Here is a 513001-nt window from a genome sequence, read left to right on the forward strand (position 1 = left end):
TGTAGCAGAGGAGAAAAAACAAGTTAATTAAGGAGAGAGATCAATGTTTGTAAAGCAGACTGAAGATGAACAGTGGTGCTGGAACTAGGGGTGCTGGAAGTGTGGCTGCACCCACTGGCTTGAAGTAGTAGTCACAAACACCAGATACACGATTTCCATCATCAGCACCTCTACTATAAAAATTGCAGCACCCCTGAAGATGTATAAATGCGAACAATTAATTATTAGAAAAGGAGTACTTGTGGCACCTTAGAGACTAACCAGTTTATTTGAGCATAAGCTTTCGTGAGCTACAGCTCACTTCATCGGATGCATTCAGTGGATGAAGTGAGCTGTAGCTCACGAAAGCTTATGCTCAAATAAATTTGTTAGTCTCTAAGGTGCCACAAGTACTCCTTTTCTTTTTGCAAATACAGACTAACATGGCTGTTACTCTGAAACACTTAATTATTAGAAAAGGAGTACTTGTGGCACCTTAGAGCCTAACCAATTTATTTGAGCATAAGCTTGCGTGAGCTACAGCTCACTTCATTGGATGCATACTGTGGAAAGTGTAGAAGATCTTTTATACACACAAAGCATGAAAAAATACCTCCCCCCACCCCACTCTCCTGCTGGCAATAGCTTATCTAAAGTGATCACTCTCCTTACAATGTGTATGATAATCAAGGTGGGCCATTTGATAGAGCCAGAAGAGTTCCCAGAAGTCACCTACTACAGGACAGGCCTCACAAAGAAAATAACAGAACGCCACTAGCCATCACCTTCAGCCCCCAACTAAAACCCCTCCAACGCATTATTAAGGATCTACAACCTATCCTGAAGGATGACCCAACAGTCTCACAAATCCTGGGAGACAGGCCAGTCCTTGCCTACAGACCGCCCCCCAACCTGAAGCAAATACTCACCAGCAACCACATACCACACAACAGAACCACTAACCCAGGAACCTATCCTTGCAACAAAGACTGTTGCCAGCTGTGCCCACATATCTATTCAGGGGACACCATCACAGGGCCTAATCACATCAGCCACACTATCAGAGGCTCGTTCACCTGCACATCCACCAATGTGATTTATGCCATCATGTGCCAGCAATGCCCCTCTGCCATGTACATTGGTCAAACTGTACAGTCGCTACGTAAAAGAATAAATGGACACAAATCAGATGTCAAGAATTATAACATTCATAAACCAGTCGGAGAACACTTCGATCTCTCTGGTCACGCGATTACAGACATGAAAGTTGCAATTCTTCAACAAAAAAACTTCAAATCCAGACTCCAGCGAGAAACTGTTGAATTGGAATTCATTTGCAAATTGGATACAATCAACTTAGGCTTGAATAGAGACTGGGAGTGACTAAGTCATTATGCAAGGTAACCTATTTCCCCTTGTTTTTTCCTAACAACCCCCCCCCCCCCAAGACGTTCTTGTTAAACCCCGGATTTGTGCTGGAAATGGCCCATCTTGATTATCATACACATTGTAAGGAGAGTGGTCACTTTAGATAAGCTATTACCAGCAGGAGAGTGGGTTTGTGTGTCTGTTGGGGGGGACCTTAGAGGGGAGAGGCGTGAGAAAACCTGGATTTGTGCTGGAAATGGCCCAACTTGATTATTATACACATTGTAAGGAGAGTGATCACTTTAGATAAGCTATTGCCAGCAGGAGAGTGAGATGGGGGGAGGTATTTTTTCATGTTTTGGGTGTATAAAAGATCTTCTACACTTTCCACAGTATGCATCCGATGAAGTGAGCTGTAGCTCACAAAAGCTTATGCTCAGATAAATTGGTTAGTCTCTCAGGTACCACAAGTACTGCTTTTCTTTTTGCAAATACAGACTAACACGGCTGTTACTCTGAAACCTTAATTATTAGAGGCACTCAAGTGGTTTGCAATAGAGTAGACAGGCTCCCCAAGGGACGCCAGTGAAAAAGGGCCCTAAAAGCAGTCTGGGGTAGCATCCAGGGACGGCCCTTCGAGATGTTCCAGGGTCATTTTAATGTAGGGTGGACTGGAGTCAGCCCCACTGAACGCGAGCGATGGGGAAACAATCACCAGCGACGCTCCTTCCTTGTTCTCTGCGGCGACCGGCCGCAGCAGGAGCGTGCGCGCGCCTCTAACCCTCTACCCCAGTAGCTGAGCGCGACCTGCTCCCACGGCCAGCGGCTGTTGGGCAGTTACGATCGTTGCGTCTGTCGGGCCGGGCGCGCGCGCAGTCACTTGCGCCACAGACGCTCCAATCGTAGGCGGGCGGACGCGCGCCGCTGTTCATCACCCAGCGCCTGCGCGGATGGGCTCATTCCCCACCTCGTCCGGAGAGAGGAACTTATGCGCATGCGTTTTCTGCCTTCCTCTGTTTGTGGTAGTGCCTGTTGTTCCCTCCCTCCGACCTCGGGTCAGGTAGCCGCTACTGAATGACAGTAATCCAGAGCGGGTGAGCTGCAGCGGCGGCCCCGAGCGCGGGAGCCCGCCTGGCGGACCGAGTGGTTTCTTCCCCGCTCCGTGTCCTCCGCAGGTAAGCCAGGGGAGGCACCCCCGCCGCACACACTGCTCCGAGGTGAGGGAGGCCGCCGGGCCGCTGCCGCCTCTCCGGGGAGTTGCGGCTGGGTATTGTCTAGCTCCTGCGCTCTCTGCAGCCCTAGAAGGAGAATAAGCCTCCGCTTGGATTCCGGGCCGCAGGGTTGCCGGGCAGGGATTGGAGGCGCACGGTCCCCTCCCAGATCCGGGGAGGGTCCGGATCCCTCAACCCGGACCCACTGACACCGCCCTCCACCCACCCACACGCGTGTGGTTTCCCTTCACCCCAGAGACACGCCTGGGCGAGGGGGGAGTTGGACTCCGGCCCTGGGCCGTGCTGGCGTGGGGCGCGCGGTGGGTGAAACGGGGGTAGTTACGGCGTAAGCCCCGCCAGGCCAGGGCAAAGTGTGCGCTGTGTGAGTGGGGCTGGAGCCCCCAATTCCCCGCCCGTGTGTGAATAGGTCGGGGGGACTGACCGTCTCCTGGAGTGGGATGGGGCTGAGCGCTTGTGAGGTGGGCGTATGGAGCGTCCCCGACTCAGCCAGCTCACCCGCCGTTTGAATGGGGCTGCGCGATGGCAAGAGGGGTATGTGAAGCGGTCCAAGCCCTAGGATGGGTTGGAGAGGGTGAGGCTGGCTCTCTGCTAGATGGGAATAGGGAACATGGATTAAAACGCACGTGTTCGGAAGGTGGGCTGCCTTGGCCTGCCCCCCATGCCAGACTAGAGGACGCGCAGTTTGAAAGGGCCTGAGCTTTGGCCAGGTTAACGTGCCAGGGTGTTCCGAATCGTTCCGTGTGTGTGATCGCTAGATGGGGATACAGAATAGCTCAAACCAAGTGTGAGTAAGAGCGTCCATGGGTTGAATGAAGCGTTTGCTCATTGACAGCAGTATGGAATGGTCAATCTGTGTTTTAAGAGAATTAGAGATTTTGTGGTTTGAATGCATCAGTTGTGAGGTGTGGGTACAGGGTAACTGAGCCCAGTTGGTGAGTTAAAGCACCCAGGGTTTGAATGGGTCTGTGCGATCATGAGATGAGGTTATGGAGCAGCTTGGGTCCCAAGATGGATTATAGCATGCACACTTTGAATTAGGATGGGTTGAGGTGGGTTTGCAGTGCTGCACTATCATGGAGACTTTTATAAGGAAGAGGGAAAGTTTGGGTGCCAGAATCCTGAAATTCAGCACTCCTGGTGCTGCTGGAAACCACTGTAGTAGAACAGAAATAGGTGTTGGGTCATAGACACTAGTCCTTTTTGGGCATGGTGGTTCTGGGAGGGATGTGTAGGCTAAGCAAAGAATTAGATGCAACTGTCTCAGGCAGACTAGTGACCAACTGCGCATTTAAGAGTAAATGGTTGTCTGAGACTACTTCAGTTACTGTTTCACACAGGCAGTCCAGTATATTCAGAGAGCTGCATTCTCAGAGGAGGCAATTTAGCACAGCTGTTACTTTGTTTGGGATGGTAGGGGGAAGGGAAAACTCTGATAATATAGATGGAAGAGAGGCAGATAAGACACTGGATTCCAATTGAAGAGGAAATAAAGTGTGAAAAACCAATATCCGGGTAATAGAGAATTCATAAACTCTTCCAGTTTTACTGTTTACTCGGTTCATTTCAAGATTGGCAGTTGCCATAGGGAACTATTTTAATGGAGTTAACTTTTTTATGAAAAGTTTTAAATTCTTTCTAGCTGTAACTATCTTATCTGTATCAGTTCTATGTTTTAATTTTTTAAATAAAATTGGCACATTTTTCAGTCCATTAATGTAAGGTATTACCATCATACCAGTTGTAACTGTGCCTCTATTTTTTACTCTACACAGTGTTGTAAACTCATCATAAGGAAACAAATGGTAAAATTAAAAAAATTCTTCTCCCCTCATGTTGTTTTGAACTATGTTAAATTTTTGCTACAAGCTTTAGAACCCTTAAAAATAGTAGGACTTTCATGTACACCACCACTTCAACACAAACTGTACTGACTTGGACCCTGATTATGTCATAGGGTCTACATGCAGACCATAAGTCCTGTGTAGAGTTTCATTTACTCCTGGGGGAATTCTGTGCCAAAAAATTAAAGTTCTGCACACAATATTTTAAATTCTGCAAAATTCTGCATAATTTATTTGTAAAAATAATGTAATATAATCATGCTAGTTTCAATTATTTTGATAAGTTATTTAAATTACAATACAATGGATGGAGAATGGGAGTGAGGAGCATTGGAGGAAATCTCCACGCCCCTTTTGTTGAATAGTAATGTAGCTAGGTTTTACCCTTTATTTCTAGTTGTTAGTCAACAAGTATATGTAGCCATAACATCAGTATTACACCATAGGCAACTGAAAGAGCAAGTGAGGGCTGGGGCATCAAACTCTCAATTTCTATTGGCTACTGACCATCTCCAGAAAGGCCAGTAGTAAACAGTTCACGGGTCACATTGGGGGCTGAAAAAACTTCCTATCAAATTTAGACCAGTTCTAATCACTAAAGCACCATAAGCATTTATAAGGCTATATAGTTATTTACAAAAGGCTCCTTTACACCACTCCGGCAATTAAAGGAACCTTAAAACTTGTGCACCCATTTTATACTCCTGGGGCAATTCACTAAGCAAGCAGACTGCTACATTCTGCTGTGCCCCATGACTGCCTCCTCAGAAACACCCTGAAGCCTTGCCCCACCACGTCAGGCATGCTGCAATAGCGGGCGAGAGAGACAGAGCCTCTGTCACTGGCATGCATGCCCTGCCTGCCCCCTCCCCCTCCCAGTGGTGACTGATGTCTTCCCATGTCCACCCAGTTCTGCCCCCCCCCCCCCCCCCCGGGTGGGGGGATAATTGATGTCTCTGCTGGCTGCTCCGGGTGCCAGAACTGACGTGCCCGCGCTGCTGGGGAGGAGCACGTGACCACTCTTGCAGCTTCCTTTTCTTCCCCGTCAGAAGTCATCTTTCCTCTGGAAAGCAAAAAAAAATCTGCAGGGGACATGAATTCTGTATGCATGCAGTGGTGCAGAATTCCCCCAGGAGTATCTGTTTAATTTAATGGGGCTCCACGCTGGTGCAAGAAGCTGCTTGTTTAGATCAGATTGTAGCATCAGGGTCTAGTGGATAAATTGTAGCTCCTGAGTTGGTATTTCTTTGTCTTTTCAGAAGTACTGCCCTTGGTTTTGAAGATTTGCAATATCTATGGAAAACTGTTGCATTTATCTGAAAATCATAGAAATATACACTTTCGCATTTTTTAGCCCTCTACTTACCTCACTTTCTTTTCTTTCTCTGAGAAGGAGGTTAGGAAACTCTCTCTCATGTGAAGAGAACTTTGCTTTTACTTAGAAAAGACTAAGATCTTGTATAAATCTTAACATGTGTGTCATTGGGGAGAACTGTAAAAGATAGGGTATTTCCACTCAGAGGTTTTTGCAGTTCTAAGGTTCAAGTTTCCTTCCCAACGGGGATGAAGTCTCATTGCACACTAAGGATAGGTCCACACTAAAAAGTTAGGTTGACCCAGCTATGTTTCTCAGGGGTGTGAAAAATCCACATTCCTCAGCTTTGTAGTTAAGCTGACAATCCCTGGTGTAGACAGTACTAGGTCAATGGAAGAATCAGAATGAGAAGATTTAGAATTCATCTGTTGACTTAGCTACTGCCTCTTGTGGAGATGGATTACCTATGCTAATAGGAGAACCCCTCCCATCGGCATAGGTAGTGTCTACACTGAAGCAGTACAGTGGTGCTGCAGTGCCACTGTAGTGTTACAAATGTAGACAAGCCCTCAAATACTGCAGTGCTGCTGTTACCTGGGTAGCATGTCTGAGACAAATACCTATAGGAGAGAGATGTTGAGCAGCCACAAGGAATTCAGTTCACATCCTCCCTAAATACTCTGTTAGATCTTGCTTCCCACTCTGATTCTAGATTTCAGCAAGCAGTAGTTCGGTATTTGTTTACCTAAAGAACTCCTCAGTCCGTTGTCTGTTGTAGGTGGTGGTGCTTGCCATTCTTCCACAAGTCAGAATACTGTACACCGAGGCCCTCATAAAAGGAGAAGCTATTTTCTGGTAACTGTTGTATGAGAGTTGTCTCTGTGCATTCAGACTTTCCCTCTATCTTGGGGTTCTTAACATAATTTGGCTCCATAAGAAGGAACTCAGGTGTTTGGTGGCCATACTCTTATATACGCTCAGATGTTGAATGCTGATGTCAATAGAGGGTGATCATGAAGTCCCAAAGAACACTACTTTGCTAGGTTTCAGAGTAACAGCCTTGTTAGTCTGTATCCGTAAAAAGAAAAGGAGTACTTGTGGCACCTTAGAGACTAACAAATTTATTAGAGCATAAGCGTTCGTGAGCTACAGCTCACTTCATTGGATGCACACAGTGGAAAATATAGTGGGGAGATTTTACTTACATAGAGAACATGAAACAATGGGTGTTACCATACAGACTGTAACAAGAGTGATCAGGAAAAGTGAGCTATTACCAGCAGGAGAGCCGGGGGGAGGGGGGTGTGTGACCGCATTGTCTACAGCCAAGCTCTACGATACAACCGCATTTGCTCCAACCCCTCAGACACACAAACACCTACAAGATCTCTATCAAGCATTCTTACAACTACAGTACTCACCTGCTGAAGTGAAGAAACAGATTGACAAGAGCCAGAAGAGTACCCAGAAGTTACTTACTACAGGACAGGCCCAACAAAGAAAATAACAGAGCGCCACTAGTCATCACCTTCAGCCCCCAACTAAAACCTCTCCATTGCATCATCAAGAATCTGCACCCTATCCTGAAGGATGACCCATGACTCCCACAGATCTTGGGAGACAGGCAAGTCCTTGCTTACAGACAGCTCCTGAACCTGAAGCAAATACTCCCCAGCAGCCACACACCACACAACAAAAACACTAACCCAGGAACCTATCCTTGCAACAAAGACCGTTGTCAACTGTGTCCACATATCTAGTCATCAGGGGACACCATCATAGGGCCTAATCACATCAGCCACAGTATGAGAGGCTCGTTCACCTGCACATCTGCCAATGTGATCTATGCCCTCATGTGCCAGCAATGCTCCTCTGCCATGTACATTGGCCAAACTGGACAGTCTCTACATAAAAGAATAAATGGACACAAATCAGACGTCAAGATTTATAACATTCAAAAAGTAGTCGGAGAACACTTCAATCTCTTTGGTCACTCGATTACAGACTTAAAAATGGCAATTCTTCAACAAAAAAAACTTCAAAAACAGACTCCAAGGAGAGACTGCTGAATTGGAGTTAATTTGCAAACTGGATCCAATTAACTTAGGCTTGAATAAAGACTGGGAGTGGATGGGTCATTACACAAAGTAAAACTATTTCCCCTTGTTTATTTTCCCTCCTGCTGTTCTTGTCAACTGCTGGAAATGGCCCACCTTGGTTATCACTACAAAAGGTTGTGTCTCCTTCCCCCCGCCCCCGCTCTCCTGTTGGTAATAGATCACCTTTCCTGATCACTCTTGTTACAGGGTGTATGGTAACATCCATTGTTTCATGTTCTCTGTGTATATAAAATCTCCCCACTATATTTTCCACTGTATGCATCCGATGAAGTGAGCTGTAGCTCATGAACGCTTATGCTCTAATAAATTTGTTAGTCTCTAAGGTGCCACAAGTACTCCTTTGCTTTGCTAGGGATTCCAAGAGCTTGATGCCAATGGGTGCCAACCCCCAAGTGGGAATACACAGAGGCAACTCTCAAAGAATATCAGTTACCAGTAAGTAACCTGTTGTTCTTTTAAATTTTATTTTTGTCTTTATTAAAATTAAGTTTTAGAACTTTAAGATTTTTTTTTTTTTAGTTAAACATTTCTCTTGACATACTTCAGATCTTTCATCAGTATTTGGAATTGATACCTGATGCATCTCTATCTAAAACCATTATTTCCCCAAAACAAAGAAGGGGAATTCCCAGATTTCAGAAGTTTCAGTTTCTATTTGAGATAGCTGAGGCAATGGCATAGAACTTTAGGATGAGGCAATTTCTGGTTTTATTTCCTTTAATTAAGATTAAACAGACTATATTACTGCAAAACTATTATCAAATTAAGTATTGTTCAGTAATTTTCATTACTATTGTCTAATAATAATTTTATTTTTCCTGGCTGAAACAGGTATTTACCAGTGCCCTGTCCTAAACTAGTTTTTCTCGTGAAATTACCAACCCTGCAAATTGTGTGGTTTTTTTGTTTTTGTTTTTTTTAAAGAATTGGTTGAGACCAAATCTGTGTCCCGCTGAAGTTCGAGAATTTTGCCATTGACTTCAGTGTGACCAGGATTTGGTCCTTGATGGATTTTTGTACCTACTGAGCCAATTGAATTCCTGCTTTCATTTGAATTGAAAACTTTGCTTTAGGGTTGGGTGGTGTAATCTAATTATTTGGCTTTTGTGTGAACTAAGGCATGTATGCACTATATTTCTCTACAAACACATCATGACATGTTTCTGTTTTGAGAGTCTTTTACAGTCCTGTATTTGACAGTGTTGTAAAAAGAAAAGGAGTACTTGTGGCACTTTGGAGACTAACCAATTTATTTGAGCATAAGCTTTCGTGAACTACAGCTTACTTCATTGCGAATACAGACTAACACGGCTGCTACTCTGAAAAGTGTTGTAAAAGAAAATGAGCAAGTAATTTCTGAGATGATACTTAAAAATGCCTCCTGAAACTATTTGGAAAGTGTACAAACTAAGTTGTATAAATAAAAATTTTAGACTCCTCTAACAGCAGCAATAATTGCTGATGTAGAAGTCTCCCCTTCATACATGCAAGGTTTGTGTCCCAAATGCAGAATCAGACAAATGTAATGTGTTGGTTCTGATGGAGAGCCATGTTGTTAGGGAGAGACCAATATTTTATCCATAGTTGTATTTGCAACAGGGCTGTCATCAGAAGGCTGATCTTTTTGCTTTTCATTTAACTTATAAGAAAAAAGATCCTCAAAACATCTTTGTTTTCAGAATTTTAAGATTAACTGTCAGGGTAAAGAAGAAGAACCTTTTTGAAAAACCTGAAGGAAATTAAACATACCTTTACAAAGGAAGAGATTTAAAGTGCACGTTCTGAAATTTTTAAGTATCTGATGCCCTTATATATTGTGGGTGGGGTGGGGGGAAGTCAAATTAAATTTGGGAATCACTTAATAGTTTCTATAATAATCCCATGAATAGGTCAGTTTTCAAGCAAAGAAAACAAATATACACTATTTTATTAGGATTTTCAGAAAAATACATGAATCTTTGTTGTAACTAGTGGAATGAAAAAAAAGATGATGTGAAATACTTTGTGTGAGCCCTTTGTGTTAGGAAGCCTTTGTATGTTAGTGGATTGAAGAAGTAGAGCATTTACTCCTGCAGACATTAGGCTTCAATACAAAACAATACATGCACTGAATGGTGGTCCTCATATTTCCCTACTTCTACACTCCCGTTCCTCTCCTCAGATGCAACTGAGCGTATGGTCTACATTTCCTTCCAGTTGACTTAATCCATGCAGTGCTTATCAGATCCCGAAGGAAAGTTATGGAATTGAGAAACATGGTGGGTTAAGGCAGGATATTCTAAGATCAGTGTCCCAAGCAGTGCTTGAAAGCTCAGTATGATTACATCAGCTGGGAGTGTGTGTGGATGTGGGATCTCACTCTTATTTGTAAAAAGAAAAGGAGTACTTGTGGCACCTTAGAGACTAACCAATTTATTTGAGCATGAGCTTTCGTGAGCTACAGCTCACTTCATCAGATGTTTACCGTGGAAACTGCAGCAGACTTTATATACACACAGAAATCATGAAACAATACCTCCTCCCACCCCACTGTCCTGCTGGTAATAGCTTATCTAAAGTGATCAACAGGTGGGCCATTTCCAGCACAAATCCAGGTTTTCTCACCCTCCACCCCCCCACACAAATTCACTCTCCTGCTGGTGCTAGCCCATCCAAAGTGACAACTCTTTACATAATCAAGTCGGGCTATTTCCTGCATAGATCAAGGTTTTCTCACATCCCCCCCACCCCCATACACACACAAACTCACTCTCCTGCTGGTAATAGCTCATCTAAACTGACCACTCTCCAGGTTTAAATCCAAGTTAAACCAGAACATCTGGGGGGGGGGGGGGTAGGAAAAAACAAGAGGAAACAGGCTACCTTGCATAATGACTTAGCCACTCCCAGTCTCTATTTAAGCCTAAATTAATAGTATCCAATTTGCAAATGAATTCCAATTCAGCAGTTTCTCGCTGGAGTCTGGATTTGAAGTTTTTTTGTTTTAAGATAGCGACCTTCATGTCTGTGATTGCGTGACCAGAGAGATTGAAGTGTTCTCCGACTGGTTTATGAATGTTATAATTCTTGAATGGACAGGAATGGAGTCTTAGAACTTTTAGTAAGTAATCTAGCTAGGTATGTGTTAGATTATGATTCCTTTAAATGGCTGAGAAAAGCATTGTGCTGAATAGAATAACTATTTCTGTCTGTGCATCTTTTTTGTAACTTAAGGTTTTGCCTAGAGGGGTTCTCTATGTTTTTGAATCTAATTACCCTGTATGATATCTACCATCCTGATTTTACAGGGGGGATTTCTTTATTTCTATTTACTTCTATTTTTTATTAAAAGTCTTCTTGTAAAAACTGAATGCTTTTTCATTGTTCTCAGATCCAAGGGTTTGGGTCTGTGGTCACCTATGCAAATTGGTGAGGCTTTTTATCCAACATTTCCCAGGAAAGGGGGGGTGCAAGTGTTGGGAGGATTGTTCATTGTTCTTAAGATCCAAGGGTCTGGGTCTGTAGTCACCTAGGCAAATTGGTGAGGCTTTTTACCAAACCTTGTCCAGGAAGTGGGGTGCAAGGTTTTGGGAAGTATTTTGGGGGGAAAGACGCGTCCAAACAGCTCTTCCCCAGTAACCAGTATTAGTTTGGTGGTGGTAGCGGCCATTCCAAGGATAACGGGTGTAATATTTTGTACCTTGGGGAAGTTTTGACCTAAGCTGGTAAAGATAAGCTTAGGAGGTTTTTCATGCAGGTCCCCACATCTGTACCCTAGAGTTCAGAGTGGGGGAGGAACCTTGACATGGTTCATTCCATTCCATTCCATTCCATTCACTCCATTCCATTCCAAACTGGACAGTCTCTACGTAAAAGAATAAATGGACACAAATCAGATGTCAAGAATTATAACATTCATAAACCAGTCGGAGAACACTTCAATCTCTCTGGTCACGCAATCACAGACATGAAGGTCGCTATCTTAAAACAAAAAAACTTCAAATCCAGACTCCAGCGAGAAACTGCTGAATTGGAATTCATTTGCAAATTGGATACTATTAATTTAGGCTTAAATAGAGACTGGGAGTGGCTAAGTCATTATGCAAGGTAGCCTGTTTCCTCTTGTTTTTTCCTACCCCCCCCCCCAGATGTTCTGGTTTAACTTGGATTTAAACCTGGAGAGTGGTCAGTTTAGATGAGCTATTACCAGCAGGAGAGTGAGTTTGTGTGTGTATGGGGGTGGGGGGGATGTGAGAAAACCTTGATCTATGCAGGAAATAGCCCGACTTGATTATGTAAAGAGTTGTCACTTTGGATGGGCTAGCACCAGCAGGAGAGTGAATTTGTGTGGGGGGGTGGAGGGTGAGAAAACCTGGATTTGTGCTGGAAATGGCCCACCTGTTGATCACTTTAGATAAGCTATTACCAGCAGGACAGTGGGGTGGGAGGAGGTATTGTTTCATGATTTCTGTGTGTATATAAAGTCTGCTGCAGTTTCCACGGTAAACATCTGATGAAGTGAGCTGTAGCTCACGAAAGCTCATGCTCAAATAAATTGGTTAGTCTCTAAGGTGCCACAAGTACTCCTTTTCTTTTTGCGAATACAGACTAACACGGCTGTTCCTCTGATAACTCTTATTTGTGTAATAAGTATTCTTATCACAAAGAGGACATTAATTTTGTTTAAGCACATTACTTTTCTTATGATGCCTGTCCAGTGAAATTAATAAATTAAGTTATAAGGAGAATATGTCACAGGGACTGTTATGATTTAGATCCATTATGCAGTAAAGAGATTATTTGGTAAAAGCTCTTGGTATAACTATACTCATATAAGGAATGGTTATTCCCCACTTAGTAGTTGCCAGTGACATGCTTGCTTGCCATTTACCAGATGTTCTAAAGTTAAGTTTAATAAGGTGCTTCAAATGAGAAATGTCACTGTGAAAAATGAATATGATTAAAAATATTTAAAATTTTTATTCTTAAATTAGGGTAAAGTTTCAGTTGAACTTCTTGCCCATTTACTGCCTCTTGTAATTTGAATTTTGATACAAAAGTTAAAAATATAAAGGTAAACTTAAGTAGGAGTATCAGTAATGTATTCAGATGAAATTCATCACGCTTCTCTTGCACACATGATTAATAACTGACAACAACTTGGGTATTTTCGTAAGGTTGTAATAAATGAATAAGATGTAGAGCAGAGAATGCCAAACTTTCTATGTAAATCTGTTTTTGAAAGTGTACTTTAATTGCTAAATAAAATTCCCATTATGTTTTTATAGCTCATTAGACACAGTAAAATAAATTTGGTAAATTATGAAGAGAGGAAGACTACTTTGGATTGGTATAGAAATATATTATGATTAGAAGGGGGCAGATTGCCTGTTACTTTGTCACATAGGTAAGGTTGTGGTGGAACAACTCCCATGGTACCTAGATGTCATTTATCTCTTTGACCCTTCTCAGTCTGATATAGTCCTGCCTGTTGCACAGACATTGCATTGGTCCATCTCCTGACAATAGATGAAAGACTATCAACTACCTTTGATATGTTAAGGTGATGCTGACTCACCTGTGAACCTGTATGGGGTGGATGGGACTGCTCTTCAGTGAGTTTGTTTTCTTTCCTCTTGGACAGATCTCAATGGGTAGTTGTGGGCAATTGCCCCTCTTCTTGAAGAGCTGTCATGTGTGGGGTGCTGCAAGGTACCATTTTTCACCCCTCTTGTTCAATGTGTGTATGGTGCCATTAGGAGGATTAAAATGAGATATGGGGTTAAGCTTTTTCAGTGTGTTGATGACCCCCAACGGTAGGCTTCTCTCTCATCTGTCTGGGATGATGCAATTCAGCTCCTCAGTCAGTGTCTAATTGAGATTGGAGCATGGGTGAGAGTAAGTTGGCAGAGGCCCCACTCAGATAAGACTGACGAGATGAGGATGGGTTGGAGTAAGCAACTGGAAGAGATGCTGAAGGTATATGATCAGCCTCTGTGATAAGGAGCACATCTGCCATTAGTTAATAGTGTTTGCGACTGAGGGGTGATTTTTAGACCCCCAGTTGTCGTTGTTTGACAGTCATATTACAGCTGACCCAGTCAGCTTTTCACTGCATCTGGCCAGGAAGTTGTGATCTTTCCTTTGAGATGTGATGCTTCCTACTATTATCTATGCTTTTGTCACCTCTAATATTAGACTACTGCAATGCGGTCTGCATGGGGACTACATCTTAAAACCATTTGGAAACTGAAGTTTGTGTAGAACACAATGGCTCACTTATTGAGTGGGTCATTTCACTGGGAGCACATGACACCAGTGCTCTGGGATCTGCACTGGTTGCCCATTTAGCTCCAGATGGAGTTTAATGTGTTGTCATCTGAGACTGCCTGGCTCCCTATGCCGTATTGCTACAGCTTTGGTTAGCATGGGTTCTCAAATTGGATCCTCCTTCTTATGAGAGAAAGGGGCTGGCTGTTAGAGCATTCTCCTATGAGGGCTCTGTCTCTGAAACTTGCTCCCCCTTCTTGGCCTGAATTTGGGGACTTTCTGGGCTTGCTACTAAAGATGCTTGTTTGATAGGGTCTTTGGAAAAGGCTGAGGGTATGCTTCCTAGATGATGACTGGCTGGCCAGCTGAGTTCCTGGAGAATTGATTTCAGTGATGATGATATTTAATTTAAATGCATTTATTTTATAATTAAGGCTCCTAGAGCCAGGGGTAGATGTCTTTAGTATTTTAAATCTAAATAAATAAAATGTATACCAGAATAGTTAAAGCAACATAATGCTCTTGTGAATGCAGTTATACCAATATAAAGGTGATTTATATTCGTATAGATATTCCCATGTGGGAAGGGGAATAAGCTGTAAGGCATCTTTATTCAGCTACAGTAACTCCTCACTTAAAGTCGTCCCAGTTAACGTTGTTTCATTGTTACGTTGCTGATCAGTTAGAGAACATGCTTGTTTAAAGTTGCACAGCGCTCCCTTACAACGTTGTTTGGCAGCCGCCTGCTTTGTCCACTGCTTGCAGAAAGAGCAGCCCGTTGGAGCTAGCTGGTGGGAGCTTGGAATCAGGGTGGACCAGCAGCCCCCCTATCAGCTCCCCGCTCCCCTAAGTTCCCTGTGCCGCAGCTGCCCAGCAAGCTATCAATTGCTGGGCAGTTCAGCTGTCTTTCCCCCCACTTCCATGTGCTGCTCCTGCCCTCTGCCTTGGAGCTGCTCCCGGGAGCCTTATGCTTGCTATGCGGGGGTGAGAAGAGGGGGGCTAAATGTCCCCTGCTCCTGCCCCTACTTACCCCATTTCCATAGAGCAGGGCTGGGGGGGGGGGGGAGACACAGGGTAGGGCTCAGGACAGTGGGAGTGTGCTGGCAGCAGGGGCTGTCTGAACTTGCTGATCTACTTAAAAAGGCAGTGTACTTAAAAGGGCCATGCGCATCTTTTTCACACATAGGGTGTGTGTGTGTCTGTCTCTCTCCCATGCTCCCTCCCCTCCCTCCATTTATGGTGCCTTGTAGAGTGTGAGGCTACATTAACAACAGTGTGTTAACCCTTGAGGGCTCAGCTGTTCTAGTTCATCATTTTAGCAGTAAGGCATTCCCTGAGAAATATCCCACCATCTGACTTCACCACTTCAACCAAGCTTCGCAATCATCATTGCTGTGTACAGTGTTAAATTATTTGTTTAAAACTTAAACTCTGTGTGTGTCTGTGTGTATACATACACACACACAAAGAGACAGTATAAGTTTTAAACAGTTTAATATTGTACACAGCAATGATGATTGTGAAGCTTGGTTGAGGTGGTGAAGTCAGACGGTGGGATATATATAAAATCTTTTTTGTCTGGTGAAAAAAATTTCCCTGGAACCTAACCCCTTCCTCCCCTTTACATTAATTCTTATGGGGAAATTGGATTCGCTTAACATTGTTTCGCTTAAAGTAGCATTTTTCAGGAACATAACTACAACGTTAAGTGAGGAGTTACTGTACATTCACACTAAGGAATATATGTGAAATGGATGAATTTTATTGTAATTGTCAGCACTTCGGACAAAATCAAAAGCGGGTTTCGGCTATATGTGTAGTAGGTCTTTTAGCTGGTGTAATAATATTGGTTAGGAGTGTTTTATACCAGCATAAATTATACTGGCAAACAGATTTTTTTTTCTATGAGTTTATTTCATTTGAGGAACTGATGTAAGCTATACTGGGAAAAGAGTTGGTATGAGCCGTCTTCCCCCCACCCCCATGCCGGAGATAGGGGTGTGGTTTGCTGGTATAAGTAACAAACTGTTTCTAATGTAGATAAGGCCTTGGTTGTCCCCTTGAATCTCAGTCAGTCACTTTTGTCCACATAGTTTTTACAAATACAAAAGGAAAAAGAAATGCTCACCTTCTAAGGGCTTGTCTCCACTTACCAGGGGATTGACACGTGGTAAATTAGCTAAATTGACTGCCGATCGCTCTCCCGTTGACTCCGGTACTCCACTGGAACGAGAAGCATAAGGTAAGTTGACGGGAAAGTTTCTCTCGTTGACCCAGCACGATGTAAACACCACAATAAGTCAACCTAAGGTACGTCAACTCTAGCTACATTTTTCACATAGCTGGAGTTGCGTAACTTAGGTTGACTTAGTCCTGTAGTGTAGACCTGCCTGAAATAACAGCAACCTGTGCAGTATTCCTGTTTGGGATTTTCTTATGCCCTTGAATTGCTCTTCTTGTGCCTAGATACTACCCTGGTTGGCATTTTACAATGTGAGGGAGCTCGTGAAGGAGAGCAAAACTAATCTAAAACAAATCTAAATGGCAAGTCGGTGCTCTCCTTGTTTCTGCTCAGTCTTCTGACTATAATTGTGAAGTGAATATCAGATATGAAATGGATGTAAGTTCAGTTGTAAAGAGAAGGTATATTCTGTCAGGGTTATTAAAAGGCTGGATAATTAAGCATTTTAGAAGTATAAAGCAAGAGTACAATCTTATGCCTTTGAGGAAAGTCTGTGCTGTTACCAAAGTTACCAATCTTCTTTAGAAAGTGTGCTTGCAGATTGTTCTCTCTTGAATGTCTAATTGCTTGTAGTTTCTTCTGCTTGTTTTTTAAAACAAAATGCCAATGTCATTTATGAAACTTGACTCTGTGTGAATAACTTATGCATGCAGCTCAAATTGCATTATATGTTACAACTTGTGTTTTACTAGTATTTTATTAATGTTTTTGAGAGTCAAATTTGCCTTTTTCTTGGAGCTGTCATGATATTTGAAGTTTTCTTTGAGGAACCTAATTAATATTTCAAAATAAAAACTAATTTGCAAGTACTCTTTCCACGGGAAACTGCAATTGTATGTAGTAATTAATGCATATGAGACTTCCGTTTGTAGAAATAGGATGTGTATAACTGATTTTTTCACTTATATTTATGGTACAATCACAAGTGCAACAGAACTTATCTTGTGCGTTATCAAAAAGGTGAATCGAGTGATCTGGAGAGGGAAAGGAAGAAACCCAAATAATTCACAATTGCTATTCTACATTTCTGTGGTGGTATTTAAATATGAATTGAAAAAATATAATAATAATAATATGATGATGATGATGCATCTCAGGTAAACGCAACAAAAAATGCTCCTATATGTCGAATGAAACACAGTGTGGCTAACTTATGTAACTTTGAAATCCAGAGTAGACAAGACTCTAGGGAGAAAATTTTGGAAATAGCCATGGATGTGTGGAGCAAAATATATATTGAGGTTACATCTTCTGTTTAGGATTTAAGACTCAAATTAATTCAACAAAAGTGTCCCAGATTGCATTAGAGTCTGAATATAAAATATCAAGAGTAACAACATATGGTGTGTTGAGTGGCCCATTGTTTAACCTGTTTTGGTAATGTTGAAGTATTAGTCAATCCTAAACATTCTTCTTCTTCGAGTGCTTGCTCGTGTTCATTCCATGTTAGGTGTGCACAAGCCGCATGCACTGTTTCCAGAGATTTTTTTTCCCCCAGTGGTATCCATAGGGCTGGCTCTAGTGATCCCTGGAGTCCCACCCCCATGCACCTGTGTAAGGGATGCTGCTGGCCCAATGCCGTTCCAGTTCTTTCTTACTGCCTGTGACGGTTGCTGGAACGACTTTCTCTCCTGTGTGTTTGCAAGCCTTCTCTAGTCGTTGAATTTGACTGTTTTTGTACATATTAGTGTTAGTCATGTATAGTTAGCAGAGTTAGATAACAGTCCCCTCAGAGGACTCCATCGCAGGGACAGGGCATGCTCTGGTTCCTGGGATTCGAATTGTGTTCTGCCTGTGATAAGCCCATGCCAGTGAGCGACCCTCATTCGAGCTGCCTAAAGTGCCTTGGGGAAGGTCATATCAAGGACAGGTGTAAAATCTGCTGGGGCTTCAGGCCTCACACCCAAAAAGACAGGGACATTCGTTTGAAGGCCCTGTTAATGGAACTGCACTTAAACCAGCCTTGGAACCAAGCTGCTCTTTCTGCCTGTCTTCCTGAAGCTTCACAGCATGAATGAGGAAAGGCATTTGCATTCTTCAGATGTTAGAAGGGCCCTGGCCTTCTATATTGACAGGACTAAACCCATCTGTAAGTTGAAACAGCTTTTTGTCACTGTAGCGGATAGAATGAAAGGGCTTTCGGTGTTGTCCCAGAGGATCTTGTCCTGGATCACAGCCTGCATCTAGGCTTGCTATGGACAGGCAAAGGTCCTGCCTCCGGTCATCGTGAAAACCCATTCTGCAAGAGTGCAAGCATCCTCAGCAGCGTTCTTTGTACAGTTACTGATCCAGGACATCTGCAAGGAAGTAACATGGTCGTCGATCCACACCTTTGTGTTCCACTATGCTATCACCAAACACGCTCAAGACAATGTTCAGGAGAGCTGTGTTGCAATCTGCATGCCTGTGATCTCCTAGCTCACCTCCAAGGGCACTGCTTGTGAGTTACCTAACATAGAATGGACATGAGCAAGCGCTTGAAGAAAAATGGTTACTAACCTTCTATAACTGTTGTTCTTTGAGATTTGGTGCTTATGTCAATTCCATGACCTGTCCTCCTATCACGCTGTCAGTTGATGGCAAAAAGAAACTGGAATGGTGCGGGGCTGGCAATGCCTCTTATACCAGCATGAGGGCACTAGAGCTGGCCCCTACAGATACCACTGGGTGGGAATCTCTCTGGCAACAGCACACATGGTGGGTACACACCTAACACGGAATGGAGATGAGCAACACATCTCGAAGAACAACAGTTACAGAAAGTTAGTAACCGTTTTTTATACCTCAGTTTTATTCTAGGTATGAAAATTATTAAATCATGCTATTTATGCTAAAAACTTTCCGCCAAGTGCAATTGTAAGGAAAAGTGACACTGCTTATAGAATGAGAAATCCACCATGGGATGGAATCTGTGAATTGGCCAACCTTGAATAGGTATCACTGCCATGTAACAATTGTTTGGATGTGTGATACTAGGAGATATATTTGGCCGCCTTGGAACTGTATAACTAATCAGGGTAAGACTGAAAGTGAACAGAGTTTGGGATGATTCATATTTTTGATGCAACTGATTTGTCTCTCTCTAACCTATTGTATACAATTATAAAATTACAAATATGTCTCAGGGAAGTCGTAAAAAAATTGCTGAGTATGTTCAAAGGCTGAGGGTTGTATATACAACTAAAAGGACTTCTTATTTAAGAGTTTTATATATTGCATTTGCTCTCTGAGCCAGCTGGTATTTTATTTTTCATTTTTTTTTCTCCTGTCCGATTTCTACAGTTTTACAGACTCTGGCTTTCTCAGTCTCTCCCTAAAGCTATAGTCTTTAGTCAAAAAGGAAATGGGCAGGAATAGAATTAGAAGGTATGTAAGATTACTGGTCTCTTTCCCTTTCCCTTTTTGTGGGAATGAAAGAAGAGGGCGGACTTGCCTTACTCCCTGGAGATGCTGTAGATATCTCTACATGGCAAACCGAAACTTGTGGCTCTGAGTCTGTGTGCCCGGTCAGTTGACTTGGGCTCTCAGAGCTTGGGCTGTGGAGCTAAAAATAGTAGGACAGACATTCCTGCTTGGGTTGGAGCCCAGGTTCCAAGACACTCTCTCTTCTACCCCCCCCCCACCCCGGGTTTCAGAGCCCAGGCTCCAGCCCGAACCCCAACATCCGCTCTGCTATTTCTAGCTCTGCAAGTCCCAGTCAATTGACTTGGACTCTGAGGCTCACTGCCGCGGGTTTTAATTTGCAGCAGAGACATACCCAGTTAACTCTATGCTCCTTCTAGGTGTTAGACTTCAGAGCTGACTTCTACTGAATGTGACAGATGTCGAGCTGGCTTTGCTTCTTGAGAGGGAGACAGGGTGAGCCTGAGCAACTGCAAATTTTAGTTGCTGGTGTTTTTCTCCAGCTCTGGTGTCCTCCTTTCCCTACTATGTTGCATGGGAGTAATGAGGTCAGATGTCTGTTGCTTCTAGGTCAGTAGGGCATCTCCATGATCTTGTGGAGAACTAGCCAATATGACTTGAGCGAAATGCCAAATATCTGTGTATTGTACATGTGTTTTTTTTAATGGCATGGCTTTATATGAATGGTAATTTGTTGTTGTTTTTCATAAATGGGGAAGGGGAAGGTGTCTAAACCCTCGACACACATGCACTCGTGCATTCATCTTCCAGTACTAATGTAAGTTCCATACATTTATGGAAAGGAGAGTGGACTGGTGTTCTTAGGGGTTTACCTTATTGGTCTAATGTATTTGAAAGAGCTAGCTGCTTAACTCAAAATGAAGAATGACTTGTAGCCAATAGGAGATGGGTTTCATCCCCACCGCCTCCACATCAATTTTCCCTTGGAGGATATAGTGTAGTAGTCATGCGGTCTATTTTATCTTTTTACAGTAGTGACAATTTCAGAGATTGACATAGCACAGTCCAGTGGAGTTTTAGACCAGTGGTTCTCAACAGGGGTACATGTACCCCTGCGGATACGCAGAGGTCTTCCAGGGAGTACATCAACTCATCTAGATATTTGCCTAGTTTTACAACAAGCTACACAAAAAGCATTAGCGAAGTCAGTACAAACTAAAATTTCATACAGACAAATTGTTTATACTGCTCTATATACTGAAATGTAAGTACAATAGTTGTATTCCAATTAGGGCTGTCGATTAATCACAGTTAAGTCATGCGATTAACTTTAAAAAAACATGATTAAAAAAATTAATCACGATTAATCGCAGTTTTAATCACACTGTTAAACAATAGAATCCCAGTTGCAATGTACTAAATATTTTTGGATGTTTTTCTGTATTTTCAAATATATTGGCTTCAGTTACAACACAGAATACAAAGTATACAGTGCTGACTTTGTTATTGTTTTTGATTACAAATATTTGCACTGTAAAAATGATAAAAGAAATAGTATTTTTCAGTTCACCTCATATAAGTACTGTAATGCAATCTCTTTATCCTGAAAGTGCAACAGGAACAAAGTCAGGAACAGTTGATAGCTACTGTCCATCACCTAATAAAAACATCTATTTGTGGAAAATAACCCATTTTTTGGGAGCCACACTTCGTAGAGATAGTAATAATCTTTTACTGTCTAAAGATGGCCAAACATGGCCAAATCAACCCTCTTTAAAAAACAAAACAAAATAAAAAAACACAACCAAAAACAGCCCCCCATTTCGCCAGCCCATCTGTTTGAACATGAAGCTGTTTACTATAACCCTTAGGAAACTGGCTAATCCTGAGCGATATTGTGCTTTGTTGAGTGGCCAGTTTACAAGGGATTGTGTAAGATGGAGACAGGAATTGTGCTGGGAGGGGGAGGAAGATGGGAGTATAGTCACTAGGTCAGGGCTCCTGAGAAGAGCCAAAACTTTTATTCCCATGACTCCCTCTGCAAGGAACTTCTGCATTTGGTGCGTGGCTTGGGATCTCTTTTAGGTCATCTAAGGGCTGAAGACCTGTAGAAGCCCATGTATTCATACTCCACACCAATATTCAGACAATTTGACTAACACTTGAGGTATTTCTCCTGGTGGTAAAAAGAAAGGTTGTGCAGATCCTTAGAGATAAAGCAGCCTTCTGCTGCTGTCTGTAGAGAGTGAAGTATATTCGACCAGGTCTTTCCCTCAGCTGTACATCTAGCAGATAAGAGTTGACTCATTTGTGGATAATATAAGATGAAGAAAAAAGAATGGTTTTTAAACATGTATATGACTTGTTCACCATTCTTATGATGTGGGTTTCCCCAAGTGGCTCTGCTTGTTTGAGACAACACCAAATGTTCCAAAGAGATCTGTTTTTATCCTTTGTAGTTTCAGGAGCTATGAAGATGTAAAATTTGCCTCTTATTTCTGTTTATAGATTACCTAATGGATCACAGTTTTTTCTTGAATATGTTCGAAATTACTTGTCAAACAATTTCTGCAAATTTCTGGTCTGCAGCTTGTTGGTGAGCAGTTTGAGTATATGACATTCAGAATTTGGGCTGCTTTGATTGGCAGTATTGCCAAATCCACACAGTCAAAAATCATGACTCCCCAAAACTGTTAGGTTAGCTTAAAAGTTATATAATTTTGGGTTCTTTTTATTTGCTCTCTGGCTTTTGATCCTTTCGGGTTTGTGTTTTCAAGACTTTCTCCACAACCGAGAGGACTAAAAAGTTATTTTTAATGAAAACTGAGAATCTCAAGTAGCTAGGAGCTGAAGCTTTAAGAAAAAAATTCTGAAATACCTGATAAAATTGTGAGTTGGCAACATAGGCATGAATATTGTATGTATGTGTATTTTTTCTGTTCCTAGAGAAAATAAACATAACTCTTAAAATTAACTTTCTGATGTGGATACTTGCAATTTTCAACTTGCTTTCTGTGGATGCTATACAATATCTTCTTGAAATCTGCTGTTAGGGCAAACTTTCCTGTGAGTGAATTTGTCACTTACTAGAATATTTCTGGCAACAATAGATAACTTACCTTCAAGGGAATGGAGCTCATATCTGAATGGAGGAAGTGCTCTGTTCTCTCAAGGATTCCAGGGAGATGCTGAGGTAATCAAGAATACCAGCACCATACCTGAAGCTAGTACCTGAATGGCTTCAACAAAGGCAGAGGATATCATCCTTCACCAGAATACTCCTCCGGAAAGCAGTCCCGTTTGCCAGGAGGCAGGTAGCCTTAATTTTCCTTGTGAATACTTTAAGGCACAAGTAACTTGGATTAATATTTTTGGGGTATATAAAGTTTCTACTAAACTAAACCAGTAGACTCTGGATACTAAATATTGAGGTCAAATTTGAGGTAGTGTAATAGGAATCTTAATTGTTCCCACATGCCCTTTTGTGGTATTTAAATCACTGAGAGCTCCTTCACAGCAGAGGATTGTAACTGTGCTGTTCCCGCGCACACTGTTTTTTCCCCCTATATGGAAGCACTATGTTTATCAGCCGCAAAATGATTGAGGTGCTCAGAAGAAAAAAAGGGGCAGGAAGCAGAAGAGACCAATTGCAGGAGAAGAGGTTGCTGAGGGAAAAGATGAGTAGAAAGGAATGAGGCAAACTAATCAGTGGTGATGTGTTGATCTGGTGGTCTGGTGCCAGTATGCTTGAGTTCATTTTCTAGGCCAAAATGAACACAACCAGTTGATGCGGTGAAGGGCTACGCTTCTTGTGTGTAGAGATTTTCTGTGGCAGACTGAAATAGCAATCTTGGTAAGCTCTGGAAACAGTCTTAACACTGTGGTAAGAGCCTTTGATAGGAGGAGAAAGTTAAATAGGTAGGAAAAATGGGGTGGGGTTTTGTTTTGTTTTTTGGAGGACCCTTGATGAGCAAAGGGGCAGAAATTCAGGATGGGGTGAGATTGACAGAAATGAAAAAAGAATACGCAGACAAAAAGAGGAAACTGGAGGCAGTTGTAGTTGAATACTTAGATTGGTGGCAGAAAAGAATAAAACTTCACGCTTCACCTCCAGTCTCTTGTCTTTATCACTTTTGCACACTGCCCACTTAAGAGTGATGTGTTTGGGGAAAGAATTCCCTTAAATATCTATCTCCAACATTCTTTCACCATTAAATAAAACACCAATAGCTATTTTCATTATATGACTAAGGCAAAGCTGTGTTTAGAGTCTGCTGAAGGAACACAAACTAACACATCTTATATTATTACCACAGATGTGCTGTCATGAATGATTGTGATGCAAATATAAGGAAATAAACAAAATTGCCAACTCTGTTGGAAACATGGCAATAAACTCTTTTGCCAAATGGAAAAGAACATTGCCATCTCTTAGAAGAATTGTTTACCACCAGCTACTTGGAAAATCCCTCCTGTTTTTTGTTATTTCTCTTGTGCTTTTTGTCCTTTTTCATTTTCAGTTCTGTTCTAGTCCTTCATTTTTCACTGTGTGATGTCAGAGTTCAGTGTAATGATTGAAATTACACATTGAAATAAGTACCTCTTTAAAAATTAGAGAACTTAGACTAAATCTGGTAGATTAATGGCTCACTCTAATCCAATGCCCTGATAAATAATCTTGTGTTGGTTTGCAGTGTTTTTCTTTTCCCTTGGTTCATCGTGTGACTTGTTGTGGATGCAGAATTCTTCAGTGGTGAAAATAGGGTGGATCTCTGGTCATGTGTTTATGCCCTGTATGGAAGCGAAGGAAAGTCCTTGCATGTGAGCTAGCTACTATACAAGGCATAAACACATGACAAAGAAACATTCAAGGGATGCACCCACTTCAAGGGATTCCATTTGGAAGTTTTTGGCACAAAAATCTCTTCCTTCTCCCTTCCTCCCTCCAAACATTAGAGGGAATAATCTGGCACAGGATGATTGATTCTGTTGGATTACTCCCAATTTAGAGAGAAATCTCTATTTACAAACTGATGAAAAGTAATTGTTGACTTTCCTATCTAAATATAAATATGCCACTCCTCTTCAAGGATCCATTCATAGCCTCTGCCATATGCATTAAAGACTAGGGTATGGGTTATTCATAGTTTGCACATCCTTTGTCAACTGTGCCTCACCTGACACACATGCCACACTCCCCACCACAAGTTTAAATGCCTAAAGATACACTAACTTCTTGTCTCTAGAGAGACTCATCACAACCCATCCAGAGGACAGATGGTGGTAGTGCAGAATTTTATATATAATATAAACATTGTTCTTTACCTCATCTCTTGTTCTGGTTTGTGAGTGTTAAATTTGTGGTTTGTCTGTTTTATAATCGATTGCATTTAAGACACATAGGGAAGGACCACTAATGGTGGGGAAGTTCTGAAGTGGAGCTGTAGCATGTCCCAGTCCAGTTTATAAACATACCCTATTTGTTGTCCTCCCCTTCTTTTCATCATCTTGCCTATGCAAACAAATATGCCCATTGGCTCCTATCTTTGTCAGTCTCTCCAGGGACTGGTTTCCCTTCCTGAAGGAGTGGCAGCACAGGGTGAATTGATTTAAATCATGAATTTAAATCAGAGAGCAGAAAACTTTGATTTAAATCACTGATTTTTTTGTTAATATCTTGTTTTGCATTTGTACTTTTTAACTGTTTTCCTAATGAAAGATTTGTTTGTTGACTGGTACCATTTTGGTTTGCAACTGAATATCCCTTTACAATAAATTTGCTTCTTTTTGCAAACAAGGAGGATATACTGTATCTATACACATTTGTTTAGGCGGTTATGTAGCTTAACTCACATTTATTCAGCTTCTTAATTTTTACATGTTTATTAGGAAATTGTGAATGATGCATTTATTTACTAGATTAATTTTTTACTTGCGATTTGTGTAAAGCTCTATTTGGATAGAAGTTAAAAAATGCAATTAAAAGTGCACAAAAACAGCATTTTTTTTATTAGTTAAATAAAACTACCTAATGCTGGATACATAAAAAAGTTTAACAAAACATGTTTTGCATTTAAAACTAACTCAATTATTAAACAAACGAAGTATTATCTGTGGTTAGTGAATTGAACTGATTGTTTCTGGGCACCATGCATATCAGGATTTTAGAACTAGTAAACCTCTGTCAGGGTGGCCTTGAGACCTCTGTCAGAGCCTAGCTATCCTGACTTGGCACTTCGGCTGAGTGCTTTGACATTGGTTAGGCGTATGCCTCCTATGCTGCCTGAGACCCGACACTGCTCGCCTTCCCCGGTGCCTAAGAAGAGACATAAGACCTCTAGACAGGTTGGTTGCTGCCACTGATCCTCCATAAGCTTGGGATTAAAAGTAGAGTGCAGCAAAAATTCAAGTATTCCTTTTCTCTGGTAGCGCTGAAACTGGCACTGTTGAGTGGCACTGTTGAGTTGAAGGGGTGAGTGATAGGGTGTTTCAAGGGCTGGGTGGCCTAGCGGTTAGCACACCTGACTTCTGGTCCCTTACTTCCCTGGCTGTCAGGCTTGTGGTGATGCTCCCCTCATGTAGAAAGACAGAGCTATCTCCTGCCTCTTTGCTAGTCAGCCCTAAACTGAGCCAGATTCTCTCCTTTTCTTCCTCCTTCAGGCCAGGCACTGGCTGCAGATGCGGTGTGGAGCTAGCTGGGCCTGTAGATGTAGATGCAGATGCAGTGTGGAGCTAGCTGGGCCCATAGGCTCTCTTTTTAACCCTTTTCATGCTGGTGTGAGATTTCTCAGCTTCATCACAGGGTGTCTTCTACATTTGTGGTACCACATGACCTGAGACCATCTTGGTACTGACCATGCTGGAGTCATTGGCAGCAGCAAGAGAGCTGCTGAGCCTATCAGTAATGTTATCCCTGGCAGTGCAGCAGACCGTGCTTCTGATACCGGCAGTAAGAGGAGCTCTGACATACCAGGGTGCAATCCAGACTAATGGGGGCGGTGTCACCCTTGCTTTGCAACCTAGGGTGCCTTGTAGTGCCTTACTATTGTGTCTCTGAACCTGGACCTCTCACAAACAACCTTCATCATGCAGGTCACTCCTAGATGTGTAATTGCAGCTGCCCATCACATTCTGGCTCTCACCAGTCTGGGTTATACTTCAGGATGACACTTTCCCAGTCCCAGATTTCCTCCCAGAAATGTATGTTTTGTTCTGCCCCAGCCCTCTCTTGGACAGTGCAAATATGTTAACTCCATTATTCCTATAAGGGAATAATATACAACAGCTTGCCACCTTAAATGGAGTTACCCAGACACTTCAATTTAAACGCACTGGATTAGATAAAACAATAAAGCAAGTTTAATAATGACAAAGAGAGATTTTGAGCACAAGTAATAAGGCATAAAGATATGGTTACAAGAAAAATAAAGATAAAACTCTTTCTAGTGCCCAATTAAAAACTACATTCGAGTCAAAGTGAAGTTTCTCACCACATACTTCTAGCAATATTACTGACCCACTTTCAGGTCAGTGCCCCTCCCTCAGAGTCTAATGGCTACTTCTTTTGTCTTCTTAAGTGCAAAGCATGAGAGAGACAGGGAGAAAGATGAGGTCTCTGAGGTGCTTGTTCCTCCTTTTTATAGTTTTAGTCCCCCTCTTGAAAAGCATTTCCAGCTGAGAACCAGAAGACAAAAAGTCTGTGTGAAAGGATGTTTCCTGCAGGGTTTTTTCACCTGAGTGAGCTTCCTTTGTTTTCTCCTTTCTCCTTAATGACTTTGTTCACTGCTTAAATGCAAATTAAGACAAGCATACATTCCTTTGTTGAAGACAGGTGTGTTTGAATAGTTTGGTGCTATGTGAGTCTGAACATATATTTTTAACATCCTATGCGGGGAAACTTTTAACTTTACGCATAATGCATCTACACACATTATACTGTGATATTACTGATCAGCAAGTTGAGTTTTCACATACCTCACAAGGCATACCTTGTACAAGAATTATTACAATAGTGTGTGAATACAGGAGTGCATTCCATCACAGGGTCCAGTGTTGGTGCAGTACTCGGTACCGCGACAACCTCCTGTACTTCAGACTTCACACCCATCTGCACTGTCAAAGGGGAAGCCTGCAATTTTGGCTGCACTATACTCTTTCCCAGGTTGGCACTGATCTCAGGTACCGTCGGCAGCAGCCTTCACTCTGACTGGGTGCAACCTGGAAATGGGGTACCGGTAGCTCTCTCATTGAGATGCTGTTACAAGCTGCAAACCTCTACAGGTACTGCACTTACACAGCCATCCACTGGCACGGACACACCCAGCCAAGTTACATGAATGCTTCCCCTAGCCGCTCATGAACTAACAATAGAGAGGCTCCAGCCAATTTCCCCAGCATAGGACCCCAGAGCTGTATTGTCCTGCCTTGTCCTGACCAGTGTAAGTTTATTACCCAGTCCACCCCTACCTCAATGTGGAGAGCACATGCGTGAGCTTTTTTACACTGAGCAGATTCCCCAAGCACTTCAACCAAAACACTGTTTAAGGTAAAATATAAAACAGATTTATTAACTACGGAAAGATTTTAAATAATTATAAGTAATAAGTGTACAGATCAAAGTTGGTTACCGAAGAAATAAAAGAAAAATCGCAATCTGAGTTCTATAAACTAGACAAGATTTGAATCAAGCAGTGTCTTGCCCTGATGGTATAGTTCCTTAATACACAAGCTGGGATTCTCCTTTCCAGCCTGGGATCACCTCCCCAGCTCAGTCTTCGTTCTCCAGATGTGTTTCCAGGTGTTGAGTTGGGTGGAGGGGAGGAGGAGAGGCCCAGTGATGATGTCACTTCCCCTCTTTTATAGTTTCTTCCAGCTTGCTGGAAACATCTATGCTTGTGCTTGGGTCAAGCAGTCTCCATTGTCTATGTGCTATCTCTGAGAAGTCTCCATTGTATATGGTTCTTGGGATGGTCCTTGGGTATGTGGATTCCTTTAATGGGCCATCAGCAGTCAGGCTCCTCCGTTATTGCACCTGAAAGGCTGGTTGTGGGTGTTCCCAACCTTACAACATATTTCAGTAACACACACATAGGAAAATTTCATAACTTCCCATACAGTGATAGCACATACAATCCAACAGGATATTAATGTTCAACAGATCACCTTTTAAAATGATACCTCACAAGGCATACTTTGTACAAAACATATCATAATTATATGACAGTGGTGAATATAGGGTTTCCAGTGTGCTGCTTCGAAGCATAGCGTTCCACATCCCCTTGGTCAGCAGAGGGTGATTCATTCTCCCCTGAATTGGAGATTGGCTCCTATGTTTCCTTGCCTTGGAGCTGGTTATGCTACTCCTCACCTAGATGTTATTACCCTGTGTTGCTTTGGGATCCTCTGGCTGGAATGGGATTGGGCATGTGGCCAGGACCAGTTCAGTGTTCCTTTTAAAACACCTGGGGATTTCCCCTGGTTTCTGGGTCTTACTCAAAGCATTCCTTCTCTGGGTCATCAGAGAGGCATGGAGAATCTACTCGCCAGGAGCTGCCTTTTCTCAAATCTGCTATTGAGCCCGGTGCAAGCAGAAAAACCTGGTTCAGGAGAAGTCTGTTGGACAGCTAGTGGAAGATTTGCAGCCTCAACCCTCTGCTGGCATCCTCCTCCCTTCAGAGGCACCTCACTCCCTCCCAATTATTATAGAGCTCACCAAGAGCTATTAGAGAGGGTTGCCTCAGGTTTGGAGATACAGGGGGAGGAGGTTAAGGAGTCCTCCCATCATCTTTCTGATATTTTGGCTGCCACTGGGATGCCTTACTGAATGGGCTGCAAAATCATCTTACTAATAAGTCGCTCTGGTAGACTTCTTTGTCCCTTCGTCCCATCTCAAAAAGTTCTGAATGTAAATATTATGTTCCCTCCCAGGGGCATGGGCAGTGGGTATAAGAGGCCAGAGGATGCTAAGCTTCCCCAATAGCTGGCCTGCCGCCTTTTGAGCATGCTGCTACCGAAAGGGTGCCCTAGCTGTGGCCCTGCCTGTGCTCTGCCCCAAAGCCCTCTCCCACTCATCCTCCTCCTGCCTGAGGCCCCACCCTCCCTCTGCCTCTTCTTTTCCCGCTCTGCCCTCATGGGGGCCTCAGTGGAGGGAGTGAACAGGCACATGGGGATGGTGAGTGGCAGGCTGGAGGGCAGGCAAGGGGGAGGAGGCCGAGTGGGAGTGAGCCTCAGGGTGGGCCACGGTCTGGGCTTGCCCAGCCTCCCCAAATGGAGGAGTCACTAGCTGTCTATACCCCGGGGTTTGACTATCTATATTCCTGTTTCACCCTGCGTTTTTTGATGGTGCCAGTAGCCAGTGAAAAGAAATAACAAGGCCAACAGGTGGCAACCCCCAAATCAAAGGATTCTAAAAAATTAATTTGATAGAAAAGTTTATTCTATTGTGGGATTGCAACTCAGGATTGCGAACCAACAAACTCTTTTGAGTGTTATGATTGTAACATTTGGGACTCCTTGCTCAAGTTTAAGGACATGTTGCTGGAGGACACTAGGCAGGAGTTCTTCGCTTTAGCTGATGAGGGGAAATGGGTAGCGAGAACTTGGCTGCAGGCTGGACCAGATGTGGAGGACTCGGCTGCTAGGACCATGACTTCTGCGATTTCTATGTGCAGGAGCTCTTGGCTTCAGTCCTCAGGGCTTCTGCATGAGGTTCAGCAAACAATTTGACTTGCCCTTTGAGGGCGAACAGCTTCTAAACTCCATGGGTTGAAGGATTCTAAGGCAACTTTAAACTTTGTGGGATTATATACTCCTACCCCATCCAGGAAACACACTTTCACCCACAGCAGACCCATTGGTACTCTGCCCCTCTTCCTTGCCAGGATCCACAAAGAAAGAAAAGTAGGGGTTATGGACACAGCCATCTCCTCCTCCTGCTTCTATGTCAATGCTTGCTCCATCTAGATACCCAGGGATTGCTAAACAGGTGATTTGATGGGTTGATCGAGGACGCTGTACCAGTTTCCAGGATGCCAGAATCCATCTCCCTCTGTTCACAGTCTGTGCCACTTCCTCAGTGCTTGTTCCTGGATTACTTCAGACTGATGGGTCTTAAGCACAGTGGAAGTGGGATATACCCTCCAATTTGTTTCTCCTCCTCCCTTCCATACTCCCTCCCCTCTTCAGGGACCATTCTCATGAGGATCTCCTTTTCCAGGTTTATTCTTTCCTTCAGGTAGAAACCATAGAGGAGGTTCTTCAGTATCACAGACGGGAGGGGATTCTGTTTCCATTATTTCCTAATCCTGAAAGCAAAAGGAGGTCTCAGACCAATTTATACTTATGCCAGCTAAGCAGATATCACATAAAGTGTTGCATCATCACCCTGGCTTCCGTTATTCGATCCCTGAAGACTGGTATGCTACTCTCGACTTAAATCACCACATGAAAGTAGGCACTTTATCAAGGTCACAAAGTATCTCAGATTCATAATGAAGCATGTTTATTGCCAGTTCACCGTGCTGCCATTTGGCCTGTCAGCATCTCCTCAGGTTTTCACAAAACGTATAACAGTAAATAGCAGGTTTCCTGAGGATGCTACAGGTGCAAATTTACCCTTATTTGGATGACTGGCTGGTCAGAGGTTGGTCCAGGGCTCAGGTACTGTCCAGTTTGTCTATCATCCAGTCAACTTAGAAAAAAATCTATCCTACGTCCAGTTCAGAGGATAGAGTTTATAGGAGCAGTCCTGGACTCTACTCAAGCCAGAGCTTTCCTTCTGGACACAAGGTCCCAAACAATTTGAGTTCTTGCTGTAGATCTCCAGGCCCACCCAGTCACAAGAGCTCGAAACTGCATGAGGCTCTTGGGACAAATGGCCACATACACATATGTAGTCTGGCATGCCAGAGTACATCTCAGATTTCTTTCAAGTTGGCTAGCCTCTGTTTATTCTCCAGGTCATCACTATTTGAGTTCTGTACTGAACAAGCCCTCTTGCGTATTCACTTCTCTAGATAGGTGGACAGACCCATTCAGTGTATAGGCAGGCATTCTGTTTGCTCTCAACCTTCATAAGAATATAAGAATGGCTATACTGGGTCAGAGTAGTGGTCTGTCTAGCCCAGTAACCAGTCTTTTCACAGTGGTCAATGCCAGATGCTTCAAAGGGAATGAACAGCACAGGGCAATTCTCAACTGATCCAGCCCGTCATCTTGCAGTCAGAGGCTTAGGGACGCCCAGAACATGGGGTTGCATCCCTGGTCATCTTGACTAATAGCTATTGGTGGACCTATCCTCCATAAACCTACCTAGTTTCTTTTTTGAACCCAGTTATACTTTTGGCCTTGGCAACGAGTTGCACAGACTGACTGTGTGGTGTGTGAAGAAGTATTTACTTGTGTGTGTGTGTGTGTGTGTTAAACCTGTGGCCTGTTAATTTCATTGGGTGACCCCTGGTTCTTGGTTTATGTGAAGGGGTAAATAACACTTCCTTATTCACTTTCTCCACACCATTCATGGTTTCTCATATCCCCCTAAGTCATCTCTTTTTCCAAGCAGAACAGTCAGTCTTTTTAATTTATCCTCATATGGAAGCTGTTACATGTTCTTAATATCTTTTGTTGCTCTTCTCTGTACCTTTTCCATTTCTAATATATCTTTGTTTGAGAGGGGGTGACCAGAACTGCATTCAGGATTCAAGGTGTGCGCATACCATGGATTTTTATATAGCAGCATTATGATATTTTGTCGTATTATCTATCCCTTTCCTAATGGTTCCCATTGTTCTGTTAACTTTATTTATTTATTTATTTTTGCTGCTGCTGCACATTGCATGGATATTTTCAGAGAATTATCCACAATGACTCCAAGATCTTTCTTGAGTGGTAGCAACTGCCCCATCATTTTGTATGTATAGTTGTGATGGCTTTCCAGTATACGTTACTTGCATTTATCAGTACCGAATGTCATCTGCCATTTTGTTGCCCAGTCACCCAGTTTTGTAAGATCCCTTTCTAACTCTTTGTAGTCTGCTTTGGACTTATCTGTCTTAATTTTTTATTGTCTGCAAATTTTGCTGCCTTACCGTTTACCCCTTTTATCAGATCGTTTATGAATGTATGTCATGCTGTATGGAGTAGCTCATGACCTGTGAGTGCCTACTTCAAAAAAGCAGGGCAGACACTCCAAACTTGTGGTATTTTCTGTATTTAGATCTCACCAAGCCAGTAACAAGTGTGAACTCCTAAAAGACTGCAGATAGTCCCATTAGACACTCGAGTCTATTTTGCAACCCAGGCAAGCTGCACTATATGATGATGGTCCCTTACACTCTGTCCCAAGAGACCATTCACTCACCCAGGTCTATTTGCATCCTAGATTTCAGAGCAAAGAAAATACTGGTAGCCAATTCTGTAATAAATTAACTAAAGGTTTATTAGCTGGGGAAAAGAAATGAGTTATTGAGAGTTTAAATCAGATAAAATATGTGTACAGGTGAGTCTGTCTATAATTCCAAATGGTAGCAGAGATGTAGTTGTCCAAGTGTCTCTCAGGGCTACCCAGGATAACTCTGGGGATCTCTGTCTTCTCTTTCAGTTATTCTGCCACGTTAAAATCCAAACAGTTCAGAGATAAAGATTTTTTTCCTTGTGTAAATACTTAAAGCTTCTCTCAGAAAAAAGGCTGACAGGATCACTACCCACGTGGGCTCTTTTTTTTTTATGATGGAGAGTGAGAAATGCATTTAGAACCTTTGATCTTCGATCATCCCACACAGTGACCATTTGCTTTGAAATTAGCACTTTTCTGATAGTTCTTCTTTTGCATTGCACAAGGCTTCTTTCTCATTTGATGGATTATTTAGTTACAGGAGTATACACAATGTAAATGTTAGCTATTACATTATAACAGCATACAGATAAGTGAAAACAATGCATGCAGCACACCACTGGTGTTTAAACTTCATAAAAACTGAATACATTGTTGTACATTTAAACAATCACTTTTGACATGTACTAATACACAAGTGAATTGACGTAGCTTCCAGCTGTGCATTTGTAAGTGTTCAGTGATGTCTGGGGCTTTACACTATATCCACTGTATTCCCCTTATCCATGTTTGTTGACCTCAAAGAATTTTAATAGATTTGTGAGGCATGATTTCCCATTACAAAAGCCATGTTGACTCTTCCCCAGCAAATTGTGTTCATCTATGTGTCTGATAAATCTTTTTTTTTTTTTATTTTTTAAATACAGTTTCAACCAATTTGCCAGATACTGAAGTTAGGCCTACTGGCCTGTAATTGCCAGGATCACCTTTGGAACCTTTTTCTTAAAATCAGTGTCACATTAGTTATCCTCCAATCATCTGGTGCAGAAGCTGATTTAAATGGTTTACATACCATAGTTAGTAGTTTCCTGATATTAGTGATGGATATGTCTGTCTGGAGGTGAGAGCTTATCTGGGTCCACTCCAGACTCAAGGTTCATGGTCCTCATGGGACCTGTTTCTGCATATTAATGTCAGGGAGCTAAGGGCTGTCCACCTAGCCTGTCAGGCTTTTCTATCTTAGGTAAAGGGAAGAAGCCTGTTTGTTCTCACAGATGACACAGTGGCAATATTCTGTCTCATTGGGCAGTGAGGAGCCCAGTCTTTTGTGCTTTGTTATGAGGCAATTCGGTAATGGAATTTTTTCATTGCCGATGTAATCAGTCTCAAAGTCTCTTGCCTTCCAGAGGTGCAAAACAAGCTTGCAGATTGTTCGAGTCACCATGAGTGATCTCTCCACCTGGATGTAGCCAGGGCTGTTTTCCATCAGTGGGGGAATCCCCCAATAGACCTATTCACAACCAAAGCCAATGGGAAATGCCACCAGTTTTGTTCCGTACAAGGTCGCAGTCCTGGTTCCATCACAGACACTTTCCTACTATCCTGGTTGAACAAGCTCTGCTATGCTTCTCCTCAAAGTCCACTGCTACTCTGAGTTGTTGCTAACCATAAAATGAGACCTGCCCGGGTTATACGAATAGCCCCAGCCTGGCCCCGGCAGCACTGGTTCTCCAGTCTCCTGAATCTGTCGGTGGAGGCTCTGATTTCACTTCTGTTGGACCCAGAAATAATTTTGCAGGATCATGGTTGGCTGTCCCATCCGAACCTGTGGGCACTTCATTTAACAGCTTGGAGCAAGTTCACCATGTCTTGTTAAATAATAGGTAGCCTTTCACCAGGAATACTTAAATTTTGAAATGGAAGCATTTTTTCATCTTATCGCATCAGCTCGAGGTTTCCTCAATCCAGCATAGCCTGGACTATCTATTGCACCTAAAACATCAAGGGTTGGCGATTAGTTCTATCTAGGTCCACTTGGCAGCAACATTAGCTTTCCATCTTCATGTGAACAACTGTTCTACATGTTCCAACAATATCGCAATCAGATTTTTTAAAGTCCTGGAAAAGTTGTATCCTCAGATAAGGAAACTGGTTCCCCGCAGCACTTGAACTTTAATTTTGTCAAAGTTTATGATACTTCCATTTGAGACTTTAGCAGTGTGCTGCTTACTACACGTATTACTGGAAGTTGGCTTTTTTAGTAGCAATCACTTCAGCCAGGAGTGTGGCTGAACTGTGTGCTTTGACATCTGAACCTCCTTATAAAATTTTCTTCAAGGACAAAGTGTATCTACGCCCTATCCAAGATTTCTCACTAAAGTGGTATCAAACTTACATATGTTTTACCCAAAACCCAATGCCAATAGAGAGGAGCAACACCTGTGCATGCTAGATGTTAGAGGACCTTGGGTGTTTGTCAAGGTTCCTTCCCCACTCTGAACTCTAGGGTACAGATGTGGGGACCTGCATGAAAGACCCCCTAAGCTTATTCTTACCAGCTTAGGTTAAAAACTTCCCCAAAGTACAAACTTTGCCTTGTCCTTGAACCCTATGCTGCCACCACAAAGCGTGTTAAACAAAAAACAGGGAAAGAGCCCACTTGGAGACGTCTTCCCCCAAAATATCCCCCCAAGCCCCCATACACCTCTTTTCCTGGGGAAGGCTTGATAAAAATCCTCAGCAATTTGTACAGGTGAACACAGACCCAAACCCTTGGATCTTAAGAACAATGAAAAATCAGTCAGGTTTTTAAAAGAATAATTTTAATTAAAGAAAAGGTAAGAGAATCACCTCTGTAAAATCAGGATGGTAAATACCTTACAGGACAATATAGAGAATCTCTCTAGGCAAAACCTTAAGTTACAAAAAGACACAAAAACAGGAATATACATTCCACTCAGCACAGCTTATTTTACCAGCCATTTAACAAAAGGAAATCTAATGCATTTCTAGCTAGATTACTTACTAACTTAACAAAGTTTCTGAGACTGCATTCCTGATCTGTTCCCAGCAAAAGCATCGCACAGACATACAGACCCTTTGTTCCCCTCCCCCGTCCAGATTTGAAAGTATCTTGTCCCCTCATTGGTCATTTTGGTCAGGTGCCAGCGTGGTTATCTTAGCTTCTTAAGCTTTTACAGGTGAAAGGGTTTTGCCTCTGGCCAGGAGGGATTTTATAGCACTGTATACAGACAGGTGGTTACCCTTCCCTTTATTTTTATGACAGCGTTCTACATAGGTAGGACTAAACAATTCCATTTGTCAACCCAACTGTTCATGGCCATCACAAACAGGATGAAGGCTCTCCCAGTATCATCAGAGAGAATTTCATCATGAATAGCCTCCTGTATTTGTGCACGTTGTTAGCTGGCTGGCATTTCCACACGGAGCAAAGTAACATGGCATTCCACAACATCGTAATGAGCCTTGTCAGTGTTTCTTGTGCAAGTCCCTATCTAGGACACTTGTAAAGTGGTAACTATAAGTCCCAGCTTCACATCCCCATTCTGGAGACTCTTTTAAGTTTGGATGAGCTATGCGTGTACGTAGACTCCCATGACTTCTGCTTTGTAGCTTGTAAGCCACCAAGAGTGGAATGGACATGTGCAATCGCTCAAAGAGGATAAAACGGTTACTAACCTTCCACGATTGTTGTTTTTGATCTGTTGCACATGTCCATTCCACAACCCACTTTCCTACCCCTCTAGGTTGGAGTTGTATGGCAAAAAGGAAAGGGGGAGGGCAGGTTCTGGGGAAGTTGGACCCTTTATACTGGCATGCAGTGATGTGCAATGGCAGAGGGTGTTTGAGCCAGACTGATGGATAACACTGAGGGAGAATTTTCCAGTGACTGAGTGTGGAGTGCACAAACACCGGGTGGAATGGACATGTGCAACACATCTCAAACAACAGTTATGGAAGATTAGTAGCTATTTTTTTTCTTGCTTTTTCAACTCACGATTGGTCTCTTATCTTTGAATGAACTAGTCTGTGAGCTGAACTAGTTGAATAAACTGAAATAAAGAAAATGTCTTTGCATCTGATAGCAGCAGTCTCTTCTGCAAATGCTGGTTTAGCATTCCAACAATGCCTGGTTCCAAGTGTTTGCCAATGACTTTCACGAGTTCAGTGATACAAGTTTCTTTAAAACTTGGCAGCAAATGTACTGCTTAATATTATTTTTTTAAATTTTCTTAATTTAAATTATTTTAATAGGGCATAATAAATGTAGGCTTTAACATAAATTGTCACTTTAATAAAAACAAACCTATTTATAATTACATTCAGGTTTATATTTTTTTTTAAAATCAGGTTCTAATAGAAGTCCAATTCTCTCTCTTTTAAAGATCAACTTTTTTTATCCACCATGGGGCAGCTGGTGGTAAATCCTTCTCCAGTTCATGAGCTTGCAAAATAAGACAAAACTCATTTCCAAAGACCTCCCAGATTCTGGCTATGTCTACACTAGAAACCTTACAGCGGCACAGCTGTACCACTGCAGCTGAGCTACTGCAAGGTCTCCCGTGTAGACTCTCTATGCTGCTAGGAGAGAGAGCTCTCGCACTGGTATAATTTAAACCACCCCCAATGAGTGGCAATAGTTGTGTCAACGGGAGAGCATCTCCCGCTGACATAACGCTGTCCACACTGGTGCTTCTGTTGGTGCAACTTATGTCAGTCAGGAGTGTGGTTTATTCACACCCCTGACTGACACAAGTTTTACTGAAGAAACGCTAGTGTAGGCATAGCTTAAGAGTTAATTTTTTTTAAATAATAGTCTAGTCACACTTAAGTATTCAGTGACCCAAAAAAACAACCTTCAATAATGCAGAGTTTAGGTAGCCCTTCACTGACAAAAGCACTGGTGGGGACAGTGCTATATCCGCAGGAGATGCTCTTCTGCCAATATAGCTACTGCTGCTCATTGGGGGTGCTTTAATTATGCCAGCTAGAGAGCTCTCCCGCTAGCATACAGCAGCTACACAGGAGAGTTTACAGCAGTACAGTGCAGCTGTACTACTGTAAAGTCCAAAGTGTAGACATAAATTCCAGTCTGCTGTTCTTTCCTCTGGTCTATGATTTGGATCACTAATGCTGTTCCATGCCCCCACTATTCTAGAACACTTAGAATAATTGTTCTTTAAATAGAAAAGTCTTGTCAGCCTCCACTGTAGTAGAGCTAGCTCTCTGCTTTAATATTGTATGAAATTAATCATCAGCAACTGCTTTGCTATATCCTGATTCCCAGCACAGGATAATCCTGAAATACAGGAAGCTCTAAGAGGGGTGAAGTGGGCCATTCAACTCAATATGATGTTCTGGGCTAATGAGAGCACCCCGTAGAGATGAGAACAGCCTGAAACAATAGCTCTCAGACATATGAACTGCTCCATTCATCTCAATGGGTGTTCCCATCCCCCTTCCCCAGTGTTTGAAAAACCTGTGATATGTATAAATCATACCTGTTCTCACCTCCTTGCTCCAGTCTCAGCAGTGTGTTCTTGGTACATGCTCCTAGCATGTCTATTCTCAGCTCCCCATCCCAAGCGGCAGGACCACAGAGCTTGAACCCCAGATGTCCGCTCACGTGTAGAGAAGGGAGAGACTGGCACAGACCCCTTCAGAGGGTCAAGGTCCCCCAAATATGGGCTCTTGCTCCTCTGTTCATGCATGCTTGCATGCTCTGTGTACCTTGTGACCATTAGGCACGCACCTGAAATGAAAGCTAAATTCTTTGGTGAATACCGTTCTGAATTTTGCTCCCCTAAAGGGGCAGTGGGCAGACCCTAGTTGGGGGTAACTCTTGAGCGACTGAGACCCTTGTTACAGGATCGGAGCACTGGTTTGCTAGCCAAGTCTGGGCAAAAAAAGGACAATATGTCAGCCTTAAGAGAATTGTTTTTTCAGATTGCTATATCTTGGGAACCCCTCAGTCAAAATACCTCAAATTTGGCTCCTTAACTGTACCCTGTGCCCATATGAGGCACACCACATTTCAAGGCAGTCTGAGTAACCGTGCCGGAGCATGTAGAAGAGCTGAGTTTTAAACAGAAAGCTGGTCTTGCCCTTAGCTATAGCAGGCCTGACAATCCGCTATAATAAACTCAGAGTTTGTCTATGCTTACAGCTGCACCAGTGCAGTGGCACTGGTTAGTGAAGACACTATCCATGCCAATAGGAGCGCTTCTCCCATCGGCATAGGTACTCCACCTCCCCAAGAGGTGGCAGCTGTGTTGACAGGAGAAGCCCACCCTTTAACACAGCGGTGTCTATGCTGGGGGTTAGGTCACTATGACTGTGTCGCTCAGGGGTGTGAATTTTCCACACCCCTTAGTGACGTAGTTATACTGACACAAGTTTGTAGTGTAGATGAGAGCTCAGCAAGGTTCACTGAATGTTTTTAAATAGTTTTATTTCTCTAGCGCTTATATGGAAGATAAAATGAATGAGAGAAGAAGATACTACATCATGGTTTCAGTCTGTTCTGATTTAATTGAAAAATAATAGCTAAGGCAGTAAAATAAAATACATTTTTTTTAACGTAACCTCTTCACAAAGAATCACAGAACAGAAGGTACATAGAAATCAAATAGGCTGGTGGGTGATCCTGAAAAAATGAGAGGCTTTTTAGAAACACAAATTTTTGTGGACAAAGGTCATGCATAGAAAATTTGTGCAGAAAAGCTATCTGATTATAGTATTCACAAAAACAGCAAGGAATCTGGTGGTACCTTAAAGACTAACAGATTTATTTGGGCATAAGTTTTTGTGGGTAAAAAACCACTTCTTCAGATGCATGGAGTGAAAATTACAGATGCAGACATTATATACTGCCCAAATAAATCTTAGTCTTTAAGGTTCCACCGGACTCCTTGTTGTTTTTGTGGATACAGACTAACCCGGCTACCCCCGATACCTGATTGTAGTATTGTATTTGCTGTCTCTCATAACTTTTTAAAAAAGACAAATGGTCGCTGACGTTGTTTGAGGGGAAACACACATTTTTCAATGGAAAGCCCTTAGCTGACAGTTGCAGTCACAGCTCCCTGAAACATGTGTGCAACTGTTTGTGTTTGGTTCATTCCACTTGCTGCTTTAAATAGTCCTGTCCTTCTGGTGGATCCATGCATGCATTGTGAGAGACAGGGGCTGCTTCCTTGCATGACTGCGTGCAGACACTATGGCAGAAAGCTATCACCTCCTGCTGATTAACTCTTGGTCTGAGGTCAGCGTCAACTTTGAGTACTGCTACTTTTGAATGGTGGTGGTCAAGGAGGTAAGGAACTTGTTTATTACTGTAATTCATTTTTAAGTTTTAAGTTGCATTTTATTTTTCTGTTTTGTTGTGAGTGGGGTTTTTGAAGCTGAGCTAATAGTTTTCTTCTCTCATGGTTCCCTCTAGGATTCAGAGAACAGGAGTGGTTCATGTCCAGAGTGAAGACTTGCTCCTGGACACTTCTGTCTTGCATCTCATCTGATGCAGTGGGGTCCATGGGATGTACCAGTCTTCAGGCGATGGAAGTGGGGAAATCACCGGGTGCTGGAGTACCATGAGGAGGTAATTTGAGAGCTGAGATTAATCTGGGGACATGAGGATTGGGGAATTGCCTGACTGTATATCTTCACTAGTGCCCCTGTAAAAAAAGAACAGGAGTACTTGTGGCACCTTAGAGACTAACAAATTGCCACAAGCACTCCTGTTCTTTTTGCGGATACAGACTAACGTGGCTGCTACTCTGAAACCTGTGATAATGCCCCTCTGTTTTCCTTTTCAGAATTCAGGAATGTGGGAGAGGTGCATCAAAGCAGCTACTGGATTATTGTGCCAACAAGTAGTAAAACAAGCACATTCACAGGTTATATATGTATAATGGCTGCTTAATTTTTCTTTCTTTCTTTTTTTTTTTTCCTGTAAACCCTCTGGAGGGGAAAACTAAACAAGAATATATTTAAGCTAAACACTTTTTTTGTATTTAATGTTTTTTGTAAAAGCTGATAAAATGTTTATTAAACATATATTTTGTCCCTCATTATTGCTCTTTGGATTGTAGCTACTGTGATTGGGTTTACACTGGGCAGAGTTGAGACCATCCAAGTACATCATTGATTGCTTTTGTGCAACTGATAATGTGTGAACAGAGTTGGCATGTAACCACTATTGATAGGTTGTTGCTGTCTAAACTACTTGCAGTAGCATGGCTGCTCTAAATTGTATCAGTGGACCAGCTCAGCATAGATCGGGCAAGGGTTGGTGGAGAGCAGAGAGATCTTGAAAGCCTCAGGATGTGGGCTTGTGTTGCAAATCCTCCTCATTTTTTTTTCTTTCCTGCAATGACTTTTTAATTATCAGATTACTCCTGGGCATGTTGAATTATTTAAATTTTAGTTCTTGCAGTTTCTTGCTTTTTAGGATTACATATTTGTCAGATGTACTAATGAAGATTACTGCAAGTAATTTAAAACTCATCTATACATGTTTACTATTGTGTTTTTGGAAAAAATTCCATGGAATGGATTAACTTTATTTTGTGTCTTTCTTGTGGCCTTTTATTGCAGTTTTAATATTAAACATTGAAAGTCTTATTGGATTGTTTATAGTTACGTTAAACTGTCTGTTTTCCAGTTAAGTGTAGCCCTGACACATTTCTGACTTGACTTTTATATTTTAAACTTATAATTCATAAATAGCAAATTCAGGAAATGTAATTAATCAGTACTCTGATTAAATACAAATGTAGATACCAATAAAAGCTAAGATAGGATCTGTTTCTCAACACTAGGGAGCACTAATATTTCATGAAATTGAAAACAAAACAAACCTTTATTGCAGGGGTGGCCAACCTGAGCTGGAGAAGGAGCGAGAATTTACCAATGTACATTGCCAAAGAGCCACAATAATATGTCAGCAGCCCCCCGCTCCCAGTGTCTCCCGCCCACTGGCAGCCCTGCTGATCAGTGCTGCCTCCTCTCTCCCCGCACCTCCCAATCAGCTGTTTCGTGGCATGCAGGAGGCTGGGGGGGGGGGGGGGGGAGGAGCGAGGGCATAGCAGGCTCAGGGGAGAGGGCAGGAAGGGGTGGAGTGGGGGAGGGCCTGTGGCAGAGCCAGGGGTTGAGTAGTGAGCACCGCCCCGGCTCACTGGAAAGTTGGCGCCTGTAGCTCTAGCCCTGGAGTCGGCTCCTATACAAGGAGCCGCATATTAACTTCTGAAGAGCTGCATGTGGCTCCGGAGCCACAGGTTGGCCACCCCTGCTTTACTGTATCAGTAGCATTCATATAGAAATAAATAATTTTATTGCTTCGACTGTCTCAAAATATTTTTTGTTACCAAACAGTTTTTCTGTGCAGAAATGAAAACAACAAGCAGCATTATTATAAGAATACAATTTCTGACTTCTTTTCATTTTCTTGTAGGAATGATTACTCTGTTGCCTTGGAAATGAAGTGATTACCCTGCTGGTGTAAATGTAGGGCAGAAGATCAATGGTGTGGGCAGTATGGAGCTAACGAACGGGCAGTCGAGCAATGTTAATATTGTCGCTACTGCTTCAGAGGTAAGGACTACAAGCCTACAGCCCCTTATTAGTTGGTCAGATATTTAAATCCATAAAATGTATAGGGTTACAAACTGCCCCCTCCCCCCCAAATTGAAACAGTGACTTTTTCTTTCTACAAAGATACATTGTGCAGCAGGGTCTTATTCTGTGGATTGTCTCTGACATTTGACAATTCATATTTAATTTAGTTCAAAATTTTGAGTTTTTAGAATGCTTACCAGCCAGGAGCATGAATCAGCCTGTGTGGATTTATCATAGGCAATAAGTGCCCCTCCTCAGTTTCTATGGATGTGGTAGAAGCTTATCGGCTCTTGTTGTGTCTGTTTATTCTATCAAACTGTGCCTGGTGTGTAAAAGGAGTCTTACTGAAAACCCTTATGCAGTTCCAATTTTTATTTTATACTTAACTTTTGAAAGTAATTTCAAGCTCAGTAAATGGATGAGGCTTTGGCACGCTTTTGTTGATGATGCTCCTCATATCAGCTGTCTTCTCCAAAGCTTTGTCACACTGCCTGGGTGCCACAGGTGGAGTGTTAGAGCCTCTCTAAAGCACACACTGTAGTCTTGCTTATAGTGGAGCATCTCTCTTCCTGTTGCTTGTCTCAGTCCTCTTGGTGCCCCCCCCCCCCCCCCCCCGGCCTTTCCAGAGCCTTCAAATAGACTCTTGTTTCTTCGGTCCTTTGCTTATAGGCTGTATGTTGCACATACAGCAGACCCTATGGTGGGTTACTTGACTGCCCTTTCTCATTTAACAGCAGTTAGAAAGACACAAGAAGTACTTTTCGTGGATAAGCCATAGGACATTCACGCTGCTGAGCTATGTGCTTGGGAAATGGGCTCCTACCTTTGTAGTGGGTTCTGGTTTAAGGGTAGGGGCTTGTTATATCTTATTCAGTACCCTGTTTTTATCTTCAGGAGACCTTAGGATGTGATGGTGACAAGACAAATGTCCCTTGCTTCCTGGATGATCAGGATGAATCATAAGGTTCTCCATAAATATATTTCCTCAGAGATAGATGTTATATGAGTAGAGATAACACACCCCATGTGCTTCCACTGAGAACTAGAGATTTACTTCCATCCAGAAATCGCCCACTTTTTTTTTTTAGGCTTCTCATTCAATGAGTCTTGGTCCTTTCTAGGAACAGGAGGACCAAGAAGATATGGTGATGTTATCAAAGAGCTTTATTTGGACCCCATCTCCCTATAACATAAGGGAAGTTAGGGTCAGTGTGGTGGATTCATGAATCCTTAATGTAGTTTAGAGGGCCTCCAGGATCTGTCTTATAAAATTTTTCCAAATCGGTCCTTCCCTGAAGTATGATTTTAGGTACCATAATATCAGGAAGACGTAAAACTGGAATGGAATTGGTGATTCCAACTGGCAAAGTGTGCGGGGAGGGAGGGTGTGTTGAGAACATATCTACTTCTATAGCAAGGTGACTGACTGCACAAAGCTCAGAATTCTAGAAGAACATCACTCCCCATTCTTATTGGTGTCTTTGTGTGTACTACTTTTGGCACAGTGTGTGATGTGTCTTCACATTGCTGGTTTTCATGTTTAGCTCTGTCTGGATGACTGGCTGATCAAGGACAGTACTTGTCATGGATGTTGGTGTTACTGTCAGAAGCTGTCACAAAGGTTTGGAGTAAACACTTCAAGTATGTGTCAGTATAGATTCCACTGCAGGTGTACATGTGTCTAAAGCACATGAGATTGGATTTTTTTTGAATAGCAGTGCTTGTTGAGGCTAATCATTTGCTCAGTACCTCCTCGTTCTCTTGTGTAAGGGCATAAAGGGTGGAGTGACTGTAACATTACTTCGGTTTCCTCTTACTTCCATGTCAGTGAGATGGGACTCAGTGAGTGTCTGACCCGCTACTTCTGCTGAGCTTCAAACTCTCTTCCTTTTCTTGACTAGTTTGCCAAAGAGAATTTATCTTTGCCCTCCTTGTCCCCTAATTTCTTTAATTTGCACAATTCTGCAAAAAAGAGACTCACCCCGTACAGCGGGTGAGGGGCCTTGTCCTGACTGCTATGATGTTTAAATCCTTAGAGTTTAAAGAGCAAGGGTGGTTTAGTGATTAGCTTCAGACTTGGAAGACCTGCGTTCAAGTCTCTGCTCCACCAGAGACTTCCTGTGTGACCTTGGGCAAGTCACTTGGCCAGTCTGCCTTAGTTCCCTATCTGTAGCATGGGGATAATAATACTTCCCTACCTCACAGGGATGTTGTGAGAATAAAAACCTTACAGATTAGAAAGTGCTTTGAGGTCTACTGATGAGAAGTGCTGTATAAGAAATAGGTAATATATTAAACACTGCCTGACCTGCAACAGATTCATCCCCTTGGTCAATAAAATAGCCACTGACTAAGCCCATCTGGGGGAGAGTAACATCCCCGAAATGGGTTAATATGCATATCCTTCTTGAATGCTCTCAAGTCAAGGGTCATGCTGCTGAATCTGTAACTGCTTGGGCAAACCGTGTGTCTCTTCAGATCCAGAGGAGATGGCCCCCTCCAAAAAAATCAGCTGAAAGGGTCATTGTTGGCTAGGGTTCCCTTGAGCATGCTCTGGGGCCCTGTAGCCCTACAAAGGCAGGAAAGAATCATCATAGAATCATAGAATATCCAGGTTGGAAGGGACTTCAAGAGGTCATCTAGTCCAACCCCCTGCTCAAAGTAGGACCAGTCCCCAACTAAATCATCTCAGCCAGGGCTTTGTCAAGCCGGATCTTAAAAACCTCTAAGGAAGGAGATTCCACCACCTCCCTAGGTAACCCATTCCAGTGCTTCACCACCCTCCTCGTGAAAAAGTTTTTCCTAATATCCAACCTAAACCTCCCCCACTGCAACTTGAGACCATTACTCCTTGTTCTGTCATCTGGTACCACTGAGAACAGTCTAGATCCATCCTCTTTGGAACCCCCTTTCAGGTAGTTGAAAGCAGCTATCAGATCCCCCTCATTCTTCTCTTCTGCAGACTAAACAATCCCAGTTCCCTCAGCCTCTCCTCATAAGTCATGTGTTCCAGTCCCCTAATCATTTTTGTTGCCCTCCGCTAGACGCTTTCCAATTTTTCCACATCCTTCTTGTAGTGTGAGTCCCAAAACTGGACACAGTACTCCAGATGAGGCCTCACCAGTGTCGAATAGAGGGTAACGATCACGTCCCTCGATCTGCTGGCAATGCCCCTACTTATACAGCCCAAAATGCCATTGGCCTTCTTGGCAAAAAGGGCACACTGTTGATTCATATCCAGCTTCTCGTCCACTGTAACGCGTAGGTCCTTTTCTGCAGAGCTGCTGCCTAGCCATTTGGTCCCTAGTCTGTAGTGGTGCATGGGAGTCTTCCTTCCTAAGTGCAGGACTCTGCACTTGTCCTTGTTGAACCTCATCAGATTTCTTTTGGCCCAATCCTCTAATTTGTCTAGGTCCTCTGTATCCTATCCCTACCCTCCAGCGTATCTACCTCTCCTCCCAGTTTAGTGTCATCTGCAAACTTGCAGTGCGTGCAATTCATGCCATCCTCCAGATCATTAATGAAGATATTGAACAAAACCAGCCTCAGGATCAACCCTTGGGGCACTCCACTTGATACTGGCTGCCAACTAGACATGGAGCCATTGATCACTACCCATTGAGCCCGACAATCTAGCCAGCTTTCTATCCACCCTATAGTCCATTCATCCAGCCCATACTACTTTAACATGCTGGCAAGAATACTGTGGGAGACCGTGTCAAAAGCTTTGCTAAAGTCAAGGAATAACACGTCCACTGCTTTCCCTTCATCCACAGAACCAGTTATCTCATCATAGAAGGCAATTAGATTAGTCAGGCATGACTTGCCCTTGGTGAATCCATGCTGACTGTTCCTGATCACTTTCCTCTAAGTGCTTCAGAATTGATTCCTTGAGGACCTGCTCCATGATTTTTCCAGGGTTTGAGATGAGGCTGACTGGCCTCTAGTTCCCTGGATCATCCTCCTTCCCTTTTTTAAAGATGGGCGCTACATTAGCCTTTTTCCGGGACTTCCCCCGATCCCTATGAGTTTTCAAAGATAATGACCAATGGCTCTGCAATCACACCCGCCAACTCCTTTAGCACTCTCGGATGCAGTGCATCGGGCCCAATGGACTTGTGCTCGTCCAGCTTTTCTAAATAGTCCCGAACCACTTCTTTCCCCATGGAGGGCTGGTCATCTTCTCCCCATGCTGTGCTGCCCAGTGCAGTAGTCTGGGAGCTGTCCTTGTTTGTGAAGACAGAGGCAAAAAAAGCATTGAGTGTATTAGCTTTTTCCATATCCTCTCTCACTAGGTTGCCTCCCTCATTCAATAAGGGGCCCACATTTTCCTTGACTTTCTTCTTGTTGCTAACATACCTGAAGAAACCCTTCTTCTTACTCTTAACATCTCTTGCTGCAAGTCCAAGTGTGATTTGGCCTTCCTGATTTCACACCTGCATGCTTGAACAATATTTTAATACTCCTCCCTGGTTATTTGTCCAATCTTCCACTTCTTGTAAGATGCCATCAGTTGACACAGACTACTTTTGGCATGTGTTGCTGCAACGCAATCACTGGAGCTGACAATGCCAACATCAGCTCCTTAAACTTGGCACTAGCCTCAACACCAAGAACTCTGGAACTGATGTCATCATTGGTGCTAGCGTTGGTGTCACACCATGAGGGCATGACCAAAAAGAGCCCCAACCCTGCTCCAAGCCTGAAGAGACATTGTCCAGTAAAGAAGGGATGCATCACTCCTCCAAAGACAGGGTGTCTAAGTCATCTGAGAGTGTTGCACATTAATCGGACATTGGCGCCAACTAAGCTGCCTGCACCAACAGCCATTCTGATTACAAGCCTGAGATAAGTGTGTGTGTTTTCCTCAGCTCTCGTCCCCTAATGCCCCTACTCTACTTGCGCTAAATTGATGACATCTTCATCATCTGGACCTATGGAAAAGAAGCCCTTGAGGAATTCCACCATGATTTCAACAATTTCCATCCCACCATCAACCTCAGCCTAGACCAATCCACACAAGTGGTCCATTTCCTGGACACTACAGTGCTAATAAGCGATGGTCACATAAACACCACCCTATACCGGCAACCTACTGACCGCTATACTTAGCTACATGCCTCCAGCTTCCATCCAGGACACCACACGATCCATTAGAATCATAGAATATCAGGGTTGGAAGGGACCTCAGGAGGTCATCTAGTCCAACTCCCTGCACAAAGCAGGACCAATCCCCAATTTTTGCCCCAGATCCCTAAATGGCCCCCTCAAGGAATGAACTCACAACCCTGGGTTTAGCAGGCCAATGCTCAAACCACTGAGCTATCCCTCCCCCAATTGTCTACAGCCAAGCTCTAAGGTACAACCGTATTTGCTCCAGTCCCTCAGACAGAGACAAACATCTACGAGATCTCGATCAAGCATTCTTAAAACTACAATACCCACCTGCTGAAGTGAAGAAACAGATTGACAGAGCCAGAAGAATACCCAGAAGTCACCTACTACAGGACAGGTCCAACAAAGAAAATAACAGAGTGCCACTAGCTGTCACCTTCAGCCCCCAACTAAAACCTCTCCAGCGCATCATCAAAGATTTACAACCTATCCTGAAAAATGATCCCTCACTTTCACAGATCTTGGAAGACAGGCCATTCCTTGCTTACAGACGGCCCCCCAACCAGAAGCAAATACTCTCCAGCAACCACACAACAAAAACACTAACCCAGGAACCTATCCTTACAACAAAGCCCGATGCCAACTCTGTCCATATATTTATTCAAGGGACACCCTCATAGGACCTAATCACATTAGCCACGCTATCAGGGGCTGGTTCACCTGCACATCTACCAATGTGGTATATGCCATCATGTGCTAGCAGTGCCCCTCTGCCATGTACATTGGGCAAACCGGACACAAATCTGATATTGGGAATCATAACGTTCAAAAACCGGTAGGAGAACACTTCAATCTCTTTGGTCACTTGATTACAGACCTAAAAGTGGCAATTCTTCAACAAAAAAACTTCAAAAACAGACTCCAACGAGAACTGCTGAGCTTGAATTAGTATGCAAACTAGATACCAATAACTTGGGTTTGAATAGAGACTTGGAGTGGCTGGGTCATTACACATATTGAATCTATTTCCCCATGTCACACCTTCTTGTCAACTGTCTAAATGGGCCATCTTGATGATCACTACAAAATTTTTTTTCTTCTCCTGCTGATAATAGCTCATCTTAATTAGTTACCCTCTTATAGTTTGTATGGCAACTTCCTCGTTTGTGTGTGTGTATATGTATGTGTGTGTGTATAATATATATATATATATATAATCTTCTTACTATATGTTCCATTCTGTGCATCCGATGAAGTGGGCTGTAGCCCACGAAAGCTTATGCTCTAATAAATTTTAGTCTCTAAGGTGCCACAAGTACTCCTGTTCTTTTTTTTTCATTGTGGTTGATACTGTGAATGAACGTGGCAGATAGCACCATGTTGAATCGACTCCATACGATAAAGACTTAAAGCATCTTGATTTATTTGGCTGTAAGTCATACTCATTAGCTACCTTACTGTTTAGGATCGCCAGTTATCAAGCCTTCATGGTGAAATAAAGCCATGTCATCTATTCAAAGTTGAATGCCTTTATTGATCATCTTCCAACAGACTAGAGGGAGCAAGTCCAGGCAATCATTGCAGAGTGCCAACTGCTCGCAAGACCATCTCCACAGGCCTTGCTAATACTGTCACTCTTTGTATCTCTATGCTGGTAGTCATGAGGAGGGTCTCCTGGCTTCATCGCTCAGGTTTTCCGAGGGAAGTCCAAAATATAGTTGAGGGCTTTCCATTTGATGGATCAGAGTTGTTTGTGGAAAAAACTGATGAATTCGTGCATATCTTAAACTCTAGAGCCACGTTGCAGTGTCTGGGAATTTACACCCCTGCACAAAAAAGAAAGTTCAGTAAGTTCCAGATAGCATAGAGATCTCATTCCATACAGTTTCCCACCTCCCAGAGACATTACAAACCACAGCATAAGAGATGATTCCAGAAGAGGAGACCAGTTACTTTTCAGGCATTGCCCTTACAACCTACCACTTCGAAACACCAGTTTTGATGGGTTGGTCGAGGTGCTGAGTTACCATCCCCATTCTTATCTGCTGCAACAGTCTGCATGTTTCCCTCGCTTCAGCGACCATCTTCCTCATTTCCATCAGAACTGGGAACATATCACTATGGACAAGTGGGCGTTGGGAGATCATTTCAACAGGATACTCTATTCAATTCCCTCCCCCCATCCCAATCTTCTTCCCTGACCCTCTTCAGGGACCCCTCTTATGAGCACCTTTTGCAACAGGAAATTTACTCTTTCCCGAATCTGGGTGCTGTAGAACCAGTTACCATGCAACACAGAAGAAAGTATTTATTCCAGGTACTTCCTTGTTCCAAAAAAGAATGGGAGTTGGAGACCTAATCTAGATCCAAGATTAGTCAACAGATTCGTAAAGATTCAGCAGTTCAAAATGGTATCTCTTGCAACAATAAATTCCATCATTGGACCCAAGGGGACTGGCTCTTGGCCCTCAACCGTCAAGACACTTATTTCCAAATAGCGATACATCCTCCCACAGAAGGGTCCTACATTTCACTCTGGGTCAAGAGCACTTGGAATACAGGGTGCTTCTGTTTGGTCTTTTGCATGCCCCTCGTGTGTTCTCAAAAGTTCCTTTTATGGTAGCTGCTCATCTTGGCGCACAAGGAATTCTGATTTTCCCATACCTTGACAATTGCCTGCTGAAAGGGTGGTGTCATTCAGCGAATCTTCAACAGTCACTCAGAGGGCCTTAGACCTATTTCTCAGACTGGGACTACAATTAAACATCCAAAAATCCACCTTAACCCTGGTGTAAGGTTTGGAGTTCATAGAGCTTACCTCAATGCAGTAATGTCCAAAGCATTTCTCCCTTTGCACAGGTTCATAACCCTAGCCAACTTAGTCACTGCAGTCCAAGCCAGCCCTGAAACATGAGCCAGAAATTGTCTCCAGCTTTTGGGACATATGGTACCTGGGCACCGTAGTAATAAATTATGCAAGACTTTACATGTACTGCCTCCAAGGGTGGCTCAAACTGTGTATTCACCAAGCAAATACAGTTTAAACAAACTACTCTCCATGCCTTCGGTAGTGTGTTTAAAATAAATATTTAAATAAATAAAAAATCGCTTGACTGGTGGAATAACCCTCACAGTGTTTGTGCAGGGGTTGTCTTTGCTCAACCATCTCCAACATCAGTAGTAACAATGGATACATCCCTACTGGGATGGGGAGCTCTCCTATATGTTCACGCTGTTCAAGGAAGGTGTCTCCTCTCAAGTCCACCCTGCACATCAAGTTGCTGGAACTCAAAGCAGTCAGAAATGCATGTATCCATTTCTTCTTGCTGCTAGTGTACATACATAAAGATCATGATGGGCAACATGTCATGCATATTTTACACAAACTGTCAGGGGAGAGCGAGATTGCCTTCCCTCTGTGCCAAAGCAGCAAGTCTTTGGAATTGGTGCAGATCAACAACTTTGCAGCTTACCTTTTGGGTGTACAAAACATCGCAGCGGATACCCTCAAAAGATCAAAAGTGGGAAGTTAGATCTCACTATATTCCACCACATATTTCAATATTGGGACATCCCACAGATAGACCTGCTCGCCACAGCCAGGAACAAGAAGTGCTCCCAGTCCTGTTTGAGAGGCGGTCTGTGTCACAACTCCCTGGCAGAAGCCTTTCTCTTTCGTCGGACTCCAAGCCTTCTGTGTGCATTTCTCCCGATTCCCCTGATATCCAAGCTACTGTTCAAGATAAACAAAGCCAAAGCCGTTCTCGTAGTTCAGATGTACGCTGAGATAAACAACGTTTCCTAACACTCAACTCATTGTTTGTCAACCAATCACTCTCTGGACCATCCCTCATCTCCTCTGTCAGGATGCTGGTCAAATCCATCACCTCAAACTCAGGGTTCTCTGGCTCAAGGCATGACTGATAGACTGTTTGCAGGGTTAGAAACAGTCTGTTTTGAGGGTGTAGAGAGTGCTGTTACGCAGCAGGAAACAATTGACTTGTGACACACACACACACACACACAAAAGTGGATGAGATTCAAACTCTGGTGTGACTTAAAGCATCTTTCACCTACATCCTCTGTTATCATTTGTCCTAGATTACATCATAGAGGTAAAAGACAGGATTATCTTTAAACTCTGTAAAAGTGCATTTGGCAGCAATTACAGGTTTCCATCATACAGTAGAAGGTTTTTCTGTCTTTGCTCATCCTACAACAAGGAGGTTTCTCAAGGGACTGGATAACCTCTTCCCACAAGTCAGATGCCGTACGTTGGCATGAGATCTCAACTTGGTACTCATATGTCTTACGAGGCCTCCCTTTGAACCTATGGCCGCCTGCTTCCTTTTATACCTATTTATGAAATCTGCATTTGTAGTAGCCATTAGTACTACTTGAAGAGTGGGTGAGGTAGGGTGTCTGATAGCATCCCTCTCCTCTCTCCCCCACCCCCTTCACAGTCACCTTTAAGAATAAGGTTAACGCAGTGACTATATCCCAAGTTCCTGCCGACGGTGTCTTTGGACTTCCACATGTCAACCTATTCACCTTCCAGTTTTCTTCCCTAAGTCACACTGGTTTGTGTAAAAGAGATGCTACATTACATACACTTGATGTAAAAGTCTGATGCCCTCCTGGTTTAGACAGGACTAACCCCTGTAGGAAATCTCTGATTATTTCTCTCCATTGCAGAGAACTAAGGGATCTCTGCCTTCCAAGCAAAGACTCTCTAGGTGGATATCTGGCTGCATTGCCTACTGCTATCAATCTCATGATCTTCAGCTTCCCTAGAGTATTTACTCACTCTTCTTTAATAGCCTTTTCTTAAGTACTTTCCCATTGCAGAAATATGTAGAGCCATGACTTGGACATCCATTCCTTTGATTGCTGAACACTGTGCTATCACTTGTGCCTGAGCTTCTGATGCCATATTTGGCTCTATTGGCCTATCTTCGATCCTAGACTCAACTCCAAAGCCGCATCCCTCTGTAGAGGGTACTGCTCGATAGTCACCTAGAGTGGAGCACCCATAGTACCTACTCGAAGGGAAGGTTACTGACCCTGTGCAATAATTGTGGTTTTTCAAGATGTGTCCCCCTATGGGTGATCCAATACTCACCCTCCTCCCCTCTGCTTCATAGTTCTTTACAACTGGTTCCATGGCAGAGAAGGTAATATCTTTTACTGGACCAGTTTCTGTTGGTGAGAGGGACAAGCTTTCAAGCTTACCCTGAGCTTTTCTTTAGATCTGGAAAACTAACTCAGGCCCAGTCTGCACTATAGAGTTAGGTTGACATAAGGCAGCTTACATTGACCTAACTCTGTCAGTGTCTACACCACAGTGGTGCTCTCGCCGATATAAGTCATCCACTACATTGACTTAACTCCACCTCCCTGAGAGGCATAGTGCTTAAGTCGATGTAGTTAGGGCAACACAGTGTCCATGTGGACACTGCGGTTACTTACATCTTCTGACTGTCAGCCTCCTGTGGGGCTGACAGCTGAAGCTCTGCCCCTGCCCTGACAGTCCGAGCTGTCAACCAGTTGTTGGGCTTACAGCTGCACACCCCCCTCCCCACCCGGTGCCTGTGGCTCGAGCTGTCTGCCCGGCATGGGGCTCACAATGGGAGCTTCTCCCCCCCTTCCCACCAGCACCAGACTCAATTTCACAGCAGGGAGCCTACCAGCTGTGAAATTGACATTCTTGTCAGTTTCACAGCTACTATTTCACTTTTCTCTGCCTGTCAGTTCTGGGGCAGGGGGACTCCAGCTGTGAGCCCCAAGCTGTTGTCAGTGCCCCACAATACCGTACTATAATCGATGCAAACAGTCCTGGTGAGGATGTGGAGCACCAGCAGAAGGAAGCTAGTGTGGACACCAGCCCCTGATTTAATTGCTGTGGTGGCTGTAGGTCATCTAACTTAAATTGACCTAATTTTGTAAAGTAGACAAGCCCTCAGTGTCTCTGCTAAATAAAATATTTGAACAGCTTGTTTAGCATAAGTAGTTAACAGATGTTTCAAGGGACCAGTCAAGCTCAGGTGGTCAGTAAATACCCTTCCAGTTATAGGGAGGGAAGGAAAGGAGGAGTGGGGCAAAAAGCAGCTGGGTGTTAGTGCTTCACCCAATGACTCCCCTTCTTATGTCACATTTAAATTTAGGCTGCAGTGTTGTCAGAGTGCCCATGTTATTGTTTCTTCTGTGAAGTGCCTATCACACTTGGACATTGTCAAATAATTATGGAGACGCCAGTTGTGCTTCCGATGGTTAAGGCTGAGCTGAGTTTTACACATAAAGCAGGGATTCATCCTCATAGCTGTGTATGAAAAATACAATGTATCCTCCCCAAAGTTGCTGTTTGAGTATAGCAGGGAGTAGTCAATTATTTTTTGTTAAGGTCCAAATTTCTTGGACAAGGTATAGTCAGGGTCCAGACTCCAGAGAAGAAAATAATAATGAAACCTCCCTAACAGTAATGATGAGTAAATAAAAAGATTTCAGGGTCTGTTCAGAAACATTTTCTAGTTTGAATTTGGCTCGAAGTATGCCAATTGACTACCCTGGGAGTATAGAATGAGTTTTCTGAGAATTTTGCAAGCAAATGCATTAGTTTGAGTTAAAATTAATATTCTGTGAAAAATTAAGTTACGATCTTTGAAATACTTAGCACTCATTGTCTGATCTTTTGTTCTTTCATGATCTCAGTAATGGAATAATAGGCTCATCAAATGTGTCATAGTTAAAATTTACTGAAATCTTGTGCATAAGCCACGTTATTTGTAGATTGTTTTTGGTATTCATAGGTTTTTTTTCCACTGTATTAATCATAATTGAAAGTTTCTTCTTCAGTAGAGATGAAGAACAAATTTCTTTTGTAGAGTTCCACAAAAAACTGCCCTTTACAAAATGGCTGCCATCTCCCTCTGTTCTGTTTTGGACTGAAACCTCAGCTGCCCTCAGTGGTCATTTTGAGAGAGGCATCTGTTCGCTGAAAAGTGGTCTGGTCTCCCCTAGAAGTTATCTGTAAACCTGTGTTGATTAAGAGTTGATTTTTACTAATATAGTTATACTGGTACAAACCCTAGCATGGGTGTAGTTATACTGGTATAGTTTATTTTGGTTCCTGAACTGGAATAAGCTATACTAGTATGAACATTTCTATACCAGTATAATGGCATCCACACAGCAATGGGTGTTGGGAGGGAAGTATCTATTGTAGAGAAAAGTCCTGAGTGTCTGCCCCTTGACAGCATAAGGCTCCATCATCTTCCCTGAGGAAGCTTGGTTGGTTTCACTCTCATTGCAAATGTAAGATAGTGGCTATTTTACCAAGGGCAATTTTTTGTGAGCTTCTGTTGAAGGAGATTTTATGCACTAGCCTCTCATAGATAAACTTAATTATGAAAAACAGTGGCAAAAATTATCATTAATCCTAAATATTTTTTCTCTAAAGCCACTTGTTGCACCAAATCTGCTCAACAGAGAGACAGAGGGAAGGAACTGTGTGTGCGCAGGGGGCTGGAAGGAGCAATTTGGAAGACAGGGAGGAGGGTAAAAATGAAGCTGGCTGCTTTGCACTGCTCCAGAGTGGCATAAAACAGCTAGAGTGTACCAGTGAATCTAGCCATAGAAGTTAAAAGGATGATTTTTCATATTTTCAAGTCACTAGAAATATGTGGTAAGAGCTCTTTGAGACTTTTGTTTAGTGTTATGATTTTTTTTTAAAAAAATCAACAGCCCAAGAAGATTTCCAGACAAACTATATTAAAATGGAGTTAAAATTGAGAGTACAAATCAGTATTTAGGATAAAATGACAGGGATATTGTAATTATTCTCAAGCTAAGTGTTATAAATTCAGGAAATTCAGTTAAGATTCAGTGTAAAAATGTAAAATATGGCATCAGGCGGTAGGAAAAAAACCTGATGTTGAAAAATTTGTTTAATCTAAGACCACAAACACCAAGGTTTAATCCTAATGTTTTTTTTTTTTTTTAAGGAGTGTTACTGGGCAGATTTAAGGTTGCTTGGTTGCCCTACTACATTTCCAGTTTGTATATCTTTTTTTTATCTATATTTTACTGACATTCTCTCCCCCCCCCCCCCCCCAAAAAAAAAAAAAATCAGGAGAGAATGGGAGAAAAAGGCAGAAAGCCAGAAAGATAAAGGAATGGGAGGGCTGAGGAAGGGAAAGGAGAGAAACATTTCAGTTTCCATCCACTAGGATAGTTTGCGTATCTGATATAAAGAACCGTTATTGTAAGTAATTTTTGGAGTTCTGGTATCCTTTCAAATTTGAGAGAAACTGATTTACAGTCTTATTAATTATTACTTTCATGTTGTCTGCTAACCCAATCACTTCAAAAGGTCTAAATAGCCAAACAAAAATCAAATTTATTTTGTAATTGCAGTGATTTTAGCGCTTAAGAAAGGAGGTAGGATAGCTGACATTATATCATCTCTGTCCTTACCTGCAACTACCAGTTTATTTCAATGTTAGCTCTTTCCTGAGCAGTCTTTGTATCTATTCACCCTTTGCAGTGATTTTTTAAATCTAAGACTAGTAGAAATCATTTTTTGCCTTGAGTAAGGAAGATTAAACGTCAGTTCTCTCTGTGTAAATGTTGTGCATTGTGAGGCTCCATCTGGAGCCCACTGAAGTCAACTGATGTTCTCTGGTTTCAATGGGGTTTCAGTCAGGCCCTAATATGCTACATATACAAGGGTAATCTGCAGTATAAAAATGTTTCTTGGAACAAAGAGACACTTGAAAATAAACCTTTTCTTCTTGTTTTGAAAAGAGAGCTGTATCTATGTTCTTTTTTTATTTATTTTTGACAGAAGAGTAGCAGCTCCGAATCCTTAAGTGACAAAGGTTCTGCTGAACTGAAGAAAAGCTTTGATGCAGTGGTATTCGACGTTCTCAAGGTTACACCAGAAGAATATGCTGTAAGCAATCAACAAGTTATCTTTTTGTGGGAATACTTATACTTTTGGCGCTGTTTCTTTTCCGCTCTTAACAACCCTATTTCTCCCCACCTCCCACCCACAGGGCTTCAAAAAGAGGCCCTCTGTGGTTCCTTTGGTCACAGGCTCCAGCTTCCTCCAGGCCCCAGGCTGGACAGTACAGGACATAAGTTTCTGCGGGAAAATCTAAGACTGGGAGTGTGTTGGGGTCACCCTGCAGTATAACCAAGGCTGATGAGAGCCTGAAAGTAATCCAACTGTAGCTGGCAGGTTGCAGTTACACACACACACACTCGGGTTGTGGCTTGCATGCTGGAAGGTTGTTTGTGAGCAGCCCAAGTAGGAATTCCTTCAGCAATGCATTGTAAGGCACCCAAAGTTGCAGGGCAGGGGTGACAGCTGCTCATTAGTCTGGATTGTACCCTGGTATGTTACGGAAAGGTGGTTTTATGATTTAAAGAATTGGACTCGAGATCTGTATTGTGTTAAGAACATAAGAATGGCCATACTGGATCCGACCAATGGTCCATATAAACCAGTTTCCTGTCTTCTGACGGTGGCCAATACCAGCTGCTTCAGAGAGAATGAACAGAAAAGGGGCAATGTTGAGTGGTCCGGTCCCACCTTCTGGCAATTGGAGGTGTAGGACACCTGGGGTATGGGGTTGTGTCCCTGACCATCTTGGCTAATAGTCATTGATGGACCTATCCTCCATGAATTTATCTAGTTCTTTTTTTTTTTTAATCCAGTTACATTTTTGGCCTTAACATCATGCTATGGCAATGAGTTACACAAGTTGATTGTCCGTTGTTTGAAGAAATATTTCCTTTTGTTTATTTTAAACCTGCTGCCTATTAATTTCATCAGGTGACCCCTAGTTCTTGTGTTATGTGAAGGTGTAAATAACACTCCCTATTAACTGTCTCTGTACCATTCATATTTAATAGATCCCTTGTCATATCCTCCCTTAGGGCCGGTCTACACTGGAAGCACTACATCGGTGCAGCTGTGCTGCTGTAGCACATCTGGTGAAGATGCTTTGTGCCGATGGGAGAGTGTCTACTGCTGATGTAGTACTAGTGTGGACAGCGCTTAGGTTGCATCACACAGCTGGGTGTCCTTTTCACACCCCTGAGTGATGCAATTTAGATTGATTTAAGTGGCAGAGTAGAACTGCCTTTAGTCATCTTTCCTAAATTGAACAGTCCCAGTCTTTTTAATCTCTCCTTATATGGAAGCTGTTCAATAGTCCTAATCATTTTTGTTGCCCGTGGGCAAGTCACCTTTACTTTGCCTCAGTTTCTCATCTGTAAAACATGATTTATAATACTTGAGTAATAATATCATTTGAGCAGGATTAGCTCCAGGTTTTAGCTCCTCAGTGTGAAACTGGTAGAATTCCCTTAGGTCATGAGGATTGGTGACCTTTAAGGGCAGCAGTAGTGGTGCAGAGCAGTGGTTTTCAAACTTTTTTTTTTTCTGGCGACCCAGTTGAGGAAAATTGTTGATGCCCGCGATGCAGCAGAGCTGGGGATGAGGGGTTTGGGGTGTGGGAGGGCCTCAGGCTGGAGCAGAAGGTAGGGATGCAGGGGTGAGAGCTGCGGGGTGGGGCCGGGGATGAGGAGTTTGGGGTTCAGGACGGGGCTCCGGGTTTTGGGACTCAGGGCTGTGGCAGGGGGTTGGGGTGTGGGAGAGGGTCAGGTCTCTGGGCTGGGGATGCAGGCTCTGGGGTAGAGCCGGGGGTGAGGGGTTTGAGGTGCAGGAAGGGGCTGTGGGTTTGGGAGGGGTGGGGGGCTGAGGGCTGGGGTAGGGGATTGGGGCATGGATTTACTTCTGGCAGCTCTCAGTCAGCGGTGCAGCCGGGGGTGCTAAGGTAGGCTTCCTGCTTGTCCTGGCACCGCGGACTACTCTGCACCCTGGAAGTGGCCAGCAGCAGGTCCAGCTCCTAGATGGAGGTGTGCAGCTCTTGCCCGCAGGCAACCCCCTTAACTCCCATTGGCTGGTTCACGGCCAGTGGGAGTGCAGAGTTGGTGCTTGGGGCAAGGGCAGCGTGTGGAGCCCCGTGGCCCCCCTGCCTAGGAGCTGGACCTGCTGCTGGCTGCTTTCGAGGGGCAGCGTGCTGTCAGAACAGGTAGGGACTAGCCTGCCTTAGCCGGGCAGCACCACTGATGGGACTTTTAATGACCCAGTCGGCGGTGCTGATCAGAACTGCCCTACATTCCGCGCCCAGTACTGGGTCGCGACCTGCAGTTTGAAAACCACTGGTGTAGAGTGTAAGCTGGATGTCCTCTTTATTATAGTCTTTTCTCCTAATGCTTCAGTTAGTTCCTTCTTGATCTATAGTTGATGCAGGAACTCCCTGTTAGACTGTGCATTTACATTACTTCAGTTCTTCTAGAGATGGTCATGTATCCTTATAACACTTATCCGTACTTTTCCACTCTTATGCTAAGGAACTGAGATCTGTTTATCTAGTACAAATGCCTAAATTCCTTTTGAGAAGATTGTCTTGAATGCTCCAACATACTCTGCAGTGCTTCAGTACTTTTTTTTGAGGGAGGAGGCTTTGGTATTTTTTCGCAGTGCTCTGGTTCCTACCCTGTCATGTCAGTTTCTGCTTTGATATGCCAGACCCTATTTCGATGTGTGTTTTGTGTTTGGTTTGGTTGTTGAGACTTCAATGTCTGTCCCGGTAGCGAAGCACGGTATTTTTCTCCAGTGTGTGATTTGGGGTAGTCCAGCATATTGATTTTGGGGATTTCAGGTTTCTTAACATATTGAGGCTACTTGGTGTTCTCAGCATTGGGAGGATCTTTTATCAGTCTCACTGACTGTCTGGTGGGGTTTTTAATGCTTCATACCTGTCTTTCAGATATGTTTTTGAAGAAGGAAGTAATGACTTTAGTGGTTTCAAACCATAGTAGAACTATGTCCAGGAGGAATGGCAATGTTTTTATTGTGTTATCTGTCTTGTAGTCTAACAGGATATTCAAGAGTGTCAGATTTTCTGTGGATATAATCTTATGCACTAAGAAACTGTGCACGGTACCTCCATACACTCTTTGAAGTCTTGGTATTGGTGTGGGGTAGTGTTTCCCCTCTGAAGATACACAAGCTGGAGGAGCAGGCAGCCAGTCAGTTCTCCACCTTCCTGGGGGTGGTGAGGTCAGGCTTCAGCCCTGGGTGGCAGGCTCCAGCCATAGGACTTCTGGCTCTGTTCTCCAGCTGCGTGGTGGTTGGTTCTGGCCCTGAGCTCACCCCCCAGTGTCCTATCGCCCCTGGCCCGCGCTCAGTCCGTACCTACCTCTCCGTCCCTGGGCTTGTCAAGGCTAAGTAAGTTTGCTTGGAAAACTGATATTTGTACGTTTGTTAATACCACATTTCACAGCAGATTTAGTAGCTAGCAAGTCTTAAACAAAACAACCAAAAAAGCAAAAGAAACAATAAAAAAAAGCACAAGAATGTGCAAAGCACTGTTCTATTTAGGTCCAGTAAAGAATAGAAACAGTACATTTTTATTATTGTATGCAAAAAAAAAAATCCTACATAAATAAGTTACAATGATTTGGGTATGTATATGTGCATATTTGTTTTTCCTAAAGTTAATTAAGTATTTTAGGAAAAATTGTCAGAGCAGCCACCAGCAAGAGTTGATTGCCAAAAAATTTGTTGTGAGAACCCCTGATAGGTTCAAAGGTTGGTTTTATGAATTGAGTGAGGACTATTAGTGAGTGCTCTCTCTTAATCTATTAAATAGTATTCATCATAGCAATACGTTTTCCCAGAAGAGTAAGTGAACTGCAGGCTTTGGTGGTGAATGCACCATTTACAGTTTTCCACAAACACAAAATGATCCTTCGTCCATGTCCTATATTCCTGCCCAAAGCAGTAACTAACTTCCCTCAGTTTCTCTACCAATATTCTTTCCCAGCTTTCATGTGTACTTGGATGAATAGAGACTCTACACATTACTCTAAAAGAGCATTGTCATATTATTTTTAAAAAAGGCTGTAGAAGATCCTCACAGCTCTTCATATTGTTTAGGGAGTTGTAAGGGTCAGGCTATTTTTTTCTCAATGCTTCTCCAGATGGGTTAGGGTTTTGTATTGAAGAGAACACAAGCTAGACTGTTCCTCTTCCTGTGGGGGTTAAGGAGTGCTCCACTAGGACTAAGTCAGCCTCTTTGTCATGCTTTAAATGTCTCTGAAATCTGCTGAATTGTAACTTGGAGCTCGATACACAAATCCACTAAATATTATTTCTTTAATTTTAGCATCCATGTCCAATGCACAATTTGATAGAGCAGTTTTTCAGTCACAGTTGAATTAGAATTCTGTGTCATAGTTCTGGTTATCAGACTACCTCTACCCTGGGAATGTGTAGAGGCCACTTGAAGCAGCAGCAGACATTACTTACTCACTCTTAGCCCTGGTCTACACTACGAGTTTAGGTTGAATTTAGTAGTTAGATGGATTTAACCCTGCACCCATCCACACAACGAAGCCATTGTTGTCGACTTAATGGGCTCTTAAAATTGATTTCTGTACTCCTCCCGACGAGGGGATTAGCGCTGAAATCGACATCGCCGGATCGAATTTGGGTTAGTGTGTACGCAATTTGACAGTATTGGCCTCTGGGAGCTATCCCACAGTGCTCCATTGTGCCCATTCTGGACAGCACTCTCAACTCGGATGCACTGGCCAGGTAGACAGGAAAAGCCCCGTGAACTTTTGAATTTCATTTCCTGCTTGGCCAGAGTGGCAAGCTGATCAGCACAGGTGACTGTGCAGATCTCATCAGCAGAGGTGACCATGGAGTCCCAGAATCGCAAAAGAGCTCCAGCATGGACGGAACAGGAGGTACTGGATCTGATGGCTGTATGGGGAGACGTAATCCGTGCTATCAGAACTCCGTTCCAAAAGACAGAATGCCAAAATATTTGAAAATATCTCCCAAGGGCATGAAGGACAGAGGCTATCACAGGGACCCACAGCAGTGCTGTGTGAAACTTAAGGAGCTTAGGCAAGCCTACCAAAAAACCCAAGAGGCAAACGCCTGCTCGGGGTCAGAGCCCCAGACATGCCGCTTCTATGATAAGCTGCATGCAATTCTAGGGGGTGCCCCTACAACTACCCCACAACTGTACGTGGACTCCTGCAAGGGAGTCTCATGCAACAGGGATGAGGATTTTGGGGCGAGGAAGATGATAGTGCACACCAGGCAAGCGGAGAAACCGTTCTCCTCGACAGCCAGGAACTCTTTATCACCCTGGAGACAGTACCCTCCCAACCCAGGCTCCCGGACCTTGAAGGCGGAGAAGGCAGCTGTGGTGAGTGTACCTTTGTAAATATAATACACGGTTTAAAAGCAAGCATGTTTAATGATTACTTTGCCCTGAAGACTTGGGATGCATTTGCGGCCAGTACAGCTACTGGAAAAGTCTGTTAACGTGTCTGGGGAGGGAGTGGAAATCCTCCAGGGACATCTCAATGAAGCTGTCCTGGAGGTACTCCCAAAGCCTTTGCAAAAGGTTTCTGGGGAGGGCAACCTTATTGCTTCCTCCATGGTAGAACACTTTACCATGGCAGGCCAGTAGCATGTAGTCTGGAATCATTGCATAAGAAAGCATGGCAGCATGTGGTCCCAGTGTTTGCTGTCATTGAAGCAACATCCATTCTTTATCTCTATGTGTTGTCCTCAGAAGAATATCATTCTTGGTCACCTGGTTGAAATAGGGGAATTTTATTCAGGGGACATTCAGAGGTGGCCGTTCCTGCCTGGCTGTTTGCCTGTGGCTGAAAAGAAAGCATCCCCGCTGTTAGCCATGCGGTGGGGGGGAGGGGTGAAGCAGTCAGCCCAGAGAATTGGGTGTGGGGGGGTTAGTTGGGTTTGTGCTGCACATTAACCCGAAAACATCAGCCCCTCCTCTTAAATGGCTAGTGTGTCTTTTTCAATTTTAATCTCCCTTTTTTTCCTCCCGCAACTGCAAATGTTTCAACGCTGTGACTAGCATCTCCGTCCCAGAGGCTAACACAGATAAGGTGAAAAAAATGCTGAAATGTGCTCTGAGCTCATGCAGTCCACCCAAACTGAAAGAGCCCAGCAGAATGTGTGGAGGCAGACAATGGCAGGAAAGCACAAAATGAACACAAGGACAGGAGGGACGCGCGAGAGGATAGATGGCGGGAGCAACAGGAGAGGTGGCGGGATCAAGAGGAAAGGTGGCAGCAGCATGATGAGAGGAGGCAGGATGCAATACTGAGGCTACTGGAGGATCAAACTGATATGCTCTGGCATATGGTTGAGGTGCGGGAAAGGCACAGACTGCCACTGCAGCCCCTGTGTAACCAACCGCCCTCATCCCCAAGTTCCATAGCCGTCTCACCCAGATGCCGAAGAACGCGGGGGAGGGGGGTCCTCTGGCACCCAACCACTCCACCCCAGAGGACTGCCCAAGCAACAGAAGGCCGGCATTCAATAAGTTTTGAAGTGCAGTGTGGCCTTGTCCTTCCCTCCTCCTCCCCCACCCCTCCCGGGCTACCTTGGCAGTTATCCCCCTATTTGTGTGATGAATAAAAGAATAATAAAGAATGCATGAATTTGAAACAATAATGACTTCATTGCCTCTGCAAGCGGTGATGGAAGGGGGGAGGGGAGGGCGGTTGGCTTACAGGGAAGTAGAATGAACCAAGGGGGCAGGTTTTCATCAAGGAGAAACAAACAGAACTGTCAAACCATAGCCTGGCCAGTCATGAAACTGGTTTTCAAAGCTTCTCTGATGCGCAGCGCGCTCTGCTGTGCTCTTCTGATCGCCCTGGTGTCTGGCTGCGCGTAATCTGTGTAAACCAGGTGATTTGCCTCAACTTCCCACCCTACCATAAACGTCTCCCCCTTACTCTCACAGATACTGTGGAGCACACAGCAAGCAGTAATAACAATGGGAATGTTGGTTTCGCTGTGGTCTAACCGAGTCAGTAAACTGCACCAGTGAGCTTTTAAACGTCCAAGTGCACATTCTACCCCTATTCTACACTTGCTCAGCCTATAGTTGAAATGCTCCTGGCTACTGTCCAGGCTGCCTGTGTATGGCTTCGTGAGCCATGGCATTAAGGGGTAGGCTGGGTCCCCAAGGATAACTATAGGCATTTCAACATCCCCAGTGATTATTTTCTGGTCTGGAAAGTAAGTCCTTTGCTGCAGCTGTTCAGACAGACCAGAGTTCCTGAAGATGCGAGCATCATGTACCTTTCCCAGCCATTGCACACTGATGTTGGTGAAACATCCCTTGTGATCCACCAGTGCTTGCAGCACCATTGAAAAGTACCCCTTGCGGTTTATGTACTGGCTGCCTTGGTGGTCCAGTCCCAAGATAGGGATATGCGTTCCATCTATTGCCCCACCACAGTTAGGGAATCCCATTGCAGCAAAGCCATCCACTATGACCTGCACACTTCCCAGAGTCACTACCCTTGATAGCAGCAGCTCAGTGATTGCGTTGGCTACTTGGATCACAGCAGCCCCCACAGTAGATTTGCCCACTCCAAATTGATTCCCGACTGACCGGTAGCTGTCTGGCATTTGCAAGCTTCCAGAGGGTTATTGCCACTCACTTGTGAACTGTGAGGGCTGCTGTCATCTTGGTATTCTTGCGCTTCAGGGCAGGGGAAAGCAAGTCACAAAGTTCCATGAAAGTACTCTTACGCATGCGAAAGTTTCGCAGCCACTGAGATTCATCCCAGACCTGCAACACTATGCGGTCCCACCAGTCTGTGCTTGTTTCCCGAGCCCAGAATTGGCATTCCACAGCATGAGCTTGCCCCATTGCCACCAGGATGGCCAAATTGCCAGGGCCCGTGCTTTGAGAGAAGTCTGTGTCCATGTCCTCATCACTCTCGTCACCGTGCTGCCATCGCCTCCTCGCCTGCTTTTGCAGGTTCTGGTTCTGCACATGCCGCATGATAATGTGTGAGGTGTTTACAGTGCTCATAACTGCCGCAGTGATCTGAGCAGGCTCCATGCTTTCCGTGGTATGGCGTCTGCAGGAGAGCAGAGTTGCAGGGGAAGCGGTGGTTGGATGACCTGTTTTGCAGACCTGTCTTCTGCCAGGACACAACAGCTGAGCGGGCTGCACACTTGCCGTGTTATGGTGAGACAAGAGCAGCTGAGCAGAGTTGCGGTGGAAGTGGCCCTGAAACCACCAGGAGAGCAGAGTGCCAGCGGAAGTGGTGGATGATGACTGTCATATAGAGGACCTGCGAGGTGGATTCATAGCATCAGGAGAGCAGAGTGGCAGTGGAAGTGGTGGTTCAATGATGACAGTTAGCAGTCCTACTGCACCGTCTGCTGAAAGCAGTATGGCGCCCGCACGGAAAAAAGGCGTTGCTTTCACGGAGGGAGGGGCGACTGATGACGAACCCAAAACCACCCACAACAATGTTTTTGCCCCATCAGGCATTGGGAGCTTAACCCAGAATTCCAATGGGCGGCGGAGACTGCGGGAACTGTGGGATAGCTATCCACAGTGCAACACTCAGAAAGTAGCCACGGTACTGTGGACGCACTCTGCCAACTTAATGCGATTAGTGCATTAGTGTGGGGACACACACAATCGACTGTATAAAATCGCTTTCTAAAAAATCGACTTCTATAAATTCAATCTAATTTCATACTGTAGACATATCTTTACATTCCCCTCATCCTCAGAGTCCTTATTACAGTTGCAGACCTGATGAGATTGTGGAAGGAACTTATCGAGACACTCCCTTCTATAGCCTCACCCTCAGAACATTTGGGAATAATGAGAAGGAGGAGCAGGAAGGAGCATGTGAAAGCGTTCCAATGACACTTCTATGAAGTGTTCCTTGGGGTATGAATGTGTAGAATCCATCTCACACTGTGGGTACAGGTGAGTAAACCTCTATTTCTGTTTGCATATGGGCTAAGCCTAACATCCGGGTTCCTGATAGAAAAGCAGAGTTCTGTAGCTCAGGTGACTCTAAGCAGGTACTCTGGTGTTGGATGTCTTGGAAGTAACCTGAGAAGAATGCTGAGAAAAATAGGTTTGTGGTGTGGGGCAAACAAACCAACAAGGACCCCTTTACCTACATCATACAAAAACTGCTTGATTATCGTTAAGATTAATTCCATCAAGGAACATGTGCCAGGTATTTTGACTTGTCATGAATTAGTCAGTTTGACTTGTCTCTGCAATTACATTCACACAGCTTTGTATTTTTAACCACTCAGTTACCATAAGTTAAAAAGTCTCTTCTGTAATAGGGGGACTTTCATCAAAGCTGACAAAAACTTCTGTTGAACCCATGTTGCTCTTGTGATCTTACATTTCTTACATGGAAGATATTTTTCTCATGACAATGACCTCGGGTTGCAGGATGAATGAGGTTTAGGAACACTCTGAAGCTTCACCTTCTTGTTCAACTCAAAGCCTATTCTTCTGTTAGCATTGTTCCCGTGCCCACATCCCTGTCCTGGTGAGGTCCTTCTCCATATACTGAATGTTAAGATCATTGGTATTTTATATGGAATGGTCTGTAAAGCCCATTTAAAAAGTCCACCCTATACTCCTGGGAGAATACAGTGCCAAAAAATTAAAAATTATGCACACAATATTTGAAAATTCTGCAAAATTCTGCATATTTTATTTGTCAAAATAACACAATATAATCATGCTAGTTACAATTATTTTGGTAATTTATTTCAAAATATCTGTTACCAAGTATATGTGTAACAATACAGACTTAGAAAAAAAGATTCTGCTATTTTTTTTGACAAATAGATTCCTTATGAGGCATATTAATACAGAACTTTTTGTCATTCATTTAAATTTCAGTACAGAGCTGTATTTCCTGCACCTCTTAGAAGCAGTGCAAAGGCTTGGGGGAGGTAAGGGTAATGGAAGAGCTGAGGGAGAGGGAAGGACCCTGAGAGTGAACCTGGAGGATGTTGGGTGGCGGTAGGAGGTTTTCTTTTTGGGAGTGGAATTGTTAAGTGTTGGGAAGCCTACCCCATGCGGACCCTGGCTGACCCCAAGCCTCTCCCATTCAGTCAGGCAGGTCTGCCACTCTCCACACACTCCTCATTCTCCTTGTGTCTCTGCAGTCCTCCTCCCCAGGCTCAGCACTATCACCCCATTTAGCTCCTGAGCCCATGCTCCAGTCTGTCCCCCCCACTAGCCATTCTGAATCCCAGCCCTGTGTGCCCCACTCTGTCCTAACCTGGCTCTGCGGGCAGGGTGCTGTGATGAACTCTACTCATAGGGGAATTCTGCAGCAGTGGGCATAGAATTTTGAATTTTCCTGTATAAAAAACATTTTGCCTAAGAAGTGCTGCAGTTCTTGAATGCAGCTGGCTGTTCTGGCACCACATCACCCTCTGGTGGGCAAAAGGCAGAACTGCAGCACTTCTTAGGCAAAATTTTTTTTATGCTGGGAAAATACAAAATTATGTGAGAGATTAATTCTGCGTGTCTGCAGATGCACAGAATTCTGCCAGGAATAACCCAACTTTGCGGGTATTTTTACACCAATTTTCTGGGCAATACTGTGACCAAAAGGACTGTATATAAATGAATCTGGTATCTTATTGCTTTGGCCTGACTGGGTTGGCAGATGGAAGGCTATATCAAGGTTCATTTATCTTGGGTAAGGTTGCCACCAATGTCTCTTCAGATGTTTTCATTGGAGATATCTGTATAATACACATGTGCAAAGCATTATTGTTTGAAAATTAGCCTCGAGGGAATCTTGTATGTGGCTCTCTGTTCCAGAGCTTGTTTCCAAGGTAAGGAGAAACCAAACTCTCCCATCCACTTCATTTTTCCAGATGTCCCTTTTTTTTCACTTGGCTGCTTTATTTACTTTACTGGAAGTTTATATGTTAATTGTTGTCTCCTGTAGACTTGAATGTTTTGTGCACTGTTGGATGTTTAAGAGGAACCTTGCTCCTCTTTTGTATTTATGAATTAGAAAAAAAAATCTTTCAACACATTGGTCTTGATTGTTGCAGGTGCAGGTTTATTGACTTTTTTTTACTCTTCAGGAGTAAGAATCATTCCCAGATAATCTTTAGAAAAAAGTAAACTATTTACATACTGCTTCTCAATATTTTATTTTATTCCTGGAATCTCACTGGCCTCCCTAGCTCCCCATAGTATTTGGAGATTATCTTTTAGAATGATCTTCATTCTTGTGCCTAGCTTTCATTTTTTCTTGGAGGTATTTTTGATGATGATTTTGCATGGGCTGTCATCACGGAAGCATCACTTCCTGTGCAATCAAAATAACTAGAACATTTGGAGGGGGAAATATCTGTATTTAGCAGTAGGTGGCATGTGATGGATTATTAAATCTTAATGGCTCGGGGAGAACTGTTACCCTTGAGCTAAGACCCAGGAGTTGAGAATTCTGCACGATAGATAGCTTTACAGAAACTGAATTACAGGGAATTAATTTACCTTTTACTTCATAGGTGTGTTGTGAAGATAAATTCATTTGTTTGTGAGGCATTCAGAGACTAGGCTGATGAACGCCTTAGAAAAGTCTCTTTGAATTTAAAAAAAAAAACTCTCAGCAAAATATTTTTTAAAAAGCATGTCCCTCAGTGCTGTATTTTTCTCAATCGTATACACGCTGCTGTTTGGCATTCCAAGCCCAGCTACATACAATACCATAGTGCCTTCCCTAACCTGTGATATCTCTATATGAAGGAAATGATGGTTTCATTTTGGAATCTGGGATCTGGAACATGAATTGTCATTACACTTACATATTCAGGATAGCTGGCAAGGCTTGACGGAGCTCCATTGACTAACTCCTGTTCAGCCAGTAGAGGATGATGTTGAGCAGCAATGAGGTATGTTGATTTAGCCCATCCGCAGATTTTAGATCACCATTAGTGAGTGAGATACAAAGGTATTCTTTTGCCCTGTTCTATATTTCACGGCACTTCAAAGCCACCAAGTCAGCTCTAGTAAGAGAAACCATTAATTTGCATTAAGGTTTTAATATGTTACCTATTGAGACAGAATCTTAACATTGCATAAAAATTCTTATTACAGTCTTTTTCCATTACTCAAATTATCCCCAAACTGGACAGATGTTCATTTTGTTAAATGGAGCTTTTGTTAGAGCTTCTAAATTGAGGTTAACTGTTCTGCAGTTGTAGTCCAGTTTACGTTCTCCAGCAAATGACTTTCCTTTTTGCCAACAAGGTTTGAATATGCAAAAAAATAATTTTTTTTCTAGTGAGATAAATATTCACTTTAGGGTTCATGTTTGTGTGAATAGGCTTGAAGTACTCCATAGCTGAAATTCTATACTGTTAACTGAGTGACCAGGAGGTGGCATATCTGCTTACTGGTGGAGGCATTAACTGGATGTAACTTCTCTTCTGGTGTTATCCTAGTCTGCCCATTCTTGCCGAGATGGGAAAACGGATAAATTCACAAAAAAACCCTCAAAAACAAACCCTTATTTTTATTCTTGTAGGGAAACCCATCCTCGGCTCTCTTAGTACTTTGTTTTATTTCTCTTCTTTTAATTGTCCAGTTCCATTTGGGTTTCCATTTATCCTATCTGCTTCCCATATTATTACAGGAAGGCTATATGATGAAGCAATAGCTAAAAAATTTTCAACTGGGCACACTGATGTTAATGAGAAACGGGCAGAATGATACCGTATGCAAGAAGACCTGTTGAGATTTATAACACCCCTGGTTCAATCAGTGCCAGAACTGATGAAGACAATAAAATGAACTCAGTAAATACCTCTGAACATAAAACCGGGTCCCAGAGAAGACTTAGGCAGAGAATACCAATCAGTATACTAAGACATGCTATATGATAAAATACCTGATTTTTCATGTTTCCAGTTTGATACTTCCTATACACCTGTAGTAGAGACTACTACAGCAAGCTTGGAGAGTGAAGAGGCTAAGTCCTGTTGCAATTACCAGTCATAGGCAACAAATTACTTGCCAAGTGGCAGGACGTTTTTGAAGTAGTGAGCCAGGTGTGGGTGTGGACTCTGAAATACTTTCGGTGCAGAAAGAAAAGGCAAGTTACAATGTACATCTATTAAAACCTCAGAGGAATAGGAAAATAGTGTTGAGCCTACAGTAACTCCTCGCTTAACATTGTAGTTATGTTCCTGAAAAATGCTACTTTAAGTGAAATGATGTTAAGTGAATCCAATTGGGGGGGTTAGGTTCCAGGGAAATTTTTTTTGCCAGACAAAAGACTATATTTTATATATATTTATATTTCATATATATATATATTTATCACACACACACAAACACACAGAGCACAAGTTTTAAACAATTTAATACTGTACACAGCAATGATGATTGTGAAGCTTGGTTGAGGTGGTGAAGTCAGAGGGTGGGATATTTCCCAGGGAATGTCTTACTGCTAAATGATGGAGTACTGGGCTGAACCCTCAAGGGTTAACACGTTGTTAATGTAGCCTCACACTCTACAAGGCAGCACGAATGGAGGGAGGGAAGACAGCATGGCAGAGAGAGACACACTGTGTGTGTGTGTGAGAGAGAGAGATGCATTGTCTCTTTAAATACACTGACCCCACTCTTAAGTACACTGCCTTTTTAAGTAGATCAGCAAATTGAGACAGCAACTGCTGCCAGCAAGCTCCCTCCATCCTGAGCCCTGTCATGTCTCCCACCTGTTCTGTGGTGATCGCCAGATGGGGTAAAGAAGTGGGGGGGAGGAGTGCACCCTGACATTAGCACCCCTCTTCCTCCCTCCCTCCCTCCTTGCACTGCAAGCAGGAGGCTCCTGGGAGCAGCTCCAAGGCAGAGGGCAGGAGCAGCACACAGCATTGGGCAGAGGGACAGCTGAACTGCCTGGCAATTGATATCCTGCTGGGCGGCTGCTGCACAGGGAACGTAGGGGAGCGGGGAACTGATCGGTGGGCTGCCGGTCCACCCTGATTCCAAGCCCCCAGCAGCTAGCTCCAACGGGCTGCTCTTTCTGCAAGCAGTGGACAAAGCAGGCGGCTGCCAAACAACAGTATAAGTGAACATTGCGCAGTTTTAAACAAACATGTTCTCTAATTGATCAGCAACATAACAATAAAACATTGTTAACTGGGACGACTTTATGTGAGGAGTTACTGTACCGAACAGGAGGTAGTAATGTCTCCAGCTACCAGGTGAAGACCATACTCTTGTGCTCTTAGGGGAAAATGTCTCCAATGCACAGATGATGTAAAGAGATGAATTTGATAAGTGTCTTCACCACCACAACTGGAAAGTCTAATCTTGCTGATCTTTGGATCCTGATGAAATCATGTTAGCAGTGTACATTCTGTATACCATATAGAATGTGGGGGGCAGCAAAACAAAAGTTGCAGAGCATTGGGTTTAAGCATGGTAAGAGTCTCAAAGTGGTGCAGTCCATTTGATCTAGTACCAAAACCAGATATGCTAGTGTTCTGTTTTGTGCTGGATTAGATGCTGTATGGCCCTGACAAAACAAAGATCCTAGATCTTTTAGAGGGCTATTGACCAATATCCTTAGGACCTGAGACCAAAGAGAAAATGGCAGTTGCAACTCTTTTGGGCTGTACGATTTCCATACGCTTCCTGTGATGGGGTTCATTCTATTCTGGTGCCCCTCCATTGGTGTAAGCTTCCTTGTGCAGCTTGAGCCAGTGGAGATAGTTGGAGTAGCCAGCCTGCTGCTCCAACTTCCAGTGGGACTGAGTGACCATGGGTCAGAGAGCTGCAACCAGTGCATGACAGCTGCCAGTCTCTGCTATATCTGAGAGCAGATCAAATATAGTGGGGAATTGGGCCCCTAGAGTATGAATGGGGGGAAAACATTTTACCTTTTCTTAGCATTTCTGAAATAGACTTGTGTTTCACCAAGTTTTGTTTTACCAAAACTAGTAAGACTATGGAATTTCCAAACATGAGCAACAGGAGGCATCCGTCTATTATAGAGAATGGAATTATGACAAAAGCTTTGGAATAAAATTGGTGAGCAAACAAGCACAATCCCCAGAGAGGAGCTTTTGGGCATTAGGATACAAACATAACTGATGCTATGTTTAACAGAAGCCTTGCTGTTACTTTATCCTAATGTCTTAATGTTGTCTAGTGACAAACATTTGGCAAAGTTAGAAGCCATGAATACTCCTGATGATAAACAACATAGTTATGAAACAAATTACAAAGCACTGCTTTCAGAATTTACAACATCCCAAGGAAATAGTGTTGTGAATATTCATCTGTAACCAAAATCTAGACTTTCATTTTGCATTATAGCCAGCAATTTTAGTCCATCCATTCTAAAACCATATTCTGCATCTCAGAGACAGATTCCTAACAGTTAAGTTCTTCTTCTTGACCTTGCATAGCAGGTAGCAAAGTCAATTGGAAACTGAAATGCTATCGTTCTTTCTGGCAGACTGCCCTGTCTGTGGAGCTCAGATACTTCTCTGCCTCAAAGACAGCACACAACAGTTCCTTAAATTTCTGTTCAAAACCGGCTGAGAGGTTTACCAGCAAGGACAGAAATTATATAAAATCTGCAGCTATGCTGCTTTTCACTATTCTGGAATAAATCTGCTTTTCCTGCAAGCAGTTGAACTAATCTGAAATAGAAATATTTGACCAAGTAGGATATTTTGGGCTGCCTTCATCACACAGTAAAAAAGGATCTAGTCTTCTTCAGCCACCTTTACAGATAAACATTTGGTAGAGTTCCTGTACCTTAAACCCAAGGCATGTCTCCGCCATGGAAGAAAAGAACACTACCTACACTATGCAACTGACTGCAGTTTAGCAGCTCTGCACCCAGAAGCATATAGTCCCAACACCACTACAGTCGTCCTTGAGGAGTATCCTATGCCTACAGAGCCTGAGCTCTGGAAGATGTTTAAACTGAATGATGTGGCCCCTCTTACTAGCATTTTTTCCTAAAGCTGTCCAGGAAAATCCCCAATAAACAAATTCTAAATTGTAGAAGGACCCTGCAGTCCTTGAGGAGGAAACTGAATATGTTGGTCCTGATCCTACTGGCTGTAAATTTTCTGCTTTAGGCTGTCTGAGAATTGATACTGAGAGAGAGTACTCCCACCCCGCCTCCTCCACACACAGAGGGAAAACTCTGTGGTGGAAATCATTGTAGTATCTGAACACCTCAAAAATACAAATGAATTTATCTTCTCCACACCCATGTGAGTTAACGTACTCTTACACTGCATAGACGGGGAGCTGAAGTACTGCAACATCTTGCCCAATAAAGAACACTGTGGCAGAGTTGGGAGTTGAACCCAGATTTCCCAACTCCCAATACAGTGCCTTAACCACAAGATTGTTTGCCTTTCCAGATGCTAACTTCACAGATTACGTAAATTCCTTGAAAGATGAACATTCCTCTTGAAGGATTCTTCAGTTTTTCGGGATGCAAGAAAGCCAGCATTCTCTCATAGAAAGTAATGCTTCTCCCTGACACGTTCTAGAACTATTACCTAAAATGCATAACCAAATATATTTCTCTTTGGCTGTCTCTGCTGTAGGTTGGTTGATCTTCTGAAATCTTTCTAGAATCTGTTTTATCTGTCCTTTCTCTTTTTCATTCTAGGCTATGGAGACATTCTTTAATTTAATGTATAAGATTGCTAGACATACTCAGTTTCTGGAATATAGAAGAATGAATTTCCCCATATTGTTAATTTTTTGTAGTCAAAATACTTATTCACAAAGACCTGCCCAGAGGACAGAGCAAAGAGATACTGCAAATTTACAGTTGTAGTGAACTTGTACATTTTTTCTTGAGGGACGCTAACTGTTGATAAAGAAAAATGATTGTGGGGAAACTTGTTTCATTTGAACAATTCAAGTCAAGATGAGCATTTCAGAACTCTGCTTGAAGTATCAAAAAAACTAAGCCACCCAGAGAAGATGGAGTTGGCCAGAAAGCACCAAAATCTTCATCCACGGATTTGCAAGTGCTAAGGACATGGGAAAGAAATTTTACTTTGGGTTTGCACTACCAAAATCAAATTAATAGGCATGGTTTTTAATTTAACTTCCTCATATTCCATTTGGGCTGAATCTTTCCTTGCTTGGTTTTAAAAGAAACTTGAGCAAAATTGGTTCATAAAGTAAGCATCATAAAATACATTTCTCGCGTATTCTGAGCTGAAGTGTTGTCCTCTAACTTAATCAGCTCAAATGAGACACTTCAGTTTGGCTTGTTATGTACATATCATTGAGACTTAAAAAGCAAGCCAGGTTTTGTGGGGAAAAATAGTTCATTAGTTTTAAATGTGTGAAATCTGCAGTTTTGCTTGTGTGTGTTAGGATTCTTTTTGTTTAACACATTTTAAATATATATTTATTACAAAGTTGCAAATGAGATTGTAAGTTCCGCAAGCCAAATGGTTCCATATCAAGGAACTTGTAAATTCAGTACTGGGATGCCTTTGGGTTGTGGACTACTTTTGCAGGTTCATGGGGCTCTAACAGAGATTGTAAACTTTGCAGGGGAAAGGCTGCAGGCTGGGGTGAGAGTTACTTAGCATATACCCACTGCTCAAGCTGGACAGAACTGATGGAGATGGATATTTTCTCCCTAAGAAATGGGCAGTCAAATGCAAAACCCCCCTAATATTAGTGCAATGGCCAATGCCAAGTGCCCCAGAGGGAATGAACAGAACAGATAATCATTGAGTGATCCATCCCCTGTCGTCCATTCCCAGCTTCTGGCAAACAGAGGCTAGTGACACCATCTCTGCCAATCCTGGCTAAGAGCCATAGAATATTAGGGTTAGAAGGGACCTCAGGAGGTCATCTAGTCCAACCCCCTGCTCAAAGCAGGACCAGTCCCCCACTAAATCATCCCAGCCAGGGCTTTGTCAAGCCTGTCTTAAAAACCTCTAAGGAAGGAGATTCCACCACCTCTCTAGGTAACCCATTCCAGTGCTTCACCACCCTCCTAGTGAAAAAGTTTGTCCTAATATCCAACCTAAACCTCCCCCACTGCAAGTTATGACCATTACTCCTTGTTCTGTCATCTGGTACCACTGAGAACAGTCTAGATCCATCCTCTTTGGAACCCCCCTTCAGGTAGTTGAAAGCATTTGTCAAATCCCCCTTCATTCTTCTCTTCCACAGACTAAATAATCCCGGTTCCTCAGCCTCTCCTCATAAAGCATGTGTTCCAGACCCCTAATCATTTTAGTTGCCCTCAGCTGGAGTCTCTCCAATTTGTTCACATCATTTCTGTAGTGGAGGGCAAAACTGGATGCAGTACTCCAGATGTGGCCTCACGAATGCTGAATAGAGGGAAATGATCATGTCCCTCAATCTGCTGACAATGCTCCTACTTATACAGCCCAAAATGCCAACAAGGGCACACTGTTGACTCATATCCAGCTTCTTGTCCACTGTAACCCCTAGGTCCTTTTCTGCAGAACTGCTGCCTAGCCACTCGGTCCCTAGTCTGTAGCATTGCATGGGATTCTTCTGTTCTAAGTGCAGGACTCCACACTTGTCCTTGTTGAACCGCATCAGATTTCTTTTGGCCCAATCCTCTAAATTTGTCTAGGTCCCTCTGTATCCTGTCCCTACCTTCCAGTGTAGCTATCACTCCTCCTAGTTTAGTGTCATCTGCAAACTTGCTGAGGGTGCAATCCACGCCAGTCTCCAGATCATTAATGAAGATATTGAATAAAACCAGCCCCAGGACCAACCTTTGGGGTACACCACTTGATACCGGCTGCCAATTAGACATGGAGCCATTGATCACTATTGATGGACCTGTCCTTCATGAATTTATCTAGTTCTTTTTTGAACCCTGTTATAGTCTTGGCCTTCACAACATCCACTGGCAGAGAGTTCCACAGGTTGACTGTGCATTGTGTGAAGAATTACTTCCTTTTGTTTGTTTTAAATCTGCTGCCTATTAATTTCATTTAGTGACTCTTAGTTCTTGTGTTATGAGAAGGAGTAAATAACACTTGCTTATTTACTTTTTCCACACCAGTCATTATTTTATAGACCTCTATCATATTCCCCCTTAGTTTCTTTTTTCCAAGCTGAAAAGTCCCAATCTTTTTTAATTTGGGGTATACATTTAAGTTGAGCCTCTATTATGGTGTCTTAAAAAAGTTTCCATGCAGCTTGCAGGGATTTCACTTTTCTCACTGTACCTTTTAATGTTTGTTTAACTAATTTCCTCATTTTTGTGTAGTTCCCCTTTCTGAAATTAAATGCTGCCATGTTGGGCTGCTGTGGATTTTTCTCCGCCACAGAGATCTCAAATGTAATTATATTATGGTCATTGTTACCAAGTGGTCATTGTTACTATATTCACCTCTTGGACCAGATCCTGCGCTCCACTTAGGACTAAATCAAGAATTGCCTTTCCTCTTGTGGGTATGGAATAATAACTAACTGAAATTCACAACTTTGTGTTCTATTATTCGTTGCCTCTTAAATTAACTTGTGAGGCTAGGTCTGTCTGATGTCCCTTAGTAGTTAGTTTAAAAGTGTAGTGTTAGAATTCAGCATACAGTTTAACTTCTGCTGGCATAAAGAGACAGAAATATTCTTACTACTTGGTTGGTAGTTAAAATCTGTGAATACAATCTGTTAAGAAGGCAGCTTGGGAATTAATAATTATTTTATAGTAACTTTAAAAATGATCTTAGGTACTTTCTGGTGTTGATACACTGATAAAGGACAGACTAAAATTGGCTGAAAAACTGTTGTCCAACTAGCTGCATAGTCGTGTATCAATAATACAGGGAAACTTGAGTTTAAAAAAAGTAGAACTGGGACTCTTGGTTTGAAAAGTCTGTAGTTGATTTATTGTTGACGTGCAAAAAAAAAAAAAGTATCCAAACACATGTATGTGCATGTGTGTGTGTCATCCGTAGTTTCATGTAAAAATCAGTGTAACTGGAGTTTAGTCTCACACTTATGCCCATAAAGCTCTCTTAAAAATCAAATCATAATTTTTAAAAAATGGTATTTTAAATTTTATAATAAACATGATCAGATGAACTCCCAGTGCTTACCCAAAATCAGTATTTGGCGTAAGAGCAGCTAAGCCCAGACAAGAGTGAGATGGTACTGTTTGTAAAAGGGAAGTACCTCAAAGGACTTCTTGCTTCTATAACGTTACCACTGTTGATGGCATCTGCTCTGAGATTGTCAAGTTGTCCGCAGCCTTGGAGTTCTTTTACACTCAATTCTGTTGGATGCCAAAATAGCCATGGTTGCAAAAATGCCCACCTCCTTCTGTGGCAGGCAAGGAGATTGTGGTCAGTTCACTGGTTACAGAACTTGCAACAGAGATTCACACACTGGTGATATGCCGTGTCAGTCCCAGGATATTATAGAGAAAAGGAGGATGAGGTAATGTTGTTTTTTTTTAATTGGATCTACTTCTGTTGGTGAGAGAGACAAGCTTCTGAGCCATGCAGAGCTCTTCTTCTTGAGCACAAGAGATGGCATTTTCAAGGGAATAAGACAAAGACAATATGAAACTCACTGCCTGAAAAGAGATCAGAAATTACCATGGAATTCAATGTTGAAAACTAAATACAAAACGCATCTCTGTCAGTAGTTCTTCTCACACAGAAATACAGCTCCTTTCATCACCTTTGCTAAAAACACAAACAAAAAAGCAAACCACTGTTTGTTAATTCTAGCTGGTGGGAAGGAAGACAGTTCTTTTGTTTGTTAATTTTTGGCATATAAACCGATACTGTGATGAGGGATGCCATATAAGAACTTAGAGACAGGAAAAATGGACCTTTGTCTCCTGTGTCCTTGGGACAGGGGAACTCAGCTTTGTGATTCACATGCAACAAACATGAGAAATGACACGATTGATTAATGAGATGCAAAAATGTTTCAAAAGATATACATATAATGATAAGAGAAAGCTGTTTGGAGCATTGAGAGAAACTGAGTTTGTGAGGAATTGAAAGTGTTTTCTTGGCGATTTTTAGAAGTCTTTCTCTGTTTGACCTGATAGCTTATATATTTTAAATCATAACTCAAATAAACAAATGCAGGATTTGGTTCATAAGAATAGCCTACTTGCTTGTAGATAGGATTTTGTTTATTTGAATAAATGTGAAATACTGACCATAGCTTTATACTTTGGATATGCAGCATGTCTTAATGGTAATAGCAAAGATGCTTGTTGGTAACAGATTCATAATATCTGATATTTCCAGCATGATTATAGTGAAACAACAAAATACAACAGACTAAAACAAGTACAGTTGGCACCTTAGAACCATGTAGGATTTTAAATGGACAGAAAATTAATTTTGAATGTAATGTATGACTTTGTATTTCAGGGTCAGATAACACTAATGGATGTCCCAGTATTTAAAGCTATTCAGCCGGAGGTGAGTAGTTCATGGGTTTTGTTTTCAATTTTAAATGAAAAGGGTCAAGATCTTGTGATGTCAACCAACAAACATAAATTCTGGAACTGGAGAATATGTCTGCTCAATTATCCTGAGTTTCCATTTCTTTGAAGCAGATGGCTTTAAAACATCATGAGGTTATCTGGATCTAATAATGGTGTGTTTGGGGAAAACTGCTGGAATTTAAACACAGTCAAGTAATGATAAAAGAAAGTGTCTGTCTGAATGTTTCTTTTGTAGTGTTTCTGAATGTTAAACATCTGTGGTTGAATATATATTATAATACTTTAAAAGTTCCAACTTTTCTTACTAGTTGAAAGACACATTTGTTATATTGGTGGTATATTGTCTTTGGACCTAAATGACAATAAATATGATCATAATATGCTTTTTGTACATTGACTGTATACTGATAGGCCCGTTTGACTTTTCAGTGTCTGTTTTAATTTTCCATATAACAAATGAGCTACATTGCCTGTCTTACTGCTAGTTCTCTGATTTACATAGAATACCCATACACCTGAATGTAAATGAAGTAGGTGATGAAAAGGAAATAGTAGATACAAGTATTAGTAGTACCCAAAAACATACATCAGCAGTTGAGTGCGTCATTCTTTTTTCTACCCAAAGCACCTAAACAGTGAGGATTATAGTATTGTTCTACCCTGCCTGATAGAAGTGTAGAATAATGGGATGCCTTCCATATGGTGAATCCCTTTCTCTCTCCCATAAACCCACTCTGTGGTGCTGAAGGAGGTCTGCCTGGACCAACTGGGATGTGACCCAAAAGAAGGTGATGGGAAGAGACTGAGTGATGTTACCATTTCCACTACAGATGCAGCATGGGATCATCAGGAGCTTTTATGTCTAAGACTATCTGAGTAGTCAATAGAATTCTGCCACTGGCCATTCTCGTGTTAGATGTTTAGGTCTGCATTTAATGTAGCTTGGTCCATTGTTGGTACTATTTTCAGCTGTTGATGCATTGTGCCAGTGCTGTCTCACGCAGTTACTCCATCACTTAACTTGTCTTCTTTTAACTTGACCTAACTTCTGGTCCACTTTATCTAATTTGGCTTATTTTCTGATTAATGGCATGTTTCATTTCTGTCTGTGGGAACTGTGGTTGATTTACACTAGATTAATTGCAGTTACAGCTGAATGCACAGTTCCAACAGTCCTAGGTTTTGTGGGACTGTTATGCTTTGACTCACAAAATCCCCTGTCCTGGTTGAAGTGGGGGCTGAGCAGTGCTGTAACCTCACACACCAGGGGCCAAATCGCAGTGCCTGGAGCAGGGAGCCGAGCTCAGGCATCACTGGGGACAGGAGTGGTAGGAGCCATTTCTGCGGAGCAGGCTCACTCTGCAACTCCCTATCCACCCTGTGTGGCCATGACACAAGCCCCCCTTTCTCACATTGGTACCTTTTTTGCGTTTTGTCAAATCTGCAGTGAAAGTGTTTTTAAAATGAACATGAACTTGGGTCATCATCCGAGACTATCTGCTAAAACGTGAAATATATGGCAGACTGCTGGTAAAACAGAGCAGGAGGCAACAATTCTCCCCCAAGGAGTTCAGTCACAAATGTAATTAAAGCATTTTTTTTAACGAGCATCATCAGCATGGAAGCATGTCCTCTGGAAGGGTGGCCAAAGCATGAAGGGGCATACAAATGTTTAGCATATCTGGCATATAAATACCTTGCAATTCCGGCTACAAAAATACCATGCGAATGCCTGTTCTCACTTTCAGGTGACATTGTAAATAAGAAGCGAGCAGCATTATCTCCCGTAAATGTAAACAAACTTGTTTGTCTTAGCGGTTGGCTGAACAAGAAGTAAGGCTGAGTGGACTTGCAGGCTCTGAAGTTTTACATTGTTTTGTTTTTGAGTGCAGTTATGTAACAAATAAAAAATCTACATTTGTAAGTTGCACTTTCATGATAAAGAGATTGCACTACAGTACATGTATGAGGTGAATTGAAAAATTTTCTTTTGTTTATCATTTTTACAGTGCAAATATTTGTAATCAATATACACTTATTATATTATATATACACAATATACAACACAGAATACAATATATATGAAAATGTAGAAAAACATCCAAAATATTTAATAAATTTCAGTTGGTATTCTGTTTAACAGTGCGATTAAAACTGTGATTAGTCGAGATAAATTTTTTAAATCACGATTAATTTTTTTTGAGTTAATTGCGTGGGTTAACTGCAATTAATCGACAGCCCTAATTTTTAAACCTATTTTAGTTTTTCTTACAGTTTGTCTACACTAACAGTTTGTGGCAAGCTAGAGAGTGAATATACCCTGCACTAGGCTGCCATGGACTGTGTAGACAAGTCCTTAGAATCATAGAATTGTAGGACTGGAAGGGACCTCAAGAGGTCATCTATAGAGCTCAGTGTCTGTCATGGAGGTTGCAGAAGTCATGGATTCCATGACTTTCCGCGACCTCCGTGTCTTTTGCAGTGTCCAGTGTGGCTGACACCAGGGCTGCCCAAGCAGCTGGCCCCAAGGACAGCCACACCAGCTGTTGCCGGAGCAATCCAGGGGACAGCCACATCCACTGCTGCTCCAGTGGCCCCAGGCAACAGTTCCCAGGCAGCCAACCAGAGCAGCCGTGGCCTCAGGCAGTGGTCCCCAGCCGCAGCAGCTGTGGTCCACAGGATTACTGCGGATGGCCGTCCGGAGCTGCTATGGCCCACCAGGCTGCCATGCCCGGCCTGGGGGCTGGGCAGAGCTGCTGCAGTCCACTGGCCCCAGGCGGTGATCCCCAGGTGGCCGGCCGGAGCAGTTGCGGTCCGTGGCCCCTGGCAGCTGGTGCTGCTGACCCCCAGCTGTGGCCCCCCCAGACATCCCCTCAGCTCTGCCCTCCCCCCAAGTTATACTAAAAATACCTGTGATTAAAAGTAATAGACAGGTCATGGGCTGTTAATTTTTGTTTATTGCCTGTGACCTGTCCAAGACTTTTACTCAGAATACCTGTGACTAAGTTTCAGAGTAACAGCCGTGTTAGTCTGTATTCGCAAAAAGAAAAGGAGTACTTGTGGCACCTTAGAGACTAACCAATTTATTTGAGCATGAGCTTTCGTGAGCTACAGCTCACTTCATCGGATGCATACCGTGGAAACTGCAGAAGACATTATATATACACACAGAGACCATGAAACAATACTTCCTCCCACCCCACTGTCCTGCTGGTAATAGCTTATCTAAAGTGATCATCAAGTTGGGCCATTTCCAGCACAAATCCAGGTTTTCTCACCCTCCCCCCCCCCCCCCACAAACTCACTCTCCTGCTGGTAATAGCCCATCCAAAGTGACCACTCTCTTCACAATGTGTATGATAATCAAGGTGGGCCATTTCCTGCACAAATCCAGGTTCTCTCACCTAGTCCAGTCCCCTGTACTCAGGGCAGGACTAAGTATTCTCTAGATCATCCCTGACAGGTGTTTGTCTAACCTGCTCTTAAAAATATTCAATGATGCAGTGTTCACAGCCTCCTCAGGCAATTTATTCCAGTGCTTGACTACCCTGACAGGAATTTTTTCCTAATGTCCAACCTGAACTGTCGTTTCTGCAATTTAAGCCCATTGCTTCTTGTCCTATCCTCAGAGGTTAAGAAGAACAGCTTTTCTCCCTCCTCCTTCTAACAACCTTTTATGTACTTGAAATCTGTTATCATGTCCCTTCTCAGTCGTCTCTTCTCTTTGAAAAAATTGGGTTTGTTTTGTCTAATCTTCCCTCATAAGTCATATTTTTAGACATTTAATAATTTTTGTTGCTCTTCTCATTTAATCATTTTGTTTTTCTTAGCACAGATTAAATCTAAATTTCTGAATATTCTTTAGAAATATTTTTAATTAAGTTCTAAATGCTTGCTGTTTGTGACACCAGAATTTGATTTCTCTTACATAAGCTTAATTATCTGACAAAATCCAGAGCTGAATATCTACATTTTTATGGTAATTTTTTGTGGTGGTTATCTTCTGGCATCGAAATCAGTGGAGAAACTCAATCAACATACTTAAACACATCTAGAGCCTTTTGCCTAGATCTATAGCATTGTAAATATATCTCAGAGCTAATTCTTCCTGTCGATATTCAAATATTTACCATAGTTATGTAGTCGACAGTGAAACATACAAAGTTTTAGAAGAGGTAACTTTTGAGGGCTGGCTCATGTCAACATTTTTCTCCTAGAAGCAGATATATTCTTACAACCATTTGAGTGTGTACTTTTCTAAATTATTAAGAACATTTTAAGCTCTTGGATAGATGTGTAGAAGGCATATCACTCTCAAGCATCTCCTCCAAGGACCTGGGTGGTGGTGGTATGGCGGGGTGTGTGTGTGTGTGTCTGTTTCTCCTATTAAATACTTAACTTTTTTCTTGACAATAAGTAGTCAAAGTGAAAAATCCCAAAATATCTTAACCTTCTTCCACCTTCCACCTTTAGTCCCTTCTTTTTGGGTGGAATGTATTACAGAACATTAGTTTCATCCCTCAGCTGATTCTGAGTATTCCTGTTTGTGAGATGTGGCTATCCGGTGCTTATGAACTTCAGGAACCTTATAATGAAGTATTTTTTGTTTGGACTGCACTATAAGCCCCTCATGACATCAAACATTTGGAAAGGAGGTTATAAACAGTAGTGCAGTTCCCCAGCCACTTCAGAGTGTTTGGCTTTGGCTAGCACAACACTGTGTATCACCTTCTCCCTCGGAGACAGAGGTCCTATATGTTTCAAAAGAGGAAGATAAGAAAAGCTAACTTCTATCAAGGTAACACTAGATATCTTCTGATGCCTCCTGTGCTGTCACATCATTCTTTGCTACATCTTTTCTTTGCAAAACACTGACTTGAAGAATGTGTTTTAGGCTTTAGATGCAGACACCATATCCAGATAGAAGCTAGATTTAAGCACCTTTGATAAGGTGAAACTCTTCAACAGTTGCCAGAAAAAGCCCCGAGGTTTCCTAATATCTGAATAAAATTACTCTACCATATATTGTTGAGACTCGTAATGGAGTTTCAGGTCATTTTTTTGCAACTCTCACTCCTGTGAAAACCTCCAATCTCTTTGATTCACTTTTGCAAAGAAATTCATCCCCCAACGCCAGAGGGGGTGCTCTTAATCAGACAAGCTGTACTGGTTCAGGTGCACCTTCTTTTGTGAAGAAGACTCTAGTTTCAACAGGTGGGCTCTTGAACTTCTCAGACAAGGCATACCTGTGGATTCTCAAGATCCACCTCCTTTACATTTTTCTTCTCCCCTCCCTGAAGACCACTTAAAAAAGACAAGTGTTTTTAAAAGCATGTAGCTAATTTTCTTCTATTGGAACAATAATCCGAGTCCCAGAAAAGAGAGAGGCTCTGTTTTCTACTTCAGGTTCTTTGCATCAGTGAAAAGATCTTTGTCCAGTTCTGGACATCTCTATCTTCAACCTCTCAGTGCACGTGTTCAAAAAGTTGATGATGGTCCGGGTAGCCAACTTGAGACCAGCACAGCCGCACATACTGCCACCTGAACCATCTGCTGATGAAGGTGCAGTTAAATGGCTTGACATCTCTCCACAGTCACTAAACCATCCAATTCCTGGCACATCATGGATTCAAAGTGAAGCAGCAGAACTTTTTGACCCATCTCAGGAATTCTTAAATCTGAGATCTCTGAACCAATCTAAGTCTTATGCTAGTGCTTAAGGAGAAATTCAACAAAATTCATGCCCTTCTCAATTTGCAGATAGTTGACATGATGGTAGTTTGTGGAAATGATTTTTGGGGCAGTACTCCACCTCTTTCCCCTTCAGAACTTTCTAAACAGGCACTGGTGGTAACAGACTTAGAATATATATCCTTATTGAAAATCCTAGATATTAGCCTGTCTCTTCAGTGGTAGTCTCATCTCTTTAAGGACAAACCTTGGGCAATTCAAATAACTATCATCAGGTTGGAAACTCATGTAACCTTGCATGGCACAGGGCAAGTGGCAGCCTCAGGAATCAAACTTCTGGAGGTGTGGGGAATGTAATAACCAGCTTTCTTCCAAGGGTCACCACGCAAATTGCAGATATCCATTAGGAGAGTGACAACAAAACCATTATGACTTAACTCAAGTGCCAAAATGGAATAAAAAGTAAGAGCTTAAACAGAGATCAGATTTTTTTTACCTGAAACACCTGTCTCTTTTCTTCAGAGCCATATACTTCTATGGCAAGACCAGCATTCAGGTTCACTTGCAAGCTAAATGCAGGAATAAAGGATCAAGACTAGCACGCCATTGATTAGATTGCATGTAAGTGATTTCATATGTAAACACTGTTTGCAACCAAGTCCAATCAAAAGCTAATTAAATTCTGCTCTTGGCCATGGCACCCATAGGCCAGAAGAGTGGATGCCCAATTATTCCCTATCTGAGCCTCCAGTGTCGTGCCTTTCCCCTCCTATCCAGTGTAGCCAGCAAGATCAGCTAGGGTTGGGATTCAGTAATTTGGATCACCTCTTACTGATGTAGGTACCCTTTCCGAGCCTGACTTGTATGTGTACCAATGGGTGGGAATGACTGTTCCTCATGATCTCTGTTTATAAAGATCAGTCTCTTACGACTTTTATTTGCAAGATGTCTTTGCAAATGAGTAAAATACTGAGGACGGGTCTACACTAGAAGCGCTACATACTCTGCAATGTAGCGTGTCTGGTGAAGATGCTCTTTGCCAACGGGAGAGTGCTCTCCTGTTGGCATAATTACTCCGCTTCCACAACTATTACGCCATCTCCTGCAGACCTAGTGCCAGTGTGGACAGTGATTAGGTCACTATAACTTGCGTCACTCAGGGTGGTGTCTTTTTCACACCCCTCAGTGATGTAAACTAGATCAACTTAAGTGATAGTGTAGACCTGCCCTGAGAGAGTTTGAATAGATGGAATTATTATATATCTGCTAATAAGTAATTTTCCTTTCCGTAAGGGGTGGAGGGAATTGAGCTAATGTATGAACATACAGCTGTTGCAGAAAATTTCACTCTTATGAAAGCAATCAATCTGGATTTTCATTGCTTGGATAACAATAGAAGGTACAATTCCCAGAGTCAATCCTACTTTTCTTTTCTTGAATAAACACATGGCTGAGTACTTTCCTCTTTAGTGCTTTTTACTCTCTATAGTAGTGGTTGTCAAACCATGGGTCGCGACTCAGAACTGGGTAGCGGAATGGAAGGGACTGGGTTGCGGCGGCTCTGGCCAGCACCTCTGACCAGGCCATTAAAAGTGCCATCCACGGTGCTGCCTGGCTGAGGCAGGCTAGTCCCTACCTGTTCTGGCACTGTGCTGTGCCCCAGAAGTGGCCAGTAGCAGGTCTGGCTCCTAGGTCGGGGCACGGGGCTCCATGTGCTGCCCCGAGCACCGGCTCCGCACTCTGGCCAATGGGAGCTGGGGGGGGGGGCAGTGCCTGCGGGTGAGAACCACTTGCATGCCTCTGCCTAGGAGCCAGACCTGCTGCTGGCCGCTTCCAGGGCACAGCGTGGTCCGCAGTGCCAGGACGGGCAGGAAGCCTGCCTCTTCACCCCTGCTGCACTGCTGACCAGGAGCCACCTGAGCTAAGCCCACGCCCCAATCCCCTGCCCCAGCCCTGACCCCTCCCCCCCCAAGCCTAGAGCCCCTTCTTGCACCCCAAACCCCTCATCCCCAGCCCCACCCCAGGGCCTGCACCCCAGCCCAGAGCTCCCTCCTATACCCTGAACCCCTCATTCCTGGCCTCACACCCCAACCCTCATTTAAACAGTTTTTGCTATCCATTCAGAAGGACATCTTGCTTAAAAACATTTTCTGTAATGGTTTCATTTCTTAATGTAGACTGGGCTGTAGATTCTCCAGACAACTTGGTTTATTTCAAAGCTGAATCAGGTTCCCTACTCCAGTGCTGGGAGATTTCCACATGACTAGCATGTATTGACATTTGACAAAAATTGTGATCCTTTTCTACAGATATTGAAGTACGCTGGTGCCTTTTAGAATGAAGATTTAGTGCTATTTGAGTTGGAATTATGTGTTTGATGCACCATAACTGGATATTTGGCTTCTGACTGCTTTGGATAGGTCTACTAATGTGAGTGGAATTGATAAAATTGGATCCTCCCTTTTTTTATTTTAACTCAGTTTGTAGGTATTCAGTGAGACCAGTACTTGAACAGAACAGGACTGTTCTGGTTCCAACTTTTGATGCACAAGATACTTACTGTTTTGAGATGTCCTTTCAAACCATCACAAGCCAGTCATAGGACACAATTTTATATCCATGATTCTCAATTTTTTTCTCACTTTCCAGGTAAATAAGACATACATTACCAATTTATTGAATTTTAGGAAGTTTTCTGTCATGCTGGAGAATGTAACCCCTTATAAGGGACATTTTTCATGATATTACAGCATTTGCATCAATTCATGTTTTGCATTTGGCTGTTTAAAGCTGTATATCTTTGTCCTCTCCATGTCCACCAAACTCTGATGGATATTTCCTGTTCTTGGAGAACTTTGAGGCAGATCACACCTTACAGTTGGTCTGAGGGTTAGGACCACTCCTTTTGACGCCTTCTCAAAATTCTGTCTTCATATAGCACAAATAGCAGCACACAGTCCTCCTTGGAAATATAAATGACTGTCTGACCACAGTTCCTCTGTCAAAACTCATTAAGCCACAGTTGTTAGATAAACATTATATAAATAGACTTGAATGGAATATGCTTAAATGAAAACTGCCTAATTTCAGGGGGAAAACTAGTCAATCACATCTGCCACTATCGATGAAGTAAAACATACTCTAATGGGACAGAACCGTACAAATCCTGGACTAGACATCTAAATATGCACACTGGAATTAATGTTCTAAGAAAGGTGGATAAACATGTAGATTTCCAAGTACCCATTGCAAGATAATGAACAATGAAAAATTGTTATTCATGAAAACCACCATTTCACCCAGAAAAAAGAAAAGGAGTACTTGTAGCACCTTAGAGACTAACAAATTGATTTGAGCATGAGCTTTCGTGAGCTACAGCTCACTTCATTGGATGCATACTGTGGAAAATACAGTGGGGAGATTTATATGCCCAGAGAACATGAAACAATTTGTGTTACCATGCACACTGTAAGAAGAGTAATCAGGTAAGGTGAGCTATTACCAGCAAGGGGGGGGGGGAGGACCTTTTGTAGTGATGATCAAGGTGGGCCATTTCTAGCAGTTGACAAGAACATGTGAGGACAGTACGGGGGGAATAAACATGGGGAAATAGTTTTACTTTGTTTAATGACCCATCCACTCCCAGTCTTTATTCAAGCCTAAATTAATTGTATCCAGTTCGCAAATTAATTCCAAATCAGCAGTCTCTCATTGGAGTCTGTTTTTGAAGTTTTTTTGGTTGAAGAATTGCCAATGAAACCTGTCATTTCACCCAGGAGTGTTTCCTGGATTTGAGTTTTTTATTGCAAGGCTTGTGAATATCTGAGGTCTAGAATTTTGACCTTTCAGGGCAGTAATAGGAACACTTCTGCCATCAAGTATCACATGCCACTATCCACAGGCTATAAATACTGTATCTCCAGAATTCAAGCCCAATCCTCTTTATCCACAAATGGCGACTGTGTTTCTAGTGTTACTACATTCTGTCTCTAGCCCTACATGTCTCTTTTCAATTCCCACATTCCAGTTATTTTCCAAAACTTTTTGCCTCTGCTCCTTTTACCTGTGTGCCGCATTGGCTTTGGTTCTTTTTTCTTGACACCTTGCAATCTTTGCTAGATCTTTTCCAATGTTCATTCATTGTATTTCCTGTTACCGTTTATGGCAGGGGTGGCCAACCTGAGCAGGAGCCAGAATTTACCAAAGTACGTTGCCAAAGAGCCACAGTAATATGTCAGCAGTACCCCATCAGTTCCCCCCCACCGGCAGCCCTGCCGATCAATGCCTCCCTCTCCCTCCCCCACCTCCTGATCAGCTGTTTTGTGGCATGCAGGAGGCTCTGGGGGGCGGGGAAGGGGAGGAGCAAGGGCACAGCAAACTCAGGGGAGGGGGTGGGAAGGGGTGGAGTGGGGTCAGGGCCTGTGGCAGAACCAGGGGTTGAGCAATGGGCACCCCCTGGCATATTGGAAAGTTGGCACCTGGAGCCACTGGTTCGCCACCCCTGGTTTATGGTGTCGCTTTTTTGTTTGTTTTAACAGGTATGTATTCAAAAGAGGAAGGAAGGGAATTTACGCTCCTCAAGTCTTCTTCATATGACAGATACGAGGTTGACTCTGCCACACGTATTATCTGTCTAGGCTCACCTATCACATAGAGGTAGGGAGGGGAGCATTGAGACTTGGTCCTGTCTACACTTGCAAGTTGCTATGCAGTAAAGCAGATTTCTGCGTAGTAACTCCTGAGGTGTACACACTGCCAAGCCACATACTGTGCAGAAACTACACAGTTGTTGTGCTCTAAAAAAACTACCCCAACGAGAGGCGTAGAGCTTTCTGTGCTTAGGCACCGTGGCGATTACAGCACTGTGATTGGCCTCCGGGAGGTGTCCCACAATGCCTGTTCTCACCTCTCTGATTATTGGTTTGAACTCTACTGCCCTGCCCTCAGTCTGGGAAGAAAGTCCCTGCTTGCAGCTTTTAAAAACAGGCCAGTGTTCTGAAAGATGTGTGCATCATGCACCTCTCCGGACCAGCCTGCATTAATGTCCATGAAATGCCCATGGTGATCCACAGGTGCCTGGAGAACCATTGAGAAATACCCCTTGCGATTAATGTACTCTGTGGCTAGGTGGTCTGGTGCCAGAATTGGAATGTGCATGCCATCTATCGCCCCTCTGCAGTTAAGGAAGCCCATTTGTGCAAAGCCATCCACAATGTCACACACATTGCTCAGAGTCACGGTCTTTCGGAGCAGGATGCGATTAATGGCCCTGCACGCTTGCATCAACATGAGTCCAATGGTCAACTTTCCCACTCCGAACTGGTTAGCAACTGATTGGTAGCAGTCTGGAGTAGCCAGCTTCCACAGTGCAATTGCCGTGCGCTTCTCCAGCGACAGGGCAGCTCTCATTCTCGTGTCCTTGTGCCATAGTGCTGGTGCAAGCTCATCACACAGTCCCATGAATGTGGCTTTCCTCATGCAAAAGTTCTGCAGCCACTGCTCGTCATCCCAGACGTGCAGGACGATGTGATCTCACCACTCAGTGCTTGTTTCCTGAGCCGAAAAGTGGTCTTTCGCTATGGTGAGCACCTCTGTGAATGCCCCAAGCAATCTCGTGTTGTAGCTACTTCATGTGGCGAGATCCACGTTGAACTCCTCTTGCCTTTGCAGTTTAAGGAATAACTCCACTGCCACTCGTGACGTGTTGGTCAGAGCGAGCAGCATACTGGTCAACAGTTCGGGATCCATTCCTGCAGACCGAAGAAGCAGGATGTGCAGTACACAAACAGTTGAAAGATGATGCCAAATACGGACAGAAGCACAGGGATTGCTGGAATGCGAAGCAATGCATCACGGGGCATTGGGACAGGACCCAGGATGCCCCATGATCCCCTCCGCCTTCCTACAACTCTTAGCGGCAGAAGAGGAAGAAGCTATCTCTGTAGGATAGCTGCCCACAGTGCACCGCTCCGAATACAGCTGCAAGTGTGAACACACTATTGCACAGGCAGCTGTCAGAGTGAACACACAACAGCAGTTTTCCTTCTGCGCTCGCTGAGCAGTGCTATAACTGCCAGCACTGTAACTTTGCCACTGTAGACGTGCCCTTAATGATCAGATGTCATTCTGTGCCCTTAAAAAGATTTGGGTAATGCCTTTGATCCTCCTTGAGGCATTCCAAGAAGACTTCTTAAGTCAGCTACAAAGGCTGGTCTGGAATGCTTCCAAGAAGAATTTTTTTTCAAGTATAAACCTGATTCAGTCAGATTGCAAATTGCTGAGACTCCATGCTGGTACTGCCCATGCAAGTCTGAGGTACACACTTAAAAATGTGGCACCGTTTGATTCTTAATGTATGTAAAATGGTGTTTTTTCATTAACCCTGACTCTTCTCCTCTCTCTCACCTTTCTTGGACTTGGAAGTCTTTCATCTGCTCCCATTAGCTATTCCTTCAAACTGCTCCCTTGACATCATTCCCCAGCTGATCTTCTTTGTTCCTATCTTATCCTCCAGGCATGCGTCTCATCCACCACTCTACTCATTTGGCACGTCTTCTTCAGACTTCAAATATACCAGTGTCGAAAACAAACAAGCCTTGCCCTGTCTTCATCTCACCTCCCTCTGGGCCCCCTTGGCCTTCATTTTTCCATTTGGCTAGGATTCCTCTCCCATCTGTTTAGGTGCCCTCTCCAAGTCTTGAAACCTTCTCTGCCAAAGTTGTTAGACCTTTTTGAACACTAAATACAGTCTGTGTTCAAGTGACTGCAGCTTCCATGTGATATATTTTATGCATGTCAAAATATCAAGTATAGGGATGATTTAGATAGGGTAAAAAAAAATAATATAACAAGGAATAATGGGATAAATTTCAGGAAATTTTTTTTAGGCTAAATGTCAGGAGGATTTCCTTACACTGCAAAATTTTTAGGCTGTGGACAAGTTTTCAAAGGGAAATGGTAAAAGGCTCATGGATTCTGACCTTAAAAACATAGACTGAACAGAACACTAGAATACACACTTAGGAAGTGAGTCTGTGTTGTCATGGGAATGTTCTAGATGACCTACAGTAATAATAATTAGAGATGGGGGGGGAAAGCTATTTACAGGAGTTCTGATTTAAAATCTTCGCAATATTGCCTTTGCAATTGATTTATAATGCCACGATACTGTCTACTTTTAGTAAAGGTAATAACTTGAGTGCTTGAAGTCATGTTACTTGCTTGGAAAAGGCAGAACTTTAAATATTTTAATGGGGACCATAGTGATTGGTTTTCTGTTTAGTTTCTGTGATTTTTGTTTGTCTTTAATCCTTTTGAAATTTATACTTTGCATCTGAATAAATGGCTCGGTGTGAGATCAGTTGTTTAAAATCATATGAAAACAAATATTAGGCAACGTTAGAGTGGTACTGCCCTACGATATTAATCTTCATAAATAGTTTACAGTTTGAATTTTATTGTGGCAGGAAAAATGTATTCATTGATTATATACGAAATGCCATATCATCAGACATGCAGTTATATGAATGATATGCAACTCTTGTGTGGATTATAGTCCTGAAATTAAAGGCTAAGTCTCTTCAACTGGCAAATTAGTCAAAATATTCCTATAAAAACATATTTTTCTGTTCTTCTAAGATGGGGTAGGCAACCTATGGCACTCACACTGTCCGGGTCCTTGCCACCGGTCCAGGGGGCTCTGCATTTTAATTTAATTTTAAAGGAAGCTTCTTAAACATTTTAAAAACCTTATTTACTTTTACATACAACAATAGTTTAGTTATATATTATAGACTTATAGAAAGAGACCTTCTAAAAACGTTAACATGTATTACTGGCACGCGTAAATAAATGAAGACTCAGCACACCACTTCTGAAAGGTTGCCAACCCCTGTTCTAAGATATTATTTTTAAAATCAGGAAAAAGTAGTGCTTTAATTCTTACCTCTGCAATTGTACTGGATATCTATATAATTTAGAATTTACTCAATTAGCAGTCTTTTTATCTTTTAAGCTTTGAGGAAATAATTAACTTTTAATTAATTGTTCTATTTTTTTAAAAAGGGAAAAGGTAGTGAAACTATGAAAAGCAAAGAAATTTTGTGTGAAGGGTCTGATTCTGTCCTTAATTCACCTTGTATCTGGGTGTTGCAATGCTTGTGGTATGGGAAATTAAATGTTGTGTGTTTAAACACAAACACAAAAATGCCTCAAAGCAAATTTATGGCTGAGCAATACACAGCTTAAAAAAAGGTTAATATAGAAACTGTAAGAATAGCTTTAATTATAGGTAGGTGAATGTTGCTTTTATGCTAATATAGAAAGACCATTACTGTAGACCAGATGAATAAGCCTAGGAAATACGTCCTTGTAAATAGGCAGTATTTAAAATAAGGAAAATATAAGATGTTCAAAATATACTTGGTGGCTTGCCCACTTTTATTAATCGTACTTAGGCTCAGGGTGGATTTTATTTAAATCACTAGTCAGGAAGACTCGATTTAATCATGGATTTCTGCATAAAAGTGCCTTCTTGTCGGTTGTTATAACCTTAATACATATTCTTCACAAATCAAGAGATAGATGTAGGTTTCATTTTTAGAAGGTACACACTCTACATTTTTAAACAGTGATTTATTTTGAAAGCTTTTCAGGATTAGTTTTACAGCTATATCAGAAAGTGAATGGTTTGGTTATTTCATTTACCAAAGGTAAATGAAGCAGATATTTATGAAGTCATTGGGAGGTGAACTATCTCCAATTCAATAGGTTAATCATTAATATTTGGAGGATTTTCTTGCCATGCTGTATTAGGAGGAGAACATCACCAGACAGACATTTAAATTGTTTTATTTAACTAAAACAACAACGTTATGTATTCTGGATTTTTTTCTTCAACAGCAAACATATTTTAACAAAAGAAGCATATCAATTTTTGAATTTAGTTAAACATTTAAGTTTTTTTAAAATTAGGTTTGTTTTTGTTAAAATTGTTTTTAACTAAAATAGTTAAATGAAATATAGTTGATTTAATTTTTTATATATATATTAGCCAGGTCAACATGAGAAACTTAAAATATTGGCTTCTGCAACTAACTCAGTTGTCTTTACCTTCATTTTCCTGTTTCTTCATAATCTGGAAAAGAAAAATAAGCTTTCCTGCTTTTCAGGTCCAAAACAATTTCTCAGTTTGGAATGAATTAGTCCAAAGGAAGAAAATAGTCTTTCTACACTGGCAGAAGGAGCTACTCCTGTTAAAAGTGAGATTATCACTTCAACGGTCTCTGAATCCAAGTGCTTAAGTGACTTCCACCAGTTCACTGGTGTGAGTTTTTTTTTTTTTTTTTTAAATCTCATCAGCAAACATATATTTCTTGAATGGTTCTTATTCCCAAACTGGGTCTCTCTTACGGCCTGCTGCCATTATAGGTTTTCCCTTCTAGTGAGAGAATGGTATGGTAGATCTCAAATCAGTGAGGGCTACACTCAGAAAGACCTCAAGACTTCTGGAATGTGCTGCTCAAACAGTTTCACTTTTGTTTCTACTGCCTTTCCCTCCCTTCTTACATTTATCTCCAGACTTCTTCTCCTTGTCCAGATCTATTCCGCCCCCAACAATCTTCTATTCATTGAACTTTTTGAAACTTTGCATTTTTAGAGAGAGGTAGGGGTTGACTCTGTGTACACAAATTTGCAGAGGGACAATAGGGTTGAGGTCTGTTATTTCTCACCTCTATATAATAATTATCTTTTAAAGCATTTTTTGCTGTTAACAAACATGTTATCTCTGGAGACACAAATCCACAGTTTGAGAACTGCAAAACTAAGCACCTCTGAGTCCCATTGGGTAGATAGAAAAATTAACCTAAATCTATACAGAAGCCCCTGGAACTCCATAAGATTGGGTCCATAATCCTTGAACTATTGGAACTCATTTGCAAAACTTTTCTAAAACATTACATGAATATATTGTCTCATAATATAGAATTAGAATTATACTCCCTATTCCATGATGAGATATCTTTGAGCTATAATGTATCTTTATCTTTAGATAGGTTTTTTCCTCAAAACTTTTTATAAAAAAAATCAGATTTAAATAAAAAGAAATTTTGTTTTTAAATCATTGATTTTTATACACCCTGCTTAGGCTATGGCTACACAGGAGAGCTTACTTTACCATTGCCAGTATCACCAGTTGTACATTTTATTCTTCAAGGTTTTCGGTCTCGGGTCACCAAATGATAATTTGTACTATGCTTGATTGTAATTAGTCATATAATGCATTGTCATTGGGAGTTTTGCTATTGCTTTCAGTGGAGCCAGGATTTATCCTTAAATGTTTAACCATTAAAAACAAAACAAAAAAACCCTACATAAATGGGTAGCTATCGAGTATACTTGCTTCTTTCAAACTACGTCCAGATATACTAAAAACCTATTTTGTAGTAGCAAAAACTAAGGTTGCAGTACAACTTCTGTTATAAACACTTGTTTTCCCTCATGTTTTCTCAGATTTGCTCTTTTTCTCCCCTTTAACTGAAACTTTCCATGCTGACCCATAGGCCAAAGGAGACTTAAGTTTGAGGGGAAAAATATAGTGTTAGAATAGGGGGCAATTTTTTTTTTGCTTTATAAGCATGTGTGACGAAGCGGGACTGTTCTTAATGTTTCCTCTGAATATTGTGGGGGTGCCTCAGTTTCCCCTATACAGTTCTTAAGTATCTAGGTGGTGGGATAAGGGTGTATGATCGTTGCAGAGCCCGAGAGGGCAGGTGTGTGCAGGGGTCTGGACACAGAGAATGGCCAACACCCTGTTTCCTGGCAGTTGATGGCCTGGCCCTTCCCCCCTGCAAGGTGAGAGCTAAAGGGGTTGGAGAACAAAGGAATCAGGTGCCCTCCTGGCCGGTGAAAGGGACAAAGCCCAGAGGAGGAGGGGCTGGAGAGAGTTTCAGTTGGGGACTGGCTGGGGACATGGAGTGAAGTGCAGATGTGGTTGTCTGGCTCACTGCCCCCCAAAATGGACCCGGCTGAGGGGTCTTGTTCTCCGCACCTATAAGCTCTGTTTTAGACCATGTCCCTGTTGTCTAATAAACCTTCTGTTTTACTGGCTGGCTGAGAGTCTCATCTGACTGCGAAGTTGGGGTGCAGGACCCTCTGGCTTCCCCAGGACCCCGCCTGGGCGGACTCGCTGTGGGACACGCACGGAGGGGCAGAGGATGCTGAATGCTCCGAGGTCAGACCCAGGAAGGTGGAAGCTGTGTGAGCTGTGTGTCCTGAAGACAGACTGCTCACAGAAAGGAGACTTCCCTAGAGTCCTGACTGGCTTTGTAGGGAGCAGTTCCAGAGCATCGCCCGGGGACTCCGTGACAGCATGCATAGCCAAAAAGGCTGAATTTTATAATACTTCCAACATGGCATATGACTGTTTCTCACTGAGGAATAGAACTTATAAGTTTGAATAAAAAACACCAAAATGAAGTTTTAAGTTATTAAAATTTTGCTTTTATGTGTACAATAAATGTTAGGCTTTATTTGCTGAAGTGCTGTGGGCTTGCCTAAGTCTTCAGTAATACTTCATATAGCGTCAGCTAGCATTATCTTTTCTGTCTTTATAATGGAAATTAAATAAATTAGGGATGTCAAGTGATTAATTGCACTGTTAAACAATAATAGAACACCATTTATTTAAATAATTTTTGGATGTTTTCTACATTTTCAAATGTACTGATTTCAGTTGCAACAAAGAATATAAAGTGTACAGTGTTCACTTTATATTTATTTTTGATTAAGAATATTTGCACTTTTGATTTTAAAAATCAAAAGAAATAGTATTTTTCAGTTCACCTGCCAGAAATATAAAGGGAAGGGTAAACACCTTTAAATCCCTCCTGGCCAGAGGAAAAACCCTTTCACCTGTAAAGTCTTAAGAAGCTAAGATAACCTCGCTGGCACCTGACCAAAATGACCAATGGGGAGACAAGATACTTTCAAAGCTGGAATGGGGGGGAAACAAAGTCTCTGTGTGATGCTCTTGCCGGGACCAGAGCAGGAATGCAGGTCAGAACTCCCATAAAGAGTTAAAGAGTTTTTATTTAAAAAGCTGATAAAATAAGCTGTGCTGAATGGAATGTATATTCTTGTTTTTGTGTCTTTTGTAACTTAAGGTTTTGCCTAGAGGGATTCTCTATGTTTTGAATCTGATTACCCTGTAAGGTATTTACCATCCTGATTTTACAGAGGTGATTCCTTTCCTTTTCCTTTAATTAAAATTTTTCTTTTAAGAACCTGATTTTTTCCTTGTTCTTAAGATCCAAGGGTTTGGATCTGTGTTCACCTATGCAAATTGGTGAGGATTTTTATCAAGCCTTCCCCAGGAAAGGGGGTGTAGTGCTTGGGGGGATGTTTTTGGGGGGAGACGTTTCCAAGTGGGCACTTCCCCTGTTCTTTGTGTAACACTTTGGTGGTGGCAGCTTTTACCTAAGCTGGTAAAAATAAGCTTATGGGGTCTTTCATGCAGGTCCCCACATCTGTACCCTAGAGTTCAGAGTGGGGAAGGAACCTTGACATCACCTAAGACAAGTACTGTAGTGCAATCTCTTTATTGTGAAAGTTACAAATGTACATAAGAATGGCCATACTGGGTCAGACCAAAGGTCCATCTAGCCCAGTATCCTGTCTTCCGACAGTGGCCAATGCCAGGTGGCCCAGAGGGAATGAACAGAACAGGTAATCATCAAGTGAGCCATCCCCTGTCACCCATTCCCAGCTTCTGGCAAACAGACTAGGGACAACATCTCTGCCTATCCTGGCTAATAACCATTGATGGACTTATTCTCCATGAATTTATCTAGTTCTTTTTTGAACCCTGTTATAGTCTTGGCCTTCACAACATCCTCGGGCAAGGAGTTCCACAGGTTGACTGTGTGTTGTATGAAAAAACACATCCTTTTGTTTGTTTTGAACCTGCTGCCTATTAATTTCATTTGGTGGCCCCTGTTCTTGTGTTATGAGAAGAAGTAAATAACATTTCCTTATTTACTTTCTCCACACCAGTCATGATTTATAGACCTCTGTCATATCCCCCCTTAGTCCAAGCTGAAAAGTCCCAGTTTTTGTAATTTCTCCTCATATGGAAGCTGTCCCATACCCTGAATCATTTTTGTTGCCCTTCTCTGTAAGTTTTCCAGTTCTAATATATCTCTTTTGAGATGGGGCAACCAGAACTGCATGGAGTATTCAAGATGTGGGTGTACAATGGATTTATATAGTGGCATTATGATATTTACTCTTTTATCTATACTTTTCCTAATGGTTCCTAACATTCTGTTAGCTTTTTTGACTGCTGCTGCATATTGAGTGGATGTTTTCAGAGAACTATCCACAATAACTCCAAGATCTCTTTCTTGAGTGGTAACAGCTAATTCAGACTCCATCATTTTGTACATACCGTTGTGATTAGGTTTTCCAATGTGTGTTATTTTCATGTATTGACATTGAATTTCATCTGCCATTTTGTTACCCAGTCATCCATTTTGAGAGATCCTTCTGGAGCTCTTTGCAGTCTCTCAAGTATCTTGACTAGTTTTGCATCCTCTGCAGATTTTGCCACCTCACTGTTTACCCCCTTTTCCAGATTATTTATGAATGTTAAATAGGACTGGGCCCAGAACAGACCCCTGGGGGACACCACTCTTTACCTCTCTCCATTCTGAAAACGGACCATTTATTCCTACCCTTTGTTTCTTATCTTTTAACTGGTTAACAATCCATGAGAGTACCTTCCCTCTTATCCCATGACTGCTTACTTTGCTTAAGAACCTTTGGTGAGGGACCTTGTCAAAGGCTTTCTGAAAATCTAAATACACTAAATCCACTGGATCCCCCTTGTCCACATGCTTGTTGACCCCCTCAAAGAATTCTAGTAGATTTGTGAGGCATGATTTCCCTTTACAAAAAACATGTTGACTGTTCTCCAACAAATTATGTTCATCTACGTGTCTGACAATTTTGTTCTTTACTATAGTTTAAACCATTTTTCCCGGTACTGAAGTCAGGGTTACAACAAATAAACTGCATTCAAAAATAAAACAATGTAAAATGTTAGCGCCTGCAAGTCCACTCAGTCCTACTTCTTGTTCAGCCAGTTGCTCAGACAAACAACTTTGTTTACATTTGCAGGAGATAATGCTGCCCTCTTCTTGTTTACAATCTCACCAGAAAGTGAGAATAGGCGTTCTCATGGCACTATTGAAGCCAGCGTCGCAAGATATTTACATGCCAGATGTGCTAAAGATTCATATGTCCTTTCATACTTCAATCCCCATTCCAGGAGACATGTGTCCATGCTGGTGACTGGTTCTGCTCGATAACAATTCAAAGCCATACAGATCACTGCATGTTCATTTTCATCATCTGAGTCAGATGCCACCAGCAGAAGGTTGATTTTCTTTTTTGGTGGTTCGGGTTCTGTAGTTTCCACATTAAGTGTTGCTCTTTGCTGTAGAAAAAATGTTTGCTCCTGCTGGGACTTTTAAAAACTACTGTTCTGTGAGTAACTCAATTTGAGAGAAAATAAGAGCTGAGGTTCTCAAGAGACTGAGCTACATTCACAAAAATACTTTTGGTGGGTCACATAAACTAATAACTTCCAAGCAAGATGCTTAGTGTGTCATGATGTATACTGCATAAAGTGTTTTGTTGCTCTACACTTCTTTTCCTTCAATTTATTCACCTTATTGTATTGTGAGTTATAAAGCATCATGCCAAATAGACTTCCTTGCTGAGCTTTGAACCTTTTTGTTGTTGTTTTTGCACATTTGCAGAACAATAAAAATAAGTGATGGATAAAATAGAAATAGCATTCACATTACATTACTCTTATGAAAGCTGTCAGTGCAAGAGTCTAAACTTCGAACAGTCACCTGAAATTACCAGTGTCACCCTCAAGACCTTGGTTTTTGTGTTACCTAAATTGTTGTCACATCAAACATCAAAAGTGTAACTCAGAATTCACTTTCAATAAATATAGGAGCTTTTTAGAGATTAAAAAAAAAAAAAGGTGGCCACTCCATTTCACCTACAACTTAGTGGAGTAAATCAGCACTATTCCTTTGCTTGGTTCATATCTTTTGATTCACTGCTTATGAATCCTGGTCCGCTCCACTGATTTTACTGGAGGTATCTAATGTTTTGTTCAGGACAAGTTAGGTGAGAAAAGGGCTTATCCACCATATTATTGCCTGGTGTGTGTCTGTCTCTGCAGGGCAGCCTGGCAGGCTTTCCCTTTAAATTTAATTTTTTTTTCCTTGAAGAAATACCCACACATTTTTCTCCCCTTTTTTATTTTACTTCTGGGGTCCCCTCCCTTTGGTGAACAGTGATGGCATTGGTGAATTAGGCTGGCTTCTTTCCTTCTGCAGTCTCCCCAGTTCCTAAGCCCACACAGCCTAGTGGCAGTCATCCCAGAGAACTTCAAGTGACTCCCTTATAACTGCCAAAATCTCCTTCAAAGTAAAAAAATAAAATAAAATAAACATAGCTGGGGTTGATTCTCTGCACCCATTCTCACAGAATTAATTAACAGGGTTGACTAATCAAAATGCTACAAGAAAAATACAAAGAAGGCAGTATAGCCATCTTCAATATGACACCTCAGATTCTACATCACTCAAGGAAAGAGATTTGTTAGAATCTGACTCTGAAGAATCAGATTCCCTCAGAGAACAGCCTATTTCCTCATGAATATTTTAAAACCGCTGTAAGGAGACACTGATCTTAGTTGTACCTCCAGAATAAATCAAGCAGAAATCCAGTCTCTTTATAGGGGAAATATTTTCCCTCCAGCTCAAAAACTGAAACTTATTTCCCATCAGTGCAGTTGTTGAGGAACTGATCGGTTCAGAATGAAAATAGCCATTGAAAGAGAAGTGCCTTAATAGACATCTCATGAAATATAAATTCCAGGACCAAAAAACCCTACCTACTGTTTGGTGCAGATACCAGGGATGTGGCTGTGACTGCTGAGGCAAAATAAATGGTCATGCCCATTGAAAGATTCTTCCCCTTCCCCACTGAGAAAGAGGACAGGAAAATAGAATTCTCATTGTGTAGGAATAATTAAGCCACAGGTGAATCTCTTCTGTCTGGCCATCTATTTTGCTTGAATATATCTAACATGGTTTAGAGGACTGCTCCCACTGAAAGACAAAGAGGCAGGAAGGTTATCCAAAGTTATTTCCATCTCTTTTTTACTATACAGAAAAGGTCTGGAGTGATCAGGCCCTTGTTGGACATCAAAGATCCTCAAGTACAGGGGATTCCAAATGGAGACTTTCACACTGAGTACTTATCAAAAGTGATTTTCTCATTCCAGTTGGGTGCATGGATGTGTCTCAAGATTTGCCGTCTCTCACTCATATTATCATTAGAGGCCCTATGTTTTGACCAGTCACTCATTACCAAACTTTGCTCCGTAGAATGTGAATGTAATGCATTCCAAGATCACTTGCTCATTTGGCATATGAACGAGATCCACAGAGAGAGCGTTCAGAACACTGCAGGAACAAGGATTTTTCATCAATAATTAGAAAAGCCTCCTACTTTCCACTCAATTCTACAGCTGGGAGTAATCATTTATACTTCCAAAGGCATCACATATCTCTTAGCAACCAGTCTGACAAATTAAAGTCTGTAATCTCAAAGATTCACTTTGGAAATACTTGTGGTCTCTTGTTGGTACTATGTTAACCGTATACAGTGTATTGTATATCATATTGATATGAAATTTAAGAATGTGTGTTCTTATATTTGAAGCCCTAAAATGGTTTAGGTCTTGACTATTTGAGACCTCCTGCCTCTCTAATGTACCCATGTCTGTTAGTCATGTGAGGTGCTTCCTGGGATGGGAGGGGGTTACTGGGGATTTGTGGGGCTGAGGAGGCCTTCGCAGTGTGATTGTGATTAAGCACCATATGTGTTGAATACAATAGTTGTGTGTTAATTTTGTTGCACCAATAAAGTGGAAACCAACTGGAAGCATGGAGTAATGCTTGATTTTGATAAGTTGCTGTGTCTGTGGTATTTAAACAGTTACACAATTTTAAGGGCTTGAGAGAGACAGTAATAAATTGAAACAAATGAAGTTACTTTGCTATTTGGCCATTTAATAATTGGCACTCTAGTGGCACTATGGGCCAGATTGTCAAAATACAAGTATTCGGTATTCATGCAAACAAACTCTGTTGCATGCACTTAACCCACGATTTATGCATATAGATAAATGATTAAGCACATGCAAAACTGTGCATACTGAAAATCTGACCCATACTGTTTAGGATTTTGCATTACTTTATGTGCAGTAGATGTTATGTGCTGTGTGTATGCCGTCTGATGTAGACGAGGCAAGTGTATAATTGTTGTTGGTGCATGTACCTATACAATTTGGAAGGAAGACATTTTAACCAGATCTGCTCCTTTAGAATTGTAGATAAATAGCAATGGAGAGCAGCATTTTCCATATAAAATCCTCATGGTAGTTGGGGGGGAGGTATTAGGGAAGAAATCATAATTAGATAGTTCTGAAAAAAAGATTTTCAGATACTAGAAATTAGAAATAATTTGTTAGAATTCAGAAGTAAATGAATTATTAGGGGATCTATTTTTAGGTTTAAATGAGAAATCACCTGTTTTTCTCTCATGACTTGCTGCCATGTTACCTAGGCTGTTTGATGACATGACATTCTGGGCTAATTACAAGGCCAGTGATTCACATTTTCAATGCTGGCTGTCAAGCAGTCTCTTAAATAAGACTGGGTATTGTGGATAAACAACTAACACAACAAAGGGGCCATTCTAGTTCCTGCCACTGCAGCCACCGGAGGAGATGATGGCCCTTGCAGTTTTGTTTGTAAACATTTTAAAAAAAATTTAGTGTACAATTTAATGAAACATACTGGATTATGTATATAAGATGTAACTGTTGATGCATATCTCTTAGATTTTTTTCTTTCAATAAACATCTTGAAGAAATTACCTTAAACAAAAACTCTAAACATGTCATCCCTCTATGCTCTTCCAGGCTGCATGTAAATCTAAAAATAGAAATTTCAGTCTGAAACCCACCAAATTGCTATTGTGTTATTTTATCCATTTCAAAACACAAGAAAACAAAAAAAAAATACCCCAAACCCTGAATTCAACCAAGATCAAACCCTAAAATCAGTTTTTGAAAATTTAGTAATAGTATTTACCTACATGAAAAAAACCTCATTGTTTTCTGTGTCTTATTTGCATCCAACCCAATAGATGCAAACATACCAAAGCAGTCTGGAAAAAGTTTAACTCTGCATATTTGTTATCTCAGTGCATTTTTGCATTTCATTGCCAAAATAAAGAAAATGAAGATTTGAGTACCTTGAAATGTATATAACCATGTCTGTCTTTGTTTTGTACCGAACATGCTGAGTGTGCTGATGGCATTCAATAAACTATAAATATTATAAACTAATTGTCATCCTCATATTCCAGGAATTGTCAAGTTGTGGGTGGAATAAGAAAGAGAAGTACAGTTCTGCACCAAATGCAGTTGCCTTCACAAGAAGATTCAACCATGTGAGTTATTATAATAATGGCAACATGATTGTATGTATCAGTGTTAAAAATCATCCAAGTGGAATGTTTAATCTATATATTTTTGTCATTCACTGCCAAATATTTGGGGATTGACATGCCTGTGATGTAAACGGCTTGCTTAGGTGCAACAGTGTGATTACTGTAGAGCAAGTCAACCTTGCAATAATTCACATTTGCTTTTTAGTCCTGCTTGTTTCTATTAAGCTTTTTCGTTAAATAACAAATTTTGATGAATAAGATAAGGAAAAGATATTAAGTAGGTTTTCCCACAGATGTTTGCTGTACATTTCCTTTCATAAGGTGGTCTGGATGAAGGGTTTAATGTAAAATGGGTTCCTGATGCAATAGAAACATTTTCCCATTTATAGGAATATTTACTGTCTTTGATTTGTGTAGCAGTTCTTGTCCCAAAAAACGTGGTGTTGAATTCCATCAGAATGGTTACATTTTTACTGTGCTTCTGAGAAGACTGTTGAAAATGTGGCTAGATGGTTATATACCGCTGTTAATCCCAAATTATGAAAGGCAGTGGAAATCTGACCACTAAAAGCAGTTGGCTAAAGCTTGTTACAAATCGCAAACAGCCTGTCTGATTGTGCTAAACTGAATTGCCAGTGAGTCTCCTGTTCGACATAATTTATCAGCCAGACTGACCTGAAGAAGAGCTCTGTGTAGCTCAAAAAACTTGTCTTTCACTAACAGAAGTTGGTCCAGTGAAACATATTACCTCATCCACCTTGTCTCAGCCAAAATGTCTCCATTTGCTCAAGCTTATGAAAGTCAGTTTGTCTTCTTTATTCAGTTTTTATTTGAAAATGCAACTTTTTATGTAAGTCCCTGATATCATGTTAAATAATTTAGTTGTCTGAACAATTACTTGAAATTAGGACCGTCAGATGATTTAAAAAAAAAATCATGATTAATCGTGCGATTAATCACACTGTTTAAACAATAGAATACCATTTATTTAAATATTTTTAGATGTTTTCTACGTTTTCAAATGTATTGATTTCAATTACAGCACAGAATACTAAGTATACAATGTGCACTTTGCATTTATTTTTGGTTACAAGTATTTGCATTGTAAAAAAACAAAAGAAATAGTATTTTTCAGTTCACCTAATACAAGTACTATAGCACAACCTTTTTATCATGAAAGTTGAAATCACAAATGTACAAAAATACCTACATTCAAAAATAAAACAATGTAAAATTTTAGAGCCTGCAAGTCCACTTAGTCCTACTTCTTGTTCAGCCAATTGCACACACAAACAAGTTTGTTTACCTTTGCAGGAGATAATGCTGCCCTCTTCTTGTTTACAATGTCACCTGAAAGTGACAACAGGCGTTCGCATGACACTGTTGTAGCCAGCGTTGCAAGATATTTACGTGCAAGATGCACTAAAGATTCATGTGTTTCTTCATGCTTCAACCACCGTTCCAGGGGACATGCTGATGACTGGTTCTGCTCAATAACTATCCAAAACAGTGCAGACCGACGCATGTTCATATTCATCATCTGAGTCCGATGCCACCAGCAGAAGGTTGATTTTCTTTTTTGGTGGTTCGGGTTCTGTAGTTTCCAAATCAGAGTGTTGCTCTTTTAAGACTTCTGAAAGCAAGCTTCACACATCGTCCCTCTCAGATTTTGGACGGCACTTCAGATTCTTAAACCTTGGGTCAAGTGCTTTAGCTATCTTTAGAAATCTCACATTGGTACCTTCTTTGCGTTTTGTGAAACCCTCAGTGAAAGTGTTTTTAAAATGAACAGCATGTGCTGGGTCATCATCCAAGATTGCCATAACATGAAATATATGGCAAAGTGTGAGTAAAACAGAACAGGAGACATACAATTCTCTCCCCAAGGAGTTCAGTCACAAATTTAATTTACGCATTATTTTTTAATGAGCGTCATCAGCATGGAAGCATGTCCTCTGGAATGGTGGCCAAAGCATGAAGGGGCATTAGCGTATCTGGCACATAAATACCTTGCAATGCCCGCTACAAAAGTGCCATGCAAATGCCTATTCTCACTTTCTGATGACATTGTAAATAAGAAGCAGGTAGCAATATCTCCTGTAAATGTAACAAACTTGTTTGTCTTAGCAATTAGCTGAACAAGAAGTAGGACTGAGTGGACATGTAGGCTCTGAAGTTTTACATTGTTTGGTTTTTGAGTGCAGTTATATAACAACAACAAAAATCTACATTTGTAAGTTGCACTTTCACGACAGAGATTGCACTACAGTACTTGTATGATGTGAATTGAAAAATACTTTTCTTTTGTTTATCATTTTAACAGTGCAAATATTTGTAATAAAAAATAATACACACTTTGATTTCAATTACAACACACAATACAATATATACAAAAATGTAGAAAAACATCCAAAGTATTTACTAAATTTCAATTGCTATTCTGTTATTTAACAGTGCAATTAAAGCTGCTATTAATCTTGATTAATTTTTTTGAGTTAATCATGTGAGTTAACTGTGATTAATCGACAGCCGTACTTTAAATAGCTATATCTCTGGACCCCTTGGAACTCTATTATTATGTAACTTTTTTTAATAATGCCATACTTCTGTATATCAGATGCAATAATTCTCCCCTCTGTTGGAGTCTCTCAGGGTTCATTAAATTCACTCCCTCCCTCGATGTGGAGAAAAATATGCAACAGCTTTTTGTCTCCTCCGCGCCCCCCCCCCCCCCCCCCGGTTATGAATTCTATGAACTGGGTTTTAGACAAAACAAAAACAAGTTTATTAACTACAAAATATAGATTTTAAGTGATTATAAGGGATTACCCACAAATAAAACAAAACACAATTTAAGATTAATATACTAAAGAAATTGGTTACAAATAGCAAATTCTCACTCTAAATGATGTTTTAGGCAGATTGCAGAGACTTGCTTGCAGCTTAAAACTCCAGCTATTCCTTTCACCTATTCCAAACAACCTCTATCCTGGGCTCAGCCCTTCTTCTCACGACCCCTCTCAGCTCAGTCTCTATTTCTCAGGTGTTTCCAGCAGCCTTATTTCTTGGGCTGGGAATTAGTGAAGAATAAACCACGATGATGTCACTCTGATATCACGCTTATGTGACTCCCCTGCCTTAAATAGTTTTTGCATATGGTGAGAATCCTTTGTTTCCAAGTTTGATCCCCACCCCCGGTCAGTGGAAAAACGCTGATATTCCAAGATGGATTCCAGTACCAGATGACTTGGTCACATGTCTCTGTTGGGCCATAGCAGCCATGACTCGGAGGCTGTTTGCAGCGTCCCCAGGAACCCAAGAAGGTGGGAGATTAGCATCTTCAAAGACCTATTGCTCTCTCTAATGGCTCTTTCTCACAGTGAGCCATCTAGACTGATTGCATTCTGTCTGGTGGGTGTTCCCCCTGTGTAAACCCACTTGTAATATTCCTAACTTCAGATATAGAAATGATACATGCATACAAATAGGATAATCATATTTAGTAAATCACAACCTTTCCAATGATCTCACATGTCTTATGTTGCACAAAATACATCATAATCATGCCATACTCCTATCATAACAATATCTCTATGAAGGATACGGGGGCGTGCACAGGCAGCTCTATGTCAACTTAACTTTTGTTGACCAAACTTTGCAGTGTAAACATAGTGTAAAGTTCTCTGATGAATTTCAGTCTACTGCACATAATCATTGTTGCTTCCAAAATACTATCAGCAGACCAATACTGCTGAAAAGCATCTGTAAGTGATTTAATACTCCCTTCCCTGCCAAAATATGAAAGCTGGCCATGACTTCCTTTTGAAGGCTTGGGGCAACCTGGAACTGGGGTACAGCTGAGCCCTCTATCTTACCAACCAGGGCTCCCTCTCACACTCTGATAATGTGACAAACTGCAAACCCCTCCAGGACTTGCACTCCCACAAACATTCACAGGCATGGACACACCCAGCTGAGTTACGTGAATGCTTTTACGAGCCATCCATGAACCAACAATAGAGAGACTCCAGCCAGTGCCACCCCAGTCTAGGACTCCAGAGCTGTACCGTCTTGCCTTGATCAGAAGCCTGATCAGTGTAAATTCATTACCCAGTCCACCCCTCCCTCAATGCGGAGAGGACAATGCACCAGCCCCTGTGCCTGAGCAGATTTTTCTTTACACTTCAAGCAACACACTGTTTTAGGTAAAAAATATAAAACAGATTTATTAACTACAGAAAGGTAGATTTTAAGTGATTATAAATAATAGCACACAGATCAAAGTTGATTACCGAAGAAATAAAAATAAGAAAGAATTCTGAGTTCTATAAGCTAGACAGGATTTGAAACTCACCCTGATAGACAATACAAGCAGGTCACAGATCTTCCACACACAGGCTAGAAATCCCTTCAGCCTGGGACCACCTCCCCAGTTCAGTCTTTGTTCTCCAAACGTGTTTTCAGGTGTCGAGTTGTGGGGGGAGTGAGAACAAATTATGTCAATTCCCCCTTTTATAGCTTCTTCCCGCTTGCTGGAAAGATCTTTTGCTGTGATGTGAGTCAAACAGCTTCCATTGTGCACGTGCTATCTCTGTTCCTGAGGTAATCCTTGTGGGTATGTGCATTCCCCTTAATGAGCCATCAGTGCTGTCTGGCATCTTCATTGTTGTACGTAAAAGGCTGGTTGTGGGTGTTCCCATCCTCACAACATACGTAACTTCATATACGATAGCACATACAATCCAACAGGATATTAATGTTTAACAGATTAAGACTTTTAAAATGATACCTCACAAGGCATATTTTCTACAAACACTTCATAATTATATCACCATGGTAAATATGGGGGTGGTAGTGTGTTGCTTTTGGGTACAATGTGTCACAATTGATCACACAATTTCAGTGTAAATTCAAAGGTTAGAGAAAGTTTAACGAGATACATTATACCCGATAAAGACAAACTAGGAGAAAGGCAGTAATTGTATAGATTATTTAATTTTAGCCTAGCTGAGTTAAGATGACACAGCTCCTCAAAAAGACTATACCAGTTCAATGATGCGAGAGCCAGATGGGAGCTATTCTCTGTTGAATGGGGTCTGATGTAGGGTGGGGTTTAGAGGAGATGGAGCTAGAACTGCCATGAAAGGAGGAAGTGGGTCACTTGTCGTTCCTTCCCCCCCATGCTGCTTATCCTCCAGCCACAGCTTCCTTCCCCTATTCTCTGCTATCCTTCCACACAAACACTCCACTCACTCACCCCATGTTAGCCCTATCATCTCTTCTAGTAGCTGCAAGTAGATGTTGAGTAGGCCAAGAAACTGAACTAAGCCTAGAGTGTCCCCACAAGTGAGAGGTCCGGTGGTTTTTTAAGGTGAGGGGAAGACGCCTTCTTTAGATACTGCATCGGTAAGCTCAGTCAGAAGTAATCCTCTAACAGGGTGACCAAGCACCTTAAGAGGCTGTCTGGATTTTTGTTAATTTTTAATCTTCTTCCTCGGGGGTTAGTTTATAGGTCTGGGAATTATAGCCAAAATACACATCTCTGGAAACAAGGCATCATCATCAAGACCAGTAACTGCTGCAGCAACAGGAAATTGTATAAAATGGGATGCTAAAGAGGGGAATAGAATCAGTAAAAAGATGGAAGTGAGCCAGTAGGTTGTCTGGCACTTGCCTGTTCCAAGTACTAATGCTGACACCCCCCGGAGATGCATTTTGTTTGGTGTTTATTTGGTGTTTGGTTGTTCTGGACCTTCCCTCACCCCCGCCCTAACCCCTACCCCTCAAGTTAGGGAAGAGAAGATTCATTAAAGGAATTTTAATCTTTATCTGACTACAGCATAAGTGTTATAAGCCTGTTCAGGGCCTTTGACATGTGGTGTCCGAGTGGGAGAAGAAAGCAAATACAACAAAAACCCCTGGCAGCCTCTCAACCACCCTGTTGCAGGGCCCAATTACTCTCCTTTACCACCCAAGAAGGGCAAATATCTGATTTACAGATAGTGGGTCATGTGTCCTTCAGTACATCTAAAAGACCATGTAGTGTAAAGGGCTAAACTCAAAGAACAAAGACAGCACATTGGACTTTGTAGGTCAGTGAGATCTGTTTCCTGAGAAGCCTTCCTGAATATGGCTAGTCTTTTCAGCAAAGGATAATAGTTCCCGGCAAACAATGGTGCTAGATTCTGCTGTGGAATGCAGATAATTAAGCTTGATGAAGCATATAACCACTATGAATCACAAATTAAGATGTTTGGTGTAATGGAAATAATAAGAGCCTGGTAGAAGAGGAAACATGACAGGACAATAGGAAATCTCCTGGAGAAGACCATAAATTATTCCAACCATTCTACTAAGGATGAGGTTACAGAGAGGGAATTAACAGAAATAACAAGCTACACAGCCATGAACCCACAGATTAATAAAGCCATATACTTGTGTGCATGAAGAAAACTTTTGATCTCTTCATTTGCAGCACTGGAAGATCAGCTGTATTACTTTGGTAGAGACAGGACATAGAATCCTCCTCAAAGCTAATAGTTTCCTCCATTGTCTTTAATTGTCCCACAAGTATTTGTTCAAAGGTTGCTTCCCTGCTTGTTTTTTCCCCACAGGCCCCTGTTATGCTCCTACAGAAAAGTCTTTTATAACCCAATTTACGATAACTTTACTGACCAGGTCACATACAGAGTTCATAAAATTATTACATCTCCGTCGTCTTAGATTATATAGAAATTCTGCATATGTCACAGTAACCACATAAATTTATTATTGTAATCCTTATGCTGTGTCTCCCCTTCATATCTAACCCTCATGATTCTTGTTCGTTATGTTTGAATTTTGTTAAGTTTTTTGAGTCAGGAGCACCAGTTGTTTTTTTTTTGGGGGGGGGGGGGGGGCGGGGTTAGGCTTAGGGTAAGTGGTTTCTGGTAAACAGCTAGCAAATTTGAACCCTCAAAAATAAGTACCCTGGCTTGGTAGGTGTTACTTCTCATTCTTTGCATTTCCTTCTATTTGTATGTAGACCAACACGTGCATGCGTACACACATCAAAGGAAATGAACGGAATAAAAGGGCAGAAAATTCCCTTCCTGAAATTCATTTCTTTACAGTAGCCAGTGAATTAAAACACACTTTATAAAGGCCTCACTTGCCTAGAAAGCAACACATTGACAAAGGAATCGTATGTGAGCACAAATAAATAGTGAGGTGTTTCATGAGATACACTATCAGCATACAGTCTACACACTATGAAAATGTTTGAGAACCCATCATAGGCAACTCAGCAAAAGAACATTTTTAGAATAGACCTTAATGAGGAGTTGTTGTTGGCTTGGTTAACTGGGTTTAGAAGGGTATTCCAGGCATACGGGGCAGCATGAAATAGGATACAGCAACAGGAGAATGAGAAGAAAACAAAGGAGCATCAAGGATTGGATTCACTGGTGTAGCAGAAGGAGTAGGAGAAATATAGGTCAGGCTGTGTGATGGAGAATCTTGAAAATGAGATCAATGTGGTAAGCAATGTACTGGAAATAGAGGTATTCAAGGATATGGGCAGTGTAGTCAGAATGAGATCATGTTGGGAATGACATTTTAGATTGGGAGTTAGGGTGAAGCATGCTAAATGTTCAAACCCCTTGCATGGACAGGCAGTTCACCCTTTTGCATAGCCAAGGGAGGATATTTTAAATAGTGTGAAAATTCACAGGAATTGGTCACATCTGTAATATGGGGAAAGAAGGAGAGGAAGAGAAAAGTCTGTGGTTTGAAGGCCTACATGACAGTGAGGATTCTTTTTTAAACAGACTATTAGTGAGGAAAAGTTAGGAGCTTGGCTTTGGCCTCAATGAACTGAAGATGAGACAACAAGCAATCATAGAATCATAGACTATCAGGGTTGGAAGGGACCTCGGAAGGTCATCTAGTCCAACCCCCTGCTCAAAGCAGGACCAATCCCCAATTTTTGCCCCATATCCATAAATGGCCCCTTTGAGTATTGAACTCACAACCCTGGGTTTAGCAGGCCAAAGCTCAAACCACTGAGCTATCACTCCCAAGAGGGATGAGAGAGTGTGAGGGGAGATTAATGGATAATAGTTCTGGATTGAAGACTATCTGAGAGTCATCATCACAGAAGTGACTGTAAACCCTTGCAAGAGGACGAGGACACCTGAGGTTAAAGTGTAAATGAACTTATGCTGTGCAGTTCTCTGTGCAGCACAAGACGGTATAATTTTGGGTTTGCACTCCAGAGGGGGGGTGTACACTTGAATACTGCTCAGTTCCTTAGCTGATCTCAGCATGTGTGTGTAAAGCTGTAGCTGCGTGTGCCCCTACCTGTATGTGTGCTGGTTAAGTGCAGTCTGACGCCTGAGGGAGGGCTTGGCTGGCTTGCCTCAGGGATACAGTGTAAAGGGAGCCCAGGCTGGTGGGTCAGGTGGACTCAGTGGTACCACAGTTCCATGTGGCACCCCGGGGGAAACCGGTCACCCCACCAATTTTTATTTATCACTCAGGTGCAAGCACATTTGGGTGCTTGTGCTGGTTCTGAGCATACTCACCCCAGTTGCATGCACTGATATAAAATGCAGAGCAATACAAGTAGGTATTGCAGTGTACCCCTTCCTGCTGTCTAGATCAGTGTCTTGTGGGACATTTTCTCAATGCTTTGTGGAATACCATTGGTTCGCCCAGGTTGTCAGGGAGATAGGGATCAAATTCCCACCATGCCACTTTCTCCATTTTATAAGGCTTTCCACAGCCCATAATTTTCTTGTCACTTTTTACAACTCCCACAGTCCTGTGCACTTCTTTTTGATATCCACCATCTTTCTAGCAGAAGCATGGACCCTGCACAGCTCATCACAAATCCTGAGAGATGCAAACACAGGATGCATTATCCTCCTGTATTTGAAGAACTTGAATGAATATTGCTACAACCAGGATTGCAATGAGGAAGATGCAGAGATGTTCAAGTGCAGTGGCCGGAGGCAACTGATGCTACAAAAATTGTCAGGCTGCCGCTGACTTTCATATAGCAGTGCCATTTGGTGGATTGCTGCTTCTGGGCCCAAGAAACAAGGACTGATTGTTGGGATCGCCTCATAATGCAGGTTTGGGATGGCAAGCAGTGACTGCAGAACTTGTGGATGTGAAAAGCCATATTTTGGATCTGTGCGCTAAGCTTGACCCAGACCCCCAGCTCAGGGGCACTGTAGGGAGAACTGCACTCATAGTGGAGAAGCAAGTGGCGGTCACACTCTGGAAATGTGCAGCGCTGGATTGCTGTTGGTCAGTGGGCAATCAGGTTAGAGCTGGATAAATGAATGACCCCATTGTGGATTTTCCAGTTGCGATCATTTAAGTGTCTACTTCTGCACAGGACTGTGACTGGGTAACATACAGGAAATAGTGGCTGAGTTTGCAACAATGGAGGTTGCTCAAACTGCTGTGGGGTGATAGTATGCATATCCTATTCTGACACCAGCCCATCTTGCCACTGAGTACATCAGCGGGAAGAGATACTTTTCCGTGGTTATGGACGTTCTAGTGGTTCACCGGGGGCATTTCAGTAATACTTGTGGGATGGTTGGTGAAAGTACATGATGCTCTCATCTTTAAGAACACATGACTTCTCAAAGAGCTGTAAGGAGGGATGTTCTTCCCAGACCAACGGATTACCCTTGAGGATGTTGAAATGCCAATAGTGATTCTGGGGAACCCAGCCTACCCCTTGTTTCACTGGCTCAGGAAGCCTTACACTGGCCACCTGGATAGCACCAAAGAAAGATCCATCTTCTGGCCCAGCAGATGCAGAGTGGCTGCTGAGAATATGCTTCTGGTAGGTTAGAAGGGACACTAGTGCTGTTTATTCACTAGCTTGGATCTCAGTGATCAGCTATACCAAAGGGATATTTGCATGTTGTGTACTGCATGATATCTGTCAGGTGAAGAGGGGGAGAGCTACCATGAGGCTGGAGGGGTGAAGTGGACAGACTAGCGGCTGAATTTGAGCCAACCATGGAACAATACAGTTAAGGGAGGCCTTAAAAGACAGTTTTAACAGTCTGCTGCAGTAGTATGGCTGATGCTTTTATGAAGTAATGTTTCCTGTGAGTATGGAGATTAAACAGCAGGAGGCAATAATCCACCCATATGAGTTCTGTACTGCTTGGTGTAAACCAATAGAGATACTCATTTTCCAAAATAGAATTTTGCACACAATAAAGAAACAGACAACAAAATTAAAGTGCTAACAAACAAAGCTGAAATCTCATTACTTCAAAGCGGGTTGTAAAGATCTCTGAAAGGAAATGTAGCAACGTGATGGAGCAGCAAACTACTCATGTTTAAGACATCAAGGAGCAGTGGGACAGAATATATATGCAATTTTGACAGAAAATGGGGATACTCAGCTCATTGATAGCATTGATCACAATACCTTGAGCATCTTAATAGAGTTCCTTAAGAAGAAGCATCAGATGCACTAGAGCAGTCATTGCAGCCCAGTCTCCACTTAGTGCCCATTTGGTACAAAAGGCTGAAAAAGCATCTCCATCCTTCTACCTTAATGAAGATCGTCTAAGTCAAAGCTTTGCAGTGTCTCATTGAAAAGTTTGAAATCAGGCCTATGCACAGAGTAGCAGTTTTCCTGCACCCGCGAACGTAGGGGATGAATTGTTTTCACTGAAGAGACACAGGAAGATTATCAAGAAACTAAGGGTATGTCTACACTACGGAATAAGGTCGAATTTATAGAAGTCGTTTTTTTAGAAATCGGTTTTATATATTCGAGTGTGTGTGTCCTCACAGAAAACGCTCTAAGTGCGTTAAGTGCATTAACTCGGCGGAGCGCTTCCACAGTACCGAGGTTAGAGTCGACTTCCGGAGCGTTGCACTGTGGGTAGCTATCCCACAGTTCCCGCAGTCTCCGCTGCCCATTGGAATTCTGGGTTGAGATCCCAATGCCTGATGGGGCTAAAACATTGTCGCGGGTGGTTCTGGGTACATATCGTCAGGCCCCCGTTCCCTCCCTCCCTCCGTGAAAGCAAGGGCAGACAATCGTTTCGCGCCTTTTTTCCTGAGTTACCTGTGCAGACGCCATACCATGGCAAGCATGGAGCCCGCTCAGGTAACCGTCACCCTATGTCTCCTGGGTGCTGGCAGACGCGGTACGGCATTGCTACACAGTAGCAGCAACCCCTTGCCTTGTGGCAGCAGACGGTACAGTACGACTGGTAGCCGTCATCGTCATGTCCGAGGTGCTCCTGGCCACGTCGGCTGGGAGCGCCTGGGCAGACATGGGCGCAGGGACTAAATTTGGAGTGACTTGACCAGGTCATTCTCTTTAGTCCTGCAGTCAGTCCTATTGAACCGTCTTATGGTGAGCGGGCAGGCGATACGGACTGCTAGCAGTCGTACTGTACCATCTTCTGCCGGGCAGGCAAGAGATGAGGATTGCTAGCAGTCGTACTGTACCATCTTCTGCCAAGCAGCCATGAGATGTGGATGGCATGCAGTCCTTCTGCACCGTCTGCTGCCAGCCAAAGATGTAAAAGATAGATGGAGTGGATCAAAACAAGAAATAGACCAGATTTGTTTTGTACTCATTTGCTTCCCCCCCTCCCCTGTCTAGGGGACTCATTCCTCTAGGTCACGCTGCAATCACTCACAGAGAAGGTGCAGTGAGGTAAATCTAGCCATGTATTAATCAGAGGCCAGGCTAACCTCCTTGTTCCAATAAGAACAATAACTTAGGTGCACCATTTCCTATTGGAACCCTCCGTGAAGTCCTGCCTGAAATACTCCTTGATGTAAAGACACCCCCTTTGTTGATTTTAGCTCCTTGAAGCCAACCCTGTAAGCCGTGTTGTCAGTCGCCCCTCCCTCCGTCAGAGCAACGGCAGACAATCGTTCCGTGCCTTTTTTCTGTGCGGACGCCATACCAAGGCAAGCATGGAGGCCGCTCAGCTCACTTTGGCAATTAGGAGCACATTAAACACCACACGCATTATCCAGGAGTATATGCAGCACCGGAGCCTGGCAAAGCGATACCGGGCGAGTAGGTGACGTCAGCGCGGTCACGTGAGTGATCAGGACATGGACACAGATTTCTCTGAAAGCATGGGCCCTGCCAATGCATGCATCATGGTGCTAATGGGGCAGGTTCATGCTGTGGAACGCCGATTCTGGGCTCGGGAAACAAGCACAGACTGGTGGGACCGCATAGTGTTACAGGTCTGGGACGATTCCCAGTGGCTGTGAAACTTTCGCATGCGTAAGGGCACTTTCATGGAACTTTGTGACTTGCTTTCCCCTGCCCTGAAGCGCATGAATACCAAGATGAGAGCAGCTCTCACAGTTGAGAAGCGAGTGGCGATAGCCCTGTGGAAGCTTGCAACGCCAGACAGCTACCGGTCAGTTGGGAATCAATTTGGAGTGGGCAAATCTACTGTGGGGGCTGCTGTGATGCAAGTAGCCCACGCAATCAAAGATCTGCTGATATCAAGGGTAGTGACCCTGGGAAATGTGCAGGTCATAGTGGATGGCTTTGCTGCAATGGGATTCCCTAACTGTGGTGGGGCCATAGATGGAACCCATATCCCTATCTTGGCACCGGAGCACCAAGCCGCCGAGGACATAAACCGCAAGGGGTACTTTTCAATAGTACTGCAAGCTCTGGTGGATCACAAGGGACGTTTCACCAACATCAACGTGGGATGGCCGGGAAAGGTACATGACGCTCGCATCTTCAGGAACTCTGGTCTGTTTCAAAAGCTGCAGGAAGGGACTTTATTCCCAGACCAGAAAATAACTGTTGGGGATGTTGAAATGCCTATATGTATCCTTGGGGACCCAGCCTACCCCTTAATGCCATGGCTCATGAAGCCATACACAGGCAGCCTGGACAGTAGTCAGGAGCTGTTCAACTACAGGCTGAGCAAGTGCAGAATGGTGGTAGAATGTGCATTTGGACGTTTAAAGGCGCGCTGGCGCAGTTTACTGACTCGCTTAGACCTCAGCGAAACCAATATTCCCACTGTTATTACTGCTTGCTGTGTGCTCCACAATATCTGTGAGAGTAAGGGGGAGACGTTTATGGCGGGGTGGGAGGTTGAGGCAAATCGCTTGGCTGCTGGTTACGCGCAGCCAGACACCAGGGCGGTTAGAAGAGCACAGGAGGGCGCGGTACGCATCAGAGAAGCTTTGAAAACCAGTTTCATGGCTGGCCAAGCTACGGTGTGAAAGTTCTGTTTGTTTCTCCTTGATGAAACCCCCTGCCCCTTGGTTCACTCTACTTCCCTGTAAGCTAACCACCCGCCCCTCCTCCCGTCAATCACCGCTTGCAGAGGCAATAAAGTCATTGTTGCTTCACATTCATGCATTCTTTATTCATTCATCACACAAATAGGGGAATGACTACCAAGGTAGCCCAGGAGGGGTGGTGGAGGAGGGAAGGAAAATGCCACACAGCACTTTAAAAGTTTACAACTTTAAAATTTATTGAATGACAGCCTTCTTTTTTTGGGGCAATCCTCTGTGGTGGGGTGGCTGGTTGGCCGGAGGCCCCCCCACCGCGTTCTTGGGCGTCTGGGTGTGGAGGCTATGGAACTTGGGGAGGAGGGCGGTTGGTTACAGAGGGGCTGCAGTGGCAGTCTGTGCTCCAGCTACCTTTGCTGCAGCTCAACCATACACTGGAGCATACTGGTTTGGTCCTCCAGCAGCCTCAGCATTGAATCCTGCCTCCTCTCATCACGCTGCCGCCACATTTGAGCTTCAGCCCTCTCTTCAGCCCGCCACCTCTCCTCCCGGTCATTTTGTGCTTTCCTGCACTCTGACATTATTTGCCTCCACGCATTTGTCTATGCTCTGTCAGTGTGGGAGGACAGCATGAGCTCGGAGAACATTTCATCGTGAGTGCATTTTTTTTTCTTTCTAAGCTTCACTAGCCTCTGGGAAGGAGAAGATCCTGTGATCATTGAAACACATGCAGCTGGTGGAGAAAAAAAAAGGGACAGCGGTATTTAAAAAGACACATTTTATAAAACAGTGGCTACACTCTTTCAGGGTAATCCTTGCTGTTAACATTACATACATAGCACATGTGCTTTCGTTACAAGGTCGCATTTTGCCTCCCCCCACCGCGTGGCTACCCCCTCGGCCCTCCCCCCTCCCTGTGGCTAACAGCGGGGAACATTTCTGTTTAGCCACAGGCAAACAGCCCAGCAGGAATGGGCTCCTCTGAGTGTCCCCTGAAGAAAAGCACTCTATTTCAACCAGGTGACCATGAATTATATCTCACTCTCCTAAGGATAACACAGAGAGATAAAGAACGGATGTTGTTTGAATGCAGCAAACATACACTGCAATGCTTTGTTCTACAATGATTCCCGAGTACGTGTTACTGGCCTGGAGTGGTAAAGTGTCCTACCATTAAGGACACAATAAGGCTGCCCTCCCCAGAAACCTTTTGCAAAGGCTTTAGGACTACATCTAGGAGAACCGCGAATGCCAGGGCAAAGTAATCCTTTCACATGCTTGCTTTTAAACCATGTATAGTATTTTAAAAGGTACACTCACCAGAGGTCCCTTCTCCTCCTGCTGGGTCCAGGAGGCAGCCTTGGATGGGTTCGGGGGGTACTGGCTCCAGGTCCAGGGTGAGAAACAGTTCCTGGCTGTCGGGAAAACCGGTTTCTCCGCTTGCTTGCTGTGAGCTATCTACAACCTCCTCCTCATCATCATCTTCTTTGTCCCCAAAACCTGCTTCCGTATTGCCTCCATCTCCATTGTAGGAGTCAAACAACACGGCTGGGGTAGTGGTGGCTGAACCCCCTAAAATGGCATGCAGCTCATCATAGAAGCGGCAAGTTTGGGGCTCTGACCCGGAGCGGCCGTTCGCCTCTCTGGTTTTCTGGTAGGCTTGCCTCAGCTCCTTCAGTTTCACGCGGCACTGCTTCGGGTCCCTGTTATGGCCTCTGTCCTTCATGCCCTGGGAGATTTTCACAAAGGTTTTGGCATTTCGAAAACTGGAACGGAGTTCTGATAGCACGGATTCCTCTCCCCAAACAGCGTTCAGATCCCGTACCTCCCGTTCGGTCCATGCTGGAGCTCTTTTGCGATTCTGGGACTCCATCATGGTCACCTGTGCTGATGAGCTCTGCATGGTCACCTGCAGCTTGCCACGCTGGCCAAACAGGAAATGAGATTTAAAAGTTCGCGGTTCTTTTCCTGTCTACCTGGCCAGTGCATCTGAGTTGAGAGTGCTGTCCAGAGCGGTCACAATGGAGCACTCTGGGATAGCTCCCGGAGGCCAATACCATCGAATTGTGTCCACAGTACCCCAAATTCGAGCCGGCAACGTCGATTTAAGCGCTAGTCCACTTGTCAGGGGTGGAGTAAGGAAATCGATTTTAAGAGCCCTTTAAGTCGAAATAAAGGGCTTCCTTGTGTGGACGGGTGCAGGTTTACATCGATTTAATGCTGCTAAATTCGGCCTAAAGTCCTAGTGTAGACCAGGGCTAAGTAGCTTGTCTCATTGCATGAGGAAAAATATTGCTGCAATGAATCTTACGCTGCTTTTGTCAGCTACACAGACTCCATCACCAAAGGAGACAAAATTGTCACATACAGAGTTTGAGGATTCGAATAACGAGCATGGAAATGATGATGAAGTGTCAAAGTATGTCACCCTGATGCTGACAAAGAATGAAAATGTGCAGCTGCTGGAGTGGAGGAGACAACAGAAGCACAATTTTCCTCTTTTTTTAGTTGGGTTGCACAGTTTGTGCATTCCATCCCTGCATCCAGTGTCCAAGAGAGCCATCTCAGTCTCTGGTTACACAGTTAATGAGAATCATACTTCACTTTAGCCAGGAACTGTGGATGATTTAATGTTTTTACACAGTAATATTTCAAAGAAAATCAACTGTTCCGAGAGAGACATCTAAGACGAAGTCCCGCAATTCAGGGCTGGTATAAGTCACAAGCTAAACAGCCGCCCAACTTTTTTATTTTATAGTTCAGTTTGTGATTTTGAGTATTATTGACTTGAGATGTTTATTTGCATTTTACATACAAAAATAATATATTTGTTCTGATGCCTGTTGTACAATAAGATGTTTAAAATAATAACATAGCAAGTGTGTGCATTTATGAAGCCATATAGCTTTCTTATACAGTATTGATGCATGCACATTGATGCTCCTCCTGAAAGGTACAGTGAGCTGGTGCATGAGCAGATGCGGATACATATGAAAGTGGGGTGCAGATCTTGGGTCAAATACTAGTTATTTATCGTGGACGCGGATCCAAATTTTTATATCCCCGCAGCTCTCTATCTGGAAGACCTCAATTTCAAGCCTCCTTATTTTAAAAGGTCTTCCTCACCACACCCCCCGGTATGGATATTCAGGGTAGGTAAACTTTAGCCAGGATGTCTTTTCCTCGGTTGTACAATTTTTCTAGGTGCTTTTAGCTAGTATTGTCTGGTTGGGGAGGCAGCCCCTCTTTGCCTGACTGCACCACAAATTGTGAGCACGGTTTTCTGTGTACGCTAATACATACATTCATAACCACACTCTTCATACATATCTCCTAATGACCATTAAGCTTAGTACATTACAAGCTTTCATAAAAAAAGTCTTATTCGCCTTTTATAATATAATAAAGTCATATATAATCTATTGATTCAGCTGCTTATTCTTTGGGGTTCAAACTCTCCCCTTGGGGTGCTTGGACCCTGATTGTCACAGGTGCAGAGAACCCAGCTGCTGCTGGTGTTCCAAAGCTTCCTGGGCCCATTTGCTGCTGGCCTGTTTACTGCAATAGAGCTAATCAAAGTCTCCTGTCACAGGGGAAGAAACAAGGCTGACACTCTGCAATCCTTTCAAAGATTTCTAGGTATATCTCCATGAAGGCTTCAAGATCTCTCAAGAGGATAAAAGGGATGCCCTTATTCAGATAAACAAAGTACGCTGCATGACCCCCTGCCTAGCCCAGTAAACCAAAGAATTGAAAAGTGGACGCTGAGTCTACTTTCTGATGCTAATCTGATGTGGACTGTGTAATAAGACTGCCATACTAATTTCTTTGAACTTATTCTGTTTTATTTTCTGACGTTATACTACTAAAGTAAGAATCAAAAGTCAATGCCTTTGTTCTGTAAATCCATGGATGAGATGGGCACCATTTTAAAATGGGGAATGATGGTAGAAGGGGATGTAGGTAGGAAGATGAGGTTTTGGGTAACGAAAGGCAAAAAAATTATTATAAATTGCATGTATGCGCTTAACGAGCTCCCTTCCCCTTCAGCAGCAAGTTTATCTGCACTCACCTGGGGGACTGGCTTGAATCTGGCAGAGTTTCAAACAGCTCCTGGGATGGTTTGAAACCGCTGCTGGGTTTCCCACCTCCAATTATCAGTAACCAGTTTACTTAAAAATTAGTGAAAACTGAGCTCTGTATGTAATGCTCCTCTGCCTGGCACAACGTTAGATAAACAGACTAGAACAAATCCTAACGTCCTCAGTCAGTTTTCATTCAGACAATTTCCCATTGACTTCAGTAAGGACTGAGTAAACACTGAGTAAAGAACCTAGGGTTTTGTCCGAAGTAGGTATTAGACAGTTTTGAAGTATTTGGAATATACATGTCTAATTCTGAACCTTCATTTGATGCCAGACTGATGTCAAAGAGCTGTTTTGCTTCATGATAGTGCTTTTAGTTCTAACCAAATCTCTGTGACTTCAACAAGAATACAGTACTTTAGGGACTTGACTTTCTCCTGGTACTGTTTTGTATAAACAAATATGGAACTGTAAAACTGCACAGTGTGAGGTTAGATAGGATAAACAAGTTTTTTTTTTATTGGAAGTAGACACAGGGATAGTGTCTGGTTATATATCCAGCCAGAGTCTGCAAGAAATAATTTATGTCTCAGAAGTCGAAGAAGCAGTACAAGTTTGGGGATGGGAAGAGTAATGTAGCATACAATGCTTCTATTTATAGTGTTTATTTTTTCGAACTCTGTAAACAGCAGTTGCATTACATCCTGCTAAACCTTGATCTTTTTTCAGCATTTTTAACAGTGTAACAAAGTAAAAGTTGCAAGATAAGGTACATCAGTGTTCGCTTGCTAATTCGTCATAAATAGAAAGTATTTTTATTTTTTGATATAAAAACTTTGTCAATTCTATTTTAATTTTAAAATATTTAAAGTGAAAGCTTGAAATGTTAATGCAGTTTTAGATATGTTGTATTTGGTAGCACCACACTTTAAAAAAGAGTGTTGCAGTAACACATTAGCTATAGACTTCATACCATATCACAGGGGTGGACAAACTGCGGGCTGCATCCGGCCCACCAGTTATTTAATCCAGCCCTTGAGCTATCTCTGGGGAGCAAGGTCTGGGGCTTGCCCTGCTCCAGCACTCGAGCCAGGGAGCAGGGTCGAGGGCTGCTCCACATGGCTCCTGGAAGCAGCAGCATCTCCCTCCTCCGGCTCCGATGCATAGGGGCAGCCAGGGGGCTCTGCTCTGCAAGCTGCCCCTACCCCAAGCGCTGCCCCCCGCAGCTCCCATTGGCCAGGAACTGTGGCTTGAGGTAAGCGCTGCCCGTAGCCCGCACCCCTGAGCTACCCTCCCACACCACAACCCCTTGCCCCAGCCCTGATCCCCCTCCCACCCTCTGAACCCGTAGGTTCCAGCCTCGAGCACCCTCCTACACCCCATACCCCTCATCGCCTGCACCCCCAGCCAGAGCCCTCATCCCCTCCTGCACCCCAACCCCAGTTTCGTGAGCATTCGTGGCCCACCATACAATTTCTATACCCAGATGTGGCCCTAGGGCCAAAAAGTTTGCCCATCCCTGCCATATAGTTCATACTACAAAAAGAAAAGGAGTACTTGTGCACCTTAGAGACTAACAAATTTATTTAAGCATATTTCGTGAGCTACAGCTCACTTTATCGGATGCTGTAGCTCACGAAAGCTTATGCTCAAATAAATTTGTTAGTCTCTAAGGTGCACAAGTACTCCTTTTGTTTTTGCGAATACAGACTAACACGGCTGCTACTCTGAAACCAGTCATACTACAGTAGAATCTCAGAGTTATGAACACTTTGGGAATGGAGGTTGTTCATAACTCTGAAATGTTTGTAACTGAACAAAATGTTATGATTGTTCTTTCAAATGTTTACAGCTGAACATTGACTTAATACAGCTTTGAAACTTTACTATTCAGAGGAAAAATTTTGCTTTCCCTTTATTTTTTTTTTAGTAGTTTACTTTTAACACAGTACTGTACTGTATTTGCTTTTTTTGTGTGTGTCTCTGCTGATGCCCGATTGTGCCCCTCCATTTCCAAACGAGGTGTGTGGTTGATCGGTCAGTTCGTAACTGGTGTTCATAACTCTGAGGTTCTACTGCAGTATATTAAAAATATCTCATTTGTGAATCTTCTAAGACTTTAACAAGGAAATTGTATAGTATAAATTACTTGTAAACATCAGCAATGATAAGGCATCAAACTGTGGACTCTAGAGTATAGCAAGGCCTTCCTACTTTAGGCCGTGATTTAGTTTAAATATTATGGTCAGATTTTCAGAAGTGCTGAGCATCCACAAATCCCATTGAAGTTAATGTAAGCTCCTAGTGCTCAGTACCTTTGAAAATCAGACCATATAGCCTTGTAGTAATGTAAACTTGTAATTAAGGTTGCAGTTCAACTTTGATTGTATCCATTTGTGGCCATTCATAACTGTCATAGATTTTCTTTTTGCCTTGGAACTGAAACTTTCCACTCTAGGAATGAAATCCTGGCCCCATTTAAGAGTGTGGGAGTTTTGCTATTGATTTCAGTGGAGCTGAAACTTAACTCAAGCCAGGTCTCAGCTCAAAAGTAAATGTTTTTGGGAAGTTTACACGCAACATATTCAGTTGTTTTTGAGATGGGTGATTTGGGGAAAAATACTTTCCCCATTTTAAAAATAGGCTTTCTACATACCTCAAACAGCAGAACTTTAAAGCTTACCTTCATACGTGGTTAGCTTTCAGTGAAGAAATCTGAGTCAAGGCTAGCTTTTGGGAGGGAGGAGGAAAGGGTTTAGGAACAACTTTCAAATGAGAAAATAGGAATTAGAAATCTGTGTATGCATGCAACGCACTTTTTTTTTTTTACTGCAAGTTTTAAATTATGTTATTGCCTAAAGTACTGTGGCGTTATATAATTTCGTACTATAAAACTATGAATTTAATCACTATCAAAATGATATTTTCTCTCTAACTACAGAATAGTGTAGTTTAAATTCTGTGGCATCACAGAAAAACACAATTTCATAACTTCATAAGCAGAATTTTTGTGTAGCTGTTGTAGGTCTTGCAGTTTATAGAGCTTTACAGAATAGAATTCTAAACTTCATATTGTAGGATAGCTATAATTTTTTAAAATGTAATTAAATTCAAATATCTACATTAATACAACTTAAGGTTCAAATATTAAAGTCAGGAAATTCAAAAGTCAAGGATCTTAAAGCAATATTAATATAGTCACATTTTGCATTCAGAGAAATGTTTTGAGTTATTAAGGCTTTTAAAGTAACAGCCATGTTAGTCTGTATTCGCAAAAAGAAAAAGAGTACTTTTGGCACCTTAGAGACTAACCAATTTATTTGAGCATAAGCTTTCGTGAACTACAGCTCACTTCATCGGATGCATACTGTGGAAAATACAGAAGATGTTTGTTTTTATACACACAAATTATGAAAAAATGGGTCTTTATCACTACAAAAGGTTTTCTCTCCCCCCACCCCACTCTCGTGCTGGTAATAGCTCATGTAAAGTGATCACTGCCCTTACAATGTGTATGATAATCAAGGTGGGCCATTTCCAGCACAAATCCAGGGTTTAACAAGAATGTCTGAGGAAGGGGGGAGGGGGGGGGTTAGGAAAACAAGGGGAAATAGGTTACCTTGCATAATAACTTAGCCACTCCCAGTCTCTATTCAAGCCTAAGTTGATTGTATCCAATTTGCAAATGAATTCCAATTCAGCAGTCTCTCACTAGAGTCTGGATTTGAAGTTTTTCTGTTGTAATATTGCAACTTTCATGTCTGTAATCGCGTGACAAGGGAGATTGAAGTGTTCTCCGACTGGTTTATGAATGTTATAATTCTTGACATCTGATTTGTGTCCATTTATTCTTATACGTAGAGACTGTCCAGTTTGACCAATGTACATGGCAGAGGGGCATTGCTGGCACGTGATGGCATATATCACATTGGTAGATGTGCAGGTGAACGAGCCTCTGATAGTGTGGCTGATGTGATTAGGCCCTGTGATGGTGTCCCCTGAATAGATATGTGGGCACAGCTGGCAACGGGCTTTGTTGCAAGGATAGGTTCCTGGGTTAGTGGTTCTGTTGTGTGGTATGTGGTTGCTGGGGGGGTATTCGCTTCAGGTTGGGGGGCTGTCTGTAGGCAAGGACTGGCCTGTCTCCCAAGATTTGTGAGAGTGTTGGGTCATCCTTCGGGATAGGTTGTAGATCCTTAATAATGCGTTGGAGGGGTTTTAGTTGGGGGCTGAAGGTGACGGCTAGTGGCATTCTGTTATTTTCTTTGTTAGGCCTGTCCTGTAGTAGGAGACTTCTGGGAACTCTTCTGGCTCTATCAGTCTGTTTCTTCACTTCCGCAGGTGGGTATTGTAGTTGTAAGAATGCTTGATAGAGCCCTTGTAGGTGTTTGTCTCTGTCTGAGGGGTTGGAGCAAATGCGGTTGTATCGCAGAGCTTGGCTGTAGACAATGGATCGTGTGGTGTGGTCAGTGTGAAAGCTGGAGGCATGTAGGTAGGAACAGCAGTCAGTAGGTTTCCGGTATAGGGTGGTGTTTATGTGACCATCGTTTCTGAGCACTGTAATGTCCAGAAAGTGGATCTCTTGTGTGGACTGGTCCAGGCTGAGGTTGATGGTGGGATGGAAATTGTTGAAATCATGGTAGAATTCCTCAAGAGCTTCTTTTCCATGGTCCAGATGATGAAGATGTCATCAGTATAGCGCAAGTAGAGTAGGGGCGTTAGCGGACGAGAGCTGAGGAAGCGTTGTTCTAAGTCAGCCATAAAAATGTTGGCATACTGTGGGACCAGGCGGTTACCCATAGCAGTGCCACTGATTTGAAGGTATACAGTGCTAATAAACGATGGTCAATTAACTAAGGCTTGAATAGAGACTGGGAGTGGCTAAGTCATTATGCAAGGTAACCTATTTCCCCTTGTTTTCCTAACGCCGCCTCCTTCCCCCCCTTCCTCAGACGTTCTTGTTAAACCCTGGATTTGTGCTGGAAATAGCCCACCTTGATTATCATACAGATTGTAAGGAGAGTGATCACTTTAGATAAGCTATTACCAACAGGAGAGTGGGGTTTGGGGGGTGTGTGGGGGTGGAGAAAACCTGGATTTGTGCTGGAAATGGCCCACTTCGATTATCATACACATTGTAAGGACAGTGATCACTTTACATGAGCTATTACCAGCAGGAGAGTGGGGTGGGGAGAGAGAAAACCTTTTGTAGTGATAAAGACCCATTTTTTCATGATTTGTGTGTATAAAAACAAACACACTTCTGTATTTTCCACAGTATGCATCCGATGAAGTGAACTGTAGCTCATGAAAGCTTATGCTCAAATAAATTGGTTAATCTCTAAGGTGCCACAAGTACTCCTTTTCTTAAGGCTTTTAAGTTAATTTATTTAATAAGTATTACGTGCAGTTTGGGTCAGTTAAGATTTTTATAGCAATGTTAACTTTTGCATTTCCTAACTTATAAAGTTGCTGCAAAGATGATATTTGGTTTGATGTAGTTTTTAATGTATTTAATTTTTTCACTTCATATATGAAAAATACTTGCTTTAACTGCCTTTTTATGTGTTTTAAAAGTAGGTGAATTTTCTTTTTCAGGTAAGCTTCTGGGTCGTTAGAGAGATTCTTCATGCACAAACTTTAAAAATAAGAGCTGAAGTTTTGAGCCACTATATTAAAACTGCTAAGGTAAGAATTTATTTGTTTTGGGACTTGCTATGTTGTAACTTTTATATGCGAGTTCACCCTTTCAAAAATGCATGTGGATAAATATTTGTTTAACACTCCATTTGGCTGCAGTGGTCTCTGTTAACATGTGGTACTGTTTGGCCTCATCAGTGTGACAAAATCAGAAGAAAGGGTGACAGACCAAAGCTCCAGAACTGGAGTTATATGCCTAAAGAAAAATTAACTTGGTTTAAGAAAATGCTCTCAGATGCTGTATTTCAAATAGTGTTTACTAATTTTATTTTTCTATCAGTATAATTTATTACCCATTTTGTTGGATAATCTGTATTAAGCTCCTGTCGCTATTTGCAGGCTCTGAATATATTTCTTTGCTCTGGCTGCTGTTCTTTAAAATACATTGTTTATTTTTGCTGCTGGGAAGGAAAGGGCCTGAGACCTCTTTTCTTCTAGTAATAATGTTATGGCTAATATCAGTCTGTCTGGTAAGAAATACTTTCTTTTGGGTGTAATATAATTTCAAAAATAATTTTTTGAGTAAAGGTGTAGTAGATCAAGCAGCCACTAGCCATGTTTCCCTTTTCTCATATTAATGTTGCTTGTTCCAGTACATTAACTAATCATCCATGTACAACTCCCGTTGTTATTTGTGTGAATACTCTTCCACTGTGCAAGAGTCTGGGGAGGCTTCTAGGAGAGTGCAACCTCTGCATGGGGTTGAGTTCCCTGCGAGGCTCTAGACAGCTCCCTACAAAGTACTATGAAGTGTTTTGAGGGCAAGATAGAAGATCTGCTATTACTCTTCCCTGTCCCCCTGCTGCATGGTTTTCTATAGCACCTATCGCTATAATATCTGGATGATGGAAGCTATCCCAATCATTAAGTTCCCTCATTTTTCCCCATGGATCTTAGACCCCATCTGAAAAAAATCAGAGGGGACAGGGTTTTAGAATTCTACTTGTTTAGAATTCGAACCCTGGGTATGTCTCTTAACAGTGTTACTCGGGTTGAAGTGATGTAGGTTATGTCAGTTAAAACTCGTCAGAGTTGTGTGCAAGTAGGTTTGGGCATGCCTTTTCTACTCAGGTCCTTATATAGTCTTCATCACTATTTAATGCCTTAAATTTTGCTCTGAAAAATAAAATTAGGAGAAAGAAAAGGAATAAAACCTCTAGGATCTATTTTAACTGAAATTTTATTAAAAAATAGTAACATTATAAAGATTATTTTGTTCTGTTCCCGACTGCACTGTTCAACAGAAGTATATGGCTAGAATCGCTCCCCTGTTTACATCTGGAGAAACTGGCATAGAACTAGGCAAAGGTCCCCAAAGGTCAACCAGGACTTGGGGAGGTTATGGCAGGAGATCAGTATAGTACAGAAGTTTGGAATGGCTGATTGAGAAAAGGACCTGGTCAGTGGATGTTAGTTGTGCACAGATTCAGCACCAACTTGAAGCTGATTTGGCTGCAGCACTCCTATATATTTCCCATCGGGTAATTAAAGCTTCTCTTTTCTGACCGAAATCCCTAAGGGAGGGCAATGGTGGAAACTCCACCTGACCTTCCTGTAAATGAATTTGCTTGGGTGGGTGGTAAAAGGGACCTCATTAGCTAGGAGGGATTCAATTTATACCCTGTTCTGTCTTCAGAGAATCTTGCCCATGTTGTGGAAGTAAGGCTTTTCTGTTAGCACTTTAAATACCATAATTGAACTGCCACTTATTTTCAGTTCATTGTTGTACTACAGCCACTGACATGAAGCCTGAAATACTGTATGCAATATTCTGCCAAGATCTCCCTCTCTGAAATGTCTGCTGCATCTTCTATTATCAGGCATGTAATGTGCCTTTGTCAGCTTTGTGGAAAATATTTACTTTATCTGCCTGCCAATAGTTCATAACTCCAGCATTTTTTATTAACACGCAATTCCCTGTTGTTGGTTGTGAAGTGACTCAAATTATATTCTAATCCCTGGAAAACTCTGCAGATTTCTCCACTCAAATCAGGAAGAACCTTGTGTTGTTGATACTTCCTCATTGCAAGGAAATATAACTAAGTTCTAACCATCACACTTATTCACCTCATATAATATAGTTTGATTACTGATATGTTAAAGGAAACATCAAAACACAGATTCTGCTAATATGTTTTCTATCTTGTACTTTCATAACACAGGAATTCTAATTAGTGTCTGACTTCATCCCTGGAACTAGAATGTGCTTTCTGAACTTGTGAACACAAGATGCTTCTGTATTACCTAACTTTTCTTCTGTTTAGTCCCAAATTCATTTCTGTTCTTTGTACATTTGGTATTATCTTTAATTGTAAATTGTTTTCATCACAAATTTAATGAAACTGAGGTTATGGAGAATATAGGATAACACTAATCCCACATTATCTAAACTGTTCTATTTTTCAAAAGTTGTCCATTTTGCACTTGCAGAGTTTGAGACACATGGAAGCTTCTTTCAGAGATGTTGAGAAAATTTACGTACATAGTCAATAATAGTTTGTTTCTGTCTGCACAGATTACCCTTCCCTTTTAAAATGCAAGCTTGAAGCCCTTAACTGGCTGTTCAAGGCAGTTCATGAGCTTGAGGAGTCAAATGTTTTCAAGTGAGGCTATATCAGATACATACACCAGAAACAAGACTTTTAAGGTTTAGTTTTGCATCGTATCAGTTTAAACTGAGGTCCTCTGAAAATCCTCCTTACTTCAGGCATGCAGAAAAGCCAACACTAGAGAGAGAAAAATGCTCCACCTGTAGCTGCTGAGTCTGTGGCCCTATCGGCATCAAATCAGCAATTTTGGTGGGATGCCTGGGAGCCTTATTTCCTGTAGAAAAGAACCTCCACCCTGGTTCCTGTTTGAGGATTGTTTCTCTTAATGTTCTGTGACATGAAGTGGAAACTACATTAGACCAGTGAGTACTAATTTATAATCCAGAAACGATTTTCCATCATGGTTATTCATTATTTACATTACCGTAGCAGTACTCATGCACCAGGACCCTATTGTGCTAGGGACTACACAAACAGAATGAAAAGACAGTCCCTGCCCCTAAAGTGTTTATAATCTACGTCTAAGACAGTAACAACAGGTGGATGCATATGGATGGAGGAGTGGAAGGAAACAGTGAGACCGTATTGGTCAGCATGAAGGGCAGTGGCCTCAGCATGCCAGTGATATAACCATTGTCAAGCTTTTTTGTTGGCATCATAACAAAGGAGAGTTGTTTTTAAGAGGATTCGAAGGAGGAAAACAAGGTAGCTTTGCAGATGATTTATGGAGAGCTCCTCCCAAGCATGAGGGGTAGCATGGGAGAAAGCACAGTGATGCTAATTTGAAAATCTAACAAGTGGGTGACGGACACTGACATAGTTGCCTGGTCAGAGGGAGGAGCTGATGCTTCAACAGTGAATGGGAGATGGTATGTAGGGTGGAGAGGGCCTTAGAAGTGAGAACTAGCAGTTCATATTTAATGCAATAGAGAAGGCGGAGCTTGTGGAGGGGTGCAAAGAGAAAGTTACCATGATCAAAGCAGTGGGCTAGGAGAATGATCTTTGCAGCAAGATTCTGAGTGGATATGAGGGAGGCAAAATTACATTTATCAAGGCCAGAGAAAAAGATATTGTAGTAATCAAGATGAGAACCAGGACAAGAGATTTTGCTGTGTGGATTGACTAGGATAGATTTAGGGCATGTCTACACTGTGAAATTAGGTCGATTTAATAGAAATTGATCTTTAGTAAGTGATTTTATACAGTCGATCATGCGTGTCCCCACTAAGCGCATTAGGTCGGTGGAGTGCATCCTCAATACCGTGGCTAGCATTGACTCATGGAGTGGTGCATTGTGGGTAGCAGTGTGGAAGGTTTGAGGCAAATCACCTGGTGGCCAACTTTGAACACCAGACACCAGGACAATTAGAAGAGCACACCGAGGCACGCAGCGCATCAGAGAGGCTTTGAAAAACAGTTTCATGACTGACCAGGCTACAGTGTGACAGTTGTGTTTGTTTGTCCTTCATGCAAAGCCGCTCCCTTTGGTGAATGTACTTCCCTGTAAGCCACTCCCCTTCGACCACAGCTGGCACAGGAAATAAAGTCCCTATTGTTCTGAATCCATTTATTCTTTATTTATTAAAAAAAACTTGAGATCACTGACAATGCCAACTAGTAAAAGGTAGCTCAGGTGGGGTGCGGGAGGAGGGAAGGACAAGACCACATTGCTTATTGTAGCCACACTACAAATCAAAGCTGTTTGAATGCCAGCCTTCTGTTGCTTGGGCCATCCGCTGGAATTGAGTGGCTGGGTGCCTGGAGCAGCAGTGCTTCCCATTCCTCCCCCTCCTCCCCAACATTCTTGGGCATCTGGGTGAGGAGGATATGGAACTTGGCGAGGAGGGCAGGCAGTTACACAATGGATGCAGCGGGGGTCTGTACTCTAGTTGCCTTTCCTGCAGCTCCACCAGGCATCTCATCATGTCCGTTTGCTTCCCCCATTAGCTTCAGGATCTCCTCCTGCGTGTTCCAATCACGCTCACTGTATGCTTTCCTGGCCTCTGCCACCACGCATTCAGCTGTGCCCTATCAGTGCGGGAGGACTGCATGAGCTCTGAAAACATGTCATCATGAACGCGGTTTTTTTCGCCTTCTAATCTGCGATAACCTCAGGGACTGGGATCATAGAAACATTTGCAGCTGCGGGGGGGGGGGGGGGGGAAGGGAGAGTAGAATTTAAGAAGATACATTTCTGAGAACAAAAGGGAGACTCTCTCACAGTGAATCAAGCAATTCACATCAAATAGCACATGGGAAGGGGAAAAATTTCATAGGCAGGAGTTGTAGACCAAGCTGGATGAGCAAGCATCTGAGAGAGGTGATTAAGAAAAAGCAGAAGGCCTACAAGGAGTGGAAGATGGGAGGGATTAGCAAGGAAAGCTACTTTATTGAGGTCAGAATATGTAGGGTTAAAGTGAGAAAGGCCAAAAGCCATGTAGAGTTGGACCTTGCAAAGGGAATTAAAACCAATAGTAAAAGGTTCTATAGCCTTATAAATAAGAAGAAAACAAAGAAAGAATTGGGACCGCTAAACACTGAGGGTGGAGTGGAGGTTAAGGGTAATCTAGGCATGGCCCAATATCTAAACAAATACTTTGCCTTAGTCTTTAATGAGGCTGATAAGGATCTAAGGGATAATGGTAGGACAACAAATGGGAATGAGGATATGAAGGTAGATATTACCACATTCGAGGTAGAAGCCAAACCTGAACAGCTTAATGGGACTAAATAGGGGGCCCAGGTAATCTTCATCCAAGAATATTAAAGGAACTGGCACATGAAATTGCAAGCTCATTAGCAAAAAATTTTTAATGAATCTGTAAATCCAGGGGTTGTACTGTATGACTGGAGAATTGCTAAGGTCGTTCCTATTTTTAAGAAAGGGAAAAAAAGTGATCCAGGTAACTACAAGCCTGTCAGTTTGACATCTGTAGTATGCAAGGTCTTGGAAAAAAATTTAAAGGAGAAAGTAGTTGAGATCAATAGTAATTGGGACAAAATACAACATGGTTTTACAAAAGGTAGATCGTGTCAAAGCAACCTGATCTCCTCCTTTGAGAAGGTAAGATTTGTTAGAAAAAGGAAATGCAGTGGATCTAATTTACCTCTATTTCAGTAAGGCATTTGATATGGTTCCACATGGGGAATTACTAGCTAAATTGGAAAAGATAAGGATCAATATGAAAATTGAAAGGTGGATAAAGAACTGGTTAAAGGGAGACTACAGTGGGTCACACTGAAAGGTGAACTGTCAGGCTGGAACGAGGTTACTAGTGAAGTTCCTCAGGGATCGATTTTGGGACCAATCTTATTTAATCTTTTTATTACTGACCTTGACACAAAAAGCGGTAATGTGCTAATAAAGTTCGCAGATGACACAAAGCTGGGAGGTATTGCCAATACAGAGAGGGATTGGATATCATACAGGAAGATCTGGATGACCTTGTAAACTGGAGTAATAGTAATAGGATGAAATTTAATAGTGAAAAGTGCAAGGTCATGCATTTAGGGATTAATAACAAAAATTCTTGTTATAAACTGGGGACACATCACTTGGAAGTAACAGAGGAAGAGAAGGACCTCGGAATGTTGGTTGATCACAAGATGACTATGAGCTGCCAATGTGAAATGGCTGTGAAAAAAGCTAATGCCATCTTGAGATGCATCAGGCGAGGTATTTCCAGTAGAGATAAGGAGGTGTTAGTACCATTATACAAGGCACTGGTGAGACCTCATCTGGAATATTGTGTGCAGTTCTGGTCTCCCACGTTTAAGAAAGGTGAATTCAAACTGGAACAGGTACAGAGAAAAGCTACTAGAGTGATCCGAGGAATGGAAAACCTGTCTTATGAAAGGAGTCTCAAAGAGCTTGGCTTGTTTAGCCTAACCAAAAGAAGGCTGAGAGGAGATATAAATATATCAGAGGGATAAATACCACGGAGGGAGAAGAACTATTTAAGCTCAGTACCAATGTGTACACGAGAACATATAAACTGGCCATCAGGAAGTTTAGACTTGAAATTAGACAAAGGTTTCTAACCATCAGAGGAGTGAAGTTCTGGAACAGCCTTCCAAGGGAAGTAGTGGGGGCAAAAGACATATCTGGCTTCAAGACTAAGCTTGATAAGTTTATGGAAGGGATAGCCTAATTTTGGCAATTAATTGATCTTCAACTATTAGCGGTAGATATGCCCCGTGGCCTGTGATGGGATGCTAGATGGGGTGGGATCTGAGTTACTACAGAGAATTCTTTCCTGGGTGTCTGGCTGGTGAGTCTTGCCCACATGCTCAGGGTCTAGCTGATCGCCATATTTGGGGTCGGGAAGAAATTTTCCTCCAGGGCAGATTGGCAGAGGCCCTGGGGTTTTTTCACCTTCCTCTGCAGCGTGGGGCACAGGTCACTAGTTGGAGGATTCTCTGCACCTCAAAGTCTTTAAACCATGATTTGAGGACTTCAATAGCTCAGACAAGGTTAGGCGTTTGTTACAGGAGTGGGTGGGTGAGATTCTGTAGCCTGCATTGTGCAGGAGGTCAGACTTAGACAATCACAGTGGTCTCTTCTGACCTAATATCTATGATTCTATGTGTTTTAGGTACAAGGTAGTATTTTTGCCTTTTATATTGAGCTGCCAGTATGGTGACGCATCACACGCGGCTGGGCAGCATAATTCAGTTTCCAGGCAGCCATGATAAGCCAAAGGGTACGCGGGGTTGGCTTCTTCTGCATTCAGCACATGGGAATGGTTTCAAACTGCAGCACCCCCCTTTCCCATAGCAACCAAGGCCTGTTGGGTTTGCCGTTTAAAAAGAGGGGCTGCAGTTTTGGGGTGGATGTGCAGCACACACGCCTTCCCCCCCCCCCCCCCCCCCCCACGTGGCTATTCTCCGGGATGATCCCTTTTAGCCAAGTGCTATTCTCTGGGATGATCCCTTTTAGCCAAGTGCAAACAGCCCCGCATGACCGGGGTCTAATGTGCTGGGGATCACCAAATAGGGGATTACTGTTGCCTTACAAAAATTCCCCTATTTCAACCAAGTGACCACGAATGATATCACTCTCCTGAGGCTGACACAGAAAGATAAAGACCAAATGTTGCATGAATGCGACCGAATCCCAGGACATTTGCTGCCATGCTTTGTGCTGCAGTGATTCCAGACTACTTGCTACTGGCTTGGCGTGGTAAAGTGTCCTACCATGGAGGACGAAATAAGGCAGCCCTTCCCAGAAACCTTCTGCAAAGGCTTTCAGAGTACCTCCAGGAGAGCTTCATGGAGATGTCCCTGGAGGATTCCCGCTCCATCCCCAGACACGTTAACAGATTTTTCCAGTAGCTGTACTGGCCGCGAATGCATCCCAATTGTTCAAGGCAAATCAAACATTAAACACAATTGCTTTTAACCTCTGCAGTGTAGTTACAAATGTGCCCTCACCAGAGGTGCCTGCAGGGTCCTGGAACAATACACCCTGGGAGGGTGTTGGGTCCAGGGTGAGGAAAAGGTCCTAGCTGCCGGGGAGAACAGATTTTTCCGGTTGCCTGCTGCACATACTCCTCCTCCTCCTCCTCTTCCTCATTCATAAAATCTTCCTCCATGTTGCATGAAGCTGCCACCTTGCAGGTGTCCATGGACAGTGGTGGGGTAGTGGTGGGGCCCCCTCCCTAGAATGGTATACAGTTGATCATAGAAGCGGCTTGTTTGGGGCTCTGACCCGGAGCGACCATTTGCCTCCTTTGCCTTTTGGTAGGCTTGCCTGAGCTCCTTAATTTTCATGCGGCGCTGCTGTGTGTCCCTGGTGTAGCCTCTGTCCACCATGCCCTGTGTGATTTTGGCATATTTATATCCGCATTTCTTCTGCTGGATCAGAGTTCTGCCTGTACAGATTCTTCTCCCTGTACAGCAATCAGATCCAGTGTCTCCCGTTTGCTCCATGCTGGAGCTCGTTTGCAATTCTGGGACTGCATGGTCACCTGTTCTGCTGAGCAGCCCATGCTGACCAAACAGGAAATGAAATTCAGAAGTTCCCAGTGCATTTTCCTGTGTACCTGGCTAGTGCATCGGAGTTGAAAGTGCTGTCCAGAACGGTCACATTGGAGCACTCTGGGATAGCTCCCGGAGGCCAATACCATCGAATTGCACAGCGTTGCATCTACAGTACCCCAAATTTGACCCAGGAAGGTCGATTTTAGCGGTACTCCCCTCATCGGGGAGGAGTATACATTTTTGGGGAAGTCCTATGGCCTATAGCATACAGGAGGTCAGACTAGATGGTCACAATAGTCTCTTCTGGCCTTGGAATCTATGAACCTATCCTCTCCTGCTAGGAAGTGCAATTTAGATGAAGATACTGGCAAATTGACTATTTAGATGAAACTCAGACCACTTTTAGGGGAATGTTAGGGTGCGGACACATTGCCAGTTTGTCCTTATGAACCATCACATAATGTGGTTTCAGAGTATCAGCCGTGTTAGTCTGTATTCGCAAAAAGAAAAGGAGTACTAGTGGCACCTTAGAGACTAACCAATCTATTTGAGCATAAGCTTTCGTGAGTAGTGAGTACAGCAGTAGATCACGAAAGCTTATGCTCAAATAAATTGGTTAGTCTCTAAGGTGCACTAGTACTCCTTTTCTTTTTGCCATCTTAGCTCACTATCTTTTGTTCCTTAACTGTTTGCCATCAGAAACACTGTCTCCAGGAAAAATGGTTTGGAGAATATTCTGGAAGACTTTAGCGTGGTGGTCAGTTAGGTTGTGAGCACCATGTTCTGTGTCTCAAAGATGGAGGCTCAACAACAAGCTGAAAGAGGTTTCTGAATTTCTTCAGTGTGTCATATGCAATGACTAAGAGTGATTTTTACAAAGGCACAGAAGACAAGTAAGCACCAGCTGCCATTTGTGCTTTTGAAAATCTTTGCTAAATGTCCCTGTACTGGGGAATAGTGAGTTGAAAAAACTGAGGAGAACTTCAGCTGTAGTCAGTCACCCTGGAGTTCTTGAGACTTAATCAGTTTGGCTGGCTCAGGAGCTACACCGTTCTTCCATTTCAGAAAGTAACTTTATCTTGTACAAGCCTTGGAGATCTCTAGCAGGATCTGATGAACCTCTTCCGAGTAGGCTATGCGTGAAATTTGAAAAGTGTCATAATGTCAAGTGCTAGACTCAAGGCCTGTTGACCTGACTCTCTTGGAATCAAAAGGTCCTGAAGAACTGAGGCTAGAATTTTCAAAGGAGCCTAAGGGGGTTAAGCTACTATTTCAATTTTGATGGGGACTGGGCACCTAACTCCTTTAGGCTCCTTTGAAAATCCCAGCCTGAAAGTATTATCAAAGTTAATTCCAGAAGATCCAAATACCAAAACTCCCAGTCCCAAGTTGGAGCTATCCAATATTTACATAAGTTTTATCCTGTTATATCGTCATTATATCTTTTGGGATCAATAATTTCAGAGGAAAATTTAAACAAAAGTTTGACTCCAGTCCACATAAACCAGGACTCCTGGCACTTCAGAGCAGAATAACATTTATTCATTGTAATACAGAAGTTTTATTTGGCGATTATTGTAATATAGAAGTTTTATTTGGGGATTTTGCCACCAAAGGAATATTGACAGCACAGCAGCATCCTTTCATAGCAGCATTTTTTAATGTGTGTTTGATTCTGATCATCTGATAGGATGATTGGGGGTTTTTTTGGTTTTTGTTTTCAGAATGTTCTTGTTTAATCTGTTCTATCTTGTATTTAGCTGTGACATTTAGTACCTTTCCCAGACCTGAAGAATAACTTTGTGTATCTCAAAAGCTTGTCTTTCACCAACAGAAGTTGGTCCAATAAAAGATATTACTTCACCAACCTTTTGTCTCTGTCGTGGTACCAACAAGGCTACAACAAAACTGCAAATAATTTCCAAAATGTCTGTTTTGCAGTCTAGTTTTTTAGATCACACCTCTTATGGATAAACGGTTATGTTTCTTACGTAGTTTTGTTTTTCCAGAATCCATACTACTTTTGGCTATGATCTCATTAGCTAAGAAGAATCGGGCTTGATTAATATTTGGGTGGGAGACCTCTAAGGTAAGCTTAGAGTCCTGCAAGAAGCAGTATTTCAGCAGGTGACACTCTACCCCATTAGTTAGCACTTTAACCAATGCTTCAGCATGCTGCTGAATATTGGGACAAAGTACTGTTGGAGGTATTTATCTTTCTAATGAGACATAAAATTACAGTTTTAAAGAATTAACACTTGTGGCTAAACGCCTGTGGAAGTTTTTGCAAGAGTAGTGGTGTTTGTGCTGGCCACATTTATTAAGGGTAAGGATGTTAATCATAGCCAAATATTAGTATTCACTGTTACTTCCTGCTTACCTTACATTCCTTCTAATTTCAGTTAGATATTGTATTATTCTCTTCTTCTAAAGCTGTTTGCATAGTGCTTGTATGGACTATCAGTTATTGAGTTTTACCCAAGAGAAAGCTGCATCTCAGTGGTGGAAGAAGGATTCTCATTATATATAAACATAATCTTATAAAGTACTTTAGAATCTGTCTGGATGACCCACTTCAGAAACTACTTACTGTCTTATGGTGTTTAAACTCTCTAGTTTGCAACAGACAAATATTTTTGTTGCATATATATTTTTATTTTTGGTTTTAAAATGATTTGTGCTTAATGGCAATAAAAACGTAATTAGCATTACATGTGCAATTTTGGATGGGAGTGGTTTTCTTTATGGGATAGTGCTAGGAATACATAACATGGGGAAAATCAGGAATCTTTATAATAGAACAAACAAGTGAATTTCAACTAATCACATACTACGTAACTCATACTTTCATTTACATAAATGCGAATATAATTTTAATTGCATTACTGAACGTTCAGATAATATTGAAAAGTGTGTGTGTGTGGTTTTTGCTTTAAGTGCTCTTTAATGACTTTAAGGTACAAATCATGTGTTGGGTCAGTGTGGAAGAGCACCACCACAGCAGGAGCTACAGTTGTCCCTAAAGTAGTCATGATGCCTTACAGAGCTCTAGGGTGAGCAAATGATAGAGCATCTGTTTCCCTTTGCACCAGGCCAGCTTGCTGGCTTCCATGCAAGGTGGGCAGCACAGGGTCTTGCCCCCTCCTCTTAGCAGAGGCAAGTACTCTTATGATACCAAATTATAAGCATGGGGCTGTCTGTATGGAGCATAAGGTATGGAGAGTCCCTCTGTTCTTTCTTCCCTCCTCATTGCATTGTGCACCCTTATGGGGTTAGGTACCAGTGTTGGCCTAAGAATTTTTTTAAAATCAAGCATTGTGGGGTGATAAAAATTAAGGGTTTGTCCACCCTGGGATCTCAGAAAAATTAGTCTAAGTTAACTAAAGGTGTCAATTTAAAGTGGATTAGCTAAACAGGAATAAACCCCCATATGAGTGTTCTTATTTAGAATTAAAGTGGCCTTAATTTGGGTTAGCTTAATTCACTGAATTGAGATAAACTGAATTAAGGCCACTTTAATTCTGATTGACTGTCCCCATGGGGGTTTAATGCAGTTTAACTAGTCCACTGTAAATTCACACCTTTAGTTAGTTAAGATTAATTTTTCTGAGTGTCCCCGTGTAGACAAGCCCTAAGTATTGAGAGTGAAATTGTTCTTTTGACATTGAGACCAAAAGATGTGAAATATTTCTAAAGGTTTGTCTTCGTGGGGGAAAAGGTATTGCTCAATAGCTATTCCTCACTATTTTCCCATGTGGACACACTTATTCCACACTAAGAATGCCTTTGTGCAGTTTAACTTCATCAATTTTGGAAGTGGATTAAACTAAACTGCACAAAGGTATTTTATGCACAATAGGTATGTCCACATTGGGAGTTAGTGTGAAATAGCTATTGCACTTTAAAATCAAACTTCAGCTTATTCTGCACTTCTCCATGTAATGCTTGGAGAACAAAAGATGTGAAGTATTCCTAATAGTGTTTCAACTCTACAGGGTTTGAATTCACTAATTTTGCAATGTAGGGAAGACAGTTAATTTGTCAGTATGTTTATCATTTATTGGAATATATAGGATGGTGTAAGAATGTATAGGGTGATGTAAGACATTCATATATCCTGAATGTAATAGAAGTAGAGAACTAAAAATAAAACAAAACCAAATCTAATAAGGACTATAAAGACCAAAAAAACCTATTCTCTAGTCATAGTGAGATTTACTGTATATGCTTGATAAATATTTGTACAAATCACTGTGGTATGGCTTTTGCTTTTTTAATTAAAAATGAAAGGATGGGGATTAAAAAAAACCTTAACTATTCTGTTAATGTGTAGTGAGTGAGGTTCACATATGGTTATCTGTGCAGAATCACAAAGAATAAAGTTTCCATGAAACTCAGTCCCCTAAAGATAATAGCTACAATCACTCAAGGATTCACCAGTTATTCACTGTAAAGATTTAATTAGGATACCATTTTTACAGTGTTATATAATATGGTTTGTTTTTAATGTATGAGCTTAACTTGCCTTCTGTGTAATCTTAAAATGTTTTATCAGTATTTTTAACAACTGTATATCCATCACTTTACTGCAGTTGGAGTACTTTTTCAGTTGTATGTGTTTTCATCTACAGAAACTTTATGAGCTGAATAACCTGCATGCCCTTATGGCAGTGGTGTCTGGATTGCAAAGTGCCCCCATCTTCAGGCTGACTAAAACTTGGGCGGTAAGTAATTTGTAATTTTGTTTATTTCTTCTTGAAAAATAGATTTATTATAACCTGTTGTAGCTTGCTTCAAGGATCCAATTATTATTAAAGATACTCTTGAATGCAATTATACCGTGTACAGTGTGTTTCTAGTAATGTAAGTCTCCATTCTCCACTTGAGTCTTTTTCAATTTTGACATTGAAATATTTTCCTTTGAAAAATTGTTTCCTGCAGATTCCTTTAAATACAGTTTCAGAGTAACAGCCATGTTAGTCTGTATTCGCAAAAAGAAAAGGAGTACTTGTGGCACCTTAGACTAACCAATTTATTTGAGCATAAGCTTTCGTGAGCTACAGCTCACTTCATCGGATGCATTCAGTGGAAAGTGTAGAAGATCTTTTATACACACAAAGCATGAAAAAATACCTCCCCCCACCCCACTCTCCTGCTGGAAATAGCTTATCTAAAGTGACCACTCTCCTTACAATGTGTATGATAATCAAGGTGGGCCATTTCCAGCACAAATCCAGGGTTTAACAAGAACGTCGGGGGGGCGGGGGGTGTTAGGAAAAAACAAGGGGAAATAGGTTACCTTGCATAATGACTCCCAGTCTCTATTCAAGCCTAAATTAATTGTATACAATTTTCAAATTAATTCCAATTCAACAGTTCTCGCTGGAGTCTGGATTTGAAGTTTTTTTGTTGAAGAATTGCAACTTCCATGTCTGTAATCGCATGACCAGAGAGATTGAAGTGTTCTCTGACTGGTTTATGAATGTTATAATTCTTGACATCTGATTTGTGTTCATTTATTCTTTTACGTAGAGACTGTCCAGTTTGACCAATGTACATGGCAGAGGGGCATTGCTGGCACATGATGGCATATATCACATTGGTGGAATTGCAATTCATTTGCAAATTGGATAAAATTAACTTAGGCTTGAATAGAGACTGGGAGTGGCTAAGTCATTCCACAGAGACCTCCCTACCAACACTACAAAAAGAAGGATTCTAGGTGGACTCCTCCTGAAGGTCGAAACAGCAGACTGAACTTCTACATAGAGTGCTTCCGCCGATGTGCACGGACTGAAATTGTGGAAAAGGAGCATCACTTGCCCCATAACCTCAGCTGTGTGGAACACAATGCCATCCACAGCCTCAGAAACCATTCTGACATCATAATCAAAAAGGCTGACAAAGGAGGTGCTGTTTTCATCATGAATAGGTTGGAATATGAACAAGAGGCTGCTCGGCAGCTCTCCAACACCACTTTCTACAAGCCATTACCCTGTGATTCCACTGAGAGTTACCAAAAGAGACTACAGCATTTGCTCAAGAAACTCCCTGAAAAAGCACAAGATCAAATCCGCACAGACACACCCCTGGAACCCTGACCTGGGATATTCTATCTACTACCCAAGATCCATAAACCTGGAAATCCTGGACGCCCCATCATCTCAGGCATTGGCACCCTGACAGCAGGATTGTCTGGCTATGTAGACTCCCTCCTCAGGCCCTACACTACCAGCACTCCCAGCTACCTTCGAGACACCACTGACTTCCTGAGGAAACTACAATCCATCGGTGATCTTCCTGAAAACACCATCCTGGCCACTATGGATGTAGAAGCCCTCTACACCAACATTCCACACAAAGATGGACTACAAGCTGTCAGGAACACTATCCCCGATAATGTCACGGCTAACCTAGTGGCTGAACTTTGTGACTTTGTCCTTACCCATAACTATTTTACATTTGGGGACAATGTATACCTTCAGATCAGCGGCACTGCTATGGGTACCCGCATGGCCCCACAGTATGCCAACATTTTTATGGCTGACTTAGAACAACGCTTTCTCAGTTCTCGTCCCCTAATGCCCCTACTCTACTTGTGCTATATTGATGACATCTTCATCATCTGGACCATGGAAAAGAAGCCCTTGAGGAATTCCACCATGATTTCAACAGTTTCCATCCCGCCATCAACCTCAGCCTGGTCCAGTCCACACAAGAGATCCACTTCCTGGACACTATAGTGCTAATAAACGATGATCACATAAACACCACCCTATACCGGAAACCTACTGACTGCTGTTCCTACCTACATGCCTCCAGCTTTCACACTGACCACACCACACGATCCATCGTCTACAGCCAAGCTCTGCGATACAACCGCATTTGCTCCAACCCCTCAGACAGAGACAAACACCTACAAGAGCTCTATCAAGCATTCTTACAACTACAGTACCCACCTGCGGAAGCGAAGAAACAGATTGATAGAGCCAGAAGAGTTCCCAGAAGTCTCCTACTACAGGACAGGCCTAACAAAGAAAATAACAGAATGCCACTAGCCGTCACCTTCAGCCCCCAACTAAAACCCCTCCAACACATTATTAAGGATCTACAACCTATCCCGAAAGATGACCCAACACTCTCACAAATCTTGGGAGACAGGCCAGTCCTTGCCTACAGACAGCCCCCCAACCTGAAGCGAATACCCCCCCAGCAACCACATACCACACAACAGAACCACTAACCCAGGAACCTATCCTTGCAACAAAGCCCGTTGCCAGCTGTGCCCACATATCTATTCAGGGGACACCATCACAGGGCCTAATCACATCAGCCACGCTATCAGAGGCTCGTTCACCTGCACATCCACCAATGTGATATATGCCATCATGTGCCAGCAATGCCCCTCTGCCACGTACATTGGTCAAACTGGACAGTCTCTACGTAAAAGGATAAATGGACACAAATCAGATGTCAAGAATTATAACATTCATAAACCAGTCGGAGAACACTTCAATCTCTCTGGTCACGCGATTACAGACATGAAAGTTGCCATATTACAACAAAAAAACTTCAAATCCAGACTCCAGCGAGAACTGTTGAATTGGAATTAATTTGCAAATTGTATACAATTAACTTAGGCTTGAATAGAGACTGGGAGTGGCTAAGTCATTATGCAAGGTAACCTATTTCCCCTTGTTTTCCTAACGCCGCCTCCTTCCCCCCCTTCCTCAGACGTTCTTGTTAAACCCTGGATTTGTGCTGGAAATAGCCCACCTTGATTATCATACAGATTGTAAGGAGAGTGGTCACTTTAGATAAGCTATTGCCAGCAGGAGAGTGGGGTGGGGGAGGTATTTTTTCATGCTTTGTGTGTATAAAAGATATTCTAAACTTTCCAAGGTATGCATCCGATGAAGTGAGCTGTAGCTCACGAAAGCTTATGCTCAAATAAATTGGTTAGTCTCTAAGGTGCCACAAGTACTCCTTTTCTTTTTAAATACAGTGGTTCCTAATTTGGCCAAATGCTATTTTGTATTAGTTGTTGGAATATTATGAAGGCCAAAGAGAATTGTATTTTAATCACACAAGGAATCATATTGGACTTTTTTTTAGCTATAGAGAATAAATGTCCAAAAATTACTTGCTCAGATTCCATAAATAATGTACTTGTTTCTATCACTGATAACTAAACTTGACCTTTTTTCAGTGTTTTTCCAAATATATTTCATCGTATTAAATGTACTGAACAGTATATTTGCATGTCTCATTTTTTAATATCATATTTTGAGAATGAAGTTCTTTTTGTTTGACCATTTTTTTCCCTCTGCTACACTATATTTGGCTATGATAGAAAGTAAGATCTTTCTGTACAAGTTTCATTGGTCAGCACAATTTTGGGAATAGCTTTTTTGCTATTGTAATTGGTACCACAGAGCCAAGAAAAATATTGTCTGATTTTGCCATAAATTGTATGCCTGAATAGCCATACGGATGGGCTTTATCCTTTGCAATGTATTCAAACATGGTAAGGTTTAGTCAGCTGTTGAAATACTTCTGTGTCTAAGGCATACGCATGAATTGACTTGTAAAATGGTGGCTTACAGTTTTTGGCGAGGGCATATTGGTGGACAGAACTTTCTCATATGCTACCAGAATTGCTGTATTCCTGCAAGCCAGGAGGCATTGTGAAATGTTGTATTTTTCAGTTAACACACACTATTCATGACCCTGTAGATTGTATAAGCTTCAGTAATCAGCTGAATATAATTCGCCTTGGGCAAGTTAGGCTTGTTCAGAATTCCAAGTAAACACCATGCAGGTCCTTATTTTTTGTATAATATTTTTTGTTTCAGAATGTCTTAAAATAGTCAAAAATAATCAGAAAATTTCAATTGGCGTTTCAAGGTGCTCTGGGAGAGAACCCCCAAACCTCCCATTTATTTGTAATTCCCTCCCTTCAATTCCCCCACTTGGTTAACCACAAGGCCATTGCCCGTTCCATTTTGCACTCTCTGCCAGGATCACCATCCACATCACAAGGGTGTGTCTCAGCCCTCCATCAGGGGATGCTCAAATTAAAGCCAGCTCAGCCCTTCCTCTGACTATTGAAATCTCAGGTAATCCAATTTTTGAAAAATCTTTGATTTTCATGGAGAACTGATTCTTCTTCTATTTCTGGAAAAGTGTTTTTAACACCTCAGACTTTCCTGAGGTGAGCTCAGCCATGCACTCCATCACCCTAAATGAGCCTTTTCAAATTCAAGTTGCATGGTAACCCCTGGAGGTGCATGCTGCAGACCTCGTCAAATATCTTTCTCTCTTGAAATCCAGTTTGTGTAAATTCTTTTGGAAGTAACATTTCCCTCTGGTTCTCAATATATAAGGGGGAAGGAAAGTCGTCTTAAAAATAGGAAGAGCCAACTCAGCATTGTCACCTGGGGAGTAGGTCATGCAATGCAATCAGTCCCCAAAATCTTCAACTGAAGAAGCTGACATTTCCCACTCCCTCTTGAAACATTTTGAATCTTATGACTAGTCATCTCTTCCTGAATGAAGCTATTGGGGATGAAGTAGATCTTGTGCACTCCCATTTAAAATTGGCAGATTGAGCTTCTCAGTTTATACAAACAGAACTGAAAATGAGACACAGATGCAATTCCTTTGCCTTACCTATTCCAGATTCCTGGACAGAATAGTGGACTCATTCTTCACTATCCAGAGGAGAAAACAGAGTCATAAACAGAGTCCCCTTTAAAAATTAATGGGCTCAGTAAGCAAACCCATTGTCACCAAACACTTGTCGCCTTTTAAAATCAACTCTTCCTTTTTACATCTCAACAAGACCATTCTTAGCATAGGGAAATCCTAATTAAAGTGGACTGAACAAGCATTCTGAAAGAATTCATGGGTTGCAGGACTGAAAACACTCTGAAGTGAGGCTCTAAATCCTTCTCTACTGCACTACAGGTACTCATGTCCACTGTTGTCTTTGTTCACATAACTGTGTCTTTGCCACCAACATGCATGATACTGGAATGGCCCTTTACAAGGTTCTATTGGTCATTTTCACCTTAGTGGCAGAGAAACTTTGTCTGCTTCAACTACAAGGACAATAGGCCAGATTGTTGCAGGTGGTTGGCTTCAGTATAAACCCCTTCAAAAAGGGAACATACCGACCACACATGTCTGACCATAGACTTATCTATCACCCACTCTCTGCATTCTATGAAGAAAAGGGACTGGAGAGGAATGATTTAAAAAACAAACAAACCCCTGTTCCCTTTCTTTAAGTGTTCTCAGGTGGAACTCACAGCAAATCTTACAACAAGCTCGGGTCATTCTCATAGTACCCGCCTGGCCCCGACAGTCTTCTAAATATTTCAGTGGGAGCCCCAATTACCTTGCCGCTCTTCCCGGACCTTCTTACTCAGGATCATGGGCGTCTCCAGCACCTGAACCTGCAGTCGCTCCATCTCACAGCATGGAGGCTCCATGGCTGAATCCGTTCAAGCTCTCCTGTTCAGAACAAGTCAGACAGGTTCTTCTCGGCAGTTGGAAACCCTCCACTAGAGCCACATATCTGGCCAAGTGGAAGAGATTTTCAATCTGGTCAGCTCAGCGTGACTTGCCTGCGGCGCTAGCCTCAGTGCCCCAGATTTTGGATTATCTTTTCCACTTGAAGCAGGAAGGTCTCTCCTTGTCTTCTATAAGAGTGCACCTGGTTGCCATCTCGGCTTTCCATCTGGGGGTACAAGGCTGCTCGATTTTCGCTAACCCCATGGTCAGCCTGTTCCTGAAGAGCCTCGACAGGTTGTACCCACATGTCCGCCAACTGGTTTCTGCTTGGGACCTTAACTTGGTCCTCTAGGCTCATGGGGCATCCCTTTGAGCCTTTAGCATCATGCTCCCTGCTCTACCTTTCCTGCAAGGTCGCGTTCCTGATGGTGATAACTTCAGTCTGGAGGGTGTCTGAGCTCAGGGTTGTAACGTCGGAGCTTCCCTACTCTGTATTTTTTTAAGGACAAGGTTCAGCTCAGGCCCTATCCAGCCTTCCTCCTGAAGGTTGTGTCGCAGTTCCACATCAACCAGAACATTTTCCTCCCAGTTTTCTACCCCAAACTTCATGCGAGTTGCAGGGAGCAGAGGCTCCACACTCTCGATGTCTGCAGAGTGCTGGCCTTTTAAATTGAGAGGACAAAACTATTCAGGAAGTCAGTACAGCTCTTTGTCGCAGTGGCGGACAGGATGAAGGGTCAGCCTGTTTCAACACAGCACATTTCATCATGGATTGTGGCCTGCATTACAGAGTACTACAGTCTAGCAGGGATCCCAGCGCCCCCGATAACGGCGCACTCTACAGGGGTGCAAGCTTCTTCAACAGCTTTCCTGGCTCAAGTCCCCCCCCCCCCCAAGAAATCTGCAAGGCAGCGACATAGTCATCGGTGCACACTTTTGCCGCGCACTGTGCGATTACTAGGCAGGCCAGAGATGAGGAGGCCTTTGGTAGAGCAGTACACCAATCAGTGGACAGCTCCAACCCCACCTCCTAAATTTGCTTGGGAGTCACCTGATTGGAATCAACATGAACAAGCACTCGAAGAAGAAGAAAAAACAGTTACTCACCTTTCGTAACTGTTCTTTGAGATGTGGTGCTCATGTTCATTCCAATACCCACCCTTCTACCTCTCTGTCGAAGTAGCTGGCAAGAAGGAACTGAAGATGTCAAGGTTCCCTTCTTACTCTGAACTCTAGGGTATAGATGTGGGGACCTGCATGAAGGACCCCCCTAAGCTTATTTCTACCAGCTTATTTCTAAAAACTTCCCCAAGGTACAAATCCTTCCTTGTCCTTGGACTGCTGCCAGGAAAAACGGCCACTTGGAGTTCCCGTTTCCCTAAAATATCCCCCCAAATCCTTTTACCCCCTTTCCTGGGGAGGCTTGAGAATAATCTACCAACCAAATAGGTAAACCAGGTGAACACAGACCAGACTCTTGGTTTTTAGGACACTAAAAACCAATCAGATTCTTTAAAAAAACAGAACTTCATTATAAAGAAAAAAAAAGTAAAAGAAACACCTCTGTAAAATCAGTATGGACGGTAATTTTACAGGGTAATAAGGTTCAAAATACAGAGGATTCCCCTCTAGGCAAAGCTTTAAAGTTACAAAAAACAGGGATAAATCTCCCTCTTAGCACAGTGAAAATTCACAAGCTAAAACAAAAGATACTCTAACACATTTCCTTGCTATTACTTATTATTTCTGTAAATTACATGTATCATTGAATAGGAGCTAGATTACTTGCTTGGTCTCTCTCTTTGTCTCAGAGAGAACACACACAAAGAGACAAAACAAAAGCCTTCAACACACAGATTTGAAAGTATCTTCTCCCCTTATTGGTCGTTTTGGTAAGGTGCCAACCAGGTTATCTGAGCTTCTTAACCCTTTACAGGTAAAGGAGGGATTTTATGCTACCCTTAGCTGAATGTTTATGACAGAATGGGTGGCGGGTCAGCAGGGCTATATGTTAGGCGCCATGTGGGCATGACTCCAGGGGGCGCCCAGGCCAACCCGACGGATGCTGCTAAGGGAAAAATCTTCCGGCCAATGTGCACGTACGTGCGTGCACACACCTGATTGGAATGGACATAAACAACACATCTTGAAGAACAACAGTTACAAAAGGTGAAGAACTTATTATCTGGATAATTGGCTAGTTCGTGCACTATCAAGGGACTTCAGTCTCTCTTCAGCCCCAAAGTTCTTCACCAAATGCATTATCCAGATAAGGAAATATTTGAGATAATTGGCTCGTTCGTACACTGTCAAGCGACTGGGTCCAGAGCAATGTCCTACTCATCAGACAAATGTTCTTCCATTTAGGGCTGAAACTAAATTTGGAGAAGTCACGATTAAAAACCCACTCAACTCATAAGTCATAGAAGCAGACCATGATGCCAGAACAGCCATAGCTGATTTCCCAAGGGAGTGTTATCAATATCAATCTGTAACCACCCTTTCCAACAGCCTCAAGTCCAGGACAAGAAGAACAGTGCCTGCCTGCCTTCAGCTCCTGGGTCACATGATCTCATACATATATGTAACTTAGTGTGGCAGAGTTCACTTTCGCTGTCTGCAGACCTGACATGATTTGGTATATCACCCAGAAATCCTCTGGACATGCGGATTTGCGTACCTGAATTGGCAGCTGGATCCATAAAATGTATGTAGAGGAGTTGCATTTCTGTCTTGAGAACCAACTGTTACTCTGGTAACAGATGGGCCCCCGTAGCCATTGGTAGATGCATCTCAGTCAATTTCAGGTGCAAGCTTCTTGGTTACCTCAGGAGGTTTCCTTCCACATAAACATGTTGGAGCTCTGAGCTATTCATCAGGCCTGTGAGATATTTATACCCACCGTTGAGAACCAATGGTGCAAGTTCTCACAGACAACACCACTGCCATGGTTGTTGTTGTTGTTGTTTTTTAACAAGCAGAGAGGAGCACAAATCTCCCAACTGTGCAAGGAGGCTGTCCTCCTATGGAATTTGTGAATCCTTCACAATGTTTCCCTGAAAGCCTTTCACCTTCTGGGAGTAAGAAACATGCTAGCAGATTTCCTCAGCAGGGTTTTCATAAACCAACATGAGTGGTCAATCAAGAAAGACTTCCTTCTTCAGATTTTCCACTGCTGGAGGTATCTATAAATAGACTTGCTAGTGATCAACCTCAACAGCAAATGCATGAGGTTTTGCTCCAGAGTGGGCCTCAGCCCAAGTTCCATTATAGATGGTTTTCTTCTCTGGTCTGGACACCCCCACCTGCATTCCTTCCAGTTCCTCTAATTCCAAGAGTACTGAGGAAGCTGAAACAAGAAACAGCGTTGTTAATCCTTATTGAACCAGCATGGCCAAGCCAGTATTGGTTCATGGATCTATATCGACTGTCTATCCACTCACCAATAACTCTAGAACTAGTCACAGATTTTCTAACTGAGCACCAGGGCAAATCTCTACATCCAAACCTCAAATCTTTCCACTTTACTGTGTGAACACTCAGAAGAAATTGTTTCCAGGAGGTTCAAACCATCTTGGTGAGCAGCAGAAAGAATCCACTGGAGCCAGGTATGCCGTTAAATTGAAAGAGATTTTCCATTTGGGTACAATCCCACAGTTTATTGCCCCATCTCACAGAGGTTACACATGTGCTGGACTATCTTCTGCACCTGAAATCATCAGGCCTTTCAAATAGAGGTTAGGTGAACTATCACAAAATTATTTCTGCATTATATCCATCAGTAGATGTGTTTTCCATCTTCTTTCATCCCCTCATTTCTTGGTTTTTGAAAGGCCTAATCAACATTTACCCTCCCTTGTCTGCTTCTGTACGTGTCTGGTATTTAAATCTAGTTCTCTCCAAATTGATGGCCCCTGATTGAGAACCTATGACTACAACTTCATTACCTTCATTGTCAATGAAGACTCTGTTTTTGGTAGAAAATCTGCAAGGAGGTTTCAGAACTTCAGCCTTGCTTGGCTGATCCTTCTTTCACAGTCTTTCATAAGGACAAGATATCCATTAAGCTATATCCAAGTTTATGTCTAGGGCAACCTCAGCCTTCCATCTAAGCCAAATGTTTAATTTTTGGTGTTTTTTTTCCCCCCAAAACCCCATTTATCTGAGGATGAAAAAGTACTCCATACTTTGGATGTTCATAGAGCCCATTGCATTTTACTTGGATCATGCTAGATCCTTCAGGTACCACATGTACCAAATATACCAAATGACTGGAGCATAGCCAATGTGATTCCAATTTTTAAAAAGGGCTCTAGAGGTGACCTTGGCAACTACAGGCCAGTAAGCCTCATTTCAGTACTGGGCAAATTGGTTGAAACTATCGGACCCATAGATGAACATAATTTGTTGGGAAATAGTCAACATGTTTTTTGTAAAGGGAAATCATGCCTCACCAATCTACTAGAATTCTTTGAGGGGGTCAACAAGCATGCGGACAAAGGCGATCCAGTGGATATTGTGAATTTAGATTTTCAGAAAGTCTTTGACAAGGTCCCTCACCAAAGGCTCTTAAGCAAAATAAGCAGTCATGGGATAAGAGGGAAGGTTCTCTCATGGATTAGTAACTGGTTAAAAGATAAGAAACAAAGGGTAGGAATAAATGGCCATTTTTCAGAATGGAAAGAAGTAAATAGTGGTGTCCCCCAGGGATCTGTACTGGGCCCAGTCCTATTTAACATATTCATAAATGATCTGGAAAAAGGGGTAAACGGTGAGGTGGCAAAATTTGCAGATGTTACAAAACTACTCAAGATAGTTAAGTCCCAGCCAGACTGCGAAGAGCTACAAAAGGATCTCACAAAACTGGGTGACTGGGCAACAAAATAGCAGATGAAATTTAATGTTGATAAATGCAAAGTAACACACATTGGAAAACAAAATCCTAACTATACAGTACAATGATGGGGTCTAAATTAGCTGTTACCACTCAAGAAAGAGATCTTGGAGTCGTGGATAGTTGGGAATCATCAGGAAAGGGATAAATAATAAGACAGAAAATATCATATTGCCTCTATATAAATCCATGGTACGCCCACACCTTGAATACTGCATGCAGATGTGGTTGCCCCATCTCAAAAATGATATTTTGGAATTGGAAAAGGTTCAGAAAAGGGCAACAAAAATGATTAGGGGTATAGATTGGCTTCCGTATGAGGAAAGATGAATAAGACTGGGACTTTTCAGCTTGGAAAAGAGGCGACTAAGGGGGGATATGATGGAGGTCTATAAAATCATGAGTGGTATAGAGAAAGTAAATAAGCAAGTGTTATTTACTCCTTCTCATAATATAAAAACAAGGGTCCACCAAATGAAATTAATAGGTAACAGGTTTAAAACAAACACAAGAAAGTATTTTTTCATGCAATGCACTGTCAACCTCTGGAATTCCTTGCCAGAGGGTTTTGTGAAGGCCAACGCTATAACAGGGTTCAAAAGGGAGCTAGATAGATTCAGGGAAGATAGGTTCATCAATGGCTATTAGCCAGGATGGGCAGGAATGGTGTCCCTAGCCCTGTTTGCAAGAAGCTGGGATTGGGTGACAAGACATGGATCACTTGATGATAACCTGTCTGTTCATTCCCTTTGGGGCACCTGCCATTGGCCACTGTGAGAGGACAGGATGCTGGGCTTGATGGACCTTTGGTCTGACCCAGTATGGCCATTGTAATGTTAGGTCTTTCCCCCAGAATCTTTGTAAACTATACTGAAATAATTAAAGGTCAATCAGTGTCATCTCAATGCATCTCACATTTTGTTTCTGTCTGTACAAAATTTTTTTTACAATCTTGCTAAAGTCTCTTTTCCATTAAGAATAGCAACTTACTCAACCTCATCAGCTTTCCTGAGCAATGTTCCAATAACTAATATGCATGCATATTGTACATGTGGTCATCTGCATGTACTTTCCACTCTTTATGCCATCACTCATCCCTCTCATGATGAAGCCAACTTTGGCAAATCGGGTGTTAGTCTCTGTTTGGATGAGCCAAAGTTCCTGGTCCTGTAAGGGAACTGCTGATGTGTCACCTACAGTGGAATGTATATGTGCACAATTACTCAAAGAACAAGTTACTGTAAGGTAAGTAATTTTTTTCTTCATGTGTGCTGGTATTTCTTCAAACATATGGGGTCTTAAAATAGTAGAATGGGGACTCTCCTTATAGATTCTGGGGATCTCCCCATGCAACATTACTTATGTCTCCTTTTCCCCACAAAACTCGTTAAAATACTAGCAGTTCTGAACAATAACTAGGAACAGTCATCCCCCAGCACCCGCTTGCTGTCGCTATATCAGGCACACCATCTCCCCTCTGGGCATCCTCTTCCCCCACCCCCGTGATAACACCTGTGAGAAGTTGAGCTCAGGGATGTGACATTCCATGGAAAGGACCCCCAAGGCACAGAGCTCTGTTTGCTTCACCAACAAGACAGAGAACCCTCTTGCCCCCCAGCTGGGAACAGGTCACTGATTCCTGTGCAGTCCCAGGAAGATAAGTGGAGGTGGACATGTTGTGACGGGGAGGATAGTGGCAGCACCCGTGCTGCTGGTGGGTGGGACTGTGTCTCAGGAACTAGGACCTGCTCTCTCTTGGCTCCTAGCCCCGGTATCCCACCTCTGAGACAGGAAAGATGATGATTTTGCGATCTGAGAGTATTGAAAAAACTGCTGCAAGCCTTTGCTATCCTGGAGTTTTGGAATTCACCCTGATGAAGCCCCGTATGTCAAGCATAACTGCACAAATCACCAATAGTTTGTTTCATAAACAGTTTTTTTCTATTTGTTGCTTTTCCCCCCTGTTGTTCTGTCCCCCAATATTAACGCTGATGTTAACCTCACAGTTTTCCAGGTAAATTTTTGCACTGATTTTTCACCCTTTTTTTAATTTTTGAGATAAATACTGATACATTTCCTGGAAACTTTAGAAAAAATATAAACTGGAAACAAAGGTCCTTGCACATGGTGAAAAGACATGAATTCGTCTAGACTAATTATGCAGCAAATACCCATTTTGAGAAGACAAATCTAAAAGGTAAACTTCATGTCCCAAATGTTGGAGCCTGATAATAGTGGAAAAATCAGACATCCTTGCTAATACTTTGAGCTCTAACAGTAGCCCAATATATTTAAGATCTACAGAAGTCTTCAGTGTTACTGAGCATGAGGTGCTGCTAACTCAAATGGTGGGACCTCCAACTAAATATGGAGATGATGCTGGTTTGAGAAATGAAGTATTTCAAAGACATGGCTATGATCATGGCATCTAAATTGTCTAGACTTAAACTCCAGCTACCTCAGAGACTGCTTTTCCCTCTATGCTCTGCCACAGTGTCTCCTCTCTGCAGAGATGTTGAAACTATTACATGAGTTCCCAAGAAGCCATTATCCTCATGGCTGTCCTCAGCTCTGAATCTTTTCCTGGAAATCTGCAAGAGCCCTTACCTAGCAACATGTCATAGTAGATGTAAGACACAACTGTTTCATTGATGGGCTCAGGGCCAGAACTTCAAGGAACACAATTTTCTGGATGACAATTCTCTCCCTTTAAAAATGGCATCTCTCTGAAAACTGATGTAATATTTGCTGCATCCTAGTGAGGGTTAGTGGGCAGAAAATTTAGGTAAGAAAGGCAAAAGGTGTAAAATAAATGCAATTATATTTTTGCAGAAGCTCATAGATTTGGTCCATCATTGTCATGGAAACCCAGGTAGATTTTGGTTGTAGTGGCAGTGTAAAATCTCAAGGTTATGTACCTACACACCTAAGATATCTCCTCATTACATTCTTTTAACTACTAATTACTGTACATCTTCACATATAGCTAAAACTTTGGTTGAGAGACTAGGAACACCTAGTCTCCTGCCAAAATGGTCAATCTAAACATTTTTCTACATTTCCTTAAATTTTGGCCCCAAAATGAAATAAAACCATTAATGTGGCTACTCAGTGGTAGTTCTGTTAAAGTTCTCTCTTGAGTGCAGTATTTTCTAATTTAACATCATTCCTCACACAGATTACTCAGCTATAGTTAATTCTGTTGAGCACAGTATGGATTTACAGCAAAAGATAGTTTTGTTTTTGTTTTTTTAAGTTTGATGTTATAACTGATGATCCTGTGGCAAAAAGATCCAATAAAACTGCCTTTTTGCTGACAGAACAATATACAAGGTGGTTTGTGCTCAAACCATTGTACTTTTCTGTGGAGAAGGCAGATCGAGCCCCTATTGCATCTTTCTCTTACTAAACAGAATTTTTGTATGTGAATGCCAGTATGTCTGCATCAGGCTATACATTGATTGATTTTAAAGAATTATAGTTTAATTTTAAAATTTTCATTAGATTTTAATGCTCTTATTTCTTTCACTTGAAAATAAACTTATTGGAAAAGTTCAGAGTTTACAGGTCATGAAGTTTCAAGATAAAGAAACCATAAGAATATCAATAGCTCAACCAAAACGGCATGGTTGTGAAATAGGGCTTTGTTACGGACCTATGGTGTTAGGGCAACCATATTTCCTGCAATCAACTTGGCTTCACTCCCATTGGGAGCCATGGGAGGAATGGACATTTTATGCTAATGAGACTTTTAGCTTCACTCCTATTGAGAGCAATGGAAGATAGTGACCCTTTTGAAAGACGGTAGATCTTCATGGAATTCTTTGTATTAGAACATTATTGGTGCGTACCTGCTGAAGAATAAACTTTCAATAATGGAGAATAACAGTAAAAAAAAAATTAATCCTTTAAAAAAATGTAACTAGTGCATAAGATTTCATTGAATTTTAACTGTTACAGAAGTTTTAATAGTCTGCATTATTTCATTATTAAGGTAATTCAAGACCAAAAAAAATGGTTTGATAGGTGCTAAATTTCTTAAAGGATCCATTTAAAAATTAATTTTAACTCATAAATTAACCCATTTTCTTGTAAATTCTCAGAAAATGTATTCTATACTTGAAGAGTAAGAGCTGTAATTTTTGGGATGATACTCAGTATTCTTCATATATAACAAACTGGCTGAATCCTGCTTTAAGTGCAAAATTCATCTCAACCCTAAATGAACTGCAACCCTTCTATCTTTGTCTTTCTTTTCTAGTTATTGAGCCGAAAAGACAAAACTACTTTTGAAAAATTGGAGTATGTTATGAGTAAAGAAGATAATTACAAACGACTTAGAGACTATATTAACAGCTTGAAGATGACTCCTTGTATTCCTTACTTAGGTAGGTAAGCTTAATAACTTTGGTGTGCAGTATTAAGGTAATAGTACTTGCACAGTGACTTGCAGAAAAACTAAAAGCCATCTTTTAAGCTGTATTTGAGAGTTTTTTAGTGCTTTTACAAAGAATGTAGAACCACTTGGTTGGCTGTAAATGTTTTGTATATAGCAAGAAATAACGTTTCTACTTAAGAAGAAAAATTCCCATTAAACCTTTCAAGTGCTCCTAAGATTTTTGCATAGAGTATCAGTTTTCTTGGAGATGTTGTGTAGATTTAATGGTTGACTCATGAAGAAGCAGTTTGAGACTGTTACGCCTGGCAGTTCTTTCCAAGAACTAAACATTTGACTATAGATTTAATAATGAAAAGATATCAGTCACTAATTTCAGAGTCAGCATAACTTCTGGAATCTGTTTTAAATGTTGTAGAATCTGATTTCTATTGCATATATTGTCACTTTGATTACACTGAAGTGACTAGGATATTAAATTGGTGCTACAAAATATAAAAAAAATAAAATGGGTGATTTATAGAGATTTATCATGAATAATTTGCCTTCCTATGTTTCCAAGAAATCTTTACTGATTTATTTATATATTTGCTTACTGTATATAGTTTTTATTGCTATGATGATCAAATATTTTCACCAGCTTTTTGGAATTACTTGATTCTAAAGAGCAGCTTTAAATCAGGATTAGTGCCTACCCGTGTATTTTTGATATTTTTGTTGTTGAATGTTAATTATATAAAACTTCAGTAATTATACAAATGTTAAAGAAATGCTTGTCTGACTGTTTCCCTCTCCCAGAAACATCAGGCAGATCACATTAGTCCATCCCACGTAATATGCATTGTGTGGAAGACATCAGTTATTCCTTTATCTACATCAAGATGAGCTCCAGTGGCCCACTACAGTTGACTAGACTTGATGATCTCCCCCCTCCCCCCCCAACCCTAAATATGCTATTTTCTCTTCCTCACTTATTTGGGCTATTTTAAGTCCTCTTGGAGGTGGGGATTAGAAATCCTTTATTGTGCTAACATCCACATTTCTGGCATGATAGATACTTCTGCCTCTGTATTTTATGGGGGGTAAAGAATCAGTCCTGTCAGACAGATAACAAGGGAATACTCAGCCCCCTGCAAGTCCCACTATGTTCTGCTTCAACAGCAGCAGGCAGAGTTAACCAGACCTTTGCACTGAAGAGGTTTTCTGAGGAATTTTTTTTAAGTGTGATTCTGAATTAGCAATTTGGTTCTATAATTTAATCTTCTAAATGTCAGCTGTGTCTCAGGTTTGTTGGCCTTATAAGTTGTCCCCCTCAGCTCTGCTTACTCTTGTGAAATACTGAAGCAGCTGATGTTCCTTTCATATGACTTTCACTCAATCAAAAAGAACAGTGGGGAAGGGGAAATACTTAGTTCAATGATACCCACTCTTTAGAATCAGTTTATTGAACCTACTTTCTACCTCTTTGGCAATTCCAACTTGATTTTAGCAGTGACTCTGCTCATGAACTCCTGTATAGAGAGATTAATGTTTCATGTACTTTAAAAACAGATTTTCAGGTATTCAGATATATGGCATAGGAGATTGATTAATTAGATTTGTAATCCTTGCAATCAGATCAGAACTGAACCTAATCATAAAACATAATTAGAATGGAATTTTAAGATTTGACTTCTTCCAAACCTCCAAGATGAGAAAATGTTTTCTTTAGAGTGTTGGAAAGCTCCAACTTCCAGCTATTCAAAGGTTTTTTAGCATTAGCTTTTATCTGTTATGGGTTTATGAGATGATGTCAGACCAAGCAAAAACAATTTACAAGATAGGCCAGGCTGCTTTCAGTATCCCAGGTATCCTGGGCTTCTCTGCTTCTTGCTTAAAGTCTTTTTGTTAGCTAATGTTTTAGAAGTAAAATATCTATTTTTCTCTATCTAGCTGATTTGGATTTTTTCTATTGCTTCCTTAAGTGTACAAAATACAAATATATGCAAAATTGGCAAGGGAAAACAGAAAAATACTGGAAAACTGTATGATTGTTCTTCCTTTTATTTGAAGTTTGTGCCAGTGCAAACATCTCCCTTTAGACACATAAACAACATTTTGTCCAAATTCTGCTGTAGAGTAAGTCTTTGGACATAACACGTCAATTTATTAAAGTCTAATGTGTATTTTCTTTCTGCTTAGAAATTAAAAATGGGTTTAGTTGATGTCTGTAATGCTTCTTGCTGGGACCAGCTGTAGTTTAAAAACTAGTCTATCATCTGGCTTTATACAGTACTAGTTGTTATTAGTGACAAGAATGTCGTATGCTTCCATTTTAATTCTCCAGAGGAATAGTGAATTAGATATACTTTTCTGGGGTGCTTTCTCTAATGTTACTTAACTTCTTACGGATAAATGGCTGGAAAAGCAAATGAAAATGGTTTGGAACAGTAATCTTAGTAAATCTGGAACTGTCTTGGAAGCTTAACTGTTCAATTCAGTTAATCTCTTCCTGCAATGAAAAATGTAACTTGTTGTAAGACCTGTTCAGAATTTATAAGAATATTCTCTCTAAAGTTTGTTAACTAGGGATTTTTACTGAAATGAGTAGAAGAATATTCAATACAAGAGCAATTTGCTAATTTTTCTGATTTTCCACTTGTTGGCTATAATCTATTAAAGGTTTTTTGTTTGTTTTCTGTTTGGTATGTAAAACGTATACAGAAAGAGTATTGCTTCTGTGTTAAAAGATTAACTGGTTTAATGGCTCTGCCATGGCATGACAAACTTAGTTTGGAAAGCAACTTTGGATATCACACTCCAGGAACTGGGAGAATGGCATTGCTTTATAAAGGTAACTTTTCTGGACTTACAAGGCAGGTTGATTGCCACATGCTGTCTGAGATCCCTGCTGCTAACAGACGAAGAGTTGCATTGGCACTGGTCATGAAGGACCCTGCTGATAGTGGGATTGGTAAGGACACAAAAAGAGGATGACTGTGGTGTTGTCTCAGAAGTTTAAAAGGAGTTCAGTTTTGTCTCCAAAATTAGTATGGGTGTATCTTCACTGCAGAGTTAACTTGGGCTCTTATTTGCATGTTGTCCCTAAACTATCTCATACAGACACACAAACCACTATCCTGAATTTGTTGCTTACTCTTGGGGCTTGCTGGTATATCTGTGGTTATAGGCTAAAGCACAAGTGAGCATGAAGGCTAAATCGCTCGTGGTGTTAGTCCTCCAGTTCCTTCTCATAATTCCCCCTGAGCCAAGAAGGTCAGGCACATTCTTCTACAGTTCACTGGGAAGGAATCCGACCATCTCCACTTAGTGAGGTACTAAGAACCATCAGATTTGCCCCCAGAATTCCTAGTGACATACAGGTGAGTGGAGCACCAATGTGCACTCAGTAACTCAAATGTGGCTTTTCAGTGTGGCCATTCATACCCAGGCTAGGCTAACCTGGGTGCTCAAACCTAGATGCCAATCACCCAAGTTAATTCTGTAGTGAAGACATATCTTATATGGCCAATTTAAATTGTCAACGCAAACTGAGAATGGATAAGTCATGTTTATTTTATTCTAAGCAAAATATAACCTTTCTGAAAAAGGTTTATAATGGAAATTCTGACAAAGCCCTTGTTATAGTTGTGCTGCCGACTTCACAGTAAAACAAGTGGGTCATACTGCTAGAAATAAAAGATGTTTTCTTGACCTAAAATTTACTACTCCTTGAAAGTCTTTTATATTTGTGTTTCACTGAAGGTGAGATCAGTTGTGCTAAGCTGTTGGAGCTGGGGGAGGGGGGAAGAAGAGGTTTTCAGAGTAAAGGTATAAACATTTGTCTGGTGAGTACTAGTCTGGCAAATCATAAGGAAAAAATTGTGAATTACTGCTCTAAATCTGAAAATCATTAAAAAATTTTCTTTGTTCTTGTCATAAATTACAGAACAATCTTAAGTGTTGTGCTGGGGATTTGGCACTTTGACAACACTCATTCTGTAGGAGAGAGAGAAAAATAGAATAGTGTGCTGCATAGGGGTATGGAACATGATAAATATTCTCCATGTATAATTCTTGTAGGCATGCCTATTTCATTTCCCTAATGGGGAGGCAATACAATTTATACTACTGAGGATGTTACTCTGGGAAAGACAATTATGCAGAAAAATACCTTTAGTCAGGCAAAAATTGAAGTCAGTAAATTGAGCAAATCTTCCAAGTGCACTGCTTATGGTTTCCCTTGAGATGTGATTTTTGCAGTCTTGTAAGTCTTCCCTTGGGGAAATAATTTGTGTGTGTGTATATATGTGTATTTAATGTGTGTGTGGGTGTATGTATTGCATACAAAAAACGTACATTAAAAGAACAGTATTAAGGTTGCAATGTCAAGCACTCAGAAGTTAAGAAATGTCAGAATTAAGGTTGCCTGTGCAACCTTAACTGGCTCCCTTGTGTGTATGCATGGCAGTCTTTAATTACATGATCGGGTTTTTTTCTAAAGGATACTGTTTCATTCAGTGCACTGGATGAACGATGCTCACTTAATGAGCTACTGTTTAATAATGTTTCTCCTTGTACATTGTGTGGCCCTATGCTTTATTTACTGCATGCTATTCAAACTCTACTCTGGAAACAGAATTGTTAATTTCCTCATGGGTTTTCTTATGGCGCTCATTACTATAGTATCTGAATGCGTCAAAAACAGTGAATTGTATTTTCATAACACCCCTATAAGATGAGTTGATATTATCCCCATTATATAGATGGGGAATGGAGGGATAGAGATTAAGAGATTAAGGTCAAAAGTATCCACTAATTTTGAATGCACAATTTGAAACACCTAGGAGCTGGGGGGTTTTAGTGTGTATAACATTATACAGCAGTTACTGTTTTGGGGGGATTTTTTAAACTTTTTATTAAGGCAAAGTTGCAATAAAACATTAACATACTATATTGTACATTACTTATTCAGAATCAGGTTAATATGCAAAGAACCCGACTAATATATTTAAAGCACAGTTCTTTGAGTGGCTCTGCATAGTCCCTTTTATGGATACTGCACCGCCTTTTGGTCCCTAATGGTAGAATCCTCTCTAAGCAGTGTCTGTGCTTGGATGCCCCTCGTGTTTCTACCCTCAGCATCTCTGAATATGCTGAGGGAAAGAATGTACAGCGCCTTCTACTAACTCAGTTCCTTCCAATTATTGTGCCAGGTGGAAGTGAACTGCTCTGATCCGCTCAGTCTGGGGGTTTTCTCCATTTCTTGGTGTCTTTGTAATTGTTTAGTATAGTTATAGTTCAGTGATAAGTATACTTAGTTAAGTTAGTAGTCAGTTCTGGGTTATGGTGGAACTGAAGAAAAAGAAGAAGGCTGTATTCAACTGATGTGCTTCGTGTCCCAGTGTTGGATAACTGTCTTAGATGCCTGAAGTACTTGGCAGAGAGCCACTCTCCTTCTCGGTGTTCCATCTGGTGGACTTTCATGCCCAGAGTTCACAAGGAGAGGCAAAGATTGCAGGTACTTAACCTTAAGGAGGCTCTTGAAGCTAAACCTTCTAATTTTTGGCATTTGTTGGATCCAAGATCTAAGAAGGCCAGTCTCTCTGCTCCTGTGACTTTCTCCAGCAAGTCAAAGCAGCTTAAAAGATTCCAGGAAATTGGAACCTTCATTGGGTCTGGCTTGGGATCCTGTTGCTCGAGTGGTCAGGACTTTGAAGGCACCAATGATGGGGAAAGTCAGGCTGCCTGCTGCAGAACCAAGAGTCATATTGTTGACTCCAGCTGTGTCAATTTCAGAGTAGAAGCAAGGGAGGAATCGGACATTGTTAGCAGTGCCAGCTCCCGCAAGTGAGATTTATTGGATCTGTCCAGTCCTGATAGGGTCTCTACTTTTCCAGGTTCTGATTTGAGGACTAAAGACTAAATTTGAATATTTCATTAGGTCATCATGCACTATCAAGATCTGTGGCTTCAACCTCAGGTCCCGGGTCCATCTTCAGATCCACAAAAGATTTTTACTGGCTTCCAAGCATTCCTTGAATTGAAAGTTAGAAGGTCTTGGGGAAGAGACAGGGCTTCTTCTGTTCAGAGGTTGACAGCATCTTCACCTAAGAGGAAAACAGGGGATTATGAGTCTTTCTTTTGATCCTTTTTTACCACCTCCTCCTCTTAAGACACCTACAAGGTCTCCAGAAATAATTTTTTTCTCTTGTTCATTTCTCTCCACACCTGGGGTCTGTTCCTTCTCCAGTGTGCTCTGTTATGGATCTGAGGTTTAGAGGAGGATAGAATAGAGAGATTTGTTTCCTCCTGGTTCATGCTTCCTTTGCTCTTTCTCCTATGGTATGTTCCCAATTCCCAGTTTTTGGGGTGACTAGTAGTCCTGGGCTCCATGATCTTATTGGGTGCCACCACAGGCATTTTTCATTTGTCCTCCTTATGAACTGGAAAGGTGATGTTTCATCTTTAAAGGATTCAGCAGTGGAGAAATCCTCGTATTGGTTCCACTGGTGCCATTTGCATCCCAGACAGTGATGAAGAAGATGAGGCAATGGCTCCTCTTTTTTGAACAAGAGCATACTGACACAGATTATGATCCTGATTTGTCATCAGATGAGCATGTGAGAGTGGCTTCTGCCTCTTCCTCTCTGGGGATGCTCTGCAATTCCATGACCTGATGGATTGCCTGGCATCCATGTTGAATATACCTTCAGTAACTGGAGGAAACCCATCCAGCGTTTGACATTCTTGGGGCTACCTCCTAGAGTAGGATGTCATTACCGATTCTCGATGGTCTGCTGTACTCTGCTAAGACTGTTTGGTCCACTCCTGCTTCTTGCCAGCCTATTTTCAATAAGGCTGATAAATATCAGATACCTTTGGAGGGGTTTTTATATTTTAACATACACCTTGTTCATATTTTGCTCGTGGTGCTTGCTGCCAGTCGCAGGTTGAGATATGGTTCCACTTCTGCTGATAGAGAAAGGAAAGAGAGAGGTGTTTTCCTCTTCCTCTCTTGTTATTAGGGTAGCAAATTATCAAGCAGTTATGGCCTGCTATCAGTTCCACTTGTAGGAAAAGATGGCATTGTTTGTGCAGGATTTAACACATGACAAAAGGAGATTGTGAAATGCTATGCTAATGGAGGGTTAAAATGTGGCAAAGGATGCCCTCAGAGATTTATTTTGTCTTGGACTCTTCCACCAGAGGATTTGCTTCTTTAGTTACTCTGAGGAGACATATGCTTGGCTGCACTTCTCTTCTCTGGATACTAGAATTAAGGTTGAAGATTTCCCTTTTGAATGGGAGGTCTTTTCAGTGAAAAGATGGATGAGTTGCTAGAAAACCTGAAGGAGACAAGATCAACAGCTCACTCTTTGGGCTTGATTTCTTCTACTAGGAGGACATCTCCTCCTCGTTTTCGTTATCAGAAACAATATTAGCCACAATCTTCCTCAACTTACTTCTCATTAAGTCAAAGACGTTAGCAACAACACCAGCAAGGTAGGTATTTGTAGAGCGAATACGAGAAGTAGTCTTTTTAAATCGAGGCCTAAATCTAAACCAGCTGCTTCCTCCCTCTCGTTTTCATTGAACAGTAGGTATCGGATTTGATGTGAGGATTGAGAGTCGAGAACTAGTCAGCAAGGACCCTTCCCTTCCTTTGTTTGGAGACAGACTAGTCCATGGTATCCACAAATGGAGGCTTATTACGGATCCTAGAAATATATAGAAAAGAGCTATGCCATTCAGTTTGAGAAACTGCCCCTTTCAATTCCTCCTACCTGTCTGTTTTCAGGAAACCTTCTCATTAGACTATTCCACTTTGAGAAGTGCTTCTGATAGGGGCTGTCAAAGAGCTATCACATCAACATCTGAGGGTTTAGGCTTTTTATTCAAGATATTGGGGGTGGATGGGTTCATCATCTGATTTTAGATTTAATACATTTGAACGTTTCAGTTCTTTATATTCATTCTGGGCTCCATAAACCCTTCATTTTCAACTATGGGTTGGTTTGTGACACTTGATTTAAAAGGACACATATTTTCATGTTTTCATCAGATGCAGTCATCAGAAGTACCTTTTGTTTTGTGGTGGCGGGATGCCATTTCCAATACAAGATGTCGCCATTTGGCTTGTCCATGGCATCAAGAGTATTTGCAAAGTGCCTCTTTGTGGTAGCAGCTCATTTGAGAAAGCAGAGCATTTTTGTTTATCCATATTTGGACGATTGGCTATTGAAAGCTGCTGTTCATGATAATCTGTTAAACCACATTGCCTATACAACCACCTTTTTTCAGACACGGGGCTACTTTTGAATGTCAAAAAGTCGACTCTCCATCCAGCTTTCAAGGAAGCAGTCCCTGCTCCAAAGCATGGGGACATCACAGCGTCTCAAAGAAAAGGTCACTAGAAGCTTTAAAGATGGGCAAAACGTAATTTTCACTCACCTCTTTTCTCAGAAACTGCTGCATTGTTTTTGGCAATTACAATAAAATTTACTTAATTTTCTTAGAAAGTCAGATTATATTGAATGAAGTCTAGATTAGTGCAGCTGTAAAATAACTGCCTTAATTAGAAATGTAACTGTAATTTAGATAATGCAGATTCTCTAAGTTTTCCTAATGAAATATTGAAACGAACTCTGAGGTGACAGTGGGGTAGTGGTAAAAAAGGAAAGCTGAAGACTGCTTAAAGTCCAATGGAATCCGACAGTAAAAGCCTGACAGAGAAAGTGACATACTGAACCTAGTTTTGAATGACAAAAGGGAAATGGAGAGATGAGGTGGATGAGGTAATATCTTTTATTGGACCAACTTCTGATGGTGGGAGAGGCAAACTTTGGAGCTATGCAGAGCACTTCAGGTCTGGGAAAGGTACTAAGAGTGTCACAGCTATATAAAAGCTCAAACAGATGGTTTTGCATAAGTAGTTAGCACATATTCTAAGGGACCATTCAGGGTGAAGTGTCATTTCACAGGAAATATTTTGATACAGGGCATGGGGAAATGCACATTCCAAAAGTACTGTGACAGCAGCCACAGTTTGAAAAAAAAATCTTATTTCTGAGAGCAGAATTTTGAGTTCTTGTTTGGACTTACTGATATTTCCCATGAAATTGCAGTTAGTAACAGATGGAGAAGCACTTCATTTTGTGATTACCATGGCGCACTCTCTCTTTTATTAACACAGGTGGTTTTTTTTAAAAGGAAACATTTGTTTCAGGGGAATGCTGTTTGTTCAAAGAGGAATGGTCATTAAATCCCATTGTTTCCGACTGAATAAATGTTACATAAATGTGTTAGCTGATGTTACTTTGTATTTTTCAAGCAAACGATATGCCAGCCTTCAATATTTGTAGCCATATATTTTGTTTTTCCTTTCGGTTTATTCTCATGAACCGAAGATGTCTAAAGCACTTCATTAAACAAGTTGGGTTTGGTTTACATGCACTTTGTTAGTCAATACATATATGTTAGGCATAGTGCACACCGCCTTAATATTGTGTTTTTTCCAACACGTGGGCAGTTATATTAACTGAATTATGTCTTTCCCACAATCCTGTCGCCATCCATTCACTAATGTCAAGATATATAGCCACAGTACCTGCAAAGCTGAAGTCAGCTTTGGCACTGGAAAATATGAAACATGTCAAAGATAAGATACGTTTGTTCTCTGTCCTAGTACAAGTTGCAAGGTACTTTCGCAGGAACCTGGTTTGAGATGAAGTATCCAAAACTGAGAAAGAAGTCATGGTGCCAGGAAATACAAGATAAAAAACTAGTTGGTGCTTAGTCTTAGGTGATGTACAGAGTGCTTTTACTTAGTAAACAACCATGATATAAATATTAGGTAGGGTTGGAAGGGGGGAGTATATTGTGAGCACCTCTTCTGTGTAAGGTGAATTTCATGCTGTGAGAAACAAGCTTCCCTGAAGGATTCTGTGAAGTAATAATTCTTTTCTTTCTGCGTTGAACTGCATTGTCTTCAGTTGATAAACTTGGCTATGCTTCACTGTTTGGTCTCTCAAACATTTTTAATATTAAACGACAAGTGTAGTTAAGCAATTGGCTATATTATAGACAGTAACTTTTCAATTTACCTATGCATTGATACTAAACATGAAATGAATAAAAATAAAATATTTACAAAAGCCACCACTGGCTAATCATACATTAATCTACAACAGGGGTCGGCAGCCTATGGCACGCATGCTGATTTTTAATGGCATGTTGCTGCCTGCTGGGTCCCGGCCGCAGGCCCCACTCAGCCTGCTGCCAGCCTAGGTGAACGGAACCCCAGGCTGGCAGCGGGCTGAGCAGGCCAGCAGCATACGACCAGCATTTTAATTTAATTTTAAATGAAGCTTCTTAAACCTTTTGAAAACCTTGTTTACTTTACATATGACAATAGTTTAGTTATATAATATATAGACTTATAGAGAGAGACCTTCTAAAAAACATTAAAATGTATTACTGGCAGGCAAAACCTTAAATTAAAGTGAATAAATGAAGACTCGGCACACCACTTCTGAAAGGTTGCTGACCCCTGATCTACAAAGATTGTGTTTCAGACCTGTAGTGTATTGATTGATTGAGTCCGAATATAGCTTTAATTGAAAGAACCAGCTATTGGCGTGCCAGCCACAATAGTGTTATACATAGCAACTATCCTAGAATGATTTTGTCTAAGTGGTTGAGAATGTGAACTTTTGTTCCTTTTAATGCCCCAGGATATACTTCGTCCCTTAGGACATTCAGCTAGACAGTTAGGTGGAGGTACAATGTGTCTTTACAGCAGATATGCAAGGATGCAATTTAGTCTACAACTGTCATCCTTACTAGGTATTACAGAGTAAGCTGCTCTGCCTGTACTGAGGCAGAACTTCTCTCTAGTATAATCTTTTATAGGTTTGGAGATGGGATTTTCACAGATCTCTTACTAAGTTGTGGTGTAGGCTTGTTTACTCTGAAAACGCTTTCTGATCTTTAAATGGTATTTCTCCAACTAAACAAACTCTGTTCTTATAGTGTTCAAAATGATAGATTTGAGATATTCACATGATTCTGAATATTTTATATTGTAAAATGTTACCATTTTAAAAAGTCATCAGCTCACAACTTCAGGATGGTGCAGTTTTGTGACTATTAACATTTGAGACTGATTAACTTAAGAATTGGATTTTGAATCATTTTGTTGAGCAAACTAGTAAATAGTGCTATAGGTGGGACTGTTCTTTGTTAATACTTGGCAAAGTCAACTTGAGTCTATGAAACCAAGAAACTCTTTACTCTATGCTGGGTTTCTTGTGTACCTAATCAGTACCTGGAAAGTATGAGTGAAGTAGTAAAAGTCCCTTCCATCCATTTATATCTGAGCCACAAGAGTGTCAACCCAAATTTGCCTTAGAAATACCACTCTTTTCTTGCTTTTGAAGTTGATCTACATCTTTCCTCATCTAGGCAAGCACAAATGTCCCCAGACTGCATTTATACGAAGTTTAGAAATAAATTAATATAGTAATTAACATTAATTTCTTTAACTGCATCATATTTTCTGAATTTACTATGTAGTGTCAACATGTTATAAATTCTGTTCAAGTCATGAACTAATAAAAATGAAAAAAAATTTGAATTTTAATGCCTTCTTGGAAGCTGAGATTAATTGCAATTATTTCAAAATGCCAGTTGGGTTACAATTTGCAAAAGGTTGAGAAAATGTGTATTTCATATATTCTAGTAAAATATTTTTTAAAGTTTTTACCTATTTTGCTGATCATCTTCGAGTTTTCAAGTGATCAAGAATGATTTTCCTATTCAGTAGCATGCATACCATAGATAGCATGGCCTGCATGCCACATGTGTTCAATACAAAGACAAATAGAAAAGACATGAGCACTGTGGAATTTACTCATGCATTTATAAGAGTGTTTGTGTTATAAGAATTGTATTTTGTTTTTATTGTGCTAAGAAAACATTTCTCCTAATCACTTTGATGGGAAGCAGAATACACATGTCCTGTAAGAAACAGGCTACATTATTAGCAACTATTTTATGTTGAATTCACAACTTCATGTGGAAATAACTTTATCGTTTATTTGCAACAAAATATATTTCTGCTGGCAAAACTAGAGTTTCTCTCCAATTTTCTGTCTACCATTTTAGGGTGCAAACTCATTGTGTATGTAAATGTTAAAACAATGTAAGATCAAATATACATTGAAAGTAATCTTATAATCAGTTTTTAAAAAACTATTAAATAACTGAAAATGAATTCATTTTCACATTAAAATAAGACAAATAGTTTCACATTTTTACATTTAAAGGTTGAACTGATCTGGAGAAACTTGTACTGTAATCTAAGAACTATTTTAATCATTTTAATGGCTGCAATTAATGTAAAATGTATAGGGCTTTAATGAAGATCAATATTTATTGCAAATGTTTAACCATCTTGTGTGTTTTGTGAATTATTAGAAGCTGTATATTTAATACATATTGTATCACAGTGAGAAAGTTTAAAAAAACAAACAAACCCAAAACACTTGTAGCACTTTGGAGAGCTAAATTGTGCAAAATAAGAGTTTAAATGTAACTTTTTTTTTTCCTGGAGCTCAAGCACTGAAAAGTTTTATATTTGATCACTTGAGATGGTGAGGTATGGGGGAGGGGTTTTTTCAGTCAATGGGTCTGATCATCATCTGAACTGCTTTCAGGGAATATGAACCTCCTCTGTACTCAGCCCAAAAAATCCCATCCTGATATTTGCTTCTGTAATGGCCTCCTCTGTACCACACTCCATTAAGGTTAGAATGTGCGCAAGCATTGTACCACCAGCCTCCTTTGTGAAAATGGGCACAATTTCCTGTTGGGAGAGAATAAAATAAGTGAAACCTCAGCACTTCAGAGGGGAAATAATAGACCATGGATCCTCAAACTTTTTGAATCTATGTCCTACATATTAACATAGTGCTTGTCTTGCAAGCCACTTTGCCTCCCATTTGTGATGAGATGAATCACTTCTCCTTCCACTTACAGTTCTCTAAACTCCGTTGCAACTACAAACTGCAGTTCACAGAAGATTGCTGGTAATCTGAGGAGAGCTGGCTGGTCACATGGTGCTGGCTCTGCTCTTTGATTTCAGCTGCTTAATTATAATGAAAGAAACTAAAAAACATATTAAATACTTTATTACTTTCCTATGTAAGCAATCGTTAAGAATATCTGCTGTAAACTGTTCTGAAGTACTTTTGCGGGAGCAACATGACTTGTGCCTTAAGTTTCAATTTCAGTGATTTGTGGTGAAGTTTACCTTATGAAGGGAGATGGTGGTCAGTCTTCTCCGAAGTTTTAAAAGTAACAATGATAACAGCAATTTTTTAAGTTATCATTATTTTTAAGATCCTACCTACGTTGAGGGCCAAAACTGGACAATGATTGGTGCCATAACACGGTATGTTTTTCTGTGGGTCATTTTCAGTTTTTAAGCAACCAACAATTTTATATTAGAGCTTTTTATCATTAAAGGGGCATCATCAAAAAGAATAATATTTTGTCAGAAAATGTTGTACTTACTATAGATACAAGTAACATGCAAGGCCCTGATCCTACAAAGACTTATTCATCTACTTAATTTTATTCACCTGTATATAGTCCCATCAATGGGACTACTAAGTAATTCAAGCTAAGCACATGTACAGATCTCTGCAGATAAATTTTTCTTATAGACAATGACTCAGTTAATCCATCTTGATAAGAATCTTTAAATTATTCTGGAGCATGAAGTGTTTGATCTGAGTTTCTGTCTTCTGTATTATTTCTCGAAACAGTTATATATGCAAAAGGTGGCACTACCAATGGAATCTGTTGCATTGAACAGCTTTTTCATATGTATAACATCATTAAAATTCCCTTACCTGTGTATGTATCTCTATCTCTGTCCAGTGTTGTAAATTGTTTTCCATTGTGCCATATCATGGAGTCCCCTGCATTTCCCTGGTAAGTTCCCAGACGCAGCCTATAGAATTCACTTTCAGGCTCCAGGCGAAAACTGCTGTATTCTGCATAGACTTTCTTATTACTCCAGTCTTCTAGTTCAATCAATAGCCTATAATTGTCCTGATTGGTAAGCATGTAAATATTTTCTAGTCCCAGCCAGTACTCTCCATCAACATTTCCAAATCCTTTCTGTACAAAGAAAACCAGAATATGAGGTTAAATCTACTAGTTTTTCTGAATCTATTGAATGAAGACATTTATCAGTAGTAGTAGTAGTATATCCCAGTAGAATATGTGTATCTAAACTAAAAACTGTTAAGCTTTTAAACTTCTGCACCACCCTTTTAATTAGTTCCTTTGGGCCAATTTCTGTCACCTTTATTCAATCTAAGTAGTACTACACTCCATGAGTTGTCTCACTGATATCAGTGGGACTACTGGCAGTGTAATGTATTACTCAGCATGAGTGAAGATGTCAGAATCTGATCCTTTGCACCTTTGATTTCCACAATGTGCTTTTTGAATACTGGAACAATATTTTCTGTGGCACAACAAATGTTGTCCATTAAGACCATATGACTAACCCATTGCATGAAGTACTTTGAGGCACAAAAGATAATTATAGATGAGTAAGCCAATTCTCAAGATGCATAACTTTTTTGTATCTTTTACAAGGTAGACTGATTACATATATAATGAAATACCAATCCATCTGTGTACTCTAGATTTCAGTTCTAGTAAATTCAGTAAGGCTATTGGTCTTGAATCACAGACTGCTGGTATGATACCTTTTTGCTAATATTTGCAAGGCATTGTTTCCTTTCCCTAAGAAAATATCCATTTTACTATCAATGTCTAAAGTGTTTGGAGTTGTAAATAAAATACTCATTGTTTTTCTTTTAATTATGTGGTGTTTAGTAGGATTACAAATTCTTTTTCTCCATAAAACACTCTAAGTGAGAGCTAGTTTGTGGGCCAGTTTTCCCAAAAAAGTTAAGCAATTGAAAAACCAATTGTGTACACCCAATACAAAACTTTCACTTGATACTGAAATATTCAGTTACACTCTTTGAGGCTATTGAAGGTAAATATTTTATTCAGGTTGTGTGTAAAAAGTCTGGTTTTGTGCTTTATTATTTTAATCTCCTTTTTCCTTTTATAAAAGAGGGGATAAAGTAAAAGTTTGTTATTTTGTCATCAAGGATACAGCTTTAACAGTCAGATTCCAAGAAATTCAAAAGTTAAACTTCTTATAGTAGCCTTAATTCACTTCCTTTGCACATTTAAAAGGTAAAATGTATAACATATGACCAGCCATATATGATAATGCCAGTTCACAGGCAAGTCTGTACATTAGTCATTGTGGCTTAACTCCTTCTTAGCTTTTACTTTTCTTGTTTTTTTCACCTCTTCAGTTTTTGCTCATTCTTAGTTCTTTGGTAACTATTTTACTTCTGATTCTTTTTCAAGTGTTAATCTTGTAGCAAAATTAACTGCAGTGGAGAAGAAATGCATTGAAAAATAGCATCTTGTGAATACTGATAGCAGATTCTAGTGGTTACTGTCCCCACCAAAATGAAGCTGTTACTTTTCTAAATTCTAAAACTTACCTTATAACTGTCCCAATTCCTGAAGAAATTGACAGATCCATCTGTCCTTTTCTGAATAACTGCCCAGCCTCCAGGGTCCAGGCTGTTCTCACACCATAACTGTACTGGTTCATTGCTGTTTTCTGGTTTGATCATATAAATCCCACTGTTGGAATGCCCAGCTTCTTTGGCTTGTTGACAGTCTTTGAAAGGACCTGTTTGAAAAGAACTGCCTTAAGCTTAAGCTTATTTTTTAAAAATGTGCATGCGGGACACAAGTTACATATAACATGTAGTTAATAGTGTATGTACAAGAAGACTTTGTATTGCAATGCAAGACTTTAACTTAGAGGTGGTAAATATCTGAGATCCCATTTTATTCTTGCTGTTTCCTGCTAGAAAGTACGTACTTTCTAATTTTAACTGCAAATTTAAAACTTCCATTGTAAACATTGCAAAACATCCTTTCCAGTTTATTTGGTTAATTTTATACATTTTGCCTATTTTCCCCCACCAACCTTACAAATAGATAACTATTTTGCTAAACAGGTAGTGCATTTTTTGACTCTCTACACCTGTTATTTTGGTAACTTTTTTCTTTATTGTGTATCACAAATTACACCCTGATATTAGATGAGCAAATAATGCAACTCGCATTTCATAACTACTTTAGCTTGTATAGCCTTACCAAACGTCAGATACTGGCTTACTTCTTCCCTATAATGTATACATTTGAAGTGGTCATAAAGTAAAAGGTAAACTAGAATGCAGCAGAACTAGAATTTAATTAGAAAACTTTTATCAAATTCTGCAAACCCTCTGACAGGAACCTTTATAAATCTAATGATTTTTATACTTCCATTTCTTGACAGTTACAATATGTGTGCATGGCTGTTAGCCAGGATAGCATGCAAGCAGTGGACCAGATATTTTTGAGCAGATAATAGTGTTCATTTGTTGAGTTTCAAATCTACAGTTACGTAGAAATGCAGCTGTTGACTGTAGCTCTTCAAAGTTCTCTTTTAGGCTCTGAGTACTATATTTACAAAACATACTCTCCACTTCTGAAAGATGATGTATGAGCGTTCAGTAGGAAACACTGTCAGCTTACATTTTGGAAAGCCTTCCTATGTTGGTGTGTCCCTCTTAAAAGATTACAAATCCAGCTATAATTTCTACCTCCACTAATCCCTTCCCCCACAAAAAAAAATTAATGCTGTTACAACATCACTATTTATATTGATTTTTGGACTGGTTTTAGACCATCTTCTAGTGAGCTTTTTTCATAATGAAGAACTGGATATGTTCTGATATGTTCTAGCTCATGATGAATCCCTTAAATGCAACTGATTTGAAAAATCAGTATACTTAATAAGTCCAAATAAAAGTTAACATTCTGTTTAAAGTGTTTGATTACTATTTTGTTGTGTTTATAGTATAATATAAACATATTAATAAATTGATCAGTTGTCTCCATATAAGCTCATGCTACATCTAGAGTAACCATTATTGGGTTACTATTCTGATACTGATTTGAAACAATAAACCTAACCTGCCCAATTAACAATTTAAGCAAATAGTAATATAGTGCTTATCTTTTAAAAAAAATACTTTAAGAGGTGGGATTTTTTTTTCCAGTGCTCTTCAATTACTAAGATGATGGACTAGATACAACAATCTTAATTTGATCTCTGCTCTATTTTGGAACAAAAAGATGGATGTGCAATTTCTGACCTTTGGTAACGCACCTGCTAAATTCAGGGCGAATATTCCATATGTGAGGGCAGTCTGGAAGGAAACACACTGAAGTTTGTTGTGGTATCCCTTTAATGTTCTTGCTTAGTGAAAACCATTTTCACCCTTAACTTCATCTTAATGGAGGTTCTTTATCTGTTTCTTTAAAGACTTGTGAGTAGTAGTCTGATATTAGCTGTGGAAACCTGTAATCAACTAGGATATCTATAGAACTAGTCCATAGCTGTTAAAAGTTGATATCGAGCTTGAATCACCATGCAGCTTGAAGTTCTGGACAAATGGAACCATGACTTATTTATTACAGGTCTCTCAGAGATTTCATTCTTTATTAGCAAGTCATTGGGGCCTGTAATTCTCCAGTCATGCATTTTAGGAGTCCTGGTTATTAAAAGCTTATCCAGTTATACTTGTTACTATCTTAAATCATGACTTAAGGGTTTAGAGGAGTTGAAAAGAATAATAACCTGGTAACAGCTCAGAGTGCTTAGAAACACCACTGGAACATAGGTGGCAATCCTGACTGAGCCCTTTGGCAAATGTTGATGGCACTAACAACTACAAGAAGTGCTGCGGGAATTGATTCATGATTTTTATAAATTGTGTTGGTGTACTATCGATGTTTGCAACTGACTAGACCTTTTGTCCAAGCTAGTGGTGCATATAGTCACCTGGTCGTAGCACAGTAAAGGACTTGTGTCATTAAAAAGCCCCATTGGTATATCAGCAGCACTTCTAGCTGCTGATAATCCATATTTTTACTAGTCAGAAACACTGCCAGTGTACTGGCAACATTAAGAAGTTTGCAAGGCACATGGCAACAATCTGTCTAGCTAAAGACACTTTAAAGTTAAGGAATATATACTTTAAAATTTGAAGACCCATGTTTATAAAACTGGGTCTATCAGAATTCTCAGCGACCTAGGTAACTAAACTAGATTTTGAAGTGTAAAGACTGGATTGGTTTTTGAACAAAAAATGGTGCTTACGTATCAGAGAAGTGTTAATTCCAATATCTGAAAGATGGCTTGTTTAGGATTTTCTTGAAACTTCCTCAAATTCTCCCTTTCCAGTTTTATTACTCATGAGAAATTTAAAAATGAGTTTTGGAAAGCTGGATGGGTGAAAAATAGGGTTAATAACAGAAACTGTAATAGAAACAAAATTATTGCTACTTCCTTCCCAACATATCCAAAGCTGTCCCTACCTTTAAGTCATTACTTCCAGCCTTTGGCCATGCCTTGATAATCTCCCATTTTGAGTACTGTAGCTTTCTCTGCGTACCTTCTCAACACCCACTTCATCCCATCCAGTGTATTCAAAATGCTGCTGCCAAAATCATTTCCCTTGCTTGTTGCTTTGACCATATCTGCCACCTTTGAATCATTTTGTTTGCTCTGTATTACCTTCCCTTGCCTGTTCTAATTTTCTCCATTCTTTTGTATTTTGTCTGAAAGTGTCCAGTTGGAGTAAAAGTTCCCTGGGGCATGGGGAGCTTTCTGTAAACGGCCTAGCACAATTTGATGCTGTGTTAAAAAAACAGTACTTGTGGCACCTCAGAGACTAACCAATTTATTTGAGCATAAGCTTTCGTGAACTACAGCTCACTTCTGTAGCTCACGAAAGCTTATGCTCAAATAAATTGTTTAGTCTCTGAGGTGCCATAAATACTCCTTTTCTTTTTGCGAATACAGACTGACACGGCAGTTACTCTAAAAAAACAGTGTGGCTCCATAATAAATGTTCTAAAACAACTTATTGATTTATAAAAGATGTGAAAACATGAAAAATAGCAAAGCTTTATAATGTAGATTGAAATATTGAGAACAGTTGCTGAAATACTACGTTCTGTGCAGAGGAAAGGAATCTAGGACTCTTATTTCCAGGACCATTAGAGACCAAAGCAAACGGTAGAGCTATTTGACTTGCTGCTAAGCAATGGAAGGTCACAGTAGTCTGTTTACATAGTAGCTTTTGACCATTGCTAAAATTCAGTTGGCGTTAGTCTCACAGGATGCAATTTGTCTAAATTTTGATCCTTAGAATTGTAGACACTGCTGATGTAAAATGTTGAAGTGGTAGAAGAGGTTTCAAAGTTATGTTCTAGAATGAAGGAGTGAATAAATCCAACAAATCCTTTAGCTTTGATTAACTATCTTACATCACTTTCTTGGGACAAATAAATCCTTTGATATATGATGACATAGGAACTATGATCCTTTTTTTGTAGTTGTTCACTGAAAATAAGGTGCCACAAGTACCCCTTTTCTTTTTACTGGAAATACTGAGATTTGTGACTTGATAAAATAGTTTGCACTGTGTTGAAGTAAAGGGGTGTTGTTTTTATGCTAATGAAAGGAATAACATATCAAATGTACAGTGTCCCTATTAGGACTTCATCTGTATGGTCATCCTTGAAGTCTAGTTGTGATAACAGTAGTGCCTGAACATAAATTTTATCTTCCTTCTTCGACAGATTTTTCTCTCTCCACCAAATTCTGTCCAGTTACGAAGTTAGATGCTGGTGTGAGTGAGAACATGGTATGGCCCCTTGTGTCTCATAGTCATAGCTGTTTACTGAAAAACCAAGTTTTAATACTACTTACTGTCATTATTATTGAAGACCCGAATACAGAAATTAGAGTGGAATTCTTTTCTGGTTTCCACATCAACAAAATTAACTAAGTTCTAATTACCTATTCTTATTATCGTTGATGTCATAGCCAGAAAGAAAGGTTTACTATTTCCTCTTGAAAGCCAAAGACATAATTTCTTTAACAGCTTTTGGTTTTTAAGAATGAAATATTAACATGAACAGAGACCATAACTTTGGAATTTTGTTAAATACGTGAGAACAAAGGAGAGCAGAAATATTTCACAAAACTACACCTAATCTTTTAGCACTTAACAACATATGCATTTAAGATCTTGAGAGGAGCATAGGGCCCATGTCGTCTTTGTTTGCTTGGGTGCTGCTGGTAATTTTCACTTTTTGAGATCATGTCCTGAATTTTTACTATTACAATACCAAAAATTGCATCCTAAGTATATAATGATTTAGCAAATCTGATGGTTGATCTCTAGGGCATTACACTTTGACATGTGTTAGGTGGTGAAAAAGGAAAACGATGATGGGATATTACTGTTTTCTTAGGATGGAATATAACTTAAAAAAAACAAAACTGATGCCTGATTTGAGTAGAAAAAATGCGGATAACCTAATGTAGATTGTCCAGAGACTTTGTTATTCCTGAGCAACTGCAATTTGTACTTGGATGTCTTTCATAAGTATTTTGGAGACATTAAAGGAGAATCGAAAAATGAAAGAAATAAAAACTAAATAGCTAAGAAACATGATTATAGAACAAAGATGTGTGTGAGGCCGTTAATGTTCACTTATCTTATATGAAACACTGAAGTACAGATGAAAATTATACTTTCCTTCTTATTATTTTAAGAGGTATTATCGCTTGTGTGAATAGTGACAACTATAGTTAAATGTGCCTACACATTTCCATACTAAATACATTTATCATTTGCTCATAACTTTCTCAATTTTTCACCTTTTCGGCTGTTATTTTCCAAGTCTGGTCTCTAACTGAAGCTGAGCTTTTTGGTTAGTTGGTTGTTTTTTGTTTTGGGGGTATGTGGAGTTTGAGCAAAAATGATTCAACCATTTCTGAGTAGCAGAACAGTAGGGGGAAACATTTCATACCCTTTTAAAAAAAGTAAACAACTGGAAATAAGGCATACATTTTTAACAGTGAGAGTAATTAATCACTGGAACAATTTACCAAGGGTCATAATGGATTTTCCATCGCTCACAATTTTTAAATCAAGAGTGGATGTTTGTCTAAAAGATATGCTCTAGGAATTATTTTGGGGGAATTCTATGGCCTGTGCTGTACAGGAGGTCAGGCTAGATGATCACAATGGTCCCTTCTGGCCTTAGAATCTGTGTGTGTTGAGACTTTTATTAAAGCAGCACTGACTCCAAAACTTGGGAATAGACTGTTGAAATTGGGCAGAGAGACTGTTCTTAAGGAGGAAAGATGCTTTTGACATTCCACTGAAAATTGGTTTTGATTGGTTATGAGCAGTTGAAGATTGTAGTTCACACACGTGTGGTAGGTTTTAATTACTTTCAACCAACAATAACTTTAATTTCTACAGAGAAAATATTTTTTAAACTAAGTACTTAAAATAAGGAAATAAGAGAACTTAAGTACTTAAAATAAGTAGTTCGTTTTGCACAGGCATAAGGGTCCTCGTACACAGACGAAGTTACGAACTAGGACCAAATGTATTAATAATTTGTTTTGATAAAGTAGTTGCAAATATAAATATTCAGTTTAATTGCCATGCAGAACAGCTGTATTTTTTTATTTTAAATTAATTGTCCTGCATGCAGCTTTCCTCCTACCGTTAGTAAGATACTTAAAATTAACTGTTGCATGATTTCCTTACTTGCTGTGCAGTCCAGCTTGTGCACTGAGGCTCAGATTCAGAAAGTTACTTAAGCATGTTCCCATCTTAAGAATGAAAGTGGCTGCACTGAAGTTTAAAATTAAACATTAAGTATATTGCTTAATTGGCACCTGAGTGCCTGACCTGCTCCCATTGACTTCGAAGGATTCTTGAATGAAGCTTAAATTGCTTCTTATTTTTGTGTTAGGAATTGAGTATACAGCTGAGGTTTATTTAATTAGTTTATCTGAATTCATAATTTTCTGTTTACATATGCATCTTGCATTTGTATAGAAAACACTTTTTTCCCCTTTAGGAACTTGTCTTCCGTGGGGTTGATTTCTCTAATATTTTTACCTCAGTGTAAAAAGTAGTTTTCCAAGTGTGCTATGTATTTTCCTTCCAACCCACAATTAAAGATACTAATACCTGTTTTATGTAAACTATTTCCTGCAGTTGTAGCTTGACTGTGACTCATTAGTACTTGAGAAGAACAGTTGATTCAAATATAATGAGAGAAAAATATGCTATAACATATCCAGAAGACAGTTTTACCTTTCATTATACAATCTTTTCTTCATTTTAACAACATTTATCTGATGAGGACAACCTTATTGGGTTTTGTTAGTCTTATTTGGCAGTCTCCATTTGTAAATTTTCTGCATAATCTTCTATACTAACATCCCCCTCTTGTTGTTTTTCACTTTTCCTATTATTTTACAGCCCTTTTCTCTTCTGCACTGCTTTATCACACGTTGGTACCTTAATTACAGGAAACAGAGAGAGAACTAGGAATAGCTTTGTAATTTATTGTATACTGGTTTTTATTTTAACTTTTAATTATCTTCATTTTACCAGCTTTGGAACTACTTAATCCTTTTTCTCCCACCTCTGTACAGGATGCACATTCTTAAAATTCACAGACCTCAGTATTTAAAGAAAACACACAGCAAATGAGCCCATTAATGTTAGAATAAATTGACTGAGATTTCTTTAACTTAGTTTCCAGAAATGTGTAGAGGAAAGAGGAGACTTTTTGATAAACGTTTTACAGAAAACATTTGTTCGTGCTGTTGCTTTTCCTCATATGTACACACCTATCTGTTTATAATTATAAAACTGAGAGAATGAGTATCTGGGGAAACAATAAATCCCCATGTAGTTTTGTTTAAAAGTTGGTTTTGGTTTTTTTAAGAGACTTCTGCTGTTGCTGTCTGACTAGCCATTAACATAGCTTTTTTTGTATTAGCTCTGTTTCCTGTCTGCCACTTACAGGTGATCTAAATTCTCATGACATCTGGCATTTCATTTGTACTGTGTGGGCTAACTTTTCCCCAAATCCCAAGCTATATAGTCCCTCTTTTTATCAACAGCAGGTTGGTTGTAGTGTATGTTGAATAGCCACAATAAATGTGTGTTTTCACCCTCAGGAACACAGTTGAATATCCAGCTGAGTCTAAAACCCAGTTCAGAGCATTTTTGCTATATAAGCTCATAAAAGGCAAGAAAAAAGATGGTTACTTGGAAAGCATGGATTAAAAAAAAAGATAATCCAAACTTTCAGGATTGAGCAGAATAAATTATGACAGTTTGTGATGCAGTTGGAAATAATTCTATGGAGTTTTTTTTAATAACCAGGATGGATAAAAATCAATGATTTTTTTATTTAAATTGGATTTTTAAGGACCAAGCCTATCTAAAGATAGATACATTATAGCTCAAAGGTATCTCATCATAGAATAGGGGTTATAAATTCTAATTCTATAGTATGAGACAATATGTTCATGTAATGTTTAAGAAAAGTTTTGTAAATGAGTTCCAATCGTTCATGGATTAGGAACCCAATCTTATGGGGTTCCACAGGCTTCTGTATAGATTATTTAGGTTAATCTTTCTATATACCCAATGGGACTCAGTGCTCAGTCTAGAAGATACCATCGGGGCACTTAGTTTTGCAGTTCTCAAACTGTGGATTTGTCTCTCCAGAGGTAACTTGCTTGTTAACAGCAAAAATCTTTTAAAATAAATAATATATAGAGGTGAGAACTAAGACCTCAACCCTATTGTCCCTCTGCAAATTTGAGTACACAGAGTCAATCCCTTACCTATCTCTAAAAGAGCAAAGTTTAAAAAAGTTCAATGAATAGAAGATTATTGGGAGCAGAATAGATCTGGACAAGGAGAAGAAGTCTGGAGATAAATGTGAGAAGCAAGGGACATATGCTTGTTTTGTTAAAATATTATATGTTTGCTGTTGAAGAAGAAAATCCAGAATACTTAAAGTTGTTGTTTTAGTTAAATAAAACAATTTAACTGTCTGTCTGGTGATGTTCTCCTCCTAATACAGCATGGCAAGAAAATCCTCCAAATATTAATGATTAACCTGTTGAATTGGAGATCGTTCACCTCCCAATGACTTCATAAATATCTGCTTCAATTACCTTTGGTAAATGAAATAACCAAACAGTCATTCATTTTCTTATATAGCTGTAAAACTAATCTGAAAAGTTTTCAGAATAAATCACTGTTTAAAAATGTATAGTGTGTACCTTCTAAAAATGAAACCTACATCTATCTCTTGATTTGTGAAGAATATGTATTAAGGTTATAACAACCGACAAGAAGGCACTTTTATGTAGAAAACCATGATTAAATCGAATCTTCCTCACTAGTGATTTAAATCATGATTTAATTTGATTTAAATCAAATCTACCCTATTAATAAGACCTTTAGGAATCATGATGGAGTTCCAGTAACCCCCAGATGAAATGCATTTTTCTTTCATTGTCACTGGTTTTGTTTTTAATACTTTGTGAATCTATATAATTGGGTGAAGTAGGACAGTGAACTGAAAACATTTGGTGAATCTCCTCAATGTGTGTTCATGATATTTTCATAAAGAAAACAAATGCAATATTATCTTTCCCTTGCTGGAAAAAATGTTGTTTTTCATTTTAAATATCTATAGTGGGAATTTTTAAAAGAGTCTAAATGAATTAGGCACCTAACTTCAATTTTTGTTGGAGTTGGTTGTCTTACTATCCTAGGCTCCTTTGAGATTCTCAGCCTAAAGAATAAAAAGTTGTTTAGAGGATCATTGTGACATCAGATTGTCCTGTTATCATAAAGTCAAAATCTGCCGAGTGTTAAGAATTCATTAAGGCTGGAAACACAACAGTGCGATAATGCATAATGAGTGTAAGTAGAACTGGTGAGTACAGCAAACATTGCTAGCTGCATTTACTACCGGGAAGTTTATCTCTTTTCTTTGCTGTTCACAAAATTCTAATGTAACTTGTGGGACAATAAAGTTCATAGAAAAAGTAATAAGTAAATATCAGACAGTGTTTGCAGAAATCAAATTTTGTTTCCAAGTTATGCTCATCCAGTCTGGAAGTAAAAGTAGTTCTCTACAACCTGTAATCAGTGAGACTTACCTACACAGCTTGAATTTCAAATATTAAATACTTGCAGCAAAGTTCTCGTGTTATCTACAGGTCAAGAATTAGTCATAGAAATTATTTGACAAATAAATTTGAGAAAATCTACAGCTGCTGTCAACCTATTTATCATCAGAAGAGGCTGAATTTGCTGAATAAATTATTCATTTTGAATTATTCATTCCACTCTAGTTGTAAGTAAGCATTGTAAGTGGGTTGCCTATTTGTTTACATGACATTCTCTTTATTTTGGACATAATGTTAATCAACTCACCTTCATTGATTAAAGTTAGTGGTGGTATCCTGAAAGGACTTTTTGTAGGAGAAGTAGCTGGATCAGGTGGTGGCCTTATGTCTCTGTCTCTAGGATAACTTGGGTCCCTCTGTATCTCATTACCTCCCAAAAGGCTGGGAGTATAGTGCTGGCTGTTAGGAATGTGCTGTGGCACCACCTGAACAAGAGGAGGAGATCTGTCGGTGTCCTGTCGTGACAGTATCTGCAAGCACTGCTCTTCCAATAAAGAGATAATCACAGACTGATTATTTACAAGATCTGTTAGTGCTGCATATTTTATTTCAAGCTCCCTGTATCGTGTTGTCATTTTCAACATTTCTGTTGTAACATTGAGGATTTTATTTTCCAGTTGGGAAAGCTCAAGTGAATTATCGCGCTTTCGGATTATCTCATGCAAGAGCTGCATGTAGAGCTGAGTGACTCGGGAGTTCATGTTGCGACTTTCTTTTCTCAGCAGTTTTACCTCATTCACAATATTTCCATCCACATCCACCACAAGCTGCAAGATATCAATCTCGCGTTTCTGCTTGGACAATACTTCCTTCAGATTCTCTATGTCCATCCTTGTGATTTCATCTTTTCTGTTATCTGCTCCTAGTCCTTTGGTGTTTACACAAATTGGCCCTGTAATTTTTTGTTCAGGAACCAAGAAAGTATAACCACATTTTTTTCCTTCCTCTCCACCATCTGTTGAACGAGGGTGCCTCTTCGATAATTTACTGAGTTTAGACTTTTCTGTGCAGTGTCCTGTAGACAGTAGTAGGAATAATAGCACACCCAAAGTCCATGTAGAGATCTTCATTTTGAGATGAATGTGATGGTTTTCAGAAGACTAATCATTGGATAAATAGAAAGCAAGTTAATAATTAATCAGAATCTAGTTTTAAGGCCTTACTTTATATCAAGCAACATATCATGGAAGAGCACTAATTTTTACTTATGACACAAATGCAATTGAGACTTATCTGCCGTAGATGCTGGCCAAACTGAGATTTTCTTACCATATTAAATTTAATTTTCACAAAATTATTAATTTATTTAGAATTACACTGCATTGAACAACTTGCCTCCTTTCTTTGGTGAAGCATCAAGACCTGAAAGATTTCAAGCAGTAGACATATTTTAGCTTTAATTTGAATGAATACATTTTCAGAAAACAAGCTCCAATGTATTCAGATAACACAGTAGTTCTTTGGTCATAAGCCTGGCTACATACGTTTATAAATATTAAAATAAAAAGGGAAATATTGTAAAATACTTTTGTAGCCAAAAAAATAAACAAACCCTGATTTGGGCTTTCCAGAAAATCTGAGGTTGAAACGATTTTTGTAATTTGCATAATATTAGCCTTAGTTCTACATATTTTTATAGTTATGTCTACAGCTAGATTTACAACTAGTGGCTTTGGAGATCTCCCTAACATGGTTGTCATAATTTTACTTTTAAAAAAATGTATTCAAGTAAATTTGGTTTGTAAGAAAAGGTAATGATAGGGTTAGCTGTGAGATCATATGCCCTGACCTGATGAAAATGTGATTATCTTTTTTCATCTATGAATGAAAACAAGTAAGTGATGATCTTTGTTTTCGTGAAACTAAATATTTGGAATTTAGTGTCTGGGATCATTTGATGTTTAATATTGACCACTGTACACTAGGGAATGTTGAGTGCCTGCCAGCAGGGTCTACATGGGCCAGTTAGTGTGCAACATGTTGGTTCACTTAAGAATTCACACCCCTCTCGTGCACATTACTGCACCTTGTGGACAAGACCATCATTTTAATGACAAATCTGCTGAAACAGTTCATTAGCAAAGTATGTTTGCCTTTTGGGACTTTTTCTCCTAAATTTTGATTTCTACTCTGAGGTATAGTAAAACAAACACACCGCAAAACTACAAATCGTGGTTGTATGAAGTGTGATAAAAGGGGGGGAACCACTTCCCACAAATTGTTCTGTACTTCAAATTATATTTTCTTCAGTAGGTAAATATTTACCTTTCACAAACACACAAGCTGGTGAATGGACTGCATTCTGGTAGAAGTGAAGAAGCAATACGAGTATTTGTTAAAGTTATGCATGCTTTTAGTGTCCTAAAGAGTATTAAGGGATTTTTATTACCAATCATTTTTTTAAAAGTCTTTAATAAGCTGTCCTTTTCCCTGACATCTTTATGATAAGTTTGCCATTATTCCAGATAACTTGTAAACAAGCAACCCCCAATCTGTAAAAATGTCAAACATGCTTTATCAGCTATAACTACGTTACACTCTTTTAAACATATGACACATTAAAATAATGTGTTTGCTTAAATTGTTATGGAAGGAATTAAGAAAGCATTGAAAAATCTGAGGACTATTGATTACATTTTCCTATTTCTTTTTGTTTTGGTATTTGAGGTTATAAAATAGTGAGTGGTATTCAGACCCAGAATAAATTAACTATTTTTTATCATTATCTTTGGCTAATTGACTTGTGGAAAGGTGGTGGCTTTGGAGTTGATTCACTTTTGTCAGGGAGATATTTCTCTCTCTCTCTCTCTCTCTCTCTCTGTGTGTGTGTTCCCTCTTGTCTCAGCTATGGGTAGAGCTGACATTAATCTTTCTCCTCCCCCTCAGCCTAATATTAGCAGATTGTACACGAAATTGCACAATGGTCTCTGTTTGGCTTATCAAGAGCAACAGACTAAAACAATAGAAGTTCATTGGTTTCATGCTGCACTTGCCACTTTTGCACAAATGCTTTGTGCAAAAGTATCAGCCCAGACACAATTCTCCCCTTCAGGAGGGAAATTGGTGAGACCCTGTGGTACAAGGGTGGGTAACTCTTGATACACTGTATACCCCACTCATCCCCATTTTCACTGGGCAATCCCTAAATGGAAACAGCTGTTCCACACCCACAACAGGACTGGCAAAGTCCAGAGAGAGAGAAAGAGAGGCAGAGACTCCTCACCTATTTTAAAAAAAAAAAAAAAAAGGCCTTTAACCTAAAGGAAGGTGCACTGGGCTTGGATTCAGGTGGCCACAAGTTCTTGTCTTACCTATGTAACTCACTGGTATTAGGATGGCAAAATGTACAAAATTCTTGATATTCCTGTTTTAGTAGGGAAGGGGAAAGACAGACAAGTATAACTTGCTCCACTCCACCTGATTTTACAGATTCGGGTGGTAAATGAGATGTTGCACAAAATCACTTCTGGTAATTGTGGAAAGAGAAACCAGATCTCTAAGCTGACAGACCAAAATATCATTCACTTAAACATACTTAATTTCAAATTAAAAATGCCAAATCTTTGGTTGTCCTGTTCGTAACCACTACTCTAGTCATTAGACCACATGTTCCACCCACAGCCTGGAATTAAACCCAGGAATCTTGATTCCCAACGTTCTGTTGCTGTCTAGCAAATAGTTGTGTAAACTACTGGTAAATTGTCAGGTTCCCCTCTGTGATCTGGTCCATATACAGGATGTCTATTTCTGCTGTCAGTTACTCTTTTGGCTTAAGTTGTAGAGATCTGTGCTCTGTATCTGAAGGTCTGGTTTCAAAAACTGTTGATGACTTATGCAGGAAAATATAATATGTGGTCATATAATTAAAAGGTCACAATATATTTGAACAAGGTGTCAGAATTCAGGTTGCCATTAGTCATCTTAATTCTGGTATTTTCTAATTTGTGAGTAATTGATTTTGCAAATTTCACATTTTTATATTGATTTAACAATCAGGACCTTCAGTGTTTAACCAGAATGTTGAATATTTACACGGGTCTTCTGTTTTAACCAGCAAGAAAGTATTATGGCATATATTTCTAGTCTCTTTTTTTTTTAATTGGATTACTAGACTGCCGGAGCTAAATGTTGTGTTTCAAACAAATTGCCACTGTTAAAAGACAATTGTAATTAACATTTAATTGAAATAAAGAAAATGTTTATATTCCTGTATATTTCACAATTTGTACACAGTAACAAATGATTTTCAATAACAAAACATTTAGAGGGAAAATATACCATTTTAAATACTTTTTCCAGAAGCAGAACTTGTGTGGATGTTTTGTTAAATAATAAATAACTGCTAAAGGTACACTGTCTGTGAAGTCAGTAGACAACAGCAACGATTTTTGTCATGCTGTATTTCAGGACAAGTTATGGGATAGTCCTAGTGGAAAGGACAGAAAGTCAAAGATAGGCGTTATAATGCTACACTAAATCACTCATCTGTGTAGTCTAATCTATATGAAGGTAATCCCCTCCCCCACATGTGTAATGTATTTAGCCAATTGTGCAATGCTTAGTGTTGGAAGTTCGAGGTAAACTTTCAGGTGAATCATGGTAAAAATATGAGAGGACAGTCATTTTCTATAATATACTGTACTTCTCAACAGACCCTGGACCAATTGAACTAATCAAACTAAATTTGTAATCCCAACCTGGCTCTCCTAACTCCCTTTTAAAATGATTTTTTTTAACTGGGGTGAAGAAGACCTTAAAAATATGAACTTGATAAAAAACAATGTTCTGGTCCTTTGTTTTCACATAGACATTTCAAAAATAGTCTTGTAAATATTTTTTAAAATATGAATATTATGGAACACACGATAACTGTCACAAAGACACAACCTAAGTAACCGTTTTAAAATTATTGAAAAAATGGAAATAAAATTGGTATGCTGTAGTTTTTTCTCTGAAATACAAGTAATATAATTTCTTAAAAGCAAATGTACTGTAATAGAGCACCTAGTCCATTCAAATATTCTGCTGTAGTCCACTTTCGTACATTCTTTTAATGAACTAATTACATATATAGGTCTCTATCCTGTAAACACATATACATTAATCATCATATGAGTAAAGTTACAAACATACCTAAGTGTTTTTAGAATTGGGGCCATAGACATTCTGTCTGACCATAAGAGGAATTAAATGGTCTAAAATAGAATAACCAAAACAACAGTTGCTCAAACTGTGTCTTAGAATTCCAAAATAAATATTTCAACCTTCAGCTGATCTGAAACTAAGATGTGCCTATAGACATTGCAAAGATGAGTTCCTTCTGAGACACAGACTTCGTTGTTAACTTGTGTGCTGTCACAGAAGCTTCCAACTGTGAAAACTTTGGCTCCCCTATGTGTGTGGTATTCAGCAGTTGAACACAGATGTTGATGACCGACACAGCTGGGGTTCCTAATAAGGTTGTAATAAAGAGTTGTTCTTCATGTGGCTCTGCATATTCACTCACCAAATGGTAGAACCTTTTCCAAGCAGTGCCCATTAGAGTGCATGTGCGCCCCCTCCTTACCGCTCCCCTCAGCCTTTCTGAACATTCTGAGGATGGGGCTATATCGGAGGACACTGTACCCTCTATCTTCTCAGTTCTTTCCAACTTCTGCACCAGACAGAAGTGAACTGATTAATCTGTTTGGATCTGGGAATTTTATTTATTGATAGTGCTTTTGGTAGTTTTTAGTTGTTGTTAATGTGTAGTTTAGTTTAAGTATAATGATAAGTGTAAGCAGTTTAGTACAGTTGGTAGGCTTTCTTCTGTCTAATGGTGGAACCAAACAAGAAACCAGGGGTTTAAGAGATGTGCTTCATACACAGCTGTCTTCCTGGTGTAGGATGACCACTTTAGGTGCCTGACGTGTCTGGGCGAAGGCCTTTCTTCTGGGTGTTCATTTGCAGGACTTTCACATCCAGAGATGCACAGTGAACTGCAGGTGCTTCTACTTAAGCAAGTTCTAGCTGCTAAACCTTGTTTTGAATGATTGTTCAATCCAAAGTCCTGAGGCCAGTTTCTGCTTCTGTGGCTTCCTCTAGCAAGACTAAGCTTCCTAAAGGTTTCAGGTCATTCTGATCTTCATTGGTTCTGGCTCTGGATCCTTCTGTTAAAGCTGTCAAGGCTTCAAAGGCACTGTTGGTGGAAATAGACCATCTGCCTGCTAAGGATCTTAGGGCCATGTCATCGGCTCCAACTGTAGTGATTCCACGGAAGAATGTGAGGGAGAAGACAGCCACTGTTAGCAGTGTCAGACTCGATACATCAGCCTTATAGGATCCATCTGACCCCGTGGCCTTTGCGGTTCTAACTCTGAAATCCAAGTTGGTTCTGGGTTTAGCTTTGAGGACCTTGTGGAGCTTTGTATTTCTCCAGATCTGGTACTCTCCAGGTTTATGGGATTGGCACTGTCCTCCGCTCCTGGACCATCCTCTGATCCAAAGAGGTCTTTTACTGTGGTGGCACCATTACATGTCTGAATATTTCTCTGATCTGACTGAGGGGCAGTTGATAAGGAAGAGACAGGTTTCATCAGCTCCGCGATCTGTTTCCATTTCTCATGAAGAGAAGAGCAGAGGGGATTTAGTTTTTCCTTTTAATCCATCTATGCTGCCTCATCCTGAGACTCCTACAGAGTCATCAAGGAATATCTTTTTCTCACCTTTTATTTTTCTTCATGTTCCAGGTCTGACACTGTAGCTGGTGCAGTCCACAGTGGATCCAAAATCGGATCCTTATTTAGAGGAAGAATTAAGAGATCTGATTCATCCCAGTTCATGTTTACTCAGCAAGGGTTCCCCGACTCCTTTGTTGCTCCTCCTAAAGGTATGTTTCCTGTTGCAGAGACTGGCAGTCCTGGACTCCACAGCCCTATTGTGTTCCACCAAAGGAATTTTTGAATCATTCTTCTTATGGATTGGGAGACCAAGTTTCATCTGATAAGTATCCGATAGCTCAGGAATCTCTGGACCTGATTGCACTGGGACTGATTGCACTGGGACAGTGCACTGATTGCACTGGGACTTTCTGCATCTCAGAAAGTTGTTCCTAATACACTATCTGAAGAGGAAGATGAGAAGAGAGCTCCTCTTTTTGAACAAGAACAAATGGATACTGACCTTGACCTCAATTTATCACCTGATGAACATGTGGGTGTGGGTTGTGCTTCTTCCCCTTCTGAACTCATTTTACAGTTCTATGACCTGATGGATCAGATGGTATCCACATTAAGCCCGCTTTTGGTGTCTGTGGAGTAAATCTCCCATATGGTATTCAACATTCTTGGGGCTACCTCAAGAAATAGGCCGTCACTATCAATTCTGGTTGGTCCTTCACAGCCTGCTAAGACTGTTTGAACACCACCTGCTTTTTGCCATCCTCTTTCCAAAAAAGTGGACGAAGTGTATCAGATACCCCATGAGGGGTTTTCTTAGTTCCATACATATCCTATGCTTAACATGCTGGTGGTGGCTGCTGCCAATTAAGAGGCTTAGGTTCAGCCAAGCCCACTCCACTTCTGCTGACGGAGAAAGAAGATTGATGCACTTGGGGAGATTTGTTTTCCTGTATCTTCTCTCAGTATTAGGATGGCTAGTTATCAGGCAGTGATGACCCATTATTGGTTCTGTCCATGAGAAAAGATGGCTGTGTTTGTCCAAGATGATACAAGAAGGCACATGAATGCTGTTTTCACAGCAGAACAATGTGGCAAAGCATGGTCTCAGGGCTTTGTTTGACGCTTTGCACTTTTCCGCCGGAGCATTGGCATCCGAAGTTACCTTGAGGCACATGCTTGGCTGCATTCTTCTTCCCTTGCTGCGAACACAAGAATTAAAGTGGAAGATCTCCCCTTTGAAGGAGATGGTCTTTTCCTCAACAAAACAACTGAACTGTTGGAAAAATTGAAGGAAACTAGATCCACTGCACAGTCTCTGGGTCTTTATTCCTATGTTAGAAGGAATCCTTCTATGCCTTCTTTTTGCTATCAGACTGTTTTACCTTCCTTCTTATTTTGCCTCAAGTCACAGATGTCAGCAGTACTATCAGCAAGCTACATCTTCATCCCAGAGTCAGCATAAAAAAGAGGTCTGAAGATCCAGACGTATGATGAAACAACCTGCTCCCTCTTCTCTGTCTTCATTGAATGCCAGGCGTTGGTTTTGATTGAGGATTGAGAGTCCAATGGACCAATGAGCAAGCATCTATCCTTTCCTTTATTTGGAGACAGGCTATTCCAATTCATCAACAAATGGAGACTTTTATTGCATAGGACAAGTGGGTCTTAGAAATTATAGAGAAGGGCTGTGTCATTCAGTTCAGAAAAATTACCCCCTTCTCCTACCCTTTTCAGGGAAACTACTCACAGGGCTATTCTACTTTTGGAAGTACAAAAGTTGCTCCTGATAGGAACTGTCAAGAAGATACTCAAACATTTCTAGGGTCAGGGTTTTTATGCAAGGTACTTCCTGGTAGATAAGAAAGGGGGGTGTTTCCATCCAATTTTAGATTTAAGAAAATTGAACAGACACATTTAGAATTTTTGACTTATTATGTTAACTCAGCCTCCATTATATCCTCACCTGCAATTATGGATTGGTTCTCAACTCTCAATTTAAAGGCTGTATATTTTCATATTTCTGTCCAATAGTTATCAAAAATATCTTCATTTCATAGTAGCACAATGGTATTTCCAATAAGTCCTCCTCTTTGGCCTGTCCACAGTGCCAAGAATCTTTGCTAAGTGCCTTACTCTCGTAGCAACACATCTGAGGAAACACAGTATTTTTGTTTTCCCGTATTTGGATGATTGGTTGCTGAAGGCTGCTGCATGCAAGGATCTGTTTCTTTACATCAGTTTTATAACCTCCCTCCTTTTGGATCTAGGTCTGCTTCTGCATATCAAAAAATTGAATCTCTGTCCATCCCAGAGAATTCTTTTAATAGCTTCTGTGTTGGACTTGGTAGTAGGGAAAGCTTTTCTCCCAGAGGACAGTTTTCTGAAAATAGTGTAGTCTGTTTTGGAAATATGAACTTGTCAAACCCAGAAAGTGATCTGCCTGGGTCTCATTGGTTGCATGGCATGGCTACTACCAGTTATGTAATTCTGTTTGCTGATCCCAGAATGAGGCTGATGCAGTATTGGATATCTCAAGCCTAGAAACACAATCTAGACAGACTTCAGATTTTTGTCACCATGCCTCAAGATGTTCTAAATTTATTGAGGAGGTGGATGGACAGATCAAATGTTCTCAGAGATAATCTCTTCAATACCCCTTCACCAGTAGTCACCATAACTTCAGATCTTTAAACAACAGATGGGGAGCACATTTAGGTCACCTTACAATTTGAATATACAGGACTTATCAGGAAACCAACTTGGTTATAAATGTGTTGGAGTGAATAGCCCCTTTGATTTGACTCTCAAATATTTCCTTCCTAATATAGAGGGGAAGGTTGTTTAGTTCAGTGATGGACAATGCAACTGCAGTGTGCTACGCCTAACAAACAAGGAGGTGCTCACTCCTTCCAGTTATGTGCCAAAGCAGTCAAATTATGAGACTGGTCTATCTGGTAGCCCTGTATTTAGCAAGGTAGGGCAACGTGGTGGTAGATAGTCTCAGCAGGGACACTTCTCAGATGCACAAGTGGTCCCTAAAGGTCCAAATAGTGCAAGACATTTTCTCCAGATGGTGTTGCCCCTACGTAGACCAGCTTGCTACAAGGTTCAGCCAAAACTGTTCTCTCCTCTGTTTAAAGGCAGGAAGGGACAGTCATTCCACCTCACATGTCTGCTTTCTGCATTAGGGGATGTGGCCTTCTCTGTACTTTCCCCTGCCCCTTTCCAGTAATTCAGAAAGCAGCAAAGATGATTTGTCAGGTCAGGGCAGCATGAATTATGCTGATTGACCAAGCCAGCAGTGATGTGCTTCAGCTGTCAGACAGGGTTTGCATGCACTCTGTTTCCAGATATCTTGTTTCAGCAACAAGGCCAATTCCTTTATTTGGGTCATTGCTACACTGGAAACTTCAAAGTGCTGCTGCAGGAGCACTCCTGTGACAGCTCTTTGAAGTGCGAGTATGGTCTTGAGCGAGTGCTGGGAGAGAGCTCTCCCAGTACTCTTGGTAATCCATCTCCACAAGGGGATTAGCTCCGAGCGCTTGGAGCCTGTTTACACTGGTGCTTTAAAGCGCTCTGACATGCTGGGGGGGGAGGGCTCGTGATTTTTCACAACCCTAAGCTAGCAAGTTAGAGTGCTATAAAATGTAAGTGTAGCCAACCTCTTGGATCCTCAGCCTCTTAATTTGGCTATCAGACTTTGACTAATCTTGAACAGCCCCGTTCTTCATTGATGCAGAACGTACTGCTCAGTTCTAGAAAAATGTCTGCTAGCAAGTGTTACTTTTTAAAACAGTCTAGATTTGTTGTTTGGATGCAGGGAAATATGAGTCTCTAGTCCAGCTTTCATTCCCTGTATTTTGGAGTATTTAATGGACTTAAAATCTGAAGAGTTATCCAGTTGTTCTTTAAAAGTTCACCTGGCAGCTACCTCGGCTTAACCATATTTCTGTTGATGGTAGATTGCTTTTTATGCATAGTATAGGTAAATGGTTTATGAAAGGGTTATCTAACATGAAATCCCTTTTTGAACCCTTAGTTGAGTATTCATTCGTTTATTTATCTATTAAAACTATTCATTATTCATCATCCAGAAGGGTGAGCAAATTGCATGCCTAATGATTGACCAGCCATTTACGATTTTGCATAAAGTTAAGGTGGTTCTTAGACCTGATCCCACATTTTTACTGAAAATGATTTCATATTAATCAAAAAACTAATTTACCAATATTTTTCCCAAATACATATGCTAATAAAGGGGAATCCGTGTTACCTGCTTTAGATTCTAGAAGGGTTCTTGCATAATATTTAAATAGAACTAAGAGTTTTAGGAAATCATCCAGATTGTTTTTGTTTCTTCTGTCAAGAATCATATGGGTCACTCTGATCAGACTAACACGGCTACCCTCTGATATCTGATGAGACTATTTCCAGATGGGTTAAACAATGCATCATTGAATGTTACAAGTTAGCAGAAATTCCTGTGCCTGTTGTTGTAGGGTCTCATTCTACTAGAGCTGTAGCAGCATTTCTTGTTTGTGTTAAACATGTTCCTATTGGAGAAATTTGCAGGCTTGCTACTTGGAAATCAGTACATACATTCGTGCTCTCAATGTAGCTTTGAAAGGTGATGCCAAATTTGGCAGAGCGTTGCCTCGGTTATTATTTAATTGGTTCTCTGGTTCCACCTCCCGAGCTTTCAGCACTACTTGTCAAACTACAAATTAGTAGAAATATGCAGAGCCGCTTGAAGAAATGAAGGTTATTTATTTGTAACTTGAGTTCTGCAAGATGACTATGCATATTCATACTTCTTCTCAGAGTCCTATTATGGTTCTACTGGCTTAGTGGTGGAAGGAACTGAGGCAGTAGTGGGTGCAGCGCCCCATTATATAGCTTCACCCTCAGATCATTTGGAAATGGTGAGAAGAGGGTTAGGAGGGGATGCACATTCGTTCTAACAGGCACTGCTTGGAGAATGTTCTACCATTAAACACCCCAAGCAATTCAATACCCATAAGTACCCATGTAAGGGTTGTCTCATCCCCTGTGGTCCAGTCCCAGCATCTGGCAGTCAGATTACTATTGATTACTCAATAGTTGCCCTGTTCTGTTCATTCCCTCTGAAACATCTGGCAGTGGCCACTGTCACAAGACAGGATGCTGGGCTTAGGTGGAACATTTGTCTGTTGCAGTATGGGCATTCTTACGTTATGTTCCTAAGTAGCCTTCATCTCTTGCTTGAATAAACAGATCAGATGGTTTTATTTAAAGATAAACTGAAATGTTTTCAAACATCTGTGTTTTAAAAACTTTAAAAATCCAAAATTGATAATAAAATATGACCTAAAAATGACACATACGTTTTAAAAATAAGATATAAAATGAAAGGGTTTTTGTACTGGTCAGTCATAGATTGAAGAATTTATGTGGTGTCATTAACTGTTATAGGAAAAAAATAGACTTTTTAAGCAAATCAATTATATGAATTTCATATCCAGGTCTAGAAATGCCTGCAACTCTAAGGGAAATATAGAACTCCAAGGGCTTGAACTCAGGTCTTGACAAGTAAGCGAAGAGTAAGAGATTGCAAACACCTCTGATTTAAAATGCATTTATTTGTAATGTTTCACTGTGCCCAGGTATCCTGCCAGAGATTAAAGATCTCAAACAAGAGGCCAGTCAGTGCTGGAAGTTGGTGGTATACTCACCTGGCACTTTTCTGGTGTTCCTGTCACAGTCTGTAGAGTATTTACTATGATTTTTTTAAAAAAAATTTTGAACCCTTACGACTGTGAAGAAAATGTACTGAATGTAAACTAGTGCAGTAGTGTCTTGCTGAGTCTGCAGACAAGCAAATAAAATGTTATTTGTCTCAATATTAGCTATCATATTGTGGGTGAGGTAATATCTTTTATTGGACCATCTTGTGTTGGTGAGAGAGACAAGCTTTCGAGCCACACAGGGCTCTTGCACTGTATGTTATATTGTTGAGCATTTTAGCAGAAAAATTCAGGTACTGTGAATAGAGCTTGAGTTAGAATACCATTACATTTCTCAGACTCAATTTTAAAAGGAAATGCAGAACAAAGCATTTCAATTCACCTTTAATTATTTTTATTTCAAAATTCCTCTTCTGGTTTATTTATTACAAAGCTGCTATTTAATTAGGAATAATGTTCTTTGTTACCAACTTAAAAAAAAACAAATCCAAACCCAACCCAGTTTCTCATTTGCAGTGTAGCATTGGTTTCTCCCTGGTTATGACATGTTACCCAAACAAATACTGCATATCTTTTAAATACATCAGTGCAGGCAGAGGTATGCACAGTGTAGTAGGTGTGGAGAGTATAATTTTGTAATCAGTATATTTGAATTGTGTACAAAGAAAGCTATTTGTTCTGATTTGAGCTGATGTGGTTTTCATACTGAGCATACTAGAATTATGAAACCATGGAAGAAACTGTAATGTACATTGGTTAAGTCATTTCACTAAATGTGATCTGTCTAACAGACTACATATTTTCCAAGCTTTGTTGATTTAAGGTTTACAGTGGTCTTTCAATTGCATGAAATTAGTCCTGTTCTTTTATCCTCTCTAATTACTTTGTATATTTTAGTTACATCTTGTATTTTGTGTCTCAGGATAGACTTTGAAGATCTAAAGATTTTATTTCCTTAGTAGGGATGATTGATTTTGCTAATTCATACTACTTTTTAGGACCAGATTCTGCCCTCAGATATGCATAGGCTACTGCTATTGAAACTGATGGAAATTTAATATGCATATCTGAGGACAGGTTTTTGTCCTTCATGTTTGAGTGGAAAACATATTATCAGTGCATTTCTTTACTTTCTTTAGAGTTCACATTTAAAACAAGATGCAGTCTTAAATAGTAGACACATTTTAAATAATAAGAGGAAGTTAGTCGTAAGTGCACACATGTGCACATACTTTATGAACACGCACAGTAGAAGAAAAAGAAGCACAGCTTCATAACAAAGCAAATTATTTGTCCACATTATGAGTGTTTCATCTTATTGTTATACACATGTGAACAGCTTTGTCCTTGTTAAAAGAAGTGAAAAGTCTCTTGGGGAATGTCTATGTGGGGAAATTTACCCACAGAACCATCCTGGTATAATTCTCCATGTGGACATACTTATTCCAGAATAAGAGTGGCTTTGGGGGAAAGGGCTTATTTTATGTTGCTTTCAAAATGACACAAACTAAACCAAAAAAAAACACTCTTATCCTGGAATAACTGTGTCTACACGGCAGTTATACTGGTATAATTATATTTGTATAGTTCTACTGGTAAATTTCCCCGTGTAGGCAAGCTGCTGTTCAGCAAGTGCCTCTACTTTGGACTATATAACTGGATTACTTAAATTTGTGTTCACTAGAATGCAGTAATAATACAATCTTGTATTTTGTGTGTCAGATCACTATAGTGGCACAACAGAATTATGTTTAGCATTTCTACTCAAAATACTCCTTAGGACAAACAGAAGGCTATTTTCAAAATAGGCTAAAATCTTCAGGTGTTTTTTAAAATAAAGAATTTTTTTTCAGCAGGGAAACTTGACAATTGAAAGAAAATCTCTCTGCAGAGGAGGATTTTAAAGATTATAATGCCATATATTATGACAATTTAGCAAAAACATCAATGAAATCCTCAGGGTTTTTTTGTTTTGTTTTGTAAGCTATTCATATTCAAAAGTCACTGTGTTCCTGGAGTTTTGCTTGCAACTACAGAAGTTTTGCTTGCAACTACATTACCTCCATGTAACTTTTTAACAAGCAGAAATACTAGACTGGTGAGCATTGCGCATGTTTAGAAATTCCCTGCAGAACTGATATTGAAAACATTTTGCACTTGGCAGTAGGTAAGCTCTAAGAACTTTTAGTTCATTAATCAGTATATACCTCTCACAGACCAGATTAATAACAGCACATCTGAGGAACAGCAAATTAAAACCAGTTATTGCTGTCTGAGTAAACTTGGTAACAGTTATGTAACTTTTGGCAGAAGTGACAAGTTCCAAAAGGTCCAAAATATTCTGACTATAAATACTGATATTCTACTGATTATTTAAAATAAACACTTCAGAGCAAAATACTAGAGCTTAGGGTCCAAAAACATATTTATATTGCTTTATATAGAGCTTTATATTACTCTAGAATTATTGACTCAGAAGTTGAGAGATTTTAGGAACTGTTTTAAAATGTGTGCAGTAAAGACCTTAAGTAACTAAGTGTGTCAGTAGTAAAGACTACTTTCAAAAACACACAGTGTAAATATTCCAATGACATTCTGCTTTCTTGGTTACACCCCATAGCGTATTATAACGGGAGCCAGAGGAGTGTTAGAAAAAGTAGTCATTTACCTTTTAAAGAATTTGAACAGGTTTCAAGAACGTCTAAGACTTTTGTTTTATGCCATAGTTATTTTTATCCAAAAACTTTTTTTGCCACACTTACATTTCCCTTTAGCTTTTTCTCTGGGGTCTCTTAATCTGCAGGTGATTCCTGAGGATTGGTAAATACAAATAGTTACTTTATATCTTTTCCATTGTTCTAGATGGTTTAATATGTTTATCTATTTATCCATCTTGAAAAATGCATAGGGAGAGATGAAAAGTGTACACTTCGTTTAAACTGTTGATATTTTTTAATTCTGCTTTTTTCTTCAGTCCTAATAACTAGATTTCAAGTTTAACCATTTTGATTTTTCAAATATAAAAACCTTAAGTGCTTCTCCATTTAGCATAAATGCAGTTGTAAACTAGGATTCACAATATGATTTATGAAACACTTCAGGGGCTTTGCAATTTAACCAGTCATTCAGTAATTAACTTTCATTCTCTTAAATTTTAGTCCTGTAGTTTTGTGGATGCATTGGGAACACACCACTAGCCAAATGTACATACAGCTATCCTTTATTATACATAGTTAAAGCTTTTAAAGGAAAGGAAAATATGAGTATTTGGCTTCAAGAATTTGGAATTAAACAGCTTGATTGTCGGGCAAGTAACAGGTTTAATGTTGTTTTGAACCCATATATGGCTAATATTCATGTTTGTTTGTACAGCTGGAATAATTGTTTGTTAATAGAGAAAATGCAAATAGTAGTCTTAGATAGAAATTCCCCTAATAGAACATATTAGTTGGAGTGATGTGTACTAATAACTGTTTGAGTTGTTGATTATGCTGGTCTGTTTTCGTTTAAAATGGTTTTACTTGGATATCCATTTTCTAGCTCTAGTAGTGCTAGCTACCAGTACACTCTGTGAAGTTGCGTGAAATCCTGGCTCTATTGAAGTCAATGGGAACTTTGCCATTAACTTCGATGGGGCCAGGGTGTTACCCATTATGTTCAAGATACACTAACTACATAGCATAAAGAAAATTATTTAGTATATCTGCTGATTTTCTATAACCATATATGTGCACTAAGTCATTAAGCTAACCTAAAATAAAATTTGCAGATGCAGTAGAATAAAAATTTGACCAGAAAGTATTTCAGAACAACTCAAAACAAATGAACTGGTTCATGCTGTTATGATTTTCCTCTATGTTAAACTGTTCCAGCGTCATAGAGGTTTTTAATGATTATTATCAGATGCTACAGAAATTAGTTTAATGTTTGAGAGTTGTCAGATAACTCTTTAGGATAGTATTGTATACATAAATTTATCAGTCTCATGCAGAATTGCATATATATATATATATATATATACACACACACACACACAACATCCACATGTAGACTTGCTTGCAAATAATTTACCTGTGGATTTGCAATTAAGGTTAAATAGAAAACTTACCAAAAACAAATTTTGCTGCTGCTTTTGGCTTCTACAGTAGATTAAAAATCCAGAAGTCAACTTGTTTTTTCTTCTTCGTGTTACCAGTGTTTTTGTTTGTTAATTTGTAGTTCTAGTGAAAACGTTTTTTCTTGTCCTGTCAGATCCAAACTGTATTAAGGAATTGATCGTCTTCCTGCAGATTTAATAGAATAAAAAAATCAAGCTAACTAAATCTAAGAAACATAACTGAAGTTCCAGTGTATTCTATTCCAGAAAAAGGGATAGTAGTGTGTTTGAAGCTGCTGTGTCTTACTGTCACATGCAGAAATGCACTAACCAGCTACAGCTGACCCAGATTCCATATACAGTACGCTTGGACAGTTTTCCTTTTCTTAAACACGCACTAGACTTAGCTGTTCAGCCCACTTCTGATGTCACTGTGAACTCACTGAAGAGCAAACAAAACTCCTTAGGATTTCCTATCATAGCCTTTATGAAAGGGCAGGGGGAGGCTGAAGAGCTATGGACAAGGAAAGATTGTTTGCTGGTTAGAGGGAGGGCACTATATGGAAACAGTCTGTGCAAGAGTTCAGCAGGCAATTACAAAACTAATATTTTATTTCACAGCCTAAAGATGCCTTTCAAGTTGTTACAGTACTGGGCTTCATTTCGAAGAAAGATTCTTTCAGACTGATGAACTCAACTTGTGTTCCCAGGAATAAAAGAGGCAGACTGACTGGGTACAACAGGAAAAATGAACCATTTATAGTCTAGAAGAATGTTGAGCAGAATGTCACATTCAATTCTTGAAGTTCACTTAATAAGAAACAGTTTTAGCTGTTGTTACACTCACAAAGACTCTGAAACATGTGGAAAATGTTAAAGCTATGTTTGGTGTTGAGTAGGTATTAGAATATTTGAAACCATCTGATTAGTATTAAAAGAAGTAGAAGCCACATGGATTACATACTTTTAAGAAATGAAGGATACCGTTGTCAGCTTTTAATTCTGTCACTTGGCAGTTTGTGTACAGGAGTCTATTCAGTTTGGGGTTTTGTTTAGTGCAGTTGTCAGTTTCTTCAGAAATGACAAATTAATTAAATTCTATGGTTTGTTTTTTCTTTTAAAATTGTTTTAGATTTGATAAATAGGTCCAAGGATCTTGTATTTTGCAGAGGAGTTCTCTAGAAAGGTATTCTTAATTGTGCTAAAGATAAAAAGGCTGTCACTTAACTTTAAACAAGAAATAATTTAGATATCTCCTTCCAGAAATAATCTGTTCACTAATCCATAAACTCATAACCAATACTACACTTTTGTTCCTTATGGATCTCTGTTCTTTGAACCAGTAAACATTATTCACCCTTCTTTCTATTTTAGATAGTACACTGTTCAGGGCAGGGACTTTCATTAACTATCCCTGGACACTGCCTAGCACAATGAGACCCAACATGGTTAAAGCCTTTAGGTATCATCAAAATATAAATATTAATAATAATTTCTGACAGTTATTAATTTATCCTTTTAATAAATGAATATTCTAATATTAGCAGAATACAAAATCCTGAATTAAAAATTAGATGAAAATAAAATTAAATTCAATGTCAGATTCTATTTAATAACTTTCTATGAACTTTTTTGTCACCTTTCAGCCAATTGGCTTTTAACTTGCTTCTGTGTGCATGCAGATTCTGTTTGTATATTAATATTGGAGCAATGCCCAGAAGCCCCACTCAGGACTGAGAGCTCCACTGTGTTAGGAGCTGTACAAACACAATCACTGCTCCAACTAAGTGTGTTTTTTTTAATGTTCTTCCACCTGTAAAGCCAAACATTTTTGGGTTCCTCTGACCCTAATTATACAGGTCTCAGAGAAAAGAAACATATAACTAATTTTAGAAGTCCCATAAGTATTACCTAAAATAGCAATTTTTTTGTACAAAGTATTGAATTTAAGGTTGGATGTATTGAGACCTTCCAGGGCTAGAAGCGAGTGCTTTGTCTCAGTAGGAAACTGAGATTTTCCCCATTCCAAGGGTAATCTATGAAGTTTTTCTCACCCTGCAGGGTCTGTTATATTGGGATATTGCCTGTCCTGCACTTCAGACTGTATCTTGGGGGACGAAACGAAATCATTTCTGTAACAGGTTGTTTTTAAGTGGTAGCAGCATCGAGCTGCTCAGAAGTTTACAGTGTTAGCATAGTCACAGTAAAGACGGATTAGCGAGCCGAATATAGGCAAAGCAGTCAAATTTTCTTATGATATAGATATCTCCTGGGTGGGGGGAGGGGTGAAAGTATGTGAGAGCATCCCTACAGTGAAATGTGCAGACCATGAGAAACTCTTACCAGATGCTGAAACAACAGTAGATGTAGAAGTGGTAAATAGAAGACATAAAGTTCAAGCCAAGAGAAGAGATCTATGCAACCAGTGTGGTAGAAGAGCAGCTGAAACAAAAGCATTTGCTACTGCAGAATCCAAAATGAGGAAATTTGAGAGAAATGTCCTCAAACTTACCAGAAATAAAGACTTTCCTTTTTCCCATAGTTGTGCACAGTTTTGCTTACTGGTTTTTAGTGGAAAAAGGCATTAGGGATAGTTATGATAAATAGCAGCCTGCTGTTAAATCATGAATAAAAAATAATGGCAAATGTCAAGGGGATAAAACCCCATGCATAACCATCATGCCCTTACCCTAGACAGATGTTTGATATTATATCTATCCCTGATAGAGAAAAACTCAGGGTTCCATCTTTTCAGCACTTTTGAATTCTTGTGTAACCAATAAGCTATTAGTAAAATGAATTTTAAAATGGTGTGGCTATATTGGGGCATGTATATATTTAGAATGAAATTCACCCATCCCCACACAAAACATGAGGCTTTGCACTGATAACTCAGCCAGTCTTGTGATGAAGATGAAATTCAATAGCCTTTTTTCCACTCCTTACAGTCCGTTCTTCACCCACCTTATTTGTAGATAGTGAGGGCCCCTCTTCCAACATGCAAGGGAATTAAAGGAAATGTGATGCAAGAGTCGTGTTGGTGAGAAGGAGTAGTGTTGCATTTGTTGTGTCAATAAATGGTCAGGGCTGGGACAAGGCTAATGGAAATGGAGAGGAATACATGGACTTTGATGTCGTCTTTTACTGCTTTTTTTTCCCCTCCTTCTTCCCACACATTTATGCTGCTGTTAAATCCTGCTTGCTTTAACTCCAGAGTTGTGAGCATTTGGGACAGAGAATAATGAAGCTGCCAGTGGTGAAGGAAGAAGATGGAAGCTTTAAAGATGAGACTTGGAATTAAGGCACTAAACACTCATCATCATTAAAGATCCTATAGAGCTTTTACAAAGTGTGGGGAAGTGGCAGGGGTGCTGAAACAGTTTGTATAGTGGGGGTGCTGAGAGCCATTGAAGCAAAATGTGGACCCTGTATATGATGGAAACCACTTCAAGCCCAGGGATGTGGCAAACCCCCTCTTCCCCCCCACCCCAATCAGCCCTAGTTCCATCACCTATGGGGAGAGGGTGTTAATCCAAGTGTCCTAATCAGATTTCAATTTGAGTATACTCTTTGCCTAGCAAACACTTTCCCGGTTCCTGCAGTTTGAGAAGTTTTTCTTTTCTTTTTGCTGGCAGAGAAAGGGAGATTTTTCTGTTGGTCTGTTTCAACACAGCTGAGTTGGAGGAATTAAATATTCATAGATTCTAAGGGCAGAAGGTAATCATCTAGTCTGATAACTATATATAACAGGCATAGAACTTCCTCCAAATAATTCCTGTTTGAACTAGATTATATCTTTTAGAAAAACAATCTTCCAATCTTGGTTTCATAAATGCTGATGATGAAGAATCTCCACAACCTTTGGTAAAATGTTCCAATGGTTAGTTAACCTCCCCTGTTAAAAACTTACACCTTATTAAATTTTATCACATTGAAAATGTTTAACAAAGTTCATGTTTTTGAACATTCTGTGTTGAATACCACTACAGGCTTGTCAAGTGAATGATGATTAATTATTGGGATGACAGAAGCTTAGAAATGAGACCTGGCATAGTTGCACATAGTTTGATACTTACTTTGCAGATTCTGAAATGTTATATGCTTCCTCTGTCAAAGACTAAAGGTCAGATTGTGCCTGGTCCCTGTATAATACACAAGGAAAGCTTCCAACCTTCCATTGTGCCTGGCCCCGTGAAGAGAATGCAAGTCCTTATACTCAAAAAGCACAAAGATTTAAGTGGGCTAGTACTGCTGCTGGAGCTGTTCACTGCAAATAGGGCTGAGAAAGGAGTAAGGCAAAACCACTGGACAAGAGATGAAGGGGAGAACTTACTGAATCGTCCAAGGGGTGGCACAGCAGTTCCAAGCAATATTGTTTGTGCCTTCTTGAGGCACAAACCAGCAAAGAGCTCTTGCAGGCATAGGGCTTTTTCTCCTTTGCCCCTGTAGCAAGACAAAGATTAAATGCCACAGTGGATCCTTAGTAAGTGTGAGCAGAAGTACATTCAAATTCAATAATTGCTTTTTCTTTTAAATTTAAAACATATAAATAAAGGAAATACTCACTCTAATCTTATTCATTCAGGTATTTATCTCTCGGACTTGACATATATTGACTCCGCATACCCATCTACAGGGAGCATTCTGGAAAGCGAGCAGAGATCAAATTTAATGAACAACATACTTAGAATAATTTCAGATTTTCAGCAGTCCTGTGAATATGGTAATCTAGCTCATTTATTTCTTTTGCAATATTACTGAGGGCAACTGATTAAATAAAAATGTTCATCTTCTACCGTGCTGTTATTTAATAAGTCTTAACCAATTAATGTACCATTCCCATCTAAAACCATAAATCCTATTAAAACCAAGTTCTGGAATTGTTGGGTTATCCTCTCCTGTCAGCAGGCAGAGATAGAATGAGACTTACTTATCCTCTACTTATCTCTTCTGTGTTTTCAAAATACATGCTGTGAAGATGTTCAAATCTGGCCTTCCTTGGGTGCAGGGGAGGTTAGCCCAGGCATGGTTATGGATGAGGGGAACAAAAAACTGCTAAACAGTGGTGAGGGATCGTTGTATTTTATGGCCGCAACTAAAGACAGCAAGAGAAATATCTGTTTGTATACAGATGTTTTCAAGAAAAACCCTGTGTCTAACAATGAATGACATAGTGATAACTGATATAGTGCCTCTTCTCTAGATATTCCTCTCTTGCCTCATGTACAAAAATACTTGAACTCAGTTCAATACATAGAAGAGCTACAAAAGTTTGTGGAAGATGACAATTACAAGTAAGTATGAAATTCTACATTTCCTTTTAAAAAAGTGAGTTTTATGTAACAGAAACCTATTGAATACAATAATGAGCAGGCAAGAGAGCCTGCTTTCATTTAGGTAAATAAATCCAACTTCAAGGCTGCCACTCTTATTTCCATAAAAAGTCTCTAAGGTGCCACAAGTACTCCTTTTCTTTTTGCGAATACAGACTAACACGGCTGCTACTCTGAAACCTGTTATTTTCATAAGTCTCTCTTCCTTTACTGTAAGGAGACTGAGAAGAAACTAGAGTTAGAAAATAACCAATAGTACTCGTGACTTAAATTTTTCCTTTAAACATTTTATTTTCTGTTATTGTTTGAGGCATAGATATTTAAGAAAATTAAACATTAAAGTTGGAAAAAATACAGTATAGTATCTTTACTCTGCTGTAAAACTGCAAAATGCTGTTGAAGGCAGAAAGTAAACAAACTGATCAGAATAGAGTTTTTTTTCATTACTCTATTTTAGGAATTTTAGGTGTTGTAACAATAGAATTAAAATTGCAGAGTGAAATATGGATTTTCATTTGGAAAATCCTTTAAGCATAATAGAGGGGATACAGAAGTAGACAGTGAAAATAAGAGGCAAGGAGAGACTTGCATATGAGGAGAGAGTGGAAAGATGAAACTGTTTGGAGAGGAGATATAAGGTAATAAAGATATACAAAGTAATGAATGGTATAGAGAAGGTAAACTAGGCACTCCTATTTACACTTTTTCATGTAAGAACTAAGGGGTATCCAATAGAATGGAAAGAAATACATTTACATTTGATAAAAGGAAATTACATTTTATACAACACTTAATTAACCTGTGTAAATCATTTACCACAAGATATAATTGATTCCAAGACCTTAGCAGAATTCCAAAAAGAACTACATGTATCTAAGTAACTATAGAACATCCATAGGTTTATGAGAGAGGTTAAAGATTATAAGGGATATAAATCCTCATGCTTCAGGGCATAAGCCAACCATTGGTGGTAGCTAGAAAGAAAATTCCACATAAGGAAGCTATTCTATAAGTGTTCATTAGAGATTCTTGCACCTTCTTGTGAGCCATCTGGCTCTGACAACAGTCAGAGATTAGATATTGGACTAGAAGATACAGTGAATTGATCCAAAGTAGCAATTCCTATGTTCATTTTATGGACTAGGCAAAGTCAGTGGAGTCATGTGGTTTGACTGAATGAGGAATATGATTTTAGCAGTGCATATACCTTTGTATACTGAGAAAATTGTGGAGATGATAACCTTAGTCTCTTCAAGGTGAAAGGAGAAGGCCATACTACTTTGAGAAAACCAACTGATACTTAAATCTTGCAGCATTTTCTTTCTTTTTGACGGAAAACTACCCCTTTTCTCTGACAGGTGAAGGGTCAGAAACTTTAATAAAAAAAAAAGGGTAACAAAGGGTCAGATAGTTACTTAAAAATAAATCTCAGAAGAAAAAGTACTTAAACAGTTTCCTTTTTCATGAAGCTATATTGAACTGGTAAAATGTTAACAATATGGTATAAATTATTAAATTAATTTGTTGTCTTCTGTTCACTCCCTCTGAAGCATCTAGCACTGGCCACTGGCAGAAGGCCAGGGTACTGGGCTAGACAGATCATTGATCTGACCCAGTCTGGCCATTCTTCTATTCTTATTGGTTAAAACTTATAGGGGTTTCAGAACAAATTAAAACAGGGAATAACAAATGGTTTTGCCTTCTGGGACTCCTGCACATGCCTTTTTATTTCCATCACTGCTGTAGAAAGCAGAACATCAAGTACAATAAATATGAAATTGGGATAAGTAAAAGAAAAAAAGTGGGTTGGTTGTTGCCTCCTTTTGATTGCTATGTGAGTGATATGCATATCTGAAATTCCTCGTATGTGCATAGCCTTTCTTACACTTGTGGTAGCAAAATTTCTTGCAGCATAAGCCAGAAAATATTTTAGCTTTGAAAGCTTTACATTAAAAGACTTCAGGTTTCTGATAAATTAACACTTTAACTTCTATTCCTTTTTTAATGCAGGCTTTCATTAAAGATAGAGCCAGGAACCAGCACCCCTCGTTCTGCTGCTTCCAGAGAAGATTTAGTAGGTAAATGCTTACTTACCAGAAGACATCAAAATTTGAAATCCATTCTCTACTGCCTTTGAGTTACTAGTGCAAAAAATATTTTCCTAAAAGTGAAGTGTAATAAAAGATTTACAAAATGTATTTGTCATAAAAATTCTAAATTTTTTCTGTAAGTAGACTCTTGTTGTCATAGGAAACTGAGTCAGTTCCTTGGTTTAAATATGAAAGTTAACTTTAAATTTAAATATTTGTCTGTCATGTCACACTAAATAGCTTCATATTTGCCGTTTTCCTCTTAAATGCCGTTTTCCTCTTTTCTTTCTTTCTTTCTTTCTTGTTTGATTTGCAGCATATAAAATGTACATTTAAAAATGTTTTATGGTGGGATTTTCAAGAGTCTGTGTGACTTAGTCCTGGGAGGGATCGATCTAAGTTATGCAACTTCAGCTACCTGAATAACGTAGCTGAAGTTGACATACTTAGACCTACTCACCACAGTGTCTTCACTCCGGTGAGTCGACTGCTGCCGCTCCCCCAGCGGTGGAGTACAGGGGTCGACGGGAGGGTGCTTGGGGGTTGATTTATCGTGTCTAGATTAGACATGATAAATCGACACCCGCTGGATCGATCTCTGCCCACCAATCCAGTGAGTAGTGTAGACATACCCTTAGGAGCACAGGTTCAAATTATTTTCAATGGGACTTGTGCTCTTAATTCACTTGGGTGGGTCTGAAAATCTACTCAGACTGAAAATACAATTATTTTTTTAAAATAAACATTTTTAATATGTTAAGGAACTGCTCCTAATATATAATAAAAGAAATGCTATTAAAGAAGACATCTGGTTAACTAGCAAAAGATTCAGGCTATGTAAGGAACTGGTGTAACCACAGGTCAGGGCCTGTGAGCCAATTTACTCTCTGAAATAATGCACAGTTAGCTTATTTTTAAACCTTTTCAACATTACAATTTTTTACAGGAAAATGGTTATTAAAATTTAGCTTCAGGGTATTTAGTAAGAGAAAATGCTATGGTACATAGAATCTTAAAATCATAGAAATGTAGGGCTAGAAGGGACCTTGAGAAAGCATCTAATCCAGCCTCCTGCACTGAAGCAGGACCAAGTATACCTATACTGACACTGACAGGTGTTTATTTAACCTGTTCTTAAAGATCTTCAATGACAGGGATTCCACAACCTCACTTGGTAGCCTATTCCAGTGCTTAGCTATCCTTATACAGTAGAACCTCAGAGTTACGAACACTTTGGGAATGGAGCTTGTTCTTAACTCTGAAATGTTCGTAACTGAACTAAACGTTACGGTTGTTCTTTCAAAAGTTTACACTGAACATTGACTTAATACAGCTTTGAAACTTTACTATGCAGAAGAAAAATGCTACTTTCCCTAGTGTTTTTTTTAGTCATTTACATTTAACACAGTACTGTACTGCATTTTTTTTTGGTAATTTTTGCTGCCTGATTATTCCAGTTCCAAATGAGGTGTGTGATTGACTGGTCTGTAGTTTGAAAGATTTTCATGATATCTAATCTACATCTCCCTTGGTAGCTAATCTAAATCTCCAGATTAAACCCATTACATCTTGTCCTATGTTTAGTGGACATAGAAAACAATTTATCACCACCGTCTTTATAACAGCCCTTAACATATTTGAAGTCTTATCAAGTTTCCACTCAGTCATCTTTTCTCAAGACTAAATATGCCCTTTTTTTTTTAAAAACCTTTCCTCAGAGGCCAGGGTTTCTAAACGTTTTATCATTTTTGTTGCTCTCCTCTGGACTCTTCAGTTAGTCCATATCTTTCCTAAAATGTGGCACTCAGAACTGGACACAGCTGAGGCCTCTCCAGTGCCAAGTAGAGAAGGACAATTACCTCCCATGTCTTATTTACAACACTCATGTTAATACACGCCTGAACAATGTTAGCCTTTTTTCCAGCTGTATCACTTTGTTGACTCGTATTCAATTTATGATCCACTATAATCCCCAAATCCTTTTCAGCAGTACTACTGCCTAACCAATTATTGCCCATTTTGTAGTTGTGCATTTGTTTTTTTCTTCCTGAGTGTAGTAGATTGCACTTTATTGAATATCATCATGTTGATGATATTCAGTAATTTGTCATGGTCATTTTGATGCTCTTGCAACCCCTCCCAGCTGGTGTCGTCCAAAAATTTTAGAAGGATACTCTCCACTCCATTATCTAAACAATTAATGAAAATATTAAATGATACCAGACCCAGGATTGACCCCTGCCAGACCCCACTAGATACATCCTCCCAATTTGGCAGCAAACCATTGATAACCACTCTCTCAATACAGCCTTTCAACCAGTTTTGGATCTACCTTGTAGTAATTTCATCTACACCACATTTTCCTAATTTGCGTACAAGAATGTCATGTGGGACTTTCTCAAAAGCCTTACTAAAATCAAGATATATCATGTCTACATTTTTTCCACTATCCAGTAGGCCAATACCCTGTCAAAGAAGGAAATCAGGTTGGCTTGGCATGATTTGTTCTTGACAAATCCGTGCTGGCTGTTGCATACAATCCTGTTATCCTATAGGTGCCTACAAACTGATTGTTTAGTTTGTTCCAGTATCTTTCCAGGTATCAAAGTTAAGCTGTCTAGTGTATAGTCCCCTCGATCCTCTTTGTTTCCCATTTTAAAGATAGGTACTAGGTTTGCCCTTCTCAGTCCTCTGGGACCTCACGCATCCTCCATGAGTTCTCCAAGATAATTACTAGCATATGTGTGTCTACGGTTACAAGAGACCTTGAGAGGTCATCTAGTCTGGTCCCCTGCACTCATGGCAGGACTAAATATTATCTAGACCATCCCTGACAGAAGTTTTTCTAACCTGCTCTTAAAAATCTCCAATTATGGAGATTCCACAACCTCCCTAGGCAATTTATTCCAATGTTTAACTACCCTGAGAATAAGGAAGTTTTTCCTAATGTCCAACCTAAACCATCCTTGCTGCAGTTTAAGTCTGTTGCTTCTTGTCCTATCCTCAGAGGTTAAGGAAAACAATTTTTCTCCCTTCTCCTTGTAACAATCTTTTTTATACTTGAAAACTATTATCATGTCCCCACCCCCAGTCTTCTCTTCTCCATACTAAATAAACCCAGTTTTTCCAGTCTTCCCTCGTAAGTCATGTTTTCTAGACCTTTAATCATTTTTGTTGCTCTTCTCAAGACTTTTTCCAGTTTGTCCAGATCTTTCCTGAAATGTGGTGCTCATAACAACACAGTACTCCAGTTGAGGCCATATCAATGCAGAAGAATTACTTCTCATGTCCTGTTACAACACTCCTGCTCATACATCCTGGAATTAAATTGAGTTGTGTTTTGTGTTGGTTTTTGTGTGTCTTTGGCAATAGTGTTACGTTGTTGACTCATATTTAGCTTGTGATCCACTATGACTAGGACCCTACCACATTCACAGTCCACTTTGGTCAATTTCACAGTCATAGGATTTTAAAAATAATAAATGTCATGATTTCAGATTTTTAAATCTGAAATTTCATGGTGTTGTCACTGTAGGGGTCCTGACCCAACTCTGAAGGCAGCAGTGCAGAAGGAGGGCATGTTATGGTATTGCCACCCTTACTTCTGTGCTGTTTCTGGTAGGGAGCAGCCACCGCTCTCCAGTCATCAAGCTCTGAAGACTGCCACCCATGCTTCTGTGCTATACCGTGATCCCCCTACAATAACCTTGTGACCCCCCTCCCCTCCGCACAACCCTCTTTTGGGTCGGGACCCCAAGTTTGAGAAACGCTGATCTTCCCTGTGAAATCTGTATAGTATAGGGTAAAAGTACACAAAAGACCAGATTTCACGATTTGTGACACATTTTTCACAGCCGTAAATTTGGCAGGGCCCGAACTGTGACCCCAGATCCCTTTCTGCAATACTCCTTCCGAGGCAGTCATTTCCCATTTTGTATATGTGCAACTGATTGTTCCTTCCTAAGTGGAGTAATTTACATTTGTCCTTACTGAATTTCATCCTATTTACTTCTGACCATTTCTCCAGTTTGTCCAGATCATCTAGAATTTTAATCCTATCCTCCAAAGCACTTGCAACCCTCCCAGCTTGGTATTGTCTGCAAACTTTATAAGTGTACTCTCTATGCCATTATCTAAGTCACCGATGAAGATATTGAACAGAACTGGGCCCAGAACTGATCCCTGCAGGACCCCACTCAATATGCCCTTCCAGCTTTACTGTGAACCACTGATAACTACTCTCTGGAAATGTTTTTCCAACCAGTTATGCACCCACCTTATAGTAGACCCCCCACTTGGTAAGGCAACTCCATCTTTTCATGTGCTGTATAAAACTGGGAGCTCTCTTGAACTGTTTTTCCCCTTAGACTTGCTTCCCATGGGATCTTCCTACCAACTCCCCGAGTTTGCTAATATCTGCCTTCTTGAAATCCATGATCTTTATTGTGCTGTTTTCTTTCCTACTATTCCTTAGAATCATGAACTCTACCATTTCATGATCACATTCACCTAAGCTGCCTTCCACTTTCAAATTCTCATCCAGCTCCTCCCTATTTGTCAAAATCAAATCTAGAACAGCTGCTCCCCAGTAGATTTCTCCACCTTCTGAAATAAAAAAAAACTGTCTCCAATACATTCCAAGAACTTGTTGGATAATCTCTGCCCTGCTGTGTTGTATTCCTAACAGATGTCTAGGCAGTTGAAGTCCCCTATCACCACCAAGTCCTAAGCTTCGGATGATTTTCTTAGTTGCTTAAAAAAAGCCTCATCCACCTCTTCTTCCTGCTTAGGTGGTCTGTAGTAGACCCCTACCATGACATCACCCTTGTTTTTTAACCCCTTTTATCCTTACCCAGAGACTTTTCAACAAATCTGTCTCCTATTTCCATCTCAATCCCAGTTGACACGCTCTTCCACAGTTTCCTTAAAGACACTATTTTAGTGCGTACAAGCAAAGGAACAGAATTAAGGTGGTGGTTGGAATCTTGAATCTGAATTTCCTGATCTTTGTGCAATGGAATAGCAAAGTTAATATTTTGTAAGGAATCTTATCTATCAAGAAATCAGATTGGGGACCATTGCATCCAAAACCGGTAAGGCTGCCTATTAAGCTAAAGTTGAATCTGCTTCTCCTGTTTTATTTGTGGTTTTAAAATAACTATCTAAAGAGCAAAAGATCTGTAAATGTGCTATACAGTGTGTCTACACTGCAATTAAAAACCTGCAGCTGGCTTGTACCAGTTGACTGAGGCTCACGGGGCTTGAGCTAAGGAGTTGTACAGACATTCAGGCTTGGGCTGCAGCCCTGGCTGTAGGACCCTGCAAGGTGGGAGGGCCCCAGGCCCGAGCCTGAACATCTATACCTCAATCAAACAGCCCTGTAGCTCAAGCCCTGCAAGCCCAAGGAAGCTGGCATGGGCCAGGTGCAGGTTTTTACCTGCAGTGTAGACATACCCATCGATTCCTTTCCAGCCAGCCTCTCCATTCCCCACGGACTCAGCCTGGCTCTGCTTTGCCTTTGTAATGCTCCAGGTTCTTTAGCATATTTATTATTTTAATAAGAATACATAATATTTTTAAATGACATGGAATAATAAAACGTATAAAGAAAAGGAGTACTTGTGGCACCTTAGAGACTAGCCAATTTATTTGAGCATAAGCTTTCGTGAGCTACAGCTCACTTCATCAGATGCATATGCATCCGATGAAGTGAGCTGTAGCTCACGAAAGCTTATGCTCAAATAAATTGGCTAGTCTCTAAGGTGCCACAAGTACTCCTTTTCTTTTTGCAAATACAGACTAACACGGCTGTTACTCTGAAACCTGTCAATAAAATGTATGGTTGCTTCCCTCTCTGTGACATGGAGAAAAAGCCCTTTTATTTCACAATGATGTTAGGAGGAATAACTACTTAATGATAAAACTATGTTATAAAGATGAAAAGGTTAAGATAAAAATAAACCTTTTCCTTTTAGATGCTTCCTTTGTACTAGAGTATGCCAAAAGACGCATTACTTGTCTAATGGGAATGTATAGTATAACAGTTTGACTTTTAAAAAGACTCAGATGTTTATATTCTTATTGCTTTTTTAACAATAATTATTAGCTCCTCTTAAACTGAATTTTAATTTTGTACTTTAGCAAGATCCTGCAGTATTTTATATTTATTTTCAAAAAAATACAATAGACATTCTCAGTAGGAATCTTATACAACTTTTGGAAAAATATGAACCTTGTATATTTTTGGAGGGCTGATTAATAGCATTTGAAGTAGTCACATTGGTATTTCTTATGCTCAGTTGGAATTTCCTATTTTTCCTTTGCTCACAGGCTCTGAAGTGGGAGCATCTCCACAAAGTGCACGGAAAAGTGTTGCAGCTGAAGGAGCATTGCTACCACCAACTCCCCCATCACCTAGGAACCTGATACCACATGGGCATAGGAAATGTCACAGCTTGGGATACAAGTCAGCATTTTATTTACTTTTAAGAGTTTGAGCATGTACATATTGGACTGTCTTCTGACAACAAAAGCTTTTGCTTTAAAAAGTGAAATATTTAATTAGCAATGTTCCTACATAAAGACCACAAAACACAACTCCTATTCTGGAAGGAATATATGCAAGAAACAGCGTTTGTCTATTCGTTAATCAGTTTTTTTTTAACTTGCATTATGATGTCTTACTGCTTGCCTCTGAAAAGTTGTGTTCCTTACAGCTCGCCTTCTATGAGTGAGCCTGACTCAGGACACAATGAACCAGATCTTCCTCAGTTAGAGTACCTGACCTCGATTTCCTCATTGCACACTTAATATGAAATTGCTTTTTAAGTAAAAAATAAAAAAGGTCCTGATACTTATGTGATTTAAGAGCTTGCATGGATTGAATCTTGTTACCTGCAGCAATTTGGGTTTCGTTTACTTTTTGAATTTGCAAGAGCAGATCCCATGAGATTCCAAATCTGCCAAGTACAATATGATCACTCAGAACCAGAGCACCTTTCTCTATGTGAAGCTAAAATAATTCTGTCTCATAAGGTTGCTCATTTAGTATGGTACTTAAAGTATTAGATTTTTAATAGTTTTTAAGCAAGTGGTGTTTCGTTCCTTTTTAATCAGTTATCCTTCTAATTAATATTCTCTCCTTTCCCTGATGTCTTCCATAAATTACGGCTGAAAGGAACTGAGGCCATAACAAAGTGCATCCAGCTTTTATTGTTTCAAGATGAACTAATTATCTCCAATTGTGTCTGAGACATTGAATCATTTCTTTCTGTAAACTTGCTTGCATGAAATTTAACTCCTACAATTGCTGTTTAAGGAAGAAAAACTTCCTATACATGCAATGAAGTCCCCTCTATCCCAAAAGAATTGAGGGAGAAAAACTCCTTTTGTTTTGGACTTTTGTGCTCCTTGATTTTGTCCAGTACCTAGATACCAAGGTAATAAGCATTGTATGAAAATCTGACAGACAAACACACTTTATTAATTAACACACTTTGTTGATTAAAAGTTGTGTTAAAGCCATTCTCAGATTTGTTCTGTCCTAACAGAACTCTAAAGGAACCACATAGAATTTATTATATATACACTTTACCAAATACTGGTACACAGGACTGTATCTCCAAGACTCCCATTAATGGCAATTTGAGTCAAGAGTCAAATCTCCATTCTCTGCACTGGAAATTTATCCCAAATGATTGGCTGGTTTCAGAACTTCTTCTAGCTCAGTAGTCTCTAGCAATAACAATGTTTACCTACAGAGAAATGATAAACTGCTAATTTCATTTTTTCTTCTAACGCTCCTTTTGTGTATTCATAGTTCTTGAAGAGCTGAGATTTGTCCTGTTAGTTTCTGAGATTCATGGCAGTAGTTCTAACAGAGGCTTATAATGAGAAGGTAGCTACTCTGAGTTCATGTACCCATTATAGCTCAAGACTTCTGTTTAGAGTTGTATGGGACAGGATATATACTTTTCTGTATCCTTAGGGAGTTCTGAATTCCACATGAACTTAAAATATGGAGCTGTATAGAATGTTACTTTTAGAGAACAATAGTTATACAGGTAAGGAATTTTATGCTACAGTGAGAATACCAATCTCAGTGTATTCCTACACACTGGCTCTTGCATCTGTGGGAAGAGCTGGCAGGAACTCAGAAGTTCTAGCTGTCAGAATCAACTGGTGTTGGTTTGCTCTCCCCAGTGCTCTGATGAGCTGTGATTGACTGTTGTTCATAAAGGAGCTCCTCTGGCACTGCAGCCCATTAATCAGTAACATTTGTCCCATGTCAACATAAAGTTTCTCAGCTTTGACTTCTGTTTCCCGGTGTACCCTGTGCTATAGTCTCTAGTCAGTCTCTGTAATTAAAACATTTTGATTATTTTTTTAAATAGAGGCATTTTCCACCAAGATACCTATTGAGTTTTGACTTTCCAATGTGTTATTACCCCCTTCTGCTCCACTCTGAGCTAGATATGGTCCAATTACATCATTGACACTTTGGCCTTTGGGCCTGCTTACATCATTCTTTTAGAGAAGCACATTCATTCTTCCTTCTTCATGAAGCATTTTTTTTTAAAAAAGATATTGAAAGTCCAATAAAAATCATGGAGTTTTTATTTGTTCTTTCTTATTGACTACTCTTAAAAACCCAGCAGAAAAACTTCTAGAGCAGCTTTATATCTCACATGCCACTTACCTTTTGCTGAGGCAGATAGTCAACTTCCTTCTAAGGTATAATTAAATCTGTTCCATGGCTGAGCAACCCTCCTTACCCTTCTTTTGAAAGTATACCCAAAAACTATGTCAGTTTCTCCTCAGTTCCCTTGTCATCTCAAGGAGCACGTTCTAGAGATTATTCTCTAATTCATCTCTTTCATGTGAAAGCTTTATAAACTACAATAAAAACATGACATTTATCTGTGCAAGTATGAGGCTAACATGAACTCATTTTGTCCCTAGCATATAAAATACAGTTAATTTTCAAAGTTCTTGTAATTAAATTAAAGCACCATCATTTTCATTCAGATAAATGTTATTTCAAGGACCAGTCATCCCTCTGCCCTCAGGGGCATTGTGCAATTTTGCTATTAATAACCCATGCGAGTTATACTGCTAGTGCTCTGTCAGTGAGCCCATTAAATTATCAAGTGGTGCACAGCAAACTACGTATTATTCTTTAATACCTTGAAGCTGTGGCTGTTGAAATGCATTAAGAATATTTGTATCCTCATTTGTTCCAGTTTCATACACAAAATGAATACAGCAGAGTTTAAAAGTGCAACATTCCCCAACGCGGGACCAAGGCACCTATTGGACGACAGTGTCATGGAACCTCATGCCCCATCCAGAGGGCAAGCAGAGAGCTCCACCCTTTCTAGTGGAATTTCAATAGGTGAGACATTTTTAAAATTTAGCTGTGCTAGTCAAAATGTGTTTTAGTACAGTTGACTCGAAGGTGTGTACCAGCAGGACTATTATAAAATCGTGATAGCGTTTTAGAACAAAGGTAGGTAGGAATGTGCAGTGGGGGTGGGGGGACTGTGTGTGAAAAGTGGCAGAATAAATGGCATGACCTGAACTACAGCTGACAGGTCATTATTAGATGATTGTTTTTAAACCTATTCAATGATACATCCAAATAATTGTTTTACTACTTTCTTTCCAGATATTTTGCAAAGCAAATCCTTCGTTCAAATCATGCCAAATTAAAACTTTCTGCCTGCTGGCACTGATCGTTATTTAAAATGTGATACTGAATTAACAACACAAATTTAAATGGTAAAAAAGAAAACCTCTATCTAGTAAAAGTCTTACTGGAAAAGGTGGTAATCTTCAGATGTTTCAGATAAGCACACATTGAGTGTGCACTTAGTAAATTATTGATGCAAGTTTCAGGTGCGGGCTTCACCCATTAAACTACATGAGAAACTAGTCTGTTAATTGTGTGTCTTTTATAGCTTAATAGAGTATTGCTCATTATTTTGAACTCCAGGTTTTGAAAACAATTTTGGTGGTTAAGGGAGTTTGAGCTTTATCCTTGTACTGGCAGAAATAGCTCCTAGTAGGATATGTGGTGATAGAAAAAGTTTAAAAACAATAAATATATTGAAAATAATAGGGGACAGGTGCTTGCTAAACTTTTCTACCAATTTTTGTTTCTAAACTTTCCTGCATCATTTAGGGCTTGTCTACACTACCGCTTAAGTCGATGCAACTTGCGTCTCTCAGGTGTGTGAAAAAGCCACTCCCCTGAGTCACGCAAGTTACATCGACCTAAGCGCTGTCCACACTAGCACCAATGCAGCTGCGCTGATGTAGCACTGTAGTGAAGACTAATTCTTAGACTCTTTTTCCCTCCTCCTATCATCCAGGAGCCAGGCTACCCTTTTAAGTAGCATTTTATGTCCCAGCATCTATAGTCAGCTAACCTTCGTTGACTTCTGCAGTTGTTCAGCATCTCTCAGGATGGGGCTTTAGCTATGTAATTCTCAATTTAACTTATAAAATAAAGGTTGCATTAAAAGTCACCGGCACTTCTGTTGCTGCTGAAAGGGAGCTGGCGCATTTTGAGAAGGGCAGTTTAAAATTTTCACTTTCCTCTGTCTTTCTGCTCCTTTCCCCCGTGTGACTTCTATTATATTTGTCTGTTTGGTCCACTTGCCCACTCATGCATTTACTATAGTGGGTGGTCACTGGTGTGTTTTGCAGGGGTTTTTTAGGGGTGAAGTCCTAGGTGTGTACCCCTGGGAGTCTATGCCTGAGTATGAAATCCAAATGGTTCAACCAGTCAATAAGAAACAGAGTTTTTGTCCATTAAAATTCAAACAATACTATAATATGTTTGTAGTCCATCCAGTCTTGCAGAAATTCTTTTGGGCCCAAATCCACTTCTAATTTCAGACTAATTCCTCTGACCTTTCATCCTGGAGGAAAGTGATAAAAATTTTAGAATCTTTAGTGTCTGTATATTCCTGCCTTAGACAAAGACAACAGTCTTTGCTCCAGTGTGTTCCAGTTTCTCAAGTATAACTCCAGTCCTTATCCTTATGGTGGCAGAAGCTGTAATGCTACAGGGTCAAAGAAAGATATTTAACTTCAACTGAACTAATTCAAGAAAGCTTCTCTTTAAGGTTTGAGTTGAAATAAAAATACGTATCATAGCATCAACATTTTTATGAATTTTCCTATTAATTCCCACTCCTGAAATACTTGGATTCCAAATGAGATTATATTTTTATAAATAAGTGGTGTGTGTAGATTGGTTACAGTATGTACATTGGTTTCTATTTTTGGCACCATATCCAGTAGGAGAGAACTGCACAGAACTGCTGTGTGATGTGGCCCCGTGGAGTACACTCTTCAGGTGTTTGGAATCCTTCTAAGTCACAATCAGCCTGCATTGGAAAATCAAATTTGGGGCCTAGGAACAGAAAGATAAAAAGTCACCTCTGAACATGCAAATAAATGACTTTTTTTTCTCCTAAACCTGGGTCTCATGCTTGGTATTGCATAAAGCTACATATAAGTTAACTGAGCTTATGGCAAGGGCATACATTGAGGAAATAACTGAGGCCTGTGAATACACAAGTTTCATTTTTAGGTTGTTATCCCATAGGATACTTGCATTGGGACTGGTGCACTTTTATTAATGATTTTGACAAAGCTGTCAAATATATGCATTAAAATGTACAGATACCAGAATAGGTGGTGTTAGAACATAGTGATATAGCTGTTTTATAAACTTAAGTAGAATATGAAATATGATGGACCAATTTTATGGCTGTTGTTAGTCAATGGAGTTACATAAATTATGAATTTGACGCAAGGTAAGTCTTCGTAAAATGATGTCCTTGAGTATATACAGTGCGCAAGAGAAGTAAAATTTAAGTAGCCCTGAATTATTTAAAATATTGTAGGGAAAAGGTCTGATTTTAATAACAGACTCAGTGGGGGTAAATTGGCTCCCTCCCTAACTTCAGCAGAGCTGTTCAAGTTTACAGCAACTGAGGATCTGCCCAACAATTAAAGAGGATCTTCAAAGAAAAATTGGGTTTGTCCTTTTTTTCTTCATGATGTATAAAGAAGGCTGAAATGTTTTTCCTAAGAAAAGGATCTCTTTCCACTTGTGTTTTTAGGTTAAAAATTCAGGTTCCGTTTAGGCTAGAGATTGTCTATGGTGATAGGAGCACTAGAAAAATGATATCACAGGATTCAAAAAAGGGGAACATTTTTAGTCTGAATACTTTTTTAAACTGTTAGGTGTTTGTTTGCATATTTGTTTTTATTAATACCCACTTATGTGATGAACATTTGGCTTTAGAAAGCCTATATTAAAGATTCAGCACCCTCACACTTTCAGTCAAGGTATTAGAGCTCACAGTAAACAACCCTGAGATCTCTGACATTATCCAGCAAATCAGCGAACACCAAACTTGCCATTCCTGATATTTCTACAGTTAAAAAAAAAGAAAAGAAAAAACCCTTTCAGGCCTTCTTTCTCAATTACAAAGCAAATAAGTATAGAAGCCCATTTCTTTTAAAAGCCTGCACAAGTCAAATTTAAATTCTCAGCCTAGGAGTTATTAGCAATAAAGAAAGCTAATGGGATGTTGACTAGTATCAAGCACAGTATGTTGCATAGACACAAGGATGTTTAAAGATTTTTCAGATGAAGTATTTGAAGTAGGTAAAAATAGTTATAAAATTTTGCCAGAAGGATCCATTTGAGGTCATTGGAAAGACCAAATATTGAGAAGAATTTAAGACGGTGGTATTTTACAGAAAGTATTGAATGGGTGAAGTGGGTTTCCTGTTGAGTTGATAGAGTCAAATGGTATATTTAGGGTATTTAAAGAAAACTTGGATAGCTATATAAAGTTTAATAAGTTAAAGTGAGTTTCAGTTTTGTAGCTGAGCTCCTTTTAAGCAGGGTGCAAAGGAGTGCGGATCTGAGATAAATATTTCCTGTTTATGCTTTTTTTTCGGTTTTGGGGCATTTTATTTTTTTGAGCGGGGGAGAGGGAGGTTGTGTTTTTGTTAGTGTTTTGCTCAAGAAGTTTAAAAATCAACATTTTAAGGTGATGTCCAGTGGAGGGAAGGTTGGGTTTTGTGTCCTTACTGCTTTAGGATGTATAAAATTGGTTTGTTTAAAAAAATTTAAATGGCTTATTTTAGATATATAAGGCATACAAAGTCGTAGAATCATAGAATATCAGGGTTGGAAGGGACCTCAGGAGGTCATCTAGTCCAACCCCCTGCTCAAAGCAGGACCAATCCCCAATTAAATCATCCCAGCCAGGGCTTTGTCAAGCCTGACCTTAAAAACTTCTAAGGAAGGAGATTCTACCACCTCCCTAGGTAATGCATTCCAGTGTTTCACCACCCTCCTAGTGAAAAAGTTTTTCCTAATATCCAACCTAAACCTCCCCCACTGCAACTTGAGACCATTACTCCTTGTCCTGTCCTCTTCTACCACTGAGAATAGTCTAGAACCATCCTCTCTGGAACCACCTCTCAGGTAGTTGAAAGCAGCTATCAAATCCCCCCTCATTCTTCTCTTCTGCAGACTAAACAATCCCAGTTCCCTCAGCCTCTCCTCATAAGTCATGTGTTCCAGACTCCTAATCATTTTTGTTGCCCTTCGCTGGACTCTCTCCAATTTATCCACATCCTTCTTGTAGTGTGGGGCCCAAAACTGGACACAGTACTCCAGATGAGGCCTCATCAATGTCGAATAGAGGGGGACGATCACGTCCCTCGATCTGCTCGCTATGCCCCTACTTATACATCCCAAAATGCCATTGGCCTTCTTGGCAACAAGGGCACACTGCTAACTCATATCCATCTTCTCATCCACTGTCACCCCTAGGTCCTTTTCCACAGAACTGCTGCCTAGTCATTCGGTCCCTAGTCTGTAGCTGTGCATTGGATTCTTCCGTCCTAAGTGCAGGACCCTGCACTTATCCTTATTGAACCTCATCAGATTTCTTTTGGCCCAATCCTCCAATTTGTCTAGGTCCCTCTGTATCCTATCCCTACCCTCCAGCGTATCTACCACTCCTCCCAGTTTAGTATCATCCGCAAATTTGCTGAGAGTGCAATCCACACCATCATCCAGATCATTAATGAAGATATTGAACAAAACCGACCCCTGGGGCACTCCACTTGACACCGGCTGCCAACTAGACATGGAGCCATTGATCACTACCCGTTGAGCCCGACAATCTAGCCAACTTTCTACCCACCTTATAGTGCATTCATCCAGCCCATACTTCTTTAACTTGCTGACAAGAATACTGTGGGAATACTCTTGTTTCTTCCTTTGTGTTTTGGAGATCTCTTTGGAGAACTAGACAACTAGAGTAGAAGCTTTCTCATGTATTAATTGAAGGGGTTGTAAACTGAATCTTTCATAAAGACATTTTTCATGTTTAAGTGTTTGAGGTATATAGATGTTAACAAACACACACAGCAGTTATAGGTATGGTGATTAAAAATCCCTTCTCAGTTAGTCAAGTTTCACTTCCTTGGTACTTGTGGTGTCATGATCCTACTGGTTGTCCAGTTATCCATAGATTGTTCCAGAAAATACAGGTAAACAAAACCTGAATTTATAATACAGAAAAAAAGAGGGGAAAACCCCTTTTAGACAGTCTTTATACATTGTAGAAAGAAAAGGAAAAAAAGCAGGGGAAGGAAATTTTTAAAAATGAATAGATGTAGGCACCAAACTATTCCAGCCACCGATGACCCAAGGCCTGCTTCTCTCTTAAACTGTGAATCATATTTTAAAAAAAACAAACTTTTTTGCTATTAATAGGACAGTTTCTCAATTTTTTTAAATTACTTACACAATCCCTACTTACACAATCCCCCAAAATTAATTTAGCCTTTGCAACAATAATGTTATAGCAAGGATTATTTTTATTTTCAGAAACTTGCAGTTAAATCTAAAGCAGAAGATCAGATAAAAATTTTCAATTATCTGAAAAAGGGGAAACTGCTGGAATGCAAAAAAAAATTAAATACACGTGATGTTGAGGAATTTGTAAATCTTTTAAAGCAGTGTTTCTCAACGACCAGTCAGGTCCCTGAGATCTCCTGGACAGGTTAGGAAGGCAGTATGCCAGTCCCTGGTATCAAAAACGTTGAGAAACACTGTTTTAAAGCACTGTCTGGCTGCGAAGGCCTCACCAAAAAGTGTTTTTAAGAAGAAGTAGGTTAATGCATTTAAAATTTAAGTATAAAGATACAACAGGGTATATTCATTTCTGAGTGACTTACATTAATAGGTGTCACCAGGCATATGACTCTAAGAATAAAGGACTTCAGTCACTCAAATAATGTAGCCGTCACAGTAAAGATGTGCTTACTGCTGTTATGAAATTAAATCAATGTAAAAATAAGGAAAGAAGTAGAGAGAAACAAGGTTACCAGCTTAGTAAAGCCACCATTAAACATTAGAGTTCTAAATTGGACGTGCTTTTAACACTCCTTTTCTTGTAGAATTTTTTTTTAAAGCCAAAACATATAGGGATTAATGTGATTTGAAAAATAAATAGAATTCAAAGGCATTAATGGAAAGAAAGCTCTATATCAAACAGTATTTTCGGGGCATATGCAGAGAATACTGTGTGTGCAAGCAAACTCCTTTTCTGTGCACATAGCCATTACTCAAGGCCTTGCAGGTATTCCTTAGAGTATTCCTTTAAGTCCATTGCCCCTCTAAGGGGATCAGTATACAACAGTTTGCTATCTTAAATGGAGTTACCCACACAGTTCATAACACTGAATTAGTTTTGATTAAAGAATAAAACAAGTTTATTTAACTATAAGGAGATAGGTTGTAAGTGAACAAAAGTATGTCATTAACGTCAGAAATCGTTACAAGAGAGAGAATGATAAATGCTTCCTAGTACTAAGATTTAACAAATTAAGATTTGGTTCAAGGTGAAGTTCCTTACCACATGTTCCCAGTAACATTGCTGACCAAATTGTCAGGCCAGTATCTGCTGCAAAAGTTCAAAGGCTGTTTTTTTATCTTCTTAGATGAAAGAGCAAGAGATGGATAGGGAAAGATCACTTGGGGTGTTTTTGCCCCTCAATTTTATAGCTCAGTCACCCTTTGAAATGCATTTTCCTGAGAGTTACCCCAAGATAAAATTTATTCGCTCTATGAGGATGGAGACCGGGAGTCTGGTGGTGAAAGAGGTTCCATGCTGTTTGTTCCTGTTCCCCTTCCTTGCTAAAGAATGGCCATTTGATAGGTGATTTCCCGTCCACTTGGATGATACCTGGCTAGAGGTGTCAGCTTGTCCTTTGTCTTTGAGAGACTTGTCCGGAAAACACATTTCAGGCCTAATTTCGGCTTATAAATATAACTTTACATATAATGTTTCTACATATATTTCACCATGATGTTATTGACCAGCAAGTTGTTAGTTTTGAAATGATACCGCACAAACTAAGTTCCCTCTAAGCTGCGCAGCAACCTATTAAGCACCGTGCAGGCGCTCAGGGCTGCAGTGGGGAGAGATTCCTCTCCCCCAGTCCAGGCTCCAACCCAGCCCCGGCATGGACCTGCCACGGCCAGGGGAGAGGTGCCCCCTCCTCCGCCCCAGCCCGGACAGCTGCGGCCATGGGAGAGGCGGGTCTCTCGTGGCCCCAACCCAGCCCTGGACTGGACCTGCCGTGGCCCTGGGAGAGGTGCCTATCCCGTGGCCCCAGCCCCAGCCCTGCCACAGTGGGGAGAGGCACCCCTCCCCCGCCAGCCCTGGTGCTGCTGCAGGGGGAGAGAGCTGGGGGGAGTCCTCTCTCTCTCCACGGTAGCCCTGGGGCAGCCTGTACCCCTCATCACCGGCCCCACCCCAGAGCTCACACCCTCAGATGGAGTCCCCTCCCACTCTCTGAACCCCCTCTGCCCCACCCCCGCCTCATGAATTTTGTGATGTGCACCACTGAGAAGGTGATGTATCACACATCACTTCCACAGTGGTGCACATCATAAGATTCATTCCGCACATGGGTGGGAAAAATTAGAGGCAACACTGCCCACAAAGCATATTTTGTACAAAGGTTATATTACAATGGTGTGTACAGTGTGAATATAGGGGTGTATGTGGTCACAATGACAGCTCTGTTTGAAACCGTGAAAATACCAAGTGCCTTATTCTTTAATTGCAAAAGGCTTTACCCAAGGGTTCAAATAAATTATTCAAAATTTTTATTTTCTTTTTAATTAAGGAGCACTTATGCTAGGATAAAGTCAAACATTTGGGTATCCAAGTTCCCTAACTGAAACATGTTCTTTTCCTATTATGCTTTTTGTTTTGAATGGTTTGGTTTTATTTGGGAGATGTGCTCACTCATCTTTTTAACTGTTAATTAAATGGTTCTGCTGTTCTTTACTTCAGATTGGCTTTTAAAGCAGTCAGTTACAGGAACTGAAATTAATATGTTCTGATCACTTTATTTGAATTATTGCAGGGCCCAGATACCCCAGTCAAATTGTAGCCTTAGTGTTCTGGGCAGTGTGTAAACACATAGGAAGAGACAGTTTCTTCCCCAAAGAATGTAAGTTCGAAGACCCTGATCCTGCAACCAGAACAGTGTGGGAAAACTTTTGTGATTGTGTGGAGACCCATTGATTCTTCTTTGAGTGATGTCCCTGTGGGTATTCCACTTTAGGTCTCGGTGCGCCCCGTGCCCGTAGTCAGAGATTTAAGGTAGCAGTGCCTGGTTGGGTTGCACATGCATGGTCTCCGTCTCGCACCGCTTCAGGCAGTTAACTGGCACTATGCGACCAACCCCACCTCAGTTCCTTCTCTACCGCCTTTGGCTGGAGTCGGAGCACTTAGCAGTACCTCGCAGCTTAGGAATAGCTTAGTTTTAGTTCTCAGAATAGTTAGCCTTCCTATTTTATCTCTCTCTCAGAAATGTTATTTTAAATTTTCTTCATAGGGCTGTAGGTTTCCTTTTCTACCACAACAACGTGGTTGTTGATCTTCCTTCCTTTTATTTTTTATGGGGAGAGTATGCTGCCTGAGGGCCATGCCTGGCTCCGCTGGATTCAAACGCTTGCCTACCTGCAGGTTTTCTATACCTCTTTCAGATGGACACGCTGTGTGTCTGGTGTCTCGGAGAGGCACATATACCGCAGAAGTGTTCGCATTGTCACAATCTGAAAGCTCGCACCAGAAAGGCAAGAGATGTCCAACTGAAACTTCTCCTCATGGAGAAGTCTCTCCAACAAGCATCTGAGCCTGAGGTATGCACCTCACCCGGCCAGAAATCACCATCGGCAGCCTCTTATAAGGGCCCTTCCTCCACTGCATGAGCTCCTGATCAACCCACCAAGAAGGCAGCAAAACAACAGGGTACCATGTCCCCAACTTTGGAGTTGGCCAAGAAAAGGTGCTCTGCTCAAGAGCAAACGCTGCTGGTACCAACTGCACCGGCTGTGTCAACGGCCAAAACAGTGGGCCCCTTCGGCACCATCGGTACCAAGAAACTGAAAGCTCCCAAGCAGCCGAGCTTGGTCACAGGTACCAAGGGGAAACAAAACTCCATGCAGTGGTACCGTCAGCCATGAAAAGGGAATCGGTACCAAGCACTTCATTAACTCTGATGCTAATGCTGCCACCTACTGTGACCATCACGCACTCTAGTCACACACTGGTGCCGACAAGCAATTTCCAGCAATCGGTACCGTTTCCTACCACACAAACGGTACTGATACCAGACACGTCGCAGCAATTCCTCCGCCACCGGAACCTCTCTGTTTTGTCAGTACCGGAGTTTCCCATCCTTGGCGCACCAATGATACCTTGGTACCTGCAGCACTTAGTCAACTCAGTTCTCCACCTCTGCTCCACAGTTCTTCAGTGATGATGAGGATGGAAATGAGGATGAGGGGCAGTCTCCACCACATTCTTCCCCCGTTGCTGCTCCTACCATGCACACCCCTATGTGCACGAGCTACTCAACATACCTTCCCAACCAGCCCTGGTACAGGCAGCCCTGGATGCCCACTATGCCCTTCCATCCACAGTGGCCTTTTTGGAACCCATGGGCTACATATCCACAACAACAGCGGGGCATACCTGTTGGCCTTTCCACAGCTGACATATGTCATGCACCTTTATTGATGCCACAGGGCCCACCCAGCACCTCTGACCAGGGATTTCAAGGGGAGGAGGAGGAATTCTCTGATCCAGACAATCCACCTGAAGTCCGCGCCTCATCCTCACCAGATGACACTATTATGTCCCCCCCTCCCACCACAGGTGATGATTTTAAACAATTTCAAGACCTCTACAAGAGGGTTGCCACTGGAAGAAGTCCAGGAATCGCAACACAAACTAGTTGACATACTGCACCCATCAACTTCATCTAAAATCGCCCTTCCCATGAATGATGTGATTATGGACCCTGTGAAGTTGCTCTGGCAAACTCCTGCAACAATTCCACCTACCTGTAATAGGTCTGATAAAAAATACTACATACTGCATATGGCTCTGAATTCCCATTTTTCGCATCCGACACTGAATTCATTGGTGATTGACGCAGTCAATGAATTGGGTAGGCAACAGTGCTACAGAAACACTCCAAATGACAAAAACTGGAATCTTTTCAGCCACAAAGCATAGTCTGCTTACTCTGATGGGTTTGGTCATATAAACTCCCTCAAAACTGTCACTAGATGTGCCGGGATACCATTGAGAGCAAACCCCCCCTGCCAGAGAGGGCTTCTCTCCTCTCCCATCTTGCTGAGTTAGACACTCCAGTCAGCTACAGCACAGACCAAGAGGTTGGGCTACGCCCCCCTGCAGTACATAGTAACTAAGATTCACTTAGCCCAGGGGCTTCTCAGTTAACAGGGACTTTCCCAGCACCCAGTATTCAGTCTTTCTGGGAGCCTAAACCCCAAATAAATCCGTTTTACTCTGTATAAACCTTACACAGGGTAAACTCATAAATTGTCCACGCTCTGTAACACTGATAAAGATGCACAGCTGTTTGCTCCCCCAGGTATTAATTACTTACTCTGGGTTAATTAATAAGCACCAGTGATTTTATTAAGTATAAAAAGTATGATTTAAGTGGTTCCAAGTAATAACAGATGGAACAAAGTAAGTTACCAAGCAAAATAAAACAAAACATGCAAGTCTAAGCCTACTACAGTAGGAAACTGAATACAGGTAAATCTGACCCTCAGAGATGTCCCAATAAGCTTCTTTCACAGACTGGACTTCTTCCTTTTCAGACCAACGTAGTAGTTTATGGCCTGGGTCCAGCAATCACTCACACCCCCATAGTTGCTGTCCTTTGTTTCAGTTTCTTTCAGGCATCTCTTTGGGGTGGAGAGGCCATCTCTTGAGCCAGCTGAAGACAAAGTGTAGGGGCTTCCAGGGTCTTTTATATTCTCTCTCTTGTGGGTGGAAACCCCTTCATTCTTCTGTGCAAAATCACAGCAACAAGATGGAGTTTGTAGCCACGTGAGCAAGTCACATGTCCATGAACGATTCAGCTTTTTGCAGGCCAACGCCATTGTTTACATGTTAGTTTGAACATTCCCAGGAAAGCTCAGATGCGGATTGGCGTCTCCCAAAATCCATTGGGACTTTGTTTTGTTTCTTGATTGGGCACTTACTGAGAATAGTCCTTTGTCAAGAAGCTGACCAAATGCTTCACTGATGCTGCTTAGAATCAAGCACATCAAGATACAAGTACATAACCAATATTCATAACTTCAAATACAAAAATGATACACACATACAGACAACATAATCATAACTAGCAAATTACAACCTTTCCATAGACACCTTACTCGATCTCCTTTGTACAAGATTTGGTGCAACTGTAGGACCTTGGTTGCAACAATGATCTATACGGTCACAGTTCATGTCAATAACGTCATACTTACAATTGAGAATTGCCAACTATGAGGCCTTATTGGCAAAGTATGACCACAACAACTATGCAAGTCTCTCTGAATTTACTGCCTTAATTCCAGATGATAGATAAGAACACTACAAATCACTCTTCACAAAAGGTCAAGTCATAACCAGAACAGCGTTACAAGCTGCCTTGATTCAGCAGATTCAGCTGCGAGATCCATAGCAACTGCAATTGTCATGAGATGAGCCTTCTGGTTCCATCTATCTGGATTCCCAAAGCTGGTACAGTTGATGTGGAGGACTTACCATTTGAGGGATCCAAACTTTTCATGGACAAAACTGACGGGTCGTTACACACTCTTAAGGACTCAGTGGCAACATTGCAATCTCTGGGCATCCACACACCTAAGATCAAAAGACACAAGACGACAGGGCAGTTATCAAGTCCCTAAATGAGTCCAATCTCCCCACCCCTTATGCACAGCGCAATAGATACTACGACCAGCAGGGTCGGAAGCAAAAAACCTTGAGGAAACTGCAACCTGTTCCTTTGAATACTATTTTGTAACCATCAATTGCCAGACGACAAATTTGAGGCCTTGGTCGAATTCCATCTCTTTCAACACTGGAACCATCTACACCTTTCAAGACCTTTAGAGATGGCCTGAACCCATTTTACCTAATCTGGCAGAGTATTACATCAGACAGATGGTGTCAAGGTTCCTTCCCCACTCTGAAGTCTAGGGTACAGATGTGGGGACCTGCATGAAAAACCCTCTAAGCTTATTTTACCAGCTTAGATTAAAACTTCCCCAAGGTACAAACTATTTTACCTTTTGTCCCTGGAACTTATTGCTGCCACCACCAAGCGTCTAACAAAAATAACAGGGAAAGAGCCCACTTGGCAATGTCTTTCCCCCAAGATCCCTCCAAGCCCTACATCCCCTTTCCTGGGGAGGGCTTGATAAAAATCCTCACCAATTTGCATAGGTGAACCCAGACCCAAACCCTTGGATCTTAAGAACAAGGAAAAAGCAATCAGGGTCTTAAAAGAAGAATTTTAATTAAAGAAAAAGTGAAAGAATCACCTCTGTGAAATCAGGATGGTAAATACCTTACAGGGTAATCAGATTCAAAACTTAGAGAATCTCTCTAGGCAAAACCTTAACTTACAAAAAGATACAAAAACAGGAATATACAGTCCATTCAGCACAACTTATTTTATCAGCTATTTAAACAAAACAGAATCTAATGCATATCTAACTAGATTGCTTATTTACTCTTAACAGGAGTTCTGACCTGCATTCCTGCTCTGGTCCCAGCAAAAGCAACACACAGACGGAGAGAACCCTTTGTCCCCCCTCTTCCCCCCCAAGCTTTGAAAGTATCTTGTCTCCTCATTGGTCATTTTGGTCAGGTGCCAGCGAGGTTATCTTTAGCTTCTTAACCCTTTACAGGTGAAAGGGTTTTTCCTCTGGCCAGGAGGGATTTAAAGGTGTTTACCTTTCCCTTTATATTTATGACAGATGGTTATTAGAAATTATCAAAACTGGTTACTCCATTCCCCTTACCTCCAAACAGTCTACCCACCCCTCTTCCATGTCTCTCTTCAGGGACCCCTCTTCTGAGCATCTACTGCAAGAAGAGGTAGCCCGCCTCATGTCTCTGGGAGGAGTAGAATGCGTACCATCCGAGTATAGAGGGAAGGGGTTCTATTTCCACTTTTTTCTCACACAGAAAAAACCAGGAGGTTGGAGGCCTATCCTCGACCTATGGCGACTCAACAAATTTGTGAAAACACAGCGATTCAAAATAATCACGCCGAGCACCATTATCCCAGTGTTAGAAAGAGAGGGGACTGGTTCTCAGTCCTCAATCTCCAGGATGCATATTTTCATATATCCATCTATACCTCACATTGAAAATTCATACGATTTGCAATAGGACAGGACCATTTCCAATACAAAGTGCTACCCTTTGGCCTTTCCACTGCGCCTCGAGTATTCTCAAAGGCATACCGGACCCTTGCTAGAACGCACTTCTGTATAGCGCAAATTTGCATATAACGCGGTCGCGGCCATGGATCCTAAATTTAATTACTTTACTTGCAATTCATTTTAATGCAGTTGCTGCTATAACGAGGTCCCCGCGTTAACGCTGTACCGTACATGGATCCCAAATCCTGTGTTCTGGTCCGGTGTACTTGCCGTGGTAGCTGCCTGTCTACGCAGAGAGGGAATCATGATTTTTCCCTACCTGGACAACTGTCTATTGAAAGCACTAACAAGACAGGTAGCCCTAAATCCACTGAACACACAATAACCCTGATCACCAAGTTAGGCCTTCAGATAAACATGCAAAAAATCCACTCTAACACCAGTTCAACACCTGGAATTTTATGGCAGTGGACCTCAACTCCCTAGAGGCAACAGCCTCACTTACCAACAAAACAATTTCTGACTCTAACCAATTTGATCTCTACAGTACAAAACAGCCCGTAAGTGTCTGCCAGAACTTGCCTACAAATTCTAGGCCACATGGCTAGCACAACCTTTGTTGTCCGACACACAAGGTTACATGTGCAGTGCCTACAAGCCTGGCTCCAAACAAATTATGTCCCACACAAGCACAGTATAAACAAGCTCACCATGCTAGAGACAGTCAAAGGTTCTCTTTTGTGGTGGACCAACCCAGAAAACGTCTACAGAGGGGTGCCCTTCCTACCGAATCCACCGTCGATCACCATTACCACGGATGCTTCCCTTCTCGGATGGGGAGCACATCTGCAACCACACTCTATACTGGGTCGATGGTCCACAACAGTGTCTTATCTCCATATAAACCTACTAGAACTGCAGGCAGTTCGAAACACTTGTTCCCACTTCCTACCGCTAATCAGAGACAAGATGGTACAGATTCTCACGGGCAATGTAGCTTGTATGTTCTACTTAACAGATAAGGGGGAGTGCGATCACACTCCCGCTGTGTGGAAGCCATGTGCTTTGGCACTGGTGCATCAAGCACAATGTATTATGGCTTCATACCTTCCTGGCTGCTTGAACACAATGACAGATACCCTAAGCAGGAAGTTTTACCAGGACCATGAGTAGAAGCTGAACACGCCAGTACTCCTAGACATTTTCCGAACGTGGGGTGTGGTTTTCCAACTATGGATCTTTTTGCAACTGTGCAAAACACCAAATGCCCCCAGTTCTGCTCCATGCTATCTGGGCAATGCCTTTCTCATCAAATGGAATGCTCTCTTACTATACGCCTTCCCTCCCACCCCCCTCCTAGCCACGTGCTTCACAAGATCAAATGAGACATCCAGAGTGATCCTAATAGCTCCCACAAGGTCACGACAAACATGGTACCCTTACCTCCTCCACATGGCTGTTTGCCCACCACGCACACTGTCGCTTCTACCTTGGCTACTATCACAAGACGCAGATCGCGTCATCTATCCAGATCCCAAATGACTCCATCTCAAAGTGTGGTTGCTGCATGACTTTTAGACTCTGAAATGACATGTTCTGCAGATGTACAAAACATCTTTTGAACAGTTGTAGGACAACTACCAGACTCACATACATACATAAGTGGAGGCAAATTGACTCATGGTGCTGACACAAACAGACGGAACCTCTCTCAGCCCCTTTATCTCTCATTCCGACTACTTCCTGGAACTCAAACTGACTGCCATTTCCATGAGTTCCATTCGTATCCATCTATCAGCCGTCACAGCGTTCCATCATAAAGTACATGGATTCTCTACTTTTATGCATCTGTTCACTAAACGTTTTCTTAAGGGCCTCTCCAATTCCTACCTGGATATTTGGAATTCCACTGCAGCATGGGACCTCAACTTAGTCCTCCATGCCCTCACTGGCCCTCCCTTTGATCCCATGCTACAAGCTCCCCCCTACATCTTTCCATGAAGGTTGCATTCCTAGTGGCCATTACATTCGCCAGAAGGGTTGGAGAACTGTCAGCTCTCATGGCTTACCCTCCTTACACAATCTTTTGCAAAGATAAAGTAGCTCTCAGATCACATCCCAAGTTCCTATCTAAAGTTGTCTCATCCTTTCACCTCAACCAACCAATACACTTACAGACATTTTTTCCTAAACCACATGTGGACAAATGACAGTCCAGATTACACACCCTGGATGTTCGCAGGGCTATCACCTTCTACATTGATAGAACAAAATCTTTCCGCAGATCTCCAAAACTGTTTGTTTCAATCACTGAATGATCAAACGGTAACACCATTTCCAAACAGCGTCTATCCAAATGAATATCAGACTGCATAAAACTGTGCTACCTCCAGCATGAACAACAATCTGCATGAGGATCTGCACGCGTTCTACCAGAGGCCTATCAGCCTCCATAGCATTTCTTAATAATATTCCCGTCATTGAAATCTGTAGGGCCACAACCTGAGCCTCTCCACACACATTTACCCAATATTATGCTTTGCAACAACATACATCTTCTGATACTCTATTCATAGAATCATAGAATAACAGAGTTGGAAGGGACCTCTGGAGACCATCTAGTCCAACCCCCTGCCCAGAGCAGGACCAATCCCAACTAAATCATCCCAGCCAGGGCTTTGTCAAGCCTGACCTTAAAAACTTCTAAGGAAGGGGATTCCACCACCTCCCTAGGTAATGCATTCCAGTGTTTCACCACCCTCCTAGTGAAAAAGTTTTTCCTAATCTTCAACCTAAATCTCCCCCACTGCAACTTGAGACCATTACTCCTTGTCCTGTCCTCTTCTACCACTGAGAATAGTCTAGATCCATCCTCTTTGGATCTACCTTTCAGATAGTTAAAAGCAGTTATCAAATCCCCCCTCATTCTTCTCTTCCGTAGACTAAACATCCCCAGTTCCCTCAGCCTCTCCTCATAAGTCATGTGTTCCAGTCCCCTAATCATTTTTGTTGCCCTTCGCTGGACTCTCTCCAATTTTTCCACATCCTTCTTGTAGTGTGAGTCCCAAAACTGGACACAGTACTCCAGATGAGGCCTCACCAATGTCGAATAGAGGGGTATGATCACATCCCTCGATCTGCTGGCAGTGCCCCTACTTATACACCCAAAATGCCATTGGCCTTCTTGGCAACAAGGGCACACTGTCGACTCATATCCAGCTTCTCGTCCACTGTCACCCCTAGGTCCTTCTCTGCAGAACTGCTGCCTAGCCATTCGGTCCCTAGTTTGTAGCAGTGCATTGGATTCTTCCGTCCGAAGTGCAGGACTCTGCACTTGTCCTTGTTGAACCTCATCAGATTTCTTTTGGCCCAATCCTCCAATTTGTCTAGGTCCCTCTGTATCCTATCCCTACCTTCCAGCATATCTACCACTCCTCCCAGTTTAGTGTCATCTGCAAACTTGCTGAGGGTGCAATCCACACCATCCTCCAGATCATTAATGAAGATATTGAACAAAACCGGCCCCAGGACCGACCTTTGGGGCACTCCGCTAGACACCGGCTGCCAACCAGAAATGGAGCCATTGATCACTACCCTTTGAGCCCGACAATCTAGCCAACTTTCTACCCACCTTGTAGTGCATACATCCAGCCCATATTCAGACCTACTGTACTTTCATCTGCTATGACTTCCACTCTGAAGCGCCTTCCTTCCACTGGTGGGCACTGCTCTGAAGTCACCTAAAGTGGAGCACCCACAGGGACATCACTCAAAGAAGAAGAGAACATTACTCACCTTGTGCGGTAACAGAGGTTCTTCAAGATGTGTCCCCCTGTGGGTGCTCCACTACCCTCCCTCCTCACTTCTGCTTTGGAGTTTTATTACTTTACTCTGCAGTGGAGAAGGAACGGGTTAGGGTTAGGCTATGTACTTGTATCTCAGTGTTTTTGATTCTAAGCATTTGGTCAGCTTCTTGAGAAAGGACTATTCAGAATAAGTGCCCAATCAAGAAACACTTAACTGACAATGGACTTTGGGAGATGCCAGTCCACTAAAGGACTCTATTGATGTGACTTATACACTTAAGGGCCCAAAATCAAGTGTAAAAGGCACAAATTTAGATTCCCATCAAAGTTATACTTGCCTCTGAATTAAACACATGGTATTTTAAAACACTTTTTATATCTCCTACAATTGGGCCTGGAAAGACCTGTTTTAAGCTGTAATTAAAAATTCAGTTTAAATTATACAAAGTACATGACGACACCACCCCAAATAGAGAAATTGCAATGAAACATATCAAACAGAAGAGGAAAAGATGCAGAATAAAAGTTAGAAATACCCAAAGGAGGGAAGTTTGGTGGGGAAACAAAATAAGAAGAAACAAGCTCACAATCCAGTGTCCTTTGGCAAATACACCAAGCTAAGTAGACTTCTGTTTCCTTCCACTCAGCTGCATAAATGTACAATGCTTAAAGGACAAGCATTAGGGAGCCACAAGGAAATCTTTAGTAATATATTTTCTACCCCAGATATAGTCTTATTTTGTGAATCCTTTTATTTCATGTGTTCTTTTTAAGATTCTGCATTGTGTATATGTGACATAATAGCAATAATATAGCTCTTTGCATCTTTAAAGCACTGAATTGTGTTCAGTAGGTAGGCAAAACAACATTTAAAAAAGCTTTTTAAAAAATTGTTCTCCCACTGGAAACAAAAATAGTGAGAGTGAGAAAATGGGTAACAACAGGGTTGTCCAAACCCCTCTTGGAAACCTGTACACTCTTCTCCCTCTTCTTTTATTCTTTCCTCCCTCAAGAGCCCTGTGTTTTGTGTCACCCATCCCTTCCGGCCCTGAAGGACTGCATACAGTTCTTTGGAGTCCTGTGGATTTTAATGCTCAATCTCCTAGAGCAGTGCTGCCCAACCTTGTGTTGGCCAAACAGATTTTACATATTTTAATAAGATTTAAAGTCATCCCTGTTGACTTATTTTAAGTTCAGCTTGTTTCATATGTATTTAGATAGTTTGTTTCTATGTACAGTATTGTCTCTTTGCACACTTTTGTAAACTAAAATGATGTAAACATGACGACAAAACGATAATGAAACAGCCATTAGTATATTGTGTTGAAGCAGGCCACTGACCTTATGAAATGCTCTGGTGGGCCGTAGTTTGGGCACTGCTGTCCTAAGGGGATTCTTGAAGAATGATACAATGTGCTCCCTCCACATATCGGCTGATTTTTTTTTTTAATTCCAATTTTTATTATTAAAAATCCTCCTGAACTTTAAGGTAAGGAAATATTATAATTTATATGCCTATTCTATGACCCTTGCTATCAAATATTTAAGGACAATATTTATTACTACTTTGTGGTGGCTTCTGCATATTCCCGCTTGTGATATCAAGGTTCTTGTGCCATGTGCTTCCAAAAAATTCTAGAGAGCAATAACTGTTGTGACCTTTACTCCCTCTCTGCTTGTTCAGAATTCCGAATGTATGAAAGGAAGTGTCCCTTTTGTCTGCTGAAGGTGCGCACAAACTTGAATTCGCTCAGTGCCCTAGATACTTCCCTCATCATCAGTTCTTGTTTTTCTGCATTTTTGGGAATTATTTTTGTTGTTAGTTACTTAGTTAGTGAGCTTAAAAAGAAAGCCAAGGGTGCTCATACGTCATGAGCATTGCCTGGGCCTGTGAAGAGTGGGAGAGCCCCCTGAAATCTTGGTTGACAAGGTAAGTTCTTTAGGCCCAGTCAACTAAGGGCAGGTCTACACTACTGCGTAAATCAATCTAGCTTGCGTCACTCAGGAGTATGAAAAAGATCCCCGCACCCCACCCCGAGTGATGCAAGTTACAGTGACCTAAGCTGTCCACACTGACGCTATGTCAGTGGGAATGCTGTCTTGCCGACAAAGCTTCCGCCTCTCGCGGAGGTGGAGTAATTATGCCAACTCCTTTTTATACTGAATTTGTACATATACTTAAAGTTTCAGCTGTTAAGGCCAAGCAATTTCTAAGTTAAAGGGATCTGAAAAAAAAAATTGAGTAGGTGCACATTTCAAAAGGAGGTCATTTGAAATGACTTCAGATTCCAGAAGTGATAACCAGAAAATTAACTGTAGGAGAAACTGGCATAAATTTTCTGATTATATACCTAATTTTCAGACTTGACTATGGGATTTAGTCACCATTGTCACTGCAGATCTCAGTACTGTGGAGCTGCCAACAACACCTCCATATGTTCGCATTTATACATTAGTCTTTACAGGGGCTTGATGGGGGTGGAGTCCCAGGAGTGGGGCGGTCAGGGGACAAGGAGCAGAGGGGTTGGATGGGTCGGGAGTTCTGAGGGGGAGAGTCAGGAGGCAGGAAGTGGGAGGAGGCAGATGGGGGCGGGGGCTAGGTTACCCGGCCCTCCATTCAGTTTTGCAGCCACGATGTAGCCAAAAACTTTGCTCACCCCTGGGGTAGGGAATAAACTAGATGACTTGTTCAGGTCCCTTCCAGACCTATATTTCTATGATTTTAATAAGCATATCAGTTAAATCATCGCTGGTGCTAGCCCAATGGGGGCCCTAAGCAGGAATATTTCCTCCCCATCACACAGAACACATACTAATAATTAATAAGGAGCCCCTAATAGGGAGCTACTTGGGACCCTAAGCAATTGCTTAGTCTGCTTATGCATAGTGCCGGCTCTGGGTTAAATTCAGTTAACTTAAAAAAGTTAATTAAGGGTTTCTGAATCAGCGTTGGCTTTTAAGATATTGGAGACTTTCAGTGAAGTTAGTGTGGAGCTAGTGGACTAAGTTCCAGTCTACTCCTGTATGTGTTTGCTGTATGTGAAGCTGCATCTGTTCATCATGACAGTGAATTACCACATTTTGTGTTGTGATGGCACCTAAAGAAGCAAGTCTTTTTAAATGCTCATCAGGTTGGGCATGAAATAGACAGATGAAAATTTGGGACTGTTGCAATAATTTTGAGAACACTTCTCCCCTTTAGCCTTTGGATATTGCAGATATCTAGAACCAGTCTTCTTCCAAATCCATATCTCCTACATTTTTTATCCATAACTCTTAAGTCATTCCTAAAGTGAGCACCTTCTATGTAGCGTTTGTTATAGATTTATTTCTGCCTAATCTCTCTCATAGAAATTATAAGGAAAAAAATGTCACAGTTGGGACAATAAGACTACAGATGGTACAAACTGAGGAATAAAATAGTTGGTTTCAAAGTATTATGCCTTCTGGTTTTAGGTAGCAGTGATGGTTCAGAACTTAGTGAAGAGACTTCGTGGCCAGCATTTGAAAGGTAAGAAAAACTGCTACATCTAAACCTATATCTCCAACTCCATTCAGACCTCACTAGTTAAACCTATCACTCAACTCCTTGCAAATGAAGTGTAATGTTAGTGGTATGTAGGAGTCAATTATGTAATAAACTGAGTAACAGCCATTGCTTCTAGAGTACAGTGTACCCTTTGGTTCTTGTCAAGCCAGCTTAGGGAGCAGCACCTTCTGGTTATCAGCTAACAGAGAGCTTTGTCACATTACTGACTTGTTGCTCAACTTTGTCTCCTGAATTAACTGGACCACCACCAAACCCCTGACAGATTTACTTTTCATGAATACTGGCATCATTGTGTGCCTTTCCTGTTTCAACATCTTCACTAGCCCTGAGACCTCCTCTATGTATCTCTTGTATTCCTGTTTCCCTGCATTCCCACCAAAGTCCTGCTGCTCTGGCTGCTCCTTCCTCTGCTGCCTGCTCTCTCCTATTCCCCCCTCCAGCTCCTGATTACTCCTCTGTCTGCAACTTGGGAAAATTCTGAAGCAATCCCAGCTATCACTACCTATCCTATGTAATGTAGACTTTTATATCATGCTCATTACCATAGTATATGAACACTATCCAGGTGTCATTGACCACTGTAATCCAACCCCCCAAGTATTCAAGAGTGAGATGAGGTGTTAAATAGTTACAGTTGAAAATAGTAAAAATTGGAAACCTAATGTTTTCCTGCAAGCTATTAAGTTGAACCATGAATAAAGTGTACTGAGCCCACTACCTATTCACCCAACAGTCTGCTGGTAACATGGATTATAATTCTCTCTCTCTCTTTCTCTCTCTCTCTCATATTCAGGGAACCCATCAATCTGGAAACTGACTGGGGTAACCATGCCCACATGTATGCATGGAGACATGGATAGAAATTTTGGCCTAAGGACTTTGTTTATAGCCAGGAACTGTATCCCTTCCCAGTAGTCTGCCTCTGTCTTGTAAAAGCAGTTCAGATTTTACAAAGTTCCTTATGGAGAGAGATTTAAGTTGTGCTTTGTACCAAAGGTGTACTCTTCAATACCATCTCTTCCTATAAAATCTGTTATTTCCATGGAAGGAGTCCCTAAGCATCCAGTGGATGAGAGGCTAGAACAGTCTCTTCAGAGAAGCAGACTACTCCTGGGCTACCCTACATGCACCTATAGCATACAGCATCATTTAGAGATTCCCTGAAGTGCTCAAGTCATCTATATTGATATTTAAACAGAACAAAGTCCGAAAGAAGAGGATCTGGAACTTGCATATAATCAATTCCTATATGTGATGCAGCTTGTGATATCACAAGGTTTTCTTTCTGCTCTTCCTACTGTGCTCCACTCTTGCCAGGAAGTGCATTTGAGTAGGGTCCTGAGATGTGGGTATAATATTGAGTGTCCATTTGATTCAAATTCCCTTTGATCCCCAAAAATTATATAGGAAAGCCTTAGATACAGTGGTGAAAGAAGTCATGGATCTGAGTAAGCTTCCTCTGGCCCAAGGAAGACAAAAATTTCTTCCTCAAGGGCAAAAAACTTAGATTCTAGCAAAACATCAGAACTAATCCTTTCTTGTCTCCAAAGGAAAAGACTACTTCTCATGGCCCTTATCTCAAGAATCCAGAAGAAAGCAGATTATCTCCAGTCCCTCTCCCAATAAATAATGAGAATTGGATGGATCAGACTCTCTCCCCAATTGAGGGCAAGTTGAAAAGTTTGCTGCAGGTCTGGGCTGGAACTATCCAGGACAAATGGGTTTGCACACTGAGCATCATGGCTACCTCACAGAATTTTTCATTCTGCATTCATCACCAAATTCCACATCCTTTTGATGCTTCCCTCTGTCCTGACCAAGCAGTGAGCTTTTTTGGACTCTATTTGATGTAACCTCTTTTTGAGGACATTTTCTCTTGTCCCATCCCAGGAAAGGGGCTTAGATTCTTTATGAACACTGGGAATATGTATGAGACCTTCATAGGTATGGCTTATGTCTTTCAATCACTAAAATGGTGGAGCAAAGCTAGGAACTTGACGTGGGATGCTTTGACTGAAATGCCTAAAATTAAAGGTCGCTGTGGTGCCTGCCTGAACAGTTAGAAAGTTGTACAGCAGAGTTCCATTCTTGTTAAGGAAAAAGGTCCCTTTGTGAACAAAGGAGAAGCATCAATTAGTTGGAATTGCTAGCCATTAGCAAAACCATGACTCACCAAATGCCCTTCATGACTACCACCTCCATCCTGGTTCAGAGCCAGGGAAAGGGAACTGAAAGCTGGTGTCCTTCAGTTTATCTTCCAGAGTGAGGGGAGTCAGCAGATTAATGAATTTGCGTCAAGCAACAAGAAATTGTATTTTTTCTATCTGAGGCATTGGGAGAGCAGGATATGGAAGATATGTTATTCTAATTAAAGTGGACATACTATCTTATGTACACCCGTTCTTTTTCCTTTCCTGGCTTAGGTAACCAGAAAATTCAAAAGGGATGGAGCCTGAGTCCTCTTCCTTATTTGCTTATCAAATGCTGTTTCTCCTGAAAAATGTCCTCTGTGGAGGTTACCTATTTGCAGAGACTTGGTAATGCAATGTTTAATATGTTTTCAAGGCTCAGAAGTTCAAACTGGCAGTCTGGAACTTAATAGTGAGCTTTAAAAACTTTGGGATCTGGATCAGTTTGTCAAGATCCTCTTGCAGTCCAGAAAGGATCTGCTGTGTTTTGAAAGGTTTGTACGTTGAACATGTTCTCACTTCAGAATCAATGTCAGTCAAAAGCTGTCTTAGCTACTTACTTGGTAGATTCACTAAAACTAGCCTAAGGGTGTTAGATGCTTAACTACCTTAGGTACTTTTGGAACTTCCTTGGTATCTTACTTGTAACTGCAGTAAGAGCCCTCCACTTATTTGTGAGGAAAACAGTTAGTTTTTACCCTCTTGTCCCTTGATTCACTAAATTACTCCTGGGGGAATTCTGTGCCACTGCACATGCACAGAATTTACATCCCCCGCAGATTTCTTTGCTCCCCTACAGAAAAATGACTTTCTGACAGGGAAACAAAAGGAAGACACAAGCGGTCATGCAACCCTCCCCAGCAGTATAACCCTCCTGCAGGGGCGGGACTGGGGGAGACCTGGCTGGTGGCTCCTACCCTGCTCCAGGCTCAGTTGCTAGTCCCAGCTGGGCTGTGAAGGATGGGACTTCCTCTTCCCCTGCACGGCATCCGGGGCTGGGTCAGATCCATTCCCAGATTTCTCCCACAGCTGCAGGAAGCTCTGCAAACTCCCTCCCCTCATTTCCTGCACCCATCACTCCTCAGCTGCAGGGGCAAGGATCCCTGTACAGGGAGCGCTCCCCCATCTGCCCAACTCCCATGCATCCAGACCCCCTCATACCCACTCTCTCACCGAGCCTCACCCCTCTGCACTCAACCCCCCCCCCCCCCATGAGCTCCACTTCCCCTACACCTGGACTACCCTGACAAGCCATCTGCACCCGGATCTCCACGCCACTGAGCCCCAACCATCTGCACCTGGATCCCCGCCCCACTATCTCAGCATCTGGACCCCCCTCACTAAGCCTCCCTGCCCCACCCAAACCTCCCTGCTGAGCTCTATTCCCCACCACAGTCAGATGCACACACCCCCACTGAGTCCCAACTACCTTCACCTGGACTCCCTGCAGAGTCCCATTACCATTGCACCCAGAACCGCCCCCCCACACACACACACAAGCCCCTGCGCATCCAGATCCTCCAGTGAGCTGCCCACATGCAAATTGCCCCACACATGATCCTCTCAACCCACACCTGTCCCCCCAAACTAAGCCCTTCCACACTTGTATCCTGCCTTGCTGAGCCTGCCTGCCCACACCTGGTGTACCTGGCATGGAGGGGCACGGCCCTGGGGTGTTTCTGGGGCAGGTCTGGACCTTGCGCTGTGTCATGGTTGAGTGCAGCCTCACCGCTGAGTCCATGTCTGGAGGAATGTGGGGGCTGGACAGTGATCTCCCAACTCTGTGCAGCCAGTGGCCTGTGCTCCCCAGTGCCATGCTGGAGCCTCCACATTTATTTGACAAATAAAATTTGCAGAATTTTAAAATATTGTGCACAGAATTTTTATTTTTGGTGCAGAATTTTTAATTTTTTGGCACAGAATGCCCTCAGAAGTAACTAAAACATGGTCAGAATTACATCTCTCAATTAAAGCTCCTGCAACCAGCTGGGAGATCAACTTAGTACAGAGGCAATTGATGCAACAGCCCTTTGAACTCATGGCTATGACTTTGTTGTCTTTTCTTGTCAGTTGCCTTCGTTGTTGTCATTACTTCTTCAAGGAGGGCCAGTGAATTCAATGCCTTGTCATGAATAACTTTTTCTTTTTTTCCTGGTAAAGTGGTTCTCAAGACAACATCATCTAGGATTTTTACTCAAGGTTGTTTGTCCTTACCATTTAAATTGGTATATTTCACTCCCTTTATTTCCCCCAATCGTTCCCATCCTAATGAAATAAAGTGGCATCATCTGGATGTCTGCCAAGATGTTATTCTACTTAGGCAGAGCAAGATCAAAAGCCACAATCTTTCAATAAGTCTGAGCAGGACTTGTAGAAGTGTATAGATGAGCAGGTGAAGCTCCTCTATTTAGTTTGAACTAATTCTATAAAATCTCTTTCTATTTGATGGATAGAGGGAAATACAGCTTCTTATGAGAAACGCTGCAAAATGATGGCCTGGCATCTTTTCACTCATTTATAAAACACGTTTGAATGTCTCATCATCTTTAGCTGCTGGCTTTGGTTGTAGTATCTTGCAGATTGCCATCGTCCCTTGATCTCTGTTTGACTTTCTGTCCCTCCCTCTTCTGAGTTTCTGACTGCTTTCTAATTCCTAATATTCCATTTCCAGACTGATGGATTACTTGTGTATGAAAATGAAACAATTTTATCCTTACCTACAATTTGTTGTTTTATGGCAGGGAATAGATCAGTCTGGATTTTCTCTGCCTCGTAGTGACAGTTATATTTAGGTTGCCTAAGGCTTTCCATTATAAAAAGTTCTTGTGACTTTTTTAAAGCTCTAACACTCCTTTTGTTTGAAGCAGGCTTTTGAAGTTCATCAGGGAGAAAGCCTTCAGGCTAGAGAAGTGCCTTTTTGTGTGTCTCTTGAAATTCTGTTCAGTTTTGGCTAAGATATAAACCAGATCTAATCACCATTTCCCCTCAATTATATTGTCAGCAAAATTTTGTCAAGTGTGTTCCCTCCTCTAGGAGGTCATACCTCAGCATGTAGATAGACCAATGGTCTGTCATCTCAAGTGCTGGTGGGCAATTTTCCTAATATAGTTTTTATCCAGACTGATTGATTCCTTGTTATGCAAAGACAAATTTAAAGATTAGAACAAAGCTTATTTCCATCATTTACATGGAAGATGGATGCAAGTCAAAACCTCTGATCTATATATGTTGTTGATGTAACAGTTATATTTAATTTTTAAAAATTGTAAACATAAGTTTAGCTGTCTAAATCATTACGGGTTTTTAGAAATTAAAAAAAAAACCTGACCTTATCAAATTTTGCAAATTGAAAAATACCTGTGTTGCTGAAGGGCAGAGATTAATTATTTAGAACACAGTTTCCTTGGGAGGGAGAATAGGGTGGAAATTTATACTTATAGTACATCTATGGCGAGGATTCTTATTACAGCATATGAAATTATTTGAGTTGGTAAGGGAATGTAAACTTTATATTTTGTTTAACCTTTTTGATATTACTGTGTTTTCTTCAGTACTGCTATTAATTAATCAACATATCACCATTGACTTCAGCGGAGCTACAGCAATTTACACTAGCTAAGGGTCTGGCCCTATATAACCAGCTTTGACTCAGGCACAGAATAATATTCAAAAGATAAGTGTAGAAACCAAGTGCTGGAATTGGGTAGCAGTACTGAAAGTAGTAGTGAAGGGCTCCAAAACTTAAAACTTCCTAAGTAACGTTTATACTCCCTTAAACTGAAGCATTGAGATTACAGGTTTGCTGTCTCTTAGAGTTTAAATAATTTGCATTTGACCTTGGAACCATAATATATTAAGCCACAAATATCGTTCACTAACAAGATTTTGCTTTGTTGACTTTCCCCAGCCAATAAAGGTGTATCCAAGTGAAGTATTTGTTTTAATGCATAGCATATTAAATAGATATTGTCTCATAGCAGACTGTATGTGATTTTCTTTGTAAGTTGTTGGCTTCAGTGGTTGCTTTGGAAATTGTGCCTATACTCAGGATTTAGTTAAGAAGTCTTTGTATTCCTCTAACTATGGTTGCTTGTGTGCCTATATCTAAGTTTAGGGGCCTTATTGCCCTTTGCTTCTTGTCACAGAGTATGTAGCAGTATCTGTAGTCAGCATTAAAGGCAGCAGTTTGCAACCTAGTTCCTTATAGTATTTTCATTTTTATTTTGTGAGTTTAAAAGAAGCTTTTCTGGTCTCAAAACCCATTAATTGAGATGACAATAAAAATACCCCAGTGCTATGAGCAGTGACATCAAGAACATCTGTTCAGATAAGAAATGTAGATTTTGACATCTACCACTGCATGTTTTTTTCCTAATGAAATCATCCACTACTGCTTATTGTAGGAGTGGTAGTTATGTGGCACAAGAGAGACTTTATTACACTGTTCTAGCAAATTATGCTGCTTGTGTGGATAAAAGTATATGTAATATATACAATTTATAATGGAATCCAACAGGAACAGATTATACCATTCTCTCGGTCCGGTGACAAGAGTGGCACGAAATGGCTATCGAGGCCACATGAAGGCCAGCAGGTACAATAATCCCCTGCACCCAGGGGTCACAGATTTTTCCTCTGGTGTTGGTGACTGGCTTGATAATTAAGTGGGTGTCCTCCGACATTTCTGATCTTTCTAACTTTCAAGGCAAAATTTAAGGTAGTGATCCTTAAAACAGAAATTTTCTCTTCTGTGATTTGATCTGTTTCATCATACAGACTCTGGTTCATTCTGTTCTGCCTATCCAGTTTCTAAATATTGTATCTCTACATCAAGACTTAAAGGTGCTTTACTATAGGTAGCTTTTTAACAGTGTAACACTATGTGGGTGGTGGTAGAAACCATGTTGGCAACAAAGCGTACTTGTTGTGCTCAAAACTGCGTCCAAGATGTTTTCTGTGTTAATAATTCTTCATTGAACAAAATGGCTGACTTGGTTAAATTGCAAGTCATGAGTTAAAATTGGCCCTCCGTGTGGCCAGACTCATTTTAAATAGCACTATATATAAAACTGCATGCTCACTCAGCTTTTCATTGTCTAATTAAATTACAACTCTGTCTGCAGCGGTGTGGTAATGTAGTTGTAAAAGAGAAGAGAATAACTCCTATGTATTAATGAGTAGCGAGTGTTACGTGTAATTGAGTTAAATTCACATTCATATCAGTGTCCAAATTTGTCAGTGTATCACTGTCAATTAGTAGCTGTAGTGAAAATGTTTGCCAGATTTCTGAGTTGTTTTGCATATGCATAAATGTGTTGATGGGTTAATGGATTAATTCTGGTTTACTTCAACAGACATGTCAGAAATTTGTAGTTTCTCAGCATATTTCTAGAGAGCTGATGCATACACCAATTTAATTATGTAAACTGGTTGATAGAAACTGAAATAATCCCTGTTGTGAAAATAAGAATCTTTCCTGTTTTAAAATAATTTGTAAGCCAGTCAGTTGCTCACTTTTCATAAAGTTTGGTTTCCTTTTCCAATACCAGGCATTTGTTTTTGGCATATTCTTTTTGGGCACCATATAGATTGATAGGGAATTAATAGCACATCAACTGCATTAAAACACCCACAATTTACTTCTGTGGGCCAGGTTTTCTGCTCTCTATTATTGATGTTCCTTTACTGCTCTCAAATATCTTATAATTAAATTGTGCATGTTTTATTGAGCTTTTGCTGTGGATTTTTAATTTTATTTTTTGTAATTTGACTGACTCAGATGATTCTAATAAAAAATCCAGTTTTTCCCACTAGGACTTAGGAAAAGATTCTAATAAAAAATTGCAACAGTGATACAGCATTGCTTGTTCAGGGGGTAATGACAAATCTATGACCATTTACCAATTAGAATTAGTTATAGTTGAAATATAACTGTATCCTAAGCTTTGGGAAGTGCTTTTTAAAATCATGAATCACCTTCTGGCCTCATTAGTTTGTTGTTCCTCTGTAGCATGGGGAAGGGTCACTTACAGGTTTAAACTAGTATAAGTGGTGGATTCTCTGTAACTTGAAGTCTTTAAATCATGATTTAAGAACTTCATTAACTCAGCTAGTGGTTAGGGGTCTATTACAGCAGTGGGTGGGTGAGGGTCTGTGGCCTGCAATGTGCAGGAGGCAGACTAGATTATCATGTTGGTCCCTTCTCTCTGTAAAGTCTGAGTCACGGGTTATGTTTACACTACCACTTATTTCAGAGTAGCAGCCGTGTTAGCCTGTATCTGCAAAAAGAAAAGGAGTACTTGTGGCACCTTAGAGACTAACAAATTTATTTGAACGTAAGCTTTCGTGAGCTACAGCATCCGATGAAGTGAGTTGTAGCTCACAAAAGCTCATGCTCAAATAAATTTGTTAGTCTCTAAGGTGCCACAAGTACTCCTTTTCTTATTGTGACTACCACTTATGTCACTCAGGGGTGTGAATAAGCCACCACCCCTCAGTGACGTAAGTTGGTGTGGACAGCACTATGTCAGCAGGAGAGTTTCTCCTATCAATATAGCTACTGCTGCTCATTGGGGGTGGATTAATTAAATTGATGGGAGAGTGCTCTCCTGTCAGTTTAGAGCGGCTACACTAGAGCTTACAGTGGCGCGGCAATACTGATGTAGCTGCGCCATTATAAGCTCTCTCATGTAGCCATAGCCTGAGTAATCATTTACTTCTGCTTCTGACTGTAAATTCCACAAGAGCAATCCCTCATAGCCACCAAAGTCTTGTTTCCATGATGAAGTCTAATAAATAAAATGTCAGCATTTCTAAATTAAAGTACAGATGTTCATATTATGTTTGGGTAATGATTGGAGTACTGCTTTGGGAAAAGGATATTTATAAATTTTTCATGCTATTTTCTCACATGCTTCTTGTAGTTCTGCAGAATCTGAAGATTTGGCTGTTCATTTGTATCCAGGAGCAGTTACTATTCAAGGTGTTCTCAGGAGGAAGACTCTATTGAAGGAAGGCAAAAAGCCTACAGTAAGACTTCAAATATATGCTAAACCATTTTTCCTTTTCCTTTATTTTAAAATGATATCTTTAAAACAGAACAAAGCTACTTGGTTAAAATCCGGAAGTCTTTGCTCACTTTTTACTCAGTCCTCGCTGAAACAGAACTCTTCCTAAAATCAGTAGGAATTATGATCAGGTAGGAACTGACTAAAAAGTGAGTAAAGACTTCAGTATTTGGTACCTTATATATTTGCCACTTACAAAGGCTCCTGCTCCTAGATTTGATTTTTTGGAATTCATGTGATCTGTCTAAATCAAGGAATTACTGTTACAGAAGTTGATCTTCTGTGTTCTTTCAAAAGTATTTCATTAATCCTAAATTGTTAACATTTTTGCATTTGCATAAACTCCATAACTTTATAAATGCATTTAATTTACCATAGTATAACTTGGTATCTCTCCATATCCACCACTAAAAGAAAAAAAATCAAATGCCTTTAGAGGACAAGAGCCTGGAAACTACTGAAATTAAACAGAAATATTGTTAAAATATTAGTGTTGATATAAGTCTATAGACACAGGAAAATTCACATTTACAGCCTGTACAGTTTTATTGCCTCTTCCTTGCATACACAGTCTATAGCTTCATACATTGTTGAGACACCTCTACAATGCCTGAATTAAATAAAACTGGATATATTAAGGAGGAAATGGCATCCTTCTCTGAACTTCTTTGCTTTAAACTATAATGGTAACACTCTGTTAATGATATTTATGTATGTAATAATTATATTTATAACTTCCAGACTCTCCCAAGCCAAAGCACTTGGAATACTGCATGATAAGGTTGGCACCCATGCTTCAGTTGAATCCATGTGGATGGACCCTTGTGTTTGTGCCATTGATTCAAGTGCCAGTCTGTGCAGATAAAACTGCAAGATCTAGGGCCTTAATTTTTCTTGATTTAGCAAATAAATATTTCTCCAGAAGTAATGTATCTATCAGATGATTGTAGATTTACATCACAAAATTCCTTGGATTTTATTTACATTTTTAGACCTACATATTTTTCTCCTTAAACCAAGTAGGTTTTTCAAACTTCGACTCCCAAAAAGTGTTCTGTTGTTGGAAGATGTCTTTTTATTTCCTTTTAGTAACTAGAATGTCAGTTTTGCTGCCATTCATATCCAACTAGAGTGTGGAAGTGCTAACCATTTGTTTCCCTTCCCTCCCTAATTGTTGAACTGATCCAAAGAGTGAACAAGCAACCTGGAGTACAAAATGTCATTATTCCCACTCATTTATTGCTAGATCTTTAATGATGTAAATTGGCATAGTTCCATTGACTGAGGGAGCTATCCCAAAGTATACCAGCTGAGAATCTGTCCCTTATAGACTATTTCTGTATTTTGACATATTTGACATATTTGTCTATAAAGGTGATTTCTTGGATATCACAAACACGAACATCATATCTATTTCTATACTTCTCATTTATTTGCAAGCCCAGTCTATCTTAAATGTCCTTGTTCTAATATAGTAATTTATGCATGTGTTCAACTAATTAAAAGTATTGCAAATGATATTGTAATGTAAATACTTAAACTCAGAGCAAATAAAGTTAATTCATTTTATATTTTAAAAATACGAAAATGTCCTTGTTTGCTAAATCTATTGATGTTAACGAGTGTGTGCAGAGCATCATAATGGATCTTTTAAAACTGCTGGGATTTGTCAACAAATACAGTGGATTCTGCTGAAATATTTCATATATTACAATATTCTGGCACATAGTAAATTTAGAGAAATAAGTTAACTGACCATTTAAAAAAAGACTCATGTATTATTAATCATTAAAAAATAGTATGAATGTATACAAATTAGAGTAAATGTTTGCAGCACTTTTTTAAATCATCTTGAAGAAAAGCAACTCTGTCCTTTAATTACAATGCTGATATCATACAGTAAATAATACTGCTTTTTGTTAATATTGCTTCTATCAGCAGCTGGTTTGGAAATTTCTTTTTATTTAAACATGGTAATTTCAACTGACAATTTGCCGACAAAGGGCAGCACATCAAAAATAATCGTTGTAGCTTTTTATAAGCCATCACAAATACCTATTATTGTAGCTCAGTTGGCTTGCTGACTGTGGGTTAGAAGCAATGTTGTAGTTTCCACTACACTAGCTTATAGAGATGGTCACATTGTGATAGACTCAGTATCCAGTGAGAGGAAGACAATTATACCACTATATAAGCATCACCTGATTAATGGTGACTTTGGAGCAGAAAGCATGTTCTTCTTCAAGTGCTTGCTCATGTCAGTTCCATTCTAGGTGTGTGCATGTGCCCATGTACACAGTCGTCAGAGAATTTTGCCTTAGAGGTATCTGTAGGGTCAGCTGTGGAGTGCAGCACTCATGTGTCAGTATATAAGGCACTGCCAGCCCTATGCCCTCTCAGTTGCTTCTTACCGCCCGTGACAGTTGGTCGGTGCGACTTTTTCTCCTTGCCTAGCAAGTTGGTTACCGGTTCTCTCCTTCCTTCAAACTTTGGTGTCTTGTAAATAGTTTGTTTACAGTAGTTAGTAAGTAGTAGTAAAGTAGTGTAGTTAGTAAGCTGGAGTCCCAGTGGGGTTTTAAGCTTTCCGGGTTTTAAGCCCTGTTCTGCCTGTAACAGGCCTATGCCTGTTAGTGACCCCCACATAGAATCATAGAATAACAGAGTTGGAAGGGACCTCTGGAGGCCATCTAGTCCAACCCCCTGCCCAGAGCAGGACCAATCCCAACTAAATCATCCCAGCCAGGGCTTTGTCAAGCCTGACCTTAAAAACTTCTAAGGGAGGGGATTCCACCACCTCCCTAGGTAATGCATTCCAGTGTTTTACCACCCTCCTAGTGAAAAAGTTTTTCCTAATATCCAACCTAAACCTCCCCCACTGCAACTTGAGACCATTACTCCTTGTCCTGTCATCTGCTATCACTGAGGATAGTCTAGATCCATCCTCTTTGGATCCACCTTTCAGGTAGTTAAAAGCAGCTATCAAGTCCCCCATCATTCTTCTCTTCTGTAGACTAAACAATCCCAGTTCCCTCAGCCTCTCCTCATAAGTCATGTGTTCCAGTCCCCTAATCATTTTTGTTGCCCTTCGCTGGACTCTCTCCAATTTTTCCACATTCTTCTTGTAGTGTGAGTCCCAAAACTGGACACAGTACTCCAGATGAGGCCTCACCAATGTCGAATAGAGGGGAACGATCACATCCCTCGATCTGCTGGCAATGCCCCTACTTATACAGCCCAAAATGCCATTGGCCTTCTTGGCAACAAGGGCACACTGTCAACTCATATCCAGCTTCTCATCCACTGTCACCCCTAGGTCCTTCTCTGCAGAACTGCTGCCTAGCCATTCGGTCCCTAGTCTGTAGCAATGCATTGGATTCTTCAGTCCGAAGTGCAGGACTCTGCACTTGTCCTTGTTGAACCTCATCAGATTTCTTTTGGCCCAATCCTCCAATTTGTCTAGGTCCCTCTGTATCCTATCCCTACCCTCCAGCATATCTACCACTCCTCCCACTTTAGTGTCATCTGCAAACTTTCTGAGAGTGCAATCCACACCATCCTCCAGATCGTTTATGAAGATATTGAACAAAACCGGCCCCAGGACCAACCTTTGGGGCACTCCGCTAGATACTGGCTGCCAACTAGACATGGAGCCATTGATCACTACCCATTGAGCCCTACAATCTAACCAACTTTCTACCCACCTTGTAGTGCATCCATCCAGCCCATACTTCTTTAACTTGCTGACAAGAATACTGTGGGAGACCGTGTCAAAAGCTTTGCTAAAGTCGAGGAATAACACGTCCACTGCTTTCCCTTCATCCACAGAACCAGTTATCTCATCGTAGAAGGCAATTAGATTAGTCAGGCATGACTTGCCCTTGGTGAATCCATGCTGACTGTTCCTGATCACTTTCCTCTCCTCTAAGTGCTTCAGAATTGATTCTTAGAGGACATGCTCCATGATTTTTCCGGGGACTGAAGTGAGGCTGACTGGCCTGTAGTTCCCAGGATCATCCTTCTTCCCTTTTTTAAAGATGGGCACTACATTTAACCTTTTTCCAATCTTCTGGGACTTCTCCCGATCTCCATGAGTTTTCAAAGATAATGGCCAATGGCTCTGCAATCACATCCGCCAATTCCTTTAGCACTCTCGGATGCAACGCATCCGGCCCCATGGACTTGTGTATGTCCAGTTTTTCTAAATAGTTCCGAACCACTTCCTCCTTCACAGAGGGCTGGCCACCTCCTCCCCATGCTGTGCTGCCCAGTGCAGTAGTCTGGGAGCTGACCTTGTTCGTGAAGACAGAGGCAAAAAAAGCATTGAGTACATTAGCTTTTTCCACATCCTCTGTCACTAGGTTGCCTCCCTCATTTAGTAAGGGGCCCACACTTTCCTTGGCTTTCTTCTTATTGCCAACATACCTGAAGAAACCCTTCTTGTTACTCTTAACATCCCTCGCTAGCTGCAACTCCAGGTGTGATTTAGCCTTCCTGATTCCATTCCTACATGCCCGAGCAATATTTATATACTTATCCCTGGTCATTTGTCCAATCTTTCACTTCTTGTAAGCCTCTTTTTTGTGTTTAAGATCAGCAAGGATTTCACTGTTAAGCCAAGCTGGTCGCCTGCCATATTTACTATTCTTTCTACACATCGGGATGGTTTGTCCCTGTAACCTCAATAAGGATTCTTTAAAATACACCCAGCTCTCCTGGACTCCTTTCCCCCTCATGTTATTCTCCCAGGGGATCCTGCCCATCAGTTCCCTGAGGGAGTCAAAGTCTGCTTTTCTGAAGTCCAGGGTCCGTATTCTGCTGCTTTCCTTTCTTCCTTGTGTCAGGATCCTGAACTCGACCATCTCATGGTCACTGCCTCCCAGGTTCCCGTTCACTTTTGATTCCCCTACTAATTCTTCCCGGTTTGTGAGCAGCAGGTCAAGAAGAGCTCCGCCCCTAGTTGGTTCCTCCAGCACTTGCACCAAAAACTTCCTGGATTGTCTGTGCACCGCTGTATTGCTCTCCCAGCAGATATCAGGATGATTGAAGTCGCCCATGAGAACCAGGGCGTGTGATCTAGTAGCTTCTGCGACTTGCGGAAGAAAGCCTCGTCCACTTCTTCCCCGTGGTCCGGTGGTCTATAGCAGACTCCCACTATGACATCACCCTTGTTGCTCAGGCTTCTAAACTTAATCCAGAGACTCTCAGGTTTTTCTGCAGTTTCATACTTGAGCTCTGAGCAGTCATACTGCTCCTTACATACAGTGCAACTCCCTCACCTTTTCTGGCCTCCCTGTCCTTCCTGAACCGTTTATACCCATGCATGACAGTACTCCAGTCATGCGAGTTATCCCACCAAGTCTCCGTTATTCCAATCACATCATAATTTCCTGACTTCGCCAGGACCTCCAGTTCTCCCTGCTTGTTTCCCAGGCTTTGTGCATTTGTATATAGGCACTTGAGATAACCCGCTGATCGCCCCTTGTTCTCAGTATGAGGCAGGAGCCCTCCCCTCTCACACGCTCCTGCTCGTGCTTCCTCCCGGTATCCCGCTTCCCCACTTACCTCAGGGCTTTGGTCTCCTTCCCCCGGTGAACCTAGTTTAAAGCCCTCCTCACTAGGTTAGCCAGCCTGCTCGCGAAGATGCTCTTTCCTCTCTTCGTTAAGTGGAGCCCGTCTCTGCCTAGCACTCCTCCTTCTTGGAACACCATCCCATGGTCAAAGAATCCAAAGCCTTCTCTCCGACACCACCTGCGAGCCGTTCATTGACTTCCACGATTCGACGATCCCTACCCCGGCCTTTTCCTTCCACGGGGAGGATGGACGAGAACACCACTTGCGCCTCATACTCCTTTATTCTCCTTCCCAGAGCCACGTAGTCTGCAGTGATCTGCTCAAGGTCATTCTTGGCAGTATCATTGGTGCCCACGTGGAAAAGCAGGAAGGGGTAGCGGTCCGAGGGCTTGATGAGTCTCGGCAGACTCTCCGTCACATCGCGAATCTTAGCCCCTGGCAAGCAGCAGACTTCTCTGTTTTCCCGGTCAGGGCGGCAGATAGATGACTCAGTCCCCCTGAGGAGAGAGACCCCGACCACCACCACCCGCCTCCTTCTCTTGGGATTGGTGGTCGTGGAACCCCCAACCTTAGGACAGTGCATCTCATGCCTTTCAGCTGGTGGAGTCCCCTTCTGCTCCCTTCCCCCAGATGTATCATCTGGGCCACTACCCGCAATGGTACCTGTGGAGAGAACATGAAAACGGTTACTTACCTGTATCTGTGTTGCTGGTACATGGACGTTCCCCCTTCTTCTTCTGGAGGTCACATGTTGCCAGATTTCTTCACTGTTCTCCTGTCCACGCTGCGCAGCCTGCTCTGAATCTTCAGAACCTTGTGCCTGTAGAAGCATATCCTGACGTCTGTCCAGGAAATCTTCAGTTTCTCTTATGCAACGCAGGGTCGATACCTGTTGCTCCAGACCTTGAACCTTCTCTTCCAATATGGAGACCAGCTTGCACTTTGTACGCACAAAGTCGCTTCTGTCCTCTGGAAGAAAGACAAACATGGCACATCCAGTGCAGGTCACAACAGTTGAACACTCCCCATCCATATTTCCTTCCTACTATGAGCTTCCTCAGGAGAGGCAGTAATTACTCAGAGAAGTCGTTAGGGTGTAAGCCTCAGTGGGCTCACTCCAGGTGAACTCCCAGGCAAACTCCTGCTGTTTGCTGCTCTGCTGTCCGCTGCTCAGCTGGTTCCCTGCCGCTCAGCTGGTTCGCGGAGCACCGGCTTTTTTAAATAGCCAGGCTCGCCTGAAACAAAACACTCCCAACTCCCGCCCTTTTCAGCCAACCAATCAAGCACTTGTTCAAACTTTCAAGCTGCCCTCACTGCAAACACTCCGATCCTCTCACCAAGCACACACACTCAGATACCCAGATACTCACCAACACAGATCCCAAGCAAACTCCTGCTGTTTGCTGCTCTCCTGTCCCCCGCTGCTCAGCTGGTTCCCCGCCGCTCAGCTGGTTCGCGGAGCGCCGGCTTTTTTAAACAGCCAGGCTCACCTCATCAGCTGCCTAAAGAGCTTGGGGGAATCACATGTGAAGGACAAGCGTTGCATCTGTAAGAACTTTGGTCCAAGAGCACAAAAGGAGCATGACATCCATTTGAGGGCCCTCCTCACGGAGGTTGCTCTCCGCCCGGCATCAGAGCACTCCCAGCCAGACTCTACTCCCAGCACTTCGGCCTCGTGTATAGTGCACACCCGACACCGGGCTCTGCCCAGCAATGCTCCCCTTCGCCAGTGCCCAAGAAGAAACTGAAAAAACACGACTCCCCAGCAATAAACCAAGCAATAAAGGCCAAGAGGCATCAGGTAAAGGATCCAGTTCAGGCTGCCCGTTCACCCCGGAGCTACTTGGGAGTGCCTCCCTGGTCGGACGCCCTAGCCTCCCCAGGGATCCACCACCAACTCCCAAGAGTAGTAGGGGACCCTCACTCATGGCAGGGCTGTTGTCTTCCCAGGACCTACCGGCATCCAGAGAGCAAAGGATCTCCCAGCGCCACTGGCACTGTGCACAAGGCTGGACCTGGCAAAGGCTCCCTATGAGGGCAAGCCAGCCATAAACCTCCTACCCCTCCAGGGGGCAAGCGAACATGCTGGTCCCCAAAGCTGAGGCAGCACTCTGTCTCCGCAGTCCAGGTTGCCAGTTAGACGTCCTAGTTGCCGGCACTGCACTCAACAGTCTCCACCTACTTGACCAGGCTCGTCCAAAGGGAGATGTCAGTCACAGTATGGCCAGCACTGATTGTCCTCCCACCAGCAGTCTCCATGGCATAGATCCCCATCACCTAGACCACAGGAATTATCTCTGATGCGGTACGAGTTTCCTCACTCCCAGCACCAATCTGCCTACTCAAGGCACCGTTCACTTACGGTGACATTTAGCCGTCAAACTCTGGCATCGAGAGCACCATGGTCACTGAAGGGCTCTGAAAGGGAGTTGAGCCCCTCTCCGAGGCAGCACCGGCATGAGTGGGCACCTGAGGTCTTATCGACCTCCGCGATGCCTTCCTGGCAGCAGGACCAGTGACCAGCACAGTGGGTCTACTGGAATGCTTGGGGCATGCTGGTTATGCCAATGCCCTTTTAACACCGCTCATCGATTGCTGCTTTGGAAAAGCAACCGACAGCACTGGCAGCACCGGGCTCAGTGTGTGAAGCAGAATTGGATGCCAGGAGGTGAATGCCCACTCCTAATGCCCCTTCCCCCACAGGAGATGATGTCCTAGGCCCTCCCCGTCTCCAGATGAGGGTGTTTCGGGGCTCTCTTCTGCCAGCCCACTGAATGATTTTAAAGGGCCACCATGCCCTGCTTCGAAGGATGGCCCCGAACTTGGGCCTGGAGGTGGAGGATATGATGGAACAGTTGGACACCTTGTTTACTGTGCTCTTGGCATCAACCCACTCATGTGTCGTGCTACCGGTGCACGATGGGGTCTTAAAAATAACTAAAGCCCTCTGGCAAACCCCGTTTTCCATCCCGCCCACTTCCAAGAGGGCTGAAAAGAAGTATTTCATTGCAGTTAAAGGGTTTGAATACGTGTATACCCACCCACCTTTGGGGTCGCTGATCATCTCTGCTGCCAACGAGAAAGACAGATGGGCAAACCAGTTCTACTCCCAAAAATAAAGAAGCCAAGAGGCTGGACCTTTTTGGAAGAAAAATTTATTTAACGGCCAGCCTTCAGTTCAGGGTAACAAACCACCAAGCTCTTTTGGGGAGATATAACTTAAACTTATGGGATTCCCTCTGTAAGTTCAAGAATTCCCTGCCCCAGGACTTGGCCCAAGAATTCAGGGCCCTAATTGAGGAAGGTATAGCAGTGGCTAGATGCTCCCTCCAAATGGCCTGGGACGCAGCTGATTCGGCTGCCAGGATGGTCGCATCGGCAGTGGTCATGAGGCACGGTTCCTGGCTTCAGACCACAGGCCTGTCCCAGGAGATGCAGTCCTCTATCCAGGACCTCCTGTTTGATGGGAATGGACTCTTTGCAGAACGAGTGGATGCGAGGCTGCATGGACTGAAAGACACTTGGGCAACCCTACTCTTGCTGGGTCTGTATATGCTGGAGTTGGCAAGGAAGCAGTTCGCCAGCCACCCCTGCCTCCAAGGTCTTGGCAGTCTCGGCAGAGATCTGCAAGGAGAAGGGACAGAAACATGAGTTTTTGTTGTCACCGCCTTCCACCTCCTGCTCACCTGTGCAGCCCAGCCTGGCGAAATATCTTGGGGAGCCAGAATTGCTCATTTTGAGGGTGCACTCAAGAGCGATACCCCAGTCAGCTTCCTGGATCTGCCTCATTCTTTCCTCAACCACCAACACCCTACCGCAGGTGACTTCGGACCGCTGGGTGCTTGAAATTATATCCCTGGGCTACACCCTTCAATTCTCGGCCGCCCCCTTTCTCACCCCCATTCCCCGTCCCTCTTCAGGGACCGTTTTCATGAGCAACTCCTCGTTCAAGAGGTTGAGAACCTCCTGCAAATGGGAACAGTGGAGGAGGTCCCTTGGGAAATGAGAGGAAAAGCGTTCTTCTCCTGTTATTTCCTAATCCCGAAAGCAAAAGGGGGCATAAGATCCATTCTGGACCTGCAGCACTTCAACAAGTCTCTCAAGAAGTTGAAGTTTTGCATGGTCTCCCTAGCCTCCATCATCCCCTCCCTGGATCCGGGAGACTGGTATGTTGCCCTTGACTTGAAGAACGCTTATTTTCATATCTCCATTTTCCAAGGGCACAGGCGATTCCTCCGCAGTACGGTGGGCCAGCACCATTTCCAATTCACAGCGCTGCCCTTTGGTCTCTCGCTGGCCCCGCAAGTGTTCACAAAATGCATGGCACCAGTGACCACTTAACTGAGGCGTCGAGGCGTCCAGGTCTATCTGTTTCTCAACAATTGGCTCATCAAGGGCAGAATCTTGGGAGCAGGTGCAAAGGAGCCTTGATCTGATACGTTCCACCTGCCATGACCTGGGCCTCTTGATAAGCGACTAGAAATCAACCCTAAGACTGGTGCAATGGATAGAGTTCATGGGGCGGTCCTCAACTCTATGCGAGCGAGAGCTTTCCTTCCAGACACCCATTTCCAAGCCATGTTGGACTTAATTTCTCATGTTAACTTGCATCTGCTTGCGGTTGTTAGGCCACATGGCGGCGTGTACGTATGTGGTCCATCGTACCCAGCTCCATCTCCAGCCACTGCAAGCATGGTTGACATTGGTTTACATCCTCAACAGACATGATCTAGACCAGTGGTCACTAACTGCTCAGTCTCGATCCTAGAGGATCTCACAGTCGATCGCAATCTCCAGCGGGGCTGTCTGACCCGGCCCCACACTACTTCCAGAAGCGGCCAGTGCAGCCCTGGAGGTGGGGAGTGGGGCAGGGGTCTCCCTTCACGTGCTGCTCCTGCCTGCAAGCACTGCCCCCGCAGCTCCCATTGCAGTGCTTGCAGAGAAGGGCAGTGCATGGAGCCACATGCTGCCACCCCCACAGACACACTCTGCAAACCCCTCAGCCCCAACCCAGAGCCCACACCCTCTCCCGAACTCCAACCCCTACCCCAGCCTGGTGAAAGTGAGTGAGGGTGGGGGAGAGCAAGTGATGGGGGAGGCGGGATGGAGTGAGTGAGGTGGGGCTTTGGGGAAGGGGCAGGGCCTCGGGGAAGGTGCGGAGTAGATCCTAAGTTGCCCTTAAATTCAAAAAGTGATCTTGGGCATAAAATTGTTGGAGACCACTGATCTAGACAGAGTGGTCAGGGTGCCAGATAATATTTGGTCATCCCTGGATTGGTGGTTGGGACCCCGACTTAGTGCTGGAGGGAGTCTCCTTCGCAGCCCCATCTCCATAGCTGACCCTGGTCTCCGATGCTTCGGACCTGGGCTGGGGGGCCCACCTGGGCGAGCTCAGCACACAAGGCTGCTGGTTTCAGGATGACCTGTGCCTCCACATAAACGGCAGGGAATTCAAAGCAGTTCACTTAACCTGCCAGCTTTTCTGCCCCACCTGGAGGGCAGGATGATACAGGTCCTGATGGACAATACTGCTGCGATGTTTTACATCAACAGGCAGAGTGGAGCCAGGTCATCATCCCTCTGCCAAGAAGCTCTGTATCTTTGGGACTTCTGTGTGCAGCATACCATTCATTTGGTGGCTGCACACCTTCCTGGTGCCAGGAACATGGTAGCTGATCACCTCAGCAGGACCATCTCTTCTCACCACAAGTGGTCGCTCCATTCAGAGATGGTCAGTGTGACCTTCCAGAGGTGGGGAACTCCCCAGGTGGACTTGTTCGTATCCCGTCAGAACGGGAAGTGCCACATGCCCTGCTCAATACGGGGACTGGACAGGGCCTCTCTGTCAGATGCCTTTATGCTCCCATGGTCGGGGGCTGTGATGTAGGCCTTCCCACGGTATCCCTAGTTCAAAGTCCTCATGAAGATCAAACAAGACATGGGGAAGGTTATCCTGATTGTCCTGGCTTGGCTTGGCCTCGCCAGCACTGGTTCGGTGACCGCCCCACTGCAGCTGCCTCTCTGGCCAGATCTGCTATCCCAGAACCATGGCAGTCTTCTACACCCAAACTTGGCAGCACTGTGTCTGACAGCCTGGCTGCTGCATGGTTGCATGCTGAAGAATAGGAGTGTTCAGCCATGTCTAGCAGGTCCTGTTGGATAGCAGAAAATGCTCCACCAGGGCTACTTACCTGGCCAAATGGAAAAGGTTCATGTGCTGGACCTCAGACCGGGGTGTCCGGCCCGAACAGGCCTCACTGCAGTCGATCTTGGACTACCTTCTGCATATCAAGATCCAGGGCCTCTCTCTTTCATCAGTTAAGGTCCATTTGGCTGCTATTTTGGCCTTCCACTCTCCATTACAGGGTAGGTCAGTCTTCACTCACGACATGACAATCTGGTTTTTGAAAGGTCTGGAGCAGCTCTATCCCCATGTCTGTGACCTGGTCCCTCCTTGGGACCTGAATCTCATGCTGTCATGACTCATGGGTTTTCCCTTCGAGCCTTTGGCTTCCTGCTCCCTTCTTCTACTCTTCTGGAAGGTTTCTTTCTTGGTGGCAATAATGTCTGCCTGCATGGTCTTTGAGATTAGGGCACTTGCCTCGGAGCTGCCCTATACGGTGTTCTACAAGGACAAGGTCCAGCTACGACTGCACCCAGCTTTCCTGTCCAAAGTAGTTTCTCAGTTTCATATGGGTTAGGACGTATACTTACCCATCTTCTTTCCAAAACCTCATAAGTCGGAAGAGGAGCGCAAATTGCAGACTCTGGACATCAAGAGAGCCCTGGCATTTTACATTGAAAGGACCAAGCCGTTCTGTAAGTCACAGTAGTTTGTCATGATGGTGGATAGGATGAAAGGTCTTCCAGGTTCTGCCCAGAGAATTTCATCCTGAATCACGAATCACGGCCTGCATCCGTTTCTGCTATGATCTGGTGAAAGTTCCTATGATCTGGTGAAAGATCTGGGTTTAACCGCCCACTTGACTAGGGCACAAGCCTTGTCGTCGGCCTTCCTGGCCCAACTGCCTATTCAAGATATCTGCAGGGCCGCTACCTGGTCATCCATCTACACGTCTCATTACACGCTTACCCAGCAGGCCTGAGATGATGCTGGCTTCAGTAGAGCAGTGTTGCAAGCCACATAACCATGAACTCCGAGCCCACTTTCAGGAATACCGCTTGTGAGTTGCGTAGAATAGAATCAACATGAGCAAGCACTCTGGAAAAAATGGTTACCTACCTTTCTTTGAGATGTGTTGCTCTTGTCCATTCCATTACCTGTCTTCCTGCCCCTCTATTTGAGTGGTTGACAAGAAGGAACTGAGAGGGCGTAGGGCCGATGGTGCCTAATATACCAACGCATGAGCTTGGCACTCCAGAGGGCACCAATGCCAACCCTTCTGATACCGCTAAGGCAAAAATCTCTGACAACTGCACACATACACCTAGAGTGGAATGGACATGAGTAACACATCTCAAAGAACAACAGTTACGAAAGGTAGGTAACTGTTTTTTCTACCCTGGTAGATGGAGGATGAGTACTGAAATGACAGCAGCTAAAATGGGTCTTAATAGTTGTGTTGCTACAAATATTTTGTGATAAATCAGTAATTTCCAAAGAAGTCAGTGTTCTAATTCTTGATTTCCCTTGATGGCAAATATATCATTAAAAAGAAAAGGTATTTCTGTACCCAAAGTCAGTGCCGTTTTGAATGAAAACTCTTGGTAAAGTAGAGGAAATAAATATTACCTTGTTTGATGCCTGGATCATAGAGGAGTGATCAAGACCTCTGTGCACTAGTTTCTTGATTCATACTGTGTTCCTATGTATTCTTAATCTAACTAGATTAAGACTGGATCTAGACTGTTCTCAGTGGTAGCTGATGACAGAACAAGGAGTAATGGTCTCAGGTTGCAGTGGGGGAGGTTTAGGTTGGATATTAGGAAAAACTTTTTCACTGGGAGGGTGGTGAAACACTGGAATGCGTTACCTAGGGAGGTGGTGGAATCTCCTTCCTTAGATATTTTTAAGGTCAGGCTTGACAAAGCCCTGGCTGGGATGATTTAGTTGGGGATTGGTCCTGCTTTGAGCAGGGGGTTGGACTAGATGACCTCCTGAGGTCCCTTCCAACCCTGATATTCTATGATTCTATGAACTAGAAATAGCATCAGTGAAAAGGCAGCTCATTTTGGCTGGGCTAGGTCCTGGGCAGTTGCTGTTCTAGGGAAATTTGTGGGATCATGAGGTAAACATACATGCATTTTTAACAACAGTATTTTGTTTTATTAATCTGTTCTCTCTCTTTCTCTGTAGGTAGCATCTTGGACAAAATACTGGGCAGCACTATGTGGAACCCAGCTTTTTTACTATACTGCAAAGTCTCTGAAGGCTACAGAGAGAAAACATGTATGTATTATAGTGCATCTCCCTACACTGCTGCCAAAATTTAAAAGTAAATGCACTTTCCTGATACACGCACCAACAGAATAATCCAGGATCTGCAATTGAGCACTATCCTGTCCTTCGGGCAGTCTGTGTCATCTCTATGGATACAACTTAATAGAAGTAGGCACTTTAATAGGCTATACAGGGAACATCTGTTTTGCATGTGTCATTTGGGCTCAGTGAAATTGTATATTAAACACATTAGAGAAGACCCAGAAAGAAAGCAATTGCTAATGGTCATCTTGCATTTTCACCTGTAGACCATACCTTCCTACAATATCTGATTAGAATATATCACTGCCCCTTCCCAGCACCCAAGCAAACGATGGCAAATATAAATATGTAAATGTATAAAGAACTGGAGAATGTGTTAAACTCCAGTTTTTGTGGATTACTCTTCCTGCCTATTCTGTCTAATCCAGTAATTCCCGAATTGTGTTCTGTGGACCACCAGTGGCTGTACTGCACTTCTTGGTGGTATTCAGAGAGCTGGATTGTCACATGATGTTGGCTCCCTGTCTTGTTTCCAGCTGCTAAATCACATTGAAAGAAGCTAAAATTACATTAAATACTTCCTTATTACTATTTTTTTATGTAAGCAATTGCTGTAGTTGCCCCAGGAATGTTATGCCATAACCACTGGAAGGGGAGAAGGGTGGTCTGTGTAGTCATGAAAGGGGGAGTGAATGTATCTGTCAAGAGATGGAAGAAAATTGGGAACCCCTGATGTTGTCTATGTAGAGCCTATACTGTGACTATCAGTTCTAGGCAGTAGCTCTATCCAGTGTTTCAAGTCTTCATTAGCCATGTGAATTTTGTCAGATGTCACTGTACATTAGGTCATTACCTTTGTATAAAGCTGTATAATTTTAGAAAATGAGAAGTTGTGCTCCAGAATCCTGGACTAGCTTGTTTATCTGTGGTAAAAGATGTTCTTTTCCTATTTCTCACATGCAGAGGGCAAAGGCAAGATCTTGGATCTCTGAGAGTTCTGCTCTACTTTTTGTAAAAAGAATCCACTAAAAATTTTCTTTGTCATTTATATAACAAGCTGGGTATTTTCCAAATTTATTTACACTAGTTAATTTAATAGGGAAACCCAATATTATATTATCTAAAGTAGTATAATGATAGTAGCTTAGTGCACTAAAAAGGTTTGCATAACTTCATTATTTTTTCTCCCCATTTAAATTGGCATTCTGTTTGCTTAGTTGAGAGCAATGGTCCTGCTTAATCTAATCTGTCAATTGTTACTACCTAGTTTGAAACTAGTGAAGTGCATTTTTGGACAGATTTGTGTGTGATATTAATAAAAAACTTACATAGTCAAATCTGCGTCACTAAGAGTAGAAGTAGCAGGAAAGAATGGAAAGAAACAAGATTGTACAAATGATTATATTAAAAAAAAATCAAGAAAATAATTTGTTGCTGGCATTATATCGTCAAGGGTTTATTGCTTGTCTTTCTGGAGACACTGAGAATTGAAAAAGCCTCCTTTCTGCAAGTATGTCATGTTTTGTGCTCCTGTTGCTGACTCGATGCCTTTAGGCTTTATTCCAAATAATGTATTTTTTCAAGAACAGAATCATCATTCTATAAATCTCTTTTTCCTGGTGTTTTCTCCATTTTAAAATATCAAATGATAACTCAGAAAGGGGGAAATAGTACTTCCCTAGTACATTAATATGAATGAGAAAGGGTTTTACTATAATACCTGTAACATGCATATACTTCTCAACAAGTAATTTTAAAACAGATTTAATAAAAATGTTGTTGGGGAAAAAAATCCGAGTAGCTCTTGGCAGTGGAAACCTAGGGGAGTTACATAGCTAGCTATTATATTCTGTTTCTAAATTAAAAAAAAGTTTCACTTCTATTTATAGATGGCTTGTTGATTAACAATTTATTTCAGAGTAAAAATACAATAATGAATATCACACTATAAGGAGAGCAATCTTTTATCTTAATTTAGCATAATATTCTTATTGAGGATAAGTAGTATACATTAAATGGACATATAATAATACTTCTCCAAAGGTAAATATATAATTCCCAGATCAGAATCTTTAAACTGGAGATAAGACTGAAACTGTATCAGTAACTTTAAAGAGAGGAAAAACTATTAATTTCACTTTTAATGGAGATATATCAACACTTTGTCATTTTATCTGTCCTGCTGATGACCTTATTAGTGTAGTGCCTTCTGATGCTCCCATGTGGTGGTGCAGCTTTGCACCTCCTATATTGCAGGGTTATTGTGAAACAGAATAGTGTAGCCCTCAGCCTGCCCCTTAGGTTCTGAGTATCTGATTGTGGGCTGTCAGGGAGCCTGTTACAGCTAATGCTTGTTTAGTTGCGATTCAGGAATGAAGTTTAACTATCTGAGGATAAATTGGAGATGGTCTGCAGCTGTGTGAATTTCATTTGTGTTTAGAAGGTAGCTGATGCATGAATTGGTATATCTTCTGTTCCACAGGTTAGGTGGTGCATGTGAAATGAATTTGTTAAAAGTTTGAACTTTGTCCTTTTCAGAAGATGAACACCAACTTATTGTCTTGCAGCTATTAATATATAGAATACAAACATCAGTTATTCAAACTTAGTCAAAGCTACCATATAATGTTCCCTCATATCTGCTAGTATAAGATGAAATCCATAGTCTGTATTAGGAGGGTGAGAGGTAACAGGCAACTGAGGGGAGCAAAACAGGTTACTTTTTATTGTAGTAAGAGTACTTGAAACTATGAGGTGATAAGGTTATTTATAGTTGGAAGGGGATGGATGTGAACTGGTCATGAGAGAGGGGTCTTTTTTTTTTAAGGCATATACATGTCTGATATGAAAAATGTAAATAGTAATATGGTACTTAGCTCTTTGCATGTTAAAAGTGCTTTACATTAATGTGGAGACAGTTGTACAGAGCTGCAAGGGCAGAGGATGTCATGGGTCTCATCCTTTGGGGAAACCTCCAGAAGTTCCCTTGTGGGCAGAGAAGCACCAATTGTACTTTGAACTCTTGCTGAAGTAATCAGTAGCCTTTATTTTTTATTTTTGGGCATGGCTGGCAAGTCTCTAGTTGCCCCAACATTCAGCTAACTTAAAGGTTTACACAGTGAGATATTAAACAGGGTTTTTTATTCCAAACCCTCTGGAAGGGTTAATTCACAAACAACTAATTTTGTTTTCCAGAAGACATTGGAATTCTGTCTTAGGCACTATTCATGGTGGTCCTCTTGGCCTGGGGTCCAGCCGGAGTATGTTCCACTCTGGAAGCAAAGTCCTCTCCCATAGCCTTAAATGCTGCTTTCTTTTTTTAAAGGATGGCTTCACCCGTGAGGCCAGATGTCAGTTCTTTCCTCCTGAGTTGTGGAGCGGGTATTTCTCTCTCCTACATGGAAGCTTCTGTAGCCCTTTCCCCCTTTTTTTCTGGAAGTGGTGTGTACACACTGACACAAATCCCTGTGCTGTGTCTCTCACATTATCTATTTTTACTACTTTGGTGCTTTTTGCTGTTCTGCCTTTTTTCTTTTTCTCAGCTCTCTGCTTCCTCCCATCCTTAGCCCTCCTTAGCTCAGTTTCCCCCAAGTGGCTCACCATCAAAGAGCTTCCAAAGATCAATTTCAAGCAGGGCCAAATTTTCCAACCACAAGGGGAAAACCCCTGAGGCCCTATGAGGAGGCAAATATTTGTTTTGAGCAACTTAAGCAGTGGCCCAGGAGGGCTTATCTGTCTCTGACCCAGAGCTGGTAAAAGAGTATGGTTGTACACATCCTGCCTCTCAGATATGCAAAGTACACACAGCGAGATAAAAGGAGAGACTTGATACTGGCAAACAATCCGAGCTAGTCACAAAAAGGAGGTGGTAAGAGCAGATGGCTCTCATCTTTCTAAAATACCCTTTTCAGTGGGATTTGCTAAACCAAGCACTTGAAAGATGAGCCCTTTAGGGGTTGAACATCTACTAGGGTGCTCATCCTCACGTAAGGGAGAAAGGCAAGAACAGTCTACAAGCCCAAGGCAGATTCTCCTTGCCCAAAGGAAAAGACAAAATAGTTTTAGAACTGGACACGTTGTCCTCTTTTTCCTCTAGGGCAAAAGTTCCACAGCCCAAATTGAACTTCAGATACCTTGGCAAATGTTTTCCCACCAGTGACAAAAAATCATTCATGCTTATATGCTATCATGCATAAACATATATGGATAAAATTATGGCTGAGTAGGAAACTCCCAGTTGAGAGCAGCAGCTCCATCAAACATAGTTTTACTGTTCTATAACTTGTAAAGGAGGAAAAAAATCGATGCTTCATCTGTCAAAGATGCAATTACATCCCTCAAGACACAGAAATCTCTTATACAATGGATTTTTTCTCAAAGTCCAGACCAGTAATTGAGATAAAATCTTCCAGACATCTTCATCAGCCTCACAAACATCTAGCTCTGTAACTTCCTTTCATATGGCCATTGTTGCATGGGCCAGCAATGTGGAAAGGTCAACCAGACTCAAAGTCAAGTCTGGGCTATGTAGTATATTCCAGGCTAGTAATTTCATGACAAATGGTGGTAAATTCTTGGAAAATTCTGTTGCCTCAAATACAGCTTCATGCACGAAGCTGTGACTGAGGGCATGGAAGACAGATGGGCAGAGTAACCAACTCCTTTTCTCTTCCAAGTTGAACTTTTTGGAGAGAGACTTCATAGACTCATGGCATAACCAAACAAAGAGGAAGAAGTCCCTTCCATTCCAGAAGCAGACAAAAAAAAAAGAGAGGCAAGATTCTACAAACCAGGCCCTCTTTTCATGTCATCAGTCAAAGGCAGAGGAAATCTGCCAACATGTACTCAAGAAGCAGATATTAGTCTAAAGGAGGGAGAGATTATTCCTTTGTTCAGTGCAAAATCCAGCAAATAACAGTTACATGCCATGCCTACTAACAAATGCTACCCAGGTAACGAGCATTGCATACGTAAGGTAATTAACAGGCTTCAGTTGTTACCGTAGTAGTGGAAATTGTCTGTAAGTGGGTAAGTGGATTCTAGAGCTCAGAGGTGATATACAAATTCAAGCTCATCTGCCCAATGTCTCCTAACCTGCACCCACCAAATGAGCATCCATGATAAGATAATAGCTCTGGCACATCTTCCACGGACAAGGGCTATAGTGAGATGGCCATTACAGCCAAAGAAAAACGGCAAGAAATTAAGTCATACTTGACTTCAGGCATGTGAACAAATTCATAAAATGTTTCAGGTAAGGTTCTATATGGAGACTTTGGCTGCCATACTGCCCTCCAGCAGCTACAATAATTACATAGTACACTGGACATGCTTATGTGTTATCCCATGCAGCCCCAGAGTCTTTCTGAGGTTTCACTTTCAAGGCATCCATTGTCCATCCAGATCTTCCTCTCCAAGCTAAGCACAGCCCTAAGACCATTTATCAATATACTAAAAGGCTAGGTGATCATTGTTCTCAGGCTGGAGGCGCTCTCTTGCATGGATGATATTCTAGTAAGACCTGCGTAGCTCTAGGAAGTACATTCAGCCACTGGGAGAATGCTTGGCTATTACAGAAGCGCTCCTTTCTTGTCAATCCAGGAAAGCTTCTTGATTCGAACACAATGGATGAGTCACATAGTAGGACTAACAGTCAGTACTCCATGTCACTGCTGGTATTCCTCTTCAAAGATAAATTTGCAAGTTAAGGGAACCGATCTTCCACGTATGCCAGATGAAGCAAACTTAATAAAATCCCTGATGTAAATTCTATACTCCATAGTTTCAGTCCCTGAAATGATCCCATGGGCCAAGGTATATAGGAGGAAATTAGAGAGTCTAATTTTGAGAAACTGACACAAGAAAAAAAGCTTCAAAGATAGTCCATGTCCTACCAGACACGTCATGGAAGAGACACATCTTTAAATACCAGACAGGATGATTACAGGTGCTAACCTGTTAGTGTCGAAGTTTTGTGTGGCTCATAAATCCATTCAAGATTGTGTCCCTCAGAGAGACTATGTATACATTTCCTTGAATGGCTGACTATAGAGTGTTCAGCATGTCATACCAGACAGTGTAACTCTAGTGTCATACATGAAAATCAGAGAGAGACAGGGAACACAAAACTATTTAGTGAAGCACTCATCTTCAGACTGGCACAGCAAACTTTGTTAATGAAGATTCTAACGCATCAGTGGAGAGCTCACTGTTGTGGGGGACTAAGTAAACAGAATACAAATCCACCAGTGTAAATGGATCGTAAACTGAGAGGTATTTCAGGTTTGATAGATCTCTTTGCAACAAGAAAAAAGCACCAAAGTCAGCCAGTCATTCTCGAGATGGTCAGAAAGCAATGCAGTGGCAGCAAAAAGCATCATCACAGTGTTAATTACACTGTAAATTCAGTAATTACAGGCACTGTATTTATATATAACAAAGATTGGTAAAAGAGTGAGTTGGTCATCTATCCACGTTTTCTCAAAACATTAGAAGCTGCATTAGCATAGTTCAGTGAATAGGGCACCAGTCTGTCAATATGGAGATCTGGGTCTGTTCCTGGCTCTGTCATTGATTCAGAATGACATTGGGTAACCCTTTTGAACCTCTCTGCATATGTAAAAATGATATGATAATGCTTTACACCAGGGGTAGACAAACTTTTTGGCCTGAGAGCCACATCTGGGTATGGAAATTGTATGGCGGGCCATGAATGCTCACAAAATTGGGGGTTGGGGTGCTGGCTCTGTCTGGGTGTGTGGGCTCTGGGGTGGAGCCAGAAATTAAGAGTTCAGGGTGCAGGAGGGGGCTCTAGTCTGGGGCAGGGGGTTGGGGTGCGGGCTCCAACTGGGGGTGCAGGCTCTGGGGTAGAAAGGTGGAACTGAGGGGTTCAGAGGATGGGAGGGGGATCAGGGTTGGGGTGCTGGAGGAGGTCAGGGGTGCAGGCTCCAGGTGGCACTTACCTCAAGCAGCTCCCAGAAGCAGCAGCATGTCCCTCCTCCGGCTCCTACGCGGAGGCACAGCCAGATGGCTCTATGTGCTGCCCCGTCCGCAGGCAGTGCCCCTGCAGTCCCATTGGCCACAGTTGCCAGCCAATGGGAGCTGCAGGGGCAGCCTATGGAGCCCCCTGGCTGCACCACGCATAGGAGCCAGAAGGGGGACATGCTGCTGCCATGGCACATGTGGAGCGGGACAAGACCCGGACCCCGTTCCCCAACAGGAGTTCAAGGGCTGGCTTAAAATGTCTGAAGGGCTGGATTCGGCCCCTGGGCCGTAGTTTGCCCACCCCTGCTTTACACACACACCCTTATATAGCACTTAACTATTATAGAGATTTGAGGATGCAGATTGCTAAATATAGTGTCAATATTATGTTCATCGGATAATGGTGCCTTCAGCAGGCCATAGTGAAAGCAGGATATGTTTTACTTTTTAACCCATGAGTCATCTCTGTAAAGTCCATGTATTGTTTTTCGCACTCATGGATACCCTTTTTCCATCACATGAGGTCTTGCTTATCTTTTTCACTGCTTGCTATAGCCCATTTGATGGATAGGTCCTTGATAAAGAAAATGAAATTTCTTTCCTGTTAATTTCTGTTCTTGGAAAGGACTCCTTCACCAATCCAATGGCATACATTCAGAAAAGAAGATGATATAATTATTATATTATGAAGGTATGTGTTCAGATGTGTAATGTCTTCCTATCAAATTCCAGAAATGAGTGTTCTGGACACACAATCCAAGTTTTGGTCACAAGCCTTTAGAGTAATGGTTAGGAAAGCATCATCATTGCCGGAAAGCTACCTTGACCCAGAAGGAGGATAGCAGCATTGCAGATGGGTGGGAGTGGGGAAAGAAGTGGAATAATCCTGGCAGTGCTCACCCAAAAAAATATTTATTTGTGGGTTTGTATATCACATGTACAATGGTGGAGTGTGGTGGTATAAATATTTTATTGGCATGAGTTTGGATTGTTCTTGCTATTTACAAATGGCAGTGCTACAAGTGAGTTATATAGGTCCTAATGAGTCTTCATACCACTTTGCACTATTATGTATTTTATTCATGCCATGTTTTGCCCCCCAAAAAATCTAATTTTAGAAATGTTACTTTTTATCTTATAGGAGCTAATTTTCATATCTCAGCCTTGATAAGCCAGATTTTGTTAGTATCTTGAGACCAGCTGTACAGAAGAGAGAAAGGAAAAACAGTATTAATACAGTTCTAAAACTTCTAAAAATGATCTTAAAGTATACCCCATATTATCAAACAGTTCTACAGCTTGTCACAAGAATATCAACATATGTGATATGTTGATATTTTTGTGGTAAGTATTTATCATGCACTTTTGACCAACTACTCTGTTCTCTGCCTACTCATTTACCTCACCCAGTACTTATTTTGCTATTTCAACCCTCTGCAAATAACTGTCTTTAACAACAACAAAAAAATTAGCCAATGGTAAATGTTTTTCTTCACATATATCACACTATCCAACTTCCCAACCAAAAAATAGAATTTCCACAAAATTGCCCCCGATCCCAAGTAACTCGGACCTGACACCCAGGATAGATATGATTTAGTCCTGGACCAGTAACAGCTTTTCTAGACATAAAAATATCAAAAATTTAACCTGGTATCTCATGACTCCAAAGGGATATAGATGCAAGAGTTTCATCCTTATGAAAAAGAGGGGTTTCAATCTTCCCAAGCATTTGTTTCTTGATCTGGCAGTTACGTTGTTTAATTTTTAGGTATAAAAAAGATATTTTCAGTAATTTTTAAAGATTTTTATGGTTCATTTGGAGACCTATACAGTTGAACTGAGAATAGCTAAGGCTCTGGCTTTGCAGAGAAAAAAGGGATGTGAAAGTCTCAATATAACTTTTAACTGCAATATTTGTAAAATAGTTTTTTCTGTAATATACATAGCATAAACAGAATACGAAATGATGTGGTATAGTATAAAGGTTTATTTGGTACAATCTGTGTAACTGAGTAATGGGTTTGTCACTTATCAGTAACGCATCCATCACAAACTCATGCAGATAAAAGCCTTTGTAACATTGCTAAGACCCTACCAAATTCATGGTCCATTTTGGTCAATTTCAGAGTCATAGGATTTTTAAAATCGTAAATTTCATGATTTCAGCTGTTTTAAATCTGAAATCTCTCGGTGTTGTAATTGTAGGGGTCCTGACCCAAAAAGGAATTGTGGATGTGTGGGGGGAGTCACAAGGTTATTGTAGGTTTCAGAGTAACAGCCGTGTTAGTCTGTATTCGCAAAAAGAAAAGGAGTACTTGTGGCACCTTAGAGACTAACCAATTTATTTGAGCATGAGCTTTCGTGAGCTACAGCTCACTTCATCAGATGCATACCGTGGAAACTAGGGAGGGTTGCATTACTGCTACCCTTACTTCTGTGTTGCTACTGGCATCAGCAGTGCCTTCAGAGCTGGGCATCTGGAGAGTGGTGGCTTCTGGTCAGGAACCCAGCTCTGAAGGTAGAGCTGCAGCCTGCAGAGCTGGGCCTTCAATCAGCCGCCGCCATTCTTCAGCCACCCAGCTCTGAAGGCAACAACGTAGAAGTAGGGGTGGCATGGTATGGTATTGCCACCCTTACTTCTATACTGCTGTTGGCATGGTGCTGCCTTCAGAGCTGAGCACCCAGCCAACAGCTGCTGCTCTCCAGCTGCCCTGCTTTGAAGGCAGTGCAGAAGTAAAGATGGCAATACTGTGACCCCCCTAAAATAACCTTGCAATACCCTTTTGGGTCAGGACCCCCAGTTTGAGAAATGCTGGTCTCCCAGTGAAATCAGTATAGTATAGGGTAAAAGCACACACAAGACCAGATTTCATGGAGGGAGACCAGATATCATGGTTCATGATATGTTTTTCATGGCTGTGAATTTGGTAGGGCCCTAGACATCCTATATTGTGTGGGTGGGTGAGTGTGAAAATAAATATACACACATATACCAGTATCATGGTGCTGAAAATACTGAGTCTTGTCAAACTGGACAATATATATGTTTATGACTACACAACTTTGTGCCTGTGTTGTTTCCTATTATTCCTTTATGGTGATCCAGAATAGCATTATTTTTTATTTATGTCAGGTTAGTGGAAAGCAGAATTGGCTCTTTATTTCCATATTCTTGTAGTATGTGATGCTGTCATTCTGGCTGAACCCTCTTGCTTAACATGAATACATACTCTGTGTTTTTCAGTTCAAATCTACACCAAGTAAAAATGTGTCCGTGGTAGGATGGATGGTGATGATGGCTGATGACCCAGAACATCCTGATCTCTTCTTGCTGACTGATTCTGAGAAGGGTGAGTAACATCAGGAGAATGGTGATATGCATAAAGATCTTTTTTTTCAGATTCACCTGACTTTATAAACACTTAAAACACTTTTTTAAGCGTGCTCATAATTAATAACAAAAACTTCAGAAGGGATATTAAATCTCAGAGCTTAAGCCAAATATAGGAACTCCATAGGACTGCAGCTCCTAACTCCTACTTTCCTAACTTAGGAGTTTTGCAGCAGCTTTGCCTGATGCATGTTTGTAAATCATGCTTGGATCATGCAGACATTATGTACGTGAAACTGCATTTACCTCTAATAGTTCAACATCCAGTCCACATCATTCACCTAACTAAAACAAAAAGAGGCTATTCAGATACATTATTCCAGTGGTTCTCAACCAGGGGTCCTGGGCCCCCGGGGGACCACGAGATTTCAGAGGGTCCGCCAACCAGGACCAGTGTTAGACTCGCTGGGGCCCAGGGCAGAAAGCCGAAGTCTCACTTCATGGGGCTGGAACCCGGGGCTGAAGATGAAGCCTGAGCAACTTAGCTTCACGGGGCCTCCTGGCAATTGAAGGAGGCATGCGGCCTCAGGCAATTGCCTTGCTTGCTACTCCCTAATGCCAGCCCTGGCTATTATATGCAGAAAACTAGTTGTTGTGGCACAGGTGGGCCATGGAGTTTTTATAGCATGTTGGGGGGCCTCAGAAAGAAAAAGATTAAAAACCCCTGCACTATTCCTCACCAGCACAAGTTTGGTGTTACTAGATCAAGCAGTTTTGGAGATATAATGAGCTAACGAACAACGAGGAAAATATTAAAAATGAAAGCCATCTCATAAACTGGGCTTCTAATAAAAATCCAGCATCAGCCTTAACTATGGAGAGACTATTAACTCTCCATAGGAGTTCAAAATATGCAGAAAGGGCATTAAAAGCTGTTTTGATAACATATTCTAACATATCTGACGTTTTCCAGTGACTTGTTAGGTTTTTTTCTTGTTGACATCTATACAATAGGATTGAAGGATTAATATCTTTGACTCCTTTATAGTATCTCTACAACTGCGGTTAATTTTGAATGAACATTTGAATATGCTGATTTATATGAATATTTGAACATGATTTGTGTAATTGAAAATTAATATCTTCCCCAAGTAAATATGACCTGATAGAATCAAGGAAGTTCATTTTAATCTTTATATGAAAAATATTGCAAATGCATCTCCTGTAAGAGGTGAACCGAAGGACAGCACCACAGTGTATGAATTATACCCCTTGTCAACTTTCCATCAAACCGAACACTTTTATAATATTTTTCCTTAGGCTGTCTGAAGTCAAGTAATCCATGTATAAAATTCAGAACTGAAAAAGTTAGTCTAAAATATGTTGTCACTTTTTGGAAAGCTCACAAGTATTTTCATAGGTAACTTTTCCAGTCTGCACCCCAGGGTGCTCTCCTGCACTTCACTCTGGTTTTCTTGGCAACATTTAAAAAATAAATTATTAAGCAATTTGGAAGGAGGGGCTTTCACAGTTCAGGGCAAGTGCACCCATATTTCCCCCTCCAGGGACCAGCAAGTGCACCACTCTTAGGCTTCCAGCTCCCCAGCCGTCACCTCTCTTGGGCAGAGACATGTCTTTCTTCTTCCTGACTGAGGTGTTTCCAGGCAGCATAGTTCCCTGCCTACACTGAATTCCACAGCAAATCAGACTTCTTCAACAGGCCTGTATTGTCTTCTTCTCAGAAGCTATAAACAGTGTAATTGTGCAGTTAAGTTACCACATAGCTCCTTCTAAGAAAGCACATCTTTTTTTAAGGTAAAAGCAGTATAGAGTACGTATTAAAAACAATAAAAGAATGTGTACACATGTTAATGAGCTTACCAGCAATCACCCCAATACTGTGAAGGGCGCTGGCAGGTGAACAGTTCTTCAGACCTCACCAACAGGTTTTTCTATGGTCACAAGTTTGTAACAGCTGTTAGCTCAGAACAATCACAGTCGTGAAAAGTTTAGTCGCCCCTTTATACAGCCAGTATCTTTGAACTGGGAATAGCTCATTTGTGGACAGTGGGTCTCTTCTCAGTTAGTAGCTTCAAAAGGCTGCATAATCAGAGGAGTTACCTTTGCCTAGAGTTACCTTTACTTGTCCCTAGAGGTTTCTTGGGAAACCCACTTAACTTTAAAAGTTCATTGTTTCAAATAGTCCTTTGAAGCTCATAATGCCTCTCCAGTTTACATTAGTCATGTCTCCCCCCTAGAAATGTTAAAAACAATCTCACGGTAATACATAAACATTTGCATTTTTAATGTAATGGACACCTAAGATACTTAAACTTAATTCAGTAAGGTTTGTCCAGGAAATTGCCCCGTCTGTCACAGGTACCATGGACAAAAAGTACTTTGGTCACAACGTTCTAAATAATTTTGTGGTATCAGGGAAGGGAGGGGTCTTGGGGGGATTTGTTTTTGTTTTCTTTTGTTTTTTATTGACACTGATCTTAATAATTGGTTTGGAGGCTATGAACTTCTGTCCGAATATAGCACATCTGTTGTATGAAGTCAAATGATGTTGTTTAAATTGCAACCACACCACCCAAGGTCTAAAGTTATATTAATAGAATTCTGTCTTTTCACTGTTCGATAATGTTTTATTTTTTGTTTTATTTATTTATTTCATGTATTTGTTTGAACTTCGGTAGAATTGAAGTACAGTACTGCACTGTATTTGTTCGTGTCTGATTTTTTTTAATCAATTTTTTTTCCTGCCTCTGTCATTTTAGGAAATTCATACAAGTTTCAAGCTGGTAACAGAATGAATGCAATGCTGTGGTTCAAACATCTGAGCGCTGCCTGTCAAAGCAACAGACAACAGGTGAGAACTATACTGTGAAAAGGAACTGAGAACCGCTGATTGGAACTTGGCATTGGTAACTAGCTCTGAAAGAAAACTGAGTACTAGTTGGTCAGTTTTTATGCAAAACAAGGTACTCCTACCAATACACACGACTTGGAGGTAACATAAAGATTGTGTTCACAAACAAAGATTTAAGCCTTTATAAGGATCAAATGAAGCAACTGAGCAATTTGGAGGGCTAAGGGATATCTTAATACTTCTAACACATTGACAGGGTTTTATGCATAATATACCCTTGCATATCTTTATTTTTTTTAAAGCTACATACTAGACTATTATAAAATAATAATCCAAAACACTTTACTGGTAGTATCACTATTGTAAGCTGTAGTAGTGTTTAGAATCAGTACTGCAAGATTCTGTGTAGTGTCATTTAGGGCTGTCGATTTTCACAGTTAACTCACGCAGTTTAACTCAAAAAAATTAATCGTGATTAAAAAAATTAATCGCAAATAATCACAATTTTAATCGCACTGTTAAACAATAGAAACCAATTGAAATGTATTAACTATTTTGGATGTTTTTCTAAATTTTCATATATATTGTATTCTGTGTTGTAATTGAAATCAAAGTGTGTGTATATTTTTTTATTACAAATATTTGCACTGTAAAAATTATAAACAAAAATAGTATTTTTCAATGCACCTCATACAAGTACTGTAGTGCAATCTCTTTGTTGTGAAAGTGCAACTTACAAATGTAGATTTTTTTTTGTTATATAATTGCACTCAAAAACAAAACAGTGTAAAACTTCAGAGCCCACAAGTCTACTCAGTCCTACTTCTTGTTCAGCCAATCACTAAGATAAACAAGTTTGTTTACATTTACAGGAGATAATCCTGCCCTCCTCTTATTTACAGTGTCACCAGAAAGTGAGAACAGGCATTTGTATGGCACTTTTGTAGCCAGCATTGAAAGGTATTTGCATCCCAGATATGCTAAACATTCGTATGCCCCTTCCTTCTTCGGCCACCATTCCAGAGGAAATGCTTCCATGCTGATGACGCCTCTTAAAAAAATGTGTTAGTTAAATTTGTGACTGAACTCCTTGGGGGAGAATTGTATGCCCCTGCTCTGTTTTACGTGCATTCTACCATATATTTCATGTAATAGCAGTCTCAAATGATGACCCAGCACATGTTCATTTTAAGAACACTTTCACTGCAGATTTGCCAAAACGCAAAGAAGGCACCAATGTGAGATTTCTAAAGATAGCTACAGCACTCGACATAAGGTTTAAGAATCTGAAGTGCCTTCCAAAATCTGAGAGACAAGGAGTATGCTTTCAGAAGTCTTTACAGAGCAACACTCCAATGCGGAAACCACAGAACCCAAACCACCAAAAAAGAAAATCAACCTTCTGCTGGTGGCATCTGACTCAGATAATGAAAATGAACATGCATCGGTCCGTGCCACTTTGAATTGTTATTGAGCAGAACCAGTCATCAGCATGGACGCATGCCCCCTGGAATGACGATTGAAGCATGAAGGGACATATGAATCTTGAGCACAACTGGCACGTAAATACCTTGCGACGCTAGCTACAACAGTGTCATGAGAACACCTGTGCTCGCTTTCAGGAGACGTAAAAAAGAAGCGGGCAGCATTATCTCCTGCAAATATAAATAGACTTGTTTGTCTGAGCGATTGGCTGAACAAGAAGTAGAACTGAGTGGACTTGCAGTCTCTAAAATTTTACATTATTTTATTTTGAATGTAGGGGTTTTTTACACAATTTTACATTTGTAAGTTCAACTTTCATGATAAAGAGGTTGCACTACAGTACTTGTATAAGGTGAATTGAAAAAATACGATTTCTTCTTTTCAGTGCAAATACTTATCAAAAATAAATATAAAGTGAGTGCTGTCCACTTAGTATTCTGTGTTTTAATTGAGACCAATATATTTGAAAATGTAGAAAACATCCAAAAATATTTAAATAAATGGTATTCTATTATTATTTAACAGTGCGATTAATCACCCAGTTAATTTTTTTAATCAGTTGACAGCCCTGCTGTCATTTTGTTAGGTATTGGCTACACAACATAACATTTAATCAAATTTTGTGTTGCTTACTTATATTTCTACAAAGCATAAAGAAGCACCTGAGTCTGAGCTTGGGTGGCTAGCCCATGCCTCTGCCAGTGCCACTATTTTTAGTGTGGTAGCTCAAATTGAGCTAGCACAAGTCTGCCTACCTAAGCTGGGGGGCACACTGATGAAAACTTAGCTTAAAGCCATAAGCTACATATAATGCACTGATGTCTGTTAGACACTCTTATTCAGTGTTTCTGGTGCCTGGGAAAAGGTCACAACACCGACAGGTGTTCAGTCTACTGTGTCTTGTCTAGTCACCATACAAATATCAGGATGGCCACCTCAAACACTTACTTAGGAAATAGGCTTTTCAGGCCCAGTAAACCAAGTGCAGTATTAAAGTTTGGCATTGTCAGTGGTGGGAGGCCTGTTCTAACTTTTTGCTGTGTAAACACACTCATTTTGAGGGGTCAGTAATGGAAGAGGGTGAATTTGAGATGGCTAGTGACCTTGAAACAACACCTCGAATCTCACCTTTTCCAGATGAATCTATGAGCTCTTTGTGAACTGATTTCCTTTCCTGGAGTTATTGTGACCCCTTGCAGAGAGCTTAAACGTAGGACTTAGTCTCGTCCCAAGAAAGCTCCCAGGGTCTTCATTATTCTGTAGACCAACTACCTCAGATTTGTGGAGATCCCTTTTAAGCAAGGGTACCATGGAACTGACACACAATCTTTGGTTATTCCCAGATTCATTCTTCCGACTCTAAAATAGACAAACTATACCTCTATATCAAGTCACTGAAAAAGGTTTTGAATATTTTTACTTGTCTGACCCTGGGCTCTCAGATTGACACTCCAGATTGATGTGAGATCTCACTATGCTGAAGCTTCTAGATGCAGATCTCTTGGGGAATAAGATTTATTCCTCAGCCACAGTGCAGATGAGGAATGTCAGCTCTCTAAAAGTGCTGGCAAAATATGACTTCCTCACATAAAAAAGCTGATTGTTCTAGATCTGCTCCTGGAGTATGCTAGCATTTCCTCTTCCTTTATAGGAGCAGTGTCGTCAGCACTTCCCATTTTCTAGCCATTAAAGAATGATGAAGAACACTGCAATCTAGTGTCTGCCTTCTCTGTATATGTGTTTCCTATAGTTGTAGTTACTCTAGTGCTGCTTAACAGGTTGTATTTACTTCTTTTTTGTAGAGGGGAGAGGTAAACTGAACATTTTTTAAACTTGCAAAGGGTGGGTTCTGAAAAGATGAAACATGAAAAGCCAATTCTCAAAATAAAAATCAGCTGTTACTCGTGTTTTTGTTTTAGGTTCCTGCCAACTTGATGTCTTTTGAGTGAAAAGCTAATTCAAAACATGAAAGAGAACAATTTGATGAACTGTTTGTCTCATAATTTGAGCATGATGTCCTGAAGAAAGCATGCCAGCTATAAATTTATTTCTGTGCCAGAACAGAACCTAAAGGCTCAATCTCTAAACGCTGGAGTACTGAACAACAAAGCACTAACAGTTTGGGGAATGGATTTCCCTCAGTGAAAAATGGAGTTGCAACATGAACTGCTATGGACCATGCTTCTTAATATTTTCTGAACTGACCTGTGGAAACCACTGCCTTAAAGAGTGAAAGGAAAACCAACATGAAACACCAAATAGTGTGTGTGAAACTTATGGCGGTGCTGTGCTTGGGTTAAATAGGTTGTAGCTAATTTGCATTTCTTTTAACTTTATACTAATTTTTGGGGGGAAAACCACCTTTTTAGGTATTCTTTAAAAAGGGTATAACCATATTTCTTAAGGGTTGCATCAACAGCTGGGTTTAGACTGGGGATATAGCGGTACTTACACATTCTAGGGCTGTTGTTTAGATATACTAGCAGCCTTCAATTGGGTCTTCTCTCAGGCTCACTTGATCTGGAGCATCATTAATTCTGTCAGACCTAGAGTATGAGACCTGTAACAAATGCAGTGGTTTTTGTTTGTTTGGGTTTTTTTGCTTGGGTTTTTTTAAGTACTAAACTTGGTAACCTTAGTACTGTATAGGAACCTTACTTCCTGCCAGTGGCACAAAGGCTGAGTGTTTGTACAGAACACTTTTTCTTCTAAGCAGGATCATGATACATGCTTGTCTTATTCCTGGTTGAATAATAGTCTGTTTTGTTTTTTTTAAGTGGGAGCTGTGAGGTGTCATCAGGTCAGAACTGAGTGTTTCCTTTCCATTGTGTTTCTACACTGGTTACTTTCCTCCATGTGATGGTTCCACTACACAACAGACACTGGATATAGCTCACAGAGGTGTTTTTCTCTGGAGGGATATTCCCCTAGTTACAGTTAAAGGTAGGGAATAGCAGAAGACCCTCTCTCAGGGTAAGATGCTTCATAGTATCAGTTTTATAAGACTTCTTTTTTACAGTGTTTGAGACACAATGTCAGAATTTCCATATTTTCATTTTGAAATAATTGGTTGTAATTATCTGTATAATTCAAGATTTAGGAGCTTGAACTATATTTGCAATTCCTAGAGAAGTTTAATCTAGGAAAGAAAAATAGGGTGGACTTGATAATCAAAACCTTTTCCCTCTATATGAGTAATTCTTTGTCACTAAATGTACTTACTCAAAAAATTTAAAATCCCAAACAGGAGGACAAATTTGCTGTGTTCTATGCATTAGATTTTCATTCATGCCTTATTTTGGGTTCTTTTAAGTTACCTAATTGTAGTCTCTTTACACAAAGCCCTATTTAACATTCAGAACATTGATCTTTATAAATATGGAAGAAATTCCAATAGTGTCCAGGAAAACTTCTTGAAAAAATGGTAGATATTCCACTGACATTATAATTCAAAAGCAGTAAATAAGCTTACAGTTGCACCCCTAGACTTTCTAAAACTATCCAGTAGTCTCAGGTAATGAGTTCTCTTGATAATTTTTTTTAAAAAAAGAAAAAGAAAAAAAAGTTTCCAGAGGTGGTAATTTGTTTGGTAATGTACACTTCATTTACTAAATCAGGGTAAGGGGATAGAATTTCACACGTTAAAGTTCCAAGAATCAATATCACATTTTCTTAACAGAAATAGTTAGTTTGTGACTGATGAGGCAGAGGAGGAAGATTGCTGTTCCTATTGAGAGAACAAACTAGCATAAAGAGAGATCCATTCCGGGGGAAAGAGAGAAGTAGAAAGTTGGGGCATTTTCAAATGTTACTCTGTGAAATCTGTTTTTAGTATAAAGAGGATATAGTAGATGCACACTTCTGCGTCGCACTTACAGCAAAGCTAGAAGTAAGTTTTGATTTGGTGTCCCTTTGTATATCTTTTTCTGTGGAGAGTGAATAATCAGTTCTGATCCTGAAGTAGTATATCCTGAAAGGAGGTTGCTCATGACGAATCACTTTTCAGTTCACACATCACTTAACCCATGTTGGGTGTCTAGCAGAGACAACATCTTCATAGCCAACAGTATTACTGTAATAGACTTTGCACAGCTTTAGTTTTTGTTTTGCATTTTTAAAATTACTTAGTGTGTGTTTCTTCTCAAAAGTGTTTTTAACAAAATGTATGTACTTTTTTTAAGCATTGTGTATGGTAACCCTGTGGATTTTGAATTTTTTTAATAAGCTAATTTAGATGCAGGTTAACTATATCTATTCTTACGTTAGTGAGAGGAAACATGAAACTGGGAGCCACAGCCTGACATCACACAGCTTTGCTAAAGACCGAGTCGGGGCAGAAGATGTTGTTTTTGTTCTTTGCATTTATCCAGCTGTCTTTTCTTCTGTTTTTATGGTACATAGAGTAAGATGGGCAAAGCAGTGCTGAGCCCTTCTCAACAGTCATCATTAGATGAACCATTGCCTGTAGCTGTGCTCTGCCTATTTAGACATCATATATCATTTTTCTAGACTCAAATATCTCATTTTTCATGTGAGATCTGTTGAAAAAAGAAGCATCCTAAAATGTTTAGCAAGAGTAATAAGAGAAACTGATTAATGAAAACATTTTTAGATAGTTAGTACCAGAAGTTCAATATCTAGTTCTGTTTTATCCCGTATTAATTCCAGTAATCCTTCAGATTGTCACATAAATACTAAGACTTTACATCTTTTGAATTGGAAGATTATTGGGGAAAAGTTTTTTTTTTCCTCTTCTGAGAGGAAACCTGTCACAGAAAGCTTAAATAGAATGACAACTCAAATCACCTATGAAGAGCACAGTAATCCACCTCTTTGTAAAAAATAGTAGTTAAACAAAATATTTAAAGTAGTACTGGGAAAACAGTACAGCAGCCAGATATAGACAGGTAAGGATGCACTGTCCATAATGTCAGCCAGTTGATTGTGTTTGTCTTTGGTTTATCTTGCAATGTTTTTTTTTCATTTTTACTTTCAGTAACCGTTGAAATTTTGCAGCTAACATTCATAACTTTATTTTGTTGTATTTATATCTTTAGTTGAAAGTGGTCTCTTGAGATGTCTTGTAGAACAAAAGATCCGTTATTACAGGAATGTGGACAAAAATAGTTAAGAGTAGATCTTCCTGGCTGGATTATATGTAAATGTTGATCATCTGCTGACTGGTATCTACAAAGCCACTTTTTTCACAGTTCAGCTTCCTACAAGATTTTCAGTTTAAACACCAACAGAGAGTCGACCCAGTTTAGAGAATTAGTTGTGGTGATATTAAATGTAGTGCACTTCTAATACATCTCTGGCTAGCGTAAATTGAAGTACTAAATGCTAACGTAATGTTAGCTTTCTAACTTAATGCTGTTTCTTCATAACTTCAGCCCCATTTAATCATATGCCTTCCATTTCAGTGTTCTTAAAGAGCTAATATTAGTCACAATTGATTTTACAAAATGGGATCCATACAGTTTGAGTTAATCTAGGCATCTGCTTCATTTTACAAACCATTTCTTGTGGAAAATGCCATTGAAACATTGCCCAAGTTACTCTGATTCAATGTGCATTTGAGTTAAGTATGTGCCACATGTTTTTAATACCCAACTTTTAACCTCTCCTACAATGAACTTTTTAAAGATTCTAAAAAGCAGATACCACTCCTGTAAGATCTGAAAAGGAAAAAGCTCGCTATGCTGAAAATCTTCAGGGCGATATTCACTTCCTCAATTCTGCACTCTCTCATGTGGTCCTTTTGGGGAATTGACTATTTGTTAACTTTCCCTCTCAGAACTCAGATGTGTTATAAAAGAATTTGCAGCAATGTTATTGCTGCTAGCAGTATATTTACTACTGAAAATGAAAACATATAAGCAACAAACTATCAAGGAAACACAAAAGAATACAACACAGTTACATCAGCTTATTTTTGTTGCTTGACGTTAACGAAGTAGTTTAATGCTAGTTTCCTTGCCACATTTTAAGTGCACTTATTTGCAATTAAATTTTTAGAAGAACGTAATGTTCCGCTGTTAATGAGAAACATAACAAGGTTGTCAACTGGAAGATGCTTTCCCTTCCAACAGAAATAAATGTAGCTTTGTGCTGCTTAAGGCACTGTAGGCGGTTGGGTCCCTTTTGATAAAAGGAAAATTGAGTGGTGGTGTTTTTCTGGCTCCTGCAGTGGCATTTTTCTTCATTCTCCTCCTCTGGTATTTTCATTCACAAGCAGTAGTAGTCCTAATCTTTTCACAGCCATCTTAGTACACTGCCTGCTCTAAGCTTCAGAACACTAGAATTGGTACTAAATCACACCAATGAGTTGTTTTATTCTTGCTACGAGGTCAACTTTTAAAAGCGTTGTTATTTAAATACCGACCCTTTCTTTTTTTCCTTTTCCTTTCCCTAAAAATGGCTTGTGTCTAAAGTAAACAGATTTGGTGTTTGGGAGAGTTGTAATTGAAGGAATCTGTATAAATGAATGCTGAACTTCTTCAATGGGTACAACTGAACTTCTTTCTGGTCATCATCCAAACTTTTGTGGGGAGGCAGACGCTTGGATCTGAGAGAGACTGGTCGTGCCTTATTGTCAGTTTGAAGTCCAGTTCTGTTGTTCTAGAGCTGAAAATACAATAGCAACCACTGGACCAAATTACTTTCCCTGATTTATGTAGTGTGTACCCTCTTTCCCACCATTTTTACTTTTCTAACAGAAGGAATTAGTCAATTTTGGTCTGTCTAAGATAGATACAATTTAAATTACTAAGCTGTTTTTCTAAGTTTCGTAATTTTTTTTTTTTTTTGCAGAAGCAGCCATTGTCTGCAGCTTTTATCAGAACTATCTAAACCATCTTGTAACAATTTTTCTTTAAAATATGAAAAATTTGGAATGTCAAGCATAACTGAAAAAAGCAACAAGAATAAATAAGGGTCAGGGGGCATTCCGAGTAATTTCTAGGGTTTGTGAACTTTAGTTCCCCTAGCTAAAAATGAGGATTCTCTCTTCCTTTTTATTCTTTTGAAACACTATACTGTACAAATGTGAAAGGACTATACCTAGCAACCTTTTTGTTAATTTAGAATAAATATCAAGGAGAAACTTTAAAAAAACAAAAAAACAGACCAACAGTATATTGTGTCTTTTCTTGACACACTTTAAACTCATTTGTACAGGGGTGGTTCTATTTCTGGTGTCATACCATCTAGTGAAAACATTCATTACAATAAATGTATATGATTAACTACGTTTCCCTACAAGAGATTTGTGAGCTTTGAAACATTAAGCTTTGAAACACATAGCTTTGGAGGGAGAAATTAATTAATAAACTTTCACAGGTTGAGTTTTTTAAAGCAAGGAAAACCACATACAATAGAATATTCATTTTCCTCTAAGACATTATGGTAGAAAACAGAGCATTTCTACACTGCAGTGTTTTTAACTTCAGATGTTTGAAAGGAAAAGCATAACCTAGCACAGACATGATCAACCTTAAAGGGTTCTTCAGTTACAGTTGAAAGGATTAGCCCAAGGTGAAGAAAGCAGAGTTTTGAGTCTAGCCATGCATGTTCCAGAACAGAGTTGAGCAGGATTTTTCTCAAGGACTATTACTATAAAAAAGTACCACAATAAGATGGAGGCGTCTGCAGATCAGGCCATGATTGAGAAAAAGCTCCAGCAATTAGCAAACAGCCAGGAGCAACATAAACATTCAGTTTCTTCTGTACACTTGATTAATATCAAATTTACCTGAAAGGATTGAGGCCTCCAATTCCTCAGCAAAGCTCTTGCCATTCCAGATCTGCTCTGAAATATGGTCCAAAAGGAGTAAAAGTTGACCAGTTAAATAGGGAAAGAAAGGCTCTTTAGGGTTCACCTGTTTACAGAGCCTTTGACTCCTTGGAGACAGATAAATACACCAATTCAAGCCCTATTGTAGTAGTGCAGAGACTGGGGAAATCATACAACCTATAATAATCCAGGGAAGAAAAACAAAGATTGTTTATATGGTAAACACAAGCCATTTTTAATGTTATTCTTCCATGTTGATTTGAGATGCTATAGTGATAGTAATTGCACTATGACCTCTGAGTGACGTGCAGTTAGGCTGTCCTCTAGCCTTTTTTCTTCTATTATTTTTTTAAATACTTTAGTGTGGGCGTGTGTGAAATTGTGTGTTTGCATAAGCTAGTTTAAAATGACTTTAAGTACGGATTTCAGAAATCTTTCCTACTGAAATAAATGATTTAAAATGTGGATTTGTGTGAGCTATTAGTTTATTTTTCATAATCATATTGATGCTGCAACCACTCTCGAGCACAGCATTTGGTTCTTTCTGAATACGTTGATGCCTGGGATCAGCTGGAATTTATTTATTATAAGCTCTTTTTAATGGACCTTTGAAGAACAGCATGAAAATATTGTACCACTGCAAATAAACACGAAAAAGAAATCAGTAAACATTTTATTAATTTTTACAGCTCCTTCTATTAGCTGCCAGTGAGCAGATGCTTTCCCACCATGGTATTTCCATACATGTGGTGTCTGTTTTTATCAGATTTTCCTCTTAATTTCTCCATCTTCCTATGCTCCTTTGCCTTTACATTTTTCCTTTAAAGATGTGATAAATGAAATCCATTGCAAACACAGCCATTAGTTAGCATGCTTTATTCCTATTACTTTAATAAGAAACTGCAAAAAAGGTAAAAACGGAGCATGTGGAGAGAATGTTGGTAATGTACAAAGTACTTTTGTATTAGCCCTTGGCATGGCATGTCAACGTTCTGTGCCTTGTCACTGTGTGTTACATCGCATTGGAACAGGACCTATGCAGCTCTTGGTGTGAAATGATGTGGATTATTGCTTGCCAGGTTATGAACCTGTTTCCTTGATGGAACTATTTGCTTCTAATACGGATGCATTAAAAAATAAAAAGGGCAGAGCAGACTTTATTCTTAATTATTTCCAAATTATGGAACTTTTAAGACTGTTGTAAGTGTTCAATACTGTGAAAAATTATCAAGACACAGCCCCTCAGACACAGCATCCAGAGCTTTGGAGGCTCCACAAGACATCATACAGGAACAGGAGGGCAATGCCAAGGAAGAAGTGACACTGAGGACCATATCCTCCTGCTCCCCGTATAAAGCCATCATGCCTTCCCCATCAACTCTGGCAGACGCCTTTTGTCTCTTCCAGGAGTTGGCAAAGAGAGATTGAGACATTCTTCAAATACCACTGGAAGAACTCAAGGACACACCATCAACTCCTTGATATCCTCTATTCTTCCTCCTCAAAAATCGCCCTCCTTATTAATGAAGCCATCTTAGATCCGGCAAGAACTGTATTGCAAACCCCAGCATCGGTAGCACCTTACCTGCAAGTGGGCAGACAAAAAATACTATGTCCCCACCAAGGACTCTGAGTTTCTCTTCTCCCAGCCACCACCCAATTCTATTGTGGTGGGTGCTGTCAACTCCTGTGGCCGACAACACTAATTGAGGGCCACTCCCTATGATAGGGATGGGAAGCACCTGAACCTTTTCGGAAGGAAGGCGTACTGCTCAGCTACGTTCAAATCTGTATCGCCAACCATCAGGACCTCATGGCAAAATGTGACTATATGAACTATTCAAAATTGAATGACTTTATTGAATGGATGCTGGAGTCACATCATGACCAATTTAAGGAGGGCCAGTAGTGGCAAAGACATCACTGCAGTCTGCCCTCGATACAGCAGCTAGGTCCACCTCCACAGCAGTGTGATACAATGGGCATCTTGGCTCCATCTGACAGGCTTCCCAAAGGAGGTACAGTCTACGGTTGAAGACCTCCCTTTTGAAGACGTAGCAAAGACTGTTGCCTCCCTGTTGACTCCAGGGCCATTCTCTGGTTGCTGGGCAGGACAAAAAAGCTGGTCAGTCTCCAATCCTAGCATAGACCACACATATCCCAATATCTGGCTCAATGCTACTATGAGCCGCAAAGAGAGAGAGAGGCAAATTTCCCAAGCACAAACTATCTGGCCTGCAATCTTCTTCATTCCAGCCCTCTGTGTCCAAACAAAAGTTCTGATGTGTGGGTCGAGGTGCCATTAGACTACTCTCCCTCAACTGATACAGCCGATCATTGCTCTACACCCATTTGGCCACTGATTGGCAGCGTTCTGCAATGCCTGGGAATGCATAACATCAGACTGATGGGTCCGAGAGATCGTTCAAACTGGGTAGTTCATCCATTTTATCTCCCTACAACCTCCACAACACCCTTCCCTGTCCCACTTCAGGAACCCTTCTCATGAGAATTCACTATGACAGGAGATAAATCATCTCCTCCAGTTAGGAGCCATAGAACCGGTACCTCAACATCTATCAGGCAAAGGATTCTACTCTTGTTACTTCCTAATACCCAAAAGGAAGGAAGATTGGAAACCCATACTAGACCTCAGAGCTCTCAACAAGTTTAAGGCTCAAAAGTTCAAGATGATCACCTTATCAATGATCATTCCAGCTTTGGAGCAGGGAGACTGGTTTTCGGCCCTCAACTTGTAGGACGCCTATTTTCGTATCTCAATCCTACTGACTCTCAGACAATTTCTCAGGTTCACTGTGGGATAGGACCACTAACAATACACAGTGCTCCCCTTCGGACTATCATCGGCCCTGAGAGTATTTTCCCAGGTTCTCTCAGTGATGGTTGTTCTCTTGTATCCGCAAGGGATCACGATTTACCCGTACCTGGATAATTTTCTTCTCAGAGCCAGATTTCTCCAAGAGATCTTGCAAACTGGACCTACAGATCAATGCCCAGAAGTCAACCCTCGTTTCAGTGAAACACCTGGCATTCATAGGTGCCAACCATAACTCATTACAGGCCAGAGCTCTCTATTTTTTCCGGAGGTTATGCTCAGGCCGTATCCAAAATTCATTCCTAGGGTAACCTCCCCATTCCATATGAATCAATTGATTCACCTTTCAATCTTTTACCCCAAGCTTCACCAAGACAGCAGGGAGGTTATATTACATACCCTAGATGTCAGAATAGCTCTGACCTCCTATCTGGACAGGACAAAGATGTTCAGGAAGTCTCCTAAGCTTTACCTCTCCATTTAGGAAAGATCCAAGGGCTCAGCAGTATCAGCTCAAAGGCCCTCCAAATGAGTCTCAAATTGCATCAGATAGTGTTACCAAGTTCGCAACATGACCCCTCCAGGCTCTGTTTATACACACTCCACAAGTTCGATCTCCTCATCTGTTGTCTTCTTCAAGAATGTCCCTATCTCAGAGATCTGTAGAGTAGCGACATGAATGTCAGTCCACACTTTTGCAGAACACTATGTGATCACTTGGGACTCTGCTGCTGATGCCATCTTCAGCTCTGCAATGCTGTCATGTGTAACTGACCTGACTACAAAGTCCCGGCCCTCCAGAAGGGGCACTGCTCAGGAGTCACCTACAGTGGAGCACCCATAGGGATACCTCTTGAAGGAGGAGTATTAATTACCTTGTGCAGTAATGATGGCTTTTTGAGATGTGCATCCCTATGGGTGCTCTGCAAACCCACCCTCCTCCTCTCTACTTTGAAGTTTTTGTAGTAGAGAAGGTTAGCCCACTCACACTGACTAGCCTTGTGGCGCAGAAACAATGGGAGACAGCGCATGTGCGGGCCTAATGGACACTGCAACCGAAGTTCTCTGATCAGCAGTGCAGGGACGCAAGTACAACTACAGTGGAGCACCCTAGAGTTGCACATCACGAAGAACCATCATTACTACACAAGATGAGTAACTTCTTTCGAAGTCTGGTTTCTGCTCCTTGTGTGTATTGTCACTGATCTGTTCATGGCTCCTCTGTCCTCATCCTCCTTATCTTCAGGACTGTATTTTTGTACCATGGGCTATTACATCCTTCCTGATTGCATGACACAGTTGACTGGGGTTTGAGTACATTGCAACCATTTTCACAAAGTATTGAACGTCTTAATAGAGCTCCAAAGGTAATTTCCTCATCCAGAGGACTGCTTGTTACAGCAGAAAGTCTCAGTGGAGAGGTAAAATCAGACAGCAGGAGAACCACGATCACATTTTACACATGGAGGACTCTTAATGGGGGAAGGGCATATATAGTGCCTCTTCCAATATCTTGCTTTGGAAGCCTACAGGTCTAATATGACTAGAAACCATGCTGTGATGTTGTTTCATACATATCATAGTGAATCCATCAACTAAATGCTTTTCCTGTGAAACATAAATTATGTGGTGGACTAATGTTTTGTTTTTGCATACTTTCCTGTTTAAAATTCTATGCTTCCTTGTTGCTGTGTGAAGGACCGGCACAAACTATAGGAGAAACAGACAAGCTGACTGTGTACAGGAGAAACAGTGAAACCAGCACCACAGTAAAGTGTTGTCAAATGCATGAGCTTAACAAGCCTGAAGACATTTTTTTCTCTTGTGTATAGTCATCTTAGGTGTTACATGTAAGAATATTAGGTAAAAAATAAATTCAGACATATGATCTTTAAGCAGATGGTGTCCCTTTAAGTGAAAATATATATGCCTAAAACGTTGACTAAGCACCTATTTTATAAACAAAAGAAAAACTGTGCACAGAAGTATGAAAGAGTTTGTGCTTCTGATTGGTAAGTGACCAGTAGTTTCATACTGCTCTTAATAAATGGAGTTTAAGGCAGATGGAATTTGAGGGGAATTTTATTTAAACTTCATTTTGACTTATTCATGTTAATGTCAATTTAAGTTGTATTACTATTTTCATTTAAACTGAACAATATTATTTAAATACCCCTTAATACTACCGGTATATTTATATATTATAACACTATGTATCTTTCCACCTGGACATTACACAAGTGTCCCTTTTGAATGCCCAATTTCTTGTCTACCTTGGGACTTGGAAATGAAATCCAGAACAAAATTTGTCTTCCACTTTGCTGCCTGAGCTAGTTTACAGAGACTGCTAGCTGCTGCTTTGCTAAACTGATCTTGTATGAGCATACATAGGGCTTGTTTACTCTACTGCTTAAGTCGATGTAACTTGCAATGCTCCGGAGAGGTGGGTTTTTTACACCCCTGAGCGACATAAGTTATATAGAGTTAAAGCAGTGTCTACATTGCACTATATCAGTGGGAGACACTGTCCCACCAACACAGCTTCCACGCCTCATTGAGGTGGAGAGTAATTACATGAACAGGAGAGTGCTTTCCCGTCAACGTAGCACAGTAGTGAAGACAAGCCCTTACTGTATACCACATAACTAAACATATAACTTAAGTTTGTGACTGACTGTTACAGTGTGCTACAATGTGTAAAATAATGTAACTTTCCATAAATTTCAGGTTTTTTCAAAAAGGTCTTGTTCAAAGGTGATCTGCAAAGGAAAAAAAAAGTGTGTGTACTTTGTGTAAAAAAAACAAAACTTTCTTTATGCATAATTAAAAACAAAAAGGCAGAAACACTCTTTTGTTGGTCACCCTTTAAGAGAAAAGTATCTCATATAAAAATTCAGCTGGCAGCAAAGTGCTGCTTGTCAGTTTCTTCTGTATTGAGGTACACAAATTGAGTCTAGTTGAAGTTAAACAAATTCAGACAGGAAATAAGGCATAATTTTTTAACTGTGAGAGTAATTAACCATTGGAACAATTTACCAAGGGTCATGGTGGATTCTCCATCACTGACCTGTTTAAATTAAGATAGGACATTTTTCTAAAATGTGCTCTAGGGATTATTTTGAGGAAGTTCTATAGTCTGTGTTGTACAGCAGGTCAGAGTAGTTGATCACAATGGTCCCTTCTGGCCTTGGAATCTATGAATTACGAGTTTTTTCTCCAAGTGGAAAAAATACTACACAGTTCTAAATGATTATCTTTAACTGATAGTTAATGGTCAGCTTTATCTCTGTACACATTATGCAGAATCACAGGGAGCTGAAACTGTTTTAAGATCAAATAGTACAGCTAAGCATTTACCATAACCCTTTGCTCCTGAAGAGGTGTGGACACTAATCCTCCTGGTTAAGTATGAACTGATTCAACATGCCCATGCACAGCACTCCCTCCACCTGTTGTAGAACTTATCCCAAAGCAGTAGTTTGGGGAAGAATTTGCAAGATGGCATGAATATCATTGTAGGATTCTGTAGGACAACCATTTGAACTACTTCAATTGCACAACCAGCACTTCCTGTCTTCTAGTGCTGAAACAAGGCCCACTAAACAAGTGCCGGCAGAATTATAAGGCTTGCTGACAGCTAGATCAGTTTAACTGGTCCGTAGAACATTTGTGAACGATTACAATTGCTTTTGAATGTGGACATGAAATATTTTACAAGCAGCCCAGGTGCTTGGACCTGAACTGTAAATGTCCAAGGTATTCAGTGTAGACAGGACTAATGAGGCTGTTTCTCCACAGTAATCATAAATAGCTCATAGGAACACGGAACTTGCCCTTCCATATCAGACCAAAGGCTCATCTAATCTAGTATCTGGTCTGATAGTGGCCAATACCAGAAGTTTCAAAGGAAGGTGTTGGATACCCCATGGTGGACAATTGTAGAATGACTTGCTCATAAGGAAAGTTTCTTCCTAAATCCTGACACTTACTGGTTGTCTTATGCCCTAAAGAATGAGGGTTTATATTGCTTCTTTTTAAAGTCTTATGTAATTGTACATGTTCTCACTAACCATACAAATGTCTAATCTCTTTTTGAATTCTACTAACCTCTCGGCCTTGCTGATATCCTCTGGCAGTGAGTTCCACATGTTAGTTGTGCATTTGGAAGAAAAAAGCAAACCACACCATTTAATCCCTGGGGGGAGGGATAGCTCAGTGGTTTGAGCATTAGCCTGCTAGACCCAGGGTTGAGAGTTCAATCCTTGAGGGAGCCCATTTAGGGATCTGGGGGGGAAAATTGGGGATTGGTCCTGCTTTGAGCAGGGGGTTGGACTAGATGACCTCCTGAGGCTCCTTCAAACCCTGATATTCTATGATTTAATCTTGCTCTTACCCATCAGCTGTCACATTGCAGTTACTTGACAGCGCAAGAAACAGCCCAAGTGGTGTCAGTTTTCGCCTCTTCATAGCAAAGGGTACTTCACTCTTTAAAGACAGTGACACCAGTTAGCTACTGAATGGCTTTATAATAATCTTGGTCCTTTCAAAAAGATCTAGCCTTCATCCATGTATAGGAATTCTTCCCTCTTTATAAATGTGTATATTTTATGAATTTGCCATTTCTTCCACAGAATGGTGAGAATTGAACTTCAAAAGCCAGTGGGGAAGGGAGCTTATCCTCTTGGGAATGGAGTTTTATTAATGTAAGTTAATTCTAGCACTGATGAAAAGTGTCACTGTCTATCCTAGACAATTTATCTACAGAATATGTACAGGAAAAGAGCAAGTGTCCTCATACATCCCCACCAATGCATCTCAGCATTGATCTGCAAGGACCGTCTCCAGTGGTGGTTCCGGCTTCTTTCTCATTCAATCCTTATCCTGTGTGAGACCCCCCAACAAAGGTACCAGTTAGAATATAAGAACTTACCATCTCAGAATGCTCAGACAGCTTTGTACTTACTCCAGTCTCATGCTTCCAACAGCAGCTTTCTACCCCATGTCACAGAGGAAGGTGAATCTCCCTTAATGCATCTGGCTTACTGTGCAGAAATCTATGGTGATGGAAGCATTTCTTCCTGACCATAAATGGAGACCAATTTAAGCCCAAAGCTCTTTGTATGAAATTTTTTTGCTTATAAGTCGAAAATGACCTCCTTTTTTTCATTCTTTTTTGGTGTTTTTTAGTTCACACTGGGAAAGATTCTGTTTTTCAGAAAATGAATGATATTGTGCAGTAAAGAGAAGAAAAATTAGAATCATATGGGGCTTAAAGTTACTTTCCACATCAGCTATAGATTTATATTTTGGACTTTGATATAATGCCTTAAATCTTATTTTATATCCTTCCACATATGTCTGTATATCAGATACTTTAGTTATTTTAAAGTATAGTCCATATAAGAATAATATACATTGCACTTACATTGTACCTTTTTTTCTAAGGATTTCAAAGCACTTTACACAATGCATACAACAGGTAAAAGTGTATAGCTTATTACTGGGCTTTTAGGTTTTGCTGTGTCTTGAATAACAGAAATATTTGAGGATAAATACACTAATCATTTGGTTAGCTGAGAATATCTGCTACCCATTATACACGGCCATAGCATGCATGCTACTATGGTATCCAGTAAACATTTACTAAACAATGTCTCGATTAAATCAAATTCTTTGTTTTGTTGTTCTTCCATTTGCCCTTAACTGTACAAGAGCTGTCAAATAACTTGCTGGTTATCAGTTCAGAATGTGGGAAAGCAGGTGCTTAAGCCTCTGGCAATATATTCCTATCAAGTTCTTAATCTCCATGAGCTGTTGGTGAAGAGCTGCATGAAACCAGTCTGTGGATCAATCTTCTGTCTCTCGCAGGCTATGTCTACACTAAAGACCTTACAGCAGCACAGCTGTACCACTGCAACTGCGCCACTATAAGGTCTCCTGTGTAGCCACTGTATGCTGATGGGAGAGAGCTCTCCCGTCAGCATAATTAAACCACCCCCAATGAGCGGCAGTAGCTACATAGGTGGGCAAGCGTCTCCCAATGGCATGGCGCTGTCCACACCAACATAGCGTTTTTGTCGGTGAAACTTATGTCAGTCAGAAGGGGTGTTTTTTTTTCACTCCTTTGACCAACAAAAGTTTTACTGACGAAGTGCTAGTGTAGACAAAGCCTTATACACTGTGCAAGAACTTCCAGGAGCACATCTACTGACATAGGAACTTGTCTGCTATGAGCACCATGAGGGCAAATCTCTGCATTAGAGTGGAGCCCCATTGATTTCAAGGTACAGGGTTTGTCTTGTATGGAAGAGCTTGCAGTTCTTCTTCAAGTGGTGTCCCTGTGGGTGCTCCACTCTAGGTGTCAGTGCGTCCCTGCACCGGAGATCGGAGATTTCTCACAGCAGAACTGGGTCGGGGGAAGGGGGTGCACAGGAGTTGTCCCGTGCAGCCGTTGGCACCTCCTGTAGCACGCACTCCACCAACTGTCCCCTCAGTTCCTTCTCAACCGTCCTCAGCTGCAGACGGAGCTCCATAGCAGTGCTCTCCTTGCTATTTTCTGGAAGGAAAAACAAAAGTTACAAGTTACATAGGAACTTATTAGTCTACTTACTTACATAGTTTAATTAGTCTTAGTCTATGCAGAGTTTCGTTAGTTCCTTTTAGAGGTTTTTCTTCAAAAAGAAAGAGACTTTTTCTCTGCTTAATTCCCCGTTTGGGAATAGTTTCTACAGTTTACCGTTACAATTAACTCCCACCCTCATCTATTGAGAGGGGGGAGAGGCTTAACTGCAGTCGTGCCGGGCTCAACAGGATTTAAAAAGTGTGACTCCATGCCATGCCAACCAGTACCAGTCTCTGATGGCCATACATCCTGCATTCACTGTCTGGGAGAAACTCATATCTTCCAGAAATGCATACATTGCACCAACTTAACAACAAGGGCAAGACATGACAGGGATCTCGACTTGAAAATGCTTTTGCTGAAGAAATCCCTCCAACCTCCGCAAAAGACATCTTCCGGGGAGTCTCATAAATCAAGATCCCTGAGCTCTGATAAGGCTCTGAGTTCCAAAACTGTCAGGAAGCGAGCCATGACAGTGTTCTCAGCACGATATTCCAAAAATGGGGTCACCCGGTAATTGACCTTTTTGCCTCAGCCACAAATCACAGATGTCCACTGTTTTGCTCCAGGGCAGGCCTGGCACCGGGATCCTTAGGGGATGCCTTCCTCACCCCGTGGAACGCGTAACTCATGTAGAAATACTTACCGCCACAAGTGGAGAAGATTCTCCCTCTGATGTAACAGCTGGACGCAACCAAGGTGTCTAGGATCATAGATTGAGGCTACCTATTAGAACTGAAGGAAACGGGGTTAGCCATAAGTTCTATTAAAGTACACCTGGCTGCCATCACAGCCCTCCATGAACAGATAGAAGGGGCTTCAATATTCGCTCACCCGATTACATGGCGCTTTCTAGCAGGTATACAGAACATGTACCCAGAAGTACGCTAACCTGCACCACCATGGGATTTCAGTCTTGTGCTCAAATGTTTCCACAAGACCACCCTTCGAACCTCTACCAACCTGCTCACTCCTACATATGTCAATGAAGGTTGTATTCCTAATGGCAATCACGTTTGCAAGATGTGTCAGTGAAATAGGAGCATTGTTGGCTGAACCACCGTACACTGTATTTACCAAAGACAAAATCATTTTACACCATCAACCAAAATTCTTGTGGTTACAAAGTGGTTACAAATTTTCATATTAACCAAACCATACACTTACTTGCCTTCTATCCTAAGCCACATAAGGACTCTCGAGAAGCAACGTTGCACATGCTAGATGTCAGACGGGCTGTAGCCTTCTACTTGGACAGAACTAAACCGTTTCGCAAGTCACCAAGACTATTCGTCTCTACAGCAGAGCGCTCCAAGGCCTTTACAATATTGACCCAGAAACTCTCCAAATGGGTCTCTACCTGTATTCAAACTTGCTACCACCTGCATCACAAAGAACCACCGGTGGGCATTGGATCCCACTCAGCATGAAGCATGGTGACATCGATTGCATTCTTGAACAATGTCCTCTTAATAGATATTTGTAGAGCTGCAACCTGGACATCAGAGCACACTCTTGCAAAGCATTACGCTATCACCAAGGCCTTGTCTCAGACTCTTATTGTTGGCCTCACAGCGCTCTCATCACACACTTATCCATAACTCCGAACCCCTACCAACCCTGGTGGGGTACTGCTCTACAAGCACCTAGAGTGGAGCACCTACAGGGACACCACTCAAAGAAGAAGAAGTTGTTACTCACCTTGTGCAGTAACTATGGTTCTTCAAAATGTGTGTCCCTGTGGGTGCTTCACCACCCACCCTCCTCCCCTCTACTTTGGAGTTCACACAGCGGAGCTCTGCAGTAGAGAAGGAACGAAGGGGACAGTCCGGGGTGCATGTGCTACAGGAGGTGCCAATGGCTGCACAAGACGACTCCTGTGTCCCCCCCCAACCCAGTACTGCTGTGAGAAATCGCCGATCTCCGGTGCAGAGATGCACCGACACCTAGAGTGGAGTACCCACAGGGACACGCATCTCAAAGAACCATCGTTACTGCACAAGGTGAGTAACTTCTTCTTCAAATGCTTGCTCGCCATGTGCACAGTCACCAGAAATTTTCCCCCAGTGGTATCCAACATGCCAGCTCTATTGCCCTCTGGTGCCGCATGATCATGTGCTGGTATAAGGGGCCAAGCTGGCCCCACACCCTCTCAGTTCCTTCTTACTGCCTATGAAGGTCACTGGTATAACTTCTTTTGTCTCGGCAAGGCGTTCAATCAGTGGGTTTGTTATTCCCTCCTTTCTTTCTCAAGTTTAGTTACCTTCTATTTTATTCTTTAGTAGTAGTGTACATAGTTAGACCCCCTCATTTAGCCTAGAGGGGCATCCTCCACCCTTGGGGCCGGGCATGCCCCAATCTCCAGGTTTCAAACTCCGTGCCTCCTGAGGCAAGCTCATGCCAGTGAGCTACCCACAGTCCAGCTGTCTGAAGTGTCTGGGGCGTCAGCGGCGTTTCTGGCTCAGGTCTCGATCCAAGACATCTGCAGGGCAGTGACCTGGTCATCAGTATGTACTTTCTCCTCCCACTGTGCCATCCCCAGCAGGCTAGGAATGACACCAAGTTTGGTAGAGCAGTGTTGCAATTCGCATGTCCATGCACACCAAGCCCACCTCAGGTACTGCTTGGGAGTCACCTATCATGGAATGGAAATGAGCAAGTACTCGAAGAAGAAAAAAAGTTACTAATCTTCCGTTACTGTTGTTCAAGATGTTTTGCTCATATCTATTCCATAGCCTGCCCTTCTGTCAGAGTTAGCCAGCAAAAAGGACCTAAGAAAGCGTGGGGCTGGCCGGGCCCCTTATACTAGCACATGAGCATGTGGCACCAAAGGGTGATAGAGCCAGCCTGACAAATACCACTGCGGGGAAAATCTCCAGCAACTGTGCAATGGACATGAACAACGTATCTCAAAGAACAACACTTACAGAAAAGTTAGTAACCATTTTTTTGGGTGCCTTTGTACAAAAAAGGAATACTCTAGCAGCTAGAGTATTCCTTTCTTGTACAAAGGCACCCAAAAAATGGCTAGAGTCTAGCCAAGTTTATTGACCTGAATATTTTCCAATTGCACATCAATCAGGATCTACTTCCTGAAGATGGTGAAGGTGACAAGCTTCAATTGTATGTGTGAGTGAGCTGGCCATCTGTTTCTATAACCCCTCCACAGATTCTTCATGGAGCAGCATTATTGTGAATCTAAGAGAGAATAACTCTTCATTCTCCATGCCATTGTTTCATATAAAAGGGATGGGCCAAAAATGGTTTAAATTGTGCCCTTATAACAGATAGGGACATAGGCAGCGGGTATAATAGGCCAGGGAAGGCTCTGTCTCGGGTCAGTCGGTCAGGTGGCTGGGGCTGGCCCAGGGCTCCACTGGCAGCAGGAGGCTTGGGGTTCCAGCTGGCCCAGGGCTTCTCTTGCCACGGGAGTGGGGGGCCGGGGGGGCTCAGGGCTCTGGCCACAGTTGGGGGGGGGGGGCAAGGGACTAGCCTCCCTGAAGTCGGGGCTCCACCCGCTACCCATGGATAGGAAGGGAAGAAACTAAGGGGCCTCGCCTGAATCTTTGGATTAGGACCAGGTACAGCAAAGAGAGGCCACAAATTTCTTGACCAACCGCCCTCCCCCTGACCTTTCTCCCAAACAATTAGTCTTAAGAAAAATTTTAAAAATCTGCTCATCTAAACTGTAAATATATCATTTTCTATAATGAAAACATATTAATAGCTTGCGGGACAAGGCCTTTGGATCCCCATTTGGTCCGTGAAACATCATTTGGTGCTTGATAGTTGTTTTTAATGTTATATGTAAAGTAAACAACTTTTTTCTATCTGCTTTCCCACTGCAGTGCATAGGCATATGGAGCCTTGCCAGGACCACCCTTTCCCAGCACTCCCTGGACACAGAACTGTGCAAGGAGACCCTCTGCACATACTGGGTACAATAGAACCCAAATGGTGTCTCCCCTCCCCTGTGCCATGTGGCCTTGGGGGAGGGGCGCAGAGGGACTGCAGAGAGGAGCCAGCCAGAGATTCCAAATGGTAGGAACAAAGGCAGCCAAAGCAGGGATCTGTGGGCATTCAGAGCTTTCCATAGTTTTAACTGGACTTTGTGATGTGCTGATTGGCTGTTTGCTCCAATTCCCTCCCTCTGTCTCCCCCTTGCCCTCCTTCATAGTCTCTTCACCTCAGCCCCACTCCACATCTGCCCCTCCTACTCTCTTCTTCCCTTTCTTTCCATTTAGCTGATCCGCTCCTACCTACCCCTCCCTCCAAAAAATGCACTAACATAACCCATTATTCACTCTGCTTGTGTGTTATACCCCTTCCCCCAACCTTGTGTTTGCCCTGTCTATTTAAATTATAAGCTGTCTGGAGCAGGGACCATCTACTACTGTGTATGTACAGTGCCTAGCAAAATGGGGCCCTATTCTTAGTTGCCCCTTAGGCACTACTGTAATAAACAAGGTTAATAATTAGTAGTAGTAGTAGTAGTACAAAAAATTCTTCCAAAGGAAGTTTCTAAGATGTAATATATTTACCTTGACCATGAGATGGTCGAGTTCAGGATCCTGACACAAGGAAGAAAGGAGAGCAGCAGAATATGGACCCTGGCCTTCAGAAAAGCAGACTTTGACTCCCTCAGGGAACTGATGGGCAAGATCCCCTGGGAGAATAACATGAGGGGGAAAGGAGTCCAGGAGAACTGGCTGTATTTTAAAGAATCCTTATTGAGGTTACAGGGACAAACCATCCCGATGTGTAGAAAGAATAGTAAATATGGCAGGTGACCAGCTTGGCTTAACAGTGAAATCCTTGCTTATCTTAAATACAAAAAAGAAGCTTACAAGAAGTGGAAGGTTGGACAAATGACCAGGGATGAGTATAAAAATATTGCTTGGGCATGCAGAAGTGAAATCAGGAAGGCTAAATCACACCTGGAGTTGCAGCTAGCGAGGGATGTTAAGAGTAACAAGAAGGGTTTCTTCATGTATGTTAGCAACAAGAAGAAAGTCAAGGAAAGTGTGAGCCCCTTACTGAATGAGGGAGGCAACCTAGTGACAGAGGATGTGGAAAAGCTAATGTACTCAATGCTTTTTTTGCCTCTGTCTTCACGAACAAGGTCAGCTCCCAGACTACTGTACTGGGCAGCACAGCATGGGGAGGAGGTGACCAGCCCTCTGTGGAGAAAGAAGTGGTTCGCGACTTTTTAGAAAAGCTGGACATGCACAAGTCCATGGAGCTGGATGCGTTGCATCCGAGAGTGCTAAAGGAGTTGGCGGATGTGACTGCAGAGCCATTGGCCCTTATCTTTGAAAACTCATGGCAATCGGGGAAAGTCCCGGACGACTGGAAAAAGGCTAAAGTAGTGCCTATCTTTAAAAAAGGGAAGAAGGAGGATCCTGGGAACTACAGGCCAGTCAGCCTCACCTCAGTCCCTGGAAAAATCATGGAGCAGGTCCTCAAGGAATCAATTCTGAAGCACTTAGACGAGAGGAAAATGATCAGGAACAGTCAGCATGGATTCACCAAGGACAAGTCATGCCTGACTAATCTAATTGCCTTCTATGTTGAGATTACTCGTTCTGTGGATGAAGGGAAAGCAGTGGATGTATTGTTTCTTGACTTTAGCAAAGCTTTTGACACGGTCTCCCACAGTATTCTTGCCAGCATGTTAAAGAAGTATGGGCTGGATGAATGGACTATAGGGTGGATAGAAAGCTGGCTAGATTGTCGGGCTCAACGGGTAGTGATCAATGGCTCCATGTCTAGTTGGCAGCCGGTATCAAGTGGAGTGCCCCAAGGGTCGGTCCTGGGGCCGGTTTTGTTCAATATCTTCATAAATGATCTGGAGGATGGTGTGGATTGCACCCTCAGCAAGTTTGCAGATGACACTAAACTGGGAGGAGAGGTATATACACTGGAGGGTAGGGATAGGATACAGAGGGACCTAGACAAATTGGAGGATTGGGCCAAAAGAAATCTGATGAGGTTCAACAAGGACAAGTGCAGAGTCCTGCACTTCGGACGGAAGAATCCAATGCACTGCTACAAACTAGGGACCGAATGGCTAGGCAGCAGTTCTGCAGAAAAGGACCTAGGCGTTACAGTGGATGAGAAGCTGGATATGAGTCGACAGTGTGCCCTTGTTGCCAAGAAGGCCAATGGCATTTTGGGCTGTATAAGTAGGGGCATTGCCAGCAGATCGGGGGACGTGATCGTTCCTCTCTATTCGACGCTGGTGAGGCCTCATCTGGAGTACTGTGTCCAGTTTTGGGCCCCACACTACAAGAAGGATGTGGAAAATTGGAAAGAGTCCAGCGGAGGGCAACAAAAATGATTAGGGGACTGGAACACGTGAGTTATGAGGAGAGGCTGAGGGAACTGGGGATGTTTAATCTACGGAAGAGAAGAATGAGGGGGGATTTGATAGCTGCTTTCAACTACCTGAAAGGGGGTTCCAAAGAGGATGGCTGTAGACTGTTCTCAGTGGTAGCAGATGACAGAACAAGGAGTAATGGTCTCAGGTTGCAGTGGGGGAGGTTTAGGTTGGATATTAGGAAAAACTTTTTCACTGGGAGGGTGGTGAAACACTGGAATGCGTTACCTAGGGAGGTGGTGGAATCTCCTTCCTTAGAAGTTTTTAAGGTCAGGCTTGATAAAGCCATGGCTGGGATGATTTAATTGGGGATCGGTCCTGCTTTGAGCAGGGGGTTGGACTAGATGACCTCCTGAGTTCCCTTCCAACCCTGATATTCTATGATTCTATGATTCTACCTTTAATGTTGTTTAAAGTTTCTTCAGTCCAACATGAAAGCTTTAGTGTCAATATATTAATACTACCTGTCACATGTCTAGTTAGGGAATGGCATTCAGAATCAGGAAAACTTTAATGACATCAACAGAATTGTATAGGTCTGCTTTGAAGTAATGTATAAGCAATGGGAATGTAATACGTAATTGGACTAGAGTAAAATAGGAACATGCTGTTAGCAATTAAGGAACAGAGAGGGTGAAACAGCAGTGTTTCTTTTGCATAGGAGTAACAGAATAAATTCAATTTATCTTACCACATGTTCTCTACAAGGATTTCTAGACCCACAAATCTAGCATACCTTAGTTATCTTATTGTTTATAAATCTGTTTCCTAATCCACTTCAGTAGAATTTTAAAATACATTATTCTAACACAACAAAATTTAAAAAGAGGCACTTAATCCACAACCTAAATGTATAAATTGCCTCACAGGTTCTCAAATAAGTTAAATATAAAAGGAAACACACCAGCCCCAAAAAGTTTAACAAATTGAAACAAAGTTAAAACTAGAACTAAAATAACACACTGTAAACAGATTTCAGAGTAGCAGCAGTGTTAGTCTGTATCCGCAAAAAGAAAAGGAGTACTTGTAGCACCTTAGAGACTAACAAATTTATTTGAGCATAAGCTTTCATGAGCTACAGCTCACTTCATCGGATGCATGCAGTGGAAAATACAGTGGGGAGATTTTATATACACAGAGAACATGAAACAATGGGTGTTACCATACACACTGTAACAAGAGTGATCAGGTAAGGTGAGCTATTACCAGCAGGGGAGGTGGGGGGACGAACTTTTGTAGTGATAATCAGGATGGGCCATTTCCAGCAGTTGACAAGAATGTGTGAGGAACAGTGTGGGATGGGGGGGGGGGGAATAAACATGGGGAAATAGTTTTACTTTGTGTAATGACACATCCACTCCCAGTCTTTATTCAAGCCTAATGTTATGGTGTCCAGTTTGAAAATTAATTCCAATTCAGCAGTCTCTTGTTGGAGTCTGTTTTTGAAGTTTTTTTGTTGAAGAATTGCAACTTTTAGGTCTGTAATCGAGTGACCAGAGAGATTGAAGTGTTCTCCAACTGGTTTTGAATGTTATAATTCCTGACGTCTGATTTGTGTCCATTTATTCTTTTGCGTAGAGACTGTCCGGTTTGGCCAATGTACATGGCAGAGGGGCATTGCTGGCACATGATGGCATATATCACATTGGCAGATGTGCAGGTGAATGAGCCTCTGATAGTGTGGCTGATGTGATTAGACCCTATGATGGTGTCCCCTGAATAGATATGTGGACAACAGTTGGCAACAGGCTTTGTTGCAAGGATAGGTTCCTGGGTTAGTGGTTCTGTTGTGTGGTGTGTGGTTGCTGATGAGCATTTGCTTCAGGTTGTGGGGCTGTCTGTAAGCAAGGACTGGCTTGTCTCCCAAGATTTGTGAGAGTGATGAGTCGTTCTTCAGGATAGGTTGTAGATCTTTGATGATGCGTTGGAGAGGTTTTAGTTGGGGGCTGAAGGTGATGGCTAGTGGTGTTCTGTTATTATCTTTGTTGGGCCTGTCCTGTAGTAGGTGACTTCTGGGTACTCTTCTGGCTCTGTCAATCTGTTTCTTCACTTCAGCAGGTGGGTATTGTAGTTGTAAGAATGCCCGATAGAGATCTTGTAGGTGTTTAGGAGACGAGAGCTGAGAAAGCACTGTTCTAAGTCAGCCATAAAAATGTTGGCATACTGTGGGGCCATGTGGGTACTGTGGGGCCATGTGGGTACTGTAAACAGTATCTGATTTTTTCTTTATAAGAGAATTAACGTAAATGCAAAGGGTCAGATTTGCCCTTGGTTACAATTGTACAACTTCATTGAAGTCGCCTAGGTTCCATGATTGAAATAGAGGACAGAATTTAGTCCAAAGTTGTCTTCAGAATTTTTTGTGCCTTATATTGAAATTTAAGTCTTTAAGACTAAGGTCAAAATTTTCAAATTTAGGTGCCTTAAATTAGCATTTAGACTATTATTTAGGCCGCTAAATAAGTGAACTGAATTTCAGAGGTGTTGAAGTGCAGCAGTCTCTATTGACTTCAATTTAAAATGTGGGTGCTCAGGCTCTCTGAAAATCAAATTCCACTTAAGTGACTTGTCCAAGGTCACACAGTAAGTCATTGGCTCAGCCAGGAACAGAATCCAAGAGTTCTGATTCCCCATTCTCTGCTCTAACTATTAGAAGAGAAATAAGAAAAACAGTATACATTCTGGTATTTTGTGTGGAACCTAGTGTATTTGCAGGTTAGGGAAAGGAAGATGTTCTTTTAATCAATTCTAAAAAGATTAGCTTAAGGAGGAAAAGCTGTAGCAAGCACATTTATAGTTGAAACACAATTTTAAAAGTCAGTTGAATTTTGGACTTTAAGGGTTCTATTAACAGCACATATGGAAGCTGAAATTGGATCCCCAAATGTCTTGACAGTGTGTATCTAATTCAAATGTATTTTGTTTTCCAAAAAATAAAATAACAAAATTCTCAACTGGTTTAACAGTACTTTGATAGTGCCAGCAGACTTTCCTTTCCATTAAAACTCCCAAGCTGTCATAATCTGTTTTCAATGGAAATAACTTGTTCTAAAAACATTTTTCTACTGATGTCACTGTGAGTTTTATTTTTTCCTAATAAAAAATGTTTGTATTAGAGTGGCTTCATGACAGGAAATCCCTGTGAATAAGTTTGTCTCAGTGATCTGTTTGTGCCTTAGAAGGAAATTGCTATTCCAGACAGTTTTGTGGGGGGGTGGGAAATGCTTTGGTTTTTTTATCCCATAAATTTTTCAACATATGCTGCTAGAGCTTGGAATATACATGGACTGACTACTGTTAGAGGCCTACTCTAGTAGGTGTTTTAACCCAGTGCACAAAGGGCGTTTCAAATTTATTTTTTTATTTGAAAAATACACCCATCCCTCCCTCTTGAATATGCCCATTGTTCCGTGTGTGCATACGAAAGGGCAAATCCTCTTCCTAGCACACAGGAATATTCTGGCCCCCTCACCAGGCCCCCTAGCAGCAGCAAATCTGTGCCTAACCACGAGTCTACTCTCCGGCCTTGGGTAGTCTTCTGCGGTTTCTGTGCCCTAGCTTGATGTAGGAGCAATGGCTATTGGATTAATCAAACCAGATACATCACTTATACTCTACCCATCCCAGGCCACCTCTAAAGAGGCCCTTTGCATTTCACAGGAGTTGCTCACCTGGATATCCTTCTGAAACCCTGCTCCTTGTATGTGGAACCCTCCACACCCAGGCAAGTGAGAGCAGAATTTGCCCCATCTTTCAATAGCATGGGAGAGTATACACCTCTTTATTAAATATGAGTTACATTTTAAATAATGTTTTGGTAATGCTGAATTCTTTCCTAACAGTTTTGCAGTATGTATCACTGCAGTGATACTGATGCCGATCTTGCATTGATATAATGTCTTTCTTCCAAGGAGGATCCCAGACGCTGTACGAATTGTACAAATTCTATACCAATAGAGAGATTGCTTCCAACAACCACTGAATTGCAGCCATCTCTGAGATGAAACATGGCCAGCTGCTTGCAATGTTACACCATAATTCAGGAGATGCAACTGAAAAGAGTACCTTATCCAGTAAAATTTCAGGAGGTAGTTGTCAGCAGAATATAACTGCCCACTTAGAGTTTGGCTAGGTTACCATGGCATTTACCCCAACCATGTGGGATTTTTAATTATCGCAGATTGGTCAGGACCTCTGATTACATTTCCTCTGAAAGGCGATACTTCCAGTTGCACAGTTTCCCTATCATCACACCAAGGTGTTGGTTCTGTACTGATTACAAAACAAGAAACATCTCTACTGAATCATCAGTACCACTGAGCTTATATAATGAGCTGCAGCCAACATTTGATGGAGATATTTCAGGCAGTCATGCTGTATGGAAGATGAGGAGGCTTTTTGGCTTTCCCCTTCATCCCCCCAAAATGAATGAAACTTGGAAATACATAAGCCTGGATGTTCTTTTCCCTCAAATGGCCAATGGGAATTTCCCTTTAAATTTGCATAGGAATAAAACTGACAAAACCTGGCCACTAGCCCTGTATTTTGTAAGAGGTGGCAAAACTACTTTCTTTAACACTACATCTGGGATCAGCAGTGGTGGCAAATTTCAAATGTGGCTTGCACCACTGGGATCAATGGAGTACAGGTGGACATACGCACACCCGGGTTTGTGGGGCTCTGTGGGGCTCCTTCCCCAGAGAAAGCTTCTCTCCTGGCTGCCCCTTCTGTTGTGAGAATTCAGAATAGATCCAGCCACTCAGCCTATCAAGTGCAAGTCAGAGTTGTAAAGTTCTTAGATGGGATTGTCTGGTTGTGAGTGCATCCTGATGGTCTCTGAGTGCAGGACCTGGGCAGTCCCCCGTGGTTCACCTTGATGAAGGGATGCCAGGCAGAGCCAGCCTTAAACTCAGCAAGTTTGAGCAGAGTCCCACTTGGAATTTCCACTGAAACCCCTTCTGCTTTGTATTAACATTGAAGGTTTTGTTTTGTTTTTTCAACATTTCTTGGAGAAATCTAATGTTCTTAGTGGATTCTGATACTTTCTCTGGGCATTTAAGCATTGGACAGTGAGCAGTGCCCCCACAGGGGAGTTCCCTGGCAGATCCTTGTCTGAACAGCTAAGGCTGGCTTCCAAGCGCACTAAATTTCAGCTGCCTTTCCATCCAAGGCCTGGTTAGTTTAGTATCCCCCACTCCTCCATCCCCTTTCCTCCTTCCGTCTTTAAAGCAGGAGATATTCCAGCCAACGTATTCGTCATGTTTCCAAGCTTCCCTGCTGCTTGATTTATACAGAGAGGGCTAGGGAGAGAGATTCCAGAGCTGTGTGCAGAGTGTGAACTACCTGCAGGTGTGCAGCAGGATGTGTTAGCCTGGCACAACCCAACTGTATGAGTTGGTCCCCAAGTTTAAACAGAGAAAACTGGAAATAAATCCCATAGATTCAAATAAAAAGCACAACAGTGCCAGTACTATCCCATGTTTGCAAATGAAACTGGTGAAATGTATGAGGCTTTGCCTTCCGGGAACAGAAGCTGAGACCTTGAGTGAGGAATACTGAAAGAAGACTCTCAGATTTGATTTTTGTGTCAAATATTGTCAGCTTGCTTTTCTAACATTTCTGTGCTTCAGCAAGTTCTTACTGTAGGTATCTGTGTGAGGTTTGCCCAGTGGAATCTCTTTGAAAAATTTCCTGTTACCTGCCAGTAATATTCATTCTTGCATTTTTCATGTTCTGCCACTGACTCACAGTGTGACCTTAAGCAACTCACTTAAGCCCAAATTTTCAATAGTGGCAATTGATTTTTTGCTTCCCTGAATTTTTGGGTGCCCAACTTGACACTTTATGGGACCTGATTGTCACAGATACTGAGAACCCATGGACCCTGTTGATTTCAGTGGGAGGACTGGGTGCATAGCACATCTGGAAATCAGGCCCATGTGTATCAAGTTTAGAGCTGAGAAAAGGAGACGTCCAAAATTAGTAGTCACTTTTGAAAATTTTAACTTTAATATTTCTGCCTTTTCCACCTGTAAGATGAGTGTAGCAATGTAATGGAGTAATGGTCTCAAGTTGCAGTGGGGGAGGTTTAGGTTGGATATTAGGAAAAACTTTCTCACTAGGAGGGTGGCGAAGCACTAGAATGGGTTACCTAGAGAGGTAGTGGAATCTCCTTCCTTAGACTTTTTAAGGTCAGGCTTGACAAAGCCCTGGCTGGGATGATTTAGTTGGGGATTGGCCCTGCTTTGGGCAGGGGGTTGGACTAGGTCCCTTCCAACCCTGATATTCTATGATTCTATGAATACATATTTCATAGGCTGTTTCCAAGTTTGTTTAAAGTGTGAGGTCATAAGAAGAAAGATGTTGTAATGAATGTCACATTTCTTATTTCAAGTTAGAAATCAGGAACTTAGCCAGCCAGATTCTTAGCTGAGGTAAATTGTCATAGTTTCATTGATTTTAATTGAGCCATGACAGTTTACACAAATTGCAGATATAGTCCAGTGTATCCAGTTGGGCACCAAACTGAGTTCAATGAGGATAAGTGCTCAATAGCATGCTCAGCAGATCAGGTTACACACAGATTTTTCTATGTATAATTGCACAGTGATCAATGTCCTCTTGTTAATTAAGGTCCATGTCTCCTCCTGTTTTTTCTCGCATTGGCACTCTAATAGCCCCTTTCCCTTTTTATTCGAACAATGGCTATGTAACCAAAAAGGAATTTAGTAACAGGCAAAAACTGGTTTGTTTGGTTTTTTTTACAGTGATGTTGAAAAAAATATTTTAACTACCTTAAAACATTAACTCTTCCGTCCAAATCCATTTTTAACTTCTCAGATACAATGTATAATTTTTGGCATAAGTTTTTTATTAGTGAAACAAATACAATTTATGGTCAGTATTACAATAGAGCAGAGAACAAAAGTTGGTGCTCCCAGAGGATTATTTTTCTCTGGCAGTTCCTTTAAGTTACACAAACTACAGCAAAACGAATATTAAATCTATACTTAGACCAATCTCACTAAAATATTTAAATTAAAGCCAATCCTTTTATACCTCTGTATGTTCCATTAGCATGGTAAAGTCTTTTTTTTTTTCCAGAGCATATGAGATCATTTAAGTAGGGAGCGTTGACAGCTTTTCCATATGCACTGAGACTTTTGTTTGAATTTAGGGCTCTCTCTCTAAGAATAAGGATAAATTATTTGGTGTTTTGAATTAGTATTTGTTGCTGGATCTTACACGATAGGGTTGGTTTATTATCAATCTGAAGTCTGATTTACATTTGGCTTCAGTATCTTACCCTCTATTTCTTGTTCATATTGTATTACATAAGAAAATGTAGGCACTCCTTGTAAACAGTCTCGGTAGGGATTGCAGTAACTACTTAAGATGGTGGAAGACCAGGAAAAGGATGCAGAAAATAAAAAATACAAAGGGTAGAATACAAAACTGATTGGTGCATATAAGTGCAGAATTGAAAAATCAAGGTGGTTATTTTCTGGAGTTCAAATAGTGCTTTATATAGCAGTCTGCATACAGAATTGAACAGTCATTCTAAACAAATTTAATCCCCGGAGAAGATGAAAAAGGATTTGCAGAAACATGGAGGATTTATGGTGAGGATGGAATTTATTTAATTTGGAATGCAAAGTGTAATTTATGGGTTAAATTCTGGAAATTCATATACTGGCCTTCAAAACAGGTGTGGATGCACACTGCAAAAACAGCAATAATTTAACACCTACATTCTGGCTCTGCCACAACTGGAGCATGGACAGTCAGGCCTGCTGGTTGGAGCCGGTAGCCAGGAACCGGATCTGGGAGCCAGGAGCTAGAGCCAGGGGTCGGAACAGGAGCCGGGACCCAGATCCAGGGTCTGAGCCTGAGCCAGAGCCAGGAGCAGGGGTTAGAGCCAGAGTTGGGAGCCAAAGCTAGGGGTTGAAGTTGGCCAGAAATCAGAACCCGGGTCGGAGCCAGAGTCAGGAGCAAGCAGGACTGGAGCAGACTGGAACAGGACAAGAACAAGACAGGCACAGGAGTAATTACTGCTAATGAGCTTAAAGGCAGACCTGCTGGCTCCCTTCAACCAGTCAGGTGGGCTGGCCAATCAGCCTGTCCTACCACAACCCATATGAGGTCACTAATCTGCCTGGAGGTTGGGCTGGCTAGTCCTTACATTCGGATGAAGATGCTCACTCCTGACAGTACCCCCACACACACACACACTCCCAGGTCACTTTCTATGGGCCCTTTTCCCAGGCTTCTAGGGATGAGCTCAGTAGGTAGATGTGATGCATAAACACACTCTGCTGCCTCCCGTGACTGGTGGTCAGGACCATAGCCTTCCCAAACCACTAGGTATCAAAGCTAACCCCTCGCTTGCATGGAGAATCTGTCGGAGTAAGTGTTCCTCTTATCCTTGGACTGATATAGGTCTGGCAGGTTGGACTGACTGGGAAATGGGTTTTAGGAGGGAGACATAGACTACCAGGTAGGTTTTCATTGACTCCAGAAGCCACTGTTTGAACGTCACCATTGTTGATTTGCTCCTCGATCTTGAATGAACCTATGTATTGATGGTCTAACTTGGCTGATGGTCGGGTTGACTGGAAGTTTCTGGTTGAACTCAGACCCTGTCCCCCATATTAAGGTTAGAGGTCCCTGATTAGCATAGCACTTGTAGGTCTCTCTGATTGTTTCCAGCTGTTCTGTGAGTGCCCATTGTATATGGTGCAGTTGTGTGACCAGATCTGCTGATAATTTAAGAAGCAACAGAGGGTATTGCTCCATGATCTGATTTACCTGTTCTGTCAGTTCCTTTGGTCTATGCCAATGAGGTAAGAAGTGTACTGCATCTAGGAGCTTAAAAATTCATGCCCAGAAGCAGGCAATAAATTATGGACTTCAGTTTCAGATAATGCCAGTTGGAAGTTTGTGGAGCTGGAAGTAATGCTCTAAGAAGAGGCAAGCTGTCTCTAAGCTGGTAGGGACTGCGAAGGATGGAACAAAATGTGCCACCTTGGTCAAAAGATAGATTGCAACCAGCATTGCCATGCACCTGTGGGAACAAGGCAAATTCACAATGAAGTCCAGAAACATGGTGGACCAGGGCTGGGATGGGGTTGGCAGTTGGGTTGGAGGAGGTCAAGTAGTTTCATGTATGCGTTCTTGGTTCAGGAACAAAGGTCTCAAGAGCTTACATAATGCATACCTGACTAACAGAAGCTCTATGAAACCAAGCTCCATGTTTTAGTTTCCCCAAAGTGACCGGTGAGCAGCATCTCATGGCAGTTTCAGGTCTTGGAGTTGAGGTGGCTCATCAGGGATATGAACACATTCCCCATGACAGAGGATCCTATTCTGTAAGTGGAAACCTGAAGCAGGCTGGGTATCTTCATTGTCCTAGGCCTGGTAGATCTGAGTAGTGAATGGATCATGAGGCAGCAGGAACTGAATGATGGACATTAGGCTCTTGTCCACAGTTCCACTGAGAAAACTGGATGGGTTAAGAACTGTTGAAGGAGGTTCTGTGCAGGGTTCGACATACTTATCCTTGCAGGACAAGACATCTGCCTTTCTGCTTCTAGCACCAGGAGGTAAGTCATAACAAATGCTAATCAGGTGAAGAATCATGACCAGAGGATCTGATGCTGATTTAAGTTTTGGGCCGTGCAAGAGATTTCAAGTTCTTGTGGTCAATGAGGACCTGAACTAAGAACTAGGCTCTTTCCAGGAGGTGACACCACTTTCTAAGGCTGCCTTGATCTCCAGTAGCAATTTATCCCAAATGTCATAGTTCCCTTCTGCTAGGGTTAACTTTCACAAATAAAAGGCATATGACTGGAACTGATTACATGGACCCTTTTGTTGCAACAGTATGGTTCCGATGATGAAATATGATACATTGGCCTCTACTGTTAATAGCTTGATGGGGTCTGGATAGATAAGGATGGGACCCGTGGAGAAAGCTCTCTTTAGTTGGTCAAAGGTGGATTGAGCCTTAGGAGACGAGACAAATCAGACGCTTTTCCAGAGAGCTGTCACAAGGGCTCCCAGGCAGAAAAACGCATTGATAAAATGCTGGTGAAAGTTGGCAAAACTGAGGAATTGTTGTACCCCTTGCATGTCCCTCAGAGCTGCCCATTCAAAAATGTCAGCTAGCTTATGTGGATCCATAGTCAGCCCTTTGGGCAAAATGATGTATTCCAGAACTCGATTGTGCTCTGGTCAAATTCACACTTCTCCAACTTAGCATAAAGGTGGTTCTGGTGGTGTATTTCCAAGGCACGGTGCATGTGGTGTTTGTGGAGGACCTGGTTCTTGGGGAGGATGAGGATATTATTGATCACGATGAACCCATCCAATTTCTCTCTACAGGTATCAATGATGAAATGTTGGAACAATACCAAGGCATTGCACAATCCAAAAGGCATTACTAAGTACTCACAGTATAAACATCAGATGTGGAAGGCATCTTCCATTCATCCTCTTCCCAAATACAGACCAGGTTATAAGCTCCACGAAGGACCAGCTTGGTAAAGATCTTAGCAGAGCAAAGTCTCTTGAAGAGTTCACTGATAAGTGGTAGAGTGTATGTATTCCAGATGGTTACCTTATTCAAGGCTTAATAGTTTACACAAGGATGCAGGGAGCCATCTTTTTTGGCCACAATAAAAATCAGGGCTCCCTACAGGGACATGGATGTGTGGTTTACAGATTCTCTCCAAGTTATTCTCAGAGCGCTGGAAGCTCAGGCTCTGAGAGGGAATAGATACATCCAAAAGGAACCTCATTTTCTGGCTGGAGGTCAATGGGGCAATTGTAGTGACAATGGCAGTAGTATATTGGCCGCCTTCCTCTTGAATATATCTGCCAGATCCCCTGCTACTGAGAGAGCTACAGGTGCTGATGAAGGTTCTGCTGACCTGTTCCTATTTGTTCCAGATTTCAGGAGGTGGGGGTGCTGGTGTTCCTCAGGTTTAAACCATGGATGGGCTGTGGCATGGAACTGGGTTCAGTGAGACAAGACTGTCATCAAAATGGCGAGCAAAAAACAGCCTGTGTCTGCCCCAACCAAACATGCAGCTCCTGCTTAGTGAGCTAGGAGATGTCAAGAATGACTGGGAAATGCAGAGCGTGAACCAGGCCAAACTGCAGGGTTTTGCAATGATCCTGAAGGGTTGTGACTTCCAAGGGTGCAGAGTCTCATGTGACCAGGCCTAATGAGAGGGCAGGGACCAGTCAATAAATTCCACAAGATCAGGAATGGCCTTGTACTATGTCAGGATCCCATGTACCCAAGCAAACTTCAAATTCATAAAGTTACTAGAGGTGCCAGAATCAACCAGTGCATCTAGATTGAACTTCTGTGTGGAAGGGTGCCACAAACAAAGCAGAAGCTGGAGGGGTGCTGGCTGCTGGATGGATGCCTCAGGAGTCCCTGTGGACAGGCGCAGGCTCTGCATGCTAAAATGAGGGGAGGAAAACTGACCCAGCTTGTATCCCTCTATCACGGCTGGGGTGTCTCCCAATCAAGATGTCTTCAGGTCTTCAGCGGGCAGGACAACATAAAATGCCCAGGTTGTCCATAATACAGACAGAGACTGCCCACCTAGTGTTGAGTCTTATTCCCTTTGGAGAGGCAGTTCTGGAGCCCATCAACCTGTAGGGATTCAGGCTGCACTGTGGACACAGGAGATTGGTTGGTTGGGGCCTCTGATTGGTATTCACCCCACACTGGTTATGAAGGGGTTAATGTAGATTGAGAAGGGGGCTAATTAACATGACAGGCCACAGCTGAGAGGAATCAGGTGGCAAAGCAATCCTCTGGCTCAGGGAGGGAGCCCAGCTGGGGAGTAAAGAGCTGGACTGGAAGTATAAAGACAGGAAATTGGAAGAAGAGGGGGCTGCTCGGAAATAGGCAGCAGTCACTCCCTGGGAGAAGGGCGGAGTGTTTGGGGCGAGAAAGGCAAATAGCCTACAGTTACTCCCAGAGTTCTGTGAGGGAATGCCAGATGATAAGGAAACAGCTCAGGGAAAGGCAGTAAGGTCTAGAAGGGAAGCGACATTGGCTGCTGACTAGAGGGTCCCTGATCCAGAACCCGGAGGTACCTGGGTACCCCGCCAACCCCTGAGTACGTGGTCCCATGGGTCAGTGAATGGGAAGACTGTGTAAGGTTGCTAAAGAAAGACTTTGATATCCTGGAAGGGGAAAACTTGTATAGTGACCTGGCTGGAGGGCCAAGTCGTGAAGAGGCAGCAGCAGCTCGTGGAGCGAGAGATGGACTGCAGACACACAGAGAGAGATGGAGAGATGGCTTGCAACCACAGGAAAGGACTTTGACCTCATGAGGCTAATCCCCAGAACAGCCAGGAGGAAGCGCCATCCTAGCAGTGAGTAGAGCACCCCATGACAGGGCCATCAAAACCAGCCTGGCTCGGAATGTCCGCCTCCTTTCTTGGTGGCGTTCAGATAGGTAGTTGTCAATTTTCATGGCCAGATCAATAAAAGTGTTCAGGCTGGTCTGAGGCTGTATCCAAGCCTGCTTATCCTTAATGTCATCATAAAGAGACCCATGCTGAAAAGAATGGCACTGAGTGCCTGGTTCCATTCTATGACCACCTCTAGGCGCTGGAAGTTAGCAGTGTAGTTAGCAGCCAACTGGTGTCCATGCATTAGGGTCTGAAGTGTGGCCTCTACTGTGCATGTTTGGTTTGAGTTGACAAAAATCACTGACATGGCTTGGACAAATTCTTCAATCCGATTTAAGAAGGGGCTAGGCTTTCCAAGGTGTGGAGAGGCCCATGCCAATGCCCCTGTGGTCACCAAGCTGACAAGCCCCACCTTGGTCTTGTAGGTGGAAACATCTGCAGGCACAGTAAAAATGGGAGATGACACCTGGTTTAGAAACCCATGGAACTTTTCTGTCACCATAGAACTTATCAGGCGAGGGTATCATTAACTATCAGTAGGTCTGGGTCACAGGTGGCATGGCTTGTGCTTGTAGGGCAGCATTCTGCACCTGCAGGGCATTGACCATGTCTATAAATTCTGCAAGGTGCCCACTAGCTCTGCCAAGCAGATGCTGGCTTTAATGGAGTCTATCCTAGCAGATAAAACAAGTTCTTTCAGGTAGCTCAAACTGTCACAACTGGGTCATAGACGGGTCTAGTGGTTGAAGCCAGAGTCGAACCAGGGGTTGGAGACAGGGTCGGGGTCAGGAATTAAGGCCAGAGTCAGCAGCAAGTAGGGAAGTAGGCCTGGAAAGGACTGTAGTAGGACAGGAATAAAGCTGAAGCAAGGCTCCGCACGAGGCAGGTACAGGAGTAATTGCAGCTGTGGGCATAAACACTGAGCAACTGGCAACCTGCTGGTGAGCTCAATAGCAGGCCTGCTCATTCCCTTCAGCCAATCAGGTGATCTGACTGCAACCCAGCTAACCTCGTTAATCTGCTTGGGGGCTGGGCTGGCTAGACTTCAAGGTCAATTGAAGAAGTTCACTCCTGACACTAACAAGTCACATACACAAACTGGAATAATATAAGTGGGGAAAAAGAAGGAGCGACTGCAGATGTAGTCAGTTCAGAATAGTGCATGCATAACACGAGACTCAAGCTTCCTCTTTGAGACCCTTTTGCATGGCCTCGTTGCAGTTAGGAGGGGAGCCAGCATAGAGAGAGCCAACTTCTGCTGTGCTCTCTTGTTGCCTGCTGCAGGTTTGCTGTCTGTACTGCCAGGATGGATTTTGTCCTTTGTGTGAAAGGTGGATGCTTCTGTCCCTGTGAACTTTTAAAACCATTGCAGTGGGCAGAGTAGGTGATGCTTTCTTTTAAAGGAACATTACAGCTTTATTTACAACAGCTGGATTAAACCTAAAATAGTGTTACAAAGAATGAAACATCTGTACGGACAAGTCCTAGAAGATTAATAGAAGTTTATTTGCTTCTCTACCCTCCAGCTCAGATTAACAGCCTACACCCCCCCTCCCTGTTTTTTTGTTTAAATTACACTGGCAGACAATCTATCTCCTAGGGCATTTTGATGCTGTAAAAGCTATAAAACACAACTGACCTTTCCTTGGCACTCTTTTTGTTCCCTCAGTTCAAATGAGCAACACTGGATATTTAACTGAACATGTTTCTGAAGTAAGTGGGCAAATCAGGTTGCCCTTGAGAAGGTGACCATCTTCTACACTTTCCACAGTATGCATCCGATGAAGTGAGCTGTAGCTCACGAAAGCTTATGCTCAAATAAATTGGTTAGTCTCTAAGGTGCCACAAGTACTCCTTTTCTTTTTGTGAGTGGCATTTACAGCACAAGTTGGGACTGAATTCTTTATTTACCAGTGCTTGACAGAGTGTAAAGGGGTAAGAATATTATAAATATGTATACTTTCCATATGCTTATTGACTGGTTATCTGACTCCATTCTTCACACAGGAAAAGCCAGGAAACAAAGACATGACCACTAATCACATAATGCTTAATGCATCATAAAATGTATATACTTACTGGAGGAAAAGCTGTTTATCCTTTGATGTCATGGTTCAAAAAACAGTCAAAGTCTGAGTGGAAGGATTTTCTGCCCCTGTTGATTACAGGCTTGCAGAGCTGGCTTTGGACAAAGACACTGGACACCCTTCATGCATGCAGAAGTGATGAATCTGACATGGTAAGCATCTAGGTCAAAGAGTAGAGGAAAATGGGTAATGGGTTTGTGATCATTCTCAACTCTTGTATAGGGAAGTTTCATAGCTGTGGGCTGGCCAGTGGAAAGGTTCTGTTTCCGGCTCCTATTAGTCTTATACCCAACACCTTCAATGTCTGGATCCAGGGAGGGTGTTACTGAGAAAGCTTGGCTCCACACCATTTAACTTTAACATTCAAGACCAGGAGCCTAGGCTCCATCTTCTAGTTGGTGTGTAGCTAGTATAGTGATAGGAGGCAGTGTGGTGTAGAGCAGTGTTTCTCAATGAACAGTCCATGAACTGGCATCGCTCCCTGAGCTCTCCCTGACACAGTTAGGAAGGCAGTAAGCTGGTCCCTGGTATCAAAAAGGTTGAGAAACACTGGTGTAGAGGATAATAGCACTGGACTCAGACTCAGGAGATCTGAGTTCTATCCCCAGCTCTGTCACTGATGTGCTGGGTGATCTTGGACAAGTCACTTCACCTCCCTGTGCCTCAGTTTTCCCTCTGGGGGAAATGAGGATAATGATACTGCTTCTGTAAAATGCTTTGAGATCAATTGATGAAAAGTGCTATGTAAGACCTAGGTATAGTTATTCTGTTCCTGTTCACTCATGTTTGTCAGCAGCCAGGCTACTACATTTGGTAACAGCTGGAGTTTCTTTAGCATCTGTGGAATGATTCACCAGCATATAGTGCATCGAAGTTAACGCAGCCATGGAGGCCACAAGATGGAGGATAGGTGATTGGGAGGGGAAAGAAAAACATAGCATTAGCCAAGATTCCTGCCCACAAGAATTAAAGAAACAAAGCTAAGCAGCTAGCATAGTACCATCTGGCTTCTTTGGTAGTCTCTTATTGCAAGTAATAAAGCACCTCTTGAGCTGTCCTTTACCAATGATCATAAATTCTACCGCAGTGGAGCTTTGGCTCTCTTGAGTCCAGGGACCCCACAAAAGTCACTGCTCCTACAGGGAGATGTCAGGCCTTGCCCCTGTCTATTTTCCCTGTGGAAGAAACAAGGTGCATTAAAGGGAGAGTAGAAGACTAACAAAGATGGGACAAGCGTCAAATTTCCCTCCCCCCTTTCAGGAAGCTCCTGCTAATGCTGGGGAACAGGGAAAGCCTTTGATGGCTCTTCTGAAGCCACTTGCCTGCTCATCAGTCTATCCGCTGCCCTTCTCCATTTCTCATAGCCAACTGTGGGAAAGCAACCACCTTCTTCATGAGAAGAGCTGGTGGCAGTGAGAATCCCATTCATTTACCACCAAATTAAGTGGACAGACATACCTGGAGTCTCTGGTCTCTTCCCCATCCCTGGAAGAGGGGCAAGAGGATGTTGAGGGCTAGATGAACACTTTGAATAGCTGGCAATGGGCAAAGCATGCAAAGGGAAAATTTCAGTGTTATGCAAGGCTCCCCTCTGAATATTATGTCCTCATGCCATATTTAAATAAATAAATAAATAAAATACTACCACATTCAGCATTTTCTGCTGTGGGTCCAAATCAGTCCAGCTTTTGGGATGTATACAACCATTACTGTAGTAGCTTTGTATGTGTTTAAAGTGCATGAGGAGGTAGATATTTTTTTTAACTCCTGCCAAACTATCCTGCTGTTTCTGTGTAAGCAAAACCTCCAGCAGAAATGATTAAACTCAAAGGGCAGCATATATCCAAAAAGGCAGATGAAGACTCTCACATCTAGCGGAAAGTAACTTTTCACCAGGACAATGGTTTTCAACCTTTTTTCATTTGCTGACCCCTAAAAAATGTCGAATGGAGGCGCAGGCCCCGTTGGAAATCTTTGACATAGTCTGTGGACCCCCAGAGGTCTGGGAACCACAGGTTGAAAACCGCTGCACTTAGAAGAAGAGCAGTCAGAAATCTTAGAGAAGCACATCCTAATATCTCTCCTCCTAGTCTCCCTCCCCTCCCCTACTCCATCTGACGACTCTGCTTGGAGTGTATGTCGAATCCAGAGGGGTTCAGCAGCACCAAGAAGGGGAGCCTTCCCAGACTTTACAAGTTCGCTTGGTCCCCTGGCTGCTTAGTCTTTTTCACCATCCAAGAGCAGCAGTGCCATTTTACATTTAAAGAAGCTGATACTTCTGAATATCTGATGGGATTTCAGTTTCCACACAAGTGCAGTTTAGCTCGAGTGCAGTTCTTAGCAGTGTGTTTTCACTCAATAGTGTAGAGAAACTCTTGGGAATATTTTAGTTTAATTGAACTCCAAGAGTCAAATTCATCCCTAGTGTCACCTCATTGACAGGGGGTTGAATTTGGTCCCAAATGTATATATTTTCCTGTCTTCAAATTGGCTTCCTGGTTACAAGAAGCTACCCAGTACAGTCAGGATCTCTTCTCTGTCCATGCCTTCTATGCTGCCTTCTGTACCAGAAAAGTGAGAGCAGGATTCCATGGCAGTGCTATCACAGGCCAATCTCTCAATGCTTGGTTGGATGAGGGAGGATATTATGGAAAGAGTAGCTTCCTGATCATTAAAAGGGACTGGCAAAGGGGTGGAGGGAATGGGTTTGTGCTTTATTTTTTTCTCCTTGATGTCAAATGAAGACCTAAATATTGTTGGGGGGGGGGGGAAATTCTTGAGTGTTTTTTTTTGTTTGTTTGTTTTTTTCCCCATAAAATAGTCAGGTTTTGACTGCCTTTTTCTTCCTTGGAAGATTGTAGGGCCCTGTCTACTCTAGGGAATTTTAGCAAAACTCTCCTGCCAGATGTACCAATGGGAGCCCTAGTGAAGACAAGACTGTCACCTTCTGGCATCTTTCTCATCATATCGATAAAGATTTAGCAGCTGCAATGAGGAAATAAAATGCTGGAAGCCACTGGGACCTTGAATATACTAGGTATCCCACTAGTGCAGTTGATGCAACAGTGGAACTGGTGTGGATTTTTTTCCTGAAATTCACTTCTGCACACACGATCTGTGGGGGACTGGAAAACTAGTAGAGTTCCATCACATGTCAAGGAAGTGAAAGCTGAGCAGTTGAGAGAGGCAATTATTTTTATTTTAACTGTTTAAAACTCTTAAGCTTTTTTATTTTGTTTTTGTGAACCCTATTTAACTAACAGAGCTTTCTTCTAGCTGTATAAGATTCAACAACCTGGCCATTGATTCAGGTCTTAGAAAAATGTCAATCCACTTTTCTGGGTCTTCAAAGGAAAACTTTTTGCAAAAGTAGGGAAGAGAAAAGCCTTGGTATCTCTGATATCTCTCAGGTAAGAAAATTAAGTAGAAAGAGAGATAAACAAAGCCCTTTTCTTAGGCCTGCTCCATGTCTCTCAAAAAGCAAAATAAGGAGACAAACCGATGTATTGGTCCTTGTTAGTCACATTTACAATGGTAACTAGCTTTCTACTATAAACTGGCTTGCATTCTCCCCTTCTACCTCAGCCAAAACTAAACCAGCCTAATTGAAATCTCTCTGTGTGGTCTTCTGCTAGATGAATATTTTGGCCACATGTCAGGTTATTCACAAACTGCTATTCCCAAAGGTTGCTTTAACCTAACATTTTAGGCTGGTGCACAAACAAGGAAGGCAGCAAATACAGCTAGGTTAATTTCTGCTTTTCTTGTATGTGTTACCTATAAAGCAGGATTGTTAAGAAGCTTAATGAAGGAAGAGTCCCATTACATTTGAAACCTGCTCTTTGAGATTTGTCCTAACAGATGCACTGACAACACCCCTAGATCAGTAGAAGGCACCAAGCATTTGCTGTAGCAATCCCAATGGTGTGCAACTAACTCCTTGTCAGTCTATTTCTCCATATTTTATTTTAAAAAACCACACACACACACCATACAACAACAAAAAAACTCTTCCCTTTTGGAGGCATCTTCTGTCTTAACTAGAGCTGGTTGAAAAATGTTAAAGGAATTTCAGAAAATTTGAATGTTTTGTTCTGCAGGTTTAAGAAGTAATGATTTCTTATCTATATGGATTTTTTCTTTTCTTTTTTTTCCAAATTTTTATCAGCTCATTTAAATCTTCAGGTTTTTCTCCTTTTCCCCTCTTATCCCTCATTCTTCTGGTTTCAATTTTGCTAATTAAAAAGGGGGGAAAGAAGGGGGAGAGGTTGGGGAGAAGGAAGATTAAAAAGGAAGAACTAAAAGCTGTTTGGTCATTCTTGGTATTTCCACTCCATGGTGGAAGTAGGTTTGCTCCTTTGTCTTAGTTTTTAGTCTGTTTCTAATCAAGTTCACTTTCTGACTCTTGGGCAGTAGGACAATGCTGCAGTGTTTTGGTTACAAGTGCTACAGAGGAATAATTCTATACGACCAGCGGTTTTAACCTTCACAGGAACATTTCAGTTAATTTTAGCTTTTGTAAATCTTGCTTTTTACAAAAGCAAAAATGTGAACCTAAAAGTGTCCCTTTAGCTACAAGGGAAAAACTGAACAAGGGAAATTCTGGCTTAATCCACAATACCCCCCAGCACAACTCCCTCAGCAAGGAGAGAGACTCAGCCAATGCATCACACACAAGATTGAACTGACTCAACATATCCTGATGGGCCAGGATGTAGTTACCCAAGGAATTACTTGACAGCTGATTGACCCTTTGCTGAGAGAAAAATAGCTGGGGAAGAAGTGTGGTTTTCAAGCTTTTCAGGGGAAATTATTTTTAAAAGGAAAGTTTTGTTTGTTGCAAGTTTTTGTTTGATGGTGCATGAGTTCTCTTTGTTACTGCAGAGGTCTCAAGTCGTGCACTGGCTTGATTACATTTCTTTGCATTTCTAGTGTTAGAATGAATCAGATATTAAATAACAAGAGGAAGGAAGAAACTGTCAAAGGATGGTGCTTTCTTACTTCCCATAGCTGACAATATCCCTTTAAGTGTCATTTGAAATTCTGTTCTCCCCTTCCTCTCTGTTACTGTCTTTCCATTGTGGAAGTATTGAGGAGCGTGTTTAGCATTTGCTCCTATAAGATTTGGACTAGTTCCCCCCTCAAAACAGAGTAGAGCCATCCATGCTTTGATAAGCCATAGGTATTAAAAAAGGATTTATGAAATGGTATAAAAATGCACTGGACCATGTAGTAAGGGTCAAGCATATGGAGGCAATGATTCTATGCCCCAGTAGAGCTGACGCTGGAAGAGATTTAAGTCTATCATGAGGCATCTTTTCGTAGTTGAATTCATTTGGGTGCACAACAGATTCTGTTCCCCTTGTGCATGTACAGTGTGCGTGCGTGTGCTCACGTTCTCTCTCACAGAAGAAGGTGAACACAGATGTGTGTGTAAATGCAAAAGAGAGAGATTAAATCAATCTCTCTCTCTCTCAACTGTGCTATAATTTTAGCAGGGAGAATAGCAGCTGCTCAGGTCTCTGGTAATGCCGTCTTCACCTTGGGTAGGGATTCTAAAGCATCTCTCTCATGGGGCGACTTGTTTCCTGTTTGGTTTCTTGTTGCTAGGCAATATATTTTTACCCCCCAAACTTGAAATTTACAACTCTCATATTGTTCCTTTTGCCTTTTTTCCAAACCTCACATATGTAATGGGTTTTCCATCTGCCAGTTTTCCCAGGTCACCTCATCCATCCTCAACCCTGCAGAGGAAAAAGCAATAGAAGAAGCCTTGTGGTTTAGTATTTTTAATTTTATTTTCCTATTTTAGCTTCCAGCTATAATTAATTCTCTTGCAAAGCCGTATCTGCCTGTTTGGGGCAAAGAAAATGGGGAAGGGGGAGGTAAAAGAAATGAAGTCACTCGTCCTTTCCCAGTAAAAGACGGAATCTGGTGGGTGGCAGTTGAGAACAGTTGCAGCTTCTCAGGGGAGTCTCTCCCCATCTGCCAAATACTTCACATAAGAGTGAAGTGCTGCTGTTGCTCAATTGGCAGCACTCCTGCAGTTGGGCTGGAATTTTGTGGGTTCAGTTCCCGCACCAGGACTATGTCTGCACTGCAATTAAACACTCGCGGCTGGTCTGTGTCAGCTGACTTGGCCTCACGGGACTCAGACTGTGGGGCTGTAGAACTACGGGGTAGCTGTTCAGGCTTGGTTTGGAGCCCAGATGCTAGGAGCCCGTGCATGGGGAGGGTCCCAGAGTACAGGCTCCAGCCCAAGCATCTACAACACAATTTTACAGTCCCGCAGCCTAAACCCCGCAAGCCAGAGTCAGCTGACACCAGCCAGCCCCAGGGGTGTTTAATCGCAACGTAGACATACCCACACACACAGCTGACACGGCATTATGTTCCTGGGAGCTGCTGCAATGTTGTTGTCATCCTGTGGAGAACTTCCAGAATCAAATACAACTGTTAACTCTTTAGGGCAGGGACGGTCTACTGTTTGCAAAATGCATAGTACAGTAGGGTCCCATTCTTGGTTGGCCCTTAGGTACTACCTTAACAAACATGATTATTAACAATAACCGTTGCTATGGTGCTTTGTAAAATGCTAACGCACACGGTCCTAGTCACTATTCCCTTTCTGTCATGGCCCGGCAGGTAGAGCTCTGGACTGGAAGTTAGAAGACCTTAGTGCTATTCTCCCAGCTCAGCCACTGACTATGTGTATCCTTGGGCAAGTTACTTTGCCTATATGTGCCTCTATTTCCTCTCCCACCCTTTGCCTGTCTTATCAATTTAGAGCAGGGGTGGGCAAACTTTTTGGCCCAAGGGCCACATCCTGGGTATGGAAATTGTATGGCGGGCCATGAATCCTCATGAAATTGGGGGTTGGGGTGCTGCAGGGGGTGAGGGCTCCACCTGGGGGTGCAGGAGGGTAGTACCAAGGGGTTCAGAGGGTGGGAGGGGGATCGGGCTGGGGCAGGGGTTTGGGGCGTTAGAGGGCATCAGGGGTGCAAGCTCTGAGCGGCGCTTACCTCTAGCAGCTCTCAGAAGCAGCTGCATGTCCCCCCTCCGGCTCCTACGCGGAGGTACTGCCCCGTCCACAGGCACTGTCCCTGTAGCTCCCATTGGCCATGGTTGCCAGCTACTGGGAGCTGTGGGGGCGGCACTTGGGGCGGGGGCAGCGTGCGGAGCCCCCTGGCTGCCCCTACACATAGGAGCTGGAGAGGGGACATGCTGCTGCTTCTGGGAGCCGCGCAGAGCCATGGCACATGTGGAGCAGGGCAAGCCCCAGACCCCACTCCCCAGCAGGAGCTCGAGGGCTGGATTAAAACGTCTGTTTGCACACCCCTGGTTTAGATTGTAAACTCTTTGTGACAGGGACTCCCTCTTACTATGTATTAGTAAGTGTAACACAATGAGTCCTTAATCTTGTACCATAATACAAGTAGTATACAAACAGTTGTGCATATCTCTCTATCAGTGTTATAGAGGGTGAACAATTTATGAGCTTACCCTGCTTAAGCTTTATAGAGGGTAAAATGGATTTATTTGGGGTTTGGACCCCATTGGGAGCTGGGCATCTGAGTGTTAGAGACAGGAACACTTCTTAAGCTGCCTTCAGTTAAGCCTACAGTTTGTGGAACGTGGTTCAGACCTGGGTCTGTGTTTGTAGCCAGCAAGTGTGTCTGGCACAACCAGGCAGGATTCTGAAGTCCGAAGCTGGCAGGGAAAACAGGGGCAGAAGTAGTCTTGGCACATCAGTTGGCAGCCCCAAGGGGGTTTCTGTGATCCAACCCGTCACACACGTTTCCAGCTGTCAGTCAGGGGAAAAAATAAAGGAGCCATTGTACATGAATAAATGCTTCCATAGCAAGGCTGTTTTCATAAAAAACAAAAAAACAAAAAAACACCTTATTACACTAGGTGCAAGCCATAACATAATCAGAATCCGTAACCGTTCACTGTGCCGTTTTGCTGCTCCAGCCATGGGGAATAGGCCCCCCTGGGTTATGGGTGACCAAACTTTTAATGAAGTTTATGGTAGGCCCATGTTGGGAGCACAAGTAGCTAGCTGAACAATGGCCCTTCCCCACAGCATCACGGGAAGCTGTTTACGAATGGGGCAGGGGGGAATGTTTTCACTTCCAAATTGCAGAATCTCTCATATGAGGCCCCAGTCCCCTATCAGACACTTTAAACTACTTGCCGGCACATGACGAGCACAGTAAAGGCACATTAGCTGCTGCGTGGTTTGGCCATCTGGAAGGTGGGGGTGGGGTAGGGTGGGGGGTCTATATGCCCTTTTTTTGCAGTGTAAAAGCACTTTTAATGAGAACTTCCCCCATTTCCCCTAGGCAACCCTATGTGATATCCATCTCCTGAGGGTAGCAGAGACGGAAAGGAAAGAGATGCTGCAAGCCTCTGGCTATAGACCCAGTCCTTTTGCTGCTATGCTGTGTACCTCAATGACGCCAGCAGAATTAATTCAGGAGTTGCATGGGAAAGTGTCCTACCATGGTGGAAGAAATAAGACTGCTCTGCCTGGAAACCTTCTGCAAAGGATTGCAGAAGACTCCAAGAAAGTTTCCTAGAGAGATCCATGGAGGATTCCAGGGCTATCCCAGTCCACATAAACAGTCTTTTCTGGGGGCCACCCTCTGTATAGCTGGAGTGGCCTCTTGTAAGCAGAGGACCACAGCACTTCACTTTTTCTTCACAGTAAACATGCAATACCACCGAATGTATGTGCCTGCTAAAGTTTAACTGGATTTTCATTTTAACTGCATACTCACCAGAGGTGCCTTCCCCGGCATCATGGTCAGCCACCGTGATGTCCTGCAACCCACAGAGCTCCAGGGTTAAAAATATTTCCTGGCTCTCAGGGAGAATAGATCCACCGCTCTCCTGTCTCCCATTATCCTCCTCCTCCTCTTCTTCATCCACCATATAATCCTCCTTGTTGTCCCTAGACTCACACACCTGTGAGGTGTCCACGTTGTTTGTGGGGGTGCTGGTAGGGTCACCCCCGAGAATTGCATGCAGCTCGTTGTAGAACCAGCATGTGTGGGGTTCAGCACCAGAATAACTGTTTGCCTCCCTTGCCTTGTAGTATGCTTGACGAAGTTTTTATTTTCAATGGCACTGCTGTGTGTCCCTCGTGTAGCTCTTCTCCCCCATTCCTTGAGCGATTTTTGCATCAATGTCAGCGTTTCTTTGCTGGATCGGAGTTCTGCCTTCACAGCCTCTTCTCCTCACACAGCGATGAGATCCACCACCTCCTGTGCAGACCGGGCTGGAGCACGTTTGGGGCGTGTAGTCTCCATGACCAGCTGTGCTCAAGCTGGCATGCTCCCAGTGCTGATCAAACAGGAAATGGGAATTCAAAAGTTCCCAGGGCTTTAGCAGGGGAGGGGCTGTTTCCTGTGTGCCAGGCTGCAGTGCAGCAGAGTTGAGAGTGATCTCCAGAGCGGTCACAGATGAGCATTGTGGGACACCAGCTGGAGGCCAATTAAGTTGAATTATACAACACTGCGTCTGCACTACCTCGCAGTCGGCCCATGAAAATTGAACTAAGCCTCTTCCAGAGATAATTACAGAAGTTGACATCAGTGGCGACTTTGGTCAACATAAAGGACCCAGTAGTGTAGACACATATATTAACAGGTTGACTTAACACAGCTTCCTTCGACCTAACTCTGTAGTGTAGACCAGACCAAAGAGAGCCATCGTGACCAGTGCTGAAAGCTGATCATCCAACAAGAATTGGGAATCCAACCACATTCCCAAACTGCAAACATGAGTGGTGAATGTCACATTTCTGAAATCTTTCCCATATCTTCCAGTTGCTTTTCCTACTCTACCAAGTGTGTGTGTGTCCCCCATTTTTAGAAGTCTGTTTTAATCACACTGAACTGTTGCTGACTTGGAAAAGGAGAGAAGTTTGTGGTGAAGGGAGCAGCTCTCTGAGATAATTAGGTGAAAGGTTAAGAATAGTTTTGGGGAGAACTAGTCTGAACAGAAAGAAAAGGAGTACTTGTGGCACCTTAGAGACTAACCAATTTATTTGAGCATGAGCTTTCGTGAGCTACAGCTCACTTCATCGGATGCATACCATGGAAACTGCATCCGATGAAGTGAGCTGTAGCTCACGAAAGCTCATGCTCAAATAAATTGGTTAGTCTCTAAGGTGCCACAAGTACTCCTTTTCTTTTTGCGAATACAGACTAACACGGCTCTTACTCTGAAACCAGTCTGAACAGAGTTTGCCTGATTCCAGCATAAGATGGAATAGCATGAAATAACACTGACACCCTGTGGACACTTAGGGAGAGAGATTCCACAGATCATGCTGACAATTGTTTGTTCTCTTGATTATGTCTTTTGGCTTGATATTACTGGTGGATTCCTTCACATCCCAATTGCTTACATTTTATTTAAATTTCTACTTTCTACAAATTAATATTGCAATCCAATAAAAATAAACAATCAATTTATACAAAAAAATTCAGTACAAATATAATGTATAATATAAATACCTAAAAGCGAAAGGGTGCAGGGAGAAAGTGTCCAGTTATAAGAAAAGGACAGTTCTTGATCAGTGTTTTGAAATGTGCCTCTTTCTGTGGTATGCCACCCTGATGTGTCAACCCTTCACAAAGCTGGATGGATGTACATTGTCCTGTATATCCCAATAATAGGCATATGTGACCCAAACCTGATACCTTTTGTTTGACTGTTTGCACAGAACATGTGTCAGCTGTAATAACTGGAGATAATGGATCAGTTCTTGTTCACAAGTTTTGATTGTGAGACCAGCAAATTCTAAGTTTTGAACTACTGAATGCTTTTTGGAGGTTAATTGGAAGTTATGAGCTGTGTTTGTACCTCTGGACCCAAAACTTCCACTGACCATACCCAGTCAGCATGGGGTATGATCTGTAAATAAAATGTATGGGTTTAAGACCCAAAATTGTTATGGGGCAATAAAAAAAGTGAAAAAATTGTGCTTTTGAGAATGTTTGAGATATTTTGAGGAGAAATCATCACATTTTTTGGTCACAGTCGGAGGATAGTAGAATGTAGTGCTGCTTGCAGATAGAATAGCAGTGCCTGATGGGAGTAGGCACACATCCTCCCAAAAGCCACATGCTAGAACCTGATGTTTTGTTTTGGAAAAAAAAGCCTGATGGGCCCAACAACCACTCAGGCCCTTCTAAGAATCCAATCACTGTGGGAGTAAAAAGGACAGGATGCTTTAGTGGCACTGCTGCTGTCCTTCAACTGCCTTGCCCTATTAGGGTGCTCGAGATCATTTAGTTAGGTTTATTGTGTCTACAAATAATTGTAGTTAGTTCCACACTGTTGTGGGTTTTATTGGGGGTTTGGCCCCTTTGTTCAGCTTCTCTCTCTCTCTGCACCATTGTGGGAATTGTTTGGGACTTAGTCCCCATTGGATTGCTCCTGTTCAGTCTCATAGTCAGATTGTCAGGATTTGGATCCATTGTGCTGTTTTTCCTTTCTCCTCCCTCAGGTTCAATGTGACAGTCAGGAGACCTCCTTCAAGCGTGGCTTGTCATGCATGTCTCCATCACGGGTGATCATGTTTGGTGCCTCAGATGCCTGGGCAAGGGGAATGTGCTATGTCCGTTGTTCAATCTGTGCATTGCTTTCACCCTTTGGATCCATAAGTGAAGTGGAGGGCTACCTGAAATTTAATCAGAGAGAGAGAGCTTTTAGGGCCCATTTGAAATAACTCCATTGTCAAGGGACTGGAGAGTTTGGCGTTGAGGGAGATGTCAACCAACTCAGCTCTGAAGATCAATGCCTTAGTTTCCTCAAGGCTGAGCCTTTGTTGTCTTTGTGGCATTTGTCACTGCCAGCCCAATTGTGATGCAATGCTCTCACCGTATTTAAGGGTGATAAGTGTCCTTGGCAATACCTAGTCCGTCTGTCTTCCTTCTCAATTTGCCTCAGCAGGCAGCTTTCCCTGGTTATACTATCTCAGGCTTCAGTACAGGGACTTTCAGTGGGGGACGTTAGCATCATTGCAGTAGAGCTTGAGTGTCACTCTGAGGTTCCTCAGTGCCCAAGAGACTATGGGCCTGCTTACCCTTGTAGGTAGGGTTACCATCTGGCTGGTATTTGACCGGCCTGACCGGTTTTTTATGGATCTGCCAGTTGCGAAAAAAATAATCTGCCATTTTTTTTTACGTGGGTCTAAGGAGTTGCATTATTATCACAATACACTGGGAGATTGTGATGCTCTGTACCTTGGGGGGAACAGCCTACACTCCCATTTTCATCCTTATAAAATGATTGCGTGGTATCCAATGCAAAGTTTGTCATGTCGGGTGTCTTTGGAAGGCTTGTGATGCACTGAGCATTGTTATAGTATGTTATAGGTTGTAATTTCATGTATATAGTTATGAGGCCGAAAATGTGTCCTTATGGCTTAAAACAAGCCCAGGCAAACACTCTCCAAGAGCAGAGGGGCTGTTCACACCTCATCAGGGCATGTATGGGACAAACCCAGACCAGCCTCACAGGAACAAAGGACACTGGCCTAGGCAGTAACAAAGGATCTGTTGGACTCTTGAGTGAGTCACCCCTGTTCCTTTGGTCGGTTTGGGACTATGATGAGGTAATGCTCACCTGACTCTGAAGTGGGGGAGGCAAAGCCAAGAGGGAAGAAAGGACATCATAAAAGGGAGAGATGTTTGCCATGCTCTTCCTCTCTTCCACCTCCATCTACAGACCTCACCACCAAGCGACTGAAGCACTGATCAAAGGGGAGAGCCTGGCTGAAGGGCAACCAGCCAGCTTGTGGTGAGAAGCATCTAAATTTGTAAGGGCATTGAAAGTGTTAAGATCAGCTTAGAATGCGTTTTGCTTTTATTTCATTTGACCAAATCTGACTTGTTGTGCTTTGACTTACAATCACTTAAAATCTATCTTTGTAGTTAATAAATTTGTTTGTTTGTTCTACCTGAAGCAGTGCATTTGGTTTGAAGCGTGTCAGAGACTCCCCTTGGGATAACAAGCCTGGTACTCATGCCATGTTGGGTCCATCTACCACCCCCCGACCTGAATCTCCACGCCGCTCTGAGTCCTGGCACTACGCCTATGCCCCACGCCAGTCTGACTCACGGCACCGGTCTGACTCGCGGCACTGGTCCCATAGCCCCGAGCCTCAGAGCTGCTCCCGTTCGAGGTGGTCATCAGTGGATGAATCGTGCCGCTCAAGGTCCAGGTCCCACTCTGTGACCTCGCGGCACCATTCTCAGCACCGGCCTCAGCCTGCACGCTGCTCACCTTCCAGGCGTCGTTCAACGGACCGGCACCGCTCCACACCACGGCACCACTCTACATTGCGGCACCGCTCCTGCTCGAGGCACCGCTCACGGCACTGGTCCACATCACGGCACCTCTCCCCACCTCGGCACCGTCCTTGATCTCAGCAGCGCTCTACTTCGCAGCACCACTCCACACCCCGCCATTGATCCCCGAAGCAGCACCGCCCTGAATCGCGCCACCAGTCGACATCACGGCACCGCTATGCTTCACGGCACACATCCTGCCCATTGGAGGAGGATGTTTCTTTGGTGTAGTCTCGCACTGCTCCCTGTTGGCTGTCCTGCTCAAGGTCGCCCTCCCTCTGCTCAGGCAGGGCATTGGGGGCATCTGAAGCAGGATGCTTCGGCACCCCAATGGCTGCCCCAATGGCAATTTTGGACCCCTGGGGTGTACCATCAGTCCCAAGGCGCCCCTCCTGGTATTCTACCATCCCCCTGTTCGGGCTCTCACCTCCCAGAGGAAACTCTCAGCCGCCCACCGCAGGACCTTCCACAAAACCCGGACCCAGCACCACATTTGCCTGCCGAGGCTACACCTGGTGCCCGTGAGGACCCAGACCCTAAAGATCAAGAGGCCACCACGGAACCGGTCCTACTGGTGGCTTCCTCCTCCTCATCCCCTGATGAGGCGGTGGCTAGCACCTCAACACCTGAGCCACCACCCATAGAATCATAGAATACCAGGGTTGGAAGGGACCTCAGGAGATCATCTAGTCCAACCCCCTGCTCAAAGCAGGACCAATCCCCAATTAAATCCCCATGGATTATAGGGCCCTGCAGGAACTTCTCCGACGAGTAGCCCTGAATAGGAATCTCCAGGTGGAGGAAGAGGTTGAACAGGAGGACCCAATGGTGGACATCCTGGCACCAGAGGGCCCCTCTAGGATAGCCTTACCCATCATAAAACTATCCAGTCCAATGCCAACACCATTTGGCAAACACCTCCCTCTGTCCCCCCTACGGCCAAGGTGGCTGAACATACATACTTTGTTCCCGCTAAGGGATATGAGTATCTCTTCACCCATCCTCCCCCATGTTCTCTTGTGGTGGAGGCGGTGAATGAAAAAGAGAGGCAAGGTCAGCAGGTCCTCGCACCCAAATCAAGGGAGGCTAAACGGCTTGATTTGTTTGGAAGGAAAATTTATTCCACAGGGGGCCTCTCTCTCAGGATCGCAAACCAACTCACAGTTCTGAGTAGATACAATTACAACTCATGGTCCTCGATCCTGAAATTTAAGTAGCTACTTCTCTCCAAGTAACGAGCGGAGTTGGGGGCCATCGCTGAGGAGGGTAAAACTGTCGCCCGGACCGCCCTCCAAGGCTCCCTTGATGCTGCAGACTCTGTGGCATGTACTCTGGCATCGGGGATTGCAATGAGGTGCAATGCTTGGCTCCAGTCCTCTGGTCTTCCCTCGGAGGTCCAGCAGAGCCTACAGGACCTTCCCTTTGATGGCCAGGGTCTATTTGCTGAGCAAATGAATTCCAGACTGCATGGCCTAAAGGACTCCCGGAACACAATAAAGTCCCTTGGCATGCACACTCTGGCAACCCAAAGGAAGCCCTTTCAGCTGCAGGCCACCCAGCAGCGGTGTTTTCCCCCTAGGCCCAGACAGGACTTCTCTCGTAAGAGAAGTAGAGACAATCAATAAAAACCATTGTGTCCTCCATCCAGGCAGGGCAAATAGCAATCCAAACCCCCTTCGAGCCCTAAGCATCCCTTTTGAAGGTGCCCATGAGGACGGAATACCAGTCCATAATCCGGTTGCCTCCCCTCCTTTCCCGAACCGTCTATCCCGCTTCTACCATGCATGGTCCCTTATTACGTTGGACCGATGGGTGCTCTGCACAGTAGAGGTGGGATATGCTATCCAATTCTGCTCTTCCCCACCCTCCCATCCCCCTTGCCTGTCCCTCTTCAGTGATCCCTCTCGTGAGCAACTTCTCGTCCAGGAGGTCCAGGCTCTCCTCGCCCTAGGGGCAGTGGAGAAGGTCCCTCAGGAACTCAAAGGCAAGGGTTTCTACTTCCGATACTTCCTCGTCCCCAAAGCGAAGGGGGTCCTCAGGCCCATTCTGGACCTGTGGGAACTCAACAAGTTCATAGTCAGCTTGTAGTTCCGCATGGTCTCCCTAAGCACAATCATCCCTTCCCTAGACCCGGGAGACTAGTACACCGCCCTCGATATGAAGGACGGTTATTTTCACATATCTATCACTCCAGATCACAGACTGTTCCTCCGCTTTGTGGTGAACAAGGTGCATTACCAGTTCACAGCCCTCCCATTCCAGCTGTGCACAGCACCTTGTGTCTTCACCAAGTGCATGGCGATTGTAGCAGGCTTTCTCTGCCGCCACCATGTGCATGTCTACCCTTACCTGGACAACTGGCTCCCCGGGGATGCTCCCATCAGCAGGTAAAATTGCAGGTGCAATTAGTCAGAGACACGTTCGACCAATTAGGTATCATACTTAATGTCAGCAAATCAGTGCTCACCCCGACTCAAAGGATAGAGTTCATCGGAGCTGTTCTGGATGCGACTCAAGCGAGAGCGTTCCTGCCAGAGACGTGTCACCTGGCTCTCTTGCAGATAATCAGCAACTTTTACAGCTTCCCTACCACCACGGTGAGGCAATTTCTCAGGCTGTTAGGCCATATGGCATCCTGCACATATGTGGTTCAACATACCAGGCTGCGACTCAGACCGTTGCAAGTGTGGCCCGCATCTGTGGATCGCCCAGGCCACGACAGTCTGGACATAGTGCTGACCATGCCTCATCACAGCCTCAATTCCCTACAGTGGTAGCTGAATCCCTGCACGGTAGCCGCTGGAGTTCCTTTTCACCCACCCCAGCCTACCTTGACCTTAGGCACAGACGTGTCCACGTTGGGCTGGGGAGCACACCTAGGAACCTGACAACTCAGGCCCTGTGGCAAGTAGAGAAACTGGCTCTACGTATCCACGTCAAAGAACTCAGGGTGATCTGCCTCCCCTGCCAAGCTTTTCTGACTCGCTTACAGGGCCACTGCATAGCAGTATTGATGGACAACACCACAGCTTTGTTTTATATAAACAACCAAGACGGAGCCTGCTCGTCTCCTCTCTGTCAGGAAGCCCTCCATCCTTCTCCAGGCTTCATACCTGCCAGGCATTCAGAATGGGCTGGCGGACAGTCTGAGCAGATGTTTCCTCACACACGAGTGGTCAATTTGCCAGGATGCCATCCACTCCGTCTTCTGCATTTGGGGGTTTCCCCAGATTGACCTGTTCGCCACACCGGCCAACAGGAAATGCCCAACATTTTGCTCCTTCAGAAGCCACAGCCCAGGCTCGGTCGCAGATGTGTTCATGATTCCATGGTCCGGGCAGCTTGCTATACTCCTTCCCGCCATTCCCGCTGATCCACAAAGTGCTTCTCAAAATCCGCAGGGACAAGGCAGACATCATTTTGGTGGCCCCAGCCTGGCCTCGCCAGTGCTGGTACCCCACCCTCATGGACTTTTCGGTCTGGTCACCAATACGGTTACCTCTTACTCCCGACCTCATTACACAGGACCATGGTCGCCTCCTTCACCCAGACCTTCAGTTTCTCCACCTCACGGCCTGGAGAACCTGTGGCCAAATCAGGCGGAGCTTGCCTGTTCAGATCCGTTGAGGCAGGTACTTCTGGAAAGCCACAAGCCGTCTAGTAGGGCCACATTCAGGGCAAAATGGAAGAGGTTCTCCAGCTGGTGCGCCCAAAGGCAGGTGCTCCCACTCCAGGCTCCCATTACTTGTATCCTGGACTATCGTCTGTACGTAAAGGACCAGCGTCTGGTGTTTGGTTTCCTCAAGGTCCACATCGCAGCCATCTCAGCCTTTCACCCAGATGATTCTGAGCGTTCAGTGTTCTCTCACTCCATTGTGGGATGTTTTCTGAAAGGCCTAGAGAAGATACATCCCCCGATGAAGCCCCCCATCCCGGCCTGGGACCTTAACCTAGTCCTCTCCTGCCTCATGGGCCCTCCCTTTGAGCCTTTAGCTTCTTGTTCACTCCACTATCTCTCTTGGAAAGTAGCTTTTCTGGTGGCTATCACCTCAGCACAGTGCATGTCTAAGATGCGGGCCTTCACCTCTGAGCCCCCGTACACGATTTTTCATAAAGACAAGGTACAACTTAGACCTCATCCAGCTTTCCTTCCCAAGGTGGTGTCCCACTTCCATATTAGACAGGACATCTTCCTGCCAGTCTTTTATCCAAAGCCACACAACAGCCCTCAAAAACAACAGCTGCACTCACTAGATGTTAGGAGAGCGCTCGCTTTCTATATTGAGCACACAAAGCCATTCCGAAAGACAACTGAGTTGTTCATTGCTGTAGCAGAGCAGATGAAGGGATTGCCAGTCTCTTCCCAGCAGATCTCCTCCTGGATCACAGCTTGTATCTGCACCTGTTATGACATGGTAAAGTTTCCTCCGCCTGCCATCACATGAGGACACATGCCTTGTCGGCAGCCTTTCTAGCCCAAGTACCTCTCCAGGAAATCTGCAGGGCTGCTACGTGGTTGACTGTGCATACTTTCACGTCGCACTACGCCATCATCCACCAGTCTAGGAACGATGCGGCCTTTGGCAGAGCGGTACTTGGGTCGGCAATATCTTGACTCTGACCCCACCTCCTAGGTAAGGCTTGGGAATCACCTAACTGGAATTGATATGAGCAAGCACTCGAAGAAGAAAAAATGGTTACTCCCCTTTTGAACTGTTGCTCTTTGAGATGTGTTGCTTATATCTATTCCATGCCCCCCTCCCCACACACACACACACACATCATCTTCTCTATCAGAGTAGCTGGCAGGAAGGAATTGAAGGGGGGTCAGGCCGTCAGGGTCATATATAGAGAGAGAGAAAGAGAGAGAGAGCGCCATACCGGCACCACTTCAGGGGGCTCCACAGCCAGCCCGATGGTAGCTGCTAGGGAAAAGTTTCCGACAGCCATGCACACAGCACGTGCGCACACCTAACTAGAATAGATATAAGCAACACATCTCGAAGAACAACCGTTACAAAAGGTGAGCAACGGTTTTTTCATTGTGCTTGGTGCTGTTCTATGTGTAGCAGAAGACAGTGTCTCTGCTCCATGGAGCTTACCAGTCTGTATAAGACAGACATCTTCCTTCAGTCTGTTTTCCCAGCCTACATGAGACATTAAACTCCTTTTAAATAATTATGCATGCGGCTTTCATCACCAGATTTTATCTTAAGAAAATCAACAATTATCCGTTTTAACAATTGATGTTTCCTTGACCAGATTTGAAATCAATGCAACAGTGGAAAACATTTTGAAAGTGCTTTTTAAACAAATGTGTAGGGTTATTTCTCACTTCCATGCTGCAAAACAAGAATACATTTAAAATATGTTAATCACGTTAGCTCCATGAGTTTGCTTTTGCTCTGGCTGAACTGGCCAACTTGAAGAAGCCTTCTTTGACATTCTTTTAAAAGCACTCTGCTGAGAGTGGAAAGGCAGGCTATTTGCACTGGTTCTTATTTATATAATGCAAATAAAAAATGTTGATTTGTAGTTAAGGGTAATTCAAGAAAAGATGAACCATTAAACACATCTGTAAAAGAGAGGGCAAAAGCCTCAAATGCTAAACTATGGAAACTACAATCTAAAGTTGTATAAATAATTCTGACACCAGCTTTAATGCCCTGGTCTTACTCCCACCATTAAACAGAAACAAATTCAGTGACCTGCAAGCAAGTGACCTCAACTCTGACTCTAGATTTGTTTTTCTATTTTAGAGCCCAATCCAGGCATCCACTGAAACTAATGGTTGTCTTTCCTTTGACTTTACTGAGAGTTGGACTGGGCCCTTGTATACCTTTTTAACATTGTCCATTTGAGTAATGTGTGTATAGTTTCTTGTGAAGCATAAAGTTCGACACTTCATTCTGACATGAATAGCTCCTGCTTTAATGTAGTGGGTGGATTTTTATGAACTGGTATGGGTCATGTATAGTCTATGTTCTCACAGGAGCTTTGTCTCTAGCAATATTTATCGCAGTAGTAATACATGAGATCATTTTTCTCAGTAAGAAAAGATTGTTACATGTTTATATACTACACTGATGAATGCTATAGAGAAACCTGTTTCAGAGTAGCAGCCGTGTTAGTCTGTATTCGCAAAAAGAAAAGGAGTACTTGTGGCACCTTAGAGACTAACCAATTTATTTGAGCATAAGCTTTCGTGAGCTACAGCTCACTTCGTCAGATGCATACTGTGGAAAGTGTGGAAGATCTTTTTATATACACACAAAGCATGAAAAAATACCTCCTCCCACCCCACTCTCCTGCTGGTAATAGCTTATCTAAAGTGATCACTCTCCTTACAATGTGTATGATAATCAAGGTGGGCCATTTCCAGCACAAATTCAGGGTTTAACAAGAATGTCTGGGAGGGGGTTGGGGGGTAGGAAAAAACAAGGGGAAATAGGTTACCTTGCATAATGACTTAGCCACTCCCAGTCTCTATTCAAGCCTAAGTTAATTGTATCCAATTTGCAAATGAATTCCAATTCAACAGTTTCTCGCTGGAGTCTGGATTTGAAGTTTTTTTGTTGTAATATCACAACTTTCATGTCTGTAATCGCATGACCAGGGAGATTGAAGTGTTCTCCGACTGGTTTATGAATGTTATAATTCTTGACATCTGATTTGTGTCCATTTATTCTTTTACGTAGAGACTGTCCAGTTTGACCAATGTACATGGCAGAGGGGCATTGCTGGCACATGATGGCATAGATCACATTGGTGGATGTGCAGGTGAATGAGCCTCTGATAGTGTGGCTGATGTGATGGTGTCCCCTGAATAGATATGTGGGCACAGTTGGCAACGGGCTTTGTTGCAAGGATAGGTTCCTGGGTTAGTGGTTCTGTTGTGTGGTATGTGGTTGCTGGTGAGTATTTGCTTCAGGTTGGGGGGCTGTCTGTAGGCAAGGACTGGCCTGTCTCCCAAGATTTGTGAGAGTGTTGGGTCATCCTTCAGGATAGGTTGTAGATCCTTAATAATGCGTTGGAGGGGTTTTAGTTGGGGGCTGAAGGTGACGGCTAGTGGCGTTCTGTTATTTTCTTTGTTAGGCCTGTCCTGTAGTAGGTAACTTCTGGGAACTCTTCTGGCTCTATCAATCTGTTTCTTCACTTCCGCAGTTGGGTGTTGTAGTTGTAAGAATGCTTGATAGAGATCTTGTAGGTGTTTGTCTCTGTCTGAGGGGTTGGAGCAAATGCGGTTGTACTGCAGAGCTTGGCTGTAGACGATGGATCGTGTGGTGTGGTCAGGGTGAAACCTGGAGGCACGTAGGTAGGAATAGCGGTCAGTAGGTTTCCGGTATAGGGTGGTGTTTATGTGACCATCGTTTCTGAGCACTGTAGTGTCCAGGAAGTGGATCTCTTGTGTGGACTGGACCAGGCTGAGGTTGATGGTGGGATGGAAATTGTTGAAATCAAGGTGGAATTCCTCAAGGGCTTCTTTTCCATGGGTCCAGATGATGAAGATGTCATCAATATAGCGCAAGTAGAGTAGGGGCATTAGGGGACGAGAGCTGAGGAAGCGTTGTTCTAAGTCAGCCATAAAAATGTTGGCATACTGTGGGGCCATGCGGGTACCCATAGCAGTGCCGCTGATCTGAAGGTATACATTGTCCCCAAATGTAAAATAGTTATGGGTAAGGACAAAGTCACAAAGTTCAGCCATCAGGTTAGCCGTGACATTATCGGGGATAGTGTTCTTGACGGCTTGTAGTCCATCTTTGTGTGGAATGTTGGTGTAGAGGGCTTCTACATCCATAGTGGCCAGGATGGTGTTATCAGGAAGATCACCGATGGATTGTAGTTTCCTCAGGAAGTCAGTGGTGTCTCGAAGGTAGCTGGGAGTGTGTGTGTGTGGGGGGGTGTGTGTGAGAGAACCTGGATTTGTGCTGGAAATGGCCCAACTTGATTATCATACTCATTGTAAGGAGAGTGATCACTTTAGATAAGCTATTACCAGCAGGAGAGTGGGGTGGGAGGAGGTATTTTTTCATGCTTTGTGTGTATATAAAAAGATCTTCCACACTTTCCACAGTATGCATCCGATGAAGTGAGCTGTAACTCACAAAAGCTTATGCTCAAATAAATTGGTTAGTCTCTAAGGTGCCACAAGTACTCCTTTTCTTTTTATAGAGAAACCTGAAGATTATATTTAGGCAGTCTTGGATTGTTAAATTGTCCTTGATTTTCCTGAATTGCATATTGTATTGTATGAAAGGTCAAACTTTTTTAATTTCACTATGTATAAGAGCAAGTTATTAAAGTTCTTATATACTGCTTTGAGAGAAAGCCATGAAGGAAGTAGTATTTGATTTACTGACACTCTGTAATAATTGTGAGCGATTTGTTCAGGGCAGAATTAGAGACTGGATGCTCATCTTTGAGACTAGTTTCCTTTTCATAGCCTCTGCATGATATTTGTGTGTTGACCTTGGTGTCAATTGTTCCTATGAGCACTGGTGTGACTTTTTGCAGGATTGGAGCCTACAGGGTATGAAGCACTTTAAGAGCTATTGATGAAAAGTGCTATATAAAAACTAGGTGGTAGTATTATTTTAGTTAGAAGGTGACCTTTGTGTTTTCCTACTTGTGGGTTCAATATATATCTCCATGAGTTTCTGGAATCTTTTAGAAAGCAGTGTCTATTAGGAACAATCCTCTCTCCTTGTCCCTTCCTCTGGGGCAGGGTTCGGTGGGTGGGTGTAAAAGGAGGAGTGGTCTCATGTTTGCCCTTCAGTTCCTTATGAACAACTCAAGCTGCAACAAGCTCAGAGCTCATTCAGGTTTCAGAGGAACAGCCGTGTTAGTCTGTATTCGCAAAAAGAAAAGGAGTACTTGTGGCACCTTAGAGACTAACCAATTTATTTGAGCATGAGCTTTCGTGAGCCACAGCTCACTTCATCAGATGTGTACCGTGGAAACTGCAGCAGACTTTATACATGAAGGTCGCTATCTTAAAACAAAAAAACTTCAAATCCAGACTCCAGCGAGAAACTGCTGAATTGGAATTCATTTGCAAATTGGATACTATTAATTTAGGCTTAAATAGAGACTGGGAGTGGCTAAGTCATTATGCAAGGTAGCCTGTTTCCTCTTGTTTTTTCCTACCCCCCCCCCCCCCCGATATTCTGGTTTAACTTGAATTTAAACTTGGAGAGTGGTCAGTTTAGATGAGCTATTACCAGCAGGAGAGTGAGTTTGTGTGTGTTTGGGGGTGGGGGGGAAGTGAGAAAACCTGGATCTATGCAGGAAATAGCCCGACTTGATTATGTAAAGAGTTGTCACTTTGGATGGGCTAGCACCAGCAGGAGAGTGAATTTGTGTGGGGGGGTGGAGGGTGAGAAAACCTGGATTTGTGCTGGAAATGGCCCACCTGCTGATCACTTTAGATAAGCTATTACCAGCAGGACAGTGGGGTGGGAGGAGGTATTGTTTCATATTCTCTGTGTGTATATAAAGTCTGCTGCAGTTTCCACGGTACACATCTGATGAAGTGAGCTGTGGCTCACGAAAGCTCATGCTCAAATAAATTGGTTAGTCTCTAAGGTGCCACAAGTACTCCTTTTCTTAGAGCTCATTCAGTCACTCTGATGCTTTCCTCATTCTCTCTTGGGGTTTTTTCCTGCTGCTTTGGTGGCTCTTTTTGTTAGCTGATGGTTGAAGTCCTGTGGTGAGTCAGTTAATTAGAAAACTTTTCTTTTTACAACAAAGAAATGAGAGAAGAGAGGAAAGGATGCATGTGTGTCTGGGTTTTGTACAGACAGACCTGCAGAGAGTAGGTAGGCAATGGGAGGCTTTCCTCCTTACTGTGTACTGTGTTTAGTCCAGCATCCACTCTGGAGATCTGCTCACCAAGATCCTCTGGTGCTATTGTAGAACTGATCAATTAAATTGTTTTTAATTGTTCACTTTATTAATATAACTTCATAAGCAAAGTTTATGAATGAAACAACATTCATTCATAAAACCAGTTACCCCAATTACTGGCTAATTGAGTTTCACTTTCAATCCAATTGGTGCTTAAATCGCTGAAACTTACTGTTTCAACATTGTAACTTCTGCTCACTGTTTGTCATTCATTATACTTGTCTACATTGTAACTTCTGTTCACTGTTTGCCATTCCTTACACATGTCCATATTGTAACTCAAACTCCATTTTAACTTGTCCCAAACTCCATTTTAAAATGCTCACTTCATTTTGTAAAAGCTTGCTGTAACCTTCATTTTTGCAAAACCCTCCTGTCATCTTATTAGTTTAGATGTGTGAATGAGGTACGTATGGATGATGGAATCAACCTCCAGCCCCAGCCTGTCCTGATGAAATAAAATGTAAACACCCAACAGCTGAAGATGCAGACAGCAGCCCTGACAAAGTAAGAGGAGTTCACCCTCAAAAGAAAAGAACAAAAGTACAATTGAAGAAACATCAAAGCCAGGTCCTAGGCTGAAAGTCATGTCTGCAATTGACGGGTGATCAATCACACCGGACCCAGAGGCAGCATGACACAGCAAGATCTATAGACTCTGGATTCAAACTAAAGCCTACAAAAAGGATGGGTGAGATGGAAGACTTTGAAGGGTAACATTCCGCTGCCAACATGGAAGGGCATTGGTCCATGCCCAACAGAGACCCAGCTCTTCCTTGTGCCCGGCTTTCTTGGCCAGTTAGCCGCCACGAACCCAAGCCACGAACTCAAGCTATATTCAGGACTGGTAACTATACAGCAGCTGCAGAACCTGTGTGTGTGTATGAACGAATGTGTGAATGAATGTGAAACTGAATGAAATGTTATAGCTATAACTGACTGCCTGCTATGATTCTTCTTGTATTCACAATAAATGTGGCATTTTGTCTTATCCCCTTTAATAGGATCCTGCTGGTTTTTATTTTATTGATATAACAGTATGTCTGGCTTAACTGTTGTCCACGTCCAAGGTTTCATCCTATTGACTGAGTGCGCTCTCAAGTGTCTGGCCTTGTTGACTAGAGACTGAAGAGCCATTTGCCACTTCGTAGTCATCACGAGACTTGTGTTGTGGGGAAAAGTCAGCTTGCTTTATTTTATTCCATGCAGGTTCTTATGCCACTCTCATCACCATTGTGTCTGAATGCCTTCCAGTTGTGCATAAAGTGATGTAACTGACATCTGTCACGTGTTGTTCATTCTCACACTCATCCTCTCCCCAAGCGGTGAAGTGTGCTCAGCTAAATGTTTTGTTTCCTTTTGGTTGCTGATCATTGAGAATGTTCCAGTTTAATAGTCTCTGTGTGTTAACTGGGTGTAAAGCTTGGGGTCAGCATTGTCAAAATTGTTTTTATAACCTTAGTTTGTAATTTCCATTTTTTTCAATGTTTGTGGGGTTTTTCACGGAACTGTACTTAGCAATCTTAACTGTAACGGAGGGGAGTTTTTTACTTTGGAATTTCTCTTGTTTCCTGTAAACATCTGATTTATTATATTACCATGTTTATCCCACTGCTTCAAGTGAGAAGATCTGTACAGCATCTGGCAACAGCCTATGTGTTGATTGAAAGTTTTCTCTTCTAGGTATGCAGAGATTTTACTGGAGCTGATATAATTATTTTACTGGTTCTCTGGTTGTGCTCTCGAGTCAGCCCCAACTCCCCACCTCCTGAGTGTCTTCATTCTTGGTTCCCTAGATAGTCCTTATTTCCTGGCCCAATACTAGTCCAGACTCCCTGGCCAACTCCACTTTCACTAGCTCTTTTCCTTGGCTCCCTCTGTGCCCTATCCCAACTCTACCCTCTTCCTGCTGTAAGGTCTGCAGGAATGGAGCTGTGCTCACCTGGACCTTAATAAGTCTGCAAACTGCCAAAGGTGACTGAACATCAGAACTCAGAGCCTCCACCTCTACTGGATCCCCTTTACATCCTCCATTCCTAGCTCAGTGATCCTCCATGAACCAGCTCAGCCATCCCCGCTCCTAGCAGTTCTGGAAGGCAGCTGATTGCCTACCACTTAAAATGTTACCTTCTAATTGCTTGGTAATGAAAACTTTAATTGTGGGATATTTAAATCTTTAATCACTAGGCAGCTGACAGGGATCCAGTCCAAAACAATGAAGTTGTAATATTTTTTCCTATCAGTAACAATTTATAGGAATAATAGCCTCTGCTTGTGTGTGTGAAAATGTTTGTGACATACTTGTTGGGATGAAACACATGGATCAATAAATCATGAATCACAAGGAATACTTTTCAAACACAGGAAGGTTTATTAGCCAACAACTTAAGCCTTTACTCCTAAACTTTAAAAATGTCTCTAGAAAAATTCTATTCCTCATCTATTTCAAACATGCCAATTTGCAAACAAATTGATTGCTGCAGACATAAGTTACAGGCAGGTTGCAAATGGGGCTTGTAAAGAAAAATCTCTATGGAGTCACAGTCAGTGCCTCTATAATAATACTGTAAAGGTTCATGATGCCATACAATGTGTCAAACAAATAACAGATGGACAGGCCATCATGTATGTAGAGCGTGCCATGTCCATGTAGAGGATGGGAAATTCCACAGGTTCCCCGGATGGGCCTTGTAGTGGGGGATGTCTTCCTTGAGAAATGGCCAAGGAGTTCAACCACTAAAACGTGGCTCCTGAAGGCATCATTGGAGCCGAGGTGATCTGTGTGGAAGTCCCATACCTCTGGACTCTCTTCCAGCTCCCTGATAACACGGCTTCTGTAGGAGCTGTGTTTTGCCAAAGAATCCCCTTGCCCAGTGGCTAACCCCAGAATGCTCCCTCAGGGTGTTTCAGAGCACAGAGGAGGAAACTGCCTAACCTAGATGGAGAAAAAGTAATGTGATTGAGTAGCATTCCACCCCCTTCTTGTCCCAACCACAAATCTCATTCCTCAGAGGGCCCCCTGAGTTGTGCAAGGTCAGCAGAAGGGCAGAATCTATCTATGTAGGTTCTTATATTGCACTCATTACCATAATATCTAGGTACCTTGGACTTGGCATTCCCACCTCCTGTGCCCCCATCTCCAGATCTGCTCAGTTCTCATCAAGGAGACAGGGCGATTTGGAGAAAATCCTGGCCCCTAATCACCTACAGTCTAAAGGCACCAGTGAGTACAGTACAAAGCAAAAGACAACAGAACAAGTGTGTGATGTGGGCATGGTCTTGTAGCACAAAAGCTTCTCTGTAAAGATGCATCCTCAGGATTTTTTTTATTTATTTATTTTTTTAAAGGAAGGAAGAATGTCAAGCAAGTTGTTGAGACAAAGAAAGCAGTTGTTAGGAGACAAACTTGGGCAGAGCAAATGAAGCAGAGAGATGTAAAAGGAGATGGGGACAAAGTTATGTAGAGTCTTCAAGGTGAGGGAATGAGTAGCTTGAACTTATGTAGACTAAAGCGATTCTCTCTGTTGACCACAATAGCTATGAGAAGTCCACCATACTGCTCCAACATTCCTTGCCATAATATCTTCTGGGAAAGACTGGGGCAGTATCACATAGAAAATATTTCTACACCATTCATGAGTGACTCCTGCTGGGAGAGCCTGGCACTGCAACAGTGTAAAGGTAGTGTGGCCTAGTGGACAGAGCACTGGGACTCAGGAGACCTAGGTTCTATTTCCAGCTCTGCCATTGGCCTGCTGGGTGATCTTGGGCAAGTCACTTTCCCATCTGTAAAATGGGGTTAATGATACTGGCCTCCTTTGTAAAGTGCTTTGAGAACTTCTGATGAAAAGTGATATATAAGAAATAGGTATTATTATTCACAGACAGTGCTCCAGAGACTGCTGCTGGATTAAGTTGGAATTTGAACATATTTTTATTGACTGGTGAACACCTATTACAAACATGAAAAATAGTATAAGTATATATCACTACTTGCAGGAGTATTATATTTATATGTTAATCTAGCATGCTCCTGAGCATTCAGAGCTGTATTTCCTGGCTGATCATTAACTATAGAAAACATATTTTTGGAGGGCTAGATAGATAGATATCTTCTAGGACTGTGCATTTGCTTTTCACAGGAAACCAAATACCTCTGAATATCTTAGCGTTTGTTTTTTATAGGATTTCTTTATCTCAGGAATCCATATATGGGGTTGAAAGAATAGTTCCACTAACTAGTCATTAGAATACCATAAAATCAGATCATCTATTCAAGGTCTCCCAGAGGAACTATACAGACTCTTATATACAGTAAGAGCTAAGTATTTAAAAAACCCATTAAGAAAAAGATGAAATCCTGTTTCCATCCTCTTATATTTTCATAGATCTTGTTGTCTTATTCTAAAAGTTACAGTGTCAACAACTAGAATAATTAAATATTATGTTCCATATTCTTGGAGTAAGGTTAAGATGACTGAGACACTTAATAATTCTGCATGTTGTGATATTGAAAAGCTTGTCAGTGCTCTCAGCAGTGATTTGGGAAAAAAAAGTGTTAAAGCAGGGCTGCATGCTGACAGACACGAGGATGGGAAGGGTTAAATTTGGACTGCCCCACAGCTGCAGTAGTGCTAGGGGGAAGCATTTCTGCCTGAATACTGGTACTAAAATGAAAAAGAAGAAACAAGCAGATTGGGAAAGGGGAGACCAGCATGGAAAGAATGGTCAGGCCATGCATGCTGTAAAGGGAAGCAGAGCAGATTAAGTGGAAAGGGCACTGTTACTAAACGAAGCAGGTGGACTGGGAGGCGAGGGCATGTTTCTTAAAAAATAAAAAAAAATAAATCTATTTTGCAGACATTTTATTTAAAACTGTTAGGATGATTCACAACCTATAGTACAAGTAACAACAAGGAAATGCGACTTTACAAAACATTTTAAAAAGTATAGTTTTCTTAAAGGAAAGAAGCTTTTGGGGGGAAGGGTAAGAACTACCTTGATTGTTGATTCTAGTGTGTAACTTTTCTATAAACAAATTTTATTAGGGCTTTCGTTGGTTGTTTCAAAATGTTACTAGTAAAATAATACCTCACACTTTCAGTCAACATTCGTAGCCTATGCTTGAGTAAGGCATTAAAGATTTTGAAGGATGTACAGAGTCACTCAATGTGGTCTGTTCTCATGTTGTACAGTATTATGAGGCACATAACTCTGAAACTAATAAAAATGATAGTTTTGCCATTCTGCAGCACCATCCATCAAAGAATCTCAAAGCTGAAAATGGAAGTGGATCAGAACCAGTGGTAAGGGTACTAATCTTATTATATTATTAATAATAATAATGTTTATTACGGCTTCAGTCTCTGCCTCCTCCCTGCAGTTTCTTTCCTAAAGGTCGATATCACGGCTAGGGGAAGTGGAATGCCACCTGGGTCTTAGTGACCCAAATGGGATGTTTTCTACACAGTTCTGGGTCTGGAGGGCTCAGGAGGAAGAATAGGACCCATTTAACCTCCTCTGCCCTCAGTTAGCAGAATCTCATTGATAGCTTTCTACAGTTGATCTATAAGCCAAGTAACAGCTTTGTGTGGTGAGGATAATTCATTTCCATTTTACAGGAGAGGAAACTGAGGTACAGAAAGGGTAAATGGTGGTGGAAGAACAAAGAATAGAATCCAGCTCTCCTGTTTCTGTCTGTTGTTTAACTGCAGGACCATGCACTCCCTTTTATAACATAAACATCCTCACCCTCCAATTCCACACCTTCACCCACACAATAACATTATTAATGCTGCAAAGTCAGGGACTCAGATGTTAGGAAATGCCAAAATTAAAGTTGCCTGTGCAACTTTAATTCATTAACCTTGTGTATATGCATTATAATGCAGTTATTACAGGATCACATACTGTTTTTTTCTATATGACCCTGGCCTTATTCAGGGCACAGGATGGATGGTGCTCACTAAAAGAGCAACTATTCAATATTTTGCTTTCTCCTGGTTGTTGAATGGGTGGCTCCAGGCCTTATTTACTACACACTATTCAAACCCTGCTCAGAAGACAGAATTATTAATTTCTATGGGGTTTTCTATGTTGCTCATTATTTCTGGCATTTCTTAACTTGGGTGGTTGACTTTGCATCCTTAATGATCTTTTAACATTTTTGTGTGTGTAATTTCTTAGGTTTTTAAAAAAGCAAACTGAAAAAAACAAATTCCATCATGTGGCCTCATATTGACACCTACATGGATAATCTGCAGGATTGGAACCTTTAGATCACCAGTTACTTATGACATGAGTTAACAGAGTAACTGATAACAGTAATAGGTTGTCATCCTCATCCTCTGTGGGGACCAGCACTAGAGGGGGATGAGACGCACAGCCAGCTGGTTTCACAGCTATTTGCTGACAGCAGAGAAATAAGGCTCAGGAATCTTGGGTTCTATTCCAGACTTTGGAGGGGCGTGTGCTCTAGTGGGCACAAACTCTTCTGCCTATTTCCCCCTGCCTGGCCCTTCCAACTTTTCCTTGTCCTAGTCCAATCTCTTCCCCACCCCTTGCTCCTCAACTCAATCCCATTCTCCCTACATAGTCAGTGTGTCTCCTTTCCTCTGCCTTCTCATCCCCATCTGTCTCCCTGCCCAGCAAATCCTAGTGTCACCCCTTCTACTCTGTCTCAATCTTCCTCCTTCCTTATCTCCAGTCTCCTTGCCCAGCCATTATTACAAACAAGCCTCTGAGTGCAAACCCCCTTTATACATTAAAAACACTTTTTTATATATTTAACACTATGATAAATGCTGGAGGTCGGTGGGGGGGGAGGGGGAGGGATAGCTCAGTGGTTTGAACATTGGCCTGCTAAACCCAGGGCTCTGAGTTCACTCCTTGAGGGGGCCATTTGGGGCAAAAATTGGGGATTGGTCCTGCTTTGAGCAGTGGGTTGGACTAGATGACCTCCTGAGGTCCCTTCCAACCCTGATATTTTATGATTCAATGGGGGGTTGGGGTGGAGGTTGACACCTCATGACCCCCTGAGGGCTTCCGACCCCCGGTTTGAGAACCCCGGCCCTAATCTGTAGGGGAGGGCCCTAGATACTTTTTGCTACCCCTCCCCAGCAGCAGGCACTAGCCGCCCCCCGAATTTGGGCAGCGCCCCTCAATGGCTGCTGGCTGGTCCCAGGTCTCACTCAGGGAAGGGTTAATTGGGTGGGGCTTACACAGACGCTCTGGCTGGGGTGGAGGGAGTTAAATTAGGCACGATCCTATTGGCTGTCAGGGAAATATTGTGGGCGGAGGTGGAAGTCAAGGAGCCGGTCCCATTGGCTGGCGTGTTAAAAGAGCTGCCCTATTCGGGAGCCCCTCCGGGCCTTTCGGTGAGGGAGCGGGGAAAGGTGCGGCCTCATTGGTCAGTGGCGGCGGATGAGGCGGCCTCATTGGTTGGGGCGCCGGGCGCCACCATGTTAGACAGCTCGTGGCGCTGTTGGCATTGGCAGCGCCGGCCGGGGTGAGTGCGGGGCGCGGGCGGAGCCTTCCGGGGAGCGGCGCGCTGGCCTCTCGCTGGCGGCCCCGGGGCAGGTGAGTGGGGTCGGGAGCATCAGGCCCGCCGCGCTCGACCCCTTTGGCCTGGGGGCCTCGGAGGGCTGCGGCTGCGGCCCTCCGCTGCGCTGGGCAGAGCTGCCTGCGTGGCTCGGCGGGGACGGGCCCCGTGCATACGGGGAGGGGGCGCCTGGGTCCAGTAGGAGAGCAGCAGCGACACCCCCGTGCGGTGCCGGGGCGCCTGTGGAGGGCAGATAGCGAGCCCCGGGGGGCATCGGGGTCTCTTCTGGAGGACTCCCCGCTTCGCGGGGGCCGTGTGGGGTCCCGTCTGTAGCCACGATAGGGAGAGTGGCCCCCCTCTGAGGGGATCAGTCACCCACCAGAGGTGGGTCTGCAAGGGTGGAAGTAAGTTGCATTGGAAATCTTGAGAGGCTTTACAGTAGCTGCCTGTGGTAGAGACGAGTTTCTAATGCAGCTTTCCCTGCGTTGGTTGTGAGCCTTTCCCAAGCATAGCTGATCATTCAGATAAGAAGATCTTGCTCTTGTGAGAGGTCCCCCAAGAATTCTCCTCCACTTGACTTTGAAAGGTATCTGAATAATACTTGAGGCTTCTGTGATCCTTTTCGTTTTTGCATTTCAAAGCACTGTACAGGCGACAATTAAAGCTATACTCGCATGTCCTAGCAATTCGAAAAATATTATTCCCTTTTGTAGATGGGGAAACTGAGGCACAGAATGGCTTGTCCAAGGTCACACCGCCAGTCGGCGGCAGCCACAAATGGAAAGCGGGAGTCCTGACTCAAAGTTCTTTGCTCTAACCATTAGACAGTACACTATAATTGTTGGTTTCAGAGTAACAGCCGTGTTAGTCTGTATCTGCAAAAAGAAAAGGAGTACCTGTGGTACCTTAGAGACTAATGAATTTATCTGCGAATAAGTTTTTGTGAGCTACAGCTCACTTCATCGGATGCATGCAGTGGAAAATACAGCGGGGAGATTTTGTATACACAGAGAACATGAAACAATGGGTGTTACCATACACACTGTAGCAAGAGTGATCAGGTAAGGTGAGCTATTACCAGCAGGAGAGAAGAAAAACCTTTTGTAGTGATAATCAAGGTGGGTCATTTCCAGCAGTTGCCAAGAACCTTTGAGGAACAGTGGGGGAGGGGGAATAAACATGGGGAAATAGTTTTACTTTGTGTAATGACACATCCACTCCCAGTCTTTATTCAAGCCTAATGTAATGGTGTCCAGTTTGCAAATTAATTCCAATTCAGCAGTCTCTCGCTGGAGTCTGTTTCTGAAGTTTTTTTTGTTGAAGAATTGCAACTTTTAGGTCTGTAATCGAGTGACCAGAGAGATTGAAGTGTTCTCCAACTGGTTTTTGAATGTTATAATTCTTGACGTCTGATTTGTGTCCAATTATTCTTTCATCTAGAGACTGTCCAGTTTGGCTAATGTACATGGTAGAGGGGCATTGCTGGCACATGATGGCATAGATCACATTGGTAGATGTGCAGGTGAACGAACCTCTGATGGTGTGGCTGATGTGATTAGGCCCTGTGATGGTGTCCCCTGAATAGATATGTGGACAGAGTTGGCAATGGGCTTTGTTGCAAGGGTAGGTTCCTGGGTTAGTGGTTCTGTTGTGTGGTATGTGGTTGCTGGTGAGTATTTGCTTCAGGTTGTGGGGCTGTCTGTAAGCAAGGACTGGCCTGTCTCCCAAGATCTGTGAGAGTGATGGGTTGTCCTTCAGGATAGGTTGTAGATCCTTGATGATGCATTGGAGAAGTTTTAGTTGGGGGTTGAAGGTGATGGCTAGTGGCGTTCTGTTATTTTCTTTGTTGGGCCTCTCCTGTAGTAGGTAATTTCTGGGTACTCTTCTGGCTGTGTCAGTCCGTTTCTTCACTTCAGCAGGTGGGTATTGTAGTTGTAAGAGCGCCCGATAGAGATCTTGTAGGTGTTTGTCTCTGTCTGAGGGATCGGAGCAAATGCGTTTGTATCGTAGAGCTTGGCTATAGACAATGGAACGTGTGGTGTGATCTGGATGAAAGCTGGAGGCATGTAGGTAGGCATAGCGGTCAGTAGGTTTCCGGTAGAGGGTGGTGTTTATGTGACCATCGCTTATTAGCACTGTAGTGTCCAGGAAGTGGATCTCTTGTGTGGACTGGTCCAGGCTGAGGTTGATGGTGGGATGGAAATTGCTGAAATCATGGTGGAATTCCTCAAGGGCTTCTTTTCCATGGGTCCAGATGATGATGATGATGTCATCAATGTAGTGCAAGTAGATTAGGGGCATTAGGGGACGAGAGCTAAGAAAGCACTGTTCTAAGTCAGCCATAAAAATGTTGGCATACTGTGGGGCCATGTGGGTACCCATAGCAGTGCTGCTGATTTGAAGGTATACATTGTCCCCAAATGTAAAATAGTTATGGGCTGAAGGGTACTGGACAAAGGTCCCCCCCAGCTCTCTAATCTTCAGTAAAAAGGGATTGTTTGAGTGCTGTCTTGTACTCCAGCCACTTCTGACACAGGTCTCAAACTCTAATACACTACAGTGAAGGTTAGTGTTGTTATACTGTCATTAGACCTCATAGCCTACCTAGCAGTACCGTAAAACCTTGAGACCCCTCCAACAACAACAATTCTTAATGAATCTGTAAACTCAGGGGTTGTACCGTATGATTGCAGAATTGCTAACATAGTTCCTATTTTTAAGAAAGGAAAAAAAAGTGATGCGGGTAACTACAGGCCTGTTAGTTTGACTTCTGTAGTGTGCAAGGTCTTGGAAAAAATTTTGAAGGAGAAAGTAGTTAAGGACAATGAAGTCAATGGTAAATGGGACAAAATACAATATGGTTTTACAAAAGGTAGATCGTGCCAAATCAACGTGATCTCCTTCTTTGGGAAAGTAACAGATTTTTTAGACAAAGGTAACGCAGTGGATCTAATTTACCTAGATTTCAGTAAGGAGTTTGATACTGTGCCACATGGGGAATTATTAGTTAAATTGGAAAAGATAGGGATCAATATGAAAATTGAAAGGTGGATAAGGAATTGGTTAATAGGGAGACTACAGTGGGTCCTACTGAAAGGTGAACTTTTGTCAGGTTGGAGGGAGGTTACTAGTGGAGTTCCTCAAGGATCGGTTTTGGGACCAATCTTATTTAATCTTTTTATTCCTGACCTCGGCACAAAAAGTGGGAGTGTGCTAATAAAGTTTGTGGATGATACAAAGCTGGGAGGTATTGCCAATTTAGAGAAGGACCGGGAAATCATACAGGAAGATTTGGATGACCTTGTAAACTGGAGTAATAGTAATAGGATGAAATTTAATAGTGAGAAGTGTAAGGTTATGCATTTAGGGATTAACATGAAGAATTTTAGTTATAAGCTGGGGACACATCAATTAGAAGTAACGGAGGAGGAGAAGGACTTTGAGTATTGGTTGAGCATAGGATGACTATGAGCCACCAATGTGATGTGGCTGTGAAAAAAGCTAATGCGGTCTTGGGATGCATCAGGCGAGGTATTTCCAGTAGAGATAAGGAGATTTTAGTACCGTTATACAAGGCACTGGTGAGATCTCACCTGGAATACTGTGTGCAGTTCTGGTCTCCCATGTTTAAGAAGGAAGAATTCAAACTGGAACAGGTACAGAGAAGGGTTACTAGGATGATCCGAGGAATGGAAAACCTGTCTTATGAAAGGAGACTCAAGGAGCTTGGCTTGTTTAGCCTAACTAAAAGAAGGTTGAAGGGAGATATGATTGCTCTCTATAAATATATCAGAGGGATAAATACTGGAGAGGGAGAGGAATTATTTAAGCTCAGTACCAGGGTGGACACAAGAACAAATGGATATAAACTGGTCATCGGGAAGTTTAGACTTGAAATTAGATGAAGGTTTCTAACCATCAGAGGAGTGAAGTTTTGGAACAGCCTTCCAAGGGAAGCAGTGGGGGCAAAAGATCTATCTGGCTTTAAGATTTAAACTCGATAAGTTTATGGAGGAGATGGTATGATGGGATAACATGGTTTTGGTATTTAAATATTCATGGTAAATAGGCCCAATGGCCTGTGATGGGATATTAGATGGGGTGGAATCTGAGTTGCCCAGGAAAGAATTTTCTGTAGTATCTGGCTGATGAATCTTGCCCATATGCTCAGGGTTTAGCTGATCGCCATATTTGGAGTCGGGAAGGAATTTTCCTCCAGGGCAGATTGGAAGAGGCCCTGGAGGTTTTTTGCTTTCCCTTTGTAGCATGGGGCACGGGTCACTTGCTGGAGGATTCTCTGCTCCTTGAAGTCTTTAAACCACGATTTGAGGACTTCAATAGCTCAGACATAGGTGAGAGGTTTTTCACAGGAGTGGGTGGGTGAGGTTCTGTGGCCTGCGTTGTGCAGGAGGTCGGACTAGATGATCATAATGGTCCCTTCTGACCTTGGTATCTATGAACAGGAAAACTGCCTTAAGTGATCGTTTTAAGTAAAACGATCTCTAAGCATTCAGTGCCGTTCAGTCCGTATTTGGCTGACTTTTCCAGTCTTATGGGTGATCGCTCAAGACCTTTTGCTGTGTATCTTACAACAAAAGCAAATAATTTTCTGATGTTTTACCTTATTTCCATTCTACAGGGCCTTTGCAGTTAGATCTAAAATAAACCCCTCAAAACAAACAGACAAAAACCTCCCCACCTTATGTAATTGTATGTAATTGGAAAATTTTGCCTTTTCAGTAAGTTGGTTCCACTTCGAACAGCCGTTATGGTTATGGGAAAGCTTGGAGGTAAAACCTGTGATTCAGCAAATGACATTGTCAAATGGTGAAAAAAATGAAGCAAGTTTTACCATTGAACATATGTGTTAATATGGCTGTCATAAGAAGCATGGACTCAGGCTCCTGTTAGAGGAGAAAAAAAATAAAATAAAAATGTGAGCCTGGCTCAACATTGCAGGCCAGACCCTTGGCTGGTACAAGTCAGTGAGAAAACAAGATTTATTTCCACTTGCAAACCAAAGTCCCAGGAGAGCCAGATAGATTTTGTACTGTCTTGCACGTTGTCAACAAAATTGGCAGCTAAGATCTGATCCCAGAATCTATGCTTCTGGTTCTGTAGAGGTGCTAACTACTTTCAGCTTCTGTTGAGGCCAGCGGAGATAGGGTGGGCTCATCATCTGGCAGGATTGGGCCTATTATTATTTAAGATTGCAGATAAATTTTCAGATCTCAGTTTGAGTTTTTAATGCATCTTTTTATTTGTCAGCTGAATAAACTTGTTCTTAGCATCGACACCAAACCTAGAAGGAAATACATGTCCTTTTTTATCAGTTGAAGACCTTTTATACACTAGGCTCCTTAAATTACCCCTTTGCTTATAGCTCCACCAGTAGTAGCAGTAGGGGGAGTTTTGGTGTCTTTAAAAGAATGCTGGTGGTTACTGACATTTTTATCTTCATGTCCGGTTTCCACGCCATAGTGTTAAAATGCTGGTGACCAACCAGTACCTTGTCTCTCCTCAACCTCTCGCTGCTGCTGCCACTGGTGGAGGTACAATGGAAGGTGTTTCTTCAGGAAAAAATTCTAGGATAGGCCCAGCCTCAGAGAACTGCCTGCAGGGCTGTATGGTGGAGGTTGCTACAGACTAAGGGAGACACCGCAATAGACCAGTAAATTCACAGGAAGCCTTAAGCACTAGATCACAAGGGTAGTACAGAACAATCACCAAGTAATGAAAGAGAGGTGGTAAGAGTGTCTGCGAATTCTAATATAATGTTTTTGGGAGTATGTGAATAAAACAATTCTATGCTGACAAGATCTATGTAGGGGACGAGAGGGTAAGCTACCAAGGAATCTGCCAGAATGGAATGGGGGGATGCCAGTAGAAATTGGTCTCTCAAGGCTGAAATAAATTGCACTGGAAACTTTGTTCAGCAAATTTCCCCATATTTACTATGATGAACCTTACAGTCCTGTTCATAGGATATTCTTACACAAGAAACTATGAATATTTAGTAGTGTTGTAGTATTTCGGATGGCTGGAAGCATAACTGGGTTTGAAAAAGAACTGGATACATTCATAGAGGTTAGGTCCATCGATGGCTGTTAGCCAAGATGGTCAGGGACACAACCCCATGCTCAGGATATTGTGGCTGATGTGATTAGGCCCTATGATGGTGTCCCCTGAATAGGGCCTAATCACATCAGCCACACTATCAGAGGCTTGTTCACCTGCACATCTACCAATATGATATATGCCATCATGTGCCAGCAATGCCCCTCTGCCATGTACATTGGTCAAACTGGACAGTCTCTACGTAAAAGAATAATTGGACACAAATCAGACGTCAAGAATTATAACATTCAAAAACCAGTTGGAGAACACTTCAATCTCTCTGGTCACTTGATTACAGACCTAAAAGTTGCAATTCTTCAACAAAAAGACTTCAAAAACAGATTCTAACGAGACACTGCTGAATTGGAATTAATTTGCAAACTGGATACAATTGACTTAGGCTTGAATAGAGACTGGGAGTGGATGTGTCATTACACAAAGTAAAACTATTTCCCAATGTTTTCCACCCCCCACTGTTCCTCACACATTCTTGTCAACTGCTGGAAATGGCCCACCTTGATTATCACTACAAAAGGTCGTTCTCTATGTATATAAATCTCCCTTCTGTATTTTTCACTGCATGCATCCAATGAAGTGAGCTGTAGCTCATGAAAGCTTATTCTCAAATAAATGTGTTAGTCTCTAAGGTGCCACAAGTACTCCTTTTCTTTTTGCGAATACCGACTAACACGGCTGCTACTCTGAAACATGGTCTGAATGAGTATGACTGCTCTTATGTTTTTCAGAGGAGACAAAAGTCCATTTAAGCATGCACTTGAGTACATTCAGAAAATTGTAAGATGCATTTATTCCCAGGCTTATTTCATGTCACTGAGCTATGAAATTCTGGGTCCAGATCTGACTAAGGAGGCCTCTCTTGTTCTGTCTTAATGTTCCTCTTATCTGAAAATCTTAATGACCAAGTGAAAGTCTTGTAAATTATGTCCAGACAACATTGTGACAGGCACCTTAATAGATAATTTTGATTCTGTCCCTGTAATGGCATTGGCCTCCAAGTACAGTTATTTTCTAATTTCTCAGGTGCCAGAGTATACACCCTTTTGCTTTTGTGCTATGCCTGCTGTTTGTTTTTGCTTTTGGAAAGTGGTGCTGGGTTTGCTCAGAGGTGGTTGGTTGGCTGTTGCAGGACCTCAAGTCTTAAGAATATAAATGGATTCCATTTCCTCCACAAGTAGTAGAGAGCTGATTATGGTGTGTTGCCGCCACTGAGAGTGCCAGTTTGGGGAAGGGAATGGTTTAGCTGCTGTTTGGCTATAGCATGAGTAACCTTCCAGTCTGGCAGGAAAGTATTGTGATATGTTTTTATTTAATAAGTGGATGGGAATGCTTTAGTTGAGATGTTTGTGTGCATAATGAATGTGCTTTGGTGTTTTAAAAGTGCTGTAATGTGGGCATGGGACAGGAAGGCTTGGTGTTTGCAAATAATACAGAACTGTCTACAATCAGAGTTGAAATCCATAAGGAATTATCTGTGGGAACTTAGTGAAAAGCAACAACAGCAATATTAAAAACCTGGCATTGTTTTTATTTTCAAATGTTGATTTGTTTTTTCTGGGACATGTCGATGTGGTAACATGGGAGAAGGGTGATTCTTTTCTTCTTGGGGTGTGTACATGGAGTTTACTTAGGTAATAAAACTCTTGGACTGTGCCTTTTGTTTAATCAGCAAGGTTGCTGGAGAATCCTTGAGGGGGCCATTTAGGGATCTGGGGCAAAAATTGGGGATTGGCCCTGCTTTGAGCAGGGGATTGGACTAGATGACCTCCTGAGATCCCTTCCAACCCTGATATTCTATGATTCTATGATAAGAACATTGAGTGAAAGGACTTTCTCAGGCCTTGTCTACACTAAGGGTTTTGTGGACAAAAGTTATGCCAGTGATTAAAACCCGGTATAATTACATTGCTTGTACATGTTTTCACAATGCTCCTTCTTTCAGCAGAGCGTGTCCACAGTTGGTACTCTAGCATCGACAGAGAGAGCAGTGCACTGTGCAACTCACCACCTTCTGCAGCCAGGTGGTGTGGGAAGGCAGAATGGGTCACAGTGTATCATGGTAGGGGCTCAACATCCCATGATCCATTTTTCCATGAGCTTCCGACTGAGTTTCAAGACATTTTTCAATGATCCCTGTTTACTGTGCACCCGCCATCTCTCTGAAAGGATGGATCCTGCACTGCTCTCTACTGTTGTCACTGTTACGAACACGTTATGGCTCGTCATGCAGTATATCATGAACACCCAATCTGAACATGAATCAGAGGTGCCTAACCTGCTATGAGCTCTGGAAAGAAACAACACCAGATTACTTTTGACATTCACGGAGCAGCTGGATGCGGAGGATCGTCGCTTTTGGGCTCGGGAAACAAACACTGAATGGTGGGATTGCATCATTATGCAGGTCTGAGTTGACAAGCAGTGGCTGCAGAATTTTCAGATATGAAAGCCACCTTCCTGGAACCGTGTGCAGAGCTCACCTCAACACTGCAGCGCAAGGACACCAAAATGAGAGCTACCCTCTCAGTGGAGAAGCGTGTGGCAATTGCTGTGTGCAAGCTGGCTACTCCAGACTGCCAGTGGTCGGTTGCAGAGCAGTTTGGAGTCAGGAGGTCCATCTTTGGGGATGTGTTAATGCAAGCGTGCAGGGCCATTAATCGCATACTGCTACGAAGGACTGTGACTCTTGGCAATGTGCATGAAATAGTGGCAGCAATGAGATTCCCTAACTGTGGCAGGGCGATAGATGGCATGCATATCCTGATTTTGGCCTTGGACCATCTTGTGACAGAGTACATCAATAGAAAGGGGTGCTTCTCTATGGTATTGCAGACACTTGTGGATCTCCGTGGCCGTTTCACTATCAACACGGGGTGGTCCGGGAAGGTGCATGATGCATGCATCTTCAGAAATGCTGGACTTTACAGAAAGCTGCAAACAGGGACTTTCTTTCCAGACCAGAAGATTCAAATTGGGGATGTTGAAATGCCCATAGTGATCCTGGGAGACCCAGTGTACCCCTTACTCCCGTGGCTCATGAATCCTTACATGGGAAACCTGGACAGCCACAAGGAATGCTTCAACAACAGGCTGAGCAGGTGCAGAATGATGGTAGAATGTGCCTTTGGCAGATTAAAGCACCCTAGGGCTGTCTTTATGGCAGGTTGGACCTAAATGAGGAAAATATTCCCATGGTCATAGCAGCCTGCTGTGCGCGCCGTAATATTTGTGAGGCTAAGGGTTAAAAGTTTCCCCTGGGGTTGAGCACCTGGTGGCTGATTTTGAGCAGCCAGATACTATGGCTATTAGAGGAGTACAGTGGGGGGCAGTTCAAATCAGGGAGGCTTTGAGGCACCATTTTGACAATGAGATCCAGTAATGTGTCATTACAGCACTCTGCCATGCTTTGTTGCTGCTTTTCATTAAAATTTTGTAGATTCCTGACCGTGATTTGTTCTCGGCAAATGATCGAATTGCCACTGAGTATTAATTCCAGCAGCAACCACCATGTGTAGGAGACAAAGAATAGTTATCTTTCACAGAGTATGTTTTTATTAACTACCAATTAACAACACACACAGAAGGCTTGGTGGGAAGGGAGATAACAATGAAGGGCAGTGTAGGTGCCTGTATAAGTGGTCTGTTTTTCAGAAGTGTTTAACACCAACAGCTCCGTTGGAAATCAAAGGAATCTGTGGTTGCTCAGCATTTCTAAGAATCAGGCCACTTATATATAGGTACCTAAATTTTAGGTACTCGGTGTGAGACTCTTTCACTTAGTGCTTTAATCTGTCCAGTATTGGGATAAATACAGCGTAAATAAGTGTTTCCATTGTAGATAGTAGTGGTTCTGAAGTGGGCTATATGATTCAGTGTTAACTCTCATAAACCTCTGAGATATTTTAAAAAAGGAAACAAAAGAAAGCAAGTTCCTATACTAGTTACATTTAAAATAATGAAGTGAAATAAAGTGAATGAATGAAGAAATAAATAAAGTAAAGATATAGTGAGTTGAAGATAAAATTCTGTTCATGTTAATCTGCTTGGTCTTTTTGTTAAGATCAAGATGAGTGTTTAATGCAGGGGTTCTCAAACTGGGGGTCGGGACCCCTCTGGGGGTAGTGAGGTTATTACATGGGGGGGTCGCAAGCTGTCAACCTCCACCCCAAACTCCGCTTTGCCTCGAGCGTTTATAATGGTGTTAAATATACAAAAAAGTGTTTTTAATTTATAAGGGGGGGGTTGCACTTAGAGGCTTGCTATGGGTCACCAGTACAAAAGCTTGAGAACCGCTCGTTTAATGTCTTGGGGGGGGGGGGGGGCTGTCTTACACTGCGATGTTAGATTGAGCTCCTAACCCAACTCCCATCCACATACACACATCTCTAGCTCAAGTTAAGTGGTGCTTTAAGTTTGAGCTAGTTAACCATAAGTCGAGGGGTGATTGGAGCTCAAATGCTGCTAAAACTCTAGGACAGGGGTTCTCAAACCGGGAGTTGCGAGGTTATTACATGGGGGGGAGGGGGTTGCAAGCTGTCAGCCTCCATCCCAAACCCCACTTTTTCTCCAGCATTTATAATGGTGTTAAATATATCAAAAAGTGTTTTTAATATGTGGGGTGGGGGTCACACTCAGAGGCTTGCTGTGTGAAAGGGGTCATCAGGACAAAAATCTGAGAACCCCTGCTCTAGGAAGTAATGCATTGGTGATATAACACTAATTATAACTCAGCAGCTGTTAATCTAATCATTCTGTGTAGTTTGAGTGGTGTTTTGCAGTGTGGTTACTCAAACTAGCTTGCATGGAGTAACTCTAGTGTACTAATTTGAGCTAACTGTTGCAGTGAAGATAAGTCCTGTATCCTGCACTTGCAGGAGTATGGCCTTTTTGGTCAGGTGAAGGTTTGCCATCAGTACTGCTGATTCCCATTGCCAACCTGCATACCACAAACATTCTGTTCTGAGAAATTCTGCCCTTCCTAGATAGAACTGAAGGAGGAATTTTAGCTTATGTGAATGTCCTGGCTCATTTTTGATCAGTACCAGTAGAGGTTCTTTTTATAACTGGAAGATCAGATAAGTATTCTATAGATAAGGTGTCTGTAGTGCTAGATTGAAACAACTCAGGCATTTGGCCTCCTTTTTAATTCTTCCTTTTCCCTTCATGTAATTTGGTGTGTTGAGTGACTAATCCCATTAAATAAGTTATTCACACGTCCATTGCATGCAAGTTGCCTTTACAATGACATTGTTTACATACTAATATCTGCAAACCGGGGCTATCAAGAGTGTTTGAGACGCAAGATGTGTGACCAGGAATGAGCAATCTGAACTGAGCTGTCACCTCACAAATGAAACAAACTGAAAATGATGGGGCTAAAGTTACTATATTTTATGCTGCACATTTAAAACTGTTAACCAGTTACCCAAGGAGTCAGTTTCAAAATATGGAGATCTGTTGATGGGTGTGGAACTGCTTGTCCCTGCCTGTAACTTTGTAATCTGGTTTAAAAGTGGGTCAGCAGGCTGTCCCCCATCTTACTGTTTTAGTCTAACATTAAGATTTTATGCAGGAATGCTCATACTGTGCCTCCCTGAGGACAGCAGTGGTGACTTGCAAAGAGCCCAAGGATATCTATCTCATTAAAACAAAGTAGATTTGCAGCTACATTCATCTCTTCAGTGCAGGGTATATATATCAGGTCACATACTGATCTTCATATGCAGTGTAGTCCATCTTGATCTGAGCAAGCAGGCCACAACTTTCATGCTGAAGATGAGGGTGGCTGTGATCTGCATTTGGCCAGTGGGATGCACTTTGGCTATCCTTGTGTTGTAGATGGTAAAACTGATGGTAAAATAACTTAGCAAGTGCACGTGTATTACTTATTTCTTGAATAAGTAACTCATCCATTTATTGCTCATCGCAGTGAGCATCTACAGCTTAGGGTGCAGTTTGTGGCCATTTTGGAAAAAAATAGTTTACGTTCCTATGTGCAATCTCTACCAGCTCCATGAGTGTCCCACAGTGATGGAGATGTCGTGTCAGTTTTCATTTGCTTTCTGGTTATGTTTAATAATGTAGGAATATTCTTTTCTTGACTTAATTTAACTAGATTTGATTAACTGCTCATCAGATGGGCCTTAATTGATAACGATTTATCAGGAGAGACTTATTGAACAGGGAGATGTCTTGCATCTGTCTTAAATATGAAGACACAGATGTGCTACAGCATAGTTGCTTGGGCTGAAGTTTCAGAACAGGGTGATTATTTTTTTTTTTTTTTTTTTTTACTTCCTTTGTGTCTGTGAGGCTGTTGATTGTCTGTTGTTTGTCTCTCCTCTATTTGCTTGCTCTGGAGATGTTTGTGGCTATCACTTTTGCAACCTGCTGTGAAGGATGGATTTAATACACTGGAATTGATGTCACACTTCTGATTTTCTTGGGGGCAGTGCAGAGAACTTGGGGATATTATAAGGACCCCATTTTTTTTTTAAACAAGACTTTTCTGCTTTTAAATGTGATGCCATCAACTTAAATAATAATTCTTTCAAAATGTTTTTCCTACTGTAGTTACAACCAATTTCAGTTGTTACAAATGCAACAATTAGATAATGTTTCCTATATTTGGCAGCCTTTTGTGTATATCGTTTGTTTAACTGTATCAGTCCATTTCCCTTGTTTGTGTGGGGCATTCACACAGCAACAGGGGAGAGTATTTACAGAAGAGGAAAATGGGATTGAGAAACCACAAAAATTAGCAGGAAAATTTGGGGCTGGGGTGCAAATGCAGAACTCTTTAACATGCTTAGCAAAAATGACTAGATTTTGAGTTGATGGTACCAGAGGATAGGTACCTGTGAAACTTAAATATATATACATATATTATATATATATATTTTTTTGGTTAATTTGTAGGGGTACCAGAAGATACTTCAGTGATGATAGACCCACAAGAGTGAAAATTATGAATGAAATGCATTAACATCCCCCTTTGACCCTGATCTCTAATAGACTTCTTGTAGCCCTTGGAAGAGAGGGTCAGGGGAGAAGGGTTGAAGGTCATCATGAAGCTAAAGCAGCGAGTGGTACTGCTGGCCATCCTCCTTGTCATCTTCATTTTCACAAAAGTTTTCCTCATTGACAACTTGGACACTTCAGCTGCCAACCGGGAGGACCAGCGGGCCTTTCACCGCATGATGGCAAGCTTGCGTGTGGAGCTAGACCCCCGACTTGATCATACGCTGCAGTCCCCCTGGGAGATTGCCGCCCAGTGGGTGGTACCACGGGAAGTGTATCCCGAGGAGACGCCAGAGCTAGGGGCTGTTATGCATGCCATGGCTACCAAGAAAATTATAAAAGCTGATGTGGGCTACAAAGGGACCCAGCTGAAAGCTTTGCTGATACTTGAAGGGGGACAGAAAGTGGTCTTCAAACCTAAGAGGTAAATATATCTATCAGTGACTGGATAAAACACCCTATTTAGGTTTTTTCCTCCCTGTTGATTCTTTAATTTATGAACTGATATATGTCCATATTGCATATGATACAGTCTAGCATTCAGAAAGTGGAATCGAGCCATGCTGGCGATTTGGTAATATTCAGCTTGTCTGCCAGCTGAACTTGAGATGTTCAGCATTGACCTCCAAACCCAACCTCTCTATAGTTCAGAGGCATAATCAACAAGGTTGGTCAAACCTTGCATTTCTGAACACTGGCTTCTGACTAGTGTTTGCTGGCCAGATGCCAGGTACCTGAAGAGGATTCATGTAGCATTCCACAGTGAGAGGCTAGGTGTCATGATCTGGGTGCCTTATGGGAGTGAGACTCGGTGTGGGGGTGGGCGGGCAGGAAGTGGAAATTGATGGTCATCTTCAAACTAGGCCTAGAAGGCTGTGTTGCTAGCTGTGGAATGTAGTGTTTTACGTTTTTCCTTGTATATGTCAATATGGAAATTGCATTTCTGCCTTGATTGAACATTTTCTCATTCCACCATAAAGCTTATTATGTGACTTGTGTATGCCTGTAATGCCTTCTAAACTAACTTTCCTTTAGGAAAAGGTGGACTGCTGGAATTTTCAGTAACATTTCTCTAATGGCCACTTGCACAACTGGTTTGGAGTTATATCATGGGGCTGTACTATGTTGAAATAGTATGAACTTTTTGCATTGAAGTGGTGGTGATGCAGCTTACACAGGATACTGCATGCATATTGTAAATACCATGTCTTGTTACTGTATTTCTGTAGTGCTTTTTATACAACTGAATGCCATAAAGAAGTTCACAAAGCCCTAAATTACATTCCAGTAATGGAATGTCTGTCTGCAGGCCGGCAAAATGGTTGTACATATCAAGGACATGTACAACCAGGAATGTTTTTAGGAACACCAGACAATTTGTGGTGGTATGCAATGCGTGTGAGAAAAGAGGGGATGCAGAGGGGAATTTTTGGCAAGGATGTAGGAGTTTATCCCTGCCTCTTTTTCATAGGATTCTGGAAGTTTTTAAGCAATTGCCCACACTCAGCTTCAGAGCAGGTAGTCAGGTTCTCTATTTACCATCTTTCTGATTGAATCCAGTAGATCTGCTGGAGAGTTAGCAGACTGAGTGGGCAGTCAAAAAAGTAGAGCCCTGTGCGGATACTAAATCTATATCTGAGGTTATAAATTGGTATATCCAATTTATATATCCACGGAGCTGCAGGGCTCTGCCAGGAACCGCAGCAGTGGAAGCAGCAGTCTGGTAGGCTGTTGTTCCCAGGAGCAGCTGGGGTGGGTACCATGCTCACCGGCAGCTGTCCCTGGTCTTGCTAGTGCAGTTAGTAGGGCTGGGGGCGGTACAACCACGCTGGAGGAGCCTCTGGCATGGTGCGCTGGCTCTTGAGAATGTTATGAACCATTAGGAAAGGGATAGATGAGAAGATAGAAAGATGAGAAGATATCTTAATGCCACTATATAAATCCATGGTATGCCCCATCTTGAATACTGCATGCAGTTCTGGTCACCACATCTGAAAAAAGATATATGACTATTGGTAAAGGTACAAAGAAGGGCTACAAAAATAATTAGGGGTTCCATATGATTAAAAAGACTGGGACTGTTCAGCTTGGAAAAGAGACACCTAAGGGGGGGGGATATGATAGACATCTATAAAATCATGAATGGTGCAGAGAAAATGAATTGGAAAGTGTTATTTACCTCTTCACGTAACACAAGAACCAGGGGTCATCCAATGAAATTAATAGGTAGCAGGTTTAACACAAACATGAGGAAGTACTACTTCATACAAGGCACAGTCAGCCTGTGGAACTTGTTGCCAGGGGATGTTGTGAAGGCCAAAACTGTAACTTGGTTAAAAAAAAGAAATAAATAAATTCATGGAGGTTAGGTCCATCAATGGCTATTAGCCAAGATGATCAGGGACACAACCCTGGGTATCCTAAGCCTCTAACTGCCAGAAGCTGGGACTGTATGACAGGGGATGGATCACTTGATAATTGCCCTGTTCTGTTCTTTCCTTCTGAAGCACCTGGCACTGGGCACAGTCGGGAGACAGAGTACTGAGCTAAATAGACCATTGGTCTGAAGTAGTATGGCCATTCTTATGTTCGAAAGCAAGGATTTGACTGGACCTCACCTCAGGGTCATAAGTAGGGCTCAGTGACCTGCGACCTCCGTGACTTCTGCAACGGCCAGTGCAGCTGACCCCAGGGCCACCCAAGCAGCTGGCCCCGCAGACTGCTGTAGTGGCTCTGAATCCAGCTTCTCAGGCGGCCCTGCAGCCAGCCACACCAGCCACTGCTGGAATGGCCCTGGGACCAGCTGCTACTCTGGTGGCCCCTGGCAGCTGGCTCCTGGGATTGCCTGAGCAGCAGTCCCAGGGGCAGTGGGAGCAGCCACAGGTCAGCAGTGGTCCTGGGGCAGATGGAGCAGCGGCTGGCCCCAGGGCTCCCTCACAGTGGTGGCTGAAGCAGCCGCTGGCTCCCCAGGACTCCCCCCACAGTCACTGATGCTGCAGGCTCCCCCTCTGGGAGCATCCTGTTTCTTGCCCCGCCCCTCAAGATTCAATCAGGTATTTATGGTATAAGTAATGGACAGGTCACAGGCCACGATTTTTTGTTTCTTGCCTGGGACCTGTCCATGACATTTACTAAAAATACCCATGATTAAGTCATAGCCTCAGCCCTGGTCTACACTACGAGTTTAGGTCGAATTTAGCAGCATTAGATCGATTTAACCCTGCACCCGTCCACATGACGAAGCCATTTTTGTTGACTTAAAGGGCTCTTAAAATTGATTTCTGTACTCCTCCCCAAAGAGGGGATTAGCGCTGAAATCGACATCACCGGGTTGAATTTGTGGTAGTGTGGATGCAATTTGACGATATTAGCCTCCGGGAGCTATCCCAGAGTGCTCCATTGTGACCGCTCTGGACAGTACTCTCAACTCAGATGCACTAAACAGGAAAAGCCTTGGGGACTTTTGAATGTCATTTCCTGTTTGGCCAGCATGGCACAGGTGACCATGCAGAGCTCATCAGCAGAGGTGACTATGGAGTCCCAGAATCACAAAAGAGCTCCAGCATGGACCGAACAGGAGGTACTGGATCTGATTGCTGTATGGGGAGATGAATCCGTGCTATCAGAACTCCATTCCAAAAGACTAAATGCCAAAATATTTGAAAAAATCTCCAAGGGCATGATGGACAGAGGCTATCACAGGGACCCGCGGCAGTGCTGTGTGAAACTTAAGGAACTAAGGCAAGCCTACCAAAGAGGCAAACGGCCGCTCCGGGTCAGAGCCCCAGACATACCGCTTCTATGATGAGCTGCATGCAATTCTAGGGGGTGCCCCTACCACTACCCCACCCCGTGCATGGACTCCTGCAAAGGGGGAGTCTCATGCAACAGGGACGAGGATTTGGGGACAAGGAAGATGAGGAGGAGGATGAAACCGTTCTCCCTGGCAGCCAGGAACTGTTTATCACGCTGGATCCAATACTCTTCCTAGCCCTCCCAAGGCGGGCTCCCGGACCTTGAAGGCAGAGAAGGCACCTCTGGTGAGTGAACCTTTGTAAATATAATACATGGTTTAAAAGCAAGCGGGTTTAATGATTAATTTGCCCTGAAGACTTAGGATGCATTTGCTGCCAGTACAGCTACTGGAAAAGTGTTAACGTGTCTGGGGATGGAGTGAAAATCCTCCAGGGACATCTCAATGAAACTCTTCTGGAGGTACTCCCAAAACCTTTGCAAAAGGTTTCTGGGGAGGGCAGCCTTATTCTGTCCGTCCATGGTAGGACACTTTACCACGGCAGGCCAGTAGCATGTAGTCATTGCATAACAAAGCATGGCAGTGTATAATCCCGGTGGTTGCTGGCATTCAAGCAAAATCCATTCTTTATCTCTCTGTATTAGCCTTAGTAGAGTGATCTCATTCATGGTTACCTGGTTGAAATAGGGGAATTTTATTCAGGGGACATTCAGAGGTGGCCGTTCCTGCTGGGCTGTTTGCCTGTGGCTGAAAAGAAATGATCCCCGCTGTTAGCCACTGGGGAGAGGTGAAGCAATCATCCCAGAGATTTGGGTGTGGTGGGGGAGGGTTAGTTGGGTTTGCGGTACACGTTAACCTGAAATCCGCAGCCCCTCCTTTTAAATGGACAGCCCATTTTAAATGGCCAACCCAACGTTCATTTTGTGCTTTCCTGCACTCTGACGTTACTTGCCTCCATGCATTTTGCTGAGCTCTTTCAGTGCGGGAGGACTGCATGATCTCAGAGAACATTTCATCGCGAGTGTGGTTTTTTTTCGCTGCCTTATCTGCGCTAGCCTCTGGGATGGAGACGATAGGGGGAGCGTTGAAACATTTGCAGCTGCGGGAGGGAAAAAAGGGAGAGTAGTATTTAAAAAGACACTTTTTAGAGAACAATGGGTAGACTCTTTCACGGTGAACCAAGCTGTTAACATTACATAGTACATGTGCTTTCGGTACAAGGTCGCATTTTGCTGCTTACATTGAGGGCCTGCCGGTTTGGTGTGAGAGATCACACATGCACGGCTGGGCACCAACGGGTGTTTGGTATGGGAAATAAGGGCGCTGCTGTTTGAAACCATTCCCACATGTTATGAAGGTTAAAGAAGCCAAAAGACTTTGGCTTACCATGGCTGCCTGCAAGCTGAATTCTGTTGCCCGGTCCAGCGTGCTTTTAAACGTCCAAATGCACATTCTACCACCATTCTGCACTTGCTTAGCCTATAGTTGAACAGCTCCTGACTACTGTCCAGGGTGCCTGTGTATGGCTCCATGAGCCATGGAATTAAGGGGTAAGCTGGGTCCCCAAGGATAGCTATAGACATTTCAACATCCCCAATGGTTATTTTCGGGTCTGGAAAGTAAGTCCCTTGCTGCAGCTGTTCAGACAGACCAGAGTTCCTGAAGATGTGAGTGTCATGTACCTTTCCCGGCCATCCCACGTTGATGTCGGTGAAACGTCCCTTGTGATCCATCAGTGCTTGCAGCACCACTGAAAAGTACCCCTTGCGGTTTACGTACTGGCTGCCAAGGTGGTCCGGTCCCAAGATAGGGATATGCGTTCTGTCTGTCGCCCCACCACAGTTAGGGAATCCCATTGCAGCAAAACCATCCACTATGACCTGCACATTTCCAAGAGTCACTACCCTTGATAGGAGCAGCTCAGTGATTGCGTTGGCTACTTGGATCACAGCAGCCCCCACGGTAGATTTGCCCGCTCCAAATTGATTCCCGACTGACCGGTAGCTGTCTGGCTTTGCAAGCTTCCGGAGGGCTATCGGTACTCGCTTGTGAACTGTGAGGGCAGCTCTCATCTTGGTATTCTTGCACTTCAGGGCAGGGGAAAGCAAGTCGCAAAGTTCCATGAAAGTGCCCTTACGCATGCGAAAGTTTTGCAGCCACTGGGAATCATCCCATACCCGCAACACGATGCGGTCCCACCAGTCTGTGCTTGTTTCCCGGGCCCAGAATCGGCGTTCCACCGCATGAGCCTGCCCCATTGCCACCAGGATGTCCAAATTGCCGGGGCCTGTACTTTGAGAGAAGTCTGTGTCTGTGTCCTCATCACTCTCGTCACCGTGCTGCCGTTGTCTCCTCGCCTGCCTTTGCAGGTTCTGGTTCTGAACATACTGCAGGATAATGCATGAGGTGTTTACAATGCTCATAACTGCCGCGGTGTTCTGAGTGGGCTCCATGCTTTCCATGGTATGTCGTCTGCAGGAGAACAGAGTTGCAGTGGAAGCAGTGGCTGACGATGGATGCCACGAGAATAGATATTTATAGAGAATGACGAGAGGACCTGTGAGGTGGATTCATGAGAGCAGAGTTGCAGCAGAAGCGGGAGCCCATGACAGCCAACATGGAGAAATTCGCTATCGAGATGAGCAGGAGAGCAGATTTGCAGCTGAAGCAGTGGATGATGACGGTCATATAGAGGACCTGGAAGGTGGATTCATGGCACCAGGAGGGCAGAGTTGCATCGAAAGCGGTGGTTCGATGACGACGGTTAGCAGTCCTACTGCACTGTCTGTTGAAAGCAGTATGGCGTCCGCACGGAAAAAAAATGCGAAACAATTGTCTGCCGTTGCTTTCACGGAGGGAGGGGCGACTGATGACGTACCCAAAACCACCCATGACAATGTTTTTGCCCCATCAGGCATTGGGAGCTTAACCCAGAATTCCAATGGGTGGCGGAGACGGCAGGAACTGTGGGATAGCTATCCACAGTGCAATGCTCTGAAAGTCAAGACTAGCGACAGTACTGTGGACTCACTCCGCCGACTTAATGCGCTTAGTGGGGACACACGATCAACTGTATAAAATCGCTTCCTAAAAAATCGACTTCTATAAATTCAACCTAATTCCGTAGTGTAGACATACCCTTAGTCATAAATTATCCTCCCACCCAAAAGGTGAGTCACGATTAAAGCACACTAGCAGATATTGTGGCAGACATACACTGCTGCTGTACCTGTTCTGGATAGTCCCTAGGGCTATTAATTGTCTAACTTGCACTAACTAGCTGCAGATTTTAAGGATTATTAGATCATTAGTATATCATGTGCCATAAAATTTCACTCTGTTACTAGGATCAATATGGGGGTAACTTGTGTTTGACTAAAGCATATCTTATAGAAAGGCATCCAGTCTTGATTTGAAGACGTCAGGAGATGGAGAATCCACCACTCTCCTTGGTAATTTGTTACATTGGTTAATCGTCTTCAGATTAGAAGGCTTTTTTCTTTTATTTTTTATTTTTAAAAACAGTGAATTTGTCTGGCTTCAGCTTCCAGCCACTGATTCTTGTTATGTCTCTTTCTGTTAAAGAGCCTCTTAATTCCTGGTATTTTTGCCCTAGGAAGATATTTATTCACTGTAATTAAGTCACCTCTCAGTCTGTTTATACATGCAAGGATTGCACTAGTACTTTTTACATCTAGGAGCTGATGTTGAGTTTTGTCTACTATGACTTCTAAATCCTTTTCAGAGTCACTACTTCCTAGGATACAGTCCCTGATTCTATAGGTATGGCTTGTATCCTTTGCTCTGAGGTGTATGACCGTGCATTTTGGTTGTATTAAAACTCATTTTGTTTGACTGGTCCCAGTTTACCAGGAGATTCAGATCAATGTGTGACTGCCCTGTTCTCACTATGTACCTCTCTACTAATCTTTACACTCTCTTTAATATCAGTCAACTCATTCCTCCTCTCCCACAAGAAATCATTTTGGAGGTGACCCAGAGCCAATTTCACTTCAATGATTCTTGCTCATGTGACTCTCTTAACTTTACTGAGGAGAATCCCCCCATAAATCATTTTGTTTTTCCATTATTCATTGCATTTACAGATATGCCAGAGACTACGTAGTAGAAGGAGAGCCATATGCTGGATATGACAGACACAATGCGGAGGTGGCAGCCTTTCACTTGGACAGGTATGGAACTATTGGGTTAATTATTTAATTATTCTCTTGTTTTTATTTTGTTTTGTTTTGTTTTTTGGCACCAGTTCACTTCAGAGAGGGTGCCTGAGACATTGATTTCCAACCGGCTCATTGAGTAGAACAAAAAATGTTGTAAAATGTGATGACATGATAGAGTCCAATGAGCAAGGTTTCTGCAAAGGAAATAGTATCACCCTAACTTATTAGAATGCTTTGCACATGTCAACAAAGTAATGGATAAAAAAGAACAAGTTGGGCACAGTTTACATAGACTTTCAAAGGGTTTTAATTAGGTTCCTCATGAGAGACAGCTAAAGAAACTAAGTAGTCATGGGGTGAGAGGTAAAGTATTATCATGGATCAAAAACTGACCAAGAGACAGTGAGAATAAATAGTCAATTTTCATCTTGGCAAAAAGTGTATAATGAGGGTGCCTTAAAGTTCTGTACTAGGTCTTGTGTTTAGTATATTTGTCAATGATCTGGGAAGGGGGGTGAGCAGTGAGAAAGCAATTTTTTCAGATGATATAGTGTTATTTAGGTTAGTCAAGTCCACAGAAGACTGTGAAGCACATCAGAGGGACCTAACCAAGGTTGGTGAATGGGCAACATGATGACAAACGAAGTATATTGATGGTACACGCAGAGTAATTCACGCTGGAGGGAAAAAATCAACTACTCATATACCTTAGAAGGGTCTAAATTAATTATCAATTTGGGAAAGGGGCCTGGAAATCATTGTGGACAGTTCAATGTGAAGACCTCAGCTCAATGTGCAGCTGCAGTCAAAAAAAACAAATACGATGGTAGGATACGTAAGGTTGGAAAATACTATGGAAAATATTGCTATTCAATTATATGAATCAGTGGTGCAGCTTCATCTAGAATACTGCCTGCAGTGTTGGTCACTCCATTTCAAAAAGGCTATTACACAATTAGATGGGGTTTTAGAAAAGGGTACAGAAAATAATTGGGGGGAATGGAAAAAAAACTCATATGAAGAAAAAGTGAAAATGTTGGAATCCCTTACTTTAGAAAGGAAGTGGTGAATAAGAGGGGACGTGATAAAAGTATACAAAATAATGAATTATCTAGAGAAGGTAGATTAGAACGTTCTGTTCTCCTGTCTCATAATACAATAACAAAGGGAGATTAAATGAAATTGAAAGAGGCAAATTCAAAACTGATAAAAGGAAATATGTTTTCACAAAACATGCAATTCAGCTGTGGAATTCATTGCCAGAGGATATCATTGAGGTTAAAAACTGAGCAAGATTCAGAAAGGGATTTGGTTACATAGTTAATACGACAATAGCTTTTAGAAGAGATATTAAGCCAATTGTGAACTGCTAGGAACTGGGTGGTTTCTTGCACCTTTCTCTGACTTGTCTGGTGCTGGACTCTGTTGGAGACAGGATACTGGACGTTGAACCATAGCTCTGATCTGGCATGACAGTTGCTGTGCTCCAATTCCTGTGTTGAATTGTACAAAAGCAATACATATTCAGACTATTTTTGCTGTGAACTTTATGCCAGCTTTCTTTCATATTCCACAATCAGGGAGGTAAAGTAGGGTCTATTTTCCTGCATGGGGCACAGCGGTATCCTTTCTCAGCCACACTTTTTTCTACTGTTTGGCAATAGGATTATATTGGACTAAATAGAGTAAAGTTTCTGTTTCTATAAGGGATACTGCCCCAACGCCATTGAGTTCTTGTTCCTCTAGGCTGTCCAGTGAGAGATCGGATTTTGGATCTACTTTTCCTCATAATTTACAACCTCTTCAGGACTTGTGTGGCAGGTGCCTACCTTCTGTTAAGAAGGTCTGATGGGAGTTATTTCAGAGCTGAAAATTGTTGCTCCTAGATCTGTGGGAGGGGCCTCTGTGGAGCATGAGTTTGACACCTGGGGTGGATCGGGACCACTTGTACTACTTTTTTTCTGGCATCCACAGCAGCTTCAAATTGTGCAAATTGCAAGCTTGCTTCTTTTTTTTTTAACTATGTTTCTTGCGGTTATGTTGCAAAGATGACCTCTTGAATATGATTCCATGTAGTGCTGTCTTATACCTAAGCAGTAGTTCTGGTGAGGTGTGAACTGGCATCTTTCCCATTCATCACAATAGGGTGCTAATATTTAACTCTGATGCTGACACTTCAAAGGATACCTCTTGTAAATAGTCTTAATTCTGTGCCCCTTCACATATCACATTTGCTCATACAAATTGGATAATTGCACACATCCAAATCTGTTGAACTCTTTTACTATCCTGTATATCTCCAGCATGATTTGTTAAGACGAACATTCTTCTTTGCCTATTTTGAATAATACTTTGCATTTCTTTTGGGTTTTCTGTCTGAGGATCTAAAAGCAGTTTACAAACGTTAAAGAACTAACCTTCATAGTACCTCTGTGAGATAAATATTTCCATTTTACAGAGGGGACAACTGAGGTATAAAGGTTAAGGGTGGGTCTTTCAAACGTGCTTAAGTGAATTAAGAGTGCAAGTTGTATTGATACTTGTGCTCCAAACTCACGTAGGCACTTTTGAAAATCCCACCCTAAACACCCAAGTTGCCTGTGGTCACACAGTAAGTCTAACAGACACAGGAACAGAACTCACTGACAGACTTGTGCTTATCTGCTAAACTATCTTTCCCACCTTTCTTGTGTTTCTGAATGTCTTTGTGTTTTCCAAAGACACCCAGTTCTCTTAAACTAAGGGTTTAAATTCCAATAGAGTTTATCGGGTCGTTTCTGGGAATTAGTATAAATTATCTTTCCATGTGGCTAGCCCAAGGCCCTGTGTTTTTTGCTTTGAGCTGCTACATGAGAGACCATATATTTTGTGGTATGAGGTCTCATTTCCTGGGCTGAGTTCTGTGAAGACACTGTATTTGGCCCTTGAAGAAAAGGTGTATCTCATGCTGCTGTGCAGTGACCACTCAGACCAATATAGGAGCATTGCTGATGGGCTATAAAAGGAGTCTCGTACATCCAGCCTTCCTTAGCCAAAGGAAAGTCTTGAAAGAAGATAAAGTACAAATGGTGAAGGATTAATTTCCAATGGGATTCCAAGCTTAGCACCTGCTGTAAGGCAACCATCTTTGATTTTGTACAGTGGCTTGGAGGTCTGATGTGGTTTTTAGATTTGAAACTGCTATCCCTGTTAAAATTCTCATACTTTGTCACCCCTCTTCCCCCCGAAACAGAATTCTGGGTTTCCGACGAGCTCCACTGGTGATTGGCAGGTTTGTGAATCTGCGTACAGAGATCAAACCTGTTGCAACAGAGCAGCTGCTGAGTACCTTCCTGATGCTGGGTAAGTGGGTTCTAGGGATTGTGCAGCCCATTGAAAATAAGCATGTTAAATAATAATAATAAAAAAAAAAGAGCAGTGGGAAACTGGCATAACTGTATAACAACTACTGTATAGGAACCTGATAAGCTGCTTCCAGCCCTTTGGAGGGATCTTAACACTGGTATAACCTTGTTTGGTGGGGAAAAGCTGGAGGGGAATTATTTTTCTACAAAAAATACTTTGGTTTACCTGTAATTTTTGTATGTTCCTTTTTGCAGATATTTGTTTGAATAAGTATTTTCTCCCTAATGTCAGAGCAGTCAGAAGAATTTAGGAATAGACCTGAATTGAAAAAATGGAATTATATCTTACTCTGAGTAAACTGAATGGACGGTTGGAATGATGTGGCTTGCTAATATACCAAATGTTGTGTGTGTAGCACCAACAGTGTGCCTGGCATAGCAACATGGTTATGGAACGGGATAAGATGTCCATCACTAGATGTCCCAGAACAGTTTCATACATTTAGTTTATAGTAGTAATGTTGATGGGGTATTTTCTAGGGGTTAATGGCTCAAGGGCAGAGTCCTGCCAGGTGGTCATTATGCCTCAGAAAATGCCCTGTGCTACAACCATTAGTACTTCAGTCAGATTATAAAGTATATTATTTCTTTGTCAGAAAACTTATTTAGAGACAACTGTTCGTTAACAATTTATTGTATTTATGTATGATAGGCAGGGCTGGTAGCACTTATTATTAAGGTTGTCAGACACTTCCAGTTATAAGACTCTATTTTCAGTTGCTAATAATTCTGCCAGACTTCAACTGTTCAGGCTGAAATATACCATGCCAGGTCTCTGCCTTATGCTGAGGTTGTGTGAGTTTTTGAAATTTCAGTCAAAATGGTTCAGCTGTTTCAGAAAATGAGGCTAATGAAAAAATGTTGTTTCGCCTTTGTTCAAAAATTCAGGCAACCTTTTTTTTAAAAAGAAGGGGGGGAGCTCTTGTCCCCCCATTCTGTGGAATAGCAACTTGAAATTTAGAAACATGGTGGCCTTTGTGTCAGGGATATGCGTTTTGCTACCCCCGTGAAATCTGACTAAATTTGGCCAAGTTATAAGCCTTTTAAAAATTTTAAGATTCCATCCCTGCTAGGCATGCTGCAGCCAGGGCTTGAAGGAGGACTCTCTCTCTTTCTCTCTCTCTCTCTCTCTCTCTCTAGTTGCAGCTGTGGGCTGTGCTGTGGCTGGGAGTGTTACATGGAGCCAGTGTCTCATTTGGTGTCAGTGCTCCCTTTGCTAATGCCAAAGCAGCATGGAGGGGGAATCTGTCTGATTTGAAACCAAAGGGGACAAGAGCCAAACCTAGGGTGATGGGGTGCAGAGGAGTGGGTCAGGACAAAGAGTCGGGGCAGTGTGTGGGGAGATTGGACTAGGAGCTAGGGTGGGGGACTGAAAACAAATGGGGACGGGGACAAGGTGGTAGGGGACTGGAGGTTGGGAGAAAAGAAGCAGATTAAATGGGGAGCTGAGAGGGGAAACTGGGGATGAGGAGCCAGAAGGTGCAAAGGAACTAGGACTGGCTGGGCAAGAGACTGGGACTTGGAGATGAGGGTGAGACAGATTGGAGGGATGTAGCAATGGGAGTCAAGATGAGGGGGCAGGGAGGGACAGGCAGAAGAGCCTTTGCCTATTAGAACACAATCCTCTCCAGAGCCTGGAATGGAATGTAAGATTTCCGAGTCTCCTCATTTCTCTGCTGTCAGAAGCAGTGAAACCCACTGGCAAAGTGTCCCATCCACCACCCTGCCCAGAACTAGTCTACATAGAGGATGACAACCTATTACTGCTATCAGCTACTCCATTTGCTCAAATGGCAGAGGTCTTTGCAATAGATTTAAGGGATCCAATCCTGCAGGTGATCCAAGTAGGTGTCAGAATGGTAGAATTTCTTTCTTTTTCCCCCCCAGTTTGCTTTTTTTTAAACCTAGGATGTAACACAAAATCATAACATAATTAAGATTGCAAAGCCAAGCACTCAAAAGTGACGAAATGCCAGAATTAAGATTGCCTGTGGAACCTTAATTTGATCCCTTTGTGCGTATACAATATGATAATATCTAGTTATGTGATCAAATACTATTTTTTCCACTAGACCCCTCTCTCATTCACTGCACTGGATGTTAGTGCTCACTTAATGAGCAACTAATTCAGTGTTTTGTTTTCTCTTCATTGTTCAATGTCATAGTTACAGAATTTAAGGCCAGAAAGGACCCCCAGGTCATATATTCCGGCCTCCTGTATATCATAGGCCACCAGCCCCCTCATGCTAAACCCAACAATTGAAATTAAATCAGGCTATTATGTGCTACAAGCAGAGACTAGGAAGGGCAGAGACCAGGAAGGACAGAGATGAACCAGTGCCTGAGTCCTTTGCAATGGCAGGGGAAAATGTAAAGGAGGTATATCCAGATAATCCTGGCAAGCGAGCCGTGCCAGGGGAAGTCACGTTGCAGGGGAAGGCAAATACCCCACAAGATCACTGCCAACGCAACCTGGAGGATGATTCCTTCCCAACCCCACATATGCAGTCTGTTAGACCCTGAGAATGTGAGCACAGGAAATTTTTGAATTTTCTAATGTCTGAGTGCTTGACTTCACAAACTTAATAATGTTCTTCTAATGTAGTTTTGTGTGTGTGTTTTCCCTTGTCTATTCAGTGGATCCTTTTAAAGTGAGCTTTTCATCTTGTCAAAGATGAATGATTTCCAGTTGGTTATCTCTCTTTCTTTTGGAAAGAAGTTCCAAATGGAGAAGTTTTGGCTTCCTCTTCCTTCCCTCAAGAGGAAGGCGAAATGAAGTGAACGCCTGTTGAAAGGACTTCTTTTTGGAAATCTCTCTGAAGGTCCTTCAGGCTGCTCCTCTCTTTTTTGTTTGGGTTTCCATAGATTTACTGCTGTTCTTGTGGTATGTTTTTTTGTTTTTGAAGGTAATAGTACCTGTTTCTATGGGAAGTGCTACTATTGTCGAGAAACAGAACCAGCTTGTGCTGATGGAGATACCATGGAGGGGTCAGTCACGCTGTGGCTGCCGGATGTCTGGCCTCTTCAGAAGCACCGGCATCCTTGGGGAAGGACTTACCGTGAAGGCAAATTGGCCAGGTATAAGAACCCGATAGGCCTACTGTAGCGTTTTAGAGTACCCCTATCTTTGCAGTGCTTAGCTGTGACTTGGGCTGTTTAAAGAGCAGTATTCACAAGATACAAAGGAACTTTCAGCCAGTTTTCTTGAACCAAAACTACTAATGAAGGCCTCTGATGGGACAAGCATTAATTTGAGGGAGAGGGAAAAAATCCTATGGACATCCAGGAATGTTAAGTGTCATTTTTTCCCCTCCACTTCTTCCCTGGAAAGTAACTTGCCACACAAGTCAGTGAGCGTTTCAGCCATACCCGAGTTGACTGTGGAATCTCAGCTGCTTACCTCGCACTGCTGAGGCTTTCCTTTTATACTGTGCCCCTATTTGGCTCAACAGAATCCTTTGACACTGAGTTAGTAGTCTTTTTACCTAATTTCATAGGTTTTTATTGGTTCTATTTTTATGGGGTTTTTTTGTTGTGGACCTATGTCAAAAGCTTTTATACCAAAGTAGTTTCGGTGTCTTTGAGGGAGAGTCTGTGCAGCCTGCAAGAGATGAAGTTCTCCTATTTTTTTTAAAGATCAAATTTTTGTGTATTTTTTTTGCTAAGTATATCTCACCTTAAATAGTTTAGAACTGAAAAGTTGTTTGTTAGTTTGTATACCAGCAACATATAGGGATCTGGACCCGTGTCCAAAGAGCACTGTTAGATGGAGACCAGTGTGGGCCTGACAGTTATAAGACAGACACGGTATCTCAAAAATTCTTTAGGGCAGAAACACTTTGGCAGGACTAGCCCAAATGATTTCAAGCTCAGTAAACTTTTCCAAGCATTGATCCAGGACAAGTGACCAGAAAAACGTTTTCAGTCTCTGAAATCTTGTTTGCTGAACTAGATTTTTGGTTCAGCTATTTCCATCAGTTTCTAACTAGCTAGCTATCCACAGAAAGAATCTGAACTTTTTTTTTTTTTTTTTTTTTGTGGAACTCCTTGCCAGAGGATGTTGTGAAGGCCAAGACTATAACAGGGTTAAAAAAAAAACAAAAAACTCGATAAATTCATGGAGGATAGGTCCATCGATGGCTATTAGCCGGGATGGGCAGGGATGATGTCCCTAGTCTCTGTCTGCCAGAAGCTGGGAATGGGCGACAGGGGATGGATCACTTGATGTTTACCTGTTCTGTTTATTCTCTCTGGGGCACCTGGCACTGGCCACTGTCAGAAGACAGGATACTGGGCTAGATGGACCATTGGTCTGACCCAGGATGGCCATTCTTATGTAAGTTTAGAGCCACCCTGAAAGTCTATGTACAGCACTTAAGCATGTGCCGAACTAATCAAGGCACAAATCTTCTTGTCTGTGTATTTGTGGAAAAGAGAAGAGGAAACATTTTGCTTCTGTTAAGAAGTTGTTTCTCAACTTAGAGGGCCCATTTATGCTCTGTTTTACCATGTTGGAGTGAGAGCTAGAGCTTGTGTGCATGATGGGGTAATGCACACTACAAGGGCATGATTTTAAAGCACACTAAGGTGTTATATATTAATTATAACCCTGCTGGTGTGCACTATAGGTTCCCTTGTGTGCTCTAGCATAGTACTATTTCAAACAGCATTATGTTAAAGCATACCAGCAGGGTCTGCGTGGACTATAAATGCACCACATGTTAGTGCACTTCAGAAATCACATTTCCATAAAGCGCATTACCCCACTGTGTAGGCAAGCTCCAGACTAACCTGACAATCCTTATGTTATAAAATACTTTGTTCTTGCCCATGCAGATAGGATCAAATAACATTGCTCTTTTGTCATGTACTTAACTGTATTGCTGCTTTCACTCTTTGGAAACCTGTCTTCAGGAGTGGGGGAAGAAATATACATATGTTACATATGGCATGTAATGTCCTTTCTGCTGCTCCTAATTATGGAAGATATTGCGTAGGAGTTTTTCCCCTCAAAGCTGCTGCTTCTGCTCTGTCTTGAATAATCCTGTTTAACATTATTAATTTAGTGCCATTAATTTACATAGCCTTGTACTACCATGTACTAGATAAGATCCCTGACCTTCAGAGTCACAATCAAACTCTTCAATAGAATAAAAATTATCAGAAGTAAATGTAGGAGCAGATGGTGCTGGAGAAAGATCAGTGTGGTAACTTGATTGACAAATGGTGGATAGAAAGAGGAATGTGGCATGGTGCAGGGGAAAGGGAAAGCTGTTCCAAGTGGAGTAAGAGCTGTCATAAAAAACATGAATTAAAGACTGTGAGGAGGAGGCAGGGGAGCATTTAGGAGAGTGGGATGAGTAACACATAGAGTGTGCATGGGGCATAGGAAGAAATATAAGATGAGATGTTGGAGCTGTGGATTTGTGCAGAATATTGAAGGTGAAGACATGGAGTTTGGGCTTGATGCAGGAAGAAGTGAGGAAGCCAGTGAAAGGATTTGAGGACTGTTAGAGCAGAGAGAGGGGAAGACTTTGGCCCACAGTATTTTGGATAGATAGAGGACAGGTGAGATACAGGGAGCCAGCGTAGAACTTATTCCTGTCCTCTGGGAGACAACACTGATAATGGTTATAACCGCTAAATTCTGTTTCTGCCTCTGCTGGTGACTCACTCTGACTTTGAGCAGGTCAGTTAACCTCTCCATTTTGTAAAATGGGAATACAAACCTTCTTAGGGGTTTTCAGACTTAGTTGATGTTTTGTGAAGAATTTTGAGATCCATGGATAGAAGGTGCTGTAGAAGTTGTACTTATGAGTCAAGATGACAGATGGGTAGGGCATAAATCAGGGTGTTAGCAGATTGCATGGAGAGGAAGAATGGATTTGAGAAAGAGGAAGAAATGACAAGACTTAGCAAGAGCCTGGCTTTGGAGAGGTGGACCTAATGCCCATGTTGCAAGGCTTGGTAACTAGGAAAAGAAACAAGTTTGTTTACATTTGCAGGAGATAATGCTGTCTGCTTCTTGTTTACAATGTCATCTGAAAGTGAGAATAGGTGTTCGTATGACACTGTTGTAGCCGGCATTGCCAGATATGCTAAAGATGCATATGTCCCTTCATGCTTCAGCCACCGTCCCAGAGGACATGCATCCATGCTGATGATGGTTTCTGCTCGATAACTATCCAAAACAGTGCAGACCAACGCATGTTCATTTCATCATCACGAGTCAGATGCCACCAGCAGAAGGTTGATTTTCTTTTTTGGTGGTTTGGGTTCTGTAGTTTCCACATTGGAGTGTTGCTCTTTTAAGATGTCTAAAAGCATGCTCCACATCCCATCCTGATTGGATTTTGGAAGGCACTTCAGATTCTTAAATCTTGGGTCGAGTGCTGTAGCTATCTTTAGAAATCTCACATTGGTACCTTCTTTGCGTTTTGTCAAATCTGCAGTGAAAGTGTTCTTAAAATGAACAACATGTGCTGGGTCATCATCTGAGACTACTATAACATGAAATATATGGCAGAATGCGGATAAAAAACAGAGCAGGAGACATACAATTCTCCCCCCAAGGAGTTCAGTCACAAATTTAATTAATGCCTTATTTTTTAATGAGTGTCATCAGCATGGAAGCATGTCCTCTGGAGTAGTGGCTGAAGCATAAAGGGGCATGCAAATGTTTAGCATATCTGACACGTAAATATCTTGTAATGCCTGCTACAAAAGTGCCATGTGAACATCTGTTCTCGCTTTCAGGTGACATTGTAAATAAGAAGCGGGCAGCATTATTTCCCATAAATGTAAACAAGCTTCTTTGTCTAAGTGATTGGCTTAACAGGAAGTAGCACTGAGTGGACTTGTAGGCTCTGAAGTTTTACAGAGTTTATTTGATATGTTTGTCTAAAACTGTTGCAAAGTGCTCAAGTCTGTCCTTAGGAGTGCCTGGGGGTTGCAGTAGATTGCCATCGTGGTTGACATTGCTTTGATTCCCCTTGTCTGCCTGCAGGTGGGAGTATGACGAGAGCTACTGTGATGCTGTGAAGAAGACCTCACCTTATGACTCAGGCCCCCGCCTCCTTGATATCATTGACACTGCCATCTTTGATTATTTGATTGGGAATGCTGACCGACATCACTATGAAAGCTTCCAGGATGATGAAGGGGCCAGTATGCTTATCCTCCTGGACAATGCCAAAAGGTAGGAAGCATATTAGTACTGGTGGCCACTTGATAATGAGAAAGGCAGCACGCGGTTATCCATATCCCCACTCTGCCTTTCCCATAGTTATCCATTGCAATAGCTCAAGCTAAAACTCTGTCAATATTCCTCACGGCAAATCCTTTCAAATAATATGGGCTCTCAAAGACCTTGGCATTTGTACTGTGCTGGTGATAATCAATGGGACTCAATAATGCCAGGATACAAAATATATAGGAATGACAGAGTAGGTTCGTGATAGTGCGGGAGTGGCACTATATATGAAAGAAAGCATAGAGTCAAAAATAGTAAAAATCATAAATGAATCAAACAGTACCATAGAATCTTCATGGATTGAAATTCCATGCTTGAATTATAAGAGTAAAGCAGTAGGAATATACTACCAACCATCTGACCAGGATGGTGATGGTGATTGTGAAATGCGCAGAAAGATTAGAGAGGCTATAAAAAATAGAAAACTCAGTAATAATGGTTTATTTCAATTATCCCCACATCGACTGGGTACATATCACCTCAGGATGGGATGCAGAGATAAAGTTTCTAGATGCCATTAATGGCTGCTTCTTGGAGCAGCTAGTCCTGGAACCCACAAGGGAAGAGGCAATTCTTGATTTAGTCCTAAGTAGAGCACAGGATCTGGTCCAAGAGGTGTAAATATAGCTGAACCGCTTGGTAATAGCAACTGAAATGTAATTAAATTCAACATGCTTGTGAGGATGGGGAGGGAGGAAATACCAAAGAAGCCCACCACACTAGCATTTTACTTCAGAAAGGGGAACTACACAAAAAATGATGAAGCTAGTTGAACAGAATTTAATACAAACAGTCACGAGTTAAATGCCTGCAAACTGTATGAAAACGTTTTAAAAACATCATAGTAAGAGGACCAAAAAAAGCCACCATGGCTAAACAGAGTAGAAGAGGTGGTTAGAAGCAAAAAGGAATCTTTTAAAAATTGGAAGTCAAATCCTACTGAGAAAAATAGAAAGGAGCATAAACTCTGGCTAGTTAAGTGTAAAAGTATAATTATTAGGCAGGCCAAAAAAGAATTTGAAGAGCAACTAGCAAAAGACACACAAACTTAACAGCAAAAAAATTTAAGTACATCAGAAGCAGGAAGCCTGACAAACAGTTACTGGGGCCACTGGATGATCAAGGTGCTAAAGGATCACTCAAGGAAGACAAGGTTATTGCAGAGAAGTTAAATGAATTCTTTGCAACAGTCTTCACTACAGAGGATGTGAGGGAGATATCCACACCTGAACCGTTCTTTTTAGGTGACACATCTAAGGAACTGTCCCAAATTGTGGTGTCAATAGAGGAGGTTTTTGGGACAAACTGATAAATTAAACAGTAATAAGTCATCAGGACCAGATGGTATTCACCCAAGAATCCTGAAGGAGCTCAAATATGAAATTGCGGAACTACTAAATGTGATATTTAACTTATCATTTAAATCAGCTTTTGTACCAGATGACTGGAGGATAGCTAATGTGATGCCAGTTTTTAAAAAAGGCTTCAGAGGCGATCCTGGCAATTACAGGCCAGTCAGCCTAAATTCAGTACTAGGCAAATTGGTTGAAACTATAGTAAAGAGCAGAATTATCAGACACACATATGAACACAATTTGTTGGGGAAGAGTCAACATGGCTTTTGTAAAGAGGAATTGTGCCTCACCGATCTATTAGAATTCTTGAAGGGGTAAACAAACATGTGGACAAGGGTGATCCAGTAGATATAGTGAACTTGAACTTTCAGAAAGCCTTTGATGAGGTCCCTAACCAAAGGTGCTTAAGAAAAGCAAACAGTCATGGAATAAGAGGGAAAGCCCTCTCATGGGTCAGTAACTGGTTAAAAGACAGGAAACAAAGAGTAAGAATAAATGGTCAGTTTTCAGAATGGAGAGAGAGAAATGGTGAGGTCCCCCAGGGATCTGTACTGGGACTGGTGCTGTTCAATGTTTTCATAAATAATTTGGAAAAAGGGGTAAACAGTAAAGTGGCAAAGTTTGCAGATGATAAAAATTACTCAAGATAGTTCAGTTCAAAACAGGCTTCAAAGAGTTACAAAGAGATCTCACAAAACTGGGTGACAGGGCAACACGGGAGATGAAATTCAATGTAGATAAATATAAAATAATGCATACTAGAAAATGTAATCCTGACTATACATACAAAATGATGGGGTCTAATTTAGCTGTTACCACTCAAGAAAGTGATCTTGGAGTCATTATGGATCTCTGAAAACATCAGCTCAATGTGCCTGAGCAGTCAAAAAAGCTAACAGTATTAGGAACCATGAGGAAAGGGATAGGTGATGAATTAGGAAGTGTTATTTACCCCTTCACATAACACAAGAACCAGGCGTCACCTGATTAAATTAAAAAACAAACATAAGGAAGTACTTCTTCCCACAATGCAGTCAATCTGTGGAACTCGTTGCAGGGGATGTTTTGAAGGCTGAAACTGTAACAGGTTTTAAAAAAAGAGTTAGATAAGTTCATGGAGGGTGGTTCCATCAATGAATATTAGTTGAGATAGTCCAGAATGCAGCCCCATGCTCTGGGTGTCCCTGCGCCTCTGTCTGCCAGACGCTGGGACTGGACATCGGGATGGATCACTTGTGAATTGTCCTATTCTGTTCTTTTCTTTTGAAATATCTGGCATTGGCTTCTGTTGGAAGACAGAGTACTGGGCTGGATGGATCATTGGTCTGACCTGGTATGGACATAAATTTTCCTGATATGTTTCCCAATTATGGAAATTTGTAAACTATTGTGACTGATTTCTACTGGTGCTATGTGAGTGGAGTTTATGTCCTTAACATAAACTCCAATTGAATTTGTGGCACCTTAGAGACTAACCAATTTATTTGAGCATGAGCTTTCGTGAGCGAGTAGCTCACGAAAGCTCATGCTCAAATAAATTGGTTAGTCTCTAAGGTGCCACAAGTACTCCTTTTCTTTTTGCGAATACAGACTAACATGGCTGTTACTCTGAAACCTCCGACTGAATTGAAGAGCTGATCAATTGAAGAGCTCATCCTTAAGGGCACTAATTGCTTTTGAATAGTAGGGAGTTCTTCATTTTAGGATCTATCTACAGGATGAAAGAATGTGCTTTTTTAAAAATCAAGTTAACATGATTGGAAACACCCTTTAGCACTTAGGCTACATCTATGTTTTGAGCTAGGGGTGTGACTCCTAGCTCACGTAGATATACTTGTGCTATCTCTCATCTGAGCTAGTGTCCTAAAAATAATAGTGGAGCTGAGCTAGCATGAGCAGCTGCAGCAGTGGCATGGGGTGTGCTAAGTACAAAACCGCCTGAATTCCATGCATATATACTTGGCATGGCTAGCCCATGCGGCTGCTGTCTGTGCTACCTTGGCTACACGACTATTTTTAGTGTTTAGCGCAGGGGAGAGCTAGCACAAGTATGTCTGTGTGGGCTGGGAATCACACTCCTAGCTTGTAGTATACGTATAGGCTTAGGGGCACGTCTACACTACGAAATTAGGTCGATTTTGTAGACATCGATCTTTAGTAAGCGATTTTATACAGTCGATCGTGCATGTCCCCACTAACCGCACTGTGGGTAGCTATCCCACAGTCCCTGCTGCCCATTGGAATTCTGGGTTAAGCTCCCAATGCCTAACATTGTTGCGGTTGGTTTTGGGTACGTCTTCAGTCTCCCCTCCCTCCTTCCTTGAAAGCAACAGCAAACAATCATTTTGTGCCTTTTGTCCTGGGGTATCTGTGCAGATGCCATAGCACGGTAGGCATGGAGCCTGCTTAGCTGCGCGCAGCTTTTGTGAGCATTGTAAACACCTTGCGCATTATCCTGCAGTATGTGCAGAGCCTAGCTAGGAGCCGCCAGCACGAGGAAGATTGTGAGGAGGACATGGATACAGACATTCCTGAAAGCACGGGATGTGGCAATTGGGATATCATGACAGCATTGGGGCATGTTGATACAGTGGAACACTGATTCTGGGCCTGGCAAACAAGCACTTTCATGGAACTGTGTGAGTTGCTTTCCCCTGCCCTGAAGCACAGGAATACCAAGATGAGACCTGCTCTGACAGTTGAGAAGCGAGTGACAATAGACCTGTGGAAGCTTGCAATGTCTGACTGCTACCGGTCAGTCGGGAATCAATTCGGAGTGGGCAAATCTACCATGGGAGCTGCTGTGATCCAAGTATCCAGGGAAATCAATACCCTTCCTCTAAGAAGGGTAGTGACTCTGGGAAATGTGCAGTTCATAGTGGATGGCTTTGCTGCAATGGGATTCCCTAATTGTGGTGGGGCAATAGACGGAATGGATAAGGTGCCACAAGTACTCCTTTTCTTTTTGCGAATACAGACTAACACGGCTGTTACTCTGAAACCTATCCCTATCTTGGCATCGGACCATCTTGCCAAAGAGTATATAAACTGTAAGGAGTACTTCTCAATGGTGTTGCAAGCACTAGTGGATCACAAGGGCCGTTTCACCGACATCAACATGTGATGGTCGGGAAAGGTGCATGACGCTTGCGTCTTTCGGAACTCCAGACTGTTCGGAAAGCTGCAAGAAGGGACTGTCTTCCCAGACCAGAAAATTACCATTGGGGATGTTGAAATGCCAATAGTTATCCTTGGGGACCCAGCCCACCCCTTGCTTCCATGGCTCATGAAGCTGTACGCAGGCAGCCTGGACAGCAATAAGGAGCAGTTCAACTATAGGCTGAGCAAGTGCAGAATGGTGGTAGAATGTGCCTTTGGATGTTTAAAGGGGTGCTGGCGCTGTTTGCTGAACAGGTTAGACCTCAGTGAAAGCAATATTCCCATTCTTATTGCTCCTTGCTGTGTACTCCATAATATCTGTGAGAGTAAGAGGGAGATGTTTATGGCGGGGTGGGAGGTTGAGGCAAATTGCCTGGCGGACAATTTTGAACAGCCAGACACCAGAGCAATTAGAAGAGCAGACCAAGGGTGTTGCACATCAGAGAGGCTTTGAAAAACAATTTCATGACTGACCAGGCTATGGTGTGACAGTTGTGTGTGTTTGTCCTTGATGCAAACCCGCCCCTTTTGGTGAATGTACTTTCCTGTAAGCCAATCCATCTCCCCCCTGCTTCAACCACAGCTGGCACAGGAAATAAAGTCCCTATTGTTCTGAAACTATTCATTCTTTATTTAAAAAAAAAGCCTTGAGATCACTCACAACACTGATTAGTAAAAGGTAGCCGTGATGTACAAAGGGTTTCATAATGGGGTGGGGTGGGGTGGAGGAGGAGGGAAGGACAAGGCCACATTGCTTATTGTAGCCACGTTACAAATCAGAGCTGTTCGAATGACAGCCTTCTGTTGCTTGGGCCATCCCCTGGAGTTGAGTGGCAGGGTGCCCAGGGCCTTCCCCCCTGCCCCCCACGTTCTTGGGCATCTGGGTGAGGAGTATATAGAACTTGGTGAGGAGGGCAGGCGGTTACACAATGGATGCAGCTGGGGTCTGTACTCTAGTTGCCTTTCCTGCAGCTCCCCCAGACGTCTCCTCATGTCCGTTTGCTCCTCCATTAGCCTCAGCATCTCCTCCTGTATGTTCCGATCACGCTCACTGTATGCTATCCTGGCCTCCATCACTGAATGCTTCCATGCCCTATCAGTGCAGAAGGACTGCATGAGTTCAGAAAACATGTCATTGCGAGTGCATTTTTTTCACCTTCTAATCTGCGATAACCTCAGGGACGGAGTTGATGTGGGGAGCATAGAAATATTGGCAGCTGCAGGGGGGGAAAAGGGAGAGTAGATTTTAAGAAGATACATTTCTGAGAACAAAAGGGAGACTCTTTCACAGTGAATCAAGCAATTCACAGCAGACAACACAGGTACAAGGACGCATTTTGCCTTTTATATTGAGCGCCTGCCAGTATGGTGACACATCACACACGGCTGGGCACCAGAATTTGGTTTCCAGGCAGCCATGGTAAGTCAAAGGGTACGTGGGGTTGGCTTCTTCCATCTTCATAACATGTGGGAATGGTTTCAAACTGCAGTGCCATTCTTTACAATAGCAACCAATACCTGTTGGATTTGCCATTTAAAAGGAGGGGCTGCGGTTGCTGTTTAAAAGGAGGGGCTGCGGCTTTAGGGTGGATGTGCAGCACACCTCTTCTCTCCCCCCCCACCCCCACCCCGGGTTGCTATTGATCCCTTTTAGCCAGGCTCAAACAGCCCAGCATGACTGGGGTCTAATGTGTCGGGGATCACCAAACAGATGGGATTATTGGTCCCTTACAGAAATTCCCCTATTTCAACCAGGTGACCATTAATGATATCACTCTCCTGAGGCTGACACAGAAAGCTAAAGACCAAAACCCAGGACCATGCGCTGCCATGCTTTTTGCTGCAGTGATTCCAGACACTTGCTACTTGCTTGGTGTGGTAAAGTGTCCTACCATAGAGGATGAAATAAGGCAGTCCTCCCCAGAAACCTTCTGCAGAGGCTTTGAGCATCTCCAGGGGAGCTTCATGGAGATGTACCTGGAGGATTCCTGCTCCATCCGCAGACACGTTAACAGACTTTTCCAGTAGCTGTACTGGCCGCGAATGCCTCCCAATTGTTCAGCGCAAATCAAACCTTAAAAACAATTTATTTTCATCCCTATAGTGTAGTTACAAAAGTGTGCTCACCAGAGGTGCCTTCTCCGCCTTCAGGGTCCAGGAACAATACACTCTGGGAGGGTGTTGGCTCCAGGGTGAGGAAAAGGTCCTGGCTGCCAGGAAGAACAGATTCTCCGGTTGCCTGCTGCACATTCTCCTCCTTTCTCATCCACAAAATCCTCATCCATGCTGCGTGAGGCTGCCACCTTGCAGATGTCCACGGAGAGTGGTGGGCTACTGATAGGGTCCCCCCATAGAATGGCATGCAGCTGATCATAGAAGCAGCATGTCTGGGGCTGTGACCTGGAGCAACCGTTTGCCTCCTTTGTCTTTTGGTAGGCTTGCCTGAGGTCCTTAACTTTCATACGGCACTGCTGTGTGTCCCTGGTGTAGCCTCTCTCCACCATGCCCTATGCAATTTTGGCATATATGTCATCATTTCTTCTGCTGAATCGGAGTTCTGCCTGCACAGATTCTTCTCCCCATACAGCAATCGGATCCAGTGTCTCCTGTTTGCTCCATGCTGGAGCTCGTTTGCAATTCTGGGACTGCATGGTCACCTGTTCTGCTGAGCTCGCTACACTGACCAAACAGGAAATGAAATTCAAAAGTTCCCGGTGCTTTTCCTGTGTACCTGGCTAGTGCATCGGAGTTGAAAGTGCTGTCCAGAGGGGTCACATTGGAGCACTCTGGGATAGCTCCCGGAGGCCAATACCATTGAATTGCACAGCACTATGTCTGCAGTACCCCAAACTGGACCCAGGAAGGTCGATTTTAGCGTTACTCCCTTCATTGAGGAGGAGTACAGCAGTCGATTTTAAGAGCCCTTTAGGTCGGCGGAATGGGGTTGGTTGTGTTGACGCATTCATTATAAAATCGACCTAACGCAGCTAAATTCGACCTCACCTCATAGTGTAGACCAGGCCTTAGAGTAGACTGTTTTAACACTTTTAAAATTGTGTTAGGGGGTTATGTAACCAAAACTTCCCTTTTGTTTTAAAGGTGTGAAACTCTACATTTGGGGTTTGTCTTCACTGGGATTAAAAGTTTGTTGTTGTTTTTGTTTTTAAGTGGTAGCTGGTAGGGACTTGTTAAGGCTGATTTCCCACTCTGGCACTACGACTGCAGAGGTGGGGGGCCTGCAAGGACTCTAAAAATTAATACTGGCCACTCCAGGCTTGTATTAAACTTCTAAGGTTACAGCTTTTTTCTGACCTTGGATTGGTAGATGCTGCCACCACCCAAGTGCAAAACCTCTTTGAGAACCCAGGAAGGTGCACTTGGGAATTCCTTCCTGTGGGGTACCCTCAAGCCCTTTCACGGCCACGGCCACTACTCCTGCCTGGGGAAGAGCTGAGGAAGGGGGGTGGGGGGAAGGAAGTCAGTCAGCTGTTGCAACCAGCTAATTTAAAGAACATGTGCACAAACCTCTTAAGACACACAAATTCAATTCTGTTCTTAAAAAAAAAAGAAAATACATTTGGGAACTTATGCATTTGCTAGATTTAAAAAATAAACTACAAGGGTTAAGCATCAAGAATAACTTTCTTGAGGTCCAGCTTAAAGGTTACAAGCAAAACAAAAGCATCTGGGGCTAGCACAGAAGAGTCCACAAGCCATAAAGAAATAAAAAGAGAGAAACCTAATTGCATCTTCCTAGACATTTCCTGATCTGCTTACATATCTGGGGTTTCAAATGCGTAGTTTCTAGTTATGATACCGATAATATTCTATACCTGGCCCCAAGCTTCTTACAGTATTTGCAGCCCTGTCTACCTTTCTCTGGAGAACAACCACAAACAGACAAAAGGGGGGAGTCTTGTTTCACTTTTAAAAAGTTTTAGCCTTCCCGTTGGCTCTTTTGGCCAGGTGCCCACTCAATTCCTTTTACCTATGCATATCAGTGAGACTTTTTAACCCTTTACAGCCGGGGTGGCCAACCTGTGGCTCTGGAGCCACATGCGGCTCTTCAGAAGTTAATATGCGGCTCCTTGTATAGGCACCGACTCCGGGGCTGGAGCTACAGGCACCACCTTTCCAATGGGCCAGGGGGTGCTCACTGCTCAACTCCTGGCTCTGCCACAGGCCCTGCCCCCCACTCCACCCCTTCCCCTGAGCCTGCAGTGCCCTCGCTCCTCTCCCTCCCCCCTAGAGCCTCCTGCACACCACCAAACAGCTGATCAGGAGGTGTGGGGAGGGAGAGGGAGGCTCTGGTGGGCGGGAGGTGCTGGGAGCAGGGGGAGCTAATGCGGGGACTGCTGACCTATTACTCTGGCTCCTTCTCAAGCTCAGGTTGGCCACCCCTGATTTACAGGTAGAGTAATTAGAGAACAGCTACTAAGAGGGATTTTATAGCTACTGGCTGGCTGGGTGCCCATAAAAGGGAGCTACCCCACACCCTCCTTCATTTATCACAGAACTATTGGGTGAAAACGCTGGTTTATTTCAAAAGGGTGAGACCATAGGTGACCCAGCTGGAGGGATAAGTCACAAGGTGAATGGAGACCACTAAAGCATGAAACTGTGCAGCACCGCTCTTAGCCCCAATGAGGTGCTCCAACTGTTCAATCACTTTGCTACTCTATGGTCTTAGTATGTTAGATAACACCGGTTAAAAATACTTCCTAACCTAGTGAAGACTTAACCTTGGGGTTGAGTTACCGACGAACTACCATGATTGGTAGCTAACTTGATTTTAAAGCACCCTTTTTGTCGTCTAGACAGACCCTTAGAAGCCTTGAAAATACCATTTCCTACTTGTTACTCTTGGCCTTTCTTCCCTTTTAAGTATTGGGTTCTCCTGCTCCTTTCTCTTATTGTGCGTATTTCTAATGTGTCGGAAATAAACATGGCTCAATTTAATTTTCATTGCTGTTTATACATCAGCCCCTTCAATGACTCCTTCCATGATGCCAGCAGGAATGTATTCCGCTTTAGGAATATGAGTTAATTGCTGCTGCTCTCACATGGCTTTTGGTGGATCCTACAAAAATGGTGGCTTTTTAAAATGTCCTGGCATTAGAGTGGGAGAGAGTTACATATTAGTCACTGGATAGCGATGGTGATAGCCATGGGTTATGTCCGGACTTTCGTTAGAATTACCTGTGTTCACATGCTCATTCCCTTCTGAAACAATTTCCTCTGGGGGCATCTCAGCCCCAGAAGTGAATTTCTTCTGACATTTTGAGTAAAGTCCCTTTAGCTGTCTTTTGAGTTACTAGAGTGTGAAAAAATACTCTGATGTTTTAAGGCTTTTTTATGCTTAGCAACTCAGATGAATAAAGCAGCTCCAGATTTTGCAGGAAAATGGCCTGTGTTAAAGAGCAGGCTTTCTGTTAGGTTTGTGAAGAAATTGTTAAATTAAATTTATAAGTGACTGAAAAATAACTTTTGTGCAAGTTTATTTGGCATCTATTTAAATGGAGTCTAAAATATACTATGAAGTCCTTTTGGCAGTTTTCTAGCTGAAAGGGTGATTGTTAGGTTTAGATGGGTTGGAATTGATCAGCATTTTATATCCGTGGGCTTCAGCTCGAGGTTGGCCAACTTGGGGATCTGTATGTACCAGATGGCTGTTCCTCAATTCATTCCCTGTCCAGAAATGTCAGGGAGCTGATACTCTCATTCTTTGTCTAAACTGATATCCCATTTGTTTTCCCCCTTAGCTCAGCAATGTGGGCTACATCACTAAATTTCTTCACAGCTTGTTTTTAAAGTGCCTGGAGATGTCTTGACAGGGTAAAGAGCTATAAAAGCTAAAGCTGCTGCTGCTGTTTGTTGGGTACATTAACAGAAACTGTTGGGAGTTGTATGTCTAATTGGTCATGGCTGAGAATGTTTTAGCTTAACTGATTTGAGATGTTGGAGCATGGAATTGTTTGGTTATTGATTTCAAATTCCTTACAGAATCTGCTGAGGTCAGAAAGGGTGCTGAGTGTTCAGCTGGCTCACCTGCTTCTAATTTGTTTTTCAGTTTTGGAAACCCCTCCCTGGATGAGAGAAGCATCCTCGCTCCTCTTTATCAGTGCTGCATGTAAGTAAGTCACGGAGAAGCCATTGAGTTTACTTGTACACAATTGCCAAATCTAAATCAGGAGCACACTGAAATTCATAGCAATGATGCCCTCTGACAGCCTGGAGACGTGCAAGTTATACACAGAACACGTTTAAGTCACTGGTTCAAATTTACCTTTAATCCGTAATGACAAGTAGCTTCCATCTGCAGCTGTTCAGTGGCTTTTCTGAAATGAGCTGGTCTCTGGCCAGTTCCTGCTGGACAGATGTTTGCATCACCATTGGAACTCTCACTGACAGAAGCCAAGGATTGGATAGGCATGGCAACTAAACCACCCTCATTCCTGATGTCCCTTCTGAGGGCTGTGGTACAATTGCAAGGCAGTGTGTGGAAGCTTGCTCTGCTGCTACCTGTGCGGTTCTTGCTTTGTGTTATATGGAGGACTTGAGCTTTCAAAACTGCTAGTCATTGTGCTGTGTAGAAGGAAGGGTGTTCTCTGTCTGTGAGGCCTTTTTCTTGTCCCTTGTCTGTACATGCATCCACGTTCTTCAGGGTATCCATTGACTCCTTAGAGCAGAGGGCGTTGTCTGGGATTCTCTGTTCACTGTCCCACTCTGAATCCCTCATTTTGTCCCTGCGACTTGCACCCCCATCCTGCTGTCTTCTTTTTTTTGTCTCCTGCAATCTGTTGATTTCTGGGTTCCGTGGTCCCATGCTTACCTGAGGGGACAAGCCTTTCTTTGCTTTTGTGGGCTCTGCTCTTCATGTCCAATTAACAAATAGGCTATATGTTGCATGAGCACTTAAAAAAACGAAACAAACTAAAAACAAACAAAGGAAATCGGTGCAGTAGTTTGCATGACTGTGCTACATCAGGGCAACGCAAACGGAGAAATGAAAATCACTTCACTTTTTAAAATAGGCCAGTCTATTGAGAGTTCCTTGAGCTGCCCCTCAAGCATTCAGTTTGTCTCCTGAATTCTTCAGAGTCTCTGGAAACCAGGAGCTTTGCAGAGTATGGAAGCTTAGCTCCTCAGGCTGCAAGTACAGCCAATACAGCCCCCTATATACTACGGCACATTTGACCTACGTTCTTTTGTAACACCTCTGGTTTCTGTAGCACACTAAAGTCTGCAGAAAACTGACATTTCAACAGCAGCATGAAATAAGTAAATAGAAACGCTTTAAAAAAATGATTAAAAATTTCCTTAGCTTTCCCTAGTAATTTTTTAAAATGTTTTCTTTTTCTTGTTTTGTGTGGCTCCTTTGGAGTCTGTGTCCTCTGCTTCAAGTTCCTCCAAACACAGTCCTAAAGGAGAGGTTTCCAGAGGCAGTTCCCCTTCCATCTTTGCAGAAGATTGAACAGCTCCCTGCTCTTCTGGTCTTCATTCTCACTGAGCCCAGGTGGTCCATGGACAGCTCACACCTCTAGGCAGGGAAGCCTGTAAACAGAATGTTCTATGGTAGCCATGTGAATGTGCTAAAATCTGTTGCAATTATTTTGACTACAGAATTCACAGCTTCCCCTGGGGATAGGGAGTACCCTGTAACATGGGTGTCACCACCCTCCCCTAACACTCTGTGACAATGATGCATGCCAAAGGGAGCTACCTGAGTCAGGACATCAGCTCTGGCAAATTGCTACAACATGGCAACTTTGATGGGAGGATTCCCCGGAGATTCCCCAGAAGAAAACAGTTCAAATGTGATAGTGTGAAAAGATTAAATGGCAAAGTAGAAAGAACATTGCTATGTACATTGACTTGGTAGGGAAGGTTAATCATCTGACTCTTTTCTCATCCATGACTGATTGATTGATTGATTTGATGAAGTTCTGACAGAAGTAATGCTGAGCTCCCTACAAGTATTGTTTTGGGTTAGCAGACAGACCTCTCACTCTGTTCCCTTCTCCAGCTCTGGGAGGCCTTCAGATTGTCCTAGCTCCGCTCTTCCTGTCAGCTTTCAGGAGTTTTCATGGAGCAATTCTTAGAAGAATCGCAACATATTAGATCACTTTCCCTTCACCTGCTACCAACAATTTAGGTCTTGATTATATTAGTTACAATATATTTGGGAAGGGAGAGAGACCCAGTTCTAATTTGCTTCCCATCTGTGTAGGCATAACCATGTTGTAACTGGACTCCTCAATGGGGCAGCTGTATGGTAGCTGTATGGGACCTTAGACTAGAAATCCTGTGTGCACTAGTATGATGTGTGCTCATCTTTCTTTTCCAGCATCCGAGTTTCCACCTGGAACAGACTGAACTACCTGAAGAATGGAGTGCTGAAGTCTGCCTTAAAGACTGCCATGTCTCATGACCCCATCTCACCAGTGCTCTCCGACCCTCACTTGGATGCCATGGACCAGCGGCTCCTGAGCATCCTGGCTACAGTGAAACAGTGCACAGACCAGTTTGGTCCAGACATTGTACTGGTGGAAGACAGGATGACACTCTCCCATTTGTAACTTTCATGGAAAACAGATGAAACTCCCTTTTTTTAAAAAACAAATGATAGAAAAACAGCACAATCGGTTCTGAATGGCTATGCCCAGGATGGACTGGAAATGAATGGAAAAGCTCCTGAGCCAGGGGAAAAGGTGGTGGTGGTCTTCATCTTTGGCTGACAGCTGCTAGAGAAGGTGGAGAGTTTGGGAGCCCTTGGACAGCCCTGTAGCCACAGTGGCAGCTTCGCCGTCGTGGTGTGTCCATTGCTGGCAGTGGACATTGCACTGGGAAAACACAACTGCTGGTGTTAATGAGAAAGAGAGTGGAATTCAACAGGAATATGTGGGCTGGTTCTAGAGGGGACAATGGAGATGGAACATTACAGTCCTCTCCCCTTTCTCTTTCCCCAGCCACCCACTCTTAATATGCTCTTGTGAGGTTTTAGTCCAATTCAGAGTTGTATATAATCAGCTGTGAGCTGGTTAGGTATTTTTTTGCCTCCTTTAAAAAAAGAGGAAGTGGTAAATAAAATAATTTAGTGCCCCCTGCTGGGGTAGAATGTCCTTGCGAACACCAATGGGGTGGGAGATGGTGTGTCTGCTGCTCAGCTGTGTTCTCGTTAATAAGATGCTGGGAAGAGGGATCTGCTTCATATGTGATGATGCTTCAATGTTATCACTGAAGTGCTAGTGAAAATTCATCCATGCAATTGGAAGTTGAGGAGATGACGACCAGCTTTTTTTTACAGCACTAAGATCCATCCAATAGCTGATGATTAATATCTGTTCCCCAAGAAATTACTACATGGACCAACACTACTTTCTGTACATAGGGAATATAGCAGAGCAGATATCCCCATGAATCTATGTCCATATTAACCAAATTATCTTTGTATTATAGCTGAGAAGCAGGATAAAATCTGTTCTCAGAGCAGATTCCACTTAGCCAGATCATTTTTCTTATAGTAGGCCCTATAAATGGGGGTGAGCAGAGTATGTAAGACAAACTAGGAACAGGCTTCTTGCTGACCTACACAGATAGCCAACAGCTGTGAACAAAGAGCCTAAGGATTACAGAAAGTATTGGCTGCTCTGCCTATGGCATGGAAGGGCTTACTCCCCACCCTCTGAATGGCAATCACAGTTCTCGGTGCTGTTGTTTTTGTAGAAGACCAGACATTGACTTTTGTGGTGGAACTCTTAAACTGAGCAACTTCAGTTGGCCTCCTTCCTTTTCCCAGCTGCTGTGATATACTGATTCTCTGGTGGTTGTCTTGGAATTCTACCTTGTATTAATTTGAGGGGCATTTTTTCATGGCAAACTTGATGCTCATAAAAAAATATGTGCTGTCTATAAGAGGGTATGATGGAGGAGTGCTATGCACATGTTCCTGTGCATTTGTCAATGTATCTCAATTTTGATTTGTAGCTCTCCTCTTCTGTTGGTCCTGTGTCATCCTCTAGCAGAGATTTCAAACTGTTATAGACTAGCTTGAGGCCACAAAACTCATCGTTTATGATAAATTGGTTATTTAAATCCATGGCTCCAGAAACAAAAGAGGATTTTTTCACTACACTCCCACATCTACTGGCGTTGCATCAGTTTGATGTGTGTAGCTAATATGGTACACAAAAGGATGAATAATCTTACTCAAGCTTCCTCCTAGAAATAGCAGGGTTGGGGGAATGCTTTTGTACGCACTACTTTAGATGATATAAGACGAAGTGCAGCAAGTTGATCTCCATTTCTGTGCTTCCCTGGCCTCCTACGATTTAAGTTTATTTCTTTGTTTAAATCTGTTCTAATTGCAGGCTTAGGAATCTCTTTGGCTCTGCCATGGTGTAGCTGGCAGTTGGAGATTGTCCTTTCTGTTGAAGGTGTTTAATCCTTCTGAAATGCAACGAGGTAGAATGGAAATAAAAAGTAACTCAGTGTTCTAGCTGTTGCACCTGCTGCCATAGCCAATCTAGCAGGTATAAGTGGAGGAGATTACCTTGAAAATGCAATTGGTTTTACACAACCTGTCCTGAGGAACTGTAGAGGCTGTTAATAATAGGCTAATGCCTGATGACGCTTATCACCTCACGGGAGCTGGGCTTACATCCTGATTAGAGCATAAGTGAAAGAGTCTGGTTTTGTTCTAGTTCCCCTCTGGGCCATCATCCATGTCACAAACCTGCTACACATTAGGACTGGAATAGTAGCAGGTGCTACAGGAAAGGACTGAAGTGCATTGACAGCTGAGAGAGAATTTTGTATAATCCTTGTTGGCAGTATACCTGACTTTAAACTAGTGCCTATCAGTCCAGTTTCACAAGCACTGAATTCGCTTTTCAAAGGCAAACTTCATTTGGTCAGTGAGTTCTTTCCTACTATGTGTGAATTGTTCTTCCTGGCTTCCATCAGAGCAGAAATGCTTCAGCATGAACTAGCTTATTGTGAGTGTGCCTGGGGAGTGTTGGCTCTTTTCTCCATCTTTGAGAGCCCTCTTCTGCCACCCTCATTCATCCCAAGTATTCTGTGGTGGTCTTACTGATTTCAGTGGGGCTACTTATGGAGTAAGGTACTACTTGGAATGAGTGAGGGTAGCAGAATTAAGCTTTGTTGGTGTGCATTGGCATTAAATATTTACTATGAAACTGAAGATAACTTATTCAAGGAGGAGAGAAGAATAATGGTGTGGCATGCATGATCTCACAAGTCTCTTCTTCCCCTCTGTTTTGAAGCATAGGCCATGACATTTGATGGTGCGGGAAGAGTCAAATATGTTTGGGATTTTATTTACAGTTGCTCATTTGCATTTGGTGGTGGGTTTTTGTTTAAAATTATGATCTTGCCATGAAATGAAATTGGTGTAAAGAGCTTTCAGTTTGCTTTCTCTCTGGCTTCCAGAGCTTGCAGTGAGTTGAGATTTACTAGCCTGCTTTCCCACACTGTGACTGTCAGAGAATTAAAGCACTGCATCTTGGTTAACAATAAATGGAAAAGGGGTGAATAGGCAACTTTGGAGGAGGGTGGAAGCAGGAAATACAGGGATGTTATGACATGTTACCTGTGAAGGTGTTTGGAAGAGCCTGCTCCGGGCTGGGCATGAGGGTAACAGAGAGAAACACTGTGTCGTTTTTTACCTAAAGCTAGGCTTCCCCAAAGTAGAAATAAAAATTACATCCTTATGCCAGTGGGGTCTGTCTTGTACCTTTAAAAATTGGCATCCCTCATTTGTAAGAGATGCTAGGCTTTGTCATTGAGATTTTCATGATGCCCTCTTATTCCAGTTGTCACAGTCTAAAGATGCACATGCAGTACGTGATTGGCCCCAGATGTTACAAAGATAATCATTCTGGGGGTATTAATAGTCACGGTGCAGAAATCAAGAACTAATTAAGTCGAGCTTCATTAGCCCACCGTTGTTTATCTCCTGCCTGAGTCGACAAACAGAGTGGAGGAAACACTCTAATTTGCTCTTCTGTCGGCATGTAATGAACTGGAGTGTGTCTTGCCAAACAAACTTCAATCAAAAAATAATAATTTATTAAGATAACTTATTTGATGTGGCAGCTGGAGCTGGACGCGAACACCTGTCTTGGAGCTGCCAGAGGATTGCCCCGGGGAGCAGCTGCACAAATGAAGGTTGTTAGTAAGAAGAGAAAACAAATTCAATCCTGACTTTCTATTTGTGTTCCCCAGGGTCAGACTCTGCATAAAGAAGCATTATGTGAATAAAAATTTTAATAAAACATCGATGGATTGTTTAAGTCTCTCTTGCTCTGGTTTCCCAACACACAATGGCTTAAACTTTCAGTGTTGTGCTACTATATTTGGTGGAAGTTTCTTCAATAGTGGGTGCTGGCAGTGCATTTTCAAGAGGGGGCCAGGTGGAATGTGTTTGCAAAATAGCTGTTCAGGTTAGGAGAGGCATGACCAAGAAAATGAATCTGCAATGGACTCATCAAAGGAATGCACTGTGTTCAAGTGGTCTCCCGAATGCAAATGTTTTGGCATTAGAAAATGCACCCCAAGGGTCTGCACCAGGAGAGGAGCAATTGTTCTGTGTTGCATAAGTAGACCAGTACACACAGCAGTCAGCGACACATGCGTTAAATTGGCAGCTATTTATTGCTGGCTCGCAACTCCTATTGTGGCTGGAAGCCCTTCTCAGAGAGGAAGTAGAGAGAGAGGCAGGAAAATCCCTTGTCTCCCCAAGGCTCGGACTTAGTGTGCCCAGATCGTGAGTTAGCTTCCTGGATTACCCCACAGTATCAAGTTTTTCAAAGGTACAAGTGTGACATGCACAATTCTAAAAGTTTGAGAGTTATATGGAGATCTGGAGGGAAATGCACAGGAAGCATGTTCTACTTGTGAGATCTACAGGGACCACAGCAGTGGGATTCCTGGAGTCAGGCACCTATCAGAACCCTCTCAAATGCAATGTAGTTGTTGACCCTGGGTTGCATTTGGGACCTTTGACTTGACCTGTGATGCCACATCCATGTCAGCCTGCAAACAAGGACGCCTGCTTTCGATAAACTAAAATGCACCAACACAAACTCAGACTCTGCTGCCAATTTTCACAACTTTGAACTTTACACCCACTTCTTTCTGCTCCTTTGCATCGTGTAACAACAGTATCCGTTTATATCCATCTCCACTGTTTTAGGTGCCTGTTTCTCTCCCCCCTCACCCCTGGGAAAGAAAGGACCCTTGCTGCTTTTCACCAGTTCAGCAACTCACAGAAACTACAAGAGCTGTTAGGGATTTTTCTAATTAAAACCTTACATTGAAGTATAACCTTTCCTTTAAACTTCTTTTGTAAAAACTTTTCTCAATTTTTTCCATTTTTCAATATTTGGCAAAGCTTAAATTAAAAAAGTTTTTAGGCTGTTTTGAAAACTGCTGCTTCAGTTTTTTTGTTGTGTTGCTGCTGTGTAGCTGTATCCATCTGGCTGTTGATAAATTAAGTGTATGCAGTGGTGGTGTAGCCATATTGGTCCCAGGCTATTAGACAGACAAGGTGGGTCAGGGAATATCTTTTATTGGACCAGCTTTTGTTGGTGAGAGAGACACCAGCTTTTCAGCTTACAGACCTGAAGAAGATCATCTTGTGTGTCTGATAAATTAAAGGAAATACAAGTTGTACCAAAGCCAGACATAGCCAGACTTTTTGGTGGTGTTTTTTTTTTTTTTTTTCCTGATGGGAAACATCTGTCTAGTAGGCTTGAACTGAGAGTTCAGTTGTCAATCAGGTGCTTATCATCCTCAGGCCATGTCTACGCTACAGCACTACAGTAGCACAGCTACAGTGCTGCAGTTATGCTGCTGTAGCAACAAAGTGTAGACCCTTCCTACAGCAACACAAAGGGGTTTCTATCGATGTAGGTAATCCACTTCCCCAGATGGTGGGAGCTAGATTTCTTCCATCAGACTAGCCACGTCTACACTAGGGGTTAGGTTGGCTTAACTATAGGGGTCAAGGGTCTGAATTTTTCATAGCTACGTTGATCTAACTTTTTAAGTGTAGACCAGGCCTCAGTTATTTGTCAGGACTACATGTGAATAACCATCTACAGATGAAAATCTCCAAATTGGTGACCAGTCCCGCCCCCCTCAATTGTTTAGGCTAGTGGCTCTCAACCTTTCCAGACTACTATACCCCTTTCAGGAGTCTCATTTGTCTTGGGTACCCCACATTTCACCCCATTTTAAAACTACTTACTTACAAAATCAGACGTAAAAATACAAAGTGTCACAGCCCACTATTACTGAACAATCGCTGACTTTCTCATTTTTACCATATAATTATAAAATAAATAATTTTGAATATAAATACTGTACTTAGATTTCAGTGTACAGTATATAGAGCAATATAAACAAGTCATTGTATGAAATTTTAATTTGTGTTGACTTCGCTAGTGCTTTTTATGTAGCCTCTTGCAAAACTAGGCAAATATTGAGATGAGTTGATGTACCCTCTGGAAGATTTCTGTGTACCCCTGGTTGAGAACCACTGGTTTAGACCCCTGCAGCCATCTATCCTTTAAACTCCCCCTGCCACTCCTCCCCCCAAAAGAACTACTGAAGATTACAGTGGATTATTGAAGTTCAGTCTAAGAAATGCAGAAAAAGCAATAATTCCTTCTGTGTTCTTCTCAAGGGGTTGTCTATTCTTTTCCCACCTGTTTCATAGACTCCGCCCTTGAGAACGACCACCCTTTCCCCCCCCCCCCCCCCGCCTCCACCTCTTGTTAATTAAATGAAGTAAGATCACATCTAGGCCAAGTCCCTCTCTGTTCATTGTATTTTAGTGCTATTTTAACAGCATTGTTTTATTTAAAAAAAAAAAAAAAGACAAACTTGCTTTAAGCCCTGCAAATAGAATTGACACTAAAATTGTACTTAAAACCACTGTAACTATAACTTTATTAAAGAGTAAAACATCCTTTGTTTATTAAAATACCAAAAATTATTAAAGTATTAAGCATTAAAAGTAGAAAGCCATTGGCACATGGAGGCTACTTGAGAAGCTATTAGCAGGTGATTAACATAGGGTACATGCAGTGAAACTGTAGCTCAGAACAGCCCTTCTGTTTATATGGAACACCTGGTTATCTGACAGTTTTGGATGTCCCCCAGGCCAGATAAACCAGAGTGTACTGTCCAATATTTAGCATATTGGTCCATCTCTTAACCTGGTTAATAGGCACACAGTCAGCAGGTTGCTGGAAAGCACTCATTATTCTGTTTTCCTTTTAGCTCCTGTGAAATGCAATCCCTCTGCAGCAGCCTGGATTCTGCTGTGATGCCCTGAGCTGGTGACCTATCAGATCTGCCCAGGTACCACGGAACCAGTGTATTGATGGTCAGTTAACCATTTTATTTCTTTCCCCCAGAATTTGCATTTGCAAACTTTCTTTTCCTTTAGAATCTGAAAACTGTGTCCTGGGAATGTTTGTTATTTTTGGTGAGTTCCTTCCCTCTCATGCACGTTTCTCAATCTAAGGTTTTGTCTAGACTCACAGTTACACTAGTTTAATTAAGGGTGTTTTTAAAAGTGATGTAGTTGAGTTGAGGCAGACACTTAAATTAGTTTTAAAATGGCTTATATTGATTTAACTCAATTTGGTAAGGAACTGACTCCAATTAAGTTGATATAAACCAAGTTTAAAATGTGTCCACACAGGGTTTTTGAACTAGTGTAACCAAACCAACATGTTTTAAAACCTATTTTAGTTAAACTAGTTCAACTTTGTGTGTAGAAAAGCCCTAAGTCATAGGTAGGTTAGCTTTAAATCAGTGCATATCATTTTAGGCAGAGGGTTAGAAGTGTTAAGGTTTCATAGATTTTTAAAGCCCAAAGGGACAATTCTTTAGGCTGATCTCCTGTATAACAGGGGAAGTTTTTCTTTCCAACCCCCAGGACAATCCCTGTAGATTGTCAACACAGTTCGTAATATTTGTATCAACCTCTAGATGGCCTTGTATTCAACTGGATGGCTTTCTCGCTTTGGAATTGATCTGGTGTATAACCATCTGAAATGAATGAATTGCCGACCTTATTTAAAAACTGACTGTTGCACTTTTCCATGAGCAATTGGATATGCTTAAAATTCATTCCATCTCAGGCTTTAAGCTATGGAGGGGCAGGAGTGGATGATGGGAAGGACTGGAATATAACAAGTGAACTTGAACTTGTCCTCTCCTGGCCCTCACTAAATATAGGTGCTAGTCTCTCACTTCTCACTTGGCCAGCTGTGTCAGGCAGCATTTGGATTTATAAATGATTGGTTGCTATTCACCGACTCGGTCTCCAGGCTGCATTCCTAACTACACCTTGCTTTTCTCCAATATTAAAGTCTTGCTTTATTTGCAATCCTAGAATCTCCTTTCTGTAACAGCAAAGGCCAGGCTAGCCTTCAGAGAGAGGGTTTACTTGATGGGGGCTCTTTCTACTTGGACTAGCTAAGATTGGGTGTGTTGTGTGGGCTGTCTGTCTATTATACTGTATACCACTGCTCTAGAATGTGCTGGGACAGATGCAGCTAGGAAAGAATGAAGGTAAGGGGCCCCCTCCTCCCAAAATTCATGTTCCCAGCTGCTACCAGGATCTGGCCCTATAATTCTGTAAAGCAGCTGTTAAAGCCTCAGGATCTTATTGCAAACTACTGGGATGCCCCGAGGAGTAAGCGCTAAGATTGCAGAGCATCTCTTCTGGGCAGGGGCGCTATGGGCCGGGTAAATTGGACTCGGCTGTCTTAGATCTAGTGTTGCCCTGGGAACCCCACTGTGGCGAAAGGGGGCAGCTTTTCACCCCACCCCGCGGGGAACCAATGCTAGCCCGAGCAGCAGGGAAGCACAGCGGGGGATACCTCCTGCTGCCCGCATCGTCCCGGCTGGCCGGCCGTCTCTTGGGCTACCCAGCCGCCGTTCCCCTCCCGCGCGGCGAGGTGGAAGCCGCGGCGGCGCTGCCCCGGGGTTTGCAGGAGGGGCCCGGGCCAGCGGGCTGAGAGTGCGGCTTGCACGGGGCTGCAGAGCAGGTGGCCCCGGGGTGCTTATGCGATCGCTCCTGTGCAATCGGCCGAGCCGCGCTGGCTGCGGACGGGCAGCGGCTGGAGGCCTGGCGGAAGCGCGTGGCAGCGGGTCCCCGCTGGGGCGCTCCCTGGGGGCGGCCCGTGCAAGTCCCCAGAGCTCCCCTCGGCCCCGTGGGCGAGCTGGCCCCGCCCCGTCCCCGGCCTGTCCCCCGGCAGCTCGGATGGCCGGGGGCGGGAAGTGAGCTCAGCGCTGGGCGCGCCCGGGCCGTGACCGGCGCTGGGGGAGTCCGGCTCGCCGCCTCCCTCCGGCCATGGCGCGCTGGGCTGGGCTCCCGCTGCTGCTCTGCTGCCTCGGGCCTCTGCTGTGCGGCGCTGCGGGGCGGAGCCGGGCGCCTCGGGAAGCGGAGCCGGGTGCCGCCGCGCCGGGGCTGCCGCCGGGCAGGGCCGGGAGCGACCTCTCCGGGCAGTACTGGCGGTACCTGGCCTGCCGGCTGTGGCGGGAAGGCTGCGAGCAGCCGCAGGAAGAGGGCAGCCGGGAGTCGCAGGGTGAGGAGCTGCCTCGTCTCCCTGCCCTAGATCGGGCAGGCCGCGTGGGGCGTTCAGTGCACGGCCCCTCGCCCTGCCACGGGCCGCAGGGGGGTGGAGCTGCCTGCGGGGCGATCTTTGGGCTAGCGGGATGTCTCTGTCAATGCCGGGGGAGAGAAGGGGCTGCAGGGGAGCTACGTGCCCGGACCCTCCGCTGGCATCAGTCCCATCCCATCACACCCCCTTACAGCAGCTGAGGATCTGGGCCAGGGTCTTTTTATGTTCCCACAGTTAATAAGAGGTGCAGTGATCTGTTGTGCAAATGCCCGTGTCTCCAGGTAGCTGTGCATGTAAGATATAGAGGGACAGGCTTCTTTTGTGTGTGTTTCCTGTTTAATTCCTGTAGCTGTCAGTCACATGTGAGGTTTCAGAGTAACAGCCGTGTTAGTCTGTATTCGCAAAAAGAAAAGGAGTACTTGTGGCACCTTAGAGACTAACCAATTTATTTGAGCATGAGCTTTCGTGAGTCACATGTGAGTTTTCATTGCTGTCTTCTGTACCCCTCAGCACAACCAGAGTGGGGACGCCTGAGCCAGGCTGCTAAGTTGGATTCATTTGTATGGGATCTTAGAGGGTTGCATCCAAGCCAAGAGGCATCCCTTGGGGAGGGGTGGTGTCCCCTCTCCAGCAGGATTAACGATTTCCCGGCCTAAATCCCTAGCATAGGGGGGTGTGATGGGGATCGCCATTTTGACCGAGTGTCCTTCCCAGATGTATGTGTGTGTGTGTGTGTCATTTGAGTGACTGCCTGTCTACCCACGTCAGTTCCCTCCCCCCCCATTGCTGTGCTGTGGATATGGACATTGGTGCTGTTGATAAGTTGATAGGAGCTCTAGCATGGGTCTGTGGGGAATTCAAGGCTGATAGGGCAAGGTTTATCCTCAGGAGGCAGACAGCCTGCCATACAATTTCCTTTCTCACTGCTGCCTCTTTCCTAGGTTGGAGCTTGCCTCTGGTAGGTCAGGATTATCTGGAGATCCTTTCTAGCTGGTACTGCAGCTTTGGAAAGTGCTGTGAGACAGGAGACTGCAGAATAGCCAACAACATCACAGGTAAAGCCCTTGAGATAGAGAATGGTCCACAGTTTAAGGTGCTAGTCTGGGACTTAGGAGAGCCAGGTTCAGTTCCCTGCTCTGCTATGACTCCCTGTGTAACCTTGGGCAAGTCTCTGTGCCTCAGTTTTTCATCTGTATAATGGGGATGTCAGTATCGCCTGGCCTTAAGTACATTAAAGATTATGAGGTGCTCAGATGCAGTGGGAATGGAGGCCAGAGAAGTACCAAAGAGGCAGAATGTGTGTGCATGTTTCCCTATCAGCTGGAGTGAAATCTCTAATTCCCAGTTCCTAGAACTAAGGGCAAACCTCTGTGAGGTTGTTTTAATTCTTAAATCAAATTTTTGGTCACAAAGAAGTTAAAGAGAAGTAGCAGTTCTTAGCCAGGTGCTGAATTTGCCTCAATGTTCCGTGAGTTTAGACAATTCCATTTCAGACCATTTTTTATTCCGTGACACACAGACCCTCCTTTACCCCATGACAAAATCTTAGCATCACTATGCAGAGTGCTTTCCAGAGCAGAGACCCTGCCTGTTCCTGCCTGTAGTCTCCTGCACACCCAGAGCACGTGGAAGGGGGAATAAGAACTTGCTCAGAGGGGGCTGCTAAGCCCCATCCCCTTCTCCCGGTCCTGACCTAGAGGGTAGATACTGAGCCCTGTATGCAGTCCATGTGAAAATGTCCTAAGGTGTGACTGGGTCTGGGACTTCGGTAATCAGTGCAAACTGTGATTGATTGATTGATACTTTGTCCTTCTCTAGGGGCTTCCATCTGGGGATCTTAGTGCCTTTTTGCAAACGTTAATGAAATAAATACCCTGTGAAATGGGTAAATACTATCCCCGTTTTCCAGAGGGGGAAAAGAGAGGATAAGTGGCTTGCCTGGGTCCATGGCAAAGCTGTGAATAGAGCCCAAGAATCCCGATTTCCACTACTGTGATCAGATCACTCAAAATGCTGCTTTCCAATCTAGCTCTGCATTTGTAATACCACGGCACAGGGACCCCTTGAACAGGCATACCTTCCAGCAATGCAAGGCAGAATGCCTCATGCTCTGATGGGCTCAACTCAGAACAAAATTGCTGCCAAACGTCCTCCCTGCTTGTTCCTACCCATAAGTGATAGCAGACAGGTTTGGGTGTAAGATCAGTGTTTCCTTTCGTTCTGCAGGGTTAGAGATGGACTTGAGCAGGAGGCTACATGGGCAGCACTTGGCAAAGGACGTCGTTCTGAGAGCAATGCAAGGCTTCCTGGAGACCACACAGCCGGAGAAGGCTCTGGCTCTGTCGTTCCATGGCTGGTCTGGCACTGGGAAAAACTTTGTGGCCCGGATGATCGCTGATCACTTGTACCGAGACGGGCTGAAAAGCGAGTGTGTTAAAGTCTTTATATCGCTCTTTCACTTCCCACATCCCAAATATGTGGACTTGTACAAGGTGCGAAAACTCCAGAGTTACCAGCCACAATGGTGCTGGTTGTAGTATGGGTAACTCAGTCCTAGCCTCTTCAATCCAGTCAAAGGGCCGTTTCTGAATATGTAACTATCTCAGACACCGCTGTTAATAGAGGATAGAGCAGGAGCACAGGCTGTTGGAGGAGCCCTGTAACAATGTACAAAGTATCAAGTACAAAGTTCCAACCCTTCCCAGCAGGGGCCACCGGCTGTGGGAGAGCCCAATGCCACTCCAATACTGGCCCCTCCCAGAAGGCCAGTATGAAAACTGGTGTGTAATGATTAGTTGTTGGTGAGCTCTCAGCTGCTGGGGCCATTGCAGGGAATGGTGCAGGAGCACTTGCAGTAGAGGAGCTCCCAACCTTTCCCAGTGGGAGTCATGATAGAGAATGGAGCAGCGGGTTGGGTGCTGGCTGTGAGGGAGCTCAGTCTTCCTTGGTAGCTGTGTCTGTGTGAAGGATGCAGTAGTGCTAGTGGTGAACACCAGGTGATCTACCCACAGGCTTCTCTACTTGCCAGTTCACACTCTTTTCCTACTGCCATGCAGGTTCAGCTGAAGAAGCAGATAAGCGAGACAGTGCAGCTCTGCAAGCAGTCATTGTTCATCTTCGATGAGACAGAGAAGCTTCACTCTGGCCTGCTGGATGCCATCAAACCCTATGTGGATCACTATGACAGCATCAATGAGGTGGATTACAGGAGATCCATTTTCCTCTTCCTCAGGTGACTACCAAGGACCTTAGGGAGAAGCGGCTGGCTTGCAGGGAAGGATCTGCTTTCGGATTCTTGATGACCCATATTCTTGATGACCCATCCTTGATGACCAAGGTTCTTGATGACCCATATTAAAGTTCCGTGATCTGGGAGATTGAGGTGTGGGACGGAGCTGCCCTTGGAAGGCACAGGAATTGAAGGGAAAGTAGTTCTCTGGATTCTCCTTGTGTGATGACCTCAAAGCCCCCTCACTACAGTTGCTCACCCATGACTCATGATGGCTGAATGTAACTGTCTCTCCAGAGACCATCAGTGTAACTCCTTAGCCGCCATGTGCTGCTGACTGTGAGGCTGAATGTCTGCAACCCCCAGGAGTTGAACCCTGGATCCGGCACTGTATTAGTAGCACCATGCCAGTGAGCTATATCTTAGGAATCAAACTGTTGCCCCACTCAGATGGTGTAGCCCAGAAATCTGGGCAAGCATTGCACAGTTAATAGAGAAGTGATGAGAGATGTTTACCTTCCACTTGAGCATCTGCTGCTGGCCACTGATGGAGGCTGGATATACTAAACTAGGCCATTAGTCTGCTGTGGTACGGCAGGTCCCATGAGCTCTACTTGATTCTGATGTTTATAGGCCTGGGCTTTTCTCTCCACCTGATCCCAGCTGGGTTTATCTGCTTATGACCTGGCATGGCATTTTCAGAACTCTCCCCCCTCCCTATGAATAGGCCTCTGAACCCTTGATCAGTCTGTTTGCGGAGAGGAAACTGGAACTTAGCCCAAGGATGGAGGGGCTACCTTGCGCTTGTGGTCATGTACTGTTGGCCACTCTCCCTGCCACGCTGAGGGGAACCTTGAACAACATGTGATCCCAAGTGCTGTGGGAAGGGGGGCAGCAGGGCCCCTCTGTGACGCTGCCATCTGGAAAGGCAGGCTCTCCTCTGGGCTGTGCATGCAGAAACACTGGCTTTGCAGGTCTGTCATTTAGAAACCAGACTGCTCTTGGAGATGTCATTGGAACCTTTGCCACACTGGGTCCTCCCCTTATGGGGATGGCTGTGTCTCTGTGAAGCAGAAGGAGTTTCTTTCCTGTTGACTCCAGTGGAAAGGTGGGAGCTGCAGCTTCCAGGACAGAGCTAACTAAAATTTGAAGGGGATCTGGGGTACCAGGAGTAGGTTGTTCAGAACTAACAGCTGGGCAATGAGGTGGGGGAGGAAGACTTTTAGTCTCATCCTTCCCTCCACTCCCATCCTGACTACGAGTTTGTCCCCTCCATCATCAGAGATGGCTCAAGAACCCCCTGGAGAAGGGAGGGGGGAGTTTCAGTGTGTCCACCAGTCCTACTCTTTTCTGTCTTCCTCCCCAATTCCTAACCCCTTTGTACAGGCTAAGTGCTTGGGAGGGGCCCAAGCAGCTTTTGTCCTGGGCTCTCTGCCAAGTGACCATCACCCCCCCCCCCCCCTCTCCCACACACACACATCCCCACACACACCTTAAGGTGTGGGGGGGGGGCTGACACCACACTAGCTGGTGCAACTCCCTCACCAGGGCTGATGCTGTTTCCAGGCCATTCTGACTGGGATAATTTTGTCTGAGGTTTGGAAGCTTCAGTGCCCGCCTTCCCCCTTTCAATGCACATGTGCGCTTAGAGAAACAAGCGTTTTAAAAAGTGGCCCCAGTGTGTGAGTTCCAGCTGCCCTTCCCCTTACGAAGCACTAGTCAGTCAGGCAAGGACCCCAGTGTGGGTTCTCTGCCACCTTCATGATCTTCCCGCTCCACTTTGTGTGGAAGAAAAAGTGCTGTCTGGACCATTGCTTCTAGCAGGACTCATGCCAGTTTCCCTGCCCTTTGCTAACTTGTCTGCAACTGCGGGCTTCTCTGCAGAAGGGGCTCGGAGGTAAAGGGGCTGTAGTCAATATGTTCTGTACTCTTGGTTCAGTGTGTGTAACAATCTGGGAGGGTGGGGCCTACCCCTAAGAATCAGGCCTGGGGAATGGAAACAGCTGATCTGGTGAAAAAGTGTTCAGTTCTCTTTGCAGAGGGGAGAGAAAGCAAATCCCTCTCTAGGGCCAGTGGAAAGGCAGAGCTTTGGCGTGGGGCTACATGAGTCCTTATGCTACCAACGTCTCCGAGGCCTGGACCTGAGTGCTGTTAGTGGTTTGTGATGTATGATTTTGTGAGGAATAAACATTAGGATTATTCCAGATAAAGCATTTAACTTCCATTTCCTTCCCAGTAACATTGGTGGGAACATTATCAACCAGGTGACCCTGGACTTCTGGCGAGCTGGACGGGCCAGGGAGGAGATCACCATGGAATACTTGGAGCAGCACCTGTGCATGGAGCTGCTTGAGTCCACAGGTAACTGAGCTAATCGATACAAGTCTGCACTGGAGTTCTGCAGTCCGCTGCCCCTTCCCATGTCTTTCTGCTCCCTGCCAGCTCCACCCCGGGGACTCATTGTTTTGATTGGCTCTTTCATGGTCCCTCAAAGATTACTGAACACCCCCCACCGCCCCCACCAAAATCTATCTTCACTACATCCCTGGGGAGGTAGGTCAGTGACTTGCTTCACAGTCACGGTGGCAAAGCTGGGGTTTGAACCTAGATATCTTGCGAGAGACCAGTGCCTTAGCCTCTTCTATCTGAGCTACAGCCCCTATTATCACTTATATGGTACTTCTACTCCACTCCCTTTTAACCAGTGTCTCCGCAGCTCAGCCTTAGCCCATGCTATGCTGGCATATCCCAACCAGGTGCCCACAGGATCCTCTTCCCCTTTCACTCTCAAATCCCTACTGATAAGTAATGCCCTGTTGGCTAGCTGGTCTTAAGAGTGGGTGTGCTGACCACTTCCCTAAAACATCATTGATTGCTGTTGGTGGTATCACTAGATGGTTTCAGACATGTTCCCAGAGGTAAAAGTATGTGTCATGTGTGCAATCTATAAATACCTGTCAGATTTCCTAAAAAACAGGATGAGATATGGGGCAGATGGAGCCTCACAATTGCGTGGGCACTTCATTAGTCAAGGTGACTATAGCCACCCTACTCAGGACATGGTGCTGGAGATGGCTCTGCTCAGCACCCAGACCCCACTGCTCAGAGTGAAGAGAGGCCCTGTCTTGAGCCCAGCTACCTGGAGACCAGGACATGCGGGGGCAGTACCAGACCCCCCCCCAGCACTCCTTCTGGCAGACTTTTCCATTTGGGTCTCTGTAGTGGCATGCAACTCTGACATCATCATGCAGCAACAGGACCAGGAGTGGCACATGGACTGTGGAGCCACATAATTTCTCATGCAAAAGAGTGAATGTGGCTTCCTACGCGGGGAGTGTTTCATGATTTCTGTGTGTAATTGAAACCAAGAACCTCCCCAACCCACCCCCTTCCTCAAGCTGCTTCTGCATGTGTTAAGGTGCCTCTCTCCCCTGCCCCCCCCCCCTTGCTGTTGCATGTTTGGGTGAGTAGTGTCAGAGACTCCCTTTTTTCAGGACTGAAGGACCTTTTGTTTCGCCTTAACTCCAAGGCAGAAGAACCAGATAAATGATTAGCCAAGGCCCCTTCTCAGACAATATTTTCAGTGTTGAACCGGCTTCTCCAGGCAAACTGCACTGTTCTTTTAACATTTGTGCTGGCTGAGATTGATGGAGATCTAGGAGCATGGAAGACACACATGGTTCTGTTACAAGCTATGCGTTGAGTGCCCGTGTTGCTCTGGTTTTCATTGCAGATGGTGGCTTTGCCCACAGCCACCTCCTTGAAGAGAACCTCATTGACTTCTTTGTGCCATTCCTGCCCCTGGAGAATCACCATGTGAAGCTGTGTGTTCGGGATGCTTTTCTGGCCCGCAGCCTTCCATACACTGAGGAGGTGCTGGACGAGGTGGTCAGGATGATGGTATTTCTCCCCAAAGAGGAGAAGCTTTTCTCTGCACAAGGTTGTAAATCCGTGGCTCACCGCATCAACTATTTCCTACCCTGACTGTGAGGGGGAACTTTACCAGTGACCAGCATGGCTGCTTGCTGCACGGAGAGACCTGCTCCTCTCGCATGAGCAGATTGAAAATTTACCCACTTGCACAGTGATGGGAACTTTTGAAGTCCCTCAAAACTTGAGAGAGGCCTCCAAGGGTTACTCTCATTGTCATACTTGTATGGCACCTGTGTAGCCTTGAGCTGGTAGAAGGCTGGGCTGGCTGTACCTTTCTTGCCCACTCAAAGGCCCATCTCTTAGCAGTTAGCTTAGAGCAGAAGAAATGATTAGCTGTTGGTAAATGAAGAATTCTGGCTGGCAAATAGTGGTCTAGTTCACACAAGCAGAGTTGGTCTGGGACCTTGGTTTATTGTGGTGTGGGGGGTCTTGGGATTGCTTAATACCTTCAGTTGGAAAGTCTGAAGAGGTCATAGAAGTCACTTCCTTGCTTCCTCTCCTCTGGGCCTCTCCCCCCCATGCATCATTTCCAGCACCTGCAAAGTAAAACAGTGATGGAGAAAAACCTAAACTTGGCTATGGAGCAGAGTGAGAATGTGTGTCCCAGGAACCTTCTTACCAAGCCATCTGTTGTTAACCAGCTATTGGAGAGGATGCCCAGGAGCCTGCACAGATGATGGTACACACAGCTTGAATAGAGACTAGGACTAAGATTCACATCTGCAGCCTCCACCTACTGTGGGCATTCCAGATGTATAACACTGAACTTGCTCTTTGGTGACATTCTCTCATTTGGAGTATGGAAAAATGGTTCCTGACAATTTGTTTAATATAAAGATTAAAAAAACTTTTTTTTAATGTCTAAAGTGAACATCTCTTCAGAACATGCCAACCCTCCCCCTGTCCCCTGCTAGACAGCAAGGTACCAGTGTGTCTGTAATGCTGAGGGAGAGTCTATGAATATGTCTCCAGTACAGCCCAGAAATTCTGTCATAGATAGCATTTGGTGATATGAGCCAGCATCTTCCCCTCACTGAGTCAGCTCCTGCTGGGCACACTCCTCATGCCCAGCTTCCTCAGCATTCAATTCAGGGAGCTCCCAATTGCAGCCTCTTGATTGCGCTGATAAATCAAGAGGACCAGAGTACAGGGGGGCAGACTGTCCTTGTCTTCAGCAGAGGTTGGAGAGTAGTGGCTGTGAAGAAGAACTCTGCCATTTGATTACTGTTACACATTCTGGCTTTTGGCCAGAGATAGTATTACTACAAGAGGGACTGTTTGCTGTCAGGGTACCTGCCAAATGATTAAAAAAAAAAAAAAAAAAAGTCAGCCCTAAAATGTCAATAACAATCACTTACTCCATGGGCTGTAGGTCAAAAAAGTGAAGAGGAGGTGGAGGACACTGTGAGGACAGTTGCCTGGACATTGTACATGTGGCTCTTTGATCTATTTAAACCAGGGATCTCAAACTCAAATCATCAGGAGGGCCACATCACTGACACCATGCTGCCCCCACTCCCTGCCATGGCTCCCTCCTGGAAAGCTGGAAGTGCCTGGAGATAGGCAGAGGAGTGGTAGGTAAGGGGAAATAACTCGGGGGGGCATAGGGAGCTTGGCAAGCTGCAGCAAATAACTGTGCAGGCCACATGCCTTAAACTGTACCAATAGTTAGTCCGCCTATGCACTCACTTTGGAAAAACTCTGTAAAAGTTTGTGTAATTGCCATTGAAGTGGATTTTCAGCTAGTATTCCTACCTGGCACACTGGCTTCTAGTTACTGGTAAGTGACCATGCATGGCTATGAAGCTAAATGGGCCACGTGGTTCCTTACTGTTTTTCTTTTGGGTGAGTGATATTTATTGAGCCTGTTGGAGCAGAAAGGGAAAATATGGTGAAAGTTGGTCTGCTCAGGTTGTTACTGTGTCAAAACAGTATAGCACTCTCTCTTGTCCTTCCCAGCTACACCTCACCAGTACACTTTTGTAATTAACTGTAAACTAAGGCTTTAGAAGTTTAAAAGTTTCAATCCTGCCCCTCTTCGGCCTGTGGAATAGAAGGGTCAATGCTGCTAATCATCCTCCAGTGTCTTAGTGGTCACGTATCAGAGGAAGAGTTAGTCACAGCAGTTTTTTCTTCTGTAAAATGGGTACCAAGAGTACTTGCACAAACTCTACTTGACCACATACATCTCCCTACTTGATTTCACTTCATAGAATCATAGAATATCAGGGTTGGAAGGGACCTCAGGAGGTCATCTAGTCCAACCCCCTGCTCAAAGCAGGACCAATCCCCAATTAAATCATCCCAGCCAGGGCTTTGTCAAGCCTGACCTTAAAAACTTCTAAGGAAGGAGATTCTACCACCTCCCTAGGTAACGCATTCCAGTGTTTCACCACTCTCCTACTGAAAAAGTTTTTCCTAATATCCAACCTAAACCTCCCCCACTGCAACTTGAGACCATTACTCCTTGTCCTGTCCTCTTCTACCACTGAGAATAGTCTAGAGCCATCCTCTCTGGAACCACCTCTCAGGTAGTTGAAAGCAGCTATCAAATCCCCCCTCATTCTTCTCTTTTGCAGACTAAACAATCCCAGTTCCCTCATGTGTTCCAGACCCCTAATCATTTTTGTTGCCCTTTGCTGGACTCTCTCCAGTTTATCCACATCCTTCTTGTACTGTGGGGCCCAAAACTGGACACACTACTCCAGATGAGGCCTCACCGATGTCGAATAGAGGGGAACGATCAATATACATCCCAAAATGCCATTGGCTTTCTTGGCAACAAGGGCACACAGCTGACTCGTATCCAGCTTCTCATCCACTGTCACCCCTAGGTCCATTTCCGCAGAACTGCTGCCTAGCCATTCGGTCCCTAGTCTGTAACAGTGCATTGGGTTCTTCTGTCCTAAGTGCAGGCCCCTGCACTTATCCTTGTTGAACCTCATCAGATTTCTTTTGGCCCAATCCTCCAATTTGTCTAGATCCCTCTGTATCCTAGTCCTGCCCTCCAGCATATCTACCACTCCTCCTAGTTTAGTATCTAGTACTTCAGCGTACCCAAGACTTCAAGAATTACCACCCAAAAGAATAAACCCCATAAAAGCATCAAATCATTAGTTGGTCATGAATTAAGACCAAAAGAAAGCCAGCTCCTCTTCATCAAAGCTTCCTGTTTTTCTCATCTAGGTTAAATTCACATGAAAGGGGAAAACATAAAAAAATCCTGGAACAATCATGGAGCAGGTCCTCAAAGAATCAATCCTGAAGCACTTGCATGAGAGGAAAGTGATCAGGAACAGCCAGCATGGATTCACCAAGGGAAGGTCATGCCTGACTAATCTAATCGCCTTTTATGATGAGATTACTGGTTCTGTGGATGAAGGGAAAGCAGTGGATGTATTGTTTCTTGACTTTAGCAAAGCTTTTGACACAGTCTCCCACAGTATTCTTGTCAGCAAGTTAAGGAAGTATGGGCTGGAAGAATGCACTATAAGGTGGGTAGAAAGCTGGCTAGATTGTTGGGCTCAACGGGTAGTTATCAATGGTTCCATGTCTAGTTGGCAGCCGGTATCAAGTGGAGTGCCCCAGGGGTCGGTCCTGGGGCCGGTTTTGTTCAATATCTTCATAAATGATCTGGAGGATGGTGTGGATTGCACTCTCAGCAAATTTGCGGATGATACTAAACTGGGAGGAGTGGTAGATACGCTGGAGGGGAGGGATAGGATACAGAAGGACCTAGACAAATTGGAGGATTGGGCCAAAAGAAATCTGATGAGGTTCAATAAGGATAAGTGCAGGGTCCTGCACTTAGGACGGAAGGACCAAATGGCTAGGCAGCAGTTCTGCGGAAAAGGACCTAGGGGTGACAGTGGACGAGAAGCTGGATATGAGTCAGCAGTGTGCCCTTGTTGCCAAGAAGGCCAATGGCATTTTGGGATGTATAAGTAGGGGCATAGCGAGCAGATCGAGGGACGTGATCGTTCCCCTCTATTCGACATTGGTGAGGCCTCATCTGGAGTACTGTGTCCAGTTTTGGGCCCCACACTTCAAGAAGGATGTGGATAAATTGGAGAGAGTCCAGCGAAGGGCAACAAAAATGATTAGGGGTCTGGAACACATGAGTTATGAGGAGAGGCTGAGGGAGCTGGGATTGTTTAGCCTGCAGAAGAGAAGAATGAGGGGGGATTTGATAGCTGCTTTCAACTACCTGAAAGGGGGTTCCAAAGAGGATGGCTCTAGACTGTTCTCAGTGGTAGCAGATGACAGAACGAGGAGTAATGGTCTCAAGTTGCAGTGGGGGAGGTTTAGATTGGATATTAGGAAAAACTTTTTCACTAAGAGGGTGGTGAAACACTGGAATGCGTTACCTAGGGAGGTGGTAGAATCTCCTTCCGTAGAGGTTTTTAAGGTCAGGCTTGACAAAGCCCTGGCTGGGATGATTTAACTGGGATTTGGTCCTGCTTCGAGCAGGGGGTTGGACTAGATGACCTTCTGGGGTCCCTTCCAACCCTTATATTCTATGATTCTATGATAAGTGGTTTAGATTCAGCTGTAGTATGGCAAAAGCTGAGATGCTCCCTCTTGCTAAAAGCAGATGGGGGGGGAAGGTTTTAGTAAGTAGTACAGGAGAGCACTTCAGTTACAGAGAAGTTGGAAAAAACGATGAGTCAAATCCTTGCACTCAGATTGGCTGAAAGGAATTTGCATATTGTAGAGAAATAAGCATGTGTGATTATGCAACTCACTCACTTCCAGGTACTGTGGTGGTTTGTGCCTAATTACACAGCAACCCTGCAGTCTGGCTGGAACAATTCCATTTCAGTGGGATTAATAAAATATTGGGGTTCTTTGCAAACCTGCTCACTTAAATGTTTCTATTTTTTACATGTTTGCAGAGATTTTCACTTAGGACCAGGCCAGTTGAATAAAAGCACTCCAATAAAAGCACCAGGTATTCAAGTTTATTTGCCAATAAAATATTGCAACTTTTATTTAAAACAAAATGCAAATTGGCAAAACTTGTGGAACGGCAGGCAAAACCTTGTTTACATCCAGTTTAACACTGTTTGCAGTTCACAGTCAGACAACAGAGTGAGAATTAAATTAGAAAAACAATCAAAAATATATTACAATAACAATTATTAAACAAAACAATTGACAACACTGGTAGTGTGATTGGTGATTAAGGTGTTTTTAGTTTAATCCAATATTGTCCTCAATGAATTCACTACTGATACAAACTGTGCTGAGCTGATCACAATCTTTAACCCCTGTGCACAACACACACATTGGAAGAGTGACCCTTTGGTATAGGCATGTAATTTTAGAGAGAGAAATAAATCAGGTGTTCAGTCATCTATAATTTGCTACCAATATGGAATAGGCTAAAGAGCTGTTTCTATCCTCCAGCTCCACTGACCATCCATGCAAAAATCCACCTGCATTAGGTACTGGAAAGCGTGCTGCGCGCACACACAATAAAGGAGGAGGTTTCTCAGCATGCTCTAGTCACTCTTCTCCATTTGTGGCAGACTCTGGAAGTGGTGTATTGTACATTTAAAACAAAGTGGTGATTACCAGCCTGTCACTTGCATTTGTGAAAAAGTGAAACCCACCACTTGCCAGAGCATAACCCTAGAGAGAGACAGGGGATACTGTATTGGAGACATCCTGCAGTAGTGCTTTGGTCACACATGGTCTCCTTTTAAGTGACAGCACAAATAGCAGGCAAGGCCTTTTTCCACACACACACTGGGCCAAATTTTGAAGCTCTTACTCAGGGCAAGCTCCCAAGGGCTTAAATGGGAGGCTGGATAAAACAGTAAGAAGCTCAGGATATGGCCCATGGCAATTACTGATCCCAGTCACCTTGTAACCCCCACTAGACAGCAGCTTTTTAATCCACTATAGAACTGATGAATAGCAACACAAACACTGGTGCTCTGTAAAACAAAGCAGTTGTGTCATCATCACATCCTGCTGTGCTAGAGTAGGAAGAACTGTCTGTTCCACAGCACAAAATGCTGTCAGAGATCTAGCATTCTTTAAAAAGGTTGTGGAGACCATCTGGCATAGCTTACATATATATTCAGCCTCGTGGCTTGGAAAGGGAAGGGCTTGCTGTGGAAAGCTAATGCTACACTGGGGGTCAGACACGCTGAGAAGGCTGTTACAGTGGGACCAGTAAGGCTATATTGCTGGTTCCCAAGATGGCTGTACTAGTGTCAGCACTTTCAGTGCTACCAAGGAATGTAGAGAGCAGTGAAATTCTGCATTGACAGGAGGAAGTGCCTTGCCAACTGTGCATCTCCAGGTGACCACACAGAAGAAGGAACCAACATTGTACCAAAGTTAAAAACAATCTACAGTTTATCAACAGACACTCGTAAGTTGTGCAACAGCCTCAAACTACTCACAAGTGACCAACTGTCAGGTAGCACCCATGCTAGACTACCAGAAATGGTTAGAGTCAACCAAAGTGAAGATTGTGTGTTTGTTTTGGGGGGTGGGCGGGGCAGGTAATCAGTGGCAAATCTGCCCAGCATGCCTGATGCTTCAAATATAAATGTGTAATGGCATGAAGTGGGTGGGAGGGAAAGGGGTTAGTTTAATATATTAACTCATTTTGCAGTTCTTACTACAGCAGCAACAGTACTGTGGAAGTATGCCACCGGGGCTAGTGCATCCACTTCCAGCAGCTCTGAACACCGTCAGTGCGTTACATCTCTTTCCCCACACAGACTCCCCCCACCTTTGGGACCACTCAGGCTCAGAATTCTCAGCATTAGGTACCAACCATGCCCTACTGCTTTTCCCTTGTGATCTCTGGAGGCCAAAATATGCATTAGTGCAGAAAGGGGAGATCTGTATAGCCAACTGGCCATGCAGTCACTCCAGGACTCTGGACAGCACGTGGAAACCACCCCTATCAAAACAAGAACCCACCATCCATTCTCCTGCCTCTTACAGGCAGGAGCAAGGAACTTCTCTCACTTGTGGACACAAGTAGATCAGATTTGCTGATTAGGGAAAATTCTTAACATTCTGCCCTTTCAGCTTCAATCTCTCACACACACCCCTTCCTCCAGTGTCTCCTCCCTCCCTCCCTCCCCCTATTTTTGAGATGAAACTGTAAACGTGAGAACTCAGTGATCTGAGGTACTTCACAAAAACTCACTCAAGTATCAGTCTTTCCTTCTGAAAGCATCAATTCAGGAACAGAGTTTCCCCTCCATGTGTAATTTTTCCTTTACCCAGACTGACAGTAGCTACCTTTGAACCACATCACTGATTTCTTGGACACATGACAATAAGTTATTAAGGACGGGGTTTGCTCCGGGCACACTAGCAGCTGTTGAGGACACCTGCAGTTCCTGCAGGCTGAGTTCCAGTTTGCTCACGGCTTCCCGGAAGGCAAATTTGTTGCGTGTTTGTGGGATGCAATCCACGTAGCCTGAGCAATAATCCAACAGCTGGTGCCCTGTATCCACCAGCTGGCTGTTTGGCATTGGCTCAGCAATGGCACTCGAGAGGAGGTCTGCACACTCCAGCAGCGCCTCTTTGCTGATTTTGTCCGCTGAGATTTTCTCAGCTGCCTGTTTGGTCTTTCTTAATGCCACTTTAGCACCTGCCGTGCCATTGGCCATTTTCGCTGGTGAGGTGGAAGATGACAACAGAGGCACTTGAGGGGGAGGCATCATGGGCCTCCCAGCTTTTCCACCACCATGTGCCACCACTGCCTTTTTACCACCTTCACTTGTTTCCAGTCCATGATGTGCTGCTGTGGTGTTGCTCAACTCTTCTGCTGTGTCTGAGCAAGCGGGCGGCTGCTGCAGGAGCCTCATCACTGGCGGTGGAGGTGGGGCACACTTTGGTTTTACCCGTCTGGGCCGGTCCCTGTCGCTGGAAGATGTGACCTGATGCTCAGATAAGAGCTTAAATTTATTACCCTGAGAGTCTGTGCCAATAAGCTGCACGTCTGCTGGAGTATGTTTTAGAGTGGGTGAGATTAGGACTGGCACTTTGTGGTTATGAGTGGTTGGAAGTATTGCTGCAGCCTTTGCTGGAGAAGACCATCCTGGTCGGTCTCCATCTTCTAGGGCCCCTTGCCGTGTACCACTGTTTTTTTCTTTGCTTTTAGGGGTTGTTGTTGCCAGACCTGGACAGTCCTTCTCTGCAACAGCTGAATCCCCTGAAGAGGTTCTGACTGGAAGAGCGGTGGCACCTCTTGGCAAGAGTTTGGCTTTCGGTCTCTCTCTGGTCAGAGCAGGGCCTTCTTCAAGCCTTTTGGGAAGCAGGTCAGTGGATCTACCTATGCTCTCCTCTGGCTGAGAGGAGGTGGACACTGTCCTTTCCAGCTGGATTTTTGACCTCTGGCAATTTCTAGGAAGAGTCATTGCCATCCTATCCTGCTCTGGAGGCCCCGAAGACATGGAAGATGTAGAGTTTGACCTTGGAAAAGGCTTTGAAGCGTCTTCCCCACCGGTAGGTTTCCCTGCTCGTAAACCCAGTGTCTTTTTAATCAGGCGTGGTGTAAAGAAACCTGTGATGCCTGACCACCCACCACCAGTACTTGCACTCCCACCACTGTTGGTACCACCGTCATCATTGTAGAAGTTCCTCTGTGCAAAGCCCCCACTGTAGCACTTGGCTGGCGCCAGGCTTGCATCCTGCTGGGTGGGAGTAAAAGAAAATCCATCAACATGCTGCAAGGAAGCAACAGATGAAAAGTTACCCGTGAGCTCATATTTCTTGTGGGGCTGATTCTCCATTTCACGGAAGGAACTGCTACGCTTTGGAGGTGTAGGGGCATTCCTCTTCTTCATAAAGGAGCTGAAAAAGCCACCCTTTCTGTCCCTGGTGAAAGTGGTCTCTTTGGCATCTTCCAAGAGGCCGCTAGGGGACTTGTCCCTTTGCTTGCGAGGCAGTGCTGGAGATCCACTTGTTGGCTGTGTGCTTCTGATAAACCCTAGAGAGAAGAAACAGATGTGAATAAAGAATTGATGAAAACTCTAACTCACCCTGCAAGTTGGTTGAACAGGCCTGGAACATTTAGATGTTCCAAATCTGCAGTGCTCTCTTCTGAAAAAAATATAATTTTGTGCACATCTGGTGTTCTTTAGCAAATGATTTAACACACAAAAATAAGTCGAGAAATTCACTTAACAGAATATCTAGGAGAAAATTGATGAATCTGCTCTTGTCTTCTACTTTCTTGCTATTCCTTTTCCTTTCCCTGTGCCTATTCTCTCTTCCTTCCTTAACTGCTTAAAATGTTTTGGTATTTTACTGTTTGATACAGGACTTCACATATAAAACTGACAAAACACAGCAAGAGATTTTTCTTTCATACAGCAATAAAAGTGAAATTAAAAGGAAAAAAAGTTGAATTTACCAAATTAAAACAGACTACAGCCAGTCCCCGTGGCATAGCTGATTAAATGCCCTAGCATGTCATGACACCAAGCTTTGAGTCAGGCAGAGGTCACAAGTGAAATAAGCCAGAGGAATTCTGTAGCTAGTTCCTGGGCATATGTCCTCACCACAAAGGCTGCTTCACAACATGAAACAGTTATTGAACTCTGTTTTTGAGTCCTAGAATGAGGCAGGAAAGCTTGCACAGCACCTGCCCAAACCAGACCTGCTTTTAATTGGTGCAAGAAATCCCTTCATTTGCTTAGCAATAAAATAAGCAATTTCTGCACACATACCATGACAAAAAGCCCCAAACTTGTTCTGTACCATTTCATACTTCTGAAGAAAAGAGCCATGCTGCTTTTCTCCATATTGGAATCCTCCTTTTTCTCAGCACCTTCAGCTTTCCCAAGAAATCAAGTGTTCCCACAATCTGATCATTCCACTTCACTACTCCAGGAACAGTAACACAGCCAAGATTTACAGGCCCTGTACATGCTCATGGCTGTATTACTTTTTCCTTTCCTACCTTAACTTGACAGTGCACAGCAAGTTTAGGGTAAAAACTGAATACCACCACCTACCCAGGTGAGTATATTTGATAAGTTATTAAATCTACAAAACATCCTGGTAAAATACACAGGGCAGATGCTCAGCTGGTATAAACTATCCATAGTTCCTTTGACTTTAATAGAGCTATAACAATTTACACCAGCTGACGATCTGCCCCACAATGTTCTGGTCACATTGATGCTTTCCTTGTGCCCACACCTGGTGCTGAGCTGGAAGCTGAATGCTCCACAGTATCTTGTGTTCCTTCAATATTCTCCTTGTTCTCTGCCTGTTTCTTCAGAGTCCTAGTCTTGGAGGGAAGCATGGGTAACCGGGGCAAGTAGGGAACTATGGATGAGGAGGAGGCTGTTCTTCCAAGCTCCTCTGCCACCTCTGTAAGAAAAGCCAGGAGAACAGTTGGAACAAAGAACAGCAGAGGAAAGAGCAAGAGTCTGCATCTTTACAACAGGCACTGGACTGGTGAGAAGAGCAACGGATTAAGCCTGTGAACGTAATTTTGCTCTACTTAGTCCAAATATGCAGAGGATTTGTTATTTCCTGATGGTCTCAAGGTAACTCGTTTACATTTTTAAATTCAGCAACAACCAAAAAAAAAAGTTCACATTCTAAACTTTCAGGTTAAGACAGATCTGCTCATGGCCCAAATGCTAACCCAGGAGTTCTAAAAAGTGACCACCTCTACCTTTAATAGGGAGAAGCGGCCTGCAAAGACTAGTGGGGTCCCACAATGCAGGGTTTCCTCTTGACCTAGGAGGCAGCTGCAAGGCTCAAGGTTGAGGACACTGCACCTTTGCATGCTGCAACCCCATATTAAAATAATATGAAGACAGCTTTTATTTTCTCCAATGTATACATATGAGGTGGGTCCTTAAAGCTCCTGGCAACTTGCCAGGCTGCCTCTTGTCTGGGAAAAGTTTGATTGCCCCTATTTTAAACCATCACTGGGGAATTTTAGACAGTGTTTTTTCTGTGGTAGGGAAGAAGATGGATCAACTTTCTTTAAATTTTGTTTCAAAGCTGGTTAGGAGGTGCTGAGGTACTCCCCTCTTGTGACTAATACTGTGTACTATGTTTCAGACTACTGGCTTTTCTACACTACAGGTTATGTCAGTATAACTTACGTTGCTCAGAGGTGTGAATAAGCCACCCCCCCCCCCCCGAGTGATGTAAGGTACACCGACCTTGCTCAGAGGTGTGAATAAGCCACCCCTCTGAGCGACGTAAGGGACACCGACCTAAGTGCCGTGTGGACAGCATTATGTTGGCGGGAGAGCTTCTCCCACTGATGTTGCTGCTGCCGCTTGTTGGGGTGGATTAATTAAGCGGGTGGGAGAGCTCTCTCCCGTTGGCTTAGACCGTACAGCAGCTTCACCAGATGCACTACAGCGGCGCAGCCCCATTGGCGATGCTGCACGGCTGTAGCACTTCTAGTGCAGACTAGCACTAATATTTATTTTCTAGCTACGTCCATGAGGTTGTTGTATCATTTGTTGCTGGCAATGGCACGCTGGGAGAATCTGACTTCAGAGATTAAAGCAGAGAGACTACTCTGTGAAAACAATTTCTATTTGTAGTCATGCAATTTCTGGAGTCACAAATATAAACCCTTCCTATTTTACACCCACCCACCCACCTTCCTCCCTTGTCCCCTGAATGACAGTCAAACTCAGGTCTGCAATGGAAGCAAGAGTTTATTCTTTCTAAAAATCTCTCCTCTTTGTACCTGAATGAATTACTTCAGTTTCCCCTGCACTGAAATACTTCTGAAGTGTATCCATTGCAATGAATATAAACACAAGTTTGCACATGTTGAGAAGAACCTATCAAATGCAGTCAAATGGCCTCAGTATTCTAGCAAGGTGAGCACCAGTAGGCCTGTACTCAGTGAGACAGTGCCTTGGAGGTGAAACTCCACTCTCAACATTTCGAATACAGTAGCAAGGGTACTTGCCTTCAGAGATACTGGAGTCATGGAACATTGTTTCAAAGGCTTGATGGGTCTCAGCAAAGGATGGTCTGTCTGGGGGATTCCATTTCCAGCCTGCAGCATGAGAAAGCAGGGAAGGTCTCAGTGTATGAAGCAGGAATAGTAGACAATCAGTATTTTCACTGAGGAAGGTAGAAAAGCCTCTAACCTACTACCTGACAGACTACAATATCCTACTGATACACTCACTGGCTGTGGAACAGGTCCCAGTATATGCAAGATATAGCAATGATGTGGTGTTGATGGGTCAGGAATTATGTCACTGGATTTAAACCAAGCACCATGTCACCAACATCAGCTTTTCCATTTTTCTTTTTTTTTTTTTAAATTCAAAGTGAGTTTTTTCTTGTTTGCTCCCTCGGTCCTGGAGACTGAATTCTTATCTAACCACAGAAGTAGTATATATAGCACCAGTAGTATACGCTTTCAGAAGTAAACCACCGATTTTTTTTTTAACTGTGCTGTGGGGCCTATGATGGGGTATACAAACCTCACACTGGACAACAAAGAGTTAAGGAGCGGCTCTGGGCTCAGCCAGACCTGGCCCACCACACCTGCAAGACATGCACAGGCTTGAGGAGGAGTTAAAAGGGAAGCAGAACAGCTCACTTGTGGGTAGGCCAGGGAAGAGAACAGACTTTCAACTCTCTGCTCCTGCAGAAATGGCCATGGGAAGGCAGGATCTTTCCTGACAACAACTGTGTGAAGGTCCCTCCCTCAGGGAAAGGAGGGCCTGATTCTGATGTGCCCTGAGAGGGAGGCGTTCCCCTCTCTCTTGTGCTAACTCTGTTTATGTTAATTCCCCTTGCTTTTTGTTTATGGACTACCCCGGAGAGCCAAGTCATAGGAAGAGGCAGGCCACTGGAGAAGTGGAGCAGCCAGCGGATGCAGACCCAAGGGAAGAGAGAATGCTGCAATGCCATGCCCAGCTACAAGGAGGCAACAAGAGGTCAGCTGACCCCTTCACAGGGTTAGGATAATTCAGCCTTCAGGGGCTATGCAGTCCTTGGCCTCTGCTGACATTTCCAAAGGTGCCATCTAGTGCCAGTAGTAATGGTGATTTTCTGAAGTGGATACATGCTCCCTCAGGCACTGGCTTGAGATCATCACACTCATTTTACACAGATCAAATACACCCATCAGATGGTGAATGTTTTTAAAAACACTACCAGCATCAGCTCGATTTGAAGTGGCAAGATAGAAGCAAAAGACTCCATAGCCTATTATAGATTCCCTCCACCTCCCCAGACTCTATTTTGCCTCCAAGTTGAAAGTGAAAGGAAATACTCACATGCCCTCATCAGTTCATAAACTTTTGGAGGGCACCCCTCTGGTTGTTCCATCCGATATCCCTTCTCCAGCAGATCGTACACCTGTGAGAGGTCAATACCTGGGTATGGTGACATCCCGTAGGTGGCAATTTCCCATAATAGCACCCCAAAGGCTGAAAAATGAGGAAAAATAGGTCATGATTATAAATGTATCCCTTCTCTTCTACTGTCTGAATGCTACTGCTGTTTGTACTGTAACATAAAGCAATCTCTCCTTTGAAGGTATTTTCAAGCCAGCCCAGGGGGGAAGGCAGAGGGGGAGATTTGCATGCTAAAAAGTATTGCTGAGTTTTGATGTGGTGACCTAGCCTGGTATCAGAACACATCCTCCTCATCCCTCTGACAGCAGTCTAAGGAAGGAAAGGTGCCTACTACCTGGGCTGGCATAGAAGAAGGCTTAGACCATTGTGAGTTCTTTCCTTCTTACCCCACACATCTGATTTAATTGAGAAGGTGTTGTAGGCCAGGCTCTCAGGTGCTGTCCACTTGATAGGAAACTTGGCTCCAGCATGAGCTGTGTAGGTGTCTCCAGTCATCAATCGACTTAAGCCAAAGTCAGCCACCTTTACCACGTGGTTTTCTCCTACCAAGCAGTTTCGAGCCGCTAGGTCCCTGTGTGAGTGAGAAGAGATGCAGTGACAGGGATGCTGCGGTGCGAACATCCTGAACTCTTCATCCCAATACTTGTGTGGTACGAGCATTACATTATTTTGCACACCAATTTCTGGGCCACATGCACAATTTATTTTTAATTAGAATTCTACATTTCACAGTTGGTCTACAATGTATTAAATTATATCATACAGCACTATGACAGAGTAGTCTGCCATCAAGAGTAGTAGCACTTAGTGGCCAGCTGCCCACTCCACTACCTGACCCTTTAAGGATTCGGGAGGGTCCAGCAGATACATATAGAAACCTAAGGGTCATGGGAATGAGTGTGCTTGTGGAAGAAATCTGGACCTGTACCTACAAGGGTTTGAAACCTTGCAGAGAAGGTGGGGCGAGGCTTCCCATTCTCCCATCCAACTGGGAAGGAGTTTGGAGAAGGAACAATGTAAAGGCTGCCTCCTCCCTGCCAGCAGACAGGCACTGATGGGAGAAGGCTAGCCTGCTGGACCCTCCAGAGTGGAAGGATAATTAGGAAGGGCACACAGCTGAAAGGAACTGGCAAAAGCCTTGCAGCTGATTTAAGTCACAAGCCCTGCTCCAAGGAAAATGCTGGGGGGGGGGGGGGGGGGGGGGGCGACGACACGACTCCTGCTTGAAGGAGGGTAATAATGATTAACCTAAAGCCAGGAGATAACCCTAGCTACAGAGCAAGGGCTGAGAGGGAGATCCTGCTTCAAGGAAGGTAGGACTGACTAACCTGAGTCAAAGAGACCTGAGGCATTATCCTAACTCTGGAGACAGAGCTGAGGAGGAAAATCCTGCTCGGAGGATGGAAAGACTGACTAGTTCTAGGCAAGAGACAAAGGAGTTACTTGTCACAGCCTAGCTGCTGTGAAAGGAGCAGGGAGCAGCTTCAAGAAATACCACTGTAGCTGCCAAAGAAGAAGTGATGAAGAACCACTATTCCGTACTGAATAAGCCTCAACTGGAATATTGTGTCCAGTTCTGGACATTGTATTTCAGGTAAGATGTGGACAAATAGGAGAAAGTCCAAAGGAGAGCAACAAAAATGATTAAAGGTCTAGAAAACATGACCCCTGAGGGAAGATGGAAAAAAATGGGTTTGTTTAATCTGGAGAAGAGAAGACTGAGGGGGGACATGGGAAGAGTTTTCAAGTACATAAAAGATTGTTAGGAGGAGGAGGAAGAAAAATTGTTCTAGTTAACCTCTGAGGATAGAATAAGAAGCAATGGGCTTAAATTGTAACAAGCGTGGTTTACATTAGAAAAAACTTCTTGCCAGGGTGGTTAAGCACTGGAATAAATTGCCTAGGGAGGCTGTGGAATCTCCATCATTGGAGATTTTTAAGAGAAGGTTAGACAAACACCTGTCAGGAATGGTCTAGATAATCCTTAGTCCTGCCTTGAGTGTATGGGACTGGACTAGAAGACTTCTCAAGGTCCCTTTCAGTCCTGTGATTCCAGGCGGTGATAGGAGAATCCAGAGACCTGAGAGAAGATTTTGACAAGCTGTGCAAAAGGTAGGAGCAGTCCCGGGAAAATGTTGGAGGGTTTGAAGGAACTGTCCTTGGCCACAACCCAGAGAAGAGGGTGGTCCTAGGTTCCCCATCTCTTTCCCAGAACAAGAGGGAAGGCATGGGAATCAGAAGGAGAAGAGACCAAGTATCAGCTCCTAGATTAAGGTTGAGGACGGGGCTCAAAAGCCACTAGACTTGCGGGTTCTCTTTGGGACTTTTCTGTTAACCCTGGAGGGCTGGGCCCCATACAATCACAGACTGTTGTGGCACCAGAATGACTACAGGGGGTGCTATATTGAAAGACACCCTGCAACACTGCACCCAGACATGGGAAGGTGCTCTGAAGGTGACAGGCACGAGGACAAGCAGTCAAAAGTGTGCAAGGCACAATGCACAATACAGGCCATGGACCCTGTCTCAGAGAGTTTGCAATATAATTTATGAAGGGATGAACTAAAGAGGTAAACAATAGGGAGGTTGTAGGGATGAGGGCAAAGGACAGGGTAACAGTAATAGTACTAGGTGCTTACTCAAAGGCCTGGGCACAGAAGCAAATTATCATTTAAATAAAAATAAGTGTGCAATATTTTTGCACTTCTTACCATGAAGGATGAGCCCTGAGACTGATGCTGAAAGGGCCTCTAGTATCAATCATTTGCTCTCATCCACACCAGGATGAGTGGAAGCAAGTGTATTTTTGCCTAACCCTTCTGCTGAGCTGTCATTATGCCCCTACATTTAAAAAAGGATAGAGTATTTTTAAGTGAATTTAGCAACTGAGAGGTGTGAAACTGATCAGCCCGAAGGAGGAAGGTCTCTCTCTACAGAACAGGCAAAGTCAATGTAAGCTTCCAACTAAAGGGACCACCACTAGGAATAAGACAAGACAATTCAGTGTCCACGGTTCATTCTTTGTTGGGCCTCTATTAAGACTGCCAACAACAATGGCTATTGTGATGATGAATACATGCCCACTGGGAATGGGATGAAATCAGCTCATGACACACAGGCCCTTTCATTACTGAACTAGAACAGATTTGAACAGGTGACCCTGGCTCCCCATTTTCTTCAAAGAGCTTGTAGGTGACCTCTCTTGAAATCCCACTTCCAAGCCCACAAAAACTGCAAAAAGTATCATTCTTAACGATAGGGCAAGGTCCCATTCTCTTTTACTACCATGTGGGTTTGCGACACAGCATGGTGGCATGTCACCCACCTGTGGATGAAATTCTTCTTCTCCAAGTACTCCATAGCAGAGGAGATCTGAGTGGCCATGTAGAGCAGGACGACAGCGCTCACCTCCTCCCGGCTGCATTCTCGTAGATAGTCCAGCAGGTTCCCATATGGCATATATTCCGTCACAATGTAAAAGGGTGGCTCCAGGGTGCATACTCCTGACCGTGAAAGAGACAAAGTTAACATTTAAGTAATTCTCTCAGCCCTAGCTTACCAGTACTCTGAAGGATCTGAAATCCATTTACACCATTTTCTGCCAGAGTAATGTACTACTATCCCATCTACTGTACTCAAAGTTGAATGTTTGATTTTCCAGGAGCAACTTCAGTGTGCCCTAGCACAAACCGAGATACATGAGGCAAAGTGCACATTCAGTGCCGCGCTACATCTGGGGTAATTACCACCAAAGCTCTAATAATCCAATGGAATACGCATAGGAGAGCAGTCGCAGAGTGGAAGAAGAGATGTTTTGAACCCCAAGAATTTGATCTTTTTCCTCACCCTCAAACTCATGAGAGCCCATCAGAATTCCCACTAGAGCCAGTCATTACCAGGTAAGAATCAGCTGGGTGGGTCTACAAGTTAGAATGTCACTTAAATATGTGAAACACTCCCATGTATGACAGCTTGGTAAACTATCAATACCATGCAGCCTGCTTGTAGATCAGGACTCATTCACACACATTCCTTTGACAACTTGCACATTTATTGCAGCTGTGTGCAAAGCATGTATCGGTGGTAGAGGGAAACATGATATTAGTGTCAATTCTTTAAATAGGTCTTACCCCCGTTGTAGCTCCCTTTTACGGCTAATCATTCTGGCTCTCTCACACTGACAAACAGCATACTCCCACATGATGTATCAGAAGAGGTACTCCAAAAACACTGATGTGTATCTTGAACACAAGTCTCTTTACACTGTACTCTCCTCCAGCTACCAGACAGGGCTGGGCGGAGGCATCATCTGTGTCTACTTGATAATGGGTGCAGAGTGATTGAGATTACTGGAGTTCTTCACATTCCCAGCATTATTTCCTTTTGCCCTACTCTAAGCGGACAGCTTGGCTCCCAAAGTCCAGTCCAGGTGCGGCAGCAGATGGGACTATACACTAGCGAAGATTTGGGATCTAATGTCTATAGAGAATCTTTCCACACTATTCCACAGAATTAAGAGCTATGCTGACTATGTAGCAGTAATCACCCTACCATACACATTCCAGTGAGAGAACTTGGGTATGGCCAAGCTGCAAAGCCTGCATATTTCTTCCACTCATGTGTTGCTTCAGTATGAACTTGTCTCTTCATTTGCCTCACCACTGCAGTTATCTAATTGTTATATTTGAACCCAGAGGACAACACACTAATATTTATTTGGTGATATGCATATTAGTCCTTTCCCACAGCAGTAGAGATTTGGTTGCTTTGTATTGTTATTAGTTACAGATATAGTTAATCTATTCAGTGGGGCTTTTATCAATAGATGTCTTTCTGTTCATATAAGTAACTGGGCAAAGACTATAAATGACAGTCATTCACACAAGACACTATCATACTTTCTTTTAGATATGACATCATCTCCCTCAGTGCAGTGATAACTGTTATACACACACACACACTAAAGTGAGAGAGAGCACACAGAACAGAAGACTCAAACTTCAGTATGTATGTTGTCAAACATATCGTGTAGGGCTAAAGCACTGGGACTTCAGTCTAGTGCCCCAAGAGTACACATACCACAAAGGTGAGGACACTATAAACCCAGGCAGGCCTAAACATCATCCTTAGGTCAAATGCAGCTCCGAGTACAACAGCATAAACCAATGCTGTCTAAATAGAGGCACCTTCCAAAGAAGTGACAGATCTGAATATGCAGTTTGATCCAAGCATCCAGGTAACATTGCCTGCTGGACTCTGTCAATTGAAGTCATAGTTCTCTATTATGTATTGGATTAAAATTTGGGGTGTCCCGTAGCTCCAGGCAAGTTCTCAAAATGGCCTTCAATTAGGCCAAGTTTGAATGCCACTGCCACAAGTGTACACTTTGGAGCATACTGTTAGCTTAAACCCAGACTAGACCCCAACTTTGCAAGAATAGTGCATAGACTAAAGCAGGTCAGTGATATGACAGCTGTCACTGTTTTTAAACAAAGATTCAGTTTCAATAGAAATTAAGACAGTAAGCACAGAAAGAGAGATCAAACCCCTTCACTCACCTAATAATTGCACTAGATTTGGGTGCTTGATTTCCTTCATCACAGCAGCTTCTTTCAAGAACTCCTCCACTTCCATGGTATCTTCCTGGAAAAATGGGACAAAACAAAACAGGCAAACCCTTCTTAATGTCTTTAAGGTCTGTTTTAACACTGCACTGTTCCAACACAGGAACTGGAGATGAATTCTTTTGTATCTGTTTCTCATTTCTGGTTTCATTAATGCACTAGTGTTTGCAAAAAAGCATGTCCATTTCTTTCCCACCCCCGACTGGCCAACATAGGTATTGCTTCTCAGGCTTTGAACAAAAAACATCAAAGGACTCCATAACCTCTGGCCCAGCTGACTGGACATCTGCAGTATGGTTCAGCAACTTTAACAGCCTAGCGACTGATCTACACTGACACTTGGGAGCTTCAAGCTTAATTTGTGATTTCTTGCTCCTTAGTCCATCAAGTCTAAAAAGGCTAGGGAGCTCAAGTCTCTGGAGGGAAAGAGAGCCTGAGGTCAATTATTAGCAGTCCTTCTGACTAAGGAATAGTTTTGATTGGTTATACAAGGGAATCCTGCCAAAGTGTCCTCACCTGGAAAGATGACAACTACAGTTGTAGACCATAGAGCTAGCTTTAGCATTTTATTTTACTTAGCAGTAACACAAGGAACCTATAGGCCTGTATCCTCTAAGATATTAGCTTACGCGCTTAACACAGGACATAAGTTACCATAAGGCTTTGAGGCCTATGACCTCTGACATAGAAAAATGGCCTGACAATTACTCTGAGTTTTTCAGAACTGGGAATAGCATGTTTTTTGTTTGTTTGTTGGGAGGGGGGGGGTTGTGCATAACAATGCCAGGTAACTGCAGGAACACTGAACGAACAGTAAGTTTGGATATTTTACAATGGATCGTTGCAGATGCTTAACCACAAACTTGCCTTGACAACAAATTGATGTATATGGTAAGAAGTTAAAATCACAGGTATACAACCCTATAGGATAAAAGGCACCCGTAGGGTGAGGAAGTTAAATACGGACAAGGGAGGCTGGGCACTCAAATGAATATTTATGACAGGTTCTAGCCCTATAACAGGGCAGACCACAATGTAAGGAGGTATGTATGTGGTCATCATTGGTTGATCTAGACCACTGGATTCGCTTGGCATGCCAAGGACAGAGCAGGAATCATTGCCAGATTCCCAAAGAAGTGTGTGGGACTATATGCAAGGAATGGTACAAGAGATAACAGTACTACAAAGTTAATGTTATCTTTGTATATGGTTTGGAGCTTGTGTCTCTTTACTAATTGTGCTAATACAAGTGCTGAAAGCTCTGCTTTGCTCTCAGCATGAGTGCCTTCATTGTTCATATCAGGGTTCCCAACCAGATACTGAACTCAATAACCTTGCTTCTGGGATCTTCTAGAATCTTACAATCCCCCAGCATTTTAAATGAGTTTTAATGGAAGTCAATAACCACTAAAGAATCAGACTACACAATGTTGGAACTTAAATGAAGGGTGTGTAGAGGGGAGAGGGTTCTGAAGTTTTCCAGAGGCAGGAGTGGGGTGGAGAAGGAGAAGTTTTCCTTACCCCTTGTTCTCTGAGAAACCTCCATAACCCATTTTCTTCTTCCAGGTGGCTGTTACAATAGCCCTGCCTTAGACACTCAGTCTCCATGGAGAACAGACTTGACCAGGGAATTCTAATTGCTTTTAAGCCCTCACAGAGCTTAAAGTTTGTTGTAGCTAACCTTTCTTCCCTGCAGGCTACTGTATAGTCAGCATAGGAGTTAGAGTTTCCCCACTCAATTTCCAGATGTGTTTGGCATTAGCAGGTGCAAAACATTCCAGAACTAAGAGTACACTGCACTCTTCTGTTGCCTAAACACACACTTCTAATGAAACAGTGAGTGCACAGTGGTCTTAAAACCCACCTTTAGTGTTTTCACAGCAACTGTGAGATTGTATTTCTTCCAGACACCAACGTACACTTCACCATACTGCCCCCCCCCAAGTTTGTGCTTCATGGTGATATCTGTTCGTTCCATCTCCCACTTGTCATGGATGGGGGACACTCCATAGACTGTGGGCTTATTGCATTTGGGTGCTGGGTAATGCAAGGTTGTCACCAGTCCATCTGCCACTGTAGAATGATGGTGAACTAGTTCTGCTAATGTATTGAAGCGGCTTTCGGCTGTCACATACACCTGATGAGAAAGGATCAAGAATCCATTTAACGAGGTAGATATCTGAAATATTTCAGTGATAGCGGAAGACAGGACAGTAAAAACATTCAAATAAATATGAAGGGAATTCATAAATAAATTTGCTCTCAGTTTGATAGGGAAATAGAACAGGCCAATACATAGTGTTTACAGCTGCAGCAAGAGGCAGGTTGGGAAAATACAGCTGCTGAAGTGATCGGCTTGTCTGATGACATCCCCCATGCTTTCCATAATTTTAAAACCAAAACTATTGTAAAGTGCAGTCTCCAACCTCTTTAGGACCAGTGGAATCTCCCCCAGATATGACACACCACACCCTAATTGTGCCAAAGACAAACTACTGTTGGTTTAACAAAGTCTTGCTTATTCTCACATACAGACTGTTCCTGCCAGGGCCAATTGAAATAGATCTGTAACTACATCAAACCACCACTATTCTGCTCTCCAGTCACCCACTCAACAAGGACAATTAACAGCATTCTGAGGATTTCTACAAAAGTGTTATTTCTTGGATTAGGGAATATAGTGTGGACAGACGTTCCCTCTTTCCAATTAAATCAATACACTTTTTTTCACCCTTCACTTGTACAAGACAAAATAATCGAGACACCCCCTATTTTCTTTTCCCATTGTGTTCCTTGGAGCAGGCCTTACCTTTCCATCTGCGGTGGTATTGATCCTGTAGTGGTAAACACGCCCCTCGTACCGGAGAGAGATGGACAGCTGCCCCGGGCTGCTCTCGCTTTCACGAACCAGGAAGCTGCCATTGATGAGGCTGCTCAGCAGATACTCTGCTGCACTGCGTGACACAGGCCCATGATACCAGGAGTGCTTCTCCAGGCTGTTCACTGGTGTGATATAGTTGCTTGGCACCCATCCCTGCCCATTCTTAGAACATACCTCACTCCATTCACCATTCTGGTTGTAACCCAGGACTCGTAGCTTCTCACCTGAGGATGGGGACAAGAGTTGGTAGGGGGCATCAAGCTGAAATCAGGTCAGTCTTCTTTGAGTGCACATACTACTAGTTAACTAAGCCTGCCTTTGCAGCTAGAGAATACAAGTCTTTGGCAATGACCCTTTAATACAACATTCCCAAGCTGCTCCATGTAATTTTTAAGTAGATAAAAAGTAAAATTCAGAAAGTGGACTCAGGTTAGCTTTTAACCTAGATTTAGGAGCCAGGGCAGAGTAGGAGGGGAGAATAGTTTTGACAACCTCCAAATCTGAGGAGCAGAACAGCGAAGACACTATTCCCTAATTGCTCCAGTCTGGATACTCAGCTAAAACTTACTAACATATAACCACATTTCCACATGTCAACCAATTCCAGTGCTTCCTCTGGTTTAGATTTCTGGAGCAGGGAGCTGATGCTTTCCTAAGAGGTTGAGGACCCATTCTAGGTTGGATGACTTAAAACCAACCCCTTTAAAAATGGTTGTACAGCAAGATACATTTTTCTGGCATCCACTGACACAAGTGCTAAAATCTCCAAGCTGATATGTTCCTTGGTATATTTAAAGAAGCCTTTGATTTCCATTGAGTTGAGGCAGCAGGACAGTGAAATCTGTATATGGGCGATAAAGTTGAAAGGGTCACTACAGACAGATAAAGAAGCCTGCATATATTACCACTGTAGGCCCATGAGATTCTAGATCTCAGTACTAGTATCACAGTACCACTACGCAGTGCTCCTCAGGCTGTTCAGTTACCTGCCCTCTGGGCCAGGAGCAATTCTCTAAATTGTGTGGCTAACTTTCCCAGAATATCTGTGTGCATGTTGACAGCAGTGGTGCTGGGATTAGTTTTTTGTGGTGATGGAGATACTTGTCAAATCAGCAGCTGCTGACAGGATCAGGGAAGAACTAGTGTTTTGAAAGCTGACAGTTTCAGAGCAGGTGCGGCATCAATGTCCCACCTGCCAATAGTTAGTTTGGTCACTAATGCCCAGCACCCCCAAGGCTTCTGCTAACTGCCACTCAATCAATGTCCTGTCTAAGGCTGAAGGACATGCGGTGATACTAGCAGTGAAAACTAGTGCTATAGGCCTAACCCGAAAGTTTACTATTTCTGAAGAAAAACTATGAAACTTCTCACACTGCAATGGGAAGGTTAGGCATAGGTGATTTTTGGAGTATTGGGATGGTAATAATTATGCTCCTTGGATCATCAACTGAGTACTAATGAGTAACCGCTGCAATGAGTTATTTCTCCAGTAGGGGTCCCTGTTACACAAGTTAAAAAAACAAAACCCCACACCTGCTAGCAAGGCACCAATCTATCTATCAGCAAGCAGTTCATGAAAGAAATAATCTGCTTCAGCTACATTCACTTCTTCCACTCTCTCTGGTGGAATGAAGTGACAAGTGATTCTAGTATATTCTTTTCTCATTGTTAAACCCACAGCTTTAGCACTGAAGGAAGCTACCTATAGTTCTGCAGGGAGAAGTTAATTCTGCCATCTTATGCCAGGACTACACTATAAAGTTCGGTTCACCCAGCTACATTGCTCAGAGTGTGAAAAATCCACATCCCTAAGTGGCAGCCTAACCCCCAGCATAGGCAGTGCTAAGTTGATAGGTTAGTGGAAGAATTCTTCTATCTACTGCCTCTCGGGGAGTTGGATTAACTACAGTGATGGGAGAACCACCTCCTGTTGCTGTAGTGAGTTCTACACTGAAGTGCTATAGTGGCATAACTGCAGTGTTGCAACTGTGCTGCTGTCAGTGGCTTAAGTATAGACACAGCCTTAGTATGAAATACCCTTCCCCTTGTAGAGCGGCAGAGAAACAACTGTCGATGTGAGTCATGCTTTCCCTCTAACTTAGGGCTGTCTGGACAGGTACATACTACCATCTCAGCTATCACAGGTCTGTGACTCAACACCTTGATAAGAACAAACTGGAGCCACATGAAGATGCTGAAAGGGTACAACGCGCCTTACCTTTGGTGATGCTGAGTGTGTTGTCGCCGCTTGCTACAAAATCATAAAGTGCAACAAAAAGATTGGGATCGCTCTCAGTGGTTCCAAGCAGGTTCTCCTTAGAGCTCCACCTGATGGCTTCATTCAGTGCCTGGGGTTCAACATCACAACCATAGGGGCGGTGAAGGGCCTCTGGACAAACAAAGCGAGAGGAGGGAATTTACTCTACGAATAACAGTTGTGAATGTCAAAATCCAATGCACACACAACAGCGTTGCTGCAACATTGTGAGCACTGCATAGAACAGGAAGTATGGATTTTGCAAGAATGGATGTTGTATATCAATCCAGGCATCATAAAAAACAGCCTGTGTGACCAGAGGATATTGAGGTTGTTACAAACAAATATGAAAATATATAGTAATTTATGTTGAAACTGAATTTCATCAGCCCTTCTTCAAACTCATCCCTACTTTTTGGAAGTTTTTCCACAAGGGAAAGGAACATACAAGTTTCTAAAGATGAAGTGAGGGTAAGATTGATGAGAAATAGATGTTTCATATGATCATTTTACACATTTTTTTCCTCCTCTTTAGGGAAGCTGAATTGGAAAGAGTGGACAGAGACATTAAGTAATACTGACATCAAATGGCAGGTCTCCATCAAGATCAACCGCTTTAGGAAGCTTAAAATGATACAAATATTCCCAGATCAAGCTTGGGAACATTTTTATCATTTTAAGCTTCCTAAAGCGGTTGATCTTGATGGAGACCTGCCATTTGATCTTGATGGAGCGGTTGATACTAGCATTTAATACAATAATTTAGATTTTTTTTTTAATAGTGTGTTAGGAATTCAGAGACAGGATGGAATAAGGCATGAAGGAGCCAGTTAATTGAGTAAAATGGGAAGAATGAGGCAGCAAAAAGAGGCACACCCAAAAGCAGGAGTTAGTCCGCGCAGAGCCTTGAAAAGGGACAGAGAGCTTAACTGTGATATAGGATGGGGACAAAGGGAAGCCAGTGAGAAACAAACAGGTAAGGGCCTGGCCATGGTCCAAGCAGCAGGCAATCATTTGGCACGGATTCAGAGGAGGCCAAGACTCATTGCTAGGAAACCAAAACGTAAGGATTTTCCTGCGATATCCATTCAGTTTTTCCACTTTACATTTTCATGCTACTGTAACAAACATGACAGAACAGGTTGTGATTGTTAATTTATCAAAGGTTTTTCTTAGCAGCACTCACGAATAGTTACATACTCTGTTGGTTATGCTGGCAGATTTTATAACTATCATGAAATCACAAACTTGCTTCTCAGGGAGACTGTAAACTTGTGTCTGGAGTGACTAGATCTGTATTTGAGGTCTCAGAGAAGTTATGTCCTTTGCCAGCATGACCTGTTGATCTTGTGATTGGTGAGTAACCTACATTCCAGGCCTAACCAAAAAGTTATCACATGCACCAGCAGAGCTCATCAGGCTCAAAGTTACAAGCTCCCCTAGCAATAAATAAACCTGCAGCTAGGTATTAAGCTAGTGATATTTTCATTCCTACTGTTTTACTGCAGGTATGTGCAACAGTTTGTGTACATGGATTGCTGTCATCTTATCAATACCAATTAGTTTTAGAGAATGCTAAAGTACTACACTGGTATCACAAGACAACATGAGAAAATCCCAATGGATAAATTATAGCACAAGTGCCAGTATCCCAGCACAAATGCCAGTATGCTTATAGCTGGGCGTGTATATACACGTCAAATAATTAGCACTGAACTGTTTTGGTGGCAACAGATAGGAGCACCAATTCCTTGAAGCAGCTGTCCTTATGGAGCAAAAATAAATAGTAATTAAATAATACATTCTTTACACTTTTGTAGTGCCTTCCATCAAAGCCAAAGTCTTTCAGTGCCTTGGGCAAGGTCACACACCAAGTCTGAGACAAAAGAAGTCTCCTGACTCCTAGCGCTCTTTAATGACCAGACTGTCCTCCCTTAAAGGAGCAGAAATGCTACAAGTGTGTGATGAGAGCTTGCACTCTCTTTAAAAACATTTGCACTTTGGCCTCAAATTACATTAACCAGGGTGCAAATATCTTCCTGGTTTCTATTATGCATTTGCTTTAAAGTCAGAGATTTAAAAAAAAGTGGGCACACACTTTTCTTTTACAATCAAATATCGTTTTAGATAAAAAATGCAAGTGTTTCAACTCAAGCCATGGTGGCTAATGCAGTGAGCACCCAGCCCATACTTAAGGTATGACTATAGCAGATGTATAATCAGTTACTCTGAATCTAGTTGTTAACTTCATAGCAGGAGCAGAATATCAATTCAGTTAGTAATGCTGCTGAATCAAGCACCACAGCCAGTCAGTATCTACTAGCCTGCCCACACACAGCTCAGCAGAGGCTACTTTAACCAGAGGGAAAACCCAGACCAAAGGCAGCAGTAGGTATGCCACCTGCTGCTGATTCCATAGCCTTGAGCAACACTACCCACATTAAACCATTTGTGGTACTACACTGAGTCACCAATAGGAATTCAAAGCAGATGTGGGACTACCACTACTTCCTTTTGAATGCTTAGGAGGTCTGTGCATGTTCATAAGAGAAGTATTACATACCAAAAAAAGCAAAACTGAAGTCAATGGCTTGATGTTTGAAGAGTAACTCTCAACAGTCATTGAGATTAGGGGTAAAATATTCAAAAGCACCTGAGGGATTTATGAGACTTAACCCCATTTTCAAAAGAGATTTAGGCACATAGGAGCCTTATTTTCGGGAGGAATAAGGGGCAGGAAAAAAGAAAAAACTGCTAGATAGAAAAAGCTATATTTACATATGTTGACTGTCTAACTCATCAAGGAAACAATGACATTTATGTATAATTATCATAACCCCTGTAGAGTGAATACTTTATAAGCCCGACATTTAGATCCAGGGTAGGGCACCAAACTAGAAACCTCTAGTTTTTAAACTCTAGATCCTTTTAACTTTATGATGCATCTTAAAGTTAAAATTAATGTTATGGTACTCCCAGAGTGAAGATTTACAGTCTAGAAAATCACTTCTCTTACACACTAATTACATCATTTTGGATCAAGGAAAAAGGATGCGTCTCATCCATCCCTTTCCCCTTCCTGTTCTTTGTTCCCACTGTAGAATTTACTCCCTTCCTGGAACATTCACTTTCCCGTTCAGCCAATTTGCAAGGTACCTTTTTCCCATGCTACTGTTATTTCTCGTCCCAGCACAAGACTGAACAGAAAAAGTTCAAGAAAAGTCCTAAATCTGACATTTTAGAATCAGATCAAACACTAAAGTTCTCTCCTCCTCTGAAATACAATCTGTATAACTGCTCAATATGACAAGTTTTAATGATCCTCTAAAAAAACGTAACAAAAACAGAAATCCTCAGATTTCCTATAGCTGATCTTGTACTATAAGGAAGAAAGACTTTTGTTTCCTTTCAAGTCCTCTATTCAGTGTACATAGCAACATAGAAATGAAGGGGTGCTGTGCAGCATTTCCATGCACCATACCTGTGAAATCAGATAAACCAGTATCAGAGGCTTCATTGCAGAGGCAGCAAAGCAGGTTCTCCTCTTTGCCATAACTGCTGGACTGTAGTAGAACCGTTCCCAGGATCATACTGTGCTCGACAGCAAGCAAAAGGAACTGCTAGACACAAGCAGTCTTAGAATTCCACTCCCAGCACAAGTCATTCCATGTGATTATTACTCACATGACTGGGAACCAATAGGAAAAGCATCACTCCAGGAGCAAGAGGAGTCGTTACTGAGAAAATACATTCTGTGCTCTATCTAGTTACTATAGCTAGAAGTATAATAAGGGTGGAGCTTCCCAAAGCGCTCTGGACAGCTTAAGGAAGAGGTGGAGAACAGACAAGTTGAAACACCTCTGGCATCAAGCAAGTTAGTCTTGTTACATTAGGTTTAGCAAATTAAGACCATAAGAATCATGCTTTCTCCAAGGAAACTTTTAGCTTTCATCCAAATGTTCTACCATGTCATCAGTAAAGGGGCCACCCAGCTTGAGTCATTTTCCATACCACATGCAACTGCTCATGTGCTATTTCCAGGAATCGAAAAGTAACTACGTTAAAGAAACATTAAAAGAGTGAGTAAGATGTACAAAAACTAAAAAACTGATAATCAGTGATAAAAAATGTGCTGACGTTGACATTCTGGTCCTAACTCATACCTTTTTAAAAGACTAAAAGTATAAACAGCACAGTAAACCTGCATTTTTTGTTTATGAAGATCCAAGTCAGATCACTTATGTTATTTCAAAGGGCCACTGTCAAACAGATTATTTTTAAATTGACTAAATAAACAAACCAGTTTATAGAGCTGCCTTTAAAAAGGAATTTTTGAAATTCCTGTAATTTTTACAAGGGTTTCTCTGCATTCCTTTTGATGTTTGTAAGGATTTAACAGCAGCAAGAGAGAAACTAACCAGCCGGGGGGAAGGAGTTGAAACTGACTATACTTAAGGCCCTTCCTTTTCAGTTTTTGTTTTAAATTTCCCAGGAAATAGTGGATTTTTACTAAAAAAAAAAATTAAAAATGAGAGAAAATCAGTTAAAAAAAACAACCAAAGGGTAGTGGGCGGGGGGAGGTTTACTAACCATCTGGCAGCTGAGGAAGTCTTCCCTCCCTGCAGCAGCTGGGTGGTCTCAGCTGCCAGGACACAGCTTCTGCCCATCTCTCTCCACCACTGTTCAGAGAAAGTGGATGGGGCCCCGCTGAAAGGCCAGTCGGGAGGGGAGTGGAAAGCCGCAGCCACTGAGCACTGGTGCCCTTGTTAGACAGAGCCCCCATCCTGACCCTGCTGGCCCTTCAGCGCAGCCCTGCCTGCTTCCCCTGTGCAGGCTCAGTCTAGCAGGGGAAAAAAGACAAGGCTCTGTTCCCTGGGGCTCTGTGTCGTCAGCTTCTGCTTGCAGAGAAGGGCAACTGCAGATTGGGGGTTGCAGTAGCTGCGCAGTAGGGTAACTAGTTGGGCCGGGGCCTATTCCTGGCAGCTGAGACCACCCACATAGAGCCATGTCCCCTTCTCCTGCCAAACAGAGTCCCTTCCTGATCCAAGTCCTTCAGAGTGGCCCTGTCCACTCCCGCATTAAAGGGCTGAGGCCAGGAGGGGGCTCTGTCCGACATGGGAAGTCATTGCTGATGGGGTGCATCCTTCCACTTCCTGCAGCAGTTGGGCAATCTTAGTTGCCAGAATCTGGCTCCCTGTCTTGCTCCCCCCCACTGTGCAAAAGAAGTGGATGGGCCTGCGATTTTTATTTAACTTTCTAGATTGAAGGGCTAAGGGGAAATCAGTAATTATCAATAATCATAGAATAATAGGACTGAAAGGGACTTTGTGAAGTCTTCCAGCCCAGTCCCATACACTCAAGGCAGAACTAAATATTATCTAGACCATCCCTGACAGGTGTTTGTCTAACCTGCTCTTAAAAACCTCCAACAACAGAGATTCCACAACCTCCCTAGGTAATTTGTTCCAGTGCTTAACTACCCTGACAGTTAGGAAATTTTTCCTGACGTCTAACCTAAACCTCCCTTGCTACAATTTAAGCCCATTACATCTTGTCCTGTCCTCAGTGGTTAAGGAGAACAATATGTCACCCTCCTGTTTACAACAATCTTTTACGTATTTGAAGACTGTTAGACTCTGCTTTCTCCAGAATAAATAAACCCAATTTTTTTCAATCTTTCCTTGTAGGTCATGTTTTCTAGACCTTTAATCGCTTTTGTTGCTCTCCTCTGGCTTTCCTCCAATTTGTCCACATCTTTCCCAAAGTGTGGTGCCCAGAACTGGACACAGTACTCCAGTTGAGGCCTTATTAGTGCTGAGTACAGTGGAAGAATTATTTCTTGTGTCCTGCTTACAACACTCCTGCTAATACATCCCAGAATGATGCCTGGGAGAGACTGACAAACCAGGGAAGTGCCTGGGAGCCCAAGACAAGAGGTAAGACAAGAGGTAAGAAGTGGCCCAAGAAAAACCACAGCAAATGTAAAGGAGTAGACCTCGCTGTTTGGTATAAGCCCCTAGAAAGGATCATCAAGCCTAGCAAGGGTGCTGTAGATTGTGCCAAAGACTGACTGAGGAGGAACCCTACAGAGGGTGGGAGGACTTCTTTCTGTTAAAGGCATTTTTGGACTTTTTGTTGGGACAACTGGGATGTTGGAAAGGGTGAGCTAAAGATGATGACCTGGCTGCAGGGCTGAGTTACCAGGCAGAGAAAGCACCAGAGCGACCATTGGCAGGGGAGCTAGCCCAGCCAGAGCACTGTGATGCCACACCTGGCTAAGAGGGGACACCTAATGGTGAATGAACTCTGTTACCACGGATTATTTTTGTTGTATCTAAGGGGAGGTTTGATATGAAGAAACTAAAAGGGAAAGAGCTCTGTTTGAATTGGAAAAATATTTCATACTTTAAAAGAATTTGGTGAGAGTGTTTTTCCTGATAGCCTATATTTCCCCTTGCCCTCATTTGGCTATTATTGTTAAATTAATTGTAATACCATAGTGCCTAGGTGCCCTAGTCATGGACTGGGACTCTGTTGTGCTAAGCACTGTACAAACATGAAACACAAAGGATAGTCCCTGCCCTGAAGAGTTACAATCTAAATAGCTAAGGCAGGCACAGGGTGCAGAAAGAGGTGGAACACACAAGAATGAACAATGTGATGGCAGCAAACATCGGTTTCACTATTTATTTATGTGGTGGGTTTAGATACGAGGGCATCAGCTAAAGGGACAGGGGATGTTGAAGGGGAGAAGAGGTCAAGGGGAGTGACACTGGGGTGGAGAGACTGGGGATGTGGGGGAAGCAAAAAAGTTGGTTTTTGTTGTTGTTTTTACACTGAGATGGCTGTCCTCATGTAAAATTGAATAGCTATTGATGTAAAATCCTAGTGGAGACAAGGCCCTGTAGTGTTTACCTCAGTGTGGCTAGTTGAGAAAAACCTCAGGCGGGAGTACAGGGTTAACCTTGATCAGCCACACTAAGGTAAACGCTACAGGTCCTTGTCTCCACTAGGATTTTACATCAATAGCTATCTTGACTTAAAAAAAAAAATACACCTTTTTGTCACTGAAGGTTTAAGCTTCTTCATCTCATTACTCCTAAAATGTACACTGTTGCACTAGACTGAATTCCTCTCTTCTTTCTGTCAATACCCTTCCAAACATTTGTAGACTTATGTATTCTTTACCTTGCCTCTGCACTCCTTTTGATGTTTCTGAAACAATAGATCATCCTTGTGGCACACATCATTTTTTGTTTCTTCCCCAATTCCAAACAACTTGTGAACCCCAAGTGCCCAGAACCAAATACAACATTCCAGTTGCCAGACTTATACCAGGCTCATACAAAGAGACTACAGATCATCAAATTTGGATGTTTTAGGACAGTTGTTCTCAAACTTCTTTTTTCGCGGACCACTTGAAAATTGCTAAGGGTCCTGGCGGACCACTTAGTGATCTTTCCAAATGATGTTTGTACCGTTAGCTAATTATTATTGTAAGGCGCTTTGGATAAAAGAGCTATATAAAAAAACAACTCAATAATAAACTTTTGTTCTTTTACAAATAAAAGCACAACTCATATTTTAATATCAGTAGTCTTACCTTTCTAATGCAATGGATGTGCCCTCTCTCCCCCACCGTGGCAGCCCCCGAGCTGGGGCTGGGAAGGAGGGGGTCTCTCCCTCTCTCCCCCCACCGCGGCAGCCCCCAAGCTGAGTTAGAAAGGGCGGGGGGGGGGGGGTCTCTCCTCCACCACAGACCTCACAGAGCTCAGGCTGGGAAGGAGGGCCATCTCTTCCCCGGCAGCTACAGCCCTGGAGCTGTCACCTCTTTCTCTGGCCACCACCAGTCCTGCATATCCCAAATTCTCCCCACCCCCTCTTCTCAGCCTACTGCCCCCTCCCACCTACCTCCTATTCCCCCCAAGGCCACTACCTCACCTTACATGTGCATCTTCTCCAGGGTCAAGGCATCTAATTAGTGGAGCAATGCCTTTGCAGTTCCACTAATTAGGTGGGTAGCCCTTCATTCTCTTGTGTGTGACTGCCCAGGCACCCAGAGGAAACTATCCGCAGACCATCTGAATGGAGCTCACGGACCAGTGGTGGTCCACTGACCACAGTTTGAGAACCTCTGTTTTAGGGCTTAAATTGTTCCCCAGTTGAAGTCAGAAAGGAAAACCCTCTATAGCTCACTAGCAAACAACTAGATATATTATGAAGACATTGCACCTTCCACTGAAACATTTGGCATTGCCATTTTTAGATGCTCAACTGCAGATTAGAGGACCCATTGCTCTTTTCCAGGAGATCAATTCTTATATTATAATCTGAGTGGAGATGGTTCATTTATTGTTACAGTATAAGAGACTTCATCTTTCTCCCTAAAAACACCAGTAGCCTTGAAGCACCCTGGAGAGGAAAGGAGTGAATCATTAAAATAAAAGCACCTAGAGAAGTGGGCTTTATTTCAATTTTAAAATATATTTTAAGGTGACATAAAAGACTTCCACTTATATACTAGAGAGTTAACCTAGTAATCTAATAGTGGTGCGTCCACTACCATGTAGGAAAGTCACGTTGGAGGTGTCCTGGGAATGCTATGGAGACCAGGTGATCAGCCCAAGAAGAAGAAAGCATATCACTCACTTTACCCTTCAAGCCAATTAAACTCTGCAAGGAGTTCCATCCAACACCTTTAACCCAATAACAAATTAGAGGAGGGATATCTTTAGGGCTATCAGGCATAAAAATGATTGAAGAAAAAAAACCTCAATATTATTGGAAAAAATATTAATAGAATTGGTAATAAAAACTTGTCATAGTGGGGGAAAAAAATCTAAAATGACCCTATTAATATGCAATAATGAAGGTTGTTCTTGGGTGGGAGGAAAAAGAGCAGCAAACATAGCCAACTTTCAGTACTTTAGCTTTGTGAAACCCAAAGAGCAAATATCTTGGATATTTGCAAAAGTGACCTGCTTTATGAGAGCTGAGAAAATCCATAATGGCAAATCTATGTTACCACCACACTTGAGCAGCAGCAAAACTACAGACACAATGACAAGTTGGGGTAAAAGAGGCAATACGAACAGACACACAGGCTTGAAAGATAGCTGAGGAACTGTGTACACACTTATGATGAGAAATCTAGTACAGCTACATCCCCATTCGCAGAACAGATTCCACTAAGGCCTTGTCTACACTACTGGGGTAAGTCAACCTAAGTTACGCTACTCCAGCTACGTGAACAACGTAACAGAAGTCGACATAGCTTAGGTCGACTTACTGGGTGTCTACACTGCACTGCGTCTACGGGAGACGCTCTCCCGGCAACTTGCCTTACTCTTCTCATTCTCGTGGAGTACCAGAGTCAACCAGAGAGCACTCTGCAGTCGATTTAGCAGGTCTTCATGAGACCCGCTAAATCAACCCCCGATGCATCAATTGCAGCAGCATCAATCCCCAGTAAGCGTAAACAGTAAGGAGGTCTAGGTAAAGGTGCATCTTCAAATATTAAATTATGGCAACTTATAACTTCAAAGTGATATTCTGCATATCAGGGAGCTTAGGAAAGAGGAAGCTAAAAATAATCACTTTTGGCATGTGAGAACTTCACATTTCTCCTCTTTCACAGAATTCCAAGGTATAAAGTCATTTAGAGAGACTTACTACCACAAGTCAAGTGGCTGTCAACTGTATAATCTATTTCAAAGTGTCTCAAATGAACCTTCTACAATTCTGGAAAAGGTTGAGAGCGCCAATACACATTTCCAGAAATATTAAACATGTAGAATGACAGATTGGAACAATTTTGGGGGAGGACACAGACTGTAATTTTACTACAAAAGTAGTATCTGAAAAGTGCACCCATCTGAGATTAAGTGAGCTAGAAGCATCAATGCTAACAGAATAGCTACCTGGCAAAGTGAGTTTGTTCTGCAGATGTCAAGTAGCAGCTATTCACATCCTCAGACAATATCCCAAATTATTTGATCTCCAAATCATATTTCAGTGATTTGAAGTAATTCTTTCCAACTCACGATTTTATCATTACTCCTGTAATGTTTGGTATTTTTCTTAAAGTCCAAACTCCTGGAATAGTATGAGTGCATTAGAATCTCAGTTTTTTGTTTCTGTTGTGTTTTTAAGATAAGTTTCTAGCCCTCAGGGTTGCAGAGAAAGGCTGGATAATATGAGCTAAAAATCTCAAAAGTCAGAAAGGAAATAATACCAAAATGATTTTTAAAGTCAAATCTCATGGTTTTTTGAAGTGTGACTGATGATTTTATAATGTTAGGGTTTGGCAATACTGCTTACCTTTCTGAGGATATTCCAAGGGCAAAGTTCCCCAGGTGAGCTGATACAATCTGAGTTTCCAGTACATCAGTTTAACTCTTAAACGCAATCCCAAGATGCTCATTAGCGCAGGACTCACTGCTCAATTCCATCAAACCACAATGAATATTCAATAACTACCAAGTCTATACAGTCACTAGAGAAACACCAACACTGGCTTTAACAAAAACTCATACATGTAGCACCAGCTGCCACATGTTGTTCAAGAGTATAGCTATTTTCTTTGTTTGACCAAAACAGACTTTATAATACTTTTTTTGTTTAAACAAGAAAAATATTTTTAAAATGTGATGTCTTTCATGCCCCTCACTCCTTCGGATGCTTTTATGTTGAAAGAGCAAATAAGCTGAAATTTTTCCTTTCTTTCCAAAAAATGACAAGCTCAAGCGTGAATACTCCTGCCCTCAGCCCATAAAAATGAGAGCAGACCAGGCAATGATATTAAGAATTTTTCTGGTTCTCACATCTAGAGCTTGAAAACTCACACTGTGAATCTGATATTCACAGCAAAACAACTCAGTCTTCTTTTATGCTGAGAGTTATAGTTGTGCCAGCTCTGTCTCTCTGTCTTCTCCAGTTTCTGAGAGAACCTTCTGAGTGGAAGAAAGTGTGTATGTAATCACAGATATGCACGCATACACACTATATTTAGGTACTGGCTGCAGTGTCATTTCCTGTTGGCTAAACCAAGACACTTCTAATTGGCTCAATTGATGCGGACAAGGGACTCCATTCACAAGCCTGATTCCTGCAGCTGCTAAATGTCGAAGGTATCAATAGCACCCTCCAAGAGGGGAATTCATAGCTCAACTTGGACAGCTTTTCAGTTTCAGGCTTATGTCACTGCATTTGTTTTTTTCAAATCTGCTGGCAGCAGTATTTACCCACCATGCCTTTGCAACCAGCACTTAGGAACACAATGCACTCATTGAAATTACATGAGCTCAGACGGAAGGTCTTTTTTCTGGCTTGTAGGTGAAACAGCTACTTAGCCCAGCAAGCTTCACTAAAGAACTTAAACAGGTACAAAAAGTTACACTTGCTACTGTGCATGTTAAAAGTAATCAATCAGTGTTACACAGAGATCACAAAAAAAAAAAAAAGATGGTGAACAGAGAATTAATCAGATGCCAACTTTGGACTGTTTCTTTGCCAATTAAATGTACTACAATATTAACACTGGTACCAGGCCTACTAGGGAGTCAATGGAGGACAAGGAAATTGCAAAGAAATTAAATGAGTTGGGATTTGCTCTTCACCCCTAAAAATGTTGAAGATGCCAATCCAAGATCTACTCTTTGAGGTAATAAGGAGTAGGTACCACGAGAGACTGAAGTATCAAAAGTAGCAGTATTGGAACAAATAGATAAACTTAAGAACAAATTATTACTAGGACTGGATACATGAATGACTTGAGGTGGAACCTGAAGTGACTGAAGTGCTAACAAAGTATAGCCATTTAAATGCTCGAGGACAGTAAATGTTTTACCTATTGCTGAATAGAAGTGATGCTGAGAATCTCAGATCAGTCAGCCCACTTTCAAATATCAGGAAAACTGGATGAAACTATGATTAAAAATAGAATGATAATTATATGATAGGGACAAGTCAGCACCACTTATACAAAGTAAATCATGCCTCTCTAATCTATCAGAACTCTGAGAATGTAAACTAAACAAAAGGAGAAACAGTTGACAATTTGTACTTTCAGCAAGCCTTTGATAAAGTCTCTTGTTAGTGGCTATTAAGTTAATTAGGTTGTCATGAAGTCTGACGTAAAATCATATTGCCTCTATATAAATCCATGGTACGCCTGCACACGGATGTGGTCGCCCCATCTCTAAAAAGATAAATTAGAATTCGAAAAGGTTCAGAAAAGGGAAAAAAAAAAGATTAGGGGTATGGAACGGCTTCCATATGAGGAGAGATTAATAAGACTGGGACTTTTTAACTTGGAAAAAGATGACTAAGGGGGGGGATATGGTAGAGGTCTATATAATCATGACTGGTGTGGAGAAAGTAAATAAGCAAGTGTTATTTGCTCCTTCTCAAAACACAAGAACTAGGGGTCACCAAACGAAATTAATAGGTACCACGTTTAAAACAAATAAAAGGAAGTATTTTTTCACACAACGCACAGTCAGTCTGTGGAACTCTTTACCAGAGGATGTTGTGAAGGCCAAGACTATAACAGGGTTAAAAAAAGAACTAGGTAAGTTCATGGAGGATAGGTCCATCAATGGCTTTTAGCCAGGATGGGCAGGGACGGTGTCCCTAGTCTCTGTTTGCCAGAAGCTGGGAATGGGCAACAGGGGATGGATCACTTGATGATTACCTGTTCTGTTCATTCTCTCTGGGGCACCTGGCATTGGCCACTGTCAGAAGACAGGATACTGGGCTAGATGGACCTTTGGTCTGACCCAGTATGGCCACTCTTATGTAAATTATTGTCATATGTCAGTAACTGATTTATAGCTAGAAAGTAGGAATAAATCATCAATATTTTGGATGGTACAATAGGGATCCAGAAGGTTACACGCTTACTAAATTTGTTAGTCTCTAAGGTGCCACAAGTACTCCTTTTCTTTATGCTAGAACCAGTGTTGCTAATTATAGTTCAGGATCTGGAAATGAGGATGAATGCTGAGATACCAACATTTGCAGAGGACAACATTATTTAATTTACTAAAACTCAAATGGTGCTAACAAACCATTAAATTAATGGGAAACATGAATGCAGAGAAAATTCAGTATTGACAAATGCAAGATAATGCACACTGGAGGGAATAACTTGAAATACCCATGAACATTGCTGGGTTCTAAATTAACTGTAGTCATTCAGAAAAAGACCTTGGCATCATTGTGGACATCTCAATTAAAATACCTGCTCAAATGACCAGCAACGGTCAAAAGAAAGGCAGACAGATCATCTTATGATATAAAGAATATGATAGAAAACAATGCTGAGAATAGAATGACACCACTATATAAGTCAAGGGTATACTCTCACCTGGAATGCTGTGTTCAGATCTGGTCACCTTATGTCAAAAAGATATAGCAGAAATAGAAAGGATTCAGAGAAGCACAATAAAATTTAGAGGCACAGAAAGATTTCTGTTTAGAAAGGAGAAATTATAGTGGTGTACAAAAGAGTGAACAGCATAGAGAAGGCAAACAAATACCAGATTTATCTTATTATAAAACAAGAACATGTGACTATTCCATGACTGAAAGGCAACAAAAAACTAATACAAGGATTTATTTCTGCCACCCACAAAGAAGTGTAAACGCAAGTTGTATGGCTTAAAATAATCACTAACTGATGGGGATAAGGAAGAAACCCTGTGAGCAGATTATTCCATAATTGTCGATTGTGGTGCTTCTTGCACTCTCCTCTGAAGAATATAGACCCTTCCAGAGACAGGATAGTGGAACAGACTGTCCACTTGTCTGAATCCATATGGGAACTCCTATATTCATCGAAAGGCACATGTCCACAATATACCCAGGATCTGCCACTGACTCACTGCGTGACCTTGGGCAACAAAATTTCTTGTAATTCAGTTTATACTTATCTGTAAAATTAATACAATTCCTATTTTATATGGGGGTTAAGAGGATCAATCTATGATTGTAAAGAACTTTGAGGTCTTTGGAGGACAAGAGCTATATTAAATGTAAAACAGCTTATCAAAGTGGGACAATACAAACCCCTTCCTATTCACCCCCGAATTGGAGATGAAATGGTTCACCACATCTGTGATGCCAGTTATTAGAAGAGTGTAAATTTTAAGTATTGTTTACACAACACCAACTAATACACTAAGCTTAATAATCAGAATGAAAGTTACATCAATACTACTAAGCTCGTCACAGTCAACTATCTGCAGTTTAAGAAAACAGAACAGTTAAATACTCTATTGTATACTGTATTTGGCTTTAGTTTATTCAACAGGAAGTTAACTAATAATGTAAGAAATGTCCCTTTCTGTGTTCCTCCTGCTGTGATAAGAACTTTTCTTTCTTGGTTTTACTCCACTTTCTCCTCTTCTCTTTCCTATAATAAATCCAGGCGTCTCTCTTCCTGCATCATTTCTGTCTTTTCTCCCCTTATTCTGATCTCCACATCTCTTGCTATCCCTTTTCCCTTCCCTCCTGCCCTACATTTTCTCTTTCTCCGAAGTCCCTCTATATATCCTATTTCTATTCTGAAATAATCCATCCACCCAGGCCTTTTCTACCCTATAAAGTTGTGCTGCTTTATCTATACCAGTATTGTTAAAGCAGTACAACCCTTCTAGCATGGATGCAGTTATACTGGTATAAAAGTGCTTATACCTTATTCCAGGGGTGGGTAAACTTTTTGGCCGGAGGGCCACATCGAGGAATAGAAATTGTATGGTGGGCCATGAATGCTCACGAAATTGAGGTTGGGGTGCAGGAGGGGGTGCAGGCTCTGGGGTGGAGCTGGGGACGAGGAGTTTGGGGTGTACGAGGGTGCTCCAGGCTGGGACCGAGGGTTCGGAGGATGGGAGGTGGATCAGGGCAGGGGCGTGCCACGTGGCAGGGCAAGCCACGTGGTCCGGTCCCCAACCCAGTACCCTGGCTGAAGCGCCGGAGAGCCACATGGTAAGGCTCGCGAGCCGGCTTAAAACGTCCCGCAGGCCGAATGCGGCCCACGGGCCGTAATTTGCCCACCCCTGCTTTAGCCAGAGGACTAAATCTATTAGCCAAACACATCGCCCATCCCACCTACTTGCTGAGAAGCACGAGGTAAGTTTCCTGCTAAGGTGTTGACCCTGAACCCTGCTTGGAGGCTTTATTTTTCCACAGTTTCCAGCCTGATAAATCTGAAGACCTCCCAACCCAGACTCTACATGAAACTGGAAGAAAGAAGCAGCATTATCTGTTCCTCTCACACCCCTGAACCTCCTAGCTAAATCAAGGAGATGGGGACAATATTAATTACTTTTCCAACTCTTCTTCCCACCCCCACCCCCCATCAGGGTTTAGGACCCATGCTTCCACGCCTGCCCTCTGCTGCTGCTCATAGTTTCCTCAAACACCAGCATAACAAAAATTACTTGAGTCCTGCCAATCTCACTGTTGCTCACAGAACTTTGAATGGAAGCAGTAAAAACTGACAATCGGGTCAATTTCATTCTGGTGTACACTGGGATAGCTCTGAGCAGCAGAAAATGATCTCACTTCATTGCTTATATTTGCAACACTCAGAATTACATTTGGCTCACTTCTCTGGTTCAGTAGGATGGAATAACAACTCATGTTGACACAGTCAGGGAATAAGACTCACTTCTGGTTATTTAAAGATACCGTCGCCCACGTAGTTCTGCACATAGCTGTTTAAACACTATCCCTGCTGCCACCGTTTGTGGTGGTGTGACTGGGATGCCAAAAAGGATTGGGCAAGGCAGTGTCAGCTATTTGTAACGGGAGGCCAGGCTAACCGCCATCACTACTATGTCTGTCTTTGTGTGCTGCCTCTCATGACTCATTTTCCATATATTCTGAAGGAGGAAGGAAGAGGGAGAGTTTGAAACTCCCACTGGGAGGTCTAATGTTGCTGCCGAGTAAAACAATCCATTTCCTCCTTTTTCCTATGTAACAGTAAGGTTAGTTTTCAAATGAAATTAGGCTGTGATATGGGCCTCTGTGGACTTTACTGTGACAAAGACTTTGCCTTTCTGTAGAGAGACTACAAGCAAAGTGTCCTAAGCCATGCAACATGAAGTATGTGGCCTTGTTTAAAGCATTTTTCCCACCACTGGTCTAGAACCAACGAAGCTGTCTACCAGTGGTAGTGTTTATAATTTTTATTGACTTGCAGGTTCATTATGGTTGGGTGGTATTTTGTTGATTTTTTAAGTTATGCCAAGGATACCCAAAGCATATGGAGAGACACTCGGTATATAAATAAGTAAGAAGTGCTTTCAGGGCACAGGCTTTTTATCACCAAGTCATCTAAATCTGTTCAGAGCAAAGTTGGATCCCCACAAGGATAAAAATGCTTGCAACCTGTTTCTCTAATATTTCCACCATGTCTACCATTTGATAGTCAAAGGATAATTACCCAGTGTTCTGAGCAGGCTTGTACATCCCATATTGAAGTGCCTGCTGCCACAGCTTCACTGCTTTGGGACCCGAAAGCAGGTAGATTAAGGCTAGCTTGGGTATGTCTACACAAGCTGCAATCTATGACTGCTGTATAGACATACCCAAAGAATTGGAGATTTGCTCTCATTGTATAAACTAGCAAATTGTACTTGTTGCTGACAACAGGAGATGTGAACTGGTTCTGAATGCTCTTTGATGGCAAGTATAGATCTGAACAAACCCTATTCATCAAGATCTCTAGGGAAAATACTAAGAAAATTAAGCCATGCCATTCCTTAAAAGGAAAAGGCTTCCTTTGGTCACATGGAGTAAATCTGTATGGCAGATACATCCAAGTTAGTGTACTGCTTTGGAGGATCACCCAGGTAAATTTTACATTACATATTTTTCAGATAGAGCCAGTATAAAATCCCTACAGGAAGACTGACATGCTGTGAAACAGTTTTGTAAATTATTAATTGATATGATAATAAGCATGTTAGACTTGTAAACGTTGTGTCAAGGCTAAACCCCCTCCAGAGGAAGAAGGGAAATATCTAAGAAAGCACTTTACTCACTGTTTTGAAACGCAAGGTAGCATTTGCTTTTGCTACTAAGCCCTTTTATTTTGTTAATGTTTTTCTAAGATTGTCTGGTTGGTTTTTGCCTCCCTGCCACCCCTCTCTTGCTTTCCACAAAACAAGATTCCCAGTTGTTGCATGCCTACACAGGTTTGGCAAGACAGCTGACTGCTTGGATTACATTGGGCTGCATTGTATCCCTTTAAGAATGAGCCACACTTCTTCTAAGTGCCTCCTTTGGGACCAGAGTTCAGTACATGCAGTGAAGTCAGTCTGGCTCTGTTTAACTTGGGAATTCCAAGATGACAGGAATATTGAATAAGATTTTTCACAAGAACAAAAGTTCCTCCTTGATATAAAGAGCTGTTTAGTTGTGCAACTAAAGCTTTAGCACTGTGTTAGCAAACGCACTAACTTCCTTTCAAACTCTGTGTAAACAGATTTGTTTTGTCCAAGATGAGCATCTTAAGTGGGTGTTGACATATATTTTGGCTCCAGTTCACTATGTGAATCATCTGACTATTTAACAGCTTTATAAGACATGTCTTACATTTTAAGAGACTAAATTCTGCTTGGGGTAGTTGTATCATCTAGTGATATTTTGTTTATCTCAAGAAGCAGCTTTGTTCTTTTTTTATATGTGGGAGAAGATTTTTTATTTCCTTGAATTAGGGCTTTATAGATAGAGACCACTGCCACAAGGAAAATGTCCTATCTTTTTCCAGTAGCTGTAGCCCTCCTCAAGGATGTGACTCAGGAAAGTAGGCTGCTTTTTCACCCCCTCATTGGTTCTAGACAAGTGGTTCTCAACCTTTTCCATGCTGGGGCTGCCTTGGGACCACTCTCTCATTTAGCAGCTTTGGAAGGGCAAGGAAGTTGCAAACTTATTAACATCTTTTTGCAACCCCAGTTGAGAACCCTGGTTCCAGAACAGAGGTGGGCAAACTTTTTGACCTGAGGGCCACATCTCGGAATAGAAATTGTATGGCGGGCAGAAGCTATCAGAAGCTTGCATCACAAGAAAGGGAAAAAAATTCGTAGGCAGGAATTGTAGACCAAGCTGGATGAGCAAGCATCTCAGAGAGGTGATTAAGAAACAGCAGAAAGCATACAGGGAGTGGAAGATGGGAGGGATCAGCAAGGAAAGCTACCTTATTGAGGTCAGAACATGTAGGGATAAAGTGAGACAGGCTAAAAGTCAAGTAGAGTTGGACCTTGCAAAGGGAATTAAAACCAATAGTAAAAAGGTTCTATGGCCATATAAATGAGAAGAAAACAAAGAAAGAAGAAGTGGGACCGCTAAACACTGAGGATGCAGTGGAGGTTAAGGATAATCTAGGCATGGCCCAATACCTAAACAAATACTTTGCCTCAGTCTTTAATAAGGCTAATGAGGATGTTAGGGATAATGGTAGCATGACAAATGGGAATGAGGATATGGAGGTAGATATTACCATATCTGAGGTAGAAGAGAAACTCGAACAGCTTAATGGGACTAAATCGGGAGGCCCAGACAATCTTCATCCAAGAATATTAAAGGAATTGGCACATGAAATTGCAAGCCCATTAACAAGAAGTTTTAATGAATCTGTAAACTCAGGGGTTGTACCATATGATTGGAGAATTGCTAACACAGTTCCTATTTTTAAGAAAGGAAAAAAAAGTGATCTGGGTAACTACAAGCCTGTTAGTTTGACATCTGCAGTATGCAAGGTCTTGGAAAAAATTCTGAAGGAGAAAGTAGTTAAGGACATTGAAGTCAATGGTAAATGGGACAAAATACAACATGGTTTTACAAGCAGTAGATCGTGCCAAACCAACCTGATCTCCTTCTTTAAGAAAGTAACAGATTTTTTAGACAAAGGAAACACAGTGGATCTAATTTACCTAGCCCTGGTCTACACTAGGACTTTAGGTCGAATTTAGCAGCATTAAATCGATGTAAACCTGCACCCATCCACACGATGAAGCCCTTTATTTCGACTTAAAGCGCTCTTAAAATCGATTTCCTTACTCCACCCCTGACAAGTGGATTAGTGCTTAAATCGGCCTTGCCGGCTCGAATTTGGGGTTCTGTGGACACAATTCGACAGTATTGGCCTCCGGGAGCTATCCCAGAGTGCTCCATTGTGACTGCTCTGGACAGCACTCTCAACTCAGATGCACTGGCCAGGTAGACAGGAAAAGAACCGCGAACTTTTGAATCTCATTTCCTGTTTGGCCAGCGTGGCAAGCTGCAGGTGACCATGCAGAGCTCATCAGCACAGGTGACCATGATGGAGTCCCAGAATCGCAAAAGAGCTCCAGCATGGACCGAACGGGAGGTACAGGATCTGATCGCTGTATGGGGAGAGGAATCCGTGCTATCAGAACTCCGTTCCAGTTTTCGAAATGCCAAAACCTTTGTCAAAATCTCCCAGGGCATGAAGGACAGAGGCCATAACAGGGACCCAAAGCAGTGCCGCGTGAAACTGAAGGAGCTGAGGCAAGCCTACCAGAAAACCAGAGAGGCGAACGGCCGCTCTGGGTCACAGCCCCAAACATGCCGCTTCTATGATGAGTTGCATGCCATTTTAGGGGGTTCAGCCACCACTACCCCAGCCGTGTTGTTTGACTCCTTCAATGGAGATGGAGGCAATACGGAAGCAGGTTTTGGGGACGAAGAAGATGATGATGAGGTTGTAGATAGCTCACAGCAAGCAAGTGGAGAAACCGGTTTTCCCGACAGCCAGGAACTGTTTCTCACCCTGGACCTGGAGCCAGTACCCCCCGAACCCACCCAAGGCTGCCTCCTGGACCCAGCAGGCGGAGAAGGGACCTCTGGTGAGTGTACCTTTTAAAATACTATACATGGTTTAAAAGCAAGCATGTGAAAGGATTACTTTGCCCTGGCATTCGCGGCTCTCCTGGATGTACTCCCAAAGCCTTTGCAAAAGGTTTCTGGGGAGGGCAGCCTTATTGCGTCCTTCATGGTAGGACACTTTACCACTCCAGGCCAGTAACACATACTCGGGAATCATTGTAGAACAAAGCATTGCAGTGTATGTTTGCTGGCATTCAAACAACATCCGTTCTTTATCTCTCTGTGTTATCCTCAGGAGAGTGAGATATAATTCATGGTCACCTGGTTGAAATAGAGTGCTTTTCTTCAGGGGACACTCAGAGGAGCCCATTCCTGCTGGGCTGTTTGCCTGTGGCTAAACAGAAATGTTCCCCGCTGTTAGCCACAGGGAGGGGGGAGGATTGAGGGGGTAGCCACGCGGTGGGGGGTGGCAAAATGCGACCTTGTAACGAAAGCACATGTGCTATGTATGTAATGTTAACAGCAAGGTTTACCCTGAAAGAGTGTAGCCACTGTTTTATAAAATGTGTCTTTTTAAATACCACTGTCCCTTTTTTTTTTCTCCACCAGCTGCATGTGTTTCAATGATCACAGGATCTTCTCCTTCCCAGAGGCTAGTGAAGCTTAGAAAGAAAAAAAAAAAACCGCACTCGAGATGAAATGTTCTCCGAGCTCATGCTGTCCTCCCACACTGACAGAGCACAGACAAATGCGTGGAGGCAAATAATGTCAGAGTGCAGGAAAGCACAAAATGACCGGGAGGAGAGGTGGCGGGCTGAAGACAGGGCTGAAGCTCAAATGTGGCGGCAGCGTGATGAGAGGAGGCAGGATTCAATGCTGAGGCTGCTGGAGGACCAAACCAGTATGCTCCAGTGTATAGGGGAGCTGCAGCAAAGGCAGCTGGAGCACAGACTGCCACTACAGCCCCTGTGTAACCAACTGCCCTCCTCCCCAAGTTCCATAGCCTCCACACCCAGACGCCCAAGCACGCAGTGGGGGGGCCACCGGCCAACCAGCCACTCCACCACAGAGGATTGCCCAAACAAAAGAAGGCTGGCATTCAATAAATTTTAAGGTTGTAAACTTTTAAAGTGCTGTGTGGCATTTTCCTTCCCTCCTCCACCACCCCTCCTGGGCTACCTTGGTAGTCATCCCCCTATTTGTGTGATGAATGAATAAAGAATGCATGAACGTGAAGCAACAATGACTTTATTGCCTCTGCAAGCGGTGATTGAAGGGAGGAGGGGCGGGTGGTTAGCTTACAGGGAAGCAGAGTGAACCAAGGGGCGGGGTGTTTCATCAAGGAGAAACAAACAGAACTTTCACACCGTAGCCTGGCCAGTCATGAAACTGGTTTTCAAAAAGCTTCTCTGATGCGTACCGCGCCCTCCTGTGCTCTTCTAACTGCCCTGGTGTCTGGCTGTGCGTAACCAGCAGCCAGGCGATTTGCCTCAACCTCCCACCCCGCCATAAATGTCTCCCCCTTACTCTCACAGATACTGTGGTGCACACAGCAAGCAGTAATAACAGTGGGAATATTGGTTTCGCTGAGGTCTAAGCGAGTCAGTAAAATGCGCCAGCGCGCCTTTAAACGTCCAAATGCACATTCTACCACCATTCTGCACTTGCTCAGCCTGTAGTTGAACAGCTCCCGACTACTGTCCAGGCTGCCTGTGTACGGCTTCATGAGCCATGGCATTAAGGGGTAGGCTGGGTCCCCAAGGATACATAGAGGCATTTCAACATCCCCAACAGTTATTTTCTGGTCTGGGAATAAAGTCCCTTCCTGCAGCTTTTGAAACAGACCAGAGTTCCTGAAGATGCGAGCATCATTCACCTTTCCCGGCCATCCCACGTTGATGTTGGTGAAACGTCCTTTGTGATCCACCAGAGCTTGCAGCACTATCGAAAAGTACCCCTTGCGGTTTATGTACTCGGCGGCTTGGTGCTCCGGTGCCAAGATAGGGATATGGGTTCCGTCTATGGCCCCACTACAGTTAGGGAATCCCATTGCAGCAAAGCCATCCACTATGATCTGCACATTTCCCAGGGTCACTACCCTTGATATCAGCAGATCTTTGATTGCGTGGGCTACTTGCATCACAGCAGCCCCAACAGTAGATTTGCCCACTCCAAATTGATTCCCAACTGACCGGTAGCTGTCTGGCATTGCAAGCTTCCACAGGGCTATCGCCACTTGCTTCTCAACTGTGAGGGCTGCTCTCATCTTGGTATTCATGCACCTCAGGGCAGGGGAAAGCAAGTCACAAAGTTCCATGAAAGTGCCCTTACGCATGCAAAAGTTTCGCAGCCACTGGGAATCGTCCCAGACCTCCAACACTATGCGGTCCCACCAGTCTGTGCTTGTTTCCCGGGCCCAGAATCGGCGTTCCACAGCATGAACCTGCCCCATTAGCACCATGACGCATGCATTGGCAGGGCCCATGCTTTCAGAGAAATCTGTGTCCATGTCCTGATCACTCACGTGACCGCGCTGACGTCGCCTCCTCGCCCGGTATCGCTTTGCCAGGTTCTGGTGCTGCATATACTGCTGGATAATGCGTGTGGTGTTTAATGTGCTCCTAATTGCCAAAGTGAGCTGAGCGGCCTCCATGCTTGCCTTGGTATGGCGTCCGCACAGAAAAAAGGTGCGGAACGATTGTCTGCCGTTGCTCTGATGGAGGGAGGGGCGACTGACGACACGGCTTACAGGGTTGGCTTCAGGGAGCTAAAATCAACAAAGGGGGTGCCTGTACATCAAGGAGTATTTCAGGCAGGACTTCACGGAGGGTTCCAATAAGAAATGGTGCACCTAAGTTATTGTTCTTATTGGAACAAGGAGGTTAGCCTGGCCTCTGATTGATACATGGCTAGATTTACCTCGCTGCACCTTCTCTGTGAGTGACTGCAGTGTGACCTAGAGGAATGAGTCCCCTAGACGGGGGAGGAGGCAAATGAGTACAAAACAAATCTGGTCTATTTCTTGTTTTGATCCACTCCATCTATCTTTTACATCTTTGGCTGGCAGCAGACGGTGCAGAAGGACTGCATGCCATCCACATCTCATGGCTGCTCAGCAGAAGATGGTGCAGTAGGACTGCTAGCAATCCATATCGCCTGCCTGCTCACCATAAGATAGTTCAATAGGACTGACTGCAGGACTAAAGAGAATGACCTGGTCAAGTCACTCCAAATTTAGTCCCTGCGCCCATGTCTGCCCAGGCGCTCCCAGCCGACGTGGCCAGGAGCACCTCGGACATGACGAGGACGGCTACCAGTTGTACTGTACCGTCTGCTGCCAGAAGGCAATGGGTTGCTGCTACTGTGTAGCAATGCTGTACCGCATCTGCCAGCACCCAGGAGACATACGGTGACGGTTACCTGAGCGGGCTCCATGCTTGCCGTGGTATGGCGTCAGGAAAAAAGGCGCGAAACGACTGTCTGCCCTTGCTTTCACGGAGGGAGGGAGGGAAGGGGGGGCCTGACGATATGTACCCAGAACCACCCGTGACAATGTTTTAGCCCCATCAGGCGTTGGGATCTCAACCCAGAATTCCAATGGGCAGCGGAGACTGCGGGAACTGTGGGATAGCTACCCACAGTGCAACGCTCCGGAAGTCGACTCTAGCCTTGGTACCATGGAAGCACTCTGCTGAGTTAATGCACTTAATGCACTTAGAGCATTTTCTGTGGGGACACACACACTCGAATATATAAAACCGATTTCTAAAAAACCAACTTCTATAAATTCGACCTTATTCCGTAGTGTAGACATACCCCTAGATTTCAGTAAGGGGTCTGATACCGTGCCACATGGGGAATTATTAGTTAAATTGGATAAGATGGGGATGAAAATTGAAAGGTGGATAAGGAAATGGTTAACAGGGAGACTACAGCAGGTCCTACTGAAAGGTGAACTGTCAGGCTGGAGGGAGGTTACCAGTGGAGTTCCTCAGGGATCAGTTTTGGGACCAATCTTATTTAATCTTTTTATTCCTGACCTTGGCACAAAAAGTGGGAGTGTGCTAATAAAGTTTGCGGATGATACAAAGCTGGGAGGTATTGCCAATTTAGAGAGAGACCGGGATATCATACAGGAAGATCTGGATGACCTTGTAAACTGGAGTAATAGTAATAGGATGAAATTTAATAGTGAGAAGTGTAAGGTCATGTATTTAGGGATTAACAACAAGAATTTTAGTTATAAGCTGGAGACACATCAATTAGAAGTAACGGAGGAGGAGAAGGACCTTGGAGTATTGGTTGATCATAGGATGACTATGAGCCGCCAATGTGTGATGTGGCCGTGAAAAAAGCGAATGTGGTCTTGGGATGCATTAGGCGAGATATTTCCAGTAACGATAAGGAGGTTTTAGTACCGTTATACAAGGCACTGGTGAGACCTCACCTGGAATACTGTGTGCAGTTCTGGTCTCCCATGTTTAAGAAGGAAGAATTCAAACTGGAACGGGTACAGAGAAGGGCTACTAGGATGATCCGAGGAATGGAAAACCTGTCTTATGAAAGGAGACTCAAGGAGCTTGGCTTGTTTAGCCTAGCTAAAAGAAGGTTGAGGGGAGATATGATTGCTCTCTATAAATATATCAGAGGAATAAATACCGGAGAAGGAGAGGAATTATTTAAGCTCAGTACCAATGTGGACACAAGAACAAATGGATATAAACTGGTCATCAGGAAGTTTAGCCTTGAAATTAGATGAAGGTTTCTAACCATCAGAGGAGTGAAGTTTTGGAATAGCCTTCCAAGGGAAGCAGTGGGGGCAAAAGACCTATCTGGCTTCAAGATTAAACTCAATAAGTTTATGGAGGAGATGGTATGATGGGATAACATGATTTTGGCAATTAATTGATCTTTAAATATTCATGGTAAATAGGCCCAATGGCCTGTGATGGGATGTTAGATGGGGTGGGAGCTGAGTTACTACAGAGAATTCTTTCCTGGGTATCTGGCTAGTGAATCTTGCCCATATGCTCAGGATCAACTGATCACCATATTTGGGGTTGGGAAGGAATTTTCCTCCAGGGCAGATTGGAAGAGGCCCTGGAGGTTTTTCGCCTTCCTCTGTAGCATGGGGCACGGATCACTTGCTGGAGGATTCTCTGCTCCTTGAAGTCTTTAAACCACGATTTGAGGACTTCAATAGCTCAGACATAGGTGAGAGGTTTATCGCAGGAGTGGGTGGGTGAAATTCTGTGGCCTGCATTGTGCAGGGGGTCAGACTAGATGATCATAATGGTCCCTTCTGACCTTGGTATCTATGAATCTATGAATGCCCTCAAAATTGGGGCTGGGATGTGTGAGGGGGTGAGGGCTCTGGCTGGGGGTGCAGGAGCATGCTCAGGGCTGGGATTGAGGGGTTTGGAAGGCGGGAGGGGGATCAGGGCTCGCGCAGGGGGTAGGGGTGCAGGGAGAGGCACAGAGGTGCAGGCTTTGGGCAATGCTTACCTCAAGTGGCTCCCAGAAGCAGCAGCATGTCCCTTCTCTGGCTCCTACACAGAAGCGCAGCCAGGCGGCTCTACACGCTGCCCTGTCCACAGGCATTGCCCCTGCAGCCCCCACTGACTGTGGTTCCCAGCCAATGGGAGCTGCGGGGGCAGTGCTTGGGGTGGGGCCAGTGCATGGAGCCCCCTGGCTGCCCCTACACGTAGGAGGGGGAAGGGGGCCACGCCACTGCTTCCGGGAGCTGTGTGGAGTAGCCCCTGACCCTGCTCCCTGGCTGGTGCTGGGCAAGCCCCAGACGCCGCTTCCCAGTGGGAGCTTGAGGACTGGATTAAAATGGCCTGTGGTTTGCCCATCCCCATTCTAGAACATTATTTTAAACAACACTCTGCACTTCTAGAGCACCTTATCCAACCCTGTAAATGCTCTGTAAGCTTCACAATACTCCCTTGAGATAACTAAGAATTATTAGCTGCTTTTCACAAATGAAGAACTGAGGTACAGAGGCTGCAACTTGCCCAAGGTTATGCAGCAAGTCAGTGGCAGATCCAGAAACAACCTATAACTTCTGACCGCCAGTGTTGTACAACAGCCTTTATATAATGGAGCCTTTAGCTTATAACAGAAAGTTGCTCTAATGCTAATGCTTTGTGAAATAGTTCAGTTTAAAATTTCTTTAGAATAACTATGCACTTCCTACTGAGCCTCAGCACTGCCAGAATGGTGCAGAGTTCCTATTGTTTACAAATTAAATGTCAGCATACTGTTAAGTCAACATAGCAATAAAAATTTTGTTATTAAGCACCTATAGCCTCCCAATGCTTTCAGACAGCACCTTCCAGCAGCACATCCTAGGGGAAATGTGAGTTAAACCATATCTCCCAATAAACCTACCTCTAAAAACAAAGTATAAACACCGCACATTTTTGTGTTTTTCTTTTTGACGAGCCAGTGAACAGTAATTTCAATAAACATGTGAACTTCAAGATCTGGAGTCTGGAAAAGTTAAGTAATATGGCAAATTACAAATCATATTGATCAAAGGCATTTAGCTAAACAGAGTATCATCACCACACTTACAAGGACTGACTAATCAAGGCTAGTATATCCTTTCACGATTGACATCAAATTCAAACTTGGCAATTTAGCCAAACTCTATCCCTTCTTCCGCCAAAGGGAGATCAGGTGTAAGTGATGCACAGCAACCAGTGGAACAATTGTTAGCAGCAGTAGAATTTCTCCCCATTTTTTAGAAAGTGATTAATTTAACAGTTTTGCCCATAGAAGCAAGAGATTTATGGCAGGAAATCAAACCTAATAACCCATTTTTACCTGTTTATTTAAGTGTAAAGTGACTTTCCCTAATTCAGCTTAAATGACAGCTCCACAAACATTCCCTTTAGCCATCACTCATACTGATTCAGCCATAGTACTGCATAGCAACATCACATCCCCTATTCATTTAAAATGGATTCTTTCTAACCAATCAATCCCTACATTAAAGTTATACATATACTTAAATCGGAAGAAAGCTGGCAGTGGTACAGTGGCAACTGATAGAATCACTATAAGGGTGTGGAGAAAATAAAGTGAAGGAAGGTTCCTAGATTTTAACGCCAGAAGGAACCATTGTAATCATCTAGTCTGATCTCCTAACACAGGCCATAGAGCTTCCCCAAAATAATTCCTTTTGAACTAAAACATATCTTTTAAAAAACAAACAAAAAACATCCCACAGGTAAAAGGCAAAGGAATATCCCTGCTATGAAAGCAAAGTCTCAGTACAAAAGAAAAGTCTCCTACTCCTCCACAAACTTCTGTTTATAATTGTCTGTCACTAACTTCAGCCACATTTGAGTTCTAAGGATGTTGAAAAGAAAGGGCGGGGGGGGGGGGGTGTTGTTGAAGGCAATTTTGCTGCAGACATGTCATGACTCTAGCCGTATGAAAATCCTATGGAAGCTGCTATTAAAAGCAACTTGGAAGCTGATTTACAAAGATCTCCACAAAAATTGGCAATGGGGATGTGTAGTTAACTCATTTTTTGAGAATGATTAGATTACAAGTTGGCTCTGTCCTGATAAAAATTTAGTTGCAGATCTGTATTGTCTACTCCTACTTCCCATCCTCTCCCTCTGCTCTATGTCTCAAAAGAAAGAGTGGGTTTCAACATAAAGTGACAATTTATTTCTTTTGAAAGAGACCCTTATTTCTAAAATAAGGTTTTCAACAGTGACAGCTGGTGTAGCAACATATTACTAATGCTAATATTGGAGCCTCCTTGTTCCACAACTGACTTCAGACCACTGGCATTATCATGTTTGCTTTAGTTAGTGTGCCAACAAAAGAAAAATGCAGCACTGAGAAAGAGACGATAGGATGATACTCAACAATATTTAATAGAGTACAGGTGTGTACTCTAAAGGCAAAACTGACTCACCCAGTTAAAATGTATTAATTGACAGGTATAGTATATAAAGATAACTAGGGAGAATTATGAACAAGCTTGGCTTTGTTCTTCACATACAAAGTGACTTTCTTTCTTAGTCTGAGCCAAATATATAAAATGTGGGTCAATTCTTCAAGTTAAATTAGGGTAGGGATTGTGTCATGGTAACACTGATCCTTGGAGAGAAGAGGCTAGTGCTCCTGCGACTGGTCAGTGGAACCCCAATTAGAGTCTTAGTGACTCCTTTTAACCTCAGAGGGAGGAGACCAGCAGGTGAAAGCTGTTTGAAACCAGGAGAGCCAGTGCCCTGGAGAGCCAGAGCTGCCTGAAAGAGAATGGCAGGTAAGCACTGCCTGAGAGCACAGACTCGAGGACCAAGGAAAGGGGCAAGTGAGAGCTGCCTGTGAGAGATAGGGAAGCTGCAGAAAGCTCCATAGGCCCTCTCTGGGAATAAAGAGGAATTGGCTAGGCAGCCAGCAGAGGGCCTAGCCTGATGACTTGCAGGAGCAGGAGGCTGACAAAGGTTGAGGCCTAGGAGAGCAGAGGGGCTAGTCTGCTGACCTTCCTGAGCTGGAAAGCTGGCGGTGGGAGGCTGAAAAGGGGAGAGAACTAAGAGACCAGTGGAGGGGTTAGCTTGCTGTCTTTACCAAGCCAGAGAACCAGTGCAGGTGGCTGGGAGAGAGGGGCCCTGGAACAAGGGCAGAAAGGAACTGGGAGATGGGTGCTCTTAGAGTCATAGGTGAGTGACCTGGAAATGGTGTTGCTGGAGAGGGGCATGGAAAAATCCCTGTTGTTAAGTAGTACTATGGGAATTTGAAGAATGGCTTTACCATGAGGTTTCTACAAACTACTGTCCATTTACAAGAATTATGCCTAGAAGTGGGTCTTAGTATTGGACAATGCAAGGGACTATGCTTTTTATGACCGGACTAAGAAAGACCTGAGGCAGGCAAACTTGCTGTGCTGTGCCACAGCCTACTGCAAAAGGGCACCCCAGCCTGGGGCTGCCTTTTGACAGAATGTTCATTTGGGGTCTGGTGGTCAATTTAGCTTCTAGGGGACACTTTTCCAGTATTACAGAACCACTACATTATTTAGTCAGATTCTTAATCTAGGCTCCAGCAAAGGCCAAAACTGGAAAATCAAGAGATATAGGTATTGATAGAGCTGGAGGAGTTCATGTCCCTAAAATGAACCACCACCTAAAGTGCATTGGCAGAGCAAATGAAGAAACTTTGTACAGTACATATCAACATTCACTGTGTCTTGATTTGACAGAAGTAGAAGTCCCCAGTCTCATGAGCACTAAGATTCAACCTCCACACCCACAGGCAAGAAAAATATTTATTACATGTCTCCTTCTAATTTGTTAGGGTAGTACTGCCTTCTCATCACCACCTCAGACAGACTGATAAACTACAAGCACCAGTCCAAGAAGTAGGAGTCACTGATATTTATCATTTACCCCCATTAACAGATTCATAAACTCAGTGGGACAGTATCCAACAGCTGTTAGCATTTCTCTCTATCAGTTCTTGTCTGAAGACTTGGGGTGGGGATCATCACGCGGAGAGCACAGAGACTCTGGCAGACATGAATGTTAACAGCACAGCTGCCTTCTCAGGCATGTTGCTAAGAGGACCAAACATTCCTGTTTGTTTTTCCAGAGACTGGGCTTAAGATTTAATGTAGGACAACTTTTAAAATGCCATTTTTCTCTCCCCCAAAATCATTGCATGATTGTGAGCTTGTGAAAGTTCAGGGACTGATCATAATAGGTGAAGTTTTTAGTCTCCTATGGACAAGACAGAGTCAGGCAGCATTACTATTAACACTTCACTCTGAACAATGGTCTCCATACTTAACCTTGAGAGATCTGTCTCTAGAGGTGAAAGAATATTCCTATTTATTATCTGAGGAGTCCTGAGAAGTTATCCCGGTCATAGAAAATTCATGTTCAGAATAAACTGAGAACTCATTCATAAACCTAAAGACCTCAATCTGGACTGAGCCCTGGTCCCATAGGAAAAAGGAAAGTAGACAGCCATCTAGCCCTTCTGCTTCCAAGTAGCAAACAAAAATACAAGGGGATTGCCAGTGGTTGTAATACGGCTTCACGGCAGTTCCTAGTGGACAAATAGCCACATTACAAGATACTCTGTGATAACTGACATTCATGCTTGCACTCTCTACATATAGGCAGAGTAATTCACTCTGCCTTCATCCCCAGAAGTAGTTCCTGCAGGTAAGGGTTGAAGCATGTTGGAGAGGCAGTGTGTGGGACGATGCTGTACCTGTTCTGTGGATAAAAGACTTCACTCTTCAAGGCTGTCCATCACTAGTACTGAATAACCTGCAACTTCAGTTTATATGCAAAGAAATGTAAAGAGATACTCATGCAGTCATGGTGCATAATACTGAGTCAAAATATTTCTAGTTTAGGTACTTACATAGCCACTATTACAATAGCATCTGTGCACCTCACAATCTATTTTATCTTCACCACACCCCTGTGAAGCAGGGTGGATAAAAATCAACATTTTGTTTTTTTAAAAAAATGGATTTTTAAAATTTAAAATTGGATTTTTTTGATAAAATGCTTTTTGAGGGAAAAAACTATCTCATCATGGAATAGGGAGTATAAACTCTAATTCTATAGCATGAGACAATATATTCATGTAATGTTTAAGAGAAGTTTTGTAAATAAGTTCCAATAGTTCAAGGATTAGGGACCCAATTTTATGGGGTTCCAGGGGCTTCTGTATAGACTGTTTAGGTTACTCTTTCTGTCTACCCAATAGAACTCAGTGCTCAGCCTAGAAGATACCATCAGAGATGCTTAGTTTTGCAGTTCTCAAACTGTGGATTTATGTCTCAAGAGATATGCTTGTTAAAAGCATAAATGTTTTTAAATAAAATAAATAGAGAGAGGTGAGAAATAACAGACCTCAACCCTATTGTCCCTCTGCAAATTTATGTACACTGAGTCAATCCCTTCCCTCTCTCTAAAAGTGCAAAGTTTCAAAAAGTTCAATGAATAAGAAGATTGTTGGGGGTGGAATAGATCTGGACAAGGAGAAGAAATCTGGGGATAAATGTGAGAAGGGAGGGACAGGCAGTAGAAACAAAAGTGAAACTGTTTGAGCAGCATATTCCAGAAGTCTCAAGGTCTTTCTGAGTGTAGCCTTCATTGATTTGAGATCTACCATACCATTCTCTCACTAGAAGGGGAAACCTATAATAGCAGCAGGCCATAAAAGAGACCCAGTTTGGGAATATTTTAATGAAGTTCCTCCACCTGTGGGTAAGACAGGCATGCGTGCAAAATGCAAACAGTGCAAAAAAGAAATGCAAGGCCTAGTTGCCCGAATGAAACATCATGAGAAGTGTTCCTTCTCAGGAGGAAGCTGCATTGAAATCGATGAAAGGAACATGTCTGAACATGCAGGATCTTCAGGTTGGTAAACTTTTTTATTTCATACTTCTTTCTTAAGGACTGCCCGTCTATTCTTGAAATCTCATGTTTGAGCAAAAAAATAGTTGTTACTCTATGGTACTATCATTTTAGATACAGTTGTGATAAAAAATAAATAGCTGAAATAGACAGATCTTCCTTTTACAATTTCACCTTTAAAGTAGTACTGAGTGTCAGTGAATGCAATGAATAATACTAAATGAAAGTATGGTAATAATTAAATAACTACATTGACTTCTTTTGTTTAGGAGAATCCATCCTCTACATATAGGATTCTGAAGACTATCCACCTTCAAGATCACCATCATTTTCTATAGTTTCAGAGTTATCTGTCAATGATAGTGTTTCAGTCACATCATGTATATCACCTGTAGCAAAAAGAAAAAAAAAATCTCCATCATCCAGAAACAACCATAGAGAAGTTTGTGATAAGAACCCACAGATTACAAAAAGAGGTAATTGATGAAGAAGTGCCCAGTTTGTTTATGCAACAAACTCTCCTTTCCAAATGATTGAGAACCCACACTTCATTAACACGGTTCAATCGTTAAGACCAGGATACAGTCCACCCAACAGAGCAGATGTCGCAGGCAAATTGCTGGATAAAGTGTATGAAAGAGAAATTGAGCAGTGTGCAAAATGTCTAGAGGGTGAAATTATTAACTTGAGTCTTGATACTGTTGTATGTACTTGTGTGACAAGAGAAGAAGGGAATGTCTTCCTTACAGAAACAATTGATACATCAGGAAATGCAACCACAGCAGAATACTTACAAGAAGTAGAAGTAAAAGCTATAACAAACTGTGAAAAAAAAATTCAAATATCTAGTACGCACCTTGGTCACAGACAATACTGCAAATGTATCCAAGATTAGAAGAAATTATTTAGAAGAGAGAGTCCCAAGCTAATAACATATGGTTGCAGTGCTCATTTGATGCACCTCCTAGCCAAAGACTTCAGTGTTCCAGAAATAAAGGCAAATGTTGTTGAAACTGCAAAATACTTCCGTAACAACCACTTTGCAGCAGCTGCTCTGAAAAAAGTGGAGACACCAAAGTAACTCTCTCACAAGACGTGCGATGGAACTCAGTAGTGGACTGTTTTGAGCACTATATCAAGAACTGGCCTAATCTGATGACAGTTTGGGAACAAAATTGTGAAAAAATAGATGCCACTGTCACAGCCAAAGTTCTCAACACTGGTCTTAAGAGAAATGTTGAACACATGCCGAGTACCCTGAGGTCTATTTCTGTAGCCTTGAACAAAATGCAGGGAAATAGCTGTTTTACTGCTGACGCTGTTGAAATTTGGAAGAAACTGAGTGAGATCTCAAAAAGAGAAATATGCAAGGACAGAGTTAAATTACAAGCATTAAAAAAATGAATGGGACAGGCACTATCTCCAGCTCATTTTCTTGAAAATATTCTCAATACACGGTACCAGGATCAAACCTTAACTGCTGAAGAAGAGGAGTTGGCTATGACGTGGACATCCAGCAATCATCCCTCCATAATGCCAACTATAATAAACTTCAGAGCTAAGGGTGAACCATTCAAAAAATATATGTTTGCTGATGTTTTAAAGAAAGTCACACCAGTGAACTGGTAGAAGTCACTTAAGCACTTGGATTCAGAGACTGTTGAAGTGATAGTCTCACTTTTAAACAGCAGTAACTTCTTCTGCCGCTGTAGAAAGAATATTTTCTTCCTTTAACTAATTCATTCCAAATTGAGAAATCGTTTGGGACCTGAAAAAGCAGGAAAGCTTGTTTTTCTTTTCCAGATTATGAATAAACAGGAAAATGAAGGTGAAGACAACTGCATTAGCTGCAGAAGCCAATATTTTAAGTTTCTCGTGTTGACCTGGCTGACATAGTCGATGTAATTTCGGTGTTTTTTCAAAATATTTCATTTAACTATTTTAGTTAAACAATTTTAACAAAAACAAACCTGATTTTAAAAAACTTGAATATTTAAATTCAAAAATTCATATGCTTGTTTTGTTAAAATATTACGTTTGCTGTTGAAGAAAAAAAATCCAGAATACATATAGTTGTGAAGAATATGTATTAAGGTTATAACAACCAACAAGAATGCACTTTTATGTAGAAATCCATGATTAAATCGAGTCTTCCTGACTAGTGATTTAAATCGAATCCACCCAGCTCTGAAGTAGTACTTTTCACATAAATAATCCCCAAACTGCCCTGACACCAGGTTTGTTTTCATTTCCAACACCATAAAATACAAAACATGTTTGTTAGAGGGTAAAGGACAAAATTGATAAAAAATGTCCATTGGCACGCTTTAAGAAAGAAGTGTGGTCCTATGGATAAGGCAGTGGACTGGGAGTTAGTAGTTCTGCTACACCTCTGCTCCATGCACTTAGGCAAACTGTTTTGTTTAACTGTAACAATTTTCTCATCTGTAAAATGAGAACAATATTTCTTACCTTTCCTTTTGTAAGTCGCTGAGTCTTAAAAATGAAAAGCACCACATAGGAGCTAGAGCTATTGCAAACCAGCACTTAATTACGAAAATTTGATTCTACTGGAAGAAAATTTAAGCCATAGTTCTATATTGTCCACAGAATCAAGATGCCAACTTTGGCCACAGAAATTGGATTTCCTATTATACATATATGTTTCTACAGCTAGAGCTGGCATTCTGTTTCTAATGTGGCTAAGGACTTAGGGCATAGATGTTGTAAGTTTCACTGGGACTAGAGAAACAACCAAAGGAACAGGAATTTGGTATGATGGTAATGGAAACCAACAAGATATGGAAAGAGGTATTTACTCACATTTCATTACTTTTCCTGGGAGGAGGAAAAGCACAAACAGAGTAGCCATGGACACAATTGAGGATAGAAAGGGTAAGATGGGGGAAGGGAGAGGACTTAGTTGCAATGAGGGGAGCAATACAGAATGGGAATTAAGGAGGCAAAGAGGGAACCCAACACAAGAGATGGCAGCACAGCAGTCCATAGAAGAGAGAGCCCCATAGAACAAAGGGCTAGGGAGTAAGATACCAAAAGGACCATAATGGAGAAAGGAGGGCCAACATAGAAATGATACACATTCCTGGAGCGCACGACTCACTAGTCTCTTTCCCCAATATGGGGAGAGGGTGCCACATTCAGCTGAAGAAGAAGAGGAAATAAGTATCTTGAGTCAGTGTTCATGATGCAACCCCCAGCACCAATTCTTGAGCCTATTAAGGCAATCTCCCTTTACTTGGGCCCCAGGTTGCCCCATTTCACACAATACGACCCATGGACTGGCACTGTTGGCTCACAATTTAAAATACACTTAACTGGCTGTTGGAAGAATCAGAAACTGTAATATAGGAATGATGCCATGTAGACTCATCTTCAGTTTGGAGAAATCAAGCACTATGCAGTATAAAATATAGAGCGTAACTGTTTCCAAAGCACCCAAATTGTTTTTCTACTAATAAATGTTTTAAGAGACTCTCTCAATTGCAACTTGTTAAGGCTCCCACAGCTATGAAGGTCATGGTAGACTATTTCCCTGTGGCAACAGAAAAAACACGTGACACTGTTTCTTGCTCTTTCTGTAAGAAAAGGAAAAAATGGTGCACAGTAAATGCTGGTCAAATGGGCATATCAAAGGGGAAAATGTTGGGAATGGAGGCCTGATGAGTGCCTTTGCACAATCCCCTTCCATTTCAATAAATCCTGACTTATATAACAGCACGTGAGCAAAAAGACATGTTTAGGATACTGTAGCTATGGCGTAATTTCTCAGATTCCTAAATTGTGAGTTTTCAATCACAATCTTAATTATAACAGGTTTTTATACTCAAAAATTATCCCAAAAGTCTGTATTTTAAGTATAGACCAATTATAGTAGTGTGGACCTATGTAGGCTTATGTAAATGTACATAAAATAAACAGTACTTGTGCAGAAAGAGTCTCTGTCCTGATTTAGCACAGCTGTGAGATAGCAGTCATTTACTCATTAGTGCTGAAGAACAGAAAGCTTCTCCTTTGTCAGTTTTGTCTTAGGGAGTATACTACTTATTGTTTCATTGAGCATTTTTGCTGTAAGGAGGCATGAGCATTTCATGTTTTTTACTAAGTTCTGCTGTCAGGTGCTAAAAAAATGGCATTTTGCCAAATGATACAGTGGGACTATACCTGCAGAATCTAAAGTTAAATTAGATAACATTCAACAAATTTATTAAAGTGCTGCGAGTGCACATTTCAAGGCAAGTCAAATAAGTCAACATAAAAGCCAATCTCTCCTCAGACACGCTGCCACATCCCTACCAGCAAGTGATCTCTGCAACACTGTCTAAAAAAAGAAATCACAGCAGAAATGCATTTTTCTTGTTTAATACTAGCCTACCAAATGAATGAATCAGTGGCAAAGGCAGTACTTCAATATTTAGCACTTACAAAGCCCTTTTAATCTTCAAAGCACTGTATACAACCAGGTAAAATACTTAACACCCCTATGAGTTAGGTCAGTAGTATCCCCATTTTGCAGATTAAAAAGAGCACTGGAGCATCTAGAGGTAATTCTACAGCAATAAAACCTGACATGATCAGGTGCAGTATGCATGTTTAACAGCAGTTTAATATTTATATAGCTTTACACCACTCACTCCCAAAGGTTTCTGAACACTGTGTGTGTGTATAATATAGGTGTGACAGTGTGAACTGTCACATGGGGGGAGAAAACCCAAGCTGGTGTCTCCAATTAGCCAACCCTCTCACAGGCTTCTGGGAATGGGAGGGGTCCGACATCTATATAAAAGACTCAGCTCTTGAGTGGGAGAGGAAAAGCAACACCCAAGGCAACTGGATTGCTGAAAGAATGCCACAGGGATGTGGTGGTGGTGGTGGTGGTGAAGATACTGAATTGGGGGAGGCTGGGGCCTATCTCCCTAGGAAACTTTAGACTTGCCTGAGAGGTTGGAGAATTATGGGGAAATGGGACTAGAGGATTTGGATGTTGATGATAAACTGATATGCCCCTTCTATAAGCACTCCTACATTATCTCTGGTGTCCATTTTCTCCTTTTTTTTCCCTGTAGTGGTCAGGTCATCCTGGGCCACCAGACAAAGGTTGGAGCTTTGGGATTTGGGGCTTAGGTGAAGGGCCAAGTAGTCATATTAATAACTGTCTGCTTAACAACCCTCAAGCTGGTGAGAATCCAGTGGTTCACAATGGTCAAATCACTCACCTACCATTGAAGCATGGTACTCTGTAGGATGGAACCTAATAGATACAAAATGACCATAGCACCAATATAGGAGCATTGGTTCAGTACTGAACCAAGGAAAGAGTGAGAGCTATTGAATCACTACCACCACTTTTTTTAAAGTGACGATACCTACCTCCAACTTAGTATTCAGATATCTCATATGCTCAGGGTTCAGCTGATCACCATATTTGGGGTCGGGAAGGAATTTTCCTCCAGGGCAGACTGGAAGAGGCCCTGGAGGTTTTTCGCCTTCTTCTGTAGCATGGGGCACAGGTCACTTGCTGGAGGATTCTCTGCTCCTTGAAGTCTTTAAACCACAATTTGAGGACTTCAATAGCTCAGACATAGGTGAGAGGTTTATCGCAGGAGTGGGTGGGTGAGATTCTGTGGCCTGTGTTGTGCAGGAGGTCAGACTAGATGATCATAATGATCCCTTCTGACCTTAATATCTATGAATCTTTGTGCTTTCCTAAGTAGGAGTTGTTTTCCAAGGATGGATTCCTCATAAATAGCATCCTAATCTCAAAAGAGCCCAGAGGTTTTTGCTACAAACAGAAAACAAAGCTCTTAAGCATGCTAATGTAGGATGGGTTTCAGAGTAGCAGCCATGTTAGTCTGTATCCGCAAAAAGAAAAGGAGTACTTGTGGCACCTTAGAAACTAACAAATTTATTTGAGCATAAGCTTTCGTGAGCTACAGCAATACAGTGGGGAGATTTATATACACAGAGAACAAGAAACAATGGGTGTTACTGTACACACTGTAAGGAGAGTGATCAGGTAAAGTGAGCTATCACCAGCAGGAGAGCGGGGGGGGGAGGGCGGAGGGTGAAACCTTTTGTAGTGATAATCAAGGTGGGCCATTTCCAGAAGTTGACAAGAACGTGTGAGGAACAGTGGGGGGGGCGGGAAGGGGGGATAAACATGGGGAAATAGTTTTACCTTTGTGTAATGACCCATCCACTCCCAGTCTTTATTCAAGCCTAAATTAATTGTATCCAGTTTGCAAATTAATTCCAATTCAGCAGTCTCTCGTTGGAGTCTGTTTTTGAAGGTTTTTTTGTTGAAGAATGGCCACCTTTAGGTCTGTAATCGAGTGACCAAAGCGATTGAAGTGTTCTCCGACTGGTTTTTGAATGTTATAATTCTTGACGTCTGATTTGTGTCCATTTATTCTTTTAAGTAGAGACTGTCCAGTTTGGCCAATGTACGTGGCAGAGGGGCATTGCTGGCACATGATGACATATATCACATTGGAAGATGTGTAGGTGAACAAGCCTCTGATAGTGTGGCTGATGTGATTAGGCCCTGTGATGGTGTCCCCTGAATAGATATGTGGACAGAGTTGGCAATGGGCTTTGTTGCAAGGATAGGTTCCTGGGTTAGTGGTAGGATGCTGATTCTAAAGTACTGTAGCATCCCCTAGTGGTATGCTGAAGTTTTTGTAGGTTAGGCAAAGGTATGTAGTTGCTCCTCTTACCGTCTCGCTTTAAATGTACACAGCATTGTACCGTTCTTGCTGTATCAGTATTTCAAAGAACATAGCCAGCTCTGCCTGTACCACAGATCACCTATACCATACTCCTAAAATGCAGTAACTGTTTCACACACAGACTCATATGCCAGTGTAAAAAGGAGAGTTTTCCAACCGAGAAAGCACTGTAAAGATTTCCCCCATTATGGCTCACTTCTGTTTGGGCCAGGACACTTGAAAAATGCTAATCCCTTAGTGCATTATCTCACTGCATATCAGCTACAAGCCAGCTGCTATAAAAAGGCAACTGTTGTACAAACATCAGCTAATACTCAGCACGCTCTGAAAGTTTCCCTATCTGTAAAACAGGAACTCCAAGTAAAGTACTGTGGTATTTAGCAGCACTGCGATCACAAAAACGTTACTTGAAAGATTTCATAGAGCATGTGCCAAATATCAAATGGTAAAAACTAAATATTGACTTGGGGCTTGAATACACACAAACTTACTTTGAAATAATTACATCAGTTTTAATTCACACCTTTACGGTGCAGACCTAGGTGTAGACACTTACTTCAGATTGGGCGTTTAGGTATGTCTACACTAGAAGGGCTGGTTAAAACAATAATAGAAGAGGCTGTGTCCCCAACCATGGTGGGGGGCTCGGCCTGTGAGCTCTCCGCCCCCTCCCCCCCATGGACCCCATTCCTCCCCCTACCTAACTCTGTCCCCTCCCTGGTTATTTTTAGTAAAGTAATGGACAGGTCACGGGCTCTGTGAATTTGTATTTATTGCCCGTGACCTGTTAGTGACTTTTACTAAAAATAATCATGATAAAATCTTAGCCTTAACTATGTGTAACCTGGTAAAAAGGCTTGAGAGTATCTGCACAGACCTGCACCAAAACAACATACGTGGAAATTAAAACTGATTCATTTCTGGGCAAATTTGTGTAAACAAGCTTAGCTTCTACAAAGGCTCAAGCTGGAAAAGAAATGATAGAAGGTGGGCTTTTGAATTTTCAAAACTTCTTTCTCCAATTATCAGCCAAAGTGCAGGAATTTTTCTACAATTTACTGAAAACTAGAATTTAGAGTACAATGACCTTCTACACCTGAACTATAATCAATAGTCACCATGTTAAAACTTTGAGAGAGTTGACATAACAATATTAAGTGGATGGAGTTTGCTGACCAGACAGATTATGCAGTGTTAGAACAAAGGAGTGGGAGTCAAGAATCCTAGATTTCTCCTGCTTTGCCAGTCTCACTGTGTAACCTTGAGAAGCCACCAACAACAACTGAGTGTCTAACTTTGTGCATCCAACTTTAGCCACCCAATGCTTAAGCACCTCTGAAAAAAAATCAGACATCTATGTCAAGTTGAATGTTGATGACACCAAGAAAAACAACATGCAAAAGTAGTGGACTCTTAGGAAAATTTTGAACTTAATGTGTGTGTCTTGGTTTATTAACCTGAAAAAGGGTAACACTTCCCTTATAGGTATGATGTGAGCCTTAATGCCTGTAAAAGTGTTTTGAGATGGACAAAAAGGAAAGCTAAACACAAAGTGATACATTAGTGCTTTAAAGTTTTTGAGGCTATAAAATTATCTGCAGTTTTCCCATTCACTCCAAAGGCTTTCTTCAGATAAAAGCTTTCCAATCAGATCAGTTCCTTTGTTTGTATTTGATTTTTAGGACAGGAGAACAACAAGTTAAGCAAACACATTCAAAATAGCATTCCTATGAAATAATAGTATTGATAACATAGAAGCTGTTTGATTTGGTTCAGTGGATAAATTAGGTCAGAGGATGGATTTCACATTCACAAGAACTACTAAATAGTAGTCCTTTACTCAGCCACAGACCTTACTATTACCTCTGCCTTGAGAAAATTCTAAACACCCCCACATGTTCATCATCCTAGTTAGGAATGATTAAAAGAACTTTGTAGTCAGCAGAGCAACCTTTCATGATTCGATGATTAAATGTTTCACATCATAATGTTCACCATGTCATACCTTAAAGGAAAAGGTGTCTCCCACGTCTCAAGTGATCAAATACTGCCACAAAGCTACTGGACAAGTCACTAAAAAAACAAAAACAAAAAAAACCTATTCCCTGCCTATGCTGCTGTTCATAGTTTTCCCAAGGAGCACCATGAAATTGAAATTCTTGTCAGTTTCAGGACTCCCCACAGGCTTCCCAATAGAAGCAGTGAAATTGAACAGTCTTGTTAATTTTGTTGCTAGTAGCAACAAAGGCTCTGGAGCAAGCCTAGGAAGATGTCACAGCATTGATTTATACTCTGTTCAAGTTCGAAAGGTTATCACAATTTAAGGGCTAGGAACTTAGAGTGGTGTGTGTTTGGGTTTTATTTTTTTAAAGAAAATTTTGCAGAAGTCAGTGCTGCTGGTACCCTTGCTCACCAGTGAATTTCTTACTGATTTGTTCAAACAGCTTTTACAATTATCCTGAAATTTGAAGAGACCAAAGCTTGAAAAAATTAACAGTTTTAGCCAAGTGAAAGTTACAATGAACTGACAACTCTCGGATTATAGGAAACAATGCTTTCCTAAAAAGAAAAGGAGTACTTGTGGCACCTTAGAGACTAACCAACGTATTTGAGCATAAGCTTTTGTGAGCTACAGCTCACTTCATCAGTATGCATCCAATGAAGTGAGCTGTAGCTCACGAAAGCTTATGCTCAAATACGTTGGTTAGTCTCTAAGGTGCCACAAGTACCCCTTTTCTTTTTGCGAATACAGACTAACACAGCTGTTACCCTGAAACCTGTCACAATGCTTTCCTAAATGCATAAAACATTGTGGTGTGGACCTGCTCCTAATGTAGTATGCTGACCTTGTTGAGATGTGTACTGTATGAATATATTGGTCCAGTTTAATAGCATGAACACTTAAGGGTTGTTAAGAGACAACACTGGACAGGAAGAGACCTAGGAATACAAGGTCAAAAGGACTACAGCAGTTTAAAAAAGAACTCCTTTCAAGAGAGAGACTGGCAGTTGTTGGGGAAGCAATTTCAGAAAACCACTGACACAGGCACCCACGGAAGTACCTGAAGAAGCTAGACCTGCCCAGGTTATCATGGAAGGCCCTTAGGTAAGACAAATATTTACACAGACTGTTTTAAAATCATCTTCTCCGATATGCTTTCTTTGTACTATTTGGCTGTCTGGTCAAGACTCCTGAAAGGAAAATAAGTAGGGTGGATAAAAGGGATATTGTAGCCAGAAGATGTAAAGGCATGAGCCCTGTGACCTGAAGGAGTGCACTGAGGTCTTGTCTACACTAAAGGGAAAAGTCTATCTAAGCTACAGAATTTGAGTTACACTCAAATTGACATAGCTTAGATCTACTTACCGCAGGGTCCACACTACGCTCTCCCGTCAACTCCGCTTACTCTTCTCAATCAGGTGGAGTACAGGAGTTGAGGGGAGAGCGATCAGCAGTCGATTTAGTGGATCTTCACTAGACCCACTAAATTGACAGCCAGTTTTTACTTATTAAGTGGGTTCACTGCCATAGGCGTTCCCGACACCGTCGCAGCATTGAACCTCCGGTAAGTGTAGACAAGCCCTTAGAGCAGAAAAGGGACAGAGGTGCATCTAGTCCTGTAACTACAGAAAAGCATAACTTCCTGTGTTAATATTTCCAAGCAAAGATTCTATTATTGTTTTAACCAGACAGTAAGACTGCCAGTAATAAAGCCTGACATTGACTTTACCAGCACTTGAAGATCATAAGAACAAGTGAGAGATTGCCAGACTAGCCTGGCAGGAGCTGCGCCCGTGCAATGGGGAGAAACCGCTCAGTGTACCATGTGGGTGTAGTCTGGGTAAAGGGCAGAGCTGAACTTGTAGTGGCGGAGAATAAGGGCAGGCATGGGGTTGAGGCTAACTTAATGGGGGATAGTAGGGGCACTATGGGGACAGGCTGTGCTAAACTACAGGCCTTGGGACAGGTATGGGTTTGAGTTAATTATGGGGTAAGCTATGCCAGACTTGAGGGCAGTCATGAGATGGAGCAGAACTGAGGTCATAAGGCTAGCAGGGAGCCATGGAGCAAACAGTGCTAGACTGGACATAGCTATGGGAAGTAGGCAAAGCCAAGTTGGAAGATAGTCTTGGGGAAGTAGCTGAGCAGGCTCTGGGAGTTATAGTGGATTACAAATAGAATGAATCAACAATATGATGCATGTGCAAAAAAGGCTAATATTCTGGGATGTATTAACAGAAGCGTTGTTACGTAAGATATGGAAGATAATTGTCCTGCTCTACTTAGCACTAGTGAGGCTTCAGATGGAGTACTGTGTCCAACTCTGGGTTCCACACTTTGCATGTACATAAACTGGAGGGAGTCCAGAGGATAGGATAGCAACAAAAATGATAAAAGGTTTAGAAAACCTGACCTATGAGAGAAGTTTAAAAAAACTGAGTATGATTAGTCTTGAGTAAAGACGACTGAGTGGGAACCTGGTAAGTCTTCAAATATGTTAAGGGCTATTACTAAAAAGGACTGTGCTCCATTATTCTCCACATTCACTGAAAGTAAAACAAGTAATGGACTTAATCTGCAACAAGGAAGATCTAGGTTAGATATTAGGAAAATACTTAATTGTAAGGGTAGTTAAACTCTGAAATAGGCTTCTAAGGGAGGTTGTGGAATCCCCATCATTGGAGATTTTTAAGAACAAGTTGGACTAACACCTGTTAGGGATAGTACAGATGCATGGTGTTTTTTTTTATTTTGTTCTGCCTCAGTGCAGAGGGCTGGATTTCATGACCTCTCAAGGTCCCTTCCAGCCCTACATTTCTATGATCTTTTTTCCTCACTAACACTCATGTGGGGTGGTGCATAATTAAAATATTTCTCACTACATTTTCTCAAATTAGCAAATATGGAAAGGATTTTAAACAGGAGTTAAGTAGGAAAGGACTGGAAGTTTTCTCCTTTGCCATATCAAAATTTTGATTTTGTTCCCTTCCCTCTACCCCACAGCTCCTCTCCCTTCCAAGTCTTATGTTTGTTCTCTGCCTTGTTAGAGACCTCAACACCAAACTCCTGCAATTTCAAATTATCTTCCAAGTGTTTGGAGAGCCACAAGCGTCTCCAAAATGCAAAGTCTGCTCTCTCCAGTCAGCTTCTCCACACCTGCCACAGCCACAAAGGGAACAGAGACTGATCAGAACTGCAAGTGCTGCGCAAGGTACTAACATAAGAAGGTGGTGAGACAAGCAGCTGTATAGTTGCCCACCCCACAATTCTGATCGGTTTCACTCTGATGGTGCTAGTGGGTGTTCTTTTCATGTGCTGTTCCCAACTCTGCACAGATATTTTGTTGAGCAAAGCTTTATAGTACTACCCAGTGTGGTTAAGTGCTGGAGGTGGGAATGTTGTTGCCCTGGTAGCACTGTTTAGGCTGCTCAGTGCTTCTGTCCTTGGAGTTTCAATGCTGTGAGTAGATAGTGCAGCGTGTTAGTTTAGCAGACTCGATGTTATTCATAAAGATGTTATTCATACGACCACAGGCACAGTCTGGTGGTGAAGGCTCTCAGCCAGGTTTATTGTCAACGAAGCAAAGTACTAGCTCTCTGGATCAATGTCTACCGTTACACTAACACGTATGCTTGTTGCAATGGACTCAGCTCAGTCAGCGGTGGGACTTTCTGCTGGCCCCTAGGCTGGACAAAGGGTTATGGTGAAGTACCCAACATTTATAGGCTGATGCAAACAACTGGAATACACAACTTACATACCACCTTAGGTATTTCATTACATTTGTTTTTTTACCTCCCCTTGTTCTTGATATTTTGAACAAAACATCCCTGTTTGTTATATCGTCAAACCATCTTATTTTGTACTAGACTGAAATGTATCTATACTAACTGGAATATATTTATGTAAATATCTAGCACCTAGTACACTATCAACAACTTTGCCACATTCATTTACTGGACAATGAACTTGCAAGCATCTGCTTTAATACATGGTCTGACTTTGGTTCAGGCCTCAAATCTTGCACCAGGTCTAGTGGTCCAGGCTCTCTCGCTCTATCTACTACAGTGGGGATGCACTATGTGGAGCGGAAGACATACAAGCTCAATATTTTCTCGGTGGGAACACATGTGTATACACCCCCCCACACACACTCAAGAGAGAATGTAGCAATGTTCCAATTTCTTCCCCCAGTTCCTCTGTAGAATGCCCCAACATCAGCAGAGAATAGTGTCACTGCCTCTCTTCATAGTACATATCCAGCAGCATGAAACTGAATGGTTTGCTTTAGCATCACTCTGTTCTGCTGGAAAGCATCACATGCACCAACAGCAATTACTAAGGAAAAGGGGGTAAATATCTTCACATACAGAATTGTCCAACCGGAGAGTATCTGAAGTATGTGAGCAATGAGAGCACAATTTCAGGGAGAATTTAACTCCTTGTGCATTACTGAATACAATAGCTCTACCTCCAATTATTGCATTCCCCAATATCTGATTGTTTTGTAAAGTACTTTGAGATAAGTACAAAAGGTATTTTATAGAAAATTAAACTAAACTTCAATATATACAATTGTTCTAGAAATGTCTTTACAAGACTAAAATAGTTCTAAAAAAGCTATAAAGTCTCTGGATAAAATATTCACCAACCTTTAAGGAAAGTAATTTCGTAAGAGTCCTGAGGACTTTAATCTTCTCTCTTTAATGGTATGTCAAAACACAAGAAAAAATTAAGATAAAACTGGCTATCTATCCTTAATGAGAGTTGTAGCTTCCACCTCCTCATTCGCTCAACAGCACAAAAATAAAGGAATTTCAAAAGCCATTCTGTAATTAACTTGGGATGGTTTAGCTGATACAGGAAGCTATCATTACCGTTAAGGGTATCTAATTATTTTTCAGATGTAGTTGCAGGTACCTATCTCCAACACAATTACTCATGTCTACTCATAAAGCCACAATGTTCATATGAGGTTTCCAAAGCAGACACTCATAATACAACCAAACTTTGCTATTGTGGTTTACAGTGCCACCAACAGGAAGCCTCAATGGCTTTACAGTTGCCTATATATTCTACAGAGAATAGCCTGCATAGATCATCACAAGATTAGCCTCCAAAACGGAAGCCTGCATTTTACAACCATGACCACAAAGCCAGACACAGACTAGAGTACAGCATAGCTAACTATATGGGTTTGAGTTAACACTTGTTTCAGATGTTGCTCACACCTGTACTGTCACAGCAACAAACAAAATTTACTTTGTTTTCTGAATTCTGTTCAAGGACCTCAAACGTCTTCTATCCACGACTTACTTTATTTTTTCTAAATTTCTATGAAAAAGTACTCCCCTCACCTTCTCCACAAGCAAACTTTTTCTGAACACAGTGATAGATGGAACAGGTTTTTCTCCTTCCACAACGTTGCTTGCACATCTTTAAGGTGCCATCTACACTAGGACCAAGCCATGTTACACATGTAAATACCAAATTACGTAATAAAATTGTTGGCATGCAGCTAAGTAGTAGCTGGGAGCACTAACAGCAGCATAGATACTGTTGTATGTCGTAGAACAGATAAGGTCAGCAATCCTCAGCTCTTTGAAAGACATGGAAACTGAATGAATTTGATAGGCAAGTCACTGGAAGGGAGATACAGTTAGGTTCTTTTGTATAATAACTTTTCTGACACTTGCTTTTAACAATAGCAAATGCTCAAGAAACAGTGCATCTTACCTGCTTCATGTAATTTGTTGTTTGACATTGAGTTCAGACCTAAATAAGCTAATTAGCTGTCCACAGTGTTGCAAATCTATTAATCTTAAGAGCAACAGCAAATTAAGCGAACCCTGGAGATAGGCCACAGAACTTGACATTGTGTTGACAGGTCAGCCTAGATAATCATGATTCCTCCTAGCCTTAGTCTATGAATTGGTATAGTCTGACAGTATGATTTAACTGCAGCAAACATTAGTTCTCATACAGCTCTCTAAGAAAGGCTATTTGACAGTTGCCAAGGTAGGTAGCTTTCAGAACAGGCTACTAAGTTGTCACTGATCAAAACATGATCCTAAAATTATCCATATAGTTATCTACAGCCTGTAAACTGGCAATCAAGGTTAGCAATACAGCCTCCCTCGAGCTCAAAACAACAATCCTGTCACAGCTTCTCTAGGAGATGGAAACCAACTCTGCAAATTGCCAGTCCAGCTAGGCAAAAAGCTATGATGAAAATAACTGGTGACAGTCTCCTTTCTCTGTACCACATGCTTGATCAAAATTGTGTCCTGCCAATTTATTCACTTGGCCATGTCCCTGCTGTCAAAAAACCTGTTTAGGAAAAATTTTACAAACTACTATACTTGCAAGCAGTAGCAACCCTCAAAGTATTGCCAGCACAATTTGTAACATGCCATCTGTTCCATCTGGAGAACACAGGAATTGGAGGCACGGGGGGGCTGGGGGTTAAATTCAGTTTTAAGAAGGTCAGTCCATAAAGTTCTGGCTAAAATGTTCTGAAGTAATTTGCTTATTGCTTTCAATGCTTAGCTTCTTCAGGTACAGTTTCTTTGCATACAAGAAGATTGTATAGGAAGTATTAATATGCCAGAAATACTACATAAAATGCAGGATATATTCTTTGTATGTTTCCTCCCAAGCAGTTTTATAAGCCATTGAAATTAGAATCATTTCCCTCACTTTTGGGGTGTAATACAGCAGCTCTTTAATAGTGCAATGTTGCCGTGCACCACAATTTAGGACACGATGTGAACACTAATACTGAATCCAACTGAAATTGCAGAAATAATTTAGATAGGGCAATTGGGGCATTAGAGAGAACATGCCTATGATTTCAAGTCCTATTGAGGCATTCCTTTAGACACTTAACTGATCCATCCTCCTTCATTGTTTAGGTAATTAGTTGTTAGACAGGTATTTATATGTTATGGTCCCACAAGATTTCTCAATACAATGCACAGGCAGTCACCCAGAGTCCAGTCACTATATTACGTCAGCACAGAGCATTTTGCAACAGGAAAAACTGGGTAATCAGTTCTGTCCCAAACTCTATATTTCATTAGCATGAATGAAAATTATAGGATTTTTAAAAGGAATGTGTGTGAGCTATATCACACATCCACATATATTAAGTTGACCCCCTATTCTTTCCCTCCGCCTCTTTCTTCTGTATCCAGCCCCCTCAGGCTGTTTGAATTAAAAAAAGCCATTTTATGCTCCCCCCCTCCCCCCCCCATGATAGAATGTTTTTATCATGTTGCACAGCACTCCAACTGCCTTAGGGGAGCTTTAATGATGATTTTATTTTTAAAAGTACAGGCTTATCTTGCTTGACCTTGCTGCACAAAATAAAAGGTTACTAAACTCCTCCTCCCAGAGAACAAAACCTGGAACAGAAATGACCCTTTGGATCAAAAGCCTAGAGTAGTAGAGTCCACAAATAAAGAAATCAGAACTAGGACAAACCCAGCACTATTATTAACAGGTACTGTAGGAGCAACCAGGTCAGAGAAACTGACCATTATTCCTTTCTTTTTTGTTCCCTATAATAAAATTATTTTAATACTCTGTAAGTCACTTCGAAGATATAAACCATTCCAACATCAATCTATACAATGTCCCAAGTAAGGTAATGTCCTTATTTTACAGATGAAGAAATGAAGGGCTTATCTACACTTACAGCGGTGCTGCTGTACTACTGAGCAAAGGCACTACCTCCACCAACAGGAGAGCTTCTCCCATCGATGCAAGTACTCCACTTTCTGAGAGGAAGTAGCTATGTCGACTAGGAGAAGCCCTCCCATAAACATAGCACTGTCTCCACTGGGGTTAGGTTGGTATAACTGTCACTCAGGTGTGGATTTTCCAAACACCTGAGCAACATATTTATATAGACATAAGTTGGTAGTGTAGACCAACTAGAGAGAATAAGCAATTGTCAAAGGTCACATAAGGAGTCAGTGTTTGAGTCAATAATATAATGTTCAAGTCTCTGGCTCTTAGTTCCATGCTCAAATTACTAGACTAAAGTTTATTTTTCAGTAAATTATTGTACTGTATTTACAAAACTTCAATTTAAACTTGACTTTACAATACACTACTAGCAACTAACAATCCTGATCCATTTCTTGCATTTACAGCCACAATTACATGCTTGTAGTAAGGCAACTTGCAGGGCCAGTTCAGATAAGGCTGCCAAATCTGCAGAAGTGTCTAGGTCTTTGGGCTTCACTCCACCAGAGACAGGCTGATATGCTAGTGTGGTGCCTTTGTTTTTAACTGCTCACACTCCACTGCTGTGCTCAGAGCACTCAGTGGGTGATAACTTGAGACCCCTGGGGAAATCAGGGTGTCTCTTAAATGGCCGCCTGGTGCACAACACTGAAGGTTCCCTCCCCTTCCTTCTATGTAACAAAACATATCTACCAGTCCTTGAACTGCCTCCAGAAACACTGACACAGATCCAGACTAGTGCTCCCTCACTAGACTGCTGTGAAAAGATCCAGCCAGTAAAACCTTGGGTGTTCTAAGCCTCCAGAGTCCAGTCACTGTCCCTGGCACGGGATCCCCAGGCACGCCCTACTGAGAGTTTGGACTATGTGGCCCAGTCCCTGGGGCTAGTACTGGCTTCTCAATTTCCCCCTGTAGCTTTAGCACACCCTCTTCCAGAACTCTTCTTGAAGAGGTAAAGTATAAGGCTTCAAGGGGGCAGGTGATAAGATATAGCACATGACACAGACTTTGCTCTTTAATACTATGAGACATGCAGATCTATTAAAAAACAAACTCTATATGCATTTCTCTGCCTCAGTTTCCTTACCATTCCAGAGCATTCTCTGTGCTGAGGTCAGAGTCTTTTGGAGCCATCCAGCATCCTCCTGTTGCAGTGCATAGCTTGGGTTCTGAAACATGTAGCCTTCTCCCCAATCTACCTCCTCTGGCCATCGTCAGTCCATTCCCTTCTTCTCTCCTGCCAAACCTCATGTGTTTGTCCTGAGCCTTTCCCTTGTGAGTCCTTTTATAAACTTCTGGTCTCTTGATCAGGTGACTTCCGAATCAGCCTCAACTGGTGATTGGTGCTCTACCAAATGACTTTGTTATCTAGGATTCTCTCCCCAGATAAACCAGTTCTTCTGGGTGGGAGCCAGTCTGTATAGGACAGGGGTAGGCAACCTATGGCACACGTGCCAAAGGCAGCACTCACACTGCCTGGGTCCTGGCCACCGGTCCCGGGGGCTCCGCTGCTGGCCTGGGGTTCTAGCTGCTGGCCCCCTGCCGCCTGGGGTTCCGGCTGCCAGCCCCGCTCAGCCCACTGCTGGCTCCGGGTCCCGGCCACCAGTCCTGGGGGCTCCACTGCTGGCCACCAGCCCCCTGCCAGTCGGGGTTCCATCCACCGGCCCCGCTCAGCCCACTGCCAGCCCTGGGTCCCAGCCACTGGTCCGTGGGGGGTTTCTGCCAGCCTGGGGTCCTGGCCACCGGCCTGGGGCTCTGCAACTGGCCCCAGTCTGGGGCAGTAAGGGGTGCAGACAGGGGCAAGGGGGTCACAGCTCAGCATCCCCACCTTAAAAATTGTTCCAGTGCCACTGTACTGAGATATTTTTAAGGCCTGATTTGCTGCTTACATCATTATCACACCACGTGGAACAGAGCACTGCATTTGACATTGAGATTAGAATGTACATTCAAGAACTGGAATCAGAATTTTCTGACAGATTTCAAGATTTCCAGCAATTTGGCCCAATGCTTTCTTTTCTAATTAAACCTGAAAAGTTCAATGAAAGTGACTTGGATTTGTCTGTATTTCAGTGGGTGGCTGTTGAAGATTTCGAAATGCAGCTCATTCAGTTAAAAAGCTCAGAATTGTGGGCATCAAAGTTTGGAGATCTGCAGAGTGCTCTTGAAGCTACCGAGACAGATCATGGGGCCTCTATTCTGACCTGCTGGACGTCCCTGCCAGCGAAATTTAACTGTTTGAAGAAAAGTGAGTTTGCAATGCTTTCAGCATTTGGAGCCACATACCTGTGTGAACAGGTATTTTCACACATGAAATCTGTCCTCTGTCCCTCTTGGAGCCGGTTAACAACTAATCACTCAGAAGCCTGTGTGCAGCTTAAAGTATCCAAATACGTGCCAGACATTGGAAAACTCAGCAAGGAAAAGCAAGGGCAAGGATCACCCTAAACTGATAAGATCTGCATTTTAATTTAATTTTAAATGAAGCTTCTTAAACATTTTAAAAACCTTATTTACTTTACATACAATAATAGTTTAGTTATATATTATAGACTTTTAGAAAGATACCTTCTAAAAACATTAAAATGTATTACTGGCACGCGAAACCTTAAATTAGAGTGAATAAATGAAGACTCAGCACACCACTTCTGAAAGGTTGCCGACCCCGGTCTAGGATGTTTGTATTAAAATTGAGGACCATTCCAAGTTTAAAAACCCTCTATTGTCAGCTCTGTACCACAACACACTCAAAATGTAATTTGCAGCTTGATAAAGATATAATCAGAGTTCATAATCACACACACAGTTTGTTAATTGTACAGATTCCCGAACTATCTCACACCCATACTAGTTCTGGATACATCTGCTCTCTTTCCCTTCCATGGGACTGAACCTCTATAACTAGCATGAGAGAGCAGATGGGGACAAAGGGGGGCAAAGCAGACCTAGTGATGTGTAAGGACAATCTGAATTTCAAAATATCTTATGTAATAAGAAAACATAGTTCCCCCATTTTTCATAGCCCAAGATGAATAAAAAAAATCACAGATTCCAGGGCTAGAAGGGACCACTGTGATTATCTAGTCTGACCTCTTATATAACACAGGCCATAAAACTTCCCCAAAATAATTCCTAGCGCATGTAGTTTAGACAAACATCCAGTCTTGATTTAAAAATGGTCAACAATGGAGACTCCACCATGACTTAGTAAGTTGTTGCAATGCTCATTACATGCTGTTAAAAACTTATGACTTTCTTCCAGTCTGAATTTGATTAACTTTAACTTCCAGCCATCGGATCATGTTATACCTTTATCAGCTAGATTGAAGAGCCCATTATTAAATATTTGTTCCCCACATAGATACTTAGACTCACCCCTTAACCTTCTCTTTGTTAAGCTAAACCGATTGAGTTCTTTGAGTCTTACTACGAGGCATGTTTTCCAATCCTTTAATCATTCTTGTGGCTCTTCTCTAAGCCCTCTTCAATTTATCAACATCCTTCTTGAATTGTAGGTACCAAAACTGGACACAGTATTCCAGCAGTGGTCACACCAGTGCCAAATTTAGAAGTAAAATAACTTCTCAACTCTTACTCAAGATTCCCCAGTTTATGCATCCCAGGATTACAATAGCTCTCTTGACCATAGCTCCTGTTCATCTGATTATCCATTAGACTCCCAAGATATTTTCAGAGTCATTGCTTTCCAGGAAAGATTCCCCCCATTCTGTAAGTGTGGCCTACATTCTCTGTTCCTAGATGTGTAGATTTAGCTGTATAAAAATGCTTATGGTTTCCTTATGCCCCATTTATTAAGCAATCCAGATCACTCTGAATCAGTGGCCTGTCCTCCTCCTTAGCTACCAGACCCCCAATTTTTGTGTTGTCTGCAAACTTTTTATCAGTTTATATTAAGACCGTTTTTTACATTCCTTCCTCTGCTGATCAGATCCCACTTGTACTTAAAAATCTTGATTAGTGAGTCTACTCTGAGTTTGGAAAGAAATATTGTTCTTCTGTATGTTTCCTTATCAAGGACTTAAAATGCCAGTGACACCCCAAACTGCACTTGGCAAGAGTACACACAGATTTAGCAAGGTGCACTCTGCTGGTAGTACAGCATAGGATGCAACTTACTGAGCAGAGCTTGAGGAGGAATTTGGAAAAGCCAGGGATTGGACTGGCCAATCATCTATATCTCCTCACATTTGCTGGTGTTTCAAGAAAAATGGAGGCAGGTGGAGGGTTTTCATTTTCAGCCTCTGACTGGCTGTGCTGGTCAATCACTATAATTGGGCACATAGAAGGGATAAGAACATTGATCTATCATTCATACAGTGAACACTGCTACAAGCACTGCCCTGCTCACCAGAGAAAGGATGGAATCCTGCGATCAGTAGGCTCCCTGGCAGTCGGCGAGAGAAGGAAGGAGTCTAAGTGCAATACCAACAGAAAAAGCCTTGGGAGGGTGGAGATCTGGCAAACTGGGTCCAGGTAGTGACGGAAATTAATGGAAAGCTAGGTCAAGTCAGCAAGCAGAACGGTGTCAGGGAGGCAAGAGTGAAGGGAATAAAGAAGAAGGGGGGGAGCAAGAGAAACCAATGGATCCAAGGGGAAATAAGAGCAGATTGAGGAACCTCCTTGGAAAAGGGAAGTGAGCTCCTGCTTCTCTAACTGCACCAAGGTTGCACAGAGGGCTTTGGCTGCTGACTGAGGTGACTGTTTAAAGATAAGAATTTAGCCTTGACTATAATATAGTATAGACTTCACTATAATAACTTCTCCCCATTGAGTGAGTTCTTGTCTCTAAGGGACTAATCAGTTCTAGTGAAGTGTAAATGGACTTGAGGACAATTCTAACAGGACTGAAGCATTTATTGAGGCAACATGGGGATTCAGAGGTGAGAGCTGTAACTTGCACAAATTTAGATTTTTTGCACAGGGGGGAATCCAGGCTTCTTAAAAAAAAAAAATCTTTAAAAAGTCAGATTTCTATTTGTCTCACATCCTATGAAAACACCTCCTGAACTGCTTGGAACGAAACTATTTCAAATACTAAGAGCGTGACAGTGAAACTATCTTGACTAGTTTTCATTGTTCAAGCTGAGAGTTAAAAGCAAGCAGTATAAATAGTGAAAAACTGAGCTGCTGTAATTTTGTCTTAATAATCTAAGTTACTACTAGCACAGAGAAATGCTCTTTCTAAATGGCCAATCTATAGCTCTTCTGCTATGAGGCTGGCTTCCTTTCATGCTCCCTCTCTCCTTAGTTCTACGAGACATCAGCCTGCGGGTCTGGGAGAGCAGGAGCTTGTGCTGGGCAGAGGAATTGCAGGGGACATAATCAGCTCAGCAACAGCAGAAGGATCTCTATGTGCCTTCGTTCCCCAAAATGTGAATAAAACCTTTCTTTTCTCCCAGCTTTCGCAGTTCAGACAAGCTTTCTGGGGCACAGACTCTTTTATTCCATTGTATGTTCTGTACCTAGCACAACAGGACCTCAGACTTGGTTAGGACCTCTAGGTACTACTGCAATATATGAAAGAGCATTTACAGTAATTTGGAGTAAAGAGAATGTGAATTAACCTTAACTGTATTACACTTAAACAACCAAAAATGGTTCGATCTACTATATTGTACTTCCTGTGAAAATAATTTCTCTTCCCAGCACTGCCTCAGTCCAGAAACAGTTATCGCTATCCTTCTTTGCTACCAAAACACCAAGGAGAGCCACTTGGTCATTACAGGGATAGTTTAGACTGTTTGATCAGGCTTTCATAGCAGCTCTGTTGTGGAGATAAAGATTTATGATTTCAACATTAAACTGAAGAGTTAGAAAGTACTTTCACCTATACCTGCCCCCGAGCCCCTCAGCCATTTTGGGGGATTTACAATAATTTTCCTACTTTTAATAATTTTTCTCTCCTATGATGCTGTGTGAAAGACCCACACAAGGAAAACTAATTGACTGTACAGAGGAAACAGTGAAACTGACTATACAAGGTCCCATTGAATTTTTTCCTCTCTAATCTTTCTATTATAGCAACTTTGGATTCAACCTGCAACACAAGTAGCACACAAGACATTTGGACAGAAGTAACTTTTTTTTTCTTTTTTTTAAGTTGACAATGCCCTAAAGTCCATGGGCTGTTTAGTATAAAGGATGTTTAGAATCTCATCAATACAGGGTGTATATTTAGAAAGTGAATTTTCATTGAAGGTTACACTCTGCCTATGTCAGGTGGTAGATGTCCACAAGCCTGTATCATTGATTTACTAATGCTGTGCATGTCAGCTGCCATAGTGGATGAGTTTACATTAAAAAACCTGTAACCAGCAGTCAAGGATCTTAATGCATATACTTGTTCCGTTGGGCACAGAAAGAGCTAAGCTGTCAGAAGCAGTTTTGCCACATGAACACTGGAGCATGACTGCCCTAGCTGAAATAAAATCGATAAAGCTCTCAGTAGCAGATTCAGGTCCTCAAGATTAAAAAAATGAAATCATCAAAAGGCACCAACATTAGACTTCAGCTCCTCATGTTCTTTGCTAAGGTGTACAGCTTTCAGTTATCATACTTCTCAACCTTCCTTGACCTATGTATTACAGGATGAAGTACCCCTACTAATGGGCAAAAAAGGCACAGGAAAATTACAAAGATACAGTATTTTAAATTGTTGGCTTTTTGAAGAGGACCTTTTCCTGTAACCTCACTTTCATATTCAGTATTCTATTTCTGTAGAGTGAAAAAATATGACAAATTTGGACTTCACCTAAGTCAGCTGACAGATATACTGACTATTAAAGCTAGGCCAAGAACAAAAACATCCTGTTCCATAGATCTTTAGTAATGAGAAAGCTATGTCAGCAATTGAAATGAAGTTAAATAGTAAGAATAGCTCAGAAATATGTTCAGTACTTACCCCCTCAAACAGACAAGGGTCTGACAAGGTAAGACCCATCCCAATGATGTTCACAGACATTTTGCTAAGATAGAGGGCCTTTGTAGCTCTGTGTCAATTTTTCATTCATATTTGTCTACAAAAGACACATCCTTACCAATAAAGAGGCAGCAAAAATCGCTGCCCCCTTGCATAGCAGCTACTCAGCTAGATAGAAGTTTCTGTAGCAATAAGAGCCTCTATAGGTGTTGCACTTCAGGAGAGAAGCATCCTTTAATTGCTCCCCTTCCAGAGGCAGGAAATCTGGCTGTACAGCCACATAACATCACTCTCCCTGAGTGAGCACTTCACCCCGACCCTATGCTTGGGGCTGCCCACACCCCATCCGTGCCCTGGCAGAAATCATTCTGGGAGCAGCTCCAGCCCCCTCCCTCCACAGATCTCAAGAGAGGGACACGCCAGAGCAGACTACTGTAGGCAGCGATCGGGAAGGGGGTGCACGGGGCTGGTGCCCCCGCAGACAGCGATGGGGAGGGGGTGGGCGCGGCTGCCCTCAACGGTCCCTCCGCAGTCGCTGTTACTTCACCCCCGCTCCCCCTGCTCTTATTTCCCACTGCAGACCCTGCCCCACCGCCCCCCGGGGCGCCCCCTTCGCCAGTGATCGGCAGCTGCCTCCGCCCTCCTTACCGTGCTGGGTGAAGATATTGAAGCCGCTCTCTGCGGTGCGCCCGGCCGCCTCCCGCTTGCGGCCCGCGGGCCTGGCCGCGCTGCTCCCCCGCGCTCCCCTGGGCTGCTGAGGCGGCGGCGGCTGCTGCTGGAGCCCGGCTCCCGGCTCCCCGACGCGGCCCACCTGCTGGCCCATCCCCGCGCTGCCGTCCTGGGCCCCCGCCAGCCCTCACTCACATGCCGCCTCCGCTGCCCACCCGGCAGGCGGCCTCCTGCTCCCGCGGCCCGGCGGCTCCCCACAGGGCTGCCCCCAGCCCCGCCGCGCTCCGGCCTGGGACTCACGGACTCGCCCCCTCAGCCCCCGCCGCCATCTTAACCACAGAGCTGTGGGAGAGGGAACAGAGCGGCTCCCAGAGACCCACCTCCGGTCCTCCAAGGGTGTCCTGCCACCGCCAGCCCCCTGGCTCCACCCTCCACTCCCTCCCTGACATCACCCAGCAACCTCCCCCGCCCTCCCCTGACGCCACTGCCCCCCTGACGTCACCCAGCCACGCCCTGCTCACCCGCCCCGTCGCTGCCATCACACAGCAACCACTCCCTGCCACCCCCACCCCCTGAACACCCCATCTCTTCCCTGCCAACCTCCATCCCTCCTTTCCATCCTGCACTGTCCCCTTGAGGCCCCAGTAACAGACCTGCCCTTACCATCCTCCTCTCGATCCCCTGACAGCCCCTAGACCACACCTATTAATCTTCCCCACTTTTTCCATCCCCCCACTTCCTCATCACCCACCTACAGTATCATCCTGACTATTCCCCACTGTCCACTTGACCCCTTCCATGTTCTCCTCCACTATCTCCCTATATGGCTCCTACTATCTATCTCCGCTGCACTACCCTGTTATTCTTCTGTTCCAGAGTGCTCTTTCTGAACACAAGCTCTTCCCCGGTTCTGTAAAACTCTGCCTGGGACACTTGAAATACTGATCAGGGTGAGTGCCATAGGATCATTTCATAATATTAGGGCTGGGCTACACCTAAAGTGTAGGTCAAGCTAGCTATATCATTCAGGGCTGTGAAAAATTTCACACCCTGTGCGATGTAATTAGGTCAACCTAACCCCGACTATAGATGCAGCTAGGTCAACAGAAAAATTCTTCGGTCAACCTAGCTACCTCCTCTCGAGGGAGCGGATTTATTAGAAGTGATGGAAAAAACGCTTCCAGTCACTGTAGTAAGTGTCTACACTACAGTGGAATAGCTGCAGCTATGCTGTTGTAGCACTCGTAAATACACTTAGACTCTCAAAGGTGGTCCTCTTCTTCTGCTTTTTTATATCCTTCCAATATTTGGTCATTTTTAATGTAATTTTTTCCCATTTAAGGTATTGAGTAAAAAGAATAAACAGTGAAGGTGAGGAATATATCAAAAGATAGGTCAAATGCTTGTCCATTAATAGTCATGCAGAGAATGAACTATTATTCTCTGATAATAATAATATATAATAACATTAACATAATAATATATAATAATATAAAATAATATATTATATAATAATATAATAATTAATATATAATAATATATAATAATATATACCCTGATTATATGAGAAATGATATGTGATTTCCCCAAGACCACCTTAACTGAAATAATCACTTTAATAAAACAAAAACAGACATCTTAATGTTAACTACAGAATTATATGGAGGCATATAATGGACAATTTTTCAACTACAGTTGCTGTTACATACATATAAGGAGTACTTGTATTTGTTAGTCTCTAAGATGCCACAAGTACTCCTTCTCTTTTTACATATATCAACTAATGTTCCAGCTACAAACTGTAAGCATTTGGAAGTATGGAAACTAATAAATATGGGAGGAGAGAGAGGGAGTGACTACTGCAAGACTCTGGGCCACTGGAAGAATTTGCTGTTTTTCAGTTTTGCTGCTCCCCTCTTAATTTTTTCATTTGGCCAAAGCTGGCAGGATGGGCAGCACATCACCAGGTTGTGCCTATGCCAATGTGTTCCCTAAGTACGTGTGATTAAACAAACTTGTCCTCTGCTCACTACAATGGTTTCCCATAAAATATTGAGTCAGATTCAAATCCATGTCTTCATGGTGCTCAGTGGCCTGGGCCCAGGATACCTAAAAATCACTTAAAAGTCTGGGATGTAGACCATGGTTGACAACTGTTCCTCAAGCACAGTGGAGCTGTCCACCACAAGGGGAAAGCTCATTTATGTAGGAGAAAGTTCTTTTTTAGAGACTGGTTGAAGACTGTGGAATGAACTCCTGTAGGACCTAAGAATGACTTCAAACTTCAGCACTTTCCATTCCAAATGTAGGCACACTTCTTCAACTTTGCCTTCAGTAATAAAAACACATAGCAAAACAGAAATGAAAAACATTAAAAAAAATAATTCTCACAATTTTCCTCCTGGGAAGCTGAGAAGGGAGGAAAAGTGACTTACATATCAGAGATGCTAGTTACATCACTTAATAAACTTCTGTAAGGTACCCAGATGCCATGTTGATAGGCACAATAGAAGAACCTGAGTAGAACTGAATAGAACTATCTACACTAAATTAGGACACAGTTAATTACTATTCACTTAAACTTATTGGTATACACAGAGGGAAAAAACATTCACAGTTTCTATGATTTATTTGGCAAACAAATTCAGAATGAAACTATATAACTTAAAAGTCTGGAACCTATTACATTGGAAAGATTTGAATATCTTTCAAATCACTTTAGCCCATCCCTATTTGGGAGTGAGGAATTTTGCAATGAAGATGCAAGACAGTTCATTTTATCTTTGCCTAAAATGTTATTTCAGTGCTTCTTCCTTCTTAAACATGGTTGTACTCCAAAAAGTGACTGTAAGCACTTTCTAACGACAGATCAGCCCTCTTTGTGTGTGTACTGGAGACAAATCTGCTGACTTTAGGGATAAATTACATATATATATATATATATATATATATATACTTGTATATATACAAGTATCAGGGGGTAGCTGTGTTAGTGTGTATCCACAAAAACAACGAGGAGTCTGGTGGCACCTTAAAGACTAAATGCACCTGAAGAAGTGGGGTTTTTACCCATGAAAGCTTATGTCCAAATAAATCTGTTAGTCTTTAAGGTGCCACCAGACTCCTTGTTGTTTATATATATATATATATATATACACACATACACATTCACACACATATATTTTACTTCAGTTTGCCATTAAGAGACAACATAGATAACTGAATGAGTTGGATTCTATTTACCAAGTTCCAGTCACTGACTCCTGCACAACCCATTGGTTTGCACAGATAGAACAGAGGTCAGAATTTAAAGTTAATAGGGCAGCCCAGGTATATGTTGGCCTGCGGAACCTTTTATTGATGATGGTGCATGTGGTGAAAAAAAAATCAAGCTTATTCTCAGATCTTAGATTTGCAGGGACGGCAGTTAAAAATAACATTTTTTTACTTGGAAACTGAACACATTTGTTATGGGAATTGTTGATAGTCAATAAACCTAAAACTCTGCAATGCCATTTACAGAGTCACTTTTCAGAGCAGAACCCCACTTTCAAATGAGTAGCAATAATATTTAGCTTTTCTAGTGCCTCTCATCCATAGATCTCAGAGCACTTTCCAAAGGAAGGTTATCAGCATTTTAAAAGAATGTGCCAATGTTGAGAGAATATTTATATTCGGGGGGGGGGGGGAGGGGATGTTCGGAAGGGTATTCAGCATTATTAGTTTAAAACAGAATTTTTATTCCTTAGATCTTATGACATCCCATGATATCCATGCATAACTAGCTTGTGCTGAGCATGGAGTATGCTGCAGTCACATGAGACCTCTTACTGAGATGGAGTGAGGTAAGACTGTAAAAACCTATTGCATGTGTTTGCAAAGTGTTTACTATTTTATATAATCTAATACTACTTTGAAAACCATGCAATATGCTGTGACTCATTAGCTTCTTAATAGTCTAGTGGAGCAAGAATGGGAATATGAATAAGGAACTCCTAAATTCTAATTCTTTTTCTGCCACTTTATCATTGTGTGCCCATTGGCCACATCCCTTCTTATCCTTAAAGTGGGCCTAATCATTATTTATCCACAGAGTAGTCTGAGTATTAATTACTTAATGTTTTCAAAGTGCTTTGAAGAGGAAAAATGTGTATTAATGCTAATTATTATCATCAACTGTAACTTTACCAGCCTCATGTAGTATCAGGAATAAGTTGTTTGTATAAAGCTAACTTTGTCTGAAAAGGTTTGTCAATATCCATAAACAAGGCCTCCTTACAAATTCTGTCCTGACAATTTCTGTCTTCCAATGAGTTTTCTGTCACATAAGCAGTTTGGAAGAGGGGGGAAAATTGCCAAAAAGCCAAGGCACAAGTACTCCTTTTCTTTTTGAGATTGCAATGATACTTTAGGGAGAAATATGACATTGCCAGAAGCACTTATTCACTAATTTAAAAGCATCTGCGGTATATAAATTACACAACCCCTTCTCCCAAACATTGACAATGGTCAACTGGTCACAAACACTGCATGCAGTCTCTGTTCCAAAAAGTGAAGTTAAAATGATAAGCCAATGAAATGATACTCTTGGCTGAACATTCTTGGATGTTCTATATTACAGTACATGCAACAGCCTCTAGATGTCATCCTAATCTCCCTTGGCCTTGACAGGGCTGTTTATTTGTTTGATGTATCCATTGTGCATGGGAAATGCTGCAGAATAAATCTGTTGCTATATCAGGATTCTTGAACTCAAGTATTGTATCTTCATGGGGCAGCTTTTTTTTCTGACTCATGAAACAGAAATTAAAGCAAATACTTCAGCAAATTAAAAAATAATTCTGGGAATAATCTCTCCTCCTTTCCCAGCTCACATATCATTTATGGATCAAAGCTGTACACAGTAACAGGTTAACATAAATGGTCACCCTGGGCAGGGATGGTGTCTACCTGTGTGTTTGCACAGTGCCTCGTGCAATGGGATTCTGATCCTGATTGAGGCCTTTGGACACTATTATGATGTCGGGAAAGAGAAGCTTTCACTGTGTATGTAAATTACAGATCTATATTGATTTATGTAAATTGTTTCACCCTCTAAATTATTAGAAAACTTTGTAGATGTGTATAAACTCTTTCTGGAGAAGCTTTCCAAGTTAGCAACAGCATACAGCACACAGGGATGAATTAAATCCTTATTTTAACACCATTGTCTTGAATGATGCTACACTAAAGAAAAACTTGATCCAGTGTGTTAACATGATAGACATGCCATCTTTAATGTTCACTAGATGTCCCCAGACATTGGGGTCCAATGTAGAATCTCTTAACACCCTCCTCTTCTAATACATTTACAAAAATGAACAACATGCTCTCAGGTTTGGCACTTGACAATTCAGTATTAATGTAGTGTGTCTGCCACAAATTTTCTTCTGAGGCATAAACATAAAATAATTTTTGAAGTCTAAATCAAAAATGGCTGTCTGAGACTAGATTAGTCACTTGTGTGTGCTATAAAAGTGAAAGTGATGCTTGAACCACCTGAGAATTTTCAAAGGAAAGCACAGCTGGTGCTCTAGAGAGTTACGCCTGCCACAAGGGGTATGCGGGGCATTCATCAGATCATTTACAAACTATAGAACCTGAGTACAAGGGATCACTCAGATACAAATCCATTATACTACAATTTGTGCCTGTAGCAGCTTGCACAAGGTGATCAGCCCCCATGGCAGCTGCAGTGCATTACATAACTTCATCACATCATGGAGGTGCCTAATAGCAAATCCATACTGAGGTGTTGTTCTAAAGTGGGCTGAAACAGGGTATAATTTCCTGACTTGACCTGTATATAGGCAGTCAATCAATGTAAAATTTTGTAGAGGGTTAGATTTTATGTCCTTTGAGTCTTCTATATAGATTTTGTTTGGTTTCTCTTAATAAATTTTTAATAGGAAGATTTTGAATTAGTTCCCTGGCTGTAATGTGTCCATGGCAGTCCTATTTGTCCTTTTTGACTGATAGGTTTTGTGTTTTTCTAAGAATTTATGATACTGGGAGTACCTTTCTCAGACCTGAAGAAGATCTGTGTGTTTATCATGTATATTGTATGTGTAGCAACCCTAACTGAGGCACAACAAAATTGTTGAAAATTTGTGTATATGTATATTCATTTTAAAGAGAAGCACATTAATTGTGCTGAATGGTTTGGCTAGATTGGACCCAGACAACATGGTACTTGTTACTGTTTTGCAGACCATAAGGCCTCTGGTCTACACTACAAAGTTATGTCTATGTAAGTTGCCTTCTGTCAACATAGTTGTGCATGTGTCTGCACTTATATTTGCCTCCACCGATGTCAGGGGCCCATTACACTGGCAAAGTAACACCACCTCCACAAGTGGCATTGAGCCAAGGTTGATGTACAGAGGTCGATGCAGCATGCATGTAGACACTGTGTTACGTAAGTCAGCCATAACAGTCCTCCAAGAGCTGTCCCATAATGCCCCATACTGACTGATGTGATCACCATTGTGAACTCCACTGCCCACAGGTCATGTAGACTGGAAATTCCCCTCCCCTGTAAAGCAGTGCAAATTTCTGAAATTTCTTTTTCTGATTGTCCAGCTTGGTGAGTACACCGGGCAGTTCTTCACTATTCAGTGCAAATGCCCAGCTGACCGTGCCAGCTACACGCTCCAGATGCACTCCAGCCTGAAGTAGACAAGAGATATCTGATCTCCCAGGCAGTGGGGAGAAGAGGCTGTGCAGGCACAGCTCCAAACCAGTCACAGACATGTGGACATCTATGAGCAGATTGCTCAGGAGATGCAGTAGAAGGGTTAAGACAGGGACCAGCAGCAGGGTCATGTGAAAGCCAAGTAGCTGCGGCAGAAGGCTAGGGAGGACAACAATCAATCTGGTGCCAAGCCTCAGATCTGCTGCTTTTAGAATGAGCTGTATGACATGCTTGGCAGAGACCCCACCACTCCACACAACATCATCTGTACCTCTGAGAAGCCTGAGTCAAAGGCCTCTGTTGTAAACAGTGAGGAGGAAGAGGATGGGGGACCAGAGGATCCAGCTGCATAGCAAGCCAGGGCCTGTTTTTGACTTCACTGCAGTCCCACCAGTCAAGCACGGCCAAGCCCAAAGCAAGGGAAGGAACTTCGGAAAGTTTGTACATTAATTTTCCATTACAGGAAGGGCACCCCAAAATAGCAGGACACAGCTTTTGACTTTTCATTAAATACAGTCCATGGAGAATTCATGCTTGAAGAGGTAGAATTGCTACGTGCTTTTCAGTCCCCTCTAGATTTAAGCAGGGGAGATTGTTTATGTACCCAGGGATGTCCCTTGAATCCTCCTGAGAGATCTTGATGAAACTTGCATGGAGGTCTTCTGCAATCCCCTCCCAAAGGCTTCTAGGGATGGCTGCCTTATTTCTTCCTCCATGGTCGGACACTTTCCCACAGCAATCAGCAATAACTTTGGCAAGCACCATTGCAGTACACTGGCTAGCAGCATATGTGTCTGAGTGGCTTTGGGATGCCAGCAATAGCTGTGCTCTCTCTGCCTTTGTTACCATCAGGACTAAAATACCAGCTAAAATCACCACTGACTGGAGAAAATGGTATCAGTATTCAGTGCCAATGCTCTGTGCTATTAGTTTCATGCAAGTGAGCAATTCCCTCCTCATTTTCCTAACTCCCGGCAGGCTGTACTCACCATGGCTGGGCTGTGCACAAGCAATGTCAAGCAGAAGTTCAAATGAGCAGGTAGTGTTTAAAACTTTAGGGGAGTAAGGGGAGTGAGTTCTTCATCTTAAGTTTCACTTTCTGTGGTGAATATACTGACAATGGTACCTCTGTGTGTTTTATCTGCAGCAACTGTCATTGTGTCCTTGAAGGTCTCCCCCTCCACATCCGTGGAACTCTTGAGCCAGATGAGGAGAAAAAAGAGGACTCGTGACAATATGCTCAATGAGATACTGCAAGCCAGTGCTGCATTGGACCATAAGCACAGGACTTGGAGGATGAACATTGCAGAGAGCCTGGAGAAGGAAAAAGTGTAGAAAAGAAAGGCACAGGAAAAGGAGAGGGAGTTGCACCAGAATGTAATGGGGCTTCTCAGGCAGCAAACACAGATTCTACACACTCTGGTGAACTGGCAGGTTCAACAGTCCTGGGTTCACATCCCTCTGCAGCCCATTAAGAACTCAATATCGGGACCTCTCTAACCACCACTACCCCCCATAACATTCCACGTGGCATCATGGACCACTGCACTGCCCCAACCACTCCTCCCCAGCAGACATTAGAAAACCATAGCTTCACATACACAGACCCGTGAAAGCCACGGATGGTGTAGGTGTAGCTGAAATGGACATGAATGTACTTTCCCCTTCATAAGTCCTGTTCTCTTAATTTATTAAATTTTAGTAAGTTTTAAATATATTTGTTTTAAAATTTCAGTTTCCTTTTTTTGCACTGAATTCTGTTACAAAATAAATGCCTACTATTTAGAACCTAACTCATCTTTATTACTTTACAGCATCTGCTACTGAGTGCTTTGCTTTCAGACCTGCTACCAATTACTTGATACTGACAGTGGAACACAACTCATAGGATAACCCATAAACAAAATTAATAGATGTATTGACAATGTTATATTCCTACATGTACAGCAATCACTACGCAGTTCCAAAGAGGTCACAAAAGAGCAGGGCCAGGTAGAGCATAGTACAGCAAAACACGCTACTGTGGCTCACTGTTAAAATGGTCTTTCAAAGCCTCCTTGAGCCATATAGCTTCTTGTTGAGCTCTTCTAATAGCCCTTTTGTCTAGCTGCTCAAACTCAGCAGACAGCTGCTTCATCTCTGCCCTCCACCCTGTCAGGAAGTTTTCCCCTTTTGCTTCACATATAGTATGCAGGACACAGCACACAACTATAACCATTGGGATATTTTTCTCACTGAGGTTCAATCTTGTGAGTAAACAATGCCAGCATCACTTTAATCAACCAAAAGCACATTCAACTGTCACTCCGCATTTGCTGAGTCGGTAGCACCGACAGCACCAAGGAACAATCGAGATGGCTGGTGTATGTCTTCAGAAGCGAGGAAGCAAGGGGTAAGCTGGGTTGGCCAGGATCCTACTGGCATTTCAACATTCCCTATAGTAATCCACTGGTCAGGAAAAAAGTCCCTGCTTGCGGTTTTCTGAAAAGTCCTGTGTTCTTAAAGATGCAAGCATCATGCACCTTCCTTGACCAGCCCACATTGATGCCAGTGAAGTGTACCCAGTGATACACCAGTCCTTGCATAATCACAGAAAACTACCCCTTTCTGTTGATGCACTTTGTGGCAAGGTGGTCTGGTGCCAAAATAAAGATATGTGTGCTGTCTAGAGCTCCACCACAATTTGACAGCCCCATTGCTACAAATCCATTCACTATGTCCTACACATTGCCGAGAGTCACAGTCCTGCATAGGAGGAGGCTATTAATGGCTCTGCAGAGTTGCATGACAATGAACCCATGTGGTGGATTTCCCAACTGCAAATTGATTTCTCACCAATCAGTAGCAATCTGGCAGTGGATGTTTCCACAGTGCAATCGCCATTGATTTCTCCACTGTCAGTGCAGCTCTCGTTTTGATGGCCCTGCACTGGAGGGCTGGGGCCAGCTCGGCACACAAATCCAGAAATGTTGCCTTGCACATCCAAAAGTTCTGCAGCCACTGCTTGTCATTCCAAACCTGCACTAGGATGCGATCCCACCAGTCAGTGCTCGTTTCTTGAGCCCAAAAGCGGCACTCCACCAACTGTAGCTTTGCCATGAACTCCATCAATAACCTTGAATTGGTTCTTGCTATGTCCCACAGCAATTTGTCCTCCAAGAAAGTGTCGTGTTCCCCACTGATTCAGTTTTTCTTGCAGCTCTGCAAATACTACAGGATCATGTGCCCTGTGCTTACAATGTTCATGACAATAGTGCAGAGATGTGCAGGCTCCATGCTTCTGTCAGCGATGGCAGAGAGTAAAGAGGGTGACACAGGTTTGTGGGATTTTGAAAAAAGGCACTCAGATACAAAAAAGGGATACAGATGGCGTAATGGGATGGAGACAGTTGCACACTAGGAAGTTGAGCCCACGCTCCAGCTCACCCCTCCACAACTCATTTCAGTCCCATCACGCATTGCCAAAACTTCCCAGAAGATAGTCCGCTGGATAGTGGCGGGTTGCACGCAGGGATCCCTTCCTATGGTGAACTGCACTGTGCATTGATACGAGCGCTCCCGGTGAGTATGCGCACTCCCAACACAAGGAGCCAAGTATGCGGTTTATGCCTACATAACTTGCATCAACATAAGTTTGTAGTGTAAACCTGGCCTAAGGCTTGGATCAAGAGATTGGGGAAGGTGTAATAAACAGTCCACAAGACTTCTTGGGTGAATACTTTCTTGTCTGAAATATAGCTGTTGATAAGGTGGCTGCAAACCTCTGTTTAAGGCACAAATGGGTTTAGATAGCTATGCTAATAAAGAAATTAGAGATATCATTCATTTGCCTATATCCCTGGAAGATTATGCTGCCACCAAATGAAAATGAGTACAAGCTTTTGCATCTGCTGTTATGAGGAGTATGAATTAGTACCTGATTTGCACAGTGTAATTACTGATTAGGTACACTTGTTGGTGCAACACTTGTTCCCTTGACAGAGTCAATCTAAGGATAATTCAGTCTGTTAGACATTTGACCACAATTAGGTCAGCTAGAAATGAATAATAGACCTTCCCACCAGAGTAGCATGTCTACACAGTAGGGTGTGATAAAAAGCATCATCTCTACTCAGAAGAATGTGTCTATTTCCATTGTACAACTGAATCTTTGCTTTATTGTACAAACTCTATGGTGTTTTCTGTTAATATTAGTCTTTATTTCTCACTCACTTGCTGATCAATATTATCTTATTGTTTCCTTGTACTCCCCTGTTTATCTGTATCCACCTGTCATTTATTGTTTTATACTTAAAGTGTAAGCTCTTTGGGGCTGGGATGTCTTTTTGTTCTGTGTGTGGCCAATGCCTAACACAATGGGGAGGGGCCTACCAAATTCATGGCCATGAAAAACGCATCATGGACTGTGAAATCTGGTATCTCTCTCCCACCCCCACCCCGGAAATCTGGCCTTTTGTGTGCTTTTATCCTGTAGTACATAGATTTCACAGAGGAGACCAGCGTTTCTCAAAGTGAGGGTCCTGACCCAAAATGGAGTTGCAGGGGGGTCGTGGTATTGTCACCCTTACTTCTGCACTGCTGCCTTCAGAGCTGGGCGGCCTGAGAGCGGCAGCTGTTGGCTGGGCGCCCAGCTCTGAAGGCAGCGCCCCACCAGCAGCCCTGCAGAAGTAAGGGTGGCAATACCATAACATACCACCCTTACTTCTGTGCTCCTGCCTTCAGAGCTGGGAGGCCAGAGAGTGGAGTCTGCTGACTGAGGGCCCAGCTCTGCAGGAAGCAGCACAGAAGTAAAGGTGGCAATACCATACCACGCCATCCTTAATGCTGCGCTGCTGCTGGCGGCGGCTCTGCCTTCAGAGCTGGGATCCTGGCCAGCAGCTGCCGCTCTCCAGGTGCCCAGCTCTGAAGGGAGCACCACCACCAGCAGCAGTGCAAAAGTAAAGGTAGTAGTATTGCAAACCCCCCCCCCCAATAACCTTGTAAACCCCCCACAACTCCTTTTTGGGTCAGGACCCCTACGATTACAACACCATGAAATTTCAGATTTAAATAGCTGAAATCATGAAATTTACTATTTTTAAAATCCCATGACTGTGAAATTGACCAAAATGGACCGTGAATTTGGTAGGGCCCTAACTATGCGATCCTGGTCCGTGACTAGGGCTGATAGGTGCTATGGGAATACAGATAATACTAATTTAAAAAATCAAGCCACTTACTTAGGCTCTTATTTTGAAAATCTTGGGCCTTGGATCCTTGCTGTCCCACTGATTGATGAGGGATATTTATTGTACAGATCGGGGTAGGCAACCTATGGCATGCATGCCAAAGGCGGCATGCAAGCTGATTTTCAGTGGCACTCACACTGCCCGGGTTCTGGCCACTGGTCTGGGGGGCTCTGCATTTTAATTTAATTTTAAATGAAGCTTCTTAAACATTTTAAAAACCTTATTTACTTTACATACAGCAATAGCTTAGTTATATATTATAGACTGATAGAAAGAGATCTTCTAAAAACGTTAACATGTATTACTGGCACGCAAAACCTTAAATTAGAGTGAATAAATGAAGACTCGGCACACCACTTCTGAAAGGTTGCCAACCCCTGGTATAGATGGAAGTTCTCCACCTACATGTTAGCAGCAACGCATGAGAGATATTTGTGGCAGTATGCCAGGCCACTTTTAAAAAGTACAGCAAGTGCTTTGTAGCACAATGCAGGATGGTGCGAGGGCATGCCACCCCAATGCAGTCCAATGCATTGAGACAAAATTACCTCTATATCATTATTATGGATCACTACAGTCAGGGGCGGATTTAAGGGTTAGAGCATGGTCAGAAAACATGCTTAATGGGTCCCAATGGTCATATAACCTTAGACTTTTTTAAAGGTAAAATGTTTTTTAACAAATCACAGGACTAAACAAAAGTGGAAGCTCACCTAAATTGTGTTGGCATGCATATGTCCAATTATTGGAAGCTCATACCACAGTGACACTTTTCCTTGGCAAATTGTTCTAATGATGCTGTTCAGCTCCAACCTTGCAGTCTTGTCTTTCTCAGTTGCAAGTAGAGCAAGCTGTTGGTGATAGTGTCGAATGCATGTAGTTTTTGACATGTCTTAATGTGCTCATTGCCTGTTCAGTAGTAGCCACTCCAATTGGTATGGTGAGAAAGTCAACAGAACATTTCCATTTCTGATAAAATATCATCAAGAGAATTTGATTCTGTGAAATTCAAGTAGCCCAGGACTCCAAGTGACAAAATGAACACCTCTGTGTCCTTGGTTCATGATATTATGTCTTCCAAGATGTATTATTTTACCAAGTCTGAAGAAAAATATTAATATTTTCCCCAAAATGTTTAAGAACCTCCCCCTTTGACTCTTCTAAAGTTTATATTTTGAACTTGCCTGGGATGGAGGAAATCAAATAGGCAGTTACCTCTTGAAATCCCTCACACTGAGATTTTAGTTCTCTGATCATATTGTCTAAGACCTCAAAATATTTCCTTCAGTGATTATCCTTTGCTTCTAACACAGAATTGTGTGCAAATTTATCAGCCATGTGGCATACACATCTCTTCCTGTGGCTTGAATAGTTTACATTTTCAAAACCCATTGCTTCCCATCTGTTCTGAGATTCTTTTACAATTTCCTCTTTTTCTTCAGATCTGAGTTCACTGAGCTCATTCTCTGTGCTCTCAAATGTCTGGAGGATTTAGAACAGGTCAGTTTTCTTTGAAGGATTCCAAAGGCCACAGTCAGGATAACTAAGATCCTGTGCCTCCATAACAAATTGAGGTATAACATCCAAGCCATCAAAGGCAATTTGCTTTTTGCTCAACATATGTCCTCACTACTCCTGCTTTCAGTGATAGTTTCAGCAATAGTCTTCTCCAGACATTCAATTATACTCTGAAAATGTACTGTCATTGCCTTAATTTGAGCTGCCCATCTAGTCTTGCAGAGTGCCTTTAGATGTAAAGGTCTCTCATTCTTCAGAAGCCTGTACAATTCATCTGCTGTATTAATGCTGTCAACTTTTTCAGGGGCCTGCAGTGCGTCGTCAAGTTCCTCTTCCCTTTGCAAAACTGTGCTCTCTCAAGCAAGAGTTTGAAGATAAAGATTATTTTTACATTTAATCATCAGTTTTTCCCATTGACAGTTAGTCTTTGAAATATGTATATATTTCCTGCAAAGTTGCGAAACAAACCATCAGGTCTGGACTGGTCTTCTGTTCAGCAGCATGCACCAAAACTGGGTTCATCTGATGTGCTGGACAATGGATCTATGGGGCACACACTTTGTCTCCCTTTCCTGAAAGTTATTCTCTCATTTTTGCTTGCAGTCCTTCATGAACTCTGGCCATAACACTGGCCCCATAATATTCCTGTCCAGACATGTATTTGGGGTCTAATCCTTAGTTGCAGAATAAAACATAAATTAATGGTCACATAAAGATGCAGCATCTGCCTCACTTACTGCCACAAAGATTACAAAATGTTCTTTTATATCTACTTTTCTTTCTATATGATCAATATTAACAAAGCAAAGAAAAATGGCCATTTCATCAATATAGTTAATATCCATGCATCTGCTGTGACAGTAAAAAATTTAAGTTCTTTGCAGCTGTTAAGTATGAGCCCCCTGGTTTCTGCTGCTAAAGGAATTACAAGTTCATCAGTAATTGTCTTGCTCAAGTATTGGATTCTCTTGGTGTCACTTATATTTTGGGCAAAAGTTGAATTATGTCTGGCAAGAAGTGTACCGATGCTGAAGTAAATACCACAATTATTGCTCTCCAGCACTTCAGAAGGGCCCTTTAGGGGAGATGTAAATTAGCTAAAGTTCTGACTCTGTCAAGCAATATTTTTTGGTACTTCTTGCTGTTTCTTAATTCCTTCAGATGTTTGTCTATCAAACCTGCATTGAAATTATGACCCTTCGCAAACTGTAGAGCTGCCACATGTGACTGCACATGTTGTTTGCTTCTCCCATTAACAGATACAGACTTTAACGTATTCTTCCAATCACTGTTACCTGTGTTGATTTTTGAGTTTCTGTATCCCGAACAACCAACAAATGTGACGGGATGTATAATCTGAAAGATATGGCTATACTAAGCCATTTGACATGCAAATCTTCATGTGGCGCATTTTTCATTCTGTAAATGAAGATGAAAAATGGTGGTTTATAGGAAAAAAGGAAACTGCTCATTTGGCATATCACTTTCGGTGGTCTGGCAAGGACAAATCTGTACAAGCATATGCAATTGCTCAGATGATAAAACTGAGTGTTGAAAGTGGCATTTATCAAATGGGCACGGGAACATCAAACCTATTTCAGTAGGAGATTTGCTTTGACCTGCTTCATTGTTGACCTGCTCATCTAGAGGCCTTTTGATTTTGCTCCTTTCAAGTTAATCTCAGGGTCTTTGGGGTTTTTTTTTTTTTTTTTTTTTGGTATTAAGATCATCTTCTATGAAATCTTTGGCTTTGTTGGCTTATAGCTCATCTACAGGGTATGCAGATGTGCTGGTTTCAAGCAAAGTTTCATCATACAGGTCGAACTTCAGTGGTTCTGCACAAATTGTTTTCCTGATTTAAACCTTGATACAACGACAGATTTATGTTTGCTGAATTGAGGGGTAGTTCTTGATTTTCTACTTTAGACTGCAGGAGTTGATCAGAAAGTTTATAAAATAATAGTTTCTGCTGCTTAGAATCTTTGGAGGCAGTTCATAATAAAATCTTTTCTAAAAACAAACTTGTATTTGTATTTATGGTTTTCATTTCAAACATCTTATAGTATGAGATAACTAAGTTGGAAGTACAGGCGGCCTAAATAAAGTGTGGTTTTGTGCTGTTTAATTTATCCTTCAATTTGGGGCAGTAAACCTAAAAAAAAATTTTTTTCTGTGCAGAATCTAGCAGAGAATGACAGAATGAGAGTGGGGCTGGCTAGGGAGAAGCTGAAGCAGGCTGACACATATTTCTCCCCCAATAAGAGGAAGATATAGAGGCTATGGAAACAAACTACATTTCCCAACAGCAGTCCCTTCAGTGCTGGAGCATGCCCAATGGCTGTGACCCCTGCAGGGTGGGATAAGGAAAATTCTACTACTACCAACCACTACTGGGCATGCTCAAATGCTGTGCTGGATATTGCAGAGGTATTGGAGGATAGGTGGGTGTGGGTCTTCTGGGACCTCTATAAAAATGGGGTCTGATGGCCAGGGGTATTATTAGGCTATGTCTACACTACAGCCTATGTCGGCACAACTTATGTCGCTCAAGGGGTGAGAATAAACCACCCCCCTGACCAATATAAGTTACACCAACATAAGCACTTGTGTGCACAGCACTATATTGGCAGGAGAGCTTCTCCTGCTGACATAGCTTCTGCCATTTCTGGATGTGGTTTTATTATGCCGACGGGATACCTGTCTCCCATCAGCATAGAGCGTACTCACCAAACACGCTGCAGTGGTGGTAGGGTTGCCAACTTTCCAGTTTCTCAAAAACAGACACTACAGCTATGGTTCTCCCCTCCCCCTCCCCCTGCAGCAAAGCAAAACAACTCTGAGCTGCTGGGAGCAGTTGGCATGGCAGGGAGCTGGTGGGATGGGAACAGGGCAGCAGAGCAGGGGTGCAGAAGCAGGTTGGAGGGTGAGGGAAGAAAGAGTTTATTTGAATGTAGTGCATGGGATAGCATGTGGGGGCCCAGAATAAAAACCTGCATCGGGTCCCATCTTTTTGTTCTTCTGCCATGGGCAGATGGGAGATGAAGACAGGGGTACCCAAACAAGGGAGAACCCCATCAGTATTTGCTGACCTTGCTGACTGTTAAACTTGCCAGTGACTACAGTTGTATATATAAATTTGAATGTGAAATAGCTAAGTGCCACAACAATCCACAAAATAAAGGCTGTATGAGCCAGAAATAAATTCTGGAAAGTGTTACCTGTAACAATGGATGTTACTGTCAACAGAGGAATCCGATGAATTTGGCAAAACATGGAAAATTCAGCAATTCTGTACATTCTACCTTTGACTTCAGCATACATGTGTGGGAGTGTTTTGGATGAGCATGATGGTTTTGAGTCCCTCCCTTCTCCTTCAGGCCTGGGAGAGGATTCACAAGATGTGCAATTCAAATTATGATGAAACCAGCACTCCCTTTAGGTGCTCTCTGATTTCCCCTCCGTTGTTGTTACTATTACTCATGTTTATGATGGTAACCAAAAATGGGGCCCCATTGTGCTGGATGCCATACAAACACAAGGTAATATGCCCCTTTCCCAAAGAGCTTACAGTCTAAATAGGCAAGACAGACACAGGGTGGGGAAAGGAACTTTCCACTTTGTCTCCTTCAGCCACTCCTGACTTTGTGGCTTCTTCCAAACGGTCTCTCATGTTTGACACAGCCTCTCAGCTGGTGTATTCCAAAAACACCGTCTGTGTCTCAGAATCATCTTGATCATCTTCCTGTAAGTATTCCACTCGTCTCTCTGAGTTTGCTCCAATTTGTTTCTGAATTGTACCCACTTGTGTATTTAGGATCTGATTCTGTAAGAAAGCTCCAGGCATGCAGACCTCCATACTGCACAAAACACCATTGATTTCAATAGATCTTTACATGAGCAGAACACTTTGCAAGGTTGGGCCCTAGATCATGAACTCTGTGAGGCTGGTACGCCATCCTCTCTCCGAAATACTTTTGTGAGTCTCCATGTGCACTTCTGCACTATATAATCGTTCTAAATAATTAAATGACTTCTTTTTTAACCAAAGCATAGTCTAAATTATTTTTGTTGTTTCTGTCTACAAAGAGCTGATAGATTCTTCCTTGCCAGATTTATTTAATTTAATTATACGAGAATTGCAAGTGATTACTTTGGCTTGCAACTCTCTTCTTCTGGTTTATTAATGGTATTCTGTCTTGGCTTATATGATGACCAATAAAAAAAAAAAACAAAAAAAAACAAACAAACCTGTACCTTCCTGTTTTCCTGGTTAAGGTAATAATAGTAAAACTTGTAATAGTGCAGAATTGGTATTTGTGCATTTGTGTGAAATTATTCTCATGAAAGAAAGCATCCAATTGTGTAATTTCAACAAGAAAAACAAGGTTTTTTAAGTGTGTGTGAATGCGCATGTGTAAAGTAGCTGCTATCCAGGAGATTAGCCTGATCCCTTCTTAATCAAATCTCACTTTAGTTTAAAACTTGCTTCTTCTGTAAAGAGCAGAAATCCTACCCACTTCACTGCAATGCTATCACCCTTTTCATTATGCAAACTTTCACAAAATACTGAGCCAGAACCTTCCTCTGAACCTCCTGCTGTGTTTTGTGTGGTCTTTATTTAGATTATAAAATGGGAGTAGGAAATGTCTTGTAAAGAACAGTTACACTGTCTCACTTCACATCCCATGTTTTCTACCTTAGGAATTCTGTGTGTTCATCCAGCAGCAGTCTTCTGTTAAAAGAAAAGGAGTACTTGTGGCACCTTAGAGACTAACCAATTTATTTGAGCATAAGCTTTTGTGAGTTACAGCTCACTTCATCGGATGCATACTGTGGAAAGTGTAGAAGATCTTCTACACTTCTTCTGTTAATGACTGACTTGCTCTCTTTTTTTCTTGTCAGAATGGAGATCTAGTCTATTGCTCCCACTCATACAGGGCAGCATTCCTTTCCTAGTAGCTTCTTCTAAATCAAATAATGGGATATGCAGACTCTCCTTTCTCTGAACTGTATGTACTTTTACTCATTAATTAACACAGACTACTAAGGTAAAGCAACAAGTTAAATGCTAAATACGTTTATCGTACATGGGGCCCTGTGAATTCCATGACTGGAGTTTGATTCAGAATTTATTGTCTGTTTAAGATTCTAAGCTTTCATTCTAAAAAGAAGGTTTCATGTCCTTATAGTTGTGCAGGATATTTGTCAAATGTGAATCTCAGATGGCCCAAAGTAATTATGCCTGTCTGAATCTGCAGCCATCATGAAAAAATAGTTTTGAAAGAAGAGTCAACTGCCCAGTTCATCCAAATGAGGCATTTACTCTGCACTATATATAGAGACTTCTGTCACTGAAACACAAGCATCTCTCTTATGATAATGGTAGATTTACACATTTATGCTCACTTTGAAAGAAGATTTTGATTCTCACTTTTGAGAAGATTCCTAGATCTACCCTGCTCACTATTGCTAACAGACATGAAAACCTGTCTGTTACTCTGCTGTTTCTCCTTATACAGTATTCCTCATAACACAAGTGGGACACAAAGGCATATTTGATTTCAGTAAACCATGCAATAATTTCTTGCATTGTCATGGCTAACCTGTGTCCTCTCCTCTTTTGTCTCTTATTTCTTTGGGTGCATCCACACTACAGACCTATTTTGCATGATCTGCCCTTGAGTTATTTCCCGCATGTTAGCCTATTATGAGAAAGAACAGCCACATTTCAGAATAGTAGTCAAGTACTTGGGAGGGGGGTGTTACTGTAACGTCCACACTGGAGCTTAACTCCGTCCTATGTGGCCCTAAGACTTCTGACTTTGTGAAAAGTGATCACTCACAGCTGATAGGGTGTTTTTGTCTTTTATCATTTTCCTGTGTGAGTTCATTAGAGAGCATAGTAATTGTCAGATTTCACCCACATAGTTGTTATTGAGGTATTTAGTGCAGTGGATGAGGTATACCACATGTTGTGATACCACTTACTTTGATACCACTTACTGTGATACCACTTCTCTCCTGCTGGTAATAGCTCATCTTACCTGATCACTCTTGTTACAGTGTGTATGGTAACACCCATTGTTTCATGTTCTCTGTGTATGTAAAATTCCCCTACTGTATTTTCCACTGTATGCATCCAATGAAGTGAGCTGTAGGTCACGAAAGCTTATGCTCAAATAAATTGGTTAGTCTCTAAGGTGCCACAAGTACTCCTTTTCTTTTTGTGGATACAGACTAACAGGGCTGCTACTCTGAAACCTGTCGCTTACTTTGAATGGTCCCTTAGAATATGTGCTAATTACTTATGCTAAACAATCTGTTCCACCTTGCATTTCCCAGACCTGAAGAAGACCTCTGTGTAGTTCTAAAGCTAGTCTCTATCACCAACAGAAGTTGGTCCAGTAAAAGATGTTACCTCAACAAACTCGTCTTTCTAATAAGCTAGGAGTGAAATCCACTGGAACTTTACTCCTCAGAGCAGTGCTTTGTGGTTTTGCTCCTTTTTATTTTTCTTCCTTCAGAGTTCAGGACTGGTGAGATCTACTAGAGACTCAGCAGTGACATAGGCTCATCTATTTTTTTTAAGCATTTCTTCACGCTCACCATTGGCATCAATAACTACTGCCTTGTGCTGAGTTTGTATATTATTTACAGCTCTACTTGTTGCTATGGCCAGAGATGATAAGTTCCAGGCAGATGATTTAGAGACACTGGAAGTGGCTGGAGAATAATCTGGATTTTTTTTTGTGCTTTGTGTCCTCTCTGGATACCCACAAATTTCTTCTTTAACTTCCCACCTTTTAAACCTTCTCCCAGTCCTGCTGTTGGTGTAAAGTGTGATGGATTGGACCCCTACCCCCATCCAGGATGCCACCAGATTTGCTGGGGTTTCACGGAGCCTTCCTACTCCACTAGCCTGGGCTCCCTCTCCCTGTTTTAGCTGAATCAGGCTCTCCAGCCTCTGGCAGCATGCACACAACAGCTGTAGAATCACACAGAGTCTGCAAACAGCTCTCTATGGGAAGACTCAGCTAGGAAATTGCCCACTGCTCAAGTGCAGCTCCCCTCTGGAAAGTACACCCCAAATAATATTGTCTTGTGCTGTAGAGAAGTCTATACAACATAAGCTCATAAATTTGCCCCCTTCCTCAATGTGGAGGAAGATACGCACAACTTCTTGTCCCATCCCCCTCCCCCTGCTATTATAAATTGCACAAACTGGGTTTTAAAATAAACAAAAACTAGTTTATTAACTACAAAAGGCAGATATTAAGTGATTATAAGGGATAGCAAACAGAACAAAGCAGATTACTGAGCAAATAAAACAAAACACGCAAACTAGGCTTAATACACTCAAGAAACAGGTTACAAAATGTAATTTCTCACCGTCAGTGTTATTTTAGGCAAGTTGCAGAGTTTCTGTAGCTTAGAGTTCCCATTATTTCTCTTTACAGACTGGACCCCTGTCTCAGCCTTGACTCAACCCTGCCTTTCCCTGCAGATATTTTTAGCAGTCTTCCTTCCTGAACAGGCAATGGAGGAGAGTCAAGATTAACCCCCTCCCCAGCCTTAAAAAGGATTTACCTAAGGCGGGAATCCTTTGTTTGATCCCCATCCCCTTACAGTGGAAAAGTACCAGCAAGTTAAGACATTGTCCAGTACCAGGTGACATGGTCACCTGACCCTGCTGTGTCAATGCAGCATCCCAGTAAACCTCTCAGGAAGGAGTGAGATTAGCATTTTCAAAGTTCTACTGTTCTCTTCCTAATGGCCCATCAAGACTGATGGCCTGCTATCTGGTGGGTGTTTCCCAAGTACATTCACAGTTGTAATTGTTACATAGATAATATTCCTAACTTTAGATACAGAAATGATACATACATACAAATTGGATAATCACATTCAGTAAATCATAACTTTTCCAATGATATCTCATATGATCCATCTTGCATACAACATATCTTAGTTATGCCATATTCATATCATAACAGTATTTCTATGAAGAATATGGAGTGTAACGTCACAGAAAAGGTAGTGCTGTCTCCTCTTAGCCCTGGTCTACACTAGGACTTTAGGTCGAATTTAGCAGCGTTAAATCGATGTAAACCTGCACCCGTCCACACAATGAAGCCCTTTATTTCGACTTAAAGGGCTCTTAAAATCGATTTCCTTACTCCACCCCTGACAAGTGGATTAGTGCTTAAATCGACGTTGCCAGCTCGAATTTGGGGTACTGTAGACACAATTCGATGGTATTGGCCTCCGGGAGCTATCCCAGAGTGCTCCATTATGACCGCTCTGGACAGCACTCTCAACTCAGATGCACTGGCCAGGTAGACAGGAAAAGAACTGCGAACTTTTGAATCTCATTTCCTGTTTGGCCAGCGTGGCAAGCTGCAGGTGACCATGCAGAGCTCATCAGCACAGGTGACCATGATGGAGTCCCAGAATCGCAAAAGAGCTCCAGCATGGACCGAACGGGAGGTACGGGATCTGATCGCTGTTTGGGGAGAGGAATCCGTGCTATCAGAACTCCGTTCCAGTTTTCGAAATGCCAAAACCTTTCTGAAAATCTCCCAGGGCATGAAGGACAGAGGCCATAACAGGGACCCAAAGCAGTGCCGCGTGAAACTGAAGGAGCTGAGGCAAGCCTACCAGAAAACCAGAGAGGCGAACAGCCGCTCTGGGTCAGAGCCCCAAACATGCCGCTTCTATGATGAGCTGCATGCCATTTTAGGGGGTTCAGCCACCACTACCCCAGCCGTGTTGTTTGACTCCTTCAATGGAGATGGAGGCAATACGGAAGCAGGTTTTGGGGACGAAGAAGATGATGATGATGAGGAGGTTGTAGATAGCTCACAGCAAGCAAGCGGAGAAACCGGTTTTCCCGACAGCCAGGAACTGTTTCTCACCCTAGACCTGGAGCCAGTACCCCCCGAACCCACCCAAGGCTGCCTCCTGGACCCAGCAGGCAGAGAAGGGACCTCTGGTGAGTGTACCTTTTAAAATACTATACATGGTTTAAAAGCAAGCATGTGAAAGGATTACTTTGCCCTGGCATTTGCGGTTCTCCTAGATGTAGTCCTAAAGCCTTTGCAAAAGGTTTCTGGGGAGGGCAGCCTTATTGCGTCCTTCATGGTAGGACACTTTACCACTCCAGGCCAGTAACACGTACTCGGGAATCATTGTAGAACAAAGCATTGCAGTGTATGTTTGCTGGCATTCAAACAACATCCGTTCTTTATCTCTCTGTGTTATCCTCAGGAGAGTGAGATATAATTCATGGTCACCTGGTTGAAATAGAGTGCTTTTCTTCAGGGGACACTCAGAGGAGCCCATTCCTGCTGGGCTGTTTGCCTGTGGCTAAACAGAAATGTTCCCCGCTGTTAGCCACAGGGAGGGGGGAAGGTTGAGGGGGTAGTCACGCGGTGGGAGGAGGCAAAATGCGACCTTGTAACAAAAGCACATGTGCTATGTATGTAATGTTAACAGCAAGGTTTACCCTGAAAGAGTGTAGCCACTGTTTTATAAAATGTGTCTTTTTAAATACTGCTGTCCCTTTTTTTTTCTCCACCAGCTGCATGTGTTTCAATGATCACAGTATGTTCTCCTTCCCAGAGGCTAGTGAAGCTTAGAAAGAAAAAAAAACGGACTCGCGATGAAATGTTCTCCGACCTCATGCTGTCCTCCCACACTGACAGAGCACAGACGAATGCGTGGAGGCAAATAATGTCAGAGTGCAGGAAAGCACAAAATGACCGGGAGGAGAGGTGGCGGGCTGAAGAGAGTAAGTGGCGGTCTGAAGAGAGTAAGTGGCGGGCTGAAGAGAGTAAGTGGTGGGCTGAAGACAGGGCTGAAGCTCAAATGTGGCGGCAGCGTGATGAGAGGAGGCAGGATTCAATGCTGAGGCTGCTGCAGGACCAAACCAGTATGCTCCAGTGTATGGTTGAGCTGCAGCAAAGGCAGCTGGAGCACAGACTGCCACTGCAGCCCCTCTGTAACCAACCGCCCTCCTCCCCAAGTTCCATAGCCTCCACACCCAGACGCCCAAGAACGCGGTGGGGGTCCTCCGGCCAACCAGCCACTCCACCACAGAGGATTGCCCAAACAAAAGAAGGCTGGCATTCAATAAATTTTAAGGTTGTAAACTTTTAAAGTGCTGTGTGGCATTTTCCTTCCCTCCTCCACCACCCCTCCTGGGCTACCTTGGTAGTCATCCCCCTATTTGTGTGATGAATGAATAAAGAATGCATGAATGTGAAGCAACAATGACTTTATTGCCTCTGCAAGCGGTGATTGAAGGGAGGAGGGGCGGGTGGTTAGCTTACAGGGAAGTAGAGTGAACCAAGGGGCGGGGGGTTTCATCAAGGAGAAACAAACAGAACTTTCACACCGTAGCCTGGCCAGTCATGAAACTGGTTTTCATAGCTTCTCTGATGCGTACCGCGCCCTCCTGTGCTCTTCTAACCGCCCTGGTGTCTGGTTGCGCGTAACCAGCAGCCAGGCGATTTGCCTCAACCTCCCACCCCACCATAAACGTCTCCCCCTTACTCTCACAGATATTGTGGAGCACACAGCAAGCAGTAATAACAGTGGGAATATTGACAGGTTTCAGAGGAACAGCCGTGTTAGTCTGTATTCGCAAAAAGAAAAGGAGTACTTGTGGCACCTTAGAGACTAACCAATTTATTTGAGCATGAGCTTTCGTGAGCCACAGCTCACTTCATCAGATGTATACCGTGGAAACTGCAGCAGACTTTCTCTGTGTGTATATAAAGTCTGCTGCAGTTTCCACGGTATACATCTGATGAAGTGAGCTGTGGCTCACGAAAGCTCATGCTCAAATAAATTGGTTAGTCTCTAAGGTGCCACAAGTACTCCTTTTCTTTTTAGTGGGAATATTGGTTTCGCTGAGGTCTAAGCGAGTCAGTAAACTGCACCAGCGCGCCTTTAAACGTCCAAATGCACATTCTACCACCATTCTGCACTTGCTCAGCCTGTAGTTGAACAGCTCCTGACTACTGTCCAGGCTGCCTGTGTACGGCTTCATGAGCCATGGCATTAAGGGGTAGGCTGGGTCCCCAAGGATACATATAGGCATTTCAACATCCCCAACAGTTATTTTCTGGTCTGGGAATAAAGTCCCTTCCTGCAGCTTTTGAAACAGACCAGAGTTCCTGAAGATGCGAGCATCATTCACCTTTCCCGGCCATCCCACGTTGATGTTGGTGAAACGTCCCTTGTGATCCACCAGAGCTTGCAGCACTATCGAAAAGTACCCCTTGCGGTTTATGTACTCGGCGGCTTGGTGCTCCGGTGCCAAGATAGGGATATGGGTTCCGTCTATAGCCCCACCACAGTTAGGGAATCCCATTGCAGCAAAGCCATCCACTATGACCTGCACATTTCCCAGGGTCACTACCCTTGATATCAGCAGATCTTTGATTGCGTGGGCTACTTGCATCACAGCAGCCCCAACAGTAGATTTGCCCACTCCAAATTGATTCCCAACTGACCGGTAGCTGTCTGGCGTTGCAAGCTTCCACAGGGCTATCGCCACTCGCTTCTCAACTGTGAGGGCTGCTCTCATCTTGGTATTCATGCGCCTCAGGGCAGGGGAAAGCAAGTCACAAAGTTCCATGAAAGTGCCCTTACGCATGCAAAAGTTTCGCAGCCACTGGGAATCATCCCAGACCTGCAACACTATGCGGTCCCACCAGTCTGTGCTTGTTTCCCGAGCCCAGAATCGGCGTTCCACAGCATGAACCTGCCCCATTAACACCATGATGCATGCATTGGCAGGGCCCATGCTTTCAGAGAAATCTGTGTCCATGTCCTGATCACTCACGTGACCGCGCTGACGTCGCCTCCTCGCCCGGTATCGCTTTGCCAGGTTCTGGTGCTGCATATACTGCTGGATAATGCGTGTGGTGTTTAATGTGCTCCTAATTGCCAAAGTGAGCTGAGCGGCCTCCATGCTTGCCTTGGTATGGCGTCCGCACAGAAAAAAGGCGCGGAACGATTGTCTGCCGTTGCTCTGACGGAGGGAGGGGCGACTGACGACACGGCTTACAGGGTTGGCTTCAGGGAGCTAAAATCAACAAAGGGGGTGTCTGTACATCAAGGAGTATTTCAGGCAGGACTTCACGGAGGGTTCCAATAAGAAATGGTGCACCTAAGTTATCGTTCTTATTGGAACAAGGAGGTTAGCCTGGCCTCTGATTGATACATGGCTAGATTTACCTCGCTGCACCTTCTCTGTGAGTGACTGCAGTGTGACCTAGAGGAATGAGTCCCCTAGACAGGGGAGGAGGCAAATGAGTACAAAACAAATCTGGTCTATTTCTTGTTTTGATCCACTCCATCTATCTTTTACATCTTTGGCTGGCAGCAGACGGTGCAGAAGGACTGCATGCCATCCACATCTCATGGCTGCTTGGCAGAAGATGGTACAGTACGACTGCTAGCCATCCTCATCTCTTGCCTGCCTGGCAGAAGATGGTACAATACGACTACTAGCAATCCTCATCTCTTGCCTGCCTGGCAGAAGATGGTACAGTACGACTGCTAGCAGTCCGTATCGCCTGCCCACTCACCATAAGACGGTTCAATAGGACTGACTGCAGGACTAAAGAGAATGACCTGGTCAAGTCACTCCAAATTTAGTCCCTGCACCCATGTCTGCCCAGGCGCTCCCAGCCGACGTGGCCAGGAGCACCTCGGACACGACGAGGACGACTACCAGTCGTATTGCACCGTCTGCTGCCACAAGGCAAGGGGTTGCTGCTACTGTGCAGCAAAGCCGTACCGCGTCTGCCAGCACCCAGGAGACATAGGGTGACGGTTACCTGAGCGGGCTCCATGCTTGCCGTGGTATGGCGTCTGCACAGGTAACTCAGGAAAAAAGGCACGAAACGATTGTCTGCCCTTGCTTTCACGGAGGGAGGGAGGGAACAGGGGCCTGACGATATGTACCCAGAACCACCCGCGACAATGTTTTAGCCCCATCAGGCATTGGGATCTCAACCCAGAATTCCAATGGGCAGCGGAGACTGCGGGAACTGTGGGATAGCTACCCACAGTGCAACGCTCCGGAAGTCGACTCTAGCCTCGGTACTGTGGAAGTGCTCCGCCGAGTTAATGCACTTAATGCACTTAGAGCATTTTCTGTGGGGACACACACACTCGAATATATAAAACCGATTTCTAAAAAACCGACTTCTATAAATTCGACCTTATTCCGTAGTGTAGACATACCCTTACTTTGCTTTTCCAGTCAGCAGCAGTCCCCACTGTTCCTGAATCAGACAGGTCTGAGCAGAGAACACAGTGTAAGTGGAAAACCCACATATTTAATATACACCCGATTGGTGCTAGGTTCCCTTTCTGGCCAGGTTTCAGAGTAGCAGCTGTGTTAGTCTGTATCCGCAAAAAGAAAAGGAGGACTTGTGGCACCTTAGAGGCTAACCAATTTATTTGAGCATAAGCTTTCGTGAGCTACAGCTCACTTCATCAGATGCATTCCAGGTATTTAAAAAGTAAGTGTGAGGGGATAGGAAGGGACAGGGAGAAAATGGCTGTAAGCAGAGAAGAGGGAAAGTTAATGAGGAAGTGAAATAAAAGTTTCACATGCAGGACACTCTTGCTTCATAGTAAATCTGGTGAAGGCACTCACAGGAAGGAGAATAACAGGCTTTGCAGCAGCTTCACCATAGAAACAGCCACAGCACTGGTGGGGGATGGATTTATAAAAATCTGCTCCCGGGAACTACTTTCCAAAGGCATTGTCTATCTCTGTAGAGATTAAAATCAGCTGAGAAAGGGGAAGTGACTGACTTTTAACACTGAACACTTTTTCCTTCCTATGTTTACAACAAAGAGTCAATTCTCCATGGCCGTATGAAGATATTTCCTTCCCTTGGATATTTCCTCTCTTTCTCTCAGTAACAAATTGAACTGTTGGAGCACCCAGTCAAGATTCCAGTATGCATTCCACTGTCAGCAGTAGAGCTCACTATAACTGCTGGTACCACCATAATTAGCATTGAGTATGCAGTGATAGCTGTATATAGACACTCAGGGCCTCACTTTCTTTTATAGTGTTTTGTGTGGTAGTCTTTTGCACTCAGGTTGCACAGCTGTACATGATTATATAAGGTGCAAGACAGTCTAGAATAGGTCCTTTTTCTCACTTGGGCTTCTGGAAGACCAGCTTGTTCTGGAACTGGTATCTCTGGAGCCACTTTTCAAGGATTCTTTACACAGCTTGACTTGGCATATTCCTAATTGAACAAGCTCAGAGCAGCTTTATCTGAGGGAGATAATTTCTGTAATGCCATTTAGTAAGCAGTAAAATACACTACACCATAGATCCTAGAATGCTTTGAGCTGATGTCCCAAAGAGGATGACGATAATAGTTTAATGCTGTTGGGAGGAGCTTTGAGAAACTTCTTCTGCCCCTGAGAGAGAGAATGCATGTTGTATGCAGAGGGTGAAGAATAGTTTCAGAAAACTGAGCTGAACTTGGCACAGTCAACCAGAAATTCTGCCCTGTGCCTGGATTTTAGATGCAGTAGCTTTCACGGTCTGATGTGTGGTTAGCCTCACAGGAGGGCATTCTTGCTGTGTGTAGACTATAGGGCAAAATAATAATAATAGTCTTCCTCATTTAAAAGTCCAGTTCATCAGCCAGACTGGCGGGGTTGATCCTATTACTCTGAAAATAGTAGAGGAAAGGGAGGAATTATTCACCCACTGGGAAACAATGCCAAGTTTCCTTTTCATGGCTCACTAAAGGGGTCATGGCAGTGACAGTTGGCTCAGATGTCTCCTATTCAGTAATATTCAGTAACTCAACTCTTTGGTTTCATCCCAATAAAACTCCTGCTTTCCTTAAATAGCTTGGTGTGGAGACCAGCAGCCAGTTGGCAGGCAGTAGGACTACACTCTTCTTGGTGAGGTGAACTGAGTTCAGATGCAAAGGGTGATGTGGTGTTTGTTTTTAGAATACCGCTGCCCTCTGATGACAGTTGAGGACTTGTATGTGTATAATTTTCCCCTCTGCTAGCAAAAGCAGTGGAGTTGCTACTTTAGATTATTTTTTGGAATCCTGCATTTGATTCCTCCTGCTGCTTCTGTCTGTTCTTAAAAAGGAATTTTCTGATCTGTTGTCAGTTATTTTGGGAACTCTAGGCATAACCTGACAGCATAGAGGAACAGAGTGAATGCTGATCTCACATCCAGAATCTTGGCACTACTAAAGGAGCAACTGTGAAACCTGGAACCAAAGGGTTAAAAAATAAATAAGATTTGTGAGGACAAGTCAATAATTCTAAATGATCTGGTACTTGCTGGAACTAACCTAAGTTCTTCACTACAAAGTACAGTTTTAGGGTCTCAGGGTTAGGTTAAGATGATGTGCATCCTTGTGCTGTCACTTCTTTACTAGGCTTTTTTTTAAGCCAGCAATTGCCTTCATTGAGGTTTAGCTTCAGCTTTCCATTCAAACCATTTTCCTCCTTATACAAAGATGGCAGCCTCTTTGTAGCTAGGGTTGTAACCAGCTTTCGATTACATGGCTAACCTTAGTGCCCTTTTAAAAAGTCTTTAATTTTGTTTTGTTTTTGTTTTGTTACAAATATAACATCAAAATAGGTAAGAAGTGTAAAGTAACACTGTCACCGCTTGAGGGAGTTCCTGTATTTGCATTCTGTTGAACATTGCTTCTATGCTACCACTTATTAGTTATGCTAGATCCATTGGTTTCTACTAAGAAAATAAAAAACACACATCTTAAAAGGAATAAGATAGGAAGTGTGCTCTTTAGTTATATATCTGGAAGCACTGAGGCTGCAGGGTGACTGGGTCTTTCCTCCAAGTTCAGATGCAACATACCAAGGGGCTTTAGGAAGTTAAAGCAGTCAGATGAAGGATCACTGCTCAAAATCAGAATGCTGACAAGAAATAGACCTACTCTAAAACTTCATCATGACTGCTCAGGAACTGGGATAACTGGCACCAAGAGCAATGGATAAATTCTTTATAAACCTTACAATGAAAAGTAGAATGGTATTGTTTTACACCCACTTTGCAGGCGTGAAAATGAAGCACAAGAGACAGGGCAATGGCGAATTGGGCCCAAAGCCTTTTTCTCATGCTCTATCTTAGTTAAGGTGTGTGAGGCATCTGTCTCAGGCCTTTCTGACCCACTCACCAACACCACGTTGTGCATTCCCAAATCCAACTGAAAACCCATTACATGCAAGCAAAATTGGTAAAATGTGATGAAAATTCATTGATCAAAAAGGACGGTAGCGGAGAAAAAGATGGAGGCTATTAGGTGGAAGACGAGGATGGTGGGGCTGCTGAGTGGGGCAGTGGGCTGTGGAGTGGCACAGGGGTGGGCAGCTGCAAGGTAAGGAGTAAACAGAGGGCAGAGGTGTCAGGGAGACAGTTCCCTATGTGAAATAATGGTAATGATGATGTAGTGTCACAGACAGTATCACTGAGAAACTATAGCAATTAGGAAATAAGTGAGGCAATGCTCCCATTAGGATTAATGAGTCAAGATTGCAAAATATTCTGTGAGAAACAGAGGAAATTATGCAATTGATGAAGCAATGTAACAATGTAACACTGGATCAGTGAAGAAAAATGCATAAATTGGGGAAACAGCTTGTGTAGACGAGGGCATGACATTCCCACTGTGATGGGTTTGGTCACAGAGACCCCCTTAGAACTGTCACCTGATGTGCTGAAATTACCTCTAAGCCCGTTTTGCCTTGTTGAGCAGACATGTTAGTCTGCTGCAACACAGACCCAGGTCTGGTCCACGCCCCCAAAACTGCAGACTTTAACCAAAAACTGTTCAGCAAGTCACTAATCTCCAGCACCCAGACACCCAGTTCCCAATGGGCTCTAAACCCCAATTAAATCTGTTTTATTCTCTATGAAACTTATACAGGGTAAACTCATTAATTGTCCACCCTCTATAACACTGATAGAGAGAGATGCACAGCTGTTTGCTCCCCCAGGTATTAATCACTAACTCTGGGTTTGTTAATAAACTAAAGTGATTTTATTAAGTATAAAAGTAGGATTTAAGTGCTTTCAAGTAATAACAGACAGAACAAGGTAAGTTTCCAAGCAAAATAAAACAAACGACACAAGTCTAAGCCTAATACATTAAGAAACTGAATACAGGTAAATCTTACCCTCAGAGATGTTTCAATAAGCTTCTTTCACAGACTAGACTCCTTCCTAGTCTGGGCCCAATCCTTTCCCCGGTACAGTTCTTGTTAGTTCCAGTTCAGGTGGTAACTAGGGGTTTTCTCATGACTTCAGCTCCCTTTGTTCTGTTCCACCCCCGTTACAGCTTTGGCACAAGGTGGGAATCTTTTGTCTCTCTTGGTCCCCACCCCTCCTTCTAAAATAAATGGAAAAGCACCAGGTTTAAGATGGATTCCAGTACCCGGCGACATGGTCACATGTCCTGTGAGACCCCCAAGCCTCCATTCTTTCGGGCCTGCCTCACAGGAACACAGGAAGGCTTACAAGTAAACAGGGCCATTTACAACCAACTGTTCTAGTTAATGGGAGCCATCAAGATCCTAAGCCACCATTAATGGCCCACACTTTGCATAATTACAATAGGACCTCAGAGTAATACTTCATATTTCTAGTTTTAGATACAAGAATGATACATTCATACAAATAGGATGAATACACTCAGTAGATTATATGCTTTGTAATGATACTTTACAAGAGACCTTTTGCATGAAGCATAAAGAAAAGGAGTACTTGTGGCACCTTAGAGACTAACCAATTTATTTGAGCATGAGCTTTCGTGAGCTACAGCATCCGATGAAGTGAGCTGTAGCTCACGAAAGCTCATGCTCAAATAAATTGGTTAGTCTCTAAGATGCCACAAGTACTCCTTTTCTTTTTGCGAATACAGACTAACACGGCTGTTACTCTGAAACCTGCATGAAGCTTATTTCAGTTACATCATATTCACACTTATAAACATATTTTCATAAAACATATGGAATGCAATGTCACATCCACTTCCCTTTAAAAACGATGGGGAAGGTAGGTAAGAGGGGGAACTTTCTCATTTTCTACTTCATTTGATGTACTGATGAAGGAAAAATGTAAAAGGGATTGAAGGGAGGACTGGTAAGCAACCCTACTAGAGAACATTCATATGCTTCTTTTGCCATCTGCTAGGAATGTACTGAAGCCTTGGCACAGAGTACTGCTTGGATACACTTGTTTTTTTTTTAAAAAAAAAAACAACAACGAGGAGTCCTTGTGGTACCTCATTCTCCCACCAGTGGGGAAGAGGGAACTACCACTCACTAGCTTAAATTTCAGGAGTCTGAGAAGATCCAACCCTTCTGCTTGTATAATTGCTTAGAAACGCTTTCCATTTCACAGGTTCAGATGAAGATTGTCGTGTGATGAGGCAGAGAAATGAATATAAACATCCTTCATGCTATACCTAGAAACAGGGATAAGAGCAAAAGGGAAAAACTCTATGTCCATCTTCTTGATGTTTGGGGGTTTGTTTGGTATATTTTTTTAACTATTCAGAAATAAGGAAGATGAGAGAAAAGGGGTGGACAGTGAATTTTTGTCCATTTGGAAAACTGAGCATTAAGTGTTATTTTTAGGTTAAATGAAATGCTTTAATTTATGCACAAACTTTAGGCTTGGTAAAACAAGATACCTTTAAGGTGGCTTCCACCAATAATCTCAAAGCACTTTACAGACCTTAATTAACAAGATCCTAGAAGGA

At 42.4% G+C, this 513001-nt stretch overlaps 6 protein-coding genes across 26 annotated transcripts; 4 read left to right on the top strand and 2 right to left on the bottom strand.

Moving 5' to 3' along the window:
- Positions 1-2310: 2310 nt before the first annotated feature.
- Positions 2311-279442, top strand: RALGPS2 (Ral GEF with PH domain and SH3 binding motif 2). Of its 9 annotated transcripts, none has more exons than XM_048860731.2 (22): positions 2311-2522; positions 40502-40657; positions 40875-40955; positions 42512-42651; positions 56633-56740; positions 78125-78175; positions 102418-102501; positions 125448-125537; positions 138712-138804; positions 153754-153880; positions 200207-200344; positions 200825-200915; positions 202965-203032; positions 209375-209510; positions 212287-212438; positions 233144-233198; positions 239943-240020; positions 242350-242455; positions 256382-256474; positions 266739-266844; positions 269606-269697; positions 273102-279442. In XM_048860731.2, the coding sequence occupies exons 4-22, from the start codon at positions 42595-42597 to the stop codon at positions 273129-273131; spliced, it is 1755 nt and encodes a 584-aa protein (XP_048716688.1). In that variant the 5' UTR covers positions 2311-2522; positions 40502-40657; positions 40875-40955; positions 42512-42594; the 3' UTR covers positions 273132-279442. The 9 variants fall into 9 exon arrangements, 7 of the variants coding, with proteins under 7 accessions (XP_048716688.1, XP_048716693.1, XP_048716694.1 ...); XM_048860735.2 differs by lacking the exon at positions 2311-2522 and adding an exon at positions 40291-40375; XM_048860736.2 differs by lacking the exons at positions 40502-40657; positions 40875-40955 and adding an exon at positions 16261-16346.
- ANGPTL1 (angiopoietin like 1) lies at positions 163401-196086 on the bottom strand. Of its 2 annotated transcripts, none has more exons than XM_075131492.1 (6): positions 195953-196086; positions 195634-195808; positions 179391-180243; positions 169479-169672; positions 167787-168057; positions 163401-166735 (listed from the first exon to the last, which is right to left on the bottom strand). In XM_075131492.1, the coding sequence occupies exons 3-6, from the start codon at positions 180211-180213 to the stop codon at positions 166548-166550; spliced, it is 1476 nt and encodes a 491-aa protein (XP_074987593.1). In that variant the 5' UTR covers positions 180214-180243; positions 195634-195808; positions 195953-196086; the 3' UTR covers positions 163401-166547. The 2 variants fall into 2 exon arrangements, with proteins under 2 accessions (XP_074987593.1, XP_048716698.1); XM_048860741.2 differs by lacking the exon at positions 195953-196086 and adding an exon at positions 194288-194335 and having other exon boundaries at positions 195634-195943.
- Positions 279443-340042: 60600 nt separating the features above from the next.
- FAM20B (FAM20B glycosaminoglycan xylosylkinase) lies at positions 340043-388729 on the top strand. Of its 4 annotated transcripts, none has more exons than XM_075131495.1 (9): positions 340043-340122; positions 353209-353734; positions 361171-361257; positions 364478-364587; positions 367556-367727; positions 371656-371847; positions 382486-382545; positions 383800-383931; positions 384763-388729. In XM_075131495.1, the coding sequence occupies exons 2-9, from the start codon at positions 353358-353360 to the stop codon at positions 384992-384994; spliced, it is 1362 nt and encodes a 453-aa protein (XP_074987596.1). In that variant the 5' UTR covers positions 340043-340122; positions 353209-353357; the 3' UTR covers positions 384995-388729. The 4 variants fall into 4 exon arrangements, with proteins under 4 accessions (XP_074987596.1, XP_074987595.1, XP_048716704.1 ...); XM_075131494.1 differs by having other exon boundaries at positions 340083-340193; XM_075131496.1 differs by lacking the exon at positions 340043-340122 and adding an exon at positions 349369-349388.
- A 4992-nt stretch (positions 388730-393721) lies between these two features.
- Positions 393722-431249, top strand: TOR3A (torsin family 3 member A). Of its 7 annotated transcripts, XR_012669648.1 has the most exons (8): positions 393722-394045; positions 395023-395136; positions 396308-396573; positions 397138-397313; positions 399547-399671; positions 418251-418488; positions 423016-423365; positions 425211-425374. XR_012669648.1 is itself a non-coding variant. In XM_048860744.2 (6 exons), the coding sequence occupies exons 1-6, from the start codon at positions 393811-393813 to the stop codon at positions 401292-401294; spliced, it is 1167 nt and encodes a 388-aa protein (XP_048716701.1). In that variant the 5' UTR covers positions 393722-393810; the 3' UTR covers positions 401295-402109. The 7 variants fall into 7 exon arrangements, 3 of the variants coding, with proteins under 3 accessions (XP_048716701.1, XP_074987599.1, XP_048716703.1); XR_012669649.1 differs by lacking the exons at positions 423016-423365; positions 425211-425374 and adding an exon at positions 431039-431249; XR_012669647.1 differs by having other exon boundaries at positions 423016-425374.
- On the bottom strand, positions 406204-480997 carry ABL2 (ABL proto-oncogene 2, non-receptor tyrosine kinase). 3 transcript variants are annotated; one of them, XM_048860723.2, is made up of 11 exons: positions 480699-480997; positions 425313-425483; positions 423023-423318; positions 422078-422350; positions 420148-420232; positions 417915-418092; positions 414976-415160; positions 414509-414661; positions 413182-413271; positions 411429-411602; positions 406204-410211 (listed from the first exon to the last, which is right to left on the bottom strand). In XM_048860723.2, exons 1-11 carry the CDS (start codon positions 480871-480873, stop codon positions 408512-408514), a joined length of 3480 nt encoding a protein of 1159 aa, XP_048716680.1. In that variant the 5' UTR covers positions 480874-480997; the 3' UTR covers positions 406204-408511. The 3 variants fall into 3 exon arrangements, with proteins under 3 accessions (XP_048716680.1, XP_048716682.2, XP_048716683.1); XM_048860725.2 differs by lacking the exon at positions 480699-480997 and adding an exon at positions 435672-435875; XM_048860726.2 differs by lacking the exon at positions 480699-480997 and adding an exon at positions 428833-429007.
- LOC142072998 (myb/SANT-like DNA-binding domain-containing protein 7) lies at positions 440239-446437 on the top strand. The gene is made up of 2 exons (XM_075131499.1): positions 440239-445228; positions 445818-446437. Exons 1-2 carry the CDS (start codon positions 444652-444654, stop codon positions 445904-445906), a joined length of 666 nt encoding a protein of 221 aa, XP_074987600.1. The 5' UTR covers positions 440239-444651; the 3' UTR covers positions 445907-446437.
- Positions 480998-513001: the final 32004 nt, after the last annotated feature.

The sequence above is a fragment of the Caretta caretta genome, chromosome 8, assembly GCF_965140235.1.
Source record: "Caretta caretta isolate rCarCar2 chromosome 8, rCarCar1.hap1, whole genome shotgun sequence".
Classification (NCBI taxonomy): Eukaryota; Metazoa; Chordata; order Testudines; family Cheloniidae; genus Caretta; species Caretta caretta.

Excerpts from the sequence above, each read along its gene's own strand:
- RALGPS2 (XM_048860736.2), top strand. The coding sequence starts at position 42,595 with ATGGAGCTAACGAACGGGCAGTCGAGCAATGTTAATATTGTCGCTACT. Across the intron at positions 200,345-200,824 it reads TCAGCAGTCCTGTGAATATG|ATATTCCTCTCTTGCCTCAT; the intron begins GTAATCTAGCTC and ends CCTCTTCTCTAG. Across the intron at positions 256,475-266,738 it reads AGGCTACAGAGAGAAAACAT|TTCAAATCTACACCAAGTAA; the intron begins GTATGTATTATA and ends TGTGTTTTTCAG.
- ANGPTL1 (XM_075131492.1), bottom strand. The coding sequence starts at position 180,213 with ATGAAGATCTCTACATGGACTTTGGGTGTGCTATTATTCCTACTACTG. Across the intron at positions 169,673-179,390 it reads ACTAACTTTAATCAATGAAG|GTCCTTTCAAAGACTGTCAA; the intron begins GTGAGTTGATTA and ends CTTTTCAAACAG. Across the intron at positions 168,058-169,478 it reads GGAATTGGGACAGTTATAAG|AAAGGATTTGGAAATGTTGA; the intron begins GTAAGTTTTAGA and ends TTCTTTGTACAG.
- FAM20B (XM_075131495.1), top strand. The coding sequence starts at position 353,358 with ATGAAGCTAAAGCAGCGAGTGGTACTGCTGGCCATCCTCCTTGTCATC. Across the intron at positions 382,546-383,799 it reads CCTCTTTATCAGTGCTGCAT|TCTGTGTCCTCTGCTTCAAG; the intron begins GTAAGTAAGTCA and ends GCTCCTTTGGAG. Across the intron at positions 383,932-384,762 it reads TTCATTCTCACTGAGCCCAG|CATCCGAGTTTCCACCTGGA; the intron begins GTGGTCCATGGA and ends TTTCTTTTCCAG.
- TOR3A (XM_048860744.2), top strand. The coding sequence starts at position 393,811 with ATGGCGCGCTGGGCTGGGCTCCCGCTGCTGCTCTGCTGCCTCGGGCCT. Across the intron at positions 397,314-399,546 it reads TCCATTTTCCTCTTCCTCAG|TAACATTGGTGGGAACATTA; the intron begins GTGACTACCAAG and ends TTTCCTTCCCAG. Across the intron at positions 399,672-401,043 it reads GGAGCTGCTTGAGTCCACAG|ATGGTGGCTTTGCCCACAGC; the intron begins GTAACTGAGCTA and ends TTTTCATTGCAG.
- LOC142072998 (XM_075131499.1), top strand. The coding sequence starts at position 444,652 with ATGCAGAGCTCATCAGCACAGGTGACCATGATGGAGTCCCAGAATCGC. Across the intron at positions 445,229-445,817 it reads AGGCGGAGAAGGGACCTCTG|CTGCATGTGTTTCAATGATC; the intron begins GTGAGTGTACCT and ends TTTCTCCACCAG.
- ABL2 (XM_048860723.2), bottom strand. The coding sequence starts at position 480,873 with ATGGGCCAGCAGGTGGGCCGCGTCGGGGAGCCGGGAGCCGGGCTCCAG. Across the intron at positions 418,093-420,147 it reads AAATCTAGTGCAATTATTAG|GAGTATGCACCCTGGAGCCA; the intron begins GTGAGTGAAGGG and ends TTTCACGGTCAG. Across the intron at positions 415,161-417,914 it reads AAGAAGAATTTCATCCACAG|GGACCTAGCGGCTCGAAACT; the intron begins GTGGGTGACATG and ends TCACTCACACAG.